The sequence below is a fragment of the Panthera onca genome, chromosome B1 (assembly GCF_046562875.1).
Source record: "Panthera onca isolate mPanOnc1 chromosome B1, mPanOnc1 haplotype 2, whole genome shotgun sequence".
In the NCBI taxonomy this organism is placed as follows: Eukaryota; Metazoa; Chordata; class Mammalia; order Carnivora; family Felidae; genus Panthera; species Panthera onca.
The window spans coordinates 38,855,950-39,364,013 of NC_138342.1; the positions used below are offsets into that span (position 1 = coordinate 38,855,950).

The window sequence follows — 508,064 nt, forward strand, 5'->3', positions numbered from 1 at the left end:
ATGTATGTCTTTTAACTTCTTATAAATTGGCTTGATAAAGAAGTCATTATTTATTCTCAGAAATTATAATTTATTCTGTTGGAAACTTCATTCAACTTCGTATTCCTTCTCAAAAGATTAGAGACAAGTAGTTTTCTTATCAGTCTATCCAAAGGAAATGTAGAAAAAAATATAATGTAGTTAGTGAGGCAGAATACATGTCAGATATCTTACATTACCAGAGTTTCAGTTTTTGTTCTTTTTTTAATGTTTACACAAAATTCACTAGGCAAATCTGAACCCTTTGGTGACTTTGGCTGTTTTATGTGTAGCATTCAGCTCAACTAAGCAGATGATATAGGTTGAAACAGACTTTAAAAAGAAAGAAATGAAGAGTGGAAATATTTTAATGACATTGCTTTTTTATAATCCTTGAGAAGTATTTTTTAGAAGCAGTTGACAAGAAACAAAATTATTTCCAAGTGGCTTAAAAACACCATACTATATATACTATACTATATATATTTTTTCTTATATATTCAGCTTAATTACTTTGTCTATGCATTTAAAGTAAAATTTCTATAAACTGATGGAAATAGCATATATGAAACTAATTAGGATCACAATATAAAACATGCATCTCAAAACTGTTTCCTCCATTCTATTTCCAACACACACATACACGTGCACATGTGCGTGCACACAAACACAGATTTTACCTGGTTAATTGAAATAGGTTTTCAACACGTTTTAACTTACAATGAGTCGCTTGGGGTGCCAGAAAATTCCTAAATTCTCTTAAATTATTGTACCCACTCTTAGCTACTATCTACAATTTTTGGCACATAAAAACAAAACATCCTTTTTAGGATTAATTAAATTTTTAAATCACATAAAGATAAATTTTTAAATCACATAATTCAGATGGAGGCACACATGTTCAAATTCACCCTCCAGCATAACTGACTGACAACAGAAAATTTCCAATAAACAGATTCTGACATAGCTTTGGGCCTCTGGAGGAAGGATAGAAGACAGATTAAGAAGGTTAAGTGAAAGAAACAGAGAGGTGAGGATAACTGAGTGTAAGATCTCCCTCATTTACAAATTGGCTTAGGAAGTTATCTAGTCTAAAATTTATTACTTAAAAAGGTGACTTAGAGAACTTTAAGCTTAGTCATAGCCAATATTTTAATGCAAACAATATATGTAATGTATGGTCATTAAGACAATTAAAATGTTCTGGCAGAGGATTCCAGCCACTGATCATCTGGATAGTATCCCCCTGACTCAGGATATGCATTGGCCTCCGCAATCCTCTGAAAACCAACTTGAGAAGAGAGAACACTATTCACCTTTTTGAGAAGCGCCATTGGTTTTGAGAAGGGCCAGTAATGCTTGAATCTGAGCCCCACTGTTGGCTGCTTTACTAGTAGACATTTCTAACACACTGAAAAGCCTCAGTTTTGTCCTAATATCCATCTGCTCACCCCATGTGACCAGAATTCGTCCAGAACTAAGAAACACAGTAGTAGTATTCTTACTTCCATCTATTGGTGTAGAGGCAAGCACATAATCCAGTTTCAACTAATAAGACATGGGAAGTCTCCTAGGGGCTCCTGGAAAATGCTTCTTCACGCCTAAATAGAGTCACCAAAGAAGAAATGATTCTGTTTCTCCCACTAAACACTGTGACATTTTCAACAAAGCGATGAATCTGTAACAGCCATTTTGCAATTAAAAAGAGACTCAGCCCGGGGGTACTACACTAGTAGGAGGCATGAGAACAGAAAGATGGAAAAAACCTTGCCCCAGATGACATCACTGGTTTACAAAATTAACCAAATCTGAAACCATTCTATCTTGAACTTTTTCTTTGTTTTTTCTTGCTTTTGGTGTGATTCTTTCCTCATTATTGATGCTATTTTGTTACTTGCAGCCAAAACTCCTTTATAGAAAATCAAGGGGAAGAATCATAAATAGAAATAATTTTTAAGATGCATAATTAAATTACAAGAAGCCACAAAATGCACGTTTATTCACTACACTTCAAACTGAGATTCCTTTATTCCTAATTCTCATACCCAGATAAGGAAATAGATTGCAAACATGTTTGCAGCTTACTGAATGACTCAGCCCGGCGAGTTTCCTGTCTGGAACTATGGGCTGCTCTGAGCACCACTCATCAAACATTTATCCCAGGAGCATAAGTACATGCATTCAGCAGATATTTATTAGACACTCATTCTTAAACCTAGGAATCAGGGCACCTGGGTGGCTCAGTTTGGTTGGGCATCTGACTTCAGCTCAGGTCACGATCTCATGGTTCGTTAGTTCGAGCCCCACGTCGGGCTGTGCTGACAGCCTGGAACCTGGTGCCTGCTTTGGATTCCGTGTCTCCCTCTCACTCTGCCTCTTCGCTGCTTGCTCTCTCTCTCTCTCTCAAAAATAAATAAAAACATTAAAAAAAAGAAACTAGGAATCATACAGAATATAGCATAAGTCTAAAACATGATCTCTGCCCTTATGATGCTGACCATCAAGTTAAGAGAAGAAAGCATAAAAAAATAAATTTCATATATACATGAAAAGAATATCATAGATGGCATAAAACCAAGTGCTAAATAAATGGTGTCAGAAATATATCCTACAAACTGAAAAGAGAAAAAATATATAATCTAGCGCGCTCAGCGATGATGGAGTTTATAGTAGGCCTATTAGACAAGTAGAATAGGGAGATTCTGAAAGGAAGAGAAAAGATTTTTCAGTGTTATTCTTTAACTCTGCATGGAACTGTTAGAGGAGGCAGGTAGTTAGGTTCTAATAGGATACCTGGAGGCCAGCACTGAAAAAGCATGGCCAGCTATCAGGAAGATCAGAGGCCTGTCCTGGCCGTACTCCACAAGCAGCTGGATAAAACCAGACAGCCCCAGATGGCAGATGCCTTGACAGAAAACCCCTGACCAAATTAGCAAGAAAAAAGTGCAAAACCCTCAACTCTGCCCCCAACAGTAAATACTCCAACTCCTGGTTAACAACTAGGACAGGATAGAAACCCAACCCCCAGGGCGCACAGCTCTCTCTCTTGAGCTCACCTTCTCTCGTATCTCTGGAGTGTACTTTTCCCTTCAATAAACTTTCCCACTTGTGTTACTCATCCACTGTGCAGTGTTTCTGTCCTTAAATTCTAGTGACAAGATCAAACTTTCAGTGACACCTTCTGGCTGTGTCAAGATCCCAGGATCCAGGGTCCCCCCAGTTTATTCAGCAACTGTACCAGGTATGTTCACAAGAACATAAAACAAGGATGATATAAGAAAGGAGTCAGAAATAAGAGAAGCACGCAAGTGTAGATTAATTCTGGAAGCCTTGGACATCAGAGCAAGAAGTCTGACCCTGATCCTATAGGTGAAAAAGTAATTGGAGATTTTGAACAGGGAAATACAATACTGAAAACAATCTACCTGAAAGAAAAATCTGATGTCTGTGTGAAGGGTTGGAAGGGAAGAATTGGAAGCAGGATGCAGTGAATAAGCTGTTGCAAAAATCTGTTCTCTTGAGCAAAAGCTAAGCTCATAATTCACATCATTAAGCAAGGTTGTCACCAGATGGAACTAAATTGACTTGAAGGAGATTGACAATTCAGTAAAAGAAGAAAACCAAGTGCAAGGTATTTGATATCATGTTGATTAATAAGCAATATATTGATTGATTTTTCTCTCTGGAAAATTACCATTATTGTAATAGAGCTTCTTGTTCAGTATGGGAGTCTCCAGTTAATACAGAAAGAGAAATGCAGATCAATGGCATTTGGTCCTTCATTCCATTGTTGCTGTTAATTTGTGGTTGTAGGATCTGCCCAGAGTAGTCAAGGGAAATGCAGCTCCATTGTTCCATAAACAACAGAAATAACCTTCATTAACCAAGTTGGAAAACAAAGATGTCACTTCTTCCTAACAGGATTTTTGTTACTACTTACAGTCCTTAATTATGAGATTCATTTATTCAGTCTCTGATTATACAGTCTTTAATTATTAGGTTCACTTATTCATCCAAGCATTTATTCATTCATCCAAGAACTTATTCCATTCATTCATACTTATTTCAACAAATATTTATTGATTGCCTCTTCTGTGCTAGCTTTTCTGTGCTCATTACTGGAGGTACTTAAAAACATAAACAAGATAGCCTCTTTCCCCTCTGGAATTCATAGTCTAGTTAGGGAGGTATCCCATGAACTTGAGGCTATTATAAACTGTAACAGTGATAAGGTTTATAATGCGATCAACACAGGCTACCCGAGAGCACACAGGAAAGGGAATAAGCCTATCTCAGAAATGTTCCCAGCAAAAATGATATCTCTATTCTATTTCTGTCGCTTAATAGCTATGTTATCTTGAACAATTAATTAATTGTTCCCTCTGTGTATCACTTTCTTTATCTATAAAATGGTACCTCCTTTATGGGGCTATTATAAAGAGCAAATTTCATATACCTGTGATGTGTGTGTGTATATAATGACCTTTACCTAATAAACCACTCAATGAATGTTATCAATTATCATCATTGTTATTACTATAGTATCATTACCATCATTCTTATTCCGAGTCATGAACAATGAGTAAGGGTCATCAAAGAACTGAAGCAGTAAGGAGGGGAGGGTGAAAGAGAGGGTCTAATCCATGGGTAAGGATGGGGGAAATTAAGAGCAGAGCTTATGGAAGACAGTTATTTCAACTACATCTGTTACTAATGAATTTTTGCTGCAGCAGTATTTTCTCTCAATTTGAAGCCTGTTGCTTCCTCTGCCTTATCTTAGTGTTTCCTAATCCCCAAGCACCAATTTCTGTGCCATGCTGTGGCACCTAAAGCATGATTTGCCATAGTCACTGTGTGGTGAGAAAGCAATTCCCGTTCAAAGTTAAACCAAACTCCCATTGGGTAGACACCTGAATGCCCAAAGTCTTCCTATGTATTTCTTTTTTTTTATTATTGAGGTATAAGTGACATATAACATTATATTAGTTTCAGGTGTACAACATAATGGTTGTAAATATTGAGAAATGATCACCACAATAATTCTAGTTAACATCTATCACCATACAGAGTTACAGTTTCTTTCCTTATGATGAGAACTTTTCAGATCTACTCTCCTAGTATATGTATAATACTTATACTAGTTCCAACCCAACTGCAAATATCCCAAAATTATATGCAAATGTCTGTTCATATGTACCTTCTAAACTTTATTTTTCCTTAAGAACAATGTTTTTCATCAGATTCTCAAAGGGGTCTATGAGGCCCCAAATTTGCTTTAAAAATTAATCATAATTCTGGGCCATCCTTTACCACAACTGTGGATATAGCATAATTTTTCACCAACTTTAAATTTATTTACATATCTATTACACTTACTTAGGTTTTTAGCTTATGGTATATTCTGGGCATTGAATTCCACAAGGCTACTGTCCATTATAGAAAGTAATTATTTCCATTTTCTTGTGCTAAAAATCCTTCAAGCATCAAGCTATATCCCATAAGTTCTAGTTTTATAGGATCTTGGGAACAAGTCCCCAGTGAGAAGCAAATTATCTGTGAAGAAAGACCTTCTCCTCCTATTTCTCTCTGGTTTGTTGTAAAGAGACACAGTCGAAAAATAAAATTTTGAAATGCAGCAATGTCAAACTTGTGTAAAAATTTCTAAGTGCATGCTCTCAATTTTTTGTACTAATTACATATCAGTAACATTAGTTCACAGACGAGCACCAGTTAATTGGTCCACACTTTGTGCAGCACTATTATAGACCACTGGAGATGGAATGTATGATTTTCTAGAGACATTTGCATTTTATACGTGAGTTGGTGAAGACTGAAAGGCTTAAATAATTTCAGAGACATTATTTTTTTTATTCTGGTAAAGAACACATAACAGGAAATCTACTCTCTTAACAAACGTTTAAGTGCAGAGTCCAGTATTGTTAAGTATAAGCATAGTGTCATACAACAGTCTCTAGAATGTTTCCATCTGGGGAAGCTCTGTACCCATTTAACAGCAGTCCCCTCATCTTCTTATACCCTCAGAAAGAAATTATTTTTAATGACAAAAAGTCAGTCTATGAAGGAGATAGGAAGGAAGGACAACTTCTCAGCCCCATCTTAATGTGTTTATGAAATGACTAAATCAGATGGCATGTATATAATCAGGTGCTAGGACTCAAAAAGAATAATGAAGACAATATAGTTATTTCCTTTTCCCTTCCCCTAGCATGCCTGAAAATATCGTGATGATAGGAGTTACTGTGTTCTTTGTTCACGTAAAAGACAAGCTATTACCCCCTATGTATATAACCTTCGCTTTTAAAAGCTTTCTCTTAAAAATAAGGATGATAATGCAACCTGCTTCAAATAAATCATCTTCAATCATTATATTATGATCAACACTTATACAAGGATATATAGCAAATTTAGTCAGGTTTCAAGGTGCTTGCTATGTAGCAAGACAGCATAGAAATAAGTCCAACACAAGGCATTGTAGGACCAGCATCTTACAAGGTATGCAGAAAAGAGGAACTAAAAATGCTTAGTGGGGAGAAGAAACACTTTTTTTTTCTATGAGTGGGGATGAAAGTAAATATGAATAACTTCTTATTTGCACTTCTTCATTATTAAAGTTATCCTGGGCATTCCAATCTTTGGGGAAAGTGGTTTTACTGTTTCCTGTTATGAGATACATATGCACTGAGCAATGATTCAGAAACTATAGACCAGATATGCTTAAGGGCAGAGGCAGTGAGATTGAAGGTGCTAAAATGAAACAAATCACTAGGGGGCCAGATCTTGGAGTTGTTCTGAAAGGTCACATTTTCAAAACATGTATCTTATAAATGGGCAGAAGAGAAAAATCATAACGTGAGAATCTTAAAGCGAGGTAGAGATTGGAGAAGATGACAGAGATCATACCAATTTTTCTACATGAAATAGACAATATTGAGACATCAAACTTAATTTTCAAAGGAAGAAGGAAATGTGATAATCTGAAAGGGACAGGTAAAGGAATGGAATGGAGAGGTGAAAGAAGGAAGGGATATTTTAGAATAATTGTTACAGTGAATGTGTTGGCAAACTATCAAGATATGAATAATGTTATTTTCATTGAGAACCCAGCTAGAGCCAAACAGCACAGCTCAATTCTTGGAGTCATCAACATTGAGAAAATTCCCTGAATTGATTATGGGGAGATTCCCTGACTCATCTTTACTGTTCCTGAGGTAATAGCAACATTTTTTTTGTAGATGAAAATGTCCAAAATTATGCCTGCATTCTTCTTCTGAAAATAAAAACATACAATGCGATTATGTAAGTGTAGGAAATGACTCAAAGTCTGTATCCATGAGACTATAAGGCTTGATTGTGAAAGAGTTTATCTCTTTGCTTAGATTTCATTCCAGACAGAGTTTGATTCCTGCATGATCATGATGATCAGCTTAATGAAAACTAATTCACTGGATAAAAATCAAAGGCACAATTAAAAATATGGTTATCTGTTTGGATCTTGTCATAGCCTAACTTCTTACAACATGGTGAGTTGGCAGCTCATTCTTAGCTATTAGGGCCATTAGTTCTAACTGCCTACTGAATAAGTCCTATCTGGACATCCCACCAACCCTTTCAAAGAAAAGATGTAACAAAAAATGTGGTTATTATCTTCTCTTCTATAGCTCTTTTGCCTCCCGCATTCTCAAATTTCTGTTGACGTCATTCTTATTCCAGGCACTCAAGCTAGAAATTTTAGAATGATTTTCTATTCGTTCTTTTGTCTTGGTATTCATAGCCAATATGATATCAAACTCATTTGACTTTACAATAACAATAATGAAATAGGCACTATTTCTAGAGGACCTACTGTGAGCTAGACTCTGTGCTAAACGCTTTGTATTTTTCATTCAGTCCCCATCCTCATACAAATCCATATGTAGTGGCTATATTATCCTCATTTGTAAAATGAGGTAAAGACTAGAGCAACTGAGTAACTTCTACAAATCAATGCTGCTGGTAAGGAGTGCAACAAGAATATGAATTTATGCTCCTCCCAATATACTGTAGTCCATCTTCTTTCTATAGAGATGCATTCTCCTCACTCAGGATTTTATCACTTTTTTGTGCCTTTTAAACTTTTGGTAGACTGCTGTCTAGCTACCTTTCTCCAGCACTTTCTTACTCTAAGGTCATAAATATTTCCACTGCTTAATAAAAGCAACTCAAAATATATAGCTAAACCTTTCATACTTTGGATCCAATTCACCTCTCCAGTGCTATCTCCCCCCATTTCGAGGCATATAACCAGTACTCCAGTCAATTTACAATGCCGCATTTCCTCTGAAGACTATGCATGTACAGAAGCTGGGAAGTGTCGAGTGTTTGAGGACAGGGGAGGGCTACCTGCAGGGTAGTGGGGACTAAGCTAGAAAGGTGATTGTGGCCAGAATGCAGAAAGATTTGAGTCTCATGAGAGTAAGTTTAACTTCTGGCCTGGAGTGAAATCAGTTTGACTTTTGGCAGAGGTGGGGGTGCCTAGGTGGGCTCTGTATGTGTTGGGGGGAAATGTCTCTATCTTTTGCAATATTTTGATGGTGTGTGTCTAAAAAACAAGCTATCTTTATTTTTGGTTTGTATGAGCATGATGAAAGAGATTAGAATGTAAGATCAGCGAGATTAGGTTGCTTCAAATAACTAAATGGTTAATGTGGACTGTAAGGTAATCTTGAACCAAGGTTTTTGATTTTCTCAAGATTTTAAGAAGTGTCAGGGTGAGGGAAATGTCAAGACCTTTAAGCAAAGCTAATAATATAAAATTATTTTGGGGGCACCTGGGTGGCTCAGTTGGTTGAGCATCTGACTCTTGATCTCAGCTGAGGTCGTGATCTCATGGTTGGTGAGTTGTAGCCCCACATGGAGTTCTATACTGACAGTGTGGAGACTGCTTGGAATTCTCTCTCCCTCTCTCTCTGCCCCTACCCCACTTGTGCTTTCTCTTTCTCAAAGTAAATAAATAAAACTTAGGGAAAAAAATTTTAATTACTTTCAAAAGGTGAAAGTAATAAATAGAAGTCATTGTTTTGATGAAATAAGATAGCCAAACCAACCTATTATAGGATATATACTATGATAGTAAATGATAGCAGATATTTCATTAATCAATGTAGAAATCTAACTTAAAAATTCTTATCATTTAAAAATGCTTTTGATCAATTTGATCATGTCTTCATTCAACTTTCTTAGAAATATCCAAACGTAAAATGTCCATCTTTGCACGTTTTCTGTTGTTTTATGCAGTATGTGAAATCAAATAAAAATAGTAAGTTATATTGATTATTAGGCAGCCTCTCAAATAATGACCTGCATGTAGTTTTCTCTTAGTTTTTAAAAAATTATTTATTAAAAAATTATAAACACAATGGTAGTTCTCATTAAAAGAACATTTCAAAGCACCAAATAGTTTCCATTGGGTGACTTAAAAAATAACTTACATACATTATAGAACAGCATTCCCTATCTTGCATTCCATGCATGTGAGAAAGAGAATTGAAGCCCAGAAGTGCATGCATTTGGAAGACTGAGAATTCGGTGGGCATGACATTTTCTAGCCAGATAAAAATACACATGCATATGTCTGCATGACTCATTCCACACAACTCAAAATTGCTGGAGAGTGGGTGTAGCTATGAATATTACTGCACAATGAAGTTTTCAAAGAAAAAAAACAAATTTGGCAGCTTCCAATCTTCCTGGATAACTTTAGATTAATTGAAATTTCAATTAATAAAATGCCCAAACTAAAAATGCATTAAAAGCTTGTCAAGTGCTAGAGAACAAATGAGGGAGAATGAATAATGCAACACCAAAGTGATAACTGTTCTATAAATGCACATATTTTGTCTGTCTGTCTGACTGCATTTTAACAAAGTTAGGTCATGTCTCAGCCAGAATTTAAATAGGTAATTGATTTTTTTGTCAGTACTTCAATTTCATTGTATTTCATATCCAAATTGTAAAATCTGAATTGTCCAGATAGTTTGTTTCAATTTCAAACATCTTTTTATAAATTGTGACTTGATTATTAGTTGTGAATGAGCCAGGTTCAAGTAAATAAGAAAAATAATACAGACAGCTCTAAAGCTATCACTTTTGAGTGTTTCCTTATGCCAGGTACTTTGATAAGTGACTACATGCATTAGCTCTTTTGAACCTAAAAGAAACATATATGAACTTCTTATTATCTCCTTCTTTTTTGTTTGTTTGTTTCAGGTGAAAAAAAATAGTATAGTGTATTGCACAAAGCTAATAAATAACATTGTCAAGATTCAGTTCCAGGTTTGTCTGATGCCAGATTTCTTCTCTGACCTATTGTACTATTCAGCATGTCTAAGAAAGAATTATTTCAGTTTAACAAAGGTTGTAGGAGTGTAGGCATACAAAAGCAGTGACCCCAAGATGTTCCATTTTGGCATACAGATTTTTCAAGCTGAAAACAATCAAGGTCTGAAAAACTCAGGAAGATGCTTTGAACTTTCCCCTAACTACCTAAAAGAATTTAGATAGAGCACCTGCTCCAGGACAGGAGCTATCACCAGAGATAGCTATAGTACAATATGAGCTAGGCACAGTAGACAGTGAGGAACTTAGCACAGTTTGTTAAAATTCCTCTCTGTGTCCCATTATTTCTGTATGATACAGCAAACATATGTTTACCAAGCGTTTCCTCTTTTTCATCTTCCTATAAGTTGTTTTCCTTCCCTTTGAAGTCTCAGACCCCTACCTCTTCTCCTTGGTTCAGGAGGACATATATACCTAATTTTGCCTGACTGTTTTCAGAAGCTCACATGTTTATATGCATTCCCTGTGCAGATATAATGTAATTAAATTTGATTTTCTTCTGTTAATCTGTCTCGTGTCAATTTGAGTCTTATATCAGCCAGAAGAATCTTTAAGGGCAGAGAAAAAAATTTCCCCTCTCAACAGGGTCATTAATAACAATTAAAATATAGGTGAGAGGAATGATATAAAAGCATGTCCTGTCTACAGTGGTTCAAACATGTAGGTGAAGGTTCATCTATAAACAATCATGTATTTATATAATATTAGTTTTATCTCTGCATATTCCTACTGTATATAAATTGTCCAAACGATTCACTCAATTCGAATGTAGCAAAACCAATATTATGATTTTATTTTTTACACAAAGGCTCATACAAACATAGTAATGTACAGAAGTTGTGTAGGAAGCTTGTTGTTGGAAAGTTTATAAATGGACTAAATTTTATCTATAACAGAACTGAGTGCACAGAGTTTAGTCTCTGTAAATCACTTCATAGAAATTTTTGAAAATTGGGTGGTTAATAAAGGTTAAGGCCCAGCCAGACTCATAGTAAATGAACGCACTTCATGAGGACATATTTATGTGAGGGAGGGAAAATAAGATTAAGTATGGAAAAAAACACACATGGTTCATTTCTGTGCATCTTAATAGTCAATACCAGTCACTGCAGCTTTTGCTGCTGCTATTGATTATGAAATTGGCATCGTGAACCATAAAGGCTTTGCTTGCTGTCCTGCCATCCATTTTATTGACTTAGGCATAAGTGAGCTTCAATCAGCAGATATTTGCTTTGTGCACGTTGAACAAAGCAAAAAGCAAACAAGAAAATAACATTACTTTTCCTTAATACTTTTTGTGCTCTTTCAACCTCGCCTCAAAGGCTTCATTCACAAATCCACAACTGTGCATATGTTTGTGACTTGCAAAATGCCTCACATTGATCTCACCTCCCCTGATTTCATATAACCCATTTCATCTAAATAATACATTTGGTCTTTACTGTCAGTCAGATTTGAATTTCCCAATTGTATCCCAATTGCTTTTCTGTCCTCAGATAGTAAATATTCCCCAGATGGTAAATATAAGCTCATTAGAGGCAGGATGTTTCATATTAATTCACTTACTTGTGCATGCGGGCATTATTTCATTCATTCGAAAAGGATTTATTACCATGAAACTACCACAGCTTTTTCCTACTTGAAATTAGAAAAAGTCACTTAGCTACCCCAAGCTTTAGCTTTCTCATGTCTAATATGTGGCCTAGCAAAGTGAATTATAATTATGGCGAAAATTAAATGAAAAAATTTCTGGAAGAGGCCTAAAACACAGCCTGGAAGATTCTCAGCACATATGCATTCCTGTATTTCCTTGGGTAAGACCTGGGTAAATGCTGAACTGAATGTTAACAACTGATTAGTTCCATCAAACTGGTCAAAGAAATTATCTGTTTAGAGGTAGCCATTCACTTCTTTAAGTCCTTAATAAAATTAGACTTTAGGGGCTCCTGGAAGGCTCAGTCAGTTAAGTGTCTGACTTCGGCTCAGGGCATGATCTCACAGTTGGTGAGTTCGAGCCCTGCATCAGGCTCTGTGCTGACAGACAGGGCAGCCTGGAGCCTGCTTCAGATTCTGTATTTCTCTTCTCTGCCCCTCCCCCACTCACACTATGTTTCTCTCTCTCTCTGTTCCACATACACATTAAAAAAAGAATGATAAAAAAATAAAATTAGACTTTAAAACATGAAAATAAATTTTGTTCACCTGATATATTCGGGAAAATATATCAAATGCATTGTAGAAGGTACTCTGGAAAGAAAGAGAAGGACGTAGATGAGGATCTGGGATGGAGGGGGTGGCAAACAGGAGAGGGACCTTGTACCGACCTACAACAACAGTGCACCTAGGCCTTAGGATTAAATTAACCTCTGCTCCTAAGAAACTGGGGAGGGAAAGGGAAAAGCAACAAACAACAAAAACCAACAATGCATTCATTTCGTTGGCAGGCGCGAAGAATAATAAACAAACGTTATATATCCCAATGTGAGTAAAGATAGTAAGTCCATGTGTTTATAGTGTTTATATAGTCTCTCTGCTATTTATCTAACTAACTGGCTAGCTGGCTGTCTAGCTGTCTAGGTATCAGAGTAGTTAGCTACCTAACCACCCAGCTACCTATCTAGTGGTTCATGCCATTGCTGGGGGTGAGTGATTCATGACATTCACATCATGATCTTCTTTAATTTGCACGGGTGCTTCCGGCTTGACATTTCCCTTCCCCCTTTCCCCACAAAGGGAAAGACAGACTTGCAAGCCTTACCTCAGCCTCCTCAAAACAATGATGTACATCAATGTTATTGAGAAAAAAAAAAAAATGATGTCCTCTAAAGATCGACTTGAAGCTTCCGAATGAAATGTAATAGATTTCATCACAAAAGAGAATTGATACTTACATAAAATATTTTAAAATCCTAACATGACTTTAAGACTGGAAGTATTTTCCTTTGAAGACTTAACTCAAAATTCTCAGTGAAATTTCCTTATCATGGAGAAAGCAAGATATCAGGCCATCAGAGTGGTGTGAACACTGAGCTAAAATGATTTTGAACCAAAAAAAGAATGCATTTTATGTAAAATATAATAATGATGGTATTTCGTCTCTTTATGAGGAGATGTTTTTAAGTGTATTTATTTATTTTGAGAAAGAGAGAAACAAGAGAGTGAGAGTGCATGGGGCAGAGGGATAGAGAGATTCCCAAGTAGGCTCCACACCCCGCATGGAGCTCGACATGGGGCTCGATCCCACGACCAGGAGACCATGACCTGAGCTGAAACCAAGAGCTGGATGCTTAACCGACTGAGCCACCCAGGCTCCCTTATGAGGAAATTTTTAGGAACAGGAACAATAGTAGACTATTCCTGAGAAAACTTTCCATTGTATCTTTTTCTATGCTGCTCTTTTAGCATGGAGCCTCTAAGAGACAAGACACTTAGAACACAGAGCAATGCTAATTGGTTCTCACATGTTAGTCAAAATGAAATCTTAAATATCCTCTTTCAGAGTGTACCTTTGTTCTTTCAGAACATACCTTGAATGATATGCCTTGAAAATATTTTTTAAATCATACAATTTTACACTGTGCCAATGCATTTTCAGGGAAGAGTCAAATTTAAACTAATGTCTGGATAAATACATGAAGTCTAAGGCACTGAAATAAAGTTATATATATTTTAATCCTTAGGTAATTGTATTACTTTTATTGTCTCCTTTAAAAAAAATGTTAACTGTGCCTTCGTAAAATTTTAGTGAGATGACATACTAATATAGAAAATAGATTTTGTACAGTGAATATGGTAATTTGCTTAAGCTTAAAAATTGTAAAGAAATTATGATACCACAAGTATAATAATAAAGAATGATGTTTTTCGTGCAAAATAATGTTTTATAATTACAGAATTCTGCTCTTAATAGAAGAGTTTTCTATTTTTAATATTTGATAATAAGTTGTACAGGAAATTTTGCATCAATGTGTCCATGGAGTAGAAAGTTTTAATGTAGTTGCAATAAAAAATAATTTGCTAAGATTGAAGTGTTACTAAGAGAAGCCTTATCCTTACAGTAAGAAGACTTACAAGGGGCCTTTACTCAGTGATCTAGGGACAATGTTACTTCACACATGAGTGAGAATATGGACAGAGATGCCTGGGATTCACATATGAATACTCCCACTTACCAGACCTAAAAGCCAGACCTTTGCCCAGTTGATTCTGCTGTAGGTTGTCCTTGACCAAACTTTGAGAAACACTGCTAAAGAGTCTGACTCACATCCTTACAGACTCACAAAGCTGGAAAAATTTTAAGTACGTCAAGAATGGATCTCTCTGTCTGGAGCAGACTCATGTGCACAGAGAGAAATGTATAGTTGACCCTTGAACAAACAACACAAGTTTGAATTCTGTGGGTCCACTCATGTGCAAACTCTTTTCAATACAGTCCAGTACTGTAAATGTATTTCACTTTCTTATGATTTTCTTAATAACATTTTTACCATACTTTATTGGAAGAGTATAGCATATTATACATATGTATAACATATAAAATATGTGCTAATCAACTCTTTATGCTATCAGTAAGGCTTCTGGTCAACAGTAGGCAATTAGTAGTAAAGTTTTGGGGGAGTCAAGAGTTATATGCAGATTTCAACCACCTGGGTCAGTAAGGTTAGCACCCTTAATCATCACATTCAACTGTATGTAACAAAATGCTAAAGTATTAATTAAAAGGAAAACTATAACTCATGCAAAGCAGTACACTTAGATCACTAAGGGAGACAGAATCAGAAAGCTGCCTGAAAAATAGTCTCAAAACAAAATGATCTATAAGATTCAAATAAAGTAGCATCAAGTTATACATTGGTATTGATTTCACACACACACACACACACACACACACACACACACACAACTTGTTAATTATGCAGAATGGTTTTCATTTTGATGGATATAAATCTATGGAAACTTACAAAGAACACAATACTCCTTCATATATCTATCACTCAGAATGAACAAATGTTACAATTGTAGTATATTTCATTCTTAAATGCATTAATCCATTCACACTTAATTCACATAATTTATACATATGATACATACATACTATACATATATATTGTACATATGATATGTGCATATATTGTGCCTTAGCTTATAAAACATTGATGAAGTCCCTGTTGAAAACCATTTAGCCCCTTCTTTTATAGCATATTGCAAGTTGTTTTCTTGCATCATGCATAAGCTGTCAGGAATAATGTTCACTTACATGAAAGTACTGAATGTCTGTTGCCATCCTGTCACTGTCAGCTGTTAGCTTACCATGCTGCTACCGTCAATCCCTTTGAAATGTATCCAGCGGTATTGACAGGGTGCTTACTCTGTATAACAGCTAGAAGGATATTTTACATTCGTAGATACAAACAAATAATATAAGAGGAAAATATCACATAAAAAATTATGACTGCACTCATTTTAGAAGCATGAATCAACAGTAAGGATTAAGACAAAAAGAGTTAGAAATTTCATCCTTCAAAAAGGAACATACACTGCAAACAGAAATATTGATATATAAAAGGATATAAATCTTAGACGGAAGAGTAAAAATTTGCAGAACTACTACGGCTCTAAAATAAAGCATACTAGCCTAAAATGGAGATCATCAAGAAAGGCCTTTGGGGACAGGGGGATTTTGACCTAAATCGTAGCAATCCTGGCAATAATTAGGGGAGGGGAAAAGGAAGATGACCTTTTCTGGAAACGATTCATGCACAAAGTCGCAGAAATGGAAATGAATAAGCCTTGTGTAGACCATCTCACAGGACCACCTAGACTATGGCTCCTGACACTTGTTGAGATTTTAAAAATGGGTAAACTGATAAATTTAAACAGTAGGCTTTTTCAAAATGATTTTCAAAGATTAGCTTTCCCTTCATGGTGTTTTTTGTTTTTTTTTTTTTAATGTTCATTTATTTTGAGAGAGAGAGTGAAAGAGAGAGAGAGAGAGAGAGAGAGAGAGAGAGAGATGGAGTGTTGGGGGGAGGTGCCCGAGAGAAAGGGAGAGAGAAAATTCCAAATAGTCTCCATGCTGTCAGTACAGTGGGACTCAATCCCACTAACGGTGAGATCATGCCCTGAGCTGAAATCAGGACCCAGACATTCAACCGACCGAGCCACCCAGTTACCCTGATGGTGATTTGAAACACATTGGCATTCTGTTAGATATTAATGCTATCTCACTTCCCCTCCAAAATAATATATTCTATTTGGGAACTGCTACCTACTCTGTACCCTCCTGGCAATTTACAACAAGTATTAGCATATCTTAGTTCCTCTGGGGTTGTATAGCAAAAGAAACATCTTTACATTTGTTCACTTTAGTTCCTGAGCTCTTTTTCATAAGAGTAACCATTTTAAGGTTTGGTAACATTTGCAAGAGATAGTGAGCATGAGTACAGATTCTTGAACAATTTTGCAACCTGGTAAACATCATCTTTGGGAGGGAAGGCTGGAACCTGGTGAAAGAAATCTATGGAGGTGGAGAGGGGAAGAGAGAATCATGTCAGAAAATTGGCAAGGTGGCTAAATCCTTCCTGCAGGTGTCCGGTAGCAAGGATGAGACCTGCATGGGACAGAGGAAATAAGAAGGGGTGCAGCCTGAGAGACAATGAAGCATTGAGACAATGAAGCAGATGAAAAGAACGTATTGGTTGCTTGGATATAAAGGAACGAACCAAAGGGAGGGACAAAAACAGCTATGAGTTAGTGAAATCCACTTAACTAGCTTTTTTTCTCTTTATTGTCTTTAAAAGGCAGAAAGAGCTCAGGGCACCTGGGTGGCCCAGGCAGTTAAGTGTCTGACTCTTGACTGGCTCAGTCATGATCTCCAGGTTCCTGGGTCCCAGCCCTGCATCCGGCTTTGCACTGTCAACCCCTCCCCTGCTCTCTCTTTCTCTCTCAAAGATAAATAAACAAACTGTAAAAATAAGTATATATATACATATATATATATATATATATATGTATATATATATATATGCTTTAAAAAGGCAGAAAAGGGCTTAAAGAAGTCAGTGAGGACAAAAACGAAGTTCTATGGTGAATGTGTAGATGCTATGCAGAATAAAAGTAGGATTAAGGAATTCAAAGAAAATGGAAGATAGTTAACTAGTACATTAATCAAGAAAATAATCTATGAAATTTAGGTCACCCGTGATATTAATATTTATATATCTGCACTATTTACATATATATAAATCTTCCCTATCAATGTTATATATTGGTTCATACATATAAATATTATGGCAGGTTTTTTTGTTTTTGAGTTGTAAAGTCTGGAACTCAAGGAGATTTTAAATGTTTATTTTGTTTATTTTTGAGTGAGAGGGAGTGCATGGGAGTGAGAAAGGTGCAGAATGAGAGACAGAGAAGAAGTAGAGAGAGAATCCCAAGCACGCTCCTTGCTGTCAGCACAGAGCCCGATGTGGGTTCAATGACCTTGACATCAGGACCTGAGCTAAAATCAAGAGTTGGACACTTAATCGATGAGCCACCCAGGCACCCCACAAAGGAGATTTTAATACTGAGTTCAGAGAACATTTACTGAGGAAAATATATTTAAAATAAAGATGGGAAACATATACTAAAATTTGTAATTCATGTGTTAGTGGTCATAGAAAAAAATAACATTTTGATTAATTTTTCCTGAAGCCTGTGATGCAACAAAAATGTCAGTTCATTCTCTATCCACTGCCGATACTGGCTTCCTGTGGAATGACAAAGTAAGACAAGTCAGGCAATAGTAATTTCAATCACCTCAAGATTGATTTATTTTCAATTGCAAGTTCAGTCTGGTGAAAGGTGTGATAATGGCAGCTTGAGATCCCCAAGGTAAAGTAGAACATGAGAAGCAGTAATTTAAACTGTTCTCCACGTAGGCCTCTATCTTGACCTAGAGAATCTCTGTGGTCATTCAGTTATTGAATTCCTCTTTTGTTTATACTAATGCTCCTTAACTTCAATCTTGTCTGTGGAGCAAAGGGTCCTTTATGTAATTTCTATCCATGCCTTCAATAGATAAAATATACAGTGTATTATCCTTCAGTTACAATAACGGGACACTGGACGATTGTCACTGTGTCACTAAGGAAATGTGAAACATTTATGTAGATGATACTCTCAACAATGGGTACAGCACTTTACTGCCTTAGAAAGTACTTCTACATTATTATCGCATTTGGTATTTAGCAATAACATCATGTTTAAAATTGTGAACAACCGACTGAGTGCTTTCTCCTGAATGTGCCAAGCACCACAGAGCTATATGCTTTCAACCTGGATTTTTCCATCTTGGATCAGGAGCCCCCCAGGTGTATGCAAATTTACACGTTACTTTTTTTTTAAATTTTCTATTTCATGTTATTAGTACAAAACATGAACTTATTCTGAATTATCTGAATGATCATCTTATAACTGAATGCTGAAAAGTTTTCATTCCTGCTTTGAAATTGGGATTTGCAATAACATGTCCTTTACAAACTCTAAAATAATGGCATTTAACGTTAATTTCAATGCTTCTCAAACTGGAGTTCAGAGACTGAGGCATCTGAAAATGCGTTCTTGGAATGCTGCATACTTGGAGTGCAGGTTTCAGTTGCAGAGAATAGAAGCCACTGAAGCTAGTTTAAGCAGAAAACAATTTAGTACAGAGAATTATTAAATGTTCAAAGTCACTGGGAGGTCAAAAGAACTATATCTCAGTAAGAACAATTCCCAAAGATGCTACAGAAATAGAAGCCAAAGTTGCTGCTGCTGCTGCTGCTGCTGCTGCTGTGACATCATACGAGTGCTGCCCATGGAGTCAGCAAACTGATATCACAATTAGTGGCCCAAAACCACGCAGCCTCGGCTACAATACGCACCAGCGCTATGTAGTTCATCTTCGTGTGTCCGGGAGACGCAATGCTTAGCGTGAGGGAGATAGCCAATGAGTGTTTACTGAAGAGATGAACGGATCTTCTTTCTTCTCTATTACACCGCTCCAAATTCATTTGGGCAAATGGCTAAAGAATGTTAGAGAGTTAATGATGGCCATGAAGAAAAGCTGGCGATCAATACTGTTAGACATATTGTTGTAGACTTACGTATTATTTACTGTCATTAGTCACAAAGATAAAACACAATGCATGAAATTTCAGTGGCTTAAAGGAATAGTAGTTCATTTTTCACAGTTGGGTGAATTTATAGGCAGTGGGAGGATTGGGGGTTCCTTTGCTTCACATCTCATGCACAGACTGGGTAGTTTGGGAGCAATGCATTGAAAATAGCAACCTTCTGCAGCCTGGGTCGACATTCAGTTGGCATTCCGAAGGGTAAAAGTGCTTATGGTCCAGGCCTTGAAGGGGTACACATAATTTTCATTCACCTGACATTGATGTCACACAGCTCCAGATGACTACAGGGGGGACAAGGAATACAGTAACGTTGTTCATTTTATCCACAGGAAGGATTGGAAATCGATCTTATTTTTTTTAATTTTTTAAAAAATTTTTAATGTTTATTTTATTTTGAGAGAGAGAGAGGGAGAGAGAGAGAGAGAGCATGAGCAGGGGAGGAGCAGAGACAGAGAGAGAAGAATCCCAAGAAGGCTTCACGCTTAGCCCAGCATGGGGCTTGATCTCATAACTGTGAGATCATGACCTAAGCCGAAATCAAGAGTTGGACGCTTAAGCAACTAAGCCACCCAGGCGCCCCAGAAACAGATTTTAATGGGCATAACTGACTCTGTGGCAGTGTTGGAAGAGAAAATGTAGCATTTGGTTTCTAGAAATTCACTAAGTGTGAAGGCTGCTTAAGATTTTCAATCTCTCCCCCCCACCCTTCCTGTGTGTACTCTCTCTCTTTCTCTCCAAAACAAAAACAATTTTAAAAATTAAAAGAGAATCCTTACAGTAAGTTGTATTGTGAATGCTGTTTTTGAGAGACATTACCAAAAGTATACACAGAAACATCTTATCTGTCAAAGTAGTAATGATAGGACTGTAAATAACCTTCTGGGACCACAAAGTTGGGTGTTAATATATCTTTGAGTGGTAGATAACAGTTTGTGAGATTTATCTTTTTCTACATAACACACGGAGGTCATTTGCATTGCATTAAGCATCTAAACATTTTCCAAGGAAAGCAGGTCACAGTAGCCACTTCTCCCCAAATGAGGTATTTCTTGCTTCTGGACATGGAGTGCACTGCTCCTCTACCCATTGCATTTCATGGGAATTTCATTTAATTAACACTAATCCTAAATTTTAATCCTTAAGAATGGACCCTTCAAAAAGGAGATTGATATTGAATCTAAGTGGATGTATGCAAAAAAAAAAAAAAAAAAAAGATAAGAACTGTGAAGAGTTGAAAGAAATGGAAGGGCATGTAACAGATAAAGACTTTTAGAAAAAGGGTAAAATTCTATAGCTGCCCTAAATCTATGAAATTTGCTTCTTCCTGTACATTTTTAGTTTTTTGAATGCCTTAAATCCAGTAAATGAATTTTTGACAATAGCTGGTTTTACGTATTTTGAATGATATTATATGAACATCGATTATACAAAAAAAAAAAAATGGAGGAACCAGAGACAACATTCCCAAGACTATAACTTGAAGGTCTTAGTCCTTAAGAATAATAGATTGTAAGAAACTTTCTTTTTGGTTAAGCCATGGAAACTTGTCTGTGGGGAATAAGTTTTGGAATTCCCTAAACTGGCACCAATGGGTTAACAAGGCATGAAAAATTAGAAAGCCATAGGATGTACACACTCGAGTTTGGGTAAAGATTAGGTAAATAAGATTAGGTAAATGGGGCAAAGGCCCCCAGTATAGTATAGGACAACAGCAGAAATCTGCTTTCACAGGAAGGAAAGACCAAATTAGGTAAACAGGTAAATAGGGCTATAGGCCTCAGCTGGGCGAAGTTGCCCAGAGGAAAGCTAATTAGCAAAAGAAAGATGCCTTGTTGACCTTGAGGTGGCTTGCTCTATTTCTTGTCCCTTAGGCCAGTTTAGGTAAACAGAGGTGGGGCCTCATGCATGCTGTAAGCAACCTTCCACCCAGCACCAGAATCTTGTTTTGTATTGATCCAAACCGCTAAAACCACATATCTCCAAAACCCACTTTTCCCCACCCATGAGTTAATGTTCACAGTTTCATTGTCTCTCTGTGCACACCCATCATTCTTGTAAGCCTTCTGATCCTAATAAAAAAGGAGCAAGGACCCTTACTCGTGGCTCTTGTCTCTTCCTGGACATTAGCCTCTCTTGTATTTTCAATCCTGCATCCACTCTCTTGCTGGACAAGAGAGAACTCCAGACCCAGAATCTATGACACTTATCTGTCCTCCTCTAACAGCAAAGTTCAGATTCCATAGGCAAAAGATTAAGTTGCAAAAACTTAGTTTCATGTTGATTTTCAAGAATATTTAGCTTTCTCCCATTAGCAGTTAAGACTTGGGGATATGATTCTCATAACATAAATTTGGCTATTATAGTATATTACATTTATATTGGCAATGCATTTTATTTTTATAATATGTCATCTTTACAACCTGATTACAAAGATCTTTCTCCCTCATTTTCTTTGTTCTTGAAAATGGTAACATTTCTCATGTATCTTTTCACAAATCAGATATCTAATAAATGTATGTTGTTGATGTTGGTTAGGTACACATTCGTAGATTTTGTCCAATCATCAGCATGTGGTCAGAAAATTAGAACATTGTTAGTGAACAACGAAATCACTGTTTATGGTTTTTCAAAGAAATTCTTCTTAATTATTTGCACTAAATTTGCTTAGAGTTGCATATTTTGCTTTCACAGGCAATATTAATATGTCAGATATAATGGACTTTCTCCATCACTGGCACAGTTAAATTTAAAATTCAATTGTCAGTAGATAACACAACATTAGGGATTTTGCTAACTAAAGAGGCTTTTTCCAGAAGGAGTTGTTTTTTTATTGGGATTCTTCAAGGTGTCAATGTGGACATAACATTACACATTGATGTTATAATTGAAACAATTATTATTCATTTAGTGTGTGTGTGTGTGTGTGTGTATGTATATATGTATATACATATATATATGTATATATGTAGCATATATATATCTGTATATATGTATATATGTATATACGTATATACATATATACACAATTCATTCTATATATATCCTTTGTTATTCATTGTCTAATGTTCCAGGATAGAGCAGTGATAGAAGACTGATAAGTAGTCTGCATTCATGGATTTTTAGTTCTCACAGACAATAAGAATATAAATAGATGAAATAAAGCAGATAGTGGTATGTGCAAAGAGAAAAGAAAACAGGAAAATGTTATAGAGAGTGACTGTGATAGTGTACAACATTACACAGAGGAGTCAGAAGAGATCTCTCATGAGGTGACATTTGTGCTAAGATCTGAATGACAAAGTTGTCAGCCATGTGAGAATCTGGAGGAGGGGCTCTCTAGGGAGAAGCAAATGTAGAGGTCATGATGACAGAATGAGTTTGGTTCATTTTCAAGGAGAGAAGGGGAGTGTGGCTAGAAACCTGAATGAGGGGGAGAGGGCTGGGCGAGAAGATTGGAAAGGAAGCCAGGGCCCTATCTTAGTGATGATTCTGTCATCTCTTGTGCTAGGCTGGAGGCCTCCAGAGAGAAGGCAGCTATTTGCAGCTACTCATGTAAGAATATTCTTAGCAATTGTACATATGAGTTACTTTTATTTTTATTAATTTTTCCAATTTTCCCCAAACATGGCCATAATATCTATTCATTGTGGAAATTTTAGAAAATAGAAGCAAGTATTAAAAACTAAAAAGTATCTTAAATCCCAAATGTTCAAGAAATTACTATGACAATTTTGTTTTTATGCCTACTTTTCCTAAGTATTTAGGAAATCCAGAATCTAAGCTGTCAGTGTGGAGGTCGGTGTGGGGCTTGAACCCATGGACCGTGAGATCATGACCTGAGCTGAAGTTGGGTGCTCAACCAACTGAACCACCCAGGTACCCCTTAATATTTATTTTTTACATATTTTTATTCAATGTATGTATAATAACAAGCAGTTGTTAGGGTCTGCTACTCAGTTTCCTCATTTATAAAGTGAAATAAATATAGTACTTACAGCCTTTTTGTGAAAACAGAGTTTATGTATGTAAAATTCTTGGAACAATGCTTGGCACAAGAAAAGGCTAAATAAATATTATTTTTACTAGAATGTTTATTACTATTATCATTTATTATTATATATGCAAAGCACCATAAAATTAACATTACAAAAGACGATACACTTCTTTTATACCTTCCTTATACTACATGGTAAGTTTTCAACAGATATCAAGTCAATGAATGCAAAATGGAAAAGTGCATTGTGGAAAATTGAGATTTGGACACAGTAATTTCAGGGAAAATTTGATGTGTGATTGGACGTGTGAATGTATATGTATTTCAAAAAAAAAAAAACAGGAAGAATGAGGAATATATAAGCACCCTGCTTTTTTAAAAGTTTATTTCTTTAAGAGGGAGCGCGAGCGTGTGAGGGGCAGAGAGAAAAAGGGAAAGAGAGAATTCTAACCAGGCCCAGCACTGTCTGCACAGAGCCCAACATGGGGCTCAAACTCATGAACAGTGAGATCATGACCTGAGCCGAAATCAAGAGTTGGACACTCAACCAACTGAGCCACCCAGGTACCCTCGCACCCTGCTTTTTTATGCATACAACCAACTGAGAAGATTTTGGTTGCTTATTCATAAAGGCAATAGGAATGAAAACAATAATAGCAACAACTAATAGTCTATACAAAAATTATCTAGAAACTTGAAAGAACATAGGATTGTAGGATGTTTATTTTCATGCCAATGCTAACCCTCTGTAACAAAGTCAATAAGAAGGGGTATGTGACAGAGTTGATAGGATTAGTGTGTAAGAAGGAATTTAGCTTGTAAAATATAAAAGAAGTTCCCTTTTCTTACAATGCCATAGGAAAAGCAGAAATTTCCCATAAGCTGAGAAATTTGGCAGAAGTGTTATTTGGAAAGAGGCCAGAAAGGAAGTTTCTTGAGATAACAAAGGATATCACTAAAGCACATACTAATTATCAATGCCCAGCTATTTTTAGGTGAAGTTTCCCCTGGAAGGTCTGCTCCCTTACATATTCTAGGTTATATACATTCTCTTGTGTTGCCAGGTTGTTTATCTGAATGCATTATTTTTAATATCCTTCATTCTTTCAATAGTTTATTTATTCAATAAGTATTGATTTAGCACTATTCTATGGCAAATATTGTGCTAGATATCCTGAGAATGTGTCTGTGATAAATAATAATAATAATAACATCATATAATATATACCATATACAATAATGTATAACAATATATAATTATATGTAATAATAATTATTATTATGGTAAACTTTATAGAAACTTTACAGAGCACTTACTATGAGCCCTGTTGGGAATTTTTCTAAGCATTTGATTATCATAAACAAAAAATGTCAAGACAAGTATAATAATATTCCTGATTTATAGGTGAAGAAATGAGTCACAGAGAGGTGAGTAACTCCCCCAAGTCCATAAGCCAGTAGATGTCATAGGTAGCATAACTCTAGTCTATACCTCTAGCCACCATGTTGAAGATGCCTCTGATGAGCATATATATGCTCTCAGAAAACTTATAGACAGGCACAAGGAACCAAATAGTTACAATAAAACATGACAAAAACTATGTTGGGGTATATTTAAGGTATTATGAGAACACATATACTAAGTATCCAACCTAAAGAATGAGAACAGAAAAGAGCCTATCTAAACTGAAGCCTGATCTATGAAGTATAATAATTGGATGTCAGGATGGGAAGCCAAAATGTTCCAGGAAGAGGAAACAACACGAAGTCCCCAAGGTAAGGGGGAATAAGATCTGGTCCGTTCGAGAAATGAAGTAAAGTTGATTGGACCTGAAGGGGAGAGATGATGAGGATGAGCCCAAAGATTTAAGAAAACAAAGTCAGGAGCTAGAGCTGCAGACCCAGTTCTTCTCTTACAGGTCTGTCCAAAGAGGTGATGTCTGACTCGCCCTCCAGAGCTCCACTTGTAATAAAAAGCGCATGCATACTTGAATGGGCCACTACCCTGCCAAGCAGAACCATTCGGGGCTAGGACAGGAAGAACTTCTAGGAGGATTGATTAAGAGAGTGGGGTTTGGATGCCTTTTTTAGATGTCAGAGTGAGTGAAAAAGTTAAAAGTGATATGAGGAATGATTTTAAAAGGAGCTGAGTAAAGGAAAGGCTTTCAAGAAGAAAGTCAATATTCTCTAAGACTGCAGAAGCATTTGATGGAGAGAGTAATAACAGAACAGCAAAAAGAGAGAAAATCAGTTAAACGTAAAGCAGCAAAAATCCAAATTCAGGTCAGAGAATTTGTCTATATCATTAAGGTAGAAAGTACAAAGAAAATGTGAGACAAGAATAAAATATCAGACAGAAAACACAGAATAGGCAAAGAGAAAGTTAGAATTAGTTTTAACATATTACAAAATGGACAAAAAGATGGAAGAGAAAGAGAGATCAGAAATGAAGGAAATGTTCCTTAAGAAAGAAAAGCAACGTGTGCCAATGCCAAGGAATTAATCAAGAAGTCAAAAATTATTCTACAGCAAACATATCAACTTAAAAATTGCACAGAATAATTAAGGTAGAGTTTGGTGTTTCTCTTGGGTTTGATATTTGATGGTTCTCTGCTGAGTCTTTCAGCTCTTTAAACAAAAGGTGTCCTAAAAAACCTTTGGATTAAAGGTATATTAATAAAAGATGAAAAAGGTCAGTACAGGAAAATTACCAATAATACTTATGAAAGAGAGGGGAGAAACATTAGAACCTAGAGACCACTAACGTAACTGAATGAACACTGGTCACAAGACTTATGTAGACATCTCATTGCAAAGGTTGGCTTGGCAGAAGGCATGACACACGGGGCAAATGATGTGCCACAGAGATCCAAAAATAGCTCATTGTGAATTTCAGAGGAGATCTGAAACAGGACAAAATAGGGAGGTGGGAAAAGTTATTAATTAGCTTATTCAAAAATATGGCTTTGATGATTAACTATAATAATTCTTCCCTTAAATCCCAAACCAAAATAGTGTTTGCCAGATAAGCTGCTAAAATAAGCGAGGATGTTATATATCAAAGTGACCCACATTCTAATGCTCAATGGGTGGAGGAAGAAATAAATTAATGTGCCAAAGAAAGTGAGGCAAGTCTACCCACACAGGCCTTTCTTTTCATGTGTGCTTTGCAGACCCTCTCAAAAGAAAATAAATAACAAATCAGAGAGAAGACAAATGGGAATGATTAAAAAAAAGAGATGCTATCAGAGGTTAGTTAATAAGCCTAGGTGCCTTATGCAGATAACATCATTTTGACAATAGCAGACAAACCCGAGACGTGAATATTTAAAATCGATAAAGCCCAGGAGAGCTGGGGCAAGAGGCACAGTGCTATCAAATGAGACAGAGGGAGATGATACTGAAAAGCTCAGAGTGCAGGCTGGGCCACTGGCGATTCTTGACTTGCTTTGGAGAGGGAAAAGACGCAAACTGGCATTAGTGCAATGAAAATAAGAGAACAGACGATGAAAATAAACAGAGGGGATTTGAATGTTATTTGGAAGCCGGATACATATAATTAAGCACTGCCAAGTGCCAATTCGTGTTTCCACATCACTGTTCCCACCACTGTGTGCAGCTCCTTCATTAAACAGTCATTTTATTTATTTTTATTTACTTATTTAATTTTTTAAATACGAAATTTATTGTCAAATTGGTTTCCATACAACACCCAGTGCTCATCCCAACAGGTGCCCTCCTCAGTGCCCATCATTTAAAGTTCTCATAGCACAACGGGGGCAAGAAAACTTAACAGGAGGTTTTGTATGTCTCATGAGAAGATGATCAATGTCAAAGTATTTTATCAGTCCGTGTTTTTGTCTTTCAAATACGTGAAGGCAGAAGGTGGCAAAAAGTGGGCCAGATGATGATGCACAGCACAGTGGGAAAGCACCCGCTTTGTCAGGCGCAAAGCCCCTTTGACGTCAGGTTTTACGATCTCAGCTGCAGGGCTGGGCCACTTAACTCACAGCTCTAGTGTGTCTGCATCCTGAAGTTACGGTGAGCATTAAATGAGGTAATATATGCAAAGTGCTCAAATATGTTGGTAGATTTTCAGAGAGGTAGAATTTGAAAATCTGAAGACTCAGAAAGGGGGGTTGCATGGGAAGACAGCATTGAAATAATAAAACAAATTGAAGAATTTAATGTTGAGAGGTTTAGAAATGTTTTTAGGTAGGTCCTGGAAATCATGGTGATGTGGAATGTTTTGCATAAAACAAAAACAAAAAACACAGAAACACCTCCCAAGCATGAGAAACGTGAGGAGACAATGCAACAACATAAGAAGGCTTTTGGAGACACTCCTTTAAGCAGGGGTGGTTGGGCAGGGGGAGGCTGGAGGAGTGGAAAACTCTCAATGGCAACTATAGTGTTGATGGGGGCAATATTCAAAGAGAATAGCAAAGAGCAGAAAGAAAAAAATTATTATTCATTCCTTCATTCGTGCGTTCATTCATTCACTTATAGATTTGACAAATATTTACTGTGCTAACCATGCTGAAATAGTTAAAAGAAATAACTGAGAAAAGAAATTACATTCAAAAAGGAGATTAAGAGCACACACACATTTGTTCGCATTAATTAAATCATGATACATGAGATGCCAATTATAGGAGGATAAGAATCTTCATCAAGAAATTTACAGGGCTCCTGGTTGCCTCAGTCCGTAGAGCATGCAACTTTTTGTCTCAGGGTCTTGAGTTTTGAGCCCCACGCTGGGTGTAGAATTTACTTTAAAAAATGAAAAGGTGTTCATGCCTTTATAAAAAAAAAAAAAAAAAAAAAAAGAAAGGAAGAAGAAATTTAGGGCACTACATATATGACAGCCTCGTGTGAAATCCCTGGTCTGATTTTCACAAATTTGAGAGAATATTTTAGTTGGTCTGACTCAACCTACAACTCGCACTTGGGGAATAGAGAGGGAGGCATGCTTCACAGAGGTTTTTGGTTTGCCTTTGAGGTGCTTTGAACATCCAGAGTTCATAGCTTTGATGGAAGAGAAGGAGCAGAAATGTATGAATGTAACGATGGTTAGCGCTGCTTCCGAACAACGTCTAAGAGGTCAGCTAGGTATGAATCACGCATAAATAAACTTGAAACTATTCACCCATGGTAGATATAAGAGATCTTTGAAAGATATAAATGATAAAAATTATAAGAGATTATTATTTGCTACTGGTCCATGAACTACGCAAGGGCCAGGCTTTTTCATATTTATCTGTACCTACACAGCTAGCTCCCAGCACAGTGCCCTGCACAGACATGGCATTTAGTATTTGTTGAACTTGAGTACTTGTTTGTCTTTCAGTGACCCTATTTACTTATGCCTTTACACCATACACTTTGTAAACGTTTTTCATGGGTATGCCTAGGCTAATAAATTAAATCCCAGAACACTCTGGGAACATATTTCTAGCTAACAAGAGGAAGCTGAAGTTCTATTAAAAAAAAATTGGACAAAATAGTGACTTGTCAGGCAGCATCATTGAGTTAATCAAGTTAAGTGCTACTTTAAAGATTTCTTCCCACCAAAGCAAAACTAAACAAGAACAAATAAAACAAGCATTACTGTATTTAAGAAAGACTTATAATGTCAAGATGACATACAGTTTCTGTAATTATAACATTGCTATCACTCAGCAAGTGGCTGAATAAATTAGAAATAGAGCACGATATTACCCATTTTTTAAAAATAACGCAACACAAAACGTTGCCAAGATACTGAGCTTTCATCATCTCTAACGCTTGTTCTCCTGGTTACTTTTGTTCTGTCTACCCTATGTGACAATGTTTGTTGCTATAGTTAAATCCAATTCTCATTTTTAGTGCGGTTGCGTGCTGCTGAGATGCACAAAAGGGTAACAACACTTGTGTCTTCAGGCAAAATTCCTCTACCAGGGTGCAACTTAAGCTCTTTTCCCAGAGTAATTTTTCAAAGTTGAAATGGTATCAAGAATGCTTAGCTTGTGCCAAGTTTTTTTCAAGTAAAAATATATTCTCACTTACCTGGTAATTGTGTTATAAGGTAGAGAATTCTCCTTCTCTCCCTTATGTATTACTTCCATATAATGTGTAATATGCAGTACTGATTGCGTATTGAAATTTTGCCTAAGAGGAGTTACTACTTAATATATCTCATCTTCATAAAGACTTTATCTTTGTTTTTTTTTCAATATATGAAATTTATTGTCAAATTGGTTTCCATGCAACACCCAGTGCTCATCCCAAAAGGTGCCCTCCTCAATACCCATCACCCACCCTCCCCTCCCTCCCACCCCCCATCAACCCTCAGTTTGTTCTCAGTTTTTAAGACTCTCTTATGCTTTGGTTCTCTCCCACTCTAACCTCTTTTTTTTTTTTTTTTTCCTTCCCCTCTTCCATGGGTTTCTGTTAAGTTTATCTTTGATCATGGGTTTAACAACCTTGAATTCAGTTTACATATTTAAGGAATTAAGAGCTTAAAAGGAGGATGGACCCAGATAAGTAAATCACAATAGCTATCTCTGAGAAGTGGAATCTGTAAGGCATATATTATAGATAGATAGATAGATAGATAACTTATCTATCTATATCTATTTCCATATCTATATCTATCATCTCTATATATAGAGAGATAGTAAAATAAATATATATATGTATGTCTTTATATGTAATTTAGTGACACACGCACACACATATATATAAGGCTATATTTGTAATTCATATCAAAGATGTTTTTCTATACTTCCAAATTTTCTCTACTAAATTGCTTTTTTTTCCAGAAAAACAGTAATACATATTGAAAAACCACAGTTTTAAAACTGGCATAATCAGAGTCTAAGGTGTTTTGGAGACAAATTCCCCCCCTATTGAAGAAAGGGGTGAAAGGCATGGAGATAGGAATTAGCCAATGGCTAAGAAGGGTAAGAAGAAAGCAAAGCAGTGAATCATGATAAATCAGCTTTAACTGAGATGTTACCTTCTTTAATTTCCTTCTCCATGCCTTTCTGTATTGTACCCTACTATTAGAAAATATTCACACTTCATCATTACTGTCCATCATCTTTTTCAAGCCTCAGTTCACAAGACACATGTCCATCATTGTTTCATCAGATGAATAGAAATGCCTTTTTTGGGAAGCCTATCCTGAATAATTCCATCCTATTTTTAAATCCAATACTTAGTTTAAAAAAAAAGTCAAGGTTAGAGAAAACCCAGATTCATATCAGTATCTGTGTGCCAAGGTGTGACGCAGCTGCCAGCATTTAATGAGTCTCTGAGCTACATCTCAGGTCAACTTCATAGAATTGTAGGGCTTAGACCAAGAAAGATAATGGTGTCATTGTGTCCTCAGATTGTATGCTCACTTTTGAAGTATTATGACTGTCACAATTCAAACATGTTCATAGAAGAAGGACCAAAATGGTAATGATCTGGAACTCTGAAGAAAGTAGACATATTTAACCCAAAATAAAGAAGATTTGCTACGTGTGGTCTCTTCCTTCGTGTATTTGAAGGATGTTCATGTGAAAGAAGGAATAGAAATGTTATTTATGTTTCTGAAAGGAAAGTGCTAGGACCAGTGGGGAGGAAGTGATAATAGATAAGTTCTCAGCTCAACATGAAGGAGAACTTTCTGATAATTGGATATAATGTTAAAGAAAAATTATCTTGGCACTTGTTAAAATGGTAAGAAAGACTTCTGTCAAGACTACTGCAAAGCAGGTATTGAACAGGGGAGAGAGATTAGGCTCAACTCCAAATACAACAAAGACAATTGGGGGTTTATAACCAAAAAGAAGAGTGAGGGGGTCAGTATTTGGAAAACTGCTAAGAGGAGACATGCTTATTAAACTTACTTAATAGGATTCTTACAGAAGGCGGACCAGAGGGATTAGATATAAAGGGTGGGGATGAGGGATTTCATCAGCTATCAGGGTGATGTTTACCAAGGGTGGGAAATTCTCGATAAACTGACTTGACAGAATTCTTGCTGCAACTGGACTTAGCACAGATGGACAAGAAACCTAGTTGAGAAGAGGGCTCAAAGAAGCCTAACTAAAATTTAGTCAAAGAGTCTTTGTCAATAATAGTAATACTAATGATAGTAATAATATCATCTTTTTAAATAAATGATAACATTGAGGCTTACAGAGGTTAACCAACTGTCAACCATGGACTTCTCCCACCCATCTGCTAAAGAATTCCTGAATTGTATAGGAGGTAAAGAGATTGCTGAGGTATGTTCTAACTTTAAGTGCCCATGGCTTTATGATTCTACTGTGATGATCGCTTTCATTTTTAATCTGGGCCAGAAGGAATCTTAAAATAATCTAACTTTTTTCCGCATCCTTTCAACACTAGTTATTTCTTGTCTTTTTTTTTTTTTTTTTACAATAGCCATTCTAACAGGTATGAGGTGGTATCTCATTGTGGGGAGCATGGTGATTATAGGTAATAATTATTGTGACTCTAGTTAACAATGTAGATAAAGGTGCAAGAGCTCCATGGTTGACCATTGGAGCTCTAGGGTTATGCCTTTCTGAGTGTGAATCCCTGCTCACTAGCTAAGTGACCTTAGGAAGGTTAATCTCTGTAAAATAATCAATGCATAGATACAAACATAAAAAACACCCTCATTTTATTTAAAATTTTTTCTTGTGAAATGCAATTCAATCAGTAATTTTCAGGGAATTGATAGGATTATTATTTTTTTATTGAAGTATAGTTGACACACAATGGTACATTACTTTCGAGCATACAACATAGTGATTTGACAATTCTATACTGGCTGCTATGCTCCCCATAAGTATAGTCAGCATCTGTCACCATACAATGCTATTACGATACTATTAACTATATCCCCTACGCTGAGTCTTTCCTCCCCATGACTTAATTCATTCTATACTTGGAAGCCTGTACCTCCCACTCCCCTTCACCCATTTTGCCCGTCCCTCCACCTTCCTTACCAGTTGACAACCATCAATTTGTTCTCTATATTTATGGGTTGGTGTCTGCTTTTTTTTTTGTAACACTCTCTTTTTAGAAGTGATAAAACTGAAACTAAGAAACATAAGATGGATTGTTGATGATCACATAGTAGGTTTGTTACAGAGCAGAGAATAGGGAAAGTCCATGGACTCATGGGTCTGAAATTATGCTTGTCTATTATTTTGTAATTATCTAACCCATACCCAAACATCTTAGTGACTAATTTTGCTTAAACAGTATGTCTTCACTCTTGCAGAAGTATAAGAAAGTGCAGCATTGCCTAACACAACTCAGACAAAGGATTCTTGACTTTCAAGATCCTCAGAAATTTGGTCTTTAACTGTCCTTCAGAGTGGATGGATTTTTTTTCAATGTTAAGGAAAAAAAAGTGATCTGAAGGATTTTTCCACTAATGTATTAACTCCTTAATTGGTCCAGGATATCTGCATTTTAAAAGATGACCTACTGATCCAAATGAAGCTGGAAGAGGAGTTTCAGTTGGTATGACTTTGCCATTTAAGTGAAAGGAGCTATTTTGGGGATAGAGATATCTCCTACCGTGCAGAAGAAATGAAATGGCTCATCTTCCTCCATACTCCCAAGTTATTGATCCAGAAGCCTAAGAACCACACACACCACATTTTCTTATCACAGCTGGCTCTAAACATACTGAGATAATGCCAGGCTTTGTAAGCTCTTCTTAAATTCAGCTCTTCCTAGATTATTTTATTCTCCCAGGGGTTATGCTATGCATGTATGGAGTGTTTGGGGTTCCAATCAGCTGTGTCAATAGGAAATTGCTGGAGTTTCATTTGGCATCTCCTTGGGGTTCAGCTAGAGTCTGGAGAACTGGACCAGCAGCACAGAAGACCCCTGCACAAGATATGAAGCAACGTCTGCTTATGTATGTTCACTTTCATGTATTGTTAATCAGGAAACCTAATTTCTAGGTTCAGTTAAACAAACAAACTCTTTAGGTCTGCTTTTCCAAAGTGAAGTATGATAGTTTATGAAGCTAAATTATTTAGGCAATCTTGGGGAAAAGAAAACAACTAAGAACAACGGCAATAAATTTCATGTTTCTTTATTTTGTACCTAATAAATAATGTATTATGTTTTGACCAAAATCCAAACATTTGCTGGTAATTTCACAGTGCTGGATTGAAGTAAACAAAAATAATTTGCAAAGGCCTACTGGAAGAATGGAAGCTAAAATGTTATTTTTAATTATAGCTTAAATTATTCCTAATAACTTAAGCAAGAACAGGAATAACACTGGAGAAAAGCTTTTACAACATTGTGACAAAAGATTACAAGTCGAGCTTTGTTAAAATATGTGACTCATAGGAACATGGGATAAATTATGCCTTTCCAGCCCTAGTGATGCTCAATTTCAAAGCTACAAGATACTTTATATTTTGGATCGGGTGAAGAAAGGGCTGCACAGGAGCTTTGTTATTGTCTCAGGTAACTGGTTCTCAAAAGTAATAGAGAAATAAGTCTGAAGCATTCCCTGTGAACAAACGATCAGTGCTTCTGTTCAATATAGTAAGTGGACTTTGTGCAGAGAATGGGGAAGTCAGGAAGTCAGGAAGTCATTCCAGAGTGGAAGTTATCTCTTGAAGAGTTAGATTTCTCTGATTCTTACATTATGCTTTCTTCAGGAATAATTAGAGAAATTTAGAGGACTTAGAAAATGATGAGAATGTATATATGCTGTTATTTTCAAAAGAATGGATGCTTGGTAGAAAATCAGTTAGCAAAGTGGAAAGAACCCCAAGTTCGGAGTAAAAGAATTGATCTGGTTTGAGCTCGGGCTATGCCACATTCTATTACTGCAACTTTGACAAAATTAACTCTTCCCCTTCTCCTCTTCAGTTTATCTCATTTGTGGGGGGAAAAAAAGCCAATATTACTTTTTGCATAGTTTTGCTGTAAGAATCATATGAAATACTATAGATGAATCATAAATGATGAAGAGTTATGCTGAATCACTTACTGGATTTTTGGAAGTATTTATTTTATTGTGAGACGTTCCAGTATTTGAAATGGTAGGAACTAGAACAGATATATATATATATATATATCTGTCACTATATATATATATATATATATACGTGTATATATATATACGTATATATATATATGCGTATATATATATATACGCATATATATATACGTGTATATATACGCATATATATATATACGTATATATATATATATATATATATATTTAGTGACATTTTGTTTAAAATGCTACCCCTCAATTTGCTTCTTATAATGGCCACACCTCCCCTTTTCCTTGTTTCAAATTCAACATTTATCACTTCCATTCTAAATATAGTGGTTTAGGGTACTGGTTCTGAATCCAAACTCATGAGGTAGACTCTCACTTCTGCCACTTAGTAGTGACCTATGTTAATTCATTTTACTTTTCACTGCCTTATGTTTCTTCTCTATAAATGGGGATAGTAATAACACTTCTTAACCAATAAGGTTATTTAGAGGATTCAATGACATAATATATGTCAAGTTCTCAGTACAACGCTTCACACATACATGTTGGGACCAATACATGTTGGCTATTTTCATTATTTGCACACCAGATGACATAGTCAAATAAAGTAAAAACAGTTATCCCACCTAAAGGCAACTTGATCCTCCCACCTGTGTCCCCCAGCCCATCCATGTTTCATTCTTAAAAGACCCTGCTTCTTCCTATGCTTCTCTCCTTTTCTCTTTTCTGAGAACCTTTGATTTTCAATGCTTATTGTATGCTTGCTATCTTTAAACCTCATGAGGTTCTCAATTCTTCATTACTAAATGACTCTTTCAATAGACTCTGAGAATTGATACTTCTAATGAATGTTTTTCTATCCTCTTTATTGTTCTCTATCATGGCTCGGATAATTCTAATTAAACTATCTTTGGGGGAAAAGTTAATTCTGTGCTAATACATGTATGTCGGATACATGCGTATCTAATTTCATGCTTCTGTAACTTCTCTGCCTCCTTCCACCCCCCCTAACTGTAACTTCTCTCTTAAACTTCTTTTATTTTTGTACTCTTTTATTCAAGGTAACTCATTCATTTTCTTGGCTTTAGTGATAATCCCTATGAAGATGACTCACATATCATATTTCTATCATGGGACCCTATCTCCGTTCCAGGCAGTAGGCTCCCCAACTTTCCACTGAAGGGTTTATCTCAAATAATAAATAAAAATAACATATTTACTCCAAACACAAAGTTTTCACTCAAAATTAGACTTGTCTTCCAATTTACCTGTCCCTATTCCTGGCGTTTTCATTGTCCCAGCTCCTTAGATTTGAAACTATAAAGTTATCTTTGACTCACTCCTTACCTCTATTCTCTATATTCTGTAAAGATAGAGAAATCCATAGTTTTACTGATAGAGAATTATTTTGGTCTTCACCTTCTCCCTATTTCCACTGTTATGGGCCACATTTTACTCATAATCAAATGATAATTACAGCTCTTTCTTTAGCTTTTCCAGAATTTCCGTTGCTTTGTCACCCAGTTTTTATAATTAACAGCCAAATTAGTTATCATTACATGGGTTTTCATCTTGTGAGCCCCTGACTGAAAGCCTAAACGTCCATCAGTGTTACTATTTCAAGTCTAAACTCCTGTACCTGGTTTTCAGATTCCCCACTGCCTAAAGAAGACCTATATACATGTGTTCATACCTCACTTCTTTGTGACACTTCTGTTCTACCCAGGCTTACCTCTTCATTTCTCCTCAAAAACATTTTGCTGCATTCTTTAACCATATCAGCTATTGTTATATGAGAATGTATCTTTCTTTCCACCAGGGCAAACTCTGCCACTCTTGTGGTAGTGTCAGCTTGTGTAAGTTATACTATTGTAATACACACTTCCTAGTTCTTAGTGGTTTACAAAAACAAAAGTTTATTTCTCACGCATGCTGTGCTAATCTCAGTTGCTCTGAGATTCTCTCTACATAATCTCTATGCTAGTCTCAACCTGATAGAGCAGTCTCACATGGGACAATGACATTCTTCTTGCAGAGGGTACAAAAAGCAACATGGGTTATTAAAGCTTTTGCTCAAACTGTAACATTTTATATCCATTCACATTTCTCTGGACAAAGTAAGTCATTTGGTGAAGCTTGGTATCCACAGGATGTCAGTAATCTGGACTACAACTGAAGGGTTTTGATGTGTGCATATTACAACATGAAAAGGATGCCTTTTCACATGAAGAGGCACAGAAAATCCCATGGCTAAGCCTGGTGTCAACAGAACTGGGATGTGTAATACTTCCATAAAGAGGAGCAGCTAATATTTTGAAATTTTATCAAGTCTATTACAGTTTACTCTCTTTGTCACAAATATTTACTTTTGTCTGCCCACAAAATATACTTACTTCCTCTTCAAGAAAGGTAATTCAACATTCAACACACAAGATCAACACTCTAATCTTATGATATTCTGTATCTACATCAGGTCAAGATATGGTTCCTCTCGATTTATATATTTATGAACTAAAATATGCCCACCACATACCCTATGGTAGTAGGGGGACATAAAAATACTAGTAAGTATTCAAATTTAGAAAGGAAAAAAGAAGCAGCATATGACAGTGATTGGTCAACAGCAATGTTCAAAAGTTGCTAGAGGGAAGTTGTGAGGCGTGCTACCATGGAGAGGAAGTGAGATCTGAATCAGACCCTGGGTCTACTCCTTCAAAGCAGCTCCCTGGTGCACTGTTCACTGTCTTTTCCAGGGCACACTGATTTACTTCTTTTATGAATTCATGGAGTACTAGTAAGTGTTATCACATTTTGTGTGTTTATTTTAAACATTCTGATCTTATTTCATATATATTAATATGATCTCTCCAAACAACTTGTAATCCCTTAATTTAGTGAGACTGAATCTTATCAGTGTTGCCAATGCATTATTATGCATGTAATAGCTTTTAGAACAAATTACTAAAAGTACAGTAGGGGCGCCTGGGTGGCTCAATTGGTTAAGCATCCAGCTTCGGCTCAGGCCCGTCTTAGGAGTTTGAGTCCTGCCTTAGGCTCTGTGCTGACAGCTCAGAGCCTGAAGCCTGCTTCGGATTCTGTGTCTCCCTCTCTCTTTATCCCTCTCCCCTCTCTCTGTCAAAAATAAATAAACATTAAAAAATACAGTAAAAATACAAAACCATTTGTTTCAGTCTGAACCTTCCTAAGGATAAGTTGGTTCACCAAAAGGAGTTTCAAAAGTAACAACTTTATAAGAATTATGTATGTAAGAAAGGATGCAAGGGTACTTATAAAAGGTTGGTGCTCAGTTTTTTATGTGCAGATGTGACCACTTGACCATGATTCTCCTGATTTCATGTAGCTTTTATAGGCCTGGGTTTTGTTTATGTTTTTGTTATGGAGACATTACTGGTACAGGAAAGTCCTAGGAACAGTCAGTAAAACACTAGGAGACAGTTGTCCTAGTACCTACCTGGCCCTCACCCTATATTGTGACTTTGAAAACTAATAACTTTATCCAGGGCTCCATTTGTAGGTTGGGGAAATTATACTCTGCCTTTTACTATTCCCAAAGTGTCATGAGACTACCTAAGATCACATAATCGACTGTTTTGAGTCCTTTATTCTCTGAATAAAGAACATTTCATTGTGATTATTAAAGTCAGGCCTAGATAAAGCTGTGAAGTAAGCAAATGTGTTTTTATATTCTTTGGTCTCCCAATGCATTTATATGAAGTTAGAAAAGAGAGAATAATGTAGAAGTAATTATGTTTGGTTGTGTTGGTGATAGAGATGATTTTGGACAATGAGCCATTTATGACCCCTTCAAGAATGCCACCAACAATACTTCTTGCCATTTATGTAGCATAGAAAACTGCTTCCCCACACAATGCTGTGAGATAAACATTAAGAACTGTTAATGTATCAACAATAGCCAAACTATGGAGAGAGTCCAAATGTGCATCAATTGATGAATGGATAAAGAAGATGGGACACACACACACTGGAATGTTACTCAGCCATCAAAAAGAATGGAATCTTAGGGCGCATGGGTGACTCAGTCGGCTAAGGGTCTGACTTCAGCTCAGGTCATGATTTCACAGTTTGTGGGTTCAAGCCCATCATTGGGCTCTGTGCTGACAGCTCAGAGCCTGGAGCCTGCTTCGGATTCTGTGTCTCCCTCTCTCTTTGCCCCTCCCCCACTCATGCTTTGTCTCTCTGTCTCTCAAAAATAAAAACATTAAAATTTTTTTAAAAGAATGAAATCTTGACATTTGTAACAACATGGATGCAGCTGGAGTGTATCATGCCAAGCAAGATAAGTCAGTCAGAGAAAAGATGAATACCAAATGATTTCATTCATATGTGGAATTTAAGCAACAAAACAGATGAACATGGGGGGGGGGAATAAAAAAGAGAGAGAGAGAAGACAACAAACCATGAGAGACTCTTAAAGATAGAGAACAAACTGAGGGTTGATGGAAGGGAGGTGGGTAGGAGATGAGCTAGATGGGTGATGGATATTAAGGAGGGCACTTGTTGTGATGAGCACTGAGTGATGTATGTAAGTGATGAATCACTGAATTCTACTCTGGAAACCAATATTGCACTGTATGTTAACTAACTAGAATTTAAAGAAAAAAATTGAAAAGGGAAAAAAAGAATTGTTAATAGTACAAAGACTATACTATAAAATTCCCTAGAGACTGTCTTCTCTGTATCTCTGGAGGCCAGAGTATGATAAGGAGGCCTGAATTGATATGGAAAGAATAGCTTTTCATTAGAAAAATTAATATTTCCTTTCATTCCTTCATTTGTGATGTCATCATCTGAAATGTGTAATAGCAATGTTTTCTATTGTATACATATATGGTGGAAATGCTGTAAGGCAAATTAATAGTGTAAAAAGGTTTTAATGCATATGTTTAACACTTAGAATAGTAATGTGCACATAGAAATTAGGGATCCTGATGTCAGTTACAGGTTAGCTAAAATATCCCTGCCCCAAACACTATTATTGTTACCAGATCCTTAAATAAATGTTTGTCCCAGATTTCTCACTTCCTCTTCATTCCAGACCTCTCTGCTCACTGTGTATATTTGTTGCTCTCTGACATCTACCTTCTTTGCATCTCTGAAATATATACCTGCTCTAATGATGTTATGCCTGCAACCTATCTCTTCTCTTCTTATCTATTAGTATGTACTCTGTAGCCAGATTTTGCTTCTCCAGTGCCTTATACTCACCTTAAAAATGTGCTGGAAATGTAGAATGAGTGATGCTTCTCAGCCATTTTCATATCAAGATACACAGACAAAAATGAGTTTTGCTAAGAATTGGTACATTATTTCACTCATTCATCCAATGAATACTTTTTAAGCATCTGCTCAAAACATCTGCCTGTCTACCAGGCACTCTTGCAACATCAAGATATGTCAATGGTCACAACACATCCCAACTCTCTTGTACTTTCATTCTTGTGAGACAGAATTGTTCTTCAAATGTATCCACCTTCCGTTAATGTCGGTGAGTCTATTCTCTGCATTGGGTCTGCTGCCCAAGCCAGGGTTAGGAACCAGGTAGCAGTTATGACGAATTGCTTCATCATCGTGCAGTCACTACTTTTGCCCAGTTCAGTTCTGATCTTGACGCCGCTACGCACCATTCTTGATTCATAGTTTGTGTGTGACTGAGCTCTTGAAAAAGGCACAGTGTTCTCTCATGGCTGGCCAAGAACAAGTGGCTGTCATCTATGCTGGTGTAAACAGGTATCTTGATAAATTGGCGTCTGGCAAAATAATGATGTTTGAGAATGCTCTCTTAGCTCATGCTGTCGGCCAACACCAAGCCTGCTGGGCAACTTCAGGACTAAAGGAAAGATCTCAGAACCGTCAGAGGCAAAACTGAAAGACATTATAACAAACTTTTTGGCTGGGGTTGAAACTTAAGCTCCTATGGGTTCACATAAAGTATCAGTTGTTTTTGCCATTGTTTCTTCTGGTAATCATTTCCATTTATAAGAAAGATCACTTGCATACTTCTGACATACAGTAATTATGTAAACATAAAGGTTCCATATCTTGGGTGAAAAAATACATAATGTCATGTTGTAATATTCTGAGGAAAATGGGAGGACTATGTAGCAGAATAGATGATATTTAGGAGGATGGCTATTATTTTAGATTGTATAAGACAGGAATAGCCTTCTGTAAAGGTGAATATTCAAACACATGCTTAGATACAGTAAAGGACATGAATCAAGAAATAATTCAACAAATGGTAACATAATAAGGAAAATAATTGAGGGTGATGATCTGAGTTTTATGTGCAGATAGTCTGGCATATAATTTTTAAAAGCCTTGCTGCTTCACTATAAAAATGTTTCTATTTGGTTGGAGGTGAAAATTGTCCAAAACCGTCAAGTGAGAAGAATGTGGACAAGTCAATTCAATGTGTGAAAGTCTGTTATTTTGAAATTTTAGTATTTAAAAAAATATATTTTTTTTTATTTTTTAGAGACAGAGATCGCAAATGGGGGGGGGGGGGAAGAGGGTGAGAGTGAAAGCATGGAGCTTGATGTGGGGTCCAATCCCACAACCCTGCAACCATGACCTAAGCTGAAAACCAAGAGTCAGACACTCAACCAACTGAGCCACCCAGGCAGCTCTAAAGTTTTAGTATCTTTACATTAATTTAAAAATCCATGTGGACACACAGATCCTCCCTCTACTCTCCAAATGTCTTTTGTAAGCATAACAAACATTTTAAGAACAGAGGCACCTGGGTGGTTCTGTCAGTTGAGCATCCGACTTTGGCTCAGGTCATGATCTTATGGTTTGTGGGTTTGAGCCCCATGTTGGGCTCTGTGTTGACAGCTCAGAGCCTGGAGCCTGCTTCGGATTCTGTGTCTCCCTGTCTCTCCTCCTCCCCTGCTCTCTCTCTCTCTCTTTCAAAAATAAATAAATGTTAAAAAATAAAAAAAATTTAAGAACAGTTCTTAAGGCAAGAAGTATGATTTGATAGAATCATAAAAATAAAAATACCCTGTGGTAAAGAGTAACTAAATTTAAATAAATTTAGCAGTGACTTAAGACACATGAAAGAAATTACTGTGTCACAGATGTCTTGTCCATGAGGAATATTCTAGAAAAATATATCATTAAGGCATGAAGACACCTTCTCCATAAATTTCCACAGTTGAGAAACAGCAACTATAATGTAGAAGAGTTAGTTTATCCATACCTTTGTTTAATAGTTTCATATGTTTTTAATATTAAAAAATTCTCTGGAGGTTCCCTTTATGCCTAGAATGTGGAGTTCTGGAGAAAGTGTTGCCACTACCTGGATAGCAACAAGAAACAACCAGATAGATAAACCACAAAATAAATTTTCCTTAGCACATCCAGGAGCTGAATTCCCAAATCACACAAGAAGCCTGAAATCCAAGGAGAGACAGGTTCTGCCAAGATAAAAACAAGACTGGCTTATCACAGACCAACAGACTATGAGAACAGATAGTGTCACTACACAAGCAAGTAGGGAGAAATCAGCTAACTTTTTATAAATGTATGAAGGCTTGGTATAGATTAATATGACTATGTAGAACTCCTAGAACTGTGAAAACAAGGGACTTTGAACCCATAGGTAGACCTGTATCCATCCATGGACTGCCTTTGGGTACTCATAAGAAAGACTGAGGACAGGTGGAATGGGTCTCCTTTTTAATTGAAGGCATGCAGGAACGTATTAGCTTCCCTTAGGAAAGTCACAAAACCCCATAACTTTCTCTCAAAAAACTTAAATCTCTGAAGAAGGGATAGCCAACTCTGTCACTACCAGGCATGGGAAAAAGCCCTTAACCCCAGGGGAAGACTCAGCTAATATCTCTGAGAACATTATCTTACACCAATACTAATAGAGGTTTTCTACATCTGGGGAAAAGCACAAAACTTTCTGCGCTTGATACCTACCACAGACACAAGTCACAGTTTGGCTACCTACTATGGGAAGGATGAGCAGGAACATTGAAAGAAACCTGCTTCTGAGGCCACACAGAGCTTATCTAAGACTTGAAGGTGAACTATGTCACACAAGAGCAAGCACCAAGTACAAGCAGGAGTCTAACCTTGGAGGAGAATGAGTGGCGTGAGAGAACACCACTGTAACACAGGCATACAAGATGGCTGAAACTGAGAGTGGAACACAAACTTTGAGAGAAACCCTCCACCAGTGAACAACTGTCACTCCAATCATAGAATAATAGCATTGCCTTGGTAGGTGCACGGCCTTTTAGATTGCCAGGAATGTATCAGAGCTTATCATGGCCTTATGACCCAAAGCATCTCCATACCCCGCTTTTCCTTCCAAACTTTAGGTTAGTCTATTGATTACTCCAACTTTTATCTACTTCCCAAGGCAACAGCCACTAACATAATTGCCTGTAAAAGTTTTGAACATATGTCCCCTGAGTAGCTGCCTGATACTACAGGAATTGTGAGTAGGGTGAGCAAGCCCTTTGCAATGGTCCTTCAGGAAGCCACCAGAGAGGTAAAAACAAACAAACAAAAACAACAGCAACAAAAACCTAACTACATTTCTTGGCCCATGAGGTTTATTTTACTTCTTCCTGTACCCATATACTGTTTTCTTTAGGGCCACTTATGAGTTAGAAAGCAGTAGATGGGGCCAGAGTGTGTTAGAAACCACAAAGCTCACTGTTCTTCACTGAGATTCAGTTGGGGTTTTTTTGATTAAACATCTCACAGGGTCCTATTGGCTTCGATTAATTTGCAGAAGTCTGAAAAATTTGACTTTGCCAGTTTTTTTTTTCCCATTGTTTTTATGTTAGTACAAACTTTTGGAGTTCTTTATTATGCCATTTTTGCTGACATCATCATGTCACAGGAATTTGGAGTCTGTAGTGCTCTGAAGAGGACCACAACAACAAGAAAACCCAAACATAGCTTAGTTCATAATTAGATTGACTCCATCCTCCATATAAACTTCTTGAGGAAACTCATGTCCTTTCCAGCTATTAATATTTACCACATCATCACCTGTTCTACAAAAGATATTGTGTTCCATGTAAAAAAATTACAAGACACACAATAAAAAAAAAAAAAAAAACATTGTCAAGAGACAAATCAACCAATAGCAAAGGACTCAAAGATGGCCAGATGTTGGAAGTATCAGGTAGAGAATTCAAAATAATCATGATTAATATGTTAAAGGTTTTCATGAGAGAAATGGATATCAAGAATGAACAAATGAGGATTTTTTCAGAACACTAGAAATGATAGAGAGGAATCAAGTGAAAATTAAAGAAATACAAAAACCTGATAACAAAGAACCAGAGTATCTGCCCTCGGCTCCTCAGTAGACCTGAAACTAAACAGCACACTTCTAAATAACCCATGGGTTGAAGTAGGAGTCACAAGGAGAATTAGAAAATAGATTTATTATTTTATTGAAAATTAAAATAATATATCAAAATTTGTGTGATGTGGCTAATGAATAGGAAAATAATACTGTCAAATGTTGATATTAGAAAATAAGTTTCAAAACAATGTCATTAACTTTCATCTTAAGAAACTAGAATGAGAAGAGCAAATGAAACTCAAGTCACACAAAAGGAAGATAATAATTAAGAAAAAAGTGGAAACAATAACATTAAAAAAACAATAAAATAAATGAAACCAAATTGTGATTATTAAAAAATATCAGTATAATCATTAAACCTTAGCAGTATTGCTTAGGGAAAAAAGAATGTAAAAATAAATAATATTAGCAATAAAGAAGGGGACACACCAGCAGGTCACCATAATATTAATAGATTAATCAGGGAGTATTATAAGCAATTTGATGTTAATAAATTCTGAACTTTAGATAAAATAGACAAATTTCTTGAATGACACAATACCAAAGATTATTCAAGAATGCATATATTACTAGAATCCTGTATTTCCAGAATAATTCTATATTTATTTAGGAAATTTAATCATAAGTTAATAATTTTCCACCACCAACTACCACAAAAACAAAAACAAGCCACAAAAACAATTCAAGGCCCAGATAGGTCAGTAGTGAATTTTATCAAACATTTAAGGAAGATAACATCAGTATACAAGCCTCCATAAAACAGAGGGTAAAGAACACTCCCAATACATTTTACAAGACCACTATTACACTGATACAGAAACCAGATAAAGATATTACAAGAAAAGAAAATACATACCAACATCCCTCATGAATATAGACAAAAAAAACCTTAAACAATACTATAAATCTAAATCCAGAAAGGCATAAAACATCATGACAAGTGGGCATTATGTCAAGAATGCAGGAATGCATTTTCACATATGAAAATGAATCAATTTAATTTTACATTTAATAAACTGAAGAAGAAAAACATATAGCCACCTCAATAGAAACAGATAATATCTGTGATACAATTCAACAATTAATTTATGACAAAAATATCTTCACAAGCTAAGAATAGAAGGAAACTCTTTCAAACTGATAATGAGCATCTATAAAATCAAAGCCAAACTGAACCAAACCAAAACAACAACAACAAAAACTATAGGTAAATCATACTTCATGATAATGAGTAAAATAGGTAAAAGGTTTGGACAGCTGCTTCACAAAAGAAGATATATGGATGATACATAAGCATACGCAAAGATGTTCAACATTACTACCAATAGGGAAATGCCCATTAGACCTATCATAAGATACCAGCACACATCTATAAGAATGGATAAAAAAACAATGCAATGGCAATATCAGTTGCTGGTGAGAGTGCAAAACACCAGCAATTCCCATACATTGCTTGTGGGAATGCAGAATAGTCACAGTGGAAAGCAAATTGGTAGATCTTGTAAAATTAAGCATACATTTACCATCCAACTCAAAGATCCTGTCCGGAAGTGTTTCTCTGAAATAATAAAAACAACGTTCACTCAAAGATCTGTGTGCAAGAGTTATAGTGGTTGTAGTCACAATTACCCAAAACACAAATGCCCTTCAACTGGTGAATGGGTAAACTGTGGTGCCACTAAACAGTGGAATGACACTTAGCAAAAAGGTCAATAAAAGTAACAAACTACTGATCCATGCAATAGCATGGGCAAATCTCAAATGCATTATGCAAAGTGAAAGAAGCCAGACTCTAAAAGTTGCATACTATATAATTTCATTTATATGACACTCTAGAAAAGGTATAGGTAAGTAGTTGCCAGTTTCTGACTTGGGGCAGAGGAAAGTGACTTGTTAAAGAGCCTAAGGAAACTGTGTATTGTGATAGATATATGCCATAGCTTGATGATGTGGTGGGAATAGTCATGTAACTGTATATCTAAAGAGTGTATTTTACTATATGTATACCCCCATGATCTTGATTTAACACAAGCCAATAAAACAGAGAATCTTATTGGAAAAGAGCAAGGAGAAACCCATGAGAGTCAAGCAAAAGCTTAGTATGTTCATTGACAACATTAGAGAATATTTTTCATTGTTGGAAGTATGGACTAGTAAACTGGGCTTTAAGTAATTCTGAAATATATATATATGTAGGATCTATAGAGAGATCTGGTTGGTGATCATGAAACTCGGGTTTCAATTCAAGTTGGAATTCAAATTCAGTGAGTTATTTGACCTACTTTATTCTGATTTGTACTGTCATTTTATGTCTTCATTTTCTTGGAACATATCTATTTATGCCTGACTTAATTATTAATAGCATCCTGTTTTCCTCTCTAAAGTGTCTTTATGCGAGCAACGATCACATGGTCACCCTACTTAAGTACGTATCCTGACAGATACAGGTAGAACAACTTTATCCCTATGGAGTTGCTAGGAAAGGGCGAGGTTCATGCTGAGTTCTCTTGGAGGAGAATGCTGTGTCAGTCTGAAGTTTAATCTTATAGTTACAAAAAAGGAAATATTCAAGGTTATGTACTCAGCATCTTTAATAGACTATCAGACATCAATTAAAAGTTTGCTGAACATGCTATAAATCTTGGTCAGCACTTTTTGTTTTGTTTTTTAGCAACTTAGTTACTGTTTTAAATAGAGAAATTAAGCCATTAGTGAAAATGTAGTCTAAAACCATATTTTAGTGCTGGCACCTCTCTATTTCTATTCCACAGAGCATCAACAGAGAGCTAAAAACAAACAAACAAATAACAACAAAAAAAGAAAGATGAGATCAATGATGAGCCTCTTCTCCAGGGTTTAATGAGATCAAGTAACAGATTCTTCCCTGTTCTTAGGTCATTGCTCCAAGGGCAGAAAGAAAACACAAATTAGTATGGTATTTAAACTATTCATTAAAAATTCCATTGAGAGGAAGGCCCCATTTTATATCCTACTTTGTGCCTTAAAGAAGTAAAATGAACTTGGAACCATCACTGAATTCCAATGAAGCTGCACTGTGTATCACAGGGAAGATGACAAGGCTAGTCTTTTCTCCCTATCACTGGACCCAAAGACAAAGTCCAATGAATGTATTAGATAGTGCTTTTTTTTTTGGTAAGCAGAAGAAAGATAAAGCAAATTAAACTATTGGTAAAATTAGAAATCAAACTATAATTTTTAAGACTATTATAAAGATATTTCTATGAAAATATAGATATTGACCCTATTTCCCTTCTTTAAGTCTTATTAAACCATACAAAATATTTAACTTATTTCCTCTTCTAGGACATAGTAAATCTTATTGGCTTGGAAAATTAATTCTCCAAATCCCTGTGAAACATCTGAATTTTTCTCTCTGTAGGTCTTAAATGGCCGTAATTCAAACTGCTTCTTGAAGAATTAGACAACCATTAGTAGAGTGGTTAATACCCAGGAAAAGCTGGCATAATTCCAAAGCAATGTTCAAGTTGAAAGCTCCATTTCGGATATTTTACTTACCGTGCAGTTCATCTCAGCTGCAAAGTAGGAGAGGCAACATAATTTACCTCAAGAAATAGGTGAGTCATTTTTTAGCAAAGCAGATATATAGTAAAGTGTTCCAGAAAATATATTAAAGAAGAAGATCTTGGAAGAAAAATATATTAGAAGAAGATGGCTAAAATATGTGCTAATTCCATCAGAAGCCAGCTTACTTCATTACTTGGATTCTGATACCTGTTTAGGATCTAAGCTTGTGGGGGGAAAAAAAAAGTACTTTCTATTCTCTAAGAAAATGCATGAAATAAACCCTGTAGTTTTATGTCATGTCAATTAAGGAATGTGACAGTATTTGACAGGAGGATCAACCTTCTTTCAATAAATAAATCTTGGCCTTTGGAGTTCTCCAAATAACAAATATTCCATTTTAACCTGAAGTTCCTCCTAAAATACCACTATAAGATTCAATTAAAATATTCTTTCATTCTTTAAATAAAAAAACTATCAATTTGTTGACTAGATTCTTTCACATCCTTTTGTATTATTTGAATTTGTTTTTTATGCTTGAGATTAAATTATTTCGCTTGGATTTTATTATTCCCTGTTGTATGTATTTTAAATTTTAGATTCTATTGAAGTAGAGAACCCATCTTTTTAATGTGTAGGCTGTTTATATTCCATAAAAAATAAAAATAAAGAAAACCAAAAAATAGACTGTTAATTTTAAAGAACAAACTGATGGTTACCAGAAGGGAGTGGGTGGGGGGATGAGTTAAATAGGTGATGGGGAACAAGGAGGGCACTTGTGATGAGCACAGGACTTTCTTGTATGGAAGTGTTGAATCACTAAATTCTATACCTGAAAATAATATTATGTTAAATAACTGGAATTTAAATCAAAGAATAAAATAAAAATAAATAAAAATACATATATAATTGTAAAAAATATTTGGATAAAATATAAGCAATATTTTTAATAATTTTAAAACCCATATTAATTGAGTCACCAAGTGAGTCTTTTTCCCCTCAGCTGATTAAATTACTTCCATTACTTCCATATTCATTTCATTTGGTCAATAAGTAGCAGTAATAATGTTTTGTGTCAGATTTTGTGTTAGTATATTCAGTTATCAAAGCATCAAGTGATTTCAAAATCTTCCTAAAATCCAAGAATTTAACATTTTGACATTAATTCAGCACTAATCCTCTAAGTGACTATGAGTATATATGTTTATTTGTGTTGGGTGATTGTGACTGAATGCTTTACTAGACCTTCCAAATTTTCTATGTTGGGTAAGTATCATCTCAATCAGATCAAAATAAACAGACACAAAATTCCATGGGCCCTGCATGTTGGAACATAGCCTTCATGACGAAATCAGTACAGCTAACATATCCAAGATCAGAAAAAGTTTTGAGAAAGCTTCCAGCAATAAATAAAGGCAGAGAAACCAGGTAGTACCATGGGATATAAAACCAACCTAGCTGGAACTTAGTACCAAAAGTATCAGCAGGAATCAAGGACACAAGCACCAACCATGGGTTTCAGAGATATCTCCATTTCTCAGGGGAAGTGAGGACAAGGTCAAACAGAGCCATCATCTCAGGAATTATCTCAAGATAGCAAGCTAGAGATAGCCAAATCCCAAATCCCAAATCATCAAACTGCTGAATCTTGCTGTAGATGAGCATATTAGGATCTCTATAGAAAGGACAAGTACCTGTCAGTTCCGTATACCTCCATGGAAACCCTGGCCATGGGAAGCAGAGCCAGAACTTATGTGAAAGGATATTATGTGTTCTACCTGCACAATTCTACTAGGCTTCTTCACTAATCTTGGTCTTAGAACTCTGATTTCTCTAATGGAAAAAGACGTTATCCTAAAGCTTAGAGCAATGGACCTTGGCAAATGCTAAATGTCCGCATCCTAGTACTACACAGATGTCCAGGTCTATCTCTCACGCTATACAGTGTGCAAAGAGACAAGAGGGAATAACTTCATGAATTAATTTAATAGGAGTCCCTAGAGTTACATAATATCAAGAAAAGGAGGGGCTAAAGCCACACTATCTGTTAAGTGTACAAAGAAACAAATTTGTCCCAGATCTTAGAGGATTAATTAATTTCTAGGTAGGATGTAAGCGGTTCCAACAATGATAATTGGAATAACTCATTCATTCCTTCAATTATTATGTCATTGATGGAACAAATATTTGAATAAAAGTAGACTATTTGGAGGATTATTGTAGTAGTTTAGGAGATAGATGAATAGGGTAGAGGTGGGGAGAAATGATGACTTCCAGTGATAAGAAATAAATAAGATAAAAGTAGATAAAATAGATAAGACATAATAACATTGTTTGGTGAATTAATGTCAAGAAGGATTTCCATATTTCTTATTGAAGACTTGTTTGGAGTCCTCCTGTATGGGAAATTATGGAGAGCAAGAAGTTTCAGGGAAATAAGGAATCATGAGTTCAGTTTTAGCATTGTAAAATTTGAAATGCTTCTGAAAAATCCAAGTGTAAATGTCAAGGAGGCAAATAGTTATATAGATCTATAACTCGGAAAAAAAGTCTTGACTCAATATATAAATATGAAAACATTCAGTTTATAGATATTGATTGAAGTTCTGGAAATGGATGTGTGTGGGGAGGTTATGCTAAGAGAAGAAAGTAGGAAAATACTTAGGAACTATGATATTTAAAGATCTTGTAGATAAAAACAGCCAAGAGATAGGGGTGCCTGGGTGGCTCAGTCAGTTGAGTGTCCAACTTCGGCTCAGGTCATGATCTCACAATTCGTGAGTTCGAGCCCCACGTTGGGCTCTGTGCTGATGGCTCGGAGCCTGGAGCCTGCTTCCGTTTCTGTGTCTCCCTCTCTCTGCCCCTCCCCTGTTCATGCTCTGTCTCTCTCTCTCTCTCTCTCAAAAATAAATAAACATTAAAAAAATTAAAAAAAACCAGCCAAGAGACAAGGCTGAATAGTAAAGAAATGGTAAGAAGAAAACCAAGAGGAGTGTATTATGGAACAAAGGATCATACTGTTGAAAAATTAAGTAACATTAAATTAAGATTCTATAGTTTTATTGAAGTGGATCCGCCATGTTCAAATCAATAAATTGGATTGGAGTGGGTTAAAGAGTGAAGAAATGTAAAGAAAATGGAAGTTCTAGGCAGCTCCTGAGAAAGAATGTTTTCTCTATTTTAAACATGGGAAAAAGGAGGATGGCTGAGGATTCAGAGAGGTATTTATGTTTAGTGGTGGGAGGTTGAAGGAGTTCCAGAACGCTGGCTTTTACTTTCTACAGGAAGTAAGAGATTTCTGAAACTGCTTAGTATGGTGAAGTAGGAGAGGCTGGGAGTCTGGATAGAATGGATAGAACTGAAATTGTTATTATGGAAAGTAGGACAATTAGCCAAATAGGAAAACGTCATTTAAAATTTAAGCAGTGTTTATACTAGTGAACCAAAATTGTGGATGATCTTATTCCAATCTGGTTGTGTGATTGCCTTCAGCAATGATCACTCGCCTAGGCGAAGATAGAGAGAACAGGCGGGCTCATTGGAATAGAGGCAAAGAGTTTCAGGTTTGAAGGATAGTGACTGAAACAAGGGAATATGTAATCTAATCTGAAGAGAGAAGGAGGTAAAGAAAGGTGGTAGTGATGGGTAATGAGAAAAATGAGATATCAGTGAGTTGAAAACCTCAATGAGCCCAAAGAAAGAAAATAAATGATTATACAAGCATTCTGGAAGGTAGTATGTTGGGGTTGGAGGATGGAATGTTTCAAATGGAAATGGGAGAGTTAGGGTGACTGCAGAGGGTGAGATTAGATGGATGAGTGATGCTGGAGAAGATGTTACTTTCAGTGAGATGCAGCAGGATTGGAGGAGTCTGTGGACCAGGAATGGAAGTCTTCACTAATGCGGATTTCGTAAGATGAGCTAATGCTATTCAGAGGGAAGCCTGGAGCGCTGTAGAGCTGGAAAAATAAAAAGGCATTTCACAAGCTCATAGGTGAGAATTAGTCTGGAGTCTGTGTTTTGTCAATTACATCCCAAAGGGGATGGCAGAGGAAGCAGTGTCTACAAGAGAGCAAGTTGGAGGAAATAGGGAAATGTAATACCTACTTAAAATTGAGGCTGGCATCAAAGAGTTAGATGATTGTACTGCAGTCATAGGAAGTAGAAGAAGGTTCAAACTGAAGCATTTGGATCTAAGTTGCTATAGTTAGCCTTTGTTTATTTATATATTCAGAATATAAGATAACAGAGCCAAAATCTATATAACTCACAGATGCAAAGTTAACGTGCAAATTCATGGAATCTCCTAATGAATGAATAAAGAGGATTTCATTTTCAGGCAAAAAAATAATAATAAACTACACCAAAAATGACAAACAAAAGGATCTTGGAATTTAAAAGAAAGGGAAGGAGAAAGAAAAGAAGGAAGAAAAGAATGAAGCCCAGTGACTACCATTTTCTCTGACATTACCTTCAAAACAAATAAAAATACATTTCAACAATTATACACATACATTGAATTGACTTCTTTACCAGCATCACTTCTCTATGTTTTACAATCTCCTATTTTTTATTCCCAAGGGTGTAAGTCCTTGCTTCATTTATCTGACACACTAAATATGTTTACTGGCTAGGCAGCATCTAATTATTCTCTTAACTATTTCTTTGAGTGCAAATCCTAATTGTTGAGTTTGGTAGTCTTTCCTAAGCTTGGATTTTCTTAAATATTTGATGATTGAGTTTATTTTATTTATTTTTAATGTTTAAGTATTTATTTATTTATTTATTTATTTATTTATTTATTTAGAAAGAGAGAGAACATGAGCAGGGGAGGAGCAGAGAGAGGGAGAAAGAGAATCCCAAGCAGGCTCCGTGCTGTCAGCACACAGAACCCTATGCGGGGCTTGAACTCAGGAAACGTGAGATCAAGATCAGAACTGAAATCAAGAGTCGGTTGCTAAACTGACTGAGCCACCCAGATGCCCCTGGTGATGAAGTTTATTGTAACACATATTTGCAACACTTTCCACATTTTTTTAACTGCACCTTTCTAAAACAGCCATGGGTCTCATGGGGTGACTGACCTCAAATACCCGTGTTAGTTCTATTTCTAATGATAGTCATGAATTGTAGATGCAAGTTCCCTTCTACTTTCCTTATTTTGGTGGGGAATTCATTTCAGTTCTTGTTTATTGATAGTTCCCTTTCTTACTTTACGGCATGATATGTACTTATTTCTTTTGATAATGGTTCTATTGTTTCTGAGTTTGACAGATATAGAAGAAATGAAGTATGAATGTAGTGTACTATTTTGGAATTAGAAATCTTAAGAAAAGTACACATACACCTAGAAATGATTCATTAAATGTGATGAGAACCAGAGCTTTATCAATGCTACTTTTATTCAAATTAAAAGATTAATTAAGAAAAGCACTGCCCAATGTAAATTATCTAATTAAAAATTAAAGTTATTATTATCCACTTATATGGTGAGTCAGTTTTCAATCATATTATTTCCAGTTTTCTATAAATGCAGAATCATGGTATATGCTTATTGGTTTCAAACTTCTGCTACTTATTTGTAAAATTCTAAGAGCTTATTGGATTTTTTTAAAGATTTGTTTTCTCATTGAATTATACATTTGGTTTCTCTCCAAGTCTACTTAATTTGATAGAATGTCTGGAATCACACTCTATTATAAAATAAAATAAAGGCGGCCTAAACTCTAGCAGGAAAACAACTTAATTAGTCCATGAATATTAAAAAAGGAAATTGTATCTGAACTTACTAGGTTGTATGCTAACCTAAGAACCAAGCAGGTGAGCTTATGTATTTCAACACAAACTATATACATCCAAACCCATAAGATAATAACCTATTTTGAAAATCTGAAGTGAAGGTAATACTTCAGCTATATTGATCTACAGTTTCAGTATTTGCCTTTTTCTTCTCATAATCATACATCTATTGCATTAAAAATTATAGGAGAATCACAAACGTCATATCCTTGAAAGATGCAGCATACTTGGGAACTGAAGCCCTACATGGCTATGCTGAAATTCTGAAATATTTCACAATCAAATCTCAAAATTTAAGACCACATAACATTAAAATGTTGGGGTCACCTGGATTCTTTTACACTTCCTATTTGAAATCCTTATCCCCCAAATCTGAAAAGTCTGAAAAAGTAGCATTATTGTGAACTGACAGATACAAGTGGAACCTAGAAACATTACACAGATTGCTCAAGGTTAGAGAGTGGTGGTTAATGGTCAAATCAGGGTTCAAAGCCAAGTGTGTTTATCTCTAATATCTATTATTCCCCTATAGCACAGACTACATGATGGCCAGGGATCTAGTATTTTTCTTACTCAGGTCTTATATTTCAATAACACACACACACACACACACACACACACACACACACACATATATATATATACACTGAATATACGTGTTATATGTGAATATATGTGACTATAAATATGTGTTTATAACTCTTCCTGTGCAAAAACCTAGAAACAGGTATATATGTACATACATATGCATGAAATAGGTATATATGTACACACATGCATATATTCATAGGCAGAGGTTTTTTTATTCATTTAACAAACACTTCTTGAATAACTGTGTGTAGGCAAGTTGAGCAACTTACAAATGTGAACTTAGCTCCATCTTTTCTTTTAGCTCAAAGTATCAAAAATTGGAAACCAATAAACCTCAATGCTGATTTTATGTGTAATAGAAATCTTTGTTTATGAAAAGGAAATAAACATTAATATAATCCTAGAGTTTGAAGATTTGGTTTGCGTATGCATCTTATTACAATATTTATTTTATCTTTCTTCCAGGTATTTTTGGTTAGAATTTAAAGCAACACAACCTTTTTTCCATACAATTGTTTTATTGATAACCCTCAATTAAAACTTATAAAAGAGAATAAAAGGAAAATTAATGCCAGAGATCCTTCAGAAGTCCATTCATGTGCAATGCCCAATTTTCCCCAATTATTACCATTTGCCTTCTTGTACAGAACATCCTGCAACATTTGCCAAGTACCTTTTAGAATCGCAATCAAAAAATAAAAGTGAACTTCAATGATTTTTGGCTCATGTAGATAGTGTCCTCAGTAGCAGCTTATGGCTTTGATTTGCCCCAGTGGAATGTTGTTTCCGGAAAGAGGGTGCATGAATCACTTTTATGGGCTAAGAGTCTTTCTCTGCACGTCACCTTGCATTATTAATGGCTGATTCAATTTTGCTGGCTAGAATTAGAGTTCTTTCTAGGGTAAGGTTAAATTCAAGTAGCTCTCTTATGATTTCCTATATGGTCAACCATTAGTATTATTTAGACCCAGAGCATTTTATTTCTCTTTTACATAAGTTTGAATATATTCTTAATTTCAATGTCAGCGTCTGGGATATACTTTTGGCACTTCTTCTGATACAGTACTTTAAGACATGAGCTTTGTAGTCAGACACACCTGGATTTGATTCCTGGATCTATCGTTTAAGCTTTATAACCTTGAACATGTTAATATCTCTAAGGCACAATTTCCTTGTTTCAAAAATAAGGAATGAAACAACCTATCTTATTGGAGTTAATGTAAGGATGAAGAAGATAATAAAAGCTCCTAGTAGGGTTCTTGGCAATGTAGGAAGCCTTTAATAAATGATAGGTTTAATAATTTGTCAGACACTGTTACATTAAGCAATCAACAAAAACACAGCCATAAGTCAAGTTCAAAAACTAACACAGGTCTAAATTATCTTTGCATAAGAATTTTTATTTTCTTGCTCTTTCAAGTGTAGGGTTACATTCTATTTTCATATTTAGTTTACAGTTATTAATTGGACAACTGCTACATGTGTTGCAACATAATAAATATTAGGGGCTTTATGATTCCAAACATTAAGGGATTTAAATCTATCTGAAATGGAAAGATCAGGATGTATGAAGCTGTGAATAATGTAAATGATACATATATACATGTTGCATTGTGTAATAGGGAAAATGAATGTAAGAATTAAAAAGAAGAAAATGAATAAAAAGGAAGATTTTATATATTCAAGAAAGGCTTGATAAAGGACTTATGAACCTGAGTATAATCTTGAAAGGTAGTTGTAGTTTCTTTTTTCTTTTTCTTTTTTTAAATACTTATTCATTTTTGAGAGAAAGAGAGCAACAGAGTGCAAGTGGGGCAGAGGCAGAGAGAAGGAGACACAGAATCCCAAACAGACTCCAGGCTCTGAGCTGTCAACACAGAGCCCAACACAAGGCTCAAACCCACGGACTGTTGAGATCATGACCTGAGCCAAAGTCGGACACTCAACTGACTGAGCCACCCAGGTGCCACCCGGTAGTTGTAATTCCTATAATAACTGGAAAATAGTCAATTTGTACAGCTTATGAAAGAACGAATATGAGTATGTCTCACTCACAAAGACTTGGAGTTAAATAGATTTAATATACATACTTATATATCTACGTATACTTATATTTAATATATATACTCACACACAATCTCTCTCTCTCTCATAAGTAGATTAGAAAATTTTTGTTGCTTGCTTAGGTAATACTAGTCAGTAGTTAAGTTCAAACTGATGTCTAGGTGTTCTGTTCCTGTCTCCTTTTTTGCTGCAATATGTTGAATGAGAAAGCCTTCAAAAGCTTCTTGAATTATTTATATAAAATATGGACAATCCTATCTTACTGCATAAGGCCATTTCCATTTAGAGATATTAGGACTGTTAAGATTTCGCTTATATTCAGCCATCTCAATGGCTAATTCTTTCACCATCAGCTTCAGCAGTGTGCTAGAGCTGGATTCTACAAGTTGGTGAAAGTCTCAAATCTGTGTTCAGTGAGGTCACACCGGTAGCTTGAAAAAAAGCCATGGTGGGAGTATTCACACCATGGTAACAAATGTTATAAATTATGACTTTTTTTTCTGAAGAGAAACATTTTCCAGCACACCACTATTTGTAATAATGAATTCTGTACAATTCCACTATTAAAATGGCTAAAAATATAAAATTACATTTTTGATGTCAGATAAGTGGACTTTAGAGTAAGATACGGAAAGGTCAAAGAAATATTAGCCTTTGAATGAAAAGTGGTGAACATGGAGGAAGTATTAGGTTCTACTAGAAGATTCTCTTATAAGTAAAGAGGAACAGTTTTGATATATAATGCATGTGGAATTTGCAGTTGTAGTAAGTTTTGTAATCTATATAAATTTACACAAAGTAAATAGAAATAACATACGATGGATAGATCATTCTGTCCCAGGAATGCAAGGTCATTACTGTTCCAAAAAATCTATAAATTTAATCTGTTATTCATCGATTGGTAAAATATTTAAAAAAATGGGGCGCCTGGGTGGCGCAGTCGGTTAAGCGTCCGACTTCAGCCAGGTCACGATCTCACGGTCCGTGAGTTCGAGCCCCGCGTCAGGCTCTGGGCTGATGGCTCAGAGCCTGGAGCCTGTTTCCGATTCTGTGTCTCCCTCTCTCTCTGTCCCTCCCCCGTTCATGCTCTGTCTCTCTCTGTCCCAAAAATAAATAAACGTTGAAAAAAAAATAAATAAATAAATAAATAAATGATTACTTCAATAGATGAAGATAATGCACTTGATTAGTGATTAGGCACAATGGGATAATGGCATATGCAAGCAACATATAGAAAAATTGAATACTTTCTTTTATATAAGTAAATAATAATTACAAAATATGATCATTACCCATGACCGACAAAGATGTTGTATTTTATAAATGGAAACAGACGCCCTGAAGATTATGCTGCAAACATTAACCAGATAACATACTGTGGGTGATTTTTCTTTCTGCATTAGAATTTTCTCTATTTTAAAATTTTCTCTACAGTGAAACATTTAGACTATGTAGATTATGAAAACTAGGAAAAGAAAATATAGAGACCAGACCTCATTCACAACAGTAATGAAAATTTAAATTTTTAAGAGGAGCTTTATTTATTTATTTTTTAATTTTTTATGTTTTTTATTTATTTTGAGAGAGAGAGAGAGAGAGCAAAAGAGCATGAGTGGGGGAGGGGCAGAGAGAGAGGGAGAATCTTAGGCAGGCTCCAGGCTCTGAGCTGTCAGCACAGAGCCCCATGTGGGGCCACAACTCATGAACTGTGAGATCATGACCTGGGCCAAAATCAAGGGTCAGATGTTTAACCGACTGAGCCACCCAGGCGCCCCGTTCAAGAGTAGCTTTAAACGAGAAGAAATTAAAATTAAAATTATATCAGTCCTTAATGTGTAAGTATAAAAAGGAAGAGTAGGAGAAGGAAGTGAAAGAAGAGAGAAGAGCAGAAGAATATTCAAGGAATAATATGAATTTTACTGAAGTGTGGCATGGGACAAAATGAGAAAGAAACAAAAACTAACTTTAATAGTAGTATCTTCCTGATATGACCATATGTGTTTTGTTTTTATTCTACATACTTGAAAAAATATCTTCCTATCTTTTAAAGCATGTGTGAATTATTGCAATTTTATTTTTAATATTTAAAGAAAAGGGGGCGCCCAGGTGGCTCAGTCGTTAAGCGTCTGACTTCAGTTCAGGTCATGATCTTGGAGTTTATGCATTCAAGAGCCCCGTGTTAGGGTCTGTGCTGACAGCTCAGAGCCTGGAGCCTACTTGGGACTCTGTGCCTCCACCTCTCTCTCTCTGCCCTTCCCCAATCATGCTCTGTCTCTCTCTCTCTGTCTCTCTCTCTCTTTCTGCCTCTCTCTCTCAAAAATAAACATCAAAAATTTAATATTTAAAGAAAAGATGTTATATGGTTTACTTTCTCAAAGGTCCCAGGACTTCCAGCAGGAATTCTCTTCAACCACACCACACTCCCAAACTTTTTGTATATGGCTGATCTCCCTCACTATTTAGGTCTTGGAGGTGATCCTTAACAGTTTTATGTAATATGAACCAATAACAGTAGATATTCCTGCATCTTTTTTCTTTTATTGTCCTTACCACAGTGATAAGCACATGTTATTTTACTTATATACATGTTAAATGCCTCCTTTTCTCTCATTTATCTACTCCAAAGGGGAGGTCACCTTTCTGTTTTATTCACCAATGCATAATCACCGCTAGGCACAAGGACGGCCACATTAGGTAGGCACTCAATAAACACCTTTGAATGAATAAATATATAAACCAGGAAAGTGAAATTATAATACAGTTTGGAGGCATAATTAAAAATCTACAAGAACAAAATAAACATTGATTTGCCAGGACAAATCATTGCAAATTTGTCATCACAAAATGGGCCATTAGTGTCCTGATTTTTTTTTTTTCCTTTTTGATACACTTTTGTTACTACTCTGCATTGAGATGTGCTATTCCCAAACCTGAAACATGGCCATATCATATGAGAAAAGAGTAAATAAAAATGTTTTTAACATAATGTAAGCACCAGAACTGGTCTAAGGCGAGGCAACTGATGGCGTCCAGGGAACACAATGTGAGCAGGTATTCACTCCTAGGTTTGTGCAAACCCTGACCCTCAACCTTCATGACCCTGCGAGTAAGTGCCTCCTTAAACTTTGTATTCTAGGGGCCTCACATGTCTCATTCTGTGGCTCTGAAAGTTTACCTATTATTTATTCTTTCTATAAGTTCATCCTTGAAAGAGAAAAGAGTGCATTTCCAGGCTGTTTTAGCTTGCCAACCATGGGCTTCATGAATGCCCCTCCCTTCATACACAGAATCCATTCTGTCTCTCAACCACCTGCCAGACCCACAAACCAGAACTTCTTAAGAGATATATTTTTTAAGTTTATTTATTTATTTTCAGAGAGACAGAGAGAGCACAAATGAGCAGGGGAGGGGCAGAGAGAGAGGTAGAATCCCAAGCAGGCTTCAGGCTGTCAGTATAGAGCCTGACACGGGGCTCAAACTTAGGAACTGTGAGATCTTAACCTGAGCCGAAATCAAGAGTCGGCTGCTTAACCGACAGAGTCACCCAGGTGCCTCATAACAAAACCTCTCTGTTAGGTAGAGCCATCCATTTCCTTTGCTCCAACCCCATACTGCTAACTATGGCCAAGCTTAAAGGCTGCACTACACATTTTTTGCTATGCTATACAGCCTTACCTGGTCTGTTATGAGACTTGCTTATTCTTTTCATTTCCATCACTTTTTGCAAGCCAGAGATTACAAATGGGCATAGACACTGTCCTTTGCTTTTGCCATACCTAATTCTAACTACTTCCTGATGTTTAAAAATGGCAATTTTACATAAAAATCCAGAACAGAAAATCTCAAAAACAAAAAACAAAGAATATCTGACAAGAGTACACCATCTTTTAATGCATGGCTCCATTAAGCTGGAACTTTCTTATTATCTGACTGAAATAAATGTCTTCCTTAGAATCTGCCAATGAGCTTACTATGGACAAAAAAAATTTCCTCTCAGTTTTCAATTAATTTCAGAGATCTGCAGCATTTTCCAATGATGCTTAGCACCTGTATATTAAAACCCTTGTGAAATATTGACAATGGGATGTGGGGAGCCTCCTCTCTTTCTAGCAAATGTAAGTTACTGCTCAACTCACTCCAAAAAACACAAGATCAAGCCTTTCCACATCACGTTTGTGGACACAAACTCTCATGCTGAAAAATGTCCCTTTAACATCTCAGTCACCCCTGGAACTAGTATTATTCTTTTAATTTAATTTTATTTATTTTTAAAACACTTAAAAATTCATTAAACTTTTTATTGAAGTGAAATTAACATACAATGTTATATTAGTTTCAGGTGTACAATAGAATGATTTGATAATTCTGTACATTACTTATTGCTCACCATAAGCATAGCCACAATCTATCACCATACAATGTTATTATTAACTATGTTCCCTATGCTGTACTTTCAATCTCTGTGACTTATTTATTTTGTAACTGAAAGTTTGTGCTTCTTAATCCCCTTTATCCATTTTGCCTATACTCTCACCCACCTCCCCTGTGGCAACCACCTGTTTATTCTCTGTATTTAGGAGCTTGTTTGTTTTTTGTTTGTTTTGTTTTTTAGATTCCACATTTTTTTTTCTGAGAAACCTCCTCAGATAAATATCTAAGTTCACCACAAACAAGTTCCACTTTCCACAAAACAGTAAGCGCAATTCAGCCAAGTGCTTTGCCACTTTATAACATAGATTGCCTTACCTCCAGCTTCCGATTAACATTCCTCATTTGCATCTGGGAGCTCACGAGCATCATCTTTAAATGTTCAGACTTCTACCAACAGTCCCATCGAGGCAATCCAGTCTTTTCTACATTCACCTTAAAACTCTTCCTGCCTCTCCCATCCCACTTCCACATTTGTAGGTATTGGTTACAGCAGCGTCCCGCTCTTCAATACCAAAATCTGTGTTCATTTGCTACGGCTGTGTCAACAAAATAGCAGGCACCAGACTGGGTGGCTTAAGCAACAGAAATTTATCTTTTTTCAGAACTCTGGAGTTGGAAGTCCAAGATCAAGGTGTCAGGAGCTTTGGTTTCTCCTGAAGCACCTCTTCCTGGCTTGCAGACAGCACCTCCTTGCTGTGTCCTCACATGGCCTTTCTCTGTGCGTGTCCATCCCTTGTCTCTTCCTCTTCTTATAAGGACACACATCTTATTGGAGTAGGGCCCCGCCTTGTGATTTAATGTAACCTAATTGCTATCTCTAAGCACAGTCACATCTTGAAGTGTTCTGGGGTCGGGGGGGTTAGGACTTCAGCATATGAATTTGCAGAACAATATGATTCAGTCCTGACACTTGTTATTTTCTCCATTTAATTTTGAGACCTGACCACCGCCACCACCACCGTGGGAAAAAGAGAGATTGGTTTATGAACAAATCTGCTCAAGTCCTGGTGTTCTTCAGTGAGGGCTACCACTTTAAGAGGCACCTGAGAGTCACAAACCAGTGTCACTGATGCTGCTGGTGCCCCACATTGCACTGCTTCCCAGCCCACGGTGGTGCCACCCAGACACCTCCACCTTAAACAGAACACTGTAATGATCTCCCATGAGCAAAACAGCACTATGTTCCTCCAGTCCTTACTAAGGCCTGAATCTTGATAAATCCTATGAGGTTTTTCCAAATTGGGAAAACTTTTTTTTTTCCTTTGATATGGTTCAAACCTGTCCATGAGGCTAGTTTCAGGAGCATGTGTGTTTCCCTTCATCTTGCCTCTGTGATACATTGGACCATTATTGGTAATTCTTCACTACCCTACATCAATATGCATGCCATATACCTCGTGCTGGACAGAGTATACCTTCTGGCTCCTTGATACTAGGCTTGGTCCCATGACTTGCCTTGGCCCATGTGATACTGACATGTATAACAGAAGCAGAAGCCTTAGATGACTTTGCATGGTTTGGCTTACCTCTTGTGGTTCAGAAATCTGCCATAAATTTTCATAACAGCTGATGCCCCATCAACTTGTCCCTAGACCAAACCACATGAAATAAATATGAGCCTTGAACCCAGCTGATATCCTAGAGCTAGGTTTAGCTTATACACAGCCTGAAGCATGCTGCTCAATGGAACCAGCTTAGATCAGCAAACCATTCCATGTCCTGACCTGTGAGCATATGAATAAATCTTTCTTGTTGCAAGCCACTATAGTTTGGGGTGTTTTTTTTTATATGTTTTGTTGTTGACAATGGCTGACTGATACAATATCTAAAGAAAGTGAATAACAACTGTCCTCCTTGAGAGCCCTTCCATCATTCACAGAAAATAAAGCCAGTAGATAACTGGAGCCATCTGTTCACCAGTTTCTTAGATATACGCAGATCCTAAATTTCAGTTTAGCAGACTTTAAATCACAGTCTCAGCAAGGAATGTTGCTTCATGTAACCTTACTATTAAGGATGGCTTCCTCACTTTTCATGGATTCTTAGGTCTTATTAGGGCTGGAAATCACAGTAGAAGCTACACCATAACCCTCCAATTGATGAAATATTTGAGACCCACAGAGGAAAAATTATTTACATGAAGCCACACTGTAAGACAACAACAGTTACAACATTACACATTGGGTTTCCTGACTCCTAATCCAGAACTTTTCTATAATGATTCTCACAGCGTAGTTGGGGATTAGGAAAACTACCTGTGAAAGATATTTATTAAAAGCATTCATGGTGACAATGAACTTGCTCAGGAAGTCCCTGATTAGATAATGCCATTATCATCCTATTTTTGTAATTTCCTTCAAGGTCAATCTTAGATGATTTTGACCCAGATTTTGATGTGGAACTTGACTGTAAAGGCATATTTTACTGAAAGGGAGTAAGAGCCATGAATAATAACCAACTACACCAAATATTGAGATCTATAAACTGCTTGAAAACCTCCAGTCATTAAATTAAATCTGCTCAGTCATTCTTCTTGCTAAGGATTCATCTAGAAAGATGCACTAAAAAGAACCATATCAATTGTAGTTGCTTTCTTTCTACTCTTGATATTTTCAATTACAAAGGAAAAGTGTTAGAATTCTGGGAGGGATAATATTGCTTATATTACTTGAGGGGAAATTTTAACAATACTTAAATGTAACATATGCGTCTGTGTGATGGACTTGTTTCTTGTTATATTGTAATTTTCTAAAAATTCTGCAACTGTGTGTTTAAACTGGGGACATGGTAATGGGATGTGGTAATGGGACAGAGAAGCAAAATTGTTAAGAAGGGTCATCTGTTTTTACAGGCAATGTGAAAGTTTAAGGTTTGCACGTTGTTTTCCTTTCTCTCAATGCAAAGCAATATTGCACGTTGTTTTGAACTCAGATTCTATAATCATACTATCTGCCTTTGACTTGTGTTCTGTCAATTATTATTTGAACAATCAGAGAAATTTTCTTGCCTCTTTGTTCATCTGTTTGCTGCTTTGTAACCTGAAGGAAATAATAATAACACCTATCATGGAGAGTTGTTTTAAGACATTAATTCATTCTATAAGTATTTTTCGTTGAGCGCCTACTATCTGCCAGACATTGTTTCTCTAGGTACTTGAGCTACATGAATGAACAAAAGTGGCAAATATCTCTGCTGTCATAAAATTTACATTCTAAAGGCAAAGACAGACAGTAAAAAAATCTAATAAGTGAGTAATGATATATGGTGTACTTGAAAGCCATAAGTACAAGTTTAGCATGGTAAAAAGAATCAAGAGCATTGAAGGAAGGGGTAGCTTGCAATTTAAAATAAATTGTTGGATAGATTTCACTGAGAAAATGCCTTTTGAGAAATGACCTATAGAAGATGATTGCAAAGTCTGGGGAGAGCGCTCATAGCTGAAGGAATAACTTCAGGTGCCTAAGGCTCCTAAGATGGAAGCAGGAGATAATGGGTATGGAAACAGAAGCTCAAGAATATTAAGTGACTTGATCCAGTTTGGATGAATCTAAGTGAAAGAGTGTATCAGCAGGTGTGGAATATAATGGGCAGAGGAAAAAATATTTTCAGTCATTAGAAAACTCACATACTCAGTGTCTTCCAACTTTCCCATCAAACCCATTCTGATAATGTATATAACTTACAACAAGTGAATAAACTTGTTCTACTCATGAATGTTCAAAATAATTTGAGATCATGAATCCAACACCCCTATATTTGAATCTTTCAAGGTTTAGTCTCAGAGGGGAGAATTCCAGCGCTCAAGTATACAAAAGCCCAATAGCCCTTTGGGTGCAGTGAACACAACCTCTCACTGTAGCAGTCTAAGATGGCCCCAATTATCCACATCTCCTGGTACTCCTGCCCTTCTCTATTCACCTCCCCTTGAGTAGGGGTGGGACCTGTGACTTGCTTCTGGCCAATAGAATACAACAAAAATGATGGGATAGAAACAATTATGTGGACATTATTATATTACATAAGATTATAATGTCCACCTTGCTAGAAGAATCTCTCCCTTGCTGGCTTTGAAAAAGCAAGCTGCCTTATTGAGAAAGCCACATAGCAAGGAACTGAGGACAGTCTCTGGTCAGCAGCCAAGAAGAAACTGAAGCTTATGAACGGATGATCTGTGAGGAATTGGATTCTACCAACAACCATATGAGCTTGGAGAACTATATCTTTCCCAAGTTGAGCCTCGGATGAGAATGCAATCATGGCTGACACTTGAATGGTAACCATCAAGAAGACCCAGAGAAGCTAGGCTCAGACTCAACCAATAGAAACTGAAATAATACCTGTATGTGGTTTCAAGCCACTATGCTTGTGGTAATTTGTTACACAGCAGAAGACAACTAATTCACTTACCCACTTCACTACAGACCTGTTCGAAGTAAGTTATACAGAAGCAAACCAAGACTGTCATTAGAGTGTATGACTCAGACCTACTTCAAGAGAAAATCTGCTGCAAGGAGGGTAGTTAACCAAGCCTGCAGCTACTACACTTTGGGGACCCACTGCAGTGTTCTCACCCCTCCTGTCTTCCTCCTACTACCCCTGGCTCCTCTCAGCCAATGGCTGAACAATGACTAGTGATATTAGAGCTGAGACATTTCTGCCCAGTGTGGGACTCCTCTAAAGATTAATCTTTGCTCTGGACACTCCATCAACCTAGCTGACACTTTCTCAGAACTCTACAGCAATCAGAGTCTCTTCTCTCTTTCCCTTCTCCTTCACAGTGTCAGACTAGCATTGTGATCTGAAGCCTCTCTCCCTTTCTTTCATTCTTCTTATTCTTCTTTATGCTTCATAGGTACCTCTCCCAATAAATCTCATGCCTTTCTAATTCTGTCTTGCCATCAGCTTCCCCAGAGAGCTCAAACTGACATAGGGAACTTTTGATAGTTTTATAGTTTTCCTTGTCTGGGACTTCAGCCTCAAGCTAGGCTGGAAAGGCAGTCTCATAAACTAGGAAACATATGAATGGTAAGTACAGCAACGTTTGTTCGCATCTCTGCTTACCAAGAATCTACACCAACTCTGAGCATGTACATTGCTACTTCTCTGAGGCTGCTTCCTTTTTGTTAAAATGAGATGTTGCATTAGATGATTTTTAATATTTTCATTTCTTTTTCTACTTTCACTAATTGTAAAAGGAGAGCAAACACTAAAAATGACTTAAAAATAAACAAAAAAGGGATGTATAGAAAAGAAAGAGAGAAAAGGAGAACATAGGTAGAACCAATGGGAAGGTTTAAGAGAAAAGAATCACAATGCTACATTAGCCACTGCAGACAGTTCCTGGTTTACATCCAGACATCTGTCATGTTTAAATTTTTGTAACTAGCTTGATGTGGCTGGCATAGTTAATGGTAGACTTGCTTTAAGCCATTGTATCACTTTTCTCGGGATTTCAGATTATAAAACTTGCAGGGCTATGTGTGAGGCCAATTTCCTGTTACGTTCTTTTTTCCCCTGTGTGATCCCCATGGACCCAGCTTGCTTTTCCTTCCTCTTTAATTGTTAGCAGCACACCCACTTTCTTTTGGGGCTCCTTCCCCTCTCACATTTGCCCCTTAGTGGTTTGTCTTTACTCCAGCTCAACATTTTCTTGAACAAATGCATGCTTTTTTGATATGAAGGTTTTTACTTCAAATCCCTTTGGGGAAACAGCCTGAAGAACAAACAAAGGAAAATTCAAAGTTTTAAGAAATCTTATGAAGTTCATAGAGTCATTGCCCCTGGTCTATTTTGCCTGCGCTGTGACATTTATGATACCAAAAGGCACACTGGACTCCAACCCACTTCTTTGATATTTCCTCCAGCCTCCATTTCCCTCAGATGTTTCCCTTCCTCGAAATCTGAAGACCTTCTTCTCCACAAAGCACCTTCTTCCTGGTGAAATCCTAGACAGAAATATAGACATAAAACCTATCCATTGAGATGTCCACTGGAATCAAATGTGTGCTTCTGTGTAAAGAGAAAAGAGGTATTGACAGATCATATTTTCCAAAGGTGACTGCAACATCTCTCAACCCACATGGCCTCCTACATTAATAGGTAGTGTTACCACACACACTTTGAAAAGTGGAATCTATCTTTTCCATTTGAATCTGAACGGACTTATGGCTAACTCAACCAATAGAATATGGCGGGAATGACATTATATGACTTCTATGGCTAGGTTCTAAAAAGCAGTGGAACTTTTGACTTGTATTTGGGACATTTTTTATGACACCCCGAGTGGACACAAAATTTCTAAGTACCCTGAGGCCTTTATGTAGTGAGGAAGCCCACGCCATATGGACAGACTTTGTGAAAGTGCTCCAGTTGAAGTCCTAACTTACAGCTAGCATTAACTGTCAACTGAGAATAAGGATGCCTGGAAATCATTTCAGTATCCAGACATAGACGTTTTGTTGTGTCTTTCTAGCTAAGGCCTCAATATGAGGGGCCCTGTCTGGATTTATGACCTGCAGATCCATAAGCATGATAAAATGGCTGTTTTAAGCTGCTACGTATGGACATAATTTTTTATGAAGGCATAAGAGCCAGCACATGGATGGAGCCCATTCAGTTCCAAGGGGGTATTCTTAAGTGATTGTCTCCACTGCCTGCCTGCTTAGATCCCTGGGGCTGCTACCATTTTCATTTTATTCTAAAGCCAGGTTTTTAGGTTTTTTGTCGTCTCATAGATTCCTAATAAATCATCTTTTCATTTAACTTGCCTACGGCTATTTTTTCTTGCGTGCCACCAATGAATGCAAGCTGATTCTGTGTTTCTTTGCACTGATGCTGCACTAGTGAAATACACTGGCAAGGAAGCACGATTTTAGTAACAAGAGGAAACGAGGTCTACCCTCCCCCAAACCTCCATCTCCTACAGATATTGGATTGAAATTTCTGGCCAGGCACAAGTTTTTGTTTTGTTTTGTTTTTGTTTGTTTTGTACTTTACACAGCACAGATATGGAAAGTAAATGGAATGCCAAACAGTTGCATTTTAATAGAGGAAAAGAAGAAAATTATCAAGAGACCAAAAAGAGATAACATATTTCCACTTTGAATTCAAGACTCTCCTCCAAAGTTAATAGTTACAATGTGTTTAGACATGATTACCATCCTCTGGGATGGTAGGAACTTCTTCTCCATGTATATAGTGCAATAGATCTGTAAAAGTCTAAATTAATTACTATGTGAATTTTTTTCAAAAAATAATCTCATGTTGTCTCAGTGAAATTATTTATCTGACATGCAGAAAAATAAAACTAGGTATAAACTCATTATGCTTATGACTGCTTTAAAACTATAAAAATTTTAAGGGGGAAAGCAAAGAACACTGCAAGCCTAGTTGAATTAATCCTGCAAATTATTAATTTAATGTGATAAACTGTATTGGTGGCACTATATGAAATGATCTACTTCAATGTGTTCTGGCTTCAGTGTGCCAGATGAAAGTATAATTCTGCCAAAATGCATTTTACAATGTAAATCCTTTGTGTGATGTATCACGTTATCATTTGGTGTAGAGGTATAATTCACATATTTGCCGTTCTCTTTTTTGGCCAGAATCCTAAAATAGTATTAATCAGCAAATTGAAATGAAGGCACCACACTTCTAACATTCATCTATAATGTGGTTATCTACTTGAAAATGTATTATTCATCAAAACATGCAATATCAGTTGTCCATATAGTGTGTATATATGTGCATACATATATGGACTATGTTTATAGTATAGATATGTAGGGGCGCCTGGGTGGCTCAGTCAGTTAAGCGCCTGACTTCAGCTCAGGTCACGATCTCGCGGTCCGTGAGTTTGAGCCCCGCGTCCGGCTCTGGGCTGACGGCCTGGAGCCTGCTTCCAGTTCTTTGTCTCCCTCTCTCTCTGCCCCTCCCCCGTTCATGCTCTGTCTCTCTCTGTCTCAAAAATAAATAAACGTTAAAAAATAGTATAGATATGTATGTGTGTGTATATATATATGTATATACATATAAAATATATTGTTGCACTTATCTATAAGTATTCTTGAAATTTATTTTATGATAAAGTTAATTTACTTCAAAACATTTAGTTTTTGCTTGGCAGGATCAGAAAAGCATTTAGTTTAAGGCTAATTTTGCCCCATTCCTGAAGCAAAGTTTGTCTGAGTCTACTACTCATTGCCCGATGAATTATGAGATTTATCCTCTTTGGCTGCTGGGAAGACGCATTTTTCCTGGTCTGTGTGAGTTCTTGGTATTTTTTTTTGTTACTGTTTGGGGCATTTTCTTTTTTCCCCAGCCTGGGGCAGTTTCTTGACCTACAGCCACTGATCGATATCAGCTGAAGACTCCAGAATCCAGACCTTCTGCAGATTTTCAGAGCTCGTTTTCCATGAATCTCTCCTCTCTACTACTATGTCCTGCCAACTCTATCTGCTCCCCATTTAGTAAGTAAAACTAACTTCCAGCCCCATATCCTCAATGCAGGAGACCACTGGCTTTTTCCTGGTTTTCACTTTCTGTACTGCAGCCTGGAAATTCTCTCCAAGTGTTACTCTGGGCCAACTATAGCTCTCACCATGCTCAAGGATCATGGTCTTTTTTTTGCCTGATATACAATCATGAAACTATTGTTTCTTATATTTTATACAGTATTTCCGTTGTTCCAAGTAAGAGGGTAAATCCAGTCCCTGTTACTCTATCCCAGCTGGTGGTAGAAGTCATATGATACCAGTTTTTAAATGAGATAGGTAATATAGCATGCTGATGGTTACATACACTAGTGATCTCTAGCGGTAAACCTTGGATATTAGCCCCACCTAAATATATTTAAGGTCATAAAAGCAAGTAATGAGAGTTCATTTTATACTTAGGAATAAAAGAGATAATTATCTCCATAGGATCATTATATTTCACTTACTAACATTAACACAAGGGAGAAGAAAAGTACACAGAAGAGCCTAAGGTCTATATGAAAGGTTCACTTGTGCTACTTAGTAAGCAAATGTAGGGTTTTTTTTAATGCTCTTTGATTATGCTCTTTTAACCTAAATGTCTTTCATTTAACGATATATTTATTTTTTATGAATTGTTAATTACGTAAAAGTAAATCATACTCTGGCCTATCCACAAAGTCTGTGTGTCATGTTATCATTAGCCCATGGTGAAATTGATGAGAACTCCATATGGATATAAGAGTGTTAGATACATAGCCTTCCTGATGTCAATAAATCTCTCTGCCCCTGAAGTAATCTAGGGTTCACCCACAATGACAGACCAATTAACCATTTGGCAATGAATTGTATTTAGTCCAAAAAATGTTTATTTAGATTATTACTTAAGACTGTTGGCATAAATGTATGCATTATAAGTGATTTTTTGGAAAACATCATAGCCTATCTACAGAAATGATTCTTTTTCTGACAAAAACCTATCCAGCAGAATATTCCATGGCTAACTGAGTGCATTAACAGTATTAACAAAATAAAGACAGATGGTATTTTTACACTTCTTTAATATAAGCCTCCTTTATAAATGCAACAATTCTATTATTTGAAGTAAAGCTTTATTTGTTAAATATAAATTCTCCTAATACTCTTACAGACAGATGAAATGACTCCCTAAGATGATATTTGTACACATATTATGATATGGGCACTAACTGGGTTGAGAACAATAGAACAATTAGAAACACATATTGAATATTAATGATGTTTCTAGATTTATATGTTATTACTTTTTCTTTCATTCTCAAAGTGGCAGAATTTTCCATCTCTTTCTCTAGATACTTTTCCCTGATATATTCTATTACTTTAGAACTGTTCTTTGGATTCAATGCCTACAATCAGAAAAGGAAAAAAAATCAGCTTCCATTTCAATGTTTTGTTTTTGTTTTTGTTTTTGTTTTTAAAGGGCCTATTTACTGTAGGAGAAACTATCTTGTAAACATCTTCTGTGTTCAAATGGTATGTTAGCAATCTTACATCACGATAAAGTGTGAATTCTTTCTGACCTTTTGAAATTCATTTCTAGAAATAAATCCAAATTATAACAGCTCACATTTATTGACAATATTTGTCGGGCACTTTTGTGAGTAGTTAACATGAATTGTCATGTTTAATTCTCACTAAAATCCTATGAGGTCAATATTATTACTTAGACATGCATGAGATAACTGAGTCACAGAGAGCCTAGGTGACTAGCCTAAACTCACATTTTGAGTGGGTGGTAAAGAGATTCAATTCCAAGAAAATGGAGGCAAGGACTCACATACTCAGCTATATACTATATACTGTTATATCCAAAGCACATAATCAGAGAGGCAAATAACATATATGGGGAGGATAGATAAACAGACAGAGACAGAAGTACATAAATGCTCATTGCTGTGTTGTTTACACTGATGAAAAATTGGGAAAAAAATGCCTCATTATGGATGATTAGTTAGATACATTATAATAATCTTCATTGAAGGCTTACCATGCAATCAGCAGGGATGACAAAAGATAGATTTGTTGACATAATAGCATCTCTTTCATATATTTTTATAAGGAAAGTGAAGCATTATAAGCAGTTTACATGTTACGTTACTTTTGTAAATGTATACAAAGAAAAAAAAAAAGAGTCTTTGATGCCTGCTTACCAAATGACTACCCAGAATAATTTTGAGATCTCTAGATCTCTAGGTGATAAGAGTATTTATTTATTTATTTATTTATTTATTTTCTTGATTTTTATTTGTCTGTAATAATCATGAATTGCCACGGGGGAAAACCTTCAACAATATAATTACCAACCTTCTTAAAATAAATAGAATGAGAATACTGCCTTTCAATATTTTTGAAATATGTTAAAATTTATACTCCAAAGCTAATTTCATGCCTTACACTTTTTGAAGAAAATAATTAAGCATTCAACGCCAGATGTTTGAAAAAAAATAACTTTGAAGAAAAAAGGAGTAGGAAAATTATAAACATGAAAAGACAAACCAATACATTTGAAAATAACAAAAATATCAAGTAAGGAACATCAAATGTCATATTTTATTCTCTAAAAAATAAATATGGTTTTGGAAAGGAAAATACTAGGGGCACCTGGGTGGCTCAGTTGGTTAAGCATCAGACTTTGGCTCAGGTCATGATTTCATGGTTTGTGAATTCAAGCCCCGCTTTGGGCTCTGTGCTGACAGCTCGGAGCCTGAAACCTGCTTCAGATTCTGTGTCTCCCTCTCTGTGCCCTTTCCCGCTCAGCTCTGTCTCTCTGTCTCAAAAATAAAATAAATAAAATAAAATATAATAATAATAATAGTAAACACTAAAAAAGAAAAAGAAAGGAAAAGAAAATACTAGGGGTGCCTGGGTGGCTCAATTGGTTAAATGTCTGTCTTCGGCTCAGATCATGACCTTGTGGTTCATGAGTTCGAGCCCCCCCACCCCCCCCCCCGCCCCCCACCCCCCCCCCCCCCCCCGTTGGGCTCTGGGCTGACAGGGTAGAAGCCTGCTGGGGATTCTCTCTCTCTCCCACACTCTGCCCCTCCTCCACTCATGGTTTCTCTCTCTCTCAAAATAAATAAATAAACTTAAAAAAAAAGGAAAATACTACAGGGGCACCTGGGTGGCTCACTGTGTTAAGTATCCAACTCTGGATTTCAGCTCAGGTCATGATCCCGCAGTTCCTGAGTTTGAGTGCCACATGGGGTTCTGCACTGGCAGCTTAGAGCCTGCTCGTGTTCTCTTTCACCCTCTCTCTCAAGATAAATAAACAAATAAATAAAAAATAAATAATTTTCCTTTTGTCTTAAGAAAATACTGCAACAAATATAGAAATTCAAAGGAAAATGTAAACAAGGGGTGTAGAGTATGGTGATTAACTGTGGACACAGGTGTCAATTATGTAAGTTTGCATTCAGTTTCAATACATACAAGGTATGTGATTTGGGGTAATTTACTTGATTTTTCTTTATCTACATAACAAGGATAATAATCATACCTCTCTAGTAGGACTGTTTTGAGCATAATGTGAGATAATGTAAATAATGTTATCACCTATGCTTGCAAAACCTTGATAAAATACTTGGTTTTTCTGAAGTAAAATTGATCCAAGAGTCAGAAAAAAAAAAAAAAACATCAAAATGCAAACTTTACTTTTCAAGGATCATATTCCACTTCCTTGATAAATTCTTCCTTTACATCCTGCCAACTAACTTTCTCTCCTCTTTCTCCAAACCGTAACATAAGCTTCGTTTTTAAACTACCTTTTCCGGACTTACGGTAAGCAAGATAATGGCTCCCAAAGATATCCACGCTCTAATTCTCAAAACCTGGAATGTCACCTTACATAGCAAAAGGGACTTTGAAGTTATGATAAAAGTTAAGAATATTGAAATATGTTACCTTGGATTATCCAGGTGAGACCAGTCTAAGCATATGAGTTCTTAAAAGTGCAGAATCTTTCTCTTCTGATATCAGATGGAGATACAATAATAGAAGAAGGTTCAGAAAGAACTCTGATATTGCTGACTTTGAAGATAGAGTAATGGAGCCCCAAGAGGATGAATGCAGACAGATTCTGGAAAGTGGAAAAGGTGAAGAAATCATTTCTCCCCTTAGAGCTTCCAGAAAGATAAAAACGCTGAGAGATGTCTTTATTTTAGCCAGGTGATACTTCAAAGCTACAGAACTTTAAGATAATAAATTTCTGTTGTTTTAATCCACTGTTGATGACAATTTGTCACAGCAGCAACAAGAAACTAATACACTATTATATTGTGATGTTCAATTAAAAAGCATGTGCATTGTCTTGCCCCCTTGCTTTCTGAGGTCAGGCATCTGACCTGTCTGTAACCTGTAGCCTCTAACCTGTTGTTTGAGTATAGATGGAAGGGTTCAGTGTTTATTTGATTTGATTCTCCCCTTACAGTATTATACTCTGCCTTCTACCCTTCTTCTCTCTATAATCCAACAAATCTCAAGCAGTCTGTGGGAAAGTCATGCAGATTCATGTTAGATAAATGTAGTTAGGTTTTTAGTTATGAAATCTGGGATGAGTATATGCATCTGAAAGACAGTATATGCATCTTGTAGATGTATTCTGCCACCTGAAATATTAATATAATAATCATCTTTTATTCTAATCCCAACCCCTAATAGCACATGACTGCACTAGCTATTTGCTTTAATTACCACATCGATACTTATGTACCACAAAACAATACACATTACACATAGACTATACCATATTCTGGAGAAAAATGCACTGCTGATTGATGTCAGAGAGTCATTATCAGATACCATATTGGCTGGGCTCAAAAGATAGACTATTTGTAGCAAAACAAACTATATATATTTAGAAAGAGAAGTGTAAGTGTCAAATAGGAAGAGAAAATAGTCCTGGAGCATTATGTTGTCCATACAAATTTCAAAAATGATTAAAGCAACTTGCACATTAATGCATCTTATATTTCAAAAAAATCACTATCACTATTATAAACTGTTATTTTCAAAATATTTAAAATTATTTATTTTAAATAATAAAACAACTGGGAGTTGGTTGTAACATTATACTATTGAACTCGGCAGGTGATCTTGAAATAATTTCATCCAACCTTACAGCTAAAGCAAGAATCCAGTCTTTAATATCTTCACCCATTGATTTAAATTATTATTTGTCTGGTGAGCTTCATAAAATCCCCAAACTTAGGAATATAAGTGATCCTTAATAGTTCAACTGTGAAGAGAGGAAGTGAGGAAGTTCACAGAGGAGGACTTGCTCTTTTATTTTCAAGAAATTTTATTAGGAAACACTGGGAAAGAAGAACATAGCAACTAGGCAAGGACTAAGATTTAAAGAGGGTAAAAAAAAAAAAAAAAAAAAAAAAAAAAAAAAAGGGCGCCTGGGTGGCTCAGTCGGTTCAGCGTCCGACTTCAGCTCAGGTCACGATCTCACAGTTCGTGAGTTCGAACCCCGCGTCGGGCTCTGGGCTGATGGCTCAGAGCCTGGAGCCTGCTTCCGATTCTGTGTCTCCCTCTCTCTCTGCCCCTCCCCCATTCATGCTCTGTCTCTCTCTGTCTCAAAAATAAATAAACATTAAAAAAAATTTTTTTAAAAAGATTTAAAGAGGGTTTGGTGATGCTATGAGTCATCTGAGAATATTTATAGCAGTTAGGACAGTTTGAAGTCCATCCCTGTTACGTCTTTGCTGTGTGACATAGAGGAATTACTTCTCCTTGCTTATCTATGAAGTTAGAAAAAAAGTTCACAATGGAACGAAATAACTTTATAGACACATTTCATCTTAATATGAGTGTTCTCTCCAAGATCTTTTATCAGGTGTTAGAATATAAGATGTTCTCTTCTTCAAGGTAATTTGGTTTATAGTCACTATTAAACTTATTTCTGAATGACCGGAAATACTTGTAAAGATTATGCTTAAAGTTTTCCTTTCTTTTCAAGGAAACATAATTTTAAATTCAGCACTTAGAAGTCCTATATGTGATTTCCTAGAGTTCTTTTCCAGAACAGAATTAGTAAAAATGAGAAAAAACGTATCCTTTTCTTCAGTTTTTCACTGTTTTGGAAAGCCACTCCATTTGTGGATGAAGAGGTTTCCATTTAAAAATTGTCTGTAAAATCCTAAATTGATGACAACACTTACAGTAAATTCAAGGCGCTCAGAATATTGGCTATCTTAAAAAAATGATTAAAACTGTATCAAAACGTTCTGGTAAAGGTGAACCCATTTGTTGATATCTGCATTCTCTAGGAAGAATGAGAAAATCTGGAACAAAAAATAACCTGTTTGGTAGTGCTAAAGCCTTCCCAAGGCAGAAAATTGTAAGGTAAAGATCTGGGAGAAAAGGAAAACCCATGAAGGTAAATCCAGAATACAGGGCCATATTTTCTCAAGAGGCAAATGCCAATTATAGAGAAGATCACTGAGAGACTGAGAATTCGAGCACAGCATTGGAGAGATTCATGTACAGCAAGGACAAAAACTCCAGTCAAGAGACCACTAAGGATTAGAGGCTGTGGTAAACACATTGGGGTTTGGTTCAGGGCCCAAAAGGACACATTTTAGGACAAAGAGAAAAAAAATAGACTTTCTGGCATTAAAAAGAGAACTGAACACAAAAGAATGTAGAAGAAACACAACAAAGCTTAGAAGATCAATTAATAAATTGATGCATTGGAGATGGGTCTCCAATGCCAAATCCTACAAATGCAATGTTGAACAAAAGAAGCCAGGTCTCAATTAATTATTGCGATGATTCCATCTCTACTTTTAAAACAGATCAAATTTGTGCTTTTAGAAGTCAGGATAATAATACCTTTGGCAGGAGGGAAGGAGTCTGATTGGGAGAAGTCACAAGTGAAGTTTCCTAAAACAATGGAAATACTCTATTTCCTGACACAACAATACCTTTGCAGTTCTAATTACCTTGTGATAAATTATTAAGCTGTATGACTTAATCCATATGATCCATATAACTTTTCTGTATATATGTTAAGTCAATTCAATTGAAAGGAAAAAAAAAACCTCAACAATAGAGCAACTGACAATGATATAATCCTCTTTAAAAATGACAATAGGGGCACCTGGGTGGCTCGGTCGGTTGGGTGTCCGACTTCAGCTCAGGTCACGATCTCGCGGTCCGTGGGTTCGAGCCCCGCGTCGGGCTCTGTGCTGACAGCTCAGAGCCTGGAGCCTGTTTCGGATTCTGTATCTCCCTCTCTCTGACCTTCCCCCATTCATGCTCTGTCTCTCTCTGTCTCAAAAATGAATAAACGTTAAAAAATTAAAAAAAAAAAAAAAAATGACAATAGAGGTGCCTGGGTGGCTCAGTCAGTTAAGCATCTGATTTCGGCTCAGTTTATGATCCTGTGGTTCATGAGTTTGAGCCCTGCATTGGACTTTCTGTTGTCAGCACAGAGCCCACTTTGCTTCCTCTGTCCTCCACTCTCTGCTCCACCCCGTCTCAAAAATAAATAAAACATTTTTAAAAACTGACACGTTCTTGAGAAAACTAAGCGATGAGTCTGTTTTTCTATGACTTTAGAGTAGTAGAGGACTTATCTACATGGTGTGCTATCTAGTCTAACAAACAAAAATCTTATTTGTTAAACACAAATCAGATCTCGCTACATCCAACCCAAAACCCTCAATGACATCTTGTCACTCTTAGAACAAAATCCACAGTGAGCAAGGCTGTAATCAATCTGGTCCCTGATTATTACTCCAACCTTATTCCTTATTTCTCTGGAATGTCTTCACCTAAGATTCTTTCCCTAGCTGCTTTGTCTTATTCATGATGTTACTCAATTGCTACTTCCTCACTGAGGCCATCTTTGAACACCTTATTTTATTTTTTTTTATTTTTTAATATATGAAATTTACTGTCAAATTGGTTTCCATACAACACCCAGTGCTCATCCCAAAAGGTGCCCTCCTCAATACCCATCACCCACCCTGCCCTCCCTCCCACCCCCCATCAACCCTGTTTGTTCTCAGTTTTTAACAGTCTCTAATGCTTTGGCTCTCTCCCACTCTAACCTCTTTTTTTTTTTTTTTTCCTTCCCCTCCCCCATGGGTTTCTGTTATGTTTCTCAGGACCCACATAAGAGTGAAACCATATGGTATCTGTCTTTCTCTGTATGGCTTATTTCACTTAGCATCACACTCTCCAGTTCCATCCATGTTGCTACAAAAGGCCATATTTCATTTTTTCTCATTGCCACGTAGTATTCCATTGTGTATATAAACCACAATTTCTTTATCCATTCATCAGTTGATGGACATTTAGGCTCTTTCCATAATTTGGCTATTGTTGAGAGTGCCGCTATAAACATTGGGGTACAGGTGCCCCTATGCATCAGTACTCCTGTATCCCTTGGATAAATTCCTAGCAGTGCTATTGCTGGGTCATAGGGTAGGTCTATTTTTAATTTTCTGAGGAACCTCCACACTGCTTTCCAGAGCGGCTGCACCAATTTGCATTCCCACCAACAGTGCAAGAGGGTTCCTGTTTCTCCACATCCTCTCCAGCATCTATAGTCTCCTGATTTCTTCATTTTGGCCACTCTGACTGGCGTGAGGAGAACACCTTATTTTAAATAGCACTCCAACTTCCTACATACCCTGTCTTTCCTTTCCCAGGTTTATTCATTCTCTTATCACTTATAACTGGTATTATGTTGCATACTTGTTCATTTATGTGTTTGTTAGCACAAGGAATGTGCCTGTTTGCACATCACTTCCTTGTTAACGTGAAAAACATGCCGGGCATGTACTATTCCACACGTTGTTGTGAATGCCTAAAGGAACAAACAGATGAGTTGGTTTATGAATGCATTGTATTCTGCAAAGACATGACAAGAAGATTTGAAGACTTTACTACAACTCAGCAATGTCAAGACACTTGTACACCCTGGGACCACCAGTCTTAAGTTTAGTGAAGTGAAGGCAGTTTTCACAAGGGAGAAAAAAGCGTTAAATTTATTTCTAATTGAATTGCTATGAACTACAAAACACAGCAGCCTTTGTTTACAATGCTATTGACTAACTGCTCATAGTTGTAGGAGTAGCTCACAGCGCCCCTACTCCCAGAAAATTCTTGTTGAGGCAGGATTCTGTATGGGTTTTGTTTACTTTCCTTTATCTTTTCTGGGTACTGAAGTCTTTATTGCCTAACCTAAGTGTTTGTAATAATGCTCTCCAGAGAAATGGAACCAAGAAAAAAAATCTATATATATATATAAAATATTTAGATAGAAGCTACCAATAATATATAGATAGAAGATAGATAAATGATATTGATAGATTGATAGATAGAATATTGATAGATAAGAGATGGATAGATAGATAGAGGATAGATAGCTAGCTAGCTAGATAGATAGATAACTGGTTCACACAATTACATGACCTAGAGGTTCAATGATCTGCCATCTGCAAACTGGAGCTCCCCAGGAAAGCTGGTGGTATATTCCAGTTGGAGTCCAACAGCTTGAGAGCCAAGGTAACCAATACATAAATTATACTCTGATAGCAAGAAAAGATGAGATCAGATGTCCCACTCCAGGAGTGAGGCAGAAAAAATAAGGGGTGAATTCTTTCTTCCTTCAACTTTTGTTCTATTCAGGACATCAAGTTATTGATGATGTCCACCCACAACAGGGAGAGTTATTTACTGAGTTTACTGATTCAAATGCTAATATTATCCAGACACACCCTCACAAACACACCTGGAAAATAATGTTTAATCTGGGCATCCCATGACCAATAAAGGCTGACACATAAAATTAAGCATTAGAGTACCCTTATATGATAATATCTGGTAGGTCTCTTTCAACTAACGAATCTATAAAAATAACCTTTTTTTTGAGAATAAATGAATCTAAGTTGAGACACACTATAATAAAATATGTCTAAGTGAAACACATATATGTTTATACATGAGACATATGTACATATGTATATATATGTATATACTTACATACAATTAATGGAACAAGGATATACAATAATTCTTGATTCCTGATAGAAATCTCCAGTGCCACATCAAGAAACAAATTTTGTCCCATCTGAATGCTTTCTCTAGTGCATAGTTTTACTACAGATCATCACAGTCCATGTTAAAAGGTCTGGTTCTTGGGGTGCCTGGGTAGCTCAGTCAGGTGAGCAACCCACTCTTGATTTCAGCTCAGGGCACGATCCCAGAGTTGTGGGATCGAGCCCTGCATCAGACTCCATGCTGAGCAGGACTTGCTTAAGATTCTCTCTCTCTCTCTCCCCCTCTGCCCCTCTCCTCTGCTCACACACACACTCTCTCTAAAATAAATAAATAAATAAATAAATAAATAAATAAATAAATAAATTTAAAAATGTCTGTTTCTTGCTTCAGGGATAGTCCACATTAGTGATTATGAACATACGATTTGGAGTTAGAACTGGCTATTGTTGAAATTACTAGTTGTTTACTTAACTTCTCTAAGCTCCAATTCCCCCCCCCCTTTTTTTTAAGTTTATTTATTTATTTTTGAGAGAGACAGAGGGAGAGCACAAGCAAGGGAGGGGCAGAGAGAGAGGGATAGGGAATCCAAAGTGGGAGCCCTACTGATAGCAGAGAGCCCAACAGGGGGCTCGAACTCACAAACCTGAGATCTTGACCTGAGCCAAAGTCTGATGCTCAACCGACTCAGCCACCCAGGTACTCCTCCAGTTCCCTATATTAAAAAATGGAATTGATAATTGTACATGTTTCCTATGATTGTCAATGAGGCTTAAAAGCAATACTATTGTGAAATATTCAATACAGTACTTGGCATATGGTAATCACTTAACAAATGTGAACTAGTATAAAAAACAAAAATGGTTAATTAAAAATTTATAGAATAAAATGATGTAAGGTATAATTTTATGTGCTTGTTCAACACAAGACTTCACTATTTTGATCCCTTATTCCTAGGGAAGACTTTATTTTCTCTAGTCTCTTTTGCAATTATATTTCACCAGATTGCTCTCGGTCATTACCAGCCAATCTGTGGGAATATTGTTCTTTGTTCAATCAATAATAAGAAAGAGTTTTAATTCCCGTTCTGAAGAAAGAATCCATTCTTGCTCGGCAAAGACCTTTCCCATGTTTCGGAGGCATTGCCCCCATGGTTCTTTATGCCACTAAACTTTCCCCAGGAAACCAGCCATAAGTCAGGGAGTTCCTACTTCGCCCCTCCACACTCCTCATCAGGGCTCCATGGGCTCCCATCCACACTAAACAAACTGTCTTCTGCTTGGTATTTAGCCTTGTATTGCCACGGGCTGTTGCCACTGCATCAGATTTGTCCAAAGTCTAGTTATGTCTCATATATTTTGAGATTTGGAAATGGAACGTTAGCTCTTCAGTGCCAGAGGCACCACCTGAGGCTGTTGTGTGATTCAAGCATTGTCATCTCCTCCTGCTCTTTTGCTTTGAAATCAGTAAGGTTATGTGTAATCAAAGAACAAATACGATCACTCAAAGGAATTAGTGGCTGGTAAATTTAGGACTAACCCCTCGTATGCGACTTCACACAGAGATTGTTTTTCATCTTTCTCTGCATGTCACAGAGCTCATCTAAATGAGAAGTACAAATGTTTTCAAAGGCAATTCCAATCGCAGCTCAAAACTGAAATAATGATGAAAAAGAATCCTTTGGTGTATTATCTTTCCGCCCACCTGACTTTTCATTGCACTCAAGATACATTACTGATGTGATTGAATTTTTAATGATTTTTTATTAACTAGACAGGGATACATCATTCAGAAAAAGATATTTGAATACTCATATATTAAGTGTTAAGTATGCAGAATTAAGAAGGACAGGTTAATCAACATTAATGGAATATCTACCATATGAAAAGTATTGCGATAGGTTTTAGGGAAATATAAGGATGATGTCTTAGTCAGCTTGGGCTGCTATAACAAAATACCATTAACTGAGTAGCTAATCAACAATAGAAATGTGTTTCTATCATTTTGGAGGCAATAAGTCAGAGATTGGAGTGCCAGCATAGTCAGGTTCTGGTGAGATCCCTCTTCCATGTTGCAGATAGCTACCTGCTCATTGTATGCTCATGTGGTGAAAAGAGAGCTAGCTAGCTCTCTGACCTCTTCCTAGAAGGACACTAATCTTTTTCATGAGGGCTCCACTCTCATGACCTAATTATTTCCAAAGGCCCCACCTCCAAACACCATCTTAATGGGATTAGGGTTTTAATATATGAAATTTTAAGGGCCACAAATATTCAGTCTATAACATGACTAAAAATAGTTGTTGATCTCAAGGACTTCACTATTGAGGTATAGATAAGATAAATAAGGCATAATTCTGGAACCATCATCCTCAAGTTGCTTGAGGAAACTCCTATTGCATAAGCCTGAGCCTATAGGACTCAGTGCTCTGGGAAACATGACATATTGAGTAGAAAACGATCCTTTTTTGCAAATGGTCTTAATATGAGGGAGAAAAAAAAGTTAAGAGAAAAAAAAATCAGAAATTAATCCAAGAAATTATATGTGCAAACTGAAAGTTTAGCTAAATCTCCACGTTTTAATCTCTTAACAGTTTCTGAGAAGCAGAGATTCATGCAACTGCTTTACTTCTAGAGCTATTGGCACACTTGTGTCCCTGTTATCCTTCTAGATTCTCTCTGAGGCTCAATTCTTGTCTCTCCAGACCCATTATTGACTCCGTTCCCTTCATACATTCTTATCTCTGTGCCCTGCTCTCCTGAGTGCTTCCTTTACGTGAAGTTCAAATCTTATCTAGAGCGTATTTATTCTTTTGCCTCAGTCTCTTTTTCTGCATTATTAATGTTTTCTTCTTTTATTTCCCCTTTGCTGCCCTAGTGAAAAATGTAAAGTTCAACACCACATGAAACTTTAGAAAACACCCTTCTGGAGCTATTACTCATGACATGGCAGTTGGCTTTTAGTAGTGGATCTTATGCAAAGAATAACATACATAGGAATAAACTACTTAGCTTCAATTTATACAAAATTAAGTGAAATAGAACAGCATTTGAAAGCAAGTTCCATAGTATCTCAAGAATGTGCCTGCTGCATTGGCAAGTGATTGATTTTGATAATAACCAGAAGTGCCATAAGTTTAGGAAAAAAAGACATGTCTGCATCTGGATTGGTCTAGAACTGTCTCATGGGTTGTAAATAACCTTAGTTAGTTTGTGAAGGTAGATAGGATTTAGCAAGTGAAAATGTTTGGGAAAGAAGAGGGCAATCTGTGATTAATGATGGGTGCATAAATGTACTGTATGTGAAGTTCCACTGAAAATAGTAGAATATACGCAGCTGAGGCCTAATTCCATCAAAATCTGGGTCTAGATCTAATTCTTCCCTTCTCTGTTTGCCATATAAACCCCTTGGCCGTATAAAGAAAATAAGTGTGTGTGTGTGTGTGTGTGTGTGTGTGAACACCAATATGTTTCTCCATGAGGTAGTAAGATACTGTTTCATTGTGTGCCTCTGTGCTGACTGTGGGGATTGGATTCAACTGCAAAGTAATAAAAGTGTAGAGAATGGAATATTACTATATTAAAGGATAAGCTTTCAAATATATTCCAAAGAACACTGTTAGAGGCTTAGGGGAAATCTCATTTCACTTGCTAACTTTTCTAATGCAGGTCAGGTGGATAACCTGTCCCCTGAGAAGATAACAATATGCTGAATAAGGCTGAGTGAGAACAGAGCAGGAAGGAAATCATGACCCTTCTCTTACCTTTTTGTGTTTAGTGATGATGTGAAGGCTAAATAGTGAGATGTTTATTGCTGTCATTGGCATTGCAAGTATAAATATTAAATGATTTGCTTGCCTAGATTGTCATTTCTAGTTATTTTTATCGATCTATATATGGCAATTAGGACGGCTGGTGCTGTTTTTCATGAAGGCTTTTCAGTACTTTGCAGTGATCTATCTGATTTGTAACTTTTATGTGTACAGATCTCCCTTCTTGCTAATACCTAGCATTCTAGCTCTGTTTTCCCCTATCAACTGTTTCTCAGGTAACTTTTTCCCCACTTGCATTCTCTCTGTTCCATTCTACAGTCTCATTTTTTCATTGGTTCATTCATTATTCATTCATTGAGGAGAGTGAGAGAAGACCTCATTAAGAAAGAGAGTAGATCCAGGAGGAAAGATGGGGAAGAAAGATAAATCTGAATACTTTCTTCTGGGTTCTAGAAATTTTATTTTTTTATGTTTATATACTTATTTGGGGGGGGGGGGGCAGAGAGAGGGAGAGAGAGAATCCCAAGTAAGTTCTGAGCAGTCAGCGCAGAGCCCGACGTGGGGCTCGACCTCACGAACAGCGAGATCATGACCTGATCTGACCAAGAGTCAGATGCTTAATCAACTGAGCCACCCAGGCACCTTAGGTTTTATAAATTTTAAAAGGCTCATGCTTTGTGCAGAGCCTTCCAGAAAATAAGACTGATGAATAAAGAAACTACAAATCACATCCCAATAAAAATAAAAAGATTCATCACTGTCCCCTTACAGAAACAAATAAAAAAAAAAATCTTTAGAGGTCAAGCCTCAAAGATGGTGAGTAAGAGAAGCAGATAACAGATTAAATACTATCATGGATGATTAATTCTTTTCAGGAGGGCCCTCCTCTCTCTTTCCAAGGGACACAGTCTTCCTATCTCCATTGCTACTAGTACAGCAGTATAGGGAATCCAGGTTTCCACATCTGGAACTCTTCCTTTTCACATGAATAATTGAAGGTCACATCATTCTTTCATCTTATTTTCAATGACCCTTGAGATAACGTGAGGCCATTATATTTTTCTGCAATAATCATGTTAAGCTATGGTTGCAATTCTGCCTTTAAGTGGTGCAAATAAAAAATGCAGTCTTCATAGGTGAACAGCATTCTCTTTCATGATTCTCTAGAGTATGGTCAGAAACACTAGCCAATGGCAGCAACACTTCATGCACGAACCATAGAGGAAACATTCGAGTGCAATCAAATGAATCTGCATCTGATTCTAGCAAAATGGACCCAAAGAGATAAAGTGCTATGGCTAATTTCATGGGTTTCTTCCTGACTGCTGAGCTGAGACTTGAACACATGACTCTAGATTCTTAGGAAGAATTCATCATTTATCGTGAGAAATCTCTCTCAAATTGCGGGGGGGGGGGGGGGGGGGTTAAATATAAATGCATTTGATTTTGCATTTGGTATTTCATAATTTGTTCACTTTTTGCAAGAAAATATGAAAATGATAAAGAAACCAGGGAACATGTTACCTAGCATCAATGAAACAAACTACTCTTCATTATTATACTAATTTACAGTAATTTTTATTCACACCAAACTCTGCAGTCACATTTCCATGGGAAAGTCTTACGTTGGAGAGTTTCAGATATTAGAGGCCATCTTCATTTGGTCCTTAAGCAGAATCTATCATATGCCTAGGCTTTGGGTTATGTTTATAATGTAATGTGAAATTTATGCAAATAATTTACAATAATGGATTCTAGAAGAAATGCAGTATATGCATTAATGAATCTTTATGGAAATGTTGAACCACCACTTAATACTCTAAATTTCCAGAGAACTTTGAGGAACATGTTATTTGAGGACATACCTCATCTGCACCAGAACTGGACATTGATTAGGTCTAGAGAGTTTAGCCAATCTGTGTGAGTCCTTCTTTGCCTGTTACATAGAGGAAGCCTGTGTCATGAAACAAACACTAACCTAGAAGTCATAACAGTCTAAGTTCAAGCCTTATGCCATTTCTTAAGAGTATGACTCTGGAGAGCCACTGACAAAGAGAATAATAATACTTATAGAATGATGTGAAGTTTAAGTGAAATTGATGTATGTGAGCACACTTTTTTTTTTTTAATTTTTTTAACCTTTATTTATTTTTGAGACAGAGAGAGACAGAGCATGAACGGGGGAGGGTCAGAGAGAGGGAGACATAGAATTGGAAACAGGCTCCAGGCTCCGAGCTGTCAGCACAGAGCCCGACGCGGGGCTCGAACTCACGGACCGTGAGGTCACGACCTGAGCCGAAGTCGGCCGCTTAACCGACTGAGCCACCCAGGTGCCCCGTGAGCACACTTTTTAAAGTCTTAGGTGTTATAATTATAAGATCAATATATTAATCATATATTTTTTAAAATTTGAAGTTGATATTATTTCAAAATGTTGAGAATTGGTGACTCCTAAAATAATTCTTGAATAAGGAATAGTATAATTGCAGCTAATTTGGATCATTTTAAGAAGCTCTAGTATGGTGTCCAAACCCCAGAGAATTGATTTTAATTATTAGTCAATGAAATGAGCAAAGACACATGATAAAATAATTAAATGGATAATTCTGCCTTTCAATTAAAAACATGCCAGTGGCCTCAGAGCACACTATTATAGGATATGAAGTAATCTTAGCAAGGCATTTCTTGAGATATAAGCAGACACATAGAATCCCATACTTGAAATGTAATCTCATTACCACTGTGATGACAACTAATAATTCCAATAAGGCTATCAGACTGGGTCGTTAAGTTACCCATAGACACAGGTAGCAGGTCATTGTGAAAAGCAGGAGTCTTGGAACAGACATCCACGGTTTCCTTATGTGAGTTATTTAACATTGGGCATGTTACTGGTCTTGTCTGGAGGAGAATGCCTTTTCCCACTCCAGGCTTCAAGAGGAGGTGTCTTTCCTCCACATACTCTGGCCTTTCTCCACTTCTTCATTCACTCCACCCTAGTAGAAGTGACGGTGACATAACTAATTGATTATTTAGGGAAGAATAACTGCATGTGTGGTTTAATTTCACTCTTTTCTCTTTTGCTACAAAACTTGCCCTCAAAGAGTGCACACTTCCCTCCATTCCTCTAGGTTGCCCGTGATTGGGAGCGTAAATTCACCTAGTTCTGAGGTTCAGGATTAGGAGAAGCATTTAGCTCACCAACTGAGAGCCACTCTTGTCAACTAGGTCTCTATTATTACTTTGATATCATTTTGAGGCCTTGATTTTTTTTTCTCAATTTCTTCAGATTACACCAGGGTAAGAGAGGAACAGTAGTAATTTTGTGGTGTTTTTGTTGAAAACCCAGCATTAAATGCATCAGCCAGAAATACCGAAAATTAAGACCAAAAGAATGGAATTTGGGAGAGCCAAGACTTAGTGGCTGAAGGTTGTGATTTGGGCCTTGGTGCTGTGACCATGATGATTTGTCGAGGTCACTTTCAGGTTCATAGGCCCTTTTACATTCTGTCATTGACTAAATGGAAATATTTTAACTCAACCTCATGATATTTTTGCTGTGGTAGATGACTGTGCCTTGCGGTCTTTTTGTCCAAAAGTACACGGCTTTATTTTCCTGGAAGCAAAAATTTAGACAAAGGTCCGTGGGCTTCAGGAAAGATCCTCAAGTAGGGGTGTCAATGAGAGAGGGACTGTGAGAGATGTTTTGAAACCAGGGACGGAATGTGGGTGCCTCAGCAGAGGGGGACGGGGCCACTTGGTTTTCAGCAGAGGTACAGAGTCTGGTAAAGACTCAAAACTTTAGGGCTTAGAAAGGGCAGAGTTCCAGATTCAGCAAGCTGCAGCCCCCTCCTCTATTTTTTTTTTCCTGGCTGAGACAAATGTTTTTATTGCAGGGAAAAGAGTCCAGTCCTCTTAGATATTAGTGGGAAAAGCGGTATTTGCTGCTTTTAAGTTGCCAGGTAGCAAAGTTCTGCATATGCCTCTAAGCACTCCTGAGGATTTAGCTTTTAATTGTTATTGTCAGACATCTCTGGACCAGATGAACCACATTCCATTCTGCATGTAGGACCAAGAAAATAAGTGTAGGAAGACAAATCATGAAAATCGTCCACCAACTCAAAATCCTTTCTTCTTCACAGTTTCAGGGCGACATTAAATTGGTTCACTCCTGGTTAAGGGAGAAAACTTGGCGAGGAGGCAGGTTTCCTGGCAGGAGGCCCTGAAAATGTGCACTATGGCGCACGCCTGCAAATGCATATTTACAACAGAATATGCACCTGGCCCCTGAGCTGCCACCTTTGCAAACTTCTAAACTTTGTAAGCAGGCTGTCACTCTCAGAGACAGGAGCCTGGCTGCATAAATGGATTATCCCCTCAGAAATGTGATTGCCCAGCGTCAAAACTAACTTCTTGCTCGAAGAGTTCTCCCAATTGAGTTTAAATTCACACGTCATGGATTTAGAGCACCTGGAACAAACAGTGGTGTCCTGGCAAGGCCACGACCAAGAGAATGTTCCCATTCGCTTATAATGTTTCTTCTCTGGTCTTTGGCACCATTAAAATCTGGGTCCTGGAACTGCTTTTTGTTTCTTCGGTTGTTTTGGGGGGATTTTGTTTGTTTGTTTTTCCTGGAGAACTGGTTTTAGAAGTGAGGTTTGGCTTGTTACCTTAATTTGAGGAGTATGATGAATTTTTTGCCTTATTAAGTTTTCAAACTGTTTAAAAAGGGAGGCGCTACAAATTGCAGCTGAACTAATACAACTTCTCAGACCATTTAAAAGAATTTGACTTATTCCAGAGAACGGTGCAAGCTGTGGCTGCTGATAGAACCCAGCTTTACTCAAGCATGAAGAATCATTCAAACGCAGATGAACAAAAGGAGTTGGAGAGGAGGCACTTCTTTTTCATCAAATTTTGATTAAAAGGGTAAGAATAACTTGATTTCTTGAGTGTAAAAGTGTGTTATATATTTAGACTGTAATTTCTTTCTGCAAAGTTCACAGGGGTGTGTATTCAAATGTTAGCATCTTAGAAAGTCTCAATGCTGTGTAATCTCACTGCAGTCTCTAATAAATTACGGTAGGTGGTTGGACATATTACCGGGTAAGAAACAGAATAGGAAGTGAACTGGAGTGGCCTTGGATTGGGTTTAATTAATACATGAGTTTGATCCATTTTAGAACTTTGGAAGCAAACGTTATATGTCCACACGTGATCCCAAGAAAAGGCTAAAAAGAGAAGTGGGTAGTATGTGCGTGTGGCATCTTGAAAAATGGGAGACTGTCCAAACCCACTGCTGATCACTTCTCTTGAGAGACAAGGGCCAAACCCCTTTTTGTTTAACCTCATGCGTTTATGGGAGTAAAAAGTGGGACAACTCTTTTCTCCACTCCTGAGATCTATGAGGAGAGAGTTTCCGTGAACATATCTCACCTGTTCCACTCCCTCCTCCCCTTTCATTACACCACACAGAAAAGGAATAACAGTCATACTACCTGTGTTCAAATCCTGCCTCCACCTTTTAGTAACTGTGTGACATCAGATAAATTTATTAATCTCCCTATGCCCCCCCCCCCCATTTCTCATTTTTACAATGTGGACATTAATGATTTCTACTTTCTCAGGGTACCGTGTGGATTGAACCAAATACTGTATTTAAAGTGGTTACAATGTCTGTCTGTACAATGTGCTATTTTTATTATTGCTATTATTTGTCATTTTGTCTTCAATTTTCTTTAAATGATACTTGTTCAAATTTTGAAGATTGCTCTGCTTGTATAAAAGGAAATGAAATAAAGACTAATTTTTTCTCATTGTTTATATGTGTCAATTTTCCTTAAACCATGACTTAGTATATCTCCTTGTTCATTATTTGAATGGGAGAACGAGCAACTATAAATTATTCTATAGCAATTGTGAGCAGGAAGTTCTAGGAATATTGAGACTTTAATGTAACTATTCTTCCCTTTATTACCAAATAAAATCTAAGATGAATATTTGGAAGAAGATTCTCGATTTGGGGGTATAGGAGAAGGTATGAAATAGATAACCAGGGAATTGGTAGAGTGAGGGGATTAAGGAAGTCTAAAAGTATTTCCAGATAACCTTCTTCAGATTAGTGGTCATGAACAGAAAATGATGGGAGCTCAGGGGAGGTGCAGACTAGGTGAAGGATTGCATTATCCAAGACAGGTGTTCTGACAGGTAAGTATGATGGCTTTCACACCACCACTGGCAAGATGAAGAGTGGTCTGCAAGGCTTGGTGAGATTTTGGTAAAATGCTCTCGTATTCCTTATAAGTGCTCCTCATGAGACTCCCACACTTTCCTCCCAGACCCCTTAAATTAACATGGCAAAAAACAATACTACTAAAATATCAAAATACCATGATACCATTACCAAGCCAGGATAATTTCAGGCATGTTATCCTAAAATTATCAATATAGCTCACTACATCAGGCAATTTAAGGATAAAATTCATGTAACCATGAGATAAACAAATACATACATACATATATATATATACACACACACATATATATATACACACACATATATATATGTATTAATCTTTAAGAACTTCTAATAAAATTATAATTAAATTGGAGAGGAAAAAATTACTCAAATATACTAAAGCCTTCATCAACATTAAATATTACCATAGGTGAAGACACCAAAACGATTTCATTTAAATCCAAGAATCCTGCAGGCATACAAACCATCACCATTATTATTCAGTATTGCTTCAAAGTTTCTAGCAAATGCAATCGTGCAATGAAATAAAATAATATTTACAAAATATGAGTAATACTTACAAAATATAAAATATAAGCAATGTGACTCATGGGTGATTTGATTTTTAAAACAGAAAAAACAGACTACGCTTATGAAAAATTAACTGAGAGAAAAAAATAAGACATAAAGTTCCTGCACATTTGATAAACAAACATCATCAATTCAATAATGTTTCTTTTTTTTTCTTTTTTTTAATGTTTATTTATTTTTGAGACAGAGAGAGACAGAGTGTGCGCAGGGGAGGGGCAGAGAGAGAGGGAGACACAGAATCTGAAACAGGCTCCAGGTTCTGAGCTGTCAGCACAGACCCCCGTCGCGGGGCTTGAACTCATGGACCATGAGATCATGACCTGAGCTGAATTCGGACGCTTAACCGACTGAGCCACCCAGGCGCCCCAATTCAATAATGTTTCTAATTTATCAATGAACATTTAAGAAAGAGAAGAAGAGAAAACATTTTTCATTCATATTAGCTATAAAATTATAAAATGCACGTGATTGAATTTAATAGTAAAGGCACAGGATCTACATGTGTAATATCTTATTGAAAAACATAAAACGCAATGAACCAATTAAAACCCTGTCATAGTCTTGAATAGGAAGCCTTAATACCATTAACAGGTTAGTTGCTCCAAAATTAATGAGTAAATGTTAACACCATTCTCATAGAATCCAAACAGAGATGAACTTTTGGGAAGGAAAGGAGGAGTTTGAGAGGAATTGAAAATAAGTTAGGATCTTATATTTCATATGAAAAAATAAACGCTTAAGAATCACTGAGAAAAATTTGGAAAAGAATAATGAACAAAAACTTTCTTATCAGATATCACAACACATTATAAAGCCTCTGTAAAACATTCTTGGCATTGAAATGGAAAGTAAAGCAGTGAAAATGAACCAGAGATCCTGGTATATATGAGAACTTGGCACGTGGAAATCATTTTTTTTAAATGCTGCAATCAACATTGCCATCTTTATGATTATGATCATCATTATATGGTCCCAGTTATCATTATCATCATCATAGCCTCCTGATACATAGTTCCCAGCATTGAGTGGCTTCATATCAATATTGTTTGCATGGAACTGATAACAGCAGTGAGACATCAAAAATTAACTGCATTATATATTTTTTAAAAATTTTTAAATATTTATTTATTTTTGAGAGAGAGAGAGAAAGAGAGAGCAGGGGAGGATCAGAGAGACTTGGAGACACAGAATCCAAAGCAGGCTCCAGGCTCTGAGCTGTCAGCACAGAGCCTGATGCGGGGCTTGAACTCACAAACTGTGAGATCATGATCTGAGGCAAAGTCAAACACTTAACAGACTGAGCCACCCAGGTGCCCCTTACTGCATTGTATTTTTAAGGATCTGGAGGGGGCACCTGGGTGGCTCAGTCAGTTAAGCATCTGACTCTTGATTTCAGTTCAGGTCATGATCTCACAGTTCATAAGTTTGAGTCCCAAGTCCGGCACTCAGCTGACAACACGTAGCCTGCTTGTGATTCTGTCTTCTTCTCTCTTTGCCCTTTCCCCTCTTGTTCTCTATCTCGCTCTCAAAATAAATAAAAATAAACTTAAAGAAAAAGAATCTGGAGAACTTTGGAGAGGTTTTTGACTAGTAGTGATATATTTATAGATAAGTGAGGTAACACATGTGAATGCTCTTTGCAGATGATAAAGTACTTACGTAAGTGTTATTTTTGACATTAGCATTACTTTATATCCTGCAAGGTCAAAGCAATATAAAACAGTGATTTACAGTACATATGACACACACATGTTGGTAAAGTGCTAAATCACTGTTCTGTCTGTAGGATAAAAACAAGATAATCTTACATTGCTGCATGTTCAGCCAAGCTTTTATGGGCAAGGGATCAGAGAGGGGGCATTATTAACATTCTTAAGAAGACCAAATCTCATCTGGTAAAGATCTAAGTTTACCTAACTCCTCAGGATTATGAGAAAAATCCTGAGATGTGGCTTACATTTATATATTTGACTTCAAGGAATGTACAAGCTCATACAAGGTGAACCTATAACCTGAATGATTTTCTTTGGTTTCATTAACACTATCTCATTCCCTATGCATTTTCTCAGAGGTAGCAAAAGAAAGTATCTGTTTTACGTCTGATGAGAATTTTTGAAAACCATGGGATATTGTTTACAGGTAGTGTTGAGGTTTTTCTTTGGGTTTTAATGGTCCAATGTGTTAAAAACACATTATAGTCTAATTTACTTAGGATGCTATTCCATTCCCTCAGAAGTCAGGGCATTAAGCTACATTATTTTATGTTTTACCAGATAGGATTCATTATAGTAGCGGGGAGTGGAAAGTGAGGAAGAAATTTACTAGCTGGTCTCTAAGAGTCTTTAAGGTTTGTAAATTCTATGTGCATTTAACATAGCATACTTTGGGCTGTAAGGAGAGCTTTACTTTCTTGCTTTGCTTCTTCTCAATTATGTGCAAAGTCCGAATGGATAAATCATTTTGAAATCTGTATGTCATCCTATAAGGGCAATACCATGGCTGCCATGAAGAATGATGTGTTAGTCACCTTTCGATATAGGAGTGCTCTGTGTTTGTAGTTGAGAATACAGATGATATAGGGAAAAATTAAAACATCTTTTTATTACAAACTATCACTCAGACATAAGCTATATATTCAGAAAACCCACATTATTCTTTTATTCTATACCTCTGTTGAGATTGGATCAAATATAGAATATCAACAAGAATTGAAATATGAGTATTTATTATGTGTCAGGTACATAACTGCTTCCACATGTGTTGTTTCATTTAATGCATGCTAATTTTATGTCATTTAAATATTATCACCCAGTTCATCTATGATAAAACATAGAAACAGAGGGTTTTACATAAAAGTTCACAGAAATTATCCACAATTAAGTCTGTATGGTTTTCTCCTTCATAAAAATAGGTTTACAGCCTGCTGAAACATCTTAAAAGGTAGTTTAAGCTTAAAAGCTCTCTTGACACTCTCTTTTTGAACTTTACAAATAAATAACCATAGGAGGAGGGTCCAACATTGAGGCAAAGGAAGAGCCTGAACTCACCTTCTTGCAAGAACAGAGCAAGTTTACAGTTACTTATGGAATAATTCCCACTAAAAAAGAACTGAAAACTAGTTGAACAGCTCCTCCTACAACTAGGGATAAAAAGACCACATTGAGATGAGTGGGAGAGGCAGAGATATGCTCTTGCCTAAAACCCAACCCAGCACATGGACACACAGTAAGGAGGAATCTCATAGGTATAAAGATTCTGTTCAAGAAGCAAGGGGATGTGCCCCACATCAGGTACCCCAACATTTTAGACTTAACACCAGAGAAACAAGTATGGCTTTGGAAACCAACAGGCTTACACTCACAGGGTCTGAGGGGCTGTGGGAATCTGAAATAGTCCTTTTGAGGGACTTGTGTGTGGACTCACTTGTCTTGGGAGTCAGTGCAAACGATCTGACTTCCAGTCAGCCTGGAACTAGGTGCTGACTGAGATTCCTCCCTCTGGAACTCTACAAACCTTGGCACACCCTCAACAATTAAGACCTATGAAGAATAAATCAAACTACTTAGACAATCACAACCCAGATCTAGGTCAAGGCTGAAAGATATTTTATCTCCTACACAAGTTCTCTCCTTCAAGTCTAGGAGAGGTAGCTGTTTCACATAATACATAGAAACAGAGAGTCGAGTAAAATAAAGAGAGTTGAGTAAAATAATACAGAGAGTCGAGTAAAATAAAGAAACAGAAATGGATATGTTGCAAATGAGAGAACAAGACAAAACATCAGAAAAAGACTTTAACGAAATGGAGATAACTAATCTACCTGATAGAAAGTTCAAAGTAACAGTCATAAAGATTCTCACCAAACTCTGGAGAACCTCACAGAATGAACTTTGTCACAAGAACTTCAACAAAGAGATAAAAAATATAAGAAAGTACCAATCAGAAGTCTGAAGAATACAATAGCTAAACTAAAAATTACATTGGACAGGTGCGAAATAAGACTGGCTGAAACAGACTGATCAGCGAGCTTGATGACAGGGCAGTGGAACTCACCCAAACAGAATAACAAAAAGAAAACAGAATTTTAAAAAAGTAAGGAGAGCTTAAGAGACTTATGGAGCAACATCAAGTGGAACAATATTCATATTTTAAGGGCTCCAGAAGGAAATGAGAGAGAGAAAGGGGCAGAAAACTTATTTGAAGAAATAATGCTTGAAAACTTCCCTCACCTGGAAAAGGCAACAGACATTCAGGTTCAGGAAGCAGAGAGTTTCAAATAAGGTAAACCCAAAGAGATCCACATCAAGACATTATAATTAAACTATCAAAAGTTAAAGAGAGTATCTCAAAAATAGAGAAAAACAATTTGTTATATACAAGGGAACCCCTATAAGACTATCAGCTGATTTTTCAGCAGAGACTTTGCAGGCCACAAGGGAATGGCATCATAGATCCAAAGTGCTGAAAGGAAAAAACTTCCAACAAAGAATACCTGGCCAGGCTGCCACTCAGAATTAAAGGAAAGATAAAGAGTTTCACAAACAAGCAAAACGTATAGGAATTCATTACTAACCCAGGCTTGGAGGAAATGTCAAAGGTAATTTTTTAAGCAGAAATAAAAGGCATTAACTAATAACAATAAAATATATGAAAGTAAAATCTCACTGGTAAAAGCAAATATATAGCAAAGGTAGTGAATTAACCACTTGAAAATCTAGTATGAAAGTTAAAAGACAAAAGTGGTAAAGTCAACTATAACTATAATAATTAGTCAAGGGATACACAAAATAAAAAGGTGTAAAATATAACATCAAAGAACACCCAAAAATATAAAATATAAAAGACTTAAGGGAGAAGTTGACAGTAATTCAATTGTAGGGGAATTTAATACCCCACTTAAGTCACTGGATAGATTACCCAGACAAAAACTTAATAAATAAAACATTGGCTTTAAACAACACATTAAACCAAATGGGCTTTATAGATACTTACAGAACATTCCATACAAAAGCAGCAGAACACACATTCTTCTCAACTGTACACAGAATATTCTCCAGGATAGATAAATATTAGGCCACAAAACAATTCTTAATAAATTTAAGAAGTCCAAAATTATATCAAGCATCTTTTCTGACCACAATCGTATACAAACATGTGGAGATTAAACAACGTACTACTTAACAAATAATGGCTCAATGAAGAAATCAAAGGAGAAATTAAAAAAAATTCCTTAAAACAAATGAAAATAGAAATATAACAATTCAATTCTAATCTTTGGTATGCAGCAAAAGCAGTTCTAAGAGAGAAGTTCACAATGATATCAGGCTACCTCAAGAAATAAGAAAAATCTTGAATAAACTTTATGCTTAAAGGAATTAGAAAAGGAAGCACAAAGCCCAAAGTTTATAGAAGGAATAAAATAATGATCACAGCAGAAAAAAATGAAATAAGAACTAAAAGACAAAACAAAAACAATAGAAAAGATCAGTGAAACCAAGAGCTGTTTCTTCGAAAAGATAAACAAAATTAATAAACCTTTAGCTAGATTTGCCAAGAAAAAAAGAAAGATGCTCAAACAAGCGAAATCAGAAATGAAAGAGAAGTTGCAACTGATACAACAGAATTACAAAGGATCATGAGACCACTATGAACAATTAAAATGCAACTAACTGAATAACATAGTAGAAATGGGTAGATTCCTAGAAACATACAATTTTTCAAAACTGAATCATAAATACAAAATCAGAATAGACTGATTACCAGTAATAAGATTGAATCAATAATCAAAAACTTCCCAACAAGAAAAAGTCTAGGATCAGACAATTTCACTGGTGCATTCTATCAAACATTGAAGACATATTTCATACACATCCTTCTCAGACTGTTTTAAAATGAATGAAAATGAGGAAATCCTTCTAAACTCATTTTGGGGGGACCAGAATTACCCTAATACAAAAACCAGTCAAAGACAACACACAAAAAAGAAATTTACAGGCCAGTATCCCTGATGAACATAGATGCAAAAATTCTCAACAAAATATTAGTTAGCCAGATTTAAAAATACATTAAAAGGATCATACACCATGATCAGGTGGGATTTATTCCAGGGATGCAAGAATGGGTCAATATCCACAAATAAATGTGATACACCACTTTCACAAAATGAAAGATAAAAATCATATGATCATTTCAATAGATACAAGAAAGCATTTGACAAATTTCAACATGTATTTATGATAAAAACACTCAGCAAAGTAGGTATAGATGGAACATGCCTCAACCTAAGAAAAGCCATATATAATAAACCTATAGTTAATATCATACTCAACGATTGAAAAGCTGAAAGCTTTTCTCTAAGATCAGGCACAAGACAGATGCCCACTTTCTCCAAATTTATTTTATTTATTCAACATGTTATTGAAATTCCTAGATATGGCAATTAGGCAAAGGAAGAAAGAAGAAAGAAAGAAAGAAAGAAAGAAAGAAAGAAAGAAAGAAAGAAAGAAAGAAAAGAAAGAAAGACAGGCAGGAGGGAGGGAGGGAGAGAGGGAGGAAGGAAGGAAAGAGAAAGAAAGAAAGAAAGAAAGAAAGAAAGAAAGAAAGAAAGAAGGAAAGAAAGAGAAAGTAAGAAAAGAGGCTTCCAAATTAAAAAGAAATAAGTAAAAAGCAAAGATAAATAAGTACATCAAACTAAAAATCTGCACAGCAAAGGAAACCATCAACAAAATGAAAAGGCAATGTACTGAATGGGAGAAAACACTTTCAAATCATATATCCAATAAGAAGATAATATCCAAAATATATAATGAACTTCAACAACTCAATAGCAAAAAAATAAATAAAACAAATTTAAAAAAATGGGCAGAGGATCTAAACAGACATTTTTCCAAAAAAGACATACAGATGATCAACAGACACATGACAAGATTTTCAACATGGCTAATTATCAGGGAAATGCAAGTCAAAACAACAATGAGGTATCACCTCACACTTGTTAGAATGGCTGTTACCAAAAAAGGAGCAATGGTAAGTGTTGAAAAGGATGCAGAGAAAAGGGAACGCCTCTATATTTTTGGTGGCAATGTAAATTGGTGAAGCCACAGTGAAAAACAGTATGGAGATTCCTCAAAAGATGAAAAATAAATTTACTATACTATCCAGCTATTCTGCTTGTGTATTTGAAGAATACAAAAACACTAATTTGAAAAGATACCTGTGCCTTGTGTTCATTGCAGCATTATTTATAATAGCCAAAATACAAAAATAACCTAAGTGTCTATCAGATGAATAAAGAAAATGTGGTGTGTGTGTGTGTGTGTATGTGCATATTTTGTTACTTTTATCATCACCATCATTGTCATCCTCATAATCATCATCAATTAGAGCAGTCTTGATTGTTAAAATATTAGTTGCAAGTGACAGAAACATCAGAAATCTATGTAAACAATAACAAAATGAGTACTTGGCTTATGTAACTGAAAAGTTCAAGAATATTTTCAAATAAAGCTGAATTCAGAGATTCAAAGTCTGTTAGCATGGTCTTGAAATTGTCTCTCCATCTCTTAGTTCTACTTTCTTTTTGGCCTCATTCTATGTTTGATTCTGTCCATGTGGTAGCAAAGTTGTCTCCTGGAAACTCGAGGCTTAAATGGTCCCCAGCATTTCCATTTTAGAAGAACATTTCTTACCATATATCTATGCCAATCTTTACAATATGTTCTACTTAACCTTGAAGCATGTGCCACACACTTGGGTTGCTCAGATAAGGGCATCCTGGATCTCATGCCCATTTCTGTGGAAAGCCCTCAGGGCTGTTCTAGACAATAAAAGAAAGGATATAGATCTTGAACAGAAAAAGCAATGTTACAAAAAATTACAAAAGATGTAATATATTTGAGAAAAATGTATAAAGTACATGCTCTAATTTTATAATGTAAGTTTCAGAGTAACAAGTATAAGACTAAATTCCGTATCTTCTGATTTTCTCATCTAAATACCTACACCATATCTTGTTTCCATGTGTAAATATATTTTAGACCTAACAATGCAAGACATAATGGGTAAATCTGGTGAACCATGTGTTGGGAAGGAGGGAGGAGGAGTTGGGAGACAAAGGTCTATGTAGTTAGTCACCAGTGAAAATATTTTTAAGTTGGGTGGTCCATTATAGAAGGTTGAATTCAGAATTGAAACACCCACACAGTTTCGTTTCAGAAGTATGCAAGGAAATAAATGTGAATCTAGAGAATCTTACCAGGCTATCCAGGAAAAAAAATATTGAAAAATGCAATGGAGTTTAGTGAAATTTTAGGAGTTTAGTGAGAGAAATTATGTGTCAACTCAAGTCATATTGAAGGATATGATATCAAGAGAGATGGGAAGTGAAAGTTTGGGATTCTCTCAAAAATAATTAAAAAGAAAACAATCTTACTTAATATTCATAAAAAGATTGAGGAAAAACATACTGAACTATTATCAGTTATGCAATGTTCAAGTGTCGTTGTTAAAATAAATTTCTTGTCATTAACATGAGCACATGAAAGAGCCCTTTTAAAAGCAAATATGGTAAGGTTCATCTCTTATATTGTCCTCTTTTCTTCTTACAGTTTTCCTGAAGACAGAATAAAGCTTTCAGCATCCGCAAAAAAATATTTATGCCTTCTAAAAGTACAATAATCTTTTTCCTAAATAATACTTTGTTTCAAAGGTTTTTATGACATGATACAAATACAGTAAATAACTCAAGGAGAGACCACATCACTATTGTACACGATTTTTGTAGGAAACTTCCTGTGGAATGGAGATACCTTCTTAACAGTTTGGATAAGACAAATCTTAATTCTCTGAAGAATGACAAAGACTTCATTCATATATGGTTCTACAGATTAATTTTGTTGCATAAGTGGTATGTTAAAACTATGTGGTATATGCTTAAAATGCAAAAATTAGCCACAAAACTTTGGAATTTTAGCACATCGCCTAGCATATGTGCCTTGTTTTTTTTTTGTTTTGTTTAAGAACAAGTGCCAGAATTCTGATAATATAATTATCTCAGATATTTCAGCACATGACTTTAATGAGCAAGTCCATGGGCCTGGCAGAATTAAATAAACCCTTTATCTCAAGTAAAGGAGCTATTAATACTCAGTTTTTTTTAATTCAGTGGGTTTTTTTTTTGTCTGTTAAAGAGATTGACATTCATTATAGTTTTCATGATAGAAAGAATCTTTGTAACTTTACTTTCAATTGGCCTCAGGTCAACAGCTTTATAATTTACAAAGTCCTCCACCTACAAACTGAAAATAATATGAACTGTTTACATCCTGATATAAAGAAGAACATGTCTCAAGTTTCCTACTTCTCCTTGTCTAGATTTATCAATTCCTTCAACTCACAAAGATTTATTTAAAAATGACTACATTCCCAGTACATATGCCTACAAATATTATTTCAATACACCACACTAAGGGAAATTGCAAGGCAGATTTAAAAGGGAGGATATTCAGGTAACTTACACTACTCTCTTCTGTCTTCTAAGTGAGAAGAATCCTTTATAATAGACAACATCTCCTCAAACATCTTCTTTTCCTTTTCTAATGGTAGGACCACTGGTGGCACTCTGCATTTTCCTTTGACTCAGAGAATTTTGATAGCTTTATATTATTATGCAAATAAAATATGTATAATTATTTGTTTGAGTTGTAAATTTTACCTTTCCTCTATTAGCTATGAAGGAATATCTGAATTCACACTCAAATTTTGATATGTGTATGCTAGACACAAATGTATTTTAATTTGATACTTGTTTCCAAGATTGGGGATTATATGGTCCCCTGGGAACATTTATGGTGCAAGTCTGAGTATTGTCTGTAATAAGCAACCAAGATCCCACATAAAAAAAAATCAGAAAATAAGATAAAATTCCCAAAGAGAAATGCCAACACATCTTCCTTTCTGCCTTTATTGACCTTCACCCTGTCTGTTATGGTAACTGAAGGAGGGATAAGACAGGGAGGTGATATAGAAGATATTTTCTCTGCACATGAGCACAGTTTATATAATTCCTAGAAGTTGGACTTAGGGTATGCAATTTTCAGTCTCCAAAATGCCAGTAGCCATTCAGATTATTTATCTTCTTCGTATTAACTTAGAACCATACCAGTACCACAACTCTTCAAGTGAATGGCCTCTCGGAAATAATAGTGCCAGTAGTAAAATTAAGTGCAAAAGTTGCTATAGAGTAACTGATTCTTTAGGGATTAGAAAAGCTTAAAAGAGGAAGTACCATATTGTTTGGTGGTGAGAAATTTCCCAAGAGGAAACAGTGAGGAGTCATATTTTAGATCCAAAGAGCTCATCTGCTAAGTGAATTAAACATACACTAAACTTGGGGCATCTGGGTGGCTCAGTTGGTTGGGTGTCCAACTCTTGGTTTTGATAATCTCATGGTTTGTGAGGTCAAGCCCCGCATCAGGCTTTGGAGCCTACTTGGGATTCTCTCTCTCCCTCTCTCTCTGTCCCGTCCCCTCAAGTGTGGGAGCGCTCTCTCTCTCTCTCTCTCTCTCACTCAAAAATAAATAAATAAACATTAAAAGAAATGCATTAAAGCCAAATGAAATGTAACAAGTTTTAAGATGAGCAAATTATCTTCATCTTCCCCCATGAATGCAAACTAAAACCTCGATTTCAATAAACTTCTTTATCAACATTCCAGTGGAAATTAAGAAAGGTTTGGATAGTTTCATGCTGTACATTACAGTTATTAGAAAAAAGTGATAATTTCAAGAGAACAGTAGGATAATTTGGTAGTCAAGTATAGCTTCATGTTCTCAAAAAGGAGGATCCCGTTTCTCAGAGTTTCTAAGTAAAGTTCAAAGGAAATGTGAATCTCTTTTTCCAGACTTACTTATTGAAGAACTGTGTTTACAAGTCACATGTATCCATTCTCTGGTAATTAATACCCTGTTGCTTTCCACACCATCCTGCAGCCTAGGACTTCATTTACCTGACCTTATTTATTCTGCACTCATAGCTGTATCTAAGTTTCTGTTTCGGATAACATACCTAACTGACATAAGCCACTACATTTTACTTACCTATTGAGAGTCTTACCATTCTATTGTTTCACCTTTGCATCACACGTGCAGTGGCTCTTAACTTTAAGAACCAGCTTTTTCTATGCATCACTGTTAACTTGCACAATAATCCAGAGAGAGGCATCCCATAGAATTCACCTATTATCCTCCACAGACTATAACTAATGGCTGCCTATAGATAACATTCTCCTTCTGTAAAATCAACTATTTTTCAACCTTATTACAGTATTATTAAAATGATTAAAATGTAACATTATAGTGACCTACTAGGGCATTTTGGCTCAAACTATATACAGAATGCAAAGCACATAAGAGTATAAATTACTACAATAATCTGTGGCTTATTTGTCTCTTGTGTTTCCTCTGCTGCAATTCTCACTTCCTTCGTGATAGGAGAATGTGTAATCATAAATCTGTGTTGGCTATAGTGTCAAAGCAAGATTACACTGGGGGGAAGAATCAAGTCCCCGCTCTATTGGAGCCGACAAAGACAATAGCATCAATCTGACCCTTTTATAACCTCATTCTCCAGGCCTTACTTCTCTCATCTCTCATGGAGAGTGTGAGCAGACCCACCTATCATGTTTTTACCCACTAAAGTGGCATGTGTTTGCAGAACATCTTGTTTTCCTTTTATTCATATTTTGACTTGGCATTTATAGCAGTTGGGTTAAAAAAAAGCCACAGTCTGATTTGTCTGCAACAGACAGTCTAATTAAATTGGAGGGGAGGGACAGATGCACAAAGCTGCTGAACTGCTCATAATACAAAACATGGCAGCTTCAGTTTGGAAAAATCTAGCAAGATGGTGCCAACAATTTCTGCTCACTGAACTAGCTGAAGTATGTAATTATGTTAACTTCTCTTATTTTAATTCCAATTTCACATATATCGCTGATGCATTTGGAAAGAGCTTACAAGGCCATTATTTGGGCTGTGATAAAAGAGTGATATACACATCATTCACAAATGCTGTAATCTTTTCTGACTCAGATTTTTCAGTATTAAAAGTGTTATTTAAAAAAGTGTTATTTTACAAAATAAGTATTTATGCATAAGATTTTTCATCTTTAAAATTTTTTCCTATATGATTCAAATCAACATCAGTTCTCTGATACCCAAGAATTACATGCAGTCAAGAGTTCCAACTGCCGTTTGTAATATTGAAAACCTGAAGCAAACCTTTATGAACATGAATTCTTATGAACAGAAGCACAGATTGTTTGCCTCTCTAGTGGCAAATCCTGTGTCAAGCTGTTTTACAATCTGTACTACCAGTATAATATTATTCTTTAAAATTTCTGTGGGTATTCATGTTGTTACTGTCAGACGGAATGCTAACCTCACACTGATCTATTTGTCTATTTCATCCTATCCTACCTCAAAAGTTACAAAGTCTATAGGCATCACCACTTTTCAATGTGAAAATATGTTTACATACGTGTAGGTAAGACATGTTGCATTCAAAATTCACTTTTTCAGAATAATTTACAAAATTCATGCTCCTATGTGAATACAAAAGTTTCAAGAGACAATTGCTATAAACATCACTTAAAAATTCTTTGAAGAGTTAATAATACAAAGAGCCCTAATTGAAATAAACTTCAAAAAGTACCCAGCCCTTTATAATAGATAAAACATTTATGTCTTCTAACCTTAAAAAAATAAAACAAAGAGCAACAGCAACAACAAAAGGCAAGAAAGTGAGATTCATGATCAAGAGAGTAAACAGTCAATGAAAGCAGATACAGAGATATCCCAGATTGGTTTTAAATTAAATATGATAAAAGTCCAAAAAATCTAGTGGAAAAACTATACAGCATGTATGAGGAAAGGGAAATTTTCAAGAGATATGTGGAGGTTGAAAAAAGGGAATGCTATATATGATAAATGTATCACAATAGCCTATGTGAGTAAGTGTTTATAATACTTCAATGTTGTTTAACATGCAATATAAGATATATCCCCAATAAAAGAGACAATAAGGCATATTGCCATGATTTATCATTGGCTTCTTTTCACATGCAATAAATTTTTAAAATAACTATGTGACACCTGGTTAAAGATGACAAGTTTAACATAAGCAATAGTTTCCACTCCTTCCTAAAATATCATTTTTAAACAGCTATTTTTGAAAGAGGAATAAGCTCTAAGAACAAAGAGAAAAATGCTGGAAACTGAAACCAGATGGAAGAATAGTAATTGGTTAAATAGATCTAAGAAAGCTGAATCCTAATGCAACAATGAAACTTGAGAATCTCTCATGTGACCTGATGCACACCAACGAATCAATGACTCAGGAGTTGGAAGTATCAAGTACTCATGGAAGTTGAAAAAGGTGGCAGAATGAAATCAAGGTCAGTTGAAAGTTTGGACCTCTAGATCCATCACTTCTCTTCCTCTGTATAGCTAAGGATCTACTACATTAAACACACACACACACTCTCTCACACACACACACACGTGTACACCCCAAGTAGGCAGATGATTGGTGGTTTATCAACAGGGGAAGAATAATTAAAATATCTTTGGTCTAATTTGAAGACAGAATACTATACTAAAAACAAGGAAATTGAGGGAAATTTAAATGCCAAATACATTATCTTGCCAGGATCCCAGAACTGAAAGCCCTAATTTATGTCCTATAAGCCACTTGAAAGAGTTTTCCTGGGAGTCTGGCCAGCCCAATAGAAAAGTCTTGAAGGTAATAACATCAAGGATTTCTCTAATAAGCAGCCCTGCTAGATTACCCCACAGGGAAACCCATGGTCTTTTCCAAATGCATAGAAACTTCAATCAGTCTTTAGTACCCTTTTTAAAATACAAGTCTACAGTAAAAAATGAATAGACGTTTGAGACACATCTCTACTGTGAAAGACAAAAGCCAAGACAAATACAGAAACAAGTAACAGAGAAAAGTGATTATAAAGAGAAAAGAAAATCACACACACACACACACACACACATACACACATGCTTAAATAATTTTCAAAGAAATAAAAAGAATGAGAATATAGTAAAAAAAAAGGGAGGGGGGGAGACATTTATAGAACAAAGAAATAAGTTCCTGGAAAATAAATATATAATATTAGAAATGAAAAGATTAGTAAGATAAATGGAAGATGAAGTTGAGAAAATCTCCTAGAAAGTAGAACAATGAGATTTTTAAAAAAGGAAATAAAATAAAATAGGCTAGAGGACCAAGCTAGGGTTTGTAACATCCTAATAATAGGTGTTCCAGAAGAAAATCAGAAAAATGGAGATGGAAGAAGAAAGAAAAGCAAAACAAGTCGAGAAATTATTCCAGAGCTTAGATTCATGATTCTACATTGAAACATTCACTTGGTATCCAGTGTGATAGGTGAAAATAGCCTCATCCAATAGCATTGTCTCATTGGCCAGGCAGATTGTAAAACACACAACTTTAGGGGCAATGTTGTAAACGACAATGTGAATGAATGTCCCTTCACATGTGCTTTCTGTAATAGTGTCCTGGACCACTGCACTTCAGTGGCCCTTTTCAGCAATGTATGCCATTGTGAATTTTTAGAAAGCAAGATACAGAGAAAATCTCAAGGAATTTCTGAGAAGGAAGCTTCTTATAAAGACATCAGATTTCTCAACAATAATACTGGAAGCTAGAAAACAACAGAGAAAAATCTATGAAACTCTCAGGGAAAAATGCTTTCCCAAATATAATCCCATAAGAAGTCAATCATGAGCATAAAACTGGTATTTTCATACATCCAAGCTATCAACAAATGTACCTCCCAATGTGCTTAGGAAGCTTCTGGGCATCTGATCCAGCAAAATCAGAAAGGAAAACAGATTATGGAAAGTATGTGATTCAGAAAACTGGAGATCCAAATTAAGAAAGAGAATAGAATTCTTAGTGTGATGGTGTAGGGAGAGTTGGGAATGAACAAGTCTAGGTCAGCACACGAAATTTCTGGAAAGTATTTCTCCAAAAATATGAAATTGATAGAATAACTAATATAACCGAATGAACTAAAGGGAGATTACAACATTAGTGACCAAATTGGGGATAGCTAAGTAATAAACATTTTGAAAACTGAGCAAACATGTAAAAAGGGGCAATTTTTAACTATAAATAATTTTTTAAAAAGCACAGGAATGAAAATTAATCATGGCCTACCATATGGGTCAGTTGGGAAGGCAATCACATAATCATGAAAGTTTTAGTAATGTAAATATTAAATATCAATCTTACAGAAAGTATATAAGGATAATGACGAGATGAGAGAATAACAGAGGGGAGGTATGATGGGTTATGCATGAAAAAGAGTTAGTCTTCCTCTTCTGCAGTGGGAAGTAAATTGATAATGCCACAAGAGAAAACTCAAAAAGTGGTGGATATATACAGGGGACACCGAAAAACTAAGGGCTGCCTCTGTGAAGTAGCAAGCCTGGGTGGGGTTGCGATACCACTGCTGTGGCACAAGGTGTGTGGAACTACTTCTCTCTTTAAATTGTCTGCACAATATAGGAAAATCTGCACTTCAGATATGATGGGGTCATCTGATTTAATCATTTGTTGCACAGCTGGTACCGGTATTTATGGAAGTTGTCTCTACGTGCATGAACGGCTCCCTCCATTCTTGATAATCACTTGTGTTTCCTGCTGAAAATTGTCAACTGGCTGGTCAGTCAATTGCCTAATTCTTACCAGTCCCAGTCTCTGGGAGTAGACACTGGACCCTCAATCGACATATATCTTTGGGCCCTAGGTGACCATGGACTATTCAGGACTGTGATAATGCTACTTAAACGGATTTCAAGTATCACCCTTATCTAGAACTTCAAAGTTGTTTGGATCCTATAATTTGGGCTATGGTAGTATAATTTTGTGCTTAAAATCGTTGTAGTGGTTAGGAGTCAGTCTGCCACTTAGACTGCCTGGATTCTCACCTTGACTCCAGAATTACTGCTTCTATGACATTAGGCAGCTCCTTAGCCAACCTGAACCTCAGTTTATTGATTTAGAAAGTGGGATGAGTAGTACTACCTACCTCATAGGATTAAAAGTTAAATGAAACCCATGTAATGAGTTTATTGCAGTGCTTGGCATTTAGTAAATTCAAAAGAGATGTCAGCTGTTATTTTTATTATGTTCTCAGCTCCAAGCTTAATGGTCTATCATTCCCCGTGAACTCCTCAGCTTCTTCAGTAGCCTGGACCATGCGGCTGCCAGTGCCATCCAGCAACTTGGAGCTTTGGAGCTTTTATGCAAATGAAACTAGAGGGGCTGTCTGTAGCTTTCCAGACATCCTCAAAACAAGTATGCAAATTGGATTTAAACAGCCAGCTTGGATTACATATGAGGAAATGATTCCAACACTTACAAACACCTTCGGTAAAAATAACAAAAAGACAAGACCATGATCAAATATAGTGAAAGGAAAATAAGATTCCAAAGGTATGACTTTGACTTTTTACTTAGATATATTTTGGGCCTGTATAACATTCACAAAGACACAAAACCCGAAAAGAAAGTAAATATACAAAGAAACTGAGAATAAAAAATTCTGCACCAGTATAGAAAAAAGAATGAGAATAGATAGACATAAGATTTTAAGAAGAAAGTTGTCTAACTGTAAGGACAGCATAAATCCACCCAGGTAATTAAAACGCTCTATAATAATCTAAGATGTGGCTATAATTTGATTGTATCTGCATCCTCAGAGTCCTGAAGTTCCTGAAAAAATTCTAAAATATCTATGAGTTCTGCTTCTAATTTCAGTTTATCATTGATTTACTTAAAATAATCCAGTAAGGACAAGCAATAAGGAACTATGTAAAGGAAGGGTGGTAAGGATCTAACAAACACAAATTTAACTTGTGTCAAGGTATCTCAAAGGGTATTTTTCGTCTAGATGCAATTATAATTCCAGATGATGTACCAGTAAAAGATGCATTATATGTACATTTTAAACTTGAACCACAACTCATTTGTTCAATTATTTAAACACTATGCTCTTATGTAACAATAAAACCACTTATTTGATGAGATAATGAACAATACTTTCTTTTCTCCTCCACTCATGGATTGGAATCAAAAATAAGACTGAGACATAAATGAAAAGGGTACTTAGACTGCCATCTAGTACACATTTTTTTGTATAGCATAATTTCCAAAGCTGTTTGAATAACATCTCTAGCACTGGAACAAATATATGCTTAAGCATAATTGCTTTTTTTAATGTATTGAAAATTGTGTATGAGACATCCTTTTCATTCTTTGACCTAAATTCTTCTCCTAAATATTAATTTGTGAATGTTTCAATCTATATGTCAATTTATTATTACTTCATTCACCTGGCCCAGATATAGAATTTTAATCTACTAAGGATTTTCTTCATAGGCTTCATTTGAAATATTCTTCCTAACCTGTTATTTTCCTTCTCTGGAAAGTATACAAAGATTTGAGCCAGGAGCCTCTCAGGATTCAACAAACTTTGTAAAACTATTTACCTTTTTCAACGAGAAGGCCTTTTTTTTATTGGCACAAGAATAGTTATACTAATGATTAAAATAAAGTGGAAATAGTTCCATTAACGGTTCTCCCGGACTATGTTCCGATGTCTATTTGTAAGCCTCCTGCCACTAACAACATAAGTCCGTGTGCACTCTAGCTCAGACAAACCACCAGGGATTAGTAGACACAAAAACAGCCAAATAGTACATCCGAAATGAGCAAAACAAAGCAAGACCTCAAGACTTCTACTGAATACCTTTGAGATTAACATTAAACCTTGATCAGTAAATGTTTTAATTTAGCATCAAATAGGAATGGGCTATAATCCCAAGGACATTTAAGAATATAGCAGAAACTTCAGGTCTTTCGCATGTCCTTGGAGCTCTTGCAGAAAACAAAGAAATACTCAGCTTTGTTCCAGGATACAAAGCAAACAACAACAACTTGACTGAACTGTTGACAGGTAATCTTGGGCTATTCAACTCAATTTTATTGCATCCATTTTTACTGAGCCTTTTTTATGGACCAGAATAGACTTTGGAGATATAAGTATGAATAAGTCATGGTGTATCTCATGGACAACTTACCATATGTTGATGATACAAATTTCAGTATTTAGAAAACTTTCAAAAGGTTAAATTGTGATAAAGTGAAAAATCTACTCTTGCAGATTTTCTGTTGGAGATTAGATAATGACCCGTCAGTTATAGAGCTGAAAAGATTCCTATACTGAGAGGAAACTTAGATATCTTAGATGCCATTTTAATGCATCATTCTCTGGTTTTGTTATGAATTGAAATATTTCAATACTAAATAAAAGGGAAAGATAACGGACCATCGTATTTTATTAAGAAGTACAATAGTTTTACACATTGGCAAAGCTTTGAATAATCAAGTACCTTAAAATATTAATGAATCAGGAAATGAACTTAAAGGTTTTTTTTTTTTCAGTAATCTCTGCATTGTAGAAATGTAATGTCAAAATAAGTACCAAAATCAAAACACAGAACTGTAAGATAACTTAAGAATACATAACCATTTATCCACTTTATCTTTCAATGTGTTAGGTTTCTTTTCAATAATTTTTATCTGATCTTAGAATATTTAGCTTGAAAAGACAAGTTCGGGATAACAGTCCTATTCTATGCTGCCAAATGACTATGCAAAGCCCAATTCGTTTCTGCAGTGTGCCACATCAGCACTTTTCATTCAGCCATATCTCACTTTATGATTTACTTTAATTTAAAGAGCCTATGAAGATCTGAATCCCCAAAGAAGCAAAACCAATTATTTTATGCATATTTCAAAATGTAAGAAATTCAGCCAAAGCTCAATTTCAAAAAAAAAAAATAAACAAAAAACAATGCTTTAAAGGGGTTCATTAGCACACTCACACACAAATGTAAGTGAACAAAGCATTCAATTCAATAAATCTGAATTCAATCAATTCGTATTATTCAACTCCTCCGTAGAATAAATTTTAATGCAATTCAGCTTCCTTGTTTTCACGTTAGATGCTCTCTTAAATTGATGTAAACACAATATACCTACCCTTTTTCATCTTTCACTTCATCTCCTCCATGAAGTTTTCTTTCTAGACAAATATCTCTTAATAGGAGACCACTCATGTCAGGTCTCTTTGGTCTGTGTTTCCACTTGTCTGCTATATTAGTTTGCTTGGGCTGCTATAACAAAGTACCAAGACTGGGTGGTTGAAACAACAGAAATGTATTTCCTCAATTCTAAGGTCCAGGTCTCTACAGAGTTGGTTCTGAAGCCTCTCTCCTTGGCTTCTAGATGGCCATCTTATTCTGATGTTTTCACATGGTCTTCTGTGTGTGTCTATGTTCTAATCTCCTCTTATTATTAAGACACCAGTCATAATAATGGGAGTATGAGTGGGATTAAGACCCACTCAGATGACTCATTTTTGACTAGATGACTGGATTTCCTGTAACTCCTAATGCTTTAAGATTTTTCTCACTATCCAATAATCCAGCATCTTTAGAAAAATGTTCAACTCCAAGGGAGAAAGTTATTTATAAAAGTAATGAATATAGGTTGTTAGCTTTATAAAAGAGTTTATGAAAATTAGTAATAATCCTTTATCTGTTTCTCCGATCTGTACCTTCTCATTTCATATTTTCCTAAAGATATCCAGAGTCATATCTAAAGTCGTCACTCCCTTTAGTAAAAGTTCTATAAATGTCAGATCTATGGCCAAATATGAAACATAAACCAACTTACCCTACTTATGAATTTACATACCTACAATTAAGCCTGGGTCTGTGTGAACTATACATTTCATTACAAATGTAAATTCAGAAATATTTGTTATTGCATCCTTCTGAAAAATATAGATACAAGAGAAGTATTATGAGGACCCTAAATCACTCCCTGTGCACTAAGCACTACAGGCCAAGAAGGTGAGCAATCAAGTTCAACCATTCAACAAATTATTTCAGTGTGAAGTCTGCTTACATGCTTTCCTTAGATTTCAACTTTGCTTTCCTGTGTAGGCTTTGAATTTTGACAACTCATGGGTATGTTAAAAGAAAAAAATTAAGACATTTTTAAATTTTAAAGATCATCCAATATTTTAATTACTTTCAGCAAAAGTTTTTTTCAAGTAGTTGGCCATTCAATAGAAGTCCAAAATTCTTATTTTCAATATATTTTAATCTTATGTTATTGCACATATTATTGTTAATGACTTAAATTACTATTAAGATTCTTGAAATTTCCAATGACCTTAGTATCCTTCATCTTGTAAATCCAGAAAAATAGTTAAACACAGTCAATCAAAATGAGGAATTGATTTGAATTAATTCTCAGAGATTGACAAATATCTAAGAATATGACATGATTATTTCAGTCCTAGTAATTTCCAAATTACTATTATTCAGACTATAGAGCATTTATATTAAATAGTGAATTGAATACACGTGCTTTTATTTTTATTGGGTAATATATGCAATAATTGATTGAAGTTATTATAGCCATGACTGGTTGGTTCATCTCATTACCTAAATGTCATCATAAAAATATCCTAAGATAATAGAACTTTGAGCAAGTAAATATTGATGTGGGATAAAATAGATGTCTCACACTGGCAGTTGGATTTTGTCTTAAATGAATTTCTTTTACTTGGTACAACCAAGACAAAAGAAATGTTAGCAGACAATAATTATTATCTGAAGACTTTAAATAAAGTTCCATATTCGTGGCTTATTTTGAAAAATTGTTCATTTTATGACAAAGATCAACTTCCCTAGATGGTGACAGTCAGAGGGAATGGAGTAATTACTGTTCTGTTTAGCGAGGACAAACAAGACCTCATTTCACCAAAGCCTCTGCCACTGCCTATTGTTATCCTTAAATACATTCAGGTCCCTCCTGGCCCCATAGGCATTTATATTCATAACACTTGATATCAAAGGAGAAAGATGGAAAGGATAAAGAATTTGAGGTGTTGTCCAGGTTTGGATCAAGCTCTTGGCTGAGCTGAGAATGTAGTAAGACACATCACTACTGGTCAAAGTATGGACACTTATTTTTCAAGAATATAAATAGCTAGAAAAAAAAATAGAATGTGTTTTATAGAACTTTGTAATGTTCAAAACATAATGGGGGCACCTGGGTGGCTCAGTTGATTGAGCTTTAACTCTTGATCTCAGCTCAGTTCTTGATCGTAGGGTCATGAGATCGAGCTCTGTGCTAGGCCCCACATTGGGGGTAAAGCCTGCTTAAAAAATAAACAAACATTCTGAATCCTTTAGTATTAAGTGTATTTTATTGACATCTAAATCTTTGAAATTGGTGGTCAATGTAGTTAACATAAAGCAACTTATCATTCAGTACAATGTTCATGTAACCAGAAAAAATAATTCCTTTAATGATTTATGTACAATGAATATAGCTTAAAATGGTTTACACAGTTCTTAAAAATCTTTTTAAGTTATTCTTTTAGTAAGGGGCTTATATGAGTTACTTATATAATGGTTCTAGAAAAGGATCAGAAAGGAAGAATAATAAAATGTATCTTATGCTGTGGTTACAATATAGTAATCAAGTCTATAATTTCACCTAATCAGTTGGACAACATTATGAGTTAAGGTAAAAGCCATATTGCTCAAACATTGATATTTTTAGCCTTCAAAAGAAGACCCATCTAGTATTGCCAATAAAGTAAGATTTTGAGAGTCTCCTGATATTCATTTTTTTTCAGTAAGAAAATTAATTAGAATTATTATCTTATAACTAAATTTCTAAACTGTCTAGTTAAGATTAAATATATAAGACACTGGAAACTTAAAATAGATTTCTAAAGGTGATTAAGGAGAAATATCCCTTTGTACAGATAGTACTGAGGACATGAGAAAAATTTAATATTTTAACAAAAGAATATATGAGCATTACATTCTTTACAGTGTGATTAAAATATACCAAAGTAACATATTCAGAGAGGAGAAAAATGCATTTTCATCTGTGCTTTAATTTTAAACAGCTGAGAGAAAGAAAGAAAAAAAAAGAAAGAGAAAGAAAGAAAGAAAGAAAGAAAGAAAAAGAAAGAAAGGAAGGAAGGAGGAAAGGAAGGAAGGAGGAAGGAAGGAAGGAAGGAAGGAAGGAAGGAAGGAAGGAAGGAAGGAGAGGGGAGAGAAAGGGAGAGCAGGAGGAAAGGAAGGAAGAAAAAAAACAAAGAAATTATGGAATATAGAATCTTCGTGGTAAAAGTGACCTAAGAAGTCATCACACTGAGCTACCTAAACTAGTTAATAAAAGAATGTTTTCTAGAAAATGGTAAGGCCATTCTTAATGAATTAAATGCAACTGTTATATACGTTAATAAATCAGTAAATGCTAACATTAAGCCAAAATCTTCCTTTCTTCTATTTCTGTAGGTTAACCTTATTTTGACCTTTGTATCTGGAAAATTAGTCATTTTTCATTTTGCACTTCATCGTGAAGACATAACTTCAAAAAGAGTGTAGTAATTCTGGTTTGCTTACTTTTGGGAGTAAGTCAACCACGTTGGAAATACGGCCTGGTATCTTTCAGGCATTCTTTGCCCTCTGGAAATGTTAAGACATTAACTCTAGCTATGACTCCTATTAACAAGAATCATTGCTATTGAGTTTCCAAATTATTCAACTATTTTTATTTGTTTGATTAAGTTTTTTGGTGTTTTTTGTGGGGCTTTTTGTTTGTTTGTTTGTTTTTGTTTCTTTGTCCACCACCCACCCCTGAAGCTTTGCATAGAATCATTTCATTACCCCCGTCAGAGAAAATATAACAAAAAATTTTTTGCAAGTTTTTAAGTGAGCGTGACCTGGGGTTAATTTGAGTTCTGTTAGGTCACATTAGCCAGCTAATCAGTGCACTACCCTCTCATGTTTACTAGAAAAAAACAATGTGAACCAAATATTCAAACTCAATTTCTAAGTTTAAATTAAGGTATTATTGTCACTCAAGAATTTTTCAAGTAGACCAAATTATCAGTCTTTTCCCTACTATACATCTAGATATCTCATTAAAAAAACAAATCTTTTCCATGGAAATGTTCACAAATGCGAAAATTCAGTAAGTCAGGCAGTAGTAGAGGAAAAAAAATGTCTTTTGAAAAGTCCTGCCTGATGTAATTTATTCAAGACTATTCACCAAACATGTTGAACTACTTTGAGAAGAAAAGTACTACTTTGCCATTTGGCTATTTGCTTAAGAGACATAACCTATTACTTGGAACCCCTATGCTTGCAGTTACAATTTCCTGTGGAAACAGTGATAGACCGAATTATTTGTTCTCAACATTTACACCCCCACCCCCACGTCAACAGTATGATAACACCTGTCCAATGTTATAAGATCTGCTAATGAATAATGTGGGAAGAGTATATATCCCTGCCTCATTGATTTTTAGGCTTAACCAGGTGACATACTCTTGACAATGGGATGTGTGAGTAGATGTGCTGTTGATCACGTTAAGCAGAAACTTTAAAATTATTCTAGAGTCTGTTTCGGGCTCTCTTGTGTTACCATTCTATGCTATGAGAATAGCATGCCCCAGATAAGGGTAGATTCTTCAGCCCAGGACCTGAGATTAAAAAGGACTTTGGTGCAGACTTACCACTGGTCACCAGTCTGGAACACAATCACGGTAGCCCGGCAGACTTTATGACCTCTCGGCAAGAAATAAATGTGTTTTGGGCTATAAGTCCCTAAAATCTGGAAGTTATATAGCATAATCTAGCAAAAGATGATTAATGTGCTAGCTGGTACCTTTGATTATAGTCTCAGATGAGGTTTGTTATCCCCCAAAAGGCCAAGAGTTACTAGTACATAATGTGCCCTGACAGCACACAGGGATGTGGATATTTAGCAATTCTCTGCTGTATTTCATCATGATACTCTGCCAAGCCAGATAAGTCAGCCTCCAGGTTCACCCTAGGAAAAGATTTTCACGTTAATCATGATTATCATTTAGCTTATCCTCACAATATGGAAAAGTAAATTACTCTAGTGTTTTAGCCTCTAACTTCTTCACTGAAGTCTTACTTGTTCCTTGCTGAAATCTTTTTTGCACCCCTGGATTTCTAATTAACAAAGGTTAAGAACTACAAAACTGTTATGATGAAAGTTGCATTCCGATCTTTTCCAAGCACTTTAAAATATGAATAGTCATTTAAATATTTGAAGCATATGTCTGTTCTATTTTCAACTGTATATTACTGAAAGATGTCACACATGCTACTAATCTGTTGTTCAATACTCGATGTCCAGATTTCTGAAATTCCTGGACTCATAATTTGCAAGATATGGAGATCCATAGAGCAACGCTCAACTTCAGTGACCTGTTGTAGATAAGCACACTGAGGTCCAGAGGTTAAAGATATGATTAAGCTCGCACACCTGTGAAAGTCAGAACTCAGACTTTGGCCTATGATTTGTACTCTTAATCTGCTCACTGTTACTAAAACATGCTGTGATTTAAAAGAGTCTGAACAAATAGCCTCTAGACTGATTGACTTGAGCATGAATAGGTAAACAGAATCTGAGAACACTCAGGAATGTTGTCATTCTTTTTTTTTTTAATTTTTGTTTAAGTTTATTTTTGAGACAGAGAGAGACAGAGCATGAACGAGGGAGGGTCAGAGAGAGGGAGACACAGAATCTGAAACAGGCTCCAGGCTCTGAGCTGTCAGCACAGAGCCCGACGCGGGGCTCGGACTCACGAGTGGGGCCCGGACTGCGAAATCATGACCTGAGCCAAAGTCGGCCGCTTAACCGACTGAGCCACCCAGGCGCCCCAGGAATGTTGTCATTCTTGATCAGCCCTTGACAAAACTTAATACTATGATTGTCTAAGGGCTTCAGATGCAAAACTGTTTAAAGTCCTAAAAAGTTTCCCTGTGACCTACTCTCCCTTTATTGTTCTTCAATAATTCTATTCAAAGTTTCTGAACTAGCTTCTGGGTGCATTTGGTGATCGTTAAGGACATGGCAAGTAAGAATATGACTCAAAAAATATGATTCACATCTCCAGAAGTCAAATACAGTATATGCACAGAAAATTCCCAAGAATATATTTTAGAAATCAATCACCACTTATATCTACTTTTATGCATAATTTGGTCACTGAAAAATACGCAGTGCAATCAAATTAATTCAACAGTTTTTAACTGCCTAACATTTATCAGGCACCCTCTTATATATGAGAAATACCGAGGTGAATATATTATGGCATTTTTTCTCAGAAGTGTCCACGTTCAAAAATAGACACCCAGAGATCTAAGAGCTGGCGTGGCCCTTTCACTGTGAAATCATATAATCTAAATGTTTAATTTATGTAAATGTAGTCATGAAGACCACCCCACCCCTCTTTCCTGCATGAAACATATATCTATGACCTTTTATTTTATTTCTCTTTTATTTTAAAAATTCTGCTGTTTTTGAACACTAATCCTGAAGCCAGTTCTATCAGAGGGTATGGCATTAGTTGCCAAGGGTGGCCTCTTTATATTGCTTTGAAACGTTGAATGTGATTTTCATGCAAAACATACTTAAATGTTATATTAGCATTCCTCAAATGCCTCCCCTTTCCATCTGTGTTGATAAGCATTCAAATATGTCCACTAAAGACATTTTTACATTATTTTCTCAAATGTGAGCCCATTTTAATTTAGCAGGCAATTATTTTGAGTGAATGGAAGTTAAATACGTGACTTTTTAGCTAATTTACTCTGGTTAATATCAATTCCCAGCAAGTAATTGCTTTAGAGACTGTCAAGGTGAAGGCGCTTCCACGCCTTCCACGTGCCTCCTTACCGCACAAGCCCGTGCAGTGATGGCCAGCTTGAACTGCCATCCTCTGAGAGAAGGAGAGCTGATACATCAATGAAACATTCTGTTCCCTTCGTGTAAATTATGTCTTATTTTCTCACAGGACTCCCTAGAATGAAGGCAGACGGTGGGACTGAAGCAATTCATGGCTGCAAATTTTAGGAAATGATAAAAGACACATTTCAAAATGCCAGATCTGTGATTCATGTCTGTTACTTCTTTTAAGACATGGCTCACAATTCACCTTTCAGAGAAACCTTTCCTTCTATTCCCATCTGTGAGTAAGGTGACCTTATAGTTTATTGTCTAATGGAACACTGTTAACAGTGAAATGGGGCTATAAATAATGGGGCTGAGACAACAGGCATAAACTGGGCTGTCCCTTTGCCAAACTGGGATGGATGGCCACCCTACCCATGAAGCCACCACTACCCCTTCAAGATTCTAATAGTATTTACTGCAGGTTTTACTTACTTGACATTCAGCATATGCTACCGGGTGTTACTTATATTTTATGTGTGTGTTCTGGGGACTTGATTTGCTTTGTAGTATCTTTTGAGAGGAGAAGGAGGATGGCTTTCACTTGTTTGTTACTCCAGATCCTAAATCAAACCTTATATATCACATGCACTCACTAGATATGTTTAAGGCAGTGCATGAACAGAATTAATACTTAATTTATGTTTGTTGAAGGAATCTGTATTAGGGTTCTCAAGAAACACAGAGCCCATGGGTTCTGCTATATATATGTTTATATATTTATATATTTTTATGTATCTATATACATAACATGCTTTATAGTAAAAATATTTTATAATAAAGGATTAGTTTACATGACCATGGAGGCTGAGAAGTACTAAGATCTATAGCTGGTAAACTGGAGACCCAAGAGAGCCAATGTGTGGTTCCAGTTTGAGTCATGAAGACCTGAGAACCAGGAGAGTTAATGATGTGAGTTCCAGTCTGAAAACCAACATGCTCAAGACCCAAAAAGAGCTGAATTTTCACTTCAAGTCCTAAAGCAGGAAAAGACTGATCATCTCAACATAATCAGTCAGGAATTTCCTTCTACTTGTGGGAAGGTCAGCCTTCTTGTTCTACTCTGGCTTTCAACTGATTGAATAGGCCCCCAAAATGGGGAGGACAATCTGCTTCACTCAGTCTATTGATTCAAATGCTAATCTCATATGAAAACACCCTCATAGACACACCCAGAATAGTGTCTGACCAAGTATCTGGGTACTCCGTGATCCAATCAAGTTGACACATAAAATTAACCATCACAGAATGAATTGCATGATATTTGTAATGACAGTGACTTCAGTTAATATGATCATAACATTATCTGGACAATTTGATTTGGGCTAAGTGTGTATAGTTTATTTCTACTACAAAATAATAATCTTCACTGCTTCCATAGGATCTCCTCAAAATGCCTAGATCTACGTATTAATACTAGTAATGATGACAATTTAGAAACCGTAAAGATACAAGGTAAATGGCACAGTTTCTGCCTTCAGAGATGAATATACATGAAAGATGACTCATAATGGAGTCATGTAATGTCTGTAGTACAAACAAAATACAGCACAGAGTGGCAGGAAGTTTTCAGTCTGGGACTTGCGTTTCAGTAACCTCTATACCATTTTGGAGAGACCTGCGTTTGAATCCACCTTTGTGAATTAACGGCTGTGTCATCGTTGACTTGCAGACCTTCATCTACCCTGCCATTGAACATTAACAATAATAAACTGTTGTCATAATTGTTAGGATTAAATGAGTTGTGAGACTAGCACACAGAAAGCACTTCTGTAAATTATTATTGTTATAATCATTGTTGCTGCTATTAACATTATCATTATCATTATATCAACAGCTATGAATTTGGAGCCTTTCTTCTTCCTATGTTGTCATTAATGTGGAGAATACTAAACCCAAAGGGTTACTGTGAAGACTAAATGCTATAGCATATGTTGAAGTATTTAGTTGACTTAAAATACTATACGTTATTGATTGGAAGTATTACTGTCATTGCTGTGGAACAGGTGGAAATATCCCATAGATGGCACAGCTATGTCTGTTAGCTACAAGTATTTATCATTGAAAAATGACCGGGCCAACAAATGATTCAAAGAACTGTTCTCTTCCACGTTTTCATTTTTCTGTTATATTCCTTCCTTCTATTCTTTTGTAAGAATACATGATTGGGTATGAAACAGAAAACATCCAAATCTGAGGTTGCAATAGCCAGGGGAATGTATGTAGAAAACTATTGGAAGCAAACATAAAGTGAGGGAGATACTTTCAGAAGTGACCCTCAAACAGAAAGATTTTTCTCTTGGGGTGCCTCGGTGGCTCAGTGGTTTGAGCATCTCTGACTTAGGATCAGGTCATGATCTTGCAGGTGCATTCGAGCCCCACATTGGGCTCACTGCTATCACTGCAGAGACTGCATCAGATCCTCTGTTCCCCTCTCTCTGCCCCTCCCTTGCTTGCTCTCTCTCTCCTTCTCAAAAACAAACGTTAAAGAAAAAAAGATTTTCTCTTTTGGCCCAAAGCCAGAAACGTCTATATGAGCCTTATTCTCACCACATAACTTTCAGAAAGTCATTCTCTCCCATAGTGGAAAGTAAATATGAAAATGCACACATACAAGAATCAACTTCGTGAAGAGTATGCTTTAGCTAAAAGGAAATAGAAATAGAAAAGCTACAGATATAAAGCTGAAATTTCCTCCCTCTAAGACTAAACTTTGAATGGATTCAGACCAAGAGGCTGAGCATGTGAATTAGAATTTCGGGTCCAACATAAGCATGGGATCATTTAAAGACACACTAGCGTGCAAACCCACACCATCACAAAACACAGCAATGTAGAACTAGGAGTTGAAGAAAGAGGATCCAAATAGGAGCTGAGTGACTAAATATTGAGGGTCCAATTCAGTCAAAGTACAAAGTACAATTGTAATTGTATATTAATCGTAATTGGGTGTGTTAATATTTATACTTAAGGGCACAGGAAAGGATGCTTCAGAGGTCATGAGATTGAAAATGGAAGTAAAATCTTGTGGATTTTCAAATATATAACCTTTTCTTAATTTTTTTCCTGAGTTTCCAGAAACATGGGGTAGTGGGCATTGTGGATTGCATTCCAAGTCCATGGATTGGGTGGAATGATACAATTGCAATGATGGTTGGACATAGCTAGAGATGCATTTCGCCCTAGCACAATAGCATGCCAGGTTGACTCATCTTTTAAACATTATCATGAAATGCTTAGGCATAAAAAGGTATAGACTGTATTACAATCAACATCTATATTCCCATCACCCGGTTTAAGATACAACATTTTAACTTTTCTCCCTTGAAGCAATTCCTCCCTAGTATGTGATGCTTTTCATTTCCATTCATATAGTTTTTTACTACACATGTCCTCATAAACAACATATGTTATTTTTCATGCCTTAAACTTTAAACAAGTATCTTAAATATTCTTCTGAAATGTTCTTTTTTTCCAGTATAATTAATATACATGGTTATATTAGTTTTAGGTGTACAATATAGGATTCAATAACTCATTACTCAGTGTTCATGATGATAAGTGTACTTTTAATCTTTCTCAACTATTTCACCCATCCCCCCCCCCCCCCAACCAACTCCCCTCTGGAACAATCAATTTGTTCCCTATATTTAAGAGTCTGTTTGTTGTTTTTCTCTTTTTAAAATTTGTCATTGGTTTTGTTTTTAAAATTCCACATATGAGTGAAATCGTATGATATTTGTATTTTTCTGACTAACTTATTTTGCTAGTTAGTAAAGCAAAATACTGGAGCCATTCATGTTGTTGCAAATGGCAAAATTTCATTCTTTTTTATGGCTGAACAATATTCCATTCACCTCTTCTTTATCCATTCATCAATTGATGGACACTTGGGCTGCTTCTGTATCTTGGCTATTGTAAATATTGCTTTTATAAATATGGAGGTGCATGTATCCCTTTGATTTAGTGTTCTTGTATTCTTTGGGTAAATACCCAATAGTGCCATGGCTGGATCATAAGGTAGTTCTATCTTCAGCTTTTTGAGGAACCTCCATACTGTTTTTGACAGTAGCTGCACCAGTTTGCACTCCCAACAACAATGCATGAGGGTTCCTTTTTCTACACATTCTCACCAACTTTGTTGTTTCTTGTGCTGTTGATTTTAGCCATTCTGACAGGTGTGACATGTTTTCACATTGTAGTTTTGATTTGCATTTCCCTGATAATGAGTGATATTGAGCATCTTTTCATGTGTTTGTTGGCCATGTGGATGTCTTCTTTGGAGAAATGTCTATTCATGTCTTCTGCCCACTTTTAGTTGGATTATTTGGGTTTGGGGTATTGTGTTGTATATGTTCTTTATATATTTTGGATACTAACTCCTTACCAAATATGGCATTTGCAAATATCTTCTCCCATTAAACAGGTTGCCTTTTAGTTTTGTGGACTGTTTTCTTTGCTGTGCAAAACTTTTTTATTTTTATTTTTATGTAGTCCCAATAGCTTATTTTTGCTTGTGTTTCCCTTGCCTCAGGAGGCGTGTATAGAAAACTGTTGCAATGGCCAATGTCAGAGAAATTACTGCCTGTGCTCTCTTTTACGATTTTTCTGGTTTCAGGTCTCACACTTAGGTCTTTAATCCATTTTGAGTTTACTTTTGTGTATGGTGTAAGAAAGTGGTCCAGTTTCATTCTATTGCATGTAGCTGTCCAGTTTTTCCAATATCATTTGTTGAAAATACTATCTTTTTCCCATCACATATTCTCACTTCCTTTGTTGAAGATTAATGGACCATATAATAATTGGTTTATTTCTGGGCTTTCTATTCTGGTCCATTGATTTTTATATCTATTTTTGTGCCATAATCATACTGCTTTGATTACTACAACTTTGTACTATATCTTTAAATCTGGGATTGTGATACTTACAGTTTTTTTCTTTTTCAAGCTTGCTTTGGTTATTTGGGGTCCTTTGTAGTTCCATTCAAATTTCAGGATTATTTGTTCTAGTTCTGCGAAAAATGCTGTTGGTATTTTGACAGGAATTACATTAAATCTGTATATTGCTTTCAGCAGTATAGACATTTTAACAATATATTTGTTCTCCCAAACCATGAACATGGAATTTTTCTTTTAGGGGTACATAGGAAAGGTATATTGATTGATGTCATCTAGTGATTGATTATCGTTGTTCATACTTCCCATTACACATCTTTTTCAGAGGTGCTAACATTCCTTTTCATTTATTCAACTTCAGTTAATTAATCTCAGCGAATTCTCAAATCATTTAGAGTCAGAAAATCAAATTTAAAATTATAGTTCTCACACTTGTTTTTGATCTTAAGCAAATAATTTGGGGAGAAAATAGAAACTACTTCAATGGATATTACAGGATTAAATGATATATGAATGGTTTAGCAGAGTGAGTATGATTTCACAAAGGTTAGTGATAAGCCATTTTTTTTACACTAATAGATCTTTAATTCAAAGAGAAAGAATATGGAAGCCTTTCATCCTTCCAGAATATCCTCCTCTCTTTTGTTTTTTCATCTTTTCATCTTGTTGCCTTCTTCTTTCCTCTGTCCTTTACTTCGGATCACAATGAGAGAAAAGAAGGAGGAAGAAGGAGGAAGACTAAAAAAGGACTTTATAAAGATGGCTCAAGCTTTAAATTCAACAATGGTTCCAGAGAAAGAAGAAAACATAGAGAAATATATAGAACAGCTGGGTCAGCAGAAAGTGAGGACTAAAAATCAGATCAACAGAGAGATGTGATAGGAGGAAAGCGTAGTTAAATGACAAACCATATTTGCCATAATATCTGAGGTTGACTCTGCCCTTAGTTGGGAGCCAAATATCTTGAAAGCACTCCCTGGCCCTATAAACATCACAAGGTGCCTTCACATTCAGTTCTTGGGATTCAGGTAGAGGAAGTTTCTGTAGAAGAATGAAATGTGTTCAGCTTTCTATGAATAATGGTCTGGCAAAAGTTCACTGTGTTCTCTTCGGACTAAGATCATCATCTGGACATGCAAATATAAGTAAATTCCTTGTGTTATATTTTTGTTATTTTTAGCCATTAGAACATAACTAATTGGGTTCAGTGTGGAAGAGAAAAATGATACATATCAGGATATGTATCAGCTATCAACTAGCAGTGAAAACTTTGTCTAACTGGGTCAACTGTCGGGCCTTGGTTTCTTCATTTGCATAATGCAAACTTAGTAACTTCATTTTTCCATATTTCTATGATTTTTTCTAGTAGCAGTCCAGAATTCATCCATATAAGAAATGCAAACTCTTAAAGGTCTTTGGTCATTCAATCTGTGGCTAGTGACTCACAATATTTAAAAGACAGCACTGCATTAATTTTGAATTAACCAAATGAACAATTACTAACCTTTACTTTTGCTTGCTATAAAGCCTCCTGCAGAATCCTTCTTATAGAAAAGAGAGCTTTCATTACCACTCAAATCTACTAATTAAATTCCTTGCACATTTCAATGCTTAGGAAATAGATGGGCACAAGAACACTGATCAATATGATTTTCTGTTTACAATTAGCTAGAAAATCTTTTTGGCTTCTACCCCTATTAGAAACCATAAATTTTAATTATTTCTATTTCTTAATTTTAAATCCATATACAAACCAACAATTTAAATTTGTCCAGTTTATTACTTTTTAACAAGTAGATTAAACATAAGCCGTTCTTCATTGAAGGAAGTTCCTATTGTCTGAAAGCCGTTATTTAGAATATAAACTCTCACTGTGCAGTTGATATAGGTATGGTAGAAAATCAAGCTGACATTGCTTTGGCCCTGGAGATATTTTCCAGACATAACTTTTAAATACATTCCTGTTATGCTTAGCTGTCAAACACATTTCTTCAAAAGTAGAGGGCAGGAAAGAAATTCTGATCCATTGAGAAGTGGCTATTTCATCTTCATTTCTTGTACACTTTGAGCTGTTCTTGCTTCAAGCTTCCCTCGCTGCACACCGGCACTCACTGGAGAAAAAGAATGCAACTTCCTGATGCATCCTACTCCAAGAAATAAATTTAGCATCTAGTCTTGTCTGCGTCTTCAAAGGACTTGGTAAACATTAGATAATCCCCACAACACATTTGGGAAGCAGGTATAGGTTATTACCACCGTAACAAAACCGGAGCCTCCCTGAAATTAAATGAGTTGCCGGAGGCTACGTATCAAGTTATTATCAGAGCTGGAATGAGGTGCTGCTTCCCATTCTCATTTGAAGACCTCACCAGGTCCCCTCCTGTCCTAATAAGAACCCGAGTCCACCTTGTACATAGTTTCCACTGGATCAACAGTGTGCTGCAAATACAATTTGTGTATTTAATAACTTTGGACATGGCAAATTCAAGTCTCATAACTGGTAATGCTATGAAATAGATTTTATTTCAGCTTGTTCTGACAATGACTGAAGGATTTCACCTTTAAACAAGGGAGCAGATGATGGCTGTCCAGGAAGGAAATGATGCTATTTTCAACAAGTGTGTGAGCAGATCTGTGTTTTAAAATTTCGTTCTTAAAATAGGACATATCATATTTTTACCATAATAGGTAGAATGGACTTTCGGCAAGACTAATGAATATATATACTAAGGAAATACCTGGTAAAGTTTAAAAATGAAAGAAGTATCCTCATTAGCATTTGTTGAACACTGAGTCCTTGCTAAGAACTGTATGTGGCAAAAAAATTAATCATAGTTGAAACCTCATGGGCTCAGGCAATAGTCCTATTAATATTCTCTTGTAAGTAGCTGCAGTTGTACTTGTTAATAAAATCCCCAAATGAAGTGCAGGCCATTCCTCCTGCAATCTCTACACTTAGTATCTCAGAATGTGTACGTTCTGTAGCTCCCAAGGCAAGGAGTGCTACAAGACGGAGCCGTGCCCCGACACTTATCACAGGATTAGCAGAATTTTGCCCTCATCATGTCCAGCTGATAAACAGCCTTTGGTGAGCTGAACTCATGTTGCTGGTCTGCTAATTGGCCAGTTAGATTCATTTGGTGTTGCCGAGCCTCTAAACAAATTAAGGTTAATTGGAATCAGAAATGGATCAGCAACCTCAGTACTCAGTCTGTTTAGCAGTTCTCTTCAACTCATTATTTTTCTTCATCTAGTTCCATGCACAACGAGAGCGCCACTCATTCTATCTGCCTCTATTGTGACTCTATCTTATTACAAAATGTTTCCAACAGAATTATTTGGGGAACAAGCAGCAAGTCACAACACGTCAGGATCAACAGGATCAACACATCGAGAATATACCTTGTGAATGTCATTTTAACGTAGCTTTTCCAAACAGGCCTCTATCTAATCCCTTGGGACTTTTCATTTTGTTTTTTGAGGTCTTCTTTTGATGGAAGAAAACCTAGGCCTGAAAAGGATCTCAACATATCCAACTGGAGATCTAGCTCCCAAAGATTATATTAAATCAATTTTACAGACTAAATGAAGGAATCTTGAGTGGGATAAGAGATTTCCCCAAATTACTACGCTGAGGGAATTAGTAGCTTGGTCTTCTTCGTAAGTTAGAGGCTCTTAGCTGTGCCCTGTTGCCTCCATACTATATCTAGTAGCTAATATTTGTTGGACACTCACTATGTCCCATGCAATGGTGAAGTGCTCTGCATGCATTAATGAATTCTTACAACAAGCAAGGAGGAAATATCCTTCATTGAATTAAACTGATTGCAAGGTCCGTACTATATATTCAATAACATTAATTCAACAGAGAGAATCTGTAAGCAGTTGCAGAATCCACCCTCTGCCAGCTACTACTCTGAATTACAATCACAACTTTGAGAGACAGCTCTGTGGTTTAAGAAAATGGTACACATCGCATTCAGACCTCAGCAATGAGGATGAGTGAATGGAGCGAGCATTAGTACTATCAGAATCCCACTAAATAGTATGTTTTTGCTATCCCAGATTTATTTTAAAAATCAATAATTAAAATGTATACAAAGGTGAGGATTATTACCTAGAGAATTGAGAATTTCCTAATTTACTGAGGTAATTATGACTCAGTTGCTCTTCTTGGCATAAAACAAAGGCAAGTATATACAGCAATAAACCTACTATAACCATGTTTTGGAGCTCCATTTACATTCAAGACTCCTTTCTTTGGCACTGTGACATTCTGTTCTTGTCGCACTCCTCTTGCCATTTCTCTGTATTTTTTTACTAATATCTCCTCAGATGCCTCTCTTCAAACATCTCAGCCACCTGTTCTCAATGGTATTTAGCAGAAATACAGAGGCATCAGCCTATGTATCTGCTCTGCCGCTAGCCATTTAGTTTCCCACTACATCCTGCTGCATTAATGAAACTCCAGAAGTAGTGGAGTGATATTTGCTAGACAGAGCTCCAATGTTGTGGGTTTCTTAGGTAATTATTTCTAATATTTTTCCAGCATGTAAAAATATATACAATACCAAGCCAGTTTATTTATTTATTTTTGGATATATTCTGTCATCTCCCTGGCCAAAGAGTTCAAGTGTTACGCATCCTTTGAGAAACTTTTAAGCTTAAGTTGTAAGATTATTAGGGGAATTATAAGACCCTCAATTGATTTGTGCAAAATTTAAAATTTATAAACCTTCTGAATGCTTTAGGGCATGATTCTCAAACCTCATGTGCATAAGAATCAACTGGACTGTTTTTAAAATTGTAGAAATTTCTGAACCCCACATCCAAGAGTTTTAATAAATCTGGTGTATGTCTGATGGTAGCAATTTTTTGGATGCCCTTAAGAGATTTATTTATTTATTTTTTTTAACGTTTATTTTTGAGACAGAGAGAGACAGAGCATGAATGGGGGAGGGTCAGAGAGAGGGAGACACAGAATCTGAAACAGGCTCCAGGCTCTGAGCTGTCAGCACAGAGCCCGACGCGGGGCTCGAACCCACGGACCGTGAGATCATGACCTGAGCCGAAGTCGGCCGCTTAACCAACTGAGCCACCCAGGAGCCCCTAAGAGATTTATTTATAGAGAAGACCTTTAATTACTTATTTGCTTTTAAAAATTAACAATAAATCTATTAAGGTAATGAATTTGGAAATCCAGATTTCCCTTATTATCTTAAAAATAGCTTTAAGGAAGTGTAATTGACATATGATAGATTACATATATTTAAATTATATAACCATGAAACTATCACCACATTCAAGATGATGAACATACCCATCATCCCTCAAAATGTTCTCATTCGTTCCCATTTGTAATGCTCCTTTTCTCTCTCTGCACCTCTCCTTCCATTCGTGGCCAATCACTGGTTTGCTTTCAGTCACTAGATATTAGCTATATTTCTCAAATTTTATATGAATGGAATCATAGAATATATTATTGTTCTTTCATTTTTAAGAGGGAAAGGTCTCTGGCTTCTTTCATTCGGAATAATTTCGAGACACATATATGTTATATATGTAGTATTAGTTCATTTCTTTTTATTTCTTTTTTTTTTTTTAAGTTTATTTAAAGAGAGAGAGAGAGCGTGAATGGGACAGGGCAGAGAGAGAGAGATGGAGAGAATCCCAAGCAGGCTCCTTGCTGTCAGTCCAGAGCCCAATGCGGGACTTGAACTCATGGAACCATAAGATCATGGCCCGAGCTGAAGTTAAACGTTCAACCGAATGAGCCACCCAGGCGCCCTAATTTCTTTTATTTCTGAGTAGTGTTACATTGTATGGATATACCAAAATTGGTTTATGCATTTTCCTGTTGATGGACTTTTGGATTATTTCCAGATTTTGGCTATTAAAAACAAAGCTGAAATAAACATTTTTGTACAAGTCTTTGCATGTACAATGCTTTCATTTCATCTGTGTAAATACTGAAAGGTTTAACAGTAGTGTCATGTGGTAAGTACATGTTTAATTTTTTGTTAAACTACCAAGTTGTTTTTCAAAGCGGTTGTACTCTTTCATATTATCACTAGTGGTATCTGAGGGATCCAGTGGCTTCACAACCTTACCAACACACGTGGTAGTTCTTTTTTATTTTTTTAAATTGTTTTAATATAATTTATTGTCCAATTGGCTAACATACACTGTATAAAGTGTGCTCTTGGTTTGGGGTAGATTCCCGTGATTCATAGCTTACATACAACACCCAGTGCTCATCCCAACAAGTGCCCTCCTCAATGCCCATCACCCATTTTCCCCTCCCTCACCCCCCCCAACCCTCAGTTTGTTCTCTGTATTTAAGAGTCTCTTATGGTTTGCCTTCCTCCCCCTCTCTTTGCAACTATTTTTTCCCCTTCCCTTTCCCCATGGTCTTCATTTAAGTTTCTCAAGATCCACATGAGTGAAAACATATGATATCTTTCTCTGATTGACTTATTTCACTCAGCATAATACCTTCCAGTTCCATCTGCGTTGCTGCAAATGGTAGGATTTCATTCTTTCTCATTGCCGAGTAGTATTCCATTGTATATATAAACCACGTCTTCTTTACCCATTTGTCAGTTGATGGACATTTAGGCTCTTTCCATAATTTGGCTATTGTTGAAAGTGCTGCTAAAAACATGTGCCCCTATGAATCAGCACTCCTGCATCCTTTGGATAAATTCCTAGTGGTGATACTGCTGGGTCATAGCATAGTTCTATTTTCAATGTTTTAAATGTTAGACTGATTCTAATTCCAGTAGGCATGTAGGAGCTTCTTGTTGTGGGTTCAGTTTGCATTTTCCTATGATTACTGATGCCGTGGTTCCTTCCATGCACTTACTTTCCCACCTGTAGCTTATCTTTAGTGAATTATCAGTTCAAATCTGCTGTCCATTTATAAATTAGGTTATTAACTGTAGATTTCCCAAACATGTTCCTTAGCAAGAGGAGAAGATTCTCTTCAGTTTTAATTCTGAGGTTTTTTATCAGGAATCAATTTTAATTCTTGTAAATTGTATTTCTAATAATTTATCTATGTCATTCTGGATCAGTTTTGATGGGGCTTCTTCTAGTTAGGGTTAGTATTTTCCTGCTTGCTTGCGGGTGTGGCGATTTTTAATTAGATCTCAGAAACTGTGAATTCTACCCTGAGGGTGCTGAGTATGTCTGTATTCCAGGACAGTTCTTGAGCTTTGTTATAGGAAGCCACTAGGTTACTTGGAAACAATCCAATCCTTTTAGGCCTGCTTTAAGTTTTGTTTGGCAGGACCAGGGTATAGTCTAGGGTTAATTTCCCCGCATTACAGATGCGAGAACCTTCTCAGTAATTTACCCCTGTCCCGTGAATTGTGAGGTTTTCCACTCTGGCTGTGGGACAGCATTGTCTGGACCCTGTGTGAGCTCCAAGTGTTTTTCCCTCTAATCCTTTTGGATAGCTCTTTTTTCAGCCTCGAATAGCTTCCTTACACATGTGTGCTGATCAGAACGCAGCTGAAAACTCCAGGGAGGTCCTCGCAGGGCTCTGGTTGTTTCTCTAGGCAGCAATCTTCTCTCTGGTATTCTCTGCAAAATGTAGCTGCTTTGGCCTCCCTGGGCTCCCACTTGTGTCTCCTTAACCTAGGGGGATGGCAGAGATGTGCTTTCTGTGCTGTCGCCTGGAAACTTCCTTCTGGAAGTAACCTGGAACAAAGGGCTCACCTTATTTGTTTCCCATCTCTCAGTGGTCACTGTTGCCACGTGTCTGATTTCTTGAGAACTGTCTCATATTGTTTGTTTTTTCAGTTGTTTCTGGTGGGAAAATATTTTTGGTCCCTACTATCCTAAGTTACCCATTAAACTTTGTAAGTTAATTCACAATCTTATTCTCTTAGTATAAATCCAGGAATTATTTAACAATCACCTTAAAGGTAGCTTTTGATTAGTATTTTGCCCAATTTATAATTATATTTCGCTTCCCCAAAATATTTAATCTGCATTTATCATTTTAAATATTCATCTTTTTAATGTTTACTTATTTTTGAGAGAGAGAGAGAGAGAAAAAGAGAGAGCACGAGTGGGGGAGGGGCAAAGAGGGAGACTGAATCTGAAGCAAGCTCCAGGCTCTGAGCTGTCATCGCAGAGCCCGACACTGGGCTTGAACCCACAAACTGAGATCGTGACCTGAACCGAAGTCAGAGGCTCGACTGACTGCGCCACCCAGACGCTCCCTAAATACTCAATATTCAATTTCAATTATGTGAGATGTAACTAACTCACTGAGGGCCTTCTAAATGGAGATGCAAAAGCATATTGGTGTGCAGAGATTACCAAATCTATCTCCTCAGACTTTAGGATGATGTCTGGGTGGGATTTTGCATGCCTGGAGCTCCCGTGTCTTTAGGTGCATAAAATGAAAGAGTGGCAAAAACTCTTCTAACAAACAACGATCTCACAAATTTGTAAGTAATTCTTTTACTTAAGAATTTTACCCTGAACAAGTTATCCTTCTAAATATAGCAAACATTCACGTTTTTTAAATCATTCTCATTGTTTTCAAAGAGCAGAATAATATTCTTATTTTCAAATTAAAATTTCAATCCAAAATTATTTTAAGTTGAAATATTAAACAATATTTAAAACATTAAAAATATTTTAAGTTGAAATTACCGGTTAGATACCGTAATATAATACAATTAAGGAAATAAGCAGTAAACAAGCACCTCAATTTATCAAAACACACAATTTTTTTTCTTAAAATAACATAAAAGTACTAATACTGTATATTTGATTTGCTTCATCGTATGGAGTAAATCTTTTATCTTTGATCAAAGATATTTACCCAATAAAGAAACTGTTATACTTTCCCAAGCAAACTAGGATTTACATGTCTGAAAAATGAGGGTGTATATTGACCAAAGAAAGGTTTAGCCAGAACCCTGGGGAAGAGGGTTTCCTTTCTTCCCGTCCCTTCCCTTCCTCTTTCCCTTCCCTTTGTTTTCCTTTTTCCTCCCAGAAGGGAATTGGAAAATGCTGAAGCCTATATGCTAACTAAACAGACTCCATATTTGTAAGGGTGTTTGGTCTTACCCTCCTCTTTCCCTACATTCAAGTTCCACATTAGTCTGACTAGTCCATCTGACTTAAATCTTTCACGTATTCATCGAGCTTTAATTCTTTTCTGATTTTTCAGTTGACTGGCTCTCGAAGAGATTGTATTGTCTTCTATCTCTGAAGATACTACAATAACATTCCCTTGAATGGTTCTTGCAATGCTTCTGAATTTTACCATTTGAACTGTGCAGATGGAATTCCACATTCTTCATTTTTCTGGTCTCACAACCCCCACAGACTTGATGTAGATCTCAAGTTAGTTTCTATTGGATTTTGAGTGACATCCTGGCTTTGTCTGACTCCAAGGCACTACACTAAAATCATACAAGCACCACTGACTAAAAAAATTCACTTCATTTTTTAAAAATTTTTTAACGTTTATTTATTTTTGAGACAGAGAGAGACAGAGCATGAACGGGGGTAGGGTCAGAGAGAGGAAGACACAGAATCTGAAACAGGCTCCAGGCTCTGAGCTGTCAGCACAGAGCCCAACGCGGGGCTCGAACTCACGGACCGCGAGATCATGACCTGAGCCGAAGTCGGCCGCTTAACCGACTGAGCCACCCAGGCGCCCCATTCACTTCATTTTTAATTTTGATAATTACTCAAATAAATGGCCAGCAGATATTTCTAAGATTAAAAAAAAAAATAGTTTGACTCTTTAGGCATTCCAAGAATTAAAAAAAAAAAAAAAAAAAACTTGGACTCTTTAGGCAATGTATACATGAAGGGTGCCCTCATTCATGAATTTAACAAGAAAGATATTACTGAAGGAAATAGGGTTTGGGGGGGGGAGGTAGAATCTTGTTGTTTTAACTGATATTCTTTCCTTCCCTCTTCATATAACTAAAGCAGGAAAAAAAAAATATGAAACTTTTCTATCATTTGTTTACCCAGCAAAAAGCAAGACACTAGCGCTTGACCTCACTCAAAAATATTCTTTAGCTGTACATTTTAGTAAAATCACAGATTTTAGAAGCTATTCACTTTAACAGTCAATATTTATCATGTTACCAATCTTTGAAAATAACTTCTTGGGTGACTACTGGAAACTTTACTTATGGGAAGAAATTAGAGTGCACCAAAGATATATGTATGGATTCACTCCTGGAGTGTGTGCCTTTGTGCTTTGTTTTGTTGCGTTTTTTTTTTGTTTGGTTTTTTTTTTTTTTTTTGGTGCTTGAAAATACTGAATATTTTAACTTCATTCATTTACCCTAACAGGTTTTAATTGATTCCCTTCTATACAAAGTAGTGTGCGATACTTCTATGATATGAAAGTTTTAAAAAATCAGTCACTTGTCTCAGGACCATGTTATCTAGGAAGGACAAATGGAACAAATCTGGAAAACTAAAAAATGAAAGAGATCTGTGATTAAATTCCAAATGAGTGGAGGAGTCATAATTCAGTTTTTCTTTTCCTCCTGTGACTAGAACAAAATGGGTAGCTAGACACTGCACAAACAAAATATAACCTAAACGGAGGTTATTCCTCAAAATAATATTTTTAATACATACACACTTCAGTCCTTTTTGGAATTTCCTTTTTTTAAATGTTTTTCCTTGTTTTTAATGTTTATTTATTTTTGATTATTTTATTTTTGATTGATTATCTCTGAAATCAGAGAGAGAGAGAGAGAGAGAGAGAGAGAGACGCAGAATCCGAAGCAGTATTCAGGCTCTGAACTGTCAGCATAGGGCTTGAACCCACGAACAGTGAGATCATGACCTGAGCCGAAGTTGGATGCTTAGCCAACTGAGCCACAAAGGCGCTGCTCTTTTTTTTTTTTTTTTTTAAGTTTACGTATTTATTTTGAGAGAATGAGAGAGAGAGAGAGAGAGAGAAGGGGAGAGGCAGACAGAGAGAGAATTCCAAGCAGGCTCCACACTGTCAGCACAGAGTTCCACGCGGGGTGGAACTCACAAACTGTGAGATCGTGACCTGAGCCAAAATCAAAAGTCGGTCACTTAACTGACTGAGCCACCCAGGAGCCCTGGAATTTCTTTGTTTTTTGAGGGGGAAAGGGGTTCTCCAGGGATACCATAAGAAGTTAGTTTCGTTATTCTATACTTACATTTTAAGATCAAATTATTATTACTCCAGCTATTCAAAAGACTCTCTGAGAGTCAGGCAGACCCCTGTGGCCTCGGGCAAATTATTTTAACCCCTTTAAGCCTGTTTTCTCAACTAAAAATACGAAACATAGAAAACCGGGGATTTATGAAGACTAAATATGACAATGTCCATTAAGTACTCTGTCCAGGGCTCAGAGTAGGTGCTCAGTCAACATTAGTTGTTACTGTCACCATTTTTAGTTTGTATTTTTCAAACAGCATATGCATTTAAATGCATTTCTGAAAAGGTGAGCTTCCTAGAGAAGATCTATAAAATTTCCAGGGAAATCCTAAAAAGGAAACCTAAAAATGTGAGTATTGGCAGCATCGTCATAACAAGTTTGCTGCATTTCTGAGGCAGCTGCTTCCAAGAAGGAGAGGGGTTTTGTATTCAATGCTTCTCAAAACATCTGCGGTAATAGTAAGCAAAAGTGATTTAAATGGTCTTGTCACTGTGCCTGAATGCACTGGCAGGTTAGCTTGACGTTTCTGTTAAGTGAACGGGAAAGTCAGTAAAATAGCCATCTAGTCCTGGCCAAGTCATTTTCCTATTGTGCTGTTTCCAATGCCTAGTTCTAAACTGGAATTCTCCCTGGAACCCCAGATGTCTAGGTACACTTCACTGTCATATATGTCCACATGGATATCTAGGTACCTTCAGCTCTGCTTCTCCAGTTCTGACCAACTCTTCTACATCCTGCCTACAAATCCACTCTTTCCTATCTGCATGCTACACACAGCCATTCACCTAGTGTTCCCATTTCAGAAACCCTAGAGTCACCTCAGATGTTTCTTACTGCCCCCATACACTATTCACCATCAAGTCATACCCATTCTACTTATTTATTCATTCAAGAGATGGCATTTGAGCATCAGCATTGTTCCAGATTCTTCTTCATTCATACCTGCAGGACTCTGATCAAAATTAACCAAACCCACCCCTATAGCATTCTCACTAGTATCCCTTCTTCTCTCTCTCTCTTATCCAATATGTGCACCACACTGCCTGCTTTATGACACAAATGCCATATGCCCTCATGTCCTTCCACAGATGTCATATGGGCTCATCTTTCAAAATTCAGCTTATGTCATTTCTTATGAATTATGCTACTAACAAAACTGCCATTTTGAAATGATTTACATATGTAGGGATAAGTTTCATTTAAATATATAGACTCTCTTGTCTAGACCTACTAGGATCAAACTGGTATATCTGTTAAAGCCCTGGATCTGACTGCAAGGAAAATTTTTGAATCCAAAAAATGTGGGTTTATGCATGATTTTGTTATGATACTATGGGAAGTAAATTGAATCACAGAGGGGTCTAACATACAGATCACACACATTCTTTAGGACTAATTTTCTTAACCAACATTTTTAACAAGACTAGGAACTAGATATGATCAAAATGCCTTCAGTCTACATCAGAGTTTCTCAATTTCAGCACTATTGACATTCTGGGCCAGATAATTCTTTATTCGGTGCAGAGAGTGGGGTAGGTTTTCCTGTGCCTGGCAGGAGATTTAGCAGTAACCCTGGCCTATAACCAGTGAAAGCAGTAGCACTCGCCTCCCTAGCTGCTACTAACCAAAAAATATCTCCACATATTGCCAAATGTGCCCCGAAGGCAAAATCACCCCCAGCTGAGATTGGCTGGGCTAGATCGTCCCAAATTCTCCAGGCTTCCAGGATCATCCTCTTCTTGAGTATCTTAATATGTATCCTCAGTTCCCATCCAGTTACATGCAGGGGTTACTTGGTGGTGGGCTTTTCAGTTGCTCCTGATTCCATCCATGTGGCAGCCTAAGCCTCCACTCTACCTGGCTCCTATGATTACCCCAGCTCCTACGCTTGTCAACACCAACTCTCTTCTTTTATTCTTCAAAAATGACCACTACCACTGAACCTAAGGCTAATGTGTTTGACAAATGTCATAGAACATTGATACATGTAAGAGAATAATCACATCCAAAGGCAAGAGACATTTTACAATCAACACTAATCATCACTGTGTCTGTGAAATTATGAACTATGCCCTCCTTTACGACTTTCTCCATGAACCGTTCTCTGTGCTTTCTCTGGAATTCTGTCCCTGATTGGTGTCCCACTCTCGGGCCCTCCTTCCATCTCTCTCTCTCTCTCTCCTCTACTCTTCCTTCATCTCCACTCCCCTCATCTCTCTTCATAATCTCAGAAATCTCATGTTGTCATGGAAAGCAAGTATGACTCGTTGCTTTCTCACATTCCCCCATTTCAGCCATATTCAACCAGAAAAGGTCCATCTGGACCTGTCAGAGTGGTTTTCTAAGGACTGGAGCTAATTGAACAGAATATGGATAATTCCCAAGCCCAAAAGATTTTAGTAGCCCCACCCCCTACAGAATGCTTTGTCCCAAATCTTCACCTTACTCTTCTCACCTTCCAGGTCTCCTTTTAAATATCACCTTCAGAGAAGCCCTCCCTGACTTCCTGACGACCCAACAAAGTAATTCCTCAGCTATTCTCTTTCCTAGCAGCCAGTTTTTTTTCCTCCATTGCTCAAAATCTGTATATGTGTGTTTACCTCATTATTCATGTGTTTTTTGTTCATCTCCAAGCTCTGTAGGGGTTGACATACGTTGAGTATTTTCAACCATGCCCAGTGTCCACGCATAATGAATGTGTTATTTTTCTAACTTAAAGAAAAAATGAGAGGCGCCTGGTGGCTCAGTCAGTTGAGTGTCTGACTCTTCATTTAAGCTCAAGTCATGATTCCAGTGTTGTGGGATTGAGCCCCACATCAGGCTCCACACTGAGCGTGGAGCTTGCTTAAGATGCTCATTCTCTCTCTCTCTCTCTCTCTCTCTCTCTCTACCTCTCCCCTGCTCACACACTCACTCTCTCTTTCTCTGTCTCTAAAAGAATTTTTAAAATTGAGTAAATGAATGCTATAGTCGATTGAATGAGAAATAATAATCTGAAGTGTAAACGACACTCAAAAGATTAGATATAGCCTTCAGTGACAGAATTAGTGGCTTCAGAACCTAAACTAAATGAAGATATTTCTAAAGTGGCCTAGAGCGGGGAAGACGGAACAACCTTGCGAAAGGATTGCAAGAGTAACACAGGTACCATCCCTTAACTGCAAAGAATGTGATGAAACTGTGCTGTGTGCTCTTTTCCTTTGCAGTGAAGCACTAGGTGGAGAGAGCCTTTTCAGCTCGTGAGCTGTATGATGGAGATTTCTATGACTACTTTGTTAAAGAAGCAATGATAATTCTTTAAGAAACATAGACAGTTGAAAATTTCATAGGCTTTCTCTGAAATCAGTATTTAAAATCTCACAAATGTGAATGTATATCAAGGGAGAAAAGAGAGGGAAGGGACAGTCTCTGGACTTACCCAGCAGGGAAATCAGACCAGACAGAAGCCTCAGGCTCCCCCAGGGCCAGAAGAGATGACAGATAAATATGCAAAACGGCTTCTGCTCAAACACCCAGTCAACAGTCCCTCTCTCCACTGAGTACACTTCCTGAGAGTTCTGCCAACATAAATAGATCAAAGCTAAATTCATTCCGAAAGAACCATTCAATTTCAACACCAAAAATAATGTCTTCTCTAAAGATAAATTTTCCTTCTGGAGTCCCCACATACATACACAACATACCACACACACAAACACACACACGCACACACTCAGATATCCATTCACAGCACACACACACACACACACACACACACATTAACTCTGCAGTAGCGAAATCGTGCCTTCTCAAATTAAGCTTAGAAACATAGGCTTCTAAAACACATGATATTTTAAGGATTTTGTGGGATTTTAATTGTTTCATACAACCCCTCTTTGTTCTAAAAATGAGGAGAAATTGGGGCTCAAAAACTTGGAATCACATGTCCGGGCTTACTCACCAAGACAAGGCCATGCTAGCTAGAATTAGAATCCCAAGCTTCTAAGTCCCCGTGCATTGTCTTCCAACCCTGGCCCCATTTCACAAAAGGCTTACAGAGAAACGCATGGTTGGTATTAAATTAATTGACTGCTTTCCTTGGTACATTTGCTACTACTACATGATAGCTAATGCCATATTATAGATGAGGATACCAGATCTAAAAGAAGGACCTATTACTTGCTTGTGAGCACACAGCTATTTATGGACGCCGGGCTAGAGTATGAGCATAGGTCTCTGAATAAAAAGCTGCATTGTTCCCAATATTAAATTATAAAGGATAAAATAAGTAAAATGCTAAGGACTATGTCCAAAAAAAAAATCCTATTTCCTGTTCAAGATATTATCCTGCTTTTCTCTCAAAATTGTCCTGAAATAACAAGAAAGGCATAAAATAAATCCATAGCAGTGCGAGAAGTGAAAAAGCGTGTTACCATGCAACAAGGGGCTCAGTGGAGGGACCTGACTGAAAGTGGAAGCCCAAAGGGCTGAGGCATCTGTAATCCCATGCGTGGAGAGAGGCTCCCCCGCCAAGTCTAGAATAACTCTGGAAGAGGGCTAAGAAAAGAACTGGGGGCTATGGAAGAAAGAGCAAGTTTGGGACAGAACACCAGCTAATTAGCTACAGGATAACAAAGTTCTGAAGAAAAATACTCATTAGAACTTAGAAGTGTGCATCTGTTAAACTAACTTCTGATGTGACGGCACTGACTCTAGAGGCATTTTTGGACATTCATGAATTCAAAAAGCTTATTATCCATAAACTTCTTCTGAAAGGATTCCACATATGCATATTCCAGCAAAAAATTTAAAAGATTAATACAGAATTGTTGAAAGAAAGGGAGTAGACACAAATGCACTACAGAAATAAAAATAACATATATAGAAATGGCAACATTAATAATAGACTTACAATTCAAGGCAAAAAGAAAAAGTACCTGGAAAACAAACAGATATTGAGTTCTTACCATGGGCACTGTTTCAGGGACTTTGCATTCTTAATATAATGAATGGTCAGATTAACCAGCAGTGTAAATATAATAACCCACTATAAAGATAAAGAAACTAAGGCAAATATAGCTAAATAACTTGTTCAAGATCACACAGTTAACATGTTTTGAAATTAGGATTTGAAGTTAAGCTGTGGGATTCCAGATTCCATTCTTTTAACCATTAAATCAAGAATGTCTACAGAACCATTATTCTTAATAGTCAAAAATGGGGAACAAAATCTCAAATATCCATCTACACCTGTAGAAAGTATATAGTCATCAAAGAAAATATTCATTTAATTGATTCATATATATTATATGCATAATATATATCTGTACATCCCTGTTATCCAACAACATACATTATGTTAAGTGAAAGATAATAAAAACAAAAGAATATATACGGTATGATTTCCTTTCCATAAATTTCTAAAACAGACACAATTGATCTATGGTGACAAAGTCTTGATGGTTTATTTGTGATTCTCTTTGTAGAGGTTTACGACTACAAAAGGACCATGAAGGTTGCTTCTGGGCTAATGTTAATGTTCTATATCTTGAGTCAGGTGGTCCTTACATTGATATATTGGTCACTCTGTAAAATTCACTGGATGCTGTATTTAAGATTTTTACACTTAAATATATGTAAAAGCCTCCAGAAAAGAAGATTGTACTTAGTATGCTATATTTGGTAAAATATGTACATGTGGCTACTATATATGAATATGTATTCTATGAGCTTTTTATACATTTGTCATTCATTGTGACTATCCATGTTAATAAATACACTAATATCAAAATGTGTCATATCTTTATTTATACTATTAAAATTTAAATCACTTTTAATTCCAAAGTACATTGTATTTTTTAATATAAAAATTAAATAGAAATATAGAACTCATAGCAAGTTACCAAATCAGCCATATTTTTGTATGGTTTCCCTTTGAGATATATATTAGTCTAAAAATTTCTGAGAAATAAAGTAATCCAAGTGAAATGATTTCAAGACAATTTAATTTCACATTTTCTCTTTCTGTGTGAGTCATTTAAGACAGCAATAGAGTCATGACTCAAATTATTAGCTAGTCATGGAATGTCAGCTTTTATAAACTGACAACAGTTAAGACTTCTGTATAAAGACTGCATAACATTCCTAGACCAAAGTTTTCAGGTGGAAACACAAGTTAGAATAAAGTAATATATTTTTGGGTAAATTAATTGAGACATTTTCTTTTCTTCCTAAACTTAGAAAAGCCCTATTCATCTTTCAAGACACCGCTTAAATGATATTCTTTAAGCATCGATCCTACCCACTGACACTCCTCCTTTCCATCTGACTTTGGACAGAATCAATCAATGCCACTCTTGCATTGTCTAATGTCTAAGTTCACACCTTTATTTTAATGAATTGTTGTTAATTGTATATATCCATCTCTCCTTACTGAAAATGTATTCAGTGGAGGATACTGGCCAACATAGGCAAATGTTTTAGATTCAGGAAGGTCTACCTTACCCTCCAGGATCCTCTCTCATTTTGCCAGATAATCATTCACTTAATAATCCACAATTACTAAAAATAGTTAACACAGATATCTTGGAAATTGAGTTTAAACTACTTCAAAATGTTTTCTAAAGCAGATTTGGGCAAGAGAAAATGGGGGAAAAAACACAAAAAACAGGAGTGAATGTAGCACCTGTGGTCGATGGGAAGAAACTTGAACTGAGAAAACCTCTTAGAATATGAAGCTGAGGCTAGTAAAGCATTGAGGTAGGAAGGAAACTGTTTACAGAGTACCTACTATTTGTCAGGGATACATCCTCATAAACCTCTATTTTACTCATAATGAAGCTGAGGTGCAGAAAAGGCCAGAAACTTACCAGAGCTTGCCCAGGTACCTAGATATTAACAGATACCTCTAAACTTGTCTCTAAAGTCCATCTTTCTTCTTCTTCTTCTTCTTCTTCTTCTTCTTCTTCTTCTTCTTCTTCATATGTTTGCCTTGTTTTGTTGGCAAGTGATATCTAGGATAAGAAAATAATTCATAGTGAGAACATAAATGTTAAATATATAATTAAGAAGACTTATTTTAGTCCTTTGTTTTGTGTTTTTTTTTCCCTTTTTTTCAAAGGGAATTTTAAGCGATAGCCTTTTAAAAAATTTATGAATATAGTAACAAATTAGGATGATTTAGCTGGGACAGATTTAGCACATTATGAACACATCTATTATTTATAGAGATCAAGTAGGGATTAGATGTCTGCTCACCACACCACGTAAAAGTACTTATCAGGAAAAAAAAGCAACCTGGTCATTTTTGCAATGTTACACACTTTCAGACGTGCTTGTGCTGTCCATACTTAACCCAACCCATAAGAACCAACTGCTTTAAGGAACCATTGTCATTGGTAGTTTTGTAACTTAGACTCAGTGTTTTGTGGCATAAGGAAGTTTGAAAAACATTGCCATAAAAACACATTTTAAGACTCCTATCTGCAATTTAATTTTGTTTATTTCAGAGTAATTACCTTTAACATTTGGTAGCATATCTTCACTGGTAGTAAATCTTTCCAGGAAAGCTTATTTAAGCTTCAGAAGGAGAAAATAATCATTCAGAACCCTTTCTCATTTGTCTCAAATGTGTGTTCATGATGTTGATTTGCTGGCAAATGAATGGAAGGCAATTCCAAGCAGTAAGTCTGGCCATGGGTTGAATAATGACCACCTCTTGGAACTTCAGCCACCTTATTTTTGAAACAAGAATAATAATGATGACAGCAAACAAGGGACTTGTGAAGATTAAACGAATTAAGTCAGATAATTAATGTGAAATAATGGCAGTATTTCAGGTACAAAGGAATTGCTCAATCAATTGTAGGTGGTATTAAAGTAGAAGTTTGAAACAATTTAAGGATGTGTTCTACATAGGAAAGCATGGGAGGTCTGAGGAAAAGCCAAACTATTGCTTTTAAGACCATTCTAAAGGAATATAATCAGCTTAATACATAGATGGTGAATGATTCATAACCCAGTACTGATAAGTTAACACAAAAGATAATAATGGTTCAAAACCTTAACATGTTATAAGATGTACAAATGTTACGGTCAATGTCCAAAGCATGATTTCTGTCATCCTCTGTCCATTTTTAAATTTTGCTTAGTTATATCTCATGTAGTATCTCTAGCATCTTGAACTATATTTGCTTTTATCCCAAGACACTAGGCTTGGAGCCTCAAGAATCTCTGATTTAAATGTTTCTCCTTCACCTACCTCCACAAACAATGCATTGCACGTTATGTGTCTCATATACCTTCAGTCTGTTCTGTTCTCTCTCTTACCAGCCTAGTGCAGGCTCTTATTGCTATCACCTGGATTACAATAACATCTCCTGAGAATTTGCCACTTACCATCACCGAGTTGTCTAACTTGTATCATGGTGTTGCATTAGTATTCAAATCATATCACTTCTTCACTCAAAGACCTTCAATGCCTTCCAGTTTCCAAATAAATCAACTTCCAATTTTTCACTATGGCAGTAAGGCTCTCCAAGGTGTACCTCCAATTTGTCTTTCTAGCCTTATCTGCAACTACTCCTACAGAAACCCTATAGATGCTGACTCTACACTATGACTTTTTACAGCAGCTCTGTGATCTGGTACTGTATTAGCATTTCCAATTTATAGAAGTATAAAATAATATTTACTAATGTTAATCTTATTCATAGTTTTATGTTAACTTTATATTTTTATAATTAACACTAATTTCACCAAATTCCACATAAGAAGACATTGCTATGATTCAGATTTAGATTTGCTAATGCCAAAGTCCTTGGGGTTTCTAATAAACCTAAGTACCCAATTCTATTGAGTCATCACTCCCTGACAAGACATCTTAACTGTATTCTAGGACTTGGCTTCCAATTTTACTGTGGTGAATAAAACATCCCTCTGCCACGTGTTGTCATTTATATTTAGGGCAATATGATTTACTTGCTAAGATTCTTTAGGTTGCAAATAACAGACATTGGCACTAGCTAACCTAAGTAAAACAGAAGTTTATTGGAAGGATGTTGGGATAAATCTTAGAATTAAAGCAAACACTGAGTCTCCAAGATCATAATGGCAACCACTAGGGCAGCTGCAGGGATCTTAGCAGCAGGTTCTACCATAAGATGACTCAGTTTCAACCACTTCTGTCTTTGTGTGTCTGCACGTAATTTTTCAAAAACCTGAAAGGTAAATTCTGGTTGTCCTAGATTGGGTCACAAGACTGAACTTTGGCTCATTTAGTTATATCCAGAAGACAGGAGTCTTAGCATATAAATGGCCAGTTTTGAGCCCAGTAGTTGCCCAAATTCGTGTCTAATACATATGTTGGCTCTTCAAAGAGGTAATGCAGTCAACTTCATTCATCTGTTTGCATCTACTAACTATAAAGTTTTAAAGGAGTTTTAGGTAGGAAAATCTGCAGGATCCTCACAGACATTTTCTCACTCTGAATGTTATAAATATAGATTTTTTTTAATTGTAAGACTGAGCCCATCCTTACAAAGGCCAAATAAAACGAAATGACATTGAAATCACTGAAGAAAATTCAATTAATTCATTTATTCAGTCATTAAAAAATATGCACTGGGGGTCTATGGTTTGTCTTGGGGAGATATATATGTATCTCCATCTCTGTAAGTGTGGGAAATATGAATCAGTGAACTGGACTTCACACCAGTCTAGATTGTTAAAAGGAAACTGGGTGTAGCTGATACTGGAATCCTTCAAACATTCTCTAGTATTTGGCATGCTTGTGTGTGTGTGTGTGTGTGTGTGTGTGTGTGTGTAAATTTGAATTTGCAGTGGAACATATCTGCCAGACTATAGGATGGGAAGGATACAGTGAAGGCAAATACTGGGTTAATGAGAGTGTAGCTCAGCAATATGAGAGAGGGTAGTTGGGATCACCTGAACAAGCAGTTCAGAAAGATGTAAATTCCTGGGGAGGCTCTGGAGCATCAAATGATTATCAGCCACCACCATCAGTAGCATGACAATAATCACTTAAGGCAAAAGAACAAGCAAGTTAGGTTTTAGGGACTAGGAATTAGAGTTGAGATCTATGTCTGTATTCCCCAATAGGTTGACAGCAATCAATCCACAAGGAGGCTTGAATCAACGACATAGAAAGAACTTCAAAGAACTTCAGAAATACTTAGGAAAGAGGACACACTAGAGACTAGAATTTTGCTAATAAATGAGTAGTAACTTACAGTTGTTGGGATTTTGCTGTGGTAATACACATGTGACCTCATTTGTAACCAATGCTGTTGAAACTTAAGGCATACCCATAGATTGCATAGACACCAACCAAAACTCCACCACTGGCCATCTTTGATCCTGTTGTTACTGTGATCTGACTGTATCACTCTCTACACCCTGGGCAAGAAAAGACATTCATCTATTAAGTTGACTTCACCAGCCACCTTCTCCCTAGCTTTGTTCCAACCCCCCCAACGAGATATAAACAAACAAGTCATTTCAATTACAACTGCAGTTCATCTCAGGCACTATCCTAGGAGACATTGTGTGCTACAAACTTTGTACTTTTCTTTCCTTTACTTTCTTTTTAAAAGTCTATTCTATCTTGAGGTTCACTGTGATTTGTTCACAGTGTGATTTATTCTCTTTCCTGCATGGTAAACCTCTTCAGGACACAGTCTATCTTGCTCATATTTGCACCAAATTAAATGAAATTGACTGTTTGTATGTATACAGGCCTGATGTAGAGAGGCCATTTTTTTCTGAAAGTATGATTCAAAAGACTGGCAAAAAAAAAAAAAAAAAGTCTTGTTTTCAGGATACTTAGAAAAGAAGAAGCCAAAGAGCTTTTTTTGTGTATTATTCTATGTGAAAGTCAGGAGGTTACTAATGAAATTTCCTAGGAAAATCAATGTAGGGGGACCTAACACTTTGAAATAGATGTACTTATAACAGAATATATTTCAAGAAATGGAAAATTAAATTTATCAAAAGAATCAAAGTAATGTGAATACTATAGGACTAAATTGAAGCTTTGTTTAGAAAGATTGAGTGACATGACCAAGAAATAATGAAGAGAGAGCTCTTTGGCCCTGACTGATAGGTAGTAAGTGAAAAGATAGACCACAGAGTGAAATAAGATACTTTCAATAGTTAAATCTGTCAAAGTGCTTGTATCTAAAATATATACAGATCTCTTTAAAATCAATAACAAATGGCAAACAGTACAATTTTTAAGAATGGGTTAAAGACGCTAACAGTCACCTCACAAAAGAATGAGATCAAAGGTAAAGACCAACAAATAAAGAATGGCTCTCCACTGACATAGGAAAGGGAGAGAAATGTGTGATAGGCTTAAAAACAGCCCTCCAAAAAATATCCATGTCAAATCCTTGGAACATATGAATGCTACTTTATTTGGAGAAAGTATCTTTGCAAATGTGATTATGCTGAGGATCTTGAGGAAATATTCCTGGATTATCCAGGTTGGGTTCTAAATGCCATCACAAGTGGCCTTAGGAAAGAAAGTCAAGGCAGATTTGACACAGATACACAGAAAAGAAAGGAAAATAAAGACAGAAGCAGAGACTGGAGTGTTGTGATCACAAACTAGGAAGCTGGTAACCACCAGAAGCAAGAAGATGCAAAGAAGGGATTCTCCCCTAGAGCCTCTATAGGGAGTATGGCCCTGCTGACACTTGATCTTGAATTCTGGCCTCCAGAAGTGGGAAAGACTAAATTTCTGTTGATTTAAGCCACCAAGTCTGTATGGCAGTCCTTGGAAACTGATACACATGAATTAGGGTTTGAATAAGATCAGAGATACAGGAGAAGGAAGTTGAGAATGTCCTTACCAGGTGGTTTCATTTCTTATTAAAATAAGAATGAAGTATCATCTGAGCTTTATATGCCTCCTGTCCTCTAGAGCAGGTATGACAAACAGCCTTTTTGAGGAAGGGGAGAGGAAATGACTAAATACACGAAAAGAATTTCTAAGAAGAACTCAGACATTGGAAATAATGACTGTGCCATATATCTATTACCACCTTTTGGAATTTGACAATCAGCATCAAGAATGCTAATATGCAGACAAAATCATTCCAGTCTTTGTCTGAGTTCAGAGGCTGGACTAATGACCCTGGAAGAAACTAGCAAGAACAGGGCGAGACTCTAATTCTGAGAAGGGAATACGTGAATCAAGAGGGCACTGCAATAAGAATGCAAAAATATGGACTCCTTCTAAGGGCTGAGAATTTTAGAGAATGTTGGCATTCTCGAGGCAAATCAGAAGCCTAGTTAACAAGGCAGGGCATCTGCTGAAGATAGGTTATTAGCACTTGGTACTTGGTACAGGGATAGAATCAGTTTCTCATGCCTCACATCAGAAGGAATCCCAGAAAGCTGACTTAAACTAAATCTGCATATCAGGAATCAATTGGCCTATCCTCTGCATTACTGTATTGTGGATGTCGGGCTATTTTGGTGTTTTTTTCATCCATTTCTGACTTCATTGCTCTTCATTCCCAGCCTAAAGAGTATGTAGGAGGGATCAGGGAGAAAGAAGGGGAGGGGCAAGAGAAGAGAAGGAAGAAAAGAGGGGAAGGGGGTGCCTTTACAAATATCACCTCACAAAAACCTCACAAAGAGCATATAATTTAGGAATTATGAATCCCATTTTAGAGAGAAGGAAAATGAAATTTGAAAAATTAAACCCAAAGTCACACTATACTTATGAAAGATGAAGCCAAGATTCAAACCCAAGTTGGACTGATTCCAATGCCAATGCACTTATTCATTACGCAATTATCTTACGGTAATCATTCAATTATGCTTATTTTTTAAACTCAAAAGACTGTATGTTTAAGAGAAGTTTTAGGTTCACTGCAAAACTGAGCAGAGACCACAGAACGTTCCTTTACATTCCTTGTCTTCCCACATGCACGACCTCCCCCACTATTAATATCCAGCATGACAGTAGTGCACTCATTTTGATCAATGAACCTAATTTAACATCTCTTTAGCTTCCAAAATCCATAGTTTACATTAGGGTTCACTAATGATGTTGTGCATTATATGGATCTTGTAAATGTATGATCAGGTGTATCTACTATTATAGTATCACATGGAACGTTTTCACTGCCTTACAAATCCTCTGCGCTCTACTTGTTCATTCCTTCCTTCCTTCTATACCCTGGCAAACACAACTATTTTAACCGTCTTCGTAATTCTCACTTTTATAGAATGTCATATGCTGTAATCACACAATATGTAGACTTTTCATATTGTCTTCTTTTAGTCAATAATAAATGTTTAAGTTTCTTCCACGTCTATTTGTGACTTGATAGTTATTTCTTCATAGCACTGAATATCATTGTACTTTGATTGGCCAAAGTTTATTTATGTATTCACCTACTAAAAGGTATCTTAGTTGCTTCCAAGTTTTTGGCAATTATTAATAAAACTGTTATTAACATCCATGGGCAAGTTGTATGTTGACATAAGTTTTCAACTCATTCAGGTAAATAGAGTGCAGTTGTTTGATCACATGGATAAGGGTATGTTTAATTCTGGAAGATTCCACCAAAGTGTCTTCCAAAGTAGCTGCACCATTTCATTCTCACCAGCCATGAATGAAAGTTTCCGTTGTTCATTCTCACAGGTGAGTGGTGCACCTCATTTTAATTTGCAAGTTCTTAATGTCATAAGATGTTGAACATCTTTCCAACTGCCTCCTTGCCAACTGTGTATCTTTTTGGTGAGGTGACTATTCATATCTTTTGTCCAATTTTAATTGGATTGTTCATTTTCTAATGTTAAATTTTAAAAGCTCTTTGTGTATTTTGTATAATGATTCTTTATCAGATGTGTCTTTTGTAAATATTTTCTCCCAATCTGTGGCTTGTCTTCTCAATCTTTATTATTTTTTAAAATTGTTTTTTACTTTATTATTTTTTTTTTTGAGAGAGAGAGAGAGAGCACAAGCGGGGGAGGTGCAGAGAGAGAGGGATATAATCTCAAGCAGGCTCTGTACTCTCAGCGCACAGCCCAGTGTGGGGCTTGAACTCACAAACCGTGAGGTCATGACCTAAGCTGAAATTGAGAGTCAGATGCTTAACCCACTGAGCCACAAAGTCGCCCCTCATTCTCTTGATATTGTCTTTCTGCAGAACAGGAGTTTTTTAATTTTAAAAAGGTCCAGTTTATCAATTGTTTCTTTCATGGATTGTGCCTTTAGTGTTGTATCTGAAAAGACATCACCAGATGTCAGATGTATCTGAAAAGACATCATCAGATCCAAGGCCATGGATTTTCTACTATGCTATGTTGTAGGAGTTGTATACTTTTGCGTTTTACATTTAGGTCTGCGATCCATTTTGAGCTAATTTTTGTGAAGGGCATATGGTCTCTATCTAGATTTATTTTTAGTGATGTGGATGTCCAGTTCCAGCACTATTTGTTGAAAAGACCCTCTTTGCTCTGTTGTCTTTGTTCCTTTGTCAGAGATCAGTTGACACACTTCTGTGGGTCTATTTATGGGCTTTCTATTCGATTCCATTGATCTGTCTATTCTTTACGGTCTTGATTACTACAGCTGTATAGTAAGCCTTCAAGATGAGTAGTATCTGTGCCCTGACTTTGTCTTCTCTTTCAATATTATGTTGGGTTTCATGATCTTTAGCTCCTCCAAGTAAACTTTAGAATTAGTTTTCTGATATCTATAAATTAGCTTGATAAGATTTTGATTTGGGTCGGTTGAATCTATAGATCAACTTGGGAAGACCTTACATCTTGACCAGATTGAGTCTTTTTATCCATAAATATAGAGTCTCTCTCAATTTCTTTAGTTCTTTGATATCTTCCATCAGAGTGTTGAGTTGTTCTTAGATAAAAAGGGTGTTTTTCAGAATGGTTCCTTTTCCCTTTCTCCTTCTGGAAGCATCATGGAATTTTTCTCCACTATTTACTGTGAGAACCTGCTAGAGCTCCTGAAGGTAAAACTCACAAATATATAGAGTCTCTCTATGGCTGGGTCCCCTTGGAGTTTTTATTTCAGTCATAACCACAGTTTAAGCTCCAGAAATTCACTAATTACAGTTTAGGTTTCCCAACCTCAGTACTTGTTTCTGTGTTGGTTTCTGCTCTGGAAAAGTTGTGATTCTCTGTATCCGCCTGCCTGTCTCTCCAATTTTGGGGCAGCAGTTTGTCCTTGTGAGCTCACTCTCTGAAAGATCTAAGGAGAGTTGCTTATTTTTTCAGTTTATTCAGATTTTTATTTGTTGTTAGGATGGAGTGACAATTTCTAAGCTCCTTATTTGTCAAACCAATTATGCTTATTTTTTAATCAACATTTTCAAATTTCTCCAACTCTTAAATCTCTTTTCTGACTTGCCTTTACAAGTCAAGACTGATTATTACCAATCAAATCATTCTGAGCAAACATTACAAAGTACCTACTAAATTAGATAAGGCTTCTGCAAGCTGAAGGGAATTAAACAGTAACTTGTAACCAAGATATATAATGCAACTGGTTTTACGATTTCACCGTCCAGTAGAAGAAAGCATCAGTGAATTTCTTCCATTTCTATTATCTGTTGTTATGTCTAGTTAATAAACCATTTGGTCTCTAGATTGTATCTTTTGCAGGCAGAATATGGTATCACGTAAGAAAGATTTTAAATTTTTAATGAAAATTAATTTCATTACCAAATGAAGCAAACACTAAGTCAAGGCTGTTGTGGTCCTTGGAAGTAATTTGAACTATGAATTCCAACAGGTTTTTTGACAGTTACAAGCGGGAAATCCATAAGCAATAGAAGGACAATGCACTGGGGAGAGATGATTTAAGAAAGCTAGATTTCTGTACTGGTATAGCATATTTTCTTTTAAATAGAAAGTCACGACTTCAAATTACATCTAAGTTTTGGGCAAAACAGTCTATGATATTTATTATTTATGTACTGAGATTTAGGTAGAACACAAAAGTAATTTTAAATTTTGCTATGGTAACAAGTGTGAAATTGCCATGGTAGTAGGATGACAAACTCAATATGAAGCACTCACTATGTTTGCCAAGAGGCTCTGCATGGAGACTCATTTCCCATATTTTAAATAATTCTACCCAACCAGGTGGGAAGTTTACAACAAGAGAAGCAGTTGTAGCCTTTTCAGAAATACAACATGCTAAAAATATTTTAACACATCTGAGTATTTTCATCCCCAGTATTTTTACAATTCAGTGCTACCTTGCTTTTGTTTACTTTCCAAGTTAAAAAACCTTCCATAATTCATTAGGAATATTGTAAATTTGTTCTAACAAAAACCAAGGTGGTAAAAAACATTCATCACATGCATTTAAATAAATATTGCTCTTAGCCTATGTAACAGATCTTTCCCATGTTCAGTTTTTCCTCCTACATGAACGTCTAGTTCCGCATGTTTCCATCTTCTTATGTCAATCCTCCAGCACTTCTGGGTCCGTTAAGAGTTTAAGTAAAAAAATTTCACATTGCTTAATACGAAATCAATAATTAATTATCATATGTAATAGAAACCAGTAATATAATTCTGCTTGTGGGTTTGAGAACACATTGATAAATCAAATTAATAAACAGTATATTACAGAATACAAACTATGACAAAACTCAAGGAAGCACATGGGTCATCTATGACTTCCAGCTTCCTCAAATGTGTACATGGCCCTGTGCAAATAAAACTATCCCTTATTTAATCTTTCCAAATGTAAAGAAGATATCATCACTTATTAACTTAATTAACGCTTAACATGTACTCCATACTTTTCAGGTACTGGGGATTCAGTGGCAAATTAACAAATCGAATTCCAACTCTTTCTATTTTGGGGCCTTTGAATTTATGCTCGCATCTAACAGGAAGGCAATTCCTCTGGTTATCATTCATCTACCTACCCTTCATTCAGTTCTTAGTAAAATATCTCTCTTTAGGCCCCCGTGATCTTCCTACTGAATGGTCCATTACTCTCGTCATCTTCTATCACAACACTGTGTTTGCTTTGCTTAATTACTTTTTAAAATTATTATATTTACATTTTTGTTTTCTTTTTTCTTGATTTTCTACCCAAGTATAATGAAAATCCCATAGAGTAGACCCTTGTAGCACCTCCAGCAAAGTGACCAATATCCTCTACAGAGATTTTCAATAAATGTTTCTTGAATTAACTTACTAATTCATCCATAAGAAAATAAATATATAACAGGTTTTTGTTATTGTGAAGTTAACTTCTGTGGAGGGCTTTCATTATAGTGCAATGATTATTGTACAGAGGCTATCTTCAGATACAATGTCATGCAAAAATCATGAGAAAGGAGAAGCAACTGAACCCCCTTTGTTGACCAGAGTTTATCTTCATAGATAGAGTTCTAGCCATTCCCTTTCCTGACCACTATTTCCACAAGCTACCCTATAAAGAAAAATTGCTATGTATAATCCATTATTCTCCTCTAGCTCTTATTCTTCTGAGGTTGTTTCTGCTATTAAATAAGGTTCTTTACTCATTTTCTCAAAGAATGTAATTACCTTTTTTGTGTGTGGGCTGCAGATGGTGTATCAGGAGGTAATTACGGGATGACTGAAGATGTAAGGATTAAGGTGTGTTCCGTTTTATCTTCCTCTATATCGTGGCCCAGTTCCTTCACCCAGCTCTCGCACTGGAGATGGAGTCAGATTTTTCCAAAGATCTTGCATATGTGGCAAAGTAATGCTTACCAAATTTAAAAATGGGAAATGGTTGTTTAAAGGCATCTCACAATGTGTAGTATATCCCTGGAAGAATTGATGGTTTTAAATTAATTCAAACTACTATTACCATAATAGGCTTACATTTAAAAAAAAATCAGGGAACGTGTCTTTACATTCTATTCTGCTATTTGCAAGTTTATGTACATTAGTGAAATGTCATCCTAAAAAAGAATAAAAATAGGCTAATTGCAACTTTATACTACCACTTTCAGTCCTTGAGTTTTTATAGTTCCCTAATGTCTTCTGTAGTTGCTTAATTTCTTCACGCTTCCATGGTCATGGCTAATGCATGTCACATAGCTTTTGGGAATCGAGTGACCTGAAAACTGCCCAAGTCATTGAATTAAGAGTAACTTTGCAAAGACAATTAAATATCAGAAAATTTTTCTCAGGGAGGGTCAAGTTAAGGTCTTCTACAGTGTTTTTGTAAATTTAACTCTTCTTGCCATTCCAATGTCATCTAAGTTTTTTTTTATATGTTGAAATATAGCTTTCCATATTTGTTTTTTTTTAATATGAAATTTATTGTCAAATTGGTTTCCATACAACACCCAGTGCTCATTCCAACAGGTGCCCTCCTCAATACCCATCACCCACCCTCCCCTTCTTCCCACCCCCCATCAACCCTCAGTTTGTTCTCAGTTTTTAAGAGTCTCTTATGTTTTGGCTCCCTCCCCCTTTAACCTTTTTTTTTTCTTCCCCTCCCCCATGGTCTTCTGTTAAGTTTCTCAGGATCCACCAATGTCACCTAACTTTATGGCAATGTATGGACGCTTTTCCTGTGTATATTTTATTTAGCCCTTTTTTTCAAAACCATCTTATTTATAAATATAATGTACTCAGTTTTGGGGTGCTAGCTTTGTTTCTCTTGGTGAATTGTTTATTCTATTGGTTCTATTGGTGAATGCTTTTCTTATCTGTAAAATGAGTAGGTCATTAATTGCACAAGATCATCATGATGTTCCAACATTCTGCCAGAGGCCTGGCTGCTAAAACATGGCTAGCATCATGTTATTCCCTTGCTGGCCCCCAGAAGCCATGCTGGCCCCCAGGTACCTGCTGCTAAGAGATCAGATTCCGCTGTTAGTATTTCCAGGCTCTCCACCTTCTGGAGTTGCTCTCCCTCATATTAACAGTCACTTCTCTGACACACACACACACACACACACACACACACACACTCCACATCAGAGAGGTGGTCCAGGATTTAAGCTCACCTCTTCGGGAACCATAACTGAGCACCATAGCAGTGAAACTCGAAGTGCTACCAGTCCATGAATTTCTTACAGGCTGTAACAATATAAGTGCAGGAGGAAAGTATTTAGAAACTTTTGTAGCAATTTGACATTGTCATGACACCCAAGCTCATGATGAATGCACTTGTGTTTCTGAACAGTTTTAGTGTTTCTAAACTGGCACAGTGAGTAACACAGCAGGATCTGCACAGGGGTCACACCCAGTAAGACAATACACTCTACAATTACTTTGACAACTGCCGATTGTTTGTATAAATATATGAGACTATCTAAAGATTTATTTACATCTGAAAGTTATTTTTAGGAGCATTTTTTAATTTACAGTTTAACATCATTAGCTAAGTCAGGGAATTAATATCTCTATTATTTATTTTTAACTTAATTTAATTATGATGTACAAATAAGCTTCATTGGACATTTTTGCCACGATAAACTTGGGGTGTCTGGTGGCTCAGTAGATTGAGTGACCAACTCTTGATTTCAGCTCAGGTCATGATCCCAGGGTCGTAGGATCAAGCCCCACATCAGACTCTGTACTGAGCATGGAGCCTGCTTAAGATTCTCTCTCTCTCTCTCTCTCTCTCTCTCTCTCTCTCTCTATATATATATATATATATATATATATATATATCTTTCTGCCCTTCTCCCCCACCTGCATGCACTCTCTCTCTAAAATAAAAAAAATAAAACCTTATTAAAAAAGAGAAGATAAGCCTTTTAAAAATATAGCAGCAGTAATAAACTGATATATGATGATGAAAGTGATTCAGAAGAAATGAAGATAGAAAGTGTTTATATTAAGTTCTGTTTAGTAGCTGTGATCGATGACGAAGTGTTAAAATTACAGTGTGTTTTAGCTAACCATGCTAACACACCATTGGAACCAATGAAATCTAAATAGGTTAAATACACACGTAAAGAAATGTTCAAAATCAAAAGTATCTTGTAAAAGAAAAGGTATTGAATTAAAAAGCTGATGGCAGTAAATGTTGAATATTTTGTATAGGACCATTAGTGTTTTGTGAGCTGATTGTAAGTAACACTATGAGTGAACACTCAAAGTATATGTATAGGTAACTGCTGAGTGCTCAGTGCGAGGCCATTTCAGATGCATTAGCTTGAAAAGAGTGAGTGAAGAGGCAACAAAAAAGATCACTCAAGTACCGCTTTCCAATGACAACATACATCAACCTCAGAAACCAACTAATGATAGGGAAGACTAACTCATACAATACATATAAAGTCAGCAAAGTGTTTGTCACTGTGGCTTAACAAATCCAGGGATATTCTTAGCATGGAAATCCTTTATTTGTGCAAATTTGCACGTGAACAGGGGTTTTTTTAGCTTCAGCGCTAAAAAACACAGCTAGACGTGAAGTATATAAAAATATTCAGCTTGGAGTTCAAGTTCTGTGTAGGAGTATGCTCTAATGGTACAGCTGCAAAGACAAGTAAGCATTCTGGAGTAATCATCCAGATTTAGAAGCTGGTGCCAGAATATTATTAATCTCCACATTCCTTACTTCACTGAAATGTTTTGATTTTTTTATAGGTGCACTAAATAATTTACTTAGTGATATAATAAAAATTGTGATCACTAAAAACTAAAGGGTCAAGTTTGAGATTATTCTTTTTATAAGGAGAGAATATGAAAGCTAATCAAAAATTTAATTGTCTCATGCTGAAGTATAATGGCTATTAAGATGAAAACTTCTGTTGAAATATTTGGGTTGCAGAATAAAATGTCATCGCTTATGCAATGTAAGAATCCAGTTTGGTTTCAACATTTTAAAGTTGTGAATTAAGCATCCAGCCTTGCTATTTATCTGGTATCTTTGGAATTTCTAATTATCATAATACTTTCATGCCAAGGAGGAATGAACGATGTTTTTCAACAGCAGATAAGACTTAAAGGTGAAAACAAAGTGAGAAGCTTGAAGTAAGAGAGCTGCTACAGAGTGTTAAGATGTGACCCAGAATTCAGTAACAATTGTTAAGTACGTAGGTAGTAATCTCGATAATTTACATCTGTGTAAAGTTATCAACAAACACCTTATAAATTTGGTAGATGATTGAAATTCCTTTTCCATCAAAAGCATATTCATTTATCAGATATCAGTGGAATCCAGAATCAATTTATTTCATCATAAGTTAAAGCTAAGCAGTGACTTTCAAGATAAATTGTTGGCACGGGATACTGATGAAGAATTAAAGTTGAACTTTGAAAATACAGCATCACTTTCTTTATCCTAGAAAAAAATTAAAAATGAGCTTGTTGAAATTGCTTTAAAATCACTTCTTTCATTGCTATCAAAATATATTTGTGAGAGATTTCTCTATGATGAGTTTATAAACATTGGAATAGTTAGATATGTTGTTCCCTGTGACTACTGTTGTTGTCAATAGAATCTATATTAGATGAGTTAAGCAAGGAACCGGTTCATTTGTTACATTAAAACATTATATTTTGATGTGTCGATGTGTCTTCAAAGGATAAAATAGGTGTTCAATATGGAGAATCGCTATTTTACTCATAAATTTTTCATTTCTATTATGGAACTATAACAAGTTCAAGTGTAATAGTGATTCTGTATATGATCACAGAGATGGAAACTTTCAATGAGCAATATGGACAGTTTTTAAATCTTTCCTCCTTCATAATGCTTGTTCCGATTATATTTGTTAAAATGTTACATAGTTTCAGTTGAATCCAATAATGAAAATTTGGCTTGTATTTTTTTTTTCTGTTTTTTACCTTGATTTCATTTTCCTAGTAACTCATTTTATTGAATTTTACAGAAGTATAGTTTTTACAACAAAACAGAAACTTTTTAAAAGCTGAGTTTTTGCTCTAGATAATTAACACACAGTGTCCTATACTTCTATTCTTGCCATAAATGATACAATGTCAGGAACATGGTAAATGTTCTGCAAATATTTATGGATATATAGATTTGTACCAATAAATTAGGTTACACTTTCTGGAGGGAATAATTTCTCCCAGTGGATACCTGTATCTATAGAGACATTCTTTTCATCAGCCTGTTTCCAGGGGTAGAAATAATTAAAGCACACAATATGAACTAAATTATGTATAATTCTTCATAAATTTCAAAATGTTAATGAGTATGATGTCACAGAAAACCCCACGGAGTTTAGTATTCCTCTGAGCAAAGCAAGCACACCTTCTCTTTTCTATGAACTGTAGATATCATCATGCAGATAAACCGTATTATAGAATATTTGAAAAGCAACAAAGAGTATTATGTAATCAGACATTTTCTTAAAAGAAAAAAAAAAAGTAAACACCCTACTGTCTTTTGTTTTTGAAGATTTGATGTTAGGAAACCAACCAGGCTGAATTTTTGTTTGACCAAAGAAAGGAATGCTATGAAAGTACAAAATAAAATATTATTCAAGACTTGTGTATTTCATCATTAGTCTCATACAGGATACAAAGTCAATGTATCCCTATGGAGGTCCCTGGAGGAAATGCCGAAAACAAACTAAAGCAGATCTCCTCTTCAATACCTATAGCTCCCTGTATTTGGAAGTTAGAGAAAACTTGTTTTATTAAGTGACTATGGCAATTCTTTTGAATAAAATGTTAATCAAGATCAGCTCTTTTACTTTTAAAACCTTTAATCAAAGTCATAATGTCTTCCCCACCCTTGCAATTATATCAGGGATCCTGTAAAGGACAATTGAGTATGCATGCCTCTTTCCTCCCTGAGTGGGAAGCTAAGTGCCATTGATGTTCGGTAGATTTCTTACCTTGCTTTTCCAATTGTGTGAACCAAGAATATACTTTTTCTGTAAATGACCTAAAATGTGATTAGTTGCTGCAGTGACTGTCATTTTTGTAGGTGCATTATTGAATTGCAACATGGTTTTCAATAACCTATCAATACAATTCATAGGGAATGCAATTCTATTTTTTCAATGTGGTAATAGTGCTCCCCATTATAGTGAAATGCTATTATTTGTGTAACTAATAGAACCTGATAATACTACCTATTACCATGTCAGAGTTAATACAACAGAGAAACATTAGCATGTTAGGACAGTTTAGATACAGGAAGTATTTTTTTTAATGTTTATTTATTTATTTGTGGGAGGGAGGGGCAGAGAGAGAGGGAGACAGAGGATCTGAAGCAGGTCTGCCCTGTCAGCACACAGCCTGATGCGGGGCTTGAACCCATGAACTGTGAGATTATGACCTGATCTGAAGTTGGATACTCAACTGACTGAGCCATCCAGGTGCCCCAGATATAGGAAGTATTTCTATAAGAAACCCTGCTGAGCTGTTAGTGAGAGAAGACACAGTGGCCTCCTTCTCAGCAAGCAGATCCTTTGTGGCCAAATCTGATGTCTTGGGAAATCGTATTGGTTAGCATTCTCTTTCCTCATCTCAATTACCCACTCTTATGTCTTCTAATAACAGAAGTCCTTCTAAAGACAGTGTTATTTGATGAAATGTGAAATGTTTATTTATGTCTATCTTTAAAATCTCTTAATAACAGCAACAAAGAGCTCTCAGTTAATCCAGCTAGTTGAATAAAGAGAGGGGCAAAATTCATTGTACTAAAGTTATTTCCATATGACAAACGCATTCTGGATCCTCATCCATTGAAATTGCCAGAGCCAAAAAGTTTAATTATTTTAGACAATGCAAAAAGAAAATGTCTGCAATATCTGGAAAGGAATATATCTGCTGAAATGCCTGAGATTTATAAAATTTACACAAAACCTTTATTGATAAATAATTGGAAGCCACCCACAGCAAGCTATAAAAAAATTCCAATTTTCTATCCTGTTTAATTCTGATACTATGAGCCTTCTTTGCCTGTAACATGGAAATTGAAACACAATAGTTTTTGCCCAATGTTTGAAAATACAGAATCTTGTTATATTATTATAAGTTCTTATTCCCATTCTCTGAAAATAATCTAGATTTTCTATTAAATAACTAAAATATTTTTCATTCTCTTCTTATGCACTTTATAATTTCAAGAGTCATCCTGGAGAGTGTTATGCTAAGTGAAGTAAGTCATACAGAGAAAGACAGATACCGTATGTTTTCACTCTTATGTGGATTCTGAGAAACCTAACAGAAGACCATGAGGGAGGGGAAGGGGAAAAAAAAAGAGAGAGGGAGGGAGCCAAACCATAAGAACACTTAAAAACTGAGAATAAACTGAGGGTTGATGGGGGGTGGGCGGGAGGGGAAAGTGGGTGATGGGCATTAAGAAGGGCACCTGTTGGGATGAGCACTGGGTGTTGTATGGAAACCAATTTGACAATAAATTTCATATTAAAAAATATTAATAAAATGAGAATAAATAAATAAATAAATAAAATGACAATAAATAAATAAATAAATAAAAAGAGTCCTCCAAAAATAGCTTACATCAATTCTTCCCATGCTGTAGATGAACATAATTTTAATATCTACAGGTCATCATATGTCATTTCCTAAGAAAGTGCACCAAAGGTCTCATGTCAAGAAAATAACAGCCTTTTCAAGTATATAAGCAATTAAGGCATCACTCTCTATCCTATGGGCCCACTAGACTAAGAACAAAATTTAAAAATATGTAGAGAAACCTACGTTTCTTGATCAGGAAATAATGTGAATTTGCTGATGGAAACAAATATGTATGTATATTCTTATTTCAATCAAAGAAATCTGATGTTTTCTTGCAAACCATGGGAGTCTCTTGAGTATATTTAGAATACAATGTAGTGTAGTTTATGATTTTCTTTGTTCAAATTATCAATGACCTATCAAAATATGTAATATGTATTTCAGTATTAGAAGGACATCCAAAACAAAATCCAGAAAGGTGAAAACTATTTGAATGACAAAGTAGAAAGAATAATTGGTACACTTTTCATCCTTTACTTCTTTGAAACAAATCATTTAAATTTCTCCTATCTGGCAGAGTAGAAGTGTTTAGTGTAACAATTCCCCCAATCCTTAAATTCGATTTCTGAGCACATTTAGGCATTTTCTTTTCTTTTTCTTTTTTTCTTTTTCTTATTTCTGTTCTTAATAGAGCGGGAAGGTATGCTTTTCCCTACAGACAACTCCTGGACAACAGCCTAGCCTGTGGCCCACTTTAGTCCTTACCCATCTGAATTTAAAATGCTATCACAAGATTTCTTCTAAATCACCAAAACTTAACAGGCTATTTTCTCCCTGAATTTCTGTTTGCCACTTACTCTGGACTTTAATGCTGCAATACCAGTTCACACTTCCTCCTCTCTCTCTTTGCCTTATATATAATGTTCCTCCATCAGCAAAATTGGTGGCACTGTCTTTCATCTTAATTTTTAAGATAAAGGAATCATTAAGATTTGCTTTATCATTTTAAATAAATAAGTAGCAACCACTTATTTGCTATTCACTGCCTAAAAATAGTTTCTTTTTTTTTTTTTTTTTCAACGTTTATTTATTTTTGGGACAGAGAGAGACAGAGCATGAACGGGGGAGGGACAGAGAGAGAGGGAGACACAGAATCGGAAACAGGCTCCAGGCTCTGAGCCATCAGCCCAGAGCCTGACGCGGGGCTCGAACTCACGGACCGTGAGATTGTGACCTGGCTGAAGTCGGACGCTTAACCGACTGCGCCACCCAGGCGCCCCAAAATAGTTTCTAACATCCACATGAGAATGTTCACAAAAAAAGAGAGATTATTTTAAGATATATATATATATATATATATATATATATATATATATATATATATCTCAACATGAAAGAAAATACAATCTTTACCAGAGACAATTTTGGAAGCGACCAATCACAAAATGTATTTGCATGTGAACTTTGTAATTATAAAATTAGTTCCGAGATCATGATGTCTTTGGGAAGTATTCCACAGAAATTAATATTTCCATTTAAAAAAAAAAGATTTTAAATGTTTATTTATTTTTGAGGCACAGAGAGAAAGAGCGCGAGCAGGGGAAGGGCAGAGAGAGATGGAGACACAGAATCGAAAGCAGGTTCCAGGCTCCCAGCAGTCAGTGCAGAGCCCTACACCGAGTTCAAACCCACCAACAGCCAGATCATGGCCTGAGCCAAAGTCGGACGCTTAATGGACTGAGCCACCCAGGCGTCCAAATATTTCCATTTTAAGCCAATTTAGTTACATGGTACATTGATAAAATAATTACATTTGTATTGCATGGGTAGCAAGATATAAAGTATCTTAAACTTTAAAATAAAAGAGTAACTCAAAAGTTTAAGTTTAGTATATTTCCAATAAAAAATTAAAAGTAGAAACAAAAGAGAGACAACATAAAAATAGCAAATCAAATAAAGATACTTAGAGGTTTCAATTTCTTAAAACCCACCATTTTCTTTTATGATTGAATTGAAACCCTTCTTTTGCTGTTTTCCAACTGAATTATCTTAGTAGTGTGCTATGTTTATGCTTTTTTACCACAGATCATGATACTTGATCACTTTCTAATCCACATCCTGGGTCACATTTAGCCTTTTTTCTCTAAATCGTGCCATAGCTATTTATTTCTAGGTCTGCGTTCAGCCATTGGGAACATGCATGAAAATAAAACGTAGGGTGAATTATCCTCTTATGTCTTCTGTTAAAGATTTCATTTCCTGTTTAGTGCAATATAAGGACTGTGTGACAATCCTAAGAACCTCAGTTAACTGTTGCTCATTGTTGTTGGTATGATGTGGATCATGCTCTCTTTCCTCTTTGTAATGCCAATGTTGTCGAACAGGTAACTGACACAGGCTATCTTCACCCCATTCCAGTCCCATTCTACACTATTTAGATCTACCATCGACCTTTACTACTGTGCTAAAACTGCTCTCGCAGTATCTAGTTAATAAAATATAGTTTATGTATTTTCATTCCCATCCTCCTGGATTTCTCTAAATGATTTGGTCTAACCAAATTCTTCCAATCATTTCTACCTTTAGGTCTACTTTGTTTTACTTTCCCAACTGTCTGATAGTTCTTTTTGTTGTTGTTGTTGTTGTTGTTGTTATCTTTCTACACTATAAAAATAGATATTTTCTAAAGTCCAGGTCTCAATTCTATTCTCTTTTCACTACATTCTCCTCAGGGATTAATCCAACCAACCGTATAGCTTAAATTGCTGTTTTAATATAGATGACACAAATCTTTTCCTAAGAAAAAGAACCTGACCACCAAACCAGTTACTCAATTTAATTATAGCATATTTACACAGTATTTATTTTTCTTATTTTTTGTGCTGTTTGTTTTGGTCCAGCCCCCCCCCCCCCCATGCTATCTTCTCTCTCTTCCCCACCTCATCCTACTGAAATCTCTATTCAAGATTAAAAATGTATTATTTTTAATGAAACTCTTCCTGATTCCCCAATATGGATAGGATGATTATTCCTTCAATGTGGTTTGTACTTTGTTTATGGCTTGTCTTACTCTACTTGTTTTTGCTATTATATATTTGTTTAATCCTGTCTATTCAATCATAATCTTTTTCAAGGTAGGTATCTTAGTTCATTTGGACTGTTATAACAAAGTACCATAGACTGGATGGCTTATAAACAATGGAAATTTCTCTCACAGTTCTGGAAGCCGGAAGTCTAATATGGAAGGGCTGGCATGGTCGTGTTCTGATAAAGGCTCACTTCTTGGTTCATAGCTGGTGCCTTCTCCCTGTGGCCTAACATGGTGGAAGGGGTGAGGGCTTTCTCTCAGGTCTCTTTTTTTATAAGGCTCTAATTCCATTCATGAGGGCTCTATCCTCATTGACCTAATTACCTCTCAAAGGCCCTACCTCCTAATACCGTTTTTTTTGGAGGTTAGAATTTCAACATATGGCTTTGGGGAGGGACACAAACATTCAGTCCATAGCAGTAGAGATGATATCTTAATGTCTTTGGCTTCCTTAAAGTGCATAGGATATAATGCCTTCATATATTGAGTGACAAACTGAATGTTTCAACTTTTTTCACTATTTTCATTTGAGGATTTCAGAAAAGTAAGTCCCACGAAACAATTCAAAATACAATTGTGGAGGAAGAAAGATGTTGAACTGTAGACATGATATACTTTTGAGAAGATTGGGAAAGAAGGTAAAGATGCAAATCAAACTGAGAGACAAATAAATGCTTTCTGCAGTCATTGGAGCATTTGTGTCGTTCAGCCCGACCAAGGAAAAAAAAAATCATGATGGAACTAAAAAGGAGTCTGGACATCCCAGACTGATAGGTGGCAACAATTTGACCTCTGCAATATGATAGAATCCTTAGGACCAAAACTTTCCTACGTAAAATGTATTTATCAGGATTAGATAATGCCATGCTTTGGTTTGCGCTGGGATAGTCAAATTTTTACTGTTGTCCTTAAAATAATTATTACCCTCTTCACTGGTTCTCAAAAATGTACCATTTTGAATAAGGTATTATGCTGAGTGAAATAAGTGAGTCAGAGAAAGACAGATATCACGTTTTCACTCACATATGGATCTTGAGAAACTTAACAGAAGACCATGGGGGAAGGGAAAGGGGAAAAATAGTTACAAATCGAGAGGGAGGGAGGCAAACCATAAGAGACTCGTAAATACAGAGAACAAACTGAGGGTGGGTAGGGGGGTGGGGGAGAGGGGAAAATGGGTGGTGGGCATTGAGGAGGGCACTTGTTGGGATGAGCACTGGGTGTTGCATGTAAGCAATGAACCACGGGAATCTACCCCCAAAACCAAGAGCACACTTTACACACTGTATGTTAGCCAATTGGACAATAAATCATATTTAAAAAAATAAAAAAGGAAATAAAAGATGTATGAATTATATGATCATCTTACCTAAAATATACAAGGCTGGGTTGTTTATCAGTGTATATCCATGTATAGCTCTATGGTTGTCAATCTATGACCTTATACATTCACACACTTGTCAAATTTCTAGCAGAGTGATTTATACTTTCAATAATTCAAAAATGCTGACCTACTAATTATGATTTAATGAAGGACAATAATCACTATGTTCTTTCCCTCACTTGCCTAACAGTGCCTTGCACATTATTGGCTCTTGCTTAGGGTTTATTGAATTGGACCCATGATATCAAAGGCTCCTATTAAGAGAGTCCCTGATATCAAGGGCTCTCCATTAAGTCACACATCTATACTTTCTCAGGTGATTTTACTTTCTAGAAAGTTAAAGAGAGCCTTGTACAGAAATAATTTTGATACCTACTTGAAAGTAGATTTGCCATTGGCTCACAATAGTAACTACTCATTTTTGGAAAAGAATGTTCAAACACTGATTTATTTTTCCAACTAAATCACATTTACTACCATTAAAACTAACCCCTCCTATAAAAAAACTCATTTGAAATATAACATTCCAGAAATTACACAGATATATGTCAGAAATTTTGTTATTTAGTTATTTGGATATTGAAGATTGATAGAATGAGGGTACCAAGCAAAGACAAGATAAAACAAAGAAGAATAAAATTGGTCAGACTCTGTAATTTTTCTCTTTGAGTAATTTTCAAAATATCAAAAAATGAAAATTAAAAATAAAGAGATCTTCATTTCAACTCTTTATCACCCACCTACTCTTTAACAAAGAAAAAAGAAAAGAAAAAACAACCAGCAGGTCTTTTCCTTAAACCCACCCACCATTTTTTTAAAGATCTCATTAAATTAAAAAAAAAAAAGGAAAAAATAGATGCTTTCATTAAGTGTACAAAATTAAAGTTGTTTTGCCACCAAATCCATTAACCTCTCCAAGAGGACTCTCTGATGCTAACGTTGATAATGCCTGTTAAACTTACATGCTGAGAAGAAGATAAACAAAGATGAGAAGAGAGATATGATAGAAGTAGAAGAGAAAATTGGCATCTGCCTTCTAATCTGCAGCACTAGGATTTCCCAGGAAATAAACACACCATCAGTCATGTCAATTAATCCACACTACTAAAGGAGAGGCAACCTCAGTTGATGGGAACTGTAGTACACAGAGTATAATATCAGGCTTATTAGATAGAACATTGGGCAGAAGATCCCACTTAAAGATGTGGTCCAGAACATACAGCCAATGTTGCAACTGCCAATTTCCAAATGAAGTCTGGTTACCATAAGTGTTATCAGTGTTTGAAATTCATTATACAGTAAAAAAAAAAAAAAAAAAAAAAAAAGATTCTAAATAAAGATAGCACAGGATCCAAATACTGGATCAAAAAGGGATGGAAACAAAGGAATAAAGGTGGACAGGTCAAGGGACAGAATCAGAATTCCAATTTAAGAGCACTTTTTACCACTTTTTAAAAATTGTGTTTATTCACACCTACTCTGCCCCTCCTATTTTTGTAGAATATTGGCATGTGGATGAATGCAAGAATGAGATATTCTCTAAAAGCACTTAAGATACACTGTATGAGTTTAGTTCATACTTTGGCAGAATAAATGAGGTGTTCAGGTGCCGTTTGCTTCTCCCCTAGCCCACACATCCTCTCCAAATGCTTGTTTTTGTTTTCAGTCAACATTTGAAGACAGGGTAGCTATATGGTTTTCTTCCTTTTCTCACCCTCCTGCTCTTTATATAAGAAGTGGCTGAGAAGGTATTAAAATTTGTACTCCTTCCAGAATTATGACAGTGGAATAGACATATCAGCCATTGTTTCAGATGATGGCTGGAGTGATATTCTGCTAGGATTAAGGATTAGCATCCAACCTAATCAGCTGGTACCCATGATGGATTCCTTATGACAGACATATTTTGAATATTACCAATAGCTAGTGGAGTATATCTATTTCAGATTAACAAAGAACTATTAAACACTAAGCACTTCTTAGTCCAGAATTTCCTTATACCCCTATCTTATATCTAACTCAAAATTATAAAAATTATCTATTCTAATATATTCTTCTAATACTTATATAGATTTACGTCTTGAATTTAGACTGGATTCATTTCAAGGTAATGTATTTTGTATGCTTGCATGGTGAGATATATCAAAGTTCCTTTCTGTTTGTTTTTGCATATTGATAGATTGATATCCAACTTTTCCGGCACTAGTTGCTAAAGAGACTCCAACACTGAATTACCAACTTTACCAAAAATCAACTCTGTTCCATTGATCTCTATGTCTATGTTTAGCCAATTCCACACTGGTTTAACTAATGTAGCTTAAAAGTAAGTGAAATCCGGGAGGGTAAGTCATTCAACTTTGTTCTACTTTCTTAAATTGTTTTGGCTCTTCTAGGTACATTTCCATTTAAATTTTCAAATATGGTTAATAATTTTTTAAAGCTTAGAATAGTTTTGGAGTTATGGAAAAATTGCAAAGATAGAACAGAGCATTCCCATGTACCTCACATGCAGTTTCCCTGTTATTAACATCTAACATTGTTATGGTACATTCATCACAATTATGAACCAATATTGATATATTATGTTTTTAATTGTTTTTTCAACGTTTATTTATCTTTGAGACAGAGAGAGACAGAGTATGAACAGGGGAGGGTCAGAGAGAGAGGGAGACACAGAATCTGAAACAGGCTCCAGGCTCCGAGCTGTCAGCACGGAGCCCGACGCGGGGCTTGAACTCACGGACCGCGAGATCATGACCTGAGCCGAAGTCGGCCGCTTAACCGACTGAGCCACCCAGACACCCCGATATATTATTAATTAAAGTCCATATTCCATTTGGATTTCTTTGGTTTTCCCCTAATTTTTTTTTCTGTTTCACGATATCATCCAGGGTATCACATTATGCATATTTAGTTGTCTCCATTGGCCTTTCTTCCTGTGGCAGTTTCTTTCAACTTTCCTTGTTGTTGATGGCCTTGACAGTTTTGAGGAGTACTGATCAGGAATTTTGTAAAATGCCCCTCAATTGTGATTTATCTGATGCTTTTCTCTGGGGTTAGTCTCTGATTTTCTACTGCGGTGAGGTGCTATTTTCATCATGTCACATTAATAATACATACTATGAACATGACCTAAGTATCAGTGTTAACCTTGATCACCTGGCTGAGGTAGTGTTTGTTAGGTTTCTTCTTTTTAAATTTTTACTCCACCCCCCCCCCCCCCACTTTCTATTCTGTACTCCTTAGAAGGAAGTTACTATGTGCGGACTACATTTAAGAAGAGGGATACTGGCATATCTTGTCTTATTATACTTCACCTTATTGAGCTCTGCAGATACCGCATTTTTTACACATTTTTGGCAGCTCTGAATTGAGCAAGTCTACTGGCACAATTTTTTTCAGCAGCACTTGCTCACTTCATGTTTATATGCCACATTTTGGCAATTCTCACTATATTTCAAACTTGTTCATCATTATGCATTACGGTGACCTATGATCAGTGACTATGACTCACTGAAAGATCAGATGATGGTTAGCATTTTTAGCAATAAAGTACTTTTTAATTTTTTTAATAAAGCATTTTAAATTTAGGTATGTACATTGTTTTTTAGGCATAATGTTATTATACACTTAATAGCATGCAGTATAGTGTACAGATGAAGTATAGTGCATATTTTATGCATTGGGAAACCAAAAAATTTGACTTCTTTATTGGAGGGGTCTAAAACTGACCCATAATCTCTATTAGGGATGCTTGTATCTAGGTAAGTTATTTGGAATTTTCTACATAGGAGATTTGTCTATTCTCCCCAATATGTATTTATTCAATCATTTGCTTATGTTAGTATGGATTCATGGATAACATCTTATATGTTGGAGTTTAATCCATTACTACTTTATTTGATTGCTCACATTGCTCCAGTCCTGGCCTTTAGGGACTCTTACAGGTTATTCCTGTGTATCTTTGACATATCACTACCATTGTGGTTTTGTTTTTATATTTGTTTTCACCACTCCCTTGCTATGTAGCACTGAAGTTTGTTTAAGAAAGCATATAGGGGCACCTGGCTGGCTCAGGTGGTAGAACATGCAACACTTGATCTTTTCGACAGTGTCTTTTGCCTTTCTAGAAAAAGAATCCTGATGGTCAAATTTTCTATTTTAGCACACTTTGAGTATGTCATCCTATTGCCTCCTTGAGTTCCTTGTTTCTTATGAAGCATTATGATAACATGTCCCCATGTGTGATGAGTTGTTTTACACTGGTAGCTTAAGTGATGTTGCCTTTGCCATTGACTTAGCACTTTGATTATAACACACAGAAGTTGTCCTCAAACACTTCAAATCTATAAGACTTCCACCCCCTGTCCATGGAACAGTATGTGGGTTGGGTAATGCATTCGAAGTTGTGGTCTGTTCTCTATCTTGCTTGCCTTTCACATTTTGCCAGGATTTCTAGAGTCCGCTTTACATGAGAAGACTTAGGGGTGAGACGTTATTTCACTGCTTTTCTAGGTTCTTTTATGTTTAAGCTCTCTCCAATAAATTTCTGGCCTGGTGATTGCCACAAGCCAGAATGCAAATTTGAGCTATCATATTTGTAGATTTTCTCTGTGATTCTTTTTTTTTCTACTGAAAAAGTTACTTTATTTTATTATTTTATTTTTTTATATAATTTATTGTCAAATTGGTTTTCATATAACACCTAGTGCTCATCCCAGCAAGTGCCCTCCTCAATGCCCATCACCTACTTTCCCCTCTCCCCCATCCCCCATCAACCCTCAGTTTGTTCTCTGTATTCAAGAGTCTCTTATGGTTTGCCTCCCTCCCTCTCTGCAACTTTTTTCTCCCTTTCCCTTCCCCCGTGGTCTTCTGTTAAGTTTCTCAAGATCCACATATGAGTGAAAACATATGGTATCTGTCTTTCTCTGACTGACTTTATTTCACCTAGCATAATACCCTCCAATTCCACCCACGTTGCTACAAATGTCCAGATTTCATTCTTTCTCATTGCCAAGTAGTATTCCATTGTGTGTGTGGGGGGGTATATATATAAATATATATATACACACATACCATATATATATATATGTGTGTATATATATATATATATATGTACATACACACACACATACCACAACTTCTTTATCCACTCATCCATCGATGGACATTTAGGCTCTTTCCATATATGGCTATTGTTGAAAGTGCTGCTATAAACATTGGGGTACAAGTGCCCCTATGCATCACCACTCCCGTATCCCTTGGGTAAATTCCTAGCAGTGCTATTGCTGGGTCATAAGGTAGATCTGTCTTTAATTTTTTGAGGAAGCTCCACACTGTTTTCCAGAGCAGTTGCACCAGTTTGCATTCCCACAAACAGTGCAAGAGGGTTGCCATTTCTCCACATCCTCTCCAGCATCTATAGTCTCTTGATTTGTTCATTTTAGCCGCTTTAATCGGTGTGAGGTGGTATCTCAGTGTGGCTTTGATTTGTATTTCCCTGATGATGAGTGACATTGAGCATCACTTCTGTGATTCTAAGCCAAATCTGCAGGTTTTCACTCTCCGCTTGATACCTCTGGCAGAAGAGTCTGTTATGTTTGAAGTGAAGTTACAGCTCTTCCAGACTGAGCTGGCTATGTGTTGAGGGGACGTAGAGAAGGGAAGAAGTTCTAGGCAAGAGAGTCATGCCTTTATGTGGAGCTCTTATAATTTCTTAAATAAACACTTCTTAATTTGTTGCATGCCTCTAGTCAGTATCTAATGCCTTTAAATGGCTGTTTTTTTTTTTAATCATTTTACCCATTTAATCTTCTTTTTTAATGTTTATTTATTTTTGAGAGAGAGAGAGAAAGAGACAGAGCATGATCAGGGAAGGGGCAGAGAGAGAGGGAGACACAGAACCCGAAGCATGTTTCAGGATCTGAGCTGTCAGCACAGAGCACAACACGGGGCTCAAACTCACAGACTGTGGGATCATGAGCTGAGCCGAAGTCGGACGCTTAACTGACTGAGCCACTCAAGTGCCCTCCCATTTAATCTTAAAGGCTAAATAATTAAGACCTTTCCTGCACTTTTTATATTTGTTTTCTACAGAAGGGAATCACCTACCTTCTCTGGAACCATTATTGGAAATCCTATAATTATTAAATTATTGAAAGGGGTTCAGTGAAACTGCTGATAAAAACAAAGTGTTATACCTAGTCACCCGGGGAAGGGGGAGAAATTCAGGCCCTAAGTGAAAATTAAATATTGCTATAAATCTGTTGAAGACATATGCTTGTTCTCTAGAGACCCATGCTTAAAACTTACAGATTAATAGAAGGTTATGGCTTTTCTATGACCCTGATTATATCTGCAGTTAAGTATGTATTTATTTTATTAGCTGCAGATAAGAATTACCAAGTTTGAACATAGCTTATTTATTTGTATAAACCAAAAGGTCAAGTAAGATTTTATGGATTATCTGAAGTTGTAACTCCTGAAAACCTACCAACATACAGCCCACTCTACTTCAGATCTTTGTAATTGCAATGGCTTGTGGTAGCCATATCCATAGCCACATGGCTATGGGAGAAATATCATATTTTGCCTGCTAGCCACACACACACACACACACACACACACAGAATCTTTGACATAATATTTCATTGACATTAATCAAGGATAGGCCCTCATCTGCAGCCTATGAAATGAAAAGTATACAATACAGCAAAATATCATGGTGACCTCCTCTTTGCTGTTATGTATATTTCGTGATTCTGCTCTAACTGGAAAACTATGTAATTGAGGCAAACTGAAAAAAAAAAAGAAGTATGATAAAAAAAGAAGTATGATAAACAGAATAGAGATCAAAATAGTATCTCTGTATTCCGTCCAATATAATCTTAGCCTTGCTAAATAACTCTAGTGGCAATTTGGAGATCTATGGTACATTGGGGGAAATGGCACAATTTAACTGAACAGGAAAAGGAGAATTTTCTTTGACACTTTCTAAGGGTTATCTCCAATTATATTAAGAAAGTGTGGCGGCATTTTATTGGAACCAGCAAAAGAGATAAATTTTTGCCTCAAACCCCAATCTCTGGTCCGGGAAAGGTCTTTATAATTTAGCCTTCAGGAAAATGAAAGTGACAGATTGCAACTGTCAGTAGATACTGACTCCCTTTATATTCCTCTACTTTTCCAATTCCCAATTGGAGAGAGAACTGGTTCAACTCTGACTCCAGAATGTGACACCAAAAAGTTTCACAACCATGTGAGTGACTTCAGCATGCCCAAATGTTGCCATGGAGATCAGAATTTGTTGAACTTGACATTATAATCTGCATTAGCGTCTCTAAAAATGCTTAAATAGATGTAGTGTCAGAAAACTGATAATTCCAGTTGTATGTCTTAAATCCTATCATTCACCCTGATTTTTCAATCTTCTTAAATTTAGTTGGCTGCTTCTATTTATTGCTACAGTATATATCAGAAAAGGTGCATATATGTCAATCTCATGACATCGTCTATGCTAATAGGTTACCAAATAATCCTTTTATGGGTATCACTATTCAATTCACAGGATTCTAAACCAGAAATCCTTGGCATCAAAATACCTGTAGTTTAACTACAAAAATAGTAGGTCAGGCAAAAGTTATGGAACTCCCTTAAACTAAGACTTATTCATGCTTGAGGGAATTTGTTTGTTTATTTATTTTTTTTCTTCTCAAGCTCAATGCAGTAGCCAAGTCATACTCTATTCCTTATCTATTTCTGGAGGTTTCAGTTGGAGAGCTTGAGCGTCCCAGCGTCTCTGAGATTAATTTTGTCAAATGTTTCCAGGCACACCTTCCCAAGGTCATTTGAGTCAGTCAGGTGAACACCTAAGGAAAATATGAGTAGTACACTTGACACTGGAATAGACCATTATAGTTCACTTGGCTGTGAATCTATTCGTTATTTATCTTCCTGGAAAAAAAAAATCTATTCGCTATTTATCTTCCTGGAAAAAAAAAAAAAAAAAAAGAGGTTAGAGAGGGAGAGAGCCAAAGCATAAGAGACTCTCAAAAACTGAGACAAACTGAGGGCTGATGGGGGGTGGGAGGGAGGGGAGGGTGGATGATGGGTATTGAGAGGGCACCTTTTGGGATGAGCACTGGGTGTTGTATGGAAACCAATTTGACAGTAAACTTCATATATTGAAAAAAAAAGAATATTTATCTTCCTTTGGGGTGCCTGTGTAGCTCAGTTGGTTAAGTGTCCGACTTCAGCTCAGGTCATGGTCTCGCAGTTCGTGAGTTTGAGCCCCGCATCGGGCTATGTGCTAACAAACAGCTCAGAGCCTGGAGCCTGCTTCGGATTCTGTATCTCTCTCTCTCTCTCTCCCCCACCCCTGTTCATGCTCTGCCTCTCTCTGTCTCTCAAAAATAAATAAATGTTAAAAAAATTTTTTTATGGGGCGCCTGGGTGGCGCAGTCGGTTAAGCGTCCGACTTCAGCCAGGTCACGATCTTGCGGTCCGTGAGTTCGAGCCCCGCGTCAGGCTCTGGGCTGATGGCTCGGAGCCTGGAGCCTGTTTCCGATTCTGTGTCTCCCTCTCTCTCTGCCCCTCCCCCGTTCATGCTCTGTCTCTCTCTGTCCCAAAAATAAATAAAAAACGTTGAAAAAAAAATTAAAAAAAAAAAAATTTTTTTTAAAGAATATTTATCTTCCACTCTAATCAACATCATGACTCTTCTTTTTATGGCTTTTATTTTTGTGTTAAACTCTTTCTATATTCAGATTAGAAAGTTTTAACATAATATTGTTCTTTGAACATACTTGGCTTGAGCAGGAATATAGTTTTATTACACAAGCATAGGATGCTTTGGTTTTCAAAAGAAAAAAACACATTTAAAAGCCATTTCTAATTGGCTGACTATGACTGTCCATTGGTCTATTTCTGTATCCAACTCTCTGTTCTGACAGTGTAACTGTGTCAGATTATTTTTCTTCACATGATTACCCTTCATTTTTATTTCCTGCTTAGATTTGAAAGTTCTGAGTCCTTACTGCTTACTTTCTCCTTTAGTGAAAAATATATCAGAAATTATAAGAAACTTCTCTATTCCCTGCAGTTTCCTATACCTGTCAATTTCTAAATGGAAAGACAGGAAACCACAATTCAAAAAGATGCCCAACTATAGAGCACAGGAATCCTGCACTCTGGTATTTTAAGGCTTTAAAATATCTCCAGTGACATCTTTCTAAGATTTAAGTCCATTTAGTTCATAATTTGTATTACATGTTTTCAAAAAGAGTTTACTATAATTTGGATGCCAGTAGTGCTTAAAGCTTAAATGTTTAATTTGGTTGCTCTCCCAAATATTGGTATGCTTGAATCTTAATTACTTAATGACAAAGGCAGGAGTTATGAGAAAAGAGGAAGAGTGATTAAAATGCGTCTTACTAAAATCTTAAAAGCTGTTTTTTCACTCCAATGGCAAATTCTGAAAGACCTAGAGTTTCAGCCAGTAAAAATGTTCAGAATCAAAAACACTGATTTTAGCAAAATTAGCAGAAAATGTCCCCGAAGTATTGGGATCATTTCTTAATCTGCCCATTACATAGGGATATTCTTGTATGTTAAGATTGAAAAATATTTTGATGGTTAATTGCCTGGAGCTGTGTGTTGTAAATGAATCTGAGACTCCAATGAGGAAGAGTACTCCACTGGTTTCCAAAGTGTAGCCCTTGACCAGCAGCATGGACAGCAGCTGGGCACTTGTTAGAAATGCAGATTTTCGTGCACCTTCAGACTTCTGAGACTGGGGCCTAGCCACCTGTGTTTTAACAAGCTCACTGGGTAAGTCTCGTACATACTAAGCTTTGAGAACCACTGCTCTAACCTGTTAATTATGTGTGCTCTGTGTATGTGACAATGAACCAAAAGTCATTCACCTTCCTAATTGGATGAAATAAAAATCGTGACACAGTAAATAATCTCTAAACCAACGAAGTTTTAAAATAAACATTAAGTTTAAAATAGTTTTGGGGCGCCTGGGTGGCGCAGTCGGTTAAGCCTCCGACTTCAGCCAGGTCACGATCTCGCGGTCCGTGAGTTCGAGCCCCGCGTCAGGCTCTGGGCCGATGGCTCGGAGCCTGTAGCCTGTTTCCGATTCTGTGTCTCCCTCTCTCTCTGCCCCTCCCCCGTTCATGCTCTGTCTCTCTCTGTCCCAAAAATAAATAAAAAAAGTTGAAAAAAAAAAATTTAAAAAAAAATAAAATAGTTTTAAATAGTTCAAAAGTTTTAAATAAACATTATGGAATGTTTCACCATCATGAACTTCGCATTGGGATATTCAGTGAATTTAAAATGAAATAAAAACCTAAAGTAATTACTAGTGAACAACTGTGGTAAGTGCATTTACTCTTGTCTGCACTGAAGCTCTTCCTTTTTAGAACAAGTCCTCCCTATCCCACGATTCTATTGAGGCTGTCATTTTTGTGCCTGTTATAAAAATTGATAACAGGAATGGAGAATCCAAAGAAATAAGCAATGAAACATGGTAAGTTTGAGTGCATATGGAGTCCCAATCTCCTGGCTGAAATTTCGTAAATCTTTAAGTGGTAGCAAAATTCTGCTTAATGTTTTATCTAATATATAAGATTCAAACTCTGTGTCCATTAATGCTAAAATTTCAGGGCACTTGGTGGAAATATGTGAGTATTAGAGTGTACTGTTAACCTCTTGTGGACATCAATAAAATTTTAGGGGAATTTTATCTAAGCTGGGAAATTTAAAAGCAGATAGTATCACATGACCTTGTTATGTAAGGTAATTTTCTTCCTATAGTTAGTTATGCCTAGTGGTGGGAAGTCAGGGTTTTTTTAAAGCTTATTTACTTATTTTGAGAGAGAGAGCGAGCATGAATCAGGGAGGGGCAGAGAGAGAGGGAGAGAGGAAGGGAGAGAGAATCCCAGGCCTGCTCTGCACTGTCAGTGAAGAGCCCAATGTGGATCTGGAACTCACAAACCATGAGATCATGACCTGAGCTGAAATTAAGAGTCTGATGCTTCACCAACTGAGCCACTCAGGTGCCCCGGGAGTCAGATATTTCTGTGTTTTGTCAGAATTCTGGTGAAATCCCATTTCCAGTAAAGGTTGGTGCAAGCAACATCCAGCAGGTGGGAATGTATAGGAAATAATATTGGCAACCAGGGCCTTTGCTTACAAGGTTTATTTCCCAGATGTCTGCATGCCTCGTCTTTTCACATCAACTCACATGCCACCTTCTCAGGTAGGCCCACTTAGACTATCACATTTAAAACTTCCATCAGTCCTGAAACTTCCCTTTACTCCTGTTCCCGCTTAGCCCATTCTATTATTTTCCATACCACCTATCCCTTCTAACTCCCAATAAAATCCTGGATTACCCATAAAATGGAAATGTTAGCAGGAAATCAGTGTTCACAGGTTGAATTATGAACTATCTTTGACCTTCCCCATACACATTCAAACTCTGCATGTACCTGCAGAGACTAGTTGTTATGGGTCATAGGACAGTGATAACTGTAATGGCAATTATTAATCATAATAAGAACAACTCATAATGATGATGGGATAATAATTATAGCATGCAAACATAAAACATATTAGTGGGATTGGGTCAATACTTAACCTACTTTCATGGTTCAAAGATCAAGGAGAATAAAATAAAGGGAATGAGTGGGCTGTATATATTCAGAGTGTCTGCATGTTGATTTTCGTGTAATTGCATTTATATGGGATGAGATGGACTGAAGATTCAGCGGACTGGTTAACAATTGACCATACGATCTTTGCTTTAACAAAACCAAAGGCGCCTTTGTTGATTTGATGGGATTTTATCATTCATTAGGTCTTAGATATAGGAACTAATTAGAGGGGACCACATCTCTGCTAAAGACCTTTGGCAATGGAAAGAATTTCACCTCAGCTACACCAAATCAGCACACTTGTAAATTAAACATCTCCATCTCAAGTCCAAATATGTCTCAGCCTTGCCTGAGAACAACTGGTCAAGGAAACATATGGCAAAATGAGATATCTAATCAAATCCTAGACTCCAACAAGGGAATATAAAGAAGAGTATCACCTGGAGATACTTCATCCATATCCACGCTAATGTTAAAATGTCCCTCTGCTTAGCAAACCATAGAGTCATGTAAAACGTTATTTTATAACTATAAACTGTGGTACAGAAAGGTACGTGCTTGTGTGTATGCCCTATGTGCATTTAAGGATAACTGAACATTTATTCTCATGAAAATTAGATTTCTCTGTCCAGTAGTACATATGAACCTAGGCTTTCCTTTCTACATTTCTTCAATTATAAAACTATTTCGTTTTTATTTCACATAACCTCTTACTTTGGCTCTTCAACAGCCCATTTGCTTTAACCCTCCATGACTTCCTTTTCTGAATTTGTTTTTTTGTTCAATTTCTGTACATCTTGTTCATAACCAGATGGACTCCTTGATTAACTCACCTCTTCAGCTTATCATCTCCCCACCCTATCATTGCTGGCAATTATTATCCCTCTACGAAAACTTGTTAGATGAATAAGTCTCTGTCATTTTCCTACCTACCTCCAAGGCCTTCAAAATATTGGTCTTTCAAAATAAACACAAATATATGATCTTTCCATCATTATTTATATTAAACAGAAAGGCAGTCAGGTCATTAGATAGGTAGGTAGGTAAACAGGAATAAAAACACATATAAAATGTATATATAATACAAATCAGAAAATATACTTTATATTTGTGTGATACATATATTTAAATTTTCACATACTTATAGTTTCTATATTGAGAATTTATCAAGAACTAGAATAGATCAGGAAAAGGACTCAAATGGAACCTGAACTCAGTTGACTATACTCCGAAAATCTGCCTCAGTATAGCAAAGACAGAAGCAAATGAATAGCTCCAAAGACTCATTAGTGTTTACGCTGGCAAGGCGCTTTTAAGAATAGTAGTTGGAGTTTATTGTGGACCCATCATTATCCTAATCCACAAAGACCAATTGGAGTCAATATTGCACCATGCATTACTATCATGAGTGCTGTTGTCTAACATCCTGCCAAAATGCAGAAATTAAAAAAGGAGGATGAGGCAGTAATAATCCAGGTCAAGAATTTAAAATAAATAAATAATGAATTATCTTTCACTTGATTGCATGAAAGCTACAAATACGGAAGAGGAGGGAAAAAAAGATCACTATCCCATTTTTTGATTCTCCCCTTCAATAAATCCTGTACTTTAGCAAAGACGGAAAGAAATTGACAGCTGCCAAAAATCTGCCCAGGACTCAAGTGAAATGTGTTTTGCCCTTTTTTGAAGCATTGCTAATTATAAATTACCTAAAATCATATAAGATTTTCCCTTCCTTAGCCCTTATTATGCTTGTAACATTTTATACATCGTATTTTTCTGAGTCTAAACTCATGATACTACTTATTTTCACTTATCGTTCTATATCTAGAACCAGACTATATTGTCATGAGTTGATCTCAACTATCCCAGTGGCTTTAAATACTGTCTATACACTGATGAATCCAAAATGATTACCACCAGCCCTTACCACTCCTTGAGACATCAGACCCACACACGCATGTGCACACACACACACTCACACACACACACATTTATCACTTATTCAACAGCTGTATTTAGATACTGAATAAGCACCACAAAGTGCACACACCCCAAGCTGAATTGTTGCTTCCCTCTTTCTTCTTATATACTTTGCTCTCTAAATAGCACCCACAGGAAACTTTTTTTTTTAATTTTTTTTTTTAACGTTTATTTATTTTTGAGACAGAGAGAGACAGAGCATGAACGGGGGAGGGTCAGAGAGAGAGGGAGACACAGAATCTGAAACAGGCTCCAGGCTCTGAGCGGTCAGCACAGAGCCCGACGCGGGGCTGGAACTCACGGACCGTGAGATCATGACCTGAGCTGAAGTCGGCCGGCCGCTCAACCGACTGAGCCACCCAGGCGCCCCCACAGGAAACTTTTTGAAGTGCAAATCAAATTACATACTTCCCTGCTAGCAGGCCTACGTTGGCTTCTATCACACTCAAACTAAAAGTCAGAGACCTTACAAAGGCCACCAAAGCCTGTATGACCCTGTCTAGATACTCCTCCAATTTCACCTTCTGTTCCTCATATTCACCGTGATTCAGTCCCACTGGCCTATTTGCTTTTTCTCTGACACATTCCTGCTTCTGTCTCAGGATCCTTGTCTTTGTGTTTTCTATTGCCTGGAACACTCTTGTTCTAGTATCAGCATGGTTCGTTCAATTTGTTATGGTTTTGCAAATGCTACTCCCTCACAAAGGCCTTTCCTGACCACCTCGTCTAAAATGGAGTCCTGACACTCTTTATTCTTATTGTATTTAAAAAAAAAAAAATAAGTTTATTTATTTATTTTGAGGGAGATAGAGTGAGAGTGGGGGAGGGGCAGAGAGAGAGGGAGAGACCATCCCAAGCAGGCTCTGCACTGTCAACAAAGAGCCCGATGTGGGGCTTGGAAACACAAACCGCAAGATCCTGACCTGAGCCGAAATCAAGAGTTGGACGCTTAACCAACTAAGCCACCCAGGCACCCCTCTTTATCCTTCTTTTAAGTATTAATACACAATTTCAGTATAGTAAAGCCAACAGATCAGGAGATGATGGCCAATGAAAATATAATTTATTATACGTAGATCCCAAGAGAGGGCACACACCATGAGGGGACACATGGAGAAGTACCAGCCTTGGTCACGACACAAAGAGAAAGGGTGGGGGGAGGACTGTGGGTAAGAAATTGTATTGTGGTTTCCTTGGAAAGAAATAGGTGAGTCAGAGTAAAAAGGTAAGGCAGGTTTAAGATTGGCTAAGTTTGGATAATTTTAGCAGTCTCTGGGGACTAGGGACTGTTTCTAGCTATCGGATACCCGGCCCTGGTGTGATTAGGGCAGAATAGTGGTCCAGAGTATGAAAACCTTGTAAAGGAAGTGGTTGAGGGTAGGGGTCTGGATGGCTTAGTTTGTATGTAAAAACCACGGACTGGCAAGCTGTTTATTGTCTCTCGAAATTGGCTAACCCTAGGAGGGGCAGTTCCCTCAGAGTCAGGAAGTTCCAGATGTCAAAACATCAGGACAAAGAAAATAAACGACATAATTAATACAATCGTCATACCTTGCTTTATTTTCTTCATATCACCTCTCACTATTCGACCTCATATTATGGATCACTTTATTTGTTTCTTCTATATCTGTCCTTCCATAATAGAAGTTTCGTTAGAGTTGAGACTTTTCTGTTGTTATTTGCTGCTGTTTTCCCAGCGCTAGGACAGTGCCAAGTGCAGAGTAAATGTTCAAGAAATCGTTTTTAAATTAGCTGATAAATAAGTGGATGGCAGCTATACATCAGTGGTTCTCAACAAGGAGCAATTTTGCTTCCCAGGGACTTGTGGGCAATGTCCGAAAGTACTTGGGGTTGTCACAGCAGGGACAGAGGAATGCTACTTGCATCTGGGGGTAGAAGCCAGGCATGCTGCTAAACATTCAATAATGCAAAGACGGCCCCCCTAAAAATACAGCTATCTGCTCCAATGTCATTAATGTCAAGGTTGAAAAATTCTGCTGTAGAGAAACCAAAAAAAAAAAAAAAAAAAAAAAAAACCACTATATATTTTTAAGAACATAGTAGTAACTATCAGAAGTTAATGGTTATGGTCATAGGTGTAATAAATTTAGAACCACATTTTCTCAATTAGAATTAAAAAAAATTTTTTTAATGTTTATTTCTTTTTTGAGAGAGACAGACAGAGAGAGTGACAGAGCATGAGCAGGGGAGGGACAGAGAGAGGGAGACACAGAATCCGAAGCAGGCTCCAGGCTCTGAGCTGTCAGCACAGAGCCCGATGCGGGGCTCGAACCCATGAACCGTGAGATCATGACCTGAGCCAAAGTCGGATACTTAACCAACTGAGCCACTCAGGTGCCCCATCTCAATTATAATTTTTAATAAACTTTTATTAAATAGATAAACATAATCATCGATTGCCATTATGCCTTGTCTTAATCAAAGTTAAGCCACGAAAAGCAATGTATTTACCTGTCAATTAGTTTATGTATATTCTACATCACTAAACATACAAATAAAAAATGACTGACAAAGCACGATAGTTATAATAAAAAGCATAGTAACAGAAGGTTGCCATTGCATGAAAATATATGTACAAAATAAAAATGCCAGGGTCAGAATAACTTTTATAATTTATAATATCTTGATATTATAGTGATAATATATAATATTCATTTAATCTTCCATGTTCTATACACCTTAGTAAGTGTTTTACAGGTCTTGTTCACATATTTAAAAGTACTTGTGATCCACATACTGTGTAAGAGAATCTGTTCTCAGTTCCGGGGTGATAGCAGTGCATAAAATCAGATGGCTCCACTGGATTTTTCAGATAACAAGTAAAAGGAAGAGTGTAATTTATGGAAGATAATAGATTCAAGGGGGATAATCCTTAGGCCAATTCTTCAATAGTGTTACTATTATTATCTCCACTTCACATTTAAGGAAACGATGGTGTAGAGAAGGTAACTGACTGACTTACTAAACTCACAGATTGTAAATGGGGGAAGTGGGACTCAAGTATGAGTCCAAAGTCCATGCTCTTGACTACTATTCTTTATTGTCCTCTACTTCCAGATGTAGAAGGGACTTTCTTCCACATAGCAAGTTAGAAGCCAAGTTTCTTCAATATGGTGGCTCCACCCTCCCCTAGGTCCTTCAAGACCTATGAATCCAACAGGGAAAGAGTCAAGTATCTAAGATTCTTAGGGTCATGTCTATTAAGTTGTGAATATTACTTCTGCTCACATTCCATTGGCTATAGCTCAGTCACATGTATATACCTAACTGCAAGGGAGCCTGTGTGCCCAGGAAAAGGAAAACATGGATTTGGCGAAAGCTAGCAGTTTTTGCTACAGATCATCCTTCTTTATACCAATCATGCATTTTCATTTTTCTTTCCAGTCTTTCAATACACTTACCTTAGTCCATTGGGCTTATGAACAACAGAAATTAATTTCTCACAGTTCTGGAGGCTGGGAAGTCCAAGATAAAGGCACTGGTGGATTTGGTGTCTGGAGAGGATCTGCTTCCAAGTTCACAGCCATCTTCTTGATGTATCCTCACATAACAGAAGGGGGGAGGGAGTTTTGGGAGATCTCTTCTATAAAGGTACTAATCTCATTCATGAGGACTTTGTTCCCATGACCTAATCACCTCCCAAAGACCCTGCCTCCAAATATCATCACATTGTGAATTAGGTTTCAACATATGAATTTGGGGGAGGCACAAACATTCAATCTATGGTCACATGCCTTCCTGTCTCAAGGGGAAATAGGCCAAAGCCCCATCTAGTTACTGAACCCAGCTTGAAATCTAAGATCTTTAGGTAATAGGCTATCTTCTTTCTTAGGTCTTAATGTAATTCCACGTGAGCATAGCAACATATAAACTAAAATGATAAACTTGCTGCATCCCCAGCTAATACAAACAAGCCAATATACAATGAGGGGGCAGTGACAGGATATGCCCATTAAAAACTTCTAATCAAAAGAGTGAAAATAGGAACCATACAGCAGTCCCTGGTACATGGCAATGATGAACTCCTGCTGGGTGGCCATTTTGAAGAATCCTCTGCTGTTTGCTTAGACGTGGATTTGGTTATCTTGAAGGAACCACTTCATCCATTATACATTTGACTCTGTCCACTGGGAGAGTGTAGGCAAGTTTGCTGTCTTTAGGGAACGGGAAGTTGGAAGTGTGGGCTAAGGGTTGGTTCAGAGTCACGAGTTAATTTTGGCTAGACTTGTGGTTTCCCTAACAATTCAATTCTGTCCAAAACCTAGGGGATTACAGCAACATAGTTCCCTCAAAAACCTTACCTATTTTTTTGTTTCATTTCCATGGTCAGTAACCACACTCAGAAGTTTTTCCTACTTTCAAGTATTACTTCTCCCTCCAACAACCACTCCTCTCTAAGAAGGAAAAAGAGGAAGAAAGCTGTATTCTTACTACCTTGGTGGGGGGGCATCTGACAAAATAGGCCGGGAGTAAAGGACAATTCTCTTTATCTTATATGGTCCCATGACTGAATCATCATTTTAACCTGAGAAGTCTATATGGTCTTTATGCCCTCAATGTGTTTTCAGTCTTATTTCCTATTATTTGAACTCTGGAAACTACTGGTCAGCTTTCATAATCATCTGCAATCATGGCCTTACACTTTCTGCTTGAAAGCTGGTCAATTATTCTTTCTAGAAAGAGGTAACCAACATATCTTACCTAACATTCTGGCTCTTTCCAACAACTTTCCTAAGAGCTACTTTCCTAAGCTTGAGTAGGCACGTGATCTACCTTCCAACTTATCCCAAGTGACAGTTTTATCAACTCTTTTGCCATAGTAAATAAGAATCCCCACCTTTATAGCCTTCTTTATTGCTATTCACAACCAGACTGCTAAGCCAATGCTTTGTGTTTTCTTACAGTAGCACCCCATTTTAGATACAAATTTCTATATAAGTTAGGGTAACCTAGCTACTGCAATAAATTGCCACCATTCCAGTGGCTCAACGATAAAAGTATTTTTCAATCGTATAGCAGGTTCCACGCATATGCTCCTTGTTGCTTTCCTTCACATGGTGAATCAGGGATTCGGGTAATTTCCATGTTAGGACTGTGCAATCCACCAGAACTTATAGCTCTTTGGATCCAGCTGGTGTAAGAACTATCGTGTAAGAACATACCTAAGAACTATATATGGGAGGACAAAGAAATCAACTTTATAAATTGTTTTAATTTCTGATACCATCATAAATCACAATTGCCATGATTACAATTTTTATGGTAGGCTCTCTTCCTTTTAACTTGAATCACATTTAGTCTTATTTGTTATTATTGTTACTTATTTTCCTCTGGAGAAACAAGTTAAACATTAGGCTGCAAGTTTTGCCTCTTTTTTTTAAGAGGCACATCAAAAACTATAGGTCTTGTGGGTCTTAAAGAAATGGTCGGCCCAACTCTGGACTTGACAATGTGCCTCTCATTTCCTTACTTCAACATCAGCCCCTCCTGGCCCTTATTTAAGGAAATGTTATGACATTTACTTTTACTGAAGCTTGGCGACTCACCCGTGCTTAGTGCCAAGCTTTTCTCACCTTAGCCTCTTCTTTCTTTTCGAACTGCATAAAATTTTGCGACTCACCGTTCCTTTCCCTGGCTTTTTGCCCTCCACGTATATTTTTTTTAAACTTTTGCTATCTTTACGTCAGGGATCTGCTGAAACTGAATCCATCTCATTACAAACACAGCAGTGGATGGCCCTTCCTCAAACCACTCACTTCTGATCCTTTTTATAACAATTCTTATCCTCTTCTATTGAGCAACTTACGTCTCTGTCAGATATAGCAAGGAAATAATGATCTGTATCATCCAGCTATGTTAGAACATAAATTTTTGTAACATATGTAAATGGAATCAAAAGAAATTGGTAATCGGAAAGCTAAAGAGTATCACTTAGGGAGAAAGAAATCTAAATACCTCAATGGAGGAGCGCCTGAGTGATGCAGTCAGTTGAGCATCTGACTCTTGATCTTGGCTCAGGTCATCATCTCATGATTTGTGAGTTCGAGCCCCGCATGGAGCTGTGCCCTGATGGCATGGAGCCTGCTTGGGATTCTGTCTCTCCTTCTCTCTGCCCCTCCCCCACTTGTGCATGCTGTCTCTCAAAAATCATACATACATACATACATACATAAATACCTAAATTGAATCTTAAGTCACATTCCAGATCTCATGGTACTTCAATGGTGATGCTTTGAGAACTAAGATCTTAGTGATGCATTACATAGTCATGAGTGAATTGTTCCCAGTTCCAATCTCTGACACCAGCTACAAGATCTAGGAGTGGTCTCTATGTTCTATTGGGCCAGTGTTTTTTGTCTTGTTTTGTTTGTTTGTTTTTGCTTTGTTTTTGTTTTTGTTTTAGAGAGAGATGGAGGGGGTGCAAGCAGGGGGTTGGGGTAGAAGGAGAGAGAGAGGGAGAGAATCCCAAGCAGGATCCATGCTCAGCATAGAACCAGATGTAGGACTTGATCATGACCCTGGGATCATGACTTGAGCCGAAATCCAGAGTTGGGCGCTCAACTGACTGAATCAGCCAGGCACCCCTAGGCCAGTGTTTCTTAAACTTTATTATGCTATATATCATCCAGGATCTTGTGAAAATGCAGATTCCTGTTTAGTAAGTATGGAGTGGGGCCTGAGGGTCTGCATTTTTAAGAGCTCCCAGATGGTGTTGTCTGTGGACCACACTTGGGGTAGCAGAACTCCAAGTCATGCCTGGGAAATGAAGGAGGTCGGCTACAGGGCCTCTGGAAACTTAAGATGCTTACATTCTCTATTCTTTCCAAGTACCTATTTGGGGGCTGGATCTGGTCCGGTGTGCATTACTGAAAAGATTTACTGTCATGAAACCCCATAGTGAAGATTATAGGCTCCGAAGGACACTGGAACCTTCTCTTAAGTGTTAATAATATCCTCTTATCTACCATACACTGTTTACAAATGCAAAGGAAGTTATACACAAATTTTTTTTTGCCTTTCTCAGAATAAAATAGTCTATGCATTGGAAGTATGATGGAATCAAAAAATTTGAAGGATTTAAACCAGCAATCAATCAATTCTGACATGATATTTTTCTTCATGAGTTTAAATACATTTGCTTCATTCCATATTTCACTGCACAATTATTAGATCCATTTTTTCTCATCTGGATAATTCATGGAGTGTTTTACAGTTCCATTTGTACATAAATGTTAAATACAGTAGAGAAGTAAACTGCACATTCTCATTATACAGTATGCATATTGTTTGTAACCATATGTCTTGTGGCCAAAGCATTAACTTAACTGAAAATACTTTTAAGTTGCCTGTTACAGAAGAATCATTTTTTCATTCTCTCTAAAATAAGCCAGATTCCAGCATGGTTTTTTTTTGCATTAAAAATGAAATTTCTTATAGTTCCCTTTCCAATATCACTTAAACAATAACTGCTAAACCTTCTTTTTACTCAATTACCCCAGGAGTGTAGTATATTTGACATTTCTGGTAAAGCCCTTGTCTCCCATTTATGCTTTAAACAATAAAAAATTCACAAACTTTATAATGCAACTTAAATTTTTACTCAATTGTTTATTTAAAATGCAGCTTTCCTTTCATAATAGCTGAACAGTTGAAAATTGTTTACAATTACTTCCTTCATAATTTCAAACCCCAAATGATTGCTTTTTATCTCCCCAAATGCTTTTCAAAATTGGCTATGTGTTGATGTGTTGATGTGTTGAGTGAGTCAGCGTACTGTAGCACAATTGACTAGAACTTTACATAAACACATGATTTTTGTAATTAGAAATTTAAGTCTACTTTCCCCTAGTCATTGTCCATCAATTGAAACACAATTTTATCCCTCTGTAACCTTTGGGGGGGCCACCATCTCAAATTCTGTCTCAGTTTTTTTTTATTACTAACATGTCATTGTTTTTCTTTTTCTTTCATGTTAAATTCTAATTATTGCTATGTCTTTCCTTTAAAAAATATGTATCCAAGAAATATGTTCTAAGCCTGGCAATTCTGTGTTCCAGCTATATAATTTAGCCTACTGGAAATCTATTAGTAATGGCCCTGGTACTCTCTTTTTTACGTGCTCCTTTGATCATTGCTATTGAAAGCCTTGGCCTCTTCAATTACATTGCTCCCTTTGTGGAACAAAGTTATACTACACATCTCTGACTGTCTGTGGTTTTACTATCAAAGCAGAGAGTACCTGACTTATGCCTTTTTCCATCCTTATTGATTATTTTTTTCCTATCACAAAAGAGGCAACACCTTTTTATGTGCATGGTTTCAATAAAATTCTGTCAGGAAAAGGACATAGTTTAAACCCTCTCTTAAGTTTGGGTTTCATGATCTGAGCAGTCTGTGTCCTTGGGAGCACTGCTTGGGGATCTGACTGATTCCCAAAACATCTTCTTGGGTAACTCAAAGCAATGTCAATTTAAGCCTCAAAAAATACTGTGGTAGTGTATTATTGCAGCAATTAGTTTCCCTTTCAGAGTCTTAGAAAACAATGTCTTCTGTCAAAGTGAAAGAATATTCTAAGAGAAACTAATCACATGATGCACAGAAACATGCCTTTGGGTAACTCTCAACAACACATAATTAAATAAATTGCAAAGTCTACATCTTATTGTTTGCACTGGAGGTTTGGAATTTTCCTAATCATCATATATCTCTAGGTAAATGAGAACCAACTGCCCACAGCAAATGGATAGATGCGATTTTCCAGCACTAGTTTGAGAATTTCAGGAGAAAGGAGTCATGTCTTATTCAGTTCCATATTAGTTCCTAACAGAGTGCCTGACACACAAAAAATACATTTGTTGAATTCAAGCCAAGGTTACTTATGTCTTTAAATTAAATAATGATCCATAACTTAGATTATATACTCTTTTTTTACAGATTTATGTTTAGAATTTTGTGCTACGGTCACTGCATATAATTCCTAATTGTTTTTTTTTAATATTTTTAAATATTTATTTTTGAGAGAGAGAGAAACAGACCATGAGTAGGGTAAGGGCAGGGAAAGAGGGAGACACAGAGTCCGAAACGGGCTCCAGGCTCTGAGGTGTCAGCGCAGAGCCTGATGTGGGGCTCGAACTCACGAACCATGAGATCATGACCTGAGCCAAAGTAAGACACTTAACTGACTGAGCCACCAGGGGCCCCATAATTACTAATTTCTTTAACATCATAAATTCATTGTGAGAGTAAGATAACAATGGAGAGAGAGTAATATGGAGCAGGTGTTATACTAAACAGTTTTTGATTTGACAAATAAAGAAAAGCACCACAAGTGAGATCTTAAAAATATGAAATTACTTGTATATGACTTTTAAAAAAATCACATTCAACTGAGAGTTCAGCATTCAGCCAAAATTTTAAAGTGTTTTTTTTTTGAAAGCTAAAAATACTGGTTTTTACATTAATCCTTTTTGAGAAATCATTACCATAATATTATCTTTCTTTTTAGTCACTCGTCCACATTTTTACCTCAAAATATTTTAGATTTCACATGAGACACCTGCCTTGGTATTTGAGCATTCTTACAAAGTTTTAAGCCTCAGTGAACTTTCTTAGTGATTTATAAAATACTACAGAAGAATAGAAATCTTTCATTTTAGAAGTCTGAATGAAGCAGCAATAGCAGTCTCCATGCGAGAGTTAAAGAAGCAATGAACTGCAAAGCATGAACTCAAATGGTTGGATTTGGAAATCAGAGGGGCTCAGATTTGAAATGTACAACATCTACTCATATTCCATTTCAAATAGAAATAGAGAAGGTCTGAAATTACTAGATGTTTATTAACTAGAGGGCGTACAGCACAAATACCCATAGAAGGACTCTCAGTGGCAGTTCTTTATAGCATATACCTTACTTAATAATTCCAAAACTGGGGAAAAAACTAGTTAAGTAGGTTAAGTAATTTGATCAAAGGCACCTGACCAGGGGAAATGGCTGAGACACAGTTGTGGAACTGATTTAAAAATGAAGCTCTTTTCACTGTTTCATGGTATCTCTCAATTAGGACATAACCAATCATCATAAATTTTGCATTTTCAACTCTAGATAAGGATCTTTGGACTGAACTCAAGAACCATGAACTGCAGGGCTGGCTCTTCCAGCATTTGTTTGCTACTGAGCAAGTTATTTAAAAAATATCTGTTTCCTTTTCTGAAAAAGGAGAGCCTTAACAAGGGACTTTGACGATTTTTCCCACCTCCAACACTATGCATTATAACATTTGAGGGTGAGGTAACAATAAATAACGGGTGAAAGAAAAAAAAACGATATTTTATAATGCAATTAAAAATAAACTTTTCAAAGAAAGCCATATATTTAATTCTATTCACTTAATCCATATCGAAACTCAAAAAATTTACCTTTAAAGCATTTTAGCAATTTTTTTTAAATAGGCGTGTTTGTAATTCAAGGAATTTATAGTCGCAAAAAAAGTAAGAAACTCAACAGAAGATCTTCAAGACTTCAACTCACTCATTTGTTCAATTGACATAAAGCATATTGATAGCCTCCTTAAAAGTATAACGAAACTGAACTCTCCCTCTATTAGGCTTTTCCTAGGATATATGTGCACTTTTGTTCTCCAGAATTGAACTTTAGGATTGCAGAGAGACCGTTGTATTCGTTGCCAGAATCATTTGTGTCAGATGTACACAAATATAATTACAATTATTATATTTTTATTACATTATATGATGTTTATAATTATGATCTGTGTAGTAATGAATCTGGTCTTGCTCAAAAAGAGCTCTTGCCCTTGTCCTGGGCTCCAACTTCTTATTTTTTTTAACATTTTATTTATTTTTGAGGGAGACAGAATGTGAGCAGGGGAGGGGCAGAGGGAGAGGGAGATACAGAATCCAAAGCAGGTTCCAGGCTCTGAGCTGTCAGCACAGAGCCCGATGCGGGGCTCGAACTCATGAGTCGTGAGATCAGGACCTAAGCTGAAGTCGGACACTTAACCGACTGAGCCACCCAGGTGCCCCTCTGGAATGCAACTTCTTAAAGCCTTGGAATTTCCCAAGTGATAGGAATGTCTGTAATTCATGGGGAGCATCTCAGACCATACCAGATTGTTTATAGTAACAAGGTGTCTAACGACCCCAAGTAGAGCAGCACTTCTCTGTCATTTTTACGACTCTGCCTTCAACGAATTGCCTTCAATTGATTTACCATCTCCAATCAAATTGAATGTATCAAATAAGAAAGCGCTTCTCATATTCTAAAAAACCCTAGCTAAACCGGAAGCATGTTGCATACAGAGAAACTGTTATTCAGGAGAATATTTCTTTAAGGACCAACGCCAAAATTCACACCATTAGGATTTACTACTATATCTCAACTTTCTGCTTTTCTTTCCCCCCACTGTTCCTCCTGCTTCTTTTCTATGGCTGGAAGGGGCTAGAATTTCTAGGCGTGGCCTGATCCTCATTGGCTGTTTACCATCTTATTTAAAAATGACATTATCTTCAATCCTTGGGCTCCAAATTAGAGAACAATCTTCATCACTTCTCTGAAGCCTCACCCAGAATTTTAACCAACCCCTTTTTTTACAATCTGACTCTATTTTTTCTGGTTGACCACTGACAATTTTCAAGTCTTGTCGTTTCCTTTCTCTTGCCCCACAACTGGGAAAGCCGCTGAGAAAGTCTTCCTCCACCCTCCCTTGGCACCAGCAGGAATTTCAACTATGCCAACTCAGCCCATACAAGAACCCTTACTCTAGTCCTATCCTCTGACCAAAATAAAAACAAAGGTCCCTCCTTTTGCCCAGGCTTTTTGTGCCTGCCCTACTCTCACCAAATAGTCCCCTTATATAAGCGGCAAATCTTTTCATAATTTCTTGGTACATGTATGATATCACCAATCTGGACAGTAACCAATTTTATTGGAGGGAGAGGTGGGCAATAAAAAAAAAAAAAAAAACTTTCCTTTTTATCTCATCAAATTTTTTCTTGTATCCTCCGATAGCTTCTCTTGGGTCTTTTAAAGCAAAGCTCTTCAATGTTCCAATTTCTCTACTCTCGTTGTCTCTTGAACACAATTCATTAATATATTCACTCCCATGTCCCCAGAGAGCCTCTTCTTGTGAAGGTCAGCAAAGATCTTATTATTTAATAGAAAGGTCGATTCTTAGGCTTCTTGCTTGAATTATCAGCAATGTCTGATTCATTTGATCACTCTTCCACTTTGAAATCTTTCTTCCCCCCTGGCTTTTAAGACACCATGATCTATAAATATTCTCCCACCTCACTGGTGCTTTTCCTGTCTCTTTAATCTGTTCCTCCTCATTTGCCTAACCTCTTGGTGTTGGACCTGGTGAAACCTCCAGGTTTCAGTCCTTACGATGAGGGAGTGTGGGGCAAGCTGAAGGCAAAGTACAGGCTAACAGCACCCTGCCTCCAAGTGGAATATGTGTGATATTCCTCAGACACTCCTGGCTACCCAAGAACAAAGGAAAGGGGTTTAAGTGCTTGCCATGGTGATGTGGGAAACTAAGGCAAATGAAAAATTAAATTCCCTTACTGCCCACAGCCCATTGACAAGCCCTTGAAACTGGCAGAGTGATCTTCTAGGAGCTCAGCTGTCTCGATGATGACACTTTGCTAGGGGCAAAAGAGAATCCTGACCTAACATTATCCTGACCCCCCAGGAACATGTAAGTCTACTTTAACATATAAACATTCCTTTGGAAACTTCCTTTACCTCAACTTCCCCAGGATATATGCTGGCAATCATACTTCAAGCATATGACCCCCTGATATACAGCTGAAGGGTTTCATGACTGAGGTTTTACTAAATGGTAATAAATGGCATATCCTTTTTTTTTAAACAGAGGAAGTGAATTTTAGTTTAGTTTAGTTTAGTTTTTTTTAATACAATTTATTGTCAAATTGGTTTCCATACAGGAAAGTGGGTGATGGGCATCGAGGAGGGCACTTGTTGGGAGAAGCACTGGGTGTTGTATGGCGTTTTCTTCACAACACTTAGCCTCTCAAGGTCCTGGAAACCTTGTTTCCAAAATTCCTTAGAGACTTACTCTATCCCTAGCCCCCTCCCAACCTGAGGATATATGACCAGTTACACCCCAGTGCAGCTCTTACTGCCCACAGGTCCTGTCCCAGTGCTTTAATAACATCACCTTTTGCACGAAAGATGTCTTCAAGAATTATTTCTTGGCCATCAGCTCCAGACTCCACTATCACCCCCAAATTTCATCACTTAGACCTCCTTACTATATCCCTAGGTAGCCTAACCTATGAACTGAGAACTACCAAATGTCTACGTCAAAGTTTGACCTCTCGCCTAAACTCCAAAAGTGTAGAATTCAACTTCCTACTCAATACTTCATCTTAGATGCCTTAACATCCATTTCAAATTTAACCATATCCAAGACTGAATCCCTGACATTCTTGCCCCCAAATGTTCTCCATCTGCAACTTGTTCCATCTCATTTAATAGCCACTCCATCTTTTCCTAAAGACATTCTTACATCATTTTTGTCTTTCATATTTCAATTCAATTGTCACAAAATCCTGTTGTCTCTATCTGCAGAATATTTCCAGAAACCAAAGTCTCACTATCTCCATTGCTATCACACTGGTTCAAAGCACCACTATATGAAACTGGATTACTAAAATACTCCTTTAAATAACTTCAATTGAGGGTGATCTTTTAAAAGAAAGCGTATCAGAGGGGATATTGGTGGGGAGATGGGTGAAATAGAGGAAGTGGTATCATGATGGGCACTGAGTAATGATGTATAGAATTGTTGAATCACTATATTATATACCTGAAACTAATATGACACTGTATGTTAACCGTACTGGGATTAAAATTTAAAACTTAAACAAATTTTACAAATATTTTTAAATTTACTTATTTATTCCGAGAGAGAGAGAGAGAGAGTGAGAGAGAGAGAGAGAGAGCGTGGGATGAGCAGAGAGAGAGAGGGCGAGAGAGAGAATCCCAAGCAGGCTCCACAGTGTCAGCACAGAGCCCCGTGTGGGTCTTGAACTCATGAACTGTGAACTCATGACCTGTGCCAAAACCAAGAGTCAGACCCTTAACCAGCTGAGCCACCCAGGTGCTCCCAATTTAAAAACTTAAAAAATAAATAAAGACAATGTGCTAATAAAAAAAAAAAGTAATAAATTAAATTAAATTAAAATAAATTAAAAAAAATTTTTAACATTTATTTATTTTTGAGACAGAGAGAGACAGAGCATGAACAGGGGAGGGGCAGAGAGAGAGGGAGACACAGAATCTCAAACAGGATCCAGGCTCTGAGCTGTCAGCACAGAGCCCGACACGGGGCTCGAACTCATGGACCGTGAGATCATGACCTGAGCCAAACTTGGACACTTAACCGACCGAGCCACCCAGGCGCCCCTAAATTAAATTAAATTAAATGTAAGGCACAACACATTTCAAGGGTCAGAAGCCCAGAAGCCCTGGGAATGCCTCCAAAATAATTCAGAAATCTGACTTCAACTTACCTTTCCAATCATCTCCTCTCTTACTTTATACACCCAATGCATAAGGAAGTTGAGGTAGTTAAGTAATGCGTGGCACTGGATTATAGAGATTATTATATAAAGAAAAGGCAGTAGAGAAAGTACATAAACTGTTTAGGGAAAATAACAGAAAAGGGAACTTTGTTTTTCTGGGAATAGAAAATCATCCATGACCTTTAATCTGTCTAGCTAATTCTCCAACTCTAAAGGTATAGTTCAGTGAAAAAATTCCATTTGGTGAAAAAGTATGTTCCTCTTACCACTTATGACTATGGTCAATATTGAGAATTAATTAGCTAAAATCAACTTATTTCTAAAACTACAGAAAAAAGTCTTTTTTTTTTAATGAGAGAGTTTTATTATTTAGTATGAGTCATCACTCTCAACCACAAACCACTAAGAAGTTAAACTTTAGATTGTGAAAGGTAGAAATGACAAGGCATATCATCAGATTTTATTCCTTAAATTGTTAAAAATTGGTTAGTAACATAAATTTATAGTTTAAGATAAGAAAATCTATATATTTCTAAATTTGAAGCTTTCTATAGTAAGTATGAAAGCACTTAACAAAAGATTCATAACCAGACAAAACTAGGTAATAATAGTAGGCCTACACAATGAGGCCACTAAACTATTCTATAATTCTAATAAGTCCATAATAGAACTATTAAAGTTATAACAAAATTACTATGAAGTATAAGGGTATTCATCATAAAATTCAAGGCAATTCTAATGGCCTGAGTATACTGATTTCTCCTAGGAAGTCCTGTCTACTTCCCTTTATATGAAATATGGAGGAACATTTTGCTCCCTCCGTGGATTCTGCACTTTGCTTTCTGTTACTTGCAATTTCATCAGTTTATGTTTAAATTCTAATCCCATTCTCAAGAGGCCATTTATTTCCCCATTAGTATTCCCTCTATATTCTAGGTACTCCATCAGCATATGAATCACCAGCTCTACTCTACGTGTAGTGTTATGGCTCAGCCAATGTAGCTTCTTTTAAGAAAGCTTTAAAAAACCACTTGCCCATAGTATCCACCCAGCCCAAGATTGTAAAGAAAAAATAAATACAAATGTAATTCTGCTGCTTAGCTCATTAACTTATATGTATATATTTATAATCATCACTTTTAGGAAAGTGATTCTAGGCCTGTGGTTCCTGGACCAGCTGAATCAATATCACCTCGGAGCTAATTTGAATAAAAATTCTCTCTCCCCCAAACATACTGAAATACAAACTATGGGGGTTGATTCCAAAAGTCTTTGTTTTAACAAGTCTCCCAATAATTATAATGCAGCTAACATTTGAGAACATTTCCCTAGAAGAGACATTGCAATGCACATTGTACAAGGTGTAGAAAATCAAGTGGTTTACAACATAGTATATGGTCAAACTGAAGATACTGCCATCACCCCCCCCACACACACAAAAAAGTCGTTTGTGTGGAGTGAATGTCAATGCGTTTTTTTAGACTGGGTGTTGCTCCAACGTACAACTCAAAGGGGTGCTCTTCACATCATAATCTATGTGCCTGCTCCCCCCTACAGATATGTACGCTAGTCTCGGTAACAAAACACGGGTTCTGTTGCCAGTAGCACCTCCATGAACTCCATTCTTTACGCCCCTGTGTATTCATGAGGCACAGCGTGAAAACGAAAACAAAAACTGTGATAAACAGTTGTGACATGATGTCATCAACTTTTTTTTTGTTTGTTTTTGAAATTTAGTGTTAAGCCTCTATCATTTTGAATGCATGGATCTTGATTTGTGTTCAAAACCTCCTTAAGTATGCATGATCAGTGTGTGTGTGTGTGTGTGTGTGTGTGTGTGTGTGTGTCTTATACACTAATTTACTGTACGTTCTTTTCTTTTTTAAAAGCATTTGGCCAGATCAGAAGAAAAAAATGCTTCATGTGAGTATTTTTTCTATTTGGGGGATATTTTTAAATAATAATCAACTTGAGGGAGTGGACATTACAGCCATCTAGCATTCAAAACCAGTCTTGGAATTTCTACTTACAGTTTGGTAAAGACAGGATTTGGCTGCAGTCTCCAGCACTCCATATGTTTGACTTAGAATATTTTCCATGTTGTCACTATTTTTTCACAGATGCACAGATGAAAGGCAAAGTGGATTAAGCTGCCATAAAATACTAAGCTGTATTTTACAACAACCACACAATGACTACCAATGAATCCCTGCTGAAAATTGTTATGGGCAGGCCTTTCCTTTTTGCCTTTTTGTTTAGGTTGCATAGAAAAAGGTTGGAAGGAACTCAAATAAGTCACTTCAGTATCTTCTCTTGTCTCTAATAAAGCTTATACTTTGATCTACCCCAAAAAGAGAGTTAATTTATCTTTTTGCTTTGAAGCACACAGAAAAGGAACCTTGGTAACATTCCAGTTTAAAGGCATTTAATTTGTTTTGACACCTATTGATTACCTATGCCAGTTATGTACAAAAGAACGTAAGTCATGGCCCTTGCCTTTAAAAAATCTCATAGAGGTCCCAAAGCACACTTCCCTAAGAACAACAAACGTCAAATGCTTTATACATTAAAGAGGGTTTTGCAACATTTCTGTGAGACAGGTATTATTATTATCCTCATTTTACAGAAGAGGGCATGGATTTTCCCAAAGGTACATAACTAAGTTTGCAGAGTTACCATTTACGTCAAAGTATTCTCATTCCAAAGGCCTTTCTCATTTTACGGCACCACACTGACGCTTTGGTGCCATCAACTCCTGGTTTTCACAGCAGGGAAAAGGAGCTGTGAATTGGCTCTGGACACTAACATGAGGCAGAAACAGTTCTTGGGTATGTCTGACTCTCCAAACTTGATTTCTGAAGGCATACAGTGTAAAACATTCACTGGAAATGTATACAGTTATATCATTCAAACATGATCTGATCTAGTCTACCTCCTGCACCCATGGCCGACATTGCTAATCAACTTCAGCTTAATTAACCAGATGAGAAGTCTCCCTTTGAATGTCATGTGTATTGAACCATCACGACGTGCACTTTCAATATCTTACTAATTTGTCAATTATAACCTCAAGAAAGCTGAAAAAGGAGAAATTTAGCCCCAGATTTTTTTATTCACAAAGAACTGACGGTGGTCGTTACTGAATCTTCAGAGTTAACATATAAAATGAAAGAGGGTTTGCTATGCTCAGTCTACTCTCAACCTTTTATCCCAGGTTTATAGTTATACTGAGTACACTGTAAATCTTTAGTAAAATATTTAGTACTAGATAAATATCAAGTTACGTGGCAGCTAGAGTTTATTCTGCCAACCAGCTTCCTCACTTTGTTGTAGAAGAAAATAATAATGGTATCACAAATTCTCCATGACAATTTCTGATGATAAAACTTGCTCTGATTTAAGTAACCCTCTTCATTCCTTCTCTTCGTGTGGATAATTTCAACAGGGTATTAGAGGTAGAATTTAGGCCATAAGGAGTGGTTTCGGAATAGAAGTGTTAAGTACATATTACTCTATTTAAAAGTTTTAATAAAAAAAAAAAAACTATTTGGAGGGGAACACCCATGCAACAGGTGTGAATTTATTCAAGAATAATCAACTGCAAGAAATGTCATAGTTGAAGCCAAATTATCCTGGCTCATAGACCTCCACAGCATTTTGCAGCCAGCCCCTTTGAAATCTTGCCACATATTAGAGTATATAATTAGGGAAACAGGGAGCAGAGCTCTAACATCCCTCAAACCTCACAGTCCAAGAATCTCATCTTTTGCCGACATCAGGCTGTCCTCTCTGTCCCCTCTCTGCCTCTGATCCTTCTGTGCTGTGCTGTGCTACATAGCAGCCAGTAGCACCATATAGCTACTCAGCACACAAAACGTGGCCAGTTTGAATTAGGTACTCTGCAAGTATAAAAAAAAAGTACTGCATTTCAAAGACTTCCTATGAAAAAAAGAACCTGAAGTATCTCATTAACAATTTTTATATTGAATACATATTGAAACAGTAATGGTTTGGATATGTTGAGTTAACTAAAATCTACTATTAAAATTATTTTCACTCTTTTTACTTTTTAAAAAAATATGGCCACTAAAATATTTGAAACAACATGTGTAGTTTACATTATATGTCAGTTGGACAATACTGCTTTAGGATAATTTCAGCTAAATACTGCCCTACATTGTTACTTATTTTAGAACATTACCCCCAAACAGAATCAATTATCATACATTCTCCCACCCCCACAATAATTTAGAAAGCGGCAAAGAGAGAAAAACATTTCTCTCTCTCCCTCTCTTTCTCTCTCTCTCGGCTTGATGGCTTGAGAGAAATAGTTAGTATTTACCAGTTAGATTTATTTCGGAAGCATGAGCACCATGGTGAGGCTGAAACATGGATCCATGGTAAGGAAAATAGTTTCTCTCTGTGTTACTGTAAATTATGTAACATAGTGTTTCTGTTCTGTTCCTCTGGGTTTCAGTTTCCAAATCTCAAACACAGAACAGGTCATTAAGCTCTTTCCCATCTAGACTTCCTGTACTCTATGGAAACCATGACCTTCTTTTCCAAGTCTTTAGACAGAGAAATAATCTGACTGTGGAAGAGAAAAATGAGGTTCCATCAAAAGTTTTAATCTTATATCCGTATAGAAAGCTCAACTTTCTATCCTGACACAATTGGCTATGCCACATGGAGCTATATTGGGTAAGCAGATTATGGCAAAACAGGATTATTACTAGACCGTTGACCATGAACCAATTACTTTATCATGCAGAAAAAGTTTCCTTTGGTTTCATTTATATTTTATTCTCCTCATGGAACAGGGCTCTGTTTTGTACCTGACTCTCTTGGTATCATTTTAATCAAGTGATTTTTGCATCTGGTTCTACCTGTGGATTCTGTGCCCTCTTGGGTTTCATAAAATGGTATGATGTTTGTGACTTCGCAGTGAGAAACACAATGTTCTGATCCTGTGTCCAAGTTAAACAGTATGGAAAATGACTCTCTTCTGAAGATGGATGCTTTTCTTCACAACTAAATCTGATAAATATTAACTGTCATTAATATAAAGTCAATACTCATTTTAAAACAAATGGAAATGACTTCATTGAAATTACAAATGCTTTAAAAAGTCTGACATTAATTAATGTCTACAGTCTTCTGACTTATGCCTGAAAAACATACCAGAATATGGTATCTTGTCAACATTGCATAAGAGCTTGAGTAAAGGTTTGATTTTAATTTTTAGGGCTTAATTTTCCAGAAAAAATTACATTTATAAGCTGATATATCATACTGAAAATTGCACCAAAATTGACATGACTCAGCTGCAATTCAACAAAATAAGATGCTATCCCCAAATTTTCTTCTCGGGAACACTGCAAAGGATATATGACTCTCCATTAAGATATACTATTTTTTGTTTGTTTTCAAGGGGTTTTTTTTGGCAAGTTCCATTAGCTGGTTTATTTATGTTTTATTTATCAACTCTAATGTACCTATTGTTCTAATGATGTTTGATTTTTATATATTGACATCTTCCCATTAAAATGTTAAGATACGTGGTTATTAATATTTCATAATAATGACAGGCAATACAGGAATGATCTTCTAGTGGGGAATAATAAATGTTTGGAGGCACTGTTCTATCTTGGAGTTATATTATATAGGAGTGATTATACAAAAGCAGTTTCTAAGTATATTGAAGAAACAGGTTGGTGACCAAATGGCTTAAGAATAATCTTGAAGAAAAATACTCCAAATCTTTTGGCTATAGCCTTCAGGTACCATGTTTTTAATTTCAGAAAGATGAAAAACTATAAAGTGCTATGTCCAAAGGAGCCAATTAAATAGTATTTTAATCGGGTTTGCTGAACTGTCCAGTTTTATCTGAAATAAATACAACAGGTTTTTTTTTTTAAAGCTTCTACATAATCTATAGGAACCATCTTTACTCCAATATTCATCTACTCCTTCTATTGCTTCTGTCCCTAATCCTTTGCTGAAATTACCCACAATAAGACCACCAAGTTACCAATGTCCTTCTAATACTGAATGTGAACTTACTATTGATGCCATTGACATATGATCTCATTAAAATGCTTAGGAATTTTTTTTTAATTTTTTAAAAAAAATTAATGTTGACCGATCTTATTTTTTGGCAGGGAGGGACAGAGACAGTATGTGTGGGGGAGAGGGGCAGAGAGAGAGAGGGAGACACAGAACCCAAAGCAGGCTCCAGGCTCTGAGCTGTCAGCACAATGCCAGATGCGGGGCTCAAACTCCCAAACCATGAGATTATGACCTGAGCTGAAGTAGGATGCTTAACTGACTGAGCCATCCAGGCACCCCTAAATGCTTAGGAATTTAAACTCATTTCTTCATTGTTTTGTGCATAAATGCTTTTTCTTAGTTTTGCTTTTATCTGCATTTGTTCATTTGCAAATTTCAAGTGCTTCCTGTATGAATGTTTTAAATAAAGAGAGTTTATTGAGGGAATATTTTTAGATGTATTAGAAGGGTTAAGACAACAAACAAGAGAGGGGTGCTTGGGTGGCTCAGTAGGTTAAGCATCAGACTCTTGATTTCGGCTCAGGTCATGATCTCATGGTTCGTGGGATTGAGCCCCAGGTTGGGGTTGGGATTCTCTCTCTCCCTCTTTCTCTGCCACCCCCGCCCCTCTAAATGAAAATATATATTTAAAAGAAACGACAGCAAACGGGAGAAATAGAATACTCAACAACTCAGAGAAGGCAGACATTACCACCTCTGGGCCAGAAGGTAGAAGGGGAAGAAACTGTTCTTGACGCCCCTAGAGAAGAGGAGTCAATGGAAGAGAGGCCAAGTAGTGAATGCATTTATTGCAGACGGATTAGGTGTTAGAGGAGCAGTAGCAAGTTAGAGAGGGACCAGGGAAAAGGAACTATCCCAATCTTTCTCTGATTTCTCTCCAATGATCTCACTGCCTCCTTTTGGTCACACATGACTAGAAGTCAACCAGAAAGCTTGAGGGATACAGTCTCTAAAAGGTCAGCCTCCTGAAGACGAGAGCTGTGCAAAGATATCAGAGAAAGTATCTGGGTTGGGGGTGAAGGCAGACAGACAGTAAAGGATTTCTGGTTACAATTGGCAGAAACACACGCGCACACACACACACACACACACACACACACACACACGGCTGTATTCAATTATCGTTGGAAATAAAATGATCCCAACGTACGAATTATGAAGAAAAACTGTTAGCATTTCATATTGCCAGACATTTCTAATCTGATAGGCAAAAAATGTAATCTCATAATAATGCACATTTTGGAATAAGTTTGGCCAATCATACTTTTTCACATAAGGGATGTACCATTTAACATACAGGGAAACTTAGAAACTCTTCAGTATTTTTTTCATTTACAGTACATTTTGAGGATTTCTTATCAATACACACCTAATTCATTTTTTAAAGGCAAATAACATCACCTTGTTTGTATATAAAATTTTGTTAAAAGATCTCTTGCCATTAATTATTTCTGGTCTGATATTACAAATAAAAATAATGTCACACATTGTGTGTGTGTATGTGTGTGTGTGTGTGTGTGTGTGTGTGTGTGTGTATTAATGTATACCAGCATATCTGAAGGAAATTATTGAGTTGAAAGATATACACAGTTTAAGTCTTGATAGTTATTATAAAGTAGTTAATTCAAAGCCAAAGTGTCAATTTACATTCTATTAACAGTAAGGGAATACCTGGGTTAATCAAACATTTTAATTTTTGTAAACATAATAGACCAAAAAATAGAATGTCATTGTAGTGTTAATTTGCATGTCTTTGATTCTGAGTGCAGTTGGGCATATTTTGATTTTTACAAGACATTTGAAATTTTTCTTCTATATTTGCTGTTTTTTATGTGTTTTTGTGTGTAGGTATGTGCATTTATATAAGTTCTACCTCATTGGTTTTACTTACATCTTTTATATTTCATAATTTTTGTTCACTTGATCTTCTTTGGTGTGAGAAAGGTAGACAGATCAAAGTAACAGAATAGAGACCAGAAATAGAAGCAAATGCATATTGGGATTTAGCAAAGAGCGAAATGTGGCATTTCACTTCAATAGCAAGAAGATGGATTTTTTTAAAAGTTTATTTGAGAGAGAGAGTACACAGAACAGAGAGACAGGGAGAGACAGAGAATCCCAAGCAGGCTCTGCACAGAGCCCAATGTGGGGCTTGAACCTATGAACTGTGAGATCATGACCTGTGCTGAAATCAAGAGCTGCATGCTTTTTTTTTTTTTAACATTTATTTATTATTGAGAGAGAGAGACAGAGCATGAGCATGGGAGAAGCAGAGATACGGGAAGACACAAAATCCCAAGCAGGCTCCAGGCTCCGAGCTGTCAGCACAGAGCCCTACGCGGGGCTCAAACTCACAAACTGCGAGATCATGACCTGAGCCGAAGTCGGACGCTTAACCGACTGAGCCACCCAGGCGCCCCAAGAGCTGCATGTTTAACTGACTTAGACACCCAGACACCCCTGGATTTCTTTTTTCTTAAGTTTTTAGAATGACTGCTAGCCACTAGAAACAAATAAAGTGGTCCCACTATCATTGTTTTTACCAGAATACTTTTAGAGAGTTCAAAGTAGATGTGAAAATTAATCTTATAAGAAATAGAAAAAAGAATATATTTATTCATTATCTTAGAGTGAGTAGAGTGAGGTATAAGTTTCTTCATGAGACATACATCCCAGAAACTATAGAAAAAAGTATTACTAAAGTTATATGTACCATAATAAATGTTAATGCAGAAAAAATATAAGAAAGTAAAAATAGGAAATGATGAATTAATGATAGGATAATGTTTCTAGAAGCTTTTCTACACATTAAAATAACTCAATAACCCAATAAAATATGCATAGATTATATAAATAAGAAATGTTATCAATTTATAAACCATTCAAGATCATAAAATGCAATTTATTATATATATATATACATATATACACACTTATATATACATACACACACACACATATACACACATATATATATATAATGTATTGTCAAGTTAGCTAACATACAGTGCCTACAGTGTGCTTTTGGTTTTGGAAGTAGATTCCCATGATTCATCACTTACATACAACACCCAGTGCTCATCCCAGCAAGTGCTCTCCTCAATACCCATCACCCATTTCCCTTCTCCTCACCCCCCATCAACCTTCAGTTTCTCTGTATTTAAAAGTCTCTTATGGTTTGCCTCCCTCTCTGAAACTATTTTTTTCTGCTTCCCTTCCCCCATGGTCTTCTGTTATGTTTCTCAGTTTCCACATATGAATGAAAATATATGATATCTGTCTTTCTCTGAATGACTTATTTCACTTAGCATAATGCCCTCCAGTTCCACCCACGTTGTTGCAAATGGCAAGATTATTTTTCATTGCCAAGTAAGTATTCCATTGTATATATAAACCACATATTCTTTATCCATTCATCAGTTGATCGCCATTTCCATAATTTAGCTATTGCTGAAAGTGCTGCTATAAACATTGGGGTACTTGTTCCCCTACGAATCAGCACTCCTGTATCTTTTGAATAAATTCCTAGTAGTGCTGTTGTTGGGTTGTAGGATAGTTCTATTTTTAATTTTTTGAGGAAACTCCACACTGTTTTCCATAGTGGTTGCATCGGTTTGCATTCCCACCAAGAGTTAAAAAGGGTTCTCATTTCTCCACATCCTTGCCAACATCTGTTGTTCCCTGAGTTGTTAATTTAAACCAATCTGAATTGTGTGAAGTGGTATCTCATTGTGGTTTTGATTTGTATTTCCCTGGCGATGAGTGATCTTGAGCATCTCTTCATGTGTCTGTTGGCTATCTGGATGTCTTCTTTGGAAAAGTGTCTATACATGTCTTCTGCCCATTTCTTCACTGGATTATTTGTTTTTCGGGTGTTGATTTGGTAAGTTCTTTATAGATTTGGGATACTAACCCTTTATCCAATATGTGATTTGCAAATATCTTCTCCCATTCCATCAGTTGCCTTTTAGTTTTGTTGATTGTTTCCTTTGCGGTGCAGAAGTTTTTATCTTGATGAGGTCTCAATAGTTCATTTTTGCTTCTATTTACTTTGCCTTTGGAGATGTATTGAGTAAGAAAAAGCTGCAGCTGAGGTCAAAGAGATTGTTGCCTGTTTTCTCCTCTAGGGTTTTGATGGTTTCCTGTCTAACATTTAGGTCTTTCATTCATTTTGAGTTTATTTTTGTTTATGGTGTAAGAAAGTGGTCCAGTTTCATTCTTCTGCATGTTGCTTTCCAGTTCTCCCAGAACGATACTATCTTGATGATTATAGCCCTTTAGTAGAGGCTAAAGTCTGGGATTGTTATGTCTCCCGCTTTGGTTTTCTTTTTCAACATAACTTTGACTATTCGGGATCTTCTGTGGTTCCATACAAATTTTAAGATTGTTTGTTCTAGCTTTGAGAAGAATGCCAGTGCAATTTTGATTGGGATTACATTGAATGTGTAGATTGCTTTGGGAAATATTCACATTTTAACAATATTTATTCTTTAAATCCACGAGCATGGAATATTTTTCGATTTCTTTGTGTCTTCTTCAATTTCCTTCATAAGATTTCTATAGTTCTCAGCATACAGATCTTTTACATCTTTGGTTAGGTTTATTCCTAGGTATATTAGGGTTGTTAGTGTGATTGTAAATGGGATCAACTTCTTGATTTCTCTTTCTGATGCTTCATTATTGGTGTAGAAATGCAACTGATTTCTGTGCATTGATTTTGTATCCTGAGACTTTGATAAATTCATGTATCAGTTCTAGCAGCTTTTTGGTGGAGTCTTTTGGGTTTTCCACATACAGTATCATGTCAGCTTCGAAAAGTGAATGTTTGACTTCTTCTTTCTCAACATGGATGCCTTTTATTTCATTTTCTTGTCTGATTGCTTAGGCTATGACATCCAACACTATGTCAAGCAACAGTTGTGAGAGTTGACATCCCTGCTGTTTTCCTGATCTCAGGGGGAAAGGTCTCAGTTTTTCCCCATTGAGAATGATATTAGGTGTGACCTTTTCATATATGGCTTTTATGATGCTAAGGTATGTTCCTTCTATCCCGACTTTCCTGACGGTTTTTATTAAGTAAGCATACTGTATTTTGTCAAATGCTTTTTCTGCATCTTTGACAGGATCATATTGTTATTATACTTTCTTCCATTAATGTGATGTATCACACTGATTGATTTGCAAATATTGAACCAGCTCTGCAGTCCAGGAATGATCCCACTTGATCATGGTGAATAATTCTTTTGATACTGTTGAATTCTATTTGCTAGTGCCTTGTTGGGAATTTTTACATCCATGTTCATCAGGGATATTGGCCTATAAATGTTTTTAGTGGGGTCTCTGTCTGGTTTGGGAATCAAGGTAATGCTGGCTTCAGAAAATGAGTCCAGAAACTTTCTTTCTATTTCTATTTTTTTTGGAACAGCTTGAGAAGGATAGGTATTAACTCAGCTTTTTTTTTTTTTTTTTTTTTTTTTTTCAACGTTTTTTATTTTTTTTATTTTTGGGACAGAGAGAGACAGAGCATGAACGGGGGAGGGGCAGAGAGAGAGGGAGACACAGAATCGGAAACAGGCTCCAGGCTCCGAGCCATCAGCCCAGAGCCTGACGCGGGGCTCGAACTCACGGACCGCGAGATCGTGACCTGGCTGAAGTCGGACGCTTAACCGACTGCGCTACCCAGGCGCCCCTTAACTCAGCTTTAATGTCTGGTAGAATTCCCCTCAGAAGCCCTCTGGCCCAAGACTCTTATTTGTTGGGAGAGTTTTCAAAACTGATTCAATTTCTTCACTGGTTAGGGCCTGTTCAAATTTTCTATTTCTTCTAGTTTGAGGGTTGGTAGTGTGTAGGTGTCTTGGAAATTGTCCATTTCCTCCAGGTTGTCCTGTTTGTTGTCATAATTTTTTATAGTGTTCTCTGATAATTGTTTGTATTTCTGTGATGTTGGTTGTGATCTGTCCTCTTTCATTCGTGATTTTATCTATTTGGGTCCTCTCTCTTTTCTTTTTGAGAAGTCTGGCTAGGGGTTTATCAATTTTGTTTATTTTTTCAAAAAAACAGCTCTTAGATTCATTGATCTGTTCTACTGTAGTTTTTGTTTTGTTTTGTTTTGTTTTTTGTTTTAGATTCTGTATTGTTTATTTCTGCTCTAATCTTTATTATTTCTCTTCTGCTGGTGTTGGAGTTTCTTTGCTGCTCTGCTTCTAGTTCCTTTAGGTGTGCTGTTAGATTTTGCATTTGGGATTTTTCTTGTTTCTTGAGTTAGGCCTTAATTGCAATGTATTTTCCTCTTAGGACTGACTTTGCTGCATCCCAAAGGGTTTGGACTGTCGTGTTTTCATTTTCATTTGCTTCCATATATTATTAAATTTCTTCCTTAATTGCCCGGTGACCCATTCATCCTTTAGTAGAATGTTCTTTAACCTCCATGCATTTGGAGGCTTTCCAAATGTTTTCTTGTGGTTGATTTCAAGTCTCATAATGTTGTGACCAGAAAATATGCGTGGTATGATCTCAATTCTTTTATATTTATTGAGGTCTGTTTTGTAGCCCAGTACGTGATTTATCTTGGAGAATGTTCCATGTGCACTCAAAAAGAATGTGTATTCTGCTGCTTTTGGATGAAAAATTCTGAATGTATCTGTCAAGTCCATCAGGCCCAGTGTATCATTGAAGGCCATTGTTACTTTATTGATTTTTTGCCCAGATGATCTGTCCATTGTTGTAAGTGGAGTATTACCATCCTCTGCAAGTATAGCATTCCTATAAATAAGATTTCTTATGTTTGTGATTAATTGATTTATGTATTTAGGTACTTCAAGTTGGCAGCATAAACATTTACAATTGTTAGCTCTTCTTGATAGACCCTGTAATTATGATATAATGCTGTTCTTCATCTCTTGCTACAGCCCTTAGTTTAAAATCTGGTTTGTCTAATATAAGTATGGGCACTCTAGCTTTCTTTTGACTTCCAGTAGCATGATAGATGGTTCTCCATCCCCTCACTTTCAATGTAAAAGTGTCCTCAGGTCTAAAATGGGTCTATTGTAGACAGCATATAGATGGATCTTGGGTTTTTTTTTTTCCATTCTGATACCTTATGTATTTTGATTGGAGCATTCAGTCCATTTACATCCAGAGTTATTATCGAAAGATACAGATTTAGTGTCATTGTGCTATCTGTAGGTTTCATGCTTGTGGTGGTGTCTCAGGTTCTTTGTAATCTTTGCAGCATTCCACTCACAGAGTCCCCTTAGGATCTTTTGTAGGACTGGTTTAGTGGTCATGAACTCCTTCAGTTTTTGTTTGTCTGGAAAAGCTTTGATCTCTCCTTATATTCTGAATGACTGGCTTGCTGGATAAAGGATTCTTGGCTGCATATTTTCTCCTGTTCAGCACATTGGATATTTCCTGCCACTCCCTTCTGGTCTGCCAAGTTTCAGTGAATAGATCTGCTACTACCCTTATGTGTCTACCCTTCTAGGTTAAGGCCCGTTTGTCCCTAGCTGCTTTCAGAAAATTCTTTATCTTTGTATTTTGTCAGTTTCACTATGATATGCTGTGGAGAAGATCTATTCTTGTTAAATCTGAAGGGAATTGTCTGTGCCTGCTGGATTTGGATGTCCATTTCCTTTCCCAGATTAGGGAAGTTCTCAGCTGTAATTTATTAAAGGAAACATGCCCCTTTCTCTCTCTCTTCTTCTTCCAGAACTCCTATGATACAGATATTATTACATTTCATTGAATCACTTAGTTCCCTAATTCTCCCATTGTGGTCTAGTATTTTCTTATCTCTCTTTTTCTTGGCTTCATCATTTTCCATAAGTTTATCTTCTATTTCACTTAATCTCCCCTGCCTGCTCTGTCCTTACTATCTCTGCATCGTTTGTACCTCGTTTACAACATTTCTTAATTCATTTTGACTATTTCTTAGTTCCTTAATCTCTGCAGCAATAGGTTTTCTGTGTCTTCTATGCTTTTTTCAAGCCCAGCTATTAATCTTATCACTATTATTCTAAATTCTTGCTCAGTCATATTGTTTATATCTGTTTTGAGCAATTCTATAGCTGTCATTTCTGCCTGGAATTTCTTTTGAGGAGAACTCTTCCATTTCGTCATATTGGCTAGTTTTCTGTCCCTTATGTGTTTTAATAACTTTTATGAATCCTGCACCTGTGAGCACTACTCTATCAAAAAGGGGTCATAACACTGTCCAGGGCCTGGCCCTTCAGGAGGTGTTTTTGGAGTGTGTTTTGTGCTTTCTGTTGTTGAGACTATGGTTGCTTTATCTCCCTACTCGTTGTGGTGGTTTGGACCTCCACTAGGTGTTCTCTGATTTGTTCGTTGAAGCAATCCTGGAAAGTTTTTTTTTGTTATTTTTTTTTAAAGTGGGGACTGGTGGTGGAAGAGGCTTTATCCGATACAAGGAGAGAAATGACAGGGGTGGGGAAAAGGGAAAGAAAAAAAAAATGACCATGCAGAGAATCAGAGAAACTATACAGGTTAGTCCAGAGACAGAGAGAAAAAAAAATAACGAGGGAGATACAGAAGAGGTGTAAAAAGAATAGATTACAAATGTCTGCTTAAACAAACCAACAACCAGAATAACCAGACAAGAGAAGAGAAGAAATAAAAGGAAGAAAATAAATGAATTTTATATACATAAAATAAGAATTGACCAAGAATCAGATCAGAGATTGCAAAACCGCTGGACAAATATCTGACGGTGCCTTGGACCCGGTGGCTGTGCTGGGCTGGAGGAGGGGACCATCTGGTTCCGTCAGTGTCAACCTTGCTCTTGCAGTTACCAGACACGGAGGGGCGTGGTTTGGTGTAGGCGGGCTGCCTCCACTGTGTGCCTGTTGTCCATTCCCTGAATCCCCACCTTGTTGGTGATGGGGAGAAAAATGGCAACACCCCCATCTCTCTTCCACGGACCGGGCGTCCCAAAGCAATCTGTTCAGGTGGTCCTCACAGTGCCACACAAGTGCTAGTGGGCTGGTTCTGTTCCTCTCCACAGTCTCCCGCACCTCCCATGCACTCTGCTGGGATTCAAACCCAATGTCTTAAAACCCATTCCACATGCCCCAGTTCTGGGGTACTGTCACTCTGCCAGGCAGATGACAAAGGGCCTCTGGCTGGGGGGCGGGGGGGGGGGGGTGGGGGTTGCCGCAGGGTCTTTTGTCCTTGCAATGGCTATTTGCCTTCCTCCCACAGCACTCAAAGGAGAGGACTGCTCTCTCCGACTGCGCCAGGGGTAGGGGGGCTGGCTCCCCTCCTCCCCAGGCGCTCAAACTGGGTGGCGAAAGCCCCACAGTTAGAAATTGGTTCTTTCTCCATTGTATCCGTTCCCGGGTTCATGGTTTTTGTCTTGTCCAAATACAATCCTACATTCCACAACCTCTCTTTCTCTTCCTTTTGTCTCTCTGCAGAAGGGGACCCCTCGCCTCCAAGCCAACGCCACCCGTTTTCTCTCTCCCAGTTCCCAATCACGCACCTGTGGCCTGCCACCTTGTCCCCGTGGGCCCCTGGAGATGTTTCTGTCACTCTGTAACCCAGATTCCTGGAACCCCAAGTTTTCTGGCCTCAATACTGCTGTGTTTGAGGGATGAGGGAACTGCGGGTCCCCCTGTTCCTCCACCATGTTGACCAACAAAATGCAATTTAAAACAAAAATTCGATAACTTTTTTACCTTCCAGGTTTCCAAAAATGAAAATAATTAATATTACTCCAACATCCTCACGCACCTGGTGAAAGGAACATAAATTGGCTCCATCTCTTTGGAGAATAATTTGGTGACAGAAAGTGTAAAAGATATATTTTCTGATTTAGAAATTTTTCTACTTGGAATTTATTCTTATGTGTGCATGTGCCCAAAAGTATATGCACCCATATTAACAATGCTGTCTGATGGCTTTTGTTGAGTGAGAAAAGTGAAGCAGTGGTCAATATGTAAGGAATGCTCCTACCTGTATTGATATTTGGGACCTGGGACACAGACTAGAAAGAAAATTTCTTTTTATTGCACACATGTTCAGGTGTTACATTTCATCTTGTTAATTTTTTATTTATTCTTTTAAAATTTATTTATTTTAAGAGAGACTGAGACAGTACAAGTAGGGGAGGGGCAGAGAGGGGGGAGAGAGAGAGGATCCCAAGTAGGCTCTGTGCTGCCAGCCCAGAGCCCAATGTGGGGCTCAAACTCACGAAACTGTGAGATAATGACCTGAGCCGAAACCAAGAATCAGACACTGAGCCACCCAGGCACCCCCTGAACTTGTTATTTAATTTATAGTAATACAATTCATAATAGGATTTTTACTATCCAATATCCTGGCATTTTCACTAATCTCAGGTGGACAGGTTATCCAGGACTACTAAAATTTTAACCTACACTATATCACCCTTCTTAGAGATTTATACACAGCGGTGGCAATGGGGAGAAAGAAGCAGTTTGGGGCCCTAAACCTCAAAGCTTGTAACCATTTGAAGCTGGGACTTCTGGAGCTTGAGCTGGCACTTTCTCTATTTCATTTAAATTCACCTCTCTCATCTACCTCCTCAACCTAAAGCAGGTTTTCAATATTATCACATTCTAATTTCATGGCAGGAAGAGGGAGAAGATATGCATAGAAAGATAAAATGTGGGCTCCAGGGCTGTGGAGATAGCCAAGTTAGCGAACTGTAAGAGTAGAGGCCACTGAGAGAGAAATTCAAGTGGAGCTTGCATTTAACCTATGGATTAACTTCACCCATTGGCTCACACAGTCCATTTGGTGTTTGGTATTCAATAAATGGATTTCTTCTTTGGGATAAGTAAGGAGAATGTGAAAGTAGAACCTTAAAATCTGTCTTTTCTCCTATAAACTACAATGTGAACAACTCTTAGGCCCATATGGGAAATTGAGTCCTGGATTTATTTTTTTAATTTAAAAAAAAATTTTTTTTTTTAATTTTTAACATTTATTTATTTTTGAGACAGAGAGAGAGAGAGAGAGAGCATGAACAGGGGAGGCTCAGAGAAAGAGGGAGACACAGAATCTGAAACAGGCTCCAGGTTCTGAGCTGTCAGCACAGAGCCCGACGTGGGGCTTGAACTCACGGACCGCGAGATCATGACCTGAGCCGAAGTCGGACGCTTAACCGACTGAGCCACCCAGGCACCCCTTGAGTCCTGGATTTAGAGACCGAGACTGTATTTCTAACTCAACTAAATCTCTTAATTTGGATATCTCATCATTATCTAAAAATTAACTTGTCCCAAACTGAATTATAATTTCCCCCTAAACCTGTTCCTCTTACTATGATAATCCCTGTTTCAGTTATGGGCCCACCAATAACCTAGACACTTAAGGTAAAAATGCCATGATGTTTCTCCGAGCCTCGTTGAACTGAGGCGAGAGGAACTCCTGCATTGAACCACACACTTTAGACAACTCTGGATATCATACACACATGCACACGCATGCACACACAGACACACACTAACACTACAGGGAAGTTATGGGCACCTCTGTCATTCAGGATCTGGCATCCAGACTGGCACCAGGTGAAACACTAGTATCTTTTCTCTTGATTAGTACCCTTCAGGTTCCACGAAAATGTTTCTCCTATCTCTTGTTGTATATCCTTGAAACAAAAGGAAGCTACTTCTTCATATGGGGACAGTGTGGGGATTATGTGACTACTGACTTCAGAGAAGAAACTTGCTGTGAAGAACGAGGAAGGTTTAGTGGTAGATATGTCTAGGTAAATAAAAAGAGAAATTAACGAACTTGACAAATGCTTCTTCAGATAGCATGAACACAATGGATTCTTGTAATAATTATCACTTCTCATTAGTGGCAAGCATCCATTTTCTTGTTCTCTTGGTGCTTCAATTTGCATTTCCAGAGGTATTCCAGAATGAGTAGTGTAGTAGCAACTGCTCAAGGGAGCCTGTACTACATTTAGCAATATTAACAATCCGTACAGATTTTAAATTTGTATATATATAAAGGTCTAGAGAAAACATACATAAAGTATGATATCAATTATTTACATTGGCAACCAGATGGATTATAAATGCTAGAATTATATTTGAAATTATGATATTCACTATCATTTGCATTTTGCATCTTAACGTAATAGATAATTCAGTTTGCTTTGGAAGGAAAATCTCTCCTAAAATTAGAAAAAGTAATCTTTCAAGTTTATTTAAATTCACCATTTTATTGAAAATATATTAAAAATTGTATGTATTTTGAGTACAATTACATTTTAGTTTTTAATGTTTTAGGCATTGTTTTCATAAAAAAAACTTGCTGAACACTCAGATATGTACGATAATAATTCAATCTAGCTACCTTTGATATTTTGCCAGCATTGTTATATGAAAATCATAGATTAACATTATAGTTAATCTGTCAGTATTAGAATTATATTTTTCAAGCTAGAATAGAACATGCTTTACTTAATGAGTTGTTAGCTTTATTTATACCTTTTAAACATTCATGGTATGTTGGCCTGCACTGACTCATGCACTGGGACCTTAAAATGTGAGGGGCCAGACTGCTCTTTCCAATCCCCAACCATTCCCTTGCCTCTCACAGCCAACCCCTCACCACTGCCTCTGGCTCGTCCAGCTCCTAAGTGCTTCTTGGATCTTTCCCCTGATATTTTTTCTTCCATGTTCTCATGGATTTAACCTGGATAATAACAATAGTCCTCTGGCTGGTCCATTTCTTCTAGTATCCTTGTCCTCAAATCTATTTTTCACAATATCAAGAGTGGTTTTTCTACATATCAAACAAATGATGTTACTGCCTTGCTTTAAATACTTAAATACCTTCTTTTTTATTAAAAAAATTCTTTTAATGTTTATTTTTGAGAGACAGAGACAGAACACGAGCAGGGGAGGGGCAGAGAGAGAGGGAGACACAGAATCCGAAGCAGGCTCCAGGCTCTGACCTGTCTGCATAGAGCCCGATGTGGGGCTTGAACTCACAAGCTATGAGATCATGACCTGAGCTGAAGTCGGCCACTCAACAAACTGAGCCACCCAGGTGACCCAAATACCTCCTTTTTTAAGTGTTTATTTTTATTTTGGGGAGAGGGCAAGTTGGGGAGGGGCAGAGAGTGGGGGACAGAGGACGTGAAGCAGGCTCTGCAGTGACAGGCTGACAGCAAAGAGCCCAATGCGGGGCTCGAACTCACAAACCATGAGATCATGACCTGAGCCAAAGTCAGACACTCAAACAGACTGAGCCACCCGGTGGGGGGGGGGGGGGGGGGGGAGCTAAATACTTAAATACCCTGAAGGCATGTTAAGTGAGATAAGTCAAAGAAGACAAATATTGTCTGATCTCACTTCCATGTGGAATCTAAAAAAGCTGAACTCATAAAAACGATGTGGGATGGTGGTTACCAGAGGCTAGGGAGTAGGGGAACTAGGGAGATGTTGCTTAAAGGCACACACCTGCAGGGTGCCTGGGTGGCTCAGTCGGTTGAGCATCCGAATTTGACTTGGCTTCAGCTCAGGTCATGATCTCATGGTTTGAGAGTTCCTGCTGTCAGCACGGAGCTTGCTTTGGATCCTCTGACGACCCCTCTCCGTCCCTCCCCTGCTTGCCCTCTCTCTCCGCTCTTTCGAAAATAAAAAATAAGCACTTAAAAAATAACATTAACGGCATAAACTTGCAGCTAATAGATAAATAAGGCCCAGAGGTCTAATACAAGTGATAACAGACAATACTGTATGATAAACTTCAAAGCTGCTAAGAGACTACATCTTAATTGTTTCCACCACAAAAAAGAAATTATACTCATGTGACCTGACAGAGGTGTCATGCAGTGACATGGGGGTGGTCAGATTGCAACACACAATTGGATCAAATCAACACACTCTACATTTTAAACTTACAATTTAATATGTCATTATATATCAATAAAATAAATTTTTTTAAGTAAATAAAGTGAAGTTGGTAAATGTTTAGAAAAGAATATGGTGATTATTAGGAATCAGCGCAGATAAACATAAGAAAAAAGTGTGTAAAACTAAGCCAGTTCCTGCTGCGGTAGTTGCGGTGGTGGTTGTAAGGGTGGTGATGGATAGAATGATCAGACTGAAAATATCTCAGTCACTATAAGCATTGAGTCAGACTCTCAATGAAATCACAGAATTTCAAAGATAAAAAAAAAAAAAACAAATACATAAATGCATAATCAGCCCCCAAATGACTTTTATGAATAAAATCTGAATTTGTTATCATGACAGTCAAAGACACTGCATAACTTCTGTGTTTAATCATCTGTCAGGAGTGCCTGGGTGGCTCAGTCGATTAAGTGCCCAAGTCTTGATTTCCACTCAGGTCATGATCCCAGGGTTGTGGGATCGGGCTCCTGTCAAGAATCTCACTTTCTTTCCTTCTTCCCCCTCCCCTGCTCTCTCTCTCTCTGTCTCAAAAAAAAAAAAAAAAAAAAAAAAAAAAAAAAAATCTGTCATTTTCCATATACCTTATTCTTGGTCATACTAAATTTTTGTAATAGGCTTTATTTTTTAGAGCAGTTTTAGTTTCACAGTAATACTAAGCAGAAAGCACAGACAGTCCCCATATACCCCCTGACCTCACACGCACGTCACCCTCCCTAGCTATCAACACCAGAGTGGTATATTTGTTACCATCAACAAACCTACACTGACACATCATTATCACCCTAAGTCCATAGTTTAAAAGTCATGCTTGGTGTTGCACAGTCTATGGGTTTTACAAATGTAGAATGTGTCCACCATTGTCTTTTATACAGAAGAGTTTCACTGCCTAAGAAATCCTCTGTGCTCTGCCTATTCATCACCACTCACTCTTTCCTAATCACCAGCGACCACTGATCTTTTTACTGTCTCCACTGTTTTGCCTTTCTAGAATGTCATACAGTTAAAGCGTTTTCCAATTGGCTCTTTTCACTTAAAAATATGCATTTGAGATGGTTCCGTGTCTTTTCATGGCTCAATAGCTTATTTCTTTTTTGGCACTGAATAATATTCCACTTTATGGGTGTATCATTGTTATTTGTCCATTCACTTAACGAAGGACAGACATTTTGGCTGTTGTCAGTTTGTGGCGATTATGATGAAAGGTGCTATTAATATCCAAGTGCAAGTTTCTTTGTAAACATGTTTTCAACTCATTTAGGTAAGTACCAAAGGAGTGTGACCGCTGGATTGTATTGTAAGAATATGTTTAGTGTGAGGTCGCCCCATCCTAGGCCCCTAGAGTTTTAAAATCCCAGACTTGTGCACACTGAGGCTCTAACAACTTGTCAATTACCATTTGGGTTTCTCCTCCAGTACCTTGTGATTCTCTGTGCCTTTCTGTCTATCTCTGTAACTTTGAGGGTAGTGATTTTGCTCTGTGACCTCACTTCTCTGACGGATCTAAGAGTTGTGGATTTTTAGTTTGTTCTGCTTTTTACTTGTTTTTAGAACAGAGTGGAGACTTCTAAGCTCCTTAGATGCCAGACCAGAAAATTCCAGGTCTACTGTCAATTTTCTTAATGGATCCTAGTATCTCTCTTACCTCAATGCCTTTACACAAGTTGCTTTACTTGGCTGGGTTTCTGTGCACAGGCTACCAACCATCGATACTAATCTACACTGTGTGACAAGTATTTATTTTTGTTCTTTTCGCTTATAGATGGAAGCTGTATACCCAGTGTCTAACAAGAAAAAGAACAGCTACCCAAATCAGCTTAAGCTAAAAAGCAACTGTACTGGCTCATTTAATAAGAAAATACATGTGGTAGTTCTTGATTTAGGCTTGGTTGGAAGCGAAGGTTCAAGTGTTATGAAGAAGCTACTGTCTTTTCATTCTTAGACAGTATCCACATCTTAATAAAGATGGGAGCTCTGGATTTACTGTTCCTTTATACCAAATATTCATGCCACAAAATATTATGACTCCTTTTCTCGTAACATCAATCCCTTATCAATCCCTTGAAAAGTTCTGGAGTTGTCACTGTTCCTAACAGCAAGGACTGTTCTTACAGGTCAACCTGGATTATGTTCTTTCTCCTGTAGGCAGGAGTCTCACATACAGGAAAGGGGACTCCACCAAAGTAAGGTACATGAACAAGATATAAAGGCCAAAGGTAAATTCTGTGGTTTGTAACCTTTCAGAGTCACCAAAAATGTTCATAATAATGAATTTTGACAACCAGAAAAGGCGACTGAAATTATCCCTAACCTTATAATTTTTCTATACTTATTTTTTACACATACAGTTCAAAGTCACTGAAAATTTATTAACTCTCATACCTAGTTTGAACTGTCCACAATGACCTCTAACAAATATGTATCCATAACAGTTAATAAAATGGAATGTAAATTGGTAACAGCTGTGCCCTGCAACAATTTTCCTTCCCCCCCCAAATTATCTTTAATATGATTCTGATATTATTTTTACACTTAACATTTTTGAAAAACAGAGAATTCTGGCCCAAAAGAGAGTAACTTTAAATATAACTTTAAATATTAAAGGTTGTTTCTATTACCATAGAAACAAGCATAGTACCTGCTATTTAAAGAAACACTAACTTCTGCCACTGTCTCTGACTTGAATGTGAATCAGTAACCTTTCCACTATGTGTGATAACTTGATAAGAATTATCTGTCCAACTGTATTTTGAAAAGTTTAGACCATTTTTGACAGCACGAGATAATAAAAACAACACCGCCCTGAAGGAATGTTGTAGATAAGATTATTTTCTGTAACACAGAAAAACTAAAATAAAGAGAGAATGCCTGGTCTGCCTCACTTACTTATCAAATCAGGGAAAGACTGAAAGGAGGAGGGGCTCTCATCACCAGCTGTGTCTGCAGTCCTCTGCTTGCTCATAATTCCTTGACTCATCCACTCACCAAGTATTTATGGAGTGACTGCCTCTCAGCAGGTGTCATACTGGATACTGCACTTCTTTGCATTCTTTGCACTTGTCTTCCAATTATTTCTTCCGTGCTAAGAATAGAACTATTATAATTCTTGCTACATGTTTCTTTTCTTTATGCATCTCTTGTGTTTATGATTTATTTTTAAAATTTTGGCAACATGCATAACCATGTGCAGATGATGACAATATCCACAGAAAACCTAAAAGTTGACTCGACATCTAAGACAGGTTATACACTACAAAATTTACAAAAACAAAACTGGTACCATATAGAAGTATCTTTGATAGGGAACACGTTTTGATTTGTGACAAAATTCTAAAATGTAACCATTATATCAGGATTTCAAAAATCATCAAAGGACCAAAGCAGGGTAATTCATGAAAGCAAAAGCAAAAGCAGCCAAATAAAATTTCAAAGCATCCACCTTGTTAATAATGAAAGGAAAGCCAAGTAAAACGAGATGGAATTTCTGTGTATAATGTTGAAATTTTTAAAAATGTTAATATTATAGGGGAGGCTGGATGCCTCAGTCGGTTAAGTGTCTGACTTCTGCTCAGGTCATGATCTCATGGTTTGTGAGTTCGAGTCCTGCATCGGGCTCTGTGCTGACAGCTCAGAGCCTAGAGGCTGCTTCGGATTCTGTCTCTGTCTCTCTGCCCCACCCCTCCCTGCTCTATGTCTCTCTCTCAAATATAAAACATAAGAAAAAAAAAATTTTAAATGTTAATATTATATTTTGTAAGGTCATTGGTGAGAGGGGACCCTTATACACTGCTAACAGATACATTTTTTGTAAAGCAATTTAGTACATGAATTATGAAATTTAAAATTTTTACATCTTTTGATTCAAATATTTTACTTTAAAGATAAAATTCCAAGGAAATAACAAGGGATGGGGGTAAAGATTTCTGTAAAGAATTCTCATTGTAGCATTACTTATAACAGTGATAAGGGACAAAACATTTTAAAATGTAGCTATGAGGGAATAGCAAATTACATTATGATAAACTCATGAACAAAATGAAAAGTTACATTTCCTTTAAAATTTATTTATGAGTGATTATTATTCACATGGACAATTTTCACTACACAATGATGTGATTAAAGTCCAATACAAAGGTATACTAGAGCTATAGACGTAGCTTTGAAAAAAAAATACCAAAATGCCACTACCATTAATGATGAGACTGCTGTTGATGGTTAATTCCTTTTTTTTTTTGGTTTTTAATAGTGTATTGCTTTATTGAGGGGGTGTCAGGAGGCAAGACATGATGGCAAGGAACAAAATCAATTAAAGGAAGTACAGGTACAGGAAGCAATAATGTTAAAATAGTAATAAACAAAATGGATAACTGCAGTCATTTTAAGAGGACTCGACTCGTGGAAGATAAACTTTAATTGTTGCTGCAAGAAACATCTGTATGAAGTAGAAATTGGTTTCAGTAATATTAGTAGAGAATATGTTCTAGAAAGCGGAGGTAACTGGATGTAAAATCCTGGCAGCAATTTAATAGAATAGTCCCAGATGATTAGGCTGAGGCCAACACCTAATGAAGACGAAAGCCCTGTCTGGTGGGAATTTTGGATGATACCTAAAGAAATATTACATTGTGCGTAAACCAAATTAAGTTGTTTTCACAAGTGTTGTGAAGTTACATATAGTAAAAGGTTTTTTATACATGCACTTCAATTTCTCAGCAAGAGTGGCATAGGATACCTAAACACAGAAGAGAGCATTCATGCAAGATATCTAACTCTTTGCTATAATAGTGCATACAATTCAAAATGATTACACTATCATTACGTCTAGGGTTTTCTGCAGCTACAAGGTGATGGTAATGGAATGTATGGCCCCCGGTATTCATGTCTAAAAAGCAGCCATCACCTTCTTCTCTGTGTGTTCTCTTTTTACGTTTTTTCTTCATTTTTATTAATCAACACTGCTGTTGTTGCTGCTTCTTAGCAAAACTGGTAAAAACAAAATTATAATCATTGAACATAGCGCTCTGGTAATCAAGATGTTTAAAACCTTCAATCTTCTGGGGCAAAGAAAGCACTGTGCAACATTTGGAACTCTTATTTACAAACAGCGTGGACACAGCTTTTCCTGGCTAGAAGACTTCCGCAACTTTCCAGGTCACGTCATCATAGGAGGTCTGACTTAAGTTCGTTTCAAAGCTAACATAAGAAAATTCTGGATGTAGAGTGATGTGAACAGTCCAATGAGTTCCATTCAATTTCATTCCATTCATTGAATACCCACAAGGATTGAACAGTGTGGCATCAATGACAGAACCCGGGGTCAGGTCACGAATTCTCTCAAGAGTGACATCCTTTGCAGTCGCACATTCTTTCATATAGAACTGGTCCATAACTGCTGGGTCAAGCTCATACATCAGAATTTCCAGGGTTTGATCTGGCTGACTGATTACCTGAGTCTCTGGGAAATACAAAGTATACACGTACCAACAGTCAGAATGCATGTGTCCCATACAATATAATATGCTGCTCTGTTTGGGAGAATTGCATTAAGAAACTTTATTTCTTCCTTGAAATTCCGGTGTGGGTACCTTTGGTAAGAAGGCTTCATGAAATTCTTACAAGAATAAAAGAAGCTTTGAATTGAGTGAAACTCAACTGTAATCCCTAGCAAGGGGATGGTACCACGCCTTCAAAATGAAATGTCTTTTGGAGACAAACAAGCTACTGTGAGCACTGCACATCTTTCAAAAGTATGTCCCACTCGGGCGTCTGGTTGGCCCAGTCGGTTGAGCCTCAGACTTCAGCTCAGGTCATGATCTCACGGTTCGTGGGTTTGAGCCCCACATCGGGCTCTGTGCTGACAGCTCAGAGCTTGGAACCTGCTTCATATTCGGTGTCTCCCTCTCTGTGCCTCTCCCTGCTCACGCTCTGTCTCTATCTCTCTCAAAGAATGAATACACATTAAAATTTAAAAAAAAAAGTGTGTCCCCTTCGGATCTTGGGATGGTGTAAAGATCCTCAGATTCTTGGCTTGCGTCGGGCTGTTGCCTGGAGAACCAAACCTCCCACAGCTTCTTGGTCCCCTCGAAGAAAGGTGCAGCTTCCATCACCATGAGACTGCGAACAACCAACAACCACAGAAAAATCAACCAAATTAAATCTCTTCTCCCACTGCTGCCCCTGCTGCTGCAGACCGTTCCAGCTGTGTTACTAAAGTTCAGGTTCCTATAATTTTATATTAAAATTAAAAAAAGGATTAATAAAAACGTCCCAGCTTTTTTTGTTTGTTTGCTTGCTTTTTGTGAACAAAAGTTGAAGGTGAGTCTGCTGGACATAGAGGCAGATACAGTTCGGTCTCTGGTAGTCTGCTGCCCTGTTAGAGTAGAGTGAGAGCTAGCTAATATCGCTGGCTATATTGTGGGAGTTGATAGTTAATTCCTTCTTTTTTTTTCTTTTTTTATTTAATGTTTATTTATTTAAAAAAAAAATTTAACGTTTATTTTTTTAATTTTTTTAAATATATGAAATTTATTGTCAAATTGGTTTCCATACAACACCCAGTGCTCATCCCAAAAGGTGCCCTCCTCAATACCCATCACCCACCCTCCCCTCCTTCCCACCCCCCTTCAACCCTCAGTTTGTTCTCAGTTTTTAAGAGTCTCTTATGCTTTGGCTCTCTCCCACTCTAACCTCTTTCTTTTTTTTTTTTTTTCCTTCCCCTCCCCCATGGGTTTCTGTTAAGTTTCTCAGGATCCACATAAGAGTGAAAACATATGGTATCTGTCTTTCTCTGTATGGCTTATTTCACTTAGCATAACAGTCTCCAGTTCCATCCACGTTGCTACAAAGGGCCATATTTCGTTCTTTCTCATTGCCACGTAGTGGCAATCCATTGTGTATATAAACCACAATTTCTTTATCCATTCATCAGTTGATGGACATTTAGGCTCTTTCCATAATTTGGCTATTGTTGAGAGTGCTGCTATAAACATTGGGGTACAAGTGCCCCTATGCATCAGTACTCCTGTATCCCTTGGGTAAATTCCTAGCAGTGCTATTGCTGGGTCATAGGGTAGGTCTATTTTTAATTTTCTGAGGAACCTCCACACTGTTTTCCAGAGTGGCTGCACCAATTTGCATTCCCACCAACAGTGCAAGAGGGTTCCCGTTTCTCCACATCCTCTCCAGCATCTATAGTCTCCTGATTTGTTCATTTTGGCCACTCTGACCGGTGTGAGGTGATATCTGAGTGTGGTTTTGATTTGTATTTCCCTGATAAGGAGCGACGTTGAGCATCTTTTCATGTGCCTGTTGGCCATCCGGATGTCTTCTTTGGAGAAGTGTCTATTCATGTTTTCTGCCCATTTCTTCACTGGGTTATTCGTTTTTCGGGTGTGGAGTTTGGTGAGCTCTTTATAGATTTTGGATATTAGCCCTTTGTCCGATATGTCATTTGCAAATATCTTTTCCCATTCCGTTGGTTGCCTTTTAGTTTTGTTGGTTGTTTCCTTTGCTGTGCAGAAGCTTTTTATTTTCATAAGGTCCCAGTAATTCATTTTTGCTTTTAATTCCCTTGCCTTTGGGGATGTGTCGAGTAAGAGATTGCTACGGCTGAGGTCAGAGAGGTCTGTTCCTGCTTTCTCCTCTAGGGTTTTGATGGTTTCCTGTCTCACATTCAGGTCCTTTATCCATTTTGAGTTTATGTTTGTGAATGGTGTGAGAAAGTGGTCTAGTTTCAACCTTCTGCATGTTGCTGTCCAGTTCTCCCAGCACCATTTGTTAAAGAGACTGTCTTTTCCATTGGATGTTCTTTCCTGCTTTCTCAAAGATTAGCTGGCCATACATTTGTGGGTCTAGTTCTGGGGTTTCTATTCTATTCCATTGGTCTATGTGTCTGTTTTTGTGCCAACATTTATTTATTTTTGAGACAGAGAGAGACAGAGCATGAACGGGGGAGGGTCAGAGAGAGAGGGAGACACACAATCAGAAGCAGGCTCCAGGCTCTGAGCCATCAGCCCAGAGCCCGACGCGGGGCTCAAACTCACGGACCGCAAGATCGTGACCTTAGCTGAAGTCGGACGCTTAACTGACTGAGCCACCCAGGCGCCCCAATGTTTATTTATTTTTGAGAGTGAGAGAAACAGACAGACAGACAGTGTGTGAGCGGGGGAGGGGCAGAGAGAGAGGGAGACACAGAATCCGAAGCAGGCTCCAGGCTCTGAGCTGTCAGCACAGAGCCCCACGTGGGGTCAAACCCACAAACCCTGAGATCATGACCTGAGCCGAAGTTGTCTGAGGCTCAACCGACTGGGCCACCCAGGCGCCCCCAAAGTTTATTTTTAAAAGTAACTTGTGGGGGCGCCTGGGTGGCGCAGTCAGTTAAGCGTCCGACTTCAGCCAGGTCACGATCTCGCGGTCCGTGAGTTCGAGCCCCGCGTCGGGCTCTGGGCTGATGGCTCAGAGCCTGGAGCCTGTTTCCGATTCTGTGTTTCCCTCTCTCTGCCCCTCCCCCGTTCATGCTCTGTCTGTCTCTCTCTGTCCCAAAAATAAATAAAAAACGTTGAAAAAAAAATTTTAAAGTAACTTGTGGCTTCTGGTCCAGGGCTGCTGACTAAAAGCAAATATTTTTCTTCTCTTACGTCAAGATCCTCATAAAGGGACAATAAAGAGAAAAAAGTAAAAAAAGAGTGACAAAGAGGCTTTCAGTAGACAGAACATTTATAAAACATGAATAAACAGAGGACAGCCATTTTAGAACTTACGGAGAAGGGCCCAGAAGTGGAGGGGGTTGACCTTCCAGATATAACTTCTCGGTGTTAATTTTTAAAAGGGCTGAAATAGTCCCCATTTACTCCCACCTCTATGCAATGCAAACCCCACACAATGCAGTGTGATGTGGAGCTAGGAGTTTCTTTCCAATGAACCTGAAGTGGCTGTCTGTGCACAAACTGGGACAGTTGAGCATTTGCCTCGAAAGCAAAATTGTTCAAATTCTAGTCTTCAGAAACATTCCAGTTTCCTGTTTAATTATTCAAAGTGAACTCTGCCAGTTGACAGGTGCCACCCATCCACACAATATTGCCAGGCATTCTCAATACAAAATGATATTCAAGCATTGCTAGAAATTGAAGAAAAATCTGTAGCAAGACAAAGACCGGGATAAACAAATAGAAAAAAATTACCACAGTCGGAATATCAATTATTGGAGAATTTAATAGAACATTTTTAATAAAGGATTTAACCCTAATGCACAGAAGTTTGAAAAGGTTTTGCAATCTCCAAAATGAGAACAGGGTGATGTAAGAAAGGAATTGCTAAATATTCTTCTGTTATACACAAACTTCCATAGACAATGACTGAAATGGATTAATCAAGAAAAATCAACTTAACAATGTAGAGATACAAAAAGAACAAGGAGGAAAACAATTAGAAAATTGTAAAATGGTTCTTTAATTCATACATTCTTTTTTTTCTTAATGTTTATTTCTGAGAGAGAGAGAGAGTGCAAGTGGGGGAGGGACAGGGAGAGAGGGAGACACAAAATTTGAAGCAGGTTCCAGGTTCTAAGCAGTCAGCACAAAGCCTGATGCAGGATTCAAACCCAACAACCATGAGATAATGACCTGAACCAAAGTGGGACACCTAACCAACCGAGCCACCCAGGTGCCCCTGTAAAATGGTTCTAAGGAAAGACTGAAGAAAAAGAGGTAGTCTGGAAGACCACTGTTTTTGCTTGAAGCCTTTCTACACTGCTTGAGTTTTCAAAACCGTGTATTTCTATTACGTTGTTGCAAAATTTAAATGTTAAAAATTGCAGAAAAATGTGTTTCAAAACATTCCTTCTCAAAATAAGATTTCCAAACAAAAGTCAGGTTTTAAAATTTACCCTTCCTCTATCACTTTAATGCTGAGTATGGAAAACAGAAACAGAAACTCATCTCTAAAGTAGTAACGATGATTTATTTTGTTGTTGTCATTGAGATTCTGTGGTCAAATGTGTACTCTGTGTGAGTCAAATATTGAGAGAAAACTTCAAGATTTCTGTGGTTTAGATAAGCTCTGTCCGTGAATGAAATTCTTCAGGCATTTTGCTAAATATCTCCTATGTCATAGTTAAAGTGCAGCCAACAACATTAAATCCTGCTTTAAAATATTGCTTTTCAATTAATTACCCTCTATGTCTTTTCTACTCATGACCTATTTGCATCAAAGCCATGCGTTCATATTATAAGACATTGGTAATTCTCTGATACAAGCTGGCTTCCCTAGCTTTTAAACTAATAATACTCCTCAGCTCAATGCCAGAAATTCCCTGCTGAGATCAGGTTCTTTGACAGCCAGGATTCTTCAACCAATTTAGACTACAAAACAGCTTTGGACAATTTGGTCCTGCTTTGAACTGCCTAGAGAACAGCCACTACAACATGCCTTTCCCAACTCAAGTTGGCAAAGAGCGTGGTAGAGGCAAGGATATGAAAGGAACTCAGTTCACTACAGCATTTTGGCCAAAGGGAATAATAAAGTCTCAAAAACAAATCAACTAAAGCACAAGTCTGTGAGGCTTCTCTGATATTGTGATCCCAAAAGACTGCCCACCTAGCAAAAAAGTTCAGTGGAGAAGGTCAAAGTAAATGATTGATTAAATGACAACATCAAACTGAAAATTCACCTGTCAAAAATATCGTGAACAAATTTAAAAGGCAAACAAGAAAATGCAGCACATATGACTGAAAAGAACTAGTATTTTACTGTATGAAGAAGTCTTACAGTTTAATAAGACAAGAATGTCAGTCACAAAAAAAAAAACAACAAAAAACCAAACAGATGAAGGAAAGTAGTGGACAATCCATAGATACACAAACACACATTCACATGTAACACGATCTCATTTGAAAACATCACATACTATAATCAAAGAAATGAAGATTAATATTCAAATTACTTGGCATTTTTTTCTCAGTTTTCTTGTTTCAAAGATCTTTTTTTTTTTTTTTTTAAGTTTATGTACTTATTTTGAGAAAATGAAAGAAAGTGAGAGACAGCTCAAGTCGGGGAGGGGCACAGAAAGAGGGAAAGAGTGAATCCCAAGCAGGTTGGATGTGGGACTCGATCTTACCAATCGTGAGACCACGACCTGAGCTGAAATCAAGAGTCAGATGCTTAACAGACTGAGCCACCCAGGTACTCCTTAAATAATTTTTTATTTTTAAATAATCTCTACAGCCAACGTGGGGCTTGAACTTAAAACCCCCAGATCAAGAGTCTCATGCTCTTCTGACTGAACTAGCCAGGCGTCCTTCACCTCTCAGTTTTCAATTTTGCTTCTTAAAGATCGGATTACTAAGAAGGAGTAAAGTATACTGAACCCCATATATGCTAACTGGTACAACTGGTGGAAGCTGGCAAGATTTTTCTAAACAGCATTTTGGATAATACATATCGAAGTTTAAGAATGGTATACCTAGTTAATTTCTCTTGTAAGACTCCACTTAAAAATTGGGGCACCTGGGTGGCTCAGCTGGTTAAGTGTCTGACTCTTGATTTTGGCTCAGGTCAGGATCTCACGTTTCATGATTTCAAGCCCCTCATCGGGCTCTGTGCCGTCAGCTTGGGATTTTGGGGATTGCTTGGGATTCTCTCTCTCCCTCTTTCCCTCCACCCCTCCGCTGGCTCATGCTCTCTCTCTCTCTCTCTCTCAAAGTAAATAAATACAATTCAAAAAGTTACTCTACTTAAAAATACCTAAGGTGAAGACTCAAAATTTGTGTATAAGGCTGCTTAAAATAGTATCATTTCTAATACCAGCAGCAAAGGAAGAATTTATATGTCTAACAAGAGAAATGACTTAAATAGATTCTGGATAGGTGACTCTCACATCATGCAAGTTTTCCAAGAATAAAAAAAAAATGCATTTAGCTAAGAAACGTCCTACTTCATAGGGTGGTTAAAAATATCAAGTAAATAGGGGAGCCTGGGTGGCTCAGTCGTTAAGCATCTGACTTTGACTCAGGTCATAATCTCACGGTCCATGAGTTTGAGCCCTATGTCAGGCACTGTGCTGACACCTCTGAGCCTGCTTCAGATTCTGTGTCTCCCTCTCTCTCTGCCCTTCCCCCATTTATACTCTCTCAAAAATAAATAAAAATTAGAAAAAAAATTTTTTTAAAGAATATCAAATAAATACACATAAAACCCTTAGAACAGTACCTGGACATTATAATAATAAACATTAACCATTATAAATTAATAATTATTTAATAATAATATTAAAAGCTTATTCACTGGCAAATTTGCCACTGAAATTTTTATCACCTTCTACCACTAACTAGATAGAATGGCACAGAGGTAAATAGTGGAAAGAGTAAAGGCTTTGAAATCAAACAAATGGGAATAATAACAAAGATTACCTGTTTTGAGGGGAGATTTAAAGACATAATGCATTTAAAGTGCATTTATGGGTACCAAAACATTGTAGTACTCAAATAAAAGGCACATTGTCATTATTACTAACAAAATATACAAAAAATAATATACTAAATATATGTATTTTTATTGTAGCAAATTTCAAAAAAGATATAATACAAAAATAGAGGTAATAAGAAAATGAACTCTCATGCATGTAATTCTAAGTTTTAATAGTTTTTGACAAATAGACATTGTTGTTTCATTTATGCATCCACCTTCAACACATGCAGTGGATTATTTTGACGGAAACTCTAGGCAGTATTTTATTTACAAATGTCTCTGGGATAGCTTGAAAATATGAGCATTCTTTTATTTTTAACATATCCCCAATATTATCATCACATCTAAAGCAATTCTGCAAAATCAACAAAGCCCAGTTAGGGTTCAAGTTCCTTCCCTATTGTCTCCTATATTTTTTGTTTCTTTGAATCCAGGCCCGAGGAAGGTCCATACGTTACAGTACTTTTGTCTCAAGTTTTATACGTGAGTTCTCATCCACTCCTTTTCTTTCTTTGCCACTTGCAGAGGAAATGGGATATTTGTCCAAGGGTTTCCAGCCTCAGTTTTGCTTACTGCAGCCCCATGGTGCTGCCCAAAATGTTCCTCTTTATTTCCTGTGTATTGATAGTTAAATTTATATCTAACTTCGCTTTTTTTTTTGGCAAGAGTCATTCATAGGCGGTTTTTGTACTTTCACCAGTAGGCATATATGTTTGATTTTCTCTTTTTTGTGTTATGCAAGCAGTCACTAATTATCATTGCTTAGATCTGTTCTACCATTTGAATGGCAATATTCTAATTCTCATTTTATTCTTTATTACCTAGAATAATATGAAAAGAAACTTCTCACCGTTTATCCTTTGTTAGAATTCATTTGGAAGAAACAGGATGAATGCTAGCTTCTTTTCTTTATATATTCCAATTTTTGCAATAAGTTGGTTTCCTAATATTCTTTGAAGGGAGCCGTTGATTCCGTCTTAGAGTTTTGCTGATCCTTACAGAGAGATACATATGTTATCACACGTACCTTCTAGCACAAGCCTGCTGGTCGCCCCTCACTGGAGGTCTGTATACCAGGTCTGCAGGACCCCCAGCCAAACAGTGCCCCTTCTTCCGAGGTCGAGGTCGAGGTCTCAGTTCTGTTGATTGCTTCTTCATGCTTCCAAGATCTAATAATTGCAACTTTTTCCCTGTTTTCCCGGTCGTAGGTGGTTGTTGCTCCCTATAGTTACTACCTATATGATTTTCTTCGAGTTGTATCATTTCATTTTTTACATATTGACATCCCAGAACAATTTGGAATCAATCCTATGAATAGTGCCAGAAATGGAATCAGTTTCATCTACTTTTCCTGTGGTTTAACTAGTTAGTCCAACAGTACTTATTGAAAAGCTCAGGTTTTCTTGGATATTGTTTGTTCTTCTAAATGTATTGTATAATCAACATGTCAAGCTCCAGACAAAAGCATTGAATACATGATAAAGGCAGTATTTAAGTCAGTGGGGAACAAATTCTTGTTGGAGTGAAGAAGTGCTGCTGTTGTGACACTCAGAGCAAGTGAGGCAAAACAGGGAGGCTAAGCATCCTTAATTTTCCCTTCCAAGATCCAGCCTTGGCAGCAGCACCCCCATCAGGCAGAGACTTACTGAAGCCAGCGCACGAACAGAAATGTGGTTAGTAGAGGCCCAGACTGCAAATCTAGTCAATTATACACGGGCATCTAGTCAATTATACACGGGCAGGGGCAGGTTTTGAAATGGAGACACAAGAGTGTAACAACTGGTTGTTTACAGTCTTCTGCTCTTATAGAAGAATTGCCACTAACAGCATTGCGCACATACTTTTTCATAGATTTGCTGGTGCATTTTGAGATACCTAGAGATGAGATTGCTGGGTCAAAGAATAATGTAGAATATTGCCAAATTCTCCTCCAAAATTACCGTTTTGTATTCCCAACAGAAAGGTTCGACAGTGCTGGTTTTCCTTCAGTCTCATCATAATATAGTTACACTTGGGGATCCTTTGCCAATCTGATTGGTGAGAAACAGTAGTTCAGCTTTAATTAGCACATTTCTCTTATTATGGAGAGTCGTGGACATTTTCATGTAATAAAGAGCTACTTGCATTTCTTTTTCTGTGACCTATCTGTTCATATCTGTACATTGCCCATTTGTGTTTTATCTCTCTGCCTTCAGAAGGCTTTTATATATTAGAGGTAATAACTCTTTGAACTGATGCAATTTTCAAACCTTTTTCCTATTAGTCACTGTGTTTCTTACTTTGGTTTTTGGATTTTTTGCAATGGAAAGTTATTTCTTAATACGGTTAAATGTAATATATCAGTATTTTTTCTTAGTGCATCTAGATTTCGACTCCTATTTAGAAAATTTTCCTGTCATGTTATAAATGAATTCCCCCATGTTTCCTTCTTGCTTTATAGTTTCATTTTCTGTTAGAATTTATCTTGTCTACAGTGTCAGAAATACATATAATTTTATCTATTTTCTTTATGGTTAACTAGGTATCCCAACACTACATATTAAGTGTTCATTTTCTCCTCAATGTTTAAATGCTGCTTTTATTGTCTACTAAATTTCCATATGCAGTAAGATCGATTTATGGCTTACCTATTCTATTATACGGGCCTGGTTTCCATTTGTACACATAGCATAGTGATTAAGAAATGGAAACTCTGGAAAATGTTTTAATAGAGTTAGTCACTACTTCTGGAATCTATGTCCTGATTATTATTTGCTCTGTTAAATGACTTTCATAATTAACTTGCCAAGCTCCAAAGAAAACTAGCTTATTAATATTTTCTTGGAAAAGCTTTAATGTTATAAATTATTGCACGGAAGAATGAATTCTATAAAACATTGTCTAAGAATATGGTATGTGCTTTCATTTGTTTATATAGACACACACATTTGTTGGACATAAATTTATATACAGGTATGCTATGATTTTTCTTTTGTAAATGGAATTGTCTCATTCATAGCATCTTTTTAAATATTGATTTCATGATTTTATAATCTGATATCACCCTGGAATTCTCCTGTTTAAGTTTCCCCATCAATTTTTTTGATTTTCCACATATATAATTCTATCTTTACTTTCTAATAGAATTCTTACTTTCTAATTCTTATGCCTTTGTGTTTGACTGCTTTTATAAGTAATAGCTCTAATAAAAATGCTAAATAGTAATAGAAAGACAAAATATATTTGCCTTACATCTGACATTAATCAGAAAGCTTCTAATGTTTTCCCATTGGGTAAGATACCGACTTTAGGGCAATGGTGCGTGCATGTGTGTGTGTGTGTGTGTGTGTGTGTGTGTGTGTGTGTACGTGCATGCACAGATTTTTGTCTTTAAGGACAATAAATTTCAAATACTCTTAAATACCTGAATATGAGCATTATGATTTATCTCTTTAGCTCTATTAATACAACAGATTATATAAATGTGTTTGTTAATATTTAACTATCATTGCACATTGCATTCCTAGCATCACATATTCCATGTTGATATGATTGGATTGTAATTTTATTTTCGGTACAATCTTTTATGTTTAGGGTTAATAATTCACCCATTTCATTCCGGATATGAATTTGTATTTTTCCTTCTTTTCTCTGTTCTAGAATAGTGTAAATAGACTGAAGACTTTCTTATCTTCAGAGTGTGGCAAAATTCTCATCTCGATCCATTCAAAGTCTTTATTATTATTATTATTATTATTATTATTGGAGTAATCTCTTACTTTCCCTATTTATTTCATGATAATTGATCTGTTTAGACTATCTTTTAGGATTAAAGGATAAATTTTTATTTTGATAAATTCTATTTTGCTAGAAAATTATTCATCTTATCTGGATTTTCATATATATTTGCATAGAGGAGAGGTATGCAGACTAATGACATATTTCCCATATATATAAAATTTCTAAATTTATGTATTCATGTTTTTCCCTACACTTTTTAAAAAATTAATATGGTTAACTATTAGTTTTTTATTATGATAATTTCATTTTTTTTAACGTTTTATTTATTTTTGAGACGGAGAGACAGAGCATGAACAGGGGAGGGTCAGAGAGAGGGAGACACAGAATCTGAAACAGGCTCCAGGCTCTGAGCTGTCAGCACAGAGCCCGACGTGGGGCTCGAACTCATGGACTGCGAGATCATGACCTGAGCCGAAGTCGGCCGCTTAACTGACTGAGCCACCCAGGCGCCCCATGATAATTTCAAATAAATGAGTTCACTATTCTTAATAATGTTTTGTTATACATTTCAATTTTGGAGCTGGTTTAATTCTTCTGCTTTGTTTGGTTTATATAGTTCTTCATAAAGTTTCTTTTACTAAGCAGTTAGGTGTTTAATTCCCTTTTCATTTTTATTGTTATAAGTATTTAACCTACAAATTTTCCTCTAGTACCTAATTTAGCTGTGTTTCATCAATTCTGATATGTTGTGTTCTCATAGAACTTTATTTTCAAGAACATCTGAAGTTTTGGTTTCCTCTTTGACCCCAAGAGTTGTGTGACAGCTGATTTTGTGTGTCAACTTGACTGGGCCAGAAAGTGCCCAGATATTTGGTCAGTCATTATTCTGGGTGTGTCTGTACAGATGTTTAGGATGAGATAAACATTTGAAGTGGTAGACCAAGCAAGCAGATTGCTCTCCCTAATGTGGGTGAGCCTCATCCGATCAGTTGAACGCCTGAAAAGAATTAAAAAGTTAATCCTTTTGCAAATAAAAAGGGAATTCCTCTTTGTGATCGTTTGATATGGGTTATTAGTCTTCTCTGGCCCTTGAATTAAGACTGAAACATCTGCTCTTCTTGGGCCTTGAGACTACTGACTTCCATATCAGACTTAGATTGAAATTACACATCAGCTCTCTTGGGTCTCCAGTATGTCAACTCACTTTTCAGATCCTGAGACTTGTGAGCCTCCATAAATGCCAACCTATTCTTTGTAATATATCTCTCCTTCCCTCTCTCTCTGCAGAGAGAGAGAGAGAGAGAGAGACAGAGACAGAGGAAGGAAGGAAGGAAGGAAGGAAGGAAGGAAGGAAGGAAGGGAAGGAGGGAGGAAGAAAGGAATGGAGAAAGGAAGAAAGGAAGGAAGGAAGAAAGGGAAGGAAGGAGGGAGGGAGGAAGGAGGAAGGAAGGAAGGAAGGAAGGAAGGAAGGAAGGAAGGAAGGAGGAAGGAAGGAGGAAGGGAGACACATAGATATATAGATACATAAAAAATAATCTATGAGATATGCTTTTCTGGATAACCCTAATACAACTTGTTTATTGATTTATTTTTAAAATCCCAGGTGGAAGGTACTTTTGTAACTTTGGAATGCTTCTGGTTTTAATTGCAATCTGGTTATGCTATTTATGTTATTTCAATCACACACACACACACACACACACACACACACACACACACACACACACAGACAACCTTACTGTTTCTATAACCATCCTATTTTGGAGAGGAGGAGGAACTTGTTTTGGCTTGAGAAATGTGTATTTCTCCTTCCTGTTATTGATGTCTCCTATTTGTCCTTGTGTCTCCTGTGGCTACTATTTTATGGAAGTTATTGCTATGGGATGAAACCTATTGCCCTGGACTGTTTGCCTACCCTGAACTACTAAATCAGAGAGAAATCAACTTCTATTTTCTTGAGACTGCATTTTAGATCTCTTTCTTTAGCTTGCCTTACTGTATGTAACTAACCACAGTCAAACTTACCAAGTCTGTAGCTCTGAAGAGAGAATGGCTCAGTGACAAGAAGCTTTACAAAATAGTTCTAACTAATGCAAATAAAATGTGGCACACATTTGGGAGTAATTCATAAAAGATGCTTTCTATTATTTTGCCACTCTCTTCCTTACAACTACTTAAAATTCTAATAATTATATTCCACAGACTAATTGATGATCTTGCATCCAAAGATTTATAACACAAGACAATAAGTTATTAAGTTTGAATAAATAGTATAAAATATTTATCTTATTACATTTGAGCTGCTGTAACAACAGAATACCATAACTGAGTGGCTATTTCTCACAGTTCTGGGGGCCAGAAAGTTCAAGATCAGGATGCCAGCAGATTTGGCATCTAGTGAGAGCCCACATCCTGGTTCATAGGTGGCCATTTTCTTGCTGTGTCCTCACATGGTGGAAAGGGTGAGTGAGTCCTCTGGGATCTCTTTTATTAGGGCACATATTCCATTTATGAGGACTTCACCATTATGACTTAATCACCTTCCAAAGGTCCTGCCTCCAGATACCATCACACTGGGGATTAAATTTCAACATGAATTCTGAAGGGACACAAACACTCAATCTGTACCAACACTGTATTACTTAAATGACTATATAAACATGTAACACATAAGTAAAGACCAAGCAACCTACTTAAAAACTGTATGCCATACATTAGTTGTGAAGAATATAAAATTCCTCTTCTCCTAATTGTCCTGGAAACTTCCTTTTAGGTGTTATTAATAGTATTGCTTCATTTTACATAAGCAATCATCCTAAATTTCCTCATTTCTTAGGTAATAATTGAAGAAATGACCACTTTGAAGTTCTGTAACATTTAACAAATGTATGTTTAGTTGGTTAGATTCTTTAACTGGCCAACCTCCAATCCAGTTTGTTCCATCAAGATGAAGTACAACAATGTTTTTATTTTTTTTATGTTGTTACATTAGGAAAATAACAGGCACAGCTCAAATTTATCTGTATTTCAGATAAAAAATACTGCAAAAATAAGTTGAAAATTGAATTTTCACATATATGAAGTGGGTGGTTTACTTAAAAACAATTTATGAGTAACATTTTTGAAATGAGTGCATGGTCAAAGTCTTATCCTATTTCATTGGGGCTAATAGCTTCAATTCCTTATTCAGGATTCTTTGGGAGTAATTTATAGTTACCAGAATTGCAAAAATTTTCCTGGTACCACAATTCAGAGATCTTACAAGGTAAGCAGATTTTGGTAGGGTAGTATATTACTTTAACCACCATTCTCATAACGTTGAGTGATGTAATAATAATGCAATGTTGGGACGCCTGGGTGCCTCAGTCAGTTAAGCGTCTGACTCTTGGTTTTGGCTCAGGTGATATCTCATTGTTCATTGAGTTCAAGCCCCATGTTGGACTCTGTACTGACAGTGAGGGGCCTGCTTGGGACTCTCTCTCTCAAAATAAATAAACGTTAAAAAAAATAATAATGCAATGTCTTGAATACTACAGTAATAACAGTTTAAAAACTCAAGTTCATAAATTATTTAATAGGTAGGGAGGTAGGTATATAGCAAAAAGACAGAAATTGGAGTGCATCCAAGTTTTTTCCTAGTACATGTCCCTCATACATATAAGCATTTGAATGTGTTTCATTGAGAGTACAAGGTCAATTGGCTAAACAAAATGTACTTCAAATTGTGACTTAACTGCAAGCCTATCTTAGCATAAGGTAAGCAAAAGTTTACAATATAGTTCTTTAACACACTTGAGGTAAATTATCATATAGCTTATTAATCTTTAGTTACTTCCTTAAAAACAGTTTGAGAGATTCTATAATCAATGCAATTATGTATGCTTAAAGTACTCCTAATACCTGACTTAACCCACAAAATATGCAGGTTCCTATTACTTTCTCTAGTTTTTAAAAAAATCAAACTCTGATTACCCCTATAGAAATCTGTCATATAGCCCTCATTTAGCAAGTACTTAATTTTAATATTGTTCTGATGGCAATATAGAGTCATATCATAGATATACGTGTATATATATATGTGTATATATATGATATATATGTGTATATATACAATATATATATGTATATATATCATATATACGTGTATATGTGTGTGTGTGTGTATGTTTAACTTAAACACGTTCAATTACATTAGGCTTGGAGAAAAAGAAGGACAGGAACTGAGGGAAGGCAAACAGAAGAGTCGGGAGAAACTAAGAGACTAAAACATACAGACGACAGAGACAAATAGAAGGTAAACAAATGTATACAGCACAGAACATTCCATCTACTGTTCTGCTCAGTAGCTCTCCATGCTCCTGAGTGGTTTCTCGTTTTCACTTTGCTCTCACAAAAGGAAAAGGGAATGTCCTCACATTCTGTGTCGGCCTACTGCACCATTCCATTAGTCATGTACGTGTCCTGGTAAATGTGTACTACAGTATACACTCTATATATTGACAGAAAACTATATTAAGTGAATACTGAACTTTATTATAAACTATATTTTGTCATTAATTTTGATTATGTAATTTAAGATTTAGAATTTTATAATTTAAGAGATTTTGAAAATAATATTTTTATGTTACGGGCCTGTTTCAGAGGTCATTCCTACAACAGGAGGGATGAAGCCCCTCCTCCACCCACCCTGTTCATGTGACCTAAGTTCCAAGCAACAATCTCAAAAATGAACTTTTGGAAATTATCCAAGATCTGAACTGGGAACAGCCTTTGTATTACCAAGATTAACTAACAGAATTGTTGATATTAGAGAATGCAGCATTCGTATTTAGTATGCCACCTAGAACAGTACTATCACTTAACCATTTATTAGAGGCTTGAAATCCTCTACCTCCTCGATACCTCCATCACTCATTTATTCATTTTACCAGATAAAAATTTACGATTGCTTATTAATAAGAATTTAACTTAACTCAATTTAATCTGCAAATAATCTAAACCAGGCATGATTTCCCTCAACTTTACAATAAGAAAATGGGAGTAATGAGCCAGATAGCTAAGGGGCAGAACTAGATTCTGAATATAGATCTTTCTGAATTCAAAGTCCACACTATTTTCGGAAGTTGCCTTTAATGCAAAAATCTAGAAAGGATACCATTTAAAAAGAGTGACAGAACGTTGTTTTCAAAACTGTATGTTTATTTCTGTAGTTGGCATCATGCTTACGATTTAAATGTTCTCATTTTTGAAGTGGTCTTAAAACTCTCCTGCATATGTTAGCTAATAAAATATCTGTCTACTTCTTTGTTGTTGTTGTTATATTTGTCAGACAGCCATCAGTTATGGTTGTGTGCCTGATTGGAAGATCTTTCATTTCAAGAAAATGTGAAATGTTTCCATGGAGATCAGCTTGAGATAGCCCAGTGACGAACTTCTTAGCTATAATTTCACATTGGTTTCTATGGTTTCCAGATAGGGGAAGAAAATGAACTTGCAGATTTTTTTGTCATGTAAAAGGTTATTGGAAAATAAGAGATACTGCTCAAATTAATGTCATCCCCTTCCAGGAAAGCAACTGCTGTTACCAAAAAACATGAAAGCTTTGAAGATGCATGTTGTCCATCCATGCACTTTTCTATACTGGTAACAAATGAGGGACTATCATGATACTTAAACAACTTCCAAAATTAGCTGAAACTTCTCTTAAAAGGGCTGAATTCATTGTTTCAATGTTTTAACAATGGGTACTAATAGCTGGCTTGCGATCTAGTTCACTTTTCTTGCATCACCTCTTTAAAGACAGAACACTGCATCTGCTAAATCAGTTAAGGAGCAGGGGAAAACTGACACAGAGATAGCTCTTTATTCATGGCTTATAACTGAAACCAGAATTTAGCAGTTTTTTTAGATACTTGTCATTGTTATTATCTGTAAGGTTGTGTTATGAAGCAAGAACTAAGAAGCAGTGGACCTCATATTCAAATCCTGTTAAGTGGTGTATATAATTAGACTGATCAAACATATCACCCCTTTAGCCCTATTCTCCAGCCTGACTCTTACTTACCAATCCTCTCAATAATTGGCATGCATCCACAGCATGTATTTATCAACACACCATCACCACTTGGGATAAGATCAAGGTTGTCTTTTCTTAGGAAGTCAGTGAAATTCCTAATGGAGCAGTACACCAAAACAGAGAGATGTGAACTCTATTTCATCTTCATTAAAAAAAATAATAATAATTATGTTTATATATTTATTTTTTGAGGGAGGGAGGGAGGGAGGGAGGGGAGAGAGAGAGAGAGAGAGAGAGAGAGAGAGAGAGAGAGAGAGAGAAATAGAGAGGGCACAAGCCAAGGAGGGGTGGAGAGACAGGGAGAGAGAAATCCCAAGCAGGCTCTGTGCTGTCAGTGCAGAGCCAGATGCGGAGCTCAAACTCAAGAACCATGAGATCATAACCTGAACCAAAACCAAGAGTTGGACACTTAACCGACTGAGCCACCCAGGCGCCCCTCATCTTCATTTTATATACTTCAATGTCACTTAGCCAATCCATGGCTAATCATGGGCATATATCTATTCAGCAAGATACATGACCAGCTTACAGACTTTATAGGATTAGTATAATTTCAAATGAAAAAAATCCAATAATTTAACAGCTGTAACAGCACATAGATATGGAAAACAATTACTCATTCTTCACTTATTCATGCTTATTTACAGCCTAATAGCAGAATATAGCCCTGGCAGCTCAGTCTTTCCAAATAAAGGGAGAATATGTAACAAAACAAAGTTATCCAACTCTGCTGACAGCAGGCAAATGTATTCAATAAATGCCAAGTAATATTTTCCTTATAATGATAATATATAATAATGTAATTTTCCAAGAAGGGCATGAGACAATGTAAGGACTGTGTTGTGGCTGTAATTTTATAAATGCATCCAAAATTTGCTTTAAGGCACATGGAGAACAACAACATGGCTTGCCTCCAATGTTTTACATATGATCAAAATATAATAACCAGTGAGGAAGGTTAGAAGCAGTAAAAGATTCAATATCTAAATTGTATTATAAGAAACCAGTGGCCACAAATTTTAATACCACAATATTTTTAAGTATATATATGTATATATACATTCCTTAAAATACTTGTATTCTTAAAAAATATACATGGATATGTATGTGTATATATTCTCTCTATAGGTTTGTGTATATGTCTATGCCTGTATCTATCTATCTATACATATATATATGTATAGATAGATAGATAGATATAGATATATAGATATACACACATGCACTCTCTCTACACATACATACATCACACACACACACACACACAGGCTTATATACACGTATATAAACCTGAAGAGGTAGGCTTTAACCCTCATTTCAAATAATAAAATATTCAGGGTGAAGCTAAAGAAAGTAACTACCATTTTAAAAAATACTCATTACATGCCACATGCATTCCTTAACTCTACTTCCTTATTGATCTACTCTCTTCATAATGTTTTTTCACTCCCAAGGTTTTCACAACAATCTGTTCTTTGCTCCCTATCTTCTCTAGTTTCAGCTTGAATCTTTCCAAAATTTCCAACCTGTATACCTGAAAAAAAAGACTAACAGTGTTAACTTGAAAGTAAAAGAACAGGTCTGAAGTTTGGCTTCTGACACCACTGTTTACAAGTTGTATGTTTGGGAAAGTTTCATTCATTCTGAACTTAGGGTATACAGGTGTGTAAATCGATGGCCCTATGTGGAGTTTCCTATTACCAGTGGACCTAGGAAGAATTCAAATCTGGTTCTGCAAAATAAGCTGGCCATAACCGAAAGTGGAGGGCTTTGGCAATACAGTTTAATCCCAAGCTGGTACTGAAGAAGACTGGAAATCTTCCTGGTAGGCAGTACTTTAAGCAGCATACATAGTTGATCATTTTGCCTGGAAGGAGAAATTACCAGAGGTACAATTCTGTACTAAGTCACGGAGATCAGTTAATGGCTTGACAGGCTGATCAGGAATTAAAAGGAACACTTAGAAAACTGGTGACAGCAAGTTTAGGAGTGGATTATGTGAACAGACTTCTCTAAACGGGCATAGAGTGAAATGATATTCAGTTCCCATATAAATACTCATCGAAAGGATAGTCAGCAGAGTATTATCTTAATAATCAGATGGACAAGATGACCCATTTTATGGCTATTACTTTCTCAGCCACCATATGCCTTCTCAATGGTTCTGACACAAAGTGACCATGACAGCAGAGATGACTATGTGTGGCCTCCCAATGTGGACTTACACTTATCAAGACTAGTATGGCTACAGGAACCAGTGAGTACACCCAATCTACCAACAGACAGGCCACCCCTGCACCTAGATTTAGCACCATTCCTTGGGTGCTGAAGTTGGGGGGTGGGTAGGGAATCAGCCATCAGTGCAAGGTTGACTTCACTGGGCCACTTCAATCATGGAAAAGGCAGTGATTTATCACCACTTTAGCGGACACTTAACTGACAATGTAGATTTACCTTGTTTCCCTGCAACTTTTCTGTGAATGCTATCATCATCCATGAACTTGCTAAATGCCTTATTTAGTACCTTGGTTCAAAGCACTGATTCTGACCAAGAAACTTACTTTATAGAAAATTAAATACATAAGTGAATTCATGCTTATGGAATTCACTGATCTTACTATGTTTCCCATCACTGATAGATAGAATGCTGCACCCACCTTTTGAAGTACTCATTATAGCAACAGCTGGATAATACTGCCTTGCCAGGCTGACGTAATGTCTCCCATGCTCTAAATAACCAATATATGGTGCTATTTTCCCAGAGCTGGGAATTTCAGGACTGGGAATCAAGAGGTGGAGATGAGAGGGTCCTCCACAATTACCTCTAGTGATCTACTAGAAAAATATTCACTTCCATAACTTTGGGTTTTGCTGGTCTAGAAGTTTTAGGCTTCTACTAGGGATCACAGTAATGGTTCCATTAAACTGGAAGTTGACAGCGTCACCCTGCCATAGGTAGAGGGACTTCATATCCTCTTTTAGAGACAGGACTAGTGTATTGGTTTTATAAGGGAAAGTTGCATCATGTTAGGTAAAAGCATTATTTTTGTTGTCTTTACTTGAAATATAGATATGGTTGGGAAAGATGTGCACTTACGTCAAATGGACAAGGGGCAGACTACTGTGGCCTTTTTAAGTGTCAACTTGGCTAGGCTTCAACTACTTTCTCCAGAATTCCTTCCCTCTGCGGTTTCAGGTTAGGGTTAACCACAAGGGAGAGATATATAAGGATGGGAGACATAAAATAGCAAGCATTTTGTCCTTGGAAGGCTGGCATAAAACACCGAGCACTGTGCAAGTTGTGTATGCCATTGCTGATCTTCTGGCTTGCTTTACTGATAAGGAACAGCCCCAGGGCCTATAGCTATTTAAACTTCTACCAGTTTTTCAGCTTTTTTGAGCACGGGGGCAGGTGAATGTGCACTGACACAATGAAGGGCACTGACTTCTCCCAGAAGTCATCCGCATCATCTTAGTTACAGGCAGTGACAAATGTGCCCAGGTTCTAGTTCACAGTCATGATTCCAATGCATCACTTTTCAATTTCAGTTGGCTTTTGCTCTCCCCTACTTCACATCAAGCTTCCCTCCTTTACTGAGAACTTATTATCAAATGGCGAGGCAATAGCCTCCACTAGCTCTCACCATTGCATCAGTTCTAATTCCCATAATTAATCTGATATTCTATATGACTTACACTGGTTCGGTCTCTCTGATTAAACCCTGACTGATAGAATTAGTATGGAGAATTTATTTAAAAACCTCTACAAAGTGATCAAGACAAACAACTAAATAGAAAAATGGAGAAAGAGGGGCACCTGGGTGGCTCAGTCAGTTAAGCACCTGACTTCAGCTCAGGTCATGATTTCATAGCTTGTGAGTTCGAGCCCCACGTTGGGCTCTGTGCTGACAGCTCAGAGCCTAGAGCCTGGAGCCTGCTTCAGATTCTGTGTCCCTCTCTTGCTCTGCCCCTCCCCTGCTTATGGTCTGTTTATTTCTCTCTCAAGAACAAATAAACATTAACAATTTTTTTAATTATATAAAAAAAGAAAAATGGAAAAAGAAACAGAAAAGTCACAAATACAACATACACAACACACACACGCACACACAATGTTGGACCTCATCAATAATTAGATTAGGGAAATGCAAATTAAGATATGAGCTACTATTTTACACTCAGCAAAGCAGTGAAAATTATAATGTATGATAAGTCTTAAGAGTGAGTTTGGATTAACAAAAGGAAGCTGTATACATTACTGGTGAGATTGTAAACTATTTATCCACTTCGGGAAATAATCCAGCAATACTGATAAAGCTAAAAAAGCATTCCCTAAGAACTACCAATTCTACACCTAGGAAGGACCCTAGAGGAATTCTCATATAGTAAAACTGGGAAGGAACACATAATGTCCTTTGTCTACAGAATAATAGTAATAACGTATACTTGAACTTCAGAAACAATATATTTATCTTGAGGTTAGTCATCCAGGAGGAGATGGTCTCCATTGTCAACTATAGTATGCAGCCCCCAAAGATCCCTGCCTTGAGGTAATCATGCCCTTGCATAATCCTCTCCCATTTTTTTATAGCCTTGATTTAGTGTCTCACTTCTAGTGAACAAAAAGTATGATAGAGGTTATGGAATGTCACTTGCAAGATTAGGTTACAAAAGAACAGGGCTTCTGTCTCTCTTACTCTGTTACACTGTAAGCTGCCCTACGGAAAGACCCACACAAAAGGAAACGATGTCTCCAGCCAATAATCAGCAGTGCAGAAATAGGTTCTACTTACATAAATGGGTTAGAAAAAAGCTTAGGGTGGAAAGCCGCCAGCACGGGGCGAAAGCCCCAGAGGTTAGCTAGCGAGATATCATAATGGGATCACGAGTAACTTGTTATATAACCTGCAGGAAATTATACTATTGTAGTTTGATCAAAAACACCACTTGCTTCCAGACCCTCTGCTTCTTACACAAGTTAATGATTACTGTCTGATTGATTGTTTTCTCCATGTTCACATGTATAAGATCTTGTTTCCTTCACATTTACCACGTGGGTAATATCTTGTGAGCTCAATAAGTACAGAGATGAAACCCCTGTTTGGGGCTCTTGTCTCCTCCGGGACATTAGCCTCTCTCGTATTCAATTCTGCGTCCGCTCTCTTGCTGGACAAGAGAGAACTCCAGACTCAGAGCCTGAGACATTCAGCCAGGTCCTAAGACCAGTAAGCAGCCATATGTGTTTGGATATAGATCCTCCCCTAGTTATGCCTCGAAATGATTATAGCCCTGACACTCTGATTACAGAAGTGAGAGAACCTGAGCCAGAGACATCCAGCTAAGTCATACTGAGATTCTTGACACACAGAAACTATGAGATAATAAATGTTCGTTGTTTTAAGTCACTGAGTTTTAGGATAATTTATAAAATAGCAATAGATAACCAATACACCCTCCAATAATCATTGCAAACCCAGAGCAGTAAACAAATTCATTGTTTTCAGGCTAATATTCATAAATTCAACCAATAATTACTGAATGTCTAATCTATCAGGCCCTGTTATAGGGATAAAGTCATGAAAAACCCAGTTTCCAAACTATGCTTTTATGGAGTTTTGCACAAAGACAGTAAACAAAATATATCTTATGTCAGATGATGGTAATTGCTATGGAGAAAGATAAAGCAAGGAAAGAGGACAAAGACCAATCTAAGTTGCAATTTTAAAAAGGTTGCAACTTTAAAAAGGGTAGTCAGAGGTCTCCTGTGAAAAGACGACATAGGAATGAAACCCTGGAAAGTATGATGAAATGAGTCATACAAGATCCGCAGGAAGTACATTCCAAGCAGAGAAAAGAGCAAATGGAAAAGTCCTGATGCAGGGGTAAAACTGACCAGTGCAGCATCCAAGGGGTCTGTGTATCCTTCAGAAGACTTTTGCTTTAACTCCGGAGTGAAATAGGGAGTCACTGGGTTTTGAAAAGAGGAATGATATCACTAATGTTTTAGAATGATCATTCTGTCTGCTGTGTTAAAAATATTGCGTGTGGTGGGGTAGAAGGTGCAGGTTTGGCAGGGGCCATCATGTGTAGAAGCTATGAGACTGGCTAGAAAGTTTTTCTAATAACCCCAGTGAGAGTATGGCGGTTCAGATCATGGTGGGAAAGATGAAGGATGTGAAAAATGGTCAGATTATGAATATGTTTTCAAGAAAGATTCAATAGAATTTGCCAAATAATTAAACTAATTTGTAAGATACATATGTGCGTATATCCACTGAAGGATACCTAGTGTAAATCATTAAGCCAGAAGAATATAGGCTTTATTAATTCCACTTTCAAATATTTATTATTCATAACCTCCTATAATCCATACCGACTGCTGCTACCTTGCTTCTAGGCACTATAATGATGATTTTCAATGACTTTTTAAAGGTTTCAAATGTATTTTATTTCTTTAATTATGCTATATTTTAATGAGAAGCAGAGTGCTGAAACAACAAGTCGACTTGAAAACAATTTTGTATTACAGCAACTTGGATGGTTATTTATCATTCCACTCTTCCGGGGTGACTCTGCCAACAGGAGACAGGTTCCATTCTATTCCAATCTGTGTGGCTGTAAACACCCATGCAACAACACAGAAAGCGCTTCCACTGGCCAGCACAATATTACCATATTTGTCATGAAAATCTGGTGAGTGTTTTTCATGGCTTTGTCTAATTTGTTGAATGCTTCGAATCTTGAACCTTCTTAGTGCATTTCTGGTCAAGGAAAACATCATGGAGGTGTGATAGGACTGCAGCTGATTGCAGCTGCTGGTCTACTTCCTTGCAAAGAGACCTGGGAAAACAAAAGATGAGCAATGACATCTGATCTACATTCAGTTCCTCCCTCCGAATATTTTACTCCCACTACTCCTTACGGAGTGACCAGTCATGTAGCTTTGATAACATGATGTCTGGATTTGAGTCTCAGCTCTACTACAGATTAGCTGTATGAACCTGGGCAGTTCCTCAACCTCTCATTGCTTTAATCTCTTCAATGGCAAATGGAGACAATAATGTCTAGCTCCAAAGGGTGCTGTGAGTGGAACAGCACTCTGGCTGGTCTTAAAGGTTAACCTGCTTCAAGTTAACACACTCCTTACCTGCTGACCTCAGGGTCCTTGGTCTATAACATAACTAATTCACTTTCTTTGAGATTTGCAGACCACTGGCCTTAAGGAGTGAAGGAACAGAATTTTCCTAGGCCATAGAAAACAACAAGTCTGTCTGAAGCTGCCTCAGCCTTCTGATTAGCCCAGAAGTTCTTTTTTTTTTAATTTTTTTTAACGTTTTATTTATTATTGAGACAGAGAGAGACAGAGCATGAATGGGGGAGCAGCAGAGAGAGAGGGAGACACAGAATTGGAAGCAGGCTCCAGGCTCTGAGCCATCAGCCCAGAGCCCGACGCGGGGCTCGAACTCATGGACCGCGAGATCGTGACCTGAGCCGAAGTCGGACGCTTAACCGACTGAGCCACCCAGAAGTTCTTTAGCAAAATGTTTTTCTTTTTTAAATCACACAAATGACTTTACCCACCTCGCTTTGTGCATCTGTAGACCTTGACCTCCTTTGCAGAAAGAACATAGTACTCTGGCACATCATGAAATAAGAATTGGACCCCCTTGCACAACACTCTCTCACCGAGATAACTTTTATAGCTGGCATCATCGAGCCTGCATGTAATCAAGAAATGTTGCAGGCCACTGCACTCCCTTTGCTGATTAACTACCCTAAACGTCTTTAAACACCCTCGGGCCAGGCAGAAACCTTTGAGTTGGCTTTTGGACAAGAGTCTACCTTCTCCTTAGGTTGCTGGCTTCCTGAATAAAGTTCAAATTCCTTTCCAAACAAAACTTGTCTCTTGAGTGGTGATCTTCCAGGTGATGGGCAGCTGAACTTGGGTTCGGTAACATGAATATTACATGTGATAATCCCTAACAACAACAGAAGTAAGCACACAGTGTTATCTTCTCTATTCTTCACAAACAGCTAATGACTTGCTCCCTAGAAAGACTCCAAACTAATCAGCATGACTGACAAAATGACAATTCACAACATGTCCCACTAGTCCAGTGATACCAAAACTCAGGTTTCAGTCAGAATTACAAGGCATTCACAGAGTATGTCATACCTCTTCCTCATGCTGCTCCTTTTCCTCCCCTTTTAAGCCCCTTCCTCATCTCCCCCTTCTCTACCTGTAACTCCTGCCCTGCAGAAGTCAAAAAATCATGAAATCAGATGAACATGTCATAATAGCCCTAATAATTTTACTTTTTTTTTTTTCTTTCAGCATTTTTTTTTTTTTTTTTTTTTATTTTTGGGACAGAGAGAGACAGAGCATGAACGGGGGAGGGGCAGAGAGAGAGGGAGACACAGAATCGGAAACAGGCTCCAGGCTCCGAGCCATCAGCCCAGAGCCTGACGCGGGGCTCGAACTCACGGACCGCGAGATCGTGACCTGGCTGAAGTCGGACGCTTAACCGACTGCGCCACCCAGGCGCCCCAATAATTTTACTTTTTAAACAGATAGCTATATTGAACAAGAGATCTGGAAGCAGAAACGTGGAGTTCTGTCGATTTCTCTTCTTTGGGCAAGCTGTCAAACAGTGCTCCGTCTCTAGCAATGACGTATGTTAACTGTGGTCCAAATGCAGGCAACATGGACACAAAAATGCCTGAGGTCAGTACTTGTAAACTTGTAACTGTTCACTGAGATTTGCCAACTCAAATGACTTGATTCCCAACTTAGAAAACAAGACCCTAAGGTTCTCTTTTATTTCCTACCAGATGGTAAAGTGGTACTCTTCATGACTGTGATGAAGGGGACAAGAAGAGAACCAAATGCCTTTCTTCTGAGGTCCCAAATACTCAGTTGTTTTTTTTTTTTCTTTTCCTGTTAGTCACGAATCTCTCCACCAAAAGGCACTAAAGTTTTAATTTGAATTGAATTCAGAAAGTAGGCTGAAGGTGAAAAGGGTCAGGGTATGACAGGTGCAGCCTTAATTCAATACAAAAATACTTGTGCCACATAGGATGGCACAAAACCAGAGAACAATTGCGATAACGGATTTCTTGTAGGTCATTCATGTATTCCTGCTAGTTTATGACAAACTGATTTCATTATTCCTATCTTCAAGATATTAAGTTGAAACTCAGATACTTTGTCTTTAGTGACACTGATCACATCCCTTTGTAGTTTAGTTCATCCTTTGGTTATTCCCATATCTGTGAAGCTTTTCTTTTCCATCTAGCCTGAATTTTCTTGTACTAGTAAGTATCCACTGTTAAGATTTCCTTTTAGGAACTCCTGTAGTTTGTAGTTGGCATTTCATACTGTAATAAACAAACTGCAGTCTTTCATTCCTTTTTTGTTTTTCCTTGTCAGCATCAGCGGCATCTGTCTCGGTTGCTTTCATATCTACGTTTATCTATTCTTTGCTTAAAAAATGCATGTTAAGAGCTGCGAACCCATGGATTAGAAAAATTTTCCATATTGTTCAACTCTACATAACTTATTTTTATGATAAATTTCATGTTATCAAGAGTCCTAAGCCTATTACCAAAGAATTGAAGCTATAGGGTCTAATATCCATATGAAATCATAAAAAAAAAAAGAAATTCAATAATGTAACGCAGGTAAAGAAAATACTTCTCAAAGTAGATGCTTTCTGATGAAAACAGACTACAAAGAGATGGAAGAAGACAGATTTCTCTAGGTAATAAGAACAAAGCAGAGGTTCTCTCATGCCTGTGGCAATAAAAGAAAAATACATTCCGAATAAATATAAATAGTTAAAGAGAATGAAGTATTCTATGAGGATAAAAAGGAAAAACTGATCGTGTCATCTATTTTATACAGCAATGCTGAAACTCAGTTTAGGAAAAATAACTAATACTAGACTTCAATCTAAGTGCAATAAGGCAGTATATATATTTGAAGCTTCAGTGGTAACAAAAATAATTTCAAATCACTAAAGGCCATAAAAAGAAGCAAAGCAGTAATATAGTAAGGAAACCAATATTTAATGGATATATGCCTGTTTGCCAGACATTGTCCCAGAATTTTGCACATTTGTAAAAACAGTGCTGCAATGGTGATATTTATCTCCATTTTATACATGAGAACAAACGAATTCAAGACATGAATTCAAGTCCTCTGATTCTAAATCTGGTACGTTTTTCAACTATCATGTTTTCTTAAAGTATATCCAATTCTGAATACTGGAAACAAACAAACAAAAAACCCCAATGTGGTTACTAGAGATGACCCTTTAGTTGAAAATGGTTCGCTTCCCTTTACTATATTTACTGAGTGACTATCGGTGTGTCAGGATTTGGGCTGGGTGCCAGGGTACCATGCCTACTCTCAAGAAGCTTATAGGAGAGTGAGGGAATGAACAGTCACTGTCACAAGGGAGAGACAGGCTAGAGATGAACACAGAATGTCCTTGGTCCACAGGAGGAGTTACGTTTCAACCTGGAGTTCTAGAAACGGTTTTAGAGGAAATGACACCTAGGCTAGATCTTGAAGAATGATGAATACATAAAAAACAGGGGCGCCTGGGTGACTCAGTCAGGTAAGTGTCCAACTCTCGGTTTCAGGCTCAGGTCATGACCTCACCAGGTTTGTGAGATCAGGCCCCGCATCAGGCTGTGCGCGACAGCATGGAGCCTGCTGGGGATCCTCTCTGTCCCTATCTTTCTGCCCCTCCCCTGCTCTGGCACACTCTCTTGCTCTCAAAATAAATAAATAAACTTAAGAAAAAAGATATAAAAAACAAAGCTGGAGTGTGGGGTGTAGATACATTAGCAAAAGTAAAAGCAGAGAGGGGCGAAATAGTATGCAGACAGGGCAATCTGGTGAGCTCAGTAACACCAGGTAGTAAGTGAAGTAAATGCCCGCAGATGAGCCTGGAGGGCTGAGGAAAGAACAGCACTACAATGAGGACTTTATATGCCCGGCTATGACATGTGGACTCAATTCTATAGATCAGTGTTTCTCACGGTTGAGAAAACAGCGTGCAAACTCACACTGTGAGTTAACTGTGAGTTAACAATGACAATTCTTAGTTCCGTGTTCTGTATTTTTACATTCATAATTTAAAGAAATGTAAGACAATAGTATATGAGACCTAGATGATGTGGCTTATCAATTTTTGGTTCCTGTGTTTATCTTTGCTCTGCAAATTTGCTTGTACCGTTTACATTTGTTTATCCTGGGCTAATGTGAAAAGAATGGAGGCAGCTTTTATATTTAAGTATGTGTTCACACCAGGGAAAAAATGAAGAATTAGACAAAGCAAGCTATGCCACAGCTCACTATATGGTACAGTCATCTGAAAATAAAAGAACTATGGCCACAGCAAGCACCGCTACAGATTCTGGACAATATTAATTAACGGTCATACTGAAATAATATTGTAATTTTGAATTTTCTTTATTGCATGGTTTGGTTCATTTTTAATTTGAAAATATTTTGGTTTCATAGCTGTATCAAAGAGGATAAATTTGGTTTTATGTTTATACATGTATAAGTGATTTTAAAATAAAATAATTGAAGAGGGTACAAGTAATATGAAAGAATTTGTTTCCCCTTTAAAAAGATTCCATATATAATCCAAGTTTGAGAAACATTCTCATAGGTGAGGAGAAACCACCTATAAGAGGGGGAAAATCTGGGGGAAGGGAAGCACTTTACAAAGATAACTGTGAGGTGGAGAATGGGTATGAAGATGGGAAAAAGCGGCAGAAAAGGTAACAGGTTATTTCAAAGTTAAGTGTTTATTTCAATGGCTCATGAAAACGATGATGAGGATCTGAATTAAGTACTGATAACAGAGATGGAAAGAAACTAGAATTGAGAAATACTGGGAAAACAACCAGTCTGATGTGGAAAATAAGTTATTCTAAGTAAACTGAGTAAGTTCCTTCACTTAGCCTCTGGTTTAAGATTTTGGCCCCCAATTCTATTTCTGTTAAAAATCAGCAGACATTGACACTGTAGCTTGTAGCTGACCCCAAAGAATTAGAGTGTGAGTGATCTAGGTACAGAATGCAGCAAGGTCAAATCAGACATACTTGAGGTACTCTAGGAACAGGGAGGTCGAGATACCTGAGTAGAAGGAGGGAGGCTCCTAAGAGGATTTACTGTATAGTTTTGAGGAAAAAATATCAACTTCATCCAGTCTAGGTGGAAGCATAACACAGACCAATAAATGTCCTGCTTAGTTTTGATATTAAGGTTTTCTATCTAACTTTAGGAAGAAAATGAGAAACTGTGTCCTATTTCTCAAATGTGCCTAAATATTACTAGTAAGTATCTCACAGAGAGATGGTGCTCAAGATGGGACTGAGTGAACACCAAGGTTTCCCAACCTGGGCACTATTGCCATTTTGGGCCAAGTAATTCTTTCTTGTTGGGGAAGATACTCTTGCACTGCAGCGTGTTTAGTAGCATCCTTGCCTCTGTATACAACATACCGGTAAGTAGTATCTTCCTCCCCTCATTCGTGACATCACAAATATAGCTCCTGACGTTGACAAATGTCACTTAGAGAGTAAAATCATCACCAGTTAAGAACCACTGTTGTGTTCAGAACAAAGTGTCTCCTATCACTTCTCCCATAATCTTCTACATGGCACTGTTCTATTCAATACAGAGGCTTAAATTCTAAGAAAAAACATACTCCCATTCCCTGCCATGGCCTGCATAAAGGTTGCCTACCAACATTTTTTCTCAAACTAATCTCAATTTTTAAAATGTTGTGCAGTATACAACTTAGATGAATCACTTAGTCTATGTGGGCATCTGCTTGCTCGTCTATAAAATGAAAGAAAAAAGTGGGACTAATTTGGCTTTTCCCAAACCTGCCTAATACTAAGAGTCATCTGGAATCTTTGTTACAAAATGTACATTCCTAGACTAACAGAGCATACAGGGGAATAGCCGGAGAATGTATATTTTTTTAAGCAAGTTCTCAGAAGTCTTGTCATCAGACAAGTTTATGGAACACTGAATCAGATGATCTCTAAGGTCCTATCCAGCCCTAACACACTAGACCTTTCCAAAGAGAAAAACATTTTAGGAAGACCATTTATTCTTTTAGGCCACTGGAGGAGTACAGTAGTAATTGAATCACCACCATGGTAATTTAAAAAGCAGCACCTGAGTGGCCTCACTGATAGGGAACCCTTGGGAATAAGTTAGTCAACAGAGACATTTGGCAGCATTTAAAAACATGAAAAGTACTAGTAATGCTGTATAGCGAATGGTATTTTCAAAGCTGATGCTCCTAGACAACATTACTCAATTGTAACTCCTTCATTTCCACCTGCTTTTATTTTTACTCTTTTTTACAGCTTCAGAATATTGACACACGATAAGAAACGATAAAAAAGGCAATCTTCTTGAAATGAAAATGCACATAACCTGCGGTGCCTTCTGTTCATAGATGTATTTCTCAGAAGACTATGCTGCTCAGGGAAGGATTAAGGGTACACAGTGCAAAGCGTCTCCCATCACGACTCCTTAAGAAGTATGGAAGCCCTGCAAGCAGCGATGCGGCTGGTAGAAATGCCGAACAAGGATTCTATTTCATATGTAATGGCATCATCTCCTGAGTCACTGAATTGATGGCCGGTACAACCATTTGCTTAAGGCTGTGTTTTATGTCACTTCACTAAGCCTAAAAAGTTACATAAATGGATGTTACCTGAACAAATAAAAAGGCGGATCACAGTACTGGGCGGTTATGTCAGGAGGGAAAAGTAACAGAGTGGACAACTTGCGAGTTCATGTCCTCAAATGGCAAATGTTGCCTGAAAAAGGAAGGGATATAAAGTATGTAGTCTCCTTCAAATTCTACTCACAGTCAAAATCTAAATAAACAGACCAATTCTAGCCTATTTAGAATGCTAGAAGTATTCAATAAAGTCCATCCTGAGAATAGTCATAGTGCTCATTCAGACAGTTTCTTTTATGGACCTGATCACATTAATGTGATTCACCCATTAAGTACCCAATATATATTTTTTTAATCACAAAGTGCTTTCAACTATACTCATCTCCACCCTTTCTGACAGCTATATGTAAGAGAATACAACAGTAACAGAGAGACTGAGGGCTTTTCTCCATGCCACACCTCGAGTCAGTGGCATGATTGTGCAAGAATTCTTATTTTGTTTTCTATTAAACTTTGGTAGGCCCAGCAAATTTCCTCAAAGTGGATGTCCACGTGTCCATGTTAATTTTACATTTCAATCCATTTCAAAGACTAGAAATAGGTGACCTTATTATTTTAGGTAATATATTAAGTGTTAAAGGGCTTCTGTGGTTACTCTCAAAATATTTTATACTGCTGGCATGCCTGGGTGGCTGAGTCGGTTAAGTGTCTGACTTCAGCTCAGGTCATGATCTTATGGTTGATAAATTCGAGCCCCACATCGGGTTCCACGCTAACAATGTGGAGCCTGCTTGGGATTCTCTCCCTCTCCTTCTTTCTCTGCCCCTTTCCTCTGCGCAGGCATGCTCTCTCTCTCTCAAACTAAATAAATAAACTAAAAAAAAGATTTTATATTAACTGCATTCCATAGTTCATAGACTGCTGTATAGTCAGGTCCTTCTAGAAGAGGCTATTTCAGTGGATACGGCAAGTCAAAACATCTGGATAAATGCACAGCATTTTGCCCACTTAATCTTGGAAAATAAGAATGTCATGGTTATAATAAATTCTAGAAACTTTGAAAATTTTATATAGAAAATGATATGGAGTCACTGAAAGACATGAGGGGTGTGGGTTACATGGTCAGATTTGCAGTTTAGACATTACTCTGGTACAAGTATGGGGAAGGACTTCCAGAAGAATACTGAAAATGTTCAATGAGTAATGATAAGGACTTGAACTTGGACAGTTCACGCAATTAAGGTCTCAGCATATGCCAGTCTCTTCTTTCTGTAGTCATATTTCTGTATCTAATCCTCAGCTTTGCAGAGCCAGAACACAATTCTTTGGCACAGGCACCTAATGATGACAGCCTCTGAGGAGCTATCTCATGCCACTGGAAATCTCAGAACTTGATGTATAGAGTGTGGGAATTAATTTTTTAACTTCAAAAGAAAAATATTCCATTCCAGTGACTGGAATACATCATTTATCTCTTAGCTTTACTAGCTTGACACTGATTTCAATCATAAAGTAACCTTATCAATATTTCCCAAAAGATGTGCCTATTTTACTAGTTCTGTTTGATGTTAGTAGGTGTTACTTTTAAAAAGAGCTTCAAAGTCATCTAAGTTTAGGAAATACACAGGTAATAAAGTGAAACTCTTTTTTTTCAAGTATTTTCTAAACCTGTATTGTGCTAACATACACGGCTATTCTCTGAGAGGAATGGCATGTGGGACTCTCCAAATTTAGCAGAACATGCCATGCTCCCCAGCCCCACCCCCCCCCCAACCCTCGGAGCATATCTCTGTATTAGTGTTTTCAGAACACACTTCAGGGAACACCAACGAATGCCTCTGTGCTCTCAATGCTGTTACATCATTGTACTCATTTCCAATAGTTTCATAGTTCCAGAAGGAAATTTCACAACAAAATCACTTTTTAGTGGGGACTTTTAACATACGACTGAAGGAGTTTAGAATGTGTGTTAAGCTCAGGGTGTCTTAACAACACTCATAGGAGTAATTAACGCTAGCCTTCATTATGTGATTCTAACTTCTGCAGTTTTAATATTTGTGCAGATATTTCCCTCCTCTCCACATCTACCTTTATTCATTAAATGCTCTATGAATAGAAAGATAGTATGATTCTACAGTGGCCATCAGAATTACATCAATAACCCCTCATCGCATAATCTGAAACTTTCATTTAAATACTGAAATGTGGGGCGCCTGGGTGGCGCAGTCGGTTAAGCGTCCGACTTCAGCCAGGTCACGATCTCGCGGTCCGTGAGTTCGAGCCCCACGTCAGGCTCTGGGCTGATGGCTCGGAGCCTGGAGCCTGTTTCCGATTCTGTGTCTCCCTCTCTCTCTGCCCCTCCCCCGTTCATGCTCTGTCTCTCTCTGTCCCAAAAATAAATAAAAAATGTTGAAAAAAAAAAAAATTTTAAATACTGAAATGTAACTGTACAAGCCATCCCTGCATTTAATCTAAATATGTCACTGACAAATCTAAATATGTCACTGATAAAATTTTAAATTTTAACTTTTAGATATCAAAGACATTTGAAATCTGAAAGACGCATTTAACTGAATGCTTCCATTTTTCGTGCAAACTGTCTTTGATTTCTAACCTGAAATCAGGCCAGTAAGGTTCTACTCCAGAGGTTAATTTTGATCAAATCCCAAATTCAGATTGGAACATTTAGTGCTGCAAAATAATCCTTTCTTCCATGTTTCTGAAATCTCCAGATTTTTTTATTTCCGATTTAGACTATCTCTGCCCTCCTAAACTCTGCTCAAATACATCTGTAAATAAAGCCTTTATGAGTGAGGCTTTTGTTCTTGTCATCATCTGGGAAACTTATGAAGCATTTGCAGAGAAATTCCATTTGATGAGAAGAGCACTTCACAGCCCTGAAGTAGTAACTATGATAACCCTCCAAGTTGTTTTTCCAGGCCCGTTCTCTCTTTTAGTATACTTTTTTTTTTCTTTTCACTTTCATATAATTTTGAAAACTTTTAACAAGATGTTGTTCTTTTGTTCTTCTTTTGTTCTTCCATTTAGGCTCCATTATTTGGAAGTGAGAAAGACTTTGGCCAGAGGGGCTGACTCTAGTAAACTGATTTTTTTTCTTTCTTGTAAATGCCTCAGAAGAAACAGTTAGACAGGATGCACTTTGCCAAACCTTGGGGCAGGGATTCTGCTTTAGTGAGCTGATATTTCATTTTAGTTTTTAAGTTCCTGAGGGAAGGACACTAAAAAAGAGGTTACCCATCTAAACACATGCAACAGAAATTCAGAACACAGATTCTTGTTTTGAAATTCTAAGACTTCCAAGTTAGAATTCTATTTTCAAAGAGGTTACTTTCAGCTTCTCTTTCATTAATCTAATGGAGTCTAAAATGTCACAGACTAAAAATGGCACTCTTAAATTAGTATAATTTAACCATTTGAATATTTGTTAATTGGAAAATAAGATTTCTATACAAACAGGCCATAATTTTGATTACGCAAGCCATTTATATGGCTTACAACCACTGCTGATGATGACATTGTGGGTTTGTTTATATAATGTATTTTATCACATTTGTCAAATCCAAATCATAAGATCTAAAGACACAGACATCACTTTAAATTGTCCTTTAATGTCTTCAGCAATTGGTCACTGGACATTCATGACTTGATATTATAAACATAGTTAAGGAAGAACATGGGTAGAAATAAGAGTATGGGGGGCAGATAGTAAATACATAACTCTAACTATGCCTTTCTTAGGCTTATATTCTATTTGAAAGAAAGGTGGAGAACCAAACTCATGTATGTGTTTTTCTAATGCAAGCTAATTCTGAGAAAAAGGCACAAAGATCTAAGTATAGAAATAGGTGAGGGACCTGAATCCTTTGCCCTCCTTAGAATAAGAACATTGACTAAGAATGGAAGATGGATGGCTTCCTAAAAGCAATAGAATGCTGTTAAAAGAGGAAGGTGGAATGCATACTAAAATGAGAGAGAGAAAAAAAGTCCACTATAATGGAAGAAAATTTTGATCAAATCAAAGATCCATTGGGGGCAGAGGTAAAAACCCAGAGATTTATTGATTAAATGACAGGGACCAGGAATTAGCTTCTCTACAGTTTGTTCTATCTCCAAAATTTTGTTTCTGCGTCAAAAGCTTCAAATAAATGTGCTGCACAGGCCCAGAGGAGTCAGTGTTATGGGCAATTACAACTGTGTGAGAATGGGCCCATACATACTCTTCTATTTATTTCTATAACTGAAAGTGGCCCTCTCAAGTTTTTTTGCATAATGAAAAGATCCTCTAGAAACCCTAAATAATACTGAGATTATTTTATTGCTTAAGCATGCTTACACTGAGCTCCTCTTATGTGACTACAGCCTGCTCAACACTGGAGTTACAAAAATGGATAAGAACGGCCCATTCTTTCAGGAATGCTCAGTTATTGGAAGAGACAGATAATCATAAGGTTTCAATATGAAAAGTGTTATAACAGATATGATCAGGATGCTATGTCATCAAAAATGAAAGGTACCTTTCTCATCCAGAGAATTCATGAGGAGCTTCCTGGATTAATAATGGTGGATGAGTTAAGTTCTCAAATACACTCAACCAGACACAAAGAATGGGAATGGAGACACTTACTAAGGGCTTTTCTCCAACTATTAATGCTAAAATTTAGTTTTCAAATACTTCTCCTTTGATGGAGACCTTCAAGTTAAAACATATGTAAATCAAGACAGTCTTCTTTAATGTCAAGCTCAAAACAGCAGCACATGTAACAGTGGCACATAAGCATCATATTGAAATAAAACTTCTGGCTTTTTGCCTATTCTATAATACATTTTCATCTTGATTGAACCTCATATTATAATCACCATAAAAATTTGCTTTTAATGTTACTAAGAAATAATAGCAGATAAGCTTGGAAGACTTCCTTAAAAATAAATGTAGGCAATTTATAAGACTGAGTAGACACAAAATAATCAGAGTTAAGATAGTTAGAATCTAATTTTGTTCAGAATTAATAATATCCAAGGTGGAGCCATTTCCTGCATTTTCTTCTGAGTTCATGATGTTGCAGGATCCTCTATAACTTTATAATTTAAAGAGCCACAGAGAATAACTAAGAAAATTTTGGGATTAATACTGGGAAATAAATAGTAGCCATGCTTCATGAAGGACTGAACAGAAGCTAAGTTATGAAGGTACTCCTCTAAAATGTCACGTGTAATCTAACAGCCTGCAAATGGTAACTGTCAAAATACTGGCAAAGTCCAAAATACTGGTAAAACATACACCCAGCAGCTAGATAATGCCAGGAATTCCCCATATAAAACATTCATTTATTTGACTGAAAAAATAGCTCCATAACAACAACCACTTTAAGCCAAAACATCAGTTTATAATGTGTGAACTGTACTCAGTGTGAGAATGTATGGAAGGATATTGCCCCAAGCATAAAGAGATCAAGGGAGGCTGGAAAGATGATGGGAGTAACAGGACCTTGAGCTCACCCTGTCCCATGGATACAACAACACTCACATCAAATTAGGTAGTTTAAACATTATTTCTGGTAAATAACCCAGAAAACCACCTAAAGACTGGCAGAACAAACTCCACAAATAAAGGCAGAGAAGAGGCCACAATTAAGAGTGTAGGCAGGATGGAGATGCTGTGGGGAAAAAAATGGATCTCAGTAGTCCAGAGGAGGGAGGGAGCCACGAGGGTGGAGAAGGGCAAGAAAGAGACGGTCACACTGGGGATCCCAAAGACATATCCCCATAAAACATTTGGCTTTGAAAGTAAGAAAGACTGAATTTACGGAGTTCTTACAACCAGTGGGACCTAAAGCCTGGAATTTTAAAACTCAGTGGCTTTGTTCTGGGAGAGCCCCAAGGGCAATAGGAAACTGAATCCCCACCCTTAAAGAAACAGCATGACAAAACAGCCCTGGGAGACACAGTATAGAAGCAGCAGTCTGAAAAAGGTCCAGGGCATACTGGAGGGAAAGCTATTTACTCATCTCTGGGCCTGTCCTATAGAGGCAGGGATCACAGGAAGACCCCTTCAGGAACAAAGGAGCCGGCAGGAGCCATTTCTCTACCAGTCCCTCAGTAGAGAGCATAAACACACGCTGCCTGCTACAGCAACAGCAGACATTCATTACCTAATTTGCCCACACCAAGCCTGACCCCCAAGTTTTGGCAGATCTGCCCTTTCCAGTCATACGTGCCTTGGTCCTGGAGCTGCAGTCCCCCTCCCCAGAAGACCAGCACAAACCTTGCCAACACTGCATCTCTCAAGTAGCGTGCTTTGTGGGGTCTTAATGCCAGTAGCAGCAGGAGCAGCAGCAGTGGCAGGGCCCTGTGGAAGCCTGAGGCACACCTTGCTAAAACTGCACACTACCCCCCAACCGTTCACTGCCCACATGCAGCTCCACCTGCAACTGCAGCTGCAGGTCTCATTTCACAAGTAGACCAATGCTGAACACCTTGTTAAAACTGCACGCCTCACTCCAGCCAGGGAACAAATACTACAAAGAAAGCCTCTGCACGTGATTGGACTAAAGGAAAAAGTGGCCAGGACACAACAGCAGGGCACACAAAATACATTTAAGAGACACCTCCTGAAATGCCAGGTTCTGGGTAATAGGGGACATACTGCACTGCAGGGCACTATGGGACCTCTTCTTCATAAGGCCATTGCTTTCAGGAACAGGAGACATACCTGAGAGTTAGACCACAAGAGGAGACAGAGGAATGTGTCCCAAATGAAAGAACAGGACAAAACCATAGCAAGAGACTTAAGCAAAAAGGATATAAGCGATATGCCTAATAAGAGAATTTAAAGTACAGATCACAAATATACTCACTGGACTAGAGAAAAGAGTGAAGGACATCAGTAAGACCCTTAATAAAGAGATAAAACAGAACCAATCAGAGATGAAGAACATAATAAATGAAATTAAAACTATACGAGATGGAATAAGTAGCAGGCTACAGAAAGCAGAGGAATGAAACAGTGATGGACAAGTAATCAAGCTGAGTGGTGAGAGGAAACAAAATTATATAAAATGAGAATAGACATACAGAATTCAGCGACTCCATCAAGCATAATAACATTCGTATTATAAGGATCTCAGAAGAAAAAGAGAGAGAAAAGGCAGAAAATTTATTTGAAGAAATAACAGCTGAAACCTTCCCTAATCTGAGGAAGGAAACAGATACCAGATCCAGGAGGCATGGAGATCCCCCAACAATATCAACCCAATGAGGCCCAAGCCAAGACACGGTAATTAAAAGGCAGAAAGTAGTGATAAAGAGATAATTTTAAAAGCAAGAAGAGAAAAGAACAGAGCTACATACAAGGAAAATCCTATAAAGCTATTAGTGGACTTTTCAGCAGGAACTCTGAAGACCAGAAGGGAGTGGCATGATATATCCAAAGTGCTAACAGAAAAAAATCTGGGGGCACCTGGGTAGCTCAGTTGGTTAAGTGTTCTACTTCAGCTCAGGTCATGATCTCGCAGTTCGTGAGTTCAAGCACTGTGTTGGGCTCTGTGTTGACAGCTCAGAGCCTGGAGTCTGCTTCAGATTCTGTGTCTCCCTCTCTCTCTGCCCCTCCCCCACTCATGCTCTGTCTCTCTATATATCAAAAATAAACATTAAAAATTTTTTTAAAAAAAATCTGCAGCCAAGAATACTCTATCCAGCAAGGCTATCATTCAGAATAGAAGAGGTAGAGTTTCTCAGGCAACAAAAGCTAAAGAGGTTCATGACCACTAAACCAGCCTTACAAGAAATGTTTAAGGGGACTTTTTGAGTAGAAAGGAAAGACGACCATAAGTAAGAGTATGAAAAGTAGAAAACACAAACGCAGTAAAAATGAATATGTCTGTAAAAACCAGTAAAAGGAGTCACAAAAGGATGTAAATTATGACAGCATATACATAAAATGTGGAGACAGGAAGAATAAACAATGGCTTCAAACTTAAGTGACGATCAACTTAATATAAACTGCTATAAGCGGAAGATATTAAATGTAAACCTAATGGTTACCACAAATCAACAACCAGTAGTAGATATGCAAAGAATAAAGGAGAAGCAATCCAAATGTATCACTAAAAAAAGCCTGCAAACCATGAAAGAGACCCAGAGAAGAAAGGATCAAATAAAAATTACAAAACAACCACAAAACAAGTAACAAAATGACAATAAGTATAGATACCAAAATGGCTTTTAACATTTATGTGCAAAATGCTCCAATAAAAGGATACAGAGTAACAAAACATATTAAAAAAAAAAAAAAAAAAAAAAAGACCCATCTGCCCATGGGAAACTCATTTCAGACCTGAAGACATCTGTAAAATGAAAATGAGGGGATAGAGAAATATTTACCATGCAAATAGATATCAAAAGAAAGCTGGGGTGGTAACACTTGTATTAGGCAAAATAGACTTTAAACCAAAGACTGTATAGAAATACAAAGCAGGACACTATAATCATAAAGGGGACAATTCAAGAAGATATAACACTGTAAATGTTTACGCACCCAACATGGAAGCATCCCAATACATAAACATAAAAGAAATAATTGGTAGTAATAAAATAATAGTAGGGGACTTTAACATCAATAGATCATTAAAAACAGAAAATCGGGGCGCCTGGGTGGCGCAGTCGGTTAAGCGTCCGACTTCAGCCAGGTCACGATCTCGCGGTCCGTGAGTTCGAGCCCCGCGTCAGGCTCTGGGCTGATGGCTCAGAGCCTGGAGCCTGTTTCCGATTCTGTGTCTCCCTCTCTCTGCCCCTCCCCCGTTCATGCTCTGTCTCTCTCTGTCCCAAAAATAAATAAAAAACGTTGAAAAAAAAAATTAAAAAAAAAAAAAAAAAAAAAAAAAAAAACCCAGAAAATCAACAAGGAAATATTGGCTTTGAATGATACACTGTACCAAATGGATTTAACTGAAAGACATACTCAGAACATTCCACCCTAAAACAGCAGAATACACACTTATTAAGTGCGCATGGAACATTTTCCAGGATAGATCACTTATTGGCCACAAAACAAGTCTCAACACATTTTAAAAGACTGAAGTCATATTTTTCTGGCCACAACTCTATGAAACTAGAAATCAAACACAAGAAAAAATCTGGGAAGAGCACAGAAATCTGGGAAGAGTTTAAATAACATGCTACTAAGCAATGCATGGGGCAATCAAGAAATCAAGAAGAAATCAAAAGTTTCATGGACAGAAATTAAAATGAAAACACAATGGTCCAAAATCTCTGAGAAAAAGCAAAACAGTTCTAAGATGAAAGTTTAGATCAATACAGGCCTACATCAAAAAGCAAGAAAAATCTCAAATAAACAACCTAACCTTATACTGAAAGGAGCTAAAAAAAGCAACAAGCAAAATCCCAAACCAGAAAGAAGGAAGTAATAACAAATACATTAGAAATAAATAAATAGAAATAAACAAACAAAAACCCAATAGAATAGATTAATGAAACCATGAGATGGTTCTTTTTTTTTTAAGTAGGCTCCACACCCAATGTGGAGCTTGAACTGACAACCCCAAGATCAAGAGTCTCATGGTCTACTGAATGAGCCAACAAGGTGCCCCAAGAGCTGGTTTTTAAAAAGAAATCAACAAAATTGATAAACCTATAGCCAACTCATAAAAAAAAAAAAAAAAGAAAGAAAGAAAGAAAGAAAGAAAGAAAGAAAAAAGAGAAAGAGAGGATGAAAATAAAATCAGAAACATAAGAGAAATAACAACAAACACCACAGAAAAATGAACAATTATAAGAGAATATTATGAAAAACTATATGCCAACAAGTTGGACAACCTAGAAGAAATGGATAAATTCCTAAAATCATATCTACCAAAACTGAAGCTTAAGAAATAGAAAATTTGCGCACACTGATAACCAGCAATGAAATTGAATCAGTAATCAAAAACTCCCAACAAATAAAAGTCCAGGACCATATGGTTTCACAGGGGAATTCTACCAAATATTGAAAGGAGAGTTAATATTCATTCTTCTCAAACTTTTCCAAAAAATAGAAGGAAAACTTCCAAATTAATTCTGAGGCCAGCATTACCCCTGATACCAAAACCAGATAAAGACACCGCAAAAAAAGAGAATTACAGGCCAATATATGATGAACATAGATGCAAAAAAAAAAAAAAAAAAAAAAAAAAAAAAAAATCCTCAAAAAAATATTAGCAAACAGAATGAAACAATACATTAAAAAGTATTCACCATCATCAAGTGGGATTTATTCCCAGGATGCAAGTGCAATTCAATATTCACAAATCAATCAACAAGATACATTGCATCAATAAGAGAAAGGATAAAAACAGTAAGATCATTTTAATAGATGCAAAAAAGCATTTGACAAAGTATAACATCCATTCATGATAAAAACCTTCAACAAAGTAGCTTTACAGGGAACACACCTCAACATAATAAAGCCCTTATATGAAAAACCCACAGCTAACATCATAGTCAATGGGGAAAAATGGAAAGCTTTTCCTCTAAGGTCAGAAACAAGATAAGGATGTCCATATTCACCACTTTTATCCAACATAGTACTGAAAGTCCTAGCCACAGCAATCAGAAAGAAATAAGAAGAAGAAAAATGAAATAAAAGATATTGAAATTGGTAAAGGACATGGAAAACTTTCACTATTTGCAAATGACATGATACTATATGTAGAAAACCCTGAGACTCCACCACAAAACTGTCAGAACTGATAAATGAATTCAGTAAGGTGGCAGGATACAAAATCAATACAAAGAAATCTGTTGCATTTCTATACACTAATAATGAAGCAGGAGACAAAGAAATTAAGAAAATAATCCCATTTACAAATACACCAAAAATAATAAAATACCTAGGAATAAACTTAACCAAAGAGGTGGAAGATCTGTACTCTGAAAACTATAAAACACTGATGAAAGAAATTAGAGACAACAAAGAAATGGAAAGACATCCCATGCTCATGGATTGGAAGGACAAATACTGTTAACATCTCTATACTACCCAAAGCAATCTACACATTTATTTTTTAATTTTTAAATTTTTTTTAGAGAGAAAGAGTGAGCAGAATAGAGAGGCTGAGGGAGAGAGAGAGAAAGAGAATTTAAGTAGGTTCCATACTCAGCATGGAGCTTGATGTGGGGCTCAATCCCACAACCCGGAGATCATGACCTAAACCGAACTCAAAAGTCAGATGCTCAAGCAACTGAGCCACCCAGCTGCCCCACAATCCACACATTTAATGCAATCTCTGTCAAAATACCAACAGCAATTTTCACAGAACCAGAAGAAAATTTGTATGGAACCACAAATCACCCCAAATAGCCAAAGTGATCTTGAAAAAGAAAAACAAAACTGGAGGTGTATCACAATTCCAGACTTCCAGTTGTATTACAAAGCTTCAGTAATCAAAGCAGTACGATACTAGCACAAAAACAGACACATAGATCAACAGAACAGAATAGAAAGTGCAAAATAAACCCCAAATTATATTTTCAATTAATCTTCAACAGAGGAGGAAAGAATGCAATGGGAAAAAGACAGTCTTTTCAACAAATGATGTTGGGAAAACTGGTCGGCTACATGCAAAAAAAAAAAATGAAATTTGACCACTTTCTTACACCATATACAAAAATAAACTCAAAATAGATTATAGACCTAACTGTGAGACCTGAAATCATAAAAGTCCTAAAAGAGAGCACAGGCAGTAATTTCTCTCACATAAGCCATAGCAACATCTTTCTAGATATGTCTCTGAGGCAAGGTAAATAAAAGCAAAAATAAACTTTGGCACTACATCAAAAGAAAAAGCTTCAGCACATAAAAGGAAGCAACCAACAAAACTAAAAGACAACCTACTGAATGGGAGAAGATATCTGCAAATGACATATCCAATAAAGGCTTAATATAACAAATATGTAAAGAATTTATACAACTCAACACTAAAAAACAAAATAATCCAATTAAAAATGGCAGAAGACATGAACAGACATTTCTCCAAAGAAGACATATAGATGGCCAACAGAAAAATGAAAAGCTACTCAGCATCACTCAACAAGGAAGTGCAAATCAAAACCAAAATGATACACCACCTAACACTTGTCATCAGAATGGCTAAAGTAAAAAACTCAAGAAACAACAGGTATTGGTGAGGATGTGGGAAAAATGAGCCCTTCTGCACTACTGGTGAGAATGTAAACTGGTGCAGTTTTGATGAAAGACAGTATAGAGGTTCCTCAAAAAGTTAAAAATAGAACTACTCCATAATCCAACAATTACCCTACTTGGTATTTACCCAAAGAATACAAAAACACTAATTCAAAGAGATACATGCACCCCTATATTTATTGCAACATTATTTACAATAGACAAATTATAGAAGCAACCTCAGTGTCTATTGATAGATGAATGCATAAAGAAAAATGGTATACATATACAGCAGAATATTATTCAGCCATAAAAAAGAAAGAAATTTTGCCATTTGTAAGGACGTAGATGGATCTAGAGGGCATAGTGCTAAGCAAACTAAATCAGTGACAGAAAGACAAATACCATATCATTTCATGCATATATGGAATTTAAAAAATGTAACAGATGAACATAAAGGGGAAAATAAAAGAGAGAGGCAAACCATAAAACAGACTCTTAACTGTAGAGAACACACTGAGGGTTTTTGGAGGGGAGGTGAGCAGGCAGATGGGTTAAATGGGTAATGGGTATTAAGGAGGGCACATGTTGTGATGAACACTGGGTGTTGTAAGTGATGAATCACTAAATATTACACCTGAAACTAATGTTACACTGTACATTAACTAACTGTAATTTAAATAAAAACTTGGAAAAAAACACAAAGAAAATAAAAAAGAGTAAGAAACCAAAAAACAAACTCCTAACTATAGGGAACAAATAGATGGTTGGTTACCAGAGTGGAGTAGGTAGGAAGATGGATGAAACAGGATTTTAGTTTGATGAGCACTGAATAATACATGGAACTGCTGAATCACTAAAAAGTAAACATGAAACTGTAGGTTAACTACACTGGAAACAAAAATTTTACATATATATACTTATACATCAACAGAGTAAAAAAATAAAATAAATACACTTAATTAATTATTAAAAACAAAGAAAGAAAGAAAAAAAAAGGGGATCTAGTTTCAGACAACTACTAAATGAACCCTGGCCATTTCCTCATCTACCATTCATTCTTCTTACACTCCATCCAGTTTCCACCCCATCATTTTATATAAATAGGTAATACAAAGGTCATTAATGGCTTCTCTGTCCCTAAAGTGGACATGTTAAATCACTTGTCTTAACTTTTCAGCTAAAATAGCACCAATGATGCATCCCTCCTCTGGAAGCCTTCTCTTCCTTTACTTCCTATGATGTTCTCTTAGTTTTCTATCTCTATGGCTATTTCTTCTTTACAAACTCTTCTTCCTGTAACAGTCCTTAATGTAAAAGTTCTTAATGGCTCAGCCACAGGTTTCCCCTTTATTTTCACTTTATATGCTCTCTAGCTCTTCCAAGCCATAGTAATTATTATGGGCAATTAGATAACTCCCAAGTTATATCTCCACATATAAATCATTTTCTTCATTCTTCACTCAAGGACACTACATGAAACTTCCTTCATAACATTTCTCCTAAGATAATTCAAATTCTAAGATATTCAAAAGATAATTCAAAGATAATGTGATGTCTACAAAATCAAGAGTGACTATGGGTATAGTTACTATGGCACATATTAAAACCTCATTAGAACTGGAAGTTTGTACCCTTTGACCAACATTTTCCCGTTTCCTCTAACCCCCAGTCCCTGGAAACTACCACTTTACTGTTTCTATGAGTTCAGTTTTTTATATATTTCACATATAAGTGAGATCATACAGTATTTGTCTTTCTACCTCTGACATTTATTTTTTACATATATTTATTTTTGAGAGAGACAGAGCCCAAGTGGGGGAGGGGCAAAGAGAGGAGACACAGAATCCGAAGCAAGCTCCAGACCCCAAGCAAGCTGTCAGCACACAGCCTGACAAAAGGCCCAAACCCACAAACCATGAGAATATGATTTGAGCCGAAGTGGGCCACTCCACCAACCGAGCCACCCAGGCATCCCAGTGACATTTCTTTTAACATAATAATACCTTCCAGATTCATTAATGTTGTCACAAATGACAGAATTTACTTTTTTTTTAATGGCTGAGTTATACTTCATTCCATATATATAACAGATTTTCTTTATCCATTTATTTGTCAGCAAATATAGGGTTTTTCCAAGTCTTGTGAATAACGCTGCAATGAACACAGGAGTGCAGATATCTCAAGATACTGACTTTATTTCTTTGGATATGTACAGAAGTGGGATTGCTGGATCATACGGTAGTTCTATTTTTAATTGTTTGAGGAACCTCTATACTTCTTCCCATAATAGCTATACTAGTTTACATTCCCACAAAGAGTGCACAAGGATTCTCTTTTCTCCACATTCTTGGCAACACTTATTATCTGGTCTTTTTGCTAACAGCCAGCTTAACAGGTGTGAGGTGATATCTCACTGTGGTTTTCACTTGCATTTCAAGGTTGATTAGTGATGTTGAGTACCTCTTCATGTACCTGTTGGCCATATGGAGGTATTCTTTGGTAAACTGTCATCTATCCAGGTCATCTGCCCATTTTTTAATCAGGTTGATTTTTTTCCAACTGAGTTGTATAAGTTTCTTATATATTTTGGATATTAATCCCTTATCAAATACACAGTTTTCAAATATTTTCTCCCGTTCCGTAGACTGACTTTTCATTTTGTTGATTGTTTCCTTTGCTGTGCAGAAGCTTTTTAGTTTGATATATACTCTGACTAGTTTACTTTTGCCTTTTGGTGTCAAATCCAAAAATCATTGCCAAGACTAATGCCTAAGAGCTTTTTACCTGTGTTTTCTTCTAGAAGTTTTATCATTTCAGGTCTTACATTTAAGTCTTTAATCCATTTCAAGTTAATTTTCATGAGTAGTGTAAGACAGGGATCCAGTGTTATTCTTCAGTATGTGGATATGCAGTTTAACCAATATCATTTATTGAAGAGACTATTCTTTCCCTATTGCATGATTTTGGTTCCCTTGTCAAAGATTAGCTGACTGTCTACATGCAGGTATATTCCTGGGCTCTCTACTTGGTTCTGTTTTCATCCAGTTCCTTACTGTGCATATTAAAATAGCTTTGTAGGGGCACCAGGGTGGCTCTGTCGGTTAAGCGTCCAGCTTTGGCTCAGGTCATGATCTCGCAGTCCATGAGTTCGAGCCCTGCATTGGGCTCTGTGCTGACAGCTTGGAGCCTGGAGCCTGCTTCGGATTCTGTGTCTCCCTCTCTCTCTGACCCTCCCCTGTTCATGCTCTGTCTCTCTCTGTCTCAAAAATAAATAAACATAAAATAATTTTTTTAAATAAAATAGCTTTGTAATATAGTTTTAAATCAGGAAGTATAAAGCCTCCACCTTTATTCTTTTTTCTCAAAATTCCTTGGCTAATTGTGATCTTTTGTGATTTAATATGAATTTTAGGATTACTTTTATCTACTTACGTGAAAATTTGGTAAGGACTGCACAGAATCTGTAGACAGTCTTGATGGTATGGACAATTTAACAGTATTAATTGTTCTAAGCCATAAACAAAGGACATACTTCCATTTACATATGTCTTCAGTTTCTTTCATCAATGTCTTACAGCTGTTGTTCTACAGTCTTTCACCCCTTGGTTAAATTCATTTCTAAAAATTTTCCTGTTTTTGATATTATTGTAAATAAAATTGTTTTCTTAACTTTTCTTTCCAAACGTTCATTGTTAGTGCATAGAAATGAAAATTATTTTCATATATTGATTTTGTATATTGCAAATTTACTTAATTAGCTCTAACAGTTTTTTGATGGAGTCTTTAAAGATTTCTGTCTATATGATCATGTCATTTGCAAATGGAGATAATTTTATTTCTTCCTTTCTCACTTGGATGCCTTTTATTTTTCTTGCCTGGTTGCTTTGGCTATGACTTCTAGTACTATGTTGAACAGGAGAGATGAGAATGGACACTCCTGTATTCTTCATTATCTTGGGAGGAAAATCTCAACCCTTCAGTGTTGAATATGTTAGCTATGCACTTGTCATACATGGCCTTTATTATGTTGAGGTATAGTTGCTCTATATACAATTTCTTGATTTTTTTCTTTTAATCATGAAAAGATGTTGAATTTTGTTAAATGCTTTTTCTAAATGTATTGAGATGACAATGATTTTCCTCCATTCTGTTAGTGTGATTTATTGCATTTATTCATTTATGTTGAATCATTCTTCACAACTGATGTTCTATATGCAGAAACATGATTATATAACATTTATACTCAAAAACCCTTGTTATAATCTCTGATGTACTCTAAAAAGATTTCAATATAAATAGTATGATATTCATGTGAATAAATTAATCTTAGTTTCCACTCAAGGAGTTGTTAGAATTTAAAAACCAGTAACCAGAAATCCACATTTCAGGAATGATTACATATGTACCTGAAACCTAACTATAGAAATATAAATCAGAAGGGTTTGCTAATTAACCTAGAGGATGTGAGAAATATTTTTTTATTGATAGGATGACTAGTATTTAAGACACACGGTTAACTAGAAGGGTTATATCAGGCCTAATGCTTTTGCATAAATAAAGATTGAGGATCTGGTAAGCAGAGGTGCCCGATACACTAGGAACAGCACTTTAGATCTAGAGTTCTATTGGTCCTAAGTTTCTCCACTGAACACAAAATTCTGTTATCTTTTTTTTATTAAGTTTATTTATTTTTGACAGAGACAGAGTGCAAGCATGAGCCAGGGAGGGGCAGAGAGAGAGGGAGACACGGAATCCGAAGCAGGCTCCAAGCTCCAAGCTGTCAGCACAGAGCCCAACGTGGGGCTCGAACTCACGAACCACGAGATCATGACCTGGGCTGAAGTCAGACACTTAACTGACTGAGCCGCCCAGGTCCCCCCCACCTTTTTTAAAAAATATAATTTATTGTCAAGTTAGCTAATAGTGTATACAATGTGCTCTTGGTTTTGGGGTAGATTCCCGTGATTCATCGCTTACATACAACACCCAGTGCTCATCCCAACAAGTGCCCTCCTCAATGCCCATCACTCATTTTCACTCTCCCCCACCACCTCCCCATCAACCCTCAGTTTGTTCTCTGTACTTAAGAGTGTCTTACGAGTGTGCCTCCCTCTCTGTTTGTAACCATTTTTTCCCCTTCCCTTTCCCCATGGTGTTCTGTTAAGTTTCTCAAGTTCTACATATGAGTGAAAACATATGACATCTGCTTTTCTTTGACTGACTTATTTAACTTAGCATAATACCCTCCAGTTCAATCCACATTGTTAAAAATGGCAGAATTTCATTCTTTCTCATTGACAAGTAGTACTCCATTGTATATATAAACCACATCATCTTTATCCATTCATCAGTTGATGGATATTTGGGTTCTTTCCCAGCATTCTGTTATCTGATACAACTATAAGCCTGGCTGCTCCTGCCATTAGAACATCATCGGCCTTGTTTTAATGTAAGACGTGTGCTAAAGCAGCTTAGAACACTGCCTGAACCTGTGTTCTTGTGCTTTCTTTCTACTGAATTCCATATATCTAAGAATTTCTTTCATCCTAATACGACCTAACATCAAGGTCTGCTGTGCACACAACCTACTCAAACTATTAGAGTGTACAGACATTTACCAAAATAACCTGACAATGGCTGAAAAGCCAAACTGTCTTTGGTCAGGACAAAGTACCACAAAATATAGTTTCCTTGTTTCTTTTTTTTTTTTTTAAGGAATAAAAATAAATGACTTGTATTTATATATTATATTTAATGATTTGCCTTTAGTGGTCACATAACCACTAGACATTGGAATGTACTGCTTTTACGATAAAGACTAACATCTTTGACATGATTGCTCAGGTTGTTTGGGATACCATTAAAAAAAAAAAAAAAAAAAGCATAGACTGCATGGCTTGAACAACAGAATTCTGTTTTCTCACAGTTCTGAGGCTGGAAAACTCAGGATCAAGATCTGGCAGGGTTCAGTTTCTGTTGAGAATTCTCTTCCTGGCTTGGAGATGGCTGTCTCTTTGTTGTCTTCACATGGAGACTGAGCAAACTTGGTATCCTCTTTCTCTTATATAGGCACCAGCCCTAGAAGAAGGTCCCCACCCATATGGCTGACTTAACCTTTATCATCTCCTGACATGCCCTATCTCCAAAATCAGTCACACTGAGGACTAGGGCTTCCACATATGAATTCTGGGGATATAGAAACATTCAGTCCATAACAATGATCAATTATAAGGCTTTTCTGACCCTTATTCACTTATCCAGAAACATCTTACACAAATCTATTCACTTTCTATATTCTGGTTACATGCGGCTTTCCACTAGTTTCTGGAAAACTTATTCCTTCTCTCTACCGAGTCTGCTGTTCTTTCTCCTCTGACTTCACATAGTAAATTCTAACTCATTCCTCTGTTATTTGCTCAAAGTGTTCTCAGAGAGATCATCTTTATATTCCCTCATTTATTGTTTCAACTACTCAAAAGCAATAAATTTACTCTATGACATGCATCATTTGGAATTTTAGTGAGGGATTCGGCATATGAATTTTTTACTGTTGGTGGTGCAGTGCATTGCACACCATTTAATATCTGTATGTCTACTTTAGAATCCACTTCTTACATCAATATTTCATTCACTTTTAACTTCTATCAGAAAACATGGAAATTAGTTATCTTCATTTTAGAGCAAACAAAAATGAGAAGATTTTATGTTATGCTATTATCTGTAAATCTAAGTATTTATTGAAATAGCAGCTTTAAAAAAAAACAAATGTATTATTTGCCCTTGTGGAGCTTACACAGCTCAGTGGGGAGCAAATCATGGAACAATCACAATCTTTTATAATTATGCAATGTTATAAATTCTATAAAAAATCCTAAGTATTATAAAATGGGAATAGAAAAGCAATGTTAATATTCTGTAGGCAGAAAAGACTTATTTGAGGAAAAGACAGGGTGAGACAATACAATGATCAGAATGAAACATTCCAGTAGAAGATGGGGAAGGAAATTCTAAGAAAAAGATGCAATACACATGGAGGCCCTGAGGTGGAAACAAAGTAGCTGACTGTGACCAAAGCATTGTGAACTAGAGGGAAGCTATCAGCAGGTAAGTTAGAAAAGGTTGACAAGAGCCAGTAAAACAGAATCTTGCATGCCTCAAAGGGATTTTGGATTTTATTTGTAAGCACAATACTTCATTATAATTTCATTATATAATCATTTCTTATGGTACCGTTTTATAGAAACTGGGATAATATTTATTCAAAGTTCAGTAAAAATCTGTTGATAGCAATTTAAGATAACTTACTATAGACGTACTGTTTTTTTAAATTTTTTTAATGTTAATTTACTTTTGAGAGACAGAGACAGAGCACGAACAGGAGAGAGACAGAGAGACAGGGAGACACAGAATCCGAGAAAGGTTCCAGGCTCTGAGTTGCCAACACAGAGCCCGATGCGGTGCTCAAACTTCACAACCCGTGAGATCATGACCTGAATTGAAGTCTGTCACTTAACTGACTGAGTCACCCAGATGCTCTTAGATATACTGCTTTTTAATGTTCTAAACTGAGAGTCATAGAGCACAGAAAATCTACACAAGTGGGTGGCTCGCATGGCCCTTGCAAAGTCAGTCTCTTTCTCTTTCTCAACTAGCCATTATCTTAGCCATATATTGGGCAGTAGTTAGATAATAGTCAATTCATGTCTCTGCACACTGTCAAGTGCCTAAACATGCAAATAAGTCTGTGTGGTTATTTTAACTGATGAAAGTTTCATACACTTCCAATCTCGAGAAATGCAGATAAAAAAGCTGAAATTACGTGGAGAAAAAAATAAAAAGGCATTCTACCTGAGCAACAACAACAACAACAAAAGAAAATGAGTAAATGAGAAGAATAGCTATGTATAGGTCCAAATCTCCTTCCCAGTGCGTTTCTGATTAAGCTTTCTTTTTACAGTAATTTGGCAGGACACATGGAAGTCTATATATTCTCAAAGAAGAGGTTCAATGATAGTGGAACCCAGACAAATACAGGAGTTTTAATCAGCATTTATTCTGAGATCTTTTCCTCAAAACTTGAACTTGAATTTCAGTTTTCATGATTTCACTGTGTGTTGAAACTAGTAACCAAAACCCAAACTCGTCCAAGGCAGGAAACCTATATTCTTATAACTAAGATTTCAGAGGGTTGTATCTTCAGGGAAAGGACAGACCAGAAATAACACATTCTGTAGAAAACTGCAACAAAACTAATTATCTTAAACCCTGAAAGTGCCTGGAGAACATTGGTTAAAAATGGTGATTAAGATTTTGGAACCACCAACTGTCCCTCCTGAAGGTTTTACAGTCCAATTTCACACTGTCTTGGTAGTCTGAAAGCCCTCAAGTTGAGAATATAATTTAGAGATACTAAAGTCACAGAAGTAAATGTAAATTCTCTCTGGAAAAACACACTTCTATCCCAGATCTCAGAGGATTCCCACAACTAAAAATCTAAGGAAAATGAGCAGTTCACAGAGAAATTACCAAACACAAAGGAACAAGGCACAAAGGATAAGATCCAGAAGAAAAAATAGAAGTGTTTCAGAAAATGGAATTATCAGAGATAGACCTATAATAAACACTTATTACATTCAAAGAATTTTTTAGTCTTAAAATATATTCTGTGAATAGGAAATTATAAAGGATGACTAAGAAGATTTGAAAAGAAACCAAGAAGAATTTGTAAAAATCTAATTAAAATTTAAAAATCCAATGAATGGTTTAATGGCAATCACAACTGAAGAGAGAATTACTGAACACGAAGATAAATCTGAGAAAGTTACTCGGAATTCAGCAGAGAGAAACAAAGAAAAAACACACAAAAAAAGGTTTCTGATGTGTTCAAATGCCTGGAAGAGAACTCAGAATCACACTGGTGAGTATACACAGAAGCAAATTATAGTACAATATGTCTTCCAACTGGGCTAGAGAATTCCTCCTTCTGATCCTTCAAACCACCCTGGTCCTTAATTTCTCAGTCACTTAAGCTGCCTGCAAATCAAACACAAGAAAACTTCTCGGAAGGCAGGTGAGTTACATATCAAGCTAAGTGTTCTCTTAGCAGGGCCTCAGCTCTTTCTTAATCAGAATCATTTTAAGTGAGTAGAAAAGGCTTTAAAAAGGATGCTATGCCAGCAGAAGCCAGGGCTCCCTGAAAAATAGCCCCTGCTTCTATGTATACTTGTCAGCAGAACCAGTAGCAGGGAGCCACCTAAATGGTAGCATCTGGAGTGCAGTATAGTCTCTTGCCGTTTTCATGAAGCCAAGGTATCCATTAAAGAGCTGGAACAGCTTCCAGAGGCACATTAGACATGGCCTTTACTAAATACACAGTCTCCTCTTCCTTCCACATATAGATTATATTGCTTTAATTGTTCAGTCATTCCTACTGTGTTCTCCTGGTCCCAGGACAGGGGAGAGAGCTGAACTGTTCCTGTATGTGTTAACGGTAACACTGTTTCTGGCTGAAGAAGTAAGAATAGAATTAAGGCTGAGAATACATTTTTTAGAGGCTTTTTATTCTAAAAGGAATAAAGGAATAAACTAAAAGGTTTTTTGTCTGAATCTGAATGTTTGGACTGGATATCCCAAGCTCTTTGAAACTCAAAGGTTCACTGCTTTGCCTCAGGGAAATATGGATCTCTGCTGGCCAACATGATGAATTGTTTTTTGTTATGCCCTTCTCAGACCTTTGGAAATATTAAGGATTAAAAATCAAGAAAGCCCAGGAGAAATCAGAAATTCTAACTGTAGGTCAGAAGTTGTTGAGCAGAGTAACTTATAAGAGGCCTAAAAATTCCATCATCCATTAAAGCATCTTACCGATCCCTTTAATCACAGCTGTCATCTATCTGCGTATTGTCTATATTTTTTAAAACCACAGTGGTGACACTGCAAATAATCATATGAACAATATGATCCTGGGTGCAAGATCCAGGAAATTCTGGCCTCAGATCTGCAACTTGATTAACTTTGTGACCTTGGATAGGCCGCAAACCTACCTTGCTTCATTCTCCTCATATGTAAATACAGGTAAAAATACCTACTGTGGTCCAAGGAGAAGTGACTTATAGGAAGTTTAATGAGAGAAGAAATAGGTAACAATGGGAATATAGTACCCAGCAGAGTAAAAGGGCTCTTAGCTCTATCATTGTGTATACCAAACTTTATTAAAAATCCTTGTTCTCTTTTTTCCCCCACTTACCCAAAACTTATTGAGAACAGGAATTCTTTTATCCATATTTGAATTCCTAGTTCCTATGGAGTATCTTACACATAAAAGTTCTCAATAAACTTTGCTGAATGAATTCTGATAAAGCTAAGTAAGATAAGTGGAAATATATATGTATTATATATAAATATATATGTATTATATATATTTATATATTATATATAATACATATATATTTATATATAATATATATATTGAATATATTTCAATATAAATATTAAAAATTAAAACAAGCTATTATCTACAAATATATATAATAGCTGGTTTCAATTTTCCTTTTTTTTTAAAAGGGTATAACTTCATGAACTTAGAAGGAAGGACATTGCCCATTTCCCTATTTGTGTGGATGTGGGTGTGGGGGGTGTGGGCGTGTGGATGTGGGTGTGTGTGCATGTATGTTCTCTATGCTGGATGGTCTTAGACCTAAGGATAGAATCCTATTCCTACCAATGGTGACCCATGTGGTGGAGCTGGTCCTAAAATTTTCTTGATATATTTTCCAGAGGACTACAACATTTAAACTTTCATGTACAAAATAAGGTCTCTTAACCTGCTCCTGACATTTTTTTTTCTTTTTTCTTCCTTTTTTAAATTTTTTTTAATGTTTATTTATCTTTGACAGAGATAGAGAGAGACAGAGTGCGAGTGAGGGAGGGGCAGAGAGAGTGTGAGACACAGAATCTGAAGCAGGCTCCAGACTCCGAGCTGTCAGCACAGAGCCTGATGTGGGGCTGGAACCCACGAACCGTGAGATCATGACCTGAGCCGAAGTCGGACACTCAACCAACTGAACCACCCAGGCGCCCCATGCTCCTGACATTTCTACCAGAGTTTATGAACGTGATCATAATCCAACAAAATTTAGTCCTTATTTATTCAGACTTTATACACTTACATAATTATTTCCCCACCCCTGCCAAGTCATAATTTATGAACTTAAGAGGCAAGAGATTCAGCACAAGGCAGGTAGTTTATGTTCTATATGATTTCTTAAATTGAAAATCAAAGTTTCAATTATATGGACTAAGAATGAAAAAACATGAGAATTAAAATATCATTTATATTTGAAGTTATATCCATATATGTGTGTTATGTGTAAACATATATGCATTTATACATGTACAGCCAACTAACAAATAACTAATGATTTCAGCAACAAACTGACTCTACAGAGGTTTTACTTAAGCATCTCTGAATCTCTCCATGCACCATGAGGATAAGTTGACTCCATGAGGAAAGTAATTCAGACTCCTATAGGATGTTAGAGAAGACAAAAAATAGTTTTGAATTAAAAATATGTCCAATGACAACACACTCAGGAAAGCTTCACTCAGGGAGTAGGCAACCACCTATGTGATTCAACTGAAGTGATCTTTCAACTTAAAACTGTTCTTTCAAACTGCTATTATGCCAGAATTCTTTAGCATTTTTGTTTGCTATTTAGGATATTTAAGTGTGTATATTAAGGCAGTGAGTTTTACTTAATTTCCTCTTTGCGTAGATGCTACCACTCAATAACGTTTAGAGATTTAAAAATAAAATACCACATGAAATTTATACATTGATTATTAAATTTCAGAAATATTGACATGAAAAAATTTGAAATGATAAATTTTTAAATACACACACACACACATATATTTAATGTTTATTTTTGAGAGACAGAGAGACAGAGTATAAGCAGGAGAGGGGCAGAGAGAGAGGGAGACACAGAATCCGAAGCACATTCCAGGCTCCGAGCTGCCAGCACAGAGTCCGATGCAAGGCCCGAACTCACAAACGGTGAGATCATGACCTGAGCTGAAGTCAGACACGCAACTGACTGAGCCACCCAGGCGCCCCTGAATTTTTCACTTAAAAGAAAAAGAAACCAAAGAGTCAGCTACTTTAGGGGTTTAAATGGAGTGATCACAATCCAGTACCTGATCTTCATCCTCACAAAACTTCCTGATTTTATCCAGCAACTTATGTAGGTTGTTTAGGTTCAGATATTCAAACCACACTGTCCAATCCACAGTCTTAGACACCAGGATGATTTACTGCTACTGCCTAGTGTGTTCAGGGTACCTATCTCCTGTAAGGAGAGATCCAGGAAACCAAATTACCTAAGGAGTTTGTGTGGTAAGCTTTAAATAAGATTTAAAAAAATTTGACTGTTGAATATACGAGAGCACAAGGCATGACTTAAATGTCCACAGAAGCTAGAAAAATAATAGAAAAGGGGCAAATAGGCTGAAGTAAGTAGTAAGTAAGTAAGATAGATGTTTCCTTAAGAATCAGGCATTTTTCACACTTCAATAAAAATGTATGTATTCTCTGTTTCTTTAAAATATATGAAATACAATGTCCATTTGGAAGCTGATTCGATTTTCCATTCTGAGTCAGGGACGCAGAGAAATACTCCTCTACTGTTCCAAAGAAAACCCATGGTGTAAGCATAATAAAAAATGAGAACAAACACTAAGCTTTAGTGTCAGGGGACAGTTGGAAACCACGGTGGACTAACAATGAAATAATGTTCTTTAACTGTACTTGACTTTTGTGCCATGTTGGAACTTGAGCTGGATTTCCAGATCGAATTTTTTAAAAACATTTTTTAACATTTATTCATTTTTGAGAGATGGTGAGGGGCAGAGAGAGAGGAAGACACAGAATTGGAAGCAGGCTCCAGGCTCTGAGCTGTCAGCACAGAGCCCGACGTAGGGCTCGAACTCACAAACCGTGAGATCATGACCCGAGCTGAAGTCGGACGCGTAACCGACTGAACCACCCAGGAGTCCCTCCAGATCTAATTTTTAAAGAGGTGCTGAATATCTAAGTTATGAATGTGAAATATCCTGATTTTTAAGAGATATAGTTCCTTTCCTTTTTAAAAATTTTTCAATGTTTATTTATTTTTGAGAGAGAGAGAGAGGGCGAGCACAAGTTGGGGAGGGGCAGAGAGAGAGGGAGACATAATAATCCGAAGCAGGCTCCAGACTCTGAGCTGCCAGTACAGAGCCTGATGCAGGGCCTGAACTCACAAACCACAAGATCATGACCTTAGCCGAAGTCTTACGCTTAACTGACTGAGCCATCCAGGTGCCCCTGGAGTGGATTTAGTTTCTAAATAAGGTGCAGGGCAAACAAAACATATCTGGAAGCTATATTCAGTCTATGGCCTGCTTCTTTAAGACTTTTATCTACAGGGGCACCTGGGTCGCTCAGTTGGTTACACTTCTAACCCTTGATTTTAGCTCAGCTCATAATTTCAAGGTCCGTGGGTTCGAGCCCAGCATTGGGTTCCACGCTGACAGTGTGGAGCCTACTTGGGATTCTCTGTCTGCCTCTCTCTCTGCCCCTCCTTCACGCTTGAAAGGAAGGCAGGAAGGCAGGCAGGCAGGAAGGAAAAAACATTAAAAAAAAAAAAGTTATCTAGAGGAATGTTGCTATGATCTTAATACTTGAATGGTATTTGGAGATGGAGCCTTTGGGAGGTGCTTAAATCATGAAAGTGGAACCCTTATGAATGGGATTAGTGCCTTATAAAAGAGGCTCCTAAGAGATCTCTGGCCCTGGTCATTATGTAAGACACAGTGAGAAGCTAGCAGCCTGTACTCCAGAAGAGGGCTCACACACCGCCATGCTGGCACTCTGATCTCAGACCTGTGGCCTGCAAAACTGTTTATAAGCTACTTTCTGAATAGGATTTGTTACAGCAGTCAGTGTACTAAGATAGATGTTTCAGTCAGACAATGACTAATTTAATTTTACAATCCAGAGACTATATAACTGAGAACATTTACTACAGTAACTAGAAATCTGTGCTCTCATAATTCCCTCATTCTGTTGTTCTCTTTGGGCTGATGTGGATTTTTGCTCTCAAACTCTGGTTCTCACAATTCCATGGATGGCTCATTATCAGTTTCTTTCTAGAAAATCAGAGGGAGTGCCGGAAGATGGCGGCGTAGGAGGACGCGGGGCTCACAGCGCATCCTGCCGATCACTTAGATTCCACCTACACCTGCCTAAAGAACCCAGAAAACCGCCAGAGGATTAGCAGAAGGGAGTCTCCGGAGTCAAGCGCAGACTAGAGGCCCACGGAAGAGGGTAGGAAGGGCGGCGAGGCGGTGCGCGCTCCACGGACTGGCGGGAGGGAGCCGGGGCGGAGGGGCGGCTCGCCGGCCAAGCGGAGCCCCCGAGTCTGGCTGGCAAAAGCGGAGGGGCCGGACGGACTGTTTTCCGACAGCAAGCGTGACTTAGCGTCTGGGAGGTCATAAGTTAACAGCTCTGCTCGGAAAGCGGGAAGGCTGGAGGACAAAGGGAGGGAGAGCTGCTGAGCCCCCGGACGGCAGAGCTCAGCTTGGCGGGGAACAAAGGCGCCAGCGCCATCTCCCCCGCCCATCCCCCAGCCAAAATCCCAAAGGGAACCAGTTCCTGCCAGGGAACTTGCTCGCTCCGCGCAAACACCCAACTCTGTGCTTCTGCGGAGCCAAACCTCCGGCAGCGGATCTGACTCCCTCCCGCTGCCACAGGGCTCCTCCTGAAGTGGATCACCTAAGGAGAAGCGAGCTAAGCCTGCCCCTCCACCCCCCGTGCACCTTGCCTACCCACCCCAGCTAATACGCCAGATCCCCAGCAACACAAGCCTGGCAGTGTGCAAGTAGCCCAGACGGGACACGCCACCCCACAGTGAATCCCGCCCCTAGGAGAGGGGAAGAGAAGGCACACACCAGTCTGACTGTGGCCCCAGCAGTGGGCTGGGGGCAGACATCGGGTCGGACTGCGGCCCCGCCCACTAACTCCAGTTATACACCACAGCACAGGGGAAGTGCACTGCAGGTCCTCACCACGCCAGGGACTCTCCAAAATGACCAAACGGAAGAATTCCCCTCAGAAGAATCTCCAGGAAATAACAACAGCTAATGAACTGATCAAAAAGGATTTAAATAATATAACAGAAAGTGAATTTAGAATAATAGTCATAAAATTAATCGCTGGGCTTGAAAACAGTATACAGGACAGCAGAGAATCTCTTGCCACAAAGATCGAGGGACTAAGGAACAGTCACGAGGAGTTGAAAAACGCTTTAAACGAATTGCAAAACAAAATGGAATCCACGATGGCTCGGCTTGAAGAGGCAGAGGAGAGAATAGGTGAACTAGAAGATAAAGTTATGGAGAAAGAGGAAGCTGAAAGAAAGAGGGATAAAAAAATCCAGGAGTATGAGGGGAAAATTAGAGAACTAAGTGATACACTAAAAAAAAATAATATACGCATAATTGGTATCCCAGAGGAGGAAGAGAGAGGGAAGGGTGCTGAAGGGGTACTTGAACAAATTATAGCTGAGAACTTCCCTGAACTGGGGAAGGAAAAAGGCATTGAAATCCAAGAGGCACAGAGAACTCCCTTCAGACGTAACTTGAATCGATCTTCTGCACGACATATCATAGTGAAACTGGCAAAATACAAGGATAAAGAGAAAATTCTGAAAGCAGCAAGGGATAAACGTGCCCTCACATATAAAGGGAGACCTATAAGACTCGTGACTGATCTCTCCTTTGAAACTTGGCAGGCCAGAAAGGCTTGGCACGATATCTACAGTGTGCTAAACAGAAAAAATATGCAGCCGAGAATCCTGTATCCAGCAAGTCTGTCATTTAGAATAGAAGGAGAGATAAAGGTCTTCCCAAACAAACAAAAACTGAAGGAATTTGTCACCACGAAACCAGCCCTACAAGAGATCCTAAGGGGGATCCTGTGAGACAAAGTACCAGAGACATCACTACAAGCATAAAACATACAGACATCACAATGACTCTAAACCCATATCTTTCTATAATAACACTGAATGTAAATGGATTAAATGCGCCAACTAAAAGACATAGGGTATCAGAATGGATAAAAAAACAAGACCCATCTATTTGCTGTCTACAAGAGATTCATTTTAGATCTGAGGACACCTTTAGATTGAGAGTGAGGGGATGGAGAACTATTTATCATGCTCCTGGAAGCCAAAAGAAAGCTGGAGTAGCCATACTTATATCAGACAAACTAGACTTTAAATTAAAGGCTGTAACAAGAGATGAAGAAGGGCATTATATAATAATCACAGGGTCTATCCACCAGGAAGAGCTAACTATTATAAATGTCTATGCGCCAAATACCCGAGCCCCCAGATATATAAAACAATTACTCATAAACATAAGCAACCTCATTGATAAGAATGTGGTCATTGCAGGGGACTTTAACACCCCACTTACAGAAATGGATAGATCATCTAGACACACAGTCAATAAAGAAACAAGGGCCCTGAATGATACATTGGATCAGATGGACTTGACAGATATATTTAGAACTCTGCATCCCAAAGCAACAGAATATACTTTCTTCTCGAGTGCACATGGAACATTCTCTAAGATAGATCATATACTGGGTCACAAAACAGCCCTTCATAAGTTTACAAGAATTGAAATTATACCATGCATACTTTCAGACCACAATGCTATGAAGCTTGAAATCAACCACAGGAAAAAGTCTGGAAAACCTCCAAAAGCATGGAGGTTAAAGAACACCCTACTAACGAATGAGTGGGTCAACCAGGCAATTAGAGAAGAAATTAAAACATATATGGAAACAAACGAAAATGAAAATACAACAATCCAAACGCTCTGGGATGCAGCAAAGGCAGTCCTGAGAGGAAAATACATTGCAATCCAGGCCTATCTCAAGAAACAAGAAAAATCCCAAATACAAAATCTAACAGCACACCTAAAGGAAATAGAAGCAGAACAGCAAAGGCAGCCTAAACCCAGCAGAAGAAGAGAAATCATAAAGATCAGAGCAGAAATAAACAATATAGAATCTAAAAAAACTGTAGAGCAGATCAACGAAACCAAGAGTTGGTTTTTTGAAAAAATAAACAAAATTGACAAACCTCTAGCCAGGCTTCTCAAAAAGAAAAGGGAGATGACCCAAATAGATAAAATCATGAATGAAAATGGAATGATTACAACCAATCCCTCAGAGATACAAACAATTATCAGGGAATACTATGAAAAATTATATGCCAGCAAATTGGACAACCTGGAAGAAATGGACAAATTTCTAAACACCCACACTCTTCCAAAACTCAATCAGGAGGAAATAGAAAGCTTGAACAGACCCATAACCAGCGAAGAAATTGAATCGGTTATCAAAAATCTCCCAACAAATAAGAGTCCACGACCAGATGGCTTCCCAGGGGAGTTCTACCAGACGTTTAAAGCAGAGATAATACCTATCCTTCTCAAGCTATTCCAAGAAATAGAAAGGGAAGGAAAACTTCCAGACTCATTCTATGAAGCCAGTATTACTTTGATTCCTAAACCAGACAGAGACCCAGTAAAAAAAGAGAACTACAGGCCAATATCCCTGATGAATATGGATGCAAAAATTCTTAATAAGATACTAGCAAATCGAATTCAACAGCATATAAAAAGAATTATTCACCATGATCAAGTGGGATTCATTCCTGGGATGCAGGGCTGGTTCAACATTCGCAAATCGATCAACGTGATACATCACATTAACAAAAAAAAAGAGAAGAACCATATGATCCTGTCAATCGATGCAGAAAAGGCCTTTGACAAAATCCAGCACCCTTTCTTAATAAAAACCCTTGAGAAAGTCGGGATAGAAGGAACATACTTAAAGATCATAAAGGCCATTTATGAAAAGCCCACAGCTAACATCATCCTCAACGGGGAAAAACTGAGAGCTTTTTCCCTGAGATCAGGAACACGACAGGGATGCCCACTCTCACCGCTGCTGTTTAATATAGTGCTGGAAGTTCTAGCATCAGCAATCAGACAACAAAAGGAAATCAAAGGCATCAAAATTGGCAAAGATGAAGTCAAGCTTTCGCTTTTTGCAGATGACATGATATTATACATGGAAAATCCGATAGACTCCACCAAAAGTCTGCTAGAACTGATACATGAATTCAGCAAAGTTGCAGGATACAAAATCAATGTGCAGAAATCAGTTGCATTCTTATACACTAACAATGAAGCAACAGAAAGACAAATGAAGAAACTGATCCCATTCACAATTGCACTAAGAAGCATAAAATACCTAGGAATAAATCTAACCAAAGATGTAAAAGATCTGTATGCTGAAAACTATAGAAAGCTTATGCAGGTAATTGAAGAAGATATAAAGAAATGGAAAGACATTCCCTGCTCATGGATTGGAAGAATAAATATTGTCAAAATGTCAATACTACCCAAAGCTATCTACACATTCAATGCAATCCCTATCAAAATTGCACCAGCATTCTTCTCAAAACTAGAACAAGCAATCCTAAAATTCATATGGAACCACAAAAGGCCCCGAATAACCAAAGTAATTTTGAAGAAGAAGACCAAAGCAGGAGGCATCACAATCCCAGACTTTAGCCTCTACTACAAAGCTGTCATCATCAAGACAGCATGGTATTGGCATAAAAACAGACACATAGACCAATGGAATAGAATAGAAACCCCAGAACTAGACCCACAAACGTATGGCCAACTCATCTTTGACAAAGCAGGAAAGAACATCCAATGGAAAAAAGACAGTCTCTTTAACAAATGGTGCTGGGAGAACTGGACAGCAACATGCAGAAGGTTGAAACTAGACCACTTTCTCACACCATTCACAAAAATAAACTCAAAATGGATAAAGGACCTGAATGTGAGACAGGAAACCATCAAAACCTTAGAGGAGAAAGCAGGAAAAGACCTCTCTGACCTCAGCCGTAGCAATCTCTTACTCGGCACATCCCCAAAGGCAAGGGAATTAAAAGCAAAAGTGAATTACTGGGACCTTATGAAGATAAAAAGCTTCTGCACAGCAAAGGAAACAACCAACAAAACTAAAAGGCAACCAACGGAATGGGAAAAGATATTTGCAAATGACACATCGGACAAAGGGCTAGTATCCAAAATCTATAAAGAGCTCATCAAACTCCACACCCGAAAAACAAATAACCCAGTGAAGAAATGGGCAGAAAACATGAATAGACACTTCTCTAAAGAAGACATCCGGATGGCCAACAGGCACATGAAAAGATGTTCAACGTCGCTCCTTATCAGGGAAATACAAATCAAAACCACACTCAGATGCCACCTCACGCCAGTCAGAGTGGCCAAAATGAAGAAATCAGGACACTATAGATGCTGGAGCGGATGTGGAGAAACAGGAACCCTCTTGCACTGTTGGTGGGAATGCAAATTGGTGCAGCCGCTCTGGAAAGCAGTGTGGAGGTTCCTCAGAAAATTAAAAATAGACCTACCCTATGACCCAGCAATAGCACTGCTAGGAATTTATCCAAGGGATACAGGAGTACTGATGCATAGGGGCACCTGTACCCCAATGTTTATAGCGGCACTCTCAACAATAGCCAAATTATGGAAAGAGCCTAAATGTCCATCAACTGATGAATGGATAACGAAATTGTGGTTTATATACACAATGGAATACTACGTGGCAATGAGAAAAAATGAAATATGGCCTTTTGTAGCAACATGGATGGAACTGGAGAGTGTGATGCTAAGTGAAATAAGCCATACAGAGAAAGACAGATACCATATGGTTTCACTCTTATGTGGATCCTGAGAAACATAACAGAAACCCATGGGGGAGGGGAAGGAAAAAAAAAAAAAAAAAAAAAAGAGGTTAGAGTGGGAGAGAGCCAAAGCATTAGAGACTGTTAAAAACTGAGAACAAACTGAGGGTTGATGGGGGGTGGGAGGGAGGGCAGGGTGGGTGATGGGTATTGAGGAGGGCACCTTTTGGGATGAGCACTGGGTGTTGTATGGAAACCAATTTGACAGTAAATTTCATATATTAAAAAATAAAAAAATAAAAAAAAAATTGAAAAAAAAAAAATAAAAAAAAAAAAAAATAAATAAACTGCAAGTATATCAGGTTTGCTAGTCAGATTCTTTAGTATTACTGAAGATAATGACTATGAAAAGACAAGTTAGATTCTTTACAGGAAAGGTATAAATATGACCTCCAGTATGTTATGAAAAGCATATCTTATTAAGACTATATTTTGCAAACCAGAGTCTCAAGATTTCTGGAGCCAAATTTTAGCATTATAGTCATATACTGTCACAAGAATCCTCTCTATTCAGTTTGGTGCTCTAATGCAACTGTAAAAAGTCACCGGACCTTAGGATGACTTTAAAATCTTTCATCATAGAAGGCATAATACCCAATGCCTAGAATTTCACATTTCCCTGAAGTATATTGCATTTTTGTGCACTACTTTTATTAGCATAATCTTTTACTGTTCAATAAATACATTATTTAAATGCTTTTGTGTAATTGGGTCATATTGTAATGAACGACCCCCAGCATTATGTATGGATGCATACGAGGAAACTCCTGAGTAATGTCTTTTTTCTCCACATACAATGTAAAATATGTTACAGCAGCAAGAAACAAAGAGAGCCAAAACTTTCCATTATTTATGATGTCTTCAAGAAAAGTGAATGGGGTACAATGGAACAAAAGTAAGACAAATTAGAACAGAACTTTAGAGGCAGATGTTGGCTCAACGTGAAGAAGAAAATTATAAACATTAAAGCTATCTTATAAGGAAACAGGCTTTCTTAGGAAGTAGTGAGATCCCTGTTTTATCTGAGGTGTTCAATGAGGACCAATGGTGGTGGAAAATTCAAATTCTAAGCAGAACAATAGCTAACATTATTTTCAAGTCCCTGTCAAAAGGTGAGAATGATAATAATTGGCAATTTTAGAAAAGACAGAATATTTATTTAAATGGAAGAAAGTTTATCTAAACATGTATTTGTTGTATATTAGAAGTTTTCCTGGGCCCTGGAGATACAATAGCTAAAAAGACATACTTCTGACTTCATGAAGCTTCCAGTCTATTGGAGAAAACAGACAACAGAAAACTGTAGAGGGGTTGAAAAGCATATGCCCGTGGTTCTATAAATATATGGGGCAGTGAAACGCTACCTTAAGTAGACCGCCAAAGCCCACGCTTGCAGCATCAGAGAAACGGGAAACTTAAAAAAAGATTAGGTTTTAAAGAAATTTGCATGTGATATAAAACAGGAAAGTGATGATGACAAGATGACAAAAACATAACTTTTTCGGAATGATTTTCCTATTTTCTGCTAAGATGTCTGAACTAGGTCCTGACGGCAATGAGGGGCCACTAAGGAATTTTAAGGTACAGAGTAGTCTGATGATCTACATGTTACAGAAAAGTAACTGTATGTACAGTATGTAAAGGGGCAGACCTGGTAGCAAGATGAGCACTGCTGAAATAAACTCAGTGGGAAATGATTAAAAATTGAAGGTAGTAACAACTGGAATGCAGAGAAGGGAAGAAGATCAAGAAATATCAGCCTTTCCTGAATGTGGTGACTGATTAGTTTTAGAGAAGAAAGATAAGAGGAATAATGTCTCTTGGATTTCTGCCTCCTTTTTTCAATGATTTTACTTCAGCAGCTGGAGACTGAATAATAAAATAAACCCTTGGACTTCTCCATGCACTCAGGGGGAGCTCAGAAAACATATGAAGCACACCCTTTACCTAGATCTTACAAAAGTACAAAAGAATTTCCAAGAATTCTGTCCCACATATCCAGGGTTTCTCTTGATCACCATCCAATAGCTAGCTAGTTTAAAGTTAAGTGCTACAGACTGTTTTTCTCCTTTTAACCTACATGTTAAAAAGCAAATAATCTGCAAGACGTGCAACAAGGCAGTCTTAGTCAACCTTATTTTTAAGTCAACATGCCCATTTCCTCTTACCATTTATATCTTTTCACTGGATGCATATGAAAAACATATGTTTTAAAGGTAGAGAGAGACTGCTGCATCATCCAGGGTGAATATGATGTATATATGTGTTAATAAGCTTATTCCATAGAAAACAGCTAGTCCTATATGGAACTGAGGATATTAAACTGGCTTAAAAATGCATTTTCTGGATCTGAAATTTATACTTCCTTTCTTTTCTTTTTTTAAAAATTTACTCCATGGGGAAATGTACGCAAGGAAATCTATCTGTCAGGCTGAAATACAAGGTCATGTAATAGTTCATTTAATGTTACATGACTGAAAATCAAGAGTTTTCAGGAAATCTCTGTTTGATGTGTCAAAATACACTGATTTGGAAGTCATCTCTCACTGAGATTCAAACATTTTGGTAACCTAGAAGACTGTATTTTCATTAGAGTTTAACAGGGTATATGTCTTAGTTTAAGGCACTCTAACATAATACCATCAACTAGATGGCTTCAACAACAGAAATTTATTTCTTACAGTTCTGGAGACTGGAAAGTGCAAGATCAAGGTGTTGGCTGATTGGGTTCAGGGGAACAGCCCTCTTCCTGGCTTGCAGACTGCTGCCTTCTCACCGTGTCCTCACAAGTCAGAGAGAGAGCAAGCTCTGGTCTCTCTTCCACATCTTCTGAGGATACTAATCCCATCATGGAGGCCCTACTTTCATGGTCTCATCTAAAAGTAATTACCTCCCAAAGGCCCCACTTCCAAACACCATCACACTGGGGATCAAGGCTTCAACATGTAAATTTGGGGGGAACATAAACACCTAGTCCATTCTGCCCCTGGCCCTCCAGAGTTCATATCCTTCTTCTGTGCAATATACATTGATTCTATCCCAACAACCCTAAAAGTCTTAACTCATTCCAGCATCAACTCAAAAGTCCGAAGTCCAAAAGTTTCATCTAAATATCATCCAAATTAGATAGGGGTATGTTTTGATGTAGGAATTATCCTGAGGTAAAATTCCTCTCCAGCGTGAACCTATGTAACAAGACACAGAAGCACACATAACTATGTGCTTCTAAATATAATTGTGGGACAGGCACTGAATAGACAGTCTCATTTTAAAAGAGAAAAATAGGAAAGGAAAGGGTGATAGGTCCCAAGAAAGTCCAAACTTAGCAAGATAAATTCCATCAAAATTCCATCAGACCTTAAGGCTCAAGAATAATCTTCTTTGGTTTGATGCTCACGACTCACTGAGGTGGAAATCTTGTCTCTGTGGCTCTGCCCCATGGTTCTTCAAGGTAATCATGCCTCCAAGGCTCCAACTGGAAGCTATTTGGTCTGTTCATACTAAAACAGTGGTCAATCTCTGGACCGTCTTCCAGGTCATTTTTCCCTTTTCTTGAAGAGTAGCACATGTTCACAGCTGAGTAACTCAATCATCCCATCCTGTCAAATCCGAGGAGTCTTCCTTCATTTCAGCCCATCTTCATCCCCTTCAGTTCAAACTGGCGATGTTTCTGCCTGTATAATCCCATTAACTCTTTATTCAATGACAGTCCAGCCATACCTTTGGTGTTCGCTTTGGAACATGCTTTCTCAGTTCCTGCATAAGAGCAGCCTGAGAATTTTCTATATCCTCCATTTCTGGTCCCTATTGCTTAATAATTTCTTCTTCGATTAATCTCTCTCTCCTTGCATTTTACCAAATCACTGCTTCAACACTTTGTTGAGGCATCTTCCCAACTAGATACCCAATCTAATCCCTCACAGGTTTCATCTTCCACACACTAGAACACAGTTCAGGCAAATTCTCTGCCGCCTGATAACAAGGCTCACCTTGCCTCCAGTGTTCAACAACATATTCCTCACTTCCATCTAAAACCTCACCAGAATTACCCTTAACGTCCATATTTTTAGTATGCACCTCAAAACTCTTCCAGCTTCTACCCAGTCCTGAAGCTGCTTCACATGTTAAACTATTTGTTACAGCAGCAACCCACTCCTAATAACAAAAACCCTAGTCAGCTTGAGGTGCTGTGATACAATACCACAGACTGAGTGGCATACATTTATTTCTTAACAACTGACATTTATTTCTTACAATTTTGGAGGCCGGGAAGTCCAAGATCAAGGTGCTAGCCAATTTGGCTCCTGGTGAGAGCTTTTTTCCTAGCTTTCAGACCAGACTGCTGCCTTTTCACATGTTGGGAGAGAGAGCAAGATCCAGTCTGTTCTCATTAGGACACATTCATCCTTCATGGGGGCCCCACCCTCATTATCTCATATAAATGTAATTACCTTCCAAAGGTTCCACCTCCAAATATCATCACAGTAGGGGTTCAGATTTCAATATATGAGTTTTGGTGGGGATACAAATATTTAGTTCATAACAACATATATGAGAGTATCCAAGAAAACCTCAGCATATTCATTTAACAGGTATTTATTGTACCTACTATATGCCAGATACTGTGGATATAGGAAAGACCAAAACAGACAGAAATTTCTGTAGTGTTATAGCATATGTTATCATGGGGGAGGAGGAAACAACCAACAAAACAAGTCCTATAATGTAACAAATGGTAAATGCTAAGGAGACAAAACAAAGGGGATGGGCATAGGAGCTGTATAATGAGTGTATGTAATTTAGAAGCAGGTAGTGAAGAAAAGCCCTCACTGAAAAGATAGTATTTGAGCAAAGACTTAAAAGAAATGAGACAGTAAACCATGTGGCTAACTGAAAGAACAGACAAGAGGCAAAGCAAGTAAAAAAAAATCCTCAGAGCACAGTGATCTTCATGTAGTCCAGAAATAAAGAGGCCAGTGGGGCTGGATGAAGTAAACAAGAAAGAAAGTAGGCAGGAATTGGGAAATAAGAGACCAGATCAGGCAAGGACCCTAAAAGCTACTTTAAAGATTTTGGCCTACCTCTGAATGAGATAGGCTGCTAATAAGAAGTAATAAGCAAAAGAAAGACAATATCAATTGTCATTTAAAAAAATTTTTTTAAATGTTTATTTATTTTTGACAGAGAGACAGAGCAGGAGCGGGGGAGGGGCAGAGAGAGAGGGAGACACAGAATCCGAAGCAGGCTCCAGGCTCTGAGCTGTCAGCGCAGAGCCCGACGCGGGGCTCGGACTCATGGACCGGGAGATCATGACCTGAGCCTAAATCGGAAGCTCAGCCGACTGAACCACCCAGGCACCCCTCAATTGTCATTTTAAAATATGACTTCTATGTGAAAAGAGGCTATGGAGGAATAAGGGTGGAGGAAGGAGGTTCTTTTAAATCCAGGCAATAAATAATTATGGCTTAGAGTGGGAAGTAGCAATGGAAGTGGTGAGAACTGGCAGAATTATGGATATATTTTCAAAGCAGAGCTAACAGGATTTCCTTATTAGAATGTGGGAATGATGATAAAGAGAAGAATCAAGGATGATTCCATGTTTTGTCAGTCAGAGCAAGTGAAAGGGTGGCATCCACAGGGGAGGGGATGGGAGTATGCTGGGGGAAAAGGCAAGAATGTTAGGTTTGAGATGTCTACTAGTCATCTAATTAAAAATCCTGGGTAAACATTTGGATATGTAGGTTGGGAGTACAAAAAAAAAGATGAGTTAGAGATAAAAATTACACAGTCATCAGCACACTGATGGTATTTTAGTTAGTTAGCTCTGCAGCAGTAACAACTCCATTCCCCAAATCTCATTGGGTTACAACAACAAATATTTATTTCTCTCTCACATTACTTCTTGGTAGCTCTATGGGCTTCATGCTGCACTTCTGTTTCTGTTTTCTTATTCCAGTATTCTGGCCGAGAGAAGAATCTCTTTCTGGGATATATCAGTCTTGTTTTATATAGGAAGATATAACGTATAGCAAGATAGCAAGAATTTAACGTATACATTTTCTGCTTAGAAGTGGTGTACTGTCACTTCCACTCACATGTCATCAGCCTGACCCAGTCAATCACATGATCAGGCCAAAGAAAGGAGTAGTGACGTATACTCCACATACAAGGAGGCACTGTCCAATGTTAGCCACACTGTAAGAGAAAATGTGATATCTTGTTACAGAGACAACAGAGAATGAATGATTGAGTGCAATGCTATAATCTATTGCAGATATACAATTGTATTTAAAACCCCAAGACTAAATTAGATCACCAAATAAGTGAATAAAGAAAAAGAAGAAAAATTATCAAGGCCTGAGTGCTGGATCATTCTGTCATTAGACGGTTGACTAGATGAGAAAAAAACTGGTAAAGGAGACCGAGAAAAAGCTATCAGTAAAACAGAAAAGCAGGCGAGTGTGGTTAACTGGAAGCCAACTACAGGAGGAATTTCAAGGAAAAGACAGCTATTATTTGTGTCAAATGTCAATAAGTTAATGTGAACTCACAAATGACCACTAGCTTTAGTAATATGAAAGCCTTTGGACTTAGACAAAGAAATTTCACTGGAGAGCAATAGTATGAATTCAATGGTTTTAAGAAAAATGGAAGAAGTACAACTGGATATAGTCAGTATACATAACTCATGAGGAATTCTGCTTTTAACAAAAAGCAGATAAACCAGTCAGTAACTGAAGAGGAAAGTAAGGTAAAAAGGGTGTGTGGGTGTGGGTGTGTGTGTGTGTGTGTGTGTGTGTTTTAAATTTTAAATAATGGTGAATAATAGCATTTATGTCCTCTGATTGAAGATGATCCCATAAAGAGAGAGGAAAAAATAGAAGAAAAAGGGGAAAATTGCTAAAACAAGGCCCTGACTAGACAAGAAGAAAGGGATCCTGGGTACAAATGGAAGGGCTGGCCTCAGAGTGGTACTCAGAGAATTCATCTGTATTAAAATAATGAAGGCAGAGTATGTGGGTACAGATGCTGACAGGTAGATAAGCTCCACTTTTCTCAAGAAATGCACAGCGTTGTAAATTAAGAAGCTGTAGGCTAGGAAAAGCAGAGTATCATGGTAGAGAAAGACGCTGCAGGGTATTAAGATCCTGGTTTAGTCCTTAACTAGCCATATGACTTAAAGCAAATCACCAAAATTCTCCATGCCTCAATTTCTTCAATGGTAGATGGAGATAATACTGGTGCCAACATAATAAAGTTGCAAAGGATTAAATGACATAATGTATCTATCTTCCCTCAATAAAATATAAGCTCCATGAGGACATGAATTTCCACCTTTTTTTTTTAATTATATCCCTAGTGCTTAAGTGTTCGAGATTTAACAGGCACACAACTAATGATGAATAAACAACATATGAAAAATACTTACATGGTACCTGGCATATAGTAAGTGCTTAATAAATGTGACCAATTATTATTACCACCAGTTACTGATTTTAACACCTTAAATGGCTGTTCACAGTAAAATGATACCTTAATAAAGACAAATGATACCTTCCTTAATAAAGACATAGGACATTTCCCTGTTGCTGAGGTGGATGTGAGTGGGTATAAGAGTTAGGGGAAGAGTCGGTATAGAGGTGTGATGTGAAAAGCAAATTCTTATTTGATTCTTACTTCAAAGTTATAATTATTTTGAAAACTTCCAGATTCTCCTAAGTATCTGTGAACAAGGCTAAAACCTTTCTTATCACTATCATTTCTATTTATACTTTTCTTAAAAGGAGTTGCAGAATCTTCTATTCTCATTAAGGTTCCTTTCTCAATATACAGTAACCATGACAGTAATCGTATTCAGCAAACCAGGTGACCTTCTGAATTCTCCAAACTATTGTATTTTCACTTAGTAATAGTGCAAATATAGGCAAATGTATGCAGATTTTGAGTTTCATTGTTTTTCATGACTATGTAACCAAAATGTTCGTTGACTAGCAGAACAAGAAAACTAAACACCATACATCAAATTCAATTATGGGTGACTTACTTAAACAGTTTCCTACTGTTACACTCAAATTTAAAAATGTACACTTGATGCTAATTCATGAGATGAAGCATACAGAATCAGGATATATTTTTAAAAAATAGCATATATCTTGCATTTTAATCATCAATTGATGATGCACTGAATAATATATCAATTAGCTCCACCAGCATTAAAGTATTTGCCAGTATTTTGAACACCTGTTAATTCAGTTAACAGAATAATCAATGAAACTACATTTTCACTGTATAGCAATTCAATAGTTCCTGGGTGCCTAGGCGGCTCAGTTGGTTAAGCATCTGACTTAGGCTCAGGACACCATCTCACAGTTTCTCACAGAGCGTTGGGCTCTGCGCTGACAGGTCAGAGCCTGGAGTCTGCTTCTGATTCTGTGTCTCCTTCTTTGCTGCTGCCGCCTCAATGTTTCTCTCTCAGTCTCTCAAAAATAAACATTAAAATTTTTTTTAAAAATTTAATACTCCTTCTGCCTAGTTTATTCAATTGTGAGCTCCTATTCCTTTCAAATAAAAATATTCTGTGTAGTGTGCATGTTTTCTCATTCAATAAAACAATGAGTTTTCATAATTGTATACATTCAAAAAACACAGTATCAAATACATATTAGATGTTGCTTTTGCACTGTAGATACTGGAAATTTCTACATTCATTGATATAATTCTTTTGACAAAGAGCATGGGTTTACCAAGAAGAGCTTAGAAGTAATTCACCTAACCATACACAAATATTCACTAAATAACTGAAGTTACTGGCCATAATTTACTTAAAATTTATATGCCAGAGACTATGATTAGAAATATACTTAATTGTCACACGTAATTCCCATGTAAAATACATGGCTACCTAAAGAGGCAATGTTATTGCTAAAACACAAGTAAAGAATTTAATAAGCTTGATTAGATTCAATGACTTATCCATGGTTACATGGCTAGAATATGGTAAACCCAGTAATCAAACTTGGCCGCCCCTAAGCCAAAGCCCTTACTTTACATGTGTGATTCCCCAGATTATGAAATGCAAAAATGATTGACACAGTCCCTTTTTAAATGTCTGGTTGGGGGACTTAAGAGTTTTCACAGTCTGGTTGGGGGACATAAGACTATAAAACCAAAAATTTCAAAACTGATATAATAAATTACTTTAAGAAAAATGTATAGAACAGATGTAGGCATAATATCTGTGTCTGGCAGAATTTTGTTCCCTAAGAACTTAAAACATCAGATCTCTGATTACATACACATGAAACATACAAATACAACCCTAATTGCTATGTTTTTGTTTGTCTGTTTGTTTGACTTCAGGTTGGCATGCCTATGTTTCTATGTATCATACAAAGAGTCACTTTTGCTCCCATTTTTAATCTATTTGAACAACTACAAAATCTTTATTCATACATTATACCATAAGTAACATTTGGCCTTGGTCCATACTCATCATCTCCATAAAATTAATGAAATTAAAATAGTGCATTATTCACAACACTATGTCATTTTCATTATGCAAAGTCAATGTCTTATATTTTTAATTATAATTATCCCTGCAAAAAAAATTTATGCCTGGTGATGGATTTCAATATGACAGACAAGATGACTGTTACCATTTTGACATTAGAAAAAATCACCGTAGTAGCAGCCAAATATGTTTATCAACAGGTTGGATCATATAGTCAACCATATAGCTAGGAGAATAGATATAATATCAGAGAGAGTGGGCAGAACAGATGACAAGGGACACATAGGAAATATACTTAGAAAGCAAAAGTAGTATCTATCACAGTCCAGTCCTTGGATGCTAATATTTAATACACTCTTTCTTCTGATAATGGACCCCTCCCTACCATGATCATAAAAGTGCGCACACAACCAAAACTAAACCAACCAGATTCTATCCTCCAGAAATTTTAGTCTCAGGGTAAAAACAGACAAACAATCAAACACACTCAGAACCCAAAATTAGTTAGAGCTGTTTCTGATGACAGTACATTAGAGATTCAGTCAGCATCACCTACTAGAGACAGAACCAGAGCTGCCCTGGTTTCTGCCCATCTCAAGGCTTGATTTTCAAAACTTCCCTTCAATCCTTTCCTACATATCCTATGTCTGACTTAGTTCTTCTATCACTACTACTAAAGTAACTATAATTATAAATTATAACCTATTACAAGTGAGGTATATGAAAAACCCAGGGAAATATAACATTGGTCCATTGTATTGCATGTTCTACTGTGAACTAAGTCAGAAGATGAGAGATGATTTGTGTGGAAAATTGTGATAATATTCAGAATATGAAATAAGCCCATGAGTAATGGATCCAACAGAAGCAATACAGGTAGGAAAACAAAAACAAATTCAAAACAGATATTTTGGAGACTAGAGATTGTTGACTTTTGTAAAACAGAAAAAGCCCAATGTAGCTGACCTATAACCAGGTAGCTGGCTGATCTCTTAGAAATACCATTTCATCTCAGGGCCCCGATGCACACCAATTACTGAGAAAAACTGCTGTGGCAATAGCAATGTCGGTCTTGGTGAGAAAAAAACCCTATTGTTGAACATACCATCACTTCTGTACTCACCCTATTCTGCCACTCTGTAAATGAATAAGCCCTGGGTTGACTAAAGAAGAATTACTGCACCTACGAAGTGGGTCATTCTATTTACCTATTTACTTAGAGCCTTCTTTGAAGCAAGGTCTTGCTAGTGAAAAACCACACATATTGGGCCCATTTCATGAGGTCAGTTCACATTCTGTTTACAGGTGATATGAATCAAACTCAAATTAGCTGAAGAAAAATAAAAGAAAAAAGATCTAAAAGAAAAAAAAAATTAATCTAATTTACTTACCCAGAAAGGTTAGAGGTGGTACCTACATCAGCTATCAACTAATCAAACATTATCAGTTCTCTAAATTTGTCAGCTTTGCTTCTCTGTATAGTTTCCTCATTCTTTTCCAATAAAGGTAGGAGTCATCTCTTTGGCAGAGGACATGGCTGAAACAATATCATGAACTTATCTTTTATTTCCCAGTGTCTGTATATAATATTTCATCAAGAGCTTCTAACTCACTCATCTCAGGTTATATGTTCATGCCAATTACAGCCAGACAAGTTATGTTAAACCCTCCTGCACAACCCAGTTACTTTTGTGAACAGCAGTCCCATCAGAACCTCATGGACTAAAAAAGGGTCAAAGTACAAAGAAGATGGTGCTATTATTAGTAAAACTGATACCGGGTAGACAAAAATCAAACCGCGCTTTATAACAAAAACAACAACAACAACAACAACAACACTATTTTCTAAAACCTAAAGTACTACACAAATTTAGCCTTAGATAGTAAAGACTGAAAAGTTTCAGAGAAATAAAAGAAGTTATGTAAATAATACAAAGGTAGAATAGTCTACTTCTATATTATTGAAAACCAACTGAATAGAATTCTCAAACTCAGGATCTATGCTTCTGTCGTAACAGGTGATAATTCTCATGACTCAATGGATGCCTTACCAATAAATGTTGACTACTTAGCTTTATCCTTGCTGCTATCTAGAAGAACTGTTCATACTCGGTATTATGTTTATAAAATATCAAAGGTCATCAGCTATTATTAGCTCCTTGATCTTTTTTTTAATGTTTGTTTATTTTTGAGAGAGAGAGAGAGAGAGAGAGAGGGAGCATGTGAGAATGGGGGGTGGGGGTTGGAGAAAGAGAGGGGGTGGAGGATCCAAAGCTGGCTCTGCACTGGCTCCCAAAGTGGGGCTTGAACTCACAAACCATGAGATAGTGACCAGAGCTAAAGTCAGACACCTAACCGACTGAGCCACCCAGGCACCCTTAGTTCCTTGATCTCAACAGGAATGATGATCCTGAGTATCCTGATTATCTTTAAATTCATACAAGTTATTTTCTTTTTTATTTAATTACTGAAAAGTATTTATTAAGGGGAACAATTATAGTAATATAATATGCTCAAAGCATGTGAAAAGAGTCTGGCATCAAATTGCAAGGAAAAAGAAATGTAAAAGGATCTCAATAAACTTTAAGAAACCATTTCAGGGGCACGAGTGACTCAGTCAGTTAAGTGTCGGACTTCAGCTCAGGTCAGGATCTCATGGTTTGTGAGTTTGAGCCCCACATCAGGCTCTCTGCTGTCAGCACAGAGCCTGCTTTGGATCCTCTGTCTCCGTCTATCTGTCCCTCCTCTCTCTCTCTCAAAAATAAATATGATAAATATACCTTAAAAAAGAATCTATTTCATCACTTCAAGTTTTAAGAATCTATTTTAATGGCATTTAAAAATCAGCAGATAAAGCACAAACTTATATCGCTCTAGTCTCATTGTGTGTGCAGTTGTTTGAGTCCCAAATCAGTAGAACTTCACTCATATGCACACTAAATAAGTGAATGATACCCTGTTTAAAGAACATGATAGCATCAATGGTATGAAACATAGTGCCAAAGGTTTGGATCTAACATAATACTGCTTTCCTGAGAAATCTCTAATTTTGTTGGGAAATGAATGCAAAAGAATTCCAGAAAATCTGATCTAGCAATTTGTGTGGAAATTCCTCAAGAGTTATCTTTATTAAAATTCAGATTTCTTCTCATCCCCAGCTTAAAGTCTTTTTGCTCTCACTCCATCACCACATTCTACCCAAATTAACATCAATGACAAGCATACTAAGATATTAACCAAAGAGAATGGGGGAAAAAAAAACTTGGTGGGGGGGTGGTGGTATTTTCTTCACCTAACCACATGGGTAGGGTAGAGGACAAATGACCCGTGAGAGAGGAGCCTGTCACCAGACAGCAATACTGTCAAGTAGGGACCACGGCTCTTCTATCTGCCAGTCTGATTAATGTTTTGTTCTTCTAAGGACAAAGATGGAAAATACACAAACAAACAAAAAAAAACCTTATACCTATTTTTAAGGGTTGGTTGAGAGGAATAGAAATAATGTATGTAAAGTGCCTACTGAAGTGACTGACACAGTAAACAGTTTGTAGATGAAAGCAATTATATCTTTTTGAAATTCAAAATAGTTCTTTTGGCTTTATTTTCATAGTTAAAAGGAAATATTCTTTGGAAAAAATGAAAAAATGCAAGTGAACAAAAAGAGTAAGGCTGAAAACTCCTGAATTCCCAACCAACTAGATCACTTAGTCATAACCACTGGTAAAATTTTGGGATGTATCTGTTGTTCATGTTCTTTGTAGCCTTTATTTTGTACATAAATATATATCATGCAAATCTTCTCATATCAACATCTCTTTGACACCCATGTACACATGCAGTACACCCTTGCACAGAGGCAACATACTTGTTTTAACCACCTTTCCATTGCTAAGCACTTATGTTGATTCCATTCATTTTCTCTAAAAAGTGATACTGTGATAGGAATAAGTGTAGCTAAGTATTAGTTTGCTGTTTGTAAGGAATAAATCCTTTAGGTGTAATTGGCAGCTACAATTACAATCATTTTTCTTATCAATAATAGTCACCTGTTCAATAGTCATTGTCTTCCATTTCAGACTGGCACATAAATTTTTGAAAGGTTCAAATATATTTTCTTTTTTCATTTCCTTATTTTACTGATATAATCTAGCTTAGTAATTCTTTCCCCAAGAATTTACCATCTGGGAGAAAGTGGAAGCAGCTGAAGAAGTCTGTCATTTATAAAAAGCTTTAAATCACAGAGGAGATTATGTTAGATATTGTGGAGTAGAAAGCAGTAAGGTAGGGATGCCTACATGGAGAAAAGAGAGATCTGTAGGTCCCTTTGGTGACAGGCATTGATTTTCTCCAGGGAAGTGGCCAGACCCAAGAGGAGTATGGTAGCAGAATAGTACTTCTAAGAAACTTGAAGCCTAGCAAAAAACTGCCACTCCACATTAAGATAGCAGAGAAAACCTGGACTTCTAGCATCTGTTGTGGGCTTGCAAAACACAATGATACAAACAACCATAGTAGAGAGGGAGGGGCCAAAATGGTGGAGAAGTAGGGGGATCCATACCTCCTGTGTCTCTCAGAGAAGTGCTGAAGCCAAAGGACTTTAAAGCCCAGAGTCTGGGAGGAAAAGAGACTGAATCTACCAGGAAGAAAATGGGTCAACTGGAGAAAAGATAGGTGGGTGATTGCGAACTGGGGGAGATAAAATAGGCTGTGTAGGCACGGAGGGGAGAGATCCCCTTCTGCAGACAGACAAAGGGAAGAGAAAGAGCAGCTAGGGAAGTGTAGGACCTTATCCGGACAGGAGAAAGACCTCGGACTGGGACTGAGAGGGATCCAATCTCTAACTGCGGGGCTTTCTTCGGACTGGGGCCAACTCCCTGTTTGCGCACCTGGGGAGGAGGGGAGCTAGGCCTGGGTTAGGTGGTAGGTCAGGGGTGCAGTCTCAGTTGGAGAAAGCGGTCCCCTCCCTAGAGGGCTGCACGACAGTACAAAGCCTGCCTGCGCCCGCCACCCTCAGGCTCAGTGGCTGGGCCGAGGGTGCAGTCCGCAGTAGGAAAAAGTGGCCCCCTCCCTGGAGTGCTGTGGAAAAAGACAAAGCCTGCCTACATCTGCCTGTGTCCACCACCCCCGGGGGCTCTGTGGCGAGGTTAGTGGCACAGTCAGCAGTAGAAGGTGGTCCTCCCTGAAGTGCTGTGGCACAGACGAAGCCAGCCGGGACCACATATCAGGCCGCACCGAGAGGTGCTTCCCCAGTGCCAGAGCCCACAGAGCAGGACTTTGAATCCTAGCCAAGCGCAGGGTCAGGGAAGTTGGAGGTGCAAGAAGCACCACCCCGTCTGTGCCTGCGGCACAGTGAGGACAAGTCAAACGGAGTCCCCAGGGTCTGGGTCCGTGGAGAAGAGACTGGGGGATCACCATTTCCCCAACCACCACCACCACCAAGGCGGGGCCTCAGGGATCATTCCTGGGGCCCATAGTGGAGGTGGGTCCAGTCTACACCAGACCATGCCCCTTCCCACCAGATAACTGTGAATCTACCAGAGCTGGACAGACCCTGCGGACAGCTCCCCCAGACCAGTGATGCAGCACTGTCTCGATTAACTCTAGGTCAATTCTGGATATATAGATATATTCCCCCCCACCCCCCCGCCACCATTTATCCTTATCTCTTCCCTCCTCTAGGCTGGTTAGTGGTTTGTCTAGACATATTTAATCCATTCTCTTGATTCATGTTCTACACCTCCTTCTTTACATTCCTTTCTCCCTGGAATAATCAAGCCATATAGTTTCTCTGTCTGGATAATTTTATCTTCACGTCTTTTTCCCCGCCTCCTTCCTTATTTTCCTTTCTCTCTCTCTAGATTCAGCCTTTTAGTCTCTCTGCCTAGTCAATGTTTATTTTTTCTTTGTCCCCACTCCTGTCATTTCTCTCTATGTATGGTGCTCTTCCATCAACACCGCCTCCACCTTGTTCTTTACTTGTAGTCAATGTTTTGGGGTTTTTTGTTTTTAGTTTTCTGTTTTTGTTTGTGTTATTTGTTTGTGTGTTTTTGTCTCCTATTTGTCTGTGTGCTGTTTTCCTTTCCAGGGCTACTCTGAGGAACAAATCAAAGCACACCTGGTGGTGGGTCCAAAATATCACTGCAAGTAGGGTAATGAAATAACCAAAGACATAACAACAGAGAACAAGTAACAATCTCCAAAAAAACACCTCCTGACAGGCCAGGCCCTCGACAGTGTATGACCCTTCTTTAATATAGCAGTGCTCGCAGGTGCAGAGCACACAACAAGCTTTTAAAATGCACAAGGGATAAAAAACCAGCCAAAATGACGAAACGGAAGAATTCTCCTCAAAAGAAACTCCAGGAAGTAGTGACAGCTAATGAATTGATCAAAACCGACTTAAGCAATATAAGTGAACAAGAATTTAGAATAATACTTATAAATTAATCGCTGGGCTTGAAAAAATCATAGAGGACAGCAGAGAATCTATTGCTACAGAGATCAAGGGACTAAAACATAGTCATGATGAATTAAAAAATGCTATAAATGAGGTAAAAAATAAAATGGAGGCAGCCAGTGTGGATTCAAGAGGCAGAGGGGAGAAGAGGTGAATTAGAAGATAAAATTATGGAAAAAGAGGAAGCTGAGAAAAAAAGAGATAAAAAATCCAAGAGCACTAGGGGAGAAGTAAAGAAGTAAGTGATGCAATCAAACATAATAAATATCCATATCATAGGAATTCCAGAAGAAGAAAAGAGAGAGAGAAGGGGATGAAGGTGTACTTGAACAAATCATAGCTAAGAACTTCCCTGATCCGGGGAAGGAAACAGACATTGAAATCCAAGAGGCACAGAGAACTCCCTTCAGACATAACTTGAATCAATCTGCTGCATGACATATCATAGTGAAACTGGCAAAATACAAGGATAAAGAGAATTCTGAAAGCAGCTAGGGATAAACAGGTCTTAACATACAAAGTTAGACACATAAGGGTAGTAGCATACCTATCTACTAAAACTTGGCAGGCCAGAAAGGAATGGCAGGAAATCTTGAATGTGATGAACAGGAAAAATATGCAGCCAAGAATCCTTTACCCAACAAGTCTGTCATTCAGAATAGAAGGAGAGATAAAGGTCTTCCCAAACAAACAAAAACTAAAGAAATTCATCACCACTAAACCAGCCCCACAAGAGATCCTAAGGGGGACTCTGTGAGTGAAATGGCAAAAGGATCACAAAGTACCAGAGACATCACTACAAGCATGAAACCTACAGATAACACAATGACTCTAAAACCATACCTTTCAATAATAACACTGAATGTAAATGGACTAAATGCTCCAATCAAAAGACACAGGGTATCAGAATGGATTAAAAAAACCAAGACTCATCTATTTGCTGTCTACAAGAGACTCGTTTTAGACCCGAGGACACCTTCAGATTGAGAGTGAGGGGATGGAGAACTATTTATCATGCTACTGGAAGCCAAAAGAAAGCTGGAGTAGCCATACTTATATCAGACAAACTAGACTTTAAATTAAAGGCTGTAACAAGAGATGAAGAAGGGCATTATATAATAATCACAGGGTCTATCCATCAGGAAGAGCTAACAATTATAAATGTCTATGCGCCGAATACAGAAGCACCCAAATATATAAAACAATCACAAACATAAGCAACCTTAGTGATAAGAATGTGGTAATTGCAGGGACTTTAATATTCCACTTACAACAATGGATAGATCATCTAGACAGAGAATAAGTAAAGAAAGAATGGCCCTGAATGATACATTGGACCAGATGGACTTGACGGATATATTTAGAACTCTGCATCCCAAAGCAACAGAATACACTTTCTTCTCGAGTGCACATGGAACATTCTCCAAGATAGATCACATACTGGGTCACAAAACAGCCCTTAATAAATATAAAAGAATTGAGATCATACAGTACACAATTTAAGATCACAATGCTATGAAACTTAAAATCAACCACAGGAAAAAGTTTGGAAAACCTCCAAAACCAAAGAGGTTAAAGAACATCCTACTAAAGAATGAATGGGTCAACGAGGCAATTAGAGAAGAAATTTAAAAATACATGGAAGCAAATGAAAATGAAAATACAACAATCCAAACGCTTTGGGATGCAGCAAAGGCAGTCATGAGAGGAAACCACATTGCACTCCAGGCCTATCTCAACAAACAAGAAAAATCCCAAATACAAAATCTAACAGCATACCTAAAGGAAGTAGAAACAGAACAGCATAAACACCCCAAACCCAGCAGAAGAAGGGAAATAGTAAAGATCAGAGCAGAAATAAACAATATAGAAATAAAAAAAAACCAAAAAACAAAAAACAGTAGAGCAGATCAATGAAACCAAGAAGATGTTTTTTGAAAAAATAAACAAAATTGATAAACCTCTAGCCAGGCTTCTCAAAAAGAAGAGAGAGAGGACCCAAATAGATAAAATCATGAATGAAAATGGATTTATTACAACCAATCCCTCAGAAATACAAGCAATTATCAGGGAATACTATGAAAAAATTACATGCCAGCAAACTGGACAACATGGAAGAAATGAACAAATGGCTAAACACCCACACACTACCAAAACTCAAACGGGCAGAAATAGAAAATTTGAACAGACCCATACCTAGTGAAGAAACTGAATCAGTTATCAAAAATTTCCCAACAAATAAGAGTCCACGACCAGATGGCTTCCCAGGGGAGTTCTACCAGACATTTAAAGCAGAGATAATACCTATCCTTCTCAAGCTGTTCCAAAAAATAGAAAGGGAAGGAAAACTTCCAGACTCATTCTGTAAAGCCAGCATTACTTTGATTCCCAAACCAGACAGAGACCCAGAAAAAAAGAGAACTACAGGCCAATATCCCTGATGAATATGGATGCAAAAATTCTCAACAAGATACTAGCAAATCGAATTCAACAGCATATAAAAAGAATTATTCACTATGATCAAGTGGGATTTATCCCTGGACTGCAGAGCTGGTTCAATATTCACAAATCAATCAATGTGATACATCACATTAATAAAAGATAAGAACTATATGATCCTGTCAATAGATGCAGAAAAAATATTTGACAAAATACAGCATCCTTTCTTAATAAAAACCCTCGAGAAAGTCGGGATAGAAGGAATATGCTTAAACATCATAAAAGCCATTTATGAAAAGCCCACAGCTAACATCATCCTCAATGGGGAAAAAGTGAGATCTTTCCCACTGAAATCGGGAACACGACAGGGATGTCCACTCTCACTGCTGTTGTTTAACATAGTGTTGGAAGTTCTAGCATCAGCAATCAGACAACAAAATGAAATCAAAGGCATCAAAACTGGCAAAGATGAAATCAAACTTTCAGTATTCGCAGACGACCTGATACTCTACATGGAAAACCCGACAGACTCCACCAAAAGTCTGCTAGAACTGATACATGAATTCAGCAGAGTTGCAGGGTACAAAATCAATGCACAGAAATCAGTTGCATTTTTATACACCAATAATGAAGCAACAGAAAGAGAAATACAGAATTTGATCCCATTCACAATTGCACCAAGAATCATAAAATACCTAGGAATAAACTTAACCGAAGATGTAAAAGATATGTATGCTGAAAACTATAGAAAGTTGATGAATGAAATTAAAGAAGATACAAAGAAATGGAAAAACATTCCGTGCTCATGGATTGGAAGAATAAATATTGTTAAAATGTCAATACTACCCAAAGAAATCTACATATTCGATGCAATCCCAATCAAAATTGCACCAGCATTCTTCTCAAAGCCAGAACAAGCAATCTTGTATGGAACCACAAAAGACCCCGAATAGCCAAATATTGAAGAAGAAAACCAAAACGGCAGGCAGCACAATCCCAGACGTTAGCCTGTACTACAAAGCTGTAATCATGAAGACAGTATGGTGTTGGCACAAAAACAGACACATAGACCAATGGAATAGAATAGAGACCCCAGAATTGGACCCACAAACGTATGGCCAACTAATCTTTGACAAAGCAGGAAAGAGTATCCAATGGAAAAAAGACAGTCTCTCTAACAAATGGTGCTGGGAGAAGTGGACAGCAACATGCAGAAGAATGAAACTAGACCACTTTCTTACACCATTCATAAAAATAAACTCAAAATGGATGAAGGACCTGAATGTGAGACAGGAAACCATCAAAACCCTAGGAGAAAGCAGGAAAAAAAAAAACCTCTCTGACCTCAGCTGCAGCAGTTTCTTACTCGACACATCTCCAAAGGCAAGGGGATTAAAAGCAAAAATGAACTACTGGGACCTCATCAAGCTAAAAAGCTTCTGAACTGCAAAGAAAACAATCAACAAAACTAAAAGGCAACCAACAGAATGGGAAAAGATATTTGCAAATGACATGTCAGATAAAGGGCTACTATCCAAAATCTATAAAGAACTCACCAAACTCCACACCCGAAAAACAAATAATCCAGTGAAGAAATGGGTAGAAGACATGAACAGACACTTTTCTAAAGAAGACATCCAGAGGGCCAACAGACACATGAAAAGATGCTCAATGTCACTCCTCATCAGGGAAATACAAATCAAAAAGAGAAATACTAATCAAAACCATGCTGAGATACCACCTCACGGCAGTCAGAGTGGCTAAAATGAAAAAATCAGGAGACTATAGATGCTGGAGAGGAGGTGGAGAAACAGGAACCCTCTTGCGCTGTTGGTAGGAATGCAAACTGGTGCAGCAGCTCTGGAAGACAGTGTGGAGGTTCCTCAAAAAATTAAAAATAGACCTACCCTATGACCCAGCAATAGCACTGCTATGAATTTACCCAAGGGATACGAGAGTGCTGATGCATAGGGGCACATGCACCCCAATGTTTTTAGCAGTGCTTTCAACAACAGCCAAATTGTGGAAAGAGCCTAAACGTCCATCAAATGATGAATGGATAAAGAAGATGTGGTTTATATATACAATGGAATACTACTCGGTAATGAGAAAGAATGAAATCTGGCCATTTGTAGCAATGTCGATGGAACTGGAGGGTATTATGCTAAGTGAAATAAGTCAGGCAGAGAAAGACAGATACCATATGTTTTCACTCATATGTGGATCCCAAGAAACTTAACAGAAGACCAGTGGGGAGAGGAAGGGGGAAAAAAGTTACAGAGAGGGAGGGAGGCAAACCATAAGAGACTCTGAAGGACTGAGAACAAACTGAGGGTTGATGGGAGGTGGGGAAGGGGAAAGTGGGTGATGGGCATTGAGGAGGGCACCTGTTGGGATGAACACTGGGTGTTGTATGGAAACCAATTTGATAATAAATTATATTTAATATAAAAAAACAACACACAAACAACCATGGCAGAGGAAACAGTCAGTGCCATCTTCCACCTCTTCATCATTGCAAATTGTCCTTGTGTGATTTTAGGAGGGAACAGAAGATTAATAAAGACTGATAAGGAATTTCCTAGCAGAATGCTTGGCACACTTTACTGAATGGAATTATTAGAGAGTAAGAATAAAATGGGGATACTGCAAAATATTGAGGGAACATATTAATTGTAACTTGGAGGACAATGAAGAGCCTTTACTGAAGACCAAATGTCTAGAATGAGAATCAGTGTCTGGCAGACTCTGATACACGAAGACCTCAGCACCTGCTCGGCAGCACTTCATTAACCTGCGAGGAGGCTACAGATGAATTCTGAAATTACTCTCACACCCTGCCTTGGTTTTAATACTCTGTGTTCTCCCTATTTTCTTTCCTGGGGCTTCAGTCAATTCTAGTTTTGGTGGTTTCTACTCACCTAGTTCCCGAACACCCATGTAATCTCACCACCTGAAGTGTCTCCTCCCTCACTCCACTTCTCTTGGATGGCTTTTAGTTCTGAAGTATGCGGCCTGTGATCCCCAACTCTTTTTTTTTCAATATCTCTCTCCTGTTTCTTTTAATTGTGGTAACAACATTTTACATTAGATCTACCCTGTTAGCAAATCTTTAAGTGCACCATACAATATTATTAAATATGACACCAACTCTTCACTCTATGGCTATCTTGCTTGAAGCTCAAGACTTCAGGGAACGAGGCTTTCCACAAATTGAGCCAGGTATGTGGATTTGAAAATGGCATGAACTGAAGTCCAGGAAAGAAATGTGAAGGGAAAAGTCATAGAATAACATTGTAGAACAAACTACCAGGAGAGAAGCCTCCAAATTCATAGTTTTATATGTTTATAACATCGGTCACTTACATTCAGTCCAACTATATTTATTTACTTGGTAATTTTTTTAATTTTTTAAAATTTGTATTTAAATTCCAATGAGTAACATACAGTGTGTACTATTACTTTCAGGTATACAATAAATATAGTGATTCAACACTTCCATACAACACCCGGTGTTCATCATAAGTGTGTTCCTTAATGCCCGTCATCTATATAACCATCCCCCCATCCATCTCCCCTCTGGTAACTATCAGTTTGTTGTATAGTTAGTCTATTTCTTGGTTTGCCTCCCTCTCTCTTTTTTTTTTTTCCCTTTGCTCATTTGTTTGTTTCTTAAATCCCACATACAGACTCTGCAACCCTGATGTTTATAACAGCATTACCTACAATAGCCAAAATATGGAAATAGCCCAAGTGTACATCAACTGATGAATGGAAAAAGAAGACATGGTACACACACACATACATACACCATGGAATATTACTAAGCCATAAAAAAGAATGAAATCTTGTCTTATGCAACGATGTAAATGGAACTATAGAGTACTATGCTAAGTCAGTCAGAGAAAGTACAATTATATTTAAATCAACAAAACAAAAAATGATGAATATTATATAATACTAAAAAAATTAAATTGAAAAACCAATTTTATTTCTGTGACAGAATAAAAACATTATACATAACAGGACAATACAAGGCAAACACTGCCTTTTGAGAGTTCTAATAATATTTGTATGACCTTGAAAAGATTTACCTTGTTAAAACCACACTACTTTTTAATGTCTAGGGCTCATGTGTCATTTTAAAACTCTGTACCAAATTAAATGGTTATTTTCAAGGAGTCAGAAATTTGAAATAAGTTAGAAATTAAAAAAAAATTCTAGCCAGCATACTTCAACCTTAATGATAATTTTAAAATCCTTGTAATCACCAGAATGAATAAAACATCTCATTCTTGCCATATATTCATATATATATGTTTATTTGTATATATATTTATACACATATACATATATTATTAATACATAAAACTTATTTTTAAAAGTTACGAAAAGATAAACATAATTAAAGCAAAACTAACAGTAAGCTCATATTGTTTCAGGTTCATAAAACGCTGCAGAAAATGAGAAATTTATGAAAAACATGATTTTATCTACCTTAGCGCAAAGCAGAAAACTGCTGACCTAACTTAACTCAGCACATGAATGATGTGAAACAAAATTATTTATCCTCAGGATTGTAGAGAGACTTAGGTGTAAAGGCTACCATTTGTAACAAGCATCATGCTTATTCAGCTAGTTTTCCAAAATATCTTCTTGTTCTTTGCTTTGGGTCCTAAGTTACCTCTGGTGTGTTCTAACTTAGTATTTGGTTTCTAAACTTCACAAAGTTTTTTACCAGGAAGCGAAATTGAGGTTTAGTTAAAAACCTTAACAGGACTCCATTTCACGGCCTGTGAATCTAATCAAGTCTCAAAAATTAGGAGGTTGATTAGGTAGGGTATGGATTATTGAGGCCATTTACTTTTCTTCTTTTGATTGCCTCTCCTTTCACTATTCAATTGTTTACCTGCATTTCTACCAGACAAAACTCAAGTATAGGAAAATCCAAAGTAAACAGTAAACAAGGCTAGTGAATCCTAGAACAGATCAATACTGTTCCTCTCCAAACTTGTTAATGTTAGTGCTAGTTAAAAACAACCCTTAAAAAAAAATCTCGAAACAAATAGATTTTAAAAATTATATTCTCTAGGAATGCTGAAATTATTTACTGAATGAAAAGATCCTTTTGAGTTATGTGTCAATTTTATTCGTCCACCACTGCTTACCATTAGTAAGGAAGTCTTAAAGTGAGCTATTTCTGCTGGGCATTTTACTGTTCAGGGCATTCATAGTATCATGATCTTGCAACACTAGAGAAAACACATACAATGCAATGGGATTATCACATTTCACCCAACCCAAGGGAAGAAAAATAATAAACTGTCACTCAAATGAACTACTAAAGCTTCATTTCTCAGTCTTTTCTCCAAACATTAAGCTGAGCAAGGGAAGACTTCCAGTTTTTCGATGTTTCACTTTTTCCTCCATAAACCCGGAATTGGTTTCTGTAAAATGGTCAGAGGTACGCTCTTTGGAGAATTACTTTCATAGATCCAATTAAAGTGTATCCTACTAGCATTCTGAAAGTTTAGTTTTAGCAACTGTTTCCAATGTAGGTGACACTTCTTGAAATTTTAAAAATAACATGAGAAAAGTGAGAGTCTCTCTGGAATTGCCACTTAGTAATAACTAAAAGAAATAAAAGTTATTGTACATTTTCCATCAAAAACCTTTTTTTTACAAGGTTTAAAACAGAGAGCAAAAAATATATTGGTTTAGACAATGACACATCTTAAAATCAAGTATACGTTTATATTGTATACAGTGTGTAATTTGGTATCTGTCATCTAAGCACATCTTTATACAACGTCTGCTTACAATCAGGAAATGGAAATTTCAGGACTAGAATAAGCAATTTATCTGCCCTAGTGTGTTGTGATTCTATTAACTTATTCGTAAATGTTTATTAAGCCTTGACCTAAGGCTAGGCTCTGCAGATGACTGACAGTTTGTACCTTAAATGTATGGTTTTATTTCATTTGCAGGGGGGCAGCTAAATAGCCCTTGAAAAGCCAGACTCCTCTAAGTTTTTTATTCATACATATAACATTTGCAGTATTTTGAATGACATTTTTTGATCAGTAAGTTTGGTCACTTTGTTTTCAAAACTCAAATTTAGGTACATAGGTTAATTCATTCCTTTATTATTGCTGTTTGTCTTATTGTTGCTCCTTTTTCATTGTCACTACCAGTATCCCGGTTCCAGGCCATGCCATCTCAGACAAAGACAATCCAACTCACCCCAAACCATATTCCTGCCTTTGGTATCCCAACTTTTAATATGTTCTAATTATGTTCAGCCCATACCTATTCTAGTTCCCTCCATCATCCTGGCACTTTCAAGCTTAGTCTCTTACCATTCCTGAGATCAATCTGTCCAAAGAAAGCAACATATTAACAGTCTCAGTGGGGTCTCCTGGGTAAACACTACTGGATGAGCTCTGGGCATGTGCCTGATCACATGCCTCTATCAAGTGATAGAAGAGTGGATTCTCGTTGCCAGCGCTAGCCTATTCTGACTTACCCGATTTTTTCCAAAACCTCTTAGTAAGAGTGGAGTTCCATGTGAACTTCAGTCCATTTCATGAGGGTACTTCATTTTAGCCTTAGTGAGTTAATGCCTGTAGCCCAATACTATGTACTCATTAACTGCCCAAGTTTTGAGTAGAAATAGTTATGGAAAATATTTATGACATTATAATTCTAATCCTAACAAAATAATATTATTTTGCACAAAGAAGATCTGTACATGAATCTTGACTGGCCTTCAGGTTTCCATTTGTCCTTTTTTGCTTCATATTGTATAAAACTGTCTAGCGAATAACCTCAGCAGCTTTCTCCAGGCTGATCTGCAGTTAGTTAGCTAGAACCAAGTGCTCTCTTTCTTCCAAACTAAACTCCCAAAGGCCCCCAAGACCTCAAAGTGCTGGGCAGCTAGTTTTCTAACACTCAAACTAAATGGCTGGCGCCTAAACCCAAACTGCCCATTTCTTTCCATGCAAGGGTGTTCTCACATTTGACCTATTTAAAGAAAACAATGGTGTTGGGAGTCTCTGCTGGAATCCAAACCCTTGAAGCATAGAGTTGCAGTCTCGCCCAAGCATTCCGAACAAGGGATCCTCCTAACTGTGAGTTCCAGCTTGTCCAGTGATGCTTACTGGTATCTACCCAATTCTTTACTATACACTACAAGAAAATATGGTATTAAAATTCACAGCTGTTTTCAATTTTGCCTTTAGTGTATACCAGTGAAATGAGGTAACATAGTTCATATGGGTACAGAGCCAAAGAGCATCTTAAGTCCCCCCCAAATATTTCCGTTATTACAAAGATCCTAAGATCTTATCACAAAGATGCCTAATTAACTTCCAAAAGTAGGTTTCAACCTGTGTAGTAAGAATCTCTTTGACAGATCAGGGATCTTTTAGGATGGAAACGACTTTGTTTAGAATATTCCAGTTCCTCAATTAGATTGCCTAAGACTTTCACCCTCATGTTTAAACAAGAATCAAATGTTCTACACTGACCCAGAGAAGATGTCCTTGAAATAACTTCTATATTATTTGAACCAAATATTTTTATAAGATATCCTGAAAATAAATTACTCCCATTCCAGATTCAAGGAAACCAAGGACAGTATGATTCATTAGGTATTGACAATCTCCAATAGTATCATATAACCTTAATGAAGTATTTCGCACCAAAGTCACCCAAATTAGATCTTAAATGCTCTAAGAGTCATTGTTCTCCCACATATCATGTTAGATTTGCCTTGCAAATCTAGTTTGGTGATTTTTCTAATCTTCATCACCCCACTGACACTGTAAGTTAAGAATGAGTAAATGTGAAAAAGCTGAAGAACAATCCAGGTTCCAAATTAAGTACCTACTACTCTTGGTGCCTCTGAGTTCCCAACTTGTTTCCTTAACATAAAAGTACAGGGATTTTTGCCAGGAAGCTAGAGGGACTTACACAAAATTTCCTTCAAGCTCTGAATGTATCCCTTGTAAGCACAGGTCTTTACAGCCTGGAGTAGGTATACTTCCTCTCCGAAAGTAAGCTCCAGACACAATGTTAATATGAGAAGAAACAGCCCTTTCCTATAGACAGTTCTTTCCTACTTTAAGAGTACCTCCTGATAGCAACAACCAGCATAGAAGGTACCTCTATAATGAGAATTCAGTTTGCAGTGGTTTCTATTTGTGTGATTATAAAAAACCAGGAAGGTGTGTCAGTCTAAAGGGCCAGTGTTTAGGTGAGGAGCAGAATCCCAGGAGCCCAAATAATTGCTTGGGTTTTGGTTACTTGTTACATGGGCAGGTCCACTAGTTTAAAGAAGACTAGACAAGAAAATTAGGTTGTATGTAATGAAATGTCTTGGAAGGTGTCCTTCAATATGAAAACAACTTGTTTATTTAACTAGTGTCTACAGTTTCTTTCAAGGAATGTCAAACACTGGTTTTATAGAAGTGCTAATTTTCAGAAAATCATGAATAAGGAATTTTGCAGGTTTTAAAAAATGCCCTTTTGGGGACACACAACTCTAATTATAGGCCATGGGATCACCCCCCAGTAACATTAATGCTATTTCATATAAATTATTCAAGCAATAAAGAATGAACTACAGTACTGAAATCTATTTGAGAGATGCCTACTTTGAGTTAGTTCTCCAAAGGTTAGCCACAAGAGTTTCTAAATACAGAAAAGGCTGAAAACTAGGCTGTCACATTTGCAAAGTGTCTCATGCTTGGGTTATTTTGTAGAAAAGTTGTGGAAAAGGAAATTGGAGGGATATAGGACTTGCTTAAATTATCCCCACAACTATCTGTAGGGAAGTTACTAGAACTTCAGGAATTGATGAGCTGAAAAACTTAGTCCTATAAAACTGTGAAGGGATTTTATCTGAGGGGAATTCTGGTAAGGCTTAAAAATAGGCTTCCAGAGCTAAATGGTGCCTGGAGAAGTCTACCTTCCACTCCCACATAGATAGGAAGGATTACCTTTAGATGGCTTTCAATCACCTATAATAAAAGAGGTGCCATAAACTTGCTTAGCAACTAGTAACTATGGCAAATAATTCTGTGCCATACTTTGTCTTAGAAAAGCCACACTGTTCACTTTGCTCTTAAAATTAAGGGATTTACCAGATGTCACACAGGGTTTCCTTTCAATCTTGTAAGTCTATGGATTCTAGCATTTAATAATCTTATTAGCAAAGCCCCTGAAGTCAGGTCTCTGAGCAGTTTTGGGCTGTGGTGGTAATTTTTTCATTGCCTATTCCTTATATCCCCAGAAAAAGCAAAAACCAAATAAGAGATTCACTGGAAAAAAGCGTCATGTTGCCAGATAAAATATTTGGAATATATTTATACTAAAAATTTACCCATTGTTTATCTAAAATTCAAATTTAACTAGATGTCCTGTATTTTTACTTGTCAAATTTGGCAACTCTATAATAAGCTGACCCTAGTCTCAATTTCAACTGCAGAATCTTAGCATTGGTAGGGAATTTAGAATTAATCCAACTCAAGCTTCTATTTTATTATTAAAGTTACATGATTAATAATGAGACTAAAATACAACCTTTACTTAAGTACTTGTAGAGATGGAAGTTTTATTACCTTCTGAGCTACACTGTAACATTTTCAGTTATTTCAGCTTGTCTCATCTTTCATTGTGCCTATATCTGCTTACTTGCTTTGGGGTAATTTTTCCTACTGGTTTTAAATGTCCTACATGGATTTAAAGAGATTCTATGTTTCAACTACTTTCTACTTCTTAGAGAAGATGGAATTTGTTTTTTTTAAGGTTTCATTTAAATAAGACCACAGTGTGCCTGACTTCTTGCTTTTAAATATTAACATCATGAAAGCTGTACCTTGCTAGGATCCTGTCCAACCTTTTTTATTATAGATAAAATTCCCTCCTTCTTAGATTTAGCACTTTTATTAAATTATAGCTCATTCTGGGCTCTGTTGGTTATTCCTTCAAGATGCTCTGTGGTTAACTGATCTTCCCTTCAGCTTTTTTTCTGGATCTTTTACTAAAAATCTGAGTTCAATAGTGATTGCTGTCCAGTTACCATGATCCAGTTATCATGCTACTGACTTCTCTGTCAAATATTTTATTTCATTAGAGTCAATATTTTTAAGATTCCCATATGTCTTGAGACGATGTTCCTTTAAGAGTAGCAGGCTATACAATCATAACTTCACAATTTCTCCCACTGACCCACTCAAATATGTGTAGTACTTACAAACACAGTACATGTCTTTATTCTCCTAACTCGGGACACATGTTTGTAGTGCTTCTACAGCACAACTGTTCTCTCTCAGTGGAAAAAATTCAGCCTGACTTTTACATCATTGCATTTTCTACTTTCCAAGAAATACGGCTGTCCACAAAGAAAGTCAAGTATTTATTACAGCTTACACCATCCCCTCATTTAAGAAAATATCAGAATGAGACTTTCTAAAGTATCTTCCCTACTTAATCTTACCTTTGTGGCACTTTTGAGGTCTCTGTTAGGAAAATATCAATACAGCCCTTACAAAAAGACTCAAAACACTATATTGAAGAATATTCTATAGAAAAACTATGTGTATGGGGACTATGTTATACATTGCAAAGTTCTTTCACATCTATTATCTCAGTTTATCCATATTACAATCCTGCAAGGTAAATTCATAAAGAATTCTTATTCCTTTTTCACAGATGAGAAGACTGGCAAAATACAGGGGCGCTTGAGTGGCTCAGTCAGTTAAGCATCTGACTTTGGCTCAGGTCATGATCTCATGGTTTGTGGGTTTGAGCCCTGCATCTGGCTCTGTGCTCACAGCTCAGAGCCTGGAGCCTGCTTCGGATTCTGTGTCTCCTGCTCACTCTGCCCCTCCCCTGTTCCTACTATGTCTGTCTGTCTGTCTGTCTGTCTTTCTCTCTCTCTCAAAAATAAACATTAAAAAAAATTAAAAATGCTTGTAAAATACAAGGTTAAGTGGCTAACAAATGACAGATCTAGAAGTTGAATACAGATTTTAAAAATTTTCAAATCTAATATTTTTATAACATTTCTGTATCCCTCTTCTTTTTGTCCTACTTGGTTCTGTTTACAACGTCCTCCTTTCCTCCCCATTTTTTGGATTTTCATAGATCAGTATGATCTTTTATATACTCTTACTCCTTTCTGCTTCTATTAGATGTTGCTTTTAAAACAAGGAAAAACAATACCTTTCCATGTCTCCAGGTAACCTCTAATATTTGAAGGGATGGTGACATACAAGCCCTTTACTGAAATATCTTGAATATCCTTGTAATTTCATCACCTGGGGTCCAGGTCTTTTTCTTTTTCTTCATCTTCCTAATTCTTGGCAGACCACATATGCTTAATCAATATGGACAGGTGTGAGTGCATGCACGCACATACGCACACATCTATCTCAGAGGCATTGTCTGTGCCTGTTTAATTTGCCTCATAAGAAATACTTGTTTGATTCAAATTTATCTTCTTGTCACTGTGTATTCATCTTATCTTTATGCTGCTACTGTATGTTACATGGATTCATCTTGGCTTTTAATGTACTGGCCCTAAATATACCCTTTAAATCTTTCTCCTTTTATTCATGCTTATAGTAACAGGTATCTATGCCTTAATACCCCCATTCTAATATTTAATGTTCATATAACCAACCAAGTCAAGTAACAATAAACATGACTTATGAAAGGTAAAATCACAATGCTAATGATTGACTTTCCATATGATGCAAAATAAAAAAAAGGAATTCTCTTTCATCTCTTTGTATAATTATTATAAGTAAGTTTTGATTTCTGTTCTTTTTAATAAATGGGGACACATACTGTGTGGCCTCTCTATTTTCAATATCAGGATAGCATTTTACCCAATTATTATAATAATTTATAAAAAATTTATACACATTTATAAGTTAGAATAACCTAATGGTTGTAACAAATATACTCCTAAATATCATGAGTTAAATGCATTAGAAATTTATTTCTGTTCACTTAAAAGCAGGTGAATGGTGAGACTAACTTCCTCAAGCAAAATAAAGTCTGAATTCCAGGTCACCGAAAGGGTCAATGGGCATGGAGGCACTTACATGGAAGTTTTATTTCATTTTCACGTCTGTAACTGGCATGTATCACTTGTGCTCTCATTCCACTTGCTGGAATTCAGATATATCCAATTCCTATTTGCAAGAAAGGTTGGCAAATGCCTACCACCATAACCAGAAAAAGTAGAACATGGATTTTGGTCAGCAGTCAGCAATCACTATAAAAACATAATTAGCTGAACCTGAATTTTGAGGTCAATTTGATTATACCTCTTCAGTCATGTGACAAACTTTTAAAAAATGCTTCTTATTTGTCTAATTCTTGATCTATGACTGGATATCAAACTTGTAGCGCTGCAATTTCAGAACCAGACTTCCATTTTGCTTTTCCCAGTTCACTGGAGAAGCTGTCTTGTGCAAGCTAATACATGAATCTGCTTTCCTTTAGGTGGATCAACCTGGAAAAAGTAGTCTGTAATGTCTCTTTAAGTGTAGACATTCCTAGATGTAATCATCTTCTTACAAAAATTACTATATGCACAGCTGACCTGAGTGCAAACTGAAGAACATTTGTAAAACAACATAATTCCTTTAAGAAATGAATTAAACCTATAAGCTATTTTTTAATAAAAGCATCAAAGAAAACCTTACTTCTTTACAGATATGTGTGTATATAAAGTAAAAGTTGTAATTCATACTAATGAATGATGATATGTTATGATAAGGCTCTTGGCAATGAATGGTTTCATAGATTATATTGCAAGATTCATCACTTTTTATGTCTGGATAATTCTGATGAGTTGACTGTCACTGGATACTTTTGTTGAATAAACATTAGCATTAGTTTTGGTTGCTTAGAGTGCTCATAATATTTTATATGTTAGTGAATTTGTATGTGTTGGTAAAATAAATTCTAGCAATCCTATTATTCTTTCATTTTGTTGGTATGTTCCAAGAAATTAGATCTGGTTTGAGAAAATGTCATTCAGAAGCATACACATTATTCAGACAGTAAATACGAATTATCTCCAGTTGGGGCTGAAGCTAAACTCTTCTTCTACATGACAGAGTTATTATCAATTAATGTTATAAAGTAAGTATGAACAAAATCTGTAAGTCTATTAAGTTCATGTTGTGTTGGCTCTACTTAGGTTGAACTCATGATAGCCATATTCATCATTATGGCCTGCAATGTGATAAACAACCCTTCTTATTAATAATTCTAATATGGACTTTCCCTTTTTATATTGTACATTTTGTGCACCTTAGATCTGTCTTCCTCATGCCTCTCTTCAGTGCTAACCAAGAAAATTCCAGAACTTAGCCATGGAAATAAAAGGCTGCCCCAACTGCTAGTAAAAGAAACCTCAGCATATTAAGAAGAAGAATGCCTGCCTTTCCCTGCAACCAGAGAAATGTAGACTCAGTTCGGCTCAACTGATGAATTAAGAAGTTTACAGATCTTACTTTCTTATTCAGGTTGGAGGAAACATATAATCCTTTTATTTTCTATTATTAAAACTGTCCTTGGAAGTGTTATTTCAACAAAGCATTATTATTATATCAGGGCTTCTCAGAATGTTGCAATGCCCTGTGAAAGTAAGTTTAACCTCTATAATGTTTGTAATATAGATTAGTTGCCCTAAGTAGGTAACACTTTATTTCATAGTGATAGTGAAACTGACATTTCTGTTTTAGAAAGGTTCCAACTAATACTTCTCTAAGATTTATCAAACCACAAGAAGATCTTAACACTTTCCTCTTCTCTCATGTGTGGGAATAAAGTGAGACTCGTGACTGTTAGATTTTGATATAAATTAAAAATATGAGAGTCTATTTCACTGAAAAGAAAAACGTGATGATATCCAAAGAAATAGACATGTAGGTTCTCCTTATATCTTCCACAAATGTCACCTATCTTCAGCCCATCTGACAATAAAAAATATATATAAAATATATACTGAATACAAGATTGGGATTATATCCTACACTTACAACAGCATGTAAAATTGTTGTATTCATGAATACATCTGAAAGAAACAAATTATAGTTTGGTCTTCAATGCCCTTAACGATACAGTCAAAACTTAACCCATATTCTATCTTTAAGTCTCAGGCATACTGGATTTATTTGGCATTATTAATACATACAACCTCTTCTCTGGCTTCCAGGTCTTGGCTTAGGCTGTTTCTTTGCCTAAATGCCCTTTCTTTATTCTATTTATTCTTCTCTCTTCTATACTTTAATGTGCATCTAAAATGCTACCATTTTTCAAAACTTCTACCCTTTCTTAAATCCAAGCTGAAGTGATCATATTCTTCTCTGAATTCTCACAGCACATTATGAGAAACATTTAAAATGACTTACTCTGCACTATAATTAATAGTTATCATACCTGTCACTATGTTGTAATCACCTTATAACCATGATTGGTATCTGAATCTTTTTAAAATCTTCTGCAATTTCTAGCAAAAGTCTTGTACATAGTAGGAACTCAAATGAATGTTGATAATATGATTTAATTTCAAAAATATTTAATTCAAAAATAATATCCTATTTGTATTAGAATATTTTATCCACTAGCAGAAAGTAATCTACTGCATAATAGAAAAGAATTCACAAATCTCATAGTATTCACTTGAGCACAATACTACAGATCTCATGGATTTGTTTACACTGTAACCCTGGCTGTGGACTAGAAGCAGACCTCTCTGTCAGAGGCATCTAGTTAGTAAGCAGTTGCTGCACTGTCACAACTTATTGACTGAGATCCTACTTTGAATGCTCTGTAGCTTGTTTGTGAACCTCAGAAATTTTTTTAAATGGGAGTTAGATTAGGGATTTTGCCTCATTTTGCCTTTTAGATTTAGAGTATAGAGAGAAAGAGTAATTCAATCTTAGCTCAGTATTTTCAAGCAGCAGTTAGTGTATGAGAGGAAGTCAAAAGAAGAGACAGACAAGAAAGGGAAGGGAGGGCAAGCAAGTGAATTTTAAACTTCTTTTATACAGACCAGGTGGTTAACTGACAACATGTTACTCTTCTTTGCTGTTCTAAAAAGGCTTATCTTTTGTCCTAAAAAGTTCGTTCGTTCGTTCTTTCTTTCTTTCTTTCTTTCTTTCTTTATTATTTTAGTATAGCTGAAAAACAATGTTACATTAGTTTCAGGTGTACAATATAGTGATTCAACAATTCTCTATCTTATGCTATGCTCATAAGTGTAGTTACCATCTGTTACCATACAACACTATTACAATAGCACGACTGTATCCCTATTTTTTCTGTTGTCTGACGGACGACAGAAAGAATTAGAAAAGAACTAACAAGTGAAATGTTTATCAATCTGCTAAATGATTTGTATGGATTACTTTATTCCATTCTAACAACAATTTGTGATAGAGGCAGAATCATCTTCCTTCTTTCTATTGATGACAAAGTTAAGGATCTGGGGATTTAAGTACAGCTACAGGGTCAAAAGCCAAGCCAGGTGCACATTTTAGCCCATCGGTCCCCCCAGATCTCTCCATTATAACATGCTGAATAAACTCTAGTATGATCTGAATATTGACATTTTCACTATACCTTTTTTCTTACTTTCTCAGACATTCTTTAATTGGACAACTTTAATTTGCTATCTAACTACTGGCTCTAAACATTCTGAATAATTACATAATGAAAGCATAATCCTAGGTCACGGAGTAAATAGCACTTTCTGAAATACTTTTCCCTCTTGAGGAAACACGATGAAGTTAAAGCAAAAATAGCACGAACAGACTTAAGAGTCTGGTTGCAAAGTCAGGCTCAATGAAATTTAAAGAAATCAGAGGAGATGGGGAAAAGCCTCAAACTGGGGCAGCTGAAAGAAGAACAGATTCTCTAATCATCTTAGTAGATCAGAGTGTTGGTATTGAGAAGAGTTGGAGGGTCGCCCTATTGAGACCCTCTTCAAACACATTTTCTCCCTCAGCTTCAGAACTTGCTTTGTATATGAGACGTTTGAATAACTCTTTGAACCTACGCATTTCTCAGCAGAACTTAGAAAATGAACTGATTAGAAATTTAAATTTCAGGAACATTCAAAATTGCAAAAGAGAGATTTCTTACCAAAATACCGTGCAGTGGCTTCTAGTGAGTCTTATTATACCCTGGTTACAAAGAGAAACACACTGGCATCCATGCCAGTGGATGGACTGTTAAAAATATCTAGGATGGTTGGACAAGAAAGGACGAGTAAAGAAAAAAATCACATGTCAATTCTCAATTATTCAATGCTCCTGTATATACTCAGCAACCATTATTGAATTAACTAGCTTATTAATCTTTTGCACATCCAGCAGGAGGTTGGAAAGGTCAGTCTGTCAATTTTTTTTTATTAGAGGTTCACTTGTTCAGAATATTGCAATGAACTCTGTAAAGAATACATGAACATAGAAGACAGACTCCTAGACTTCAAGCATCTTTCAATGTAATAAAGAAATAAATACACAGAATGTGCTCATGACTATGATCAGAGGCCTTTGACATGGCATACATATGTGTTGTCACGTGTATGAAATGTACCCCAGATGGTGTATCTGTCTTATCTGTGCCATAAATGCAGAGCCTCTGTTCTTGTGCTACTTCAGACATGCCAAAGTTTCAGAAAGTACCCACCTTAAGTACTCCTTTGACTGTCTTTCTTCCCAAATATGATAAATTTCAAGAATGAAGGATCACTATTTCTACTTATTAATGTAACATGTGGTGCTTTATATATTATAGGGGCTCAAGATATTTTTTAATGAGTGACTGAATAAATACAATATTTTCAGTCATGCTGACATGTTCACAGTCACCTTAAATTTTGCCCTTGTTAAAACAAGGCCTTTAAAAAAACATGTTAGCATTTCTTGACTAACAAGAGATAGAGTTTCTTATATAGCAGGGATTAAGTGGCCAACTTCCACAGGAAAAAAATTGTGAACTGCAGATAAATTTGATTTGGAGAACTTTCCAATCCACCTTTATTCACCAAAATCCTTTTTTATGTTATCACTTCAAGGTCACAACTACATTCTTTCTACACAGATGTATTAAGCACCTATGCTAAAGGCTGGAAGTAAAATAGCACACGAACACCTCACTCTCAGGAAGCTTACAGTCCAGAAGCAGATAAATCAATAAAAGCAATGAATGAAAATTACAAACAATGGTTAAATACTAAAGCAAAGCAGAGTGGTGACAGTCCCCCCACTCCCAAATAGGGATTAGGATGATCAAGGCCAAATTTCAGACTTTCAATTAACTGTCTTCATCTCCACAGGCAGCTGCACCATTTCTGCAAGGTATTACTATTACTAAGTATTCAGACTGGAATAACTCTAATCTCATGACTTGCTATTGCTAACACGTAACAGCAGTTGGGCAGTATATCTCAGAAAGTAATCCAATCTAAAGTAGAGGTTAAAAATTTGAAAATTTGGAATTATTACAGTTGAAGCCTAGGCATCTGAGTTTTAACTGATTCTTCAGTTGGGCTTTATGCATACTAAAATTAGTCCTACTGCCTTATGCTGACTTTGCTTAGTTAAAACACACCCCTGAGTTTCACACTTGGTTGTTCTAGTTGAAGCTCTTCTACTCTGAATTCAACTCAAATATAGATTTTCAATTAATTATTTTTAAACAAGGTGCCATATAAATTCAGTAGGAAGTCATGAAGTAAAAGCCATAAGAGGCATTTTGAAAAATGCACCAGAAATAATTCAGTCACTCTCATCAAAGAAAAGAATATTAGATAGCAGAGATAATTACTTTTGACAGAAATTACTTTTCCAGAAAAAAAAAAACAAAACATGAACTCTATTTGGCAGTAATATTCTTTGAAGTTTTCACTGAATCCCAAATTAACCTTAAATATTTGACTCTATGTGGTACAGCCTAGCTGTGAATTAGGACACAAGACAATAGAACAGGCAAGTAAGAGTGATCACATGCGGCAGTGTTTTCAGTGATGCAAGAACTGGATTTGGAATACACGGACATACTGGTAGTTCTACCATTTACTTTTTGGTATTAAGCACATCATTTAATTCCTCTAACCATCAAGTTCCCTACTCTTGGATATGTGGACCACAATTCTTATATCACACTTTTAAGGAGACTTAAATTGAATAATGAATATAAGCTGTATAAACTCTGAAGTGTTATTCAAGTATAGAAGTTAAATAATAATCATTGTCACAAATATTTATTATCACTGTCAAATACTTCGGATTATAATGAAATATTAGAGGAGTCTCTGTTGATTAACTATACTATAAAATAAGCCTAGGAAACAGAAACCATGCTGTAATGTCTCTCTTACATTGCCAACATAGCTTCGAAGTGTTGAATACACTTTAAGAATTCAATTTATTCAACTGCTTTTAATAGAAAATACTGGGAATTCCTGTTCTGAAAGCAATGCACTAACATGAATTGGATCCCTTCCACAAAACCAACATATGGGGTATGTTTCAAAAGTGAGATGGTATGACTAAAAGAGCCCAGAATACAATATAAAAACTGTGAGATACCCATAGGGAGACAAAAAATAACAGAAAGTATGTAGAGGTCAGCAGAAGACTATGGTACATAAAGTAAGGAGAAGTATGTTTGTGTATTTTTTTCTCTCTCACATGAGCTAGATGAATTTTTGCTCACCCATTGTCACAGACATAAAAATAGCACCATGCCAATTTGGCTCAGAAAGAGTAAAATTAACTAAATAAAAGAAATAAACAAACAAAATTAAATTTTATTAAAAGAACTGCCTTCCTTTACCAAAACATAAAAAGTCCTAGATGTTTTTATAATTGTATCAAGTTTTTAAAAACACAAATAATACCTACAATTAATTCCTACAGAGAAAGAAATGATGCTACCAACTTATTTCATAGGCCTGGCAAAACCCAGACTCTTAAAACTAGGTAAGAAGAGTGTTCATGAATGTAGACATAAATAATAAGATAACTGAATACACTAATATATTAAAAAAATAGCTTAGAGATCTATAGAGACTCACTCTTACATAACAAAAACAAAATAAAAATTAGACAAACAGCAAATTAACAATTTTCTTTAACCCATAAGAGAAATGAGGTATCAAACAAACAACTAATTCAAAATCTGGAAGGGAACAGATGGCTTACAAGGAGAAACAAGACCAACATTTGCTTACCTGGTACAGATATTACTATATGCCATAAGTGCTAGTAAGATTTTCAGCTAGAAAAATTTAAATAATTTCTAAAGGCTAAATATGGGCCAGTTTTAATACTGTGAAGCCCCTGAGGGTCTGGAGACATAGGGATGTTCCATGATTTTACAGGCTTTTGCTTCAGGAAATCTACTGGATGTAAACTGGGGAAAATGAAGGAAATTCCTGAAAGAGCTTCCTCCATGGTGCTAGCTTGGGGAAAACAGAAGCCAGTTACAAAATTCTATCCAGACATATCAAGACCCTTTATCTGCAGGGGGAAGATTAAAACAACAACAAAAACTGTAGCCTGAGTAAACCATTGGAAACCCACTACAAGCTAAAGGAGAGAACTGTAGCCAACACTCAAACTCCATCACCTGTGTTATGTCTCCTCAGGAAAACAAAGCCTTAATATACAGAGGCAAAGACAGTAAAATTAAACCATTAGGCCCTGGTAGAAAGACAGTGAAGCTGAGGAAGGGCAACAAGATCTAAAAGAAAAAATTTAGGGGCACCTGGGTGGCTCAGTCTGTTAAGCGTCCAACTCTTGATTTCAGCTCAGGTCATGATCTCACAGTCGAGAGACTGAGCCCCATGTTGGGCTCCATGCTGGGTGTGGAGACTGCCTAAGATTCTCTGTCTCCCTCTCCCCCTTCCTGCTCACACTTCCCCCCTCCTCTCTCTCTCTCTCTCAAAAAAAAAAAAAATAAATAAATAAATAAATAAATAAATAAATAAATAAATAAGAAAAAAAAATCTCTGAGACCTAGAGTGAGATGACAATATGTGCTATCTCTAGGATTACATCATAAGAAGGGGTAGGAAAAATTGTGGAGGCCACACCCAGAGAATTAGGTTCACAGTGCCAGTCTAAAACAGGCATAATGAAAACATGACAGTTTTTCTAATCCTCACTATCCTGCTATTAAATATAGAGTTAAATAACACTGGAATACAGTATCACTCCTGACTAAATTAAAACAAACTACAGGTTTAGCAGATATAGATCTACATAGATAGACATATATATCTAGATAGACATATATAGATAGATCTAGATAGATAGATATAGATATACATAGGTATATATAGATATATATAGATAGATCTATATATACAGATAGAGATATATAACCTATTTACAGATAGAGATATATAATCAATCTATATATATCTAGATCTATATATATAGATCTACATAGATATATCTATGTAGATCTATATCTACATAGTTATATCTATATCAATCTATATATAGAATTGTAATCTCTGAAGAAAAAAGTGAGAATAAGATACAAAGTATATTTACATTTGAAGAAATAATGGCTGAGAAATTTCCAAAATTAGTGAGACACCAAATTACTCATCCAAAAACCTGGAAGGAAACCATCTTAAAAAAGAAAAAAAAACAAAACAAAACACTTTTTCAAACTGCTGAAACCAAAAGATAAACAGAAAACCTTAAATACAGGGAAATAAAATACATTACAGAAAAACAAGGATAAAAATTATAACAGGCTTCTTACCAGAAACCAAACAAGAAAACCGAGCAGTATCTTCAAAATATTAAAAGAAAACAAAACCGACAAAAACTTGTCAACCAAGAATTCTATCCCAAACAAAAATAAATTTCAAAAATGAAAATGGGGAGGAAGGGAAGCATTTCTGAAACTAACAAAAGTTGACATTGACTGCCAGCAGATTACTACAGGAATAAGAGAAGTTCTTAAATTAGAAGAAATATGATATAGGTCAGAAACTTGGATCTACACAACGACATGAAGAGCACTGTAAATGGAATAAATAATGGCAAATTTATGTTTTTATTTGCTTTAAAAGATAACTGGCTGTTTAAATCAATGATAATAACAATATAGTTATGTGTTTAATATATATGTACAAGTAAAATGCGTGATAAAAATGGCACAAGGGACAGAAGGGAGGAACTGAGAATATACTGTTATCAGGTCCTCATTCTACATGTCTATTTGAAGGTAGACATAAATTATTTTTAAATGTATATTGTGAAAGAAAGAAAGAAGGAGAGAAAGAAAGAAAGAAAAAGAAAGAAAGAAAGAAAGAAAGAAAGAAAGAAAGAGAAAGAAAGAAAGAAAGAAAGAAAGAAAGAAAGAAAGAAAGAAAAAGAAAGATGTATAGAGGGAAGGAAAGAAACAAGAGAAAGGAGAGAGGGAGCAAGAGAGAGAAAGAGAAACAGAGGGAGGGAGAGAAAGAGCAATAGGGGATACTGGAAAGGAGAGAGAGGAGAGGAAAGAAAAATAAGAGGCAAAATGAAAAAAGAATAAAATTAAAAAAGAAGACAGCTAGTATGATGTTAGATTTTAATTTAATCACTTGAAATATGAATGGTCCAAACAACCATTCAAATGACCAAAAATCTCAGATTGGATAAAAAAGCAATACCCAAGTACATGTTGTCTATAACAAATTCACTTTTTAAAATATAAACTATTAAATATGTTAAAACTAAAAGGATAGAGAAATGCATACCATGAAAATAAAAAAAAATTAAAAACCACAAAAGAAAGCTGTTGTAGCCTTATTAATTTCAGGCAAAGTAGTTTTAAGAGCAAGGGAGATTATGTGATATAAAGAGGGACATTTTATGATTATAAAGTGGTCAATTCACTGAGAAGATAATTATAAATGTGCATGAACCTAACAAAAGAACTTTAAAATATATGAGGCAAAGACTGATGATCTGACAGGAGAAAATGAGAAATCCACAATTATAGGTGGAGACTTCAACATTCATCTCACAGTAACTGACAGAAAAATTAAGCAAAGAAGCTTTAAGTATATAAATAACTTAAACAGCACTCTGAACTATTTGTCTTAACTGACATTCATAAAGTAATCCACCTAACAGGAGCAGAATATACATTTTTCTCAAGTGAACATGAAATACTTTAAAATTATAACACAAGCTGGGACATATGTTAAACTTTAATGAATTTAAAAAGAATATAAATAAAGTACATTTCAGACCATAAAGGAATAACAGAAAGATAGATTGAAAATCCTCAAATATTTAGAAATTAAACACATTCTAAACTCATAAACCAAAAAGGAATTCACAAGGGAAATTTCTAAAATGATGAACCAAAACATAATAAAAATATAATATGAAAATATGTGGGATTCAGTTAAAAGAAATGATTAGAGGGAAATTTTAGCTTAAATGCTTCTATTTAAAAAGATGTAAAATTAGACCTAAGCTTCACCCTAAGAACTAAAGAGGAGCAAATTAAATATAAAACCAGCCGAAGAAAGGAAAGTACAAAGATGTGAGCAGAAATCAATAAAATGAGAACAGGAAAAATAAAGAAAAATTAACCAAACACAGGTTCTTTGGAAAATCAGTAAAACTAACAAACGTATAGCAAGACTCACAAAGAAAAACAGAAGGCACAAATTACCAGTATCAGGAATGAAAAGAGGGGCATCATTACTGATACCACAGACATACACAAGACAATAAGGAAATACTAAAAAACAGATAACCTGAATAATCCTATACCTACTAAAAGAATTAAATTTATAAGAAAAAAGTCTTCCAAAAAGAAAACTCAGACCCAGAAATTTCCACTGGCAAATTCTACCACACATTTAAGGAAGAACTAATAATTACATGCAATCTCTTCCCGAAAATAAGATGGAACACTTTCCAATTCAATCTATGAGACCAGAATTATTCTAACAACCAAAACAAGACAAAGATATTTCAAGAAAATAAATTCATAGACCAATATTCCTCATAAACAGATGCAAAAATGATCAACAAATTTCCATTCCAGCAATACATACAATAGTTAATATATTACAACTAAATGAAGTTCATTGTACGAATTCAAGGCTGATTTAACATTAAATATCCATCACTATAATTCATCATGTTACTAAATTAAGTAAGGGAAAACATATGATCATCTCAATAGATACCAAAAAACACTCAACCAAATTCGATATTCATTCTTGATAAAATCAAACAAATGAGACTCACCAAACTAGGAACAGAAGGGAGTTTCTTTAATTCAATAAAAGAAATATACAAAAAACTTGCAGTTAACATCATAGAAAATGATGAGGCTGAATTTTTTCCCCTTAAAATCAGGAAAAAGACAAAAACATACCTTCTCTCACCACTCCTTTTCCATGTTTTACTGGAAACTCTAGCCAATGCAAAACGCCAAGAATAATAAAAGGCAGACAGATTAGAAAGGAAGAAATGAAACTACCTCAATTCATAAATAACATGGGTATCTATGGAGAAAGCCCCAGAGAATCTAAAAAGAAAGGTCCTATTCAGTGATTTCAAGATTGCAGGGTAAAGGTCAACATACAAAAGTGAACTGAGTACCTATATAGCATTAATGAACAACTGAAAGTTTAAAAGAAAATCCCAATTCCAATAGCACCAAAAATATTTACATATAAATTAAGCAAATATATGTAAGATCTGTGTATTAGCCATGTTTTCCAGAGAAACATAACTAACAGAATGTGTGTGTGTGTGTGTGTATAAAGTGGAGCATTGAACAACACATGGGTTAAGGTCACCGGCCCCCCACACAGTTGAAACTCTATGTATAACTTTTGATTCCCTCAAAATTTAACTAGTAATAGCCTACTATTAACCAGAAGCTTTACCGATATCAATTACCACGTATTTCGTTTCATGTGTATTATACACTATATTCTTATAATAAAGTAAGCAAGAGTAAGTATAATGCTATTAACAAAATCACAAGGAAGAGAAAATATATTTGCAGTGCTGTTCTGCATTTATTGAAAAATATCCATGTATAAAATGGACCCACACAGTTCAAACCCATGTTGCTCAAGGGTTGTTCTTTATATACAAACACAGAGAGAGAGAGAGAGAGAGAGAGAGAGAGAGAGAGAGAGAGAGAGAGAGGACATTGACTGATTGATTTTAAGTAACCAGCTCACTTGTTTTTAGAGGCTGGCAAGTCCAAAATGTGCAGATCTGGCAGTCTGCAGATCCAGACAAGATCTGATGTTGCAGCTCAACTCTGAAGGCAGTCTAAAGACATATTTTCCTCTTCCTTGGGAACCTCAGTCCTTTTTCTCTTAAGGACTTAAATTGGTTAAATGAAGCCCACACACACCATGGAGAACAGTCTGCTTTTATCAAAGTCTAATGATTTAAATATTAATATTATCTATAAAATATCTTTCACGGTGACATTCAGACTGGTGTTTGATCAAGTATTTTGAATACCATGGCCTAGTCAAGTTAACAAATTAACCATCACAATCTGTAACTGAAAACTCCAAAATACTAATGAAAACTATCAAAGAAGATCTAAAAAATGGAGAAGTATACTATGTACATGGATTGAAAGACTCAATATATAAAACTTAATATATATAAGTTCTACCAAAATTGATCTACAAAGTCAATGCAATCACAACCAAAATCACAGCAAGTATTTTTATGGATTTTGCCAAGTTAATACTAATTTACATGTAAAGACAAAAAAATAGGCTAACCAAACATTCTTGAAGAAGAACAAGGTTAGAAGACTCACACTCCCCATTTCAAAACTTACTATAAAACTAAAGAAATTATGACAGGGTGGTACTGGAAGAAAGACAGATACAGCCTAGAAGTAAACCCAGATGAATAGAGTCAATGGATTTTTGATAAAGGTGCAAAAGCAAATGAATAAAACCAGCATAGTCTTTTCAACAATTATTGCTGCAACAGCTGAACATTTTCTAAAAATGAACTTCAACATACAGCTCATACTTTATTCAAAAATTAATTCATAATAGATCATATAAGTGCAAAATGTAAAAATAAAGTTTCTAGAAAAAACATGTAAAAGAAAAGAAAATCTTTTAAGACTTCAGGTTTGGTAATAAGTGTTTTTATATGACACTAAAAGCAAGATACAAAACAAGAAGAAAAAACTTGGTAATTAGGACTTAATTAAAGTCTTAAACTTGTTTTTACAAAGGATGTTGTTAATAAGATGAAAAAACCAGTTACAGACTAGAAGACGGTATTTGTGAATCAGGTAGCTAATTAACACTTGTAGGCAGAATATACTAAAACCTCTTAAAACTCAATAAAAATAAGGAAAAAAAACTCCTCAATACCAAAAATCTACAAAAAAAAAAAAAAAAAAAAAAAGAAGAAGTAGAAGAAGAAGAAGAAGAAGGAGCAGCAACAGCAGCAACAGATCTGAACAGATATTTCACCAACATCAATATACGGGTAGTATATCAGCACAGAAAAAAGTCTCAACATCCGTAGGCATTAGAAAAATATAAATTTAGAACACAGTAAGGTATTGCTATGTAACTGTTAGAATGGCTAAAATTAAATGAACAAATCTCGATAATAAGAATCTGGTGAAGATATAAAACAATAGTAACTCTTACTCATTGAGGGTAAGAATTCAAAATGATGTAGCCACTTCAGAAAACAGTTTGGCATATTCTTAGAAAGTTAAACATATAGTTATCATTGACCCAGCAAGTGCCAGACTAAATAAACAAAATATCATTAAGAATATAAAATACTATATTAGTCAACCTTACTTAATTGACATTTATGGAACATTCCACCCAATCATTCAATGAGACAAATCATACATTGAACCATGGGAACTAGTCATAGTAAATTTAAAGGGCTCACATCACAAACATTATATTCTATGACTAAAACTAAACAATTTACTTAAAAAGTACAGCAAAAAGATATTTGAAAATCAGTGATACACTACTGGGTTAAACCAAAATCACAAGTTAAAAAAATGACATGTCAAAATTTTTCAGATATACTTAAAGCAGATTAGAGAAAAATTATAACTCATAAGGTATAAAATCAATAACCTAAGGTTGTATTTTAAGAAGTCAAAAATAATTGCTAATTAAGCCCAAAGTAACTGGATGCATAGAAATAAAAAAAAAATCAGGGTAGGAATAAATAAAATTAAAAAAAAAGACAAAATTAATGAAACCAAAGCTGATTAACTGAAAAATCAGTAACATTACATTGTAAAACTTCCAACTAGACTGGCTAATGAAAAAGAAGACGCAAACTATCAATAACAGTAACATAAGTGAGGCAACACTATAAAAGTGTACAGACATTAAAAGAATAAGGAATATTAATAAATTTATACTAAGAAATTCAGCAATTTAGGTAAAACGGAAATATTTCCTAAGAAACACATATTACCAAAACTGATTCAAGAAGAGACAGTAAAACTAAGTAGCCACAGCTACATATACTAGAGAAGTTGCATTTCTAACTTAAAACCTTTCCACAAAGACTGCTCTAAGCCAAACTGCTTTACTGAAAATTTTACCAAACACATATGAAAGAAATAATACCAATTATGATTTTATTTTTTACACAGAGGATAGAATTAATCACAACTCATTCTTTGAGCCCCACATTACCTTGAAACCAAAACCAGAGTAAGACCTTATTAGGGTAAAAAAATACATAAAAATCAACATTAAAATGCTAATAATATATTAGTCAATTGAATCCAAAAATCCAAAAATGTAGAATCCAAAAAGGAAAATAAATCATATGTAAATAGATATTACCTCAGAATGAGGAATTGGTTTTACATTTGGAAACCAACTAATGTAATGCACGGTAATAAGAACATAAAAAAGAAAAATAAAATTCATGTCAATAAATGAATAAACAGCCTGCATGAGCCTCAGAATCTGAGTATAAACTCTTCACATAAAATAAACTGATTAACTGCTAAACTGCAGGATATAAGATGTCTGAGAGGCTACACAAAAGAGGAAGAAGGAAGAGGAGAGAAGAGGAGGAGGAGACGGTAACAGCAGCTGGGAGCTGAAAAAAAATCTTACTAAAGTATCAGCTGTTGAATAGTGCAGGAGAAACAGATTTCACAGTTTGAGTCCAGACAAGTTAATTTATAAGGAGAAGAACAAAATCATCATTATCATCATCATCATCAAAAGCAAACACGAGTTTCTGAGTTGTTAAAGCGTATTACTTATGATGTCCACTTTTCCACTGAAAATTACTAAGCAAGCACAAAATAAAAGTGAAAGCAGAAAAACTGTGATGCCTATTCATGAAATAATAAAATATGACTCTGATTAGGTACCAATTCTGGATATACCAGGAAAAGAATTCAAAGAAGCTAGAAGTATGTTCAAAAAATTAAAGAGAGTTATTTAAAACTTAAAGGAAAACAGAGTTCAATGAAGGAACAGATAGGGAATCTCATCAGAGAAACAGAAATCATAACAAAGAATGAAACAGAAGCTTTTGATCTGTGGGGGATGGGTTAAATAAATGATGAGTATTAAATGAGGGCACCTGTGATGAGCACCGGGTGTCGTATAGGAGTGGTGAATCACTAAATTCTACACCTAAAACTAATTATTACCCTATATGTTTACTAACTGGAATTTAAATAAAAACTTGAAAAGGAAAAAAAAAATTCTGGATCTGAAAAGTACAACCAAAATGTAAAATTTACTATATGGGATTAACATCAATTTTAAGATGAAAGAAAAAGAAATACAGAAATGTGAAAATAAAATTTGAAGAATAGAGAGAAAAAATACTGAATAAAAATGAATAAAAGCTCAAAGACTTGTGGGGTAACACCAGATGATTCAATGTACATGTCACAAGAGTCCCAGTAGTAGTAGTGAAAGAAAAAAATATTTCAAAAAATAAGGGCTGTACTGTTCCCAAATTTAGTACGAAGAAGAAAAAAAAAAGAAAAACAGAAATATTAACTTACAGATCCAAGAAGTTTTACAAATATCAAGTAGGATAAACACAAAGAAAATCATACTCCTATACTTTATAGTCAACTTCTGAAAGCTACAGATAAAGAGAAATCTCTGGAATGGCATTACACAGATGTTAACAATGATTCAATAATGGATTTTATAACACAAACAGTGGAGGACAGAAGACAACAGCATGGCACAAAGTACAGGAGAAAAAAGCTCACCTAAAAATTAATCTATATCCAGTGACACTACTTTTCAAAATTGATACTTTTTAAAGTTTTTATTTAAATTCCAGTTAGTTAACATACAGTGTAATATCAGCTTCAGGTGTACATCACAGTGATTCAATACTTCCATACAACACCCAGTGCTCATCACAGCAGGTGCACTCCTTAATCCCCATCATCTATTTTATTGACCACCCCCCCACATACCTCTTCTCTGGTAACCATCAGTTTGTTCTCCATAATTAAGACTCTGTTTCGGGGTGCCTGGGTAGCTCAGTCGGTTAAGCGTCCGACTTCTGCGGTTCGTGAGTTTGAGCCCCGCGTCAGGCTCTGTGCTGACAGCTCAGAGCCTGGAGCCTGCTTCGGATTCTGTGTCTCCCTCTGTCTCTGCCCCTTCCCTGCTCATGTTCTATCTCTGTCTCAAAAATAAATAAAACATTTAAAAAAAATTTAAAAAAATTTTTGGTTTGCCTCTCTCTCAAGACTCTCTTTTTTTCCTCTATGCTTGTTGTTTCATAAATTCCACAAATTTAATATGGAATGTGTCTTTCTCTCACTGACTTACTTCACTTTTGCATAATACTCTCTAGCTCCATCTATGTCACTATAAATGGCAAAATTTCATTTTTTATTGCTGAATAATATTCCATTGTATATATATACCACTTCTTTATTCACCAATTGATGGACACTTGGACTGTTTCCATAATTTGGCTATTATAAATAATGCTGCTATAAGCATCAGGGTGCATGTATCCCTTTTAATTTGTATTTTTGTATTCTCTGGGTAAATACCTAGTGATAGGACTCTGGATCATAGGGTAGTTCTATTTTTAATGTTTTGAGGAACCTCCATACTGTTTTCCACAGTGGCTACACCACTTTGCATTCCTACCTACAGTGCAATAGGGATACCTTTTCTCCACATCCTTGCCAACATCTGTTGTTTCTTCTGTTGTTTTTAGCCATTCTGACAAGTGTGAGGTGATATCTCATTATAGTTTTGATCTGTACATCCATGATGATGAGTGATGTTGGGCATCTTTTCAAGTGTCTGTTGGCCACATGTGTGTCTTCATTGGAAAAATGTCTATTCATGTCCTCTGCCCATTTTTAATAGGATTACTCATTTTTTGGGTGTTGAGTTATATACACTCCTTATTTTGGATACTAACCACTTATCAAAAATGTCATTTGCAAATATCTTCTCTCATTCCATAGGCTGCCTTTTAGTTTTGTTGACTTTTCCTTTGCTGTGCAGAACCTTTTAATTTGATGAAGTCCCAATAGCTTATTTTTGCTTTTGTTCCCCTTGCCTCAGGAAACATCTAGAAAGAAATTGCTACCGCTGATGTGAAAGATATTACTGCCTGTGTTCTCCTCTAGGATTTTTATGGTTTCAGTTCTCACATTTAGGTCTTTAATCCATTTTGAATTTATTTTTATGTATGGTGTAAGAATATGGTTCATTTTCATCTTTTTGCATGTTGCTGTCCAGTTTTCACAACACCTTTTGTTGAAGTCACTGTCTTTTCCTCACTGGATATTCTTTCCTGCTTTGTCAAAGATCAACTGGCCGTATAGTTGTGGGTTCATTTCTGGGTTTTCTATTCTCTTCTATTGATTTATGTGTCTATTTCTGTGCCAGTACCACAGATGACTGCGGTGATCTGATCACTACAGGTTTATAATATAAACCTGTAAGGTAAAGCCCAGAATTGTGATGCCTCCAGCTTTGCTTTGCTTTTTCAAGGCTGCATTGGCTATTTGGGGTCTTTTGTGGTTTTATACAAGTTTTAGGATTGTTGTTGTAGCTCTGTGAAAAAATGCTGTTGGTATTTTGATAATGACGGAATTAAATGTGTAGATTGCTTTGGGTAGTACAGACATTTTAACAATATTTAATCTTCCAATCCATGAGCATGGGAATATCTTTCCATTTTCTTGTTGTCTTCAATTTCTGTCATCAGTGTTTTACAGTTTTCAGAGCACAGGTCTTTCACCTCTTTGGGCTTATTCTTAGGTATCTTATTGTTTTTGGTGCAATTTTAAATGGAGTTGATTCCTTGATTTCTCTTTCTGCTGCTTCATTATTGGTGTATAGACATGCAACAAATTGTTGCACATTGATTTTGTATCCTGGGACTTTACTCCATTCATGTTTCAGTTCTAGGAGCTTTTTGGTGGGGTCTTTCAGGTTTTGTATATATAATATCATGCCACCTGCAAATAGTGAAAGTTTTACTTCTTCCTTATTGAAATGGATACCTTTTATTTATTTTTGTTGTCTGGCTGCTGTGGCTAAAACTTCCAGTACTGTTAAATGAAAGTAACGATAGTGGACATCCACGTCTTTTTCCTGACTGGAAAGGAAAAGTTCTCTTTTTTTTCCCCACTGAGGATGATACTAGCTGTGGGTTTTTCATACACAGCCTTTATTATGTTGAGGTATGTTCCCTCTAAACCTACTTGTTGATAAGAGACTGTTAAAAACTGAGAACAAACTGAGGGTTGATGGGGGGTGGGGGGGGGTGGGTGATGGGTATTGAGGAAGGCACCTTTTGGGATGACACCAACACCTTTGGGTGTTGTATGGAAACGAATTTGACAATAAACTTCATATATTGAAAAAAAAAAAACCTACTTGTTGAGGGTTTTTATCATGAATGGATGTTGTACTTTGTCAAAGGACGCTGAAATACAATCTCTTTAAAAAAAATCAGTTGTTAGTTGCGGATACACACTAAAGGAGATGTTAAAGGAAGTCTGGAGGATTGAAGAGAAATGATACCAAATACTAACTCAGTTATATAGCAAGATATATAAACTGTACATATATGTATAATATATATATATATATATATATTATATATATATGTGTATGTATATATACATATGTATATGTGCCTGCATACTTATTTATGTGTACACACACACACACACACATTTCTTCCTTTCTTTCAAAACATTTTGCTGATAAAAGAAGCCAAACACAAAAGGTACACATGGCATGATCCCATTTAGATGACATTTTACAAGAAACACAAGTAACCTTTGATGACAGAAAACAGATCACTACTTGTCTGAGTTTGGGACCAAAGGCAGAAATTGACTGAAAGGCACCAGGGACTTTTTGGGGTGATGTAAATTTTCTATATTTTGATTGTGGGGATGAGCACCCAAGTGTATTCATATCAAAACTCATCAAACTGTACACTTAACATGGATGCATTTTACTCTATATAAATTATACTTTGTTAAATTTAACACATAAGCAAAAAACTAATGAATTTCACAAAATGTAGAGAATTTCCATTTAATGAAGAATACCATAAGCAAAGTTAAAAGATTCAAGACTAGGTAGGAATGTTTGCGATGTTGCAATTAACGAAGTATTAATATGAGCGTACACAATGAACACCTGAAAATCAACATGGAAGAAAGGAAACCACAAAGGAAAGGTGGGCAAAGGTAGCATTTAAGAAAAAGAGGTTCATATTCACTACAAAAGTAACAAAAGTTAAAATTAGCAGTTTTCAAAATGACAAAAATCAGAAATTGGACAGTACCAAATATTAGAGTATAAGGGTTTAAGCTGCCAGGTGTTGCTGCTAGGCTTATAAACTGATTCGGCCATTCCATAGAGCAATCAGTAAGTACTTAGTGAAATTATATGCGCATGGGACCTGCAAAATCCTCATCAGGTAATACTAAGTGTCAATCATAGAAGATAAAATAAGTAAAATGTGGCATATGCATGAGACAGAACTCAAGGCAACAGTGAGAATAAAATTACACACACAGTAGAATTAATAAATCAAAATAAAAAAGTGTTGAGTAGCAAAACTATTAAACAGATGATTCAAAATGATTTACATAAACTAAAAACACATGAACACACACATACTCGGAGTAACACCATATAATTTGCAAATATATATTTAACTCCAAGTCTAATATGAGTATGAGTACAGAGGAATGCCAGTGGAGATAGGGAATCAAGAAAGGCAATTATAAAAACACAAGAGAGGTCTTACACAGATAGACATCAGAGAAGTATCATTAATTCTCCACACATAAAGGAAAAACATATTTATGTATGTTCACTCTTCTCAATACTTTTGTAATGGTATGTCCATATTCTTTTATCTGAGCTATTCTCCTTTCTCAAATGATAGCCTAAACTCTGAAGACAACAGCAGTGCTCTAAGCATGTGCGTCAGATTACTGTCTTCCTGCATATAAAAATGCATACAGCATTCCATGAGGAGTAACAAAGGATCATTTTTTTTTTTTTACTACTTTTTCTCCCTTTAAAGAGAATACAAATATTTTTCATGGTGTGTGTCATATCGCCAAGACTAATCTTGTTTTAAATTGAAAAATGTACGGGGCGCCTGGATGGCTCAGTCAGTTAAGCATCAGACTTCAGCTCAGGTCACGATCTCGTGGTCCGCGAGTTTGAGCCCCACGTCTGGCTCTGTGTGGACAACTCGGAGCCTGGAGCCTGCTTTGGATTCTGTGTCTCCCTCTCTCTCTCTGTCCCTCCCCTGCTCACACTCTGTCTCTCTCTCTCTCTCTCTTTCAAAAATAAACATTAAAAAAATTATTTTAATGAATAAATTGAAAAATGTATCAAGAACCATGATTCAGTTTAGCTGAACATTATAAAGTAATAGTCTCTCATTTCACAACCATCATTTGGTGATTGTAGAGTAAGTATATCTTATGTTGTCTATGAATAATCTACTTAAAAATCCATACAAGATCTATTTTCTACCTGAGCTGCAGCCACTTTATTCTTTTGCAAAAAATTCTGAGACCTTTATTTCCATATGCAAAACTTTCAGGTAAAATTCAATCAGTAATAGTTTTATGAAAGAATGTCACCATGAAGCTCTTTTTTGTAGTGAAGGACATAGAATAACTATAATAGCAATGTGTTATAAATGATACTCCATCCTTTAGAAGAGGAAGAAATTACAAAACAAGGAGACCAGAGAAGCTTTGTGGATGAAATAATATTAGAGCCAGACCTGAAGTTAGAGAAAATTCAGATATTCTAAGATGGAGAAGCAAGATGTTCCAAATAAAGAGAACAAAAGGAGGTGAGAAAACAAAGAGTATTTTACTTCACACAATCTATTATACCATACAGGGAAGACATATGAAATAAGACAGCAAAATTAAGTTAAAAGGCAGATCAAAGATAAAAAATTTGAACTTCATTACATGCAATTTGGGTAAAAGGTAATGGTGTATCAGAAACAAGTTAGGAGTATTAATCAGTTGCAAGCAAAGAGCCTGGAGAAGAAATGGCATGATATGACATGACATGACATGGGGAACTTGGTTAGAAAGTTAAAATAATTGTCCTATCAAGAGATAATGAGAGCCTGAAATAGAAAAGATGCTATGAAAACGGAGAGAAGAGGAACAATTTATGTACAGAAAATTTTCTAGAAATGGGAAGCAATTGGGTGAGATAAATAATCAAATGACTAATTTTTTTTTTTAGTCTCAGCATCTTGTAGTATACTTTATTCATTGCTAGGATGAAGGAAGAGGAGGAAGATCAGGTATGAAATTATATATTATATAGATCAGATATCTATATATCTATAACTACATATCTGTATATCTATATCTATATCTGTCCCTGATTCTGGTTAATATTCGGTCTTTAATCTAGGAAGAGCTCCCGAAATACTTACAAGGTCCCAAGTGATCTGAGTGATCTAATACGAAACTCCTAAATCCCCTGGAATTTCCAGGTGATGGAAACCTCCATAAAAATCCCAAAAATACAGGGTTCAGAGACCTTCCAGGTTGGTCAATACAAAAGGGCTCGGAGGATGGCACAGCCCAACTTCACAGAGACAACACTCCTGGCACTTGGAACCCTTCCAGAGCTCACGCTACGCATCTCTTTATCTGGCCCTTCATTTATATTCTTTAAAATATGCTTCATAATAATAAATTGTCAGTAATAAGTTAACTGTTTTCCTGGGTTCTATCAGCCACTCTAGCAAATTATCAAACACAAGGATATCTGGGAACCTCTGAATTTGTAGCCAAGTTGGACAGAAGTTGTGAGTAACCTGGGAACCTGTTATTGGCAATGGGCTTCTGAAGTTGCGGGACGGAGGCATCTTCCGGGACTAAGCTCTTAACCTGTGGGGTCTGCGCTAACTTTAGTAAGTGTTGAAATTAAACTGAATTGCAGGACCCAACGGTGATGTTGGAGAATTGGTTAGTGTGGGGAAAAACTTTACACATTTGTTGGGCAAAGCAGTAGTAGACAAGAAATGTTAGAGTTTTTTCCTTTCCAGACATCATGTTTAGCAGAATATAAGAAAATATATTCTAGACATAATGAGTTCGAAGTTCCAAGATACCTTTAAAGGGAAATGTTCAAAGGGCAATTGTATTAGTCAAGGCAATTATAGCTGTTGTACCATAAAAAACTCAACATTTAAGTGGCTTAACATGATAAATGTTTATTTCTTGTTCATGTAAAGCCTAGTAAGAGTGTAGAAGAGGGGAGGGAATCTGCTCCACAGAAATTTAGGAGGTTTGGCTGAAAATTTTCCACCATTCTTAACATATGGCTTCCACTTTCCTGTGAGCAGTGGTAGGCAAATTCTTAAAGTAGAAAGCATAATAGCAGACAACAATACAAAAGAGTAAATATAGGAGCAGTAGAATCAAACTGGAAGCTCCTAAAAATCATGTATTTTTTTAACTTCATTTATGAAATAAAGACTCAGAAGTAAGACCCAGAAACTCAGTGTCACTAAACCTAGTGGAAGGTTTTTAAGAAAGAAGAGGCAATAAAACGTATCAAATCACGAATCAGGCAAGGAAGATGAACACAGGGAAAAACTGATGGGAATGAATGACTTAGACTATTATGTCACTTTATAATCATGTGGACTTAATAGTTCTGAGAGAAGAAATGAAATGAAAAGGGATGAAAGAGTCAGTGAATGATGAGAAGCATCAGCCCGTGTAGATAATTCATTTTTTTTTTATTTTATTTGAGTATAGTCATTAGTTTCAGGTGTACAACACAGTGATTCAACTTCTCTATACATTACACTATGCTCAGCACAAGTGCAGCTGCCATCTCTTACCATACATTGTTATTACTATATCACTGACAATATTTCATATGCTACACCTTTTATTCCTGTGATTTATTCATTCTACAGCTGGAAGCCTGTATCTCCCAATCCCCTTCACCCATTTGCCCATCCTGCGTCCTCTCCCCTTTGGCAACTATCAGTCTGTTCTCTGTATTTACAGGTCTGATTCTCCTTTTTGTTTGTTTACTCATTTTGTTTCTTTAGCTTCCACATGAGTGAAATCATATGGTATTTATCATTCTCAGTATGACTTATTTCACTTAGCATCATACCCAATAGGTCTACCCACGTCGTCACAAAGGGCACAATAACATCCTTTTTTATGGTTGTGTAATATTACAGTGTGTATACATACTTATAGATAACAACAACATAAGAAAAAAGGAGTGTGCAACAAGAATGCTGAATGATTTAATTTAAAAAAAATTTGACTGACAAAATCCTGGAGGAATAAAATCAAAATACAAGTAATCTGAGAAAAATAATGGCAGCTAATATCACAAACAATATGCCAGTGTCCAAATTCTTTGAAAAAAATCCCTCAAAAGAAAAATTGGCCAAGTATATAAACTGCTAACTTATAAAAATAGAAATACAAGCGGTTCTTAAACATGAAAAATTTCTTAACCATAATAAAACAAATAAAATTCATAAGTATATTGAAAAAAATTCTTCCCTAATAGATTGGTAAAGACTCAAAAATTTAATAAATCACTGTGTTAACGAGAATGGTATAAGGAAACGGGTGTTCTCACATATTGCTGGTGGCAATGTGTGTGACAGTGTAACTTAAATAGATGAAATGTGGAAACATCTATCAAAATTATAAACATACATATTTTTACCTTAAGTATACTTGCACACAGACACAACTGTACACAGAAGGTTACTTGTTGCAACATTGTTTATAATAGCAAAGTTAGCATATCAAATGTTCCTCTAGTTTAGTTTGTAAACATCCTATGATGAAAATAGGCTACTTTCCAAATAAGTAAATACCCAGTAACTGGCTTGAAATACACAGACACATCACACACACATTCACTCACACTAAGAAAGCAGACCTCTGGAAAGTGGAAGAATAGTTTGATACCTGCATTTTGGGATAGTAAGCATGGCTAGTGCTGTTAGTGATTGAGAAGAAGTAAAAAAAAAAGGCTTTCACTGAAGAAGCTGACTGCCCAGGACATGGCTTCTTAAAATTCAGCTACTAAAACAGTACATTTATATCTAGGGCATAAACTTTATCAAATCTTTGAAAATGTGTGAGGTGTGAAAAACAAATATTTTGACTCTAAAGCACGAAAACGGCACAATTAAAATGAATTAATTAAGTAAATGTCTATATACTTTTTCATGTCAATTAGACAATAATTTAACTCACTTCACATTTAGGTACAACAATATTTAGTTGAGATACAAGTTCATTTTAACATGTTGACTTCACTTCAGGCCCGGGTTTCCAAAAGAAAGAGGACCTAAAGATCTTCACAATGATCTGGGACTTAGTTTAAGAAATGAAAAGGTCTTAGTTCAAGAAATGCAGATATTATTATTATTATTATTTTTAAATAATAAGGTGGAAACAATCCAAGTGTCCATCAGCAGTGAATAAACAAAATGCAATACATACATACAATGGAGTATTATTCGGTCACAAGAACATGGATGACCCTCAAAGACAGCATGCCAAGTGAAATAGGCGAGACACAAAAGAACAAATATTATAAGACTTTACTTACATGAAATATTTAGAATAGGCAAATTCGTAGCGACGCAAAGTAGATTAGAGATTACCAGGGTCTTAGTGGAGGGGAAAATGGGCAGTTAGTGCTTAAGGTGTACAGAGTTTCTCTTTTGAGTGATGAAAAAGGTTTGAAAAATAGTGGTGATGATTGCATAACACTGTGAATGTAATTAATGCCACCAAATCGTACACTTAAATATGGGATGTTTTAATATACATGCATATGTACACACATATTTAATATACATACACATATTTATGTATATTAAACACACATACATGTATATTTATATGCATATATTAAATACATATAAGTATGTATGTGTATATACATAAAACCACAATAAAAAATGTTTTAAAAAGACTATACAGAAAGTGTTTTATAACTACTGACTGCCATTTTAAAGAATTAATTTGTATTTACCTAACTCACTTCTCTACTTGATTGTAAAACATCTTAAAATGCTTCTTCTGACAGTCATACACATTTCAATTCTGAGAGAGTCCAATTAAGTTTTTGTTCTATTTCCTCCAGTTTTAGAACAGTTTTAACTAACAAAAATAACAGAAAATACATTTGGCTTGATACTAAAATAGATTTAATATTGCTGTAAATATTAACATATGTTAATTGCGCAGCACATGTTAATTTCACCAACATACTAACTTTACGAGTCTGTTATAGAAATGAAGTTATATAAAACATACGAGATTGTATAGGTGTATACCTCTAGCAGAGAATAAGTACTTAGTACTGCGTAGCAATATATAGAGAACATAAACTATAGATAGAACTCTGTTTAGATCTACATTAATTTTAAAAAGTAGTATGCAGAATCAAGATAAAGCTTTAAATACTTTATTTTAGACTATGTCAACTTCCTAAACCCTCTTTTACATTTTTTTTTAAGAGAGAGGGAGTGAGCAGGGAAGGGAGAAGAAGGGGGAGGGAGGGAGGAATGGAGAGGCGGGGTAGAGAGAGAGAGAGAGAATGAATTCTAAGCAGGCTCTCCATTCAGCATGGAACCCAATGCAGGGGTCGATCCCATGATCCAGGGATCATGACCTGAGTCAAAATCAAGAGTCAGATGCTCAACTGACTGAGCCACCCAAGCGCCCTTCTTTTGTATTCTTTGTCCAGACTAATGGCTACTATAAGTGTTAATGTCTTCATTACAAACTCAACTACTGAAAATACTTTTAACAACTAAGATTTGAAACAGTCTTTTTTTTCAATAAAATCACAATTGGAACCTTCAGATAGCTAGAATATCGTGTATTCCATTAGTAACATAGCAGATCACACCCACAAAAGCTGATATTACAAAGTTCCATTACAAACAAATGCTTATACTTCTTCATCTTTATCCCTCTATACTACAGAATGAGAAATATGCTTCACAGAAGTTTCCAAATGCAAAGAAAGATCTGGCTATCACTGTATCAGAGGGAGAAGGTAAGGACAATATTAAAGAAAATTTTCAACAACAACAGAGCCACAAAAAACATTCAGCTGGACTTTTATCAAAGATACAATTAAATTAGAATGCTGTCATCTAGGCATTCTGTCTAACCAAGTTTTTCTATATGCAATTTAGGTATAGAAAATATCCACACAATATTTTCCAAATATTCTATTTCCTAAGAGATTACCTTTTCAGTAATGCCCACTAAGGGTTATTTAGTTACCATTCTTTATTGATACTTGAAGGCAGCTGTGAGTTTAGTATTAGTAGTCAACCTTAATTAGTTAGAAAAAAATATGAAATTTTATAAATTGTTCCTGGCTTCCAATTAATAGTGTATTAATCTTCTCAGGCTGCTATAACAAAATGCCACTGACTGGGTGGCATAAACAATGGAAATTTATTTCTCACAGCTCTAGAGACTGGAAGTCCAAGATCAAACTGCTTGCAAATTTGGCTCCTGGTAAGAGCCCTCTCCCTGGCTTGCAGTGTGTCCTAACTCCTTGTGTCCTCACACAGAGTTCTGGTCTCTTCCTCTCCTTATACTAATTATACTTACAATTCTTCTACTTCTTAAATGTTTATTTATCTTGAGAGACAGAGAGAGAGAGAGAGAGAGTGAGCGAGAGCAAACAGGGGAGGGGCAGAGAGAGAGGGAAAGAGAACCCCAAGCAGGCTCCGCACTGTCAGCTCAGAAACTGATGTGAGGCTAGATCTCAGAAACCATGAGATCATGACTTCAGCCTGAAATCAAGAGTCTGACGCTTAACCAACTGGGCCACCCAGGTGCACCAATAATTCTTATACTTCTGATGCTAATCCCATTATGAAGGTTCCTTCCACTCTCATGGCCTCATCTAAACTTTACCTCCCCAAACCTCCGTCTTCTAATACCTTCACATTAGAAGTTGGGGTTGCAACAACTGAATTTGGGGGAAAACAGTCCATAGCACATACTTTGCAATTGTATCTAATTTGAAGTCAACACAGAACCTTAAACATATTTCTGAAGTATCATCTCATTACAAAAAGTGTCACTCTGCATCATTTTCTTGAATATTTTAGAATGTCCACATAAACTAGTGTGCATCAGACTCACGTAGGGGAGCATGTGTAACATAAAAATAAGATCCAGCCCAAACATGCAAGTGTAAGATATAAATTAATGAAACAATTACCCTTTTTTATAGATGAAAACTGTTAGCAGGAAAAAAAAAAAAAAAACAAAAAAACAATCTCTTCCTGTATTGATAATCTAAGGAGGATACTGGAAAGCTAAAACAAAAAAACTCCTTAAATCCAACTCCTTTGCAAATTCATAAGTAATTCTTGATTATTATAGTCCCCTGATCTCTTGTGGAAATGTAATGCAATCTTCCATTCATATTCATTAAATATTAATGGCCCACTATAATCATACATTTGTTTATAAAAATCAGGAGTACATAATTTTGGAACAGGATTCATCATCAGGATGAGATGAGGCTCTTAGAAAAGTAATGACAAATATCCATGAAGGGATTTTTGTAACATTTCTGCTTTACGTGTTCTTATACTATCTCATGTTGTTTGTTGCCACAATTCAGAAACACCAAAGAGCAAGGTAGGATTTAAAAAAGGACAATAAAAATAATGAACTATAAAACAGATTTACAAACGAATAAAGAAAAAATCAGAACTATTACACTTCAAAAGACTGAGGCTGAAAACCTGAAATAACTGTAAACAAAGAAGACATGGACGAGGTGAGCATGAGTATTTACTGAATCCTAGATGCCTAGAACATAAATTTAGAAAACAATATATTCTTTGAAAATATACTACTGTTTCTGAGATGAAGCAAGCAGCATCCCCACCATAAGCAAAATAGTTTCAAGAAACATTCAGGTGAATTTATATGTTCTAGATAAGCATCAAATTTTGAAGGAGAATCAAAAGGTGTTTAGGTTCATCCCTATTCTATAGCACTTGAAATCATGCCAAATACTTATGTGGCCTCAGAGGCAACACTTTCAAAGTAAAAACAACAACAAAAAAACATCATGAATAAATTACTTATATGTCTTACACTGAAAATAATTTAGAACATCTGTAATATTTTAGGTGATCTATTTCATATATCAGATATATAAAATGCATACAGATAGATATAGACATAGACATGGATATGGATATGGATATGGGTATATATCTATTTCAGAAAACCACTGTCAAATTTCATTAGCTGAGGTAGTTATTATTCCTTATTAGATGAAGAGTACAGATGGAGCATGGTCACAGAAGCCAAAATACTTGTTATCTATGTTAGTTGTTCTTTGTTTTTTCAGAAAGACTGGACTTGTGTCACTGAAAAGTATTTAATTCTCTATCAGACCCTGTGGTCATGCATCAAAGCACAATGTGGTCCATTAATCCTGGGTAGAGTAAAATTATGGAGTATTTTGTGATGGCACAAACATGTCTAGATGCCTTACTGGTATTTATAGCTTCTCTCAAGTGTGTGGGAGACTGGAGAGGGTCAGTCCTTATTATTTAAACCTGGATCATTGGCAGCATTCCTCTCATTCATCTTCTGGGAAAATCCTGTGTGTCACAGTTAGAAGAAATGATAATGTACTCAAATATCTTTCTGTAGCTTATCCTAAGACATGAGAATTCTAAATGGCATTTGGATTTGGCTCAATCCCAGACATTTTATTCCACATTGATTTTCCCTTTCCTGCAGCTTTTTTTCATTTCAAAATCTGCACCAAAAAAAAAAAAAAAAAAACAACAACCCTCAAGATCAAACCCTGAAATCAATGCCAATGTCCCTGGACTTTCTTTTTTGACTCAGGTTCTTGAGCACTTCTTTTTCAAAACATCTACTGATTATAATTTTTATGCTTTATTTTAAGACCATTTTCTCATTTTAACTCCTTTGAATCTCTGTGATTTTATAAATAGTGCCCTTATTATGGTCTGCTTCTGGCTTTCCTCACAGAATTTGCCGAGAGTCCCAGAGTAGAACAGACTATTTTTGTGTTCTCTTGAGGAGGCCTGTTCCCTGGCCCTCCCTTATTGTGAGTTTGTTCCAGGCTGTCGGCTGTCTGATGTTTTGATGTCTCTCTCCATTAACTAACTCTTGCCTTTGAGCTTCAGTTTCTTGTTTACTGCCTTCCTTGTTACAGCTCTTGGCTTACTGCTTCAGTCTGTGTGTCAATAGAATCCTTGGCAGCTTCCCGTGTCATTTCTTGCCTCTCCTTCTCCACAGATTGCTTTTCACCAATTTGATTTTCCAAAGATAGCCTGTCAACAGTTCAAAGTGTGGATTCTGTCTGTGGTCTCTTAGACTGTGTTCATTTTAATTATTAGTATGAGGCAGCAAGGCTGACACATAAAAGTAAGTGACCACCTATACTGTGTCACTGAAAAGGCACAAGGATTAAGTCCTGTCCAGGGTGCCTAAAATCCCAGATGACAGATTCATTTCTCCAATTTCCAAAACTTTAATATTCTCAGGAGAACTTTAGCAAATTTCAAATACTCTTTTCTGTCTACCCTTAGGATTTTCTATATAAACTACTATGGCGCTTACCATATTATATATTCTATCTTATACTGTATTATATATTGTAACTAATTTTGCTTCTGTGCCCCCAATAAGACTGTAAGCCATCTGCATAGGAATAGTATTCCAATCCTCAGTATTTTGGGTAGCACATGGTGACAGGTCTAACTACACAACTGTGGAGCTGATAAACATGAAATATAGGTGGAAAGGTGAGAAAATTCCAATGTATTTACTTTTTTTTTTCTTTTCGTAAACTTTATACTCAACGTGAAGCTCGAACTCACAACCAGCATATGAAGAGTCACATGCTCTACTGACTGAGCCAGCCAGGTGTCCCTAAAGGCTCTATGCATTTATTTTAACTGCAGTGCTAATAAGTACCAGTTAGAGAACTGAGTCAGTGGCTACAACAGAAAATCTAAATAACAATGGCTGACACAGCATGGTGGATTTTTCTCATGCAATGAGAATTCTATAGGAAGCACATTACTGGTATAGTTTTGGAAGTTCAAGGATGCCATGTCTAAAAATATCAATAATACTCCTGGTCTTAAGGTTACAAGGTGGCTGCTCCACTTCCTGTCATCATGTGTATCTTCCGTGAATGAGAAAGAAAGAATGGGCCAGAAGGGGGACAAAGCAACATCTGTATCAAGAAAGCAAAACCTTTCCAGATTATATCATCAGATTTTTGGTTATATTTCACTAGACAGAATTACAGGAGATTGTTCCTCAAAACACCAAAAAGGATGAGAAGAGGGGGGGCTTGTATTTTTTTTTTTCTTCTTTTTTGCCTTTGTTTGCCTGCAATACTGGAACTCCGTAAGTAAGAGAGAGAGGAGAAAAAATATTGAGTAAGTCACAGGAAACCTCTGTCAGAGGGGTATTGATGAGTATATGGGTGCCAGGAGAGAGTCAATGTAAATAAAAGAGAGAGCACATGAAATCAACTGATGGCTGCTTCTCCATCCTGTCCAGTAATGGAGGACAGGAGTCAAGCATTTTGATTTAGAAGCTTTAAAGCCCTACTGAGGCATAAGTTTCAAGGGAGTCCTAACATAATGTCTTTCTATTTTTCATTCAGCTCTTCATGGGCTTCATAAATAAAGTTTTCCTGGGGTGCCTGGGTGGCTCAGTTGGTTAAGCGTCCGACTTCAGCTCAGGTCATGATCTCACAGTCTGTGAGTTTGAGCCCCGCATCAGGCTCTGCGCTGACAGCTCAGAGCCTGGAGCCTGCTTCAGATTCTGTGTCTCCCTCTCTCTCTGCCCCTTCCCCGCTCATGCTCTGTCTCTCTCTGTCTCAAAAATAAATAAAAACATTAAATAATAAATAAATAAATAAATAAATAAAGTTTTCCTGAGCACCTTCTATTTATCTGGCACTGTGATACATTGAGTAAAATTATGTAATAATTGTCTTCAAGCTGCCAACTTTATTTAATTAAACTTTATTTAATGAACTTTTCAGTATCAGTAGTGAGCACAGGGTCATGCAGTGGTCCACTGAGGAGGCACTTAACTCAAAATGGATCTGTGCTTGTGGAGTAGGAGTTTAGTCAGAGAAGAACTGCTACAGAAGGAGAAAGTGAAGCTCGCCAATTGACATGCAGGAGGGACTGCTGGCATAGAGTATTAGTGCATAAAGGCCCAGGAAGGCAAGACAAGTAAAAAGTATTCTGGGATTTGCAATTATTTTTTTAGTGGTGCAAAGCACAGAATTCAAAGGGTGAAGACAATGGTAGTGAGAGAAATTAGAAGAGAGGTATGCAAGAAACGAGGGATGTTTTTACACAATGAGACACTAAACCATTTTAAGCTGATACTAGTTTCATGCTTTAGGAAAGTTATCCTGATTCTACTGAAGACAGTTTACTGGAAACAGATAATACTGGAAAGAGGGAATTCAGTTAAAGGACTATTCTAATTGTTCAAGTGAAAAATATGAAAGCCCATCTCAAAACAATGCCAGAGGAATTGGGAAAAAAAAAAGGATACTGATTCTAAAGACATTAAACAAGTCAAAGTCAAAAACACATTCACCAAATGCTGTGTGTGCATGTGTTCATGGCAAGGGGTGGAGGGCAGGCAGGAAAAACAAGTATAGCGGTAGGGCAGAAATGAGGGTAGAAAAATAAGACAACTTCCATTTCTTCACTCATTCACTAATTCAATAATAATGACTGAGCCAATTTTCCTAAAGATAGCATATGTTTGGGCTAAGACATAATAATAATATAAACACCTGTTCATATTAATGTCTATACATCTGACACAAGCACAACTTGAGACCACCTCACCAAGAAAACAGTCATTCAGCCACTGAGAAACCTGACAATGTGCTCTTGAATCATGGATAAACAGCCTACTTTCTAAAGTAAATCTCAAAGGCTAAGGGAATAATATAAAACACCAGATATTATTAAACAAAACACAGTCTTGATCAATACCATGTTTCCATAGTGAGTTACTCAGGAGCCTTCAAAACAACTTATTACGGAAATGAGACTCTTATGCTTTGGCTTTCTCTCTCACTCTAACCTCCTTTTTTTTTTTTTCCTTCCCCTCCCCTATGGGTTTCTGTTAAGTTTCTCAGGATCCACATAAGAGTGAAAACATATGGTATCTGTCTTTCTCTGTATGGCTTATTTCACTAAGAGACTCTTAAAAACTGAGAACAAACTGAGGGTTGATGGGGGGTGGGAGGGAGGGGAGGGTAGGTGATGGGTATTGAAGAGGGCATCTTTTGGGATGAGCACTGAGTGTTGTATGGAAACTAATTTGACAATAAATTTCATATATTAAAAAATAATAAAAAAATAAAGTTTAAAAAAAAGGAAATAAGAAACTTATTAAACTGGCCTCTGTAGCAATTAAAAATAAAATCTGTTATCTAAAATATCAGGTAAAAACTATTAAACCATAAGGAAAATGATGCAGGCTTCACAAAGCCAATCCATACCTAAATAGAATAGCAAGGCACATAGGAATAGATTACAGTTCCAGGTCCAGAGAAAACCAACACAAGTGGTGCGTTGGAAGCATGCAACAGTTTCTAAAATTAGCATTCCATTATCCTGCCTTTATATTATGCATTAAAGGTGCCTTAAGGTTCACTAACCCAATAGGCCTTGTCACTGCTGTTACCAGCTCAACCATGCTAATAACAGGGAATCTCTTAATGCATTCTCTGGTTTGAAAAAAAAAAAATGTATAGAAGAATGAATAATGCCCAAAGTAATTCTGGCTTCCAGACAAGAAGAGCATCCATATTAAAGAATCCATCTCTTGTTTTTCAAAAGATTTCTCTCCTCTGCGTTTATGCCTTGGGAGACTATTTGACCTTAAGGACAATGAAATCAACAAATTAGCAGAAATGAGTGTGATTAAAACAAATGCATAGCATAGTGGTTGTAAGCTCACTTTTAAGTCAAAAAGATCTGAATTAGAATTTCCTAGCCTCTCTAAGTTTCATTAATAATATAGACATAATAGCAACTAGTTCACAGGATTACTGTGAGAAATAAATGCTTACGAGGCACCCAGTCCCGTATCTGGCATAAATAAGTCTTAAATAGATATCAACATAAAAGATGGATTAACGGCATCTTGGGAAGTAGTGATTTGCATTTCTCTTTTACAGGAGATGAGACTGAGGCTCTGAGAGGGTCAGTGACTTGTCCAAGGTCACGATGCTAGTAAATATCAGAACAAGGATTCAAGTACAGATCAACTGTGGTATACAGCAGATTGCTCTGATTTTTTTTATTCTACATTTTAGAAGATATCCTTTCAAAAAGCCAGGACTTAACATAAATACGGTGCTGAGGTTATGGCTTCAGAATTAAATCAAAGAGGGAAAAGGAACATACAGGATAAAATAAGAGCAAAAGCAGTCTACTGCAAAAAGCTTGTACTACAGCCCTGGACATGATCAAGTTTAGAACACAGAACCTGTGAGAAATGGTTAAAACAATCAAGATAATTTAGTCTGGAGAAGAGACAATAGGAGAAAATATAACTGCAACTATCAAATTTACAGAAATGTAATTTAAAAGATTATACACACTTTCAGTTTGCAAGGATGGTTTAACTATTCCCAAAAGACTAAAAATTAAATGTAACAAAAAAATGAGTTTTTTGTGGTCAATTTTGAGTAAGAGTTTGTGCTGGTGGGAGTGATTTCAAGGGATAGATGAAAGCTCTATATATGATTCATGGATGAAATACTATGTTTATATTTGCAAGTTCTGTAGCTATTGGGGAGCTGTTGGATTTTAAGGGAATATTAAAACCTAGATTATCTTTCACATGATTTACATTTCAAAAACAAAATATATGTCTGAATTTTCATGTTTAAGTATTAAAATACCCATGAGTTTACCAAAAAGAAACTGCTCATAGCAATTTTCCACTTAACAAAGTTATTACCAGCAAAGAATTTGATTAGTATGTAAAAATTTATCTCACTATATAATTTCACACTTACTAAATGATATATTACTTGTCATTATCTTGAGATGAAGAAGTTTAGGGACTAGATATTTCCAAATTCTACTTTCAAACTGACCACTGACTCCAGATATAACCATAAATTAGGGCAAGAAAAAAATCAAATGCATATTTCTAGACAGTTACACACCATACTGACCAAATCAACCTAGCTAGTATAAAAAAAGGACCAGCACCATCTAATAGCGAACAGAGTTTTAAAAAATAATGTATAAATTTCTCATGAATCTATAATTACATAACCACACCAGGGGGCGCTCTTAACACTGAAATGACGGATGACATATTTTAAAACACATGGTGGTCTCAGTTGGCCAAAATGAGATTTTTTTCTAGGCATGTAGTACTTGCAACAAGTGCTTATCTCTTGAAAATGTTTTCTGGCAACACACACATTTTTTTTTTTACATCCAAAATGTTTGTGTTGTTAAGACTATCAAGTTAGTCTACCAAGAAAAACATTTTCTGCTGATACGAAACATCTTATTTTGGAAACATTTGTCTAGTTAGACTGGCATCTGTCTCTTATTCTTTCTGTGGTTATGCAGGTTCTCAATAGTCAACAAACTGCTTAAGAGTTCATAAAACTTTAAAAATGGTTTCACTGCCCACTTTATTTTTTACAAAATCCCCATCTAGTTTCCCCCTTCCCACCACAAAAAAAGAGGTCATCTAAAATTGACATACAGCGAAATTCTAATCTGGGCAGCATGGGACTTTTCCATATTTTCTCATTACCTGGTAAGAACGTTGAAGCCCAGACACTCTTCTCAGGAAGTTCAAGATTCAGACTCCTAAAAATACAATTAGAAAATCAGTGTGAGGCTTCAAGAAAATAGAAAAAGGCAAAAAGTAAGTTTGGGCTATGTTACCCAGAGAAAATCACCATTTACTACTCTATCAATAGTAAACATTTTTACACAAATGACATCTGATTAAATAAGCTTTAAGACACAACTTAAAGTTGAATCACAAAGTTTGTGAAAGAAAGAGGACATAGCTACCGGTCTTCCAATGTAGTAGAGAGAGTTGTAAACTTTTCTCAACCCATGTAGTTGAGATCACCCCCTTTTTTTACCAGCTGCCTCCCTGACTCATCATCTACCTGTGCCTAAACTGGAAGAGTTCTGGCCAAGGCTAACAGAGTATGAATGAAGAGAAGGTTGTTACCACAAATGCTGAGTTCAAGGAAACATGAATGGACCAATCTACTGTTTGCACCCTACATGAAATTCATCAGAATTCTAATATTTCAAATCCTATTGACAATACCAAATTTTTCATTCTAGAAAAAAAGTAAGGATTTAAAGTGAAAATATACCTGGAGACAAAAGATAAATTTATTTACTACTTTGGATCAAAGTATATGTGAATGATGGGAAGTCCTACCTACCCAGAAGTAGATTTTAATATAATTTTTGAGTATATGGAGGGGATGGAAGAAAAAAAACAACACAGGACTGGGGTGTCTGGGTGACTCACTAGGTTAAGCACCTGACTTCAGCCCAGGTCATAATTTCACAAGTTCATGGGTTTGAGCCCCACACTGGGCTCTCTGCTGTCAGTACAGAGCCCACTTTGGATCCTCTGTCCACCCTCTCTCTGCCTGCCCCCTCTGGAAAACAAACAAACATTAGAAAAATTAAATCAAAAAAAAAAAAAAAAAAAAGGAACACAGGACGAAAAGAGATCAGGCTATGAAGGAAAGAACCCTCCAGAAAGAAGTACGTTTGGAGTCGGGTGACCACTTTTACCTACGTTACTCCCTCTTGATCTTTGGAGTGAAAGAAACAATTACTGTTGACCAAGACAAAGGAAGCCTTGTTTGGTAAGAGGGAACATATGACACGAACCAATCTGGCATATGGTAAAGCCACATGATTTTCCATCAACAGCAAAGTTAAAAAGCAGTGGTATTTGGGGTTCCATGTGGTCCATCCTGTTAGAAGCGGGCCCTTAGTTACTAGAAAATGAAGGGTTTATTCCCCACTCAACTGGAATGGTTGCCAGAGAGCCACCAAGTGACCTATAGTTTAAATAAGGTTCTAGTGCCACCTGAAGATAAGGATAATAGCCAAAAAATGACAAATTTGTAAAATAGTTTGATGAAACGGCTGGTGGGTATGAGAGAATGGAAACAGTTAAGGATGTCACAGAGCTTTTTTTATCTAAGCAAATGAAAGGATAGAGCTGCCATTTAGTGGGACCGGGAAACAATAAGAAAAGCAGTTACTAGAGGAAATAATTATTTTGACTTTGGATATGTAAATTTTTATATGTCTGTCAGACAGACTCATGAGGAGCAATATAAGGTAAGCAGTTAACCAAATCAGTGTAGAGTTTAGAGGAGACCAAGCTCTCAACTATAAACCAGGGTGTTTTTTTTTCACTCACTGACAATTATCTAAAGCCATGATATATAAAAGGAAGTGTGTACAGACAGAGGAAAGAAAGGACAGAGACAGAGACTAGCCAGGAACGTGGTAGATTCAAGTGGCTCCATCATCCGTGCCTCTTGGTGGTCATGCCCTTGTATGATTTTCATTCCTTAGAATGTGGACAGGACCTCTAACTTGTTTCTAACTCGATGTATGTGACAGGGTGTATATGAATTATACTGTGTGATTACATTGTCACATTATGTAAGATTATAGCAGATTTTCCCTCTGCTAGCTTACTTTTATGAAGCAAACAGCCATGCTGAGGAACCACTTGGCAAAGAAACGAGTGTGGCCTATAAAAACTGAGGGAAGCCTCTAGCTGGCATCTCGTAAGGTCTCCAGCCTCCAGCCAACAAGAAAATGAAGCCCTCACTGTCGCAGTCTCAAGGAAGTAAATTCTGCCAACAATTTGAGTAAACTTGGAAATAAATCCTTCTCTAGTCAAGCATTCAGATGCTACCTCAAGCACCAGATGACACTTTGACTGTAGTCTTGCAGAAGACCTACTTAGGGTGTGCTCAGACTTCTCACCCAAAGAAACAGAGATAATGTGTGTGGTTTTAAACCACTAATTTTGTGGTGATTTCTTATACACCAAGAGCAAAGTAATGCAAGCCCTGAGTTACTACAACATTTAGAGGTGAGGAGATATGAAAGAGCCAGGGAAAAAAGGCCAAATAAAAGAGGCCAGTGAGGTAGGAGGAAAACCAACAGAAAAGCGTTTCTTCAAGAGGCTTATCCCCAGCTTCCTCAGAGAAATCTGAGACAAAGAGCAATGGGACAGGTGAATCTGCTGTACTATTGGAGGCTCACAGGTAATCGCCATTGAAAGGGACACAAGAAGCCAGGTGCTACTTGGCTCTAGCCTCTTTCTGAGGAGAAAATGGTAAAACGCACTACCAAATAAATGAAATGAAATTCAGTCTTAACAGGCTCCCCAGAAGACCCAATTAGTGCCAGGGTTGTGCTACTCTGCTGCTTGTAAGACTTTGAAAGTTGGTATTTCAAAACTGGCTAACACTTAATACCAATCAATGTCAGCTCATTTTAATTACTAAGTAGCTCACATAACCTATTTTTAAACTTTGCATTGTTATTAGACATGCTTAGATTGGCTTGTAATTTATTTTTTCAATCAATACAACCAAATCTAATGAGCATGTATTATGTGCAAGGCCCTGAATTAACAGCTATAGTCAGTGAAATGAGATGCCCTCCTGCTTTTGTACACGTATGGTTTGCACACTCCTACTAAGTATAGAGCACTGGCACACAGTGTGTAAGTTGCATGCACATTCCTACTATGTATAGAGCACTGACACACAGTGTAATTTGTATGCACACCCCTACTATGGATAGAGCACTGGCACACACTATAATTCACAGGCACACTCCTACTACGTACAGAGCAGTGGCACACAATCAAAGGCTATGATGTGCCCTAATATGATTAGTATTCAGCTTTTATCTATATTTATCTATAGTTAGCATTCCATTTTCTATAATGCTTTGAAAGCAATTTCTCCTCTATTTATTAATTCAGTGAAGATGTATTGAGCACTTACTAAAGTACACAAAGGGGCAAACTGGATTAACAAGTATTCACAATTCCTTCTGTAGGAAAGGTACTATCCAAAATGTGTTTCATTTATGTCCTCAATATTCTTTACTTGTGTATATGTGTATCTATCTACATTTACTCTGCCTAGCTTATAGTATATTTGTCTATATACACCTTGCCTATCCATATATACACTAAATAGTATGTGTGTGTATATGCTATACATTTATAGTTTATTTGCCTATATACACCCTGCCTAACCTAGCAATACAACTCTGTCCCTTGCAACCATCCACTTTTCCCCAGGTTTTGTTCTATCATCAAGCCCCAAAGTTTAAATCATTATGGTCCAGTCTGTTCAATTTAGCAGTCTTTGTTATTCTCAATAATATACTTGGCACTCTGAGGCAAGGGGAAATGTAAGACTAGATCATGTCATGAAGGAGTTTTCAACTTGTTTTTTTAATGACAGCTTTCCTATTCTCCTTTTTTTCTGCCTATCCTCACTTGAAATGTAAGCTTCTCCTTAGGAGAGATTCCTATTAACTTTTTACTAATAGACCTTTTAGCACATAGTATGTGATCAATAAGCATTACTTAGCTGATTAGCTACTTTCCAAAATGATTGAGGTGGCCTGCGTGAAAACAGAAATATATACTTAGACAAAACATGTAAATACACTGTTGGATAAACATACACAAACTATAGCTAAATAAAAAGGGGCCGCAAAATGTTTAAACCATACTTTTTGCTCAATAATTTGTTTAATAATTTGGACACAATAGCTATTTTAAAAAATATTCATGTATAACTATATTTAAAAATTAAATCTAGGTCTCTGCTTTCCCACAGCTATTACAAACAGAGAAATACAGATTTTTGTAACCTTATTTCCAACAAAAGAAAGTATTTCATTTCATTAAAAAACAAACAAACAAAATATTTTTCCTGGGTGGTAAATTCTAAGTATTTATTACAAGGATCATTAAGGAAAAAATCAGAGCACATGTCTCCCTTAATGGTCTTAAGCAAGATGGAAAAATTGACTTGAAATTGTTAAAATTAAAGTGTTGCAGTGAACAAGATATACGGCTCCATCCAGAATTTATACTGTGATTCTACTATCACTCTTTGTGTTACTGATGCATATATCAGTCGATAATTATTTTTTAGGACAATTTGGTAAGCATTTTGAAGACCAGAAAAAGTCTGCTAAATGAACATAAGTTTCTTGTACTTTCCAAAATACACAATGTATCCACACTGTATTGATAACTCACATGAAAAACATACCTCAATATTAATATCTATTTCCCACTTCCCAAAGGGTAAGGCTTTACTTCATTTTCATGTACAGTACCATATGAAGTTATGTGAACACAATTTTGGCCTGTAAAGCACTGAAAAATGTAAATCGATTACTAACACTATAAAGAAGTATAGTTATTTACCAGTGTTATACAAGTGAGAACAAATTGTTACTCTAGAAAGGCCTAATACATAGCCTGCCAATACTATAGCAAGCTGCTGAAGCTATTATCCCTGATGAATAAGGGATAATGTGTATCACGTGTCCACGCACCTACAGAATCAAAACTCACCAGAGCTAGGATAGGCATCTAATCCAAGGGCAGTGAATCCATTAGGTTGGCTTGTGATATTAGATGAGGGCTTGTCCAGCTAGAAAAAAATTACTGGTGGCAAGCTATTTCTTTCTCTTTGAATCTGAACTAAGTAATGCCGAGAAAATTAAGGAGTGATAGAATTGAAGGTGATAAAGGACACAAGTTATTTGGGGATATATGTGCAGAGGACTATAATAGAGTTGCCATCAGAAGTGTTTTGGCCCATGATAGGATCCAAGATGGTAAGTGGTCTCTGAAGAGTACTGACTTTGCAGTTCAATACAAATCAAACTGTATTCAAATAAGAAAATTTTATCTTTTTCCCCAGCTTTACTGAGATATAATTAACATATAACACTGTGTAAGTTAAAGGTATATAAGTTGGTGATTTGATAGACATACGTACTGTGAAATTGTTACCAAGATAAAGCCAGTTAACACAACCATCACTTCACATAGTTAATAACATTTTGTGTGTGTGGAGAAATTTGGGGTGGGGAGAACACTTGAGATCTACTCTCCCAGCAATTTTCAAGCAAACAATACAGTATTGTTAACTACAGTCACCATGCTATGTTTTAGATCTGTCGAACTTACTCATCCTACACCTGGAAGTGTGTACCCCTTGACCACCATCACCCACCCCTCTCCCCCCATCCAACACCGGCAACAACCACCCACTCTATGTTTCTGTAAGTTCAGGTTTATTTTAGAATCCATATTTAAGTGAGATCATAGGGTATTTGTCTTTCTGTCTGACTTACTCAATTTAGCATATTGCCCTCAAGGTCCATCCATGTTGCTAAAATGGCAGGATTGCTTTCCTTTTTATGGGTAAATAGTATTTTATTTATTATACCATATATATTATACCACATACTATATGTTATACCATATATATATTTTACCATATGGTATACCATATTATACCATATACTATATATATTATACCATACCATATACCATTATACCATATACCATATGTTATACCATTATACCATATACCATATATACATACACACACACACCATATTTTCACTATCCATTTATCTATCAACAGACACTTAAACTTGTTTCCGTATCTTGGCTTTCGTAAATAATGCTTCAACAAACATGGGAGTAAAGATATCTCTTCCTATGGAAATGACTACATTCCTTCAGAGTATATACCTAGAAGTGGGACTGCTGAATCACAAGGTAGTTCTATTTTTAATTTTTTGAGTAACCTCAATACTATTTTCCACAGTGGTTACACCGACTTACATTCCCACCAACAGTGCACAAGGGTTCCCTTTTCTCCACACCCTCTTATGATACTCACTTTTATTGTGAAGAGAGGCTTTCAGGAACCTAATCCTGTATTTATCTTAGGAACAATGGTTTGGTATTCTCTAGCTCAGTGTTTGTGGTGACTTCATAGATCATAACTATTGTAAGTAACAAGAATAGACTGTATTTTTTTTTTTAGTATAGTTGCCACACAATGTTACATTAATTCAGGTACACAACATAGTGATTCAACAACCTATACCTTCTGCTATGCTCACCACAAGTGGAGCTACCATCTGTCACCATACCACAGTATTACAACACCACCGACTGTATTCTCTATGCTGTGCCTTTTATTCCTGTGAATTATTTATTCCATAACTGGAAGTCTGTATCTCCTACTCCTCATCACCCACTTTGACTATCCCCACATACCCTGAATCTACCTGAATATATATTAAAGTTTTATAATGTATATGATTGTCAAATCGCTATACTGTACACCTGAAACTAATATATTATAATTATATGTCAACCAAACTTAGAAAGAAAGAAAGAAAGAAAGAAAGAAAGAAAGAAAGAAAGAAAAGAAAGCACTAGATTTCTGAGTACCAGAGGCTTTTGTTAATAGCTTACACGGTTCCAAGCATGATACAATGGGTGTTTTCTCAACCCATGTCTGATTTGCTTCACTCCTTTTCCATGGTTCTTTCATTGTCTCTAGTATCTTACAAAACTATGTGGTTATTTCTATACCTTTTGGGGTTTTTGACATGGCTTTTTGTTCTAAACTTTCTATTTTTTTTTTCTTTCAAAAGTGTTTCATGATATTATTAAAATGATATATATCAGTTAAATGAAAAAAAAAAAAACCCACAATGAGTTTATATTGATACCTTTGATTCCAATCCAATATCACAGGAGTCATTTTAGCCCTCCCCTCTTTCCTTATTTAAACCTCTTTCTGCAATAGTGAGAAAACCCAGGTCTCATTATCTAAAGTTTATTTATTTGTCCAATTCTAGTATATACATAAAAATTCTAGTGTGTATAATATGTATATAAAATATATGCCTTGCTATTCCAATCATGTTAGAAACACTTTTACTAATTAAATCACAGCATTTATATACATTTTTTTTTCTCTTTGGCTATACAATATCCAGTTAAGATTCTGTTTTCCACAATAATTTTGGTTATTTTCTTCCCTATTCTCTTCAATTGGTTATTTGTAATATAGTTAGATTTATTTTTTAGTTTATATCCTATTTTGGCTTCTCCCTACTTTCTCATTTAATTTTATATTTGTTTATATTGGGGATATGTAAAATCTTACTATTATTCCAAGAGTCAGAATTGTACAAAAAGATATGCCAACAGAAGTGTCATTAATGGTGTATTTTAAATCAATTGACTCTAATTTACAAGTCATGAATTTAAATGTTTTCCACTTCAATTCTAGAACCTGTATTTGCTACATGAAGTTCTATATAACTACAGATTTTCACACAGGTAGAATGAGAAAATCTAAAAGCAAAAGAATCAAATATCTTTCTTGTAGACAGTTCAAGTGAACTCAGCTTCTTTAAAATTATTTTAATCTGGGGCGCCTGGATGGCGCAGTCGGTTAAGCGTCCGACTTCAGCCAGGTCACGATCTCGCGGTCCGTGAGTTCGAGCCCCGCGTCAGGCTCTGGGCTGATGGCTCGGAGCCTGGAGCCTCTTTCCGATTCTGTGTCTCCCTCTCTCTCTGCCCCTTCCCCGTTCATGCTCTGTCTCTCTCTGTCCCAAAAATAAATAAAAAACGTTGAAAAAAAAAATTAAAAAAAAAAATAAATAAATAAAATAAAATTATTTTAATCAGAACAAAATATTTTAACTCTATAAATTAAAGCAACAAGATATACTGAGTAGAGTGTAATTTTTAAGTTAGATTTACTAATTAACTTTTAGTGACTATTAATCCTTTGAGATTGAACAAATACAGTACAATGTATATAAATACATGCACCAACATATATTAACATACTGTTTTTAGAGCTTTCACATTTATTTACCTTAGTTAACTGGCTACCTAACACACTGAGTTTTAAAAAAATGTTACAGAAGTTAGTAAAACCTCTAAAATAGAATTACTCAGGTATTTCTCCTTACAGACTATATGAAAGGAACTCTTAGTATGAATCCCACAAAAGGTCAAGATAGCTGACAGACTTGAGAATATGAATAAGTAAATTCTACAGTTGCTCTATCCAAGACAGTAGCCACTAGCTATAAAGAGTTATTGAAATTGAAATAGAAATTAGTTAAAATATAATAACTGCATTTGACAGGTCAGACACTTCTATCATTCCAGAATGTTCTATCGGACAGCACTGTTCTACTCTGTAAGTTCCATGAGGCTACAAGTTAGTTTCCTGGGGCTGGCATATAATAGCCACTCAAAACATATTTGTGAAAGCAATGACTAAATGCAAAATATCAGGAACAAAATAAAGCAACTAGTAACAAGAGGTATTTATTACAGAAATTTTATAATATAAGACAATGAAATTAACTTGTATATCCTATAAAATGCAGTCATCAAAATAATAACATAGTTTTATAATGGAATATTATAAAGCCACTAAAAGGGGTATTTAGAAAAATTAATGACTTGTAAAGAGTCATGTTCTATAGTTAAGCAAAATAAGCCACAGCAACATTTTAATGGGAAATAAATATGAAACAATAAACACTATAAAGAGAGTGAAACCTAGTTATCAGATTATATTCTAACTTTCATTTTGTCAATTTATGTTTCCTAAAGTTTTTAAAACAATGTTTTTTAATTTGTCATAGGAAAAATCAAGATTTTTCTTGTTTGTTTTGTAAAGCTTAAACATTTAACTTCAGCCTAGATCTAGGATTTATTCCCAAAGAAATTAACAAAATATACTGATCAAAAATAATTATATAAGTTTTACTTCATTATAAAGAAATAAAGATTTCTATATAAGAGTGTTCAATATTTACTCCTAATAAAACATGAAAAGAGAATAACAAAAATATGACAATCATCACAGAAGAAAACATAATAAAACCATTAAAACCTGCTTTTGAACAATATTAAAAATACAGCAAACTAGACAAGTACATTATGCTACTCTGATTGATGGGTTGAGTGAGAAAACTAAGCTAAAAAATATATAGATAATACGATCATAAGTTTATTGAACTTAAATAATGTAGAGGCAACAGAAAGGTGTTTAGGCAGTTAAACACATGGACCCAGAGGATAGACAAGTAACTGTTTTAAATGGATTTCTCTGGGTGTTGGGTAACAATTTTTTTCTTCATACTTTTTTTTATAGTTTTAAAATGCTCATCATGAAGTCTGGTTTTGTTTTATAATCATAAAAATAAAATGATATATATATATACATCCAAGTTCTGAATTATCTGCTCCTCCAAGTTCCTACAGGTCAGTGAGGGATAAAAGCCAGGGAGAGGATAGGACTGCAGGACCAGGATGGGGTACGATTTCCTTCAAAAGCCCTTGACTAACATCACCTGTCTCAGCTGTACTTCACACACTCACCTCAGCTCAGCACTAGAGGACTGGATACTGACTTTTACTTCTCAGGACTACCTTATATGGGATTTTATTTGCCATGCTGTCCCTTTGTTTTATTCCTCAACTTCAAAGTCTGGTTTCCACTCCTTTAGTCTCCTCTCATAGTGCACTTCATCTAGCACTGGAAGGAGATTTACCAAAAAAAAAAAAAAAAAAAAAAGATATTAAATTGAATAAGATATTCTCTCTTGAATAGAAGATGCAGTTTTTCATCCCAGTAGTCTCTCTTTACATAGAAAGGGTAAAATTAATAGTTGAAGACTAAAACTACTTCTAGGGGAAAAGACATTTTTTGAGTAATTGAGAAAAAGCCTTGGGCAAAGCTATTATGACAATTTTTGTACCCATCCAAAGTCATCACAGCTGAAGTTTTTATTTTTATTATTTATTTTTATTTTTTAAAGAGGAGAGAATATTTGCAGTGGAAGAAAATCACAACTATAATGACTTCAAAATTTGATAGATAGGTGAAATGGTGACTAGGAATAAAAGTAGTTGGAACAATGGTGATATGGTTTGATACAACTAGTAACAAAGGTACAAATCTTTAAATGTAAAAGTTAAAGTTCAAGTGGTCGCAGGTAGAAAGACTGAAAATGTTGTCAATATTATACACACGGACATGACAAGTGAAGAACAGAATAGAGAGGACGAGCACACAATGACAAGAAAGGTGGCCTAGTGGTTCAGGGCACAGAAGCTGAAGCCTGACAACAACAGTCAAAATCCCATCTCAGCTATCACGAGCTGTCTAACCTTCAACAAATTACTTAACCTTTCTTATACCTCAGATTTCCCTACTATAAAAGGAAGGCAGTAATAATACTTACCCCATACAGCCCTGAGGAGAATAAAATTATACCACATAGTAAGTTTAGTAAGTGCTAGCTGATTCGGACTGTGAGGTACTGAATAACTATTTCAGTGGAATCTGTTTTATTTGGCTTACAAACACCATAAAATGCTAATTTCTATTTAAAATTTAAAGACCAGTTTGAACTGAAGTCATGAATACTGGCCTCCAGTTGCAGTTCTTCTACCTGGAGGTGAACTGTGGCCTCACCATTTTCTTTTCTAAGTCCCAGTGGTGTCACGAGGAGGTGTACTGGGGTAAGCTTTACATTCTCTTGCTGCTTTGAAATTCCTATGATCTATATAGCTGGGAGAAAAAAAGTGTTTTAATACTGCTGCTTACAAAATATTTTCACAGTAGGAACTGAAATAGTGGAGCATTTCAACATATTTATGTAACAGCTAAATTAAACAAAGAGCAAGTACAATTTCCCAGTGGGAAAGCTACAGAAGTAAAAACTGATCAAAACAAAGAGTTTTCAGAATGTATGCAGTAGTAAAATTTCAGTGCACAGAAGAAAAGCTCTGAAAAACCAATGCTGGTGACAGCAGAGGAGTAAAAAACAATATAGTAAGCATTTTTTCTCTTTTCCTTCATAGCCTCATAGAGAGGTGGAAGGAATACTGATAACAGATAAATTCCACTATCACAGTTGTATCTTTCAATATCACAATCTAATTTAACTAGTATGTATTATCTTGTAATTAATTTAGTTAGCTTATTAACTATTAAAAGCAGGTGGGGATTTTGAGGAATTTTTAAAAATCTTATGTCTGGCCTCTAAGAGCCTGTATGTATGGATGTATGTATGTATGTGTGTGTGTGTATCTCACAGAATAAGCCTATATATAAGATATGCTATATATAATTTGGTGCATTAAAATATATGGTGTTTTTATGTACCATAGAATAAGATATATATACACAGTTAAAGATAAAAGGTAGAATGCATTCAAGTACACAAATAAATGACTTAACAGTGGGATCATAAATTCAAATGATTTTCAGGTCCAGGAAGGCCAAGTAAATAAGTACAATGGGCAAAGTAGATACAGAGCCAAACTGAAGTATGCTTTCTCAGAAAAGCTGCTCACCAAGTGCCTGTGGACTGCTGCCAATGGGAATGAATGGAGGCCCAGGGTTCCCAGGTCTTCTCATTTTTTAAACAGAAACAAGAATCTAGAGGTGAATGTAAAATCTCTCTCTCTCTCTCTCCCTGTGTGTGTGTGTGTGTGTGTGTGTGTGTGTGTTGCAAACCAATTTTAAAACATCGTATAAATCAAGCAGACACATCTCTGAGGCATATGCAGCCTGTGAGCTGCTAGTTTACAATGTTTAGTTTTATTAAGTGCTACAGAAAAAATATTTGTTGACACTTTATAATGCTTCAGATGTTTAACATGCTGTAACATTTTCTTCTCATAAAAACTTTAATTATTATACCAATTTTTACAATTTTATGGGAAAATTGAGGATCAGGGAATCTAAATAATGTCTACATAGTGACATATCCAGTAAGTAGAAAATCTGGTTTCAAAACTAGATTTGTCCAACTCCAATGTCTCTTTTGTTTATAAAACTCTATCAAAAAAAAGGATGTGTGAAAAAGAGAACTTTATGTTAGACACGGGATGGTAGGCAAGACTTGAGCAACCAAGGGGGGAGATACCAAATGGTTTTAGTTAGAGCCAATTTGTGAATTCTGAGGGGAAGGAATGAGCACGGTATTTTTAAAGAACAGCTTGGAAACTGGCCTGGTGACAGTAGATCTTTCATACTGGCAAAATCAGGGAAAGTGGATCATATATAAAACATAAATATTTAATTTAACATTTACCACAAAATAGAACATTAAAAGCTAATAAGCAGAAGATACTGCCTTTTTCTATTCATGTTTTAATGTTAATAGTACATTTCCTTAAACTTACTAGCTTTTAATGTACTACCAATGTCAAGCAACAATCAACAACATCCTTTATTGTCTTTACTATTTTCCTAAGAGAAAAAGATTTTGAAAATCATGCTGACACATGTACATGAACAAAATTATCTGATGTACTGTCCTCCTACATCAGACAACCAAAAGCAACCCCCAAATAAAGTTATTCCCATATTTGAAAAAAAATGTTATGTCCTTTCTAAATGAATTATTCATGTTACATTCTTTATGTTCACCTGAAGATACTCAGTTTCCCTTAAAATGTCTTACTCTGACATCCCAGAGAGCATGATCTCATCCTCAAAGGAGTTAAAAAGCTTCCTTGATCATTACAAAGAAAAAAGCTTCCTTGATCACTGCAAAGATCACTGCAAAGAATGTAATTTACATTCTTAAACAAATAATTTGCTTAGTTTCAAACTCACAAGAAGACTTTGATTCCTTTAAAAATCTAAATTGTACTATCCCCATTAAAACAGTCTTCTCTTTAATAGGAAAATCAGAAATAATATAAAATATGAGAAAGGAGGTTATTTATCTCATAATCAGCCTTGAAAAACAGACCAGTGTTGCCAGAACCTCTGATGTTTATTTTCTTCAAAAGAAACTGGATTTTTTTAAATGTAAAGTATCTTAACTTTTTTAATTTATCTTTTAATTTACATCCAAATTAGTTAGCATATAGTGCAACAATGATTTCCAAAGTAGATTCCTTAATGCCCCTTACCCATTTAGCCCATTCCGCCTCCCATAACCCCTCCAGTAACCCTCTGTTTGTTCTCCATATTTAGGCCTCTTATATTTTGTCCCCCTCCCTGTTTTTATATTATTTTTGTTTCCCTTCCCTTATGTTCATCTGTTCTGTGCCTTAAAGTCCTCATATGAGTGAAGTCATATGATTTTTGTCTTTCTCTGACTAATTTTCCTTATCATAATACCCTCTAGTTCCACCAATGTAGCTGCAAATGGCAAGATTTCATTCTTTTTGATTGCTGAGTAATACTCCATTGTGTGTGTGTGTGTGTGTGTGTGTGTGTGTGTGTGTACACACACACACACACACACACACACCACATCTTCTCTATCCATTCAGCCATCAATGGACATTTGGGCTCTTTCTATACTTTGGCTATTGTTGATAGTGCTGCTATAAACATGGGGGTGCATGTGCCCCTTTGAAACAGCATACCTGTATCCCTTGGATAAATACCTAGTAGTGCAATTGCTGGGTTGTAGGGTATTTCCATTTTTAATTTTTTGAGGAACCTCCATACTGTTTTCCAGAGTGGCTGCACCAGCTTGCATTCCCACCAACAATGCAAAAGAGATCCTCTTTCTCCGCATCGTCGCCAACATCTGCTGTTGCCCGAGTTGTTAATGTGAGCTATTCTGACAGGTGTGAGGTGGTATATCATTGTGGTTGTGATTTGTATTTCCCTGATGATGAGTGATGTTGAGCATTTTTTCATGTGTTGGTTGTCCACCTGGTTGTCTTCTTTGGAGAAGTGTCTATTCATGTCTTTTGCCCATTTCTTCACTGGATTTATTTGTTTTTTGGGTGTTGAGTTTGGTAAGTTCTTTATAGTCTTTGGATACTAACCCATTATCTGATATGTCATTTGCAAATCTTCTCCCATTCTGTTGGTTGCCTTTTAGTTTCGCTGATTGTTTCCTTCACTGTGCAGAAGCTTTTTATTTTGATGAGGTCCCAATAGTTCATTTTTGCTTTTATTTCTCTTGAGTCTGGAGACGTGTCTAGTAAGAAGTGCTGTGGCTGAGGTCAAAGAGGTTTTTGCCTAATTTCTCATCTAGGATTTTGATAGCTTCCTGTCTTACATTTAGGTCTTTCATCCATTTTGAGTTTATTTTTGTGTATGGTGTAAGAAAGTGGTCCAGTTTCATTCTTCTGCATGTCTCTTTCCAGTTTCCCAACATCATTTGCTGAAGAGAATTTTTTAAACTTTGGCTGTTTAAAAAAATTTTTACATTTAAAAACTGCAGACCTCCCTCCTCCTTCCCCAGCTTGTAACCTCTAGATAAAGACTACAATAGTGATATAATAGGATTAAAACACAAGGACCTACCCACAAAGACAAAATCTAGTGAAAGATATAGAGATGTTATTAGGCAGTTAAAATACTAAGATATTAAAACTGTAAAAGATGATTTGAGAACAAGAAATTGGTGGGGTCACTTTCTCAGTCTTAAAGAACAGGGAAGGCCTTCCAAGACCATTAACCTGTACATCGAGACCTAAAGAAAATGTGGGAATTAGCCAGGGCTGGGGACTGAGTGGGAAAGAATGGTGGCAATGTTCAAACAGAAGAAATGGTTTATACAAATGTGAAGAGAAAAGATACTGCTAATTAAATTGGGGAAACATAAATGTCACTCACTGACTTTCTTTACTACACACTTTCCCCCAAATTTCCCAACAAAGTGAAAAAAACATTGTAGCATCACTTATATCTTAGTATACTAACTCAAGCAGTAAGTGAGTGAGTTTCAGGCCACTTTTCATTCATGAAACGATTCGCTCTGCATTAAATACAAGAGAAGGAGGAAAAAATATATAGAGATTATTCTAGTGGTTTAATATACTGCATTTCAAAGTTAAACCTGACCTAATTATTTGGTTTGGTATAGGCTCACACACTCCAGGGGAATACTTAATAATTTCTTGAGGGCAGGAGACTTTTTTCAACAATACAGCTTTACTTCCCCAGCTCAAGATTCTGATGGGTACCATATGCGAGTGTGAGTGACTCTGTGCGTGCGTGCGTCTGTGCGTGTGTGTATGCATGTGTATATTTGTCTGGGTTCCAGGTGTTTTAAAGATTGTCAATGACAGCCCTAGCCTTCTGCAGATGATGGAGAAGTGTCTTATTCTTGAGGCATTTAAGGCTGGAAATAAAGGTAACTAGTCATAATAGTTAACTAACATAAAAGAGGGTTGACCACTTTCATAAAGCCATTTCAGGGACACCTGGGTGCCTCAGTCAGTTAAGCCTCCAACTTCTGATTTTTGGCTCAGATCATGATCTTATAGCTCATGAGTTTCAGCCCTGCATCGGGCTCTGCACTGACAGTGTGAACCTGCTTGGGTCTCTCTCTCTCTCTCCCTCTCTCTCTCTCTCTTTCTCTCTCTCCTCTCAAAATAAATAAACTTAAAAAAATCCATTTCATAAACATTAGTGAATATTCCTTACCACAACCTTGAGAGATAAATGCTGCTTACCACTCAAAAAAGCTATGTGCGATTTTCCTCTATTTATTTATCCAGTAACTGGCAGAACTAGAACCTCAAAGTCTGTTGACTTAAGATGGAAAAAATATTCTTTCAGAAATTGTGTGTGGTCCTTAACATTGGATAAGTCTGATGAAAAATGCATGGATAAATGAACAAGCCCTCACCCATGGGCTCCACAATAGGGCTGAGATTGTTCAAATCTCTGTCTCTCGTCAGAAGTATGGTCTCTTCCTGCTATCCATCTTAATACCCAGACCCCAGCCCTACCAAGCATCCTCCTTTCTCTTACTGCCATGGCCACTGGTACAACCTCTTTGATTTATACTCAACCTGACTCAACTGCTCCTTCTATGTCCTCTTTTTTGACTCAGGTTCCTACCAAAAGAGCACAGATTTAGGACTCTGGGCGAAGTTGGCACAGTAAAAGGAGCCTGACATCACCCTATCCCATGTTTTCAAAATAGGTATCATTCACATCCAACTCAATAATCCAGAGAACAATCTGAATACTGGCAGAACAAACTCCACAACCAAATATAAAGAAGCTGCATCTGAAAAGGTAGGAAGTTCAGAAAGGCTGAGGGAGGCTGCCCACAAGAGGGAGGGAACTACTCATGTGGAAAGAGAAGAGAAATGGGATCTTACACCAGAAAGCTCACATGGGGAAGACTAATCCCGATAACATTTGGCTTTAAAAACCAGAGAGGCTGAATTCCATGAGTTCATAAAAGCAGTGGGACTTGGAACCTGGAGCTTTAATAGTCAGCTGACTCAGCAGTGGGCAAACCAGGGCAAGTGACAGCTGGGTCAGCATCCTTAAGGAGACAGCAGGCTGCACAGAGAGACAACATAAAAATGGCAGGTTACACAGATTATACAATTCTGGGAGCAAATGGGAGACAGATCTATTCATATTGATGAATGAGTATTTTCCTTTCTCTGAAAATAAGAGAACTGGCAGGCCCCATTTTCCTTTCCCACCCTTCGCCATAAATACACAGACACCTAAAAGAACCAGGGATGTATAGATACTTGATACCTAACCCAATAGCAGGGCGTCATACCCACAAGTTCTGAGGGCTCACCCACTCCAAGCTGGCTAGCCTCGGTGCCAGGCTCTGGGAAAATTTTGTGAAAGCCACACATGTGCCCCACCCAGCTACCAGGTACACAGCTGCCACCAGGCATATCCACCATGCTGGGCCTAGCTAAGTGTCCCCAGGCACTGACCCACACTACACTCAGCCATGCACCCCCTGCTGCTATCATGCACAATGCCCAGCCACAGGGCCAAACCACCACACTGCGCCCAGCCACACATCCAAACGCTATCATGCATAGGGCCCGGCCACCATAGTGCTTCAAAGGGGACGGGCACAGGACTAGTAGCCCAGCAAAAATTTTGCTAACACCACTGCCCTGCTCCCAAGTTCCCCAGTGGGCATGTCTCCTCATAAGGCTTGCCTGGTTCTCACTAACCTAACACCTCAGAGCAAGCACAGTTCATAACAGGCTGAGAGTCAGTGCAGACAACTGCACTGAAAGGAAAAGTGACTCAGACACAACAGCAAAAGATGAGCAACACACACAGAATACTCTCCTGAAGTGCCAGGTTCTGGTGAAGGCGGAACAGGGAATTGCAAGCCACTAAGGGCCTTTTCTTCATTAAAGTCACTACTTTCAATAGCAAAAGACACAGGTGACTTTCTTAAAACAGAAACAGACACAGAGAGGCAGACAAAATGAGGAGACAGAGAAATTTATTCCATATGAAAAACAGAACAAGGCCACAGCCAGAGATCTAAGCAAAATAGATACAAGTAACATGCCTGATAGAGAATTTAAAACAATAATCATAAGGATTCTCACTGGACTTGAGAAAAGAGTGGAAGAGATGACTGGGACCTATAACACAGAAATAAGGAGTTACATAACCAAGATAAAAGGTACAACAAACAAAGTTAGAAACATGCTTATCAGTAGAATGAACACCAAGATGGAAAAAGCAGAGGAATAAATTAATGACCCAGGAGACAGAGCAATGGTAAGTCATCAAGCTGAACAAAAGGGGAAAAAGAATCACAGGAAGCAAGAATAGACCTGGGAACTCAATGGCTACATCGAATGTAATTATATTTGTATTACAGGAGTCCCAGAAAAAGAAAGAGAAAAAGGGCAGAAAACCTATTTGAAAAAATAATGGTTAAAAAATTCCCTAATCTGGGGACAGAAACACTTAGTTATCCAGATCTAGAAGGCACAGAGAACCCTTATAAAATCATCAAAAGCAGATTCACACCAAGACATGTTGTAATTAAATTTATAAAATATAGTGATACAGAAAAAAATTTTAAATCAGCAAGACAAAAGAAGTCATTAGCATACAGGAGAAAACTAAAAAGGACACCAGGAGATTTTTCAACAGAAACTTTGCAAGCCAGGGGTGCCTGGGAGGCTCAGTAGGTTAAGTGTCTGACTTCCACTCAGGTCATGACGTCACGGTTTCTGAGTTCAAGCCCTGCATCAGGTTCTGTGCTGACAGCTCAGAGCCTGGACCCTGCTTCAGATTCTGTATCTCATTCTCTCTCTGCCCTTCCTCCACTGTGCTCCATCTCTCTGTCTCTCAAAATAAATAAATGTAAAAACAAAAATTAGAAACTTTGCAAGCCAGAAGGGAATGGTATGATATATTCAAAGTGCTGAATGGGAAAAATCTGAAGCCAAGAATACTTTATCCAGCAAGGTTACCATTCAAAATAGGAGGAGGAATAAGAGTTTCTCAAACAAATGAAAAATAAAGGGGCTTATCACCTCTAAACCAACTCTGCAAAAAAATGTTAAAACAGACTCTTTGACTGGAGAGACCAAAAGTGACAGTATAGAAGTAGGAAACACAAAACCACTAAAAATGAGTATTGCTGTTAGAAATAAAACAAGGAACTTCACACACACACACACACACACACACACACAAGGATGCAAAACATAACATATACCTAAAATGTGAGAAGAGAAAAAAATGGGTTCAAACTTAAAACGACCATCAACTTAACAGACTGCTATACACACAAGAGATTATATACAAACCTAATAGTAACCCAACATCAAAAAACACTAATATGCAAAGAACAAAGAGAAAGAAATCCAAATCACTAAAAAAATCAGCAACACAGAAAGGCAAGAAAGGAAAGTCTAGTTTATCTGACATAAGAATTGCTACCCCAGCTGTCTTCTGACATCTATGTGCATGATGGATGTTTCTCAATTCTCTCACCTTTATTTATTTTTAAAAGACATTTGTTTATTTTGAGAGAGACAGAGAGAGAGAGAGAGAGAGAGAGAGAGAAAGAGAATCCCAAGCAGGCTCTGTGCTGTCAGCACAGAAATCGATGTGGGGCTCGATCCCACAAACTGTGAGATCATGACCTGAGCTGAAATCAAGAGTTGGACGCTTAACTGACTAAGGCACCCAGACACCCCATAAATCTTCTCTTTTAATTTTTTTTTAACGTTTATTTATTTTTGAGAGACAGAGAGAGACAGAGAACAATCAGGGGAGGGGCAAAGAGAAAGAGAGACACAGAATCCACAGCAGGTTCCAGGCTCTGAGCTGTCAACACAGAGCCCAACATGGGGCTCGAACCCATGAACTGTGAGATCATGACCTGAGCTGAAGTCGGATGTTTAACCAACTGAGCCACCCAGATGCCCCTCAACTTCTCTTTTAATCAGCAGGTGTCTTTAGGTCTAAAATGTGTCTCTTGCAGGCAGCATATAGATGAGTCATTTTTTTATCCATTCTGTCACCCTATGTCTTTTGATTGGGGAATTTAGTCAATTTACATTTAAAGTAATTATTGATAGATATATATTTATTGCCATTTTATTACTTGTTTTGTGGTTGTTTCTGAAGATTTTCTCTGATCCTTTATTGTCTTTCTCTTTCTCTTTGTTCTTTGCATATTTATTAGTGGTTTTTGAAATAACCACTAATTTGGGATGCAGCAAAAGTGTTTCTAAGAGGAAAGTTTATAGCAATATAGGCCTACATCAAGCAGCAGGAGATATATCAAATAAATGACCTAACTTTGTACCTAAAGGACCTAGAGAAAGAACGACAAACAAAACCTAAAGTTAGCAGAAAGAAGGAAAATAGTAAAGATTAGAGCAAAAATAAATGATACAGAAACTAAAGAAATAATGGAACATATCAATGAAACTAGAAGCTGGTTCTTTGAAAAAAAATCAATAAAATTGATTTATCCAGACTTATCCAGATTTATCCAGACTTATCAAGAAAAAAAAGAGAGAAAGGACTCAAATAAAATCACAGATGAGAGAGGAAAAATACAACCAATACCACAGAAATGTAATCATAAAAGAATATTATGAAAAGCCATATGCCAACAAACTAGACAACCTAGAAGAAATGAATAAATTCCTAGAAATATATAAACTACTAAAATTGAAACAGCAAGAAATAGAAAATTTGAACAGACTGATAACAAGCAAAAAAACTGAATCAGTAATCAAAACCCTCCCCAAAAACACAGGTCCAGGACCAGATGGCTTTATAGGCAACTTCTACCCAATATTTAAAGAAGAGTTAATAATACCTATTCTCAAACTATTCCAAAAAATAGAAGAGAAAGGAAAACCTCCAAATTCATCTTAATCAGACCAGCATTACCCTGATACCAAAACTAGATAAAGATATTATGGAAAAAAAGAGAGAGAGAGAGAGAGAGAGAGAGAACTATAGGTAAACATAACTGATATTGGATATTGAACACAGATGCAAAAATCCTCAACAAAATACTAAGAAAGCGCTCTCAACAATACATGAAAAAATTACGCACTGAGATTGAGTGGGATTTATTCCTGGGTTGCCAGGGTGGTTCAATGTTCACAAATCCATCAATGTGATACATCACATCAATAAAAGAAAGGATCAAAACATATGATCATTTCAAGAGATGCAGAAAAAGCATTTGAAAAAGTACAACATCCATTCATAACAAAAACCCTCAACAAATTAGGTTCAAAGGCAACATACTTCAACATAATAAAGGCCATCTATGTAATACTTTCATCTAGTATCATCCTCAATGGGAAAAAAATGAGAGCTATTCCCCTAAGGTCAGGAATAAGACAAGGATGTCCACTCTCACCGCTTTCATTCAACATAGTAATGTAAGTCCTAGCCACAGCAATCAGACAACAAAAAGAAATAACAGGCATCCGAATCAGTAAGGAGGAAGTAAAACTTTCACTATTTTCAGATGGCATGATATTATATATACAAAACCCAAAACTTCCACCAAAAAACTGCTAGAATTGATAAACAAATTCAGTCACGTCCCAGGATACAAAAATCAATGTACAGATTTTGATATACCAATAATGAAGTAGCAGAAAGAGAAAATAAGAAAACAATCCCATTTACAACTGCACCAAAAATGATAAGATACCAGGAATAAACCTAGCCAAAAACGTGATAGATCTGTACTCTGAAAACTACAAAACACTGATGAAAGAAATTGAAGACAACAACAAAGAAATGGAAAACATTCCATGCTCATGGTTTGAAAGAACAAATATTGTTAAAATTTCTATGATACCCAAAGCAATCTGCACATTTAATGCAATCCCTATCAAAATACCAACAGCATTTTAAAAAAAAAAAAAAAAAAAAAAAAAAGGTTCTTTGAATGTTTATTTATTTTTGAGAAGCTGACAGAGTGCAAGCAGGGCGGGGACAGAAAGAGAGAGAGACACAGAATCTGCAGCAGGCTGCAGGCTCTGAGCTGTCAGCACAGGGGCTCAAACTCACGAACCTCAAGATCGTGACGCTTAACTAACTCAGCCACCCAGGAGCCCCAACAGCATTTTTCAAAGAGCCAGAATAAATAGTTCTAAAATTTGTATGGATCCACAAAAGACATTGAATAGCCAAAGCAACCTGGAAAAGGAAAAGCAAAGCTGGAGGCATCACAATTCTGGACCTCAACTTACATTACAAAGCTTTAGTGATCAAAACAGTATGACAGTGGCACAAAAATAGACACACAGATCAATGAAACAGAATAGAAAACCCAGATATAAAACCACAATTATGTGGACAGTTAATCTTTGACAAAGCAGGAAAGAATATCCAATGGAAAAAAGACAGTCTCTTCAACAAATGGTGCTGGGAAAACTGGACAGCAACATGCATGTACACTTGTTGTGATGAGCACAGGGTGACTGATGTATGGAAATGTTACATCACTATATTGTATACCTGAAACTAATATAACATTGAATGTTAACTGGGATTAAAGTGAAAACTTAAAAATAAATTAATAATAATAATAATAATAATAATAATGCGCATGGATTTTAGAAGTCAGAGATCTGAGTTCAAATTCTGAATCTGACATTTACAAGTTCAGGTATAGAGCAGTTCTACAGCACTGCGTTAAGAAAATGAACCAAAGTCAGAATGTTGGAGTCTCAGTTCAAGTCCTCACCTCTTCCTAGGTGTGTAACGTTGGACAATACTCTGTATCTAACATGGGGACAGCAATGCTACCTACCCAATAGAGCTTTGGTGTTAATTAAATATAAATTAAATAAAGTAGAAAGCACTTGGAATATGGCAGGAGCTCAAAACATTTTGCCATTTGTTAGTAAAGGTATTATCATGCCCTTCATTTAAACCACAGTCAATTTTGCTGGCTAAATTATCAGAAGACTGAAATTGATATCCAGTGGATAAATGGATTAAAATACTATAAACTATAAAGAGAAAAATATATTTGCTCTTGGATTACAATTCACTCTGTGTCTCGAATCAAATTAAACCAAGTTTTCTCTTAGTCGGTGAACTTCAGCTTACCAATCTATGTTTTTTTAAAGCTTAGACTTCTGTGAAAACTAAATCTAATGCATAATTTACAACATATAATCAAAATCCAATATTTAATTTTATTTTATATTAAAATAAGAGCAACACAGCTGGGGGGGGGGGGAGAAAGGTCAGAATTTGCTTAAATTCATGATACTTTGAAGATTCACAATATATTAAAGTTAAAGCTGAGGTGTTCTTAGTTACAGTGAAGATGCAAGAAGATCCCAAAGGAAGGAAGTGGTGAGTAGAATTTCACCCCTGAAATCTTCACTGGGGATATACTGTTTCAATTGCAACATCTAATGTGCAAAACTAAAAAACAAACTGACAAGCTGAAAGCTATCTGGTCTTCATTTTATATTTCGTTTCTGTAACTACCAAAGAACATATGGCCCATCATATTGATTCTTTTCTGCATTTTTTTTTTGTTCAAAGAGCAGAATATATTCTCAGGTATATTAATCATATTTCAAAATCAAGTTTATGCTTTGATATGTAGGTTTTATAGTCCCTGATGTGTTCTAAAAGTACACAGTAGTTTTTTTGGTCTGTGTATACCTAAATATATGAGGCTTTAAAAATATCCTTAAAATGTAAACTTGGCCAAATAACTGCAAATCTAGCAGATGTTTTATGGAAATTTCTCTCAACACTGACATTTTTGTGTATTTGGTAAGACTGGCATATGAAATTCTATGCTGGTTGCTTCTCTTCTGTTATGTGTTTGTTTGTACACAGACATAACCGCAGTACTGTTTAACTAAAATGCTCCCTATCTGAGATATCTCTGGTTACCTGCTGTTCTACTAATTATTCTCTGAAAATTACATGCTCATTTCGGTCTCCCCAAACTGCATATTAAAAATGTTTCATATCTTCCCTTTGTTTCCAGGACTGTGGCTAGGAACTAAGACTGCACAGCATGTCTAGAACAGGTACCTGCAAATGGGTTAACTACCATACTGCATATAATGATATCTTCTGCACATGTGTTTCTAATCATTTATTACTAATTCTTTTTCATTATTCTCTTTTGCTTTTTCAGTAGGCATCTTTTAGATTTTCAGGAGGTGTCACAAAACAATTACTGAACAGGGATCAATGAAAGGCATTTTAAATCCAATGGCAAGAGCAAAATATTACATTTTATTTAATATTTCTTTCAGAGAATGCATTGCCCACTAATTTTGCCTGCCATCTTCTAGAGTCACTTTTAACCTTTTTTTTTTTTTATTCCTTGTTTCTTCAGTTGTCCTTGGAAAAGAGCTCAGAGTTGTTCCATATTTTCACTCTTCAGTATAGTACCTCAATCCTAGGCTATGAACACTTCCAGCTCATCTTTAACTGTGTAAATGACAGTTTTTCCCACCTCCAACCCACACTACAAATATCCTCTAGATTAAAGTTTCTAAAACACCACTTTCATCATGGCACAGTGTTGTTCAAGATCCTTCTGTGGTTCTAGTAACTATGGGAAAAAGCCCACACTTCTTACACTGTTAGGTTCCCAGTGTTAGGATATAGTATCTCATTTTAGTTATCAATTTAACCTCCTATGACTTCCCAATTTACTGTTGCTCCCACCAGGATAAATTCCTTTTCATTCCCCATGTGTCGATGCTTAGTCTGCCTCAGTGATTTTCCAAATATTCACCTCTTCTTTTTCCCTCCATCTCTACAGGTATCCAAATCCTATCTGTCCTCTAGGACAAACTAAAGTGTCACAAATCCTATAAAAAATTTCAGCTGCTCCAACCCTCAAGCCATATTATTCTCCGAACTTACACTATACTCACCCTCTAACCACGTAACAGGAAGTTTATATGCTGTACTGCATCGCTTCTGTTTTGAACTACTGCTGGTCCAAACAGATCATAAACTGCTTGAGGCCATGGAATTCTCTATTCTATCTTTCCTTCCTATTATCCACTGTGCTTTTTTCATTGCCGGAAACAGATACACGAGAACATAAAGTGGACTCATTATGATAATCTTTTTTAAAAAAGTTTACAAAATGCAATTCTAGTGCTTGCACTATTACCTAAGGATACATTAATGATTGTCTAAGAAATGTGAATGGGGCAAATCTGTGTGTGGTGCAAAATATTAAGATCAAATTTCTATAACTAAAATGAAAGGTTAAATGTACTAGATAGTGAGATTTAAACAATCTTTTGGTGAGTCTCTTTATAAAGATAAGAGGACCACCTGATTTTCAGAGTTTCAAACACAGGTTTCTGTATTACTCTTTTCAGAAAAAAGCTTTTCAATTTTCTAAAACAGGAATTACAAAAATAAACAGGCAGGGGAGAGCAGACATATCTGTCTACTGTGAGAGGGAACGCAGAGTAGCCTAGAACAGCACATGAGGGCGCAAATTAAAGGAGGAGGGTATTCACAGAGAAAGTCTCCAAGTCCCCCTGTGACAGAGTGTCAGAGTCTGAACTGGGTGAAGAAGGCATCCTCATGGAAGAGCAAACTGAAGTGAGACATGAGTTGGGAAAGCATCTAAACAAGAGAGAGGAGGGAAAGCCTAATACACGTACTCTGAACAAGCAGAGGGAGAAGTGATCCCTATGGAAAGGTGGCTGGATGTCAGATGTCAGCCCCTCTGCACGATGAGAACATCCACGCATGGATGTAGTCTGCTTTGAAGTGTCAGAGTTAAAGCAGGTGAGAAGGATCTTCAGGAATGTAATCTGGTCCATCAGGGAGATCAAGAGCTCAAATGGAGTGAAAAGGATATTTATAAGTGAGGAAAAGGCTAACAATGGATGCCACAGTCCAAGCAGGGGGAGGAGGTACGAGGATAGTGTATAGGATCTTGAGTGAACATCCACATATGAGGAGTCAGAGTTGGAAGAGGATACGAAGGGCATCTGTGTGGGGGAGGAGGTGGAAGGGAAGACAAGATATTGGTATATTAGGATAATGTATTTCCTGAGAGAAACTTGGAAGACTGGTTTCTCAGAATCACAGATGAAAACTACACATGCAAAAAAGGGAGAAAACTAGAACAAGTCCTGTGGTTCTAGACTGCTATTGGTTGTACTAATGAGAATTTAAGGATTTCACTATACAGAAATAATTATTGACAGGATGTGTGTGTGTGTGTGTGTGTGTGTGTGTATTATACTTATTTATATTTCTTAGATCTATCCACTGTAAGGTCTAGAAGCAGTGACACTCCAAAAGCAAATGGTATACCTGACTCCTGGGTTTTAGCTTCTACCATTCTCTATTAAAAGAAATCAGGCCACTTGAAGAAAAGGCTGATTCTAGGCCTGAGACAGAGAAAGTATAAGATAAGCTACAAATATCTGACATGGAGATATTAATATCCAAAATATGTAAGGCACTCATACAACTTAATAGCAAAATAGTAACAATAACAACATCAAGAGCAACACCCAATTTAAAAAATGGTCAAAGGACCTGAACAGACATTTTTCTAAAGACATACAAATGGCCAATGAACATATGAAAAGGTGCTCAGCATCACTAATCATCAGGGAAATGCAAATCAAAAATACAATGAGGTATCACCTCTAACATGTTAGAATGGCTATTATCAAAAAGTCAAAAGATAAGGGTTGGTAATTATGTGGAGAAAAAAGAACACTCTAGTGGGAATGTAATTTAGAAGAGCCAAATAGAAAATAGTATGGAGATTCATCAAAAAATTAAAAACAGAACTACCTTACCATCAGCAATTCTACTTCTGGGTGTGTGTGTGTGTGTGTGTGTATGTATGTATGTATGTATGTGTGTGTGTATATATATATATATATATATATATATACATATATATATATATATACACCAAGAGGAGTTGAAATCAGTATCTCAAAGAGATACCTGCCCTCCAATGCTCACTGCAACATTATTTACAATAACTAAGGCATGAAAACAACTTAAGTGTCCATCAACAGATAAGGAGAATTACATATATATCAAATTTTCTTTATCCATCCATATATACCTATATCTATGTATCTTTATATATATATATAATACAAAAACTTATATATAATATATAAAAATACACACACACAATGGAATATTATTTAGCCATAAAAAGAAGGAAATCATTTCATTTGTGACAACAGAAATGAACTTGAGGACACTATGCTAAGTGAAATAAGCCAGACACAGAAAAAGAAATACTGCATGATCTCACTTATATGTGGAACTTTAAAAAGTTGATTCCATAGAAACACAATGGAAAGTGGTTACCAGGGCCTGATGGTAGGGAAAATGGGAGACGGTGGTCAAAGGGTATAGGCTTTCAGTTTCAAGAAGAGTAAGTTCTGGTGACCTAATGTACAGGATGACTATAGTTAATAATAATGTACTGTATACTTGAAACTTGCTAAAATAGTAGATTAGATCTAAGTCTTCTTACCACAAGGAAAAAAGTTAACTGTGAAGTGATGAATATGTTAATTAGCTTGACAGTAATAATTCCTTTGCAATGTACACACATATCAAATCATCACATTATACAACCTTAAGTATATGCAATTTTTATTTCCCAATCATACTTCAATAAAGCTGGCAAAAAAATTAAAGAAAAGCCTCAAAGAAAGGAAGCGCTCAAATAATGGAACATACCCTAAGAACAAATAAGTCAGTTTAAGTGGGCAAATGCTTGCCAAACTGGGAACAATTTGAGCACAAAAATAGAAACCTTTAGTTTATATAGGCAAAGTTAACAAATTAAACATATTTTTTAATTTTTTAAATGTTTTTACTTATTTTTGAGAGAGACACAGAAAGCACGAGTGTGGGAGGGACAGAGAGAGAGGGAGACACAGAATCCGAAGCAGGCTTCAAGCTCCAGCTGTCAGCACAGAGCCTCAGAGCCTGACGTGTGGCTTGATCCCACAAGCTGTGAGATCATGACCTGAGTTGAAGTCAGACACTTAACCAACTGAGCCACCCAGGCACCCCACATATTAAACAAATTTATGAGGAACAGATACTTACAGAGTTCCAAAGTACTTTCCCACAAAACATTCATTAATTACAACATAGAAAAGAGTTACTTTACAGTAAGGAAACTAGGATACTCCACCTTAATCAAGTAATCAAAGTGAGTATCATCAGTAATGGGGCAAACTGAAATCATGCACCCCTTCATAGGATGCCATGAGAAGAAAGCATTTCTTCTGTAGTTTCCTGACAAAGATACCTAATCTGAAGGTAATCATGAGGAAATATCAGACAAATTCATACTGAGGAAACATTCTACAAAATAGCCTGCAATCTTCAAGAGTGTCAAGGTCATACAAATCCAAAGAAAAAATGGTGAAAACATTCCATACTGAAGAAGTGAAAAGAGACAAAACAACTAAATGCATTATGTGACTTTGAGCTGGACGCTTTTTCTATGAAGGATGCATGTAGGGTGACTGGCAAAATTTGACTGGAATGAGATTTCTCTGGATGTATCAAAACTGATTTCCTGGTTTTGATGGTAATATCATGATTATGTGGGAGAATTGCCTTGTTTATAGGGTTTAAACACAAATATTTGGGAATTATAAGGAATCAAACCAGTAACTTACTCAACAAATGATTCAGGAGTAAAAAACATTCTCTGTATTGTGCTTCCAATTTGTAAGCTTGCAGTTCCATAAGAAAATCATTAACAAATACTTTGAAAATTATTACAATGTGTTAAAATGGTAATGTAAACCCACACGTATATAAAATAAACTACAACAGGAAAGGTTGATGCAAGTACCAAAAAGGAGAGTACAGCGTCACATATGCTGAAAACGTATCCGCCATTGTTTGTACTGTGAAGAGTTGCTAGACCTCATCAGTGCTGAATACAACTGATGACAAGACTAAACCTTTGGTCGTTCCAAATAAAATTCTTAAAAATCATCTCAAATAGGCAGTTGGACTAGCCCAGTAATGACTGGCTTAAGTCCAAATATAGTGGACTGAGTCCTTGCTAACCAGAAGTCATTAAAAAAATGTTTAAATACATAAAAATACTACCATAAAAAAAATGCATTCTTGATCTAACAAGAAACGTTAGAAAAGATGGAACAGTTAAAAATTTGGGCCAGGGGCACCTGGGTGGCTCAGTCGGTTAGGCGGCCGACTTCGGCTCAGGTCATGATCTTGTGGTCCGTGAGTTCGAGCCCCGCGTCGGGCTCTGTGCTGACAGCTCGGAGCCTGGAGCCTGTTTCAGATTCTGTGTCTCCCTCTCTCTGACCCTCCCCCGTTCATGCTTTGTCTCTGTCTCAAAAATAAATAAATGTTAAAAAAAAAAAAATTAAAAAAAAAAAAAAATTTGGGCCAGCAACCAGACATCTCTTAACAGATTTCACTCTACTATTTAGAAAGTTCCTCTCCTCTTCTTCAGTATCATGGGTATCATTGATCAAAAGACACTCTAAAGAAGTGGCTGGTACAAATGACTGAAAGCTATGCAAAAATATTTCACTGAAAGTTCTAGAATTTTTTATGCCTTTATCCCAAAATAGCAAAAATATCTCTGACAACCAAAGCTCTCTTCCTTCTAAACTCTGTATACTATATGTATCACCTATGTGAGAACATAGTTCTTATCCCAAATATAAGATAAAGAATAGATTCCAGCTTGCTTTGCTTTTATCCTCTACTGCTCCTGTCACATCTCAAAGACAAAAGAGACTAAGGAATGACAAAGATTTTTTCCTCAATTACACCTGTACGTGGTCTATAGGACACTATAAATTATGCCAATAGATATGTAAATCTAATATATTACCCTGAACCATAAACAATTTTAATGGGTCCAGCTGAAGCTGGGCTATAATTAAAATTTTAGTTTAGTAAACTTTTACACTAATATCTCAAGAGGAGTCCTGACTACTTCCTCTGCTACTTCCTCTGCTTTTGTAAGAACAGGACATTTTATAAGCTGAGGCTTTTCCAATGTAGCATGCAGATTTGCAAAGGCCCAAAGGATATTAGGTAGATCCCAAAAGAAAGCAATCCTTTGAATGCCATTAGATATAGGTGCCTGCAGGGTAGGGTAAAAATCAAATAGAATCAACAAACTGGTTATTTTCTTGAATACTAATGTAGCCACAATTCTCAACTCTTTTTCTGTCTGCAACCATCATTATTACTATATACCTGTACTATTCCTCATTACCTGTGATGAATTTTGGAACTGGGAAGAGGCATTTAATCAATATCCTTCACTTGGGGTCTTGGGTAACTTAATTTGAAGGTTCAATTTTGTACATATAAAGTCAGGTTCATCTTACTTTTGATAGACATGGGAATAAAATCTCTAAATTTTTTTGGCTTTGGGTTTTTGGTTTTGTTTATTGGGGTAAACTAGATATAATATTACATGAGTTTCAGGTAAACTACATTATAATTCAATATTCACATAAAGTGATCACCACTTTAAGTCTAGTTACCTTCTATCACCATACAGTTGACTCTCATCCGTTTTGCCCTGCCCTCTTGTAACCCCCTCCCTCTCCACTCTGTTTTCTGTATCCATGAGTTTGTGTTCTGTTTTGTTCATTAATTTGTTACTTAAGATTCTATACATGAGTGAAATCATATGGTACCTTGGTCATTCTAGCTAGTTTTACTTAGCTTAATACTTTCAAGGTCCATCCATGTTGTCATAAAATGTCGAGATTTTTTTATGCCTGAGCAGGGTTCCACTTCTCTATCGGATAGAGAAGATGTGGTGTACATATATCATCAATGGATATTTAGGTAGTTTCCATTTCTTAGGTATTGTAAATGATGCTGCAATGAGCACAGGAGCGCATATATCTTTTCAAATCAGCAGTTCTATATTCTTCAAATAAATATCCAGAAATGGAATAGTTGGATCATAGGGTAGCTCTACTCTTAATTTTCTGAGGAATCTCCATACTGTTTGCCATCATGGCTGCACGAATTTACATTCCCACCAACAGTATATGAGGGTTCCCTTTTCTCCACATCCTCTCCAACACTTATTATTTGTCTTTTTGATAACAGCCATTCTAATCAGGGAGGTGATCTCACTATGATTTTGATTTGTATTTCCCTAATCATTAATGATGTTGAACACCTTTTAGTGTTTATTTCTTTATTTTGAGAGAGACAGAGCAAGAGAGGGGCAAAAAGAGAGAATCCTAAGCAGGCTCTGCTTACAAACCGTGAGATCATGACCTGAGCCAAAATCAAGAGTCAAATGGTTAACCGACTGAGCCACCCAGGTGCCTGATGTTGAACATCTTTTCACATACCTTGTTATACCTTAAACTTTTGATTTAAAAAAAAAGAAAAAATCAAGGTGCATTATATTTTCATCCTTAAGGTTGAATCCTAGGTAAGGCTAGTACCAATCTTGGGTATAATTAAATAAAAATAAAATCTGGATTAAATTTTTCAATTCTGGAAGAAAATGTTTAACCATGTGAAGAACGTTATCAATCCCTTTTAATTGCTTTAAGAAATTCAATTATTTTAAAAAAATCCAATTGTTTATTTTCCTCATGCTTCCTTAAATTACTCTGTAAATTTAATATTATGGTGTATGGCTTGATCATTTATTTGACTTAATTTAGGAAATAATCTCTCCAGTTTGGTCCTTTCAGGATCCCCTATCTTTCCACATTATTTTTGGCACTAAAATTTTCTCTAAAATTAATTCTTACCTACCAACTTATATGGTATTAAACATTCAATTACATTGCCTGAACATCAATTTAAAATTCTTGTCAGGGTGTGTCTTAATCCATTCAGGCTGCTAAAAGAGAACACCATAAAAACTGGGTGGTTTATAAACAATAACCATTTATTTCTCACAGTTTTGGAAGCTGGAAATCTAAGATCAGAGTGCCAGTGTAGTCAGGTGGAAGCTCTCTTATGGAATGCTGACTTCTGTTGTATCCTTATGTGACAGAAGGGGCTAGGGAACTGCATGGTGTCTCTTTTATAAAAGCAATTAATCTCTTTCATGAAGGCTCCACCCTCATGACCTAAGCATCCTCCAAAGTCCCCACTTCCTAATACCTTCACATTAGGCACTAGGATTTTAACATATGAATTTGGAAGGGACGATTGAGAAGACAGCAAAGTTTCAAAATTAAATCTGTTTTCAGAATGAAGTTTCTAGCACACTTTTTTCTTCTCCCTATATCATTCTGGAACAGGATGGATCATAACTAGTATGGAGAGTTCTAATTCGTGTCCTTGCTTTGTAAGTACTTAACGTACAGAACAGCAATTTCAGTGTTATACAGTAGAAATGAGAAGAGCTGGGTTAAAGTCTTCAGTTTTTGTAACACATTAACGGATAAATTATATGATATTGTCCTCAGTTATTTCTAGGTATTGCTTATAGTTTAGAAACTGAGATTAAAAGCTCTAAGAGGTTCAATAACTTGCCCAAGGTCAGATAGCTAATAAAAAGAGTCATGATATAAAACTATATCTACCTGTCTTCAATATTTGTGTGTGGGTTTTTAGAAAATCCTCTCTATAATGACATCCTTAATTCTTCTTTTTCATAGAAGGTTCTAATGGGGGGGTGGGGGGGAGGGAGCCAAGATGGCAAAACAGCATGGAAGTTTTTTCTGTGTCTCACATCTGTGAAATACAGCCAGACCAACAATAAACCATCCTGCACACCCAGAAAACCAATTGGAGGATTAACACAACACTCTGCACAACCTGAACCACAGAATTCAGCAGGTACGCGACACGGAGAGGTGAACTTGGGGAGCGAGAAGCCACAGTAAGGGAGGTATTTTTGTGGGTGGAGAGAGGACAGAGATGGGGGGGGAGAGAATATGAGAAAAGCACCCCTCTCCAAAAACAGCTGGAAAGAAAGTGGAAAATTGGAAACAGCCACAGGGACTAAACTAAAAAGGGATAAAGGAGAAAGGAGAGGGTTTAAATTCCATTAAGACTGTAAACAAGGGGAGCGCAGAGTCTGCAACTCTGAAGCTCAATACCTGGCAGTGCTCTGGTGGGAAGGGCGAATCCCCAGGAGCACAGTGGGTCCAGGAGGTTCTTGGGCCACACAGGGAAAAGCAGTTCCACTGCTGGAAGGATATTTGGTAGAAACTGTTGAAATCACTTGGTCCCAGCAGACCCCAGAAAACCGCCCACATTCACTGATGCTGTAACAAGGTCATTAAGGGTGAAGCCTGGTGCCAGATGTGTGTGGCGATTTTCCATAATCCCTGAAAAGCTGCTGCTACACTATCTCGCGAACTTTTTCTGGGGCGGGCCGGCACCTGGCCGCAGTCTCAGGGCACCAGCAGCATCAGGGTCCAGCAAACGTTCCTGGGTGCAGTCGACATTCAGCCATTGCTCAGTGAGACCCTCCCACAGAGGGGTAGAACAGGTCAAAGCCGCAGTCCTTCAGATGTAAGGGGACAGGGAAAACAGCCACATCTGACACAAAACTCAGGAGAGAGGTATTCCCTGGGGCTTGGTCACGGACAGTGAAAAAGTGGGGAGTGACAAAAGCTGAACAAGACGGATACGTGATTGCTGATCCGGGAGAACAGAGTTCCCATACTAGAGACTGGGGAGCTGGGTGATGCCATTTTCACCGCTCCCGCACATGCGCATATGCACCTACAAGCGCCACAACACTCCACTCAAGTAGGCTAGCAGTGACATCTAGTGGAGAACGGAGCCATTACACTGAGCCCCGCCCAACTAGGCCAAGCTTGCTCACTCTTCAGGAACACAAGTCTCACCACCTGATTACTTTATGAACAATAAAGAGCTTCACAGTCTGACTTCCATGGGAAAACGAAGTAATTTCAGTCCTATTTCAACCTGTTACCAGGTCCATCTATTCAATTTTCTTTTTTTTTTCTTTTTTTGCTCTTTTTCACTTCTTTTCTTTTCCTTGAATACAGAAAGAAAATACTCATTTTTTATTTTCAATTTCTATTAGAGTATTTTCTTTAATTTTTTTACTATATTTTTTGCTTTCATGTAATTTTTTTAACTTCTATTTTACTTCCATCATTTTATTTTAGTCTACTACAGTGTATTCACCTTTTCCAATTTTCAGACGGTTTTTTTCTCTTTTGTTTCTTTTCTTTTTCTTGAATACAGAAAGAGAAAAAATTCATTTTTATTTTTAATTTTTATTAAAAATATTTTCTTTAATTTTTTCTACTACATTCTTTACTTTTGTGTAATTTTTTTCAAATTCTATTTTACTCCGATCATCTCATTTTGGTCTACTTCAGCGTATTCATTTTTTCAAATTTTCAAACAATTTCCTTTTTTCCCCACCCCTTTTTTCTCTAATCTGTCAAACCACTTTCAACACCAAAACCAAAAGACACCTAGAATCTAGTATCATTTATTCCATTTGTGTGTGTGTGTTTAAAATTTTAGTATTTTTTTAATCTCAATCTTTTTATTTTAATTTTTCTACCTCATTAATTCCTTTCTCCCTTCAAAATGACAAAACGAAGGAATTCACCCCAAAAGAAAGAGCATGAAGAAACAACAGCCAGGGAATTAACCAACGCAGATACAAGCAGGTTGTCTGCACCAGAATTTAGAATCACGATAATAAGAATACTAGCTGGAGTCAAAAACAGATTAGAATCCCTTTCTGCAGAGATAAAAGAAGAAAAAAACAGAATGAAATAAAAAATCCTTTAACTCTGCTGCAGTCATGGATGGATGCAACAGCGGCAAGGATGGATGAGGCAGAACAGAGAATCAGTGATACAGAGGACAAACTTATAGAGAATAACAAAGCAGAAAAAAAGAGGGAGATTAAGGCAAAAGAGCACGATTTAAGAACTAGCGAAATCAGTGACTCATTAAAAAGGAACAACATCAGAATCATAAGGGTCCCAGAAGAGTAAGAGAGAAAAATGGGGGTAGAAGAGCTATGTGAGCAAATCATAACAGAAAACATTCCTAACCTGGGGAAAGACACATCATCAAAATCCAGGAAACAAAGAGGACCCCCATTAGATTCAACAAAAACCGACCATCAACAAGGCATATCATAGTCAAATTCACAAAATACTCAGCCAAGGAGAAAATCATGAAAGCAGCAAGGGAAAAAAAGTCCCTAACCTACAAAGGAAGACAGATCAGGTTTGCAGTAGACCTACCCACAGAAACTTGGCAGCCAGGAAGGAGTGGCAGGATATATTCAATGTGCTGAATCAGAAAAAATATGCAGCCAAGAATTCTTTATCCATTAAGGCTGTCATTCAAAATAGAAGGAGAGATAAAAAGTTTCCCAGACAAATGAAAATTAAAGAAGTTTGTGACCACTAAACCAGCACTGCAAGAAATTTCAAGGGGGAATCTCTGAGGGAAGAAATGATGAAAATATAAATAAATAAATAAAAATAATAAATAAATAAATAACTACCAAAAGCAATAAAGATTAGAAAGGACCAGAGAACACCACCAGAAACTCCAACTCTATAAGCATCATGATGGCAATAAATTCATACCTTACAGTACTCACTCTAAACATCAATGGACTCAATGCTCCAATCAAAAGACACAGGGTGACAGAATGCATAAGAAAACAAGATCCATCTATATGCTGTTTCCAAGACACCCACTTCAGACCTAAAGACACCTTCAGATTGAAAGGGGATGGAGAACTATCTATCATGCTGATGGTCAACAAAAGAAAGCCGGAGTAGCCATACTTATATCAGTCTAGACTTTAAAATAAAGACTGTATCAAGAGATGCAGAAGGGCACTGTATCATAACTGAGGGGTCTATCCACCAAGAAGACCTGACAATTGTAAACACTATGTGCCAAATGTGGAAGCACCCATATGTATATACATCAATTAATCACAAACATAAAGAAACTCATCTATTATAATACCATAATAGTAGGAGACTTCAATACCCCACTTACAACAATGGACAGATCATCTAATCAAAAAATCAACAAGGAAACAATGGCTTTGAATGACACACTGGACCAGATGAACTTAACAGATATACTCAGAACATTTCATCTTAAAGCAGCAGAATATACATTCTTCTCCAGTACACATGGAATGTTCTCCAGAATAGACCATATACTGGGACACAAATCAGCCCTAAGTACAAAAACATCAAGATCATACTGTGCATATTTTCAGACCACAATGCTATGAAACTCAAAATCAACCACAAGAAAAAATTTGGAAAGGTAACAAATACTTGGAGACTGAAGAACATCCTACTAAAGAATGAATGGGTTAACCAAGCAGTTTAAGATTAAATTAAAAAGTATATGGAAGTCAATGAAAATGATAACACCACAACCCAAAACCTCTGGGACACAGCAAAGGCGGTCATAAGAGGAAAGTATATAGCAATCCAGGCCTTCCTAAAGAAGAAAGAAAGATCTCAGATACACAACCTAACCTTTAAGGAGCTGGAAAAAGAACAGCAAATAAAACCCAAAACCAGCAGAAGACAGAAAGTAATAAAGATTAGAGCAGAAATTAATGCTATCAAAACCAAAAACAGAAACAAAAAAACAAAAAACAGAACAGATCAATGAAACCAGATGCTGGTTCCCTGAAGGAATTCGAAAAATTGATAAACCACTAGCCAGTTTGATCAAAAAGAAAAAGGAAAGGACCCAAATCAATAAAATCAAGAATAAAAGAGGAGAGATCACAACCAACACAGCAGAAACAAAATAATAAGAGAATATTATGAGCAATTATATGCCAATAAAATGGGCAATCTGGAAGAAATGGATAAATTCCTAGAAACATATACACTACCAAAACTGAAACTGGAAGAAATAGAAAATTTGAACAGACCTATAACCAGAAAGGAAACTGAAGTAGTAATCAAAAATCTCCCAAAAAACAAGAGTCCAGGGCCAGATGGCTTTCCAGGGGAATTCTACTAAACATTCAAGGAAGATTTGACACCTATTCTCTTGAAGGTGTTCCAAAAAAATAGAAATGGAAGGAAAACTTCCAAACTCTTTCTATGAAGCCAGCATTACCTTGATTCCAAAACCAGACAGAGACCACACTAAAAAGGAGAACTATAGGCCAATTTCCCTGATGAACATGGATGCAAAAATCCTCAACAAGATATTAGCCAACTGGATCCAACAATACATTAAAAAAATTATTCACTACGACCAAGTGGGATTTATACCTGAGATGCAGGGCTGGTTCAATATCCACAAAACAATTAACGTGATTCATCACATCAATAAAAGAAAGGACAAGAACTATATGATCCTCTCAATAGATGCAGAGAAAGCATTTGACAAAATACAGCATCCTTTCCTGATAAACCCTCAAGAAAATAAGGATAGAAGGAGCATACCTCGAGATCATAAAAGCCATATATGAACGACCCAATGCTAATATCATCCTCAATAGGGAAAAAACTGAGAGCTTTCCCCTAAGGTCAGGAACAAGACAGGGATGTCCACTCTGGCCACTGCTAGTCTACATAGTATTGGAAGCCTTAGCCTCTGCAATCAGACAACACAAAGAAAAAAAAGGCATCCAAATTGGCCAGGAGGAGTTCAAACTTACAATCTTCGCAGATGACATAATACTCTATATGGAAAACACAAAAGATTCCACCAAAAAACTGCTAGGATTGATTCATGAATTCAGCAAAGTTGCAGGATATAAAATGAATGCACAGAAATCGGTTGCATTCCTATACACCAACAATGAAGTGACAGAAGAGAAATCAAGGAATCGATCACATTTACATAAAATACCTAGGAATAAATATAAAACCATAAAATACCTAGGAATAAATATAAACAAAGAGGTGAAAAATCTATACACTGAAAACTATAGAAAGCTTATGAAAGAAACTGAAGAAGACACAAAGAAATGGAAAAATATTCCATGCTCCTGGATAGGAAGAACAAATATTGTTAAAATGCCAATACTACCCAATGCAATTTACGTATTCAATGTAACCCTATCAAAATAACACCAGCATTCTTCACAAAGCTAGAACAAATAATCCTAAAATTTGTATGGAACCAGAAAAGACCCTGAAGAGCCAAAGCAATCTTGAAAAAGAAAACCAAAGCAGGAGGCATCACAATCCCAGACTTCAAGCTATACTGCAAAGCTGTAATCAAGACAGTATGGTACTGGCACAACAACAGACACTCAGATGAACAGAACAGAGAACCCAGAAATGGACCCACAAAAGTATGGCCAACTAATCTTTGACAAAGCAGGAAAGAATATCCAATGGAATAAAGGCAGTCTCTTCAACAAGTGGTGCTGGGAAAACCAGACAGTGACATGCAGAAGAATGAACCTGGACCACTTTATTACACCATACACAAAAATAAACTCAAAATGGATGAAAGACCTAAAGGTAAGATAGGAAGCCATCAAAATCCTCGAGGAGAAAGCAGGCAAAAACCTCTTTGATCTTGGCCGCAGCAACTTCTTACTCAACACTTCTCCAGAGGCAAGGGAAACAAAAGCAAAAATGAACTACTGGGACCTCATCAAAATAAAAAGCTTCTGCACAGTGAAGGAAACAATCAGTGAAACTAAAAGGCAACCAACAGAATGGGAGAAGATATTTGCAAATGACATATCAGATAAAGGGTTAGCATCCAAAATCGATAGAGAACTTATCAAACTCAACACCCAAAAAACAAATAATCCAGTGAAGAAATGGGGAAAACACATGAATAGACACTTCTCCAGAGAAGACATCCAGATGGCCAACCAATGCATGAAAAAATGCTCCACATCACTCATCATCAGGGAAATACAAATCACAACCACAATGAGATACCACCTCACACCTGTCAGAATGGCTCAGATTAACAACTCAGGCAAAAAGAGATGTTGGCGACGATGTGGAGAAAGAGGATCTCTTTTGCATTGCTGGTGGGAATGAAAGCTGGTGCAGGCACTCTGGAAAACAGTATGGAGGTTCCTCAAAAAACTAAAAATAGAACTACCCTACGACCCAGCAATTACACTACTAGGCATTTATCCTAGGGATACAGGTTTCGAAGGGGCACATGCACCCAAATATTTATAGCAGCACTATCAACAATAGCCAAAGTATGGAAAGAGCCCAAACGTCCATCAATGGATGAATGGATAAAGAAGATGTGGTATATATATACAATGGAGTATTACTCGGCAATCAAAAAGAATGAAATCTTGCCATTTGCAACTATATGGATGGAACTAGAGGGTATTATACTAAGCAAAATTAGTCAGAGAAAGACAAAAATCATATGGCTTCACTCATACGAGGACTTTAAGTTAAAAAACAGATGAACATAAGGTAAGGGAAAAAAATAATATAAAAACAGGGAGGGGGGAAACAGAAGAGACTCATAAATATGGAGAACAAACTGAGGGTTACTGAAGGGTTGTGTGGGAGGGGGGATGGGCTAAATGGGTAAGGGGCACTAAGAACTCTACTCCTGAAATCATTGTTGCACTATATATGCTAACTAATTTGGATGTAAATTTAAAAAAATAAAAAATAAAATTAAAAAAATACAAGGCTCTAATCCAAGTTATCTCAATTTTTGAAGTAATACATATATTCTGTTCAACTATGCCTCCATGTTTGATATCAGATACTAGGATAATATAAAGATGAGTAAGATGTGAACCCTTTCCTTCACCAAATTTACAATCTAGAATAAAATCACCAAAAACCTGATTTGATTATACAGAAAAAAGATTGCCTTTTTTCCCCCTCCATTTGTCTCCACATTTAAATCTTCCACTAGAGGTGGAACTACAGAAATTTGGTTTCAAGTCACATGCTATCATCATTGGCCTTGTCACAGAAAAATAGCACACAAAGGTTACCTAAATGAGGTTTTCCTGAATTGGGTTCCAGGTTGAGATTTATTTTTCATACTAGAATTTATTGAATCAACTATTGGAATTTTTGCCATGCAGGCATCCCAGTTTCTATAAGCCCATGGTAAAATAAGATTTTCAAAGAACAGGGGTGAGAGGTAACAATTTACGGACAAAGGCAGACTGATAACACAGAATAAGAATCTGCAGTTGTCCCAGTGAACATAGGGAAATTGCCAAAGACACTATTCGACTTCAGGTGAGCCTAGAGTATTGTGACAAGGGACTAATTTAAAAATAACCCATATGCCAGATTTCTTGTTATATAACACATTATAAAAATCATTTGCTATAGAATGATATGAAGAAAACAATTACAGAGACTATGAAAAGATTTATTGTCAGTACAAATATAATTATCAATCTTTGGTATCAATATATTATATTAATTATAATTATTCACATATTTGTATATTATGATGAATTTAAGTTCAGAAATGCAGTTTGTTTTGTAAAAATCCAATCAGATGGTAAGTTTAGTTACTGCAAAGGAACTCTGATTTATAAATAAAAATGCCAAGATATAAATTAAAACAAAAATGAAATAAAAGAAAAAAAAAGTAACTAAAGATGAAGTTATTTCTCAAACAGGAATAGGCAGTATCCCAGAATCTATTTTCAGCCTCAGATAATAAGTTGGTGAAACCAAAGTTCAGTATGAGGAAAAGCCTTTTCATAGATTTAAGGAACACTTGATTAAAGAATAAAGAAAACTCCTATGTGAATATGAAGGAGTCCACCTACTGGACAGAATTGTTAATTGATATGGAAAAAAATCACAAACAGGTGTTTTATACTCCAGGCAGAAATCTCAGCAACATGAAAACATATTTTTTTTTTTTTTAACAATTAGCATTATTACCATTAAGTGTGTGCCACATCTAGGACTTAATACAAAACCAATTGAAAGGAAAGAAGCAAGGGTAAAAGGCGGGGGGGGGGGGGTGTGGAATGAACCCCATCTCTTCTTAATCTTCCTGTTTCATTTTGTTCACTTTTTTCTGACAAGAATTTTAGGGGATAGATTTTCAAGTGTATTTTCCAAAGAAAGATACTATGTCCTCCTAGCCAAAGGGTATTAGGAAACAAACAAACAAACAAACAAACAAACAGACTCATTTAAGATGCAAAACTTCATTCTACTCCTAGCCCATCTGACATCTGTGAAAACCAGGGAAGGCTGCCTTATGCCCTTCATCTGCACACTACCTACTATATAGGGCTCAAAGGTTTCATATAAGATCATGTATGCAAGACTTTACAAAGTAAATATCCCATAACACAGAAGACAATGAAGCCTTATTTGACAATTCATACTAAGCAGGCAATCCATCTTACTACTTGACTCACCCCCACAGAATTAGGAGATTGAAGCCTGCAGACAGCTTGGAGAATGAAAACAAAGGCAGGACTTAGCCTAGTCCAGGGACTGCTTTGCCACCTCCTGGACATGCCTCATTCCCACTTGGTGCTATTAATCAGGCCAGAACCAGTAGGCTGCCAATCCCTGCTGAAGGCACTGATGCCCAAAATGAAAAGCCTGCTTGCTGTGCTGACACTACTCTTAATGACTCAAACATCTGGAAAACAACATTTCACAGTGACTATCAGAACTTCCCAGAGAAGCAATAACTCACACGCTGCATACTGTGCATTAGAAGCACAACAGGAGTGGCAAAGTGATGTCCCTTAGAAGGTGCCACAAGAACTCAGTGTTTTCGTTTGAGGCAAAGACTTTGGTTCTCAGAGGGGTGCCTTCAGGTAACAGACACTGCATTCCACCAAAACTTCAATGAATTCTTTTAGAATTATAGGAAACACGCCACACTTAAATCCTGGTATATTTCTACCTTGTTAAAGCCACTTTAAGAATTTAAGTATGATTTTTAAATAATAAATGTGTTTCAAATCACAAAAGTAATACAGTAATAGACAGGTTACTGTATTTCTAAAGAGGACAGATTACTACATTTCTTCCTGAATAATTATATTGCAAAGATAGCTCTCCCCCATTCATCTCGTTTATACTTTCTTCAATTCCCAGTTCTATCTCTTCCCCTAATCCCTCATTCTAGATACCACCAATACTCCAAAGCAAGTACCAAAAGGTTTTTTTAAGTGTTTTTTGTTTGTTTGTTTTGTTTTTATTGGGGGGGGGGGGAATGGGGAAGGGGCAGAGACAGAGAGAAAGAATCCCAATCAGGCTCCTCACTGTCAGTTCAGAGCCCAATGCAGGGCTTGATCTCACAAACCATTAAGATCATGATCTGAGCTGAAATCAAGAGTCGGACACTTAATTGACTGTGCCACCTGGGTACACCCCACTAAAAGCTTTTTTAAGGCAGCTACTTACCTGTACTTTCTAGTATTCCTATAATGATCATTTATTAATTAACTCAACAAACCCAGGAAGAAAGTAAACTACCCTTATAAAAATTTATATTTCCATCACCAACTATGCTTATAATCTGCATTCTCACTGGCAAGGACTTACCATCTTCCTTGTTAGGTCTGGCCGTGGACCTAAAGTATAGTCCTATTAGAGACCTGCCACCTGCTCCCTAGATTTAGGTTCTATCACAAACAGTCTCAGCATTGAATTCTTCCCCATATTCACCAGGCCTACCACCACATCACTCTTCTTCAAGTCAGAGATACTCTCACACACTTTAACTCTCATTTTACTGACTACTCAATTCTGTTTTCCAGTGCTGTTTTTGTGCATCCAAGCAGGCTGGGTATTACATGTGTATGTGTGTGGTGTGTGTGTGTATGTGTGTGTGTGTGTGTGAGAGAGAGAGAAAGAGAGAGGAAGAGATGGAGGGAGAACAGAGGGAGATTAGAAAGGTATGACAAAAGGATGAATATACATTAAAGTACAGGGTAATGGTGAACATGGAAAGAGTGAAGTCTAATTTCAAGTGAAAAGAATGCCTTCTGGGGAGTAGTTAATGAGGACAAAAAGTCAAATCCCCTCATCTTTTTGTTGTTGTTTTTTCAAGTTTTATTTATTTGTTGGGGGGAGGCAGGTGCAGAGAGAGAGAGAGAGAGAGAGAGAGAGAGAGAATCCCAAGCACGCTCCACTGACAGCACAGAGCCCGATGCAGGGCTCCATCCCACGAACAATGAGATCATGACCTGAGCCAAAATCAAGAGCTAGGCACCTAGGCACCTCCACCCCCATCTATTTTTATTAAGATACTTAAGACAAGAACAAAGGGCTGTGAATCCAAATACTGCTCAATAAATACTGTTGGCTGACCGCAACTATGTAAGCACATACACATATACACCCACACTAAAATAAAAGTGATAATATATCAAGATTTTAATAATGGATTTTTCTGAGAACTGGAATTTTGAAAAAAATGACTTTTCTGCTTTTTTTCTGCAACTGTTGTTTTTCCAACATTTCCTCATTAATCTAGTATATGTTACTAGAAAAAATGCTTTATACAAATGAATAAATGCCAGCGGCATGAATACTAGAAAATTCACCTAAGCATTTAAACCTCTGACCTGCACAGCCAGCGGAGCTCAGCTCTAGAAATAATGAATCTAGCTGAAGGCAGTAGGACAACAGACTTAAGCCCCTACTACATAGAATCCGGAATGAATCCTGAAGCTTTATGTTACTCTAGTGTGCTTGAGTAGAAAAACCGCCTAAGTCTAGGCCTTCCTTAGTACATGGCATATTTTCATAATCACAAGGATTTGGCTTCTGTTCTAGTATAGATTAGCTGCTAAATGCTGGGTCTGGCAACTGGCTGGGAACTATAATGAATTTGACTATGGATATACTCCCTACACCTATCCCAACAGAAGGATGCTGCTCTAAAGCAAACAGAGCCCCTAGGACATTAATGATGCCTTATTCATTCATTCAGTAAATATTTACTTAGTGCCTAACAGGCATTTTAGACTCAGGGAATTTAAGAGAGGACAAATCAGACCATGTCAGGTCACACACCCATCTTACATTCTACTGGGAGATACAGGCAATAAACAAAAATATAAAAAATAATAATAATAAAGGAGAAGGATGCTACTTTGAACAGGACAAGCAATGAGGTTTTCTCTCAAGCTGACACTTAAACAGAGACTGAAAGAAATACAACAGAAAATCATGTGAACATTTGGGTGACGATCACTCTGGACAGAGGCAACAGAAGTTCAAGGACTGAGGTAGAGTCCTTCCTGTATTGAAGAGCAAAGCAGCTGGAGAATAGTGACCAGGGACAGAAACTAGTTAGTCTGGAATCAGATAATATATCGCCTTTAGGCCACAGTTAAGATTTTTAATTTTATTGAGCGTGATAGGAAATCATTAGAGGGTTTTATTCAGAGTGTAACTGCATATTTACACTTTAAATGGATGCTTCTGACCATGTGTAAAGTATAGCTAAATGGAAGCAAGAATATGTTGCAGGGAGTATGGCCAGAGTCACAAAAAATGATTCCACAAACAAAGTGCAGTTAAGTGAAGGTCCTCATACGGTCCTCAGTCGGAATGAGGCCCCACTCCAGAATGAAGCTTCTTTTTATTAGGATAATTGCTAAAGACTATGTGCATAAAGTCAGGTAAGCAAGTGTTTTAATCAATCTAATGGTTTGGCTTTTCAAGGTTGAATTTTGAGTTAACTGGTTTCTGTAACACTAGGGTCAGGTCTCTGAGGGAGGATCCAGCCCTGGACAATGATTTTTTTAATTTTTTTTTTTTAATGTTTATTTATTTTTGAGACAGAGAGAGAAAGAGCATGAACGGGGGAGGGTCAGAGAGAGAGAGACACAGAATCTGAAACAGGCTCAGAGCGCGGGGCTCAAACTCACAGACTGCGAGATCATGACCTGAGCCAAAGTGGGATGCTTAACCAACTGAGCCACCCAATCGCCCATGGCTGAACAATGTTAATGGCTCTAGGCATTCCTTAGGAGCTGCAGCCCCATTCAGCTGTGTAAACATGGCCTAAGGCCTTGCACCTTCTCCAGCCTTTCCCTTTTGAAGTCTTCTCCTTTGATGCTTCTCTCCTGCATCTCCCACAAGAATAGATACAAGAGGTAGGAGAATAAGATACTGGAACAATCTAAGCAATAAATGATGAGAACATCTCATCATTTAATTTTGGCCTTTGGAACAGAGAATTAAAAAGAAAAGAATCAAAAGTTTTTCTAGACTTAGTTTATTAATAGAAGAAAGAGGTAATATCAAGGTAACTTCAGGATTGGAAAAAAGAATATAAATTTGAAAGGGAAAGCAGCAAATTAATTTTTATGCATAATTGGGTCCAGGCTAGAAATGATGATGGCTTGAATGAAAGATGATGACAACAGAAGTGGAGGGAGGCAGTCAGATTCAGTTTTGTTGAAGTGGGATGTGAAATGAGGATTGACAGGATGAAATTAAAATTTTTGACCTGTTAGCATTTACTTGAAGGGGAATACTATAGGAAAAACAGATTTGGTACACAAGAATAAAGAATTCAATCTGGATATACCAGGTTTAGGTACAAAGTTGGACATGGGTCTGAAGTTCAGGGGAAAGATTCAAGTCACAGATAGAACCTGGGTGATCTTTAATATAAGGATGGTAATTTAAAGACCACCTAGGAAGTGAATGCATCTGAAAAAAAGGAAGTGTCCAGGGTCAGAGTCCTGGGGCACTTCAACAATTAAGGTCAGAATGAGACAGGGAACCAACAGAGGACTGAAAGGGAGTAGAGACAAAAAGATCAGGAAAAAAGATGCCCCCAAAGCCAAATGAACAAAGTGTCTAAGAGAATACACAGTGAGTAACACAACTATGTAGTTCCCTTGTCTTCTCTCTGATCTCAGTGCCCTGCAGGAAGAACATTAGCTTATGTCAAATTTAAGTATTCCCCATGCCTTTGAAATGTATGTAGTAGAGTAGTGAATACCAGGCCATCCCATTATGGCTAAGTTTGTTTAGCCCTCTTGGTTCTTCCCCTTCTTCTCCAGCCTGTATTACTGTAATGACACTGGATTAAGCACAAGCTAAAGAGACCACAGATTCTTCAAAAATCACACATCCTGAAAGCTACATTTGTGAGCATTGTAAAGCAAAATTAAATTACAGGCATATTATTCTAACGCAGTGAAAAGAAAATGAGTCTTAGATATAAGTTTCTTTTGTGCCAGCTCTGTGCAATGGACCTCTTCTGTATTTGTTTGTTTTCTTATTCTTTCACCCTATTCTGTTAAATTTATTTTTAGCTATTCTTGGGCATCCTTCAGGAAAGGCAAATACTAAGGACTATAATTGAGTACAACCTAAAGGTTCCAAATAACAGTCTACTTAACACATCAATGTCAAAGAAAAAGCACCTTTCCTCCTAGGAGAATCAGATTCCCTCTTGTTAACTCCAGCAGCTTGTGAGTCTTCCTGACTTTGATATTAATTGCAGGGATTATTGGTATTACTGTTATAGGTTATAGTATAGGCTAAAAAGAAGAACAGTATCAGACATCACTGATATTGTTGATATTAGTGGGACAACTCTATCAGGAATGTCACATGAGTTAATACAGGTAGACAGCAGAAGTGTACATCTTTTAAGTCAATATCACGTATCTTTATTTCTATTATCCATGATAGCATTTACGATGTATCTTACAGTTGGTATTTACTGGCTTGGCCATGGTAGAGAAACTGAAGCACACAAGGGCATGCATTCCTTGCTTGTGAGTTACTGTGGGGACTTGCCATCAGTTTGTACAGAAGGTGGAGCTCAGTGAACTTTAAAAGGTGATTTACTCAATGGTGCCTGCCTCCTTCACCCCAAACTTTGGCCTTCTTCCCCACATCCCATTTCCTTAGAAAAAATGACTCATTGCAAGGAAATAAAATCAAAGTAGCCCCCACATCTTCAGAAAATAAGAACCAAAATAGATCACTGTATCCCCAGACCACTAGCTGCTTTGAGATTTTATTGTTGCTGTGGAAATAATTTTTTTATTAATAAATACGGTTGGGGAAATGACTAAATTTATTTTTCTAAATTTTGTTGCATTTGTCATTTTAACATATAATTATTTACTTTCTTACTTAAATTTATATATATGGTTTTGTATTTTCCCCCAAATTACGTAAGCTCCAGTCTGCACCAAACCCTCAGCTCCCGGAGGGAAAATGTATTCATTAAAATCACATAGCTGGAAATGATTATAAGTGGACTTTGAAGCTTTGGGCTGTTTGGTCTCAAAGAGTTCTTTCTATAGCACCATTACCACCTTCATCATTCAAACCTCAGTGTTAATGAATTTCATCTTCTCTTGAGACTAAATAATTGTGAAGAGGAGAGAAAAATCAATGAGGATTTTAGAGAAAAGGATATTATTAGGCACACAAAGAAGAGGCTAGAGGTACCTAAAGATAACCTATTCCTACTTCATAATTTTGCCTAGACTTGTGCTACTAGTCTCATGTTATAGTGCTAGCTAAAAAGAATTAAGTGTACATGAGTACACACTTTTATTTTGTCCATACCCTTGCATTTCTAAAAATTTGACTATGGTTTCACAATTGGCGTGCCCATGAGATTGTCTGATGGAAAAAGAAAAATCTGCAGTACACCCTTTGTTTACAGAAATCTTTATCTCAGAGGTACCAACCCACTTTTATTTTCAGATGCCTTGTATTATTATGGTGGTTGTGCTATTGGTAAATGTACTCAACAGCAATTTTATGACTTACACACCCAATTAATAAAATAAATAATTGAAACTAGCATTAAGCATGCTAATAAGTCTACAGGATTATTTCCTAAAACAATTACACCAATAAAACAAAGGTTACAACAGGCAGACAGACAAGCCAATTACACTTTGAGATTTGATTTTTTTTTTTGGGGGGGGGGGTTGGGGGAAGATTCATCGTTGCTTTGCTATTAAAGCTGGTGGAAAAGCCTTTCTCTGGGGACTACTTTCCTAATTCATTTGGTACCATGCTAGCACTAACAAAGAAAAAAAATGGACTAAAAGCACAAGGTTCTATACTAGGAATAAACTTCAACACACCTAATACACAGGGCAATTGAACATTGTTATTTTTTGCCAATAGCAAGCAACAGGCACCTTTTTGCTTTTATTAATGCAGCTCAGCTGATATGAACAGACAGAACTGAAAGAATTGAAAGTGCTTTATCATTTGCAGCCAAATTTCAATTTTCTCTTTCAAGTACAGTTGAATGCATTTTCTTTGCAACCCAAAGACAGAAGATCTTGATTACTATTGCAAGAATAATCTCAGCCTTTGTGTGAAGAATATAGGGAAAATAAATAGTCTCTCTGGATGATGTGTCAGCTTGTGAACTTACAAGATAAGATATATTCTTAGAGGTAGGAAAATTAAATTAAGGTGAAATGGTACACCCATTAAAATGACAAATGAAGGCTTATTTTTGTAGGCCATCGCTGGCTTCCCAATTGTCCTTTGTCCTTAGCTTCACCCTAGGAGCACAGGCCACAGAACCAGAAACAAACAGGGTCAAGTGTCTGGAAATACAGGTCACTCAGGCTGTGAGCCCCATCGTGAACTGCTGGCTCTATTGTAAAATTAAGGTTTCAACCCTTCTATCCCCTACCACCACTCTTATTTCAGGTCTTTAGGTGGAAATAGAGTTGGTATCTCTCCAGATTTCATCTCATTTTTATCCACATAAAAATTATCAATCCAACACCATCTCAGCCAAGCACTCATCCTCTCGAGTATTAGGAAAAGCTGTATTTTTTGGTGTTATCTTTATCTGATCCCCACTCAACAGATAAACATCACCTGGGCATCTGCTAAGAAACAGACTAGTCACTGCCTGCATTAACAGAAGACACAATTTAGGAGCCAGACCATTATTGCCCCCTGTATTCTGTTTCTTCAAGCACCCCTCAGGATAACCCCTATGGCTGCCATCTCTGTACTGCTCGCCCATCACCACATGCACTCTTAACCTCTCTTCTCTCTCACTGCTCAAATTTAATGGCTTATTCACAATTTATCTGACACATCATTCTGCAATAATGGGTGACAGTGGTTTAATGTGCAAACTGACATGAATATAAGAGTCCAGGTCTCCCCCCATTTCATACCCCACTTCATCCTGGATAATATTTTAAACCAAGAAATTAATGAGGATTTCTCAGACCTCATTTTCTTGTAACTCACTTCAAAATTTGATGTAGCTAACCACAAGTTGTATAAGCTCAGACAGTTGGGTTTTCTGTTTTTGGTAATGCAAGTGCCTGACTTCAGTTTTCTTGTTTTTTTGTTTTTTATTTTTTGTTTTTAATGTTCATTTATTTTTGAGAGAGACAGAGCATGAGTGGGGAAGGAGCAGAGAGAGAGAGAGGGAGACACAGAATCCAAAGCAGGGTCCAGGCTCCGAGCTGTCAGCACAGAGCCTGACGTAGGGCTTGAACCCACAAACCATGAGATCATGACCCGAGCGTAAGTCGGACGCCCAACTGACTGAGCCACCAAGGCACCCCTTAAGTTTTGACTAGTCAGACACTGGCTTCAAACAGGCATCCCCTTCAAAGATGGCTCTCCTGAATAAACACATTGTCAGGGGCGCCTGGGTGGCTCAGTCTGTTAAGTGTCCGCCTCTTGATTTTGGCTCAAGTCATGATCTCACAATTCACGACTTAGGCTCCTGAGTTCAAGCCCCACGTTGGGCTCTATGCTAACACCGCGGAGCCTGCTTGGGATTCTCTCTCTCTCTCTCTCTCTCTCTCTCTCTCTGTCTCTTTTTGAGGGAGAGAGACAGAAAGAGAGAGAAAGAGAGAGAGAAAGCAAGAGCAGGGTAGGAGCAGAGAGAGGGAGACACAGAATCCGAAGCAGTCTCCAGGCTCTGAGCTCTGTCGGCACAGAGCCCAATGTGGGGCTTGAACTCTCGAAACCTGATCATAACCTGAGCCGAAGCCGGATGCTTAACCGACTGAGCCACCCAGGCACCCCGTACACTTTTTAAAAACTGAATAAACACACTGTTAGCTATGAAACTAGATAAAGAGTCAGGTGACGCCCCAGGCTTCTTTGTTTCAGAGATCTTGGTTGATTTCATTAACTGTCCACTTGGGCTGCTTGTCTTTTCTCTTCCTGCACTTTAAATTCTCACTTTTATGTTGTAAATTCACCAGTAAACAGCTCTAGACCCTCTACCCTGGATCCCAATACAAGCAGAACCCCAAGTTCTTTTCCCTCCCTCCCTCTCTTCTTCCCTCTCATCTCCCTCTGGACCGTGTTGTGTGGCCCCAAGTATGCCATGTAACTTCTAAGAATTCTAAGTAGTAAACTTTTTTTCAAAGTTTCTTGATGGTTATTCCAGAGAGCATCTTCCGACCATAATAGCCACAAAGGCCAGTCCAGCCACAACGCTCGTTATCCATAGGCTGAGACTGGCACACAACACCACATTAATTTGGTATCGCTATGTCTTCAGCTTCCCTAAGTATACTGGCTACGTTCTCTGAACCTCATCTCTTTGTTTTTCCTCCTAGCTTTCTTTGAGCTATTTCTCTAACATCTATTTTTTGGGGGGCACCTGGGTGGCTCAGTCGGTTGAGCATCTGACTTGGGCTCAGGTCATGATCTCGTGGTCTGTGAGTTCGAGCCCCATGTCGGGCTCTGTGCTGACAGCTCAGAGCCTGGAGCCTGCTTCGGATTCTGAGTCTCCCTCTCTCTCTGCCACTCCCCCACTCATGCTCTGTCTCTCTCTGTCTCAGAAATAAACATTAAAAAAAATTTTTTGATCTATTTTTTGGGCCTTATAACTCAGAAGGTGTACTCACTCTCATAAAAGCTACCACCTTTAGATTGATGAATTCTCCTAACTAGAATTCCGGTAACATATGTTCAATGTCTATACAGAGATTTTTCTCCTGGATCTAGTCACTGGCCAATACCCAAATATGCATAAAAACTAATTTACTGCTTTCCTTTCCAAAATTATATTCTTTTTTCAGAATCCTGAGGTTACCTCTAAATGACCTCTTTCTACCATTCATAAATTAAGTCTGGAAAAGCTGTTGATTCTTCTTTTGAATTCTCTGTTCCAAAGGCCAAAATTAAATTAGATGTTCTCATCATTTATTGCTTTGGTTATTCCAGTATTTCCCTAATTGGTCTTCCTGACACAAATCTCTTTCCATTCAATCTACCAATGACAAATTTTCCTAAAATACTGTTTCTCATTCTTTTGCCTTCCTGTTTAAAAACTGTGATGACCCTACACTGCCCATAGCATATTATATTAAACTCTTTGGTCTAACCTGATAGGTTCATTGCTAATAGCATATCTCTTTCTGTCCCCTAATCACAGAAGTAACCAATAATGAATCACAGTGTACTTTAAAATTATCCTATAAAATCAGGAAGTAAGGGGTTGTTTCATCATTTCTTGTTTACCACTGTATGTCACTAGAAAAAAAAAAAATTAACATGCATTCAGAAAATGGTCTTAGTTCACGTTAGTATCCCTACCTGATATGCTGTCTTCTATCTTCTTATGAAAAGCAAAGCCCAACTCATATACCATATCCTCCACTAAACATTATCAATACTTCAACCTGTACTGATCCTTCTTTATCGATTCCTACAGATTCACAACATCCTGTATTGTACTTCATGTGAAGTAACTTTGTCTTTCCAGCTAGGTATTACAGTACCCTGTTTGAAAAGCCATCAGAGTATTAAACAGAAATTTTTTAAAATCTGAACCTTTGGGGCGCCTGGGTGGCTCAGTCGGTTGGGCGGCCGACTTCGGCTCAGGTCACGATCTCGCGGTCCGTGAGTTCGAGCCCTGCGTTGGGCTCTGGGCTGATGGCTCAGAGCCTGGAGCCTGCTTCCGATTCTGTGTCTCCCTCTCTCTCTGCCCCTCCCCCGTTCATGCTCTGTCTCTCTCTGTCTCAAAAATAAAATAAACGTTAAAAAAAAAAAAAATCTGAACCTTTATAATTAGAATCTAAAAGATGAGTTAAGAAATGTGGCAAATAAGAGATTATCTTCTAACTACTAGAATTAGCTACCAGTAGAGAATGAAGTCTCTGTGTGTTAGTAGACATAAAACCCATTTTTATAAAGCTGCTAAGAGAATGGAAACCTAAGAGCACTTCAAGGAGGCCCATGTGTGTAAGTGATATATGTACATATACATAATGCGGGGAACTCTTTCACCAAGGAAGGTTACTGACTTGTGAGGTAAGTAGTCTTCCATGAGGAAAATATAGACTCCTCTCTGTAGATTTCAAGGCTCTTGACAAATACCACCCAACCTAAATTTCAGCCAGGAATTCATTTCGTACATGTAATAAATAAAAAGTAATTTCCATTTTATTGATTCTGTCTGCAACATAAATATAGGCATTTTTAACATATTAAAATAATAAGCATTAGTTATTATTATAATGTCAATCATTTGTAGAGTACTTGCTATGCCCAGGTACAGTATTAACATCTTTTATTCAGCAGAAATGATAACAATGATATAACATATATATAAGAAAATAAAACATTCCTGGATTTCTCAATGTTCCAATGTATTTACTATAAAGTTAGAGAATCTTTTCATTTATCTTTGAAAATATGTTCATATATTACAGGATTAAATCTGTAATCATTTCTTCCCCACATTATGGTGCTAACTGCTCTGATGTGAAAGAATAATAAAACTTATCTTCCATTAAGACAAAAGGTTACATCCTGGGACAGGTACCTAGGTACTGGCTAAAAGTGCTGGGAGACTATTTCTAGGTATTTACATTTCATGAAAGAATGAGACCCAAGACTTAGAGACCTCTCTAGGTCTGAGACACCCAAAGCTATCTGAGTTTTGGGGAGAGTTTACTTACAGACCAACGTGTTATAGTTAGCAATCAGGCTCATAATGTTTCCAAGGATACTCTTGCAGGAGGGGAGAAAGATAGCTGCCTCCTTACCACTCAATAAGCAGAGAAAAATTGTTTTTTTTATGTTCTTCACCTATGGACAGCTGTGCTACTTTCGTTGCAAAGTAGCATTATGTCACCACAAATGTAAGGTCAGAGGCTTTTATTATTTAGGAAAATCTGTCACTGATATAAAACACCATATGTGTGCATTCAAAATAAAATAAATATAAATATTAAAAACCTGAAACCCAACACAGTGTGAACTTTACAGTCTTGGCAGTTCTGAAAATTCACACGTACAACACATAACTTACTTTATTTCCACATCTCATTATAATTTCTGCCTCTGATAACTTAGCCTAATACAAAACTTCAATCTTGGTTTTTAAATTTAAATTTTTCCTGTGATTTCTCACTCTGGTTTCAGAAAACCATATGTAACACTGAGGCAGCAAGAGTGGTATGCAACTCTTGATCCTTGTTCATTTCTCTGCACATATCTTATGGCAACATAACTTGTCATATGTTCCCTCCACACAGACATTAAACACAGGTTACTGGAATGTGTAGTGAAATCGTGATGTCCTTGCTGATTTGATTCCCACCTCAGTTGGGAGGCATAATCAAGTCTCTGAAATTTCAAATGAATCACCCTATTGTCCATACCATTGACTTCTCATCTTGATAAAGGCAGGAGAGGGAAAGGTCAATAACTGGTACTCCCGCTCAAATTCTAACAGTTAAGAGATACAGGGGAGTTGGCTTATGGAGAGATCAAAATTTTACTTCTGTATCTGATGAGAGCAGATAGGGAAGACTATCTATTTAGGGAAGGTTTATCTATTAATGTGTTTTCTAGTACTGAATCCAAAATTAGACTTTCTCATTCAGTATCAGCAGGATAGTATGGGGACAGTCATTCTCCTACCCTTGTAACATGGTAAAATGGGAGAGCAGAAGCAGCTTCCTGAGGACAGCTCAATCCCAACAAGGGGAGAAGAGACTCCCAGTCTCTTCTCAATTCACCAAATAACTCCCTGAACTACTCAAGTAGAAGTTAGAGGCCTAATATGTTAGGACAATGGATCATACACATAAAAGGAAGCATCAGAAGTAGGAAGAAAACATTCAATAATCCCTCCTACATATCAATATTCTACAGCTTTCTATTCTCCTAAACCACTGTGCTTAATCATGAAGCTTCAGCTGAACCAAGGTATTGTCCCCCCCAGAGAAAAGGATCAGCAATCTATCAAGACATTACTGCTCCTATCTTTTTGAGTAACCTACCCCACCTGTGATTTTGGGTATCCTGCTGTGACCACTATTAGCAGTGCAGATTTTTGAGCCCAGAATCCTTCAAAATAGTCCAAAAACACATTAATAAAATGTGTAGCCATTCTATATCCAAAGCTGAAAATGTTTTCTCAATTCTATTTCCCATCCCAAATTATGAACAGCTTATTATCTAGGATTTCTATCAAAGGTGCTACAATTAGATCGAATGGCTTAAATTCTAAGAACAAAAGTCTAACATTATAGATATTCCAAATTTGAAATAACCTCCTTAAACTACTAAATTCCCAAAGAGAAATTAAAGTCCAAAGATTAAATTACCCTGACAGTTATATACAAATACAAAACAAATTAAAGTTCAAAGAAATTGATGTCTACAGTCAAATTTTCATGCCCCTGTAAGGTACAACTCCATGAAGTTAAAATCGTACTACTTAGTTCAAAGTCCAAGACAAATACCTTCCTTACAAATTTCTTCTACTTCCTCTCAGTAAGTCATTCTCAATGTCTAGGATAAGTACAGTTCTTTCAGGGATTCAGAAATTGCATCATGTCAAAGACAAGTTTTTACTAACTACATTTTAAAGAATCTAAGAAACAGTCATCTGGAAAAAAATACGACGTTGAATTGTATATCATATTCCATGACCATTGAAAAATTCAAAAGGAATCAAAGATTTAAATGAAAAAAGGAAAAAAAATATAACCATGAAAATTCTAGAAGAGAAAAATTCCTTTATAAATTGGAGAAAGACACTTCTAAACATGATTCAAAACCATAAAAGAAATACTTGTATATTACATAACATTAAAAAAAATAACCAGGATCAAAAAACAAATGACCCACTTGGGGGAAAAAAAATTAAAACTTACATCACAGGCAAAAGTTCCATTCCCCTCAATATGTAAAGAGCAGGTAAATATCTAACAGAAGTAAAACACTAAAAACTCCCTATAGAAAATGAGCAAAGAAATGACGGCCAATTCACACAAAAAAATTCAAATGGCCTTTCAACAAATGAAAAGACACTCAACTCATTCATATCTTATTATTAATAAATAAAAAATTAAAACAACCCTGAAAAAATATTTTTCACCTATCAGACTGACAAAAATGTGAACATTTCTGTTGATAAGGCTACGATGAAGCAGAATGAGACTCATGGAATTTGGTAATATATAAACAATAGTACATATTCATTTATCTGATTCAGCAGTTCAACTTCTAAGAATTTATACTACAGATATGATACATCTGCCAAGAATGACAAGTATATACATTTATTACCACACTATTTGTAACTGCAGAAAAGTAGACATCACCCAAATGTCCACCAAGAGACTGTTTAAATAAACTATGACACGATATATATATAGTAAAAATTAAAAAATAAACTGTGACAAATTCACATAATACAATATTAACACTGTGCAGCAGTAAAAACAAGTGAAAAGCTCCTCTATATACTGATATGGAAGTATTTCCAGAATATGCAGTTAAGTGAAAAAAAAAAAAAAAAAAAAAACAAGGTGCAGACAGTATATAAAGTTTGCTTTTGTAAAGAAAAGGAAAAATTAAGAAAATATATTTGTAATTGCATTTTAAAAAATGACACGAGAGGCATATATAGTATAGAACATACTAAATCATCTACCTAACTAGTCTAACTTGAGCAAGACTGCCTGGGTCTGTCTCTGCCACTTACAAATTAATTAACTCTTTTAGGCCTATCTATAAAATAGGAATTATAGGAATTCTTCCATAATAGGGTTGATACACAAAATAAATGAGCTAACATTTGCAAAATACACAGGTCAGTATTGGGCACTCAGTAAGTATTATAGACTTGTTTGTTAAACACCTATATAAGTAAAATGCAAAGTGGACAAAAGATTTGTCAACGTATACTTTTCTTTATATCACTTTAGTTTCTGAACTATTAGTTTTTGAACTTTGTATGATTCAAAAATTACAGTAAATGAAAATATAAACTTAACAAACCTGGCCGCCCATCCAAGTTTAAATACAAGCCATTCTCAGATCAGATTACTCCCCAAAACACTGTGTTCCTAGAAACCAGAACTGAATAACATCTCAAGGAAAAACGAACCTGGCAATATTCTTGGTTTCAGCTCAATTAGGATGCGTGTCAGTTTGTGTGAGTAGCAGATTCCATAAAATTTCTATTAAAGCACTAATTCTGACACTACAGATTCATCATATCTAGGGACACAATGCACTTAGCGTACTGTTGTCTCTCACAGAGTAACATTTGTGACATTCCTGCCTTCCAGAAAACTTTAAACATTTTCAACCCCAATCACCAAATTGTATTTGAAGTACAATATATTCCTCTGCAACCTACCTCAAAAATCTCTTCATTTCTTTCCCTTCCTTTAACCTCCTGTCCCTGGCACTCTGGAACTGCTGGAAGTGGCCTCTATATTATGAAACAGGGGCTACTACCCTTCAGTAAACAAATATTTTGAATCCTATACTACAAGGGGCACTTTCCACCACCTCATTCTGGAATTGCAAAGCTAGTGAGGCCTGCCTCTTAGGGAGGGTTTCCTCTCTCATCTCATTTGTTTCGGCTGGCAAATCACTCTCAGCTGAGATTCCGGAACTGAGGTTTCAACCGATGCTTCCGAAGCCTGAACCCCTGGAGGCCCAATAAGAACCAATACCTCTTCCATGTGCTCCTCCAGGCACTGTCTTTCATCATCGAATTGTTCAGACCTTGAATAGCATTTTTTTTCTGCAGCAATGAAATATGCCTCTAGTGTTCATTTTCTTCCATCCTCGTCTACACTTTTCAGTTTAAATTTTTTAGTATGTTTAATATGTTTAGAAAGTCGAGTTTCTAACTGCTTAATCTATTAATTTGGTCTCTTCAAAACATACAGGATTACTGCTGATTGCTGGAAATGAGTATTTGGCTTCCTTTTTATGTTTTTTAGATGTTAGGGTTTTTTTCCTAATATATGCCTCTATTTATTAAACTCCAGAATCTTCTCTAAAAGCAATGATGAAACCATTCAATTCTGAGTTTACTAAAAGCACCTACTCTTAAAAAAATTTTTTTTTTCTCCTCCACTTCCCTGGGATGCATAATTCCACACAGCATCTTTTCTCCCACCAACGTGAATCATCCCCATCCAAGCTTGGATCTAACTCATCCCTTGCCTGACTCCTTTCAATATGCCCTATCTTGCTGAGTCTTGTCTCGAGTCCTAATTCTTGGTCGTTCCTTCTAAGCACAAACCGTACTTCTGTACAAACCTACAATTACTATATTACCTTAAAAATCAACCAATGGTACTCTGTGCATTCTACAGGTCTTCTTAGTCTTTCCCAATCTTTAAGATGTTGTTCTGATAATCTTTTACATCATCCCTTATCTGTGATCTCTCAGTACTTTTCTGACTCTTTTTGAAGGAGTCCTTCCACTTGAGATCTTTCCTCTTCCTTTTTGATTAACTGGAGACCTACCCCCGTATTTCAATCTGGTAACAACCGAACACCTTTCCCTTTTCCAATACTCTTTTGAAGAGAATTTACATCCCTCCAACTCACCATTTCTCTCTTACAGATGTCTACTTGAACGTCCAATTATTTTCTATGTCACCTCTGTCAAGTTCGTCCCCTAATTTCTCTAGATTCTGCCTAAAAAAGTTTTATTTTCCTCCAGCTGATCTTTTGTTTCCAATTCTTTCCCTTACTCTACATTAACACTGAAGCACAAGTTTTAAGTGACTCTAACCCCTTAAATTCCTAAGCAAGGTCAATTATTAGAGCCAGATCATTCCAAGCACAGCCCTTTTTTTTTTTTTTTTTTTTTTTTTTTTTTTTTTTTTTTTTTACTGGCTTTCTAAGCCACCTTTTTTGCAACATTTTATTTTTGATCCTCAATTTAAGGAGAAGGTATATGCTCTTTACAGTAAAGACCCCTATTCTTCCTTAATTTCATATCCATCAATCTCCTATGAATGGAGTCCCAGTCTGAATCTCAGCAATCAAAAGTCATAGTCAAACTGTACGGAACGATCAAATTAAGAGCCACCTGAAATCAAAAGGTAAGAGCAACTTATAAACCTATAGACAAGTCATATGATTCCTAGATTTGTTCTTCCAACACTCCTTCCCTTGACTCTGAAGAGGAGTCAAAACATAAAAGCGGATGAGAATCTGAGGAGACTTTCTGTGCCACCAGCCTAGGCCTGGCCCTAAACATTTCCAGCACGTACAGCTAACACTGACACCTAAAAAAGGCTGGCACATGAAAAGGGCTTGCTTTATTACCAAAACTTTGTCTCACACAAGGCTACTTAGAAAAAAATCATATATCCGCGTTTAAGGTCAAGCAGCAGTTAGTTACCAATTTGACTAGGATGCATCGAGTAAGGGTGTCTGCACTTCTAGTCCGATTTTGCTTGCTGAGCACCCCCAAAGCTTCCCTGCCTTTACTTACAGCCGAAAGCACGTAGACTTGCCTCCAAACAAATGGGTGTTTAGTTTCATACAATCAGCCACTCCTAAGTGGAAAAAACCGCCAAGAGCTGTAACAACCCACTACCACGGAAAATACGTGGTGAGCGCCTAGTCCGGGATCATCAAAGTTTTTAACACCTCCCACTGTAGCCATGCCAGAAGCGTGCCCGAAGCTCTACACCACGCTTCCCAACACAGCATTCTTCTTTTTCATTTTCTCTTTACTCCCACTCTGTATCTTGGATGTCGGGGTGTGAGGAGAGTCCGACATGTAAACGTCTCTCTCTTAGAAATAAAAGTAAAGCGGCAGGAAAACCAAAATATTCCGTTGTAACCGCCGGAGAAGATATTGAAGACCGTGGCTTATAAACTGCAGGCGTACTGACTCGGAACCCCAGCATTCGACTTACCAACGATGCCACGGACAGCACCCAACCGACTCGGCGACGACGGCAACAATGGCGATGATGGCGCAGCGGTAAAACCGGCGCCCGGCAACCTTACAGCCTGGAGGGCGGAGCTAACTGGGCACTTCCTGTGGGCAGCTCCTCCCTAAGAGGAAAGAAAGAGGCGGGTCACAAGACCAACGCTCTCTTTCCAAATTGGCCAATCAGACCACGAGAAGAAGTAAAAAAGCGCATGGTGAAGCTTGTTGTTCTATATGTCCTTCCGTAGTACAGCAAACGGTTTTGTGAGTTAAGTGTTCCCGCTCCTCAGTGTAATGCAGTCTCTCTTGCACAGGATTTAACTTGCATGTCACGGCAACCTTTTGGCAAGCTCAATGGCTCTCTCGGTGACATCTTCATCCCACTGGGTCACTAGGGAACTTTGAGATTGTCTGTAACCGCAAAGCGAGCTACAAGTCGGCTGTGTATCTCACCTCTCCTAAAGATGCCAGGTTATTAATTATGGTAACCACATAATATATTGTCCAAACTAGGACACTTAAAAAGGAGAAAAGATTAATTAAAATTATAAGTTTTGGGCGCGTCTGAGTGGTTCAGTCAGGTAAGAAAGGAACTCTGGATCTGCCCCCCCCCCCCCCCCCCGCCCCAGGCCAGGGAGGACCCTGCTTGGGAATCTTTCTCCCTCCCTTTGTAGTTACATCTAATCGCATATATTTTGTTTTGTTCATTCACAGAGCTTAATCTCAGAAGTTAGAAGGGACACATTGTGCTTAACACTCTTCTTTTCTCATAACTCTGTCTCCTATATCTCTGAATAGTCACTGCTACACCCCACTTCTTAGTTTTGATCCCACCCAGAAATCCAAGTTGAAAAGAAGGGGGGATTAGATCACTCAAAAGAAGATTTTGTCAGTTGCCAGATTGGTTCTTTTCTCCATAATAGAATATGATGAAAAATTAAACTGGAGAAGAACAGCAGTGAAGGGGAAAACCTGAGAGGCACATGGTATAGGTTTCAGGGAGTCGTTTATGGAGACTTTTGGAGGCAGAGATATGGAGGTGGACAGTGGAATATGGGAAATGGATAGGACATAAAAGCGTTTAAGAAGTGTTTATTTGTATTATATTAATACACTTCATAGTGTTTACATTAATCATCTACCTGGAAGTTGACTTTTTATTGTTGTGTTATGATTCTATGACCACCATACTGTAACCCTCTGATTTAAACAGGATAAAAATAGAACCAATGGAATTTAAGATAAAATTTCATAAAATCATATGTCCTGATCAAAAAATGGTTCAAGTCTAAAATAATTTTCTAGCTACATTAGCGCCTATAAGATGTGTTTAATCTGTGATACTGGGCTACACATCCCTATAACTTGACCATCTTCATGATTCTTTGAGAGGCTCTACTTCATGTTTCCTGGCAAGTTTTTGGTTTTCTTTTTTTATTTAAACTAATGGTTTGCAAGTTATTTGACAGAACTGACATCTCCATTTATTTATATCTTAAGAACTTTTCTCATTTATATAGATTCTCTAAAGTTGTGAAATTGCACCCCAAAAACTAAAATTTTCCTTGTTTCAAATTTCTACTTAATTGGTTAACCAAGGGGACAGTTAAGGGGATGGTGTCAAATTAGCAGGATACAATATCTTCATTGTCACAATCCCCAAACTCATAGTCCCTTTACTTAATTGCGTTGCTATCTTTAGCTAAGGATTAGGAAGAAGCTGCTTTGCCCGGGTAATTCTTTTCCCTGGAACCTGAATGACCTCTAATTTTTACACCCTGCTGACAGAAACATATGTGACCCAGTTTTCTCAGAGTCTTGTTTCATGTGTTATAAATGTAGAGATATGTAATCTCCATAGCTTTTATTGAAAGATAAATGATTCTTCTCCTATATCCTCTTCTCAGGATGGGTGTTTGACTGTTAGGTTGTAACAGTGGACACAACAGCACACCAAATGACACAGACGAAAGGGAAATAATAGCTTCAACCATTTTTCATAAACTGAAACTCTGTACTGATTATAAAGCTACTTACTCAAAGACCTTTTTGTAAATATCACAATGTGGACAATCTAGGGCCAATATATCCAAATTCCACAGTGGTTTCTACCACCAAAAAGCATGAAATGTCGACATTCATTAAATAGACCACTAGTAATGTTAATACAAGTGCAGATTAAAGATGGCTACAATTCTTCGATATTCCTCCTATTGAGAGGTAAGGTCTATGTTACCTCTGCTTGACTCTGAGAGGATTCTGCAACTACTCTGACCTATAGAATATGGTGCCAGTGCCGTATTTCTGCCAATTTGTAGGATGGTCATTAAAAGACGTACTATTTCCACTTCCTATCTCTTGAAATGCTTACTCTGGGAAAATCCAGCTGCCCTATAAGAAATCTGACCTATGAAACTTCTTGTCATGAGAAAGCCCAAGATAGCCACATAAAGAGAGAAATCGTCAAGTAGCCACCATGGTCATGGCCCTTTCAGTCCTGACATCAGGCCTGTGGGTGAAATCACGTTCCTATGCCTCCATTGTCACCTGCTAATTGACTGCAACTGCATAAGAGAGTCCAAGGGCAAGCCACTCAGATGAGTCAACAGAACAATTAATAAATAAATACATACATAAATACATAAATAAATAAATAGTTGTTTTAAGCCACCAAAATTTGAGGAAGTTTGTTAAGCAGCAATAGATAACTGGGATAACACCCAACGTTAACTATGTGCCAGGTACTTTTCAAAACATATTCACATGAATCAATTAACTTAAATATTAAAACCACTCGAGATAATTATCCTTATTTGACTAGTGAGAAAACTGAGCAGCGAGATTAAATAATAGTGCCCGAAGTCAGACATTATTAAAATGGCATATGAATCTAGAGCCCCTGGACCACCAATCTCTCCTAACCTAACCTTTCAGTAGTAAGTGAGGCACTATATAGTCATCTTACATGTCTCAGTTTGTAGTCTCCCATTTACAGTATCATGTGTTTGCCTGCCTAATAATTTATGCCCACATCCATTAAACTCATCAAAAATATTTTCAGCTTCATCATATCAGATGGCAAGGTGTATTAAAACTATGAAGACACTATAAAGAAAGATTAAATTTGAAAGTAAAATCAATACCATTAATACAAAAATATATCTATATCGTATACATATGATTTGATCACTTATATAATATCCGACAGCCTTCTTCCATCAAAAGAGAACAATTAAGAAATACTAACTCTTAAATAAGATTCAACTTGTATATAATCTCCTAGCCATACAATATTGCCAGCATGTATAATGTAGTTTTAAGAGTAACAATGGGAACATGGGAGTGGCTCAGTCCGTTAAGCGTCCAACTTTGGCCCAGGTCATGATCTCATGGTTCATGAGCCCGAGCCCCATGTCGGGCTCTGGGCTGACAGCTCAGAGTCTGGAGCCTGTTCAGATTCTGTGTCTCCATCTCATTCTCTGCTGCTCCCCCCACTCGCACTCTGTCTCTGTCTCTCTAAAATAAATAAACATTAAAAAAAAGTTTAAGAGTAATAATGATACATCAAAGGTAAAATAAAATACTAGATTACATGTAATCCGTTTATAGCCAGGAAAAGTTAGGAATTCCCAAAGAGGAAGGCATGTTAATATGAGGGATACAAAATTAAAAGGGTTAAAGTTGCTTTGACACACTTTATATCTTCAGACCATTTCTGCTCTTACTCTCTTTTTCCTTCCACAGCTTCCTTTCTATCTTGAAATTATTCTTACATAATAATATAAAGATCAATTTGTATTCAAAGGAAGTCATTTCTTACCAATCAGGCATCAGATAAGAGAAATGGTATTAGTATTGTATTTATATCCACAAACCAACAACACTCAATAAGGCTAGTTAGAGCAGCAGTGGCAGTTAGTGTCTGTGTTTCTGTGAAAACAATTCAGAAACGAGGACAACAAGTTTAAATATATTTCACATTATATTAATTAAAAAAGACTCATTATTCTGTCCTCTCCATTATCTAAACTTATTTTCTGTGCGCCAAGGTTAACTATCAGTTGTACAAGACTTGAAAATTGATCTAGAAACAGTGGAATAGCATCCCAGCCTTTTAAAGTGTGTCATTTCCTTGTACTCCTGGCCAACTTTAAAATCCATTGTGGAACTTGGTTCAAACTACTTTTTACCTGTGTTTCACTGTTTCTCACTGTTTCTCACCCTTTTACCTGCTTGATCCCATACTTTTGCTCCTGCTCGCACCACAGAGAGGAGTTTGGTACCTGGTAGCATGCCATTGGCAATGCACTACTATACTATTACTAAAATAAGGTTTTCATAGAACAATGTAATGTCAATTATGAAACCAGTGGAACCATTTCCATCCTACAATTACTTATCTGAGCTCTTATTTCAAAACCATTTGTATTGCCTGAGGAAGGCATGTTTTATAATTCAAAGCATGATCATTGTCAAAGAATGACAAATGTATTTGAGCACTTAAATGACAAACAAAAATTCTCAGGAGTATAAAGAGGAGTTTTTAACCATGATGCACAGTGTGAAATTGATCCTTTTTATTTTCCATATATATTCTCTTACCAAGTGGTATGTGAGGAAAAGACAGGCAAGTTCCATTTGTTATTTAAGAAAGTTAGAGTTATATTTGTTAAAGTTAAAGTTATATTTGTTATTTAAGAAAAAGAAGATATACAATCTTACAACTTTGAAATATATACATTTGAATCCCTCTCCCATTTCCGTGAAGTAAATATCAGAATTATGATTATAGAGCTATCACAATACCTTTAGTTGAGAGCAGTAAAAACTGTTGTTTTGGCCGCAGTACACAATCTTAAATTGAAATTCTATGAAGTAATTTGTTTTGCTTGCTTCTTTTAAATAATTAAGTATTATTTTTATCAAGATGCATGAATAAACTGAAAGCTACTGCTGGCATACTGTTGGCATCCTCTTTGGCAATCAACTAAATTCAAATTACCCAGTAAACTAAACCTACAAATTGACAAACACTATGTTAGGAACCTCAGTTTGTCAGAAGACAATGGGCTTATTGGTTTTAATCTTGTCATACAAGATAAAACTGTAAACTTTTGATCCGGGAGCATGGCCTATTCATTTTTTGCCCAACTATAATCAATACATATTTTTATTTATTTTACAAATAAAAAATGGATCTGTTATCAAAAATTGTAATTTAATATGAAACATACTATAAAAGAGTAAGTAGGAGAAATGGATTAATTCCACTAAGAAGAATCAGAGATGGCCTCCATTAGTGGAACTATTAGTGCTGTGGTTTATAGGAGGTTGTCAACAAGGGCAGGAAAAAGGCAATCGAGGAAAAGGATTTAGCTTGAAAAGGCACAAAGGGAATTTCAGAGAATGTTTGTTTAGAGAATTTCATATAGTCCTGGGTGGCTAGATCATAAAACAGGTAGAAGGAGAGGATGAAGGTGACATTAGAGTTGGGTTGTTTTAGGCCCTGAATGTCATGGTAAGGAATTCCTTTTTTGTCCCAAAGGTGATGGGAGCCAATAGAGACACTAAGGCAAGTGTGAAATGAACAAAAATAGCCTGACATCTGCACGTAAAATGGGCAGGGCTGAAGGGATGAGCCCAAGGAGCTAGAAATAAGGCCACCACTTGAGCAGAAATGCAAGGAGTAGTTGTATAATGAAAAATGAATTAGGTATCATTCAACCTTTATGAGGAATGCCAGCATTTTAAGTCTGCTCTTTGAGGGAGTATTTGAATAATTCAGTTAGCACAATCTCTACAGGGCATTTTCAATTCTATGTATGGTTTATTCTTAGAGTGGCCAGAGGTATTATTCTATTCACAATGCAACCTTTTCCAAAATAAAGAGTAATAGCTTTTTACCTCATATTTGTTTTTCTACTAAAAGAAACATTAGACTTAGTCTTACTTATGAGTGAAAAAAATATTGTTCTCATTTAGGTTAGAGTGTTTTATATTGTATGATGTGTTGGTTAGAAAAGTATATACTTGAAAATATACAAAAATGGAATTATGCCTTTACCTTTTCCATTTTGCATGCAGAAGAAAAGGGATTTTTGTTCTCTCCATGGCACTGCTAGGGATACCATAAACTACAAGGGAAGGAGTTTTGATATCATACTATATTATGTTTACACTATGGACTAGTAGGGAAAATGCAGGAAACTGAAGTCGAGGAAGAAATAGAAATGTATCAGAATGCTGGAGTAATGTGCCAATGGAGATATCTTCCCCTGTTAAGAGTACACATGTATCAGTCTGTTTAGTTTTCAAGTGATAAATGCACGTGGGGCATCTTGACAATAATATTATTCCACAAGCAGACATATGGTCCTTACTTAATAAATAATGCCACTGATTAGCATTTATCTTTACACTAATGATATAAATTCATGAATCCATTTGCCTAGAATACCAAGCTGATGAATGTTACCCTGAAGAGTTTTCCAATGAGAACATTAGCCAAACCAATGTGAAATAGATGACAATATTTTACATTTTCCAGAATAAAAAGAGAGGGATAGCATCTAAGTACTCACATGAGGGGTGTAGACTTGACTTTAAGAAATCATGCTAGAATATAGGTAAGACTTTCATGTCATTTTTCTTGTGAGAGAAATTAATTTTCAGAATGCACAGGGGGTGATAATACAGGTTAGGAAACATGGCAACCAAGTTCATGATTACTGAACCACCCCAGTGTTTTTCATAATCAAGTGGCCAGGAGTGATCTCCAGCTTCCAATTAGTCAGAAAGAAAATTAACTCTGAACTATTCTGTTTCAAAAATGAACTGTGTAGAAATTATTCACAAAGGATAAGAACGAATTAAATTAGGATAATTTAAACAATTGAAGTAATCCATCTTGAAAAGTAATAACACCTCTCTATGTGTTCCATTAATTTATTTGTCCTATATCTCTATTTATATTTGTGTTTGAGAATAGTTCTGTTTGATTTTGACTTCCTCTTCCTTCTACATTATTTTATATTCTCTATTATCAGTATTGAATATTATAAAATAATATTATGTTGAAAATAAAAGGCAGGCACTTTCTATCTAGTATTCAGTTCCATTGGAAACAGGATCTGGTGCTCAGTGTGATCTATGGGGGGAAAGAGCATTGCACAAATCACTACACAACAAAGGTGCTACACACTTTAAATATTAAAATTTTAATAGAAATGGTCTCCTAGGAGTAGAGAATTCCCTTTAGATTTGGCTGATAGAACACCATAGACTACGTGGTTTAAACAACAGAAATGTATTTCTCACAGTTCCGAAGCTGGAAGTCCCAAGATCCGGGAGCCAGCACAGTCAAGTTCTTCCAGGCTGCAGACAGTCAACTTCTCAGTGTATCTTCACATGGCAGAGAGCAGAGAGAGGAAGCAGGCTCGAGTGACTCTTATAAAGACATGAGTCCTATTCATGAGGACTCCACCCTCATGACCTCATCTCATCCTGATTACCTCCCAGAGGCCCTGTTTCCTAACACCATCATATGGGGATAGGGTTCAACATATGCAATGCTGGAGAGACACGAACATTCAGTCCATAAATGAACAAATACAGTTAAATATGGAAGGGATTTAATTACTATGTCATAAAAGCGAACAACAACAAAAGAATACTACATGTACTATGTATTTTATTAGTTATGTATCCATACAGGAATGTGTGTGTCTTTGTATGTGCTGTGGAAAATCTGTGGTCCTTTTTTTCTCTCAGGTGCGTTCTCTTTTTTAAACAATACAAATCGAAAAGCCTAAATTTTTCTTCAGAAAACAATTGTTTCGGAACAAGGAGGGTTACATTCAAAATATTTCATGATACATTATAAAATATAAAAACAAAACTAAAACTTTCATTAAGAGCATCAGAGTGTTCAAAGCATTTCATCTCATCAAAATAATTACATCTATTAGTCTGAGCTAGATATTGAAAAGCATAAGCTCACTTATTTTTGTAAGTTAACCTCATTCAGTTTCTTAGAAATTTACTTTGGTCTCACGAGTTAGAATTAAGTCATAGATTGCTATACCGTATTCATTTGGATGCATCAGAAGAAAAATGACATGTAGATACATTTGATCTCCCTAAAGGGATTGATTAAAATCAATCAAAACCACATACGTGAGGTTTTTATTACACCACATCAGATATCATGGGCCCTGTAACTTTTCTTCAGGTCCATATCACCCACGAGTAATTTTCCTGACCATGAAAACTTGGCAAAACTACAATCGAGACAACAGTATCGGTCACGCAGGGAATTAGAGGTAAGTGAAAACTAGGAATATTCACGAATGAGGGAAGACTTCAAAAGTGAAATATCATGTCCAAAACAATACTGTGGCCAATTTAAAAAAAGTATATTTATGTACAGAAAAAAGTTCTTAAAGCAAAAAACAATTTCAAAGATATTCATGTTTATTGTTTTAAATTTAAATAGAAAAAAATGCATTAGATACAATGTTTGCATTTTAATGATCCCAGAGTTTAGCTCCAACATATTTATCTTAAAATATAAGTATCTATGATCAAATTTTATAGAAATTTAAATGCTTATTCTTTTAAATACTCATCCTCTAGTGGAAAATCAAAACCTGAATTATTCCAGAATATTACGCTCACATATCAATTTTGTTTTAACAAGCAAAGGAGGTTTATTACCATGAATAGTTAAGTTTAGCTTTGAGAAGCAAGAGAAGTTTGCTTTAAGGTCATTAAAAATCATTTCCGGGGCATCTGGGTGGCTCAGCCAGTTGGGCCTCCAACTTCAGCTCAGGTCATGATCTCACAGTTTGCGAGTTCAAGCCCTGTGTTGGGCTCTGTGCTGACAGCTCAGAGCCTGGAGCCTGGTTTGGATTCTGTGTCTCCCTCTCTCTCTGCCCCTTCCCTGCTCATGCTCTGGCTCTCTCTTTCTCAAAAATAAACATTAAAAAAAAAATAATTTCCTAATGAATTATTTTAAAATACAAAGCCAATATTTCCCTCTTTTTAAAACAAATGTGTAAAAACCTGGGGATTAAAGAGTATACATATCATGATGAAAAAAATAAATAAAATGATAAAAAAAACAAATTTGCAAAAATAAAATCATAATGACCATGTAATACTCTTACATAAAATAAAATCATAAATTTCACGGGTCAAATGTGATTTCTATAAGCTCAAAAAGTGTGTACTTTGTAAGAAAACTGTCTTCCCATGTAATCAAAACACCTGTACCTCTTGACAAATTTTAAACTGTTTAAACTATCGCACTTTATTATTTGCTATTCTGATTGAGCAAGAATAATGAAGCTCAAAGGGTAACAAATTTAGTTTTCATGATGATAAAATATGCATTATTATTTTTCTATACTCCCAGAATGAGGAATACTTTTAATTGTGCAACCACACAATTTAAAATTATTCAAAGAACAAGCAGTAAGATTTTTTTTCCTGTTTGTGCAACACTACAATTGAAAAACCAAACAGAGTATTTTTTTCTTCTTCAGTTCTCAACATTTTTAACATAACATTGTTAAGGATCTTTCATCATTAAAGAATAAACAAGAGGACAATTTAACCTCCTGTTTACTATGTCCATTCAATGTCTTATAGCATCAAGTATGACTTTACCTGAAGACTAGATTTTGGATTCATTTTCCAATAAAACTCCCTGAAAGTTATAAAACTCTATCTCATCAACCAACAATAACTTTACATATCTAGAAATATGAAAGTTCTGATTGATTGTATATTTGAACTAGAAAACGGTATACATAATCAGTAAAATGAAAACATACATGTTCCACTTTATGAGCACACATCCGCATGGATGGAATACCGCATACTGCTCACAAATACAACAGAGTAAAAGAGAATATGTCAGTCAAAGGTTAACTGCAATAATATTTATTTCTTGCTATTATAATTTCCTTTCCTTCCCTTAAAGGGAAGTGTTTTCTATTGACTGTGTTATCACAGATTTAATCCAGGTTTCTTATCTGATTCCAGTGACACCTGATATATACAAAAGGGGAAAACCACATAGCTCTGGTTGTCAGCCAAAAAATATCAGTAAAAGACACTCTGGTCAACCCTGGCCTAATGGAAATATAAATGATAGATGATGATTCAGTTTAAGATGGTGAAATAAAAGCATTTATAATTTACTGCTCTCCAGTGAAATACTTCCAAAAATAACATAAATAATAAAAAAAAATGAAAAAAAAGAAAATGAAACCACATGCGTAATTATAAGTAATTGGCAACAAATTATGATAAATAGCTTTCAAGCAGGGACATATTTTGCACTAACAGGAGAAAAGACATTCACTGGCACATATCTTGGATAGAATGTAGATTACACAAAGTGTTATAGTTCTGAGACATTCTTCAAAGACTGTTTGAAGCCTCCGTGAGATGGAAAGTGGACAGGCAAGAGAAAAACAAAATCTGTCTTCAGAGAATTCCAATTATATATCTCCAAATGGTGGAATATGGGGATAAGGAAAAAAATGCTGACAGACTACATTTGATAGTTGTGAAACAGCCTGCTGGATAATCCAGACGACTAGCATTTAAGTGTGAGATGGGAGGGAGAGGAGACAATCACTAGAGGGCTATCAACACAGAGAAAGTAAAACTGAGGGAGTTTTACATTGTGAGCCACGTGGAGCACCGAATGTCAAAAATAGAGAAAAATATGGTCCCTGGGCAGAAACTAAAACAGATTTGGGGAGGTGGGCTTGAAACCTGAAACTTAAATAGCTACTGTGGGCTGCTCTGATTCATTCTCCCACCACTGCCCACATAGAGTTCAGTAAATAGCTGGCTTCATTCAGTGATTAATAGAAAGAAATCAGCCTGAAACATAGGCAAAGGAAGCAAAAACGCAATGAAAAAGCAAAGGAAGTTCATACCAGAGGACATTTTTTTTTTTCAGGAAACAGAGGAAAAGTTTATATAAGCACTTATTTATAGTCTCAAATAAATTATAGGCATGATCCCATTAATATTAGAGTGAAAAGCTCAAAGAAAAGATACATTTTAATAGATTGTAAGTGTAGTAGAAAGAAATGAAAAAATGAAATGGCACAGACCAAGAAAGCAATGGAAAAAATAAAACCATTATGAAGTTAAAAATGACATAAGAGGTCACAAAATAGAACAAACACAACTGAATACTCACTTGGGTTAGGGTTGACAAAAGTTGACAACAAATTTAAAAATTCAAAATTGATTATAAAGAATATTATAAATAGTTATACAGGCAAAAGAGATTTAACACAATTAGCATTTGGAAAGAAAAATTACTTAGACACACTATAGGAAAAAAACTTTCTTGAAATAAAGACTGAAATGTGGAATAAAAAGACATGCGTTGCTTGATTCAACACTAAGTTTCAACAACCTCTCCAGTTTTACCCTAGTTTTTTCCATCTTATATTTAGATAACATAAATTGAATGTTTTTTAAATTATTTAACAACTTTCACATGTGAAATATTTGACTCCTAAATTTATGAAATTCTGTCTTTTGATCACTCTATTCTTCTATACAAACACGTATCTCTACAGAAGTAGCTGGCATGATATTCATGAAATATTAACACTTTCTTGGTGGTGGAAATGTTGAGACTGTACATTTCTGCAATGCCTGCCTGCACTTTTAACAATTATGTATCATTTCCACAAATGACAATGAAGTCATTGGGATTTAAAAAAAGAAATGAAATGCAAAGATGAACTGAAAGAGAAAAGAAAAATGAGACTTCTCAATTCTTGTACTATTGCCAGATTCATGGCCCTTCTTTCCACAGCTCGTACAGCAATCAAGTGATTTCTCTAAAATAGAAGCCTGGCATATTCATTTTCATCTTATTATACTGCAAGATTTTCAATAAATTGCCACTAATCCAGGATCAAACCCGATCTGTTTAATTTACACAAAACTCTCTAATCCAGTCCCAACAGGTCTTTCCTACATGAACATCTTTCACTTCCCTTAACTCACCTTCTTCCTACTACCTGGAACCACTTGTGGTAAGAGTTCCTCATGTTTCAGGTGGTGGGAAAAAATGTGCTGTTTGTTTGTTTGTTTGTTTGTAGAAGTAGGCAAAGGGGCTGGAACTCCAAATTTCTCCACACAATTCAGTTCAATATCATCTCTGTGAAGCCTTCCCTGCCATCACTCTTTTTTCCACACTATAAACCAAGTTAAAAAATTATGTGCATCCTTTTCCACCCTCTGTATCAGCACCATGCTGCACAATAGTAAAGCCTGATGCAAAAGAAAAAAATATTAATACTGATCCTATATTTACTTAAAATTTGGGTATTTTGTTAATCATAGGTTTTTGCATCAAGTTTGATTTTTTTAAATACTCTTTCAAAACATCATTTATCCTGATTACTGATTTCTATATATTTTTTGTTTCAGGTGAGGGCTCACGCATATCACCCTAGTTTTAGCCCTCCTCTATACTACTGAAGCACTTACTACAATCCATAGCTACTCATCTACACATCTATTATCACTACCAGACTGGGACCACATAAAAGGAAAGGAACCAGTTTCATTTCTCTATGTATATCTAAAAATTAGCACAGCCCCTAAAATGGAGCAGGAACCCATTTAGCAAAGATGAGTAACAACCCAGAAAAGAGAAATGACCGATTTGTTTTTAGTTTTTAAGAGTAAAATCTTCCACAGAGAAAAAAATATCTAATCTAAATGGAGAGGGGTTTGTTTGTTTTGTTTTTGTTCTTTTTTTAAGGTCAGGGAACTGTAGTTTAATTCAAGTCATGAACTTGGAGTAATTAAGCAGTGAAACCAAATCAGCTTCTCTTCCCCCATAAACATCTATTTGTGGCACAAAGTATTGAGTGTACCTATTCTAATATATTGAGTGTAATCCATTCTAAGAATATGCCTGTATTTAGTGTACTATGAGAAGCAGAAAATATTAAAATTAGAAGAAAGCTTAGATATTATTTAATCCTCCCATTCTCTTATACATAAGGAATCAAGCCTAGCAAGGTTAAGTGACTCGTTTAAAACCACAATAGAGTCAGAATTTGAAATTAGGTCATCCATTTCTCCACCCGGTGTTTTTTCACTGGAGGTTTTTTTCACAAATCTAGAAGAGGGGACCATTGGAAAATGGGAGAGTGGGGAGTGGGGATTTTTTTCTGGGTCAGGCAGAATTGACCAGTTCATGGGTAAAATAAGTCACAAGCAAATATCATACTTACTGCTTGAACCATGGTCACTGCTAAGGTGATGTGGTTGAAAAATGACCTTTCAAAGTTAATTCCAGCTCCTTGCTGTAGTCTTTGTCACTGGCTTCTCTATGATTCATTTCCATCGGTAAGAGAGTGACTCTACTTTCTGCCTACTCTAATTCAAGGTTTGTGGGGTCCAATTTAAAATATACACTGTTCAAATACTCTGTATATTAACAAGGGCAAGTCATTTTTAGCTGCAGATTAATCATATAAATATATTATTATACCTAGTCATGCCTGGAGTAAATTGGAAGTAATTATGTAGGAGTTAGTAACCAACTTGGAGTTGAAAGCTAGAAAATAGATACTGGTTCTGAATAAGAAAATTCTGAATTTCATCTTTAAAAGATAGAGCCATACAAAGTCACCATTCTGAGCCAGAATTCTTCACAAATTACCAAGACTCTGAGCTCTCCTAATGACTCTTGCAAGATTTGCTCATGGTGAAAAGTGACTGGTCCTTCATAAAAGTGTTTTGTTTAATGTAGCTATGAGTTATTAGAGAGATAGGAATGATGACCAAAATAAAATATTTAGCTATGACTTAATTTGATGAAATGCAGTTAGGGAAAATAAAATATGCATTATTATTATTGTTATTGTTATGAACATTGTGTACAAATGAAACAATCCCTTTTTGTACTAATCATTAGACTTCCTTTCTGATCAATTTATTCTTCAAGTTAACAATTAAGAATCCTTGGTTAGGGGTGCCTGGGTGGCTCAGTCGGTGAAGCGTCCAACTTCAGTTCGGGTCATGATCTGACAGCTTGGGCTCTGTGCTGACAGCTTGGAACCTGGACCCTGCTTTGGATTCTGTGTCTTCTTCTTTCTCTTCCCCTCCCCTGCTCCTTCTCTGTCTCTCAAAAATAAGTAAACATTAAAAAATTAAAAAAAAAAAAGTAATCCTTGGTTAATTTTGCCCTTTCTCTTTGTTGGGCCACCTGACTTGCCCTAAAATCTTCTTCACAAACAAAGAAAAAAAAACCATAGGCTCACCTGGATCCCTTGTCTACAAATCTAATATCATTGATTTTTATCCCTTTAAAATCTGTAAAATTTATAGAAGAATTTCTTTTTTAAAAAGGAAGCCAATAAGATATTTCTTAAGAATAGGCCAATGAATAAGTAAGGAGTATATTCTTCACTAAAGAAATAAGGTCTTTTCATTGGAATAATAAACAATCATAGCTTCCAACCACAATTTCAAGAATTGTCCTCAAGGCTAGAAATTTACTTACATTTAAAATAATTTGTGATAAGCTTTTTTATACAAGTACTCTTCATTAAATATTTACATATGTACAAATTTTATTTGGCCTCATATTACTGGTATCAATTTATAAATGAGGGCTTGGATTGGATGAATTCTAAAGCATCTTTCAGCCTTAAAATTGTTAGTGATTCTAGGATATACCTAGAGTGATAGCAAAAAAAGGTATCCTCAGATATGACTCACAATATTTGGCATTTGCACATTTTACAGTTCTCATATACAATCATTCCAAGGCAATGTAATAACTGAAAGACTAATGTCAATTAATTAATATTTCTTTTCTAAAAATAAGAGATTTTGCTTGGAAAGTGGCCATTTTTATCAAAATGTTCCCCCAAACATCCAGAATACATTCATTCATACAACCTAGATCAGGAAAAAAAGGAGAATAGAAGAAAAATCTGGAAGCAACAAAACAAAAAACTAGACCTAGATTTAGTGTCATAAGACAGCTGCAAGAATTTAATTAAGTTGTTAAGCCTACCTAATGAAAAAGAAAAGTCAGTACATGAAAATCCTGATAAATTGCATTAACAGAGTCAGCAGAATCCTACCCCTTGGCTATGAGTTTTCTTCTTTACTCCATTCCTCGGCTACTCTTTTAATTTTAAAACACTCACCCTAGTTGTGATACTGTACAAAACCTGCCCCCCCAAAACACTAAACTTCCCAGAAATACAAAACTACAGACACAAAAACTTCCCAGAAGATTAGCATTTCACCAGCCAAAATAGATCTATGTTTGGAAAAGCATCTAAAAGGCCTTGTATTGAGTTCCTAATTGTGATGATTCTGATCAAATTCTATCCTACTATTCTGATCAAATTTGAGACAGATAATTTATAGGATCTTACAGTGCCCAGATTTTTATTCTCTGGTAGGCAGTGCTTCTTACTTAGAGAACCATCTGTACACATTTTCATATATTTTGAAGTCAATTGCTAAGGTTGTGCTAACGTGTTACCCTCTATCGGTATAGGAGAAACAGATGTTTTCAATATGTTGTCAGACTCTAAATAAATTTCTTCCATTAAAGAATGCAATGTTCTCTGCTAGTTTATGGTTCGTTAGCATGCATTGACTGTTCTACTATTCAAGTAATATCATAGGTTAAGGTGAAAGAGCTTTCCTAGAGAGACAGTGTCTAGCATAGTGCATGGAACACAGTAGGCTCTGAATAACTATATGTTGAAATAATACATAACTGAATGAACTACTGTCAAAAAGAATTCATACAAGGAGTTAAACTTTGGCTCAAAGCACAGATTTTTCAAGTCAAGTGTTTTAAGTCCTGTTTGACCAACATAAGACAGGGAACATGTCTTCGCTGGCCTTTGTTTTTGTTTTTTGACGCAGCAGAGGTTTCACTCTATTAGTCAGTATTTGTTTTGTTCCATTTTCCTTTTAAAAAATGTTTCATGTAACAGAGAAAGTCCTTTTCTTGCTGATACTAGAAGAATCTCCAAAGGTCACCGCATAGGATATCCAATAAACAATTCTGATTAAGGGCAGCGCCACTGGGAAATTTAGGGTTGTTGGTTGATATTCATAGTGTATATTTAAAAATGTCATAGTCTATTTTCAAATTCCAATGCATAAATATGAACCATGTATCTCTAATAGCCCTATTTCTCTTGTCCCAACTTTCCAGGATGGTCTGTATTTCATCTAATTTGAATGCTGAATTGATTCTATTCAAATCATTTTTCTGAAATGAAAGATGGCTCACTCTCTCTTCACTGAGGGATGGATTAACTTTCCCAATAACTGGCTTGGATTGTTTTTGAATGTAAAAATTACATAGGCTTTTTATTTTAATAAAGAATAATGGTTTATCTTTAAAAACATGTAAAAAGGCATTCTGTATTAAGGTCATCATCTTTTAGGAAACTATTCTAGCAACAAAATTACATTAGACTTTCTGATTTCTCCATAGTGTCCTTAGATAAATAAACAACCCAATAGACCATGTTAAATGCCCCGAATGTTACTGGAAAGAGAATACGGGCATATTTGTCTATTTTGCTTGTGCCAGACCCAGACGGCGGCGGGGCAGAAGGAGGAGTAGTTGCTGACAACTTCCCAGAAGCCCCTGTGGTATTAACAGTGGTCTTAATTCGCTCCAGTCTTGATCCAAACACACGCTGGGTAGAAGCAGGTCCAGCAGAAGCCTGTTGGGGCACGTCCCCAGTTCTCCCAGGAGTAGAGGGAGGAGCAGAGAGAGGTGCTCTTGCAGCAGATATTGTTTCAGCTGCATTCGCATGGCTGAATGGGTTTGGACTGGAAGCTAAGTAAGACTGCGATGTGCCTTCAGAAGATCCTGGAATAACTGTGGAGGATCTGCTCGAATGGTTTCCCACCTCAGTTCTGTTGCCGACATCAGATTCAGAGTGAACCAAGGCATTTGTTCTTTTTCTCATATTCAGATTGGCATTTGTGTTCTGAAAAGGTATATTAAAAATTACAATGATTATGTCATTCTATGTAAATTAATACAAAATTAAAGGGAACAAATAATTAAAATTAGTTGTTTCTATGATATAAATGTTTACTCATATACGATATCCATTCAGCTTACTGTAAAAGCTTAAAAATACCTAAGGAAAAAAAAACATGAATACATTTGAAAGTGAATCAAAAATCTTCTATTTCAAAATATTTCCATTCTTATAAATGGTCAGAAGTTAAATCTATAGAAAGATTTGGCTATTAGAGCTCTAAACTAGAGTTATGCTTGATTTTATTTGAGAAGTTCATGAAGATAGCGATACTACTTTCTTCAGTTTTACTGTAAATGATATTTTGTGATAGGTTGTATACACTTCAATGAGTTTTATATATATGACTGTTTTATAAACAGCAAGAACTGTACTTACTCTTGTGCACAGAAAAACAATAACAACCATATATATGTGCATGACATTCCTTGAAAAAAGGAAACTCCAAAAGCTTAAATTTCCAAATCCCTGAAATTTATTTTCATAATCTTACATGGATGCACACACATCATTATAAAATCTGGAAGGCCTAATGCATTTTATTTTTTCACCACAATAATGAATATACAAAGGAACACTAGTTTTAAACAAAATTTTATATTAGACATATAAACAGCATCACCATATCATTGCATAAATATCTGAATTCAAACTATTTACCAATAAAGAGTATTTAAATCAAAATGGAACTCATCCATTTATTTTCTCATCCCTTTATTTTATGTGTAGAACAAGACTATATTTGAATAAAGATGCATGATAAAGTTTAAAATTAATTCTCCTTATATTCTGACAGGCACGATAAGTAACTGGATAGCCAACTATAGACTGTCCATGCTAATGAAGGAAAATAATTGCTCAAATGATTCCCAAAATAGTCATGTCTGTCTTTAGAATATACCATGAGTTTTTTGCAAAAATGTTTCCTCTTTAATTATGTTTATTCTAAGCTACATTAAGGGTATACTGTAATTACTTTCTATACCTTCTCCTCTTACCATTTTATGAAATAGGTGGTGAGTGAAAAGAGGAGGAAGGAGAGGTGAGAGAGAGACGAAGAAGAGCAGCTCACAGGTGGGTGATTAGAAGGAGACAGCATACAAGAAATGTCACAGATAATATCACATACAATTAACTGAGAGCTCATTTTACGGAGAAATGTTTATTCTACAAATAGAATCCTTTTTCAATACCACACCCATCAAGTAGGTTGAATGTGTTTAATCCATATGTAATATATTTGTGAATTATGACTGCGAATTTGCTAAGTAGAGAAAGAGTAAAAGCCTCACAAAATGTAGAGTCAAAGATCTGAGAGGTTTACAAAGTATTCTTCATGTCAGGCTGGAGTATTCTTCTAAGCAGGTCGCAGTCAAACTCATGAGAAATTGTAGTCTAACACATGACACCTAATTTTGGTGGAGAAAATTGAAACCAAAGTCGACATCAACATAAAAGCTAAAGATACCAGGGGAGCCTGAGTGGCTCAGTCGGTTAAGTGTCCACCTCTTAGTTTCGGCTCAGTCACAATCCCATGGTTTCATGAGTTTGAGCCCCTCATGGGGCTCTGTACTGACAGTGCGGAGTCTGCTTGGGATTCTCTCTTTCTCCTCTTTCTCTGCCCCTCCCCTGCTCATGCTGTCTCTGCCTCTCTCAAAAATAAATAAACTTAAAAAAAAAAAAAGCTGAAGGTATCATTGTTTACCCTGCACTTTTACACTTTTCCTCTACAAAGCACATTGTAAATGTCAATTAATCCTCAGATTTTGAGTCCCTTTTTACCTAAAGGAATAATGTTAATTGATTAACATTAACTTTGAAATGTCATACACACAGTGAAGAATATACGGAAGGATAAGTTATATCCACAACATTAAAAGAGCTAACCCTATCATTGACAAGATGCATACCCACACACAATACAATCAAAAATATAACAAAAAGTAAAATATAGTGAAGATCAAACTGTAGTAAAATGCTGAATATATTAAGAAGGGAAGGGAAGAGAGTAAGAAAGGATCAATTAAACAAGCAGGAAAGAAACATATTTTTCAAGTATAATCTGATATTTGCATAATGTCTTCTTCCACCAGAAGTTAGGTTGCCCCAAATCTTAAAAAACTCGTATTAATCCAAAAACTAAATTCTAAGAATTAGAGATTTCTACTTCTGGTCAAAATGGAGTAAGAGGGACTGAATTTACTCTCCTGTATAAATGACAAAAAAAAAAAAAAAAAGAAAAGAAAAAGAAAACAAAAGAAAACCTGGACAAAATATGTGAAACAATTATTTTTTGAAGACTCTGGGCCTTAGACGATATAGAATCATAATCATCAAGAGAGAAGAAACAAACTTGAAAGTGTTTCCATGCTGTGGTAGAGGAGAGGAGAATCCAGGAGAAATCGGACAGATTCCCTGAACTGAGGAGTTGGAGCTGAAAATCTGGGGAAATCAAGATGGCTAGAATTCACAGGAAAAAGTAACAGAGAAGTGTTCATAAATACATACATACATACATACATACATACATACATACGTAAGTAATAAGAGAGAGATAGAACTCCAAAAATCAGAGAGTACCCATTGACTATTTTGCTAAGCACAGATCAGTTTGAGAGTGAAGTACTACCTGGCCGTAAAAAGAATGCCCTAAAAGGATGAGAAGAAAGTACCTGAAACACAAAGCCAGAAATAATGCCTGTTCCCACCAGTCAGACCGCAAAATCTCACCATTCATGGAGCGCTTGGTAGAGTAGTAAGAATGACCTTGCCTCAGTAATATGGAATAATTAGCCCCAAACCCACAAAACTCTAGTTCTGCTGAATGAATTTTAAAAGTAAGACCTGAAAGAATGAAACTAACTGTAAGTGACTTAGCTGGGCCCCAGAAGAAAGTGCAAGAACATTTATAGGATTCTGTCTTCTTTCCCTCCAGATCAGTACCTTTCTGGAACTTCCTGAAATCCCAAATGTGAATCATGTTCTGTATCTTTGATTAAATACAAAAACTGCACCAATTTTTCCTCCTTCTCCATAGTCATGCCCCATGTGATATGAATTTCCCATTCCTCCCCCATCAAGAGATGGAGTTTATTTCCCCCAGAGTCTTCCTTATAACTTTTTCTGGCCAACAGTATGTCTCAGAAATGATGGTGTGCCATTTCTGTCTTAGCCTTAAGACTTCTTGCTTCCACTCTCTTTCAAAACACTGTCATCAACACCACTTGTCAACAACAAGCTAGGACTAGACTGCTGAAAAGATCCTTTGGAGCAGAGCCAGTCACCCCAGTGAGGCTAGCCCAGGTCATCCAACAGCTAGATGACCACTAGACACATGAATTTTCCCAGCTGAGAAAGGATGAACTGCCAACCAAGCTTAATAAAGATCAACAGAACTTTTCAATTAACTCACAGGCCTGAGATTAAAAGATAATGTTTACGTATGCCACTGAAATTTTGTACTTATTTTTTATGCAGTATTATTGTGGCACTAGATAACATGCTTAGACCAATTAAATCAAGGGTCCTAATATAAGATATTGCCAAACTCCTAGTGAGGAGAACTTCTCAGACATTCTGGGATAAGTGGAAGGCCAACCTACCCAGAATTCATCAAAGACCATTAGGGGGCCCTGTTGCCTAACTACAGACACCAGCTAAAGGACCAAGATATTTTGCCCTTTATAATCCCATTCTTAAAAAACAACTGTATTTTAAAACTGGGAGAAATTCTAAAATTGCAGTTCCTCATTTTACAGTAGAAGACAGTAGAGCAGAGAGATTATAACTTGCTGGAAGTCATACAGTAAGTGACTTACTGAAGTGTTTTTACCATGTTGTACAGCCCCTCAATAAACAAATGTGGAGGCATTAAAAACTTAATAAACTACACCTATGTATTTGAGTCAGTTAAGTACTTGTAATAGCCAATAACATTGTTAAAAATTTATTCAAGACTTAGGGGTGCCTGGGTGGCTCAGTGGGTTAAGCATCTGACTCTTGGTTTCAGTTCAAGTCATGATCTCACAGTTCCTGGGTTCAAGTCTTTGTCGGGCTCCACGCTGACAGTGCGAAGCCTGCTTGGGATTCTCTCTCTCTCCCTCTCTCTACCCCTCCCTGGCTCTCTCTCTCTCTCTCTCTCTCTCTCTCTCTCTCAAAATAAATAAATGAACTTAAAAAAATACTTATTCAAGACTTGGAAATCAGAAAGGACTACAGCATATTCTTTCAATGTCATATGGAGCATTGTTTAATAAGCCCACCCAAGGATTATTAAGCATGTAGGGGAATTTACTTGACTTTGATTTTGCTGTGTAATATTGGATTCAAGTGCAAACATTGTGGACTTTAACTTGTAGACTCCAGTCCAGTAGAAAAGATCACTGTTGCCCGGTAGGATATTAATTACTTCTATATCTAACCTGGTATTTACCCTAGCACTCTTTTTCTTTAAAGTGACTACTTTTAGTCCTTAAAAAGATTTCAAACCAGTTTTACTATTTATGTGGTTCCCTTATTAATTAATGAGTTGGACAAAACTTTGACAGATGTCCATTTCATATTTGTATGAGTTCTATTTTCAATGGTTTAAAAATCATATTCAGACCACATATACTATTATATTCTCATGACATCTACTATAAATACCACAGAAATTAAGCATAGACTTGAAGAATGTGCCTAGAAAAAAAGAACTGACTCAAAGCAAAAGAGATAGGATCAGTCTAAAGTGACTGGAAAAAAAGAATCATAAACACAAGTAGACATTTGACTGATACCACCACTCACCAATCTGGTTCTTCACCTACATTCAAACCACCCTGTTCCAGGAGAAGCTAAGAGTACTGTTTTATTCCTCACCCAAGTGTAGGTATTTATCTGAAGGATACAAAAATGCTGATTGGAAGGGGCACATGCACCCCAATGTTTATGTCAACAATAGCCAAATTATGGAAATAGCCCAAATTTCCAGGGACTGGTGAATGGATAAAGAAAATGTGGTATATATATACAATGGAATACTACTTGGTGATGAAAAAGAATGAAATCTTGCCATTTGCAACAATGTGGATGGAACTAGAGGGTATTAGGCTAAGCAAAATAAGTCAGAGAAAGACAGATATCATAGGATTTCACTCATATGTGGAATTTGAGAAACACAACAGATGAACATAGGGGAAAGGAAGGAAAAATAAGATAAAACCAGAGGGGGAGGCAGACCATAAGAGACTGGAGGGGAGGTGGGGGGGTGGGCTAAATGGGTGATGGGCTTTAAGGAGAGCACTTTTTGGGATGCGCACTGGGTGTCATAATGAAGAGATGAATCGCTGGGTTCTACTCCTGAAGCCAAAACTACACAGTTAGTTAGTGTTAACTAACTTGAATTTAAATTAAAAAACAAATAGAAAAAAGAATCAAAGAAGCAAGAGACTTTATGAAAATGGAGGGAGCAGCAGGAAGTGTGCCACTAGGATTACCACTCCAAAACAAAGATCAAATCTTTCTTTTTTTTCTCGGTTTAAAAGTATTAGTGAGCTTTTAGAGTATAAAGACTACCTTATTAATCACTGTAGGCAAATGCACACAGCAGACACCTACTTCATTTTTTAATAATTTTTATTGAAATGGATATATTACAGAATCAGGATTCTTTTCAAATTAAAGTAATTGAAGGAAAAGTGTCAAAAATGTTCTGACCTCCAGATTATCATTCCATTGCTTACGGAGCAGATTTCTAGACTATTGCAGATACTGCCTAAGGTGCATGTCACCCTGACGCAACCCCAGGTCTGACTAAGAATGCCTAAGGTGTCTCAATATTCATATATCAGAACACACATAAAGGAAAGCAGAATTAGACTCATTTGGGGCTTAAATCTTCGCTTTCTGCCAAGTACCCAAATGATACTCAAGTTATTTTGTACCGATTCTCATGGTCTACTATGTAAAAAGTAGTTGTCATTTTCCATGATGACAAACCACAAAAAGAGTGAGAAGTCAACTGACCTACCTGGCACCGGATTCACCAGGAATACTATTCACACAGTCTTCGAACTTTGGAACAACTAACGTGTCAGAGTGATGTAAGGTTGAGACTTGAGTGGCCTCATCACTGTTCAGTCAGTATTCAGCAGACACACAGTGGTTGCAAACAAGAAAGCACCTAGGCTTCATCTGAATTTAAAAACTGGTTTAGCTTGAAATCATTTTGTCATTAGTCACAACAGCCCAAAGCAAGGAAACTGGTGGGACAGAGATGCGAGGTAGCAGACTCAAACGTTACCAACAAATTCAAGCAGCAACAGGCAAACAGGAGCAAATCCAAGCCATTCATCAATCATGACTGTGATCTGACACGATTTCTAGAGAAGTATTATCAACTGCAGAAAGAAAATTCATCTCAATGTATTACTCTAGCAGCAATGAGATAAAGTGACCAAGGCGAGCTTTGCAGAAGACACGCTACATTCATATGGCTCACTTGAGAAGCTAATGAAGTTTAATAAAATGTAATTTAACCCTTCTAAATTAAAAACAAACAAGGCTAGTAATGAACATGTTTATCTTCCAGAATATCAATGAGTCAAATATTTTTTAAAAAATCCAATAATGGAAAGACATTTATTCCAGGCCATCTGACAGGGCTGCAGGGGTGAGCCACATATCTTATTTAATAAGGAAATAAACAAGTATGGTAGAGAAGCTGAAACTGAACTCCAAGGTAATGATTTACTGAGGACTATCATTAGCGTTTTTAGAAAATGCTGCTGCGTAGAAATGAAAAACATCCCCTCCAAACAAACATGCTAAATATTTCATAAATAGTTCCCAGGGGACTCTATCATACATTGAACAGCAAAATGCAGAAATGAAAATGCTGAGCACTCTATTTATTGTATTTCATTTTCTCCCCATGTTAGCATTTAATTCAATGTTTGTATTTCCATAAGCTATGGAAATACTGCTTTCAATATCAGGCACTGGGATAAAGAAAAAAAAAATTATGTCTTCAATTTGAAATTACCAGAGAACAAGAGCTTAAAGGATTCATTCATTTTCTCTTTACATATTTAGACGTTGAAAGTTTAAAATATTAGGATTTCTCGAAGACATGCAAGGTGGTGGTTACTTTTATTTCCTAGTGATTCCCAGTGCTTCTTCCTATTTGTCAAGATTTGTCTATTAAATATATTGCTCTAGCAGAGGAAATCTCTTTGCCGGAGATTTCACTACTCAGAGCAGAAGTTCTCAGCTTGATCAAGTGGACTTGACCAGAACTGCTAACTGGAATTGCTTCAGAAGGTGCATCCACCAATGCTCCCAACATAACCCTAGAGAGGGTAGAGGGCAAAGGACACTCCACTCATTTTATCCAAATGCAAACACTAACCTGCATGAATTTTTTCTTGCTCGTTAACGAGAAGCAGCATTATAGTCATTCTAAATGTTTATAAGAATAATCTGGGAGCTAGTTAAAAACTCAGATCATATTTGCAGAAAGTCTTATTTGTTCGTTATGTTATTGCCGATCATCAGAGATCAGAAATTGGGAAACACTTGCTAAATAATTAGGACTGTGTGCCTCTGAAATCAGACAGACCTGGACACAAGCACTGAATTTGCCATTTGCTAGCGTTGAGATATCTGGCAAGTTACTTAACCTCTCAAAACCTCAAGATCTTTGCCAACACGGGAGTTATAATGGCACCTTCCTTATAATGAATAAATCAAATAATACATGTAAGGCACTTACAATGTCCAGCACCTAGTAGGCATCAAATGAACATTACATAGAAATAGTCCAGGAGAAGGCAGATAATGAGATTGTGGTCCCCACAAGAAGGTATATCACACATAAATAAATCACCACAGTAAATGAACTTTTAGAAGATATTATCTGTATTTCTATAAAAACATGGCCACCATTTCTAGTAACTAGAAAGGTGGGAGAACACTGAAGCAAAGGGCGGTCTGTGGTGTAGGAGAAAGTCATGAAAAGCATGCTGCCGGCTGAAATGAGAAATAAATATGAGGAAATACAAAATGCACTACAAAGTTAAAATACATATTGGACACAGTAAATGTGGAGTATTAACACTATAGTAAATCCCATAATGTATGATGTAAGACAAATATAAAAAGCTCTTCTGGGAAGTAAATGGCAATAGCAAGAATAGCAACAATGGTTAACTTTTGCTGAGTGGTTCTTCTGCAACTGGAGTTCAGCTGACATGCTTTTAACTAATTAGCTACCACAATCATACATCATGCTCCATGCAGGAAAAACTATAGCCACGAGTATTTCAATGTCCAAAAATGATGTGGGGTCCATAAAAGTATTTCTTGTATTATATCAGATCACTGGTCTCTTTCTGGAACTTTCCAAGTATTAGTGAAGTCTGGAAACTAGTGATCAGGGAAACAGCAAAGACTGCTGAACCACTATATTCCAACCTAGAGGAGGATATTCCTACCACACCCACATACACAGAACATTGGCAACCTCGTTTGGCTGGCCCACTTTCTAAATATAATGGAATATTAAAAAGCATTGTATCTGTGGATCTATTGGTCTGGCACCATAGTATCACTCTCTTTCACATCTTATTTTAATTACAGCAGTCAAAAGGACTTTCTTCCGCGTTGAAATTGGATGCAGGAAATGGGGCAGCGAAGGCACCAGACTTGGGATACTAGAGGGCAACAAATGCCAAAGAAGGTAAAATAATCAAAATATTAAGAGGTTTTCATCATTACTGTAGACTGAACGGTGACCCCTCAAAATTCGTATGTTGAAGTCCTAACCACCCACTGTGTGGCTGTATTGGAGACTGAATCTTTAACGAAGTGACCAAGGCTGATTCAGGTCCCAAGGGTCAAGCCCTGATCAGATAACACTGGTATCCTTACAAAAGAAGAAGAGGCACCAGAGAACTCTTTTTCTCTAACAAAAGAGGCTACAACAAGAAGGCAGCCGTCTGCAAGCCAGAAAGAGAGCTCTCACCAAAAACCAAACCTATGGAAACCTTGATCTTGGGTTTTCTAGCCTTTAGAACTATAAGAAAACACATTTCTGCTGTTTAAGCCGATGTTGTTTGAACCTATGTTGTTTTGTTATGATGGCCTAAACAATTATCTAACTTCAATAAAATTCAATTTGAGGCACATATATTTTAAGATTTTTTAAAACAGTGAGTAGTAACTGACCTCATAAGAAAAAAGTAAAACCTAAACAAACTTGCAACTCTCTTTTTAGATATTTTCTTTGTTTCTAGTCTGTTCTCTTCTCTCTTTTACACTGAACATAACTTTCTGAAAATCCCAAATCCTAGATAGAGTTAAGATACAGGACATTCAAAGAAACTGAGATGGCTTTGACAGGAAGGAAGCATTGATTTCTTTGTCATATTCTTAATTTTTCTTGATGAATAAAAATGCTTATATATCTACCACGGATCATCTACAATCTCTTCCTAAACTGTCCTAATTGCCTAGACATAAGATACCTCCATCTTCTCTTCTTTTCAGCTTCTTTTCACTCACATCTGAGGAATTTGGTGGTTAACTGAGGCTTTAAATCTTCTAGTTTGGACTTAGATCCAGATCCTTCTTAAATTATTTATTTATTTATTTATTTATTTATTTATTTAAATTTTTGAGTGATAGAACACAAGCAGGAGAAGGGCAGAGAGAGAGGGAGACACAGAATCCAGGCTCCAGGCTCCCAGCTGTCAGCACAGAGCCCAACGCGGGGCTTGAACCCACGAACTGCGAGATCATGACCTGAGCCAAAGTCAGATGCTTAACCGACTGAGTCACCCAGGCGCCCCAGCTCCAGATCCTTCTTAACTACCCAATACTTCTCCCTAAATATTTTTGCCTCTTTTCATATTATAACTTGAATGTATGACCCTGAAGACCACCTTCTCTCTCTGTGTTGTGGATTTCAGAGCATTTATTTGTTTAAATATTGAAAAAGTGTCATTAATAATATAATTTAGAACCTTTATTTTCCACATTTCCAGATTTCTTTAAACCTTAAAAGTAGAGTTAATTTACATAGATATCCGACAAATCATTGCAAAAGAAATCTCACTACGTTTTTAAATCCCTAACTTGGGTGGCCAAATCAATTTATTTTTTAAAGCATGCTCATCATTCTGTGGAAATGATCTGCTTCAGCTTCAAAATATTCAGAAAATTACATTTGAACTTCAAAATCATTCAGACAATGCTTTTTCTCTTAATGTAGACTTGTTATGATTTGATCATAACAAAATCGTGCTTTGAGAAATAGCCACCCAGAAGGATTCAGGTTCATGCCAACCCTCCGGGAGGCTGATATACCAAGTAGTCTGAATCACAGTTTTATCTGCATTAGCAAAGGCAACAGGGGCACTATCCAAAAAGCAATAATTTATCAAGACCAGATTCTCAGTATACTTCCACTGGAAGGAAACATTTCAAAGCTCAAGCATTGTCAGTCACATCCCTTTGTAAAATCATAGCTATGCAGTGTAAGAAAGCCTTTGATAAGCCAAGAACCTTACCTAAAACAGTCTGAGTTTCTTTGCAATATTAGACAATGTTGGCCTATTGAATCTGAACATTTATAATAGCTCCAATAGATTTATTTTTAGGAGAAAGAGCTCAAGTGCCATGCTTCATCTCTTGCTGGAAGTGAGTAGTAGAAGATTCACGATTAAGCTCATAAGCAATAAAGGACTTATTAAAAGCATTGATTTACCCCATTATGAATTTGCCTAACGTATATGTATTGAGTGTACTGAGTGTCCAATTTTTCAAGGTATTTTTCCGAGCACTGAGAGTACAGAGGTGAAAAAAATACAGCCCTGGAATCTTCTCTCAGGAATTAAAAAAAAAAAAAATTATAATAATCAGTAAGTGCTATAAAGGGAAACTAAAGAAATTAGGAAGTGCATTACCTTTCCTGATTGCTGAGAAAGTAACTTTTAGAAAGAGACATAAACTGAAACTTTAGGAATCAGTGAGGTTTAACCAGGTAAGGAAGGAAGGGGAAAGGAAGGAAGTACCTTATGGCAGTAGGGACAAATTCTGAAGATTTCTCTCAGTAGCATAAAGATAAGGAAGGCTGAGAAACTTCCTTGTCATTAAAATTTGAGATCTTTTGAGGATGTTCTAAAATCTTCCTTTTCTTTTCTTACTTTTATATTGTCTTGAAATGGGCAGTTAAGGCAATGCTTTACATTCAGGGCTACTCTCACATAAGTAATGTCTAATCTAGTACTTGATAGACAGAGATCATGAATATCCATCAATATCTCTACAATGTATTGAGTGCTTACTAAGGACCCAGTACTACACTAAATGTTTTTCACAAATATCCTTACATATTTCCTGCAATCACCTGTGAGATAGTATTAATAGTCTTATTGTTTCCAATGAGGACACTGAAGCCTAGAAAAGTTAGGTACTTCACTTAAGGTCAGACAAGTGAAGTTAGGTACTTCACTTAAGGTCTAACATGGGTTAGAGTCATGATGTGAATCCCAGACCCACCCACACTTTTAACCACTTCTGGACACTGCCTATAATAGCAAATGCATATGTTAATGGGGTTGAAGGAAAACAGAAAAGAATTTACCTGAAATATGTCCACAACCCAAATCATTATAAATGGCTTGGTTTTTAATTTTATTTACATTTATTTGGTTTCTATCATAAATTAAACACTGTACTATACTTTGACTCACCAAAAAATCTCTCTGATTAGTCCTGCCTTTCCAGTTTATGTGAAAATTGTTCTAGAGTTTTTACAGATTACTCTCTCTCCCATTCTTCCTTATATTCTTCCTATTCCTTTGATGCTTGGTTGTCATAACATGATTATAGATAGTACTTTGTATCTCTACATTTTGATTTTTTAAATGTTTATTTATTTTTGAGACAGAGAGAGAGAGAGAGCATGAGTGAGGGAGGGGCAGAGAGAGAGGGAGACACAGAATCCAAGGCAGGCTCCAGGCTCCCAGCTGTCAGCACAGAGCCTGACGCAGGGCTCAAACTCATGAGCTGTGAGATCATGACCTGAGCTGAAGTCAGGTGCTTAACCAACTGCCCCTGTAGATTTTGAACTGTTTTAAAATGAACTGCTTTAAAAATGAATCAACATCACCACTCAAAATTTATTAGACTATTTGACACCACTCAAAGGTATTAGACTATCTTCTATATGATGATCTTCTGCAAGACGGAAGCTGTGCCCCAACCTTCTTTGACAAGCTTTCTTTTAAGTTGGAATACAGCACTTTCAAAAGACGTTTAAAAATATACTACTCAAATATACGATATGGTAAAATTGAAACATTCTCCCCCCCCCACAGCACATAAGACACTGCAACTGCAACTTTAATTGTAACCCAGATAAGACACTGCAATTGCAACTTTAATTGTAACCCAGATAAGGTATCGACATAAACAGTGGCTCTAGTTCCTGATTTGAGAATGATTTTCCAAACATGTAGTTATCTACAAGTAATTAAAGTTAATGAAGTTCAGCAATTCATGTGCCAAATTAGGTATAAAGTTAATGTGTATACATATGTGTAGGTAGTAGAAAAGGACTCATTAAGCCACCTATTGTGTATGCTCTTATATTTTGAAAATCAATCCATTTCTCTAGTCTTTACGATTGGAAGCACAGCCAATTGGTCATAAAGCATATGTTGAATTATCCTTTTAACACGATTCATTACAAATCTACTCCATCTACAGTAAAACAATGCATTAGGTCAGAACAAATTGATATTCCACCATGACCCTAGTTGGTAGGTCTTACATTGTCAAACAGATGAACCCCCCCCCCCCCCCCCCCGCCAAACAGCTGAAGCCGTTCAGATATTCTCCAGAAATAATTTGACTTGTCCTAAAACAGTAAGTGCCATGTATGGTTTCCAATGGGGCATTAGCAAAACCATTCAACATCGAACAAGGCTCTCATGTTGAAACAGCTGTTCATCCAAAGTGAACATTTTAAAACTTTCTTGGAGCCTAGATAATCTTACTTGAGCTAGAAAATAAGGTATTAGACTATTTTGCATGTTCTACCACTTTATGACAAGAAAGACAATTTTGCACTTCAGTAAAGGCGGATTGCAAATTTAGCATGAATTGAACCAGTAGCTGAGTTGCAATTTATGGTAAATGGCTCATCAGCACATTAATGTATACCACCAAGATAACCACTTCAACCAAGCAGGCCGGAAACTACATGACCCAAATACCTGGTAGGCAGCAAGAAAAATGTGCCCTTCACACACATCTATAAAATGAATCTTAAAACCAAAAGCTACCAAATATTTATCTTCGTTATCATTCTTGTTGGTAGAACGTTAGTAGTTAAAAACCAAAGGCAGAACCATAGGTTCTAAAAGCAAGTTGATTGAAGTTTCAGATTCTGCCAAATACTACTTATGTGACCTTGGGGGAGTTATTTAGTTCCTCTGGGCTTCCTTCCGATTTCTCTCCTGGGTAAAATGAGGATAATAACGAAAAGTACTTAGAGTTACTGATGGGTAGTGCTGTGAAGCCCTTGACACACTACCTAGAACATAGTAAACAATCAATAATTGTTAAACATTACTATTATATTGTTATCATTTCATATTCTAAGACAGAAGTGCGGATAGTCCCTATGAGGTAAAATATTACAATGCAAGTTTCCATTATTTCTATCCTCAGATATTTGCTATACTTTTTTCAATAGAACTAAATATTTAATGAAGACTGTAACTAAACACCTCAGAAAGGGTTGGAAATATATGGGAACACTACATTTTGTGCTCTGTTCCAAATTCATCGTATTTCCTATTTCGAGATGCAGACAATCAGCTCCATTCCTTGGAGCAGTGCTAAGAACTAGCAAAAACCCAACTTGCCCAGATCTGGCAATTGTAGGAAGAGATAATTAAAGGCTCCTGTTTAAAAGGGTTCCTTTTGGGCTGATGGATGCTTGCAGAGAGACATAAAATCAGGAATCCTGTGGTTTTGTTCTACCGAATTATATTAGTAATTTAAAAAATATTTGCACTTTCCCAACATACAACATACGAAAATTTCTCTTGCATTATAAAGAAGTAAACAATGTGATCGCTTCTCGGCCTTTTGGCTAAGATCAAGTGAAGAAGTAAACAATGTCAACATCCAAAATTCCTCAAGCTTCTGACCCCTTTCAGCTATTGTTCTTCGATCACTGCCAGTTTAGGGGAAAATTGTCTACATTTACTATTCCTGCTTCTTCACCTGTTATTTACTCTTCAACCCATTGTTATTTTATATCCCCTCCTATCTTTCCCTTGAAACTCTTTGTGGATTATTCCAAAAGGAACTTTTTAAAATATGTATCTTACCTACAGTTCAGCAGTATCTAAAACTGTTGCTCACTTCTATATTCTTTAAATTTTTCCCCTAAACTCCACAATCAAGTCATGTTCCCCTTTCCTTTCTCAGTCTCCAGTCTCTTCTTCTGCTTAATTCTAAAATGCTATCTTTCCATACAGTTCAAATCTCAGACATCTCAACTTTCTCAATCTTTGGGTAAATAAACCTGTCTGGTGGCTTGGATTACCATCTTTATATCAATATTATAAAATCAATGTCTACATCCCAAATTTTTCTCCAACCTGAAGTCCCATATATCTAGGATGATATCAATCAGATATACTAGAAGCATACCAAAGTTTTAATTTATTCACTCATATATCCACTCACTTATTCATCTAATTATTTAGCACATATTTATTGAATGCTCATTTATATGTCAGACACTGTTCTGGGCTCTGGTGATACAAAAGTGGAGGAAAGGCCCCAAATTCTTACCCTTATGGAACCTACATTTTTGACCAAAGTCTAATCTATATACCAATTTGTTCGTATGCAATGAACCCAATGTATTTATCCTAACAAATACATCCCTCCTGCTGTATCCTACATTTTAAAGACTGGCACACTATCCAGCTAGCTATACAAGCCACAAAACTTCTACTATTCTTGTCTACTTCTGCTTTATTCTTTTGTGTCCAATATCTTCAATATTTGTCCAATCTGTCTAGTCTTCTTCACAGCCTTTATAAAGGCAATCAACATTTCTCACTTGGCTACTGCACAGGCTATTAACATTCTCAGACCCACATGCTTATGAATCTTCCCTCTCTCTACTCCCCACTAAAATAGTGTTTATGCATTGTAAATCTGATCACATTACTTCCATGCTTATATTCTTTCAGTTGGAACTCTACTGTTTTCAGGGGGAAAAAAACCCAAAACCTTAAAATACTTACATGGCAGCATAACACTCTACGTGATCTGGGCCCTGCCCTCCCCCCGTCAGTCTCATCTCCCCATTATTTTCAAACCCTCCGCTTAACCACTCCGGGTACCCTCGTGTAGCATATGCTATTGGTGACTGGTCTGTATTTATTTGGTTTATCCAGTATATTACTCCAGACAAGATGATGGCTTGCTGCTTTTCTCTGACTAAGGGGCACTCTGTCTACAGAAGCTTGATGTGGGGGGAGGGTTGGACTAGAAGTTCAAGAAAGCTAACATCCCTTGAGTAATCCTAATTAACAAGAGGCAAGAGTTGGTAAATAAGTATCCTGACTTCTTTGTCAGTGGTGGGACAGTTCTGACGTGTGTTCCTCACATACTCTGAGAGAACCTCTAGGATGATGAGTACACAGTGGTAAATCTGCTCATTAATCATACTTTATTGCATTTCTGTCCTTTCCCTCTTACTTTCCTCACAGTGCTTCTTGGGATCGCCTAAAAAAATAAAGTGCTTGGACATAAATCCTTGCAGCAGAACTCTGCTTTGGGAAAAACCCAATTAAAACACCTGGACTCTAGCAGGATGCCATTATTTAGTTCTACAAGCATCAGCTGTATTGTCTTGCCTCCGGATCCTTGCACATGCCTTCTTTCCCCCATCTTCGTTGCCTCCCTTTTATGCTTTCAAAGGCAGTACTCAGCTATTGATTTCTCTGTGAAATTTAATGTGACACACCCACCACCATTACCAGAATACGCCACCACAGACATGCTAATCTGAACTGCTATACCTTTACACAGCATTTTATGCTTTTTCCTAGCCTACCATGTAGCATACTGTGTGAGTGCCCCTCCCAAATACGGGCTCCTTAGGCCTGCAGGGCTCTTATGTATTCCCTTCCCCACTAACTAGCACAGTACCAAGCACTAAGAGATCTTCAATAAAAATAAGTCAAACGAGTAATAAATAAAAGATGAGCAAACTGTATTGAAATAAATCAACAACAAAATCATTCCCTCCTCTACACTCAGAACAGCAAAAATGAGTCTCACACAATGTGTCTCAGGAGATAAGTAGTTGGCAAAGCTATATAGCCAAAAGCAGAGCATTTAAATACACTTGAAAACCAGATGACAGTCATTTATTCTATCCAGATTATACTTCCTGGGCTACTATAGTAGTTAATGAACTGTTTAATGAGTCAATCCTGGAATATTAACGATAACTGGAATTAAACGCCTTTCCTCTCCCGTTTCAGACATCTGCTTGTTTAAAAATATGACTGAACGATTACTATTGAATAGAAGAGCATCACCTCCTAGATCAACATCTACCTTCCTCTTGCCCTCTGCTGCTACGCAGGAAAAGCGTGAGGCTGGTGAGCACCAACCTGCCTGTACAAGAGCAAAGCAATGGGAAATGGGAGTCTCTCCTTGAAACCACATGAAACATGTAGCCAGAGGCTGAAATAGCTTGTTTAACAAGGACTGGATTTTTCCTCTCAATCATAGTTCTAAAGCTATCAGTTATTGAAAAGCTGATTTTCAAAGCACACACTAGAACAGCTTTTCTGTACAGCTGCAATGCTATTTAAATCTTCCATGAATATATCCACAAACCCAAGAAAATTCTAAGCTGAAATATTGCTCTTAGAGAGGACACACTAAAATAAAACCCTACGGGGGAAAAATCCAGAAGTGAAATATGGTCATTAATTTTAATATTGGAATTATAAAATCAGGCATAGGGCTTCTACTCCTGCAAGCCAGAAGAGCCCTTGAAATCCCTATTTGGAAGGTCAGCCTTTAAAGTTCTTTTGTGAGACTCTTTGATGGACATTACCCGTCTGCCTCACATCCATTCTTTAATACACTTCAGAAATGTGGATAAATGTCCCACCTAGTGCTATGGTGAGGTTAAAAGTAGATGTAGAATATGCAGTAAAGGCAATGCTTTGGAGACACAAAACTGATCAATAGGAGGCAAGATCAGCCTTGGAAAGAAATGACTCTTGAACTCAACTTCCTGCTCCGCAGTAAATCTCAAGTCCTTATCTGCCACACCATTCTCAAAGAATCCCCAGTACCCCTCTGGTGATCCTGGCAACACTGATGTCACACTTTAATTTCCCATTACCAGCCATATCATTCCACTGAAGCCATTCAGGCTGCCATTATAGTATTTTATAGTGTTGATACTTCTTTGAATTTCACCATAGTGGAAACTTTTAGACTCTAGCCAGCATGCTGCAGTCTGAGTTTCCTTCACTTAAAGCATTCAATTTCATCAAATTGCCTACCAAGTGAACTTATATTGAGCACTGGTCACTATAATATTTTGGAGCCATTTGTTTGGAGGCTGTTGATGAAAACAAGCTGACACTACATCTTAAAAAGTTCACTGCAATCACTGACCAAAGGAAACCCACGATAAGAATTGTTCCGTGCCCCATCAAGTATTGCGTAGCCCTGTGGTTCACATCTGCCATCTCTTAACCCCCGATATAATGGACTCTCCAGGCCAGGGCCAAATGAATGCTTGCTAAATTACTGATTCACTTCAAATAATGAAATGACACACTATCCCGTGAATATGCCAGGATGATTATAAGACATAAGGTAAGGGATGTACACAGCCTCAATACCTAGCACAATTCCTGGCACAAATTAACACTCAACAGCTATTTGTTGAATGAGCACATAAATGAATGTGCAGAAGCTGAGGTCCTGATGTTTAAGAAAGACTTGCCAAACACCGGTGTATTGAAAGTTCCACCCAAATGTCTTGAATCATCATTTGACCATAAAGCACGAATATAAAGCTCAGCAGGACCAAAGAAAATTGGGATCGGATCCATATTCTAAAGCCGTGTGGAATTAATAAGTAAAAAGCTAATGCCATTTTGAGATTTTGTTATGCTATGGAAAGCTGCGGGTCCCTTGGTTTTAAAGTAATTTTCCAGCATACTAAAATCAGAACTTTTTTCTCATGTTGTTCTTTCCTTTGTTTCCATAGGAAACAGTGACTTCCAGGCATCTGAGATGACACAACATAGATTGCCAAATTGCATGCCACCCTGCAGTTGCCAAGGAGATAATGTATGTCATTCCTACAAATAACATGTTGCTCACGCCTTCATTTCCTTTATCTAGCTTTTTAAGATATTCTTCGCCTGAACTGAATTCAGATAACGTTCCCTGTGAACTGATGGAAACATTCCTTTTTTAAAAATGTGTTTACCCCATTCCCCCAAGACACTTGATAGCATCACACATGCTGTCTGTGGAAGGTCTGAGCATATTTTATGCTGATTTTGGAACCCGTGATTCAGCAGTTTTCACTGGAAAAAAAAAAATGCATCCTGAATTCTGTCTGCTTGCATTCTAAGTAAAGGTTCAATTAAATCCACACCTGGCACTAACATATTCCAGTTTGAAATGGCCTACCACAAAAGCAGCTGTACTCAGTTGAATTTACATAGGAAGGAAAAGAAGGAAAAGAGTTCTAGCAAGGAAAGAAGGGAAAGATGGATGGAAGGAAGGAAGAAAGGAAAGGACGGAGGGAAGGCAGAAGAGTGGGAGGAAAGCAGGAAAACATGTTTACTGAGCACTTACAGTATTCCAGATTAAACATCCATATGATGAACCAACAGAATTAGAGAAATTAAACATCTCGGCTGACACCATCCCACTAACAAGAGGTAGAGTCAGTATTTGAACTCGAGTATGTCTGCTTTTTAAAAAGCATGTGTTTCCCACTTATCTAGTACATAACAAATCACCCCAAACAGTCCCTTTCATGGCTTTGGAGGTTGACTGGACTCAGCTAGGCAGCTGTCACTCAGTGTCTCTCAGGTGGTTTCAGTCAGAGTGGCTGGGACTGGAGTCACCTTGAAGGTGTCCTCACTCACATTTCTGGCAGTTGATGATGGGCCTGTCAGCCAAAATACCCTACCTGTGGCCTCTCCATGTGGCCTGGGCTTTCTTACAGCATGATGGCTGTGTCCCAGTAAGGAGTCTCAAACGAGCCAGCCTCGATGTCATATAGCATCACTTCTCCTAGGCACAGAGCCCACCCACCCCCTTGCCAACTAGATTCAAGGTTGAGGTAACACAGACTCTAACCAACATTGTAAGAAATGCATGTCAGATGACCAGTGGAGGAAGGAGCCTTAGTACAACCACCTTGAAAAATGTTTTCTGTCACAATGTATTTCTTGCAATACTCAAAATGCTTCAAACAGCCTGAGATCCAGGCTTCACGGATCTCTTTATGTGGTTGGTAGAGTTAAGTGGGGGAGGGAACAGTTAAAATTACCAGTTTTGAAAGAGGAATGGAGCAACTTTTAATGTCAGCTTGATGAATTGTGAAAAAAAAAACCAAACAAAAAAACCTGAACATTGAAATTAAACTTTGGAATGAGTTCCTGATTATTTTTTTGTGTGCTTAGCAGAATCCCTTTTTACTCATGCATTGTCAATTTTCAAAGCATTTGGTTAACATAAAAACTAACTCTACACTAAAATTATATTGTGGCACATTCAAACATATGTTAGCACTATATAATATTACCAAAGAGCACTTTCATCTAATTCAGCTTCTTGGTTCTTTTTGTCCCTAGATAAATGGGAGTTTCCTACATGAATTATAGGTTATACCTGCTCACGTGGGGCATGCATATGTGGAAATAGTAGCACCAAATGAATGGCTGTTACAAAGGCTAACAGTCTATGTGGAGCTATGTTCTTGTCATTTTAATCTATAACCAACCATGAATGTATCAGGAGCCTTCTGGCTAATGCCTTTCTCTTCTGTGCACTCTTTCAAATTGTTCTAAGAGTGAACCTAGCTAGGCCTTACATCATGAGACCATCCAGTTGATCCGAAACAGCCATAAGCCTTCCATTGAACATCGAATTTGAATTTCAACCATTAAAATAATCAAATTTGTTTATCCTCTAGAAATATATGAAACTATTATCATAAATAAAGAGAACCTCAGCTAGAAAATAAGATATTAATGACATGAAGAAAGAACACCATGGAGTGAGCACAATAATCAGATTGTGGAGAGCTTTCCAACTGAGGAAGAACATTATGGTGAGCTAGTGAAAAAGCAACAAATTCTGTCTCATTGCTTGCATTGCTGAGAGTATATGATTGTGCTTATTCTACTGTGCTAGCAGATTGATCTGGAATAAACATATATAATATACATATTTGATGTAGCTATTTCTGAACTGACCAGCTCTATCATGAATCAGGCTGCACCACGCAATGCTAAATTAGGTCTAACAAGCAGAGTACCATAATCCCCAAAAAACAGCAGAGTTCTTTCTTTGCCGTGTAAGTCCGGCATTACTCTCAATCAGCCCAACATATATGATGAAATCTTAGGATATCCTCAATTAGGGCTTGACAAAAAAAAAAAAAAAGAAAGAAAGAAAAAGAAAATTGAAGTGCTCGGGTAACACACAAGGCAATGCCAGCAAGTGACATGGACAAAAAGACTTCTTATTCAGTGTTTCTCTTCTCACTTTCATACTTCTGATTTCACCCCACATGTTTCAGCTCCCAATTTTACATCTCCCTGTATCTGGTTTTGTTTTGTTTTTCCACCATGAGAAAGAGCATCTAATAACAAAATCCTTGAAAGTAAAGCAGCAGTATTGATCCGTCTTACATTATGGAACAATTGGCCTGTACCTTCCACCGACACTGCAGCACAATAAAGACTTGAGATCTTTCTACTTCCCTGTTTTCTTCAATTTTATGTGCCTTGGAACTTAGAAGCTTCATAATGCTGTGATTTCCAATACTGTGAGTAGTCTAGCTGCACTTAATGACTGCAAAATGTCTGGATAGTAACCAGGAAGTTAATTGTAGCCAATAATTATCTAAAATGGTCTCATGAGGTTCTGAAATCCCCTTTTGATTATAATTTTAAACTTTAACCCCATTATACAATGCCTATTAAAGTCATAAATATCTAGATTATAATTTTAAATAATTAACTTAAATCCTTTTGCAAATTTTCATTGCTAGAAAACTGCTTTTTACATTTGTTCTGTTGTTAGGGTGGTTATCTCGTCTATTGGTCAAGCCAGGATATTTTTGTCCTAAACAAAGGCTAAATTGGGTAAACCACAAGGACAAAGTCAACCTACCCATTATACATTAGTTGAAAAAAAAAAACAATAAAAATTTTCAATTTGCTAGGAATTTGAAGACCACAGGGGGAAAAAATGTACGTTTCATTCAAAATATGATTTTAGGTTTTTCCATATTCTATCTCAATGTGCTTCAAAACCTTTCTTTAAGGTATTTTTAGTAATGAAATTGATAAAATAAATTTGGCTACAGCACAAAGGATATTACCCATTGCAAACGTGCAAAAGTGAATGATTTACATAATTTTGAAAAATGAGTACAATCCATAAAGAAACACTGTGGGAAAAAAGGTCGAAGAGAAAAAGAACTTAAATACTGGAAGTACTAAAGGAGAGATTCATTTTTTTAATTAACCAAAAACAAACAGGATTCACCACATAAAATCTAATTCTATTTTTATGAATCGCTCAGGGATACTAATATAACTTTCTGTCAGCAGATCAAGTCCCCATTGACCGTAATCTATTTCGGTCCCGAAATGTATTCTTGCTTTGTGGATAATAGGTAACCTCCCTGGTGCCATTTTTAGATTAGCCCATCGGCAAACATTAAGCAGAAAGCATGTTAACATTTTTTAGGATCCGCTAAGCCTTTTGCAAAGTGGGTTTCTTGCTTGCAGAAGCAGCATAGTAAGCTAACCACAGGGGAGCTGATGCTCTGCGTCTGTATAAGCCTCAGCTTCTTCAAGTCAAAATAAAATAAATAAACTAACAACACAATCCTACTGAGAGTATTATGATTCCCATAGAGGATATGTTCCCATCGGCCCCAGGCACACTGAGTACCGGTCCAAGGTTTTGACATTCTTGGCTCCAACCTAAATTCTTGTCTTGAAAACAAATAAACTTAAAAAATGCTAATCACTGTAATCACCAGGATAATTTCTAATTACCTATTTTGCTGTCAAAAAGAAAAAGTTGATAAAGGAAATTGTTAAGTCAGATCTAGGCCTCATCTTCACCTCAAAAGACTGCTTTTGACTTTTTAAACCATTTTTAACCAGTGCAAATGGTGTTTTCATATGGTTCAACTTAATACAAACTGACTTTTGTCAAAACAAATTGCAGGCCCATTTGGTCATGGAAGGGAAAGCCATGAAGGTCAAGTGCTCAGCCCATGCTCCCTCCATTCATCACTGCTGTCCATGTTTTGTTTTGTTTTTTAAGTTTATTTATTTTGAGAAAGAGAGAGAGAGAGAGGTGGGGGGCAGAGAGAGAGAGAGGGAGGGAGAGAGAGAGAATCCCAAGCAGGCTTTGCCCTGTCAGCAATGCACAAACCACGAGATCATGACCTGACCTGAAACCAAAAGTCAGACGCTTAACCAACTGAGCCACTCAAGCACCCCAGTCCTCATGTGTTGGTGGTAGATCTGCCCTAAGAATATAACTATCAAGTTCCCATATGGTTGTCCAGCTCTTGCTTACTTTCTGTGGAAGCATCTTTGAAGCTCCATGATGCCTTCTTTTCTCACCTTCCAAACAGGATGCCTTTCTAAGAACTTCTCCATTCAAACCCAGCTCTCAGAAGGGTATTCATTGTACCCTTCTCCCACGTAGAATCAGAGAACGTTTCCTTGCATTCCACATATAGTCTGAACAGCATAGTTGAGCAGGACTCTCACTTCCCATCTAGTGGCCTGTCTATATCAGTAGCCAGAGTAACCCAAACAAAACTAAGAGTCAAAGGCATGGCCCATGAAAAAGGCAGGGATAATAGTTGCTTCATACGGGAGACTTCCACAGAAACCAGGTGTTTGGGGTCAAGAAATGAGACATGCGGATTTCCTTCAGTAATCTCCAAACTTGGTGTGGGCCTCAAAAAGTGAAAAAGCAATACTGGAATGGGTATTTGGGGTTTTTCTCTATTATTGTGATCATCTAGGACTTCTCTTTCCTGTCATTATTACTATTATTATTAATGCATTGCAGAGACCACATTGCATTCATTCATTCTTTTATCCATTGACTCAGCCAATATTAGATGAGCATTTACTGGGTGCCAGGCTCTGTGCTAAACAGTGGTCCAAAAGTTCATATTCTTAAAGACTTTTTAAAAAATCTGTCCAGATGTTCACATATGCGCATAGCTGATTAAACTAAAAACAATACTATACCCATTTTGTATGTGAAGAGTTGACATTCCACTATTTGGATACAGAGTCCACACCACATTTTGCCAAGTTCTCTTTGAAAATGTTAATCCTCAAGTGCCAATGATAGGGCTGAAGAGAAAGTACACATGTGCTAAGTGATGGGGACCCTTCTTCCTTCATATCTCCTCCCTTTATTTTAATGGTACAACTTTTCACTTTCAAGGGACCCCTTGATGTCCCCATTAAACTGATTAGGCTTAGACAATCTTTTCAGGGAGGCAAAAATAGAGAGCACTAACAGAGAAACTAAACCACACACACATCCTCACACCCCCATTCCTTTCTTCTTTTTTTTTTTTTAATGTTTATTTATTTTTGAGAGAGACAGAGACAGAGTGTGAGCAGGAGAGGGGCAGAGAGAAAGAGAGACACAACCCAGAGCGGGCTCCAGGCTCTGAGAAAGCTGTCAGCACAGAGCCTGATGCAGGACTCAAACTCACAAACTGTGAGATCATGACCTGAGCCGAAGTTGGACGCTTAACCAACTGAGCCACCCAGGTGCCCTGTCCATTTCTTCATTTAAATCCCTTAAAGACAGCCTTTTCTCTGACTCTGGAGCCCACAACTGTTATCTTTCTTTTTTTTTTTATGTTTATTTTTTCAGAGAGGGAGAGAGAAAAAGAGAGAAAGAGAGACCATGATCAGGGAAAGGGGAGAGAGAGGGAAAGGGGAGAGAGAGAGAGAGAGAGAGAGAGAGAGAGAGAGAGAGAGAGAGAGAGAGAGAGAGGCTCTCTGAAGCAGGCTCCAGGCTCCAGGCTCCAGGCTCCAAGCTGTCAGCACTGAGCCTGATGTGGGGCTTAAACTCGTGAATCGCGAGATCATGACCTGAGCCAAAGTCAGGCACTTAACCAACTGAGCCACCCAGGTGCCCCACAACTGTTTTCAATAAGTCAAACAAAAAAACAAGTGAAAGTAATTTTTTTTAAGTTTTTAGGTTTTGGTTTTTTTTTTTTTTTATATTAGAGAGAGAGAGCACGTGAGCAGGGGAGAGGGTCAGGAAAGAGAATCTTAAGCAGGCTCCATGCTCAGCACAGACCCCAATGAGGGTTTCTATCCCATGAACCCTTGGGATCATCACCAGAGCCAAAGTTAAGAATCAGATGCTCAATGCACTGAGCCACGCAAGTACCCTTAAAATTTTGTTTTAGCCAAATTCCAACCACCCCCCCCCCCAAAAAAAAAGAGAGACAGAGAAAGAGCTTGAGAGAGAAACCAAATTCACTGGACTACATGGTTGGGAGTCATGAGACTGGAGAGAATAAATAAGTCTCCATGCTAGTCATCTATATGAAGATGTTGGAGTTACAAAAATTGAAGTCAAAGTACAAGAGAGAGAAACAGAGGGAGAAAGAAGAGAATCTTGCAGAATATCTAAGGAATATGAAAATTGAGGGTCACTAATAAGAGAGGCTTTGTGAAAGCATAAGATGTGTTATTCAGGCAATGAAGCTCAGCAGGTGAAGAATCTTGTGAAATCTGAAATCCTAGAACACAGAAAACCATGTCATGCCATAATATCTGAGTGGAAAGTGCCCTCTCCTTAAATTGACCAAGATAGATAATAATCTTTGACCAAAGATATTTTTACGCATAATATCCTCTAATTCATTTAAGTGAAATGAAATAAGTAATACGCAAACTGATAATTCTTGAAACTTCTGAAACATCTGAGGCTGAGTGAAAAGCTAGAGATTTAGCTATGTATATTATGTTGTGAGAAATTAGTCCCTCAAAATAGCAAAAGGGAAATTGGCAGCTTAGCTAAATAAACCAGAAGGAATGAATAATCTTACATAGTAGCTTAGGGAAAAGAATTTGCTGGAAAATGTAGCTAAACATTGAGGGAATTTGTTTCAAGCAGCTGTAATTTTTGAAGCTGATTTTTTTTTTTCACTCTTGAAGAAGGGCTGGTTCACTCACATTACTAACAGAGATGGAAAAAGATCACCAAATTAATAAAAATTTGAAATGCCTTTAAAAAAAAACTTCTAGGGGCACCTGGGTGGCTCAGTCGGTTGAGCGTCCGACATCGGCTCAGCTCATGATCTCATGGTTCATGAGTTCAAGCCCGCTTTGGGCTCTGTGCTGACAGCTCAGAGCCTGGAGCCTGCTTCGGATTCTGTGTCTCCCTCTCTCTGTCCCTACCCTGCTCATGCTCTGTCTCTCTCTCTCTCTCAAAAATAAATAAACATTAAAAATAATAAAAAGTAAATTTAAAAACCTTTTAATAAAATGTCACTGATGGAAATATGTGGTTCCTTCATATACTGCTATCCCTGGCACGTGAGCCCATGTCTCAGTTGTATGAGGAATGAAATAAACCAATAAGTATTACTCAAGTATTTGCTAGGTACTTAGCAAGTTTGTTCCAGATGTGCTAGAGGAATAATGGAGTAAATGGAGAAGTCATAAAAATTCCAGGAATATAGGAATAGTTTATTAATCATACAGCAATTCCAGAATGATCCTTAGGCTAGTCCATAAATATCACAAACAAAACTAATGATATTTATAGTAATGAGCTAGCTCATTTCCTTGCTATTCTCCTGCATCTGCTGGCCACCAGTAAAATACACCTCACTGGTAGGCTGAGTTCTCCCACCATGCCCTCCCAAAGTTCAGGATGCTTCTTAAAACATGCCCTGATCCCTACAGAATATTTGCTCCTCTTGATTACTTATATCACTATACTCTGCCACCTGAAATAGTATTAATTCATTTAGGGCAAAAAGGTCTCTTTTGAACTCCTTTAAAATTTTCCCTACAACCTTTAGAATGATTCTTCTGAACATATATTCTAAGTAAACATTGTTAATTGAAGATATAAACGTGTAAGACAGGTTATTTCAAATAAAAAATAACAGTCATACTTTTGAATGTTTTTAACTGTTTAAAATGTCAAAAAGTGGTAAAACTAGGGACTGCTCTATAGTTTGTCGACATGACTGCACTAAATCAACCTGTCATTTTTAGCCTTGACAAAATTTTTATGTATTTTATGCAAACTTGGGTATTTGGAGAGTGTGCCTACTTTTCTGTGATTTTGGCTTCTATGTAAACTAAACTACTAGCTAAGGGATAGGGCTTGTTATAATCGGGACAGAGTTTCAAAGTACGGCTTACCCTTTGAACAATGTGAACATGAATACAGCCCTCAGGAAAGCAGGAAATGGGGCGGGGGATGAGTTTGGGGCGATAGGCAGAGCAGAGGGTCAGTAGTGCTGGTGGTGGGTTGTAAGTGCAGCCTTCATTCCCACTTGTAAACCTACCCTTTGGAGCCAGGCTACCTGGGCTTAAACCCTGGCCTGGTTACTTACAAGCGGTATGATTTTGAACAAATCACTCAGGCCTCTCAGCGCTTCAATTTCCTCATCTGTCAGGTAGGATGAAGATCAGACAGGACTGCTGTGACAATTATATGAGTTAATACATGTAAAATGCTTAAAATACTCTCTGGCACTTGGTCACATCCGTTGATGCTTTTATTGCCACTGGAATAGTATGGTTTTTGCTATATAGGTGAGCATAAAATAACTTGAATATTTAATTGCATCTGACTCAGTGAACCCAAAAAGACTCATCCTCCTTCTAATCATTTTTTACCGAAGTAAGCACATGTTGAAGAGTATAAAGCAAGCTGGCATTGATTATAGAGAGTGAATGAGTCTGTAGTAGCACAGATTTTTCAATTAGAAGGAAATTTAGACATTACCTTGCCTAACTTGTTCATCTAACAGAGAAGTGCAAACCCAAATACTGCGTTGTGTTATTAAAGCTCCATTGGAGACCTGAGAGTAGAGACAAAATCCCTTTATGCCTCCTTGTTTTCTCTGCTGAGAGGCAGCACCATACATCTGAAAGTGTCCAAAAACACTTCACCAAGGCTCATTTTCCTCAACCATAAAATTATGTGTATAACAACACGACAATTCATCCTGGGGCTCATTGTAGAAATTAGAGATAGCATATGTAAAGTAACTAGCCCTATGTATTATACACATATACACACACATATATGGGATATATATAAATATATACATATATGTACATATCTATATAGTACATTGTAGACAATAAAAAAATGATGATCATCATAGTAATGACATGCTACCTCCCCAAATTCCATGTAATATATAAATACACTTCACAGCTTCTTCCTTTGCCATATTTGTAAACATAGAATACATGAAAATAAAAAAATGGATTTACTATTAATCTATATCTATACCACACACATACACACACACACACACACACACACACACACACACACACACCCTACACTGTATTATACTACGTTTATAAGACACCTTACTCTTTCCTTGAACACTAATACAGCTAATATATCTAGCCTTCCTAATACAGCATTAAAATTATGGCATTTCCCATTCTGTAGAAATAAACAGACTAAATTTTTAATCATGCTGCTAATGTTGGCATTTTTCTACCCATGTGATTATCATCAATAGTCACCAAAATATGCACATTATGGTTTTCAATGAGCTACTAAAACTGATTGCTTCTCCTCCATTTGTCATTTTGAATGATGTCCCTTAACTTGCCACATTTTGCATTTCAAAAAAATAATGTGAAGTCTCAGCTTAATTCTCTCTGAGATAACTTATTACCCTCTCTGCTTCTCTTTCACAGCATTTTGTACATTAATCGTTATTTAATTATTTGAAATTAATCATTGAATGTTGACCTTCACTACTATTCTCATATCTATGAAGGGAGTGAGTACAGTATTCCTAGCATACTGACACTTAATAGGTATTTCATAAATATGTTCATAAATATAATAGGTTCCCAATATGTAATTGAACATAGAGATTGGTATTTCAGCAGATAGATCTAAGGTAGCAGCGAAGATTTGAGAGTAAGTTCCCACTACTAACAGTTTGCTTGTATTAATCTAAAACCAGGACTCAGATGACACTTCTATATACTAACTATGCTACTAACTCACAAGACTAACAGCCTCTCCCCTTCACTAGACAACACTCCTAGGTTTTGCCTGTGAATCCTGTGTGCTCTGCATGGTGACTGTGCATAGCAGTTGTTTGGTAAATGCTTGTTAAATGACTAGATTTGTTTTCAAGGATTAGCAACAAGACAATTTCTCATGAAGCTGCACAAGACACGTAATAATACAAAAAGATAAAAAATACGGCTGGGAATGAGACAAAATTCTGTTATTCTTGACATAAATCATACAGTTTAGTAATTGTGCGATTAAGCAATGACTCATTGCCTAAAAAGAATTACTAACTACAGAACATCCTGTACTGAACAAGGTATGGGCTTGGGGAGGTACAATTTATATATGATTTAAAGAATGTCATTAAACTAGTGTCACGAACATACGTAAATGTCAAGTGAACTGACAGCAGTGCTTCATGTCCTTTTGCAAACTGCCAAGGGAATTTTAAACTAAGTTAAGAAATGAAAGAAATACGGACAAATGGAAAAATGAAAGTTTCTTGCATGTTAGCTTAAACTATTTAAAGAACAGCATTTTTAAGTGGAGTTTCGAGAATGATTAAAACGAAAATCTGAAACTGACCTAGTTTGTACACCCTGTTGCAATGAAATGATGCTTGTGTATTACCAATCACTAGGAAATCATTGTATTTAACACTGATGTTGCTAACAGTCATTGACATGTGGGTAAGTGGTATGACTAAATTGACCAAAGGACAACAAATAATGCTTTCCTCTTTTTTTAATTTTTAAATGTTCTATTTAGTTTTGAGAGAGAGAGAGAGAGAGAGAGAGAGAGAGAGAGAGAGACAGCAAGTGGGGGAGGGGCAGAGAGAGAGGGAGACATAATAATCCGAAGCAGGCTCCAGACTCTGAGCTGTCAGCGCAGAGTCCGACGCGGGGCTCAAACCCACAAACCGTGAGATCATGACCTCAGCCGAAGTCAGGTGTGTAACTGACTGAGCCACCCAGGCGCCCCAATGCTTTCCTCTTAATGCACAGTGGCACTTGTGGATTTACTGAGATTTTTGTTTTGTTTTATTTTTTTTTTTCAAAGTGTCCTCCTCAGGTCTCTATTGCTGCCCACTAGGTAAGTTCCACTGTTGACAAGTGCATCTCAGAATGCTAAGACTGAATATCAGTTGTTATAGCTGCTCACAGTGACCAGGCTCTAGCTCACTACTAACATCTGTTTGATGTTCACATTTACTCTGACGAGAAAGAACGTTACATAAAATACAAATGTTTTTGGACATGGTTGATAAATATATAATTTCAGAGGCACCACATTTCCCATTGTCTGATTCCTATAGTTGACTCCTTATAATCCGTCAATAAACTGTAATTTCTAAACACCATGCACTGTGCTGTGTGAGAAAATAGAATAAAGCCACAATCAATGTTATTAAGGAGCTAGCCATCTAAACTAGGTAAATACAGCAATCACATATGAAACAATTTAGTAATGCAAAATACTTTAGGATATTATAAATGATAAATGTTGTGGTATATATTTTAAATGTTGAAGATGGTTCAAGAAATAAAGGATAATAATAATCGCACAATTATTTACTGGGCATTAATCTTGCACTATGTACTTTACATGTATGATGTTATTAAACCCTCATGATAAGCCTTTTCAGTAGGTTCTCTTATCACCCCCAGTTTGTAAATGTGGATCCTTGAGACCATGTCCTTGAGATTCCTGAGCTCAGTCAGAATGAGACACATACATGGGAAATATGGCTTGAGTTTGGCTTTGAACAATGGGTAGTAAAAAAGGAGATTCTCATGAGTGCACTTGAGTTACTGAATTCAAGAGGAACCTTCAATTTTTTATTTATTTTTTATATCATCTTTTCATTAAAGACTCTAAGTAGAGCAAATAGCTCTTTAATTTTGTAAATATCTCTGTAAAAGGGGCGCTTGGGTGGCTCAGTCAGTTAAACATCTGGGTATTGGCCTCATCTCGGGCCAAGATCTCCTGGCTCGTGGGATCGAGCCCCATCAGTCCAGCAGAGCTGCACTGACAGCACAGAGCCTGCATGGGATTCTCCCTCTCTCTCTCTGCCCCTCCCTCCCTCGCTCTTGCTCTCTCAAAATAAATAAATTAAAAAACATATTTTAAAAATATCCTTGTAAGAATCTATGAAAAGTCCATGAAGAATAGTTATGGTGAAAAGGAAACAGACAAAGAAATTGAGTAGATGGGAATGGAAAGGTATGCTGCAGTCTGAAAACAGAAATCATTATCGTGTGAAGGGAGACAATGCCCTGCTACAGAATTGCCACTATCTAAACTTGAACTAATTTAGCTTCTTCATTAAATATGGTTCACTGCTCTTCTCTGTTCTAGTGAATGATGCCACCACCATCTCATCCTCCATTTCTGTCACTCAACATTTCTAATCCATCGTTAAAGCTTTAGGCTTAAAAGTATGGGTTTTGTTGGCCCAGCCCTGCAACCTACCAGATAAATGATTTGGGGAAGATCGCTTGATCTCTATCAATTTCCTTATTGGTAAAACATGAATTACAACAGGACACATCTTATAAGTTTTTTAAATTAAGTTATGTATACAATGTCTGTAAAAGTTCTTGTCACTGACATGTAAAAAGCATTCAGAATATTTTGCTATTGTTATTTATTCATAGAAATATGAACAAAAGATTATTGGGCTGATCATTTTATGCGTGTGTATAATATATACATTCTAATGACTATTATTCATAAGTATATCATAAATTAAATAGTACAAAACAGAGTTTTAATAAAAGAGAACAAGTTTTACATTCAGATACAGCTGAATTAACCTAAATATTGGTTTACCATTTCTTGACTACATCACCTAACAATTGCAAGCCTCAGTTTCTTCATTTGTAAAATAGTTATCATGATCTTGAAATGAAGTAACACATGTAAAGCCTATCACATAGTACCCGACACAATTTAAAAGCCAAAGTAATTTTAGTCATTATATCATTGGATTTTTTTCACAAGATACCACATATACTCATAAATGCATACTTTCTAACTGAACAAGGACTACAGGATATATTTTCAAATGAGTTTTTAAAATATGTTTTTGAGAAATCTTCTCCTTTTATAGTTATTCTCTAAACCATCCTATTAATCCAAATCACCTGCATCAGTAAGAGAGTAGATACTCTAAGAAGTAGTGAGGATGTGAAAGGGTACAACCACAACAGTGAAGATCAACTCAAATACTGGAAGGACAGAATCAAAGGCAGAATTAAGGCAAGAGAAGCATAACAGCTGCTTTGCCTCTTGAGATGCCCAAAAACATATTCAAGCTGCCCATAGCTGCCCTTGGATTCTGCCAATCGGCCTTTTCTCCTTGCTTCATGAATATTCCATAAACCATACGCTTTCCAATTCCCAAAGCATAGAAGTGGTCACCATACACCTCTGCTAGGCCATTAACTGGCCATAGGACACATATAGTGACAATGAATCAAACCACTAGTGACCCTACCCAAAGACAGAATTACCAAAGGTCATGTAGTCTCTGAGGGCAATTCCAAATAAGGGGTTTAAGCATATTTTAAACAAAGGCAGCTTCATTCAAATAAGTAAACAGTCACACAAGCTGGAATACATATTTGAATAAGCAAATTTCAGCTGTCTGATTAGAATTTCTACTGAAACTCCAAACCTTACATATTTTTAGAATATTTCCTTCCAATAACATATTTTAAAATGTTACTCTTAAGATATTCTTTCTCCTCCTAAATTTTCTTCTCCCTCTCTCTCTCTCTCTCTCTCTGTTCCTCCACTCTCCTTCTCTCAATTTTAATGTGTTTTCAACCTTCAAAGTTGAACTTGATACTAAAGCCATTCAATGACAACTGACACTGCAACGTCAGCTATGCTCTGGCAGCAATCTGGAGTTAGGAGGATGGGCTAACCCATTAATCACTGTCTTTGGAACACAGATATTCGTCAAGTAAACTGCTTTGGAGATATGGGTTATCACACACAAACAATCACATATTGTAGAGGACCGGGAGCCTACGATGCATATTTTGACCAGATTTCCTTCCCAACCTTTAAATACTATGAATTCTTGACTCTGGGTATGTCATTTGCACACAGGTTGTGGCCCAGCCTGCCAAGAGGAGTTACTGAATCAGAGTGGACTTAGCCAATTACATGTGCTCAACCAAACATTTACTGACAATGGCAACTACTCCAACCAAGTGATATATTTAAGGGAACAAATAGAAGATTATTGGTTCTCTTCCCACCTTTGGAAATTCTGCAAAATAACTTGATTCTGATTAAGTGGTACTTTTAAGTGTTGATAACGTTCCATTATAGCACTAGGGCAAGTTCACTTTGCAAAAATGAAAAGAACTATGCCAACTCATCACAAAGAGAAAAAATATGTATATAAAATATGTCTCCAAATCCAGAATCTCTGGACTTGAGCAATCCTGGGGTTGGGGGAAGTTAGCAGCTACATGGGAGAGTCAGAATGATTTACGCTTTCAACATTATTAGAAAATCATTAGTAGAAATATCCTGTTTCAATACTTAAAATTAACCACTAGTGATATAAAGATATATATAGCTTCCAAAGTACATGAAAAAATAAACACTAAGAAATTTAGTGAGAAAGATATATAACAAAAGCTAACATTAAGAAAGAATTCAAAAAATATAAAAATCAGACCAAATAGAATTCAAGGGAAAAGGTATTACATGGGACCAAAAAAAGGTTACTTTACAATTAAATATATATACGGATACGAAAATAGAGCAGATATGAATCTTTACATGTTGAATATCAGGGTATCAAAGTGTATAAAACAAAAAAAGTTAAAATGCAAAAAAAAAAAATTGACACAGGCTCATATTAGTGGGATAATTTTTTGTGTCTTTCTTGGTATTTGAAAAATCAAGAAGACAAGAGGTGATTTGTTAGACAAATGAAATAATAATGTTTTAAGTAAAATTGATTTAATAACTAAAAATCAACTTCTTTCAAATTGCCATCAAACATTTATAAGTTTTTAACATAATACAGAACACAATGGAAGTCTGATAACATTTACATTTATACAGGTAACATTTCTGAACACAATGTGATACAACTAGAAATGGGCAGTGGAGCTAAATAAATAAACCAATTCCACTTTGGAAATTTTATCTTCCAAATATCATAGAGAAAAACAATCGTGTAATTGTAGAATATTTTGCAAATAATTATGGTAATATATATCAAAAGTTATTAACTATGGATAAGGGTGTATGCAATATAGCTCATTGCAATAAAGGAAACTATTATTAAAGAAGAAACAGTGAAAACAAATTACTAAGAATTAACCAAAAAACTAGAAAAGAGTAACACAATTAACCTACAAAAAGATGGAAATAAAATAAATCATGAATCAACAATTAGAACACAGAAACAGTTAAATAAATGAATACATACATACATAAACAAACATCCAAGACTTTACTTTTTTTTTTTGAAAGAAATAGTAAATAGAATTTTTCTACCAAGGCCTACAAGAGAGCAAAACAACTAAAATCACAATAAAAGTCAGAGAGGGCATAAATCTACCCATGGGTAATGGGAAAGGGCTAAAACGGCAGATAGTCAGGTTTTTTTTAACTGAAAACAGTGTACAAAATCCATTCCAATGATTTTGAAAATCTTGCGAAATGGTTTATTCTAGAGGAAAATGTAAATTAAGTCAATTCAAATGGACTTAATGGAAAGGGCAATAATTTTCCTACGTGCTCACATGTTATTCTTAGAGAACCAGTGCCTGGAGCTCATAGGAGCTATAGGTTGTTGACACTTCACCAGTTAATCCCTGCTGGAGCGAGCATGGAACCCGATTTGTTCTACCGCCGTGTCCGCGGAGGACTTCCCCGACCACCTGCACGCCACCCCCCGCCCCCCACGCACCTTCCCGCAGAAGACTTCCCCCGACCACTTGTATTCTGAATGGCACCCCAGCCCTCTCACAATGCGGCCGCGCTTCCTTCCTCTTAGGTGCTTCTGCACTATCACAGCACTGTCGGCATCTAACATGCGCATGTTTTTTAAAGTTTTAACATTTATTCATTTTTGAGAGACAGAGAAGGACAAAGAGTGAGCGGGGGAAGGTCAGGGAGAGAGGGAGGCAGAATCCGAAGCAGGCTCTAGGCTCTGAGCTGTCAGCACAGAGCCTGGAGGCAGGGCTTGAACTCATGGACCACAAGAGAACTGTGAGAGATCGTGACCTAGGCGGAAGTCTGATGCTTAACCAACTGAGCCACCCAAGTGCCCCTATTTATGCAGATGATTTTAAACCATCTGTCTCCCTCTCCTCATTCTACATACTTAAATGTAAGCTCCATAGAGCGGGATATTTGTTTAGGAGGGGGGTTACGTACACTGTTGATTCTCAGACCAAAACAGAGTCTGTCACGTGGTTGGCAATGAATGTGTATTTGTTGGAGTTAGAAAATGAAGGATTAATGAACGATTTAACAAATACAGGGAATAAGTTATTATCTACACACAATAAAGTCGATCATTATATATACTGTGATTTGGGCAAAAGAGTTTTAAACCATTACTTGTGGTTTAATTTTTTATTGCAGAATCACTAATGTGCTCAATGTAAATTACAGTAGCTCTTAGGTTTTTACATCCTTTTAGGTCTGTTCCCTTAGGATAAGAATTCTCAGTCTTTGGCGTTCATCGACTACAACTATGGGTGTTTTGTTTATCGGTCTCATTTTCTCGTTTAATACAAGGGCACAGGCCCCATCCAGCCCCACGGGATAGTGCTAATGTGGGATCATGTTAAGAACCGCTGCTTTATTTTGTTCAATGAACTCTACCAAAACGCTTTGTCAACCCACTCAAAGATATCCATAGGTTCCTCTTAAGAGTATACCTAAGATTTTGCCTGTCAAAAATCTTTTAATTCTGGCAGCAAGTTACAAACAACTAGCTCCACGTAAATCTAGCTCGTCCAAATCTGTTTAATTTTTAGGCCATTAATCACCGTGTTAAAGTTGAAATTTACAATTATCCTTTTATATTTTTCCAGACTTTAAATAACTCACAAATTGTTATTGGGATTTTCAAATTCTCAGTTTTTCCCCTGGCAATGCAAATCTGCCCAGAAAGTTGAAATCTTAAACTGAAGGAGATTAAGTCAAATACCTGTAGAGGTGTTTCAGGATGCTTTTCTCTCAGCACTGGAGCAGCCGGGATCTCCTGGGGGGCTTTTGATGACTTCCTTTTGGCTTTTTCCATTTGAATATTGGTAAAATAATTGACAGCAGCAAACTCAATAAGTGCGGAAAATACGAAAGCAAAGCAGACAGCTATAAACCAATCCATGGCAGTAGCATAGGACACTTTGGGCAAGGAATGCCGGGCACTGATGCTCAGTGTGGTCATGGTGAGGACTGTGGTTATTCCTTCAAAAGCAAAAGAGCAAAGAGACAAAATACTTTACCATTACTTCTATGAAAACAAACCAACAAACCAACAAACCTAGGGATTTGGTGGGGTAGGGGTTACAAATTTTTCAATATCTCAAACCAAACCATCTTTAGTGGAAGATTTGAATCCTAGTGGGTCAGTGAAATTAGCACAGGTTTTTTTGTTAATTTTTTAAATGTTTGTTTATTTTTTGAGAGACAGAGCGTGGGCAGGGAAGGGGCAGAGAGAGGGAGACACAGAATCTGAAGCAGGCTCCAGGCTCTGAGCTGTCAGCACAGAGCCCTATGTGGGGCTTGAACTCACGAACGGTGAGATCATGACCTGAGCCAAAGTCGGATGGTTAAACGACTAAGCCACCCAGGCGCTCCAGCACAGGTTTTTGAGTAAGACACAGATATAATTAAAATCCTGCCTCTATATTAATCATTGGCTCAGTGCCACCTGGATTAAGTAAGGAAAACTCACTGGGCTTCATTTGATACTTACCTATTGGGTTTGCTATAAAGATTACAAATATATAAGGCACCTGTCATATATTGGATTGGTATTAGTATCTGAGCCTACATACCTGAGAAAGTCAACACATCCATCTAACAGGATGTGTGACTTATTGAAGTGCTTATTCTCAACCAGAAGTGAGAAGTTGATAGCATTGTAATTTGGACCATCAAAATTTCTGGGATAGGTATGGCCCATTGCTATTGAGAATCATTACCAGAAAAAGCATGAATTATAGATATTTATAATCCTTAAGTGAATATTACCTATTGAATTAAGATAATAATAAAATAATAATAATCTAGTTGTGAAAGAGCTTAATTTATAAAAGGCAGTACATGTAGATTTCTGAAAAAATTGATTTCTAGAATAATTTTGTTTTAAATATTGGACATCTACCATGCATCGGTTCGTGGTAGGCAGGAAAATCTTTGCAACAGGAATAGAAGTACTTCTCTTTCATCAACAGGCTTCCAAAGCATATCATTTCCAGGGAAGCCTTCTCCTCAACCTAAAAAAAAGGTTAGTCCCCATTCTCAGTATAAAAATTCCACTTGCCACGAGAACTATAGAGAAATGCATTATTTAAAGATACTAACAGTTGATTCTTTCTGCATCTTTGTCTATCTGTATATTTAATCTATGTTATCTAGTCAAGCTTGAAAATTTCTGTGAGAATTTACTATATCCATTTAAACTCATTCTATATAATGCTCAGGATAGCTCATGAATTGACACACCCAGATGTCGGGGGATGAGGAGGAGGAAGATAGTGATGATGATGATGATGATGATGATGATGATGATGATAATGATGATGATGATGGAGACACCTAAACTATATATTCCAATCCATGTCAATCCTTAGTTGAAAGCCAAATAATACATGTCAAACTGAAGAAAAAGTGAGCCCCATGCAGTAAAGGAATGATAATATTTGAGCTTAGGGAGAAATTATATTGTCTCCTCAACTCAGCATTTAATTATATTCTTCCTTGTTCCCTAATTATTCCATGTATGTAAGCCTGTTTCCACAACTTGATTTAGTGTAGCCTCCTTGAGGGCATAAATGTCTAACATTTCTTCAGGACAGACCATACCTCATATAGTGCTGGATACATGACCAATGCATAAGAAATAAAAACTCATTTTTTCACCTCCTCACCAACCCATTTTTTTCTCTAGTCCTCCCTCTCTTAATTGTCAATTTTGGAACATAAAAAAATTACAGCTACTTACAGTATATAAACTATAGATCTTTTAAAAATATTCCATAAACAGAGAAAGAAATTTGAGGATTTGGTTGTATTCCCTTTTAAAAAAAATAATGGTGATTTTTTTTTAGAGTTTTATTTGTCTAAAACAGATTTTAAAATGTGTGCTTGGTGAAATAAGGAGATATGAAAATAGCTAGAAAATGGAGTATTGGGAATTTATTGGACTTCATTTCAGAAAGAGACCTTAGAACTTTTAGGCCTCCATTTTGAATCTCAGAAAAAATGGCAGCTTTCCTATGCTGCCCATGAAATGTAAATTAATTTTAAAAATTTTAGCTACGTAGTTTGAAAATAAATCAAAGTTTTTCTTCTTATTCATAAAAATTTAAGTTTAATGGTCTATTAAGAATTCAAAAATGTTCTACAACTTCCTTACTTCCCCTACTAAAAACTATGCTGAAAACACTTGGGAATAAAACATGAACAGTGCAGCCTAAATAAGAATACTACTCAGAACTCAGAAAATTCCACACAGCATGTGATAACAAAAAAAGGAAAAGTCGAACCCAACTATAAGCAATTTGGGATTTCCCATGTTGCTTTGAACATTTGTTTCTTGTACTAGAACAATTTCTCCCTCAGACCTCAAGTAATGGTCTTCATCTTCTCCTGCTATCATAGAAAGAAATTCCTTTGTTAATGTAAGTAAGTAGGATATTAATGCAATTATTGAGCCATGAACCCCAAAATTACTTTCTGATCATTAAGGAGGGTAAATCCCCAGTTTCATGAAGATGTTAAATTATGCTAGGGACATAAATGCAAAAAATCCTGGATATGTGGCCACTTTCCATTCCCTTTTCACTGATTTGAGTCAATTTAGTTTTAAAGTTTGTAGAATAGCCCTTGAAGGGTATATGATACTATGGTTCATCTTTCCTGACTATTGGCAAAGTTAGGAAAGGTAGCCTGCATAAACAATTGGCTAAGTGTTTGAAGTTGCCATCCTTTTCTTTAGACATTAAAAAGTTCTGTCTGCCTGGTGATCAAATTTAAAGAAAGCACTAGCATGACAGGAATGTGCTTATTACAGCTGTTTTTAGACAGAGCATTTGGTTCAATAAATACTAAAAGAATTGCAAACAGAAGCCAACCCTTTGGAGAAGAAGCCATGCTGCCTCTGCATCTAGGAAGACATTGCATCTGCTCTAAATGGCTTTGCTGGCATCTACCCTCAAAACACTTCAACAACCACAGGATTTTTTTTGACACATTCAAGTATTGATGCCAGTACCTGCTTTTATAATGCTGAATATGTACCATATTGGCTGGCCCGGGAGCTGGGAGAGGACGTGGAAGAGTGGGCTAAGACTGTGCACAAGAGTAAATTTTTGGCTGGCCACTCCAAGAAAATGAACTAGTAATGATTTAGACATGCCAGCTGGCATTTACTCTGGTTTAACATTTTACTATACTGGAATAATTAGAAGACTTAAAGGCATGCAACTTTGCAGATAGAAGGCCTTTGGAGAGAATGTAGCACACTCTGCTTCTCATAGTTACACTAATAAATTTTTTTGAAGGGGGAGTCTGTTTTTGCATGATTTCTAGTGATATCTCTGACCCAGCAAATTCTCTCCCTGAATGAAGAGGGAAATGAAAATTAGGGGAAAAAATATTAATCCAGAATGAATTTTTTACTTGAATCTCATATGAAATAGATTGCCAATGATCCCCCAAACACTTTAAACTTAACTTCCTTAAGAAAATACCATCTCAGTGCCTCAATGAACAATTTAATAACTACCATTCTGACACATCTTAGACATTTCAAGACTTCATTATTGTGCATAATTTCCCTGGTCAATCAAAACCAACATCTTGGCACACAAGCTCAAGACAGGCAAATGTCACAGTTCAAATGGAAAAAGCTACCCACAAATTATCTTCAGCACACATCCATACAATCTCACTCAGTAGCTCTGGAATACTCCACAAGTGCCCACATCATACTTCCTGTGAAGACAGAATGACAGAGTAGAAATGGCAGAGTTCTCAAAGTTAGACAGAAACTGTCCTGGGTCCATCACTTATAAGTAGGTGACTTTATACAAGTTTCTTGATTTCTTTGAGTTATTTTGCTTCTCCATGAAAAATTAATAACACCTACCTTGCTGAGCTATTGTGAAGATTACACAAGATGGCACATCTTATCCTTACTACATGTTACTTAATTTCCTTACAGTGTCTGCGTTATCAAGAAATCTGTAGGAAATGTTGGGTGGCTACAGCTGTGATCAATGTTATCCTTCTCCGCACCACTGGCGATTTCCATTATTTGGGGACAAGTGAGACAGTGGCTACCAGTTTGTGTTGAACCCAAAAAGCACCCAAAGCTTATCAAACAATCACAATAAACATAAAGTGGTGGTCTCAAATGAGGTAGGTGGCCGGGTAGACTTATAATAACCAACATTTAAATAAAATGCATTGTGTGATAGGCATTCCTTCAAGTGCTTTATCCAAATTAATTTATTTAATCCTCATAGCAGCTCTGTGAAGTAGGTGCAACCATGTATCCTGTTGTAACACATGAGGAAAAGAGCAGAAGCAACTCACTGATGGTTTGTCAGCAAATCAGTGGCAGACCTAGTGGTTAGAACCTTGGCTGCAGAATCTGTATTAAGATACTATTATACCTTCATCAGATGCACAAGTGATGGGTCAGTATTTTCTGTTCTAGGTGTTCTTTAAGACCACAGAAAAAAGATGACAAAAATAAGTGATTTTACTTTTATTATCAATGAAATAGTTCCTGAAATATTGATATTATTGGTGCCAGGGAAAGTTAAAGAACTTTGGTCTGTTGCTCAGCCTCAGCAGGTACTTCCTGCCCAGTCAGGTTGACTCAACATGACATGGAAACACCCAAGATTAGTATGGGCACTAAATGAGATAATGAGCATAAAGGACTTAGCAGAGTGCCTGGAATTACACAACAGAACAATATATGTTTTCTTGAAAAAGCAACTAAAAATCAAGGAAATCAAGTCAGAACAAAATAAATCTCCTGTCAGAGAAGTATGAGAGAGAGTAACTAATATGTACTAAGTGCACCATATGCCCTGTGATGAGGACCGCACATAAATCCACATCCTCACTAGTCTATGAAAGAGAGATGTATTAGCATGGATATGTATATGGATGGAGAAAATAAGTGCCAGATTCCAGTTTCAAACCCCAATCTGTTATGGTGCAAAGCTTAGATTTGTTATTTTCTGTTTCATTTTTACATACGTTTTTAATAGGTAAAATTTATTCAACACTTGCAACATGGGTTTATTCTTTAACTGAACCTTTGCAACTCTATGAAGGAGGCAGTGCCATGATACCTGCTCACTACCCTCCTGGGGTCATACCCTGCCCCCAGGATTGACCTTATGCAGTGGTTTCCCCAGTAGGGTTCTTGAGTAAACCTAAGACTAAAGGAGGGTGGGTGCAGTGTCTATGGAAAATGTCCTCACATTCACGTGCACTGAGGACACTAAGACACCTTATGAGTTCTCTATAAGGATGGGGAAGTGAGATGAGAAGCTCCTACTTCCCCCAGTTTCTTCTCACCAGCATCCATCCCCTCAGCTCTTGTATGATAAGGAATATTCTCCCGTGGCCTTAATCCTAGTAACTAGAAAAAGCAAAGGGAGATTGACATCTCTTGTGAGGACTATACCTCCAGTCCAGAGCAACTGGGAACATTTTCTTTCTTATCCTGCTACTGAATGCTTGTGCTACTCACAATCAATAGAAAAAGAATAGAGAAATTTGTTAAGTTACATAAATACCATTATAACTAATTATATTATTTAAAAGCATGACTGATATGTAGAAGACTTATGAAGAGTTATAAAATTTAAAACTGATGTGTTCTGGACCTCATATAGCTTAGAATATGATCTATAGAAAGCCACTATAAAAATGAAAAGAAGGAAATATGGTGTGTTCAGAAAAAAAGATTTAACTAGAATATAACAATAAGCTAATAAACTAGGCGTATAATACCATCCAACTCAATGCATTTAAACCACTTGCACTTTGTTCCTCTTCATTAGAAGGCAAATTTTTCTAAGGCTTTCATATGTATTCAGCCATGACTTTTATTTGTTTTATTGTAAGTTCCCAGTGCATTTCATTTTAACACCTAGATATGATTTTAATTCAATTACACAACATTAAGGTAGGAGCCCAAGAATGTCACCAAAAGTGAAATCATGTCCAGTTTCACACTTGGTCTTCATCTGCCGGGTCTTAATAAGAGAAATCTGATGGGGCCCCAAAGGAAGGGATAGACTGTCCATATCCCCTCAAGCCTTATTCGTCTTGGCTGGGAAAAAATGGAAAGCTTATGTGATTCTTTTCTGAATACAGCTTGATATATTACCGTTTAATATTTTCTTAGAAAAAAAAATTATGTCTACGAGCTATTCCCATGAATCGTGATCAAAATATAATGTGGACAAAAAATACCCAAGAAAATGAATCTCAATTACCAAACACAGTCCTAGCTGGAACGGATTCCTTGTTTATCCAGAATGAAACTTGAGAAAGAATGACTGTCATAATACACGGAATATATGTCTGAATCATAAAGTAACCCATCTTCCGTCTGAGGTGGAAGTAAACTGTCATAACAATATATTCACCTAGAAATAAAACATGAGGAAAATGGATTATTGGTTATGCAGGCAATTAGTCAATAACTTCATAATCATATTTCAGCCGAAAAAGAGCATTTTAGACAAAGAATTATCTGTTGTGCATAGCAAGCAAACTGAGAAATATATAGTTCCTAACTATGGGGAAAATGACCCTGAACACAATTATTGTTCTATACGGTGATGAAGCCATTTAATACATTAAGCTATAACTTTTAAAAAATTCTTGCAGCGCTGTCTATTTTGAAGGTCCAGTACTGCAAAAGCAATTACCATTCAATTTCAGCATTTTCTAAGAGCAGAATTTAGACCGAACTTTTATGGAAAGTCAGTAGGAAAAAAAATGGAAACACACACACGTTTGAAAATACTGCCTTAGTTTTCAGAAACAGCTATATTTCTAAATGTTATATATATATATATATATATATATATATATATATATATATATAAATACAAAGAGAAACATATAACATAGAACCATAGTTGACATCCCTGAGTTCAGGTATATTTTATGGGCATTTAGACAAGCTAATAAGGTAAACAAACTGTAAGATTTCTAATGGCTGTTGATAAGTACTTTTAATATTACATCTGAAAGCAACAATTAAGAAAGTTACTTAGGAAGCGGTAGACTTATTCTCAGACTCTGAAGCCCAGGATTCAGAAGACTCAAATCCCAGAATCTGTTTTCAGTCCCACTTGCAGGCTCGAGAATGAATGCCAAGTAGCATATTGATTTTAATTATTAAACATCTCACCCGTAATGGACTTGATAGTTTCACTTGACACAGTTTGCCCAATCAAGTCATATTGGACTAAGCTGGAAGACTCCTTTGGAACTTCCACTGATTTCTCAGGACCTTTTGTCCATGTATAAATCATCTCACTCTTCGGATATGCATCTGAATGAGAGCCCAGAATGTGATTAAAGTCAGTGGTCCTTTCCCATCAGCACTGATGGTCAACATTTAAGAATATTACACATGTTCAAGAAAGATGGAATAAAAGTAAACAATAATCATGATTTATTAAAACACGTTTAAGACTTAGAAAACTGTAGAGATTAAATAAACAGTCTTGCAACTCAGCATGTTTCTTGCTCTTATGTCGAGAATTGGAGGAGAGATTAACATTGGAGGAGAGGCACTTGGATGTGTTTCCATACTAATAGGAGAAGCAGTTGAAAAGCGGAAATAATACCCCTCCCCCCAAAAAGTACTTCTTTCCATTCTCACTCACTTCCAGGGCTTGACCAACACTGACTCCTTCCATCCTATGGCAACTCTGCCAATTAGAAATGTACCAGATGCCGCCTATAATAATACAACAACAAAAACAAAAACAAACCCTACTGTTGGGAGAGCTCTCCAGGGGTCACCTATTCCACACTGCCTCTGGGCAGTCCCCGTGCCTTCTGGGAACAATTCGGCAGTGACAACTGGCTCTGCTGTTTGTGGAGCTCTCCAGGGAATATAATTACACAACCAGTTCCACTACCTTTAAACTCTTACAATCAGGACATTTTCCTTTCCATCTTCAACAAATCCCTCCCAGAGGCAATTTAAGCCCATTTCCTATTATTTGGTGTTCAACTCAAATGGAAACCAGCTGCTTGCTGACCAGTCTACCCACAACAGATAGCTTGGCTCACACACAAATAAGTTCAAAAGAACCAAGATGAATCCGTTCCCTCCACAAACCTTCCTAAAGTGACTACAGCACAGTAGGTCCTCAGTGAAAGTTTAATTCTACAAGAGTTGATACCTAGGGAGATTATTTTTACAAACAGCTTCTCAAAACAAACTAGGAGGCTTGTGTTGTCATTTAGCAGTATAGAGTCATGTGTCAACATTTCTCTCCTAAAGTGTATTCATGCTTCATCATACATTTAAAAGACCCTGAATGCTATGTTCCTGCCCATGATATTTTAAATCAGGTATTCTTCTCTTGGCTATCCTAACTTGGTAGAATAACCTTTCTCTTAATGATTCAATACTTGAGGTAGGAAGTGGGGGCGTGGGCAAAATGGGTGAAAGCGATAAAAAAATGTCTCTTTCTAATTCCCAACCCAACAAACCAACTTCCAAGGAGTGATTTCTTTATCTAGTACAAACCCTGACTGGTGCCAACTATGTTCAAGTCACTCAGAAGAGTGCTTCTCCATGGGCAGCAGAGGTGGGTGGGCGGGAAAGAACTTCCCATAGATAAGAACAATCTGTAGGGGAATTTAAATTATTACAGTACAAATGGATTTTAATTATGCCCCAGTGAGATCGCCCTTTCTGTCTATGTATCTTTTTAATTTTCTCTCATTAAGTCACTGGTCAGCGAGTAAATGACTCTCTAGCTTTAACCTAGCTCACCAAACACTGTGATTACTAGGGGTTGTCAAAGAATGGTGAATGCCAGTTCTCATTAAGTTACGCACAATGGTAAGAGCAGGCAACAGTTTCACAATCAGTGCACTAAGAATCCAAAGCAATAATAAAAGCCAGCACCTGTTTTTGGTAGATTCTGAGTGAATCAAATATTTGAGGCACACATTAGAAGAAGCAATCTCATTTTTCCACCATCTCAGGTAAAGGGAGCTTGGGGGAAGGGATTCCATATTCTTTACTACCCATTCATTTCACCTTCTTGCCTTCACCTCCACAAAACATTTGCAAATCATCTACTTCATAGCTTCTCCTCTAGTACCGTCCTTGTCTAAGCCACTGCCATCTTTGATGGTACTAAAGCAATAGCCTCCCACTCTTCTCTGCTTCTACTCTAGTCTCCCTACAATCCATTCTCCATAGAAAAGCTGAAATGAAATTGTAAAATGTTAAAGAACGCCAAATCCCCTAGTAAAACCTTCCAAAGTCTTTCTGTAGCATTTACAATAGAATCTAATCCTTAATGTGGTCTATAAGATGCTACATGATCTGGATCTGTCTACATATCAGACCATATCTCTTATGATGCTTTCATCATGCTTCAGCCACTTGGGTTCTAACAGTGTTGCTGATATTATTTTAACCTGGTCATTTCAAGAAGACCTGAAACCTCTCTGACCTTTTTTCAAATCTGCCATAAAGAATTCTGCTTGTAACAGATGATCTTAAATTACTCCCTCTCCCCCCCTAAAAATCCTTTGTACTTTCTTTGTTACACCACCAACACATGGAGTTCAGAAGTCCTTAATTTCACCACTGACCACCAACCTATTATTTATGAGTCAGTTTACCCAGGCTATCTGTCCAAATTGATTTTTGGTTTTTGGAAAAGGGGCTGTTTTTACTTCTTTATTTAAATATATTAGGTAAAATAGAGTCTCCTAAAAGTCAAATCTTGGACAGTTATTGTCATGAACAATGATTTATGGATTATGGGAAATTGTGCACATATATAAATATCAGCTTGCGTTAGATATTAATAAATTCTAACAATACTTTTATTGTAACTTACAACTTCCAAATTTCAAAGGGCATGCATGACCATCCATGGGGAAATCCACCAATCTCATGGGACACTCCGCACTTATGGTGAGTCTATGATGGAAAAATGCGATTAAAATTAACTCTCACTTTAAAAATGATTTTTTAGACACCTAAAACGAGAAGGATGAAAAGAAGGAAGGAAGGACAGAAGAAGGGAGAGAGAGAAGGAAGAAAGAATGGAAGAAAGCATAAAAAGGAAAGAAGGAAAAAGAAAAAAATGACTACCTCATTGTGTATAAAATAGTGCCATTTCTCATAATTCTAAAAAGCTTGTTTGGAGCTGTCATATTATGTGAAACAGATTTCTTTCCATTCCTGAAGAAAGTATCAGGTGTCCACACTTTTGTTACCATCATATTGTTCAATCTCAAAATTTCAATGGGGCCATCATATTTTAGTCTTTTGTCAATCCATGTCTGTCTGAAGAACACATCCATTGTGTATTCCTAGGGAAATTAGTTTGTGACATTCAAATCACAGATGACTACACATAAATATGCATTAAATTCTAGCCTCTATCCCACTCATAAAAAAAAAAACTACCCAAATAAAAACTAAATTAATAGGAGCAGAAATGTTCTTACATCAATGGAGCTAAATGATTCTCAGCAATTAAAGCATGTTGTGTCCATCTTGATACCTTAATCTTCTACTTCATCAGGTAAATAAATTACCATACACATGAATCATTCAAGACTAATTACTATAATTTAATAAAACTACCAGCACAAAGTAATTACAGTTGTGCTTTAGACCAGGTAGCAAAATTAGTGAAAGTGTAACAAATATCATTGTATTATTAATCATAAAATCGTAGGCATCTCTAAGACAAGTAAAATATGTAAAAAGCAATTTTATACTCACAAAATTTATTAAAATTAGCCGAGGAGCCTAAGGCCAAGGAAAAAAGGTAAAGTAGGTCCTTTAACCTTTAAACTACATATATTTAATATTAGAGGGCACAACTGAATAGATGAATTCATCATGACCAGTGTTTGGTGTTCTAACCTCTGTAAGTATGAGAGAGAGGCAGGAAGAGAAGGCATGGGGCGGGGGGGGGCAAGTCGTGAGCAGTTGGGCCAACATGGAGTACTAAATGCAGTTAGGACTACAATATAGTTTTATACAAAAACTAATTACACTCTTCAATTTTCTCCACTTCAATAATTTTCTAAGGAAAAAAAAATCACTACATAAAAGGTTGTGCCACTGACACAAGTAATAGTAAGTTTTTTTTTTCTTTGTTGAGAATAACTCCAAACCAAAAAATACTCAAATATTAGAGCTGAAATGTAAATTCAATGTCTTATCCTTATAAACCTTTAAGTCTAATTAGGAGGCTCTTTGACTTTCTAGCTGTGTGCGATTAACAACAAGATAAATATTATTTGCCCTCTCTTCCGCATGTTTTCTTCAAAAGGCAAAAAGTACATGAAGTTGCCTAAATACCTACCATTTCCACATCAGAAACAGGTCCAAAGCTGGTGACATATATGTCAGTTTTTACTTCTGTAACAGGACCTAGTAGGTATGAAGTAAATAGGAGTGAAAAAAAAAAACACCAATATTACAGGCAAGGAGAATAGAGCAAATACGGATATATCATGTTTTTACTGGCATCTTAAATATTTAGTGAGATAATGCACCTCTACAAAAAAAAAATGTAGACAAAAGAATAATAGAACCAGAAAGCAGTGTTTATTTACAGGCAAAAAAAAAATTACTTAGGATAACATTGTTTCTTAAAGAAATACATCACCTACCGGGCACTACTGTGAAAGGCAGTGCAGGGAACAAAAACTCTTAGCCTTTGTAATTTTTCACAGTCCATCATCTGATTGGCCCTTAGTAAAGAAGCGAACTGTTAAAAAGAGGGAACTTAGCCACAAGAGTGAGGAGGAGAAAAACCATAATGGTCGTCTTTGGAAAGCTGAGGATTCTACTTAAATAAGAGCACAAAAATGATTCATGGTACCTTTAACAGTAGGCACACCATCCACCGGTAACTGAGATTAAAGACAAACTCTCCTACAAGCCAGACCTATTCACCTCTTGCCACCTACTAGCTGTTTGATCAAGGGCAGGCTACTGAACCTCTCAAAAGCAGCAATCACACATATCAAGCAAGACTACCGATAGGGATCAAGTGAAATTGCTCACATAAGACCCTGAACACAGTGACTCTCTCATAAGAGTACTTATTAAGTAGTAGTTTCTCTTGGCTTCTGATAAACGCCACTACTGAGATTCTTTCCTAGGTGTAAATAGGATTGGTTCAGAAACAAATACATGGGTGTGTTTGGCAGAAGGGAAAGGCGGGAGCATCATGATAATGGGGCTGACACAGATTTCAGACAAAGGAAAATTGCTACAATCTGGGTTTAGCATGGTGCTTAAAATCAGGAATTGTGGAATTTAAATTTGGCTCTTTTTAAATATACGATCTTAGTCAAGTCATGAATCCTAATAGGTTAAGGTTTTAATGAGTATTAAGTAAAATAATAAATGTAAATGACTTGCCCCAGTCTCTAGAACATAATACTCTCAATAATGATAGTCATTATGATATATATACCTTTTTATTCCTAATAAAAATAAAAAATTGTTGCCCTCTTGAACATCATTTCCTTAAATGATGGTTTATACCATTGTATGGCCAGAAGCTAGATACTCCATACTGGAAAGAATAACATTGCTATCAAGAGGCACTATTTCCTTTGGATACTGGTTGGACAATTGGATTTATGCCAAAAAAAAAAAAAAAAAAAAAAAAAAAGAAAAGAAAAGAAAAGAAAAGAAAAAGAGAAAGACAAATAACAGTTAGTATAGCTTAATGCCCTAGGTCTAAAGTTATCCTCATAAAAATGAATCAGAATATTTCTCCCTGTATAGGATGAAGACTGAGCCACAGGAAAAAAAATGGTTTGAAGAAGAATTAGAAATTCTTTCTTGAATAACTATCTTAAGACAAATAGGGGTATCTGAATGGCTCAGTTGGTTGAGCTTCTGACTCTTGATTTTGGCTCAGGTCATGATCTCACAGTTTCGTGAGTTTGGGCCCCACATCCAGCTCTATGATAACAGTGCAGAGCCTCCTTGAGATTCTCCCTCTCTCTCTGCCCCTCCTCCCCCACTCACACTCTCTTTGCCTCCCTCAAAATAAATTAATTAATTAAAAATTTTTTAATGTTTATTTATTTTTGAGAGAGAGAGACAGAGAGACAGAGAGACAGAGCACAAGTTAGAAGGGGCAAAGAGAGAGGGAGACACAGAATCCAAAGCAGGCTCCAGGCTCAAAGCTGTCATCTCAGAGCCTGACGCAGGGTTTGAACCCACAAACTGTGAGATCGTGACCTGCGCCAAAGAATAAATAAATATATTTTTTAAAAGAGAAAAATATATCCTTTGTAAGTATAGTGAAAGAAAAGGTACAGATCCGATTGATCTATCAGAGGTTTTTTCATTTATAAATAGGTTATTTTAACTTTTATTTTAGAGACAGAGAGCATGAGCTAGGGAGAGAAGGAAAGAGAGAATCCTAAGCAGGCTCCATGCTCACGCTGAGCCTGACACAGGGCTCAATCCCATGGCCCTGGGATCATGACCTGAGCCAAAATCAAGAGTCAGACGCTCAACCGACTGAGCCACCCAGGCGCCCCAATGAGTTTGCATTAAAAAAAATAATAACACCTTTGGAAAGCAGAGAAAATAAGTGTGAGAAGTTAACTGAATTTTCATTTGAATGAGCAATTATAAACAACAACAAAAACATGGTAGCAATAAGCTCATTAAGCCAAAATGTTCCAGGAATAGATAGGCAATCCAAGAAGCTGATAATGTGTGTTGAATTTTAGAAAACAGAGCTTTTAACTCAAAGTGGTCCAAGAGTGGGACAAGTTATTCTGCTAGCTTCTTAAGAACTGCTGAAGTATCAAAAGCATTAAGTCGCTGCATGTCAGAGCAAAGGAGGTAAGTTACTTAGAACAATTAAGGTTGCATATGTCCTGACAACTGAACTGTTGTTTGACAAGATTCTTGAGAAATTAAAAGTTACTTCAAAGATCAATTTAGGGCAGTGGTTTTCAAATTGGAACTGAATCAGAATCACCTCGAAGGTTTGTTAGAGCACAGAATGCTGGGCTCCACCCTACACTTGCTGATTGACCTAAAGTGGAGCCTGGTAATTTGCATCTCTAACAGGTTCCTAGGTGATGCTGTTCACGTTGTTCTAGTTTACAGACAATGCTCATCTGATTTCTAGAATAGTATTTACCAAAATATGTCCTATAAAATATTAAGACCGTAAGTGTTCTATGGGAGTGAGGGAAGCGTAGGAGAGGAATTAGGCCAACGTAATTTTTACTTACAAATTTATTTTAAGGTGCATGGGGTTATACTAATTCTTATAGTTATAATGATTCCATGATAATAATGGGTATTTTCTTTTTTTTAATATTTTTTAATGTTTATTTTATTTTTGAGAGAAAGAGAAGGAGTGTGTGAATGGGAAAGGGGCAGAGAGAGAAGGAGACACAGAATCTGAAGCAGGATCCAGGCTCTGAGCTGGCAGCACAGAGCCTGAAGTGGAGCTCAAACCCATGAACCGCAAGATCATGACAAGAGCTGAAGTTGGATGTGCCTAACTGACTGAGCCACCCAGGCACCCAAATAATGGCTATTTTCAAATTCTTACATAATTCTTTCTTACTGATTCTTGAAAAATGTTTGCCTTCAGAATTACAATCCTAGTATTGTTGAGTTAGTTTGTGGCATTATTCAGTATTTGCTTTATATGATCACATAGGTCTTTCAGACAAAGCTAGATTCTGAAGATATGATTGGTAAAGAGATTTCATTTGGACACTCATTCAATAAACATCTATTGAGTGAGCACCTGCTGTGTGCCAGGTTCCATACTAGGCCCTGGTGCTTCAGTGGGAAACAAGACTTAAGAGCTTCCTGCCTCAGGGAGTTAACGTGCTATTAGAGAAGTCTGAGTATAAGTAATCAAGAAATAAATTACATGGGAGGATCTTGTCATTCATAAGAGATATAAAACAGACTGGTAATTGAGTTAGAGACTGGGAAAGCCTAGATGTTGTAGCCCTTCTTCAAAGCAGTAACTTTTAAACTGAGACCTGGAGGGTAAGCATGAGGCATTGGAGGAACCTAGAGAATTGCATCACAGGCATAAAGAACTTCAGGGAAGAAAGCCTAGAGGCGGGAGAGGCCTTAGTGTGCTCGGGGACCAGGAAAGAGGCCTGTGGGGCTGGGGCCAAGCAGGTAAGGAAGAAAATGATAAGAAATGAAAGCCACATAAACAGAAGGAAAACCAGAGTCAGGGGACAGAGATCCGCTCCTGAGCTGATATTCTAAAGTGGCATCTTTTAAGCAACATATTTATACTACACATTATGGTGACAGTTGTTAAAACTACATGGAAAAGAACTATTAGAGATCCCAGTGACAGATGGGCAACACATAGAGAGGTTGTTATGGGCTGAATTATGCTCTTTCCAAATTCATATGTTGAAGTCCTAACCCCCAGTACCTCAGAATGTACCTGTATTTGGAGTTAGGGTCTTTAAAAAAGGGAATTAGGTTAAAATGAGGTCATTAAGATGGGTTCTAATCCAATGTGACTGGTGTCCTTCTAAGAAGAGGAGATTAGGACACAGAACCACACAGAAGAAAGACCATGTGAATGAAGACAGAGAAGATAGCCATCCACAAGCAAAGGAGAGTGGACTTAGAAGAAACCAACCCTCTGCTGACATCTTGAACTTGCTGCCGTTTAAGCCACGCTGTCTGTAGTATTTTGTTATGGCAGCCCAAACAAAAGAATACAGAAATGCAAAAGAAACAATTTTTCCCTGTTCTTTCCCAACGTTTTCTCCCTCTGATATTCAGTACAGCTCTGCCTTAGGCTGTGAGGAAGTTTGATTTTTATCCCTTAATCATTGGGAGGCCATCAAGAGTTTGAAGTAAGGAAATTATGTGACCTGAATTATGTTTTTTATAAAATCACTCTGGCAGTTGTACGGACAATAAATTATAGGGAGGCAAGTGTAGAAGAAGGGCTCTTATAAGAGGCTGCTGTATTAGCCTAGCCAAGAAATAATGGTGGCCTATACTGGGAATATGGCAGTGGGGATGGAGTGTGGACAGATCAGTGGGCATGCTGGTGTGAAACTAACTCACCGGGAATGGGTTTTTTTCCAAAGAGCAATAAACAGAGATATAATATTCTATTTATTGAAGGCCTACTACATGCCAGGCAGGATACTAGCCTCTTTCCATATACTATTTCATTTAATTTTCACAATACCCTCCCAGGGTGATATTATCGTGAGGATTTTATGGATCTGGAAACTGAGCTCACAGAATTTAAATATAATAAGCCAGAGCCAGAATTATAACCCCCTTGTAGTGATCTCCAAAATATGTTCTGGCTTTAGTATGCTAATGATATCATTAAATAAGAAATAATAATTAATTGCTTATATAATTTTCTATCTACAACATAACATGCCATACCTAAATTTCCTAAATTTTGTTTATGTTACACCTAAATTTTGTTTATGCTTAAGTTCTGAACTGTGTTCTTGCAGCTCTTTCTATGTCTTTGCTCTTATTATAGCTTGTTTGATTCTTTCTTTCTCCCCTTAACAGTAAAATGAAATCTTAAGGCTCCTTGAAGTTCCCAACTAGCATAGCACATTGCACATACTAGGTGGTCAATAACTATGTGTCCGTGTTCTTAGTATCACCGCACTAGTGATTCAAAAACTTCCCAAAAAGAAAAATTACTTGGATTCATGTGTTACACCAGTTAAGCTAAAAATATTTCCTGATTAAAGCTGAAACTGTGTCTTATTTATATTTGTATCCTTTCCCAGAACTAATCTCCGGCCTTAAACGTAATAGGTTTCCAATAAATCAGTTTTCTATGAATAATGGTCGCTATGTAATTAAGAGCAATTCTTAGAGACGCTTCCTCTAACACTACTGTTTAGGATGTTCAAATCAACCTTACTAAGAGCATAATTACATAGAAACCAGATAATTTTGAGCTTGGAAGGACTTCTCATAATGTTACATGCATTTGTGTAACATCAAAGACATATTTTATTTAAAAAATCTGACTTCTTTGGTAATAGGGAAGTGATTTTTAATCTACAAAATGTATTGGCATTTTGTAAGGCAAACAAAGTGATCTGCAATAGTCTTTGAAAGAAAGAACCAAGACTTCTAAGATCAAATCCAAAGGAATATTCCCATCTTATTAATGACTCTAACTTGGGTGCAAAGTAGGAAGACAATTAATAATATATGAGATAATTTTCCACTATTAACTTTACTTCGGCTGTACAGACCTGGTCAAAGGATATAACGATTTAATTTCTTGCCCAATAACAGTGTCCAATTTGCTGTCACACCAGGAAAAAGACCTAATGTGTCTGGCTGATTATGGAAATGGTTAATCCTGTTCACATTTTGTCCCCAGCTATGCATTTGAGGACATATTTATGGTTTTCCAGCCACTTAAATTCATGCATCAAGCTACATCTTACAAAACGCTGCTGATGTATTTCCAAAACTCAAGAGATTTAACGTATTTAGGAGGTACAATAACAACAAGGAATCTTGAGTGATATATTTAAAGAAATCTATAATTTAGTTTGTCATCAAAAAATACAGAAATGCTAGCCTTCCTGCCCGGTAAACAAAGAAAAGGTATCCATTGATGTCACAGAGAAAACAGAATGGTATAGAGTTTTACTTAAATGACATTAAAGATTAGTGCTTCCTATGTCCTATGATCCTTCTATCAATCCAGGTCACCTTTTTAAATAATTAAAGTAATTAAATAAATAAGAAAAGCATTTAAAAAAACAATGAAATCAGGGCCAAAGATGAAAATGCAATTCACAGAAGGAAAATTCTTGTAGGCATTAAAGGTTTGAGAAGACATCCAACCACATTAGAAATCAGAAAATTCTAATTATTTCATAATCAAAAACCATTTCAAGTATGGTTGAAGGGTTTGTGGATCCTGAATCTCATATTCATTGTAAATGAGAGTTTTAATTTGTAAAACTACCACAGAAAACAGTTTGGCATTATCTCATCAAGTTGAACTCCCACTTACACTAAGATCCAGAAAAATCCATTCCTGGATGTATATGCAAAAGAAACTTTTGCACATTTACAGCAGGAAATTTGGGCCAGAATATTCACAGCAACACAATCTTGGAAACAAGCAAAATGCCTACTGCCAACAGAGAAGATGAATAAACTAGTTCCTATGAAGTGGGAATATCACACAGCAGTCAAATGAATGATCTATAGCAATATGCATCAGCAAGAATGAACCTTAGCATACACAATTAAGTGGGGGGGGGGAAAAACACCAAAAGCTCATATACAACATGTTCCAAGCCAATACATTTCCTAATTTAAAATTTTAAAAATTGAGCCAAAATGAGATTCAAAGAAAACCTATGAAATAATTTAAAAAGGACTTGGAGCGGTGGTTGCTTCCGATGGGGCAGACAGGGAGAAAAGATGAAGGAGACTACATAGCAGGATGGAAGTTATCAAAGTTGTACAGTTTAATGATTGAACTGGTGTCTACTCTATCGCAGTGAATGAGTCCATAGATGGATGGGTAGTTAAAAAGAAGGTTATGTGTGGACCGATAATGGGTGTTATTGGTGAACCAAGTATTTTTAATCCAGAATCCAATTCCGTGCACAAGAGGCTTTTAAAAATAAATACAATAAAAAGGCCTAGGCAGTAATATCATGCAGGTTGATGTATTTTTCACCTAAAAGGAAACTAACAACCCAGGGAAATATTATCTAAATAAATATCCATAAAGTTGCAAATAGGCTCTATCTAGAGTTTACAGGGCCTACTTTGGGAAACACCAAAGGCATGTTGCATATCCTTGCCCTGCCCGAAAGAAAATGCAAATATACGATAGAGAGCAGCAGTACATCTTTTTTGCTAAACTGAGAGAAGAACAAAGTACATTCGTGTTCTGGGTTCTATAGTCCCTTGTCTTTCTCTCTCAGTTATTCTTTCCCTCCATTGTAATATTAACGTACCCCCTACTAGGTGATCCCCTACAGATGTATTCTGATATTTCTCATCTGAAAAGAAGGCAACCTTCCCTCTTTCTCTTGCTTTTCACATCGTGAGCTTCTGGGGAAAAAAAAATCCATTATTGCCTCTCATTCTTCCTTTTCTATTCACTCTACCATCTCTCGTAACCTGGTTTTCATGCCCAGGATCCACGAAAATCCCTTTTGTCAATATCATTCGTATCTCTGACACAATTCCCACAGATTTAAAAAAATAATTTAATCTCTCCCACTTTTAAACAGGCTCAGGTCATGATCTCACAGCTTGTGAGTTCAAGCCCGGCATCAGGCTCTGTGCTGAAGCTCAGAGCCTGGAGCCTGCTTCGGATTCGGTGTCTCCCTCTCTCTCTACCCTCCCCTGCTTGCACTCTGTCTCTCTCTCTCTCTCTTTCTCAAAAAAATAAACATTAGAAATATTAAAAATAAGTGAAAATAGAAAGGCTCTCTTGATCGTACTTCTCCTTCCATTTACCACCCATTTCTCTGCTGCCCCGTACAATAATTTAATACAAATGTCCAAAGACTCCTCCCATTCTTTCAATGTCTCCCAATCAGACCTCCACACCCATCACAGCACCAAAACTGCCCCTGTCAAAATCACTGACCATGCAGATATTGCTGAATGTAGTGATCAATTTTATGTTCTTATCTTTCTTAATCTGTCAGGAGCATTAAGAAGTAAATGATCAATCCCACCTCCTTTTTTTTTTTTTAATTTTTAATGTTTATTTATTTTGGGGAGAGAGAGAGACAGAGCGTGAGTGGGGGAGGGGCAGAGAGAGAGAGGGAGACACAGAATCCTAAGCAGTTTCCTGGCTCTGAGCTGTCAGCAAAGAACCTGAGGCAGGGCTCGAACCCACGAATGCTGAGATCATGACCTGAGCTGAAGTCAGTCGTCTAACTGACTGAGCCACCCAGGGGCCCCCCCCTTTTTTTTTTAATTTTTAAATGTTCATTTTTGAGGGGGGGGGGAGAGAGGGAGTCCTCTTTTTCTTTTAAGTTTATTTATTTTGAGAGAAGAGAGAGTGGGGAGGGGCAGTGAAAGGGTGAGATACAGAATCCCAAGCAGACTCCACACCATCAGCAAAGATGGCTGGAACTTATGAACTCTGAGATAATGGCCTGAATGACACCAAGAGTCCGAGGCTTAACCCACTGAGCCACCCATGCACCCCCACCTCCTATTCTAAACAAATATCTATATCTATCTATTTATATTTATATATTTTAAATTTAACATCCAGTATGCATACTCTGAGATTTTCCTCCTACCCAAAGGCCACTCCCCACTTGGTCTTCCTGAGACAGAGATTCCTCTTCTCTCCCACCTCTTAACACTGGAGACTTCAGAGTCCTATATTTGTACCTCTTCTCTATCATCCTTAATCTCTTGATGATCCCTTTAGTCTTATGGCTTTAAATACCATATATAGTGACATACCAATCGTCCCTGCTTTTCAGACTTACCTCCACTTAATGTCCAATCGTCATCTCAAATTTAACATATCCACATACAAATTGTTCATCCACACCCCGAATCTGCTTCTGCCGCAGTGTCGGCAAGTCTGTTTCTCCAGGCGTTCAAGTCAAAAACTTTGGAGTCAGATTTGACCCCTCCCTTTTCCTCACATCCCACATCCTAGCTGTCGTCAGTGGACTAGACCTTTGAAACATAGCCAGAAACCCATCATTTCTTCCAACTTTACAAGCTTCACTGCCACCAACTTGGTCAAAATATCCATCATCTCTCGCCTAGTTAATTGTGAAAACCTCTCTGCCTTTGCCCTTGACCCTGAGTGCCTGTTGTCAATACAAAAACCAAGGTGGGCTTTTGAAAATTAGGCAGTTCAGGTTTTGCCCCTGTTGAAATCTCTCTAATCACTTTTGATATAAATCACAGTAAAAGCAAAGTCCTTACCAGCTTGCAAAGCTTTACACAACCTCATCTTTGTATCACACTAACCCCTTCTTACTCTTCAGTCCTGCTGAACTTTACTGCAGCGACACTGATTTCCATGCTTAGCACTTTGGCACATAGAGTTCCTTCAACCCAAATGTGGCTTATGCTTTTACCTATACTTAGGATCACTGTTCAAATACCACCTTCTCAGGCACCTGGGTGGCTTAGTCGGTTAAGTGCCTGACTCTTGGTTTTGGCTCAGGTCATGATCTCATGGCTCCTAGGTTCAAGCCCCATGTGGGATTCTACACTGACAGCACAGGGCCTGCTTGGGATTCTCTCGCTCTCTCTCTGGCCCTCTCCTACTCATTCTCTCTCTCTCTCTCTCTCTCCCTCCCTCTCTCACAAAATAAATAAACTTTAAAAATCACCTTCTCAACGAAGTCTTTCTTACCAACTTTGTTAAAACTGCAACTCCTCCCTGCTTTATATTACTCCATAGCAGTTATCGACTTCTGACACTCTATATTTTATTTATTTCTGTTGTTCATTTTCTGTCCCTTTCACTAAAGTGTCAGCTCATGAAGGTAGGGAACTGCATCTCTTTTGTTCACTAATGCATTCCAGTGCCATCCTAGAATCATGCCTGGCACATATTATATGATTAGTAAGTAGTTAATGAAAAGTGAACCAAATGAAATATCTCCACGTGGCCAGACTTATCTTACTTACGTCTTGGAAGGTTTTGAAAAAGGTTTTTCTCATCCCTCCTTCCTAAGACATTCCATTCTCTTGACTTCTAGAAATTCACACTCTCCTAGTGCCCACCTACATATCACAGTCTCCTCTTTTACATCCTTCTCTGGCAATTCTGTTTTCTGCCTTTCCTCAACCGTTAATGCTCTTGGAGGCTTGGTTCAGGGCTCTTTGTGCCTTCATACTCTTCTTTAGCATCTATTCTTACAGTGTTATATGCTGGTGACTCTTGCATATCTCTAAACAAAACTCTTGTCTGATATCCAAACAAGTACAACCGCTAGGACTCCATATATGTATCCTAAACTCAATGTATCCACACATGATTTCTTGATTTCACGCCCATCTCTCTTCTTCCTCCCCACCTCCCTAATTTAAATAACACCATCCTCTGCCCATTTTCTCAAAATAAAAATCCAGGGGTCATTTTTTGATTCCTCCCTTTCCTTTACCACCCCTATGAAATCCAGCACCAATTAATAGTTCAATTATATTTCCAAAATGTATCTTAATTTTTTCCACTTAACTCCATTTTACTACATCTACATTTACTACAACCCACCACTAACTTCAGAGAACCTCCCATCCACCACCACACACACACACACACACACACACACACACACACACAAACCTTCTTCATTGGTCTCTTTGCTTCCAGTATTGCCCAACCTCTATATCCTTCCTTTTATTAAGCAGCAGTCAGAGGAATCATGATACAAAGTCACACCAAGTCATTCATTCTCTCCACCTAAAAAACTCCAATGGCTTCCGGGTTCACTAAAAGAAAGATCTAAACTCTTTTACTAAAGGTCTTGCATGATCTGGTCTTTGTTTACCATCACAAGCTAGAACTGTGAGAATCTTCCTCTTGCTTTCTTACTACCTTCATGGAACTCCCTTTCCCGGACTCCCTTCATTGCCTATATCACACTAAATTCTTATCCACCTTAGGATCCTTAACCTTGCCTTTTTGTTCTATCTGAGAACAACTATTGCTTACCTTTTCCATATCTGTCACCCTTAGGTCTCAGCTTAAGAGACTTTCTTGACCACTGTGCTGAAATAGACCCCTTATCCAATTTATTCTCTATCTTAGCATGCTATTGGATTGTCCCATGGGGAGATCTTTAATTATTTAGTTGTTTCTCTGTAGTTTTATCTCTCTACTACACTGCTTAGCCATATAGCTCATGAGGGCCTGTGTCTGATTCAGAATTACATCTTTACAAGCTCACATTGTTCCTGATACATAGTGGTCTCAATAGGTATTGGTTCAACAAATGAATGCGTAAGTGGGTGTGACAAATCAAAAGAGAATAAAGCTTTATTTTTCTGTCACCCTGTGGATTTTAAGTGTTCTTTCGTCTATATACTTTCAAAAATATATTCTCTGTAGACTCAATAAAGCTAGCACAAGGTTAGTGTATTAATTTAATTTTCAGGTTAGGATATGCATCTTGTGAAAACATTGCAAGAATATTTTTATTTCTATAGTAAAGATGTTCCGAATATACCAAAGTATATATACTTCTCCATATTTGCTTTCCCATTTTAAAATGTTATTAAAGCTTTAGAATAAAAGTTCTCATTTCACTCCTTTGAGGGAAATGTAGTTTTGCTTATTTTAATAACCTAATTAGAAACAAGAAGGTATGTTAATGAAAATTCCACTCTTGGTAAACAGAGGATGTTTTTAAAAAGCCTTAGAAGTGGATGTCGCAATAGACCAGCTGCCTGGTGTATTAGTGGCCTTGTCTATGAGTAGTTTTAGGGTTCTTGAGCAATTCATTAGAACTTTTCTCAGCCTCCCCTCTAACATAGGGAGGATGCCCACCCTGCTTATCTCTGCTAATCTTATTAAGCATTATATGCAAAAAGGTTTTGGGGCACCCAGGAGGCTCAGCTGGTTAAGCGTGGGACCCTTGATTTTCACTGGGGTCATGATCTCACGTGAGTCTGAGCCCCACATCCGGCTCCGCGCTGACAGTGAGGAGCCTGCTTGGGATTATCTCTCCCTCTCTCTCTCTCTCTCTCTGTCTCTCCCTCTCTCTCTCTCTTTCTCAAAATAAATAAATAAACAAACTTAAACAAAATGATTCCAAACTATAGAGGACTCCACTAATGTGGAGTTCTACTATGTTGGTGAGCAACCTTGCAAAACTGACCTAATGGTCAGTTCCCATTTCAGGGAGTTTGTGCAAGAGGATCTAAGGCAACTGTCTCTAGTTGAAGCATTTATTATTCCAGACCATGTGCCTCAAAAGATTGAAATGCACAAAGGTAGCATAATCCGGCAGTAAAATGGAAGTGGGTAAGGGCTGACTTCCTAAACGATCTCCTGGTGGTTAGCTATGCATTTTAAGACCACATGTAACAGTGTGGAAAGTGGCTAAGAGCACAGGGGACTGATTTTCTAGCTTCTTTGTGGAGAGCTTCACTTGTGAGCCACTTCTAAGCAGGTGCAAGCTACTTCAGGATGACGGCAGACTGATTTGTCAGAGGCCAAAAGAACTATACCCCTTCAGAAGTCCCAATCTGGCTTCTCTCACCATGCCTCCTTCCTTCTCTTCTCACCTTTTCCCCTTTTCTTCTCCAATGGGAGAACGTGGGAGACAAGGGAGAGGAGACCCTGGAGGGATGAAAAGAAGAGAACCATTTCAGTTCCTTTTACTTCCCGGTTGCAAGCTGTGCTGCTGAGTTAAAAATATGTAATTTAGTTTCCAAATCTATTCCAACCCCTGCCGGCCTACTGAGCAATCACAAACCATCCAATTTCAATTCAAATCTTTGCTTTTAGCTTTATTTTAAATGGAACACAGCTAAGTTGTATAAACAGATATAAAGTAAACGCTCTACAAAGAGCAGAAGTGGGATTAAAGGAACCAGGAAGTAAATCTGTATTTATAGCATACCGGTCAAAATCCGAATTGTTTTCATTTTATTTTTAAAATGCCAAACTTGCCACAAAGTACTGAAATGTCAAAGAAGGGACCAAACTTGCAGCACATCCAAGAGTCTGTGCTAAGTGTGAGTTTTCTTATTATTTTCAGCGATGCTTGTTTATAACATCCTGTAAACAGATTACACAGTTTTCTGCAGGTGAGAATTACTATCCCTCTGTCATGTTTGGAATGCTGTGAATTTACAGAGAATGACCCATTTCTAAAAAGATGAATCACATTTACCACAAATATTTATGAGCATAGCCCAAAAATTGTGTGACATAGTACATTTTTAATGATTAATCAACTGCTAACACTTGAAGTAACATGAATTCCACCTCTTCCCATAAAGCTATAAAAGTATCTCCAGGTGGGTAATGTACATCACCTAGCAGTGACAAGTAAGATGACTAATAATGCCCTTGAGACGTTTCAGCCATATTGCAGCTGGCCAAAATCCAGTAATGGCTCATGTTGACTGATTTCATTCATTTTATTGTCTATATAATATCATGGGAGAGGATAGCTGGTTCAAAAGGATTCATCCGCAACGGACACCTTCTTCTTTTTGAGTTATACTTGCATTATAACCAACGGGGGAGATACTATTGTAACTTTTGCCATTTAATAATAAAACCATACCATTTCAGTTGTAACTTTTCACTTTAATTTATGTGCAGGTACATCAAGTCTCCAATAAATATTTAAACTCCTGTGATTTTGTATTTCTGTTATTTTTCCCCCTCACTTCAAATGTCATGTTTAAAACTTTTACGGGCAGATAAACCCTCTTTTATTGAGACAATATAGTCTTTAATGGTATCACATTGTCTGAAATATTCTTGGCAAATTTTTTTCTTGGGGGGTGGGATATATAGTGATAACTTCCCCATCACTTGTGAAAGATCATGCGCTGGCAAATGATTCACTTCTGTAAGGAAGCCTCTTTCCAGATTTGCACGGAGGCAAATGCAGTGCGGAGCATCCTACTGCTGAGGCAATGTGAGGAGAACCTTTCATCCTTCTCATCCGTATTTGTCACTGTCAACACGCCAAAAAATCAATTAATACCCTCAATGGCCCCCTAGCACCTTCTCAATAAAATCCAGAAAAAAAGTTGGGGATCAGAAAGCCTGATTCCAGACAACCATTAATATGCTATGTGTCCCTGTAAAATCACTTTCCATTTCTAATCTTCAGTGTCCCCATTTGTCAAATGAGGAGAACCAGACTAGTCAGACTCCAAAGAATCATCCAGCTCCACTCTATCCGATTCTGTTTTACTTCTGATAATTCTTTCAAACCACAGACAGTGTCTAATTCTGTCTTCATTCCCAGGAATGTCCTACTCCCGTTCACTTTCTCTATTCTCTCATCATCCTATCTCTTATACACTCTCAGGAGGAAGCTTGAAGTCCCCTGTGCTGCTAACATCATGTGATGCTCACCACATAGCATCTGATATCATCTCCGTCTTGATGGGTTTGTCTCTTATAAATATACAACCTGACCTGGGTTCACATCCTGCCCATGCCACTTACCAACTGTGAACTTGAACTGGTTACTTAGCCTCCCAAGCCTAAATTTCTTCATCCATAAAATGGGGATGGTAATAACTTACTCTCAGTAATGCCTATAAAATGCCTGGTGTATATGCCAATTCAAATAAATAAATAAATACAATATTAGTGCTTATTATTGTTACTCCTACTCCTACTCCTACTAGAGGCTCTTTTAAGACACAGCCTAGGTCTTGATCAACTCATTTCCCAGTAGGCTCAGAGTAGTTGGAAAGAGGAGGGACTTGGTGGTCGGGTCCTGAACTGACACTTGGGGTGAAGTCACGTGTTCTCCCTGAACTGGACCCAGCGGGTGTCTGAGGTTAAGAATTGTATCTTCAGATTCTGTGAACACAGTGCCTAGCAAAATGCTTGCCACATAAATTCTCATTATATAAGCAAATGGAATATGAATATGAAAAGGAGCAACTGTAGGGTTAATGGATGCGCAGTAGGGTTAATTAGAGCTACTGTAAAATACTTAAGGAAGAAATAAAGCTGAAACACCTCTAACTCCAAAGTCTTGGGAGGGAAGTAAATGACCTCTCCCCAAATGAAGTAAAAATTGATCCTACTGTGTAAGAGAACAAGAAAGGACTGGGTTCTCTAGCAGAGCAGGCAGCTTCGTGCCCCAGATTCTTGTCCTAGGTAGAGCACGGTGGCGAGGTTTTGGCAGAGGAACAAATACCACGTGGGAGGACAAGGGACTTCGGATCAGTTGCCTCAAGTGCAACCAGCTCTGAGCGAAGCGGCCAGGTGCAGGGGAAGTCCGTTCTCAGGGCGCAGCGCAGCTGGGCAGCCGAGCCCCACGTTCCCGTTTTTGACTCTTTCTCTCCAACCTCCCCCACCCAGCAGTCAGGTCCCGGAAGGTAATTAGTGTGGGGGAGAGGCAAAGCTTCTGAGTCTGCAGGGAGATGGGAAAGTAAGGGTGGAGGCGGTCTTCTTGTCAGAGGTCTCATCAAGGTGGGGGGGCGGGGAGAGAGAGGAAGGGAGGGAGGGAGAGAGAGAGAGAGAGGGGGGGGAAGAGATTTTCCATTTTTGCACTCGAGGCATACCTAATGATATTCCCACAGACAGACAGACAGGCAGACCGAGAGAGGGACAGACAGGACACACTTGAGCGTTTGAAATCTTTCATACCCCCAAATCCAGGACGCAGCCTGTTGTCATAACCATCGAGTAAGCTGTCCAGGATGCGGGTAAAATTTTCCGGGCATAATTTCTCCTCCTTTTGGTTTTGTCCTGGGGATTCGTTTAAACTGCAAACGCAAAAAAAAAAAAAAAAAAAAAAAAAAAAAAAAAAGAAAAAGAAAACGGCGTAAGGGGTTAAGAATCGATTACAGAACAGGTGGAAACAGGTTTATCTTCTAGGGAAAGAGACTTTTGTCCCAAGCTACAAGAGGCAGGTCTGAAGGATGGGGGGACAGAGAAATGGTCGGGAAAGGCGCACCCTGAGCACACGCACCCCCAAACCCACACTCTTCTTGCACCCGGTGCCCCTTCTGCTCTCCGCGTCTACGCGGTCACAGAAAAGCCTAGCTTCGGTCCCTGACCTTACAGCGGAAACAGGAGGGTCTGGTGTGCCCTGGGAGGGGCGGCGGCCGGAGGGGGCTCGGAGCTGGCCACTTCTCCACCCTTGCCCCTCAGGACCCCAAAGAACTCACCAAGCCGCCAGGCAAAGGAAGTGCAGGAGGGCGAAACTGACCCGGGAGGACGTGGCGATCGCGGGTACCTTCTTGGCAGAAACCATCTTTGCAACATGCCATACTTTAAGCCTGTTCACGTTTCCAGGCTCTCAAGATGCCCTGAGCAGGGTGCGAGGCGAGGGCAGAGGCTCTCCGCGGCGTGCGCACACTCGCGCTCACACTCGCCCGCGCTCACACTCGCCCGCGCTCAGCCAGCCCGAGCCGCGGTGGGCGCGTGTGTGCACGCGGGCCAGGGGGAGGCGGAACCTGCCTTTCCTCGCCCCCTCCTTTTCTCGCTGAGCTCTCAATGTGTATGGAGAGCTATGTATACCGCTCAACACCCTTTCGTGCCCGCACCGTGGAGCCTCCGAGGTTAACCTCAGCGCGCTGGCACGGAAAGGCTGAGCGAGTTCTTCCCAACCTTGAACTCTGGATTTCCGCCCTTCCAGGCGTCCGCCGCCCCCAACCCTAAGTGGGTCCCCGCCCACAGCAGTGCCTAGCCTCCACTTTTCCCTCCCCCCCCCCCACCCCCCGCTTCCTGCTGGGATTTGGATTTCACCAACGAAGCTCCTCTCTCAGGTTGTCTGAGGACCTGTTTTGTACCCATTTTCAAGGCTGAGGGGAAGGAGCGGGGGCATTAGGATGGCTGGGCGTGGGGACGGGAGACTGCGGTGAGCACAGGGGATCGAGGACGGACGGAAACAAACTTTGGGACTCTCCCCTTCAGGTGCTGGGGCGGAGTGGGGCGGCAAAGGAAAGAAGATTCTTCCTGGTGAGAGAGAGGGGTTGCAATTCACCGGGCACGCTCGCGCCAAACTTAGCAAGTGGACTTGAGCCTCATTCGGTTCGCAAACGCGTTTGCCAAGCTGTTGCTGTGAACATAACACATTCTTTTACTACACTCGCTCCCACCTGGCACACACACGCTCAGCTCTGCTGCCCCATCCTTTGCTGGAGAGGAGAGGAGAGGTGAAGACGAAGGACGTCGGGTCAAAATCACTTTCACTTTTGGTGACACTTCCTGCTCTTTTCTTTCATGATAGAGCTCCCTGACTTCCTGCGGTTGACCGCTTTAGGGGGCAGGAAAGGATGGCTGTGGAGACTGTGAGGAGAGAGACAGAAGAAAGGCAAATGTGGTGGGGGGTGGGGGGGAGTGGGGGGGTGGGAGGGGCTCAGTAGACCTGTTTAAAACGTTAATTATCGGTTCCAAGGGGGAAAGGTGTCTTTCACATTAATAGTGATGCAAGTGGAAATTTGCATGTGATGGACCAATGACCTAAGTGATTTCCAAAAAGTTAGTTCCCTGGAAACTGTCACTACCAATATTTATATTCTGTTTAGAACTTTGATGGTTTGTTCAAATTTGGATGACTACTGGGCTGATTTGATATGAAAACAATAGGTTTTGTTTCAGTATCGTCATTAAATTTTTTCTTTGCAAAGGGGAAACCTATCTGACTGCCCAAAGTGCTTAATCGCAGAGGTATGTATTCCGTGATATTCTATATTGTTTCCTTCATGGAATTTATTATACTTCATCCTAATTCTGTCTGTGTCATTCTTCTCTAAAGACTCCTTGAGGGTCTGGGCTGGTAATTATGATTTATCTGTGGATATTTTTTCTCTTATTACAGTGCATACCACATAGTACAAGGACAACAAATATTTATTGAATGAACAATTAAACAAATTAATGAATTACCTACTCCCAGATCCATCCTAATTAATTTGGATGAAATTCAAACTTACTCTCATCGAAAAATGAAAATATTAGTGTACTCCCCATATATGCCATGAAAGCATTTGTTTCCACAGACTCTACACATAAAAACTTATAATACATCATATTATTATATCACGTTATATTATTTTTTCAATCTGAATGCTTTCTTATACTTTCAGAACAGAATTTTATTTTTTTCTTACAATATCCATTTGAAATATAGAGATAGATAGATATTGATATATACATATATATCAAAAAACAAATATAATGGCCTAATGGAGAAGAGGTTTCATATTGTTAAAGAAAAATTATCTTCAAAATTTCTTAAATATGTGAAATATTTCTTAAATATGTGAAACTAATATTTCTTAAATATGTGAAACTAATACCTTCAAAGGTATGAAAAGAAGATTTCCCCCTTCAGTGTAGCTACTTCCAATTATATTTTTGTTAACAGATGTATTTAAGATCAACTGAAGATAATAGCATAGATATATCATTTTATTTTATTTCATAGCCTTTCATTTATGCTGTCCTTTATATTACTTAAAGAAGTTATATGTTGGGTGTTACTGTCTGAATCTTTAAAAAATATTTTTTTGTCACTAGGAATTTTAAATTAACTCTAACATTAAAAAATTACAACTTACCAGAAGTTACAAATATCATTAAATATGCTATTATTTTTATATACATTTCTATCCATTCTGATTCAGATTGTGAGTGAATCCTGATTGCCTGTATATAACTGTACAGAAATATAAAGGTGTTAAAATTATACATATAAATTCCTTATTTAAAGTTAATAAAAGTCTTTCATTGCTATGCTTGATAGAATTTGAATTAGGTTCAATTACATAACCCCCAAACATCATTATGTTAAGCCAGCCACATATTATAAATTTACCATAAAGCTTTATCTCTGATATGGTAGAATACAAGTGAAATAGATTGCCCTAATGCTGAAGTCTTACTTCAGAGTTCACATAACTACAAAATGCCCTAAAAATTAATACAAAATTTTGTATTCACATAAGTATGTGCATTTTTCTTTGAGGCTCTTTATGACTTTCATCAGAGTTTCAAAAGCTATGGACAACGATAGTACAGACTAATGTTTTAAAATAAAAGATTAAATATATAATAGAACAATCAACTAAATAGGTGGAAAACATTTGTAACTAGTGTGTAGCAAACATCTCTATCCCATTTGATACCCTTATTCATGGCCAGTTTCCATAGACTGTTATGTAGATCTTGGGTCTCCATTGAAGGTACTCAGCTCCATTTACTGTCAATTTATCAAACATCCAATTAGCTTGGCACACAAAACTTTGGAGTGGTAATAAAATGAATTTGAAAGAATTCAACCCGTTTTTGTTTCCATTAATTGCCTCCCTTAATTTTATTTGTGTATATGTGTGTATGTTTTCAAAGTTTCCGAAAAAAAAATACTATTATCAAGTAACAGATTTTTTTCTATATCTAATAGTAATGATTAGGAAGGGAAATTCATGTGTTACCAATAATGCCCCAAGTTAAACTATTGTTAAATTTTCTGCCAAGTGTCTGTCTTATGATATATACATTAGGTTGTCGCCTTCTTCTTTTCCTTCTCCTCCTTCTCCTTCTCCTTCTCCTTCTCCTTCTCCTTCTCCTTCTCCTTCTTCTTCAACAACAGAAGTTAATTTTCTCACACTGAAGGCTAGAAGTCCAGGACCAAGGTGTCATCAAATTTGACTTCTTCTGAAGCCTCTCTTCTTGACTTGCAGATGGCCTCCTTCTCACTGTGTCTTCTCGTGGTCTTTTCTTTGTATTCAGGCACTCTGTGTTCAAATTTCTTTATAAAGACACCAGTCCTGTTGGATCAGGGTTCACCCTAAAACCTCATTTTAACTTAAAGGCCTTTAAAAAAATCCCTATTTCCAGATAAGGTCACATTCTGAGGCTCCAGAGGTTATGACTTTAACTTATGATTTGGGTGAGTGGGGGGACACAATTTAGTGCATAACCGTGGTGATCTTCCTTCAACTATATTTAAAACAAAATGAAAATAATATACATATAGTGAGTTTTAAAATTCATTAAGCCATAAAGGCAATTTGGACATTCTTATACGAATAGTAATAATTATGATGATAATAATCTTTATTATAATAATAGCAATTATCCTTTATTAAGTACCTAATTTCATTCAAATCTTCAGAACAAATATTTATGGTTAGGTATTATTATTCTCATGTTATGAATAAACTGAAGCTTAAACATGCTGAGTAATTTGTTTATGGTGAGCCAAATCAATGGAAAGATCAAGATTTTATTCTTTGTCCCTGGAGGACTAGCTGGATAAAATGTAATTTTGTTGTTCTTGTTGTTTAATTTGACATAGACATATATTCTGAAATGATTACTACAATAATGTTAGTTAAGCCATCCATCATCTCACAGTTATTTTTTATATGTGTGGTGAGAACATTTAAGATCTAGTCTCTTAGCAAATTTCAAGTACACAATACAGAATTGTTAACTATGTACAACAATGTTAACTAAGTACGTTACTACGCTTTACTAGATCCCTAGGACTTATTCATCTTATAAACAGTTGAAAGTTCATACCCTTTGGTCAATATCACCCCATTTCCCCTATCTGCAGTCCCAACCACCTGTTTTCTCTGAGTTCATGCAGCATTTGTCTTTCTCAATCTGTGTTGTTTTATTTCCAGAGCGATACCGGACTAATACAACCAAATTGGAAAGCCATTTGGCAATAGTTGAAGTTGAACATGAATATGCCCTATGATCAAGCCATCTCCTGCCTGTTTTATAGTCCATAGAAGTTCTCAAACATTGCAAGGAGGCAACTGAAAAATAGTACATTGTTTGTAATTGTGGGGAAATAGCAACAAAATAAAAGTCCTTTGATGGGAAAATGGACACACTGCATTATGGTATAAACAGAGTACTATAAGGTAATTAAAATTAAGAAAACCAGGTATAGGAGAAAAATAAGATAAGTAAAATAAGCAAGTGACAGTATAATACCCTCAGTAAAATATCATTTATACAAAATTTAAAACATGAAAAGTAACATTGTACATTGTTTATGGGTATGTATGTAGTGATAGAGAACCCACATGAAAAAAGAAACATCAAATTAAAGGCAATGGATATCTATGGAGAGGAAGAAAAAGGACTAGAATAGAGAGAAGAAATTGATTACTTCAATTATTTAAGTATTGGAGCAAATATGAAAAAATCTTAAATATTGACAGATCTGGTGGTAGGGACTTGAGTGTTCATTATATTACTTTTTTCATTGTCCTGATCATCTATTGCTGTATAACAAACCATTGCAAACCTTGCTGGCTTAAAACAGCAATTTATAATGATCTCTCAGTATTCCTGGTTTGACAGCTCTCATCCGGTGGTTCTCCCTGGAGATGCCTCAGGGAGATGCCTGTTGCAGTTACATGGTAGCTGGCGCTGTAGTCACCTGAAGGTTTGACTGAGCTGGCCACTGAAGACAGCTTATTACTTCACATGACTGGCACCTTCGCTGGGACATCTGGAACAGTTGGAGGGCTGGCTGGATCTCTCTCTCTCTCTCTCTCTCTCTCTCTTTCTTTCTCTGGCCTCCCACTTAATTAGCTTGGATTCCTGACAACATGAAGCTGGCTTCTCCAAAATAAACATTTCCAGAGTTGGGCTGAAACTGTAAGACTTCTTAAGAATAAGCCCCGGAAGTTACAGAGTACCACAACTACTGCATTCTACTGGTCAAATCAAGACGGGAAGAAACCACATCTGTGCAGAGGAGATGCACAAGGAAATCACTGGGAGGTATGGTTTTTGGGTGGCCATCTTTGAAGACTAGCCACCATATGTACTTTTCTGTATGCTTGAAATAGTTCATAGAAAAATGAATAACATTTTATAAGAGTTGTATGATAGTTAATTTTATGTGTCAACTTGACTTGGCCACATTACCCAAACATTAAGTCAAACATTATTCTAGATGCTTTTGTGAAAGTATCTTTAAATGAGGTCAACATTGAAATCAGACTTTGAGTAAAGTAGATTACGTTCCATAATGTGGGTGGGCCTCACCCAATCAGTGGAAGGCCTGAATAGAAAAAAGACTGACCTCCCCATAGGAAAAGTGAATTCTGCCAGCAGACTGCCTTCATACTAAAACTGTAACCCATTTCTGGTTTTCCAGCCTTCTGTCCTATCCTACAGATCTTGCACTTCCAGCCTCCATTATTGTGTGAGCCAAAATAAATGACTAAATCCCATCCCCTACTCACCACCATTGATTCTTTTTCTCTGGAAAACCCTAATCTAACACAAGTGGTAGAGGAAGACAAGACTAAATGTTTACTGAATCTCTTGGATATGAGTAAAGTTTAATGGCTCAGCCCATTTAACAAATTAAAAATTTTCTTGCCTTTCAAATGTCACTGAGTTCTTCTGAAAGAGAAATTGTATAAAATTATAATAGAATCTTGAATCGGTTATTACAGCATACTGTCATTGTTGCTTTTAGGATGCTTTTTAGATTTTTGTAACACCAGTAAAGGTTCATGACATGTGAGCATTTATAAATGTTGAACATACATGAGCCATAATTTTGGTTCTAAATTAATCACTTGCAGGAGCTCCTGGGTTGGTTCAGTGTGTTGGATGTGCAACTCTCGATTTTGGTTCAGGTCATGATCTCACTATTTGTGGGACTGAGGCCTGCATCTGGTTCTGTGTTGACAGCCGAGCCTGCTTGAGATTCTCTCTCTCTCTCTCTCTCTCTCTCTCTCTCAAATAAATAAATAAACATTAAAAACTCATCACTGTATTTAAGTCTTATTGTTTTGATTTTTTTTAATCCACCAAATAATGCATGCACATTGTAGAAATTTTGAAGAATACAGGGGCACCTGCGTGGCTTACTTGGTTGATCATCTGACTCTTGATTGCGGCTCAGTCTTGATCCCAGGTTGTGAGCTGTGGATCCTGCTTGGGATCTCTCTCTCTCTCTCTCTCTCTCTCTCAAAAAATTTTTTTTTGAAGAATACAAAACAATACAGCAAAAAAACCCTGTACAATGCAATTATTCAAATAAAATGCTTTTAAACTCTAAAAAAAAAGAAAAGAAGCCTAAGCCTTTGAAGAGATATCACCATTTCCTTAATAAGCTTTGGGAAACACAATAGTAAGTGGACATATTTAGCAATTACATCAGCCCAAGAAACAAAGACGTGAAATGTATTGTATATTTTATGTAATTTTATTGCATATATTTGCATCGGATATGTTAATTTTATCTATTTTTTCACTGGTGATATGAAGAGATTCTCACTTCAAATATATTAATAAACAGAAGCAAAAAATGAACCTGAAAACATATTTATTGTCACTAATTGTTCTAGACACACATATTCTGGTCTTTGAAATTGTTTAAATAACAAAAACCTTAAAGAAAAGCATAACTTCAGGTGTTCAGGTGTCTTTTTTAGTATTTTTAAGTCCTCAATACAGAGCTTAACATGCAAATCGGGTTCAGGCAAAATAAATTGCCAAAATATCAGAGATTTACACTGGCCTGCTATCGAAGCGAGACAGCGTTCGGAATTAAATTTTCCATACAAACCTGTGAAGTCTTAACAGGACACAGTGGTAATATATTTGGTCCTCTGAAGACTATGTAGCCAGACTGCTCTTCATTACCATCTGGTGGTTGCTGCATGGAGTGGCATTAAACATAACTCTCAGAGAGAGTTAAAGGAGCTGAATATCATACTTAAGAATAGAGAGAAGAACCTGAGTATTACTGATGAATATGACAAACGCGTGAGGATAAAGACCAAAGAATGACTTGGGACTTGACTTACAATAAAAAAAAAAAAAAAGCATATCATAAACAGTTAATTTGGAAACAACTTACAATGGAGAAAAGTTGGATGTCTGGTAACAATGACTTAGGAACAGCGTAAGACTCCCAAATCACACCTATTTGCTTTATGACAGAAAAAGACATGCAATTTTTCTTCTGGTGAGGTATTAGATGTAAGCATTTTTTTTTCTGGACTTACTAAATCTTTCAGTCATCCCTGTATATTCATATGCCATCTTCCAAAGAAGCATCCTCTTCCATTTTATCTACCTGGCAAACACTTCTATCTCTCTAAAATTTTAGCTTAAATGGTGCCTCGTTTCAGAAGTCTATCTGTGCCGTCCCGGCTAAGGGTTCTGCTTATCCACCCCTACAGAGTGCTGATCATTTGTGTAATGGTTTCTTTTCATGCCTGTCTGAGTTTCTCAAGGGTAGAGACCGTGCCTTATTTATTCTTGTAAGACCCAAGTTCTAAGCATTTAATGTGTATTTACGCAAGGAATTAATCCATGCAAGTTCATTGTTATTTAGGAAATTTAAACCAAAAGAAACCTCTGACATTTCAAGCTTAACAGACAGTAAAGCAAGGAAAAAGTTAGATTTTAGAGAAAGGAAATGTCCATATTGACCTTTTACATTTCCCACTTCCATCATAGAACTGCAAAGCCAAAATACAACCAGGGAAATCATCTAGTTTTGCCACATAATTTTCAGTGTGAGATAAGGCTCAGAGAGAATATGACTTTCTCAAACGTCTACGATTAATAGCTACCAGAATCAGGATTTCAATCCCTGTCGTCTGACTCTCCATCATTGAGATTTTTATTCTACTGGCTAATCCCTAACTTCTCTTCGGAGAAAACTTAGTTATAGGGCACGGAACTTGAAATCTAAAAATTAAAAGCCTTTTTATGGATCTGAATTCTATTCTTGATCCATGACCCAGCCTACAAATATTTATGGGCAAGTTAGGAAATCATTAATTATGTTATTGGGCAATATAATATATTTAAATGTTTTAAGGGCTTGGATTTTGTGCCACTAGGTCTATGAATTTACTCTAAAAAAATAACAAGGCATGCATGCCAATATTACGAGCACGATGAGCAACAAACAGCATTATTAATACTTACTTCTGACAAAAAGGATAGACTCCCTGGTAAAATTTCTGGAATGTTTTGCTCTTATGAGATATACTTTAGGGCTGAGTAGGAGGTTTTTGAGATGCTCCAAACACACCTTGTTTTTTAATTGCCTACTCTAAGTAGACGCCAAATCCATGTGACCTCACTATACGAACAGATGACACAGTCTCTTGGAATAGGTTTCTAATAAGATATGTTGGCTAAAATCCAGAACCACTTTTCTTCTGGGAATGTGTATATGGTGCCATATCATGCGGTTTTTTCAGCTTTAGAAATTATACTTCTAGAGAAAAAAATGCTTTTGGCATTTGCAGTCTTAACATTTATAGTTTCATAGTTTTGGCATTTCCACAGGTCTCTGGCACATGGTGATTTGTAATTTCTGCTAAGGCGTAAATATAAATAGTGGGTGCTGGGAGGCCAGGGGGCAGACACAGCCAGGCACTGAACCAGAAAGAATTCAAGCCAAGGACGCACCTGGGCTGAGGCCAAACACAACGTGGCTTTGTGGTTCCCAGGGCTACTGTCCCACATGCAGAAACTCTCCTGGGGTGAATTTAAAAAATATAGAGACAAATATAGAAAAAAAAGTGGTTCTTGGTGAAGTAATAACCATCTAGTAAGATTTTAAATTTTGGTGCGTGCTGAAAAATGTAGCAAACTTATGGTTTGAGCACAGTATCTGAAAAGGAATCCTTTGGCACTAAAAGGAATAGGAATTCAAGAGAAAGTAGTGAGGCAGTGAATCCATTTCAGTATTCATAAAGTTGAGACTATCAGTGGTCTACCTTAGAGTCAACTTTTTAATAGCTTTCTGAAGACACAGGCACTGAAAATATCCTTTTTATTAGGTGGTTGTTGTTTTTTTTTCAGTCACTGAGAACATTACTTCTCCCTCTGTAAGTTCTTTAAAACTAGAAACCAGTGGCTCGTCAATGACTAGCAAATCTCTTTAGCTAACTAGGCTAGCTGCAATACACGATGCTTAGTCCGCCTTACTCACAGCCAACTCTCAGCATTTTAACCCCTTTCTGCACAAATAAGTGTTCTCTTCTTTCCCTCTTCTTTTCTTTCTTCCTGCTCTTTTTAAAAAATCTTACCTGAAATTTGCAAGTATCTGATTTTGAGATACTTTTGATATTATGTCTTTTTTCAAGCCATCCCATAAAGATGCGATGATGTCTTTTTGCTTTCTCCTTGCTTGATATAACCCAACTATTTTTCTGATTCATTTCGATGTTCTTTGAGAAGGGAATCTCTTCAATTGAATTGTTTACAACAAAATTATAATGATAAATGTGTTTTTCCTTTCTCCTTCCCTATCAAATTATGACCATAGACTTTGACTTTAGGTTGGAATTGGCTTTTAGAAATTTTATAAAGCTGCCTAACATTCACAGACAGACCCCTCATTAAGTTATACTGAAAAAGTCTGGCTCTTGGGAAAGATATTTAACATATTATAATATTATTTCATTATTCCAAAGTACATATTCTCACAAAGTTCACAGTAACAAAAAATAAAACAAGGAAAAAAATGTAAAAAAAATATCCTGTAATACTCATAAAGATAGAACTCTTTCCTTTTTGAGTCTGGTACATCTATTACATCTATAATTTGTCTTACATCATGAATACAAAATTACTGCAAAATCAAATTGCTTCACTTGCTTTTGATTACAATGACTTGAGTTATGATAAAGTATCTATCCTATAAGCAAACTGTTCCTAAAATAAGGAATTATAGAAGCCAGGCATTGAAACACATTTTATGTGGGTTTGGCATAAGATTCAATAACTAACATGTTTTCAACATATTTTGCTTTGCTTGTAACACAAAATTCTGCCATATGTGAACCCAAGCAGAACACAGAATAAGTGGGACAAATGGAAAATATAGAAAGATGATAGATTTAAACCCAAATATTCCAGTAGTTACATTAAATACGAGAGAAAATATTGCAATTGAAAGACAAAGATTGCCAAACTGAATAACAAAATAAAGCTCCATTATATACCACTTAAAACAGACTAACTTTAAATGTAAGACAATTTTATTTTTTTTGTTTTTGTTTTTGTTTTTGTTTTTTGTGTTTTTTTTGGAGACCACTAGTAAGCTTTATTTTTTTTTTTACGACACTATTTTTATTTTTATTATTTTTTTTCAATATATGAAATTTATTGTCAAATTGGTTTCCATACAACACCCAGTGCTCATCCCAAAAGGTGCCCTCCTCAATACCCCTCACCCAGCCTGCCCTCCCTCCCACCCCCCATCAACCCTCAGTTTGTTCTCAGTTTTTAAGAGTCTCTTATGCTTTGGCTCTCTCCCACTCTAACCTCTTTTTTTTTTTTTTTTCCTTCCCCTTCTCCATGGGTTTCTGTTAAGTTTCTCAGGATCCACATAAGAGTGAAAACATATGGTATCTGTCTTTCTCTGTATGGCTTATTTCACTTAGCATCACACTCTCCAGTTCCATCCACGTTGCTACAAAAGGCCATATTTCATTCTTTCTCATTGCCACGTAGTATTCCGTTGTGTATATAAACCACAATTTCTTTATCCATTCATCAGTTGATGGACATTTAGGCTCTTTCCATAATTTGGCTATTGTTGAGAATGCTGCTATAAACATTGGAGTACAAGTGCCCCTATGCATCAGTACTCCTGTATCCCTTGGGTAAATTCCTAGCAGTGCTATTGCTGGGTCATAGGGTAGGTCTATTTTTAATTTTCTGAGGAACCTCCACACTGCTTTCCAGAGTGGCTGCACCAATTTGCATTCCCACCAACAGTGCAAGAGGGTTCCCGTTTCTCCACATCCTCTCCAGCATCTATAGTCTCCTGATTTGTTCATTTTGGCCACTCTGACTGGCATGAGGTGATATCTGAGTGTGGTTTTGATTTGTATTTCCCTGATGAGGAGCGATGTTGAGCATCTTTTCATGTGCCTGTTGGCCATCTGGATGTCTTCTTTAGAGAAGTGTGTAAGACAATTTTAAAATAAAGTGTACCCCATGTTGTCAGATACAGTAATTTTATGTGCAAGAAGCGTTATTAGAGATCAAGGTGAATGTTTTACATTGAAAAAGATATGGTAAATTGTGGTGAATGTTGGGGCACTTTGGTAGCTCGGTTGGTTAGCATCTGACTCTTGGTTTCAGCTCATGTCATGATATCGTGGTTCGTGAGTTTGAGCCCCTCATCTGGCTCCATGCCAGGTGGCTCCCCTCATCTGGTTCCCTCTCTCTGCCCTTCCCTGGCTCGCTCTCTCTGTCTCTTTCAAAATAAATAAATAAAAACTTTAAAAACATTGAAAAAGATGTAAGCTTATCAGAATAATATAATAATTCTTAAATTGTTTGCACCTTCATTCATAGCTTTAAAAAAACACTATAGGAAACATTGACAAAACTGCAGAGCGTATATTCTTTTCAAATGACGTGAAACATTACCCCTAAGTGACCGCATGCTGGCATCTTAAAACAAATCAAAGCAAACGTGAAGGGATTGAAATTATACCAAGTGTGTTCTTTGATCACAGTAAAATTAACAAACATTAGTAACACATAGATAAGCAGAATATCCTTCTAGAGATTGGAGAAAAGTAGAGGGAGATAGAACAAGTGTTCAGGGAGGTAGGTGGGGCCCAGGTCATGGCGAGGCTTAAGCTGTACCTTTACTAAGGCACTTTTATCCCGACAGAACATTGGGAGAACATTCAAAGATGTATATTTTAGGACTGATATAATCAATTTTACATTTTAAAAACATCATTCTGGCTGCAACTGTGGTGATGGGTTTGAGGGGAGTGAGACTGGGTAAAGAATGGTTTGAAGTGAGGAAAAGTCTAGAGGGAAGGAGGTCAGTTAAGGAGTGCTTACAATGTTACAGGTGAGGGTGGTTGCCTGAACTGGAATAGCAGCAGGGAAACAAGGATGGAAATAAATGGAAAGAAGTAGAGACATATTTAGGTGACAAGATAAGCATTGTTTGCATTTGGTGACAAAAAGATGACACCCAGATTTTTGTGTTGGTTCAGTGGTAGGTTGTGGTATCAGTCACCTAAATACAGGATTCTTCCATGAGGGCAGGGGGGAACTGGTGATAGTGACCACAAGGGGGTTGTATAGTCACACTGGTTCTGAATAGTGTTCTGGACCTGTAATGTACATTTGAGATTGTAAGTGGGAAAGCCACGTGAGTAGATGAGATTGCACCCTAAAAAAAAAAAAAAAAAAAAAAAAAAAAAGAGTAGAAAGCTTATTGTAGAATCTAAAGAATGGCAACTTGTAAACTTCTGATACTGACTATCATTTGGGGAAAAAATAAAATATTTTTCTTATGCCTGGAGTTTTAAAATATCACCATTATAAAATACTTACCCTATAGGTTTATTCATTTAATTTAAGGAGTGACATCTAAAATTAATGTATTCAACACTATTAATAAACACCATCTACTAAGCTTCAGATGTGTTCAAAATGTATCAATTTTAACTTTTTTAAGGAGAAGAAAAAAATAGAACCCGAGAATTAGTGAGTCCAATTATACAAATCATGGTTAAGATAGTTGATAAGAGATGTATAAAATGGGTGGCCATGAGGGTCCTGATGGTGTCAGAGGTCATATTCCTGTAAGCATAAATTCATGTAATTGAGAATTGTCTTCAACGGTGCTCTGGAATTAAACTGTAGTAGTGGCAGTCCATTGGTTGAGGGGATTTAAGTTGGACAGTTTCAGGGCTGGTCCAATGGATATGTGTAAACTAAGAATTCTTGCCTGCCACAGCTGACATTTTAACCAAGACTCTGCTCATCTCTGGATAAATGTGACTGTTCTGTTCCACATTCTCAGCCAGGCTTAGTTTTAGTATATATTCAGGGAAGATTTCTCAGTGAGTGAAGCGCACGGTCTTGACCTCCCTTTGCTAAGTAACACGGCAATGTAGCAGGAACTGTATTGGCATTTCCCTTCCACAAACCCCAGGTTCGTATCCCTGCCTCTGACATGATGGCTGCAACAAAAATCAATTCTTGGTGGTGTTTCATATGATGAACTAGAAGAAAAACAAGTGCATGGGTCTGGAAGTATTGAGGAGGACACAAATGTCTCCTTTGGAAGAATCTGAGGCAAAGATTCATTTAAGCAGCACCATCAGAACACTCTGGGACTAAACTTGAACTTACTCTTGCAGTTTATATGGTTCCAAACTTGCACTCCAGTGAGGACTTGCTCCCTGTAACTCAGTCTCTCCCTGTAACTTAGATTTGAGTCCTATAGTTTTTCTCCTTACCTAGGGAGTGGAATCTTCCTATGCAAAACTTCCAGATTCCTGGGTTGTAGTTCCTCTGTTTATAGATTTCCATGGTAAAACTCTCCATATGTCAATTCGGACATTTAATTGCTGCTTACTCTTCAGCCTTATGGAGATGTGCCCTGATCATTGGCCCGAGCATGTTATTCTTGACGTTAGATTTCACTAGATGCTTGCTATCAATCTTCACAGATACCAATTTGTCAGTTACCCTTCCTGATGTCTATCTCCTCCTTCCAGTATCTGTTCTCTTTTTCTGTCCGTGTCTGTCCCACAGACTGCTTCCACTCCTCATTGTTGCCTACTACGGTATCCTTAGCCCTTTCCACTTGACCTGAGCTAACATCTGAATAGTATATTATTGTTTCCAGGACGGAATCAGCAATGGTGTCACATCTGAAATGGAATGACTGTCCAACAAATGTCAGGACTTGCAAGTCTGCCCACAGTCAGCTGAATAGAGATCAAAACTAAGACACCAAATAGTGAACATTAGGAATTAAGTCTTTCTTTTCTTTTTTTCTTTTCTTTTTTTTTAATGTTTAAGATGTGATTAAATAATCATGTTACTGGAGCAAAAAGCCGTAATAAATTACAACCCCAAATTCACCAGCACCATTTTACAGAGTATTAGAGCAGAAAAAACTTTTAAAATTATCTAGGTCAATTCCCTGCCTCCTATTCCAGTGTTTGTTTAATGATTACCTAGCAATTATTGTGTTGTATACTAATGAAAGAACTATGGTAAGCAATGCTGAGATTACCTTATTTTAATAGTGCAGGTAACTACAATCAATTGAAATAATGGCTCATTTCCCTGAGACCATATATTGTGGTGAAACTATCGTGCCATCATCATATAATCCTTAACATGTAACAAAGCTTCTCTTTTTCCCCAAAGCTGGATATTAGTGACTCTGACCTATTCTAATTCTGGCTACCCCATTTCTTAGCTGTTTGCCCTTGGAAATGTCTTACTACTTTGTGCTTCATTTTCATCATTTGCAAAATAAGGACAATCATAGTGCCTATTTTATAGAATTGTTAACAAGGATTAAATGTGCTAATACATGTTAAAACAATTCAAAGGATGTCTGGACCATAGCACTATTAAAGTGTTAGCTATATTAATAACTAACACATTAAATTTTTGAAGCTCACACTTTTTTTAACTCATTGTCACTGATGGAGAGAAAATCTTTCTACAGCGAGAGGTAAAAAGCTTGAAAGTGTTAAAGCATTAGGGAGTTAACACATTGATGGAAATAAATTTTAGTCAAAGTGAAAATGAGAGCATCCGACAATTTGCAGTTTCAATGGGGGACGAAGGTCAAAGGTCAAGGTACCTACAAATTGAAATGCAACAGAGTGGGAGAAGTTAGCAAATGAGGATGCTGGCAGCCCTGAGACAAACTTCAAAGACTTTCCAATTTGTTGGAGGAGGTCATCGAGAGGATGTGACCACCAGTTGACCCATGGACTGGACCCAAGCTATCAGAGGCTCCTCATTATATCCCTGTCTTTGGAATTATCTTGTATCCACCGTCCTCACACTAGGAACCATTTCTTCTCTCTCTTTTTTTTTTTTTTAATGTTTATTTATTTTTGAGAGAGAGAAAAGAGGGAGAGAGATTGTAAGCAAGGGAGGGGCAGAGAGAGGGAGAGAGGGAACCCTAAGCAGGCTCCCAGCTGTCAGCACACAGCCCAATGCGGCTGGATTCCATGAACCGGGAGATCATGACCTGAGCCAAAATCAAGAGCCAGATTCTTAGCCAACTGAGCCACCGAGGTGCCCCACGCTAGGAACCGGTTCAAGGATTCACCTTAGGAGAGCAAGGTGTTGTTGGGACCCGTCTGTACTCAGCACTGACTGAACGCAGGTAAGGCCTCTGTATAAAGTTTTAAGATTCTGGCCAGTGGGTGGGGAGCTCTGTTCGTCTGCTGCCACCCAGGAAGGGAGCCAGTTTGTGAACCGGCGCAGTTTTTCCCCGACGTCACCTTATTGCCGCAGCAGGAATGAATCCAGAGATGTGACCAGGGTCCCTCTTTCCTGTTTGACCGTGCAGACACACACGAGCTGGCAGCCAGACTGAGGGGCTGCAACAGGCACCGAGCCCAGCTGTGAACTGCCTAGGCAGCAAGTACTAAGAAAACTGGCAGCAAGATGAATGTGGGGCCAAGTCAAGGAAGTTTGCACTGTGCACTGCTTGCCTGGGGCTGCAAACGAGGTGCAGGAATCATGAGAGTAAGGTCTAAGGTGGGGGCAAATGGTCATGCTTGACTGGAAAGCAGAGACATAGCAGATGCAGGGAGCAGACTATTCCCAGGGAGATCTGCTCGTGGGCACGTATACCTGTGCTCCATGGGGATGGCGTTCCAGCACCTTGTGGGGGGCTTAATGAATCTGACTAATCCCTGCTTCACTTTGTATTTTCCAACCTCTTCCAATTCTGGCGCAGCTCATATGTTTATACTCACTAAGTAGAATACATTTCTGGGCAAAGAGAAAAGACTTCCGTTTTTCAAGTTTTAGGATTTGTGCTTAAATCTAATTTTACATGTTTGATGAATATGCACAAATTTCGTCTCCAACTATTCACAATTTATAAACTTCTATCCAAACTCCTCTCAGTCCTTATAAGTTGATTTTATAAATATTTCACAATTTGGGGGTGGGGGGGGCGGTGGGTGCCTGGGCGGCTCAGTCGGTTGAGCATCTGACTCGTGATTTCTGCTGAGGTCATGATCCTAGGGTCCTGGGATCCAGCCCCAAGTCCGGCTCCATGCTGAGTGTGGAGCCTGCTTGAAATTCTCTCTCTCTCTCTTTCTCTCCATTTGCCCTTCCTCTGCTTGTACATGCACTCTCTCTCTCTCTCTCAAATAAAAATTAAAAATAAATAAATCTTTCAAAATACAGGGGGAATAAAAAACAACCACCAAAAGTTCACCATTCTGGTGCCCCACAGTCAGATCAACTTAATTCTCACATTTTGTCAAAATTGATTCAGAATTTGTTTAGTAAAACATTACAGGGCGCCTGGATGACTCAGTCGGTTAAGCATCTGACTTTTGATCTCCGCTCAGGTCGTGATCTCATGGCTCACAGTGTTAGTCTCTGTGCTGATAGCATGGAGCCTGCTTAGGATTCTCTCCCTCCCTTTCTCTGTCCCTCCCCCACTCATGCTCTCTCTCTTTAAACAAATAAACACATAAATAAATAAATAAATAAATAAATAAATAAATAAACTTTTAAAAAAGTTGCAAATGCAAAGGAAACTTCCAGAATGCTCCAACACAACTGTCCTTCCGACTTTAAAAATAGCCATCACATTGAATTTTGTAGTTTTTTCTGTGCATATTTGTGTTCTTATTACATTACTATACAAAGTAAATGATGTTATTTATTATGCTTTTAATATTTTATATATATTATCATCATGCAATTTGCTTTTTATATTAACATTTTGCTTTTTGAGATTATTCATTTTTATACATTTTCATGGTAATTGACCCTAGCGTCTATAACAAACAACATAATAATGCATTAAAGTGGGAGAAAGAGGAAAAGAAGGGAAACACACTAGATATGTAACCATCTTGGCCAAAAAGTAACCCATAACATTTCTCTTGACATTTGATTGTTTGGAACATGTCATACAGTCACTCTAACAGCAAGGGAGTTACTGAGATGCAAAATTGATACTAAATGGTTTCAGGGCATTAATTAGAAAGTGTTACCATTAATTGCCTGCTTTAATTTGTTGAGATTTTTCTTCCATTTATGGGCATGGACTAATTCTTCATGGGCTAATTCTGCAATATGTTTATACTCTCCATTAACAAGAAAATGAACTGAGGTTTTTGTATCCATTCATACAGCCGTTGTATATCTTAACTCATTCCATTTTTCATTTATTTAAGATGTACGTTTCATCTCCTACAATGTACCAGGACTTTTGCTATACCACAGATATTATTCTCAGAGGACACAATCTAGCAGAGAAAATGTATATCTAGCTAACTACAGAATTATGGGGAAGATGTTTGAATAGAGGTTCTGGCTAAATGTTGTAGCAGCTGGAGTATTGGGGAGAACTACACTTTAACATTCTTAAGGTTGGAAAGGGCACAGGAGCACTGCTGAAATAAAATCTAGCATATAAAAGGTTCATTTATGATTACATAGAAAATGGAAGCATTTCAGTGTTTTAAATATCAAGGACATGGTAATAGGGGAGGGGTTCAAAGAAGGAAAAACAATAGAAATAATGTAAGAGATAGGGTCATCGTTCCCTATGTCCCCAAGTATAGCATGCTGCCTTCAACAAAATATGAACCAGACTACAAAAGACAAAAACTCCTTAAAAATGCTTCACACTTTTCCTTATATATTCATATAAGGAAAATTCATATTCTTGGTTAAAAGAATAACCAATAAGCTTGGTGAAAAGCCAAGCTTGTTATTTCAATTATTTTTTCTTTTCCATCATTAAAAATATTCAAGCTCTTTTAATAATGATTCAATAGAAAATTTTGGAAAACCATAATCATTTGATTGATCACTAAAGTGACATAGTAACACTAGTGAATTATAAAATTGCTCAATAATCTTCTGAAGAAAAAGAAAATCAAAACCAGAAATTTTCTTTATCTTCCCCTAGATGACAAAATTTCTGTTATGCAGATAATTTAATGAACAAAGTTATGTTCCTTGGTTGAAATGAGAGTAGAATCAGTTTTTGAACAGGATGCTAAAATGTCCAACCTGCTATAATTAGAAAATTTAGTTTTTAATAAATAGCATGGACTGTTTTGAAAGAAGAATTTGAGAATGTGAGGATTAATACTATGTTTTTTGACTGGAGAAAGATTAATGAGTTGTTGTTTGAAGAGAATGATATTTTGAGTTAACTGACCTAGGACATAATTCCAGGAGTGTAAGTTACCAAACGTGTGGACTTCTGCATGTCATAAAGTTTCTATGTATCTCACTATTTCTCACCTTAAAATGAGAGTGTTTGGCCAGATTGTTAAATTCCCTGCTGGTGTTAAGATTCCGGGAGCAGTTGGCATCATGCTTTTGATGCAATATAACTGTCAGAGAAAAGTATTATGACTCTGGCAACTATGTGACATTAAGCACAGCTTCAGGGATACTTTCATAAGTATGATGCTTTTTTGATGTCGTATTTCTCATGTATTTACGCAAACTCCTAAGAAAATTAAAAGTGAATATTTTCTTAACTGAGTACTGCATGCAATATGATTTTAGAGAAATACTGAGAAAAGATGAAACAGACTTCCAGGAGAATTGTGCTGTGACAAACACTGTAGGAAGCCATCTAAGGGCTAAACCTAAAGAAACAATAAGAAACAAGTGAAAACGAATAGGAATATGTAAAATAAGAAAGTAGCTTCAAACAACAAATCATCATCATCTTCAAAATCTAATGATTTATTCCTTACACACACACACACACACACACACACACACACACACACACACACACTTCTTTTTAACCGCTAACTATGGAATATTGTCAAGATACTTAACTTTTGTAGGTTTAACATTCTCATCGTGATTATTTTTTGACTAGCGGCTGGCTAATCTCCCAATCAAAATTTTGCACACTGCTACATGAACACTGCTTTGGAGCCCTGTGAGTATCTATCCAGATTCCTAAGGGAGTCCAACATTAGTTGAAATAACAGGTTATTTTCTCCCAGAACTCAAGTAATTAATTTGTTAAGTCCTAGTTTCAATTATTGACTTTTCCAAACTTCAATCTCTTACCACTTTCCCTAATGGTTACCCATGTCTTTATTTAATTTTTCCTTTTATAAATATTAGTAGCCCTTTCCTTTTTAACAGAGAATCCCTTTTCAGCTACTCAATTGTTGAATTTTAATGTTTGTAGCTCTTAGCAATAAAATGAATGCCCAAGAAAACAATGTGGTAACACTGGAGAGCTAAAATTTATAATATATTCTTCTTCATCTTTTGGCTCATTCCTGATAATTTATGAAATTTATATGCATCACTCAGCACTAAAAAGGAACATTGATTTTCTCTGAAAATAAGCTTTCAAGATCTTCCATTCTGATATTTGGTATAGCTTAAAAATCTTCATGAGATGGAGTTAAAGTCACTTGAAACTGAAACACCTCAAATTCACTAATTTTGGAAAAAATAATACATTTATCATCTGCCTAATGGAAGATTCACTGTGTCCTCCTATTGATTGATCTATCAGAAGTAATTGGTACCATAACTGATCATTTCCTTTTCCTTTGCATACTTCCTTCCCTCTGCTTTCAGGACGCCCTACTCTCCTGGTTTTCTTCCTGCTTATGTCCCTTCTCAGTCTCTTTTTCTAGGTCCTTTCCATCTACCCCAACCTCAAAAGATTGTAAAGCCCCAGGGCACCCAGAATTTCTTCTTTTCTATCTATGCCCACAATATTGGTGAGGTTACATAGTCCATGGCATTAAATACTGATATTCGTGTGCTAGGGCTGCTTTAACAAACTACCACAGATTAGGTGGCTTAAATAGAAATTTATTTTCTCATGATTCTAGAGGCTGGAAGTCCAAGATCACGGTGGGGGCAGGTTTGGTTTCTGCTGAGGCCTGTCTCCTCAGAAATGGCTCTGTTCTTGCTGCGCCCTCACATGGCTCACTGTTTTCAAGTAGCCCTGGTGTCTCTTTTTTCTTCTCCTAAGACATTAGTCATATTGGAATTAGTGCCACACCCTTATAACCTCATTGGACTTTAATTATCTCTTTAAAAGGCCCATCTCCAAATAAAGTTACATTGAGGGTAGGGCTTTAACATATGAATTTTAGGAGGACATGCAGGTAAGGCCAATGTTTTTCAAATTTATGTCTCCAGTCAAGATCTCTTCCTTTAAATGGAATTATCAAAATATAGTTGACCCTTGACCAACATGATTTTGAACTGCAGAGGCCCACTTATAAGCAGATTTATGTTGATAAAGAGTCCAGTACTATAAATATATTTTCTCTTCCTTTTAACTTTCCTAATAACATTTTCTTTCCTCTAGCTTACTCTATTGTAAGAATACAGTATATAATACATATAACATACAAAATATGTATTAAATGGCACTTTGTGTTATCAGTAAGGTTTTTTTTTTTTGGTCATCAGTAGGCTATTAGTAGTTAAGTTTTGAGGGAGTCAAAAGTTACATAGGGATTTTTTACTATGTAGGGTTCAGAGCCCCTAATCTTCCCATTGTCCAAGGGTCGTCTGTACATCCAGTTTAGAAAGTCCTGAACAGACTCAGGACACAAAGTCCCTTTCCCAAATGATTTCTCCGCGTCTTCCCCAACTCTGGCATCTACTCAGCTTGTCGACTTTGAAGCCACCCCTAATTCCTCTCCTCCCCTCACACACCACTTTCAGTCTGTCAGGATGCCCTGATAACTCTAGCTTCAAAATACACCCAGAATACTACCCCTTGTCATCACCACCATTACTATTCTGAGTTTTCCACCTGGACTTGTGACATAACTCCTTCTACACTTGCCCTCTAGCAGTCTATAACCTAGCAGCTAGAGTAATTCTATGAAAAAGCAAGTCAGATCAAATCCTGGATTGTCCACATCAAATCCTTCTGCTGATTTTCCCTCTTACTCAGAACAAATCCCTTAGCTCTAACACCTCTCCTGTTACCTTTTCTGCCTCTCCCTCTGCTCTCGCAGCACTGGCCCCTCTTAAACACACCAACACATCCCCACCTCCATATCTCTATACTTGCTGTTCTCTGTTGGCAATGTTCTTCCTCACTCCATCTACAAGGCTCACTCCCTCACTATCTATGGCCTTTCACTCAAAAGTCAATGAGGCCTTCCCTGACCATTGTTTCTAAAGTTTCAACAAACTCACCTCTCCCCAGATTCCTATTTCTATTCCCTGGTTTGCTTTTTATTTTTCTTTCTTTCTCTCATCACTGTCTAAATATACAGTATACTTTGCTTATGGTCCATTTCCCTCGCTACAATAGAAACTCCATGATGGCAAGGGTGGATTTTCTTCTGTTTTGTTCACAGCTGTGTACTATTTAGAATAGCGCCTGGTTCACATTAGACATTCAATAAATGTGGCTAACTTTATTTATTTGTCCACTCATGCAACAAATGTTTATTGCATATCTATTTTGTGCCAGACACAGTTCTAGACCAGGGATATACTTGGGTGAGTTAAAGAAAATGCTTCTTTCCCTCATAGAGCTTCAATTTAGTAGTTTTATTGTAAGAATGTATGTGATAGTAAAGAACAGAGAAATCTTAGCCACAATACTTGGTCACATAAGGACGTAGGAAATCCTGACCCATTAGGAATAGCAGTTGCCATGATGGCTTTGGACACGAAGATAGAAGGCATTCACAGCAGCCCACAAGTGTGGCTGTACTCTTGGCTTCTCAGAAGGTGTGTAGATTTTCAGTCATGTGTGGTCTTTTCTCAAGCGTTTTACTCTTACTGACAGTAGCTGCTCAACTAGTGTCTCAGGGACTTCTCATTTTCTAAGGGGAATTTTCCATTATCCCTTCACCAGCATTTGGATATCTCACTCTCTGTACTCCACCTTTTCTCCAAGAAGGAGGGTACATAGTAGTTCATAATACTGGCTTTGGATTTTAACTTTGTGAGCTTGAACCCTGGCTCTGTCTCATCTGAGCTGTGCCACCAACAGCAATTTGCTTTACCCATCTCTTCTTCTTTTAAAAAAACTGAAAAATCAAGGCAATGTTACTAGAATCTAGAAATGTTAGATATGCATGGGATAATATTTTAAAAGACTTAAAATAGTGTCTGGCACATAGTAAGCATTAAATAAATGATAGTTTTTGTTTTTATTTCATTATTTCTACTTAAAAAGCATGGCTTATTCAAAATATCTGTTCCTTCCTATTTCACTGCAGCCCGTCAACTTCATGGCACCTTCTCTAACTCATAAATGTTTAACTTCTATACTTTTGCCTATAGCTGCAGAATAATTTCTTAACATTTGCTTTTGATCTCACTGCATTTAACCTAAAAATTGAAGAATAATTCTTTACCCATTTATTTGCTTATCAGTTCATTTTGTGTCTTAATTTCCTCTTTCTTTTACTGATGTTTTGTTTTGCTGTAGTTATACTTAAGTAATTCCTGCTGAAAGGGTTTGTGGGGGCAAAACTTTCAGTCCTTTTATGTCCCAAACTGACTTTAAGTTGCCAACACAACTCAGTGCTAATTTGTAAGAGTAAAGAATTCGCACTTCAAAGTCATGTTCACTCAGAATTTTAAAAACATTGCTTCTATGATTTCTGGTACTAAATTTGTTGATAAGAATTTCTGATGCATGGGGTTAATAAATTTCTGTTTTTCTCTCATTTTTTTTTTAAATTTTTTTTTCAACGTTTTTTATTTATTTTTGGGACAGAAAGAGACAGAGCATGAACGGGGGAGGGGCAGAGAGAGGGAGACACAGAATCGGAAACAGGCTCCAGGCTCCGAGCCATCAGCCCAGAGCCTGACGCGGGGCTCGAACTCACGGACCGCGAGATCGTGACCTGGCTGAAGTCGGACGCTTAACCGACTGCGCCACCCAGGCGCCCCTGTTTTTCTCTCATTTATAAACAGGAATTTCTGGTACTAAATTTGCTGATAATAATGACAAATTATTCTCTTTTCTATGTTGTTAATATGATTCCCCCTGCACCCCCAGGAGAATTCTACAATTTTTTTCTTTATCCAAGATGTTTTGAAAATTCATCAGAATATGACTAATTAATGCTGTTTAACTTCCAATGAACTTGTTCAATCACAAAATGAATAACTTTTGTCGTTTCTGGGACATTACTATTTCTTCTATTATTTGCTCCTCTTTTTGTCTTCTATTCTTTCCTTATGTAACTTCTGGATCTCTTTTCAGTGACATTTTATTTTGTCTTCTGCAATGTAATCTTGATAACTATTTGATTCTATTATTTGGCTCACTAACAAAATCATCAGTTGTGTCTTTCAATTCATCTACTGAATTTTCTTTTAAAATTTGCAATTACATTTTAATTTCTCAGAATCCCAGCTTTTAATTTGTGTCCTTGTTGACTTCTGTTTTCGCCTAACAGTTTGTTGTTTTTACTGGCTATTATGTATCTACTTAACTCTTTCTCAAGCTATTTACGCTTGCTTTAAAAGAGTTCTCTTTCCCAACAGGATTTGGTTTTCTTCTTGTGGAATTTATTCCTCTTCTTCATGATGTTGTTTTTCCTTAAATGTGCTGACTTTTGACTACCTGTCTCTATTTGTCTATGAAGGTCCATATTACAGTATTTGATTTCTTGCACCCAAATTAGAACCATTCCATGCCTGTGGTCCGTACATTTCTGATTCCAGGAAGTGAAGGAGGCCTGCAACTTTCAAATATTTTACCCCATATTTATTCAGCGTTACTATATAATAGAAGTGACTTATGACCAAAGAATATATTTTGTTGTTTAAAATGTGAGAAGATTTAGGTTTTAACTTTAAGAAGGAGGATGGTTTTATAAGTTTCATTTCTTTACTCAAAAATGATAACAGCAATTTTGAAAATAACTAATTACTCTGTTACAATGTCTTATCTGTGATCAGTCCAAATATCTAGATCTTCCAATTTTGCCTTCAAATACCTCTTAAAATAATTGAAAGAATTATAATGACAACAAAATAAAAATGATAGGTCAGTCGTGTTTTGATCTCCATTTAGCAATGGGCAGGGGAAAAAAAACAGTTTTATTTTCCAACCAAATCTCCTATTTTCTTTTTCTAGTCTTGTTCCTGGTTAGCTAAAAGTTGGAATATCTCCCTCTCCTTGGCTTCCTCCCTCCCTCTTCTCTGGAGTCCCTCCAGTTCTCTCACCACTGCAAACACCATCTATGCTCCATTCTCCCTGTAATACTACCATTTCTTTCATCAGATGGACTGTGCAACCCAAAGCTTTTGCTTGTGTTTGTCACCTGCCCCAACTTCTCCCAACTTCTTAATTCCATGAACTGAAGGTCTAGCAGAAGGTTTCAACTTTTTGAGGTGTTTTTCCTGATATTTCAAGGTTGTGTTAGAAAGAAAACCAAAGTCCAAAATGGAGTCACCAAACCAGAGTTTGATACCTACCTTAACTGCAGTTCCAAATGTAGTCTTAGCTGGTATGTCAGCACCTTCAGGATAGGTAAACTGTCACAGGAGCCCTTTCCATCCCCCAAAGGAAGATGAAGTAATCCACCTAATAAGACCCCCTCTCTCCTTCCCCTCAGGGGAGAAGACTTTGCCTGAAGCCATCTTTTCTTTTCTTTTGCTAATAAAAGCCCCCCCACCCTCTTTCCTATAAAAAACTTTAATTTTGTACAACTTCTGGAACTCCTTTCTACTTGCTGGGTGGAATGTTCCCTGATTTATGATGGGCTTAATAAAACCAATTAGATTTTCAAATTTCTTCAGTTAAATTTTCTTTTTTTTATCAATATGATGGAATGTTCTTTTCTCATTTTTAGTATTGTTTGCATTATATACTGGTTA

General features: G+C 36.8%; 2 protein-coding genes, 1 long non-coding RNA gene and 1 pseudogene across 17 annotated transcripts; 1 reads left to right on the forward strand and 3 right to left on the reverse strand.

Moving 5' to 3' along the window:
• Positions 1–213,597: 213,597 nt before the first annotated feature.
• LOC132693335 (S-adenosylmethionine decarboxylase proenzyme-like) lies at positions 213,598–214,767 on the reverse strand (annotated as a pseudogene).
• Positions 214,768–237,344: 22,577 nt separating this feature from the next.
• COX7B2 (cytochrome c oxidase subunit 7B2) lies at positions 237,345–401,911 on the reverse strand. 14 transcript variants are annotated; one of them, XM_060655122.3, is made up of 7 exons: positions 401,319–401,830; positions 353,468–353,563; positions 352,369–352,525; positions 342,631–342,686; positions 300,324–300,407; positions 244,679–244,784; positions 237,345–237,761 (listed from the first exon to the last, which is right to left on the reverse strand). In XM_060655122.3, the coding sequence occupies exon 7, from the start codon at positions 237,700–237,702 to the stop codon at positions 237,463–237,465; it is 240 nt and encodes a 79-aa protein (XP_060511105.1). In that variant the 5' UTR covers positions 237,703–237,761; positions 244,679–244,784; positions 300,324–300,407; positions 342,631–342,686; positions 352,369–352,525; positions 353,468–353,563; positions 401,319–401,830; the 3' UTR covers positions 237,345–237,462. The 14 variants fall into 14 exon arrangements, 12 of the variants coding, with proteins under 12 accessions (XP_060511105.1, XP_060511106.1, XP_060511097.1 ...); XM_060655123.3 differs by lacking the exon at positions 352,369–352,525; XM_060655114.3 differs by lacking the exon at positions 300,324–300,407.
• On the forward strand, positions 241,634–244,683 carry LOC132692556 (uncharacterized). 2 transcript variants are annotated; one of them, XR_009616429.2, is made up of 3 exons: positions 241,634–242,011; positions 243,227–243,448; positions 244,326–244,683. It is a non-coding gene; the product is annotated as an uncharacterized LOC132692556 (long non-coding RNA). The 2 variants fall into 2 exon arrangements; XR_009616430.2 differs by having other exon boundaries at positions 241,634–242,000.
• An 11,542-nt stretch (positions 401,912–413,453) lies between the features above and the next one.
• On the reverse strand, positions 413,454–483,531 carry GABRA4 (gamma-aminobutyric acid type A receptor subunit alpha4). The gene is made up of 9 exons (XM_060655111.3): positions 482,405–483,531; positions 481,881–481,999; positions 465,885–465,952; positions 464,657–464,877; positions 464,400–464,482; positions 461,711–461,854; positions 460,785–460,937; positions 454,238–454,497; positions 413,454–418,374 (listed from the first exon to the last, which is right to left on the reverse strand). The coding sequence occupies exons 1-9, from the start codon at positions 482,488–482,490 to the stop codon at positions 417,841–417,843; spliced, it is 1,668 nt and encodes a 555-aa protein (XP_060511094.1). The 5' UTR covers positions 482,491–483,531; the 3' UTR covers positions 413,454–417,840.
• Positions 483,532–508,064: the final 24,533 nt, after the last annotated feature.

Bases quoted from the DNA above. Each gene is read 5' to 3' on its own strand.
- COX7B2 (XM_060655124.3), bottom strand. From the start codon at position 237,702: ATGATGTTTTCCTTGACCAGAAATGCACTAAGAAGGTTCAAGATTCGA.
- GABRA4 (XM_060655111.3), bottom strand. From the start codon at position 482,490: ATGGTTTCTGCCAAGAAGGTACCCGCGATCGCCACGTCCTCCCGGGTC. The intron at 461,855-464,399 runs GTAAGTTACAAT...GCTCTCATTCAG, and splicing joins CCCTTTGAAATTTGGAAGTT to ATGCATATCCGAAGAGTGAG. The intron at 418,375-454,237 runs GTATTTGACTTA...ATACCTTTTCAG, and splicing joins ATCCTGAAACACCTCTACAG to AACACAAATGCCAATCTGAA.